Genomic DNA, 576,716 nt, shown 5'->3' with positions numbered 1-576,716 from the left:
TTGGCATCAACTTCTTTAAAAAAGTTTTTGGTAATAACCTTATTATCCTGCTGCATTAAGATAAGATCCAAAAATTCTACCTGGAAAGGGTGAAACTTAGCTGTAAACCTTAGATTAAACTCATTACCATCAAGATCACTTAAAAATTCTTGCAAAGATTCACTACTACCTTCCCAGACCATAATTATGTTGTCTATATACCTCTTGTAAAACTTAATATTGACATTATATTTCTCAGATTGGTAGATCGATCTTTCCTCCCATTTTCCCATAAACAGATTGGCAAAGCTAGGGGCAAAAATAGTCCCCATAGCTGTGCCGCAGGTCTGCAAATAAAACTGATCCAAAAATTTAAAATAATTATGTGTCAAAATAAAATCTATTAAAATACATATAAAATCTTTATGAGCATCTGTGAGATCACTATCACTGTTCAAAAAATATCTAGAGGCTTCAACACCTTTTTTGTGGTCAATAGATGTATACAGGGCCTGGACATCAATCGTGACCCACAGATAATTAGGGCTCCATACAAAATCCTTAAACAGTTGTAGGACATTTGTAGTGTCCTTTAAATAAGACCGTAGTTGTGCAACATGTTTCTGTAAAAACAAATCCACATATTGTGAAGCTCGGGAAGTGATAGAGTCTATCCCAGCCACTATCGGCCGACCTGGAGGATTCACCAAGCTTTTGTGGATTTTTGGCAAAAAATAAAAAATTGGCACAACCGGATAATTCATTATTAAAAACTGATACTCATCTTTCACAATCAAATCATTATGCAGTGCTACGGTAAGTATGTCCCTTAATTCTGAGACAAATGCCTCCGTGGGGTCTTTACTTAATTTACAATAGGACGATGTATCATTCAGTAAACGTAGAGCTTCCCTCACATAATCCTCTCTATTCATGATCACTAGTCCCCCCCCTTTGTCCGCTTGCTTAATGACAAGATTAGGATTCGACTGTAATTCCTTCAATGCTTTGATTTCTTGTGGGTTCAAATTGTTGGGACCATGTTTGTTCCCAGAACCCTGTACATTGGAATCACATAAATCCTCAACTACCAAGGTCTGGAACATTTCAATAAAACTGCTCTTGGATTCTAAGGGATAATATTTGGAAGGCAATTTTAGTCCTGATTTTGATAAACTTTCATAATTGGTAAGAATAGCTTGTTCCTTTTTTACAAAATGCCTTTTTAACGTTAACTTCCTGACAAATTTATTAATGTCAATGAATAATTCAAACTTATTTGGCTTTTTAGCAGGGGCAAAAGATAAACCCTTCCCCAAGATTGATATTTCTGGGTTGGAAAGTACATGTGAGGAAAGATTAAAAATTCCTTTGGTTTTCAAATTATCTCTATCTAGACATACCTTCTTTTCTGAGGTTTTACTGCCCCCTCGTTTGCCTCTTCGTCCAAAAGTCTGCGTTTTAGTGGGGAGGCTCGCCTGGTATTTTCCTGAAGGGGATAATTTGGCCTTTCCCGTGCAGCTGGGTCTGGGGACAAGAAATCTTCTATTTCACTATCTGCCCTATCTAAAATAGAGAATCGGTTCCTATAGGTATTTCCATCCATTTGTTTCCTATTGTGGGCTCGTCTTGGAGTATATGTTCTCCTTTTTTGTGGAACATATGTCCAGGGTTCAGATGTTTTCCCATTAATATTGGACTCAAAATTATTTCTATATGTTTTTGAAGGAGTCTTTTTCCAGCTCTTAATTTTATCCTTGTTGTAATCATTTCTATCTCTGGCATATTTTCTCTCTTTAACCTTAGCTACGTCTAATTCTACCCTATTGAGCTTTTTACTTAAAACCTGCTCGTTAATGGCAAAATCTTTTGAATCTTTAAAGGCACTCATTTTAGTTTCTTTCTCTTGTATCTTATTTTCAACTATATGAGCCATTTTCCTTTTTTCTTGTATGATAATCTGCATCAATTTCTTAGAACACTCATGAAGTGCCATATCCCACTCTTTAAGAAAGTTAGGATCACTAGAAGTGAACGTGGGGGATTTATTAATTCGTAGGCCTCTAGGGACCCTATCCACCTTTATATATTGTTCTAGGCTTTTGATGTCCCACCATAATTTAGTTTCCTTTATAAGGACTTTTTTCCAGATCCCAGAAAAGGTTATCCAGTTCATTATTGGGTTCTACTATGGTGTTATCATCATCAAATATTTTCGTACAGAATTTGTCTCTCTGGTTCCCTCTGTTGCCCACTTTCCACATCGTAAACTGATAGCTGCAGCTGCCTAATACCTTATCACACCCAACCAACACAGAAAATATCACAATAAAAGATATAAATATGGCGCTTAAGGCATATATCAGTACACAAATTTTAGTGCAACATAAAGTCTATGTTCTTCTTAGAAGTACACTCCCCATGTACAGGTGGCTGCCAATCCTCCTTTCGCCAAGCGGTGTTGCATGGAAATACCTGTAGAAAAAAGATGGAGGAGGAGGCGCACAATAGTGTAGTACAATAATGCAAATGGAGTCATACACGAATCCACAGTGGGACTTGAGCACCAGTGATGAGGAAACCAGAGACCAAAATATATATATACCACCCACGTGTAAGTGATAGGGGTGTATATGTATCAAACATGGAGATTCCACAGCATAGGACCAGTGTATATTAAATAACAAGTCCCTCAGCATACATTAAGGGTCACCAAATCCACATGTATATGGGTATATGCGTACCAGAAATAAAAACTTTTCCGCTTATCTGAAATGATGTTCCATAGACAGCACGATCAGGTCACATTCTCTTTAGTGCCCAATCATAAGGCAAAGAAGTCATGTCTAGTAGCAGGTATTAAGCCTCTCTGGACAGGACCACCTTTCAATAAGTTAAGAACAGCAATAGCACAGCAAGTACTCTCAACGCGTTTTGTCTACAACAGCAGACTTCATCAGGAGAAAATAAATTGTAATCAGCCCTCTTATAAATAGTGCGCCGCGCCATTTTGCGCGTGCGCACTCACAACCGGAAGTATATATATATATATATATATATATATATATATATATAGTATCACAAAATCTCCCACCACCCACATCTGGCTATACATTATTTCACTGACTACTAACCGCCCATTTACTGGCATCAATGATCCCGCCCACAAATACAAACATTGTCTTTATCCTCCACCCAAGCACTACAAACAAATCACAGCAAAACAAAACAATTACACCCATATGGAACATCTGTATGTGTATGTGCTGACAGAGGATCCCAGGGAAAATGTAGCCCTGTCTGCAGCCTGCTGTTGCAGACTAGCTGTGTTTTTACCTATTTTCTTATATGGGAACTGTGACAAATATGCCTCTTTGACACATACCCTTCCACTTAGCGTCGCCAACCTCGGTGACGTTGACACTGTGTAGAGCGCATCTCGGCGAGAAAGGGAGTCTGCATTTTTGTGCAGACTCCCAGGCCTATGCTCCACTGTGAAGTTACCCGGGCACTCACTTCCTTGTTTCTATGCACTTCAGTGGTGCATGGTCAGTGGCCAAGGTGAATTCTCTACCCAGGAGGTATTACCAGAGAGCCTCGGTGGCCCATATGATGGCTAGGCACTCCTGTTCCACCGTGGAGTATTTCTTCTCCCTGGGCATAAGTTTGCGGCTCAGATAGAGGATGGGTTTCTCTGTCCCATCAAACCTCTGCGAGAACACGGCACCCAAACCTACTCCAGAGGCATCTGTTTGGATATATAATCTCGTGCTGAAATCCGTTGCTTGGAGTATTGGTGCCGAACACAGAGACACTTGAAGGCCTTGACAAAGCTTAGCAGAGTGAAACGCGTGTCGGCGTTACACGCGCTGTTTCTCCTCTGCTGTATATAACATTATTTAGTGTGAATGCTATAGGGTTGAATCCAGTTTCTACTCCCTGGTTCTACTTACTCATGCTCTCATAGATTAGATATTTGAGATATGTGAGATTCCTTAGCAGTGCGGTTATAGATTTTATAAGCTGCTACTATTTCTGTCATATACTATTCGCTTCACTATATAATGAAGTGAGACAGTCTAAGCATACCCTCAGTCTCCGTGAAGAGATATGAGGAATCTCTTACATCTATAGGTTCTAATACTTAATCAGAGCATAGAACATTTTATTATATGAGAGTTTCAGTTAGATATAGTATGATCTAACTTTGAAAGGGGATATACCTTTTCCATAGGATCGATATTTATTTGGGGAAAACACAGGATCCTCTTTAAGAATAAGGACATAATACCTATTCTTATTACCATTGCAATTTCTAAACCAATAAAAACTTTATACCTGAACACATTCCAATATAATGAATTCTCAATAAGGGATGTTTGTCCTGTTATGATTTATACTTATGAGGCTTTAGACTCAACCCTGTTTGTGATACATCTCAACAAGAGGAGTTTATAACAATTCCCTTACAGTTAGCATTCATTCTGGAACTATAACGTATTATTGGGGAAACAGCGCGTTTCGATAGTTCGTCTATCGATCTTAACAGTTATTATTTTTTGGGTCATTTTGTCATACACTTGTTTTTAATATTTCACTACTAACCAATGTCATAAAAGTCATACTATTTTAATGTATATGAATAAAGTCTTTATATAATTTTAACAATCTAATTATCCTTTGAGTGCCCCTTAGACACATAAGGTGTTCTATAGTTTGTTCCTCGACTTGAAGATCCCGCCAGGCAGCCTCTGATGCTTCTGACCAGACCAACTTGTCTGGACAAACTTTTTTTAGGAGCTCGGTAAGAGGAGCAGCCCTAGTGGAAAAATTAGCCATAAACCGGCGATAGTGCCCAACTAGACCCAGAAGGGTTCTCAGCTGGGTCTTCCACACAGACTTGGGACAATCTCTGACAGCCTTTACTTTGTCAACTTGGGGTTTAACCTGACCTTGTCCTACAACATACTCCAAGTATATGGCCTCATGCATGGCCAATGTGCATTTCTCCTGATTGGCGGTTAGACCCTCCTATCCTCCCTGAGTGAGCCTAATACTGCCTCACTTTGGGTAGATGTGTCTCCCAGTCCTGGGAGTGGATGACTATATCATCTAAGAAAGGAGCTGCATACTCCTGGTGTGGTTTTAAGAGACGATTCATGGCTCTTTGGAAGGTGGCAGGAGCCCCATGTAGCCCAAAAGGCAGTACTTTGTACTGGAATAACCCATCTGTATTTGAAAAGGCTGTCTTAGCCTTAGCAGATGGAATTAGGGGAATCTGCCAGTAGCCTTTGGATTAATCTAACGTTGAGAGGTACCGACTGTTGGCTAAGATTTCCACTAATTCATCAATTTGGGGCATCGGATATGTGTCGAAATGGGAGACTTCGTTTAATTTCTTAAAATCGTTGTAAAAACGAATACTGCCTTTTGGCTAGGCCACTAATACAATGGGGCTATCCCAATTGCTATTGGATTCCTCAATGACATTGAGGTCCAACATTTTTTTAATCTCCTGTTTCACTTCAAGAATCTTCTTCCCTCGGACAATCTTTCGATCATTGCAATGTGTAGTCTAGCTTCAGGAATGCGGTATGGTCTTACTCTTACTACCACCCCTGGAGGTATAACTCTGTTGTGTTCTATGAGCGTGGTATGGCCTGGCACCTCAGAAAACACTTCAAGGTTCCCCTGAAACATTTCCTCAGTCTGTCATCTCTGCACTGGTGAAAGATCATCCCTGATGGGAACTTTGCTTTCCTGTACAAATACGTTTACCAACGCGGCTTGTGGCTCCTTCTATTCATGCCAAGGCTTCAGCAAGTTGACATGATATGTCTGAATAGGTTTTCTCCTGCCTTCCTGCATGACTTTATAATTAACAGGCCCCAGAGCCTCAATTACCTCATATGACCCTTGCCAATGGATGAAGAGCTTACTCTCTTGTGTGGGTACCAGGAACAGAACTTTGTCACCTGCTTGGAATGCCCTAATTACAGCTGACCTATCGTATTCTCTTTTTTTTCATGCATATGTTGTTGTACCAACGGGGTGATCTTCCCCAACCTGTCATACAACTGGGACACAAATTGGATCACATTGGGTTCTTTTGGACTCTGTTGTTCCCAGTCCTCTTTGAGAACATCCAAAATGCCCCTTGGCAGCCTGCCATACAACACTTCGAAGGGGCTGAACCTTGTATATGCTTGAGGAACCTCCCTAACTGCGAACATTAAATAGGGTAATAACACATCGCAGTCCCGTTTTTCCTGCGCCAATGCCTTTATAACCATGTGTTTGAGTGTCCTATTAAAATGTTTTACTAACCCGTCAGTGATATACTGATGTGTGTAACGTTTCTACTCCTAACAACCGGCATAGCTCTTTCATTAGACGGGACATAAAGGGAGTGTCCTGATCAGTCAAGATATCATTGGGGATTCCCAACCTGGTACAATACAGAAGGAGTTCTTTTGCTATTGTACTGGACTTTACATTGCGCAAAGATTTAACCTCGGGATACCTGGTGGCATAGTCCACTATGACCAATACATACTGATGGCCACGGGCCGACTTCTCTAATGGGCCTACCAAGTCCATACCAATACACTCAAATGGGGTCTGCAACACAGGAATGAGAACTAGTGGGGCCAGGTAGTCTGGTTTCGGACATGTTATCTGACATACTGGACACATCCGGCAAAACCTTTTTATTTCCTCGTACACTCCCGACCAATACAGCAATATCCGCTCCACTGTTTTATCTTCCCCCAAGTGTCCCCCACACAGATGTGTATGTGCAGCTTTGAGAACAAGTGGTATATGGATTTGTGGCACTAACAAGTGCTCTTCAGTTCTACCCTGTACATTAGCAACTCTATACAACAGATCATTCTTTACCATATAATAGGCAATACCTTCTGCAGGCTTGTTAGCCTTCTGTACCCCATTAATCTCAACTACATTCTTATAGACATTAGCTAAGGCAACATCTCCAAGTTGGTCTTGGCCAATGTCTCATAGTGGAAACAAGTTAGACGATTCTGCCCAGTCTGAGTCCTCATTAGGAGGCATAGCCGCTTCACCCGAGGTCTAGCCAATGAACGATGCCAGGAACCGGCTTTGCGTTGGCACTTGTGCAGCTCTCTTTTGTCTATGGTTTAACCTCTTAGTAGGTGTATTTTGCTGAACTGTTTGGTTCAGGTTTCATGGTAGATCATGGCACTTTCCATTTTCTCCATCAAGGCTGGACTGTCGACTGGTGCTTCAATTGTCAACGTGTCCAGCTGGATTCGCTCCTGGAGGATCTGCTTGAACAGCGGAAAGTCTCTGCCCAAGATTAGAGGGTATGGCAGTTTTGGGGCAACTGCCGCTACCACTGTTACTGTCTATCCAATCACAGTAACCGGCAAAAGAGTCCTGTCATATTCCTCGGCCGTCCCATGGACACAGAATACCTTCACTTTGAGTTTCTCTGGTAATATGGAGCTGGAAACCAAGGACAGTTCACTGCCTGTATCTACCAGAGCCAGCACCAGATGGTGATTCACAAACACAGTCACGTAGAACAAGCAGGACTTCCCAGTAACTGGACTCATTGTACAGCAGCTCGGATAGGTTGGTTGTGTGTGCGCTAGTGAACAATTCATAGGTTCTACGAACGTTGGCCACTGAGCCTTCAAATATCCAGGCTCTTTGCACTCAAAGCAGATTGGACTTAAAGCAGGTTTGGCTGCCTTTTTTACCTTTTTGCCAACATCAAATCTCTCCTTACCAACATCATGTCTACTTTTCCATATGCCAAATTTTAACCAAGGCACAAGGTTTGGAGCGGGCAATGGAGGTTTGGGCATATGCTACAAGGCGCTGTATCTCTCCTCTATAATAGCCAATTAGACCTATATATATATATATATATATATATATATATATATATATATATATATACATATTTCAATACACTGTGATCCCTGAAGATCTGCTGCTTCCCCTTTCAACACCTGTTCTTCCTTCATGTAACACAAGCTATAAAAAAAGGAAAGAAATAGGTGCTCCATAATGCAACCAAATTTAGTATTTGCCACCTTAGTGGAAACATGTGTACCTGCTACTCTATTTCCCTGGTTAGGTGAGGTTGTTTGAATCAGTGTACAGTGCAATGAGTGAAGAAGACTCAATCAACTACCCCAAACAAATTCCTGAACTCTCTCAACCCTCCAGGAATGCCTCGTCACAGATTGGATTCTTTATTGTGCTGCTGTGGAACCTTAAAGCCATGGAATTTTGAAATGAAATCATACAGCATAGAGGCCACCATACAAACAAGTATTATCACAAGGCATTGTGTCATCGTACCACTCATGCCCAGTGACTTCTCCTTTAAGTTATATTGCCTGCAGCTGCCCATCAAGTTGTGTTTTGCTATCGCCATCAACAAGATTCAGGGCAGTCTTTTCAAAGTGACCAGAAACAACCTGATGAATCCATGCTTCTCACGTAGACATTGCCTGCTTGAGAGCCAACAACAAGAGTAACCTCCACATCCTGACCCATACTGGAAGAAGCCATGATGTTGTTTATCAGAAAGCACCTATGTACAAATTTTAGTTAATTGAACTGTTTCTATGAACCTTCATGTAGGTTATAATAAATCTGGTTTATAGATCATCCATGTTTGTGTGATCTATTAATCCCACAATAGATGGATATAAATACATTGACTCCAAGTTCCTAATAGGGGTCCAAAAAAGTTAGGTGCCTCATAGTGGCAACTGAGTTCCAGGACAATGCTCTCTCCTGGGTATCATGAATCTATGCTAGAACCCAAGTAGGTAAAAATTGTACTGCACCAAGTGTCCTATAGACATAACCCCAATGAATAACCATTTCCTAAACTGCGATAGCAACAGACAAATAATGGCTATAAGCACATATCAATTAACATACTGAAATTTAGGTTTATCTTAACAAAACAATGAATGAAGTTAAACATACATTGCAAAGTTGTATATATTTAATGTAATATAGTTTAAATGGTTTTTCACGTTTCTTCTCTTTTGAGTGTCATTGATTCTGCAAACTCTCTTTTAGTACAGCAGTCCAGTTTGCCTCTTTATTATCATTGTATTGCTTGTTTACAGGCATATACAGACTACGTAGCAAGTTTATAAGTATGAGACAGCCTTTACAGGACCATTTAAGAGGAATTGTTTTCTTTAAACAATGAGGCTAATTAATCCTGCTTGATCTATCAGACAAAAGCCTAATCCCAGTGCTGTACTAAATTGTGTTGCTATGTTATGTCATGCGGGCTGCAGACAGTCTCCCATGAACCATTTATATCCATTGTCTGTTAGCGGCTGATTTATGTAGTTGGCTTCAGAACCTCATCTATCTTCCATTTGCCTGCAACACTGTGAGCTATTCAGTACCTCTTAACAGTGGTCTGCATTCCTGATAGCAATTCTGCTGCATCTTTGGAGTGTCAAGTTTAGATCACTGCACACGTAAAATGGACAAACACATTGGGGCAGTGCTATAACTTACTCTCATTATTAATCACAACTGCTGTGTCCTACATGTAAGCATTTAGTAAACTAGTTTTTCTGTTGACTGTTCATGAACTTTCTTTATGAATATGGTTGTGATACATATATCTGCAAAGAGGATCCTATTTATCAATAAAGCACTGATCATGGTGATAACACTGCTTTTTGCAAATAAAATGAACTGCTGGGGCAACTCAGTATAGCCAAGAGCAGTAATGGTTAATGTACAGTTTCCTTAGGCCAGTCTTTGACGATGTGCACATACGCCATATTTGGGCTTTTAGTTTTAGAAAAAAAGTTTAAAAACAAATTACATTTATAAAAATATTTTTTAAAAAATATTTAAAAATCTTAATGAATTAAAAAATGCTTTATTCAATGGATAAAGTTTTTTTTTATGATTTTAATGTGTTAGCTTCATCCTGAGATGGTGATAGGTAATGCTGCTGTTGTTAAATATGCTTCCCCAAGCCAGGTCATGACTCAAGGGACAAGACCAGAGGACACCTCAGTTGACTTACCACCTTCTGTGTGCTGATTGTCTCCAGGAAGAGTATGTGATAGTCTTGAAGGCTGCTTCCCTCCTCTGGGTCACTCTTCAGCAATAATAATTCCAAGCAGATGACAGCCGCAGACCTTGGCCATGGTGTTTCAGTTCAGGAATTGCTAGGAAATTTCACCCAGTTATCCTGGACTGTTAAGGACGCCATTTCTGCCTTTCACTTTCTCTTTTTGGTGCTCTACAATAGCCACTAGAGCTGGGGCTGTATGTTTGTTTACAAATGGTTAATATTAATGTAAGAGAGGTTAAATATACTTATAGACGTATGGAGTGGACTATCATGAGGTGGTAATATGAAATGTTGAGATTAAATAATCATTTGCTTAGTTTTATCTTAAATTCAAGTAGTTCATTTCAATTTAGGTTATGCTATAATTAGGCAGCTTGTTAGTGATCAATTATTTTTTTTTCCTTATAATGGCCAATACAATGCCTATTGACATATACGCATTACTCCTCTCCTACAGTGACCCAATTTCCAGTGGCCTAAATGGTCCAAGTTCTGAGACCTTTGGAATTTTAGCCCATAGGCTTTGTAGGCAGGTAGTCTGATGTCATTCCAGTGATTCTCTGCATTACTAACAAGAACAATATGGCCTTAGATGATAAGGGCATGGTTTCAGCAGATATGTTCAGAAAAAGAAAAACCATTACAATTAGTAGCAAAAAGATTAGTTGAAGTTTTAATGATAATAGCTTCAGTGGGATATAGTATATTGAATCCAGTGTGCAATGATGAGAAATACATATTGTAGCTTTCTGCTTGGTGAGAAATAAGAACTTCGGGCAGAAAGACAGGCAGAGAATACAAGATTAGAATAATTGTGATCAAGAGCAAAAGGTAGTGAAGTTTTAGTATGAATAGGGTCATCCTATGTTTAAAGTGATGGTAAGGAACATGGACAGTGAGTTGGATGGTGTGTGTCTGCAATGTTGTGCTACAGAAACTACTAAAGAGTAGACTGGACAAAAAGGTGGCAAGAAATATGAAAAAAGGTGCATAATCATATCTGTTTAATGTGCCAAAGCTGTAGATGTCAACTGATAGGGTGCATGGAAAGGGCTTCCCTGGCTTGGGCAGATGTAATTGGATGGTTATAATGTATACTTTTGAAGTTTGCATATTAGAGAGAGGAGATTGTTGTCGGTAAAGTAGTACATAACAACAGACACAGAACATACACATTATATTTAACAGTAACAGTATTATTCTTGTTAGGTTTGTGATGATACTGGTCTTATGTGTCTTGCATCCACTCAGAGCTAGCTGGTCAGCTTGAAGGCAACCTTATGTGCTGGTGGAGGGTACTCAGTACAGCGGCGCACGGGAGGATTGTCGGGGGGGGTTTCCCCCAGCCGACCCCAAAAAACCCCCCCAAAAAAACCAGAGAGAGAGCATGCGCAGCAGCTCCGTTTCTCCAGCGCTGTCCTATACAGCAGCCGCGGCGCTGTCTAAGAAGCTTCTGCGGCGGTGCTGTATACAATACAGCACCACCGCGGACGCTTCTTTGACAGCGCCGCGGCTGCTGTATAGGACAGTGGCCACTTAGTTAGCGCTGGGGGGGGGGGGTTTCTAGAGACTCAGAAACCCCCCCTGCGTGCGCCACTGCAGTACCTTTATCAGTTCAGATCCACTTAGGCAAATAACTCTACTTTATTTTAGATAAAAAAATATAGAAACACACACAGGCACATACTTGTTTTTATTGCATTGTGAGGACTCATGTTTGGAACATGACACATAGGGACACCCCTTTCCTAATGTCCTGTCAACAAGACAATCATATCAGTATGTGTAGGATCAGTTTGTCAGCAGAGTTATGACTTGAGATTTTCAATTTGACTGATCTCAAAGTATTGACACGGACTGCACAGTGGGGAAAATCTCATGTATTACGGCCGTCTGAGGACATCCACACTGCGCATCTTTTCAACTAATTCTATCTCTCTTTACAGCTGTTATGCATGCAACACAATCATGCTTTGCGGGCACCCAGCATATTTGGATAAATTTTGCCTAAGAACACAGCAATGAATAAAGAATGGTATCAAAACCTCCTCCAAGAACAACTTCTCACAACCACCCAAGAACAGTTTGGTGATAAACAATGCCTTTTCCAGCATAATGGAGCACCTTGCCATAAGGCAAAAGTGATAACTAAGTGGCTCAGGGATCAAACCATCAAAATTTTGGGTCCATAGCCAGGAAACTCCCCAGACCTTGTGGTCAATCCCCAAGAGGCAGATGGACAATAAAAAACACAAAACATTCTGACAAACTCCAAGCAATGATTAGGCAAGAATGGGCAGCCATCAGTCAGTATGTGACACAGAAGTTGATTGACAGCATGCCAGGGCGAATTGCAGAGAGCTTCAAAAAGAAGGGTCAACACTGCAAATATCGACTCTTTGCATAAACTTAATGTACATGTCAATAAAAGCCTTTGACACTTATGAAATGCTTGTAATTTTACTTCAGTATATCATATCAACATCTGACAAAATAGTCTAAAAACACTGAAGCAGCAAACTTTGTGAAAACCAATATTTATGTCATTCTCAAAACTTTTGGCCATGACTGTACATCTCTTCATGTGTTGTCACAGGTATTTTTATGGAAACAAGCCTTGGCGGGTGGCCCAGTGCACGAATGCTTTGGCAACCATCTCTTTGTCTGGACATTTTCATGTAACCAGAATGCCACATCCTGTCCTTATCACCTCAGTGTTGCTTGCAATGTTGCCTCTGTTCAGAAAGTGTCTTTCAAGTGCTTGGAAAATGTCATGGCCCAGACTACTTCAGTATCATTACGGTGAACATGCTGGATATGCCAGGCTATTTTTGAGAAGGGTTCCGCACAGTACAGGAAGTACTGCTTTTTGTTCTACGCTCTGCTGCTATCATTTTTTTTGAAACTTGTTTGGACAGACACTGAATCACCTTTTCAGCCTTCTCTGTCCAAAACACCTCTGCCATCAGGTCGAGAATCATTTGCATAGAATATACCTCTCAGGTCCTTCGCTTTGTTCCACTGCCCTGCAATGGTACATCAGTGCTGCTACTGCCAGTGTCCGAAACACTCTCTTCTGAAGGATCAGGGACATACTTGTCCCACTGCTCTCCAGGCTATAGACTGAGTCACCACTGGGCTGTGTTATAACCCACTGTCCCCACTTTCCTTTTGGCAGGAGAAGTTTGTGAACATCTCTTATTTCCGTTATGTATAAAAGGGGGGGAAAGCTGCAATCTCCTTCACCTCTGGCACGCATGTGGTTGAATGCTTCTGTTCCACTGACATCTGGTGGTGTTTTGCACACACTTTCCCCTCCACCTCAGAAAATTCCCCACTTTTGGCCTGACAAAAGTGTCTCACGGGAATATGCCAAATTTTGTTGCTGAGTACACTAGCAAGGTCATCTACTAGCATTGGCAAGATTATTAGGGACCTAATCTTTGGTCCCCACTATGAACAATGTCCCCACAGAGTTGACATGTAAACAGGTCAATTTCTCCACAAATATAGGAATATACATACACACACACACACACACAACTAGCAATAAGTACATGTAACAAAAGCCATTGGTTCCACCACGCAGAGAGTACTACTCAACCCTAACGTAATGGGGCTATATTCACTTTTTCCCTTGGAGTGCTGTCCAGATCACCAGGCCAGAGTATTCTGCCCTCTGCCGGTATGGCAGGGGCCAGGTCCAATTTCTTCCTGCTTTCTACTAGTACACAACGTAACAAGATCCACAGAGACTTCCAAAAGCAAAGTATTATACACAATTCTGTGATCAGCTCAACAGGAGCCATAACCCCTATTCAGAACTGTCAAAGTAAGAGAGAGAGACATGCAGAAGCATGTTCTCTTTATATAGACTCAGAAACCACCCCTTTCATATATTTAAGTAAGCACTTGAAATCCAGCACTTGTCCTTGTGGATGTTAGAGCAATGTAGCCAATCTGACAGAGGTGGTAGGTTTTACTGAGTCAACCAATCCAGTCTAAATTTGACTGAGCTAATGGACAAAATATCTATGTGCATGTCCAGTTCATGTCTCCCTTGAAGTTCTAAGTGGGCAGATTTCTTCACCTGCAAACAAGCAGGCGATATTGCATATTACTGTTTAACATGGAAAGCAGGGCGTTTGGCTAGCATTGACTGTAGGGCACAAGAGGCTATCTAACATAAGGAGTTAGATACAATATACAATCTGTGATTTTCCCAAATTACTTGCTGCTTCTTCATTTACCATTTCTCTATTATGACTAACATGCCTGATACACAGGCACACCGGGAGCCCCTTGTGTGCATTTAAACAAAGGCATTTGGAGGTCAAGCTAACAATGTCTGCTGCCTAGCCTCAGACCAAATTCTTAAAGGACATTGGCTTTTCTGTGTTACAGGTTAATACTTACAATACAGTTAATGCATTGCCATGCATCTCAATGCATTAACAATATCATGCCAGTCATTCTTTATAATAATAGGAATAACTTTATATATGTGAGTCCATCTGGCAGCATTTAAGAATATGTAAAACACCAAACTTCAAAAAATATGCAGAACATTTTATTACTACATGTAATTGCTGGAGGAAAGGGGGTGTCATGCTGGATTAACCTTTATTTACAACATGTTCGGCACATTGATCTCGTAACAAGGATCCATTGACCAACAATTTGGTATTAAAGTTATATTTTCATAAATTGCAAAGTCTCCAAACTGATGAGCAAGTAAAAAGTATTAATAATTCAAACCAAAGTTTCTTTTAATTGTTGGGACGTGTGAGCAAAAAATCTTTTACCTGAAAAAAATGAATTATGTTTTCATATGGTATACATAACTATCAATTCATTGCAAAGCATATTAATATAGCACATCATACTCATTAAATGATGAACAGAAACCCAACAATGACCAGCAAATAAATAAGCCCCAATTTGCTGCTCATTTAAAAAAAAAAATCCCCAAAAAATGTAATTCAAATTTATAGCAGTTGATGAATGGGAAGATTGCACATATTAAATGGTTGATTCCGGTTTTATACACGCACCAGATATATTTACTATGATTATAACAAGAAATTCAACAACACGAAATAATAATATTAATAATAATAATATTGTCAGTTGTTGTTTGTTATAGTTGGAGAAAAAGTCACTTGGTTTCAAGTTGGCGGCTGTTACTTTGTACCAATTTACTCAGAACAGTGCATATTTTTGTAATTGGGCATTATGCTGAGACAGTTTAGTGATCAACCGTGAGGAAATGAATGCCCAACAATTATAAAATGCATGGCAAGTTCATTAAAGATCAAATAATATATGTAACAGTGATTGGACGAGTTACATGACATCTTGTGGAAAGACCACACATGCTAGTAGGTTAGTTGGCTGCTATTAAATTGACCTTAGTCTCTCTCTCTCAGTCTGTGTGTGTGTATGCTAGGTATTTTAGACTGTAAGCTCCAATGGGGCAGGGACTGATGTCAGTAAGTTCTCTGTACAATGCTGCTGATATTGTAGCGCAATATAAATAGCTGATGATGATGACATAAGTGGACTGAAACTGACAATGACCAATAAAGTATGTTTTATGTTCAAAACGAGGCAACACACCCCCTATATTTTCAAATCTCATGCAACCCAACCATTTTTTGAAAACACAGGGGTAGAGGAGAAATCCTTTAAACTCTTTCATCCAGTTCCCAGATTAAAGGCTTGTTCCACTACTTTACAATAGTAATTTACCCTAATAGACACTATCCACCTGCCTTTATCACTTCTCAAGTTACAGGTATCAATATAATCAGTACAGGCTAAACTATCTTCAAGAATCTTGCTGGCTTTCTTGAACAACAAGCAAGTAGCAGTATAGCTTATCACTACCACACCCCATGCTGTGCCATTCTTGATGTTAGGAGATTTAAACTGCCAGTGCTAATTCCCATCTGCATGGCAGTTGTGGCCACTCCACGACCTAACGGCAGAGAATTCAAACGGTCATTGTGAAGCTGTCTGAGTTTCTGGACAGTGGGTATGATATGGTGGTGAGAGTAATAGCAATAACTCTCTGGCACACAAGGGTTGCTGGTTGTTCATGACAATAACCAAGATATGTACGACTTGTCTACACTGCTAAAGGAGGTAGTCGGGATATATTTAAAGAATTGTCAGATTTTCAGAAATACTATGCTAAAGTTTAAAAATGGGGGTGTTAGCCATAAAGTCTAGAATGTGGCTTTGTGAACCCTTGTTCACTTTTTAAAGCTGCACTACCAGATAGCCGTGGGAGTTACTTCTGCTAACCACTTTTAAATTGCTGTGGAAGGGGGTGTTAGTAGGAGAATCAATCAGAAGCCTCCATGTCTGTGATATCATAGTGACTACGGCTTATGATTGGTCCTCTCACTCACAATCCCCTGCACGGCATCACAGAGCTGAGGTTTTAGACCAGTACTATGAGATGAACCTGTTAGATCTAAAATTCTGACCCAAGTCTGCCTGTGGTGTCAAGTATATCTGGAAGCGCTTCAATCAGCTGGAGAGAATTGACACAGACCAAGTTCTGTATACAAGGAATATTCTCTAGTTTATTGATACAAAGATACAGGTTTTTATAGGCTACTGAATAAATGAATCCTACGTCATATGCATACAATAGTTTATACCACTAGTCTATGAGAAGCGCTACTGATTAACTTTCTCACGTATTCTTGAGGTGTTTACTTTTCTCCCCCTTCTAAGGACAGATGAGCCTATTATTTCTTATCTCAAGGGGAGTTGGAGATATGCTATGTGTAACACCATGGATACAGCCCCCTTACTACCAGCTGGATATGAAGCTCATTATTGTTTTCATAACTGGTTACATTCTTCAGGTGTTCTCTATTAGTTCAACTTCAAGGCCATAGGCTCACGTATTGCAAAACTGCAAGTTAACAGAAAAATGAATAATCTCTTCTAGCAAATAATATTTCTATGCAAGTTACAATAAAATGGCTGAACAAAGGCCTTATGAGGCCTTAACAAAAAATCATATTTAACATTTCCCATCTTTTATTCAATTTTCGCCCCTTTCTCCTCCTACCTACCTAATCCTATCTATAGAACCACATTCTTAATAAGCAGGTACGTATACACATGTAGAAGGCCACATGCATAGAGTTGGTCCCCTTAGGAATCTGTCAACTCATCCCCCACTAATAAGCCTGTGATCCTCCCTGTTCTAACTTGATTTATGAGGAGATGCATTTTGGCAAATGTCCATGTCTAGAAAAGATGGTTTCTTAGAAGACGGCTTCTTAGTAGGTAGTTAATGAGTCTATAGTAGTTCTGCAGGCCTTGCATGTCCTTTGTTCAGTTGTCAATAATTTCTTGTTGCAGACTGTGCATTTCTTTGGTTTGTCTGCTGACCATTGTTCATAGAGTTCACTGTTTGTCTCAGGCATTAGTCTTTTAAAAATTTCTGTGATCATTACAGGTTCAGGAAGCTCATTCTTTTTCCTGCAGGAGCAACAATCAAGTGTCAGTAATTTCTTAGTCAGCCATATAGCAATTTTCACTACCACATATATGACTAGCAGAAGAACCATACATTTTGCAATTATTGATAATATACCAGATATCCATCCCCCTAATCCATTAAACCAATTAGCAGGATTAAGCCAGGAGAACCAGGTTTCTGACAACCATGGTTCCTCTTTATGTTGTTCTGCAAAGTCCCTTTTTAGTCTCCTGACTTCATTGAGGTGATCTTCTATAGCTAAATTTACCTCATAAGTTTGGTTTACATAATTGCAACATGCTTCCTTGGCAATCATACACATACCTCCTTCTCTGGCTGTGAGGTAGTCTAATACTAATCTGTGGGCCTGAACCTCCTTTGTGATCATTTTCATTTCTTTTACCATTAATCTGAAGGTCACATCATATTGATCCGTTACCTTATCAATAAGGCTGGCCAGATCTATTATGTATGAAAAAGCTTTCTTTATACAGCATCTGTTTACCCAGGGGAGGTTGATTAGTTTAGGGTCTGATTTTTTTGATGGAGACAGGGAACGTTTTATTACACTATGTTCTCTTAAATCTTGTGCATTGTAATATTCAGGGAGCATTTCATCTACATAATATGTACTTGGTAATATTCTTCCCAATGTACAGTTACCATATCCTCCATATGGTAGCCACTTATATGCTTTTCTTCCACATAGGTAATATATATCATCTGGGAGAACATAGGGTATATCAAACACCAGGTGGCTTATGGCCCTCAATATATCATGTGTTTTAGTCATATTGGGAGTTATTACAGTCATGTTACCCTTGCAGTCTGACTGATTCATCCAGTCTGGATAGGAGCGCTGTATCCAGACTCCCAGTAAAGGTATACTGTTATTCCTACAGGTATGAACGGAGACTGGAGGTATTCTCCCTTTATCAGGGTTTGTATTATCTGTAAATATTAGGCTGGCTGCTTGACAGGGAGCCATCCCTAGGTTATAATTATTATGCTTTATTGTGATGTTTTTGCCTTTCTGAGTAGCTTGCATAGTGGAGGATTCCGATATAGGATGTATAGTTATACAAAAGTCAACTTTCTTGGCAAACAGGGTAGTTAGTATTGGTACTGGGAGAGTGACATATTTACTTTGGGTCACCTTGCTTCCCCCAGTTAGATTTAAATCTGCCGCTTCCCCAAGTGTGAGGGGAACAGCTACCCAATTCATGGTTTTAGCTGACAGTGGGGGATATGTGCAAACCCAACAATTTGTAAGATTTAATGTTTTGGCTGCTGTATAATGCATTTGAACAAAAGCATTATCCCATGGTTCATTAAGAGTCTCGTGTAATTCTCTCCTTGTTCTGAAAGTCAAGTTTGATTTCAGGTCACTATATCTGAAATCTTTTCCATGTTTTATGGATAAACCAACAGCATAGACTATACCCATGACACTTATCAACATCAGTAGTAGTCCAGTTATTATTATGCATTTTGGTTTTACAATACATTTTTCTTTACACATTTTTACTTGTCAGAATCTGACTCCCCTTGTAAGAAGATCTTGCAATGCGATGCGTGGATCCAGGTATCCTTCCCTTCTAGTTTCACAGACGTGGGAGTTGTCAACAAAACCTGGTATGGACCCTCGTATCGGGGTTCAAGACTTTTCCTGACGTATTTCCTTATGACCACCCAGTCTCCAGGCTGCAAAGAATGCGTGTCAGTGTCAAGATTGGGATCTGGAATAGAGGAAAATACCTGTCCGTGTATCTTGGTTAATTGCTTTTGTAACAGAGTTACATAGTTTAATAAATCTCCATGATAATGTTGCAGTTGTTGTGGAAAATAGCATCCCGTTCTATAGGGGCAACCAAACAATATCTCATAGGGTGTTAACCCTGTGCCTTTCCTGGGTGTGTTTCTGACAGAATGTAGAGCTATGGGCAGGCATGATATCCAGGGCAGCCCTGTTTCAGCCATTATTTTCTGGATTTTTAGTTTCAGAGTACCATTAAGCCTCTCTACACATCCTGAGCTCTGGGGGCGATAGGGGGTGTGGAGAGCAGAGGTAATTCCCATGTCCCTCAGTCTTTGTTGAAACTCTTCTCCTGTAAAGTGTGTACCTCTATCACTTTCTATCACTTCTGGAACTCCATATCTGCACACTATTTCTTCTGTTATTTTCTTTGCCACTGTTTTAGCATTTGCTTTTCTGCATAGCCACGCCTCCACCCACCGACTGAAAAGGTCCACACACACAAGTACATTTTCATACCCTGAGCATTTGGGAAGGTGAATAAAATCTATCTGAATCCTTTGAAAAGGATACAATGTCTGAGGGGTGCTTTTCTGTGGAGTTGGGACAGACTTACCCGGGTTGTTTTGTGCGCAGATTAAGCATCCTGACACTATTGCCTGCGCTGCTTGGGCAAACCCCGGGGCTATCCAGTATTTATTTGTTAGTGCTACCATAGCATCCTTCCCCAGGTGCACTTTACCATGTACTATATTGGCCATAATCGTGTAAAGTGCTTTTGGCAGACATAATTGCTGACCTTTACACCATTCTCCTTGCACTTTTAGTGCACCTAGTCTAGCCCAAGCTCTTTTCTCATTCTCTGTTGCTTGCTTTTGCATAGCTTGGAGTATGGTTCGGTCAAATTTGGGATCTGGGATTACCACGTAGGCAATTTCCCCTTCTGGGATTGGCGTTACAGCAGCTTCTCGAGCGGCTTGGTCTACCAGTCTATTTCCCTCTGCTTCGGGCGTTGTTTCCTTGGTGTGTGCTTTAACCTTAATAACTGACAGTTTGGCAGGCATCTGAAAGGCAGTAAACAATTCTCTTATGTGGTTTGCATGTTTTATGGGTCTGCCCGATGACCCCATAAAGTTTCTGCTTTTCCATATTGGACCATAATCATGAGCTATACCATAGGCATAGCGTGAGTCTGTGTAAATGTTGACTTTTTGCCCTTCAGCATATATACAGGCCATTGTCAATGCTTTTAACTCAGCTTCCTGTGCTGACATATAGCTTGGGAGTGATCTCTGAATCAATATGTGTTTCTGTGTAGTGACAGCACAACCTGTATATGGTGTGCCGTCTATGTAGTAGCGTGAGCCATCTACATATAGATCTATGTCAGCATCAGGGAGTGGTGTATCATGTATGTTTGTTAGGCCCAAAGCCTCTAATTGCATGAGTTCAATGCAATCATGATCAGAAAAAAAGTTTTGTTTGCATAATTTTTCAGTTTCTGTTTCTGCTGTGACTTCTTCTAACCCTTCAGACTCATTTTTACTATCTGGTTCCATTTCCCCATCTTTTAAATCTTGCGGAAATAATGTAGCAGGATTTAAAACTGTGCATCTTTTTAAAGTAACATTGCTGGGGGTCAAAAGAGCTACTTCATATCGGGTTAGTCGAGCAGCTGACAAATGTTTTGTCTGTGCTTGGTTCAGAATTTCAGTGACAGCATGCGGGACCATCAGTGTTACTGGATGGCCTAAAACAATATCTGTACTTTTCTCCAATATTATTGCTGCAGCTGCAACCGCTTTTATGCATGTTGGTGCAGCCTTAATAACATGGTCTAGCTGAGCAGAGTAATATGCCAATGGTTTCTGCTTATGTGCATGTTCCTGTGTCAGTACTCCATTTGCGTGTGCATTAGTTTCATGGCAGAACAGTGTAAAGGGCTTGTCATAATTTGGTAGAGCCAGCGCAGGAGCTGTTAGTATGTCTTGTTTTAACGTTTGGAACATATGTACTTGTTCCTGTGTGAGTTGTATGGGTCCTTGTTGCATGGGCCCCTTCAAGACTTCATACAATACTTGTAGTTTGCTGGATGCAGCTGAAATCCAGTCTCTGCAGTAAGTCAATAAGCCCAGGAAAGCCCTGAGCTCCTTGTAGGTATGTGGTACCTGCACTTTTTGTATGGCTTCCTTTCTCTGTTCTGTTAAATGTCTGGCCTGATGTGAAATGCAATGGCCTAAAAATTCAACTTTCCTTTGTACTGCCTGTAATTTTTCTTTTGATGCTTTGCAGTTTTTTTTGCACAGAAACTGCAAGAGTGAGACAGTGTCTTGTTCACATGTTTCTTGTGTGTTTGCACATAACAGCAGATCGTCAACATACTGTATGACCACAGAAGAGGAATTAATTGGCAACCAGTCTTTTAGAATCAGGGCCATGGCTTCAGAGTATTCACTAGGACTGGTTGCCCCTCCCTGTGGTAATCTGGTCCAAGTGTACTGTTTATCCTGGTAAGTAAATGCAAAAAGTTCTTGGCTTTCTTCAGTAATGGGTACTGAAAAAAATGCATTTGCTAAGTCTATTACTGTAAACCATTCTGATGTAGGAGGTATTTGATTTAGTAGCGTGTGAGGGTTAGGAACTATTGGTGTATTGATCATTATTCGCTTGTTAACTTCCCTCAGATCGTGTATCATTCTAAACGACGGCGTACCGTCTGAATTTGGGGACCTCTTCATTATGGGATAGAGTGGAGAATTCCAGCTTGATCTACATTCACGTAAGACTCCTGCCCCAAGGTAGTCTTTGACCTGGTAACCTATTGCAGTTGTCTGATCAGGTCTTAAGGGGTACTGTTTAGTCTTTACTGGCTGTGCCCCTGGTTTCAGTTTAATTTGTACAGCTTGTACAGGCATAAGGCCTACATCCATCTTTCCCTTTGCCCATAGTTCTGGGTTTACCTGGGCAAAGAGATAATCTAGATTTACATAAAAACACCAAGTAGTTTCTGAGTTGCTGACATTGACATTAAGAAGGAACTGGGCAGTGTCAAAAGCTATGAGTCCCATCTTACTGGGACTCACTGTCAACTCCACCTGCCCATCTTTGTATTGTATTGTGGCATTAAGGGCTGACAAAAGATCTGCTCCCAATAGATTCATGGGGCAGCTGTCTGACACTAAAAATTGTGTGTCTATCGTTTGATTGTCATCTAATTCTATAGTTAGAGGTTTGGTTTTGTGTAGTAATTGTATTCTCCCATCTAGTCCTGTTGCAGGCACTGTTTCAGGGGAAATAAATGACTGTGGTAAGAGTTTAGTTTGCAAGACTGAAGTGGCAGCCCCAGAATCTATCAATGCAGTTGTCTCAGTTAGTCCCCTTATTTTAAGAGGTATTGTACATTGGGAACCGGAGGATACAGTTAGGCTGGGTAGTATGTGATTCTGGGGGCCGTTTTCCTATGCTGTCTTTGGTTTGTACTCAACTCGTGGCGCCCCTGTATTTGGACAGTCCCTTTTTAGGTGGCCTTTTTGTAAGCAATGAAAACACAACCCCTTCTTCATACACTCCTGAGATCTCTGTGTCATTTTAATACTGCTTATTTCTGGAGTCTTCTGTTTAGGCATGGGACACTTGAATGACTTTTCAGGGTGCTGCATAACATATACATGTTGTAGTGGTTTCTTTTTGTCCTGCCTGTCTTTGCTATCTTCTTCTATGGCTTTAAGGACAGTCAGAAGCACATCTGGTGCTAGTGTGGAATACTCTGGTCTGCTGACTTTGAGTGTTTTTAAGATGTCAGGACTTAAACCTCCCAAAAAGGCATTTCTGAATACTCGTACGTCTCTGGCATCCACAAACCCATACCCATAGTCCTCATGCCTCTGTCTGCACTCTGTGTAATATTCAGTTACAGATTGCCCTTTCCCTTGAGGGGTATCTTGGGAGGGCATGTCTCTTATTTTTCCCTCACAATATGCTTGACACTTAGCTGTCCATTGTTGCCCACTCAAGGCTTCCTTTTTTCTAGCGTCAGTTGGCATAACTATTGCTGCACCATCTATCATGGCAGCAGTTTGGGCTATTTGATTGGCAGCATAATTCCCTACTGTTACCTTGGTCATTTGATCTAAGTCTAACCAGGTAGCATTATAAAATATCTGCAGGTGGTTCATGTATCGATAGAAACCCATTGGATTCTTATCTATATTTGGCACATCTCTGGCCAATGACATTTGATCTGTTGGGGACCAGGGTTTGTACCAATTTACTACACGGTCTTCTATTGCTGGGGGGATGTTATTTGGTCCAGCTACCCTCCCCGGAGTTGTCTGATTATAGACAGGATAAAGTCCCATTATTGGTTCTGCGGGCTGAATTTCAGCAGATATGCCATCATGAGACAGGGGTGGAGCAGTAGGTTCGATTTTGAGCTCTAATTTGTTCATTCTACATGAGGGACATTCTGTATCCCTCCATAAGTGTATTTGAGGGCATCTGCACTTCCAAGTGTGTTTCTTTTTCATTAGCACTATTTTCCCTGCGTTCTCTGCATACCCCCTTAAATCTTCTCTCGGTCCCTCGGGTGATTGGTTGTCATAACAAGATCTACATGATGTGGTCCAGTGTGCACCACATGCAACACAGACCTGGTCCCCTGCTGAATTACCATACCCACAATTATATCTTGGACAACGCCATTTACGCTGTCTTTTCATGCTACCTGCATATAATTGGCAGGCATCAGTGTCACAGGATAAACCCAAATTTAAAGCGGTCATATTCTCTTCTAATTCTTGTGTCTCTTGTTCTAGCAAAATTTGTTCTGAAACTTTCAGCCAGTTCAGCAGTTTACCTTCTAGTTTATGTTTCTTTACATAATCATTGTAGGATTTATATATGTGTTGTATCTTGATGGGATCCAATGTCCCTTCTCTACCTATTCCAGCTTTTTTGAATAAATCGCCCATGCCTTCTATTCCCCCGTTTCCTAAGATTCTGCGCATTATGTCCACGGGGGAATTGCTGTCATCTGTCTGTTTGCTATCACTATTACCCATAGTGACAGCAGTCTGTTGAGTCCAAATAGGGATTCCTATCTAGTTTCTGTGGGTTGTCCTTGTAATGGACGTCCCGTTCTGTGGACTCCTGAAGCAATATATCTGTGGACTAATCTGTAGATTGTCCTCTCAAAAGAGTTTCTCTGACAGTATCTGGGATGAAGGCACTAGTGATTCTCTCAAAAATTGGACAAATAAGTGGTTTTTTCTTACTTATATTTTTTGGTATGGTCTGTAATATGTCTACCCAAAGTTCTCCTTTTCTTGTTTTGATATAGGTCACATCTGTATGAGTGCCTATTATAGCAATATAATTGGCTGAACTATAACCAGAGTAATATATGTCACCTCTGCTACCAAAACTGTCTATGACCGTCAATAAATTGGGACTTAAAAAACAACTGGTCTTCTGTAATATGAGTAGTCCTGTGCACTGATTACACTGATAGAGACCAACAAATTGTGACATGTATAGATGTTCAAAGCAGTAACTTTCTGATTCCCTTATGTGCTTTCTAACAGATGTATATTACACCCAAAATAACCAAAACAATCAAAATAGAACTTCTATGTTCGTCTGCTTTGTTAGTATTTAGATATTGGGAAACTAACTGTCAACAAATGATTGTTCAGACAAAGACAACCCTCCGGCCTCTGGCGCCCGTTTCACGAGTACCAACGAGAAAACGCGGAGGACCCTGACCAGACACAGTGGGCGACTTTATCAACACTTCTACCGTGTTTTATTAGCCGTCACTTAATTCAACCCTGTATGAGCTAGGAAGTCTTAAGACGTAACCCAGTTATCACAGTTCGCGGTAGGCAAGGGCAAGCCTCAGCAGCGACCACGAAGTGAGGTCTTATGATCAACGTCTTATTTGACTTTTTATCCTTTATACATCATACAATAGGCACAAACACATGCACTCAAAATTCATTCATCTTTCAAGAATCTAATCAACAATTCAATTACAGTAAACAAATTGGGTTAGTACTGTATTATATTAATCAGATGATACTTGAGACTCACAAATTCGCGTGTCAGGTGCCTCAGACAGACATGAGGTGACCCAGACTAGGAAGACCAACGAGTAGAAATCTACTCACCATGGATTTGTTGGGGTTCAAGGTCCTGGGAAACCTCCGTTGTCTGTCTTGTAGCCTGCTGGACAGCGAATCTCGGTGGCGACCTCCAAGTTGTTAGATCTAAAATTCTGACCCAAGTCTGCCTGTGGTGTCAAGTATATCTGGAAGCGCTTCAATCAGCTGGAGAGAATTGACACAGACCAAGTTCTGTATACAAGGAATATTCTCTAGTTTATTGATACAAAGATACAGGTTTTTATAGGCTACTGAATAAATGAATCCTACGTCATATGCATACAATAGTTTATACCACTAGTCTATGAGAAGCGCTACTGATTAACTTTCTCACGTATTCTTGAGGTGTTTACTTTTCTCCCCCTTCTAAGGACAGATGAGCCTATTATTTCTTATCTCAAGGGGAGTTGGAGATATGCTATGTGTAACACCATGGATACAGCCCCCTTACTACCAGCTGGATATGAAGCTCATTATTGTTTTCATAACTGGTTACATTCTTCAGGTGTTCTCTATTAGTTCAACTTCAAGGCCATAGGCTCACGTATTGCAAAACTGCAAGTTAACAGAAAAATGAATAATCTCTTCTAGCAAATAATATTTCTATGCAAGTTACAATAAAATGGCTGAACAAAGGCCTTATGAGGCCTTAACAAAAAATCATATTTAACAAACCCCCCCTATAAAAAAGGTAAAAGGTGCTCTGAAGTTTTCACTCAACCCTTTATTTTAATTTTGTAAAAAAAAAAATTAACTTTTCTTTTGACACTAAAGTGTAATATAATTAACATATTAGTTAGCAGTACAAAATAGATTAGCTAAAAGAGGATAATGACAATCCATCCTAAATAACTTTCGTTTTGTGTCTTGACCTAATTCATGAATCTGTTATTACCCCATGTGTGTGTTTCACAAGTCACGCCAAGCAGTAAGTCACTGTGGGACAGAATTCAAGTGACAGAATGTTTGCAGAGAGATTGATATGGTTTTTCAGACTGCTTCAGTGGCTACGATAGCTTGCAAATGTCAGTTTGATGTATAATATTTGACTATAATTTTCTCCCATCCATTCATGTGAGAAGATATGAATTGTATAGGTTTCTGGCATTGCAGATTTATAAACAAGCTACTGCTGAAAATACTAGGTGCTACCTGCAGTCTTAGGACTTGCTTCTCTATGAGATCATTATTTAAAGTATGAATTTATTTATATGAATGTGTGTGTGTGAGTATATGTGGTTTAGTCATGCATAAACTCCTTTTTCTCATATTCCAAACTTATTTCCCATAATCCATTGTATGCAATTTTAAAAACAAATAGCAAAACTCATATACATGTAAAAGTAGAAAATTCATTTACATTAAAGTCTTTTTTAATTAATTTCTATAGCAAGTTATACCTCCCAACTTTGCCTCTGTCCCGCGGGTGGCAATGTTGGGGGAAGGGAGTTATCTAATGGCCAGCCTAGTACTTTACAGTGCTAAGCATCCATCTGGTTGCATGGCCATGTCCCCACTGTGGCGTCGGCTATGCCCCCTGTACTGCTGCTAGGGACAGACATGTTGGGAGATAAGGTCATATGTTTATTTTACTTAGACAGCAGGGACCAAAACAAAAGAAATGATAACATTTTGGTCTGTGTCTGTCCATGGCCTATTATACACCTGTGATATAAATAATGATATTATACAGCAGGCAATAGAAATGGGAAATGATAGACTGTTCGATTATGTCCCTATCATCTACACACATTGAAGGCAGCTTTTTTGTGGGCTGGACCAATATTCAGTCAATGCACCAGTACATTTGTGTTTCATGTCTCAGTAATGTCTCTAGTTCCTAGAGAATTGATTTGCTGCATCTTCATGACTGGTTCAACACCTTGTCCTCCACAATCCAATACAAATTACTCACCGTTACTTACAAATCCCTCAGCAAACCTCAAATCTCAAATCGAAATACTCTCTTTCTCGCCCTTTCAGATCACCTTGCTTTGTCTCTGGTAACCAACCCTCACTCCAGCATACAATACTTCTCACGTGCCGTTGCCCACTCATGGAATTTCCTACCACACTTGATCAGACTCTCCTACAGTCTTCAAATCTCTGAAAACTGATCTCTTCATTACAGTTTACCCTATTAGAGTTTATCTTACTCCCACCTACACTACCCACACTAATGCACACTCACACCAGTCCCAATCTCCACACTGAACCACTCTGGTTTCTCTTGTTTCAGTTGTACCCTCTTCCAATTAGATTATAAACTTGCTTATGAGCAGGCCAGGTCCTCCTTATTCTTTGCTTTCACGCAAACTTTTATTTGGTCTAGTCTGTTTTATTAATGTCCTGTTTTCCTGACTGCCGGGTGCTGTGCAGCACAGTGGCTCCTTATAAATCACAAATAAAAATAATAATTATTATTATTAATAAAAATAATAATAATAATAAACCACAAAATGATGACCTCTACTGTGTATAGGAGTCAAGTTCATTATAAAACATTGCATAACTCCATTCGAGCATTCCAATTTTTGGAATCGAGAAAGTGGTGTGACTAGCTAATGAAGGAGCATCCTTTCATCATGATGGGGGTGTGGTCATATCCTCTGTGGTTGTGCCTATTGTTTCTGAAGAGCAAGGACATTCCCAATCCGCCGTCCCTTGCTTTGAAAACTCCCTGTATTGTTGTGTACACCAGTGACTCGCTAACCAATATTCCTAAGGTTGTGACTGTACCGCTTAAGCTAAGACAGTTGAGAGGTATGACATAGCCAAGTCTCAATAAAAGTACCAGTACTAATCTCATACACATCAACCACAAGATCTTTTTTTTTTTCATTGAAAAAATGTATTTTATTAGAAAAAAAATTCAACAATAAAGAATGATATATAATGAACTAGCTTTTCATGTTTCATGTGCAGGAAACTGTATATAAATGTATACAAGTGGCACTTAAACATGGTATGCATTTAGTGAAACAAATGGAAAATTACATTTACTTGCATTGTATTCCAGTATGCCTCTGGTAATTCTATGAAAAAAGCTATCAAGTTGAGGGTTTTAGATCTTTTTTTTTTTTCTTTTTTTCTTAGCAATTTTAGTTTTGCACAGCAGGTGGCACTCTTGTCTAATCCATGATTATTTCAGTACTAAAAGCTAATGAGAATTTTAATAATTTCTTTCCTTGCGCATTCAAACATTTAAACATAGAATTTGACAGCACACATGAACTGTTTGGCAGATCTAGTCTGCACATTTTAGTATATGTGTGAAAACATCAGCCATTTTATGTTTAAGATAGCCTTATGTCTAAAGACCAATTCTTCAACTCAAGCTTCAGAAGTATTTTATTAAGTGCAACGTAATGGGTTTAGCTCAGCTGAGCGCATATTTCATTACTATGTCATGCAAAAATAAAAGTTTGATTACTGTTGGAAAATGGTTCTGCTTAAGGGTACTTAATTTAAATTTGTTTGCATTTACTTAAAATTAAGTATTCAGAAAATATGAACATAGAATACACTTATACATAGTTTTCAGACTGTGGGGTAAATGTATCAAGCTGAGATTTTTCCAACGGGTTTGAAAAGTGGAGATGTTGCCTATAGCAACCAATCAGATTCTAGCTATCATTTTGTAGAATGTACTAAATAAATGATAGCTAGAATCTGATTGGTTTTTTAAACCCACCGGAAAACTCTCAGCTTGATACATTTACCCCTGTGTCTGTCTTGGCATCACAACCCAGGATTTAATGTTTAACATTAGTGTTCCCTCTAAGCTGTTCTTGCCAAAAATGTAAGGATTGCATTGAAAAACTGAAGTTCAGTCTAACACTAATGAAATTAATACTAATGAAATTTAATTCTACAGTTTTTAACCTTATAATTATCATATAGACCACCAAAGAGGAAACACCATCACTTGTACCATCCAATACATTCATTCCCCAACACCCACCATTCCATTTAACGTCTAGTTCATCATAATCCTCCTCTTCCTCATCATCATCACCATAGTTTATTCATAAGGCGTCACAGAATCTGCAGCACCGTACAATCAACAAATTATAAACAAAATACATATAAGTAAAGGGAATGAGAATCAATAGCATCAGTAAAAATCAATAAAAAAAGAGACAATAGAAAAAGTTAGAGGACACAACTAAAGCAAAGGAAATCTTACAAAGAGAATGTGGGGACAGGATTTAGGGCTATGCTCTTGAGAGCTAACATAAAAGAGGTACGGGGAACCAAACAGTCAATAGGGGTGGAGAGAAAGAAGTGGAAGTGAAAGGTGAAGAAGGAAGCTGTCTTTGCATGGGGCAGGGTAGTCAAGCATGAAAAGATAAGACTTGAGGAAGCGCCTGAAAGATTGAAGGTTGGGGGCAAGTCTGGTGAAACGGGCCAGGGAGCAATGCTTGTGATGTCCTGAAGGTGGTAGTATGAGGTATTGATAGGAAAGGAGGAGAGCTGAGGGTCATTGACAGAACGGAGTAGGCGAATACTCAAGTATTGTAAGACGAGGTCAGTGATGTAGGAGGGGAGGCATTAAAGAGGCTTTTATTGCTGAGGGTAAGCAGCTTGGATTGTTTTCTGGAGGGAATCAGGAGCCAATGGAGAGCTTTCCAGAAAGTCACAGCAGAAGAGGAACAGTGGGAGAGGAAGATTAATTGCAATGTTGCCAAACAGAATCCAGGCAGGTGGTGGGGGGCTGTAGACCTGTAATAGTCCAGGAAGTAGGAGATTGCAATAATCAAGTTGGGAGATGGTAAGAGCGGAAATAATGGACTGAGTGACATCCAGGGAGAGCAAAGGGTGAATCTTGGCAACGTTGAGGTTGATATCAGCATTATAGCAGACAGGAGGAAGGGACATGACACTGGGGTGGGGATATTTAATAAACTCGGTTTTGGTATTTTGAGCTTGAGGTAGTATTCAGCCATCCACGTGAAGATGGCAGAGAGACAGCTGGACATACGAGTATCGAAATAGAGTGTCATCGGCGTAGGGTGATATTGGAGACCAAAAGATTGGATAAGTTGACCAAAAGAGGATAAAAAGACAGAAAAGCAATGGATCAAGAACAGAACCCTTGAGAACCCCTACACATAAAGGGAAAGTAGGGGAGCAGGCACCAGAGGGAGAGAAGGGCAATCAGAGAGATAGGAAGTAAGCCATGGAAGGACAGTGCTGTGAAGGCCAAGGGAGTGAAAGGAGTTAAGGAGGTGAGGGTGGTCAACTGTGTTGAAAACAGTAGAGAGGTCAAGCAGCAAGAGCAGGTAGAAGTGGCTCTTCAATTTAGCCAAGAGTAGATCACTAATCACCTAGTGCTGTCTCGATGGAGTGGAGTAGAAGTCCAATTTCAAAATGTCAAGGAGAGAGTGAACAGTGAGAATGTGTTATATGGTTGTCGATTAACCGTGGGGTAGTAGATATAGAGCTAAGCAGGGTTGAAAATTCATGACAATGGGAATGATGAGTACATATTTGAAAGTTAAAGGAAAGATGTCAGTATAGAGGGGCAGGTTGAAAAGGTGGGCTAGGTGACGTCAGGCCTCAGGGGAGAGAGAAGTTAGGATGTTGCAGGGCTGACTGGACAGGTTGAGAGGGAATAGGAGTTGATCAGTGGGAGACACTCTAGTGAATTTAAACTAATATTTAATTCTTTGGGTTCTGTGTTAGTTGAGCTAGGTTCACTGAATCAATAAATACATTCACAAGCAAATGATAACATTATTATTACTATTATTATTATTATTATTATATTTGTAGTCGTCTTTATTTACGTAGATCTATCATATTGTGTAACTTTTTCTTAAATGATCCCTCATGTCCCCAAGCTATTTTAAAACTCATCATAGATTAAAGTGTTCCTCTCTGGAAATGTTTATGGGAAATTATGGATACTCTCAAAACGTAGAAATCCCAATGGTTAAGCATTATTTAGCTAACCATTGCTGGAATTCAATATGAGGAACAACCAGAGGCTGATATTATAGCTTTAGGTCTTAATGATGGTAGTGGTCAAATTTCCGCCAATGAATCTGTAAACACTTATCCTGTCGACACCAAAATGGCTTCAGGGTAAATGCCAACAGATTCATTCTATCCACATGTTTAAAATGTAGAAATTGTGAATATCGACTGTGGTAATGTCGACAGTCTCACTGCCGACATTAAACAAGCAATTCTGGCACAAAACAGTTATAAAAAACAGATAAAAGCACTAATAATGTTTAACCCCCCCCCTTCCCCAAACACATGAAAACTGGTGCTGTCAGACGGCGGACCTTGTGGGAATACCACCACTGGCACACCAATGGTTAAACATTAATAAAAAATAGCTTGTCCCCCCTCCTAATCATTAACCTTAGTGCTGCCAGCCTAGTTCTGGCACTAGCAAAATCAGGGGGTCAAAAACCATGGTGTCCCCCTGATTTTACTAGAACCAGAACAAGTATTTTCAATTATATAATTAGTGCAATGATTACAAATTGGTTCAACTGAATTGTTACTTGCCTTCATTTATCAATTTTCCCAATTGCTTGTATAGTAAGTGACAAAAACCTTGATGTAACAGAGGTATGTATCATCGACAGTCTACACATGTACAGTCTGAGCCTTTTTTGTTTTTGTATCTGCAAAGTGCTATGTAATATGTTGGTTCTATATAAGTAGAGGTCAATGATATTATATCATTATTAATGGTGAAACTTATGTTTATTATACCAGGTTCATGTGATAACATGATATCCTTTTTGAGCGGCTACTTTTGTTTTCAGTTACTTCTTTAGATACTAGAGTTTAGATACTATTTGTAAAATCATTATGACTAGAAGCAAAAATATCCACTGTGCCATGTGCTCAATACACAGATTAACCCTTTCTGGTATGAAAGGGATGGCAGCTGATGTGCGTGCCTTGGTTTAATTTCATGCTCCAGCTGCCTGCATGTGGAGTCCATCACAGAATGACGATGATTGGGATGTGGTGCCCACTAGGGACCTGCTCCCTTAATGCTGATGTGTGTCAAAGCTTTAATCTTGCCTTATCAAGCATAAAATACAATTAGCAAGGTGTTATCAGGATATTACCAATGTGAACGTGTGCTAGAGTGTCTGTGTGTGTCAGTCATGAGACTGGACACAGATTAGACTGAACAGAGAAGGTTCTCTCAGCTAATGGAAAGCTTCACCCTTATATTAACCTCTATAGTCATGGGATGCCACAGCATCCTATACCTGATTAAATCACGATGATCATATTTTATTAGTTTTTTTGGAAATTAGCATTTTGCAGAAATACCCTTGTGCATGTTATTAAATAGACTTCTCATATGTACATATATTTACTGCAGTTTCAAACAAATGGAAACTATTTAACATGTAGCATTTTTTTTTGCATTGAGTGATTGTGTCAAATATATCTCAAACCTGTGCTTTTTATTTTAACTGTAGTTTCAAACACCTTTAACAATGAAACAGTGATGAAGTTGAGTATAAATGGATGGACAACGGTATGTCTAATAGTTATAATTGACTCTGTCTTTTACCTGACATGATGGAGGCAGATGGTAGTGGTGAGAACTGACCTTAATATTTCATTGTGAGAACAGTAAGACTCCCTGTGAGATGGATTCAGGATGACAGCCCAAACCCCGCAGGTGAACTGGCCTGATAGGAAAAGCTGCAGGGAATGTATATATAGAGTTTAGGCAGTGCTGCATCTAACAGAAGCCCCATCACCTGCTAATAATGTCTGTATGAGGGTCGCCACTCAAGTACTCAGGAGGGCCTCAAACGAAGTAAAATGTAGACAGAACAAATGCATTTTTTGACGTGGATCTACTACCCTGAATAAACATTTTTATGATTCTGTGGCATATAAAACTATCAATAGTATATATCACTCTTATTTTTTCCCCAAAAAATGTCTACGTTAGAAAACCAATCACCTACAACTGTCACACTCTCCTGCTACCATGGGCAGGAGAATAAATCATTACTAAGGTGTCGCTTGGGGAGAATCTCCCAAATGTCCTTGTTACCTGACCACGCTGTTTTACTAAACATATGAGAGGAGTTATGTAACCAAGCACATACAGTGATTTAAAGCCAGGCCTAAATTTGCAATTTGTTGACAAAAGAAAGCATATGCGCAGAATAACACACATGTATAAACCAGTGCAAGTGTCACAAATGACCTGATGTTGTGCCAATGCAGAAGACATAAGAACCTAGGGCCTGATTCATTAAGGATCTTAACTTAAGAAACTTCTTATTTCAGTCTCCTGGACAAAACCATGTTACAACGCAAGGGGTGCAAATTAGTATTCTGTTTTGCACATACGTTAAATACTGACTGTTTTTTCATGTAGCCCACAAATATCAACTTTATATTTCAGTGTACAAATAAGCTATCAAGTATTTGTGTGCTACATGAAAAAACAGCCAGTATTTATCTTAAGTGCAAAACAGAATTTGCACCCCTTGCCTTGTAACATGGTTTTGTCCAGGAGACTGAAATAAGAAGTTTCTTAAGTTAAGATCCTTAATGAATCAGGCCCCTATTTATTAAACTTACTCTTATCATGGTGATACAAAAGTTATTTGTCTCCATGGTTTAACAATATTTTAATCTCACAACAAAACCTATACAGAGTAATAGAGCAAGAAGACTTACTCATAGCTGTGGTGCCCCATTCTGCTCTATTGAGCACGTGCTTGGAGGCCTGGCGCATCCGTGGAACTGGAAGCCTGATTTGAGCTTCCAGTGCGACTGCAATTACATATAGATAAAAATTAAAATTAAATATATATATATATATGATTCACTTATATTTGCATTATATTTTTAAGAACAGCCACTTCTAAATTTCCACCCAGAAAATATCAAATGTAATAAACCAATATATTCTTACTTCTGTTAACAGTATATTGAGATACTTTATATAGAGCTTGGGGCTGCAAAAGGGGAAGGTAGTTAATTTGGGTCTTCTATTGTGCTGCCACCAGAGATCTGGGGTTTGCGTTTTATTGCCAGCAAACATTAGAGGGGGTCTGTATTATAAATCCAACAGAGGCCTGGAGGCCATATTGTAAAGCCATTAGAGATTGGTGGCGGTCTGCACTCTAAAACTACCAGATATTCATCATCATCAACATTTATTTATATTGTATCCTCAAATGCCCAAGCAAGGATGACTCATTGTCTTCTGCATTTACCATGGCAAAACATCAACATTAAAACCTTACTACATTTTTCTTTCATGTTTTCTTTTTACTTTGAAGAACAATTATTATTTTACAAGTTAACCCGTGCATGATACTCATGCATTCTAGTCAAATCAAGCTACTTAAGGTGTTAAAAAGGTTCTTGTCATGCATTTGGGCCTAGCCCAGGCCTCCTCAGGGGAAGAGCGTTACTTCCCGACGCAAGCACCCTTTTTTAACGTGGTTTTGTTCACATGTCACTACCTCATCATTTTTATCCATCACCTCATCCTTCATCTTCATCGCCACATCCTTCATCAAGCTACTTAAGGTGTTAAAAACTCCCTACTGTCACCCCCGGCAACCACCAACCACTCCCAACTCTCACATTTCCTTTAAGAAATATATAGGTCAGTGTATATCTCTGCCCAGCAGGTGGCGCTGCAGCTTGGTTTGTTTTTTTTCCCACACATGCCACTAGGCATTTATATAGTAGATACTTTAAAATGAATTTCAGTTTATACCTCTCTCTGTCCCAAGTTTGCACCTTCAAAAATTCTGCACACTCCCCTCCCCCAAAGCCTTGTGCCCTAGGATGCAGCCTAGCTAGCTAATGGATAATCAGGCCCTGATCATATCATGAGACTAGCCTGACCAGTTGAAGCTGCCCATTAGTTAGAGTGTGCAGCAGTAATCTATAATATCCTCTCCAGTACCATTACCCAAGATAATGCAATGCTGGGGGTCAGTACAATGCTGGATATTTGTGAGAGCAAATGGGACCCTGGACAGAGGGGGATAGATTTAATATGCAGAGATTTTTTGGTGCGACATGTAAACTGCCACACATGGGATGCAGCTTTCAGTCCCAAACCGCAGCTATCCGGTGGTTTGGATTCTGAAAAATGAAAACGCTCTGATATGTTTCAGTTTGAATAATTCTAAACATCATGTGGTTTAGGCCTAGCCACATGGTAAAACCAGATGAGAAACATCTGGTTTTAACACTTCCATTGTGTAAGAGGCCATCCTACTCAGCATCAGGCCATGTCCTCTAGGAGGGGATCTGAAAAAAAATATTGAACGCCCACACATAGAGACGACAAGACCAATGATAAGCTGTACTGGGCTCCCCCGGTGAGTACCAGGGTATTTAACTACTTGTACCCCCATTGTTAATAAAATAAATATTAGTGCTACAATTGCTAATAATTTATTAACAGGACGTGTACCAGGAGAAACTAGCGCTACTCAGCTTTGGGCAGGCAATATTTTCGGGAGCATTTGGATTTTAGAAAATGTGAAGGGAGGCAAGTTTTGCTTTAATTATTAAACAGGTTTTTTTTCAATTCTGACCAAATGTCTTGGTTTATAAACAGCACATCAACACAATTAACAATATTTAGTTTTGCAAAACCGCTGTTTAGTAAATCTCCCCCAGACACTGTTCACTGAAGTCTGGATGGTTTTGATGTGTGAGTTTTGATTGAAGTGTTCGAAGTGTATAGTGAATGTGGCAGTTGATCTGCAGTCAGTTAAAAGAAGTTCTGCATTCAATAAACAACTCCTTTCCCTTGCAGGATCTATTCAGTCCTCTAGCACTGCCATCCACTCTCCTCTGCACATGGTACTTCAGCATCAGAATCCAGGTATCACAATGGGGTGATCTCCACCAAAATGCTTTATAGGGAAGGGTGCTTAATTATACACATTTATGCAAGTTATATACCACTGACTAGATTTACTAAAAATTGTGTTTGGTGGCAGTTTGAAAGTCTCTCTACATAGGTGCACTCTTGTTTTGGATGCCTGCATTGCCACTATCCTCTGGGGTCCATTATTCAGAGTACTAATACCACAAGGTTTTTGCAGCACCAATTACATTGAAATATTGTTTAAAGAGCAAGAGTTACAAAAGATGGCTTTTAATTTCATTCCAAATATTAGATGTACTAAAGGAATTTTTTTTGGTGGCATTGAGCCAGGCATTGTAGTGCTTAGAACTAACATGTTTACTATGGGGATATTTGAGGCTGGAAGGTAAAACCTTCTGTGATGTGTTGCTGCTTCTAAACATCAAAACCGCTGGTGGCTTAGTCAAAACCACCAGATAAAAACACTAGTTAAAAAAAACAGCTTCTGATAGGCTTGATAGCTCAACCTGCTTGCTGTGCAAATAGTATGGCCCGTGCAATATAATTATATATTCATATTGCACCCATAATATAGTAATACAATGATAGTTTGTATTTTTATCACGTTAGAAATCAGGATGGCGATTTGTAATGTTGTGTTGCACATATGTAAATATAAGGCCATCTAATTCATACTTGCCAACTCTCCCGGAATACCCGGGAGACTCCCGAATTCTGGGTAGGTCTCCCGAACTCCCAGGAGAGCTGACAATTCTCCCGCATCTGCCCACTTCCTAGTGAAGTCTCCATCAGGGCTCTCTTAAGAACCTCTTGGGCCCCCGGGCACAGCAGTGCACCGGGGCCCCTATATATACAAAAATAAAAAAATAATGATTATATATATGGGCCCTGCAGCCCAGGGGGGCCCGTCGGAGGCAGGAAAAAGAAAACCCGGAAAAACAGAAGAAAATACTTACCGTGCTGTCAGCTGGCGATCCGGCTCCCTCCCTGGTCTCCTCCTCCGTCGCGCTCCGCAATGGATGTCGGGTGGGCGTGGGCGTTTTTTTTCCTGCCTCCGGAAGGCCCCCCTGGGCTACAGGGCCCCCGGGCACCTGCCCAACGTGCCCAATGGGAAAGACGGTCCTGGTCTCTATGATGCGATTCTCCAGGAATCACATCATTTTGGGCCGCCCCCAGTGCTAAAGTGACACATTTGCTTTATGATGTCACAGGGGGAGGAGCCAAAAATGACGCGATTCGCAGAGCCCCGCCCCCTGACACCTATCTCTACACCGAGACTCCCGGAGGCCAAGCGTTAAAGGTTGGCGACTATGATCTAACTACACCTGAGGGTAAATGTATGAACCAAGTTTGCCTTAACAAGCCATCGCTGCTTTAAATTTTCACTGCAAAGTCGCTGATTTCCGGCGGCTTGCAGAAATGGAGGATTATACATTTACCCCCTGGAGTGGGCAACAATCAGTCCTCTGCTGTTGCTACATGATTCTTTAAGCCTAAAATGGCCTAATGATAGCAATGTTGAAATAGCTATGTACTGTATATTCTTGTTTATTTTTAAATCTTTTTTTGTGCCTATTGTTTGCATTTTTAGTTAATTCTTTGTTTTATAATCGCTCATATTATTGCACACACTGCCATTTTTTTCTACAATGATAGAATATTACTGCATAAAGAAACAAACAAGTCCCATGGTTGTAAAATACAACAACTCCTGGAATTATTACATCTACTCTTTTAACAGCATTTTATCTTACCTCAGGGTAGCTGTGGTGTCTAGGGCAACTCTGTTCTTTAGTTATTTTTAATTAATTTATTTGTCATATATAATATAACTTGTGCAAATCAACTACCCTTCTAACCATGCAGCTTGCAATCGGTTACCAAGAAAGAAAAACTGTACAAGTTACAATTCCATGATACAATGCATGGTATAGCAGAACATTTCTTTAGTGGCAATGTTAATTTATTGTTCCAAAATGCATTCTGCACCCAATTAAAATGAAGACCCCATTCCCTATCTGAAATCAGATAAATATAAATGTCTCACAATATCCCTTTCCTGAGCATCCGAAACCCCAGACACGATAGGAATAATGCATTAGATTTGCTTGCAGATACAATTGATAAATGTAGAAATTATCGTGGCGTACGCAGGGAGGAGGAGAGGAGGCAGTGGGTGTGAGGGACAGGGAAGAGAGAGGAGGGGGCTAGAGAGGTCGACTCTATTAAATCTGCAGGAATTGCTACATTTGACACAAAAGCTGCTATCACCCCAAGTCAAATCAAGAATAATATGCTTCGCTGCTCAGGATCACAGGCTGAAATATGTGATTGTCATATTACCTTCAGCAGTAGCCGAAATCAATTTCTTCTGCGAGATGGGCAGAAAACCGAAAGGTAGAAAGGGAGAGGTGTAAAGGGGTTATTTTCTCACTTTTGTCTGAAAGCAAAAAGCTGTTTTTTTTTCTACCTATATCCATATCCTTTTTTTCCCCTCTGGCTGAAAATGCAATGGTTTTGCTTTGATTTCCAACTGTTCTGCTCCATTTCCAAACCATCATCATTAAACGCAGCATTTGTGCAAAAATTCAGTCGATCTGCAATAAAAACAGTCCCTCCTGCTGTGTATATTTTTATATACAGAAAAAATGTATATTTATTTTGCAATGCTTCTTTGTGCTATTTTTTAAATGGGATATTGTGTGACGACAGTAACATAAAAGCATTCAGAGCGATAGTTTTCAGTTTAACAATAGCACTGGAAAATGTAAATAATATTTTGACAAATATATAATAATATTCTTTCCTTATGGGAATCTATGTTGTTTTGGAATTCGTGCTTATGTTTAATCTTGCTTTATAGAATCAGTACTGTAATGAGTGTTATCAGAGCTTGTAATAATGCTCAGAACAGGGTCAGTCAAACTGTATTTCTATATTTATGCAGCTGTGCAGTTACCATTACAGAGAAGTAAATCTGCCTTGATTTGGCCAGCAGATTGCTCCTGTTAATAGGCCTTAAATATTATTTTTTGGGAAACCTTAAGCAATATATTTTACTATGGTGTAAATTAAAATTAAATAAACAAACTAATGCAGTTCAGACAAGTTCAAGTCATAAATAATAATACATTTAGTACTGCTGTGTTGTTTGTGCTGGGTCTATATGTGTTGTACAGTACAGCTGATAGTGTGGTGGTGCTGATGATGGCAGAGGGTACTGGATAGAGAGAACAAGCTCATCTGCTGTGTTTTCAGCAGAACCTCAATTGCTGTAACCTTGCAAATGTTAACACCATGGGGTATATTTACTAAACTGCGGGTTTGAAAAAGTGGAGATGTTGTCTATAGCAACCAGATTCTAGTTATCATGTGTTTCGTACAGTCTACAAAATGACAACTAGAATCTGATTGGTTGCTATAGGCAACATCTCCACTTTTTCAAATCCGCAGTTTAATAAATATACCCCCATATCTATTATGAAGGAAAGGAAGAGCTCCTTATTTAGTATACTCCTAATAGCTTCCACCGGTGGCAGTCAATATTACGGCTATGGAAAAGCCGACATACTTTTAAACAAAGTGAGAATAATGATTGGTATAAGCCCGATAATAATAATAAGAATACTTACTGTATTAAGAACTTTTTCCGAAGGTTTAAATGACCGCCCAGTGTAATATTCGAATGGGCTAAACAGCTACACTAGGAAATTACGTCATTTATCATAGACAGAGTGAAAATGCCGGTTTTAAAGCGCCAATAGCTGAACCCCACATCTGTATGCCATTATACATGGCATGGGATCCGGTTATTGCCATACCCCATGCCATGTATAATGGCATGGGGTCCCATTTACTATACACTCTAATTAGATTGTATAGTAAAACTACCAAATTAGGATAAATAAAATATGGGAACTAAGAGTACTACAAAAAAAGTATCTCCTCAAACATCTCAATTATGCAGGTGAGGTGTTCATCCATATACATTGGAGATCACCCTCCCTGCCTGCTATGACAGAATGGTTCAGAGGCATTGACCTTTATTTGTGTATGGATGATATCATCCTCTCAGCATCAGACTGAACTCAAGAATTTATTGCTACGTGGTTGAGATGGCTGAAATTTAAGGAATCAGATGCTTACTAATCCCGGTTTAGGGGTCTTCTTCACCCAATCAACAGCTTCAACAGCTTTGAACACCCCTTTAATATAATGTCCCAACACCCACACCATGTCAATTTAGGATGCAGACCAATTCCTCATGAGGCCTGGTTTACCTCTTGCTCTCTTTTCCGCTTCCTTCCCTTTTCTCATTCTCCTCTTCTCCCTTTGTATTACCCACACTCATGGAGTTTGTCTTTATTTCAGTGATTTAAATGTATGTTATTTCCCTAGTCATTTGTTATGTTCTATATAAAACAAAAAAAAGTACTCTGTGTTGCAGTGGATCCCATACTTTCTCAGTTCGAGGCACCCCTAGGGTCACCATCATTTTTTTCAAGACACCTCTAAGGCAAAATAATTACCAAGTAGTCCCCCGCCTTGCTTACCTCCGACTCTGGCCATGGCACCCCTGTCAGTTTGGGAACCACTGGTTTATTTTAATTGGATTATAATATATATATATATATATATATATATATATATATAACAAAACACAAATTGCAATTGATGAAATATCTTATTTTATAATATGTATTCATTGTATTTGAAGTTACTTTGGTGACCCTATTTGTGGCTGACTTACACGTCAAACATCCAGTCTTACCATACCTATAGACTCCCACAGGCTTAATAGTTAACCAGTTGCCATGTTTCACCAATGTGTCCTTATCTGTATTATAAAACCATAGCTCTGGGTTTTATCAGTTGCATTGAAAAGCTCCAGAGATTTTGGGACCCTGCATGGCACTGTAAAACCGCCAAAGATTGGCCTCCAGAACATGGTTGGCATTGAATAATAGTCACTTTTATGCATGTTGTGACTAAAGGTCATGATAATGCTCTGTATTGAAAAGACTATTGTATAGAGATCACTGCAATGTTCTATGTATGTATTTTTTTATTAAGATACTTCCTGTATATCAGCCATTATACTGTTCAGGCGAGCGGCAGAAGAAGCGTTTCTTCATACTTGGTGTTGACCTTCTGATTAAACTGATACTGGAATAACAGCAGACGTCAACAGGCACCAGGATCCTGATGCTTACATGATTTTAACTGCAGTTTACTCATGTCACTCTCTCTGCAATAGAGATATCATTTCATATGTAATTTGCAACAACTTCATCAGTCACAAGACTCTTTGATGTGGCTTAATAAACTATAAGTTATTTTACAATTTCACCATGGTAATTCTGTCCTGGTCCTTTCCTGACTGTAGCACATAGTTTATAGTACTGAAAGCTCTTAAAATACATAAAAAACAGTCAGACATACATAATGCTGTCAGTAACCTGATGGATTTAGTATTTGTACAGATACAATGCACTTATTAATAACTATATATATTTTTTTCATTTGGAATGGATAAAGGGTTTTGAGAATGTTTGACATTACATGACAGATTTTTAGGCTCTTCATCCCACCCAATTTAGCATCAGGAGAGCCGTCCCACTAAACGATGTTTCTGTTATGCTGTTACTAGCGGCTGTAACATGTAGATATATCTAAAACTTCTTTCTATTACCCCATTTTCATTTTTCCGTGATATACAGTTTGAGTGCTGGGGAGAGGAGCCTGCATTAGTATTTTATATCTCGTCGGAGCGCAGTGTATATGGGTGCCAGGAGGAATGCACAGCTGGCAGGAGGCTGTGATGCTGTAAATTATACAGTCTTTATGTGATAACAGCCAGAGGTGAAAGAGATAGCAATCATTTGCATTTGGTATAAGCATTGTATAAGCTTGTGCTGGAAAGACAAGAGAAGAATATGTTCAGTCACTGCTGTGGAAAGGATTTTGTGGCTTTGTTGCTGAATGTATATATACAGTTTTATTAACAAGTTCACTTCCAAATAATGGTGCTTTCTTATAAGCAAAATCAAAGAAAATGAATTTAATCTAAAGCAATAATATACAATTTCTGGAAAAGCAAAGGGTACATATACAATAGAAGTATGCACTGACTAAAAGCACGGTTGATAATATGTACTCAATGTTTTTAGAATATTACATTTATTTTCACTTCTAAAACTTTATATTATTGAAGAAAATATTTATTTACAGTTGTCCGTACATTTTTTAGCCAAAAATCAATGTGTATTGTTTATGTTGACAAAACTTAAACAAAACTTAAAACATGTGATCCAGTCAAATTGATTGGCTTCTCTGTAATCAGAAAACTTTGCCTACACAAATGTAGAGAATTCTGCTGAAAAATTAATCCAAAACTCTACGTTGCTACAATTCACAAATCTAAGGTTCCCAGTATTTACAAATATGTGTATAGTGGGAAAAATTGAGCCTAAATATGATACCTTTATTATGATAGTCCAGTGTATGATAATTACTGTACACTGGTGCATTTCAGTAATGTAAATTTTCATAAATGATACCTTAATTGTGCAATGATTGTGTATACACATAATTTGTCAACTCCTTGGGGATAAAAACTTTGTAAGGTAAAGCAGAGAAGAGTGAAGTAGTGGTAACATTTGCACAAATTAAATTTCATGATGGAACAGGCCATTTCGTAGCAGTGTGAAGTTCTAGGGATACAATACTCCATATATGCTGACCATTTTCACTTCTAAGTTTTAAATTGTCAATCCACACAGGATATCTCTACAGCAGGTATGTGACAGCTTCATATATATATATATATGTATATTTATATATATATATATATATATATATATATATATATATATAATAAAGGGATTTCCATGCAGCAAAAAAAAATAAAAATATTAGGGGGATTCCATGCAGCATACTTAAGGGGGATTTGGCAAATTCATCCTTCAAAGTATGTAAAATTCATAATGAGGTGAATGTATAGATCATCTTTGAAATATCACTACATTTCTACATTAAGATAAGTGGTCACTGAATATATTTGCAGCCTGTATGCTGCTGTATTGCTGTATATATTCACATTTCTTTTAGACAAGTGGTGCATGATCATGTCACATGGAGTTTTGATCTACACTTACCGCAATGTACTCCCATTAAAAATGGCATGACTAAGCTCATAGTCATCGACTCTTTAGGGCACCATATGTTTATGGTCTCATACCCACAGGTGTCAAATTAGTGCATTGTATTACTATTGTTATTCTAGTACCATGCAGGAAAATTGGTCTTCAAATGAAAACCATTGTATTTTTTGTTGCGACAGCCAGAGGTGGATTGAAAATTTAAAGTGGCCATGGAAAACATTGTGAAACTGGCCTCATACTGTTGGCATGACCAAATTTTCAATAAACATAATGAAATTTGCATGAGGTAAAGACATGTATGTACAGTACTGGTGTTGGCAAGACTCCTGAAGCACAAACAATGTCGCATGCACCACTGTTAGGTGCACACGGCTCCTCATTCATGAGCACAGCAGCATAAAGTGGGGCCCTAAATTTCCCTGTAGTTGGGACAAAGTCCTGACATTGCTGGACAATCCCACCAGAATCGTGATTCTATTGCTGAATCCTAGAATACTGTGAACCTTGTTTGGAAAAGCAATAGGTACTAATCACCTCCTGGAAAGTTAAGCAGTCATTAGACACTCTAAGCCCCCTTCCCCTCCACCAACCTGTCCTGATATTTAATCAGTGCCACCCACATTTAATAAATAATCCACCTTTCCCCTATACAGCCCCAAAATGAAATTAATACTCTAGTATCCACATTAATTAAATAGGCTCCTGATGACCAGGCCCAAACTCAAATGAATCAATTTCACATTAAATAAATTCTGTGGTCCCTGTACCAACTGCAGGTGATGTGCAAAGGGAAAGGTTGGGGAGGGAAAGAAGGGGAGTAGGAGGGGAGGAATTGATGGCTGACCCAAGGAGCAAAAAATATAATAAGGTGGCTGGTTCCAGGGGGAAGGTCAGCCACCTGGAATCATAACACTGGTGAGACGGGCCCCCTTTAGGCAATACCAGCCTCGGCAAGCCCAGGACCTCCAAGATTAGGGTCCCGAAAGCAACCCCCACCCCCCTAATAGATGGACCCCAATCGATACATTTTGTAACTACTGAAGACAACTGATTGCAGCAGGGTTTATTTATGTGTATCTTGAGAAATGGGCTAAATACATATGTAATCAATTGGTGTGTTTTTTTATTTGTAATTTAAGAAATAGTATTAGAGTTGGTTTTTTTTATTTCACATTATAGAGTATTCTATGATGATCTGTGATTTCTAAGAATTCCCAAGCAAATCCATTTTGATTCCATAATGTAAGAAATTAAAATGTAAAAAATGCGACTGAATGCGTCCCTTTCATACACCATGCTTTTCAGTAGCTAGAGGTTACACATAGTTGAGGAATCTGACAGGATGTATAACTTGCTGTCAGCATCTCCTGGGGTAGCTGACATCTGCGGACACAATATGTCAAGAAAATAACAGCTACATTAAACAATAACTCCTAATAAAGCTTGATGTTTAACACAAGGAATGCATGTCATTTCACTTAACCCCTGTGCTGCTGGAGGTGTCAGCAATGCACTGTACATCAATGTTTGTTCAGTAGTGTCTGACTGAACTGTAATAACGGTATATTCTTAAAATCTCATAATTTGTGTGCACAGTGATAAAATAAGACCCTCACCATTTATAAAAATGCAGAGATCTTGACATGGTTTTACGTCAACATTTCCAATTGACTAGTTGAAGTAGCTTTATGAAAGATCAATTTGGAATGTATTATATACTTTTTATATAGGCCTAAATATATTTTTCTATGCTCTAAAATAGAAGATAGTTTGGCAGAGCTGATCAGGGTCTTCTGCTTAGGAATATGATAATGATTTTAAGTCATCAAGACAGTTGTCTAAGTGAGTCAATATAGGGTGGCATGCCTCACTGGCACACGACATATACAACTGTTCGGCTATGAAAGAGTTACCTGATATCTCACTACCGACAGCAAAGTGCTCGTTCTACTGTTGCACTGGAAAGTAGCAAACAGTCGACACTATCATACATCTGTACAGAACACCTTAGGAGAACTAAGACAACTTTTTGCACAAGGGGAGAAGTCATTTATTGGCCTCCTAACTGCAGTCTCATTGCACCTTGCTCAAACTAATTAGAATACTTATTAGTGGGATGGGAATTCCCATATCCTCTATATGCAGCTGGAGGCTATTCACCCCCAGAGGGTATGTGCAGATCTTTATTTACACGTATATCTAAATCATAGGTGAACATACTTTTTTCCCCCTACATTTTCATAGTATCATTGAGCTTTAGGTAAACACCAACAATACATATTAGTGGGCTGGGAACCGCTAAATCTCCAATAGGCAGCAGGAGACTAGTCATCAATGCAAAGCAGGAACCAGTTACCTTTAAAGTGATGCATGCCGTTGGGTGGTGGCGACGTGCCAAAGGGCTGAATATCAACTTTTAGTAAGGGGGGATAGTTCAGCCGAGAAGTTCAGTGTGTACCACTGCCAAATTATAACTGACCAAAGCACTAGACCTCCCTCCAATCCCAACCCTCTCCATTCTTGCATCAGAAAAAATGCTTTGTGTCTATCCATAAAACAGGTAGTGCCCTTTAAAAATGCACCCTCTTCGCCTGTTAAATATAATTTTAGTATCTCACCCAACAAAAAAGGTTCTGTTTTGCATATAGATGCAACATGAAGCACACAAATTTGCACAGCCCTTATTTAGTTTAACGGCCTGATCCACTCAGCTACTCCCATCAGAACTCATATGCAGCACCCCCACAGATGCTGTCATCTTCATATGCAAATTGTCTAAAATCAAGCGCATTTGTTTAAAAAGGGCAATGACAACACAAGACATCATTTGCCCTGCAGGCCTGCAATTTTTCACTTTCAGAAAATAGAGAGATGGGAGGGTTGGAGTGGAAGGATGGAGGGAGTTGACAGGGAGGAATGGATCAGAGGGCTGATATATATATATATATATGCCAATTACTATATTCATATACATTTGTTCATACTTTATTACAATAGCAGATGCAGTCATAGTATCTGTAATGCACAACAGTTACTCGATTACATAACACTGATTGCTCTCTACTATATATTTTTTAAATTGAATTTGTTATTTTTTATATATATGTTGCTATAACAATCTATATCTGATTACTATGCAGACATATTCATTTATATTTATTGGTTTCTTTGTTGATTATACATTTCTGCTATGCATGTAAAATTAAATTAAAGTTGTTATTCTTTTAATTTTATTATCTTATAAAGAGATAGCTTATATGTAAGTCTGATTTAATAACCATATTAAATTATGCTATTAGAAGTATAAAAGATGTTAATTGCTTTTGACACACCTCCTGTCTCCTAGTTACAGTGTCCAATACACAGGTGCATTTTAATTTAGTTATATTGTTGTATAATGAAACATTTCTGATTTGTCTTATATATTTAACTTGTTTTATTCAGTTGCTTAGTTCTCTAAGTATTTTATAATGTTTATATGTTGTTATCCCACTAAAGACTTTTCAATAACTGTGAAAAGCTGATTGGCTGATGGGATAGTTAAATGCACATGGACTTTGCTCTTGTTCATACTCTTCTGATGAAACCAGACGTTTAACTGGAAAAACGCATCGGCAAGAAAAGGAGTATTGCCAGGAGCTACAATTCTATTAAGACTGCTGTAAAGTTATAACTCCAGGAGAAATGCCTTATAATATCATTTAGCCACACATTGCATATGTGGTTCATGGTCAATTAATCACTTTCACTTATATGTGATGGATGTGAAGCATTCTGACAGACATTATCTCCAGTCAGGCTGATGGGATGGTAATTACTAGTAGAGTATCGACCCCTGTTCTTATATGGCAATAGTGGAACACTTGGCTAAAATTGGTCTCAACTTTTGACTGTGAACTCCCGATGTTTGATTTTATTTCATTTGAAAGTTATTGATCCCTAAACACATGAAGCTGACTGGTTAAGGACACCATCAGTGGATTATTTTGAATGCTGTTAATCTATCTGAGTGAGATTATTTCTGAGGGTTCCTAATTTTTTTCTCTATTGTAGTCAACTTTACAATTATTGGCACCCCTCAAGAGAATGGACAAAAACAATCATATAAAATAAACAATACATATAATTATTCAAATTTTCCTTAAAAATGTCAGAAGAAATTGCTTACCATTTATATAACATATGTTATTCCTATGAGAGTGTTGTTTCAAGAATAGTGTGTTGTTTCAAAAACATATGGGACAAATTATTGGCACCCTTAAGCAATATTTTAAATAAAACCAAAGTAATTTGCAAATTAGTGCACAAAACTCTGTCTTTTCATTGCTCCTTGTCTCCAGAAACTCTATTGTTGGCTATGATCATTTCCTGTTTCCCTGGGGTATATATATGAGGATACACACAAGTAAATTCCCTTTGCCATCAACATGGTTAAAACCAAAGAGCTGGCAGCTCAAATGAAACAGAAGGATATGGACCTGCATAGATCAGGAAATGGTTCTAAAAAATTAATAGTCAGTGTAAATTTCCATTAAGCACAATCAAGGTGATGATAAAAAGGCAAGAAAAGCATGGAACAGGTGAAAATTTGCCCGGAAGAGGACACATGAGCATACTGCCCCCACGTACAGTGAGGAGGATGGTAAGATCCCAGTCTCAGAGCTGCTCAGTTTAGCTGAATATTGGGGTTTAAAAATTTCAAAATCCACTCTCGGATGCCACCTTCATAGCTAGAAGCTTTTTGAAAGAAAAGCACAGCAAGACAAAAAGTGCAGCACCTGAACTTTGCAAAATATCACTCTAACTACAAAAGGAATTAAGCAATGTGGTCAGATTAAACAAAAATTTAACTTTTTGGCCATGTGCACCATTGTAATTCCTGCGGGGGAACAGAACAGATACACACAAATTTCTTACTTTGTTCACGATGGACCACCTACCGTCTGTTTCGGATCCGCTCTAGCCTCTCTCCATCTCAGCACTGTCTTCAGTGAGGGTCTGACTCCTGCATCCTACAGGGGAGTACACTAAAGGGGACAGACAGGTGCCATAGAAAACAACAATCACACCATACAATGTACTGTGGCCAGCGACCACCTCACCAATGGTCACAGGCCTAGCTTCTGCCTACCTTCTCTGGGCCGCCTGCCGCCTGTACCGCGACTTTAAAGCCCGCCTCTCTAGGGGCTCAGGACTTTGGGTGCCCTTCCGGAGGAGATGGGGGAGCCTCATACTCTACCCTCAATAGCCTAAGGCTTGTTCACAAAGGACCTAATGTCCCATTAGCTTTTGGGCCTAATGTCCTCCTAACATAACCAGGGTTTAGTGCCCACTTAAACAAACATGGCCTAGCGCCCTTTCTAACTACACAAGGCCTAGCACCCTCTTGACTCAGGGGCTTTGCGCCCCACTAAACTTAAAGGGTTGGGCACCTTAATACGATGCTGAGAACCCCGACACCGCATACCCCGACATAGTCACACTGATAGTGTGTTCCCCAACACACTCTTCACACCGACTGCTTACAATACACACTTGAAAAGATTCCGATGAATGAAGATGCCGGCTAAGTACAATAATGTCACTTTCATGGACGAATGTATTGATGTAGTTGTTAAGGTGTTCATTTAAGGAGGCGCCGGCTCTACACTGTGCTTTACAAAGGCTTGTATCATTGTAGAGTCGCTAAACCGAGACCTGGCTCACTTACCTGACTGCTGGCGTCCTCTCCCTGCTCCACCAAAGCGCCATATTCATTGCAGGTCTGCGCATGCGCAGAACTGATTTCTCTTTAAAGCTTGTCTAAGTTCCAATTGACCCTCAATTAGGTATCCTATTATTTATTCCTTCATTCCAGTGGTATACTCTGCAGATGCAGATCATCGCTCATCATACATTACAGTGGTAATATTCTGCAGACCGCAGACCATCGCTCTCCTCTCCACCATTCCAGTGCTAAAGCTCTGCTGCGTGCAGACTGTTCCAGTGGTTACTCCCCTGCCATTTGCAGGTCCTGTCTTCTTGAACCTGATCCCATTCTACCTTTGCCTGTTCCCTGCTTCCAAGAGGGCCGCAACTTGCGAATGGGAAGCAGCTAAACCCATACCGTCTTGCGTGGGTCCCTGGAGAAGACAATCCACTGCGTTAGACTCCGCACCTCTGGTAAGAGCATCAAACTTGGCAGATCAGGGTCCGAGAATCCTAGACACCGTGACAACTGGCTTAAGGTCCATTTCTAGGTATGTGTAGAGCAAATTCACACAAAATACGGCACGAGACTTATGTCCTTTGAAGAATCAAGCCAATCCAATATAATACCAGATTGCAATGTTGACAGCTCAAACAGCACTCATCATGCACAATCACTGTCATAGCAAATGAGAGAAGAAATACAAAATTGCAATGCTGGAGAGTTAATTGATTTAGTGACAAAGTAATGAAAGAAACAAGGAGAGAGTTTACTAACCAGGGTGCTACATAGTTGGCATTTAGTGGGTGATGGAGTTATGCTGAGACCACAAAAAACAATTGCCTTAAGTGTTACGGCTAATGGCTACTGAAATAAAATTTTAGAACATATGGTTGCAGGTCTTCAGCTATAGCACCCGTCTTTCCCGTAGAGCTAGTTGCACTCACAGGTACTGGGATGCCCCCAGGTCTTAACTTTACTGTAGTAAACGTTTATGTGTGGTTGCCCTAGCGCAGAGGTAGTAGGCAGATGACCGGAACACAGCAGATGGATACCAGGAACAGGCCATGGGTCATGGGTCATTAACAAGCAGGTTAGTCTTGGACAGGCCAAATGGCTAGGGCAAGCAGCAATCAAGGAAAATCCAAAAGACAAAGACAAATGTTACGGCCAATCAAAATGCAAGCAGGGTCCAGAAACAAGCCACGGTTCACAACAGGAGTCAATCAGAATTTGGATAGAGTATCCACGAAACTGGAGCAGGTCAGCTAATTTGTGGCACAAACGCTACAACCGGCAGGGAGTCTAAGCCCACCCTGCCTTAAATACAAGAATAGATCAATCAAATGGGCAGAATAGAACAACTTTTAAGAAGACACAGGAGACATAAATTAAAATAAAATGGAACTTGCTGTGCGCCCAAGCTGATGTTAATGACTGGGATGTAGCGGCAGTGAGGAACATCCAGGTAGCCCTGGCAATGGTCGATACGTATGGGTGGAAGTGACATCCCGGCTGATAGTGTATTACCCTGCAAATCACAGGTGCATAACTGCAGGCACTCATTCAGAAAACTATAGTTTTCCAGAGTGCCTCTGGGAAGTTAAATGCATATTGCTTTAGCCATTTAAAGGGTGGACAAACTACAGCGTACAGTCAAGGCTGCTCTCTAAAGCCCAAGAATGCACTAGAAGGCTTCAGGAGTTTCTTAGGGGAAAAGGGGAGGGGCCAAAGGAGGACTGTTAGAGACTAATTGATGTTTTGGTGTGAAGTGTGCTATGAATACTGCCTGTGAGAATGGAGGATCTTTCCACAAAGAGCCACTGAATGATATTGCTTTGTCCTGAGAAATTTTTGCAGCTAAAGTTCTAGCCTTAAAAGCCAGCCCAAATGGAAACATCTTTAGAGTACAGGAAAAGATCTATATTGCCACTGCCCATGCATTACCAGCAGGACTCGTATGAACACAGATCAGTTTATGGTTATTTTGCTTTGGTATGTTCAATTTATTTAAGTGAGACATCAAACTGTGTTATTAAAGCTGCTGACCGGGACTGTAATATTGCTATTGAGAGGAGTTATAGCACTTTCTGAAGGAAAAGATTATTACAACCAAATCTGCTGCATTTAAACTTATCTGAACCTAGAGAGCAATTATTTATCACAAGAGTTTGTCTATATTGCAGCAGAAGTTTGATTCTATTATGGAACTGCCTAAAATGGTTGCTGAAGCGAGTATTGCAAGTTGTTTAACCATACAGTTGCTGGGAGAGATCTGCTTCGTCCATTAAATTTATTGCTAAGCGGACACAGTTTTTACATTGGAAATAGATTATTGTGCAGAATTGCTATTTACACTCAGCTTGGAAATCACGTCTGCATCAGTTTGATTACTGATTTAATCAAGTAAGTAAATAAGTTTAATGTGTCAGCTGAAACTTCGCTTAAACCTGAGGATTACATTCTACCCCTTTGGGTTCTGTCTATCATAAAGTGACTCTAGTCTACAGTTATTTCTTCTAAAGCATCTAACCTGAACCAACTGTATTAACCCTTGTTGCACCTCTCCTGATTTTTTGTGATAAGTATAATCTGTGTAATTGTATTCATTTGTCTAGATAATCTGCTACAGCAGCATTTAGTGCAATGGTCTAATTAACTCATTAACAACGGTTTGTCTCCCAAAGTATTAATCCAGTGAAATCCATTTCACTGAAGCGCAGTGCCTAATTTTTAAAGTGAGATATATTTATTCAGTGACCTATATTTTGTGGTGATTTATATTTGCATATTGCTGATATTATGGAAACAAGATTCCTAAAATGTTAATTAATTTGTGACATGTTGAATAATTTTGCATATTGATGGCATTGTATTGCTTCCCTACACCACCGCTATTTATCTGCCACTGTGGTAAAACCCTATGCTGCAAACAAGGAGAATAAACCCACACATTTTTGTAGGTTTAGCCCTGTGTTCCTTCTTTTATTCCAGAACTACTGGTTGGACCCTTGCCTCACTACTATACCACCATGTAGAATCCTTCATTACCTCTGGGGTGCCAACCATCCACCACGTTACACAAGGGCCACAGATGTGACGCAGATTAAGATGTTTATAGTTGAGCCACATTGGAGGTGGCTCATAACATTAGGAAGTGTTACCAGAGATAACAGAGTATGTTTGCACATAAAAATTAATGCAATGCAAGAAGATCACATTTTGTTAGACATAGTGAGATTGTGTATTGCTGGAGTGTATACCAATCTCACTGAACTCATGGACATAACTCTGTGGTGTTCAATTGGGGGAGATATACAGCGCGTGAAAGATTATGTGTGTGGCAGCATTAAGGAGGGAGAAATTGACAGATGAAGTGGGCCTGATACATGTTTGGACTGAACCTGTACACAAATTTAAAAATGCATGTATGCATGCATCTGAGTAATACGTTTGCATATAAATACTGTAGAAAGTCACTTTCTTAACGTAAAATCGAATACAGGTGTCATTGCATTTTTATTTGCTCCTCTACTTGATTTTGGGGCAATTGCACCTTTTTGCACAACATCCGTCTTTACTCCTAATTCACACCTGAATGCACATACGTGCATTTCCTGAATTACGCTAATTCATCTTACAATTACATTAAAAACACTAAAATATACAATTAGAAAATCAAGATACTTACATTTTTCTTGAGGGGCCTAGGATGGACTCCCTGCCTCATCTTGATGGGACTCCTGGGGTTCCTCCAGTGGCTTCTCCACTATTACCAGGAGTCCTTCCCAGTATTCCTCCTTGGGCTCCTTTAGGGGTTTTTTCCAGATGCTCCTCCAGGGGTTCCTCCAGGGGCTCCTCCACTATGTTCAGGGACCCCTTGAAGGCTTCATCCAAGGGGCTCCTCCAGGGGTTACTCCCTGGCCTCCTTCCTGGCCTTATCCTCTGGCTCCTCTCTGGCCATACTCCCTGGCCTCCCAGAGGCGGTGGTAATGGCAGCATTTTGTCAGAGGAAATATGGCACTTTAGTACGTTATTAAATATTATTTATCTCATAGATGAAAACTTAGGCTTCCATTTCAATTATTATTACCTGGATCCCACTTGAATATAGACTTGACGTAGGATGTTTATCTACCCTAATGTGAATGTAATCACATTCTGATAAAGAAAACTATTACATAGCAGGTGTTGTTCTAAGTACAGTGAAGTCCCAATAATATCTTCAATACTTTCTCTTCTACATTGGGATATAGCTATATTCGCCAGATCAAACTATAATCATATGTATTTTTAAATGTAAACTTACTCTTAGCATGCTCCCTCCTTATGTTCACAAGGAGCTGCGATTGCCTCCTGCGCAGGTCACTCAAGCGTCGTTGGAGCTAAGCAATAGTTCATCTACTGCTCAATCTCTGCCACAAATAGTACAGCCCTATATTCTGCATTTTAGCCACATTGCTGATAAACTGTGGGACTGGAACCAAAAAGTAGTGTATAACATTTGTCAGGGCCCGCAGCTCCATCCTTGTGAAGCTAGTCACCCTCATGTTTGCAAGTGAATGAGACTTTTCAACATTCTACTCATTGATTGACTCAAGGGACATGTGTGGACATAGTTACATAAGTCGCAGATCTCTTCAATACTATATCGAAAATGGAGGATACACTTTCCTTTCACTTGTTCCTAATGGAGTACCTTTACAATAGTGGTCCGTACTGTTATTCCGCAACTCAGTGCTTGTTGCCTGGCTGCGTCCCAGCCATCACCATGATAACCGGAATGTCACTTCTTCTTCTGTCCTGGCCGTCACATACAGTAGGCTCTCTGCACAGCTCTGCGTGTGCGCAGATATAAATAATTAATTATTATACTTTTGGGGCTAATTCTGTCTCCTGTGCCCCTGCTCTCCTATTGGCCAGAATAAGTATTAAAGTCTGGGAGGGCCTGACCTCCCTGCCGGTTATAGTGTCCTGTGCTGTAGAACTTGCTGACCAGATTTCGTGTTCCGGTGTTTATCCTGATCTGAATGCCTGTTGTGACCTCTGACTTTTCCTTGGACCTCACTAGAACTCTTGTGCCCCTTGATTTTTGCCAGTTTTTTTTATTTCCACATTTACAACATGCTCTGACCTTTTGGCCTGTTTATCAGTATCCCTGCTCGCTTCGGACCCACGATCTTTGGCCTGCTCCTGATATCTGCCTCCAGTATTATGGTTTCCTCAACCTTGTGCTACAGTTTGTTTGTGATAAACTTCTACTACTATAGGGCTAAGTTCTGGGGGCATCCGTGTACCTCTGAACAAAACCAGTTCTACAGGAAAGGCGGTTGCTATAAGTGAAGATCTCTACCAGTTAGGTTCTAGAATCTTATCTAAACAGCCATTAGCCATAATATTATAACCGGCCGAAAACAAGAGATACTGGAAGACTTCATTTACATAGATCCCAGTCAAACAACTCCAAGTCTGGCCCAGGTCTTGGCAGGGCAGTCCCAAATTTTATCCCAAGTTGTTCAGCAGCTGTCCCACCAGTTTTCTCTTCAAGAAGAGGTGGCTAAGTCCTCCCAGGCCATTCTGGTGCCATTTGTGGAGCCCAAGTTAAACATCCCAGAATTTCAAGGAGAGCTGTAAACTGTACTTCCACCTGTGACCTCGCTCCTCCTGTTCCGAACAACAGAGAGTGGCAATTGTCATTTCCTTGCTCCAAGGAGATCCTGAGATTTTGGCTTTCGGATTGCCTCCTGACAGTTCTACTCTACAATCAATGGATGCGTTCTTTACTGCATTGGGCCTTCTGTATAATGATCTGGATTGGGTGGCTTCTGCTGTGTCACATTTGAGATCGCTGAAGAAAGCATTCTGCCAAGGAATATTCTGCCAAATTTCAGCGATGGTCCACTGACAGCGAGTGGACAGACCTACCATTACGTAGTCAGTTCTGTCTAGTGTTATCAGACCAAATTAAGGATGCTCTGGTTCAATAACCTTCACCCACATCTCTGGAAGAGCTTATGCATCTTTCTATCAAAATTAATAGACGGATTAAGGAGAGGAAAGCTGAGAAGGAAGCAACTTCTTCTTGTAACATTTTGTCCACATTTTCCTCTCCTATCAAAATGGTAGAACATATGCAGTTAGGAGCATATCGTCTCTCTCGGAATGAAGACACACATTGTGCCTTTGTCTCTACTGTGGCAACAAGAGTCATCTTGTCCAAGCAATTTGGAAAAAAAGAGCAGGCCTAGAGGATGTGGAAAAAGTCCTTTTAGGTTAGCAGATAATATCTTCCAAAAATGCATTTCTGGTTCCTGCTGTGATTTCTTTGGGTGCATGTTTTACCTCTTCTTAGACAGTGGTGCTACTAGGAATTTCTTGGATGTTGAATTTGCCAGTTCCTTAGGGATTCCTCCTGTGAAGATTGAGCCTTCCATCACAGGCTGTGGTCTTGACGGTGGTCCATTACCTGGTGGAAAGATATGTTTTCAGACACCTTCTTTGCAGCTCACTGTGGGGTCCCTGCATACTGAGTCTTTATCTTTCTATCTTAACAGCTGTCTTACTCTTCCAGTTATCTTGGGACACCCCTGGCTCCAGCTCCACAATCCAGTTTGTGATTGGAACAAGGGTGAGATCATTCGTTGGGGCTCTTATTGCTCCTAATCTTGCTTGTCTCTGACTATCTGGCTGATTCAGTCTCTGCTGGACCAGTTACCGTCGCCATAACATGTTTTCCGGGATGTATATTCCAACAAGGCAGCTGACATGTTACCTCCTCATAGTCATTATGATTGCGCTATAGATTTAGTTCTAGGCTCCAAACTGCCAAAAGGAAGGTTATATTCTCCATCTTTACCAGAAACTCAAGCCATTGAGGAATATATAAAGGAGAATATCCAAAAGGGTTTTAGTAGGCCTTCTAAGTCCCTTGTAGGAATCAGATACTTCTATGTATTGAAGAAGGACAGATTAGTTATTATCTACAGGCTCTGTTCCAAGAATATTAAAGCAGATGCACTCTCCCAAAGTTTTATTTCTTGCCATTCTCCACCTACTGATCCGCTACCCATTATTCCACCATCCTCAATTCATGCTGGGTTGACTCATGATCTAAGTTACTCTCCACCATTTCCAAATAATTGCTCCTCCAGAAACTCCTTTGGGCAAATTGTTTGTTCCAGTTCATCTCAGGAAAACAGTACTTAATTCCATGACAGCAAACTTGCTGGACATCCAGGAATCTCTAAGACCATTGAAATGCTCTCACGCTGGGTCTGGTGACCCACTCTGTCCTTTGATGTCAGCAAGTATGTGCTTTATTATGAAGAATGTTTCAGAGGCGCGTCCTCCAGAAATCGCCCTTCAGGTCAGTTAATGACTTTGTCTACACCAGTTAAACCCTGGACTCATCTCTCGATGGACTTTATTGTAGATTTGCCATGGTTGTATGGCCACAACATCATCTTGTCGTGGATTGCTTCAGTAAGATGACTCTTTCGTACCTTTGACTAAGCTGCCAAATGCCCGAACTCTGGCTTCCTTGTTCGTTCACCATATTTTTCGTCTCCATAGCCTTCATGAAGATATCGTCTCTGACCATGGTTCCCAATTCATTGCTCAGTTTTGAAAGTCTTTCTGCAGATGAAAAGGGTAAACCAATCCTTGGAACAATTCCTCCACTTGTACATCTCCAAATTTCAAGATAATTAGTTATTTCTTCTTCCGTGGATCGAGTTTGCTTATAGCAATTCTTGTCATTCCTCTACCCGCATGTGTCTGTTCTTCTGCACCATTGGGTTCCATCCCAGGGCTAACTCTCTCTTCTCCATTATTCATCCTGAAATTCATTCTCCTGCCTCTCATCTTAGAGTCATCTGGAAGAAGGTTCATTCCGCTTTGCTCCAGTCCTCCTTGCGTTCCAAATTATTTTCAGATCATCACCGCAGAGTCTGCTCTTTTAAAATAGGTGATGAAGTTTGGCTCTCCACCCGGAACATCAGACTGAGGCAGCCATGTAAGAAACTTGGGTCTAAGTACATTGGACATTTTACCATAATTAAAAAGGTCAATCCGGTCGCCTTCAGGCTAAGACTTCCTCATTCATTAAGAATCCCAAATACATTCCATTGCTCTCTTCTGAAGCCAGTTGTCTCCTCAAGCAAGTTTAGATTCTGTCAATCACAGAGATCTCGCCATGTTAACATTGATGGCCGTAAGGAGTTTATCGTGGAGCAGATTCTTGACTCCAAGAGAGTCCAAGGGCAAATTCATTTCCTTGTACAGTGAAACTACTACCACACAGAGGAATGATCCTGTGTTCCAAGGAGGCACCTACATGCTGATAAACTCATTAGGGAGTTCTTCAAACAATTCCCTTGGAAACCAGGTTGTCGGGGTTCCTTGAACCCTCCTCAAGGGAGGATACTGTTATGAGTCGTGGCAGTGCCGAGCTGCTTGGCTGCGTCCTGGTCATCACCATGATGTCCGGGACTTCCTCTTCTGTCGCAACGACCGGGGCACTCTCTGCACAGCGCCGCGTCCTGTCATTAGAGAGCAGCCAGGCATGTGTGCAGATATAACTGAATTATTATACTCCTGGGGCTGATTCTGTCTTCTGTGCCCCTGCTCCCCTATTGGCCAAACTAAATATTTAAGGGAGGGAGGGCGTAGCCTCCTTGCCGGTTATAGCGTCCTGATTTGCACTACTTGCTGACCAGCTTTCCTTTTCAGTGTGTATCCTGTTATTCCTGATCTGCTTCCCTTTCTGACCTCTGGATTTTCCTTGGACCTCGCTAGAACTCTTGTGCCCTTGACCTTTACCTATATCTCGGATTTCCACGTTTGCTACCTGCTGACCATTTGGCCTGTTTATCAGTATTCCTGCTCGCCTCGGACCCACAAATTTTGGCCTGCTCCTGATATCTGCCTCCAGTATTCTGGTTTCAACTACCTTGCACTTCTGCTTGTTTGTGATAAGCTTCTACTACTATAGAGTCCTGGGGGCATCTGAGTACCTTAAAGCAAACCAGTTCTATGGGAAAGGCAGCTGCTATAGGTGAAGAATACTACCAATTAGGTTCTAGAAGGTTATCTAAGCAGCCATTATCCATAACACGTACCAATGCAATTAGGGTCGCTTCAATGCTTGAACATTCCGATATAAACGGAGGGTAAATACGCCTCTGTAGACAATATATAAAGTCTTGCCATTTTATGATTGAGTCTCAATATTGTATTTCAAATTTATATTGATATTGAGTATATTGTACTACAATGTCTCATTCTAGGGAAGAGATGGCTGGCCCCAGTCAAGTGTCCACCAAGCGTAGGCAGCCTATATTTGCATACAAAGATGTGGAAGTTCTGGTGGAGCTTGTGAAGGATAGACTGCACCAAAGAAGCTGATAAGCCCTCCAGTGAAGCACCGCATTTGGTATTATATAACAGTGCAGGTCAGTGCTGTGGCTCCTATTCAGAGAGTTGAGGTCAAAAAACGTTAAGGGAACGCAAATGTTTTTTCAATTATATTGTGCTCAGAAACATTAGCAAAAGGACCACCTTCTTTCAATATTTTAAAACACACAAATGTTGTGCAAGACATTGGAATAACAAGCCCAAACTTACAAAATATAACAATTTGCAGTACAATTTAGGAATATTACATTGCAAACTGTTTTATATTTTAAAAATTGTTTATGGGTGTGTATCAGTCTGTAATTATTGTGTGACCTTTAGGCCCCAAAACATTTATACATACTGTATATCTCTATGTATGTCTACATCAGTATGTTGAGCTTGTTCTTGCCAGTATACATTGCAACTTTCTTAATTTTGGCCATTTCATTCTTTTCTTTGGCAGAACTTTAAGCGCAGACTTAAAGATAAACTGCGAGACCATTGCAGACATACCAGGGGAACAGGTAGTGGTTCCATGGAGTCCTTAGAACTCTGTCCTCTGGATCGTAAAGCATTCACCTGAATTGATGACCAACCTGTGCAGGGTGTGGGCTGGATAGAAACTGGCAAGAGATCTCCCCAACCAGGGGCAGGCTGGGCTGCCCTGGTACATGCACTAACTAACTAACTAATTAAAATGACTGTAATGTTGTAATTAAAAAAACCTTAACACCCCCACCAACAATGTAAATATTTCTGTGTTTTCTAAATCTCCACTTTTTACAAATAAAATTGTTTCAACACCAAACCTACCAAAGCCTAGCACCCTAGACTGCAACCTAGTCAGTTTATGGTATAATCTGGCCATGTGGTCAAGTTACTATGTATTTGCTGTAATGATCCCTTAAAGAATAACCATGTTAAATGGATGCATATATAAAATTGCCATCAAGTCAAAAATATGAAGTTTGCACTTTATGCAAATTGTCAAATCATTTGTATTTTTTTTTTGTGGAAATGACCTCACATATACAAATATGACAAAAAATATACATTTCATATGTGAAATTACTAATGTGTGTAATTAAATATACTTATATAATTCCAAAAGTGAAATGTTATGGACTAAACCATACATAATTTTACTGTTAGTTTTTTTATCCATTATGTGAGCTGTATATGCTGAGAAGCTCAGTGAAGGTAAAGATGACCCCTCAGGCAAGGACATCTGTGATGGGGTCGAGGAAGAAAAGGCAACTGAAGATACCCCAAAACCTGCTACTGGATCTCTGGACAGTGACAATATATCAATATCTCAGAAATCTTACCAACTCTGCCCCAAAATCACCTGCTGCTCCCAAAGCTCCTTTGTGACCTGCTGCTCTTTAAGCCCCTGTGTCACATTCTGCTCAGGGGGAGACTGATCAGGCAGAGCCAAAGAATGTTCCATTCCCTTCACGGGTGACCCAGAAGCAGCTACGGTCAATAGCACAGGGAAAATTGGGCCAGGGGGGAAAGCGAGAGCACAAGTCCAAATTAACTTTTTGTGTTTCTCTTATGTTTTATGTGTCATTAATTTGTCTGTTTCTTTCCACTAACTGTACTGTTTTGATTTCAAATGCTTTCATGTTTAGGTTTATTAAAACATTTTTGGTAATCATTCAATTTTAAGTCAACACAGAAGGTACTTACATGTAAAGTAAGATGAAATCACAAATGCCTAGGATCTGCATCATCTTCCTCCTGGGCAACAATCTTGGCCTCTTCCACCGATGGCTATATTGTGAAATATGGCTGGTTAATTTGTGAAACATGACACAAAGAGGAATGATGTTGCAAACAATATCCAGTGCATACATACGGACTCCACTAGACCGGTCAAGGCAACTAAATCTGGCTTCTAAAAGTCCAAGGGCTAGATTTACTAAGCTGCGAGTTTGAAAAAGTGGGGACGTTGCCTATAGCAACCAATCAGGTTCTAGCTTTCATTTACTTAGTACCTTCTACAAAATGATAGCTAGAATCTGATTGGTTGCTATAGGCAACATCCCCACTTTTTCAAACCCGCAGCTTAGTAAATCTAGCCCCAAATGTCAATTATGTATCGGATCTGGCTGAGGTATGAATTGAAAGCAACCTCTTGCTATGTTTGTAGACGTAAAATGGGAGTGAGGAGTCAAGGACAGAAAGGGCAAGCATCATCTCCTTTGAAAAGAAAACCCCCATTATTTACATATGAGTGTTGTTCAATCAATGTTATAGCCAATAAAGGAAAGTGTTTGACATGATATGGCACTATTCTAATCCAACAGTATTCTACACTTTTTTATTTAAGTACACCATTTTGCAAAGGTGTTAAACCAATCTTTTATTAGTCTAATGTATACAAATCTATTAAGAGAAAAAGGCCTAATAAGAAACAATTAGGTGAATGACAAAAGTAACAAATAGCCATGCATCTCCATATAGCCTTGCGCTTCCTTGCTGCTCTTGCTACTCTGCACAGCATGCCTAATTGTCTGAAGGCAAGAGAGTCATGGGTGCTCCACAACCATTTAGCAACCAGTCATTCAATCTGGAGAGATGTATCACATATAATCTGGACATTTATTGACTGTAAATGCTTTATATTGGGAATGGATGGATCCTGGGCTATATGTGTACCATCTAAAGATCTGTGTTACTTTTGTCAGCAGTCAATTAACCTACCAGTATGGTTTTAGAGTGTGGGAGAGAACTGGGGCACCCAGAGGAAAGCCATGCAAACACAGGGAGATCATACAAACTCCACACAGATAAGGCCAAGGTTAGTAATCAAATACATGACCCCAGCGCTGTGAGGCAGAAGTGCTAATACTAAGCCATGCTGCGATGAGTATTGACAGGTGGGCAGTGGAATTGTCTCTATGATCTGTCATTTACACCTGCCTGAAGTGGGTGCAAACCTTACGTCTGAAAAGAAGCGTATTTCGGACTATGGTAGGATTTGAATTGTCTGCATCTGCACTAGAATGCCCTTACTGTACCTGGGCTACTACAGTCCGCCCCTTCCCAGGCCCGTTCCACCCTTCACATCGTATACAAACAGAAGTGTGATTTGTATTCAGACGCCAATTACATGCAATTGCGTTCATTGGCTTAAGTCCCATTTTGCACGTGCAGATCTATTTTATGCAAGATATACCGCACAAATGAACTTATGTTCAAAGATGAATCAGGTCCGGTATGTGCTATTGGACTGGAATGGTCCTTATTTAACGTCATTTCAATCCACATGAAAAATTAAACTGCTAAAATATATACCACCTCATTATAAGTCACCCTTGTTTACTATATTCAATGCTATGGAATCTAAAGCACAGATACATTGGGCAGCTACATTGTTGAGCCAGTTAGGTGAGTTGGAATATAATGATTTAGATGGTGCATGCCGCAATCATGCTATTAAGAAGAAAATAAAAATGACACAATAAAGTAGATGGGCTACCAAATACAAATCTGCTTGAGATGGGGAAAAAAATCAGAAGGCAGAAGAAACAACACCAAGATGTTGGTAGTAAGTGATGCTGTGGAAATAGCAATGCCTTCTGTTCTTCCTATGTCTCGGGCCAATATATATGGTCCTGCCCAATAAGCATTAAGAAAACCTAATGCCATTCAATGGAGGTACCACAATCTTTTGCATAGGTAATAGGCAGGTCTCCAGTCAAAATCTATGCCACCATGATTTTGTGGGCAGACCTCAGCATGTTACTGCCTTAGTAGGTAAAAAGCATATTTCATGACATTTTGTATATTACTCACCATTTACCAGCTGTTCAAATAGTACACCATACACTGACATAAAGCTGGCGTAACAGGTACAAGTACAAATGTCAATGGGAAAGAAACCCATATTTACTTGAGCTATTCTAGTTAGTGAATTGCCTCATAACATACTGGTGGTGGATATCCTTAGGGGACATAAGATACTAACATATCATGAAACATTTATTTTTATTTTAAGAACTTTCTGCAGTGAAGATTATTGTGCGTAATAATGTGAAATGGAGCTCAGTGTACATCCCATCGCCTTCTCAGCATATCAATCGGAAACTACTGTATCCAGAGAATTGACTGACTTTTCTGAGTGGGCATTTTTAGGCCAGCAGTCAGCACTTTAAAGAACTCTTGTTGTACCTGGAGATTGATGATGAACTAACGAACTCTAAACAAAGTTATTGTCACATTTGGCACATACTGTGCCAAACATAGTTACTTTGGTTAAAGTTTTATTTTGGCACGTTGCTGTGGTTTTAGCAAATGCTTTATTCTCCATTTCATTTGCTCCTGAGTGACTAAACCAATTTGCCTTTACCTGGGACGGACAACAATAAAAAGTGACTGTATTTTCTAAAGTTTACATGCAATGACATATGAGCCATTCTGTCCCAAAGACAAAGGAAAAATATCCTTCATGATCCTTGTACATATTATTATTATTACCGGCTGAACAAAATGATGGATGCAGGGAAAAAGCACATATCATTATGATCACAACTTTTAAAAATTCCTTGGGAGGAGATTAAGTTTCCTTTAATATCAATACAGACCATAAAAATTTCACATTTATTAAGGCTGCTTCTCATCAGGCATGGTGTTCCCTATTCTTTGCTTGCTTTCAGCCTCATGTTAAATACTGACCAGGATCTCGAAATTCAAATGCAGATGTACTGTTGTGCCAGTTTAAAACTTCAGAAGCCTCATGTCAGCTGCCAGAACATATTCTTCCCAATGGATTTAATCTTGCCACTGTTGGCTTTTGCCATTTCGACATACTTATTTAAAAAGCTACCAGGACATTTTGATTATTCAAGGAGATTCATGAAATAAACAGATGGAGGTCTAACATATAAATCCAGCATTAGGCTTTATAAAGTACAAATGGTGGATTTCAAGAAAAAGAGGAAATACATAGTCTTTAGTGAGGAAGATGTCTTCTCCATATAAGACAGTGAAACTCAGTCTGTTGAAGCGTCCAGATGATCGCCAGGGGATACGAACCAGTAGGATAGTCTTCCAGAGCTAAAGGAGTTAAGAGCCAGAATTTTAGTCGCCCAGAGACAAAAAGGGTTAAGAGCCAGAAGGTTAGTAATACAAAAGTCAAAGGTTTAAACACTGGTAATAATCCAATAGAGTCAGGAGCACAGGCTCAGAGAAGCTGGATCCCAGATAAGCCAGTAATGTGTGGTTCTCAGAAAGTTAGTTATATAGGCCTAAAATAAACCTGATGTTCTGGCAACTAATCACTTGCAGCATGTCATTAGGCCATTCCTTGAAGCAGATCTACACAGATGTAAAGGAAAAAGTAAGCCGATGGCATAAGAAACCTTGTGTCTCCGGCAGAAAAGTGATTATACCAAAATATTGGGACTTCAATCTGCGGGCCTTATGTGCATAGAATTTGGATTTGTGCATATGGGATACTTTTAAGGAGTTTGTGGAACGTTTTGACAAAGACTGAACTTGTAAGGGTCCCTGACTGTATCCCCTTTCTTCCAAGGTGACTAAAAGACATTCTAGGTTTGCCTGGATCAGTGTAGAATGATGCAATGAGTTGTAATGCATGGACATGAGCTGCGGGTTTTCAGGATCTTTCTTCCAGACTATAGACTTTCCATGTCTTAAGGTATTAGAGATGGTTTATTATTACCTATTATGTATTCCAAATATCCATGAATTTGAATGGGTGATAATTGATTTTCAATAAAGATTCTATACATGCTGAATGTATCCATCACATGGAATGCTAAAGTTGGAAGTTTCTAATGGAAAACTTCTAAATGATCTTTAAAGGTCCAATACAGTGTTCTACTAAATTTTAAGAGGGCTGTCCCATATGAAGGTTTTTTGTAGATAGCCACAATTGGTAGGAGTTAGGAGCAAATAGATTATTATCTGCCTTTTAGTATGGGTGGGCTTTTTGCAATACATGGAGTAGAAAGTTATGGGATTTATAAATGGTTTTATGGATATATGAAATAGCTGGTAGAGGGCATCAGGTTTAGAAAGTATGTTAAACCTGTGCATTTAAAAACAATTAGAGACCAATGATGTTTGATTGGTGGACTGATTTATAGCAGTGATGTGAACAAATTTGCCAACTGGTAGTATTTGAGACCAGGGGCCAGATTTACTAAGCTGCGGGTTTGAAAAAGTGGGGATATTGCCTATAGCAACCAATCAGATTCTAGCTATCATTTTGTAGAAGGTACTAAATAAATGAAAGCTAGAATCTGATCACTTTTTCAAACCGGCGGCTTAGTAAATCTAGCCCCAGTTGTTTTGTTGGAAGTTTAATATATGACTGTAGATATTGTTCCAAAGTTTGTTTCACTCACTCTGTCTAATGGACTGTTGGTTTTAAGCAATTTAGAGGTGTTTCTTTATTTGGGGCATGTCACAGAAAGCCTTCCAAAAGCATTAGACCCTAGCTGAAATAATGTCCTCTGGTCCCCAATGGTAGTGCTACATTTCTTCGATGAAGGTCTGAACTGTAAGAGGAGCTGAGTGGAAGTCTTTCAAATGTTCAAATGGGCCTGCATGTTCAACCAGTTAACATCCATGAAGATTGCATTGTAACCTGAAGAGGTAACTCTGGCACTAAGTCAGTAGAAATAGATCTCAGTGGTTGTGGTGGACAAGGTAATTGTTATAGCATTATATACACGGAAAGTATGTGGGACCTTGGTCTTAGCACAGGTAGGACAAGCTGTGACATATTGTTGTACTGTTTGTCAGAGAGCAGCCCTCCAATAGTGTGGACTTATCAACTCCAAAGTTTTATGAACGCCTAAGTGCCAAACTCCTAAGTGCCAAGCATTGTGTAGTCTTAAAACTTCTTGGGTTTTCTTTGCAGGGATGAACAGTTTAGTCTTGCAGAGCAGACACCCATAAGCTTGAATTATTGCTCCTGGGTATCTCTTTTGGATTTCAGGAAATAAATGACCTTTTCTGTTTGGAGCTGTGACATTAGTGCAGAAAAGACCATAAACCACATTGGTGATGTAACCCCCTGTCACTGTGTGTATTGTGGGGTGCAGAGGGTACACAGTGCACCTCCTTCTCAAGCCCTGGCTAGCTGATGGGCATGGGTGTAAATGATCAGGGGGTCCCTGCACATGCAGGTGTTTCTTTGTAGTTAGTGGGACACAGGGGATGTCACTTTGGTGCAGTGTAATAGAAGTCACAAAAATTTGGACGCCAGACCATCTCTATGATAAACTGAACTTTTATTTACACTCCTCTTCCTCCAGCACGATAATCATAATGGTTGCAGCAATAAAGAAAAATATATACATCTCCTTACTCTCTCCAGCACAGTTCTTAATGAGCAATACGAATATGGTTGCAAATATCTTATTACTCCTCCTGCACAATTCTTAATGTTATCCAGATGTTAAATAACGTAAATCATAGGTCTCTTACAGTACATACTCACTGCAGATCACCCTCCTCTGCAGGGGCACTCAAATGGATGCTAACAGGCAGGCAGCTTCTTCTCCATGCAGCTCTGACACACGCCGCTGTGTACCTCTCAACTGCAGCTCATCCCTCCTCTGCGAGGATAATGTCTCCTGTGCTCTGACACTTCACTCTGTGTACTCTCAGCCTCAGGATCTGACAATACAGCTACCATGCCTCTTTTAGCTACCCTCCTCCAGAGTCTCTTCCATGCGAAGTGTCCCCCTCTATCTTGGGTTCTCTATAGTGACATGGAGTTCTTCCCCTCATCCAGGGCACACATTCCTTGCCCTGGTGCAGTCACCATGCTCAGACTTCCAGGGAATGCTGGGGAAGCCTGGAATGTCCCAGCTTCTCACATCATCTCTCTCCTGTGTCTCCTCTCTCTCCCCTCCTGTCTCTCTCTTCTCTCTCCCCCCTTAATGACAGCCCCTCCTACCTTTCACTCAGTCTCACAGGCTGGGCTGGGTTATCACCATGGTAACCAGTTTATGTAACTTTTTATAAACTTCTAGCTTACCCTCAAGGTGACCCCTCCTGTATTCACTGAAGTCCAGGGTTTTACTAGAACACCACTAGGGGGATGTTACAGTGATGACAGCTGCTTTAGGGAGGACATGTTCCAGAATATGGGGTAAGGCTTCTCAGATTTTAAATAGGTGAGGTAATGCATCAGACGTCATATTGCATGTGCCACGTAGGTGTGTCACATAGAATTGGAAAATATTCAATTTTTGTGAACTGAAAACAGTAAATGGTAACTAATTCTAATAAATGTTGCAACTCTTTGAAAGCTGCTTTCATAGCAGTATGCAAATCCGTTATGTCTTCATGACAAATTAGCTCATTCAGATTTATCAAAGGCATCTATTTCTATGAAAAGTGGTCATGCAGCATCTGGGTGATCTAGAACTAGGGCATGTTCTGACTCAGAATTGGAAGATTGTTGGTTAAAACTGTTATGGATATAACAATCTTGGAAAAAATCCAGATGAAGCATTGAACCACACTGACATCTTCTGGGGTGGGCCATTCGTCAATGGCCTTGGTGTTGATACAGTCCATTTACAACCCCTGTGGGGAAATAATGTGCACCCAGAACTCCAGTGATGTTTGTTCAAACGCTGTTATGTTGGCAAAGATGTGCTAATACAATTCAGACATGTCTTCGACATTCAATAGGAGATTGCAAACTGATTGAGTAGCTCTCTAAACACATGGTTTATGAACTGCTTCATGACAAAGCATTAAACATGACCATATCATGTGTGAGCGGCTCTCTTCTATTTGTCAGCTGGTATAATTCGAACCAAGATATAAGCCCCCCTACGGTCTAGCAGAGTAAATTGTTTGGTTCTTGTATACATTGTAAAAGCTCTAGAATGAGAGAAAATAGATAAGGGTTTCGTATTGTGATTTTTGCAAACGAAGAGGGTGGGGTCATCTGCATAGGAAGAGGAATGAACCCTTGCTTCAATTTATTGTCCAGATACTATCTTAAAATGATTAATTCTAGTTCAGACAAATTTGAGACTCATGTAAAAGCTTGATGGGAAGGGCTTATGAGGAGGCAAGGGCAGGCTTTCTGGAAGCATACATTTCTACACACAGTGTTGTGTAGGAAAGGTTATTTGCTTGGTTTCCCAGTTAATGCTGGGGTTATGGAGATGCAACCAAGCATGACAGGAAAATGTGGTTAGTGCACCAAGCTAGTATAAGGATCTCCAGTAGTATTTTAGCAGTGATGATGTGTAATGTCTGGCTCTATGTGGTAACTGGTCCTGACGTAATGAAAACCCATCAGTAGTCTACAGTGGAACAGGGGAGGCCTTGTGGATAATAGGAATCTTGTTCCGTTTGTCCATAAAATTTCCCATAGACATTAAATCAATAATAGCAACAGTTATTATTATTCTGTTTTGGTCATTACTAAGAAGAGGCTGAAATTTGTGGTACCTGACAACAGCATCCCAGAGTGTGTTATGTACCACCTCTAGATTTCTGTGGTGTAATCCACTACATACCTTGCCTTAACCAAGTTAATGTGGCTTTGACTGTAGGACAACAGTGAGGGTCATCCAGGGGCAGGCTGGGCTGGGGGGCAGGGGGGCATCTGCCTCCCGGGCCAGTCCCATAGTGCACTACCTTGGGCTGGGTCACTGGGCCACCTGCATTTTTTTCAATTAAAGTAGGCTGCTGAGTCGACTCTTGCCCCCCAGGCTAAAATTTGCCAGCCCTCCCCTGGGGTCATTAAACATTGTAGCAAAAGCTTGGTGAAAATGAGTTTAGAATAGACCCTCGTCTAAAACTAGCAAATACCACCTCTCATACCACCATTAATACCCACTAGCACTTAGCTAACCAATCCATCCATATACAGAGACATGTTACAGATGTGTTTAGGTCCATTTCACAGCGCCATGTATTGATTCCTAATAACATCCTGTTATTACAATGCTTCAATTTTGATTGACACAACTTACACACGAGTTATACAGAAATGTTACACTACTCAAGGGGGGGAATTCAATTCCCCCGAAGTACCGCCGCGTTATAGATATTACCGTTATTACGGTAATATTAACCCAGCTTTCTGCAAAAAGCCTGCATTAGATCTACCATAATAACGGTAATTACGCGCACTATTACCGTAATAATGGCAATAGTTTTAGCGCTGCAGCATTTCGGGGGGAATTGAATTCCCCCCCAGATATACAAAATTTCCAACCTGCAAAAACACAGGTTAACCTGAGCTGTTCTGAGACCAGTGTTAATATAGTCAATGGATTGCCACCAACTTTCAGCTGACACTAACTTAGTTGGATGTAAATTCCTTATCATTATATATGGAGATCACTGGAATTCCCACCAAGTCTCCTACCTATGAGATTCTATATCATGGAGAAGGTGGATCTCCATAAACGATGATAATGGATCCTCCACGTGTCACCACTTCCACACCTCCCACCTCCCGATTCATAGATGCAAGAATTCCCATTGAATTGTAGTGGTGTTAAAGTGGTTAATTAGAATACCGGGGAGTGTTTTATTTAATTACATTTTCTTTTTAAAAATGTTTGTGTTTTTTTTAGAAATTTTATACTGTACTATTTGTATCAAGAGTCTTAGCGACTTGTCAACATTATACTGGGACCTGTGGGGTGGCAAATTTGCCACTCCAGGGGGTATATTTACTAAATTGCAGGTTTGAAAACTCTGAGATGTTGCCTATAGCAACCAGCCAGATTCTAGTTATCATTTGTTTAGTACATTCTACAACAGCTAGAATCTGTTTGGTTGCTATAGGCAACATCTCCACTTTTTCAAACACGCAGTTTAGTAAATATACCCCCAGGAATCTTAATTTGTTTTCTTTTGTCCCAGAAACCACAGCTCATGGGTTTGGGGAGAACCCCAGCACTTTTCAGCACAGAACTAGTAGTCTATGGAGGACTCACTTTTTGACAGACCTCTCATATAGGCTCTAGCCCTGTGCTGACCAGATTGGTGCATGTTCACAATATGACAGCCAGACCCAACAATGTGAACTTTCCTGTATTGTGTGACTCTCCCAACCTGCGTAGCCTTGTGTTGGTTTTCGCTTTAGCACAGGCAATCCTTGCTTGTTGTCCGCTGGTTTTCATGGGAACCAACCCAAACTATTTTGTTCTGGTGCTCTTAATGGATTTAACATGAGATACTCTAATATTAATAAATGTAAAAGGGTTTTAAAAGAAATAGAAAGTGATATTTACATTTCAATCAAGTTTTTGCTTATAGTGAAATATTAAATATTAGATTCCTTTCATTTACAAACCAACATTCAAATTCACTAATAGCTTACCACTTTATTGCATTCTTAAATAAATCCAAATTAATGCACTTCTGAAAGATCACAATAGAATGGAACAAAAAGTTGAGAAAGTAATAAAAATATATTTATTATAGATAATTAAAAGTAAAGAAATATGCTGAAAGATTCAGATACATGTTGCTGCTCTTCAGACAGTACAAATAACTGCCTAAGAACAATTAATACAAAAAACTAGCCTGGACCTTAATTAAAGTGTTATAGTAATTTATAATGCACATGGAGACAATACTAAATATAATTAAAACAATGTACGGATCTGACTCTTTGTAAGATATGTCATCTTGTGTTTCCATAATTCATAGTAAGAAATTGTCCTTCTGTAGTCCTCAATACTTGTAGTTACTGCTTTTGACTCTTCAGGGAGCACACAGAACATTAAATCCTAATAAGTCAATGTTAATGTCAGACATTTATTCAGCTTAGTTTAAATAACTAAGGTGTACATTTTTATTTTGAAGATAGTTTGCATTCCTTCTTCTAAAATGTTATGTCTTTAAAGTCTTCAGTCCAAACATGAGCAATGCTGATAATACAGGAGTAACATAGCTCAGCATATTCACCAATTTAAATTCCTACGATGATCTGTTTTGTTTCCAACACATTGCGGCATTGCCAGCCAGAGCCGTAACTAGGAATTCTAGCGCCTAGGGCGAGAAAGACTAATGCCGCCCCCCCCAGCACTCAATTTTAACCAAATGAACCTAAAATATTTCTAAATTGCGCCCCCCTACAGCTTGGCGCCCTGGGCGATCGCCCCTGTCGCACAGCCCTAGTTACGGCCCTGTTGCAAGCAGTGGAAGGTAGAAAAATGTGGTCTGATAGAATTTTGACATGCAGTCTAGGGTGTGTGATGTCGAAGACCAATAGGAAGTTACAAGTGTCTTCCTATTGGCCTGCGAAATGTTTTAAATTTTGCAGCCACATGTCTAATAAGGTGAATATTTTCAGTATATCATAATATCATTGTCATGACACATGGATTATCAATGCACATTTTGTATAACCTTGTTCATATTCTTCACATTTGTGTGTTTTGAAGTAGGTGTGGACAAAGCAGCTAAACAGATGATCATAATACTCACAGCACAATGGTATATTTCAGGAGATGAGTGTGTTGATCTGTGGGAGGCAGTGATCTGTCCATTTTTGGATTTTGTAAGTAAGGGCAAGGCTACATATGACAGGGCAGTGTCAAGATTTCAGGAGGCTAATGTAATAAAGCAGGGAGACTGGGAGTTAGGTAGTGATGGGTGGAAGCGCAACTTGAGGAATGGGGTTGGTTCTTCCTGCCTCCAACAGCACAGAGTGCCAATGTGAGGGTCCTGACAAGCTGATGCAGGAAGATTCTGCTATCATATACACCGCTACATGATATGAAGTTAATGCATCCAACTTTTGTCGCAAATTGGGATATTGAAGCAATTGAAGGCATTAAGGATTTTTGGGTTGAATATTTTTTAAACAACTAAATAAATGTATATATTTAATAGAGATATGTGCTGGTTTGGGATGTGGGTTTGGTTCTAAAATGTCTTCGTGTTTTGGTTTTGTTAGTGGTTTTGCCCACAAATCCTGAAAGGTTTCGGTTTCTAGTCTGAATTTAAATATAAATTGTGAAAGATAGGTAAATTGATGTGATTTTGAGCTGTTTTTCTCCTATATAACTATTTATAGTATTAACATTAATTTACAGTCATTTACAGTCTATTTTCTAATGATCGCTTCACAACTGTCCAAATTTTCACCAAACTTAGCCAAAGTCTGCAGCGAGCTGGCTGGCTAAAATTAGTGACAGATTGGCAATAAAAATACATTGCAGTTTAATAAAAGATACAATCCCTAGGGGCACAGCAGTGTGCATAAAGTATCTACTTGTCGTCTCTGTATGCTGCAAATGACATTCCTGAGTTTTTCCAGCAGATTGACACTGGATGTAAGAAGAAGTCATAAGATGGACAGTGGAATCAATAGACTTTTAACAGAAAATGATAGACCAAGGCCATAATGTAAAGTAGTGCAAGATGGAATTGTTCTTGGGCCCACGCATCCACCCATATGTAAAAGGACATGCTCACAGTTTAAGAAACCAAGCACTTCAGCGACAGGGACTGACACTTTTGTGGTTGAAGTACTTGATTTGTTTGGGCCTCCACAAAAGAAAACATTTTGGTTGTTTGTTGATGAACTGGAAAGAATAGATAAGGATTTTAATGTATGACTATTAGGGCATTTGGCTAACAGTGATAATCTTCTTCTGTGTTTTTGATAATGTCATCACTCTCAACATCATCCTCATCACTAGTGTCATGATCATCATCACACATTATTAATTCATCCCCACTAAATGTACAGATTCTATTTGTAATTGGTGGCAAAAAACGGTATTCCTCATATAATTTGTAGTTATATTTGATGAACACCAGTTTTTCTACATTATTGGGAAGTAGTACACACTGGAGGGTGGGCAGCTTAAATGAACCATCACTAGTTTGTACAAGGGGCTCAAAATTGTATCTTTTCCCTCCCAGATTTCAAAGATACTGTCTGAGACACCAAGTTCTAGTTTTTCATTAAAGTAATCCTCTACCATTCTACTAAGACTAAGGGCTAGATTTACTAAGCTGCGGGTTTGAAAAAGTAGGGATGTTGCCTATAGCAACCAATCAGATTCCAGCTTTCATTTATTTAGTACCTTCTACAAAATGACAGCTAGAATCTGATTGGTTGCTATAGGCAACATCCCCACTTTTTCACACCCGCAGCTTAGTAAATCTAGCCCTAAGTGTTTCCAATTAAGACATGGTAGAGGTGTCAATATATTTGGACATTTCTTTTAAGCTTTACCAGATGCCATAATAACCTTTCACATTGGTGTGCTGCTGTGTTGACTCATTATTAGTGTGGCTCTTAGAAAAGGGAAGTTTTTACTGGCACTACCATTTTTAGGAGAAGATGAAGCAGAGGACGTGTCATATGCAAATTGAACCGACAGCTTGGTCAAAAGGAGCTGTTTGCATGTGCAAAGATTTGTGTCAGTTGGAAGGAAAGACATTACCTATGATTTCTTAAACCAAGGATCAAGCAGATTTGACAAAATGTAGTGATCCAATCTCAGTATGCTGCAAACTCTTGGAACCTGTCGAAGTAAAAAAAAGAAATTAATCTACAAGGCTAACATACTCTGCAGAATCGCTACCTTTCTTCTACTCATTCAGCTTCTCCATCTGCTTTTCCAGTAGTTTATGTGGGGTATGACTTGACTCATGCTGGCGGTGTTTGAACTCACTTCATTTGTTACTATTTCTAATAGTTTCAGATGCTTGCATAAAACAGTGAGGATTCTCCAATAAATAGGATTAAAATCCGGTAATCATGAAGTTTATTGTTAAAAACTCTACAACATCATTAACCATTGTATGCTGTTCTTCCTCTCCTATCCAGACTACCAGGCTGGACTACTTATCACATTTACTATTGGAGTAAGGTAGCATGTCCCCTCTCTCCCTATTTCATGGTTTGATGTGTAAGTTTTGATGGCTTGTTGCTGTTTCTCCAGTCGCTGAAGCACATAAAGAGTGGAATTCTACCTTGTGCCTCAGTTGGTGACATGACATATGACATTTTTTTTGCAATTGCTTCAGTGTTCTACATTTGATTACTGAATGTCAAAAATGCCCAGAACTTTTATGGACCACGAACAGTTCTCCTATACTAACCTCTAATTTTTTAAGAAATTCTGTTACACCAAATTTATTGTGTATGCAAAGTATGGTGTAATGTTCGTTTCGTCTCAACCAATGAATATTGTCCAATGTAATAATTGTAGTTCAAACGCACAGAGATTTAATAGAAAAAGATAGAAGGATTTACAGCAAGCCATGATGACGCATAAAAGGTACAACAGTAAACAGAAAAGTATACATTACATTACGCAAGCGCGTCCTTGGCCCAGGTCCATCTTCAGCCTTGCAGTCTGCAGTCAGGAAGAGAGATTTAACACTGGCCTAGGGCTTGCTTATATGTAGTTAGAATTAACATAAACAGTGATGATGTCACAAATATACACAGATAACACTAAGAGAGGTCTTCATTGGTCCAGGGTTAATGATGTTCCAGTAGACTGCTGGTCATAGTTCAGTTAATTTGATCTCTTCTCAAAGGAGGGGTCAACTTACTCCAGCTGTTGCCTACGTGTCTTCCCGCCGAATAACCAGTTTAACCTGACCCATAAGCAAAGTACTTTTAAGTATTAATCTCATACCATTCATAACTTGCGATGACAATATGCGATCGCTTCCCTATTGACACCAGATTTCAGCTACTAAAATATAGATTAATATGAGACCAAACTCCACACATATCTGTGGACCTGAGCCATAATTACCTTTACTGTAGTATTATCTATGTATAAATAATCTCTAATACATTTTACTGATAAATAAATGTGGATTGGAACCTTATTAAATGTCTACTATTTACAAGTGTAAGTGCGAATGTAAATGTGTGTGCTATTAATCTGTGCAATTGCGTCATTACACGTGGCTTACTAATCGCAATCACACGCTAAAACAATATTAATCAACTTTGCCTACTTCATCCAATTATTTGACTTCCCCAATGGTATGTGTTAAAATTCACTCAGTCATAATGTACATATAATGTTTGCTCCATTATCAGCAATGAGAAATCCTGATAAGAGTCTTAGTGGGGTGAGATATTTTGCTTTAGTATTCCCGAGTTTTACCAACAGATTGACACAGGTATGTTTCTTTTGTGAAACCAGCGATGCAAAGTGTAGCTTGCCTGTGAATGATCTGGCATTGAGTGCTAACTCTACTATGCTGAAGGAATGAGGAGGATGAAGGTGAAGCTACCGGTTCGGCTGCTGCTGTTGATGGCAATACACCTACCCAGTGGGCTGTCATGGTCATGTAGTCTTTGTTTTGAACAGTACTATTTTTCCACATACCTGTAGTTAAGTGTACAGTCTGGCATTTTCTTTGGACTGAATGACTTTGAGTTTATCCTCCCGATACAGCTAAGGGATAGATGTTCGAGAGAAATGGAATCAAGATGGAATATGATAGCGTGGACAGCTGACCTAAACTAATCAGGCAAAACCTGATGCATTGATGGTGGAAATTGGACGCCCATTCATTGATAACATAGTTGCCATGGCTTTAGTGATCTGCTGTGCAACAGTATGCGGACTGTCATATATGTTTCCTCTTGCAAACATTTGCTTCATAGACAGTGTAAAACTATGCTTACTCTTCTTGCTTCCCTTCTGTATAGATGCACTACCCTGCAAGAGCAGCAGCTGTAGTGTGCAAGGATGTCTCTTGGGAATCATGGATTGCATTAGGGAAGTCAATTGGAAAATTGGTGGCTGGACTACATAATAATAATGAGAAGGTTAATGATGAAGATGTTGATGCTGGGGAGGATTTCAACAGTCAATCCATTTGTGTGATACCTGATGCTAGGCTTGTTATTATACACAATTTGACATGTTTGGAAACACGACCTCAATGAACTCGCTGCAAATCATGTAACAGGGAGGATGTACCTAAATGATCAACCCCCCTACTTCTACTTATTTTGGCCTGACAAATATGGTCGGGGTTGAGATAAAAAAAAATCCAAACAGATGAGGTGCTTTTTTTTATCTTATGCCCTGACACGATAAAATGTGTTAATTATGGTCATGAGGTCGTGATAACATTGGTTGCTGCCTTAGTTCAATACAATCATCCTCCTCCTCTTCACTATCTTATTCAAGTACAACACATTTATTTTCAGATACACAATTATCTTCCTCATCCTCTTGAACATTTGCAACTTCCAAAGAAGACTCCTTAATTTCTATGTGTAAATTGTCATCATTGATATAACTATTATTATTACTCAACCTTATATTTCCAAATGGTTCAGGATTTTTGCAATGAGACTGCTCAATAATGACAGTGTCAGAATCTGAAATGTCAGTCTCACATATTGCACTCATGGATACCCTCTTTAGACTCTCCTCTGGATTCAATGAGTGCCCAAGTTGTTCTTCAGGCTCAGTGTTATTTTCAGGTACTGATTTGGCTGTTTTGAAGATGACAGTGACAGATCTCCACTCTGAGCGAGAAGGTGGTGCATGGGAAGTTCAGGAAGATGTACTAACGTATTGGCACTCTCTTTGCAATGGGCGTTCTAGTACATGTACCAGTACCAGCAGTAATAGGACTCCTACTAGCAAAAGGTGGGCATGAAACTTGGCTCTTAATCCTCCTCCATACATCAAGACCTGATGTTTTCTTTATGATTGAATTTGACAAATAATGTTTGGACTTTGAGGATGCTTTCTTACACTTTCTTCCCACATGACCTTTTTTTACTAATAGTAAACGTACTACTACTGGCAGTTCTGCTACTGGGATCCTCCAGATCTCTAGCGTGTTCCATGGTTGCCAAGAGTAGTAATGCAACTTGATCAATTTGGAGCTACTTGTAGCTGCCTGTCATCACACCAGGAGAACACCCAATGAGGTAGAGAAAGGAGTGAATGTCTGCTGCTGGTGTCTGTGCAGATATTTAATGGCAATGGTACACAGTCCTATTTTGAGTTTAATACTAACAGCAGTTCTGTGTCTCCCAGCCTGGGATACTGGCTCACACAGCACCATGGACGAATCCGCAGAGGTCCCAATCTTTATCAGCCATCCTCCCTTGTACTTTATACTATTGACCGCATACAATGTGTCATAAGATGTGATAAAGGGTATAGATAAGGGGCCTGAGTCATTAAGGAGAGCAAAACATAAAAAAGGAGTAACATTTGCACCTGGGCAAAACCATGTTGCATTGAAGGGGGAGGTAAATTTAAAATGTGGGGACAGATTTATAGTTGGGGTAGGGCATGTCCTAGATCAACTTTAAATTTCAGTGTAATAATAAAGCTATCAAGTATTTGTGTGCTAGATGAAAAAACAGCCAGTATTTAACTTATGTGCACAATAATAAACTGATTTGCACCCCTTGCATTGTAACATGGTTTGTCCCAGAGAACATTTACTCCTTTTTTGCCTTAATGACTCAGGCCCAAGATGTCTAGATCCTTGCACACAATTAGGTGTGTCTGATCAGATTAACAGCAGCTCTGGAGATAGCAGGTTTGCTAAGTAATGCAGCAGACACATTGTATTTGCACATCTGAATACACACACAGGGGATTTAGCAAAAATAAGCTAATTTACAAATTAAACATATTGCTTACTATTAAACATCTTGGACTCAATGGTTCCAGATACAAAATAACCGCTACAGTTAACAACTACATGGCAGTTTCAAGTGACTCAGGGAATACAAAAGCTGAGCCAACATCCTGACTACATTGTGCAATATCATTAGTTACAATATACTTGCACTAGCATTTAATAATATGCACATATGGTTTATTCAAAACACACTGCAAGTAGCTACATTCCATTTCTAATACTGAAATATTTTTTTTCCTTAAACCATACTTTACAGAGATCTGCAAGGCATGCTAGATTTACATAATGCAGGCACATCAAACACATTTGTCCCTTTTGACTGGGGCATTAACTGCAACATATATATTATACTATAATACAGACTGTGATGCAGGGACCAGGGCTAAAAAGTATAGTAATTCATTGCATATTAGTATGAGGAACGAGACAAGAAAGTATGTTTTTTATTGTGTGCATCCTTTCCTATGTACATTAGGGGTCTGATGTTGAGTTGGATGCAACTTGGGCATAAAATATCACTCAAAAATGGGCATGCAAATATAGCACATTTAAGCCTATATGCTGAGTTGTACGTGTCTCAGTATGCACCAGGATTATTGCATGCTTACACCTACAGATACATACACAGAACCAGGTCGTAAAGGCAATAATACTTTGTAAACATATGTTTTCCTAGCGAAACACCCATTCATTGGTATGCCTTTCCCTGCCCCCGTCATGCCTCTTCAGGTGCATGTAGGTGCAAATGTGAATGCATGCAACTGGGCATAGGATTTTTGGCAGGTATGAGTCAATTCTGCATCAGCCCCTAGTTATGCAAATGTGTCTAACTCTAAATTACAGTCCCATATATTGAGCATACACAAAACAAACAAGCACAAAATGCTATCTAAAACAAAAGTATCAGAAAATAAAGTACGCAATTTGCAATGAGTTAATATAAGGAGATTTTCACAAGCAAAATAATGTGTACTAGTAACAGGCAGTATCATCTATAGATGTCAGATTTCTTCACTGGCAACGCCACCCTGGTCCTCATAATTCTTTGCAAGTCCTGCAGCAAAATTGTAATTTTAAATAAACTCCCCTAACACAACCATGTTTTCCCAAGAAGAATCCTTGAGCACTAGTGCTGCCTTTGCTGAAAATGAACCTCTGTTGCATAGGGGAACAATTATGAAGTATAAGCGTATGACAAATTATACATTTTTGACTGTAGAACAATGCTTTGCTAGAGAAACCAGGTATGACAGCCAGCATGCTACTGCACAGCAAATCACCAGACTACTTAGTTACCATTGTATATTTGATCCATTGTGTATCATAGATTCATCAGGTTTCTGCGGAATTAGTGGCGCTATATAAATAAATGATGATGATGATGATGATTATTTGAGATCATGGGCCTGATTTAAGTCTGAACGTAAATTGTCTGTAATTATTTACAAGTTTGAAAAGAGCATTCAACTTTTGCGTAGCTCCTCCTGTATTCAAATAAAAGTATGACATGTTATGATTTGAATATTAGTGGAAATACGCTTTGAAAATAAACAGCAATTTCTATATGCAAATACACATAACAGAATGAAGTATATGTACATGCATTTACAATAATTTCACATCAGAACACAGATAACTTTTATTTGATAATAAATTAAAGTAACAACTGCTAACAATAAATAAATAAAAAACACGTTTTTCAAATATAAACCATATATTTTATTTGTTTTTAGCTGCATAAGTTATTTTTAATGAACAACATAATTAACTCTCCATTGTGTACAATGCATACAATGCATTTTAAAAATACATCTTAATTGCATACAGTTGCTCTGTGATAGCTGCTAAGACAGATACGTGTAATTTTTTTTAATCAAAGAGTATGCTGCATCGATTATCACTTTCATCAAAAATTTGTTAGCAAGAACAGGATTACAGAACAAGTTGTTAGCTCAAGTGGCACATGAAACTACCACTCCTTGAACTTCTCCAGACAATGATGAGAATAGTGATGAATCAGTGGTGGCCAACCTGTGGCTCTAGAGCCACATGTGGCTCTTTAAGCTTTGAAATGAGGCTCCTGGCCAGGAGCATCAGCAAAAATAGTTGTCCAGGCAGAGGTGGAAGTAGTGAGCTGTGGGCCCCGGTTCAGGGAGGCGGGGAGGAGGGAACCGGGCCCAGGGCCACTGAGAGGGGGGGTTCCTAATTGCCTGGGCCCGGACAGGCCAGGGCTCCCGGCCCAGGCACTCACTGCTGACCGTTTTTTGTTGTTGTTGTTTTTGAGTACCTAAATTGTATTTTACTTCGTCATATTTTTTTGGTTGGGGGGGCTCTGGTTTCGCCCCCTTCGTTGGTGGGTGGAGCGGGGTACTTTAAAAAAAAATACAAATACTCACATAATTGCGGTGCCGGCGTCCTTGTTCCCTCCTCTCGGCTCCGTTTGCACTGAATGTAGGGCGTGTAACGCCTGACATTCCATGAGGAGCGGCGCAGAAAGGACCCAGCAAGAAGACAGAAGAGGAGAAAAGAAAAGAGATGAAAGAAGTCAATACAAAGTTAAGTAAAGGAATTGAGGCAAGGGGAGGAAAGCTGAAAGGCACAGCGTGATGAAGAAGGGAGGAGGGTAGCATTATGGCACAGAGTGATGAAGGGGGGAGCAGCATGGCACAATGTGATGAAGGGGGGCCAGGTGAAGGGTCGAAAAGCAGCATGGTGTGATCATAAGGGGTTACAGCATGGGTGTGATGAAGGGGCACAGCATGGTGATAATGAAGGGGCACAGTAATGTGTGTGTGATGGCACAGGGGGCTTGTGGCAATGTATTGTGTATGATGGCATAGGAGGCTTGTGGCAATCTAGTGTGTGTGAGGTAGGCGGTGGCTAATTAATGGGTATTTTGTTTGTGGGGTGATGGTGGGGAAATGTAATTTAATAGTGGGGACTATTAATTTAAGATAGGGTGGTTTGGGGGCTATTGAATGTGGGGGTGAGTTTGGGGAGAATGTTGCTGGGGCTGTTTGGAGGGAGGAAAATAGGTTTATTTATTAAATGGGAATACTATTATTTTAATGTTGGTACTAGAGGAACGCCTAATTATTAATTTTGGGTGCTATTGATTTAACGCTGGGGTTGGTTGGAATTTTCTAAATGTACCCATTTTTTTTCCAAATAGAGTCCCCAACATTCCAGGATCCATACAAGCCGCAACTAAAGAAACCTGCAGTCACAGGTGGTGAAAGTGACAAGAACAGGTAGGAGAGAGCTTGACAGTCTATCAAATGTTGTGATTCTAGTGGGACAATCCCAATTTTGCGATGAGCAAATGGAGGAAGATTTCCACCCTAAGCATGAAACAAATTCCACAGTCTAAAATGTAAAATCACTTATTTTGTGGGAGCCCAAGCAAAACAAGCAATTTAGGCACAAAAGTGACATTTACTGATGCTGAAGTCCTCAGTTTGCTAAACTATATGCAGTTTAATCAATATCATAAGGGTGCATGGAAGGGCCCAAGCAGGGTTGTTGAGAGGGGGGACAAAGAAGATGCAAAGTACCGGCCCCTGGGTTTGTCTGGGGGGCTTTTGACTCGATTGGAGCATGAGGAGTCACCAACCTGGTGCTGCCCTACCCTCATTGGTGGATATAGAAGGGGCCCCAAGGAGTTGCAGTGCATGCTGTACATATTTCTCTTTGCGGCTCTGAGCCCAAGGACAACTCAACTAATGCTTCTTATTGGGTGTAGGTCACATTTTAACCAGCTAGCTAGCAGAAGCCTTTGGCCAGTGTTGCTCAGAGTCACAATACTGGTAATAGTGTTTTCGATTATTCAAAAATATACTGTAAATGAGAGTAAATTAATGCAAATTATATAAAGACTAATTTGGAACAAAAAAACTGCTACAAATTATATGATTTTATGAATAAAAATAAAAAAAAATATTTTTCATCAAATTCACATTTTGGGTGAAATTGAATACCAGACAATAACTTACATTTCTTTACCAACCATTATACCCTTTATTTTTTATATTATACATTAGGAGACATGTAAATACAGATGTAGAGCATATATTGTATGACATTTGTTTTGTACAGATACCTTGTTTTTAGATCAGATCAGATCAAGAGGGACACGTCCCAGGATCTCCATGGCAGGGGCTTTTCCGGACCAAGGGATGCCACCCAAAGAAAATATTTTTTGCTATTAAAAGAGAAAGAGAAAAGCTGGGTGCATCCATAATCCCTCCCCTCCTCCGTATCATTTTGAGAGAACTTTGCAGCTGCTGGATTTTTCCACGCTTTAGATTCTACTTTTAGGGCTGAAAGGAAAGTTAGGATCCTGAGGCCCTTGTGGCTGGTTTCTTTTGAGGTGGTGGGTCCTGACTAGGGCATGTAAGGATGAGGGGGAGCATTTTTCCATGTGAGAAATAGCACTGTGGAGAAGATCAGCTTGTGCAAGGGAGGGTGATCCATCCTGGAACTGAATATAAGCCAGGGATACGGAACTCACAGAAAACTTTTAGGGTGGTCCTTCAATGATGGCTGATTATTTCTGCTGTCTGGAATTAATATAATTGAGGGAAGTTAATGTTGAGGATGAGGGAGGTAGTTATAATGGTTAGTTAGAGGGTGAGCATGTTAAAGTTCCTAATGAAGTTAATTATGATGAACCGGTTGTTATGAAGATGATTATTTGGTAGCATTAATTAATGATGAGGGTGATAGTGAGAAAGTTAATGATTATAGAGGTTTAATTCTAATGTTGAGGTTGTGATGAAATGGTTAAATTTGTTTCTCACTTATTATTAAAAGACATTTCATGCTTTATTCCTGTGGAATACTTTTTTCACATATCCCATGGTCAGAGACATCTTTATTATCTGCTACCATGTTTCATCCACATGCAGATTTAGCTAAAAGACTGCATATGGTTAAGTTGTTGGGGTGGGGGGGTATCTTTTTCACCAAAATGGATTACAGCACTGTCTCTCTGTTCTGAGGAGAATGCATGGTAGACTGCTACCTATCTTTTCCTTCAGGACATGGGAAGGTTTAAAAAAATGGACACCAAATTCTAAAATGGAGCCATGTGGGTTCCACATGTCTACCAGGACTTGGAACCAGATGCCATTCCTGCTTGTTTGCATACCTCTTCCTTCCTACTTTTAGGACAAGTGGGTGCCATCAGCTAAGGCCTCTTCCACATAAAAAACCCTTGGAAGGGAATTAACCGGGAGGATCTGTTAATTATCCAGGTCAAACCTTTTCATCAAAGGTATTGCAATTGTTCTCCGCTGGACTATATCAGATACCTGGGGGTAAATGTATTAACATGCGAGTTCTTCAACACCCGCGAGTTCAGCGTCTTCGGCGATTAAATTTAAAGCGGCGCTGCATTGTAAAGGGAAACTTCCCTTTACAATGCAGTGCCACTTTAAATTTAATCGCCAAAGACGCTGAACTCGCGGGTGTTGAAGAACCCGCATGGTAATACATTTACCCCCTGGGCTCCAAACCAGCAGGAGGGTGAGGAACCAACTTGGTGCTGCTTTGCCTCCACTACTACATCCAACTCCTAAAGGCTTTCTAGCCAATGGCATCCTCTGTGAACTTGGAAAAACCTTGCAGGGTGGAGTTCCACTTGTGGAAATTTTCAACTGTTTAAAAGAAGCCTGCACTCCCAGGGTATTCATACTTTGGAAAGAATTTGGTGTTGGAGTGCTGTATTTTACCAGCTCCATCTCTTCTTTTGTTCACAAATCTATGTCTGAGATGCCCATCATGTTGAAAGCTCTGCTGCAGTGAACCTTAACACCATTGGGAGTTGATTGAGGAGATGTCGGTCAGTGAGCCTACTGTAAGAGAGAGAATGGAATTCATATCCCTGCCACATTGGTTAGGAGCAGATTGGCTGAGCGGCCTGGACTCACAGAAGACAGAACCAAATCAACAACTTGTGTTTGTTATAATGTAAGTGTATAGGATCCACAGCTTGTCCAGACAGTTGCTATAACTTGACTGGGGGTAATTATAGCAACTTAGCCAGACAATCCTAACCTACAACTTCTCCCAGGAACAGTCTAATACAGTGTAATAGCATATAGTGTAATGATCTAGTATTCCAGCATGTGAAATATCACTGAGCATGCTGTGATACTTACCAACAGTTAGGAGGTGCAGCCAAAAGAATACCCCTACATCCATTGGAACCTTTTCAAGGGTGGCTATAGATATAATGAGACACCTTAAAATTCCCAGCAGATCTGAGGAATAATATATCACCAGATATCATGAGTCTGTCACTCTAGAATCCAGGATGCAGAGCACATAGCATAGGCCCTGTTAGATACTTTAACAAGAGGTGGTAACTGATCAAGGCACTCGATTTCAGAGGGAGCTATTAAAGACCCTATAGGAGAACTGGGGGATTTAGGCCCATGACAACCACTCCTTTTCAACTTCAAACCAATGGGTTATGTGAATAGCTTAATGGAAGCCTGAAGAGCTTACTGAGAGCCTATGTGCAGTCCAAATGGAAAGATTGGGAAAAGGCCCTGCAGCAGCTCTTGTATGCCTACATGCAGGTGCCAAATGAGTCCACTGACTATTCACCTTTAAATTGATACATGGGAGGAGAGTGAGAGGGTATCTGGATTTGGCAAAGGTGAACTGGGAATGGGCAACAACTGATGGTCCTCATCCCATAAAAACAAACTCCAGGCCACTTGGACTGGATGAAATACTGTTCTGAGAAAGACAACATATAGTGACATTGGTTAAAGCTGATAATCATCTGAGAATCTTTCATATTAATTGTTTAAAAGTGTATGTGGAGAGAAAGGGGAGGGCAAAGATGCTGTGTTGCCCCCATATGGAGGAGCCAGAATTAGGCCCCCTACCTGACTTACTAAAGTGCGTGGAGACTGTCCAAATTTTGGATCAGCTTATTGTAACCCAGAATAAAGAAATGGGGGAGGTATTGGGTCTACAAATACAGCAGTTCATCTGTATGTCTGGATGTAGCCATTTGGCTACCCGTCATGTGGATACATGGTATTGAAGTAAATAAAAACAGAAATTAACGAAATGCTGTCCTTTTGGGTAATTGTGCCATCTCAGAGTCTTAGTTCCCAAGAAAAACTATGTCATAAGATTTTGTGTGGACTATCGCAAACTAAATGAAGTGATGGTGATTGATGCATATTCTATGCCAAGAAGAGATAAGCTATTGAATTGGCTAGGTGGGGCAAACAATGTGACTACCTTGGATTTATTAAGGGATATTGGCCAACACACTTGACCAAGGAAGCACAGGAGTATTCATTATCACCTCATTTGGTTTGTAATTCACTACCATGCCATTCGGGTGAAAAACACCCCTGCCACCCTTCTAACTATGGATCAACTCCTGGAAGGATGTCAGGAGTATGCCCAAGCCTACCTGGACAATATAGCTATCTTTAGCATTAGCTGAAAAGAGCATCTAATTCACTTTGCTGAGGTGCTTAGAAGAATTCAAAAGGTTGGGTTAACTATATGTTGTCAGGACTCTGTTCCTATTTTGTATTAAGTCTATATTTTCTATTATTATTATTTATTAAAAATGTTATTAATGATGATACCAGCAGTATAAAAAATCCTTCCTAGCACCTTGCTGTTTGCACATAGCAGTCAGATCAGAACATGGCGGACCAAGGAAGTCCGCATCCCCAGCCTGCAAGTCAATTACCAAAATGTGAGCGACCAATACTTCATGGCAAAATGTTTCTAGGCTTTAAGAGCAACCATGTCTGCCCAGGGTTTACAACAATCATGTGAATTACCCACGAAAATTGTGGCTTGCATAATGACCTTGAAAAGTATAGTCAGCTATGCCAATTAAAGTGAACAATAGAGTTTCTGATGACTCTATATAAATCTGTGTCTGAAATTTATTGATGATGTCTGGATCAAATAATCAACTTATGATTTGTCAATCCCTACGATCATCAGTTCCATACTGAGAATGACATCCTTCTCTTCTTTGCAACTGTCTGTGAGATCAAAACACAAATACTTGTTAGCAAAAGATTTATGGCAGGGATGCTGATGATAACATGTGACCTTTGGTTAGTGGTGCAGTATGAATACCAAAGAGCTCAGCGATATGCAGGCTTAACCATGATGTTGATTTATCACACATAGATCAAGATGGAGCTTCACACATGCTCAGAAGATCAGTAGTCAGACAATAATAAATGACCTGCACACACACAGAGATAACAGATCATATTGATTCCTAACAATACTTATAGTAAGACACATCATTCAACGGGGAAAGCACCTCTCCAACTTGGTCCTCTTTTTGGATAATAATATTTCAATTACATTTTAACTCTTGCAAGGTTCCACATTATTTAGTTGTATTACAATGTTGCAAGGATGTCTGAGAAAGAGCAGCCTGTGCTCCTAAATTAGTCATGCAATTTATAGTTATAAGAGATCCATGTGCAGTTGGTGGGTGAAATTAAATGTTTATTCATTTTAATTTATTTGACTTAACAACAGAAAGAATAAGGTACTGTGATCAGGTCTATAGTCAAGCAGTCTACTACTTAGGTATCATAGTCATAACAACAGTATGGAAAACACAGCAATGGTCTAATACACGAAAAAGCAGACAACCTGTAATAAGATTTCAGGTTAAGGTATGATGTATGGGTAAATGGATAAACGTTGGTCAGATTCAAAGCCAAGGTCTAATACACAGGTAGTGGATAAATGGTGGTTAGACTGCTGGGTCACTTGGCCATTTTTTCCCATTAAAATAGGCTGCTGAGTTGAGTCTTGCCCCCCACGCTAACATTTTCCAGCCCTCCCCTGCCTGGCAGTGCTTCCTCAGATTCTTTTTATTAACACATGTTATACATTTAAAGGATTGCACCTTAGTTTCACTGATTTGTTTCTTAGGAGTCAATCCCCTCCATTTATAGGTGCTGCATACTTTAAAAATATAGGTTCAGAACGTTTTAAATGTGACATCTAGAGTTACACAAGTCAAGGACCCACCTACAGGAGATACCTTATCATTGCCAGATGAGCTTGCACCAATATAGCTGTATTGTGCAATAAAATGCTTTAATCTCCCACCACTCAATCTTGCTCCATGGAAAATTAATAAAATAAGGTATGTTTCTTTAGTGCTCTCATACCCTGAGACAGATGTAGAAAAAAGGTTTGTTGTGAAAAACTGTCCACTGCTTCCACCATCAGCTAAATAATATTTGATGCAAGAAAATGTAATGCTTGAAACCAAAGACATTGTATTCAGTTAAAATGTTCTGCTAGTAAATACCAAAGTAATGTTATTTTCTGAATAAGATTGCAGTGTTTAAACCAAAGGGCTCTATGTATGAAAGCACAAAAAGACCTATTTTCAGCGAAATTGGAGTTTTTGCCAGCAGTACGGATTATTTTTGCTTCGTCTTTTATATCATAGGGGTTACCCCGGCAATAACCCCTCTTGTTGTAAGTTTTTGACTGCAAAAGATTACCCATGCATAAAGGAGCTCTTCTATCTGTCTTTATCTGAATAAAAAAAGAAAAAAAAGAGCCTGAAGTCTTTGTTGGTCTACTCTAATGGGGAAGATCAACCACCACACAGACAAATTGCCCATGAGTTGCCCATGAGTCCCACGAGCATATCGACCCTATAGGCTTGCCAACTTTTCAGTATATTAATGCGGGAGATTTATTCAGAGTCTTCAAACCCTCTTTTTTAAATTGTTTAGGTGGATTCCTTATCTCAGTAACTCAATATCAGCTGTTATCTGTACATGTGATCTTGCTGTTGCCAATATATATCTCGACCGTGACAAAAACTATGTAATAGTACTAATTAATAAGCAAGATAAAATCAACACATATAATGTTTTGAGGCCATAAAGCTATAATAAAGTTATTCTAATATTATTAACAGTCAATGTCAGTTGACTCCCCGGGTAAGCTTATTTTTATCCATAATTTACATTTTTATTCCTGTGAGTGATTGTGTAGGTAGGTCCCCAGTGCACTGCTTTGCTCGGGGAACTATAATGCTATTAAGACAGTTCTGGAGAAATCTTGAGATTCTGAAATGGGGTTAGCCATCTTCCCTAAACTTACCTCATTAATTAGGCTGGGTACACACTACAGTGTTTTTCAGCCGAGTATTGGGTCAATCACCCAATAATCGACCATTTGGCCTGAAATTGCTTTAGTATGCATGCTCCAGGGATGAATGATGATCATTCCAAAGCACAGATCATCATTTTATTTGATTGTTCAGCAGAACTATAAATCTATTTCAGCTGCGGAACGATATCCTTCCAATCCTGCAGTGTGTATGCACTCACAATCAGGATCTCCATAGGATTTACAGAGTCATGGTCTTTTCAGCCGGCGGTTATGACAGTTAAAGAGCATAGATCTGAGGGTAAAACTTGTAAAACATGTAAGGTGTGTATGCATGAATCGGCATGCTGATCATGACTCTTTTTTTTTTTTATTCCAATCATTGGTACAATCGTTGTAGATAACACATTGGTTGGAAAATTCTTTAGTGTGTACCCAGCCTTAGCTTGCTCTAAGAGGGTGAGTTACAGCAGGTCATAGATACTGCAAATACAGCAGAAGCGAGGAATACTTAAAGCCATTCGAAACTATTGCAAAAGCCTACATTATAAGGGAGCATTTCTTCTAACCTCACTATGGATAATACCCCATTCATACTGCACCAAAATCCCGGGTTTTTCCCGGGGCGAGCTCAAACGACCCGGGTCTTGGAGCAGTATGAATGGTACAAGTGAAAACTCCCGGGTCTAAAAACCCGGGTCTTCAACCCGGGATTTATCGAGGGGTAATTCCCGGGTCAGACCCGGGTTGCCTGCACTATGAATGGTGCAACCCAGGTTTTTGCATAGTTGCATAGGGGGGAGAGAGAGAATTTTTTTTTTTCATATTCCAGCTTTCAGCCAATGAAAAGTGCTCTGGTGATGACTCCCACAAATTGCCAGGGCACAGACTTGTGCAGTATGAATGGGGTCAACCCGGGAAATTCCCGGGTCTGAGGTGCAGTATGAATGGTGTTTCTGAGCTGGGACGCTCCAAGCCCCTGCAAAAACCCGGCTTCAAAAACCTGGGATATTGCCGGGGCGGCAGTATGAAAGTGGTATAAGTGTTCTAATTTAGGTGTTTCCCTCCATAGTAGAAATCACCTAAGTCTTGGCTGTTTATGAAATTCAAACATTAGATAGCAATGTTATTTGCACAAGCCTATTGATCTCTTTGGATAAGCTTTTCATGAACATACAAACCTAAATTTGGCAATATGTCAATGACAATGTTTCCATGCCACTGTTGAGTTTGCTTATTAGTCTGTGGACATTTTGTCTGTGGTTAATAGAAAGATGTTTGTAGTATTCCCACTTTTTTCTTTAGACTAAATGTTTATTTTTTTCTATAAAAATATAGTCCCTTACATGAAATATGTAAGATAAATGTAATCAGCACAATAACTAGGTAAAAATGTGAAATGTGATAGGTGAAATAAATAAACATGTATACAAATATACAAGAAGAATTATATTCTTAGCATCCGGGAAATGTCCTTATTTGATTTCTGCTGTTACATTCCCAAATAAATGCAGCAGACAATAATGAAAGTTTGCTGTCAATTCTAGTTGAGAGCCAGAGGATTTAAAGCGCAGACACAGCTCCCTGTAATCCCATTTCTATGACGGATTCATTGCACAATTCTCACTGGGAGTTGTAAACTAAGCAACGCTGTGGCCTTAGCTGTGAAATGGGGAGCCTGTAAGTGTCAGCTTTGATCGGATGGATTGATAACAGAGATTTAGAGTTCCTTTTTATGGCTCTGCATTCAGACCTTTGTAATACACAAGAGTTTCGGAGAGAAAACAGGTTTGACCAGAAACATATGATGACAACCAACACGTGTATTTATCTAAAGGAGCATATTGGAATTCAGTGTTACATGCTCAATGGCATGTATGTGTACAGTACTGCAATAAATATATGGTTAGTAACCTCTAACACAGGTTGTATTGGGATACAACCTGTAAAATAAACCTGTAAAATAATATTTAGCATACAGTGATGGAACTAAGGTGGTAGTGAAAGATTTTCAATAAATTTAAAGAGGAAAATGTACCCTACGTATAACCAGACTTTACTCTCTATGTATCTTAGTGTCCCAAAGGCCATACTGCATAGTTTCATACTGTACATTACAAATATCAGCTTTCATTTTACCGTACTGTGAATTATTTTTAAGAATTTCTCAGGCGCTGTCCATGCGCTTTTGCTTCCGCACAGGGATGTCCACCTACCTCCTATGATGCAGACGCATCTGGTTGTCTGGCAAACAGATGCATCAGCTTTGGCTACCCGGGGAAGCAATCTGTGCATGTGCGTCCCTTTGCTAAGCAATGGTATGCTATTCCTGGACCCAGCGGCAGCTGCTCATGTCACCACTGCCGGTAATTATGTGGTCCCCCTTCTTCTATATATAGACAGCTCTGGCACCACTAGGGATGTATTAAATGTAAATGCTATTAATTTATTGCTGGGGCTGTTTGGAGGGAGGGTAATAAGTTTATTTATTAAATGAGAATACTATTAATTTGATGTTGGGGTCGGTTGGATGGAAATAGATCTATTTATTAAATGTGAGCACTATTACTTTAATGTTGAGGCTGGAGAGAGGCCTAATTATTAAATGTGGGTGCTGTTGATTTAATGGCAGGGAAGGATGGCGTTTCTAAATGTGCCCATTATTTTTTTCAAATGGGGCCTCAACATTCCAGTATCCAGACAAGCCGCAACTAAAGAAACCAGCAGCCACAGGTGATAAAAGTGACAACAACAGGTAGGACAGTCTGTCAAATGTTCTGAGTCTAGCGCAGGCTTGGCTAACCTGTGGTACTCCAGGTGTTGTGAAACTACAAGTCCCAGCATACCGTTCCAGCAATAAGCTGCTATATATTGGCAAAGCATGCTGGTGCCTGTAGTTTCACAACACCTGGAGTGCCACAGGTTAGCCAAGCCTGATTTTTGGTGACTATTCTGCCCAATCTAAGGGGCAGGTCAAGACTGTGTATTCTTAATACACACACTGCATTCTTTATATACTACACTAAGGTGCTGGCTGTCCTTTGTGGACTGACCACTCCCCCTCTAGTGTCTGGTCCCGGGTCTATGATGGCTGACCACACCCCCTCTGGTGGGCCCCTAGTGTTGCAGTCCCCCGGTGGGCCCTTCATGCCCCAGTCCGACACTGGAAGGGTCTTCCACTAACATTCTGGTCTAATACAATTTTGTAGTTTGAAAACATTGGTATATTTGATATTTAATATTAGGCGATAATGAATTTACATGTATTTACATTTCTCATGTCTAAAATAATTTTTTCGCCTGTTTCTCCTTATAAATAGAAGCTTCAATCCAATCCATCTTAAACATATAAGCCATCTTATCTTTAAATAATGTTAAAGATGGAGGTTGAGAATGTAGTCAAGATTGTAAAATATTTTTTTTGCCACTGTTGAGATAATAAGAAGCATTTTCTTACTACTATTAGTAAATTTAGAATTTTTATCTAATAACCCCAGCAGTCTGTTTGGTGGCAATTGGGGCATTTGGGAACATTACTAATACATACTCTATAAGATGGAGACGTTTCTAACTGAATACGGTGTGCACTGCCTACATGACACTTGTCATATGCAGACAGACACAACACACTGCAGGATATGCATATATAGAGGCCAAAAAGAAAATTCTGAAATAAATTATCACCTATTAATAATATAACCATTAATGAAAATACCATTAAGAAATGTTTTTTCTCTCCATGAAATACATACTGTATATCAGTATTTATTAATGTCTACAGTGCATAAAATGCATTTTTACAGTTGCTCTTGATTGCAAAACATGTTCTGGAATTCATACACCACCGTCAGCACTATCGATTGGCACTTACACCTGACCTGTAGCTGGTGAAGTAATATGGCTAAAAATTACATACCTGAGAGTCGCCCAGAGCTTGAATTGGATGGATGTGTGTGCTCTCAACCTTGGCACGCCCTTACGGTACATTGACTACATGCATATCTCCTTTCCCACCCCCGTTCCACCCTTAAAATCATAGGCTGTCAAAATTGTCATTTGTGCATAAAGTTAAATTGGAAGTACTTATGTTCACTGGCGTATAGTCCGTTTCAAAGTAATTTTATCAAAATACAACAAAAATCAGCATTCTGTAAAGGAAGTTAAAGTCATTGAGAATCAACATCACAATAATAATACAGTATATTTAATACCACATATTTCTAGCATAATTTTAGTTACAGCAAAAAGATGTTCTTATATGTAAAGACTGTTCACATTTATAGACATTATACAATACTGAGACTTAGTAAAGCATCTCATAATAATGTAACTTAAGTGAATGATGTGGACTGTGATCTCAAGAGTTTACTTACTGTATATATGTTTTTTGTTGTCATATATCTGGTGTCACCCAAATTGCATGTAAGCTGAAGACAGGAATTTCAGTGCTAGTATTTGTAAATTACTGCATTTTTTGCTCCCAATACTTGTTTCTTTTCTTACACTATTAAAGTGTTGCAACACTGTTGAGCGCTGTATTATACAGTACATGCTAAGTGGATTACAAATGGATCTACACATAGATTTTCTTGATTTAGAATGACTATAACAAGAATGAAATATAGTAAAAATAAGTAGTCAGTACGGGACTACTAGCCAGTAATAAATATGACAATAGTGCTATATTGCTCTTGTTGAAAAGCTTGATATATATCTACCTATATCTTTTAACCTGACATATATATATATAGATAGATATATATATATATATATATTTATATATATACCATACAGACACAGGCAAGGGGTTTAGTTGTTGTTCAGACAAAACACCAAAACACCAGAATGACTGTCATCTAAGTGATCATGTAATGATTGTTGGTGCCAGATAGGGTGGTCTGTGTATCTCAGGAGTTGCTGATATCCTGGGATTATCACTCACAACAGACTATATAGTTTACATAGAATGGTGCACAAAGCAAAAAAACATCTAGTGAGCAGCAGTTCTGTGGGCTACAAAGTCCTTGGTAATGAGAAAGGTCTGAGGAGAACATTTAGCCTGAATCAACCTGACAGGAAAGTGACAGTAACTCAAATAACCATGTGTTACAGCAGTTTTATGCAGAAGAGCATCTCTGAATGCACAACACTTCAAACCTTGAAGTGGGTGGGTTACCTCAGTGGAAGACTAAACTGAGTTCTACTCCTGTCAGCTATGAACAAGAAACTGAGGCTACTGTGGGCACAGACTCACCAAATTGTAGGGTCAGAATTTGGCATAAACAACATGAATCCATGGATCCATCCTGCCTTGTGTCAGGCTGGTGGTGGTGATGGTGTAATGGTATGGGGAATGTTTTCTTGGCACATATTAGGCCATTTAATACTAGTTGAGCATCATTTAATTGCCACAGCCTACTTGAGCGATGTAGCAGACAATGTGCATCTCGTGTGTGCCACTGTGTTTCCAATTTCTAATGGCTATTTCCAACAGGATAACACACCATGTCAAAAGGCACATGCTAATCAAGCTGGATCTATGCACTCCAATGGCGTAAATAGTCCCCAAGCCTTAATCCCGTCAACAAATCTGTAGCAACTGCATGATGCTATCATTTTAACATGAACCAGAATCTCTAAGGAATGTCTGCAGAACGTTGCTGAATTGATGCAATAAATAATTTAATCTGTTATGGGGCAAATGTACTCACTAAAAAAAGGGGTACCTAATAAAGTGGTTACTGAAGGTATATATACCTAGTGTAACATTGATAACATTCCACTAACCCTTTCTCTAAAGGAATTTAGAGATAGTCAATGCAAGAATATTTTCATTATTTATTCTTGTAAGTGTCCCTGTGTTCTTTACTGGGTGTAAAAGCAATCTTGAGTAGTAAACACTTCACATACAGATTTTATACATGATACATTGTTTTTTCTCCTACCAGTGGTGTACAAATTTAAAATGTAATTTAGGGTATATGATATTGGCAGATGTCTGAGTGCCATCATGAAAATTAGTGACTCTTCCACAACAGTATAGAAGGCTGGGAAAGAGGGATTTGAAAATTCACAGACTGCAATGGGTTTATTCCAGCTTCTATGGCTAAAAAAAATATAAAGTGTAAAGATACACTCTTTGGGGTGGTTGCAAATAGAAGCCATGGTTATCCATTAAGTGGAAAGTTGGCTTAAATTGCAGCCAACAGGATATGTCATTTATCTGTATGTTCTCTGTAGACTGTATTAATTTGTTAGTTTTGAATTAAATTTATGCTGCCATTGCTTTCTAAATAATACACCTTCCTACATTTTCATCTAATCCTCAGTTGTGTTCATTTATCAGTGATTTTGAATATGTATGATCTCTGTAGTGGATTTGCTTGTTTGCTGGGACACTAACATTTGAACCATACCTCCCAATAGTCCCCACAACTTGCTTTTATCAGTTTTGAGCTGCACGTAGAGGACAAGACTATTCCATGGATCTATCACAGTTTCTATAAAAAAAATAATCTTCCTTATGTTACCTTTAAATCTTCCTCTCTGTAACTTGAAAGTGTGCCCTTTGATCTAAAAGTCCTTCTATTTTTTTTTTAATAACACACTGCCTTTCTATCATATCACTTCTGTTCCTTTTATTATTATTAGCATTTATTTACATGGTGCCTACAATTATGCCTACAAATATTTGTCATTAACATGAGACCCTGCCCCATTGTAGCTTACCTTATCTTAATCCCTTAACACACACTAGGATTAATTTTGTCAGCAGCTAATTAACCTATCATGTATATTTTTGGAGTGTGGGAGGAAACCGGAACACCCTGAGAAAACCCACGCAAACACGGGGAGAACATACAAACTCCATACAGAAAAGGCCCTGATCAAGAATCAAATTCATGACCTGAGCACTGTGGAGTTAGGGACGGCCCCCAGAACTGTACACAGTAGTCCAGGTGAGTTGGCAATATAATCTTCCTTTGCTATGCCAAGTTCCCTAGCAGCCACTTAGGCTGCTATCTCTTTATATGACTGAATAGTACCTATTATTGGCCGAATTATGATAAATGCTTTAAAAGCAGGATAAATGAATGGTATTACCTAACAATGACTATTGAACCTAGCGCCTGTTTTATTTCTCAAAAGGAACAAATAAATATAGCCTATTTTTTTCAGGTTCATATCGATTATGTAAAAGTTTGCTCTGGGTATCCACCTCAATATACACAGCATACACCTGAAGAGCCTGATTTAGAGTTGGAAGTAACTTAATTTTCATCATATAAAAACGTGACTTGCATACAATTTTTTAACACTGTGTATGCGCACAACTTGGTCCTGTATTTTCAGTTGAGTGTATATTATACCTTTTTGGAAGCATATCTTTGCATATCGAACATGCATGGTGCAAGTTTCCTAGTTGATGATGAAGACAGCCACATTTTTGCACCTACATATCTATAGAGCCAGAGAGAGGTATTTTAATTATATATATATATATATATATATATATATATATATATATATATATATATATATATAGATTGCCCTAAGATGTCACAGTTGTCCAACAGATCAATTTTCAGTGAATGGATTCATGAATCTACTAATGATAATTTAAACTAGAAAGTAGCTTCAAATTGTGACTTTCCATACTACTTTTTGATTAAAAATAACCTTTGAAACAATCATTTTGTTTAAAAAAGCAACGCACTTTGCTGCATGATCACCTGACTTGCTGGCCATAAAACACTGATATTAATAGAAATTTGAAGTTCATTTAATCATTTCCCTCAAGTGTAGATGCAGGTTTACCCATACTGATATGACATATGAATGTACAATTTTCTTTTTTTAATAATATGCAATGTTATACAATACAAATAAAGGGGCGAAACTCATAGATTACAGTATTAAAAACATAATAAAAAAACCCTAATATTCCATTCATATGGGACTAAAACTTGTGCATTAAAAAATATATTTTGATTGAGTGAATGTGTTACTAAAAACTGAAATCGAAACAATAGACTATAGAAATTCTTTGAGTTACAAGCTTAATAAAATTGCACCTAGTCACAAGATAACACATAAACCATCACTGTCTCTAAAGGGTTGGTTTTGTACAGTAGGTTATTGCAGGAGGAAACAGAATGGATTTACTTAGTTAAGACTTTGAAGAAATAATCATAAAGTTTTTTGTAATATATTTTATTAATTAGAGATGAGCTGTTTGGATTCTGGCTAATCTGACAGATGCAAGGTTTGGGTTTTGATCAGAGGCGATCCTCCAACTGCCTCAGTTTCACGTCCACATTTCGTATTGCAAAACAAAGCAAATCGGCATTTCCGGGAAAACGTTGGATGTCATGAGTTTTGGATCAATATCTTTTGTGTTATAGCCGTCCCTCCTGTTCTTATCTGCCATTGTAGAAGAGCTAAAGTGTAGGGAGGAAGGTAGCCTCAGTGTTCTGCTCTGAAAATCGTGTGTAGAGAGGGTTAGACAGGTTTAGTGAGGGTGAAATAGGCAATTTAGATAGTATGGAAGTTGTCATATTACTGCGATTTATTTATCTAGAGATCAGTCCGCTAGAATTGTGCTTCTGTTCAATAGGGTGCCATAGAGTTTAGACGGAGTATTGGCTACTGGTTGTTATTAATAATAATTATAGTATACTATTTTATATAAATATTGGTATAGACATCTGAATTAGCATTTAGTGGATAAAAACATGGTGATGTTGCTGTATGACTGTGTGCAGCACAATCCAAAAAACAGATATATATCTTAAATTCTCTCTTTTACAAGTGTTTTTCTACAAATCAAAGCGCTTGTTGTGAGGGGCAGTCAGTGACATCATCTTTATTAAATGTGCAAAAACCAGGGTGTTGTTGGAGTGTGAGCAGCCACACCACCCAAAAAAATATAAAGATGTTGTTTTTTAAGACACAATTGTCTAAATTTCCATTATATAATTGTGGAGCAATGCCAAAACAGTTGTAAGGTAATTCAATCCTTTCCTTATCTCATTGGGCGTTAAGCTATTGTTGTGGTAGCAGCTTCAAATAACTCCAAATTCAAGTAGTATTATTTCTCTTGTCAATGTCAACCATTGATCATTCTGAAGATCAGGAGCATATCAGTATCAGTACTGAAAATAGTAGTACGCTTTCGACCTCTACTAATAAATAAAGTGTAAGAAAGCATCCTCAAAATCCAAACACGGTTTGTCAATCTCAAAGAAAACATCAGCTTGTGATGTACGGAGGAGGATTAAGAGATTTTTTGATGGCAAAAAAATGAAAACATATACCATAAGCAGTGGCAAGACCAAGCTCAGACCATGCCCACTTTTTGCTAGTAGGAGTCCTGTTACTGCTGGTACTGGTACACATATTAGTATGTCCATTGCAAAAGAGAGTTCCCAACACGGTCATACATTGTAATTTACTTCCCATGCACCACCTTCTCGCTCAGAGTATAGGTCTGTCATTGTCACTGCCAAAACAGCCAAATCAGTGAATGAATATAACACTGAGCATGAAGAACAATATGGGCACTCACAGAATCCTGAAGAGAGTCTAAGAAGGCTATCTATGACACTGCTATTATAGAGCAGCCTCCTTCCCCAATTTCTCAGCCAACTGGAAATGAGAGGATGAATAATACTAATAATAATGATGATTTAGACATAAAAAATGAGGGTACTACTTTGGAACTTGCAAATGTGCAAGAAGGTGAGGGAGACTAATTCTATTTCTCCCAAACAGCAGTTCCTCAGCTGTACCGGGAGGTTAAGCAAAAAGTAGTTCAATACCTAGAAAATGCCATACCAACTGTCAACATAACTACAGATACGTGGACAAGCTATACTAGTCAAACAAAAGACTTCATGATCCTGTCAGTCCACTGGATAGGTGTATCATCATCAAAAGCAGCAGTACTGGTGTCTTCACCATCCTCTTCCTCATCCTTTCAGCATAGCAGTGCTAGCAGTCAATGCCAGGTCTTCCCCTGCAAACATCTTTGTTTGTTATTGTTAGGAACCCCGCTAGCCGGCACAACACAACCCGGAGTCTACTCTACCAGTCAGGTATTCACTGGAGCCCCTGATGGTGGGGACAGACTGGGCTGCAGACTGGCAGAGGGTCGTGAAGTGTGCACCGGCTAGGGAGAACCCAGGCCAGCGGAGTGGAGTCCAAGCAGAGGTCAGAGGCCGGCAGCAGACAACGGTATCAAGGAACAAGCTGAGGTCAGAGGTCCCAAGCAGACAGAGAGGTAAGTATTCAAGCCAGAGGTCAGGGTCACGAGATTCACAAGCAGGGTCCAAATTCAAGCCAAGGGTCATACACGGGTAAGCAGTAACAGGGTCCAATAGACAGGAACAAGCAGGGAGCAGGCTAGCAGACTGGATACAGAACTATAACCGGCAATGAGGCAGCAGACCTCATTGCCTTAAATACCCAGCTGAACCAATCACAGGTTGAACACACTCCTGCAGGTTAATGAAGCAGTAACCAGCAGAGCCAATCAGGGCTTGCCCCTGGCCTGCACAGTTGCAGGCTAATGCCTGTAATTGCCTCCCATAATCAGCCCATATTAATTAGCCCACAGGCTGTAGAATTAACGCTGCGCCCGGCCTCCTTTTATTGCTGGGACGCAGCGCTGAAGTGTCTCCTAGTTGCCCCGGCAACGGCCGGGTTATGGCCAGAAGTGACGTCCCATTCGCCGGGATGCGGGTGAGTGAGTCGCGGCGGCTGGGCACCGCCGCGGCTCATAACAGTACCCCCGCTTGAGGAGGGGTCGAGGGACCCCAACATCCATGTTTTCTAGGGAATTTTTTGAAGAACTCCTTCAGTTTCTTTGGGACATGAAGTTGTCTCCGCGGAACCCAAGATCGCTCTTCCAATCCGCGATTCCTCCATTGTACAAGGAAATGTACCTGTCCTTGAACTTTTTTTAAATCAAGGACCTTTTGAATCACAAATTTTTGTGGCCCACTGGAACCTCTCCCAGGCACACTTGAAGACTGGGCTTGACCAGGATATAGTACCGGCTTCAACAGAGAACAATGAAATGTGTTGGGAATTCTCAACGAGCCCGGAATTTTTAACCTAAATGCGACGGGGTTCACCTGTTTGATGATAGGAAACGGCCCGATGAACTTAGGACCCAACTTCTTGCAAGGCTGTCTGAGCCTGATATTTTTTGTAGACAGCCACACTTTCTGGCCAACCTTAAGGGAGCAGGTGGTACGATGTCGGTCCGAATTTTTTTTTGCCACAAGTGAGGCTTGTCTCAATGATGAGTGTACTTTCTTCCAGATAACTCTGAGATCTCTTGCAGTGGAGCGGATCTCCTGGATACCAACGGACTGGATTGAATACAGGGAGTTAGATCTGGGGTGAAAACCATAATTGCAGAAGAACGGAGAGATTTTAGTAGATGAGTGACAGGAATTATTATAGGCAAATTCCGCCCAGGGTAACAAGAAAGACCAATTATCGTGGAACTCCGATGTGTAGCATCGTAGAAACTTTACTAGGGACTGGTTAACCCTTTCAGTTTGCCCATTTGACTGAGGGTGGTATGCGGATGATAAACTGACCTTGATTCCGAGAAGGGTACAGAAGGATCTCCAGAATTGCGCTATAAACTGAGAACCCTGATCCGAGACGATGTCAGTAGGGAGTCCATGGAGCCTGAAAATATGTTGAATGAATAAGAGAGCCAAATCCCGAGCAGAAGGCAGTTTGGTTAACGGAATGAAATGTGACATTTTGCTGAACCGGTCTACCACGACCCAAATCGTGTTGTGCCCTGCAGAAGGTGGTAAATCCACTACAAAGTCCATAGACAAGTGAGTCCATGGTTTCGCAGGAGGGGCCAAAGGAACTAATTGGCCTACTGGACGGATCCTAGGAACTTTGTTTCTAGCACAAATCTCACATGAGAGGACATGACTCTTGACGTCGGCAGACATGGATGGCCGCCAGACCATGCGGGAAAGGATTTCTAGCGTCTTGTAAATTCCAGGGTGCCCAGCAGCCCTACTGCAATGTGCTTCCGCAAGAACCGTCTTTCTTAAGTGGACTGGAACGAAGAGTCGTTGCTCCGGAGTAGCATCTGGGGCTAATCTCTGGAATCTCTGAAGTGTGACACTCAGATCTTGGGTTAACCCGGCATGGATTATGGAAGGAGGAATAATAGGCTCCGGGTTAGTAACTGGAACATGGTGTGCCAGAAAACTCCTGGACAGAGCATCTGCCCGGACATTCTTGGAACCTGGTCTGTAGGTGATCAGGAAATTAAACCGGGTAAAAAATAATGCCCAGCGGGCCTGTATAGGGTTTAAACGCTTGGCTGACTGTATATATTGCAAGTTCTTGTGGTCGGTAATGACAGAGATCTGATGCGAAGCACCCTCCAACCAATGCCGCCACTCCTCGAAGGCCCACTTGATTGCCAATAGTTCTCTATTACCGACGTCGTAGTTGGCTTCCGCTGAAGAGAACTGACGGGAGAAATAGGCACATGGGTGTAGGCGATTAGTATGAGGATCCTTCTGTGATAGGATGGCACCGGCCCCGACGTCCGAGGCATCGACCTCAAGAACAAATGCTATAGCTGGATCTGGATGTTTAAGGACCTCAGCTGAGATAAAGGCCTTTTTCAGGCTTTCGAATGAGGCTACTGTTTGGGACGACCAATTAGTTGGGTCCATTCCTTTACGGGTCAAAGCGACAATGGGAGCCACAATGTCAGCAAATTTGCAAATGAACCTTCGATAATAATTGGAGAAGCCCAGAAACCTCTGTACCGCCTTTAGATTGTTGGGTTGTACCCAATCCACAATAGCCTGGACCTTTGTTGGATCCATAGAAAATCCCTCAGAAGAGATTACGTAAGCTAAAAAGGAAACCTTCTGCACCTCAAACTCACACTTTTCCAGCTTGGCGTAGAGGTGGTTTTCTCGCAATTTTCGTAAGACTTGTTTGACGTGAGTCTGATGTGCGAGTAAAGATTTGGAATAGATGAGGATATCATCTAAATAGACGACCACAAAACCACCCAGGAAGTCTCGGAGAACCTCGTTGATCAAGTCCTGGAACACTGCAGGCGCATTGCTGAGGCCAAACAGCATGACCAGATAGCCGTCTTCCACTCATCTCCTTCTTTGATATGGATGAGATTATACGCTCCACGAAGGTCGATTTTAGTGAAGACAGTAGCCCCTCTTAACTGATTAAACAATACTGAGATGAGCGGAAGGGGATATGTGTTTTTAATTGTGATAAGATTCAATCCCCGGTAGTCTATACAGGGTCTTAACCCTCCGTCCTTTTTTGATACAAAGAAGCATCCTGCTCCTACGGGAGATTTAGATGGCCCGATAAAGCCTTTCTCCAGGTTTTCATCGATATATTCCTGCATGGATTTTGTTTCTGGAGCAGAAAGGGAATACAAACGCCCCTTAGGTAACTTGGAACCAGGAATAAGTTTGATGGCACAGTCAAAGTCAGATGTGGCGGTAAGGTATCAGCAGCCTTCTTGGAGAACACGTCCCAGAACTCATGATAATGTGAGGGAAGCCGCTCCGGAATAGGCTGAATCATACGCAGAGGCAGTGACAAGCAAGACTGTGTACAATAAGTACTCCACTGGACAATCTCTCCTTTTACCCAGTCTATGACAGGGTTATGACAGGAAAGCCATGAGTGGCCCAAGATCAAAGGAACCGACGAACAATCGATCAGGAAGAAGGTGATTGACTCATAATAGAGAGCTCTGATCTTCAACTGTAGTGGCGGGGTCTCCCAGGAAATCTTGCCACCAGGCAGCGGACTTCCGTCTAAGCCACAGACAGTAATAGCAGATTTGAGTTTTACCATCGGAATTCCGGCAGAGCGGGCAAACCCGATATCAAGGAAGTTGCCTGCAGCTCCGCTATCAATGAAGGCCGACAGGTCCACAGAGCGAGCACTGAAGGTGAGCTGTGCAGGGATTAATACAGCATTTTTCGGGGAGATAATTTGCAGACCTAGGTGAACTTTCCCCTCATTCCCTAGGCATGGTCTTTTCCCGACTTATTTGGGCAGGAACGGGAGAAGTGGCCTTTTATGCCACAGTAGAGACATAGACCTTGCGAACGTCTCCTTTCTCTTTCCTCAGAAGAGAGACGATATGCTCCTAATTGCATAGGCTCCTCATCATCCGTGGAAACAGGAATCAGAACAGATGGAGGAGAAGATGCCTCTTTTTCAGTTTTTCGCTCTTTAATTCTCCTGTCAATTTTAATGGAGAGGTGCATCAGATCCTCCAGTGAGGTAGGAGACGGATATTGCACCAAAGAGTCTTTGATTTGTTCTGACAGGCCTAAACGAAACTGACTGCGTAAGGCAGGGTCATTCCATCCACTATCAGGTGACCATCTACGAAATTCTGCACAGTATTCCTCTGCCGACCGCCGGCCTTGTTTCAAGGCCCGTAGATGAGCTTCAGCGGAGGCCATTTGATCCGGGTCGTCATACAGTAGACCCAACGCCTCGAACAAAGCATCTACTGACTGCATGGCAGGACTGGTCTGCGGCAAGGAAAAGGCCCAAGACTGGGGGTCACCCTGTAAGAGAGAAATGATAATCCCGACTCTTTGTTGCTCTGAACCGGAGGAGCGGGGTCTCAACCGGAAATAAAGCTTGCAGCTCTCCCTGAAATTCCGGAACAGGGATCTATTTCCTGTGAAGAGATCCGGTAAATTCATCTTAGGTTCCCAGACGGAACTCGGAGTGGGTTGTGAAGATTTCGCAGCTTCTTCTTGAGTGGACAAACGCTCAGATAATCCCTGGATCATTTGGTACAGGGATTCCACATGACCCGCTAAGGCTTGCGCCGGAGACGGTGAAGTTCCACTTCCTTCCATCTTAACTTCGTCTCCGGAACGTCTGTTTTTTGGGCCGGTTATAATGTTAGGATCCCCGCTAGCCGGCACAACACAACCCGGAGTCTACTCTACCAGTCAGGTATTCACTGGAGCCCCTGATGGTGGGGACAGACTGGGCTGCAGACTGGCAGAGGGTCGTGAAGTGTGCACCGGCTAGGGAGAACCCAGGCCAGCGGAGTGGAGTCCAAGCAGAGGTCAGAGGCCGGCAGCAGACAACGGTATCAAGGAACAAGCTGAGGTCAGAGGTCACAAGCAGACAGGGAGGTAAGTATTCAAGCCAGAGGTCAGGGTCACGAGATTCACAAGCAGGGTCCAAATTCAAGCCAAGGGTCATACACGGGTAAGCAGTAACAGGGTCCAATAGACAGGAACAAGCAGGGAGCAGGCTAGCAGACTGGATACAGAACTATAACCGGCAATGAGGCAGCAGACCTCATTGCCTTAAATACCCAGCTGAACCAATCACAGGTTGAACACACTCCTGCAGGTAATGAAGCAGTAACCAGCAGAGCCAATCAGGGCTTGCCCCTGGCCTGCACAGTTGCAGGCTAATGCCTGTAATTGCCTCTTATAATCAGCCCATATTAATTAGCCCACAGGCTGTAGAATTAACGCTGCGCCCGGCCTCCTCTTATTGCCGGGACGCAGCGCTGGAGCGTCTCCTAGTTGCCCCGGCAATAGCCGGGTTATGGCCGGAAGTGACGTCCCGGTCGCCATAGCGACGGCCGGGACGCGGGTGAGTGAGTCGCGGCGGCTGGGCACCGCTGCGGCTCGTAACAGTTATACTATATTCATGTACTTTTAAACATATGAGTGAATGGGTGGGCCCAAGCACAATTACACCTCTCCCCATTTAACATTATGCCCTGGGTCTTTTATCATCTGTTAAATGTCTACTGATTCCTCTGAACATCTAATTAATGAACTTTTATCCTTTCTGCCTTTTCACTTTCCATGGGGCATGCTGTCTAATATTCAAAATATAGTTGAATAGCTAAAATTACCATCCTATCAGTCTGTGCTCAGCCACTATGTTTCAAAGAGACTGTAGCATGCTTTGTACACAAAACTTGGCTGTTCAGAATTGTGAATAGTAACAAGCAACCTAGCAACAGATAGCAGTTAAATGGATAGCAAGTTGCAATCCTCACCTTAGTCAACACATCATCATTAACCTCTTCATTCTTAGTGCGTAGTCCAGCATCAAATTTTGCAATTCATTATTCACAAAAGGTATCCTTGCATGCTACAGCTTCTGCTGCAGGATGTTTTACTTCCATAGAGAAGGGGACCAAGAACTGTAAGAATAGTTTTAAACAACAATTGTCTGTGAAGCAAGCATTTGCAAGAGGAACCAAGCATGTCAGCCAGCACCTGTTGCACAGTGGATCACTAAAGCTATGACAGCTATGTTAGTATTGGATGCGTGTCCAATTTCTGCCATCAATGCATCAAGTTTTAGCAGATTAGTTGAGGTCATGGGTCAATGCAACCAAAATCAATCTTGATTCCATTTCTGCAGAACAGCAATTCCTCAGCTGTACCGGAAGGTTAAACAAGAAGTCATTTAGTCCCTAGAAAATGCCATTGTATTGACTGTCCACTCAGAACCATAAACAGGCAGGTGCGGGCGGTGCCGTCACCCAGGGCGCAAGCCCAAGGGGGTGCAGCGGCCGCCCGCTACCTGCCTTTTTTACTGACAGCTAACAGACCTCAGAATCAGACTGCCGGCCACCCGGCGCATCCAAAATGGCGTCCGGCACCCGTCTTCTCCCCCTTCTGAACTCTGCCCTCTGTCCCTCAGTGTCTGATGTCATGACGTTGCTAGGCAGCAGAGGAGCAGAGAAGAGCCAGGCAGCGATGGATGGACAGGAAAGAAGAAGAAAAAGGTAGGACTGAAGCTATTATGGAGGGGAGGGGAGGGGGGAATGTGTGCTGCTATTATGGAGAGGAGGGGGGATGTGTGCTGCTATTATGGAGGGAGGGAGGGTAGGGATGTATGCTGCTATATGCTGCCATTATGGAGGGGGGGAATTAATTAACTGTGGGGCTGAGATTGGTGAGGAGGGCTATTTATTAAATATGAATATGAATTATTTAATTCCAGGGATGATTGTGGGAGATGGTTATCTTTATTAAATGTAAATGCTATTTAATTTATTGCTGGGGCTGTTTGGAGGGAGGGAAATAGGTTTTTTTTATTAAATAGGAATACTGTTATTTTAATGGTGGGGCTAATTATTAGTTTTCTAAATTTCTTGCACCAATTTTTTTTCAAAATAGGGCCCCCAACATTCCAGGATCCAGATACTTCCTATACACTGAAGCTATGCTGTGCTGTCCCTGACATCTTATGGTAAGTAATTTTTCAGAAACTACAGATACACACACTGAGCACACACGCAGATACAGATACTGGGCATACATGCACTGGTACATACACTGAAAACACACATACAGGGACAGATACTCTGGGCAAATACACATACAGTCTTTTGATGAGACTGAAGAAGATAATGAGGGGGTTTAATGAATATGAATGAAATTCATTTATCATGTGGGGATTAATGATGAGGGAGTTAATGTTGATAAAGGTTTTATGATGATCCTTGATTTAACAATTTTGAAGAAGGGTTCATTCATAATTAGGGGGGTGGAGTTATGAGGCAGTCACAAAAATGCTGTTTGTATTATATGTAGGAATGCTTTCCGTATGGTATGGCGGACACTAGGATGCTCTTTATATTATCCTTACAAAGCCAGAACGTGAAGAATGGGGAGGTAAGGGGTTTCAGTGCGGTCTAGAACTTGTAAAGCGCTAGCCACGCCCCCACAGTAGGTTGACCACGCCCTCACGACGATTGTCACTCCCACTTAGATGGGGGTGCCAGTGACTTGTCTCGCCCAGGGCACTAATATGTCTAGTTACGGCACTGTCCACTTAACTATGGATATGTGGACAAAAAAAGTCATATGTAATGTCTTTTTTTCCAACTGATACAAATCTTAACAGACAGCTCCTTATGAGCAAGAAGTAGACTCATAGTCACACATGACACATTTCCTGCTTCAGCTTCCCCCAAAAATAGTAGTGCCACAAAAAACCTTCTCTTTACTAAGATACATATAAAGCAGTTTAGGGTTATATAGTCAATGGGTGTTTTTAAATCATGTAAATTAGCTGGTGCATTTCTGAGCCATGATCTGCTCTTTAACAATTTTTATTTAGGTCTTCTTTGACTCCCATGTATGAATGCATTTCTCCAACTAAATTGCCGACACAACTGGGTGTCTACACACATATAATGAGAATTTATAACAGTAATTTCCATATCAGGAAAGATCCTCAAACCACTGGGGTCACTCTCGCTCTCTTGTCTTAATGAAGAATTTTGTATCTCTGGCATTGTTGCATTTGCTTTCTTCAATTCAATTCCAAAAATTCTATATGGTTCACTAACTCCATCACATAGCATCAATCATCAGCCATCATATCTCCATCTATACATGTATTCTTTGCCAGTGCCAAATTCTGACATCTTAATTTTTCAAAATGTGGCGTTTCAATTGCATTGTCAAGACAGATGTTGTCGGCAACCAAATCTGCATCAATTCCATCTTGATGCCATGCTGTTTAAATAATGAACTGTGCTTCTTACTGTAGGGTGACTGTCAACGATGGATGCCCTCTGAAGGGCAAAATTTATTGCGTGCATAGTCTTTCAAGTTTTTTTTTCTGGGTAAAGCCTACCTTTGCCTTTCTACTTGTCTAAATATCTAATGATACTGTTGTCAGTTTAATAACCTCTACTTCAGGTTTTGTCGCCTCACTGTCAATGATGAATGCCCTTTACCATTCAAAATGTATTGTGTGTTCAGTCTTTCAACTCTTTCATTATTGGTAAAGCCCACCTTCGTCTTTCTACTTGTCAAAGTGTCTAATGATGCTGCAGTCAGCTTAATGATCTCTTCTTCAGGTCTTATAGCGTGACTGCCAATGATGGATGCTCTGAAGTTCAGAATTTATTGTGTTTGTAGTCTTTTAATTTATTTATTATGGGGAAAGCCCACCTTTATCTTTTTACTTGTCTGAATATCTAATGATGCTATTGTCAGCTTAATGACCGCTTCTTCAGGTCTTGTAGCATCAGTGACTATGATGGATGCCCTCTACCGTTAAAAAAATGAATTGTGTGTGTAGTCTTTCAACATTTTAATTCTGGGTGCAGCCCAACTTCATCTATGTACTTTTCTAAATATCTACTGATGCCGATGCCCATCTAATGAGCCCTTATTCTTATTACTTTCAGCATTCAGCGACTGCATATAGATAATCTATGCACACTAATGTGCTACTATGTTTCATAGGAATTGTATCTATTTTTAAAATGTCATGTATTTGAGCTGTTGCTCTGTCACTAATTTTAGCCAGCCAGTTTACTGCAGCCTTTGGCCAAAATTGGTGAAAATGTGGACAGTTGTGCAAAGATCATAAGAAAATATATTGTAGATGACTATAAATGAATGTTAATGCTATAAATAGTAATGTAGGAGCAAAAACAGCTCAGCATTACATAATTTTACCAATGTTTCACAATTTTTAATTAAATCCAGATCCAAAACCAAAACCAAAACTAAAACCTTTGAGGATTTTTGGGCAAAACTGGAACCAAATCCAAAATAGAAAGAAGTTTTAGAGCCAAAACCAAAACACGGTCAGCTCACATCTACTAATTATATCCAATTAGCTTTTTAATTATACATTAACTTCATTTTAATTAATCAAACTTGGTGCACTGAAGTGACAAATTCCATTCCAGATGAAGCAAAATAGGTGTTGGTTTCTGTGTGCTATCTTGATGACGTTTACAGCATAAACGCTGGTCCCAGGCTGATCTATTTTTCGCCATACTATGCAGTTTCCAAGTACCACTCTAATCACTTGTTTTCCACAGGTCTGCACTGCACTGTTTATTAATATAACATGGCTGTGCTGAAAACTCTTTCCGAGTACACACTGGAGGGTGGGCAGCTTAGGGACTGTCTGATGTGTCTATTTCTATAATGTCGTTAAAATAATTCTCCATCTTCCTTTGGATGTTACGGCAGAAGTGTCACGGTTTTTGGTCAATTCTTTTACACCAGACCAGATGTCAAAATGTTGTGCAGAGTCATCTGCATCAACCATGTAGTCTTGGGAAAGCTAAGTTTTTTCCTAGTAGCAGTTGAGTGAGAAACTGAAGGAGGAGACGCCATCCTGTCATGTAACACTTGAGCTGTCATCTTGCTCACCAGAAGCTCCTTGCATCTCTTGAGATCTGGGTCAGTTGGAAAGAAAGAGAAGACATAGATCTTAAACCTGGTTTCACAGAGTGTTTCTGGCTGAAGATCACCTGCAGGTATTGGCACTGCTAAACAAGAAGGTGCGGAGCCTAACACGCCTCTGGTCTTCACCAGGGACCCCCACAAGGGAGTTTGGGCTTCACTGCAAGAGGCGTGCAGATCGCAGCCCTCTGAGATAGCTACCAGTGAGGTGGGAGGTGAACAAACGTAATCGCACAGGCAGTGGTCTAATCGTGTGGACAGGTGAGGTATAGAGGATTAGGCAAAGGCGAAGTCAGGAGGCCAGGAGTCAAAACCAGGTAAAAAAGAATACACCAAGGGCTTATCCAAAGCAGAGTCAGGGGAAGCCGGGTTGGTACATAGGTAACCAGGCAGAAGTCTGTAACACATACAGAAATGCTGGAGCACAGGTAGACCTAGATACTCTGGCACCCTATTGGCGCCAGAGCCTCCCTAAAATAGAGGACACTTGAATGTGTTTGGTGGACAGTGGTTTTGGTGGTCAGACTAGCTTACCGCCGACAGGAAACAGAAAGAAGTGTCTGTAGCCTTAGCAACGGACGCACATGCGCCCCCTGTGCCAGGCTTGGCAGGTGGGCGCGGAAGCGCCCTGCTGCCTAGCACAGAAATTTTGGAATGGTGTCCGTCCCCGCAGAAGAGAACAAGAGGGGACGGCGCCTGACAGTACCCCCCCTCCCTATGGGAGTACTATTGTAAACAAATGCTTTCTCCAGAAACTAGATAACAGGCGAGGAGCATGCAAATCTTCTTCAAAGGCCCAAGACCTTTCTTCATGGCCGAAATCCCTTCAGTGAACCAAATATTGGAAGCGCCCCCCGAAGTTTGCGTACGGCCAATATTTGACTAATCTCGTACTCATTACCAGCCGTGGTTAGAATATGGGAGAAGATGGAGCACGAGAACATTTATTAAGCACCAATGATTTAAGCAATGAAATGTGAAAGGTTTTGTGAATTCTTAGAGAAGGGGGGGCGGAGTCTGTAGGTTACAGGATTGATAATCTGAATCACTGGAAAGGCCCGATATAGCATGGTGCCAATTTCATAGAATGTATCCGAAGCCTCAGATTCCGTGTGGAAAGCCACACCTTGTCCCCAATATGGAGACTGGGGACCAGTTTTCGGTGACGATCTGCAGAGAATTTGTACTGATGTGAAGACTTCAACAATTTTTCCTTGGTGGAGGACCAGATTTTAGCCAAATCACGTACTATGGAGTGAGCAGCCGGAACAGTAACTGCAGAAGATGAGAAATCAGGGAGAATGGGATGGGCATCGTACACCGTAAAGAAAGAATAGAAACCAATGGACGTATGAGTATGGTTGTTATGAGCAAATTCAGTCCAAGGCAGTAACTTGCTCCAGTTGAATTGATTATGGGAAGACAAACAACAGATAAATAATTTCAGGTCTTGATTCACTCGTCCCGTCTGACCGTTCGTCTGGGAGTGGTAGCAAGAAGAAAATTTCAGAGCAAATCCCAGGTCCTTACCAAATGCTCTCCAGAACCGGGATATAAATTGTACACCACGATCAGAAATTATCTCATGTGAACAGCTGTGGAGGCGGAATATCTCATTGATGAAGACTTGTGCGAGTTCGGTAGCAGAGGAAAGACCCTTCAAGGGGACAAAGTGGGCCATTTTAGAGAATCTATCTACCGTTACCCAGATGTTGTTGAAGCAGTTACTGGGAGGCAGGTCGGTGATAAAATCCATAGAAAGACTCACCCAGGGGCGATCAGGAATGGGTAGAGTTAAAAGCAACCCGGAGGGAGGTTGTCTGGAAATATTGTCTTGAGCACAGGTCACACAAGAAGCTACAAATTCCTTAACATCTGTACGAAGGGTAGGCCACCAATAGCGTCGGGACAGCAACGAGAAAGTCTTTTCAAAACTGGCATGTCCAGTGAATTTGGTTGCATGAGCCCATCGAAGTGCTTTAGGATGAAGATGAGGTTCCAGATAAGAACAGCCCACGGGAGTTCTAGTAAGAGCAACAATACAAGAGGGCTCAAGTATAGGAGGTTCAGAAGTCTGTACTTGACCTGATATGTCAAAAGAACTGGACAAAGCATCTGCCCTGGAGTTAAGGTCTCTGGAACGGTAGGTAAGTTTTAGGTCAAACCTAGCAAAAAATGAGGAAAACATAGCCTGACGAGAGTTCAGTCAACGAGCATCCCGGAGGTAAATAAGACTTTTGTGGTCGGTAAAGACCCTAAATGGGTAAAAAAGCACCCTCAAGGAGATGGCACCACTCTTCTAGTGTGGATTTAACGGCAAGCAATTCCTTATCTCCAATGCCATAATTGTGTTTGGAGATGATGAACTTCTTGGAAAAGAACCCACAGGGATGGAGTTTTCCGGTGGAAGATTCCTGTGAAAGAACTGTCCCAACACCAATAGCTGAAGTGTGTACCACTTGAATGTGATTGGTAGACAGTGGTTTCAGTGGTCAGACTAGCTTACCGCCGACAGGAAACAGAAAGAAGCGTCTCGTTGCTTTAGCAATGGACGCACATGCGCCCCTAGTGTCCTCTATTTTAGGGAGGCTCTGGCGCCAATAGGGTGCCAGAGTATCTAGGTCTCCCTATGTTCCAGCATTTCTGTATGTGTTACAGACTTCTGCCTGATTACCTATGTACCAACCCGGCTTCCCCTGACTCTGCTTTGGATAATCCCTTGATGTATTCTTTGTTACCTGGTTTTGACTCCTGGCCTCCTGACCTCGCCTTTGCCTAATATTCTGTACCTTGCCTATCCCCACAGTTAGACCACTGCCTGTGCGACTACGTTTGTTCACCTCCGACCTCGCTGTTAGCTATCTCGGAGGGCTGCGACCTGCACAACTCTTGCAGCAAACCCCAAACTCCCTTGTGGGGGTCCCTGGTGAAGACCACAGATGTGTTAGACTCCGCGCCTCCTTGTTTAGCAGTGCCAATACCTGCAGGTGATCTTCAGCCAGAAACATTCCTGACAGTATACACTGGCCATGACTTCTGAAGCACCAGGTGAACCGTCTGCTCGTGATTTATTATTACACCTAGCCCACAGGGCAGAGAAGCAAGAATCTGAACAGGCTCAGTTGCTCCAATGTATCCAGGGAGTCGCCGCCAGACTTGAGTCTTTACAGGCCTCCGTGGTTGCTTCACAGGCAGAATCTGTCACCACCTCTGGGGATATGCTACCCAGATCTTCTTCTGCTGTAATCACCACTTCTTTTTTATGCCTTCCTCCTAAGGACGCCAGGCCACTAATTAGCATAGTATAGTATTATGCCACTGAGACTGTAAAGATTTGTATTATAATAAACATTAAAAAACCTGTCAGTCCCCACACATGGAGGATATACAGCATACTCCCACACTTACTGCTAGATACTTAAGTTTAGCTATTTACATACAACTAATTACATCTTTAGCTGGTTCATAACACATATATCTAGTTCTCTCACTTGTAGACACTCAATTACCAACAATTGCAGATCTACATCGGTCTTTCATGTACGTAAGTTCACCTAGAGCATTGCTGGGAAGCTGCTCTGGATCAATCAGCACCTAGATTTCCGGGTGCACGCAGGGCCGGATTAACCATAGGGGTAACTGGGCTACAGCCCAGGGGCCTATGGCATCCAGGGGGCCCTTGAAAGTGCTCAGCAGCAGTATTGATCGGTCGGGGGCGGGGGCGCCCCCGGCGCGATCAGTGCTGCTGAGCACTTTCACTGCGGTCCTTCTCCGGCGCGCTGTAGTCTCCTTCCTGAGGAGATCTCGTGAGTCTCACTCTCACGAGATCTCCTCAGTAAAAAGCGTACAGCGCGCCAGAGAAGGAGGTAAGTGCCGGGGGGGGGGGGGGCGTGGGCAGCTCGGATCACGGGGTGGGGGTTGTTGGGCGGGCAGCTCGGATCATGGGGGGGCCCTCACGGGGGAATGGAGGCCCCCTTAGACCAGGGGCCTCCATTCCCTTGATCCGGCCCTGGGTGCACGGTCAAATCATATTCCCCTCCCCTCCTTCTACATACTGTACCTGTCTCCTATAGGGCATTGCCATGGTTCCCAGCCACTGATAGGCTGGGAGCGCACCACACAGTGATTACATCACAGTGCCACATACTGCCAGCCTATCAGTGTCTGGGAGCTGCCACAATTCCATACAAGAGACAGGCACCTATACTGGCCATACCCACCTGGCGGCAGCCCTGCTTAAGGCTAGAAAAAATCTCCAGAGACCTTGATATTCCTGTTTCCCCGTGTTAGTAGGAAGTTTAAGGATTATGGCACTGCAGTCAACCTCCCTGGAAAGAGAAAACTTGACAGAAGATTACAGCCCAGGATTGTTTGAATGATGGAAGAAACACCTCAATCAACTATTAAACAGGTTCAAGCTGACCTTCGAATATAAGGTACAACAGTTTCAACTTGCATCATCTGTTACCAACTTAATGAAAAGAGGATATATGGTAAGAGGCCTAACAGGACCCTACTGCTGAGAGGGAAACTTAAGAGACACCGACTGAAGTTTGACACACCTGAACAAACCAAATTTCTTCTGGGATAATTTCCTGTTGAAAGATGAGACCAGCTTTTTGGTAAAACACATCATTCCTATGTGTACAGACAGCAAAATGAAAAGAACACCTACAGTTAAACAAGGAAGAATTTCAATGTTTTGGTGAAGCTCTGCTACATCTGGCACTGGGTGCCTTGAATGTGTGCATGACATCATGAAATCTGGAGATTACCAGGAAATATTGGAGCGCAATGTTGATCCCAGAATCAGAAAACTGGGTCTCTGTTGAAGGTTATGAGTATTCCCGAAAACATTGACCCAATACACACAGAAAGCACCCAGAAATGGTTCAAGACAGTGGACTGTTCTGAAGTGGCTAGCAATGAGTCCAGATATAAATCCCATAGAACACATGTGGAGAGATCAGGAAAAAAAAGCAGTTAGGAGAAGGCACCCTTCAAATCTGGAAGAACCACCACCAGTAGAAAAAATTAGGGAAATTCATCCATGTCTATAGGAAATGGTTTATTGCAGTTATTTTGACCAAAGGCTGTGCTAACAAATATTAAGTCTACGGAGTATATTTACTATGTGGTGGATCCGTAGAACTGCCAATTCCTGGTACTTTGAAGTAATTTTTTAAAACAACACTTTTACTAAAGACAAAGCCTATCGGGTTTTGTCTTTAATAAAATTGCTGTTTGAAAAAAAATACTTCAAATCGCCGGGAATCTGCGCAAATTAAATATACCCCTAGGTTGTCAATAATTTTGTCAATGGCACTTTGTTTCATTTTCTGAATTAAGAGAATATACAGGGACTGATTCAAAGTGAGATATACACCTGTTTGCGTAGCATATCTTTGGGTTTTCTCGCACTGTGTATTCTCAGAAAGTGAACATACGCAAATGTAGCCATTTGGACAGGCAACTTTTTAACACTTTAAACTTCTTACACCTGAAAAAGCGAGAAGGGGTGTTCCTACCTTGGTAGTGTACAATAAATGTACTCAAGCAATTGTGTAAGGATTTAGATTGGGACATATACGCAGATATGGTTGAAAAAATGTTTTACTTGAGGGTGGACAGGTGTAAGTAGTGAATGATGATCACCCGAACTAGTGAACCTCATGTAATTGGAGATTTGCAAATAATTCACTGAGACCTTTTGATACTTTAGTAGTCGCTCGGGCATAGACTAGGATTTGCTGAGCGTGTTGTAGCATAGGTAAAAATGTTTTTGCCGGGAAGTTGTTCCTGCTTAACTAGCTTAGTTATTCAAGTTTAAATTATGTTTCATAGCAATTATATTGGTAACACCTAAAATAACAGGTAAAAGGTTTATGTACATGTTCGCAAGTTGGAAGTAAGTGTCTGAGGGGTGTGTCTGTTGTCAAGTGGACACTTCAGCTACTCATTCAGACCTGGACATATCCTCAACTCTGAATAAGGTGCTCATATGCATACACATGAATGTCACTTTTTCAATCGCAAGTTACGCTTACACTTGTGTTCCACTCTGAATCAGGCCCACAGTATTAAATTCAGAATCAAAATCTGTATATTAACAGAGAAATAATTGTGGAGACCAAATACTGTTGATAATTTCACATTATGTTTAGAGGAAATTGTTAGCTATTTTAAAAAGTACAATGGTGCCAATATTTTTGGCCACAACTGTAAGTGCCTGTTGATAACTCTTCTGAGAACACTTCATGCTGCATTCATCTTTCTGTGAAAACTCAACAGCGCAGAACGGATAGCTGTACCACGATACATTAGTATATATCATTTATCCACTTATATTCTAAGTATCACAGTGCTCTTAAGGGATATTGACCCTTAAACCTACACAACACATCATTATCATGAGCTCACAAGGGATTTCCATGCAAATGGATTTTTAAGATTGTATTTTTGGATAGTATGCATATTCTGATGTAAGTTGAATACAGGTGGAATTTGTATACGTTTCCTTCTTTTCTTTGAAAAGATCAGTAAGGTTTATATTATTGAAAGTGTGGGCAGAATGCTGGAGTGTCACAAAATCAATTTTGAAATATAGTCTTATTTACTGCCTCCTCTGAATAGTGCTTTTATGATTGTTTTAAGATGGAATTATTAAAGGTTCGAGAAGGTCAAGTACGTTTTGTAATGTAGTTGAAGATTGCAGACCCTTATCAAGAGCACTCAAAATAAAATACTTAGAATTTCTGTCCAAGGTGAGTAACTTTTCATACTTAAGTTTTGAGATATTATTTGCTGGTAGCAGATGAGAGAAAAAAACAACAACTTTAGAACCTTGCCTGCCAGAGGAATTTTCACTTCATACATAACTACTGATGAAAAGGGTTACACAAAGGCTACATGGCTTTCATAATAATTTATTTTTGGTTCAGCTCTTATATAGATTTTCTGCAATTACTTTTTACATTTTAAGTGTGAAACTGCAACCCTCTTTATGACAATAATTTGTACTAATTTGTGTCTTTAGATTTTTTTTTTAATATGCTGTATGTACAAAAAATATTATATATACCCATGGAAGATTGACACTTTAGTTGCAAATCGTGTATGGTAGAAGGACAAAAGCTTAGCTAGAGAAGTTGGTTGATTGTCAGGCCGTGCCATATTAGGCATAGCCAATCAGTCACCAAAACTGGATTCCGGGTATTTGACGCATTGTGCACCTGCATAGCTTACCACAAGAGATTGGTAGATGCACTCAGTTTGGCACATCCTGTTGTGCTGTGGCAAAGCTCATGAGTAATGGATATATGTTATACATCTATCTAAAGCCAGGGTACATGCTATACAGTGCCCATCATAAGGTCTATAAGGATTCTTGGGGCACTGCTACTTTTGCTTTTCTAGTGTTTTGATTCTGCCTGACTTCTGAACTTGCCTGTTATTTTCTTGTGTGGATCTTGACTTTGGCCTTTTCTTTTGGATACTGATTTAGTGTTTCTAAACCTGGACTGACATTGACCTTGCCATATGTGTCTATGAATTTGAATCCTGTTATATCACTGTAGTTTCCTAGGTTTGATACCATATATTGATACCAAATACCTCTGACCCATGCATAGGTTCTGAATGAACTAAATTCAAGTAAGCACAACTCAATCTAAGAGAATTGAGTCTGCTACAGCTGAAAAGAACACTAGGCTAGTCACTTGTGTTTCTGGACAAGGAGAGGGTCAAAATGTGACATTGATAGACATACACTCAATCTTTTTAAAAATTAGCTACAGCTTTCAACTCCCTAACCGTCTAACTACTTCTAAGCTTCCATACAAACTAGCCCTAACATTCCCCATAGCTTAATCCTAAAGTCCTCCAACTTTCCACAGCTTTACTCTAAGCTATGGTTTCCATAATTTTCAAATTAAGAAATAGGATACCCTAAAGTTGACTCAGAGCATACATTTCTACCCATACTTAACTTGAGGGCATGAAAATTATAGGAATATAAATTTTATGAATTAAAGCTTTCTACTGAAAGAAAGGCATTGGGAAAACTAAGAGCCCTGCCCTAAAACTCTTCCAAAATGACAGCTTGAACATTACTTAAAATACTGTGTGCTACATAACCCTCTACACCATGTACATAGAGATGAATGAAGTTGTGGCGGAATATCATACAAATCAAATTTTGTAGCTAAACAGGTTGTTTTTCAAAGAAGCATAGTTCTAATGATACTACCTTTTAGATCTATTTTGTCGTGTCCATTCCATGGGATGCATTCTGCATTAAATAATTTCTGCATTCCACAATTTGCAAAATTCATAGTCTATAAATAGAGTAGGAACTACAGCAGTGTCAATTAATTTTTGATTTGTTGTGTTCTTGCAGTATAATAAAGACCAAGTCCAGTTGAGGCAAAAATTATAGGGGTATACCTGGTATAACAACAATAATATGTGTAGTTCCCTGCAAAACACTTAAGGACAAATTTTGGAACGCAAAGAATGTAAAATTCTTTGCTCAACTGCCAAATGAGGAGAATATTACACAGAATAGTTATGAAAATTTTTCTCGGCTAAATGTACTCCATATAGCTAATTATATCTAATACTACCTCTCCCTAGTTCTATTTTCACTAGAAGTATGAGTAAGAAGCCACAGAATCCAGTGTATGTGCCATATTAACTACATCAACATTTCCAGCAATAAACCCCATTATTTCAGAGATTAGAGTTACAAACTACCCTTTAATACAACAGTCTAACAAAACGTTATATTTAACAATCTGACCACTTCCTGAACAATCCAGTCACTTACTATGCATCTACAACAGCAGTATAGAAGACTTTCCAATACCATCTACACGGTTTCTTCGCTTTCCCATTAAATACTTTTCCAACACCACCATTCTATGTAACAAACAAAATATGCAGAACCATTTCCATACACTTTCAATGCATTTACACTAAACTGCATTAAACTGACTATTTCCATACACTTCTATTACACAACCTTTGCAATTTCCATTAGCCTTCCAAGAATAACCTTTACCACAACCACAAATGCTTCCATGACCAAAACTTTAATAACTCCATTTTATTTGACAATTCCATTCAAATAACCTAACAAAACTCCATTACAACATTAAACCAACACAGAACCACACAGAACCATGTATAACACAAATGCTACCATTTAAACCAACAATCCATCCCAAATATAACAGGAACTCCAGGAATTGTACAGCATTGCAGGAGTCAACACATTGTCAGCCATCTTGATAACATGTGCTTCTAATGGCCTAATTTACTGCAACAGGGCCCAGTTCTTATTAGACTACACAATCACATACAAATCAGACTAACACTATACCATTATGTATGGTATATCTACACAGCATTGCAACATTATTACAAGGCATGCAGTTATGTAACACTATCCATACCAAACCAAAGTCTAACCTTTAAAAACAACACAATCTTGAAATAACTCTTGCACTAAACTCAGGCAATTCCATTCACATTTACTATCTGTACACAAACTTCCATATTATCAACGACAAATGATCATTCAGTCTCATATACTTTACCACATATGCTTCCACATTCGACCACCCTCCATTCAAACACACATTACAAACTATATATTTCCAGATTCACTTAACTTTCATTCATTCCATTCAAAAACTCCATCATTTCTACTAGCCATGGTCTGTGAAGGCCATCAGGCAATTACTTTCCTACAACTTACTTCCCTGCTAGGAGCTATGGCAGCATGTCTGGTCAGGCTGGGAGCAGGGCCCGAAGAGGCCTTTGTGCACTTTGCTACATACCCTTATATCTTTCTCCTGGGCAGAGTTTACCCTTCCACTGGAACTGCTCACAGCATTCATAAGCTAATTTGACCAACTGCTCAAAACTTGTTTCTCTGGTAATCAAGTTCTATAGTGACAGGTGGGGGAAGAAGAGCTTTGTGCCTAGTCACATTCTAATTCAATTGTGGCTGAATCTGTTATATGTTATGTTGATATATAAAATAATAGATTATTTATATACTCTTCATCAGGAACACTTCCAGGTTATTTTATATGGATATTACACATGTCATTTGTCAGGAATTCCTTGTAGTTTCTCAAGATCACACAGCACTCCCCTGACTGTAGGGTCCAACCTTACACCTGTACATGGAACTCTCCCTCCTGGTAGGGGTACATAAATTAGTCTCATTTGGCATCTGACCATGAGCCCTCTCCAAGGGGCAGCTACTGCACACTCACCCCTTTCCAGGGTTTCCTTATGTCACCCATGAATGGCTCTCTTCTCCTGGCAAGCTCTTAAATCCAATCTACTGCAAAGACTCCTCCGCTCCTTTGTAGGGACTCTCCCCTTCTTCTTTCGGCCCTAGATCTGGAGCCTCCTCAGGGGTACCCCTCTATCATGGCTCTTTTACTTTGGGGCTCTTTATAGGGGTTCTTTATAAATGTACCATTTGGCATCCACTCCCTTTTCCCCCATCACTTGCTGGGGACCCACAACCACCTACCTCAGAACACGACCACACACCTCACCGGCGCCACCCACAACATGAGGCACCAGCTTCATTCAGTTTGTTTTTCCCCTGGTGAGCTCCTCGAACCTCACCAGGTGCGAGGTCACCTGGCACAACCACTACCCCAGGATAGGGTATAAGCCAATCGCATGATATTTACATTCAATCCTGAGATGCCCTCTTCAGTCTGGCATGCTCTGCTGTTGCCGAGTCCCCTGACCAATTTACATTAAATATTGAGATGTGGCCAAGGGTTTTGATTCCCTTTAAAGGGTACATTTTGAAAAAGGAATAAAGATTTTCTGGGTCCCCTGTCACTACTTACTGCATGTTTTTTTCCCTTTTGCACACACTGTAGAAACAGGTTAGAAATCGTCTCTATCAAATTAATCTCTCTTTGTTTCAGGAGGATGTTATACAGAATATTCTCTCAAGTACAGTTCAGAGAGTTTTATCCCATACTGTAGTAAATAGTCACAGTAACATTGTTTTTTCCAGTTGTAGAAGTTAGAGACAAAAATTCTCAGTTTCTTGCACATTAATCTGACAAGCATACAAGGAAAAGCAGTGAACATGGAGTTCCTAATATACTTTTATCTACAGTTCATAACACTCGCTCTGCCTAATGCAATGGCCTATTGATTTTCTTTTTTGCATTTTTCCATTATGTTATGAGAGCGGCTATGGAAACTCAGCCTCCTGTATCTTGAGTGTCTTACCTGGCACCAACAGAACAATGGTCCAAGAAGACACAACCATTGGGAATTCATTAATTTTATACATACAAATGCACTTTGAGAGAGGAATTGGTAAAGTTTATTAAGCTCATTCATTAAAAAACCCAAAAAGCATCAATAAGTTGGGAAAAAATTACTAGGTCATTCTTAAATGTAAAAATATCAACTTTATAGAAGGCTTGCATATGGTTTATGCAAAAACTAACAATTAACCACTTGTTTTTTTATGGAGTTAGTGAACCCTGCAAATAATTCCTTAAATATATTGTTTGACTTGTAGTTTTCATAGGGAAATCAAATATGTATACTTTATTTGAGAATAGGTCTATTAATAAGTGTCATAATATAAATGATATAAAATGGTATACTATATGTGCATTTGTAGTTTTTACTTTTGTTTGGTAACTTGTAATTGAAATAGCACTTGTTTATGTGCAATGACATACATTTAGCTGTCAGTGACACAAGTTCTAACACTAAGGGGGTAGATTTATTAAGCTGGGAGTTTCCAACGGGTATGAAAAGTGGACATGTTGCCTATAGCAACCAATGAGAACGTAGTTATCATTTATTTAGTACATTCGACAAAAAGATAGCTGGAAACTGGTTGCTATAGGCAACTTCTCCACTTTTCAAACTTACTGGAAAGTCACAGCTTGATAAATTCACCCCTAGGAGCGGTGTGTAGAATGTCATCCCAGTGATGAAATCTAAGAATCGGAAGAGGGAGTGATCTTCTCATACACAGTGCTCTAAATAGAAATATCTTGCTTTAGTTTCTGGCTGGTGCTTGTGATGGCAGCACCGAGAGCAGCACATTGTAAAGATTATGGGTAGATTTATAATACCTTCTAAAAAGAAGAAGTGGAGGTAATGCCCCTAGCAACCAATCAGATTCTAGCTATCACTTTCTACAATGCACTAGAGAAATGATAGCTAGAATTTGATTGGATTCTATGGGCAACACCTCCACTTTTCCTTTTTGGAAGGTTTGATAAATCTACCACTTAAAGTGAACTAAATGTATTTCCTGGTTCACTAAGGCAGAGCTTTTTTAATAAAGGGACAGAAAGGGCATTTTTGCTGGGTCCACCATTAGATGAAACCCAGTATTAGAATTCCTCAAAAAAACACTTCTTGTATTAAATATGATTACCCTTTTTTAAGTGAATACTTCACCAAAGTAAGGCCAACATTTCCGTGGTAAAAATAAAAACATGTCAAATCATTGTTTTACCTTAACCTTCCAAAGTCCAAAGCATAAATAAAAAGCATACATTCAGATAGAGCTATCACACCAAAATATAAATGAAATGTTTTTTTGTCAAATTCTAACAAATGTAAGAAACTCTTGCAAAGTGTGGTAGTAGAAACAAAGATACAATTTTATTTTTGCACTGCTCTCTTGATAAAACATAGTATACTTCTGATATAATTTAGTATGCATGCCCACTAATGTTTGCCTTGGGTTCTCTGCACTAAGCCACTGTACATCAGTGTAGACATTTATTCTCTGGTGCTGGAATGGGTTAATAAAATGTGTTTACATTTGTATCCATATCTTTAAGTGTGTAGACAATATCAATTAAAGAGTGTGAAAATGGCACATTATGGTTTGCCATCTGTTCGGAGCTTCTTTCTAACCTGCAATACTATGCCCAGCTGCTGAAGATGAGCATCATGATATCAAAAATAGACTTAATAAAAAATAGACCCCAATTTGGAGCTGGGAAGTATGTTAGAGTTTGGGACTTGGGATAGAAATACCCTGGAGTTGAAGAATAGAAGTGAATTATAACAAAGTACTTAAAGTTCTACCTGGAAGGTGTGGAGCAGGGGTAAAGCCTACTTAAACCCCCTTTCTCAAGAGTGGATGAACAGTGCTTTCTTTATCTTCAAAATAAATTTGTTTTTTATGTTGTTTGATCCTATGACTAAAGACATGCATGCTTCTTGTCTTGTGTTTCGAATGTGCAGACTTCCCAAATTCTTAATGTGACAGAGTAATTGAGCTTACCATTTGTGCACCAGATTTTCCCAATCACAGTAAGTATAACTAACTCCATAAAGGAGACTTGTTGTAGGAGGTGAAGATCGGTATATACTTCTATCCACCTCCTACAACAAGTATAACCCAAGCCTAGTGCTGGGGGTCAAAACCTGAACCACCTGGTGTGATGAGGACCCAGTATATACCTATAACTGCCCTCCATGTTTAACTGTAACCTAGTATATTGTTGGGGGCCATAAATTTTAGCCCCTATTTCAACAGGGACCTATCTATATAAATATAAGAACAGTGGTCTAAGTGGGAATTTATAAGTGCTTGTATGGAAATTAGATGTGAATGGCCAGGAGCCCGAGGGCCGCCTTGGCCTCCTGAAACTTTAGGGATATTAATAGTGTGAAATTGATTTGAGATATTTTTAACACTATATAGTAAGATATAAAACATATTAAATGATGCAAGGCAAGCTGTGTGTCCCTCACCTCTCCTGTGTCCAATTACCTAATTTCTTTGTCTCTCCACCTCTCCCTCATGTCTCCTGTGTTGTCACATCTCTCCTTTGTGTACTTCCATTTTCCCTCATATTTCTTGTGTCCCTTCAACTATGCAAAATGTCACCCCTGTGCTTCTTCACCTTGCCTTTTTGTCATCCACATATCCCTTCTCCTTTCTCTTATGTTTCCTTTGTCTGTCCAGTCGATCCATGAGCCTTTATCTGCATCCTGGATAACCTCTTCTTTACCTATTCCCCTGATTTCCGCAGTCCCATACTCATCCCATGCTTCTGTCTATCCCTGTCCCTGCTCTTATTTTCATTGGAAATATGTGCTAAGATGCATCCGAAATGCTGATCTAATTATATTTTGTTACCTATTCTAACACTGGCCTTTGCAAACAAATAGTATAATGATAAAAAAAATAACTTACACACACCTTTGGGGTCAATCTCCATTAAGCTCTTATTTGTAAATATACTTTACTGCTTGCAGTCTTTGTGTCACTAGTATTCTGAGTAATGATCTTTAGGAGCGATCTGAACGTTTTGCTCTGCCTCCTCAACTGATAAGCTTTTAAAATATGCTATTGGTTCTCACCTGATTGAGAGAACCAGCACCAATCAAAGTAAATTGGGTGTGTGTGTTTTAATCAGATGTTTCAGAACCTGATCAATGGACAACATACTACCAAGTCTCGAAGAACAGCAAATATCAGATCTGCTGCTTAAATTCACCCATATTGGAGACTCACACTATGCTTCCTGCTGCCCTGCAACCCCACCTTCCACCTCCCATGCTCCCCCTTACAAAGGAGACAATCCTTGTCTACTGCCAAGACAGCAGTGTCATTTATTTAATCTAATGCTCATATGCTCTGCAAGCAAAGCACCTGCCTGCAAAGCATTTAAGCAGTTTAAAAGGAAGTGGGGAGAAGTATATCATACCAGCACATACTGCTTGCTTTGAGCTCTGTATTTGAATATTTCCCTATCCCCCACAACAATGGTGGGTGGAGCAACAAACTGATCCCCATTCATGTGCTTGGGACAAGCTCACTGCCTCTAGGGCAATGTAGTCTGGTGATATAGCCTGTTTCACCTACCTGTAGCAGGGATGGAAAGAGCTATAAACCTACCGCCAGCATAATGCTGGAGCCTGTCTAGAATAGCGATGACTGGACATATACTGCTACTAGGGATGTGCACCGGCGACTTTTGGTGTCTCGTGTTTTGTGTTTTGGATTCGGATTTTCTTGAGGTTTTGGGTTCGGATTTGTTTCGCAAAACACCTGCCGAAAGGTTTTGGTTCTGATTTAAGGTTTTGGATTCAGATTTTTTTTGAAAAAAGCATAAAAAGTTTAAAAATCAAGTTTTTGGGCTTATTTTCACTCCTACGCTATTATTAACCTCAATAACATTCAATAACAATCATTTCCACTAATTTACAGTGTATTCTGAACACCTCACAATATTGTTATTAGTCCAAAACGTTGCAACGAGGAATATTTCTGGACTGCGTAGTGGAGTGGTCCCCACAATATAATAAGAAAACCATCAACTGGTCTTAATTACACCAAAAAATTTACCTGGACTGCGTAGAGAAGTGGTCACCGCAATATAATAAGAAAACCCTCAAATGGTCTGAATCACACCAAAAAATGTACCTGGACTGCGTAGAGGAGTGGTCACCACAATATAATAAGAAAACCATCAACTGGTCTTAATTACACCAAAAATTGTACCTGGACTGCGTAGAGGAGTGGTCACCACAATATAATAAGAAAACTATCAACTGGTCTTAATTACACCAAAAAATGTACCTGGACTGCGTAGAGGAGTGGTCACCACAATATAATTTAAAAACCCTCAAATGGTCTGAATCCCACCAAAAAATGTACCTGGACTGCGTAGAGGAGTGGTCACCACAATATAATTTAAAAACCCTCAAATGGTCTGAATCGCACCAAAAAATGTACCTGGACTGCGTAGAGGAGTGGTCACCGCAATATAATAAGAAAACCCTCAAATGGTCTGAATCACACCAAAAAATGTACCTGGACTGCGTAGAGGAGTGGTCACCACAATATAATTTAAAAACCCTCAAATGGTCTGAATCGCACCAAAAAATGTACCTGGACTGCGTAGAGGAGTGGTCACAATAATATAATAAGAAAACCATCAACTGGTCTTAATTACACCAAAAATTGTATCTGGACTGCGTAGAGGAGTAGTCACCACAATATAATTTAAAAACCCTCAAATGGTCTGAATCGCACCAAAAAATGTACCTGGACTGCGTAGAGGAGTGGTCACCACAATATAATAAGAAAACCCTCAAATGGTCTGAATCCCACCAAAAAATGTACCTGGACTGCGTAGAGGAGTGGTCACCACAATATAATAAGAAAACCCTCAAATGGTCTGAATCCCACCAAAAAATGTACCTGGACTGCGTAGAAGAGTGGTCCCTACAATATAATTAAAAAACCCTCCACGGGTCTGAATTCCCAAAAAAAAGTTTCTTGACTGCGTAGTGGGGTGGCCCTGGTACAAAATTTTTTACCGGGGCCACAATATAATTAAAAAACCCTCCACGGGTCTGAATTCCAAGAAAAAAGTTTCTTGACTGCGTAGTGGGGTGGCCCCGGTACCCAATTTTTTTACCGGGCCACAATATAATTAAAAAACCCTCCACGGGTCTGAATTCTACCAAAAAAGTTTATGGACTGCATAGTGTAGTGTTCCCCACAATATTATTTAAGAATTTTGCAGCAACAGTCAACGTTGTTTAATATCTGATACACCTCTATCTGGACTGCATAGTGGAGTGGCCCCGGTACTAAATTTGGTACCGGGGCCACAATAGCTCCTCCAACTTCCAAGTGTAGTTTTTGGGCTTATTTTCACTCCTACGCTATTATTAACCTCAATAACATTCAATAACAATCATTTCCACTAATTTACAGTGTATTCTGAACACCTCACAATATTGTTATTAGTCCAAAACGTTGCAACGAGGAATATTTCTGGACTGCGTAGTGGAGTGGTCCCCACAATATAATAAGAAAACCATCAACTGGTCTTAATTACACCAAAAAATTTACCTGGACTGCGTAGAGAAGTGGTCACCGCAATATAATAAGAAAACCCTCAAATGGTCTGAATCACACCAAAAAATGTACCTGGACTGCGTAGAGGAGTGGTCACCACAATATAATAAGAAAACCATCAACTGGTCTTAATTACACCAAAAATTGTACCTGGACTGCGTAGAGGAGTGGTCACCACAATATAATAAGAAAACTATCAACTGGTCTTAATTACACCAAAAAATGTACCTGGACTGCGTAGAGGAGTGGTCACCACAATATAATTTAAAAACCCTCAAATGGTCTGAATCCCACCAAAAAATGTACCTGGACTGCGTAGAGGAGTGGTCACCACAATATAATTTAAAAACCCTCAAATGGTCTGAATCGCACCAAAAAATGTACCTGGACTGCGTAGAGGAGTGGTCACCGCAATATAATAAGAAAACCCTCAAATGGTCTGAATCACACCAAAAAATGTACCTGGACTGCGTAGAGGAGTGGTCACCACAATATAATTTAAAAACCCTCAAATGGTCTGAATCGCACCAAAAAATGTACCTGGACTGCGTAGAGGAGTGGTCACCATAATATAATAAGAAAACCATCAACTGGTCTTAATTACACCAAAAATTGTATCTGGACTGCGTAGAGGAGTAGTCACCACAATATAATTTAAAAACCCTCAAATGGTCTGAATCGCACCAAAAAATGTACCTGGACTGCGTAGAGGAGTGGTCACCACAATATAATAAGAAAACCCTCAAATGGTCTGAATCCCACCAAAAAATGTACCTGGACTGCGTAGAGGAGTGGTCACCACAATATAATAAGAAAACCCTCAAATGGTCTGAATCCCACCAAAAAATGTACCTGGACTGCGTAGAAGAGTGGTCCCTACAATATAATTAAAAAACCCTCCACGGGTCTGAATTCCCAAAAAAAAGTTTCTTGACTGCGTAGTGGGGTGGCCCTGGTACAAAATTTTTTACCGGGGCCACAATATAATTAAAAAACCCTCCACGGGTCTGAATTCCAAGAAAAAAGTTTCTTGACTGCGTAGTGGGGTGGCCCCGGTACCCAATTTTTTTACCGGGCCACAATATAATTAAAAAACCCTCCACGGGTCTGAATTCTACCAAAAAAGTTTATGGACTGCATAGTGTAGTGTTCCCCACAATATTATTTAAGAATTTTGCAGCAACAGTCAACGTTGTTTAATATCTGATACACCTCTATCTGGACTGCATAGTGGAGTGGCCCCGGTACTAAATTTGGTACCGGGGCCACAATAGCTCCTCCAACTTCCAAGTGTAGTGTTTATAACATATAAACACTACAGTAGTTCTAGCACGTCAATACCTCTTGTTTTAAATTATGACAGGGCATTTTACTTTTGGTTTAATTTTTTGAATTTGTTGACATTTTGTTTTACTTTTTGAACATGGCAAACGACTGTTGAATGGTCACATAATGCCAAAAAAAGATTTGAAAGATGGAATTGTCCTTGGGAATTATGCTGTTGAAATAGGACATGCACACTTTAACAAACCAATCATTTCAGCGACAGGGCCTACCAAACAACTGTGGCTGAAATGATTGGTTTGTTTGGGCCCCCACACCAAAAAAACAATTCATCTCTCCCTATACAAACTAAACAGGCTCTACTGAGGAAAGATGTCGTCCTCATCCTCAACCTCTGATTCCTCTCCCCCTACAGTGTGTACTTCCTCCTCCTCACACATTATCAATTCGTCCCCGCTGGACTCCACAACCACAGGTCCCTCTGTACTGTCTGGAGGGCAGTGCTGTACTTGATTGAGGAATTGATAATTCATTTTTATGAACATCATTTTTTCAACGTTCTGAGGAAGCAACCTCCTTCGCCACTCACTGACCAGGCTCCCCGCTGCACTAAAAACTCTTTCCGAGTACACACTGGAGGGGGGACAACTCAGGTAAAATAGAGCCAGTTTGTACAGGGGCTTCCAAACTGCCTTTTTTTCCCTGCCAGTAACAATATGGACTGTCTGACATGTCTATTTGGATGGAGTCAGCAAAATAATCCTCCACCATTTTATCAATTGTGACAGCATCCAATGCAGCGACAGTAGACATGTCTGCAATGGTTGGCAGGTCCTTCAGTCCGGACCAGATGTTATCAGCATCCCCGCCACCGGGTCTTTTAGGAAAACTGAGCTTTTTCCTCGCAGCCATAGATGTGGAAGAAAATGAGGGTGGAGCTGTTGGCATGTCACGGTCCTCTTCAGAGGACAATATCCTGACCAGCAGGTCTTTGCACCGCTGTAGACTTGTGTCCGCCGGAAACAGAGACACAACATACGCTTTAAACCGAGGATTGAGCACGGTGGCCAGAATGTATTCCTCTGACTTTAAAAGAGTGACCACCATCGGATCCTGGCAAAGCGTACGAAGGGCTACATTCACAAGAGCTACATGCTTGGTGTAATCGCAATGGTTTACTAGCTCCTCCCTCACTTTCTCCAGCTGCTTCTGCAACAGCCTGATCAGGGGAATGACCTGACTCAAGCTGGCAGTGTCGGAACTGACTTCTCGTGTGGCAAGTTCAAACGGCTGGAGAACCTTGCACAACACGGAAATCAGTCTCCACTGCGCTTGACTCAGGCGCATCCCCACTCCTTTGCCTATGTCATAGGTGGCTGTGTCGGCCTGAATGGCCTTTTGCTGCTCCTCCATCCTCTGCAGCATATAGAGGGTGGAGTTCCAGCGCGTCACAACCTCTTGTTTGAGGTGATGGCAGGGCAGGTTCATGCTTTTTTGATGTGCCTCTAGTCTGCGGTAGGCACTGGCTGAATGCCGAAAGTGTCCAGCAATTTTGCGCGCCACCGCAAGCATCTCCTGCACACCCCTGTCACTCTTGAGGTAATGCTGCACCACCAAATTAATGGTGTGGGCAAAACATGGGACGTGCTGGAAATTGCCCATATTTAATGCCCGCACAATGTTACTGGCATTGTCTGACACCACAAATCCCCATGAGAGTCTAAGTGGGGTAAGCCACTGGAAGATAATTTCCCTCAGTTTCTCTAATATGTTGTCAGCGTTGTGCCTCTTATTAAAGCCTGTAATACACAATGTTGCCTGCCTTTGCACGAGCAGCCGTTTTGTAGATGCTTCTACTGATGCAGCTGTTGCTGTTGCTGCGGAAGGGGATGCATCTACCCAGTGGGCTGTCACAGTCATATAGTCCTTCGTTTGCCCAGAACCACTTGTCCACATGTCCGTGGTTAAGTGGACAGTGGGTACAACCGCATTTTTTAGAGCACTGAGGACACTTGATTGTACTTCTCTGTACATTTTTGGTATCGCCTGCCTAGTGAAGTGGAATCTCGACGGGATTTTGTACCGGGGACACAATTCCCCCATCAACCCTCTAAATCCCACTCCACTGATGGCGGACACCGGGCGCACGTCTAACACCAACCTAGCAGTTACAGCCGCAGTTATACGCTTTGCAATAGGGTGACTACTATCGTATTTTGTGGTCATGGCAAACGACTGTTGGACGGTCAATTGTTTTGTCAAAGACTTAGCGGTCTTACGACTTCCCCTCTGGGAAGATGACCGACTAACAGCAGCAACAGCAGCAGTGGCAGTAGTAGGCGTACCGCTGCAGGATACCTCGGATGAATCTCGTATTGAAGAGGACTCAGTCTGGCTGCTGTCTTGGGCTACAGGACTGAATCTGATGGAGATCGTTGAGGAAGTTGACGAGGAGGGTGTTGCTGGTGTGTATCCAACTGGACCACGGGATTTAGGTGTCCCTGTACCGATGACGGTCCTAGCCCCAGTTCCTGAACTAACCACTGAACTATGAAGGTTATTCAGGTGACGTATAAGGGAGGATGTCCCTAGGTGGGCAAGATCCTTACCCCTGCTTATTTGAGCTTTACATAAGCTACATATGGCCATACATTGGTTGTCCGGATTTGGATAAAAATAACTCCAGACCGAAGAGGTGCATTTTTTGGTCTTCTGACCAGGCATGACGATGGGCTTTTTCATCCCATGGACATCAGCTGTTTCCCCCCTGGTGCCTCATTCACAATAACCACATCACCATCCTCATCATCAAGTTCCTCCACAGCACCAGGGGGGGGGAGGAGGAGGAGGGCTAAGATCCTTGGGTGAAGCTGAACCACTAGTCATGAACACGGGCCAGGGCCTAAGCCGTTCCTTGCCACTCCGTGTCGTAAATGGCATATTGCCAACTTTACGTTTCTCGGCAGATGATTTTAAGTTTCTCTTTTTGCTACTTTTACTTAACTTGAGCTTTTTGGATTTTACATGCCCTGTACTAGGAGATTGGGCATCGGGCTTGGAAGACGACGTTGATGGCATTTCATCGTCTATGTCATGACTAGTGGCAGCAGCTTCAGCATTAGGAGGAAGTGGGTCTTGATCTTTCCCTACTTTATCCTCCAAATTTTTGGTCTCCATTATATGTAGCACAAGATACTGCAGAATGTGTGAACTTGGTAATATTGCAGTACCAATGGACATATACTGCTGGATTGGTTTTGCAAATTTTGTTATAATTACTTTTTTTTTTAAATTTTTTTTTGTATTTTTTTTTATAAGTTTTTTTTTATTTTTTAAAAACTTGGGAATAATGGGGAAATAACTATGCCCTTAGAAGCACAGAGCACAGGACACAGCACCACTGGACTGAACAGAACACAGCACAGGACCCAGCAGCACCACTGAACTCAGAAGGACAGAGCACAGGACACAGCACCACTGGACTAATACTGCAGAATGTGTGAACTTTGTAATATTGCAGTACCACTGGACTTTTACTGCTGAATGTGTGAACTTGGTAATATTGCAGTACCAATGGACTTATACTGCTGAATCAGTGAACTTTGTAATAGCAGTACCACTAGACTTATACTGCTGAATCAGTGAACTTGGTAATATTGCAGTACCAATGGGCTTATACTGCAGGATTGGTTTTGCAAATTTTGTTGTAATTAAAAAAAATTTTTAATTATTTTTTTGTATTTTTTTTTTTATAAGTTTTTTTAAATTTTTTAAACACTTGGGAATAATGGGGAAATAACTATGCCCTTAGAAGCACAGAGCACAGGACACAGCACCACTGGACTGAACAGGACACAGCACAGGACCCAGCAGCACCACTGAACTCAGAAGGACAGAGCACAGGACACAGCACCACTGGACTGATACTGCAGAATGTGTGAACTTTGTAATATTGCAGTACCACTGGACCTTTACTGCTGAATGTGTGAACTTGGTAATATTGCAGTACCAATGGGCTTATACTGCAGGATTGGTTTTGCAAATTTTGTTGTAATTAATTTTTTTTTGCACGAGATCTACCAGGACAGAGGACCACCTAACACACCCTCCCTCTACCCTGATCAATGCCCGAGTGAAGATGGCGGCGACTAGCGGGGAATTTATAGGATCCGAGTATCGCGAGATCCGACAGCGGGATTATGATTCCGAGCCTCGGTTTCAGGTTTTCATTTGGCGCCAATACCCGGATTTGTCTCGGATCCGACTCGGATAGGCAATGTTCGGGTGGGCTCGGATTCACGAAATCCGAGTGCGCTCATCTCTAACTGCTACTGCTTATTGTGGCAGCTTTTATTATTTTCTTGATGATTTACTAATGGCTTTTTGGTATTCACATGCCAATAAATATTTAGCAATACAATGCAGCTAAAAATATAGATGAAATGGATATTCATAGCAGCTGCAAAAATGGTTGTGCATGAGGCCATATTCATGTGATCACTTACTGCACTATAAAATTAATTTTAAAGTAAGATTTCTCAAAATGTTTGACCTTCTGTAACTGCTCAAGGGTCAACCTACTAAATATATTTATTTTATTTCCTATTTTCCCTTAACCTCCTGACAATTTTCATGCAGAGATATCCTAAGTGCTGATCTGTATGGGGCAGAGTCTTGGCTGACATGTCTCTGCTTGCAGCGTATACGTAGCTTCCAGGCTTGTGGATTTTTAAGTAAGAATGCCTTCATCGGATGGGATTCAATTTTCAGATCTTATTAAGATTTTCAGCAGTGTCACAATAGCTGCAGCGAGAAGCAGAACCAGAAGTGACAACTTTAATCGGCAGCTTTTGCACTGTCCATCGGTGCTGCTGAGCTATCATTGTGTGTGTATTAAGGGCACAGACTTGTAATGTGCTTTTAGCCAACTTATTAAGATGATGGCTTTCTGCTTCATCTCACATGAGTTCCTAACATGGTAAATTGGCAAGAATTCATACTAACGTTTAAGGAACAATGAAATTAGTGATACTGCTATATGCATAACATGAATAAGAACTAAACATTTTACTGTCACTGGTTCTCTCAGAGAGACCACTCATATACCAATAAATAAATAATTATAGTATATATCAGTTTTTCACAGCGCTGTGCACAGAATTTAGTAGATTTTTTCAGGCATGCCCAATTGATTTTTGTTACCTGATTGATTTTGTTACAACAAATTGACATTGGGATTCAAACCCCAGGATGCATGTCTCTCAGCATAAAACGTATTTCATTTAACAACTGGGCTCCTCCTCTTCCCATTTTTTTTATTTTTCAGGCCATGCTCAACTTGCAAAATGGTGGACATCTCAATCCTGGACCCCTCGCTCTCTAGAACATACTTGCCAACTTTTCCTCGTTGGCTTCAGGGAGATCCCAGGGGAGGTGGGCGTGCGGGGGCGGGGATTGACAAATTACATAATATTGGCCACACCCCCTAAACGATTGACACTATTTCGGCCAATTACAGCAGGGGGCTGGGCTAAAATGTCACAGTATTTGCATCATTAAGCCCCCCCCCTCAACTTTTCTATTCCAAGGACGAGAACCAGGAGGTTGCTCTGCTCTCCCTGGAAGTCTCCCAGAAATGCGGGAGTCTCCCGGACATTCAAGGAGAGTAGGCAAATATGCATTAAAGAAAAGCAGCTAATGAATCTCTAGAGACTGAGGTGTCTTTTACATTTCTGTCTCCATTACTGAAGTCATGTTGCCTTACCTGTCAGTCTTTGATTAAATCTTGGTCTACATGAAAATGGCCACCTCCATAGGCATCAATACATGGACATAGGACACAATTTCTGAACAGTGTCATCATGCCACAGATGCCGAAGCCAACCACGTCTTGTACTGGCTCAGCATCAGGGAGAATGCCAGACTCTTCAGGGAGTGAGGGAGATCACCCCTATTTCAGGGAGTCTCCCTGACATTCAGGGAGAGTTGGCAAATATGCTCTAGAACCAAGAAGTGATTGGAACATGTACTATATAGAACTACAAATTGTTAACATTTAAATCTTTGTATTATTAGAAAACATTATTTTGAAGGGCTAGTTACTCTATAGCAGTGGTTATTAAGCAGGGGTGCCAGACAACATTTCTGGGGATGTGTGCCGTCTCACAAGATTTTCAACATAAAATCATTTTTATCATCTAGAGTTGGACTCTAAAAAAAAAAGCACAGTTTCAAGGATATTATTATTAATAAGCAACAGCAAAATAGTCATCAAGAATTGATATGTTTGATATGTTATGTTTGAATTTATATTGCTTTTCAATAAACATGTATGCAAAAGTTTTTTTTAATAATTTATGTTTTCCTGATATAGAAATCTGAACATATTGATGAAGGGTGGGTAAGAGCATATTTTGAGAATCAAAGGGCTGCTGGTCGGTGAAAAGGTTAAGAAGTACTGCGCTATGGTTTTGTGCTGCATACAATAAGTTCTAGCTGGAGCAATATCTTTGAACATGCTTTTTTCCTTTATAAAATGTACTTGCTGAGATGCTGAAATATTTACAGCTCCAATAGCAGACCACACAGTTGCTAGGGGCAGTGAGACGTGACCAGCGTCACAATAAGTGGCAGGGAATGATGGGAAAGGAGGGGAAGTCCCAACTGTGTTAAAATCTCCACCTATTGCGGATTCAAGTCTGTCTATTGCCCTGTAAGAATAGCTCTACACATGGTGGCTGCATTCAAGATTTTTACCTTTGCTAATTCTTTGCAGTTTATACTGAGGTTTTAAATTGGTCCTCTTTTACACGTAACACAAACGTTTCAAAAACATAATGTTCTTATTATATGTTTTATAGAGGTTAGATGCGTTTATTTAACATTTACATGCATATTTATTATTACCAATAAATACTGAAGTGAGTGATCAATGTAATAAATTTTATCAAAAGTCATCAACATTAATGAAAGATAATCACAGTATTTGCTGGAGCTGCTATTGTAGGCTCCTGCTTTCGTGCGTACCATCAGTGTCCACTAACAGCGCAATGTGTTGTTCTATAAAACAAAGAAATAAGGGGAAAATATGCCATTTGTGAAACACAGCACTTACAAATAGGCAGCTACAACAGGTATTTCTCACATCATGTCTATTATAGGTGGACAATAAGAACAGTGGACCTCAAATGTACTTCACAGTTGCCCAGTATTTTTTTGGTACATGCAAAAACAAGCAATATTTTCCCTGCTAGTGTTAGGAACCCCTCCAGCCGGCAAAACACAACCCGGAGTCTACTCTGTCAATCAGGTGTTCACTGGAGCCCCTGATGGTGGGGACAGACAGGGCTGCAGACTGACAGAGGGTCGTGAAGTGTGCACCGGCTGGGGAGAACCCAGGCCAGCAGAGTGAGGTCCACGCAGAGGTCAAGGGCAGGCAGCAGGTTGCAGTTCCAGTAAACAAGCCGGGGTCACAGGCAAAACAGGAGAAAGGGTAAACAGGCCAGAGGTCAGGGTCACGGGATACACAAGCGAAGTCCAAATCCAAGCCAAGGGTCATACACGGGAGATCAGTAGAAGTTCAATAGACAGGAACAGGAACAAGCAGGTCAGCAGACTGGGTAGCAGAAGCTATAACCGACAATGAGGCAGCAGACCTCATTGCCTTAAATACCAATACAGACCAATCAGTAGTTGGATACACTGCTGCAGGCTAATTACTCATACAGAGCAGGGCCAATCAGGGCTTGCCCCTGAAATACACAGATGCAGGCTAATGCCTGTAATATCAGCCCACAGGCTGCCTGTCATGCGCATGCGCCCGCCTACTGCCGGGACGCAGCGCTATTGTAGAGGCGTCCGGCTGTTGCCTTGGTGACGGCCGGGCAGGAAGAGGAAATGACGTCCTGGTCGTCAAGGTGATGGCCGGGACGCCAGGGAGAGCCAGAAGCGAGCCGCGGCGGTACTCGTATCAGTACCCCCCCTTGAGGAGGGGTTAAGGAACCCCGACACCCAGGTTTTCTTGGAAATTTCCTGAAGAACTCCTTCAGCTGCTTAGGAGCATGGAGTTGTCTCCGTGGAATCCAAGACCGCTCTTCTAACCCACAATTCCTCCACTGCACTAGGAAGTGCACCTGACCTTGCACTTTTTTGGAATCCAGGATCTTCTGAACAACGTATCTTGGTGGGCTGTTTGAATTTCTTCCAGGCAAACTTGAAGACTGGATTTGACTCGGATATAATACCGGCTTCAAAAGAGAACAGTGAAATGTGTTGGGGATTTTTAATGAGCCCGGAATTTTTAACCAAAATGCGACGGGGTTCACCTGCTTGATGATGGGAAACGGCCCGATGAACTTAGGGCCCAACTTCTTGCAAGGCTGTTTGAGCCTGATATTTTTTGTAGACAGCCACACTTTCTGGCCAACCTTAATGGAGCAGGTGGTACGGTGTCGGTCCGAATTTGTTTTTGCAACAAGTGAGGCTTGTCTCAATGATGAGTGTACTTTCCTCCAAATAACTCTGAGATCCCTGGCAGTGGAGCGGATCTCCTGGATACCAACGGGCTGAAGTGAATACAAGGAGTTAGATCTGGGGTGAAAACCATAATTGCAAAAAAACGGAGAGGTTTTGGTAGATGAGTGACAGGAGTTGTTACAGGCAAATTCCGCCCAGGGCAACAAGGAGGACCAGTTGTCATGGAACTCCGATATGTAACATCGTAAAAACTTCTCCAAAGACTGGTTAATCCTTTCAGTTTGCCCATTTGACTGAGGGTGGTATGCAGAAGACAAACTGATCTTGATTCCAAGGAGGGTACAGAAGGATTTCCAGAACTGTGCTATGAACTGAGAACCCCGATCGGAGACAATGTCAGTAGGGAGTCCATGGAGACGGAAGATGTGTTGAATGAACAAGATGGCCAAATCTCGAGCAGTAGGAAGCCTGGTTAATGGAATGAAATGCGACATTTTGCTGAACCGGTCTACCACGACCAAATGGTATTGTGTCCCGCAGAGGATGGCAGATCAACTATAAAGTCCATGGACAAGTGTGTCCAAGGTTTTGCAGGAGCGGCCAACGGAACTAACTGACCTACTGGGCGAGTCCTGGGAACTTTGTTCCTGGCACTAACTTCACAAGACAGGACGTGACTCTTGACTACAGCAGACAAAGACGGCCACCATACAGTACGGGAAAGGATTTCCAATGTTTTGAAGACTCCAGGATGTCTAGCAGACTGACTATTGTGTGCTTCAGCCAGGACTGCTTTTCTTAGATGAACTGGGACAAACAAGCATCCTACCGGAGTATTATCAGGAGCCAACCTCTGGAACCTTTGTAAGGTATAGCTCAAGTCTTGGGTTAACCCGACATGGATCATAGACACAGGAACAATAGGCTCTGGACTAGTAACCGGGGCATGGTGTGCCAGGAAACTTCTGGACAGAGCGTCTGCCCGGACATTTTTAGAACCTGGACGATAGGTGATTATAAAGTTAAAACGGGTGAAGAACAGTGACCAACGAGCCTGTCAAGGGTTCAGTCGTTTGGCCGACTGTATATACTGTAGATTTTTATGATCCGTTATAACGGAGATCTGATGTGCAGCGCCTTCCAACCAATGTCGCCATTCCTCAAAGGCCCATTTAATTGCTAACAGTTCTCGATTTCCAACATCATAGTTGGTTTCCGCTGAAGAACTGACGGGAAAAATAGGCACATGGATGAAGGCGGAGAGTATGGGGATCTTTTTGTGACAAGATGGTCCCGGCACCGACGTCAAAGGCATCAACTTCAAGAATAAATGGTACTTTAGGATCCGGGTGTCTAAGGACCTGAGCAGACACGAAGGCTTTCTTCAGGGTTTCAAAAGCCATTGTGTGTGGAGACCAATTAGCTGGATCGCTTCCCTTGTAGGTCAAGGTGACGATAGGGCCACGATATCAGCAAAGCTGCCAATAAATCTCCTGTAATAATTGGCAAAACCAAGGAATCTCTGGACCGCCTTGAGGTTATTCGGCTGTACCCAGTCCAGGATTGCTTGGACCTTGGTTGGGTCGATGGAGAAACCTTCTGAGGAGATTATATAACCTAGGAAGGATACCTTCTGGACCTCGAACTCGCATTTCTCGAGTTTAGCGTAGAGATGGTGTTCTCGCAATTTCTGTAGGACTTGTCTGACATGACCCTGGTGTACTGACAACGATTCTGAATATATGAGGATGTCGTCCAAGTAAACAACAACGAAGTGTCCCTGAAACTCACATAACACCTCATTAATCAAATCCTTGAATACTGCAGGGGCATTACTAAGACAAAATGGCATGACCAGATATTCATAGTGGCCCGAGAGCGTGTTGAATGCCGTCTTCCACTCATCACCTGCTCTAATACATATGAGGTTATAGGCACCACGAAGATCAATTTTCGTGAAGATAGTTGCCCCTCTTAGTTGGTCAAAAAGTACGGAGATGAGAGGAAGGGGATAGGTGTTCTTGACCGTAATGAGATTCAGCCCTTGATAGTCGATACAGAGTCTGAGTCCACCGTCCTTCTTGGATACAAAGAAGCACCCTGCTCCTACTGGAGACTTGGATGGCCTGATAAAGCCTTTCTCCAAGTTTTCGTCAATGTAATCCTGTATTCCCAAAGGGAAAAGCTGGGAAAATAGGGGAAAGGAAAAACCGCTCCGCACTAGACAACAACCAACCTCACTACTTAGGTAACTTAACTTTGTGAGGGGGTGCTAAGGTCATATATATAACATATGGATTGGAAGAGAAAAAGAGTCTTGACCTAAGAAGCACTCCAGGTATAAAGTAAATAATCAATTAATACTAATATTTTAATGGTATGCATTAAAAAAAATGTATGTCAGTATACAACTGGTTAAAAAAGCGAAGTATTTAAAAGTAATAGTGTTGAAAAGAATAGAGTTAAAAGTAGTATAACCCTGTGGTGGAGCCAATCTTGAGAGTACTGATAATTGGGGAAGATCTGCCAAGTAGAAGTTCCTTTCACATGTATGTACACGATAGGTAAGGTGAGGAATAACCAAGGAGAGTGATTATAAGGTCCTATAGTATGGTAACTATGTTACATTCACCAAAACACTATTCCTGTTGTATCTATGTAGACTCTAGATGGCAGTAGAACGTAAGCTTCCTCCCTATAGTCTTAAATCACTGGAGAGTGTCCCTCTGTTATAAATAAATCAGAGTCCTAACCATAGTCAGAAGCTGAATCACTGGGTATTCCCAGATAGGCAAAACATGCATAACGTGGCTTTACTTGTTCCCTTGTAACATAACTTCAGGGAGACCACTCATTTGTGCAGCCTATATTGTTGCCTTACCAATAAACTGTACAGTGCAGTGACAAAGCGCCTTATTTTGTGTTATAATTGTGCACTTGTAACCAAAGGGATTCACCCTAATAGGAGACAGTGTAGTACAGTGGAACCACTCATTCATACATCCTATATTATTGCCTTGCCACAAGGCTGCACAGTGCAGCGACAAGGTACCTTATTTAATGTTGTTATTGTGGATTTATAGGCAAAGGGATTCCCCTGGTAATAGGTTATATAGTACAGTAATAGGTCGCTGTACTTAAATTTGGTGTGCACTTATAGAGAGAAAGATATCTACTCTAAAAGTAAGTTATTTCTAACAGCGGTAAAGCGCTGTAATTGTTATTATTATGCGCTTGTGAGCAGAAGGATTTGCTTTATAGGTAAGTAATTCGATTCAGCGGCGAGACACCGCACTGAGAAATGTGTTATTTATTTCATAAACAGAGACGTTCCCCCTAGTAGTGAGTAGTTAGATGCAGCGGCACAATGCCGCGATTGGCTCCGCCCACTTCCGGGTTTGACGTCACCTATTGTGACGCCGGCCCGACGTACGTTTCGCTTAGAAGCTTAGTCATGGAATTCCAAATTTAAGTACAGCGACCTATTACTGTACTATATAACCTATTACCAGGGGAATCCCTTTGCCTATAAATCCACAATAACAACATTAAATAAGGTACCTTGTCGCTGCACTGTGCAGCCTTGTGGCAAGGCAATAATATAGGATGTATGAATGAGTGGTTCCACTGTACTACACTGTCTCCTATTAGGGTGAATCCCTTTGGTTACAAGTGCACAATTATAACACAAAATAAGGCGCTTTGTCACTGCACTGTACAGTTTATTGGTAAGGCAACAATATAGGCTGCACAAATGAGTGGTCTCCCTGAAGTTATGTTACAAGGGAACAAGTAAAGCCACGTTATGCATGTTTTGCCTATCTGGGAATACCCAGTGATTCAGCTTCTGACTATGGTTAGGACTCTGATTTATTTATAACAGAGGGACACTCTCCAGTGATTTAAGACTATAGGGAGGAAGCTTACGTTCTACTGCCATCTAGAGTCTACATAGATACAACAGGAATAGTGTTTTGGTGAATGTAACATAGTTACCATACTATAGGACCTTATAATCACTCTCCTTGGTTATTCCTCACCTTACCTATCGTGTACATACATGTGAAAGGAACTTCTACTTGGCAGATCTTCCCCAATTATCAGTACTCTCAAGATTGGCTCCACCACAGGGTTATACTACTTTTAACTCTATTCTTTTCAACACTATTACTTTTAAATACTTCGCTTTTTTAACCAGTTGTATACCGACATACATTTTTTTCAATGCATACCATTAAAATATTAGTATTAATTGATTATTTACTTTATACCTGGAGTGCTTCTTAGGTCAAGACTCTTTTTCTCTTCCAATCCATATGTCAATGTAATCCTGCATGGATTTGGTCTCTGGACCAGAGAGAGAGTACAAGCGTCCCTTGGGTAATTTAGAACCCGGAATGAGCTCAATGGCACAGTCGAAATCCCGATGCGGTGGTAGAGTGTCAGCAGCCTTTTTGGAGAAAACATCCCAGAAGTCATGATACTGTGAAGGAAGTTGCTCCGGAATAGGCTGAATCACACGCAGGGGTAGGGTCAAGCAAGACTGTGTACAATAAGAGCTCCACTGGACAATTTCTCCTTTTACCCAATCCATGACAGGGTTATGGCGGGATAGCCAGGGGTGGCCCAGAATCAAAGGAACTGACGGACATTCGATAAGGAGGAAGACTATGGATTCTGAGTGGAGAGCTCGAATGTTCAATTGTAGTGGCGGGGTCTCCCAGGTAATCTTGCCGCCTGGTAATGGACTGCCATCTAAGCCATAGACAGTAATAGCAGACTTGAGTTTTACCATCGGAAATTCCAGCAGCGCGGGCGAACCCGATGTCAATGAAGTTGCCTGCAGCTCCACTATCAATGAAGGGCGACAGGTCCACAGTACGAGCACTGAACGTGAGCTGTGCAGGGATCAATACAGTATTTTTCGGGGAGACAATCTGCAGACCTAGGTGAACTTTCCCCTCGTTCCCTAGGCATGCTCTTTTCCCGGCTTATTTGGGCAGGAACGGGAGAAGTGGCCTTTTGTGCCACAGTAGAGACATAGGCCTTGTGATCGTCTCCTGTCTCTTTCCTCAGGGGAGAGACGATACACTCCTAATTGCATAGGTTCCTCACCATCCGTGGAAACAGGAATGAAGGCGGATAGAGGTGAAGATGCCTCCTTTTCGGTTTTCCGCTCTTTAAATCTCCTGTCGATTTTGATGGAGAGGTGCATCAGATCCTCCAGAGAAGTAGGAGATGGATATTGCACCAAAGAGTCGTTAATCTGTTCCGACAGGCCGAGACGGAACTGACTATGTAAGGCGGGGTCATTCCATTCACTATCAGGTGACCATCTACGGAATTCAGTGCAATATTCCTCTGCCGACCGCCGGCCTTGTTTCCTATAGTTTACTATACTTGTTTACTATAGTAGACCTAATGCCTCAAAGAAAGCGTCTACGGACTGCATGGCAGGACTGGTCTGTGGCAAAGAAAAGGCCCAGGACTGGGGGTCACCTTGTAGGAGGGAAATGATAATCCCGACTCTTTGTTGCTCTGAACCAGAGGAGCGGGGTCTCAATCGGAAATAGAGCTTGCAGCTCTCCCTGAAATTCCGAAACAGGGATCTATTTCCAGAGAACCGATCTGGCAAATTCACCTTAGGTTCACAGGTGGAACTCGGAGTGGGTTGTGAGGTTTTCGCGGCTTCTTCTTGGACGGACATACGCTCAGACAATCCCTGGATCATTTGGTACAGGGACTCCACATGGCCTGCTAGGGCTTGCGCCGGAACGTCTGTTTATGGCCGGTTATAATGTTAGGAACCCCTCCAGCCGACACAACACAACCCGGAGTCTACTCTGTCAATCAGGTGTTCACTGGAGCCCCTGATGGTGGGGACAGACTGGGCTGCAGACTGACAGAGGGTCGTGAAGTGTGCACCGGCTGGGGAGAACCCAGGCCAGCGTAGTGAAGTCCACGCAGATGTCAAGGGCCGGCAGCAGGTTGCAGTTCCAGTAAACAAGCCGGGGTCAAGGGTCACAGGCACAACAGGAGAAAGGGTAAACAGGCCAGAGGTCAGGGTCACGGGATACTCAAGCGAAGTCCAAATCCAAGCCAAGGGTCATACACGGGAGATCAGTAGAAGTTCAATAGACAGGAACAGGAAAAAGCAGGTCAGCAGACTGGGTAGCAGAAGCTATAACTGGCAATGAGGCAGCAGACCTCATTGCCTTAAATACCAATACAGACCAATCAGTAGTTGGATACACTGCTGCAGGCTAATTACTCATACAGAGCAGGGCCAATCAGGGCTTGTCCCTGAAATACACAGATGCAGGCTAATGCCTGTAATATCAGCCCACAGGCTGCCTGTCATGCGCCCGCCTACCGCCGGGATGCAGCGCTATTGTAGAGGCGTCCGGCCGTTGCCTTGGTGACGGCCGGGCAGGAAGAGGAAATGACGTCCCGGTCGTCAAGGTGACGGCCGTGACGCCAGGAAGAGCCAGAAGCGAGCCGCGGCGGCTGTAAGTACCGCCGCGGCTCGTAACAGCTAACAACAAATGCTTTACACCCCTGGCATCACTACTTAGTTTGCAATTTTTTAAAATTTCACCCTTTAGCTGGATTTGCCCCTATCTCTAAATGAAGCCCAGTGTTTTCTATAGGAATGGCTTACAGTAGAATACATTTAATCCAGGTGTATGTAAAGGCACAGTTCTAACCTAAATATCACATCAAAAGCACACCTTTAAAAATATTACTACAATTGAAGGCATTGGTGGAAGTGGGGAATCCAAGACCCAGTGAGGCGCTATCCCTTGTGACCAGCATGTCTGCTGTTTGATCAGGTGGAGTAAGCGCACACCCACAGGGGAAATGGAAATTGTATATGGATTTTAGTATTGTGTTTTTCATTTTGCTATCCAGATGTATCTGGTAATAAAGATTATTTGTTATTATGTTAATATTAAGGACTTGTTCCATTACACACTAGTATTAATCATTGGAAACTTTGCAATCAAATGCTATGGATTGACTCTTACATGCATTATGAGGTAGGTTTCTTACTAGAAAGATTATTTTTTTGTATTAGTACATTCAAAGTTAAAAGCCTGAATAGAAGGCTCCTGTGTCTCAGAGGATGACCTTCTGTTTACAGTGTCTAGGGTTAGAAATTCCCATGTTGGGGCAGAATAAGAATTTTTCATAATATATCAGTCTGTTTCTGAATTTGCAATGATATATAACCAGTCTTCTGTTGAAATTTGGACACTTGCATATTAGATTATCTTTAGTAAAGATGAAAATACAATCTGGACTATGATGTGTCTGTGTTTGATCTAGAGATGGTCACTGACCCCCGTGTTTTGGTTTTAGATTCGGTTTTGGATCTGGATTACCATCATGTTTTGGTTTTGGGTTTGGTTTTGCAAAACCGCCATTGCATGTTTTGGTTTTGGTTTTGGTTTTGTTTGGTTTTGTTTTGCTATTTTGTTGGAAAATCAATGTTTTTGGGCCTAAAATAACCCAATTTAGTGCTCCAACTGTTTTAGAGATAAGTAATCTAATTGTAGAGGTAATAAATCTTTCAAAAAACTGTTTATTTCTTCGTTGGTAGGCCTTCATTTATTCTACACACAAAACAGATTGTCTTCCTCTCCATCTATGCATATTGGCAATGCAGCCATCGTCTTTGGATGTATATTACACCCTACACTTATAGCTAAATATGTAAAGGAATGGAAAAAGGCAGTTTGCTTTCTGTCTCTATAGGCCCCCCCCCACTTGTCGCAAATACAAAAAAATTCAGCCGTTATAGACTGTACAATATTAATTGACATGGAGAAAGCCAGTTTGGTTTCTGTCTCTCTAGGCCTCCCTACGCTTGTATAAAATACCAAAAAATTCAGCCGTTATAGACTGTACAATATTAAGAGAAATGGACAAAGGCACTACCAGTAGTTCATCTTAGCTTATTTTACTCCAGTTTAATTTTATGTATTGTTTTGCTTTCTATTTTATCTCATTGTTTGCTTTCTATTTTAATTTTACTCGCATTTCTTTTAATTTTATGTGCTTTTCATTTTACCTCATTTCACCTGCACTGTATTTTAAATTTTCACTGTACTCGTATTTTTGCTACTTCTTATATTGTTTTCTCATATTGTTTTTGCCACTGACATCGTTCTGCTCTATACCATGCCGCCCCGCTCCTTTCCTATACCTATCCTCTCCCCCAGCACCCTTCTCCGGCCCAACTCTCACTGCCCCGCCTCTCACCCTCCCCCTCGCTCCATCAACCCTAACAATCTCATCCACATCTTCCCTGTTCCCTCCCTCCCTTTCTCATGTGCCCTCTGGAACTCCAGATCCATCCATAACAAACTATCCTCCATCCATGACCTCTTCATCTCCAACTCTCTAACTCTTCTTGCCATCACTGAAACCTGGCTTACTTCGTCTGATACTGCCTCTCCTGCCGCCCTCTCCTATGGGGGCCTCTCCTTTACCCACTCCACCAGACCGGATGAGCGTCCAGGAGGTGGAGTGGGCCTCCTCCTGTCTCCTAACTGCACTTTTCGGGTCTTTCCTACTTTACCTTCCCTCTCCTTCTCCTCCTTTGAAGTTCACTCCATCCGACTCTTCTCCCCTATCCACCTTCGTGTCTCTGTCATCTACCGTCCCCCAGGCCCCACCTCCCTTTTCCTCGACAACTTTGCATCCTGGCTCCCCCACTACCTTTCCTCTGACCTCCCCTCCATCATACTTGGCGACTTTAATATCCCCATTGACAACTGTTCCGACCCCGCCACCATCAAACTTCTTGCGCTTTCCTCCTCTCTAGGCCTCACTCAGTGGACCTCCTCACCCACCCACTGTCTCGGTCACTCCCTCGACCTCGTCTTCTCCCATCTCTGTGATCTTTCTGATTTCTCCAACTCTCCCTTCCCACTCTCTGACCACCATCTCCTCTCCTTTACGTTGTCCTCCTCCCCTGCTCCCGCCCCACCTAAAGCCACCCTCACTAGGCGCAACCTTGATGCTATCAACCCTACCTCCTTCTCCTCCTCGCTTGATTCTCTCCTATCACCCCTTCCCTCCCTGGCCTGTTCTGACCAGGCGTCCTCTCTCTACAACCTCTCCCTCACTACTGCCCTTGATGCTGTCGCCCCGGCCTCCTCTATCCGCCAACGCCGCGTGATTCCCCAACCATGGCACTCCAAACTCACCCGCTTCCTCCAAAAGTGCTCTCGCACTGCTGAACGCCTCTGGAGGAAATCTCGTTCCCTGGCTGACATCCTCCACTTTAAATTCATCCTCTCCTCTTTCTACTCTGCCCTCTGCCTCGCTAAACAATCCTTCTTTAAGTCCCTCATTTCTTCTCAGTCCTCCAATCCCCGCCGCCTCTTTGCCACCTTTAACTCGCTACTCTCTCCCCCCCTCTGTCCCACCTTCCCTCTCCGCTTCTGACTTCGCCACCTTTTTCTCTTCCAAAATTGAGGCCATCAAACTGAACATCTCCTCTTCCCCTTCTCCAGCCACCCTTATTGCTTCTCCTCCCTCCAACAACCAACTTTGGTGCTCCTTTTGCCCCACAACAGGCGAAGAAGTCCGCTCTCTTATTGGTTCCTCCCCACCCTCTACCTGTCCTCTCGACCCCATCCCCTCTCACCTCCTTAGCTCTCTCTCCCCCACTGCCTGTTCTTATCTCGCACACCTATTCAACTTATCACTCTCCTCTGGTGTTGTCCCCTCCTATTTTAAACACGCTCTTATCTCTCCTATCCTCAAAAAACCCAATCTGGACCCCTCCTCTCTTGCTAATTATCGCCCTATCTCACTACTACCCTATGCCTCCAAATTACTTGAGCGGATTGTCTGCAGCCGCCTCACCAAACACCTCTCTGACCATTCCCTCCTCGACCCTCTCCAATCCGGCTACCATCCCCAACACTCCACCGAAACTGCCCTGGCCAAGGTTACTAATGACCTCCTATTGGCTAAGTCCAAGGGTCACTTCTCCCTACTCATCCTCCTCGACCTCTCCGCAGCCTTCGACACCGTGGACCACCCCCTCCTGCTGCAAACTCTTCTCTCTCTCGGTCTCTCTGGTTCTGTCCATGCCTGGTTCACCTCATACCTCGCCAACCGCTCCTTCTCTGTATCCACGTCTGGTTCTTCCTCCTCCCCCTACCCTCTCCCTGTAGGAGTCCCGCAAGGCTCTGTTCTTGGCCCGTTACTCTTCTCGCTCTATACCTCCTCCCTTGGTGCTCTCATCTCCTCCTTCGGTCTTCAGTATCACCTTTATGCTGATGACATTCAGCTCTACATCTCTTATCCTGATCTTTCTTCCACCCTCCTCTCTCGTGTATCTGACTGTCTCTCCGCCATCTCCTCCTGAATGTCTGCTCGCTTTCTCAAAATTAATATCTCTAAAACCGAACTTATTGTCTTTCCTCCACCCAGACTTCCATCCCACCATGACCTCTCTATTGTCGTCAATAATACCACCATCTCCTCTGTCACCCAACTCCGCTGCCTGGGTGTCACCCTCGACTCCTCTCTCTCTTTTGCTCCCCACATCCATTCCCTTGCCCAAACCTGTCGCTTCCAACTACGCAACATCGCCCGCATCCGTCCCTTTCTCTCACAGGACGCCGCCAAAACTATCATCCACGCACTCATCATCTCCCGCCTCGATTATTGTAACCTCCTCCTCACGGGCCTCCCCCACTCCCGTCTCTCCCCCCTCCGCTCTATACTCAATGCGGCCGCTAGACTCATCTTCCTCTTACGCCGCTCCTCCTCGGCCTCCCCACTCTGCCTCTCCTGACACTGGCTTCCCTTCCCCTATAGAATCCTCTTCAAGCTCCTCACCACCACTTACAAGGCTCTCTCCCACTCTACCGCCCCTACATCTCTAACCTCTTCTCCATTCACACTCCTGCCCGCTCCCTGCGCTCAGCCAATGATTGCCGCCTCTCCACCACTCTCATCACCTTTTCCCACTCCAGAATCCAGGACTTTTCCCGGGCAGCCCCCCTTCACTGGAATGACTTCCCTCATTCCATCCGTCTCTCTCCTACTCTGTGCTCCTTCAAACGTGCACTGAAAACTCACCTCTTCCGTAAAGCCTACCAACCATCCACTTAACCTCCTCTCCTCCTCCACTCACTCTCCCGTCTCTCTTTTAGCTCCCCTTGTGCCTGTTCTGTCCAACCTCCCTTAGGATGTAAGCTCACATGAGCAGGGCCGTCTTCCCTCCTGTCTCCTCACCTGTTCTTCTACTCCGTGCTTATTGTATTACCCTGTGTGGAGCTTTTGAAGTATTGGTATTTTTGTTTATTGTTCTGTACTGTTTCACCCTGTATAGTCCACTGTTTGTACTGTGTACGGCGCTACGGATACCTTGTGGCGCCTAACAAATAAAAGATAATAATAAAAGGCAGTTTGGGGTCACTCTGTCTATGACACCCTACCCTTAAGGAGAAATTGCCCAAACAGCAGCCTTTCAAGATGGTTCGTGATATGGAAATGCCACAAGTCCCTTTCCTCTTTGGGGGTAGATTGCACCCTACACTTACATAGAAAGTTTTAAAAAGATGTTATCGTCATCATCTTAAGCTTCATCCTCACCCTCATCAGTGTGTACGTCATCATCACAGACTATCAATTCATCGCCGCTTGAATCCGCCATTAGAGAACAGTCAGTGCTTGGATGTCTTGGATGGTGAAGGCCTTCCTCGTGGAAGATGTAGTTCATTTTTATAAACATAATTTTCTTCACATTTTTGTGAAGTAACCTTCTACGGCGATCACTGACTAAGTTCCCTGCTGTGCTGAACACTCGTTCAGAGTACACACTGGAGGGTGGGCAGCTTAGGTATTGCACAGCAAGTTTGTACATGGGTTTCCAAATGGACTGCTATTCTTCCCAGTAAGGAAAGGGACTGTCTGACATTTCCATATCAACTACCTCTTGAAAGTAATCCTCCACCATCCTTTGCATGTTTATACTCGTATTGGCTGGAGTTATGGGCAAAGTGACACATTTTTTTGAAAAATCCTTCAAACCAGCCCAGATGTTAAATTATTCTGGTCTGCACCCTGCGTCTTTTTGGGAAATTTAATTTTTTACGAGCAGCAGCAGCTTGAGAAAGTGAAGGAGGACATGTTGTCAAGCCGAGGCCCAGTTCAGCGGCCAACTTGCTGAGCAATAGCTCCTTGCAAAAGTTCACATCTCGCTCATTTACAAGTAAAGACTCAATGTAGGTTTTAAAACTTGGATCAAGCACAGTGGCCAAAACGTACTGATCCGAGCACAAGATCTTAATAACTCGAGGATCATTGTGAAGCGAATTAAGTACTTGATCGACAAGGCCAAAATACTTTGCTGGATTGCTAGCTTTCAGCTCCTCCTTCATTTTCTCAAGTTGCTTTTCCAATAGTCTAATTAAAGGAATGACTTGGCTCAAACTAGCAGAGTCTGCACTCACCTCACACGTCACAACTTCAAATGGTTTCAGCACCTTGCACAGGACTGAAAGGATTCCCCACTGTGCAAGAGTGAAATACATGCCCCCTCCTTTCCCAATGTCATGGCTTGTGCAAAATGCTTGGATGGCTTTGCGCTGTTCTTCCATCCTCTGAAGCATGTACAGGGTGGAATTCCACCTAGTTACACCTCTTGCTTAAGTTGGTGGCAGGGCAAGTTAAACTGCTCTTGTAGCTGCTGTAATCTCCTACATGCTGTGGCTGAATGCCTGAAATGGCCTGAAATTTTACGGGCCCCCGAAAGCATCTCCTGCGCCTCACGGTTATTTCGTAGGAAGCTCTGCACCACCAAGTTGATGGTGTGAGCAAAACAGGGAATATGTTGGAAATCACCCAGCTGTAATGCTCGCACTATATTGTTGGTGTTATCAGAAATGACATACCCTGGGGAGAGTCCGAGTGGTATAAGCCATGCATCAATCACATCTCTCAGTTTGCGTAACAAATTGTCAGCCGTATGCCTGTTAGTGAAGCCAGTGATACAAAGAGTGGCCTGCCTGTGACAAATGTTACGTAGTGGTGTAAATGCTGCTGCTGTTCCTGCTGGTGAAGGTGAATGACCAACCCAGTGGGCTGTCAGAGTCATATAGTCTTTGGTTTGGCCACTTCCACTAGTCCACATATCTGTGGTTAAGTGGACAGTGGGCAGAATGGCATTTTTCAGCGCAATCACTAAATTTTTACACACTTTTTGGTATAGTTGTGAAATTGCTTTACGGGAGAAATGGTGTCGCGCTGGAATTCTGTAACGCGGACACAAAACCTCAATTAACTGTAAAAAACCAGCTGCGTTTATTGTGGAGATTGGACGCAGATCTAACACTAACATTGCAGCCATGGCGTCTGTGATTCGCTTGGCGACTGGGTGACTGCTGTAATATTTGCTTCCCCTCGCAAATAATTGTTTCACAGTTAATTGCTGAAATGTAAGACTTCTCATTTTCTTGACCTGCCTCTGGGATGACGATTCACCCCCAGCAGCAGCAACAGCAGCAGCAGCACTAACGCTTTCTTCAGAGGAATTAATAATAGTGCAGGAGTCATCCAGCCTTAACTGAGATGCTGGGCTAACTCTGAGCGCTACTAAGGATATTAATGAGGATGGTGTGGTGGGTGTATTTTGTAGCCGTCGGGAAGTCGGTGAGTGGAGGGTCTTAGCTGATGATGGAGTGCTTGTATTTTTTTGGGAAGAACTTTCAGCTTTTCCCAACACTTTGCCATGAACTCTCGTTAAATGGCGTAACATAGAGGAGGTTCCAAGACGGTTAAGGTCCCTCCCTCGACTGACTGTGGCCAGGGCCCTCTTAACAACCTTTTGGGCCCCCGGGCAAAGCAGTGCACCGGGGCCCCTATATATACATATGTATATATATATATATATATAAAAAAAAAAAAAAGTGGCTATATATATATGGGCCCTGCAGCCCAGGGGGGCCCGTCGGAGGCAGCACAAAAAAAAAACCCTGAAAAAAAAGAAGACAATACTTACCTTGCGGTCAGCTGGAGATTCGGCTCCCTCCCTGGTCTCCTCCTCCGTCGCGCTCCGCAATGGATGTCGGGCGGGCATGATAACGTCACACTCGACATGCACTGCCAGCGCTGCACGGAGGAGGAGACCAGGGAGGGAGCCGGATCGCCAGCTGACCGCAAGATAAGTATCGTCTTCTTCTTTTTTTTCAGGGTTTTTTTTTGTGCTGCCTCCGACGGGCCCCCCTGGGCTGCAGGGCCCCCTGGCACCTGCCCATTGTGCCCAATGGGAAAGACGGCCCTGACTGTGGCTTGACATACACTACAAATGGCTATACAATTGTTGTCTGGATTTGTGTAGAAATAATTCCACACATAAGAAGTGGATTTTTTTGTTTTATGCCCAGTCATGACAATGGCCTTTTCTTGTCACGTGCCAGAACTGCTGCCACTGGTGCAGGACTTACACAAACAACCTCATCCTCATAAACATCCTCATTAGCGCCCTTGTCGCCTACACAAATCTCCCCATCATCCTCTTCTAATTCCAAAGTGGCATCCTCAATTTGGGTATCACCGGCTACACTCGGGCTATTAAGGCACACATCAGCAGAATGCTCACGATTAGACATCCCACTGTTGGATGGACTCTCCACAGGAATTGTTGTCATTTGTGAATCAGAGCAAACGTTATCCTCTAATGCCTTACTGTTATCTTGCAGCTCGGCTTTGACGCGTAACAGTGGTTGTGCACCAACTGTAGGCTCGGTAACTTTTTGGGATCTGCCGTTAATAGCCAAAGGTGAAGGCCTCATTCTCTCTTTGCCACTGCGTGTGTAGAATGGCATGTTGGCAATTTTTTTTTTATCGGCACTTAACTTTTGCTCAGTAACACTTTTTTTTCTCTTCAACACAGTAAATTTATTTTTTGATTTTGTTTTTTGGACTGATTTCGAAACACTCTGCAGTTTGACATCGCCTTGCCCAGTTGACGCACTGGGAACACTAACATCAGGACTGGTGACAGAACCTGGTTGCTCATTCTGATCAAATGTGGACTGCTTTGAATCCATTCAAAATTATTTGGTAGATACTGCTGACAGATATGACTTTTGACAGCCAGAAATATTTATGCACAATTATGGGGGACACCCCAAAATAAAATAAACCTCTATCCTCCTCTCTTCTCTAGCAATTTTTGCTAAAGCAATTGGAATAAGAATATTGTATTCTCTGTCCCTGCTCTAATCCTGTGACTACACCATGCTCTCTCCCTCTGTCAAATGGCGATGGATTGCTGTGGAGGCGTGTATTTATAATCTTGAAGTATCGCGAGAACCGAGCTATGAGATCCGACGACGTCACAATGACGTTTGGCCTCGATTTGGATTCGGAGCGGGCGGGAGAGTACCGAGCTACTCATCTCGGTGCTCGGATACCCAAAGTTCGGGTGGGTTCGGTTCTCGGGGAACCGGACCCGCCCATCTCTAGTTTGATCTTTTACATATTTCAGGGAGAAAAAAAGAATAAGATATTCTTAAAGCAAGAAAGATAATTACCACATCCTCAAGAACTGTCTAACTGTATTTGCATACAGATTATAGACTGATTTGTTGAAATTTAATGTAATTTATAAGAATTTGATTCCTTGGGTCATACGCGCCATTAACATCCTCTTTTTGTTTTACTGCATATCACATGTGCCTAAGGACACTGTCAAAGTCATGTTGTAGAACAAATTATATAGTCATTCACCAAGTCGATATACTGTATTTTGATATGCATTGTACACTCTGGATCTCAATTCCAAAGTCACTGAATACACAAATTTATTTGGTTTTGTACAGGTACTGCTAGATTATCCGCCCAGCACACTTCAGAGAGCATGTCTACTTTCCACTCTCAAGAGATGGCTCTGAAATCTAGAAGTGCACCTAGGATTGCACAGAGATGCACTGTGCAAAACTGTAAACATTTGATTAAAGTCAAACCTCCTACCACTTTAGAACCACCTCTTTCATTAAATTTGTTTTTTCCTCAGCTCAGTATAGCAGTGGTCAAAGTGGGCTGGTTGTATATGGTGGAATGTCATACCACCAGTTCTCTTAGGCTTTCACTGTAAAACATCAAAATTCCATTCATCTACATTTTCCATACCGCTACTTCTAAATTTCCACTGATCATGAGTGAATGGATATTCTGACTGATTTTTATTTTCAATTTTGTATTTTGAAGCTTTATTCTACATTGGGCAAAGTGCACCTAAAAATGTTCTTCTCCACCAAAGTGTAACTGGAAGAGACCAAATGTGTCTCATTTAAAATATATTATAAGGTCTGATCTCATCTATCTGAGATCTTTTATAAAAAAAGGTATTTTTGCTGATTGGAAATGGCTGAGTATCCTTCTACACAGCAAGGAATGCACATAAAAATAAAGCACACTCCACACCATTATCTCATTTAAATATCATCATCGTCATCATCATCATTTATACAGCGCCACTAATTCCGCAGCGCTGTACAAAGAACTCACTCACATCTGTCCCTGCCCCATTGGAGCTTACGGTCTAAATTCCCTAACATACACACATAAACAGAAAGAGACTGTTTAATAGCAGCCAATTAACCTACCAGTATGTATTTGTAGTGTGAGAGGAAATCGGAGCATCTGGAGGAGACCCACACAAACACGGGGAGAGCATACAAACTCCTCACAGCTAAAGCCATGGTCAAGAATCGGACTCATGACCCCAGTGCTGTAAGGCAAAGGCTAACCACTAATCCACTGTGCTGTTCCTAGTTCACAAATAAGAATATCTGGATTTCATAGATTTTTATATGTAATCTTTGCTGAGTTTTGCTGAAGTGTGCTGGATTATCCACCCAGCACACTTCAGAGAGCATGTCTACTTTCCACTCTCAAGAGATGGCTCTGAAATCTAGAAGTGCACCTAGGATTGCACAGAGATGCACTGTGCAAAACTGTAAACATTTGATTAAAGTCAAACCTCCTACCACTTTAGAACCACCTCTTTCATTAAATTTGTTTTTTCCTCAGCTCAGTATAGCAGTGGTCAAAGTGGGCTGGTTGTATATGGTGGAATGTCATACCACCAGTTCTCTTAGGCTTTCACTGTAAAACATCAAAATTCCATTCATCTACATTTTCCATACCGCGACTTCTAAATTTCCACTGATCATGAGTGAATGGATATCCTGACTGATTTTTATTTTCAATTTTGTATTTTGAAGCTTTATTCTACATTGGGCAAAGTGCACCTAAAAATGTTCTTCTCCACCAAAGTGTAACTGGAAGAGACCAAATGTGTCTCATTTAAAATATATTATAAGGTCTGATCTCATCTATCTGAGATCTTTTATAAAAAAAGGTATTTTTGCTGATTGGAAATGGCTGAGTATCCTTCTACACAGCAAGGAATGCACATAAAAATAAAGCACACTCCACACCATTATCTCATTTAAATATCATCATCGTCATCATCATCATTTATACAGCGCCACTAATTTCGCAGCGCTGTACAAAGAACTCACTCACATCTGTCCCTGCCCCATTGGAGCTTACGGTCTAAATTCCCTAACATACACACACACACACACACACACACACACACACACACACACACACACACACACACACAGAGAGAGAGTGTAGGCTCAATTTTGATAGCAGCCAATTAACCTACTAGTATGTTTTTGGAGCGAGGGAGGAAACCGGAGCACCCGGAGGAAACCCACGCAAGCACGGGGAGAACATACAAATGCCACACAGATAAGGCCATGGTCCGGAATTGAACTCATGACCCCAGTGCTGTGAGGCAGAAGTGCTAACCACTTAGCCATCGTGCTGCCCGGTCTTGTTCCTCTAACTGAAATCTAATTTTTGCATTGTTGTGCAAAATTTGTTTCACCAGTTCACCTTGTCTATTAATATGGGATGGTGCCTACTTCTGCTCCACTGCAAATGCCACCATCGTGCTAGGCAAATCACTGTGCTTTGGTGGAACTCTAGGCAAAATGCGCAGATTAAGGTGCACAGCACTAACAAAGGGGAGTTTGCATTTTATAAAAGAGGTTTGCTGTATATGCCAAAGACATGGTTGCAGTTGCTGTCATACCCGAAGTCAGGTTGTAGGAAGGTTGTATTATGGAAGGCCAAAAGAATGACTTACCACTTTAAGCATTTCTCCATACAAGCATGCAACTCCAAGATACCAGATCTATTCCAGATAGCTCATCTAGTTGTTTAATTGTCTAAAATAGGAATTAAAGTGTGAAATAACAGGCTTTATCTTAAATTTGTACTCATTGCAGTCTGAAAATGTAATGTTGCTATATCAGTTTTTCCTTTAGGTTAGATGTGCTAAATATAGTTTCAATATCCCTCATTTACACCCCCCCCCCCCACACACACACTGCACACCACAAAACATCTTTGTCTTGTAGTGTGCTCAATGGTCTGCCCAGTACATATCAAGATATATGTGTCCGCTTCACACCTCTCTATAGAGCTTGTGGGCAGTACTATACAATTTGGGACATGATTGATTGAGCAAACTTAAGCAAATTGGATAAATATGTGTGCCCATAAGCAAATACAGAAACCCTTGTTCACACAAGCTAACCCTTAGTATTTGTTATACTTATACCAAGATTACAAATGTGGTACTGCATAAAAGACCCTTTTATATCTCAGAAACTTTTTTACATATTTTTAAAATATTAAATTCATGGATGCCCAGATTAGAGCACATTTTAGATAACTTAATGGATGTGCAGTACAAAAAATGAAAACATGGAAAAGAGTTAAACTGATATGTTCTTTCTAAAATGTAAGTATACTTCTAAATGTCAACATTGTGTGGTTAATATCAGCAATTTTTAATTTGTGATACGTGATATTCCAGTGTAACATCTGTTGCAGTATCTCAGTGATACAAGGATACGTGAGGCTTGGAATGTGGAAGGATTCCAGTGGAAACAGAGGTGTAGGGGCTGGTAAGCAAAATAACTGTTATCTGCAATGGAAGAGTCGCGATGATCTGTACTAGCTACTGGGATTACGAAGTTAGAGGAGTCTGTAGACAAAGTTAGGGTCATAGAGTCCGGAAGGTTAACAGGAAAGTCAAGGTCATACACAGGCAATCAGAAGTCAAAGGTGCACCCGATCAAGGCAGGAAAGCACAATAATATGACAGATTGTGCAACTAACTGCCAGATTTATAAACCCGCAGTATATAGGGGATTATCTTCTTCCAAAAAGTGAATGGTATGCTGATAAGAACATGAGTAAATGCTCAATGAATTCGTTTTCCAGACTGAGCACTGAGGTAAATGGTTCACAGGACTAAGGATGCAGTTAGTCCAAACTTTCCCCTTCTCAGAATACACAGCGGCTGCCATTTTAGCAGACTGTGGCATTACCACACCCCTGGGGGCTAATGTACATGAAAGGATGAGATGAAACATGAACTCCAGAGACAGGTCTCCGGGATTATGCCTTTAATATTATACTGGAGCTGTCCACGATGAAGTTGTGAAACTCTAAGGTCCTCTACAACATACTTGCAGGGCAGAATGAGTATTGGAAGCACTGGCAATTGACCCTGAGAAATCCATTGCGGCCAGATTATTATCGGAATTCTGGGTGGTGTTTCCGGGACATAAGGATATTTTGTGGGATGATACCACCTGTTAAACAAGAATAGAACCCTTAAATGTATAATATCCACATTTTGTAATTTATTTAAAAGTCACACTCCACAAGATGAAATTTCATTTCTGTGTGTGGTTATGAAACAAGGAACATTGTTGTGCATAGCAATAGTCTCCCCAATCTGTCAAGCTCCTCTCATCAGAGGACCTACATTTACATATTAATTTGGTATTCCACCAGTGCACATATATGATCCACCCAGTTCATTACATACCTTCTCTTTCCATCTTTTGGAGATGCTTCCACAAACTAAAAGTACATCTAGCTTTACAGGAAGGTGAAAGCTCTATTTTTGTTTTAAGATTTTTGTTTTAATTGCCAGAAGCATAAAAGAATGCTGCAAAGTGTCTCCCATAAAGAAGCATACAGAAGAGACGTAATCTACAGCCCTGAGCTGGAGCAAAATTAGATGTTTTTGAGAATTACTCTTTTCCCTTCCACAAAGCAAGAAATGCGATCAAAATTCATCCTCTCCACCCCTTCAGTGACGGAATTACCATTGGTGCAGCAGGTGCGGTGCACTGGGGTCCATGGAGGATTTGGGGCCTGCTGCACTGGGAACACCTTCCCGCTTCCTTGCACTGGGGTCCACAGCTCACTAGTTCTACCTCTGCATCCCTTTATCTCATTATAGTAGTCTCAGTCCACAGAAAGAAAGCAGTGTTCCAAAACACTAGGTGGACTCTGGGACTACTCCATGCTTAACAAGGAAGCTGCTGCTCTACTCCTCGATGCATACATACAATTGTTCCTCCGCAATTACCAATATTATGCTCTGCAAACTCATGCACTTTGGTGAAAATCTTGCAGCACCAGCACAAATCGGAGTGTGTGAAGTTACCAAAGATTATTTTGCCCTCTACCTCAGCCATTTTCCAAGTAGTAATCACCACTACATTGGCTCACTAAGCAATTCTCTTATCTGTAAAAAGTGCAGGTACTCATTTTTGCAGATTTATATATGAACTTTATTAAACAAATAAGCATACATACAATAGAGCAAAAATGCATTAACCTAATATTTTATATTTTTGCAAGAGGAATATTTCATGTTTCTCCTACTCTTTCAGCAAGTATGTACCACTACTGTTATCATAAGCAAGCTAGGAAAGGATCTCTGCTGAAAAAAACATCATCCTGTTACAAGGGTTACATGTCTACAAGCCCTAAACTCCATTTATCTAATCTGTGACACGCAGTGTATTGATTTCACATTTACTTGCCCAGGAAGTGGCTGAGCACATTCAGAGGCAATAAAGAGGAAGTTATTAAAGTACACACTGAGAATGTTTATCCTGGATAGAACGAAGGGAAAGTTATTAAATCAATCTCTGCTCTACTGTTAAGTCACTGCATCTAGGACAGCAGAGAAGAAATAAAGGCCTCTGCAATTGTGAGAATGAAGCTAGAAGCACAAATTCCAGTGTTTATTGGAATTGTAACAGAATGAAAAATCTCTGCGCACACAGAAGAAATAGATATATACATGAGGCAGCCCTGAACATATTCTAAAGCAAAGTTTCCCAAACCCAGTCCTCATGGTCCCCTACCAGTGCAGGTTTTACAGGTGACAAGTGAAATAATTAGTACAACCTGTAGATTTTTTACAATGTGTCAGTCAGTAATGAATACACCTGTGCTCCATCAAGGAGATATGGAAAACCTGCACTGTTAGGGGCTGTGAGGACTGAGTTTGAGAGTCCTTGTTCTAAAGCAGTGTTGGCTAACCTGTGACACTCCAGGTGTTGTGAAACTACAAGTCCCAGCATACCCTTCCAGCAATAAGCTGCTATATATTGGCAAAGCATGCTGGGACTTGTAGTTTCACAAACACCTGGAGTGTCACAGGTTAGCCAACACTGTGAATCTAAAGCATTTTGCAAATTGAATGTATGAAAAGAAAATTGTTTAAGCAGTAGTGAATGATTGTTGCATTTCTTAAAATGTGCCATGACTTGCACGTTCCATATTTCTGTAAGCCAATGTGGAAAGCTACCAATGTATAGCAAGGATATCTTTGAATCAGTGCTCCTATTTATTAGGGAGAAGCTTGTGGGGGTTAAGAAATGCTGCTCAGTAAATCAATGGCAAACCCTTTAAATGGAGGTGGTGTGTAATTCTATTTATTAAAGGACAAAAGGCATCTGTTTTCAATGGCGATAGGGCTTCGCCATATAGAGCAATATTCTGTGGAATAGCATCTTGGCAATGTATTTGCAAATTCACATTTCACAGAATTTAGAGAATATGAATAGAGCTGGGATTATTATTATTTCTGTTGTATGGTGTTTTGGGATAAGACTACAAATTGTGCGTGGAACATAAATGATAAGGGGTGATTCCAGTGTTCCCTCTAAGCTGAGCAATCTGGAAAGGAAAGAGTTAAAAGGTCACTCTAATGAGGGCTCCACCAAAGTTTTGCATTCACAATCTGCAGGATGTTTCCTAGTAAGATACAGGTCTAACTCTATAATTTCCAGATTGCTCAGCTTAGAGCAGGCCTGTCCAACCTGCGGCCCTCCAGGTGTTGTGAAACTACAAGTCCCAGCATGCTTTGCCAGTAGACAACCTGTTGATAGCTGGAAGGACATGCTGGGACTTGTAGTTTCATAACATCTGGAGGGCCGCAGGTTGGACAGGCCTGGCTTAGAGGGAACACTGGTGGATTCTACACTAAACATGTCTGCTCCTACCTTGCTCTCCTCTTCAATCGGTCACTCTCCAATGGCATTGTCCCCTCTTCCTTTAAACATGCCCTTATATCTCCCATTCTCAAAAATCCCAATCTTGACCCCACCTCACTTGCTAACTATCACCCCATCTCACTTCTCCCCTTTGCCTATAAACTACTCGAGAGGATAGTCTGCAACCACCTCACTAGGCACCCCTCGGACAACTCCCTCTTTGACCCTCTCCAATCTGGCTTCGGCCCCCTCCACTCCATTGAAACCGCCCTGGCCAAAGTTACTAAAGACCTCATCTTGGCAAATCTAACAGCCACTTCTCCCTGCTCATCCTCCTGGATCTCTCTGCGGCCTTCAGCACTGTCGATCACCCCCTCTTGCTGCAGACCCTTCTTTCTCTCAGGCTCTCTGGCTCTGTCCTCGCTTGTTTCACCTCTTTTCTCTCACACTCTGCTGCCCGGGTATCTCCACCCGAGCCTCAATATACTGACTCTCACTTTAAACCTCTTCTTGGTACAGGCTGTCAGCCACGGTTTGCACCTGTGATTACTTCACCTGTGTTTTTAGTCAGTTCTGCCATTGGTCAACGCTCCTTTATAAGGCTCCTCCTTTCACATATTTATTGCTGGTTCTTCAAGTCTACACCTGGCCTGGTTCAGGTGCCTCTTCCCGTTATTATCTATGCCGCTACCTGCATTGCATGCATCGCTGACTGCTGCTAATTCGTTCCACATCCGTGTGGTAAGCTGTGGCTCATCGTTTTGTGCATATCTGGATTCCGCTGAACTCTGCTCACCTGTTCCACTCATTCGTGGTAATCGCTATGATCAACACCCGCTATCTACTCTGCATGCACCGCTGACTGCTGCTGACTCGTTCCACATCCCTGTGGTAAGCTGTAGCTCATTGTTAGCTGAATATCTGGATTCCACTGAACTCTGCTCACCTGTTCCACTCATTCGTGGTAATCACTATGATCAACGCCTGCTACCTACTCTGCATGCACCACTGACTACTGCTGACTTGTTCCACATCCCTGTGGTAAGCTGTGGCTCATAGTTTGCTGCATATCTGGATTCCGCTGATCTTTGATCACCTGTTTACTCTTCATGGTAATCGTTATGGTCAACACCTGCTATCTATTCTGCATGCATCGCTGACTGCTGCTGATTCGTTCCACATCCCTTTGGTAAGCTGTGGCTCATCGTTTGATGCAAATCTGGATATCGTTGATCTCTGCTCACTTGTCCCACTCATTCGTGGTAATCGTTGTGATTAAGGCCCGCTACTTACCTTGCATGTACTGCTGAACTCCGCTGACTGCTTCTACTCTCCTGTATAACAGTGTGGTCCATCATTTGCAGTATACTCTGTACTCCATTGAACTTTGCATTTATGTTCCACTCTTAGGTGGTAATTGCTATTGTCACCATCTGATATCAGAACTGTATCTCTCTGTGTGCTGCCTAGATCTGTTCTCCCATCTGTCTCACTTGGAGCTTCCCTGGAGGGCCGCGACCTGCAGGGTGGAAGTCGCTGAAGTCCAAATTCCCTTTCGGGAATCCCTGGTGAATACCTTCAATCCTGTTAGACTCTGGTCCTCTAGGAAAGTCTAGCCAATACCAGTTGAGACAGCAGGATCCCACTCATTTCTTTGTGTGCAAACCTGACATTATCTTGACAACTGCTCCTTCTCTGTATCCATTTCTGTTTCACCCCGCACCCTCTGCCCTCCCTGTAGGAGTTCCTCAGGGCTCGGTTCATGGACCTCCACTCTTTTCACTCTACAATACCTCCCTGGGTGATCTCATCACCTCTTTTGGTCTCCAATATCACCTTTACGCTGATGAAATTCAACTCTACATCTCCTCCCGATATTTCCCACCTGCTCCTCTCTCGTGTATCTGATTGCCTTTCCGCCATCTCCTCTTGGATGACTTCATGTTTTCTCAAAATTAACATTTTGAGAAAAAATGAAGAATGAAGCGAATATTCTATTAAACAGTTTAAAAAATTTCACACATCTGTATATACCAGTGGCTAAAGCAAGTTCTCTATGGCTTCTGATTTAAGTACAGTATGCAGAAGTGACATCCCCAACGATGCATAACATGTGATAACATGTGATATTAATAAACTGGGTGAGTGTATGGGTGGGGTACATTTTTACGATGATCGGATCGCCAATACCAGATACCCCGACAGGAATACACCAAAGGAGTATTCCCCGGAACACTGGTAATACTGACAGCTGGAAACAGTGACCGGAAACTCTACTCACGAATGAAGAAGCCGGCAGGTAACAATGATGTCTACAGACTGTGTAGTTCACTATCCTAACTACTTCTGTGGCACACTCATAATCTCACACTGCAATAAATCCACAACAATGCAACAGTGCATGGATACAAAAGCAATCTTAGCAAATACCAGGCAATTCAAAGGAAAACCCCCTAGCCTATCTTTAATGTGTGCTTAACTGAGAGTTCTTATAGAGTTGGGGCACACCCAAAGCCTACCTTTAATAGGGGCCTTACTGAGGGTTCAATATGGATAGGGGACAGGAAGATTAAAGGGGATCACCAAAGTGGGCCTGACCTGCACTATACTCACCTGGCAAAAACTGTCCAGGGCATGGTACTAAGAATAAAGGACCAAACGGACCACTCGCATGTCTCCCTGGTGTCGAGAGGAACTCCTTGGTATCTAATGGAGCTCCCTGTCCTTTGACCTGGAGGTAGAGTATAAGGGATACCTTGGGAGAACTCCTCATGTGTCACAGGCCTAAAGCCTAACAGAAGGTCATCGGCTTAGTGCTTGACTCCCTGACATTACAGACTTAAGAGCTATCCAAAGATGTATCTAAAGCATTACTCTACCAGTTTACCATTTGCCTAGCACCTGAATCTAATGTGTCCCCAGGCTTAGAACCTAACTGTAATGGGCCTACAGCCTGAATCTAATGTACCCACGCGCCTAGCACCTGACTCAATGAGAGGTCTGTCTGAAAGCCTTACCTGGTCTGGCAGTATTTGTTGGCAGCATGGGGAAACCGTGAAAGCTTGTTGCCTTCCCACTGACACTGTTCATCGATGGTTCATTGGTTCTGTTCCAGCTCTGTCTCTTCAATCTTGTAAGCTGCCGCAGTTCTCAATGCACTGAGAGTTTGACCAGACAAATTCAGTAAGCCTTGTGGCATATAGAGGTCAAATTATCAAAACTATGGGCATGACCAGGTTTGAAAAGTGGAGATGTTGCCTGTACATTCTACAAAATGAAAGATAGAATCTGAATGGTTGCTATAGGCAACATTTCCACTTTTCAAGTAAACAACAAAAGCTCTAGTGCACTGCAATAATAATTATTGAAATCCTAAACAATAATAATAATAAAATGTGTCGCAACCAATCTTAGGGGTACCAATCCTTACAACAATGAAAATGCTGAAAAAAGTAGAAAGGTGCGCCAACCTTAGAATTATCAAAAGTATGCGAAAATTTGGCGGAAACTAAGGTGCATAAAAAACATTAATTAAAAATACATAAACACCAGATTATTCAAATGCATATGCAAATGTAATAGTATAGCATATAATGCATTACAAAGACAGTATAAATAAAAATATAAAAGACACTGAGTATGAATTAAACCTTCCAAACTGTTGTTAGTATTTCTAACTACAGTTTTATCTCAAATGAATGAATGCAACTTGGGGTGGGTGGCCAATCCACACTAATCCAAATCCGCAAGTAACTGTATATATAAAAGTCAATATTCGATGTTGTAGATGTCAAACTATTTATACCATATATGGATTTACCTAATTTTCTGAGCGAAGTATAGAAACTTGTCCCATGCAATGTGGTGACTGGTGGGGAGAAACCACCCCCTTCTCATTATTTACTCAGCCAAGAAAGTGTCCACGATCCAGCTGATAAACAAATGGATGAATTCTGAGAACAGAGACTGTGAAATCCCTTCGAAAGGAGTGCACTAGCAGCTCATTCTCTAAATGCAGTATAATATAAACTTTTCCAGTACAGTGTGGTGACTGATGGGGAGAAACCGTCACCCTTCTTGTTGTTTACTCAGCCAAGATAATATCCACGATCCGATTGTTAGACAAATGTGTAAGTTCTTAATACGAAGATTGTAAATCCCTCCCAGGACAGGGGCGTATGCAGGATTTAGAAGGGGGGGTTTCCGCCCCCCCCAAAAAAAAAATAGAGCGAGAGAGAGCTGCTGAATTCTACAGCAGCCGCGGCGCTGTCAAGAAGCATCTGCGGCAGTGCTGTATTATACTACAATACAGCACTGCCGCGGACGCTTCTTTGACAGCGCCGCGGCTGCTGTACAGTACCGTTGGTTCGCGGAGGGGAGGGGTTTCTGGAGAATCAGAAACCGCCCCTGCGTGCGCCACTGCAGGAGAACGTGTTGGCTGTTAGAGAAAGAGAATCCCCTATTGTGAGGTGTATGCAACCTAGGGGAGGTGCAAAATAGAAGTAGATGTATGTAATATCAGAACGGTTAATATCCAGAAGAAGGTAATGGAAATATTGTAGATAATGCAGGAAACCACACAGTGGAAGGAGTCCAGTGATCAAATCATCAGTAAAGTATGATGCAATCGAGGCGTTTTCATCAGAGTGCATCTCGCTTTCTCAAGATAATTCTGAGGTTGGCGCACCTTTCTACTTTTTTCCGCCAGAAACTCACAGCTTGATACATTTGCCCCCACGTGTGCACCAATACAGTTTCACAAAGTTGATCATGACTAGGACTGCCCGATAGCATTAAACATGGCTTGATACAGCTAGGAACCGAAGTCCACATGGTAGAGCCAGAAATTCCAGAACTCAAGGAATTCAAAGATCTGATAGACTGTGATACCATTGACAAACTCCCTTTAATTTACCACATGCAACTGGATGTGTCAATTGTTCCCACAGTCTGTGCACCTTGACATATCTCCATTGCATGAAGGACAAAGTGCTTGCTGAACTAGACCGCATGACAAGGCTCTGTATAATTACCCTAATAGAGGAAGCAACAGAGTGGGTGTCAGCCATGGTAGCTGCAGTGAAAAAAGATGGGTCAGTCAGACTATGCATAGACCCGATACACCTAAACAAAGCACTGCTGCCATTGAAAATGGTCAAACAAGTTATTGCTGACATGACTGAGGCAAAAATCTTTAGCAACCTGGATGCTAATTGCGGATTTTGGCAAATTTCTCTGAACAAATAATCGTCCAGGCTCACTGCGTTCATGACACCTGCTGTATGAAATGCTTTTCTGTGTATGACTTATGACCAGACCACCGGCAGTGACGTTTTCCAGCGATGCATGGAACAACTGTTTGCAGGATACCCGTGTGAAATCATTGTTGATGACATCCACATCTGGGGAAGCAAAATGCAAGAACATAGTGAGCATCTCCGTTAGGTGATGGAAAGAATCCGTGCCATAAACTTAAAACTCAACCCAGACAAATGCAAGTGCACGTGTCGGAAGTTCCATATGTAGATCACCTTCTCACTGACATGGGGGGTCAAGCCGGACCCTGAAAACAACGGTAGTCATTCAGCAAATGCCGTTTCCAGGGGACAAACTTGTCTTCAGCAATTCTTGGAAATGACAAACTACCTTTAAAAATTTCTTCCCGTAATACAGTGAAACAACTGCACCACTAGGACAACTCCTACACCAAGATACAGAATGGTACCGGCAGGAGACACAGCAGGTTGCAGTTACAAAATTAATACACATGCCCTCCAGAACTTCAGTACTTTAATTTGAATTTACCAGTAGTGCCATACAACACAGACTGGGTGCTGTTTGTCTCCAAAATAACAGACCCATAGCCTTTTCCTCCAGTGCACTGACTGAGACTGAATCACAATATGCACATATTGTAAAATAACTTTTGGTGTTAGCATTTGATTTTCACAATTCCATGACTTTAGATATGGGCGTCTTATCACTGTTGAGAGAGACCATCAGCCACTCATCACCATACTGATAAAGCCTCTGCATAATGCTTCTATCTGCATACAAAGAATGATGCTCAAGTTACAGAGATACCATCTGGATGTTATATACAAGCATGGAAAATAATTATTTGTGGCTGATGTCCTCTCCCGGATCTACTTACCTCACACTGAGTGCCCCCAATTTGAGGACAAATATTGCAAATGTTCAAATACTATCCCCCAACCAAATGGATGAGCTACAGCCTGAAACCTTGGTTGAAGACCTGTACCAATGGCTGTCTCAAATCATTTAACAATGGTGGCCCCAGTTGTCCAGCCAAGTCTTATAAGATCTGTTCTTCTTCTTTGCCATGAGAGATGAACTTACTCTATCTGATACACCCTGCAGAAATACTATGCAAAGCAGCTCACCTGGGGCTCCTGAGCCACCAAGAGCAGGGCCAGAGAGTCACTATATTGATCCACCATGTTCAGTAACATTGAAGAAAAGTCTCCATAAGTGTCCCCTACAATGCTCTCAAAGAACATCAACCAAAGGAACCTCTGTAAGTACACAAAATTCCTGTCTTGCCCCTGTCTGTCCCAGCTGCAGACATCTTTGAATGGAAAAGAAAGGAACATCTAGTTTTGGTGGACTCTTATTCAGGGTAATTTGAGATCACCAGCGCTATTGTTATTGCCAAAATTAAGACAATTTTCTACACATAGTATCTCACAGCAACTCATCATGGGCAATGCTTGCGATTCATGATTAGAGAGTTCAAAGAGTAGAGAGCTCAAAGAGTTTGTAAATACCTGGGAATTTCAACACTCTACCATTAGCCCCCACTATCCACAATCAAAGGGGCTAGCGGAAAGAGCTGTCTGTTCCTACCTACCTCTGACCGCCACTCTCCTCTCTCAGTGGGTCCCCGTGGCTTGCTCTGGCTGGTGCCATCTTGCCTGTCTGAATCGTGCATGTGTAAAACCAGCCCTTTTCAAAACTCCTTCCATTCACCTGATTTATTGATTGCCTGTCAGCCCTTTCTATTTAAAGCACCTATCTCCTTACCTGAGTGTCAGACCTTCCAGTCTCCTCTCCTGTCTAGAGGTGTTCCATTCTGATCATTTTCTCCTGCTGCTGCAGAGTATTACCGCCTTTACCTGCTTCCAGCTCTCCAGTTTTATAGCATTATCCTGCTGCAGAGTATTACCACCTTTACCTGCTTCCAGCTCTTCAGCATTACAACATTATCCTGCTGCAGAGTATTACCACCTTTACCTGCTTCCAACTCTTCAGTATTACAGCATTATCCTGCTGCAGAGTATTATCACCTTTACCTGCTTCCAACTCTTCAGTATTACAGCATTATCCTGCTGCAGAGCATTACCACCTTTACCTGCTTCCAGCTTTCCAGTGTTACAGCGTCATCTGGTTGCAGAGTGTTACTACCTACACCTGCTCCCAGCTCTCCGATGTATCAGCACTATCCTGCTGCAGTACGTTACCACCAATACCTGTTCTCAGCACTCCGGTGTTACAGCATCATCCTGCTGGAGGGTGTTTCTACCAGTCTCTATCTACTGGACATCGGTGCTTCTTTTCGCTATCTACCTATAGACCATCGCACTTCCTCATGATCCGGACCCTAGGGGCCTCCTAGCTGCACAAGATCTCTGTGTCTCATCTGCCTGGAGAATATAATTCTCATTATTTCTCCTGTCAGCAGCTATCTTACTTCTGTAACTTGATTCTCTTCTTGGGCTCGCTTGTGGCACTCCTTGTGAACCGCGACCTGCTCCCAAAGTCCAAACTCCCTTGCGCGAGTCCCAGGTGAATACCTCCCTCTCCGTTAGACTCCGTACGTCTTTGGGGGTAGCATCAACTCAAGCAGACCATACGGGTTATTCCAGACCCTAGAGTGTGACACCTTCAGACTCTAGACTATCACTTGACATGCCTGAATGCTCAGGTGAGCTTGTGGGAAATCATCAACCACTGACGCTTCGTATCGTCATGAGGTCTGGTCGGTTGCCCAAGCCTAACCCGAAATTTCAGGACTTTGTAACTTAGTGGAAAGTTCCTGTTCTCTGTTCTACATTCTAATTATGTATGTCATGCTGAGTAAGCACTTTATGTTTCACTCCTGAGAGTTGTCAATGTAGTCTTTCTACACCCACATCTACACTAAGACTAATAGGTAAAGATATACCTGGTGTCAAGAGTAGGTATATTCTGGCTCATTGCTGAAACTAACTTTGATTGTCTATCCCTCAAAGACAAATTTATCAAAATTATTCCCACTGTGGTGATAAGTATCACTTTTTATTGTCCCTTATCACCATGATAAAATATAGTCTTTCAACCCTATTGCATATACAAGTGAGTGTTAATCAGCTGCCCAAACAATACTGGCCCGGAGAGGTAAGAATTACATGTCTCTTTGCTGGCTCAGTCTCCGTCATGTGAATGTGTGAGCAAGCAGTCCTTCTCCTTTGACACAGCCCTCTGAGATGTCGTCATTGCGGGGGGCATGGGCAGCCACAAGGGAGTCCTCTGGTACTTCCTATTGTGGAAACTGCAGATTGCACATGTGTAATTATATCCGTGTAGACTGGCCACCTCTAATTACATAACACTGTTGTGAAACTGTACATAGTACTATTGTTGTAGAGTTATCACATGGAGATATGAAGACTTGTGTTTGTGGGATAGCCTATATAAGGGTTACATCTGTGAAGTAATATAAGTATATATATTTGCATTCATGCATTAATGATTATGGAAATGTGCATTTATACCTTGAGTCAGTGGCATTTGTGAGTGGCAGACAATAAGGATGAGAATTGTAGTATCGTATATATACGTGTATAAGCCGAGTTTTTCAGCACATTTTTTATGCTGATAAAGCTCCCCTCGACTTATACTCGAGTCAATAAGTTTTCCCAGTTTTCTGTGGTCCTCGACTAATATTCGGGTCGGCTTATACGGAGTATATACGGTATTTGTATATAATGAGAATTGTTTTGGGAACTGCATTGGGAATAGCAATTGTAATCATCATCACGTGGGGCAGCACAGTGGCTAAGTGGCTAGCACTTCTGCCTTACAGCACTGAGGTCATGAGTTAATTTCCCAACCATGGCCTTATCTGTGAGGAGTTTGTATGTTCTCCCCGTGTTTGCGTGGGTTTCCTCCGGGTGCTCCGGTTTCCTCCCACACTCCAAAAACATACTGCTAGGTTAATTAGCTGCTAACAAATTGACCCTAGTCTTTGTGTCTGTGTGTGTGTGTGTGTGTGTGTGTGTTAGGGAATTTAGACTGTAAGCCCCAATGGGGCAGGGACTGATGTGAGTGAGTTCTCTGTACAGCACTGCGGAATTAGTGGCGCTATATCAATAAATGGTGATGATGATGATATTGGGAACTGAATTGGGAATAGCAATTGTAATCAATCATATTGTTGTGTATTGATCACACCTTTAAAATATCAGCTATGGTCTGAATGCATCGTATAAAGTGATACATATGTCTAACACAAAGTCAATTTAGAGGATAAAAAGCTGAAAACTACATTTGAGCTTAGTTAATTAATGAGATTAATTATAAACAGTTATTAAATGGTCATTCGCATCGCTATTAGTCCATCGGTGCATATGAGCACGTCTATATGGATATATATATATATATATATATATATATATATATATATATATATATATATATATATATCTATATCTATATAGATATAGTGATTTATATGTTTTATGTTTTTTTATATCTGCCACAATTTTCCCAGAAAATAACATTTATTGTATGAGGGGGGGAGGGAGGATTATTTAATCATTGTTTTGGTGTGAACTTTTGGTGAAAAATATTTTTGCCACTTGATAATGTAGCATATTTTTGCTGTCGCTGTTAGTATATAGAACAAAGCAAACATAAAATCTATCATTGGGGAAAACCCCGCATTTTGTCAGCAAAAGGGCTTATTACCCTTTCATAGGGGTCTATATAGTAAAGTTTTTCCCCCTTGTAAAGCCCCGAAAACAACGTTTTCGGGGCTTTACCGTTAAAATCCTTATGTATTAATCTAGCATAGCAGCAGATATCGGAGATATCTGCTGCTTTGCACCCATTAGCGTTTTTCTGAGCACTCCCCATAACAATGTATGGGGAGTGCTCAGTAACGCTATGTATTAAAGACTGGCAGGTGAAGTATTTCTCTTTTTTTACTTGTTAATGTACGGCATCTGAAGCTGGCGCCATCTGAAGCTGGCGTACATTAACATAAGTGAAACATTACACTGAAAACAGCGCTGCTCTGATGAGCAGAGCTGCACAGCGCATGTGTGGAGGGATCACATGAGGGATTGAAAGAGGGACGATCGGCACCGCAGAGGGAGGAAAAGAGAAGAATCCAGTGCCTGTAAGTGTAAGACTTCACAGGAGCAACCGTTTTTCGGAACCGCTGTTCCTGTATTGATTTTTAATACATATGAGAAACTTTTCAATCCGCATCTATGCGATGAGGATTGAAAAGTTTCTACAGAAAAAAACGAAGGGTCATAAATAGACCCCATAGGCAGGTCCCTAAGTATGTTTTCTGTGATGCACTGAACTCAAGTAGCCATTCATAGTTCATAATGCTGAGCAGCCATCAGTAAGTGACAGAACTGGTGGGACACAGATCAGAGGAGGGGACGAGACAGGAGCAGTTTGGTGTTGCTTTAAATTAATTTAAATTGTCTTCTTTGTCCTGACAACACTGGTCCTGGTTGTTACTAAATTGTAGAATTTGTGAACTATAGCAATCACTTTTTTATCTGTTATTGTGTCATCAATGCTGTTAGCAGATTAGAAATAGATTATTACATTTTGTCATTTTCTCCCCATCATGAGGTCATTATAAAGACCAATCTCCAAATAATCCTGTTATACATAGCTCATAACATTATCAGGTGTTTCATACACATGTAGCATGAACATATCAGTAATATAGCAAATCTATCAGTAGTGGATGTCACCACTGAGATATACTATTGAAGCCTCGTAAATTGATAGATGTTGCGTTTTAACTTTACGGGTTCACATAAAGATGAATATAAATTAAAATGTACTCTAAATTCCAGCAGCTCAGACGTAGCCCTTGTTAATCCAGCTGACGATAGAAATTGGAAGCATCCGCTGCAGATCATATGGATAATTTGAACATCTGTAGTGGCAATCAAACTTTCAATATATTGCTATTACGACCGCCTGTATTGGAAATTATGTAGTCTATGGCAATTATTCCTGCGCTAATTGTTTCCCATTCTGTTTAACAGTGTGGAAAGAAAACTCTTGAGCTTTAAAAAATGTAACAGTCAGACTTTCTAAATAAATACATTTTCTTTTAAAATACGGCAACATAGTAGATTTAAATGCTTTTAATTAGCTTTAATGAGAGAAAAGATTGCGATTATAAATATTACAGCACACATTTCATAGTTTTCGATTAAAAAGTCAGTTTGGAACAACAGCTCTTAAAGTTATAACATGCCACTCAGCCTGACTTACTCAAAATATCCAGTTTACAGACAATGCTACAAGGAACGGGTTAATCAGAAGCTAAGAGCATTGTATGAAATATCTGTACTTAAAATCAATTACTATAAAAAAGAAAACAATAAAAGCAAAATATAAATTGATAAGCGAGAGACACAAGCATTGATTTACAGATAAAAGTGACATCTGTCTGACACAGGCTGTAAATAGCAAGGGAGTAGGTTATATACTAGTGTATCCATCACACAATAATACAGCAATACAGCAGAGCACAAACACATAGATTTCATCAGAAACAAGTCACACCAGCACATAAAGTAACTTAATCTAATTCTTGCTCCTTCCATGGAAGAAAATCAAATCCCCCATAGCATTAATAGCAAATTTTAATCTCCACTCACCCCACTTCGGCTGTCTCATGAAATAAATAAACCTATCTTAAAAAAATAGCATTAGAAAGAACACTACTGTAAAAAAATGACAAAAGAAAACTACACCCCCTTATACAGGATACTACAGACAGAGATTTATACTTTATACATATATAGGTAGCAAATGATTCTGTTAAGTATTGTTTTATGACAAATTGTTACTATTCCATTCCAGTATTAATATTTTCTGCTTGAAAACAAAGTTGTAAATAGTGTCTTAAATTTGTAAAAGCGCTAGTTAAATAGGACAATGACAGCTGCTTCAAGAGCCGCTGTAATGTAAGGATCTCTCTGGCCCACTGCTGCTGGCCCTCGCTGGTCTTCACATCTCTGCAGGCACCATATGCCCCGCCAGATGCCAGTGGTGTCCAAACCTTGTCTTTTACAGACTAATTAAAAAGGACATCTTGATTTCTAAGTGGGGGAGCCGTAGGAAACATCTGGTAGTCTTCACACTGACTGGGTGAGGTCCATGTTACAGACTGGTCAGAAGTTCAGAAAATAAGTGGGCAGACGGTTCTGGGATTAAATTGAGAGAGACCTGTCATATGTCAGCTAGAGATTTGTACCCTGGAGTCTCGGGGAACTGGATTTGTATACCAGCTTTGGAGAATGAAAAAATGATAATTACAACCTAAGATCATTAAATAGCTTAGATTACATTGTGCAGAAGCAAAACTATCCCTCCTGGCAAATTCTATCTACAATAAGAAAAAAAGTAAGTGAGCCTTATTATATCCCATACACCAAGTGGTGGTCATTTTCTTGGCCTTCTGTCTTAGGAAACTGTTAAATCTTTGCATGCTTCATATGGAACCCAAATACAATATTGGCAATTCAATTTGGTCAGTTAGACTTTGATCAATTTGTAGGACAGAATTAAAATCTGATCCTGTTGGATTAGATATTGCAGGAAAATAAGTTTCACTTAAAAGTATACCATTGATTGTGGCTATTGCATACTTTGAGTTGTTGTCCTCCGCGAGGGAGGGGGGCGTGGTGGGAGGGCGGCATAATGAAAGCCACACTTTGTCGCTGGAGGCGGGGAAGAAATTACGGCATTGACTGCGAATTGTATCATTGAGGCCCCCATCCTGCCCACTTTACTAGGACAGGATGCAAGAAAATTGCCTGCTCTCCTGGGAGTCCAGGAAACCTACTCAGAATTCGGGAGTCTCCTGGACATTCCTGGAGAGAGGGAAAGTATGGGCTATTGAGGGAGAGTGTGAGTAGGTGCTGCTACCACGGGTTCCGCCACTTAGTACACCAAGAAATAAAGTTATTCTTTTCCGTCTATATTCATAGAGCGCTGATTGTAGATGCTTGTATTTATAGTGCCATACAGGGCCGGACTGGGACTAAAAATCAGCCCTGGCATTTAAAGCACACAGGCCCACCTCTGTTGATAAGCTGGAAAAAAAAAAGTGTGCCGCAGTGCAGTGGCGATGCCGCCAAAGGCGTAGCTACATTATGTTGGGGGCGTGGTCAAAATGGTGCGTTGATACATACATTATAATAAAACATTACATTTATCAGACCCTCCCCATCCACATTACGCCACCCCCCCAGATACATTATGACACCCCCAGCCCACTATACTTATCTATGCTTCTGATGCTGCTGACATTGCTGTAGAGTGAGCAGGGAAGCTCTTAGTCTCATGAGATTAATAAATCTCGTGAGACTTATAGCTCCACGGCTTGCTCTGCAGGCTGTGCCCTGTCCGGGACGGAGCACAGATCCTCCTGCTGACCAACTGGATTAAGGCTCGGGCGGCCCGGGCACTCAAGTCAGGGGGGCTCCTATGATGCAATTTGGCTATTAGACAAATTTTTGACAAATACAAAGGCAATACAGTGTGCACTACTGTTAGGTGCACGCAGTTCTGCCTTAACAAGCAGTACAGTGTGAAGCAGGACATATCTCCCAACTGTCCTTGTAGTCAGACCAAATCCTGACTAAGTGGGACAGTCACCCATCAAATTCAGAACAGTTGGCAGACTGTCCTAGTCTCTCCTACCTGTCTTGTCATGGTCACCACTTGTGGCTGCTGGTGTCTTTAGATCAGTTGCTGCTTGTCTGGATCCTGGAATGTTGGATGCCCTATTTGGAGAAAAAAATGAGCAGATGAAATTTAGCCCTGGTGTTAAATCAATATAGCATCCATGTTTTAAAATTAGGCCTCACTGCAGCCACAACATTAAAGTACTAGTATTCACATTTGATAAATACATCTATTTCCCTCCAACTAGCCCTGACATTAAATAGTATTCCCATTTAATAAATAAAACTATTTCCCTCTCTCCAAAGCACCCCAGCATTAAATTAAAAATCCAATCACCCCATCTGAAATTGATAGGCCCCACTATTAAATTGCCCCCATCTTCACCCCACAAATAGAATAGCACCCAATAATTAGCCCCCATCTGCAATTCCCTATTAGATTAACAGCCTACCTCCCACATTATATTAAGAGCTACCCATACACATATTATGGTCATACACCGGCCCACACACACATACTATAGTTATACTGTTACACACATACACACTATAATCATAACCTGTCACACACACACACATACTATAGTTATACTGTTACACACATACACACTATAATCATAAAGGTCATTCTTTGGATATTTTTTTTGGGGGTTATTTTTTTGGTAATTTGTATTCATTGTCATTCAGAGCTTGATTTATATATTTTTTAACTTTGTCGATCCCATTTTTATTGGCGCCTGTCAGTAAATTCTCTGTTATTTTTTGTTACACTATAATCATACCCTGTCACACAAATAAATAGATACCCTGTCACACAAATAAATAGATACCCTGTCACACAAATAAATAGATACCCTGTCACACAAATAAATAGATACCCTGTCACACAAATAAATAGATACCATGTCACACAAATAAATAGATACCCTGTCACACAAATAAATAGATACCCTGTCACACAAATAAATAGATCCCCAGTCACACAAATAAATAGATCCCCAGTCACACATATAGATCCCCAGTCACACATATAGCTCCCCAGTCACACATATAGCTCCACTGTCCACATATAGCTCCCCTGTCACACATATAGCTCCCCTGTCACACGTATAGCTCCCCTGTCCACATATAGCTCCCCTGTCACACATATAGCTCCCCTGTCACACATATAGATCCCCTGTCACACATATAGCTTCCCTGTCACACATATAGATCCCCTGTCCACATATAGCTCCCCTGTCCACATATAGCTTCCCTGTCACACATATAGCTCCCGTCACACATATAGCTCCCCTGTCACACATATAGATCCCCTGTCACACATATAGCTTCCCTGTCCACATATAGCTTCCCTGTCCACATATAGCTCCCCTGTCCACATATAGCTTCCCTGTCACACATATAGATCCCCTGTCACACATATAGATCCCCTGTCACACATATAGATCCCCTGTCACACATATAGCTTCCCTGTCCACATATAGCTCCCCTGTCCACATATAGCTCCCCTGTCACACATATAGATCCCCTGTCACACATATAGCTCCCCTGTCCACATATAGCTCCCCTGTCACACAAACTACCCCCTCCCTCTTACCTTGTGCGCTCCGCAGCGCGCTGTACAGTCTCTCCTAACACATGGGACGGCACCTATCACATGGTGCTCGTCCCATGTGACATCTCCAGAGCCATTCATAGAAGAGAGGGGAGGAGCGACCACACCAGGAAGTAAGTGTAGTGCAGACCCCACTGCTCAGCACACAGACTGTCATGCTGAATTCTGGCATGACAGTCTGTGTGCTGAGCGATGGGGCCGGCCAGCTAGCAACCGGCCCATCTGGCCATCGGCCCTTCTGGCATTTGCCAGAAGTGCCAGATGGCCAGTCCGGCCCTGGTGCCATACAGGAGCCAGGGTCTGTAGATGGTTTATTGGTGGATGCAGTCAGCGTCTGTATATTGTGTATGAGCAATCAGGGTGGTGGCAGGCAGAAATGCTAGGGGGAGTAAAAAGTATAATTTGAGTTGTGAAATTAGCCCTGTTATAGTTAAGGCTTCTGAAAGGGGTTATGAGATACGAATTAGAGTTGAAAGCAGGGAATTAAATACTGGTGTCCTGGTAGGAAGATGAGGGGGAAAGTGGTATGGTAATGGTATGTAATAATGAGCAAATGTTGGATCTGTGGATATATGGTGAATATAAAGACTATGAAACTATAATATGTGTTAAATTGTAGTAGAAGTAAGAGAAAAGGGTACATAAAGCAGAGTCATTAGAGACATGCAAAGGTATAGAAATTATTAATAAACAATACCAATTACAGAGTTCATATGTATTGTAAATCATTGATAAGGATATATAGTTGCACAGTGGCTAGCATTGCTGCCTCACTACTGAATTGCATGGGTTTCCTCCTAGTGCTCCAGTTTCTTCAAACAGTCCAAAAGCATACCTGTTTGTTAATTGGCCTCCGATTAAATTAACCGTGTGTGTTTGTGTGGCTGAGAATTTACAGCTCCTTCCTGGTTTATTGTCAGATTTGTTTGTTTTAGCTTGTTACACTTGTTAAAATGCCTGTATGTTATTACAGATATAGGTCTTTTTCCTTGATTAAAAATTTTGCATTAAGTTATTACTGAGATTATGTGTAATCTGAGTCCCTTTTGAAGTATAGTTTTTCAACACTGATTTACACAGTGAGCTCCAATGGGGCAGAGAGAGTGTTAATGATTAAAAAATTCTAGAGATGAGCGCACTCGGATTTCTGAAATCCGAGCCCACCCGAACGTTGCCGATCCGAGACAGATCCGGGTATTCCCGCCAATTGCAAAACTGAAACTGAGGCTCTGAGTCATAATCCCGCTGTCGGATCTCGCGATACTCGGATCCTATAAATTCCCCGCTAGTCGCCGCCATCTTCACTCGGGCATTGATCAGGGTAGAGGGAGGGTGTGTTAGGTGGTCCTCTGTCCTGGTAGATCTCGTGCTGTTCAGTTCTGTGCTGTGCTGTGCTGTGCTGTGCTGTGCTCTGTGTTCTGCTCAGTCCAGTGGTGCTGTGTCCTGTGCTCTGTCCTTCTGAGTTCAGTGGTGCTGCTGGGTCCTGTGCTGTGTCCTGTTCAGTCCAGTGGTGCTGTGTCCTGTGCTCTGTCCTTCTGAGTTCAGTGGTGCTGCTGGGTCCTGTGCTGTGTCCTGTTCAGTCCAGTGGTGCTGTGTCCTGTGCTCTGTCCTTCTGAGTTCAGTGGTGCTGCTGGGTCCTGTGCTGTGTCCTGTTCAGTCCAGTGGTGCTCTGTCCTGTACTCTGTCCTTCTAAGGGCATTGTTATTTCCCCATTATTCCCAAATTATAAAAATTTTCAAAAAAGTTATAAAAAAAATTACAAAAAAAGTAATTATAAAAAAAAAAAAAAAAATATCCCAAAACAAGTTCACTCATACTGCAGTATAAGTCCAGTGGTACTGCAATATTACAAAGTTTACTCATTTTGCCGTATAAGTCCATTGGTACTGCAATATTACAAAGTTCACTCATTCTGCAGTATAAGTCCAGTGGTACTGCAATATTACAAAGTACACTCATTCTGCAGTATAAGTCTATTGGTACTGCAATATTACAAATTTCACTCATTCTGGAGTATAAGTCCAGTGGTACTGCAATATTACAAAGTTCACTCATTCTGCAGTATAAGTCCATTGTTGTTACTGCCATATTACAAATTTCACTGATTCTGCAGTATAAGTCCAGTGGTACTGCTGTATAACTCCAGTCCAGTGGTACTCTCCTGTGCCGCATATAATTTTTAAAGGCTTTGCCGAGTGTGTGTAGTTATGTATCAAAGGTTTTAAGTAGAGGCACAACACTGACAACTTGTTAGAGAAACTGAGGGAAATAATCTCTCTGTGGCTCACTCCACTTAGACTCTCCTGGGGATTCGAATAACTGCCATTTCTATTACTACCTTCTTTCTTTTTCTATTTAAAAAAAATAAAATAACTGCCATTTCTAGTACTACCTTCTTTCTTTCTATATTTAAAAAAAAACAAAACTGTCATTTCTATTACTACGTTAATTGATTGTGCAGTCACAAAAAAGAGGAACTGCGCCCTTAACTGCTATGTTGGTTTTAGACGTCCATCCGGTGTCCGCCATCTGTGCACTGGAATTCAGATCAGTTGAGGGTTTTATTATTATATTGTGGCCCCGGTACCAAATTGGGTACTGGGGCCACTCCACTACGCAGTCCAGATACTTGTTTGGTGGAATTCAGACCAGTTGAGGGATTTTTTATTATATTGTGGGGACCACTCCACTATGCAGTCCAGATACTTTTTTGGTGGAATTCAGACCAGTTGAGGGATTTTTTATTATATTGTGGGGACCACTCCACTACGCAGTCCAGATACTTGTTTGGTGGAATTCAGAACAATTGAGGTTTTTTTTATTATATTGTGGCCCCGGTATCAAATTGGGTACCGAGGCCACTCCACTACGCAGTCCAGATACTTTTTTGGTGGAATTCAGAACAATTGTTTTTTTTTTATTATATTGTGGGGATCACTCCACTACGCAGTCCAGATACTTTTTTGGTGGAATTCAGACCAGTTGAGGGTTTTTTTATTATATTGTGGGGACCACTCCACTACGCAGTCCAGATACTTTTTTGGTGGAATTCAGACCAGTTGAGGGATTTTTTATTATATTGTGGGGACCACTCCACTACGCAGTCCAGATACTTGTTTGGTGGAATTCAGAACAATTGAGTTTTTTTTTATTATATTGTGGGGACCACTCCACTACGAAGTCCAGATACTTTTTTGGTGCAATTCAGACCAGTTGAGGTTTTTTTATTATATTGTGGGGACCACTCCACTACGCAGTCCAGATACTTGTTTGTTGGAATTCAGAACAATTGTTTTTTTTTTATTATATTGTGGGGACCACTCCACTACGAAGTCCAGATACTTTTTTGGTGCAATTCAGACCAGTTGAGGTTTTTTTTATTATATTGTGGGGACCACTACACTACGCAGTCCAGATACTTTTTTGGTGGAATTGAGACCAGTTGAGGGTGATATATTGTGACCCCGGTACCAAATTGGGTCCCGGGACCACTCCACTATGTAGTCCAGAAAGCTACCTTGGTAAAACGTTTTGGACTAAAAACAATATTGTGAGGTGTAAGGGTGTTCAGAATAGACTGAAAATTAGTGGAAATGATTGTTATTGAATGTTATTGAGGTTAATAATAGCGTAGGAGTGAAAATAAGCCCAAAAACTTGATTTTGGAACTTTTTATGCTTTTTTCAAAATAAATCCGAACCAAAATCTTTCGAAAGGTGTTTTGCAAAACAAATCCGAAACCAAAACATCAAGCAAATCCGAACCCAAAACACAAAACACGAGACACCAAAAGTGGCCGGTGCACATCCCTAAAAAATTCTCTAGCTGAGGGACGATGACTGAACTGACTGAGGTCAGGGTTGCCCTCAATACATTGCATAATGATAAAACGAAATTGGATTTTGATTGTTACAAGCATAAATAATTCAAATGGGGGAACGAACTAGAGAACCTGTTAGCTAGTGCTTTATGTGCTCCAAGAGCTGCATCTTTCATTGTATTAGGGATGCCAGTGGGAGAGAGACCCATTTTACCCAGGAGATTGCATCAGCATTTCACAAATATTATTCCAAACTATATAATCATTCAGGATCTGACTCCAAAACAATCTCTGATCATAGACTACCTGCAGAAGTGTAATTTGCAAAAAAATGTTGGGACTGCATTTAAGATGCTGGACCAACTGTTTTCTTTAAAGGAATTGAAGGAGGCTATTTATTCCACACCGACTGGTCCAGATGGGTTTACAATTGGCTACTATAAAATATTCGGACAGGTATTGAACCCCCTACTTCTAGGGGCTCTGTATGAGATCTCCAAGGAGTCAAACTTCTCCCAGCAGTCGCTCGAGACACATATTACTATCATCCCCATGGAGGACAAGCACCCCTACCATTGCTCCAGTTACTGGCCAATCCCCCTGTTGCACGTTGATGTAAAACTTTTTGAAAAAATGATGGCTTACCACCTGAATGTCCATCTATCAGATATGGGTCATAGCAACCAGCTTAGTTTTGTTCCGGGTTGAGACACCCGGGACAACACCACCAAAATCATCAACCTGATGCACTTAGTGGAGGGCAGGTACACTCCTGCCTTACTATTAGCGACCAATGCTGAAAAAGCTTTTGACAGGGTGGACTAGCATTTCCACCTGGGATGCTGAAGCACATGGAGATTGGTCCTGCTGCCTACACAGAATCCTCTCCCTTTGTAAAAATCCTACAGCCCGTATCAAAGTTATAATTTCTAACTCTGACCACAATGGCACATGGTAGGGTTGTTTGCTTTCTCCCCTGATATTTGTCTTCTGCATGGAAGCCCTGGCCAGGTCCATTAGGAATACTGCTGACGTTTCAGGGTGCATGTGATGGGGACGGAATACAAATTGTCCCTCTTCATGGATGATATTTTGGCAACATTCACTAACCCTGTGATCTCATTGTCCAACTTATTGCTTGAACTTGAGAAATTTAACACGTTGTCCAACTTCAAAATTAATGTGTCACTCACAGGACTGTAAGTGCCTCTTCTCCCGTTGTTAGGAACCGTGGCCGCCCGCCATCCTGACGGTCTGCGCATGCGCAGCCTCCATGAACTCTTCAGACCTGTTGCTTTTAGTTAATTGGCTGATCAGGCAACACTCCCTATTTAAAGCACCTGTGGTCAATACCTCGTTGTCTGATCTTGGAGTCTCATTCCCTGTGAGTCTCTGAAGGTGTTCCTGTGTTTCCTCGTGTCTTCAGCTCCAGCTGATTCCTCGCTACGGCATTACCGGTTTCCAGACCGCTTCAACTCTCCTGTGTTTCCTCGTGTCTTCAGCTCCAGCTGATTCCTCGCTACGGCATTACCGGTTTCCAGACCGCTTCAACTCTCCTGTGTTTCATCGTGTCTTCAGTCCTAGCTGATTCCTCGCTACGGCATTGCCGGTTTCCAGACCGCTTCAACTCTCCTGTGTTTCATCGTGTCTACTATTCCTGCTGACCTCGGCAAGAATCATCATTGTTCCTCTCGTGTTATGTTCTCTGTCTGTGTGCTTCACAGACACGGATTACCGCTACCACTCTCCTGTGGTCTCTACTCGTGTGGGCATTCAGCTGCTCAGCTATCCCTGTGTTTCTCTCGTGACAGCCTGCTCAACTGAACCGCGGTATGCTTATCTTTTATTGACTTTACCAGTTTATTGCATATCCGCTTGGACTGTGTTCTGTTCATCTACGGAGTCCTCTATCTCACGAAGTTATAGATGCTATTGACTTTGTCTCATATGTCCTGGATCTCAGTAGTGACTTTGTATCTCCAAGCAGCGCTAGTCATTTGTTATTGTATTATATATACCATTGGAATCAAGTTCCTTGTGCTCTCCGTGTTACCTTTGATGCTCCATTCATCTACCCTAGTGCTTATCCTCACCTATATATGCAGTGGTACAACTTGCTGAATGCAGACTACTGACTCCCTGTTTCCTATTGGCACCAGTTACAAGTTTCCTCACTATAAGCAGTGGTACAACTTGCTATACGCAGACCACTGACTTCCCCGTTACCTACTTGCACCTGGAACCTGTCCCATCACTACAAGCAGTGGTACAACTTGCTGTACGCAGACCACTGACTTCACTACCTCCTATCTATCCCTGGACATTCCTCTCACTATAGCAGTGGTACAACTTGCTGTACACAGACCACTGACTTTCCTCACGTCTTCACGTCCATCAAGATCCTCGTGTTCATATTGTTTAACTCATAACCTGTTGCTGCTAGTCATAGACTTTCCTCTAGCATCCTCTCACCATCTGCTGATTCTCCTGTTCCGCTAGTCACCCTGCTACCAGAAGACCACTGTGTGCATACACTACTCTGGTAAGACTACATCTGGTGATATCCTGGGCAAAGACTCCTAGTGCCCGTGACATAATGGCCCTAAATATTTCTATTTAAATTTTCCTTTTACATGGCATCCCAGTCACATAAATTATCTTGTCGCATTTCTGCCAAGGGAACTCTCCAACCTGTATAAGATCAACTTTGTCCCTCTGATTCCCAAGTTCTACACAGAATTTGGGCGTTGGCAGTCTCGGGGCTTCTTCTGGCTAGGGAGGATAAATATAGTTAAAATGAACACTCAGCCGAAGCTTTTATACATCCTCCAAACTCTCCCAATTCATATCCCCCCAAATACTTTCTCGACCTTCAAAAGCTGATCTGCGATGTTGTCAAGGCTGGTAAGCCTCTCAGGTTTCATCATGACATTTTGTATAGGCGGAAGTCACAGGATGGTCTTTAACTGCCCCTCTTCGCTAAATACTATCAGGCCATGTTCCTTAACAGAGTACTGGAATGAACTAAGGCAGCTGTCTTCAAGCAATGGTTACATATTGATGGTCAGGCGATGGGTGTCCCCTCTAATGTACTCCCATGGTTACCTAAATTTCCACACTCCTCTCCCCCCACTATTGCTGCATGCTTCATTGATGGGCTATATTAAGGACCCTGAAATGTATATGCTCCTCACTCTCCTCTCACCCACTTGACTGCTAACCCGGACTTCCCCCCAGATTAACAACAGGTGCTTTTTGGATGTGGTTCACTTGTAGGGTGGTTAGGTGTGGTCAGCTGGGGATCAATGGTAATGTTTGTGCCTTCTCTCTCTTGCCCGTCTGAGTGTTGGTTATATTTACAGATCAGACGTTACCTACAGGAAAAGGCTGATAAGGAAGGATTAAGTAGGTGCCTTAATTGGCTTTGAGGACCTGTGCTGTGTCTCTCCAGATCCTAAATAAACGATCTCGAGCATTTATGAAATGTTCATCGTCAATCTATACCTTTCCCTTCCCAGCTATGCCATGTCCTGGGATAAGGATTTAGGGAGGCCTACCTCAGAACAGTTTTGAATTAGAGCATTCCAGTATATTTTGGCAAGTTCTACTAATCTCTCAGTGGTGGAGATGCAGTATAAGGTCATCTCTTGTTTTTATAGGTGCCCATTCCAATTATGCAGGATGCACCCAGGTGTCTCGGGATCCTGCTGTAGGTGTGGGTGCGGATCAGGATCTCCCCTCCACATATGGCGTAAAGTAAGGGGCATTGCAGAGGAGATTAGGGGTTGCTCGGTTCCCGAGGGCCCAAATTTCTGGCTATTCAATGTCCCAGACGTCCCTATCTCCCAATATAAAAATCGCTACTCCAGCATTTGAACAACGCCACCACTGCAGTCATTCCAGTAAATTGGCGGTCTATTGCCCCGTCCAGTGTGAGGGAGAGGCTTAGATGGACTGACCTATTCAGGTTCATGAATGATTTTACCATGTCTAACGAAAAGAAACATACAGAATATACGGTGATGTGGCTCCGCCTGCTTTCCGCTCCCTCATGTACTGTGGCTAGATTCTCATTATAATGGTGGCATTTGAGGAGGGACTTTTTTGTGGTGGATGTGTCTCCCATGTCTGCATTTGATGTTTATTTTCTCTCTGAGGAGAGTTCATTCCCTCTGCCTTCTCTTTCTCCTCCTCCTCCTCCCCTCTATTTTTCTGCTACCTCTTATCTGTCTCTTTCTGTTTGTATTTCACTGTTTATGATATTTACAATTGAAAGATGGCTTGCATTGTTTTTCAGTCTTTATCACTGTATATTGTTGTGATTTTGTAATTTTTGTAATTAATATGGAGTATTAAGAATATATACTAAATCAGTGGTAATCAGGGCATGTAGGTTCTGATTCATCAAGGCATATATCTGCCAATTTTGAGCGTATCATACACAAACTTATACTGCGCATGCCCAGAGCCGGAGCATATGCCAGTAAGTGCAGCCTTGACCGCTGCATCTTCATACGCAAAGGGCACTTACTACAGTCTACGATTTCAAGGAGTGAACATGGCCGGGAAGGGGCATGTGGCTATAGTCAATATACAGTCAGGGCATGCCAAACTCGCACGCAGCCGTGTATCAAAGATACTTGTTTGCCTGCAGTATCTCTTGCATCAGCAATACAGCTAGTCTAACGCCTAAGTCCTAGGGATGTCAGTATCTTATGTATACTCTAACATGTGTCTGCAATCAGGAACAACTGTAAAAATGTATATTATGATCATCAAACATTAACATCATCCTAATTAATGTTTTTTTTATGGAAAAATAAGTTGTTGCTTTTTTTTTACTGTTTTATCACTAATTCCTATATGACACAGGAGTACACTTATCTTGAGATGGAAAGGGTGTAGTACAGGGTGTACTACAGGGTGTAGTACAGGGTGTACTACACCTCAGGGTGTAGTTTATGTTGTCACTGGCAGCTCTGAGCAAACACAGCTTGACACCACATCATCTAATGAAAAGAGAAAGACGTGGCTTGGGGATAGGCAGAGGGGGGTTTGGAGAAAGAGGTGGCTTGGGAGTGGGAAGACATTGTTTGGAAAAAAGAGGCTGGTAGTGAGAAATTCTATTGTTGCAAAAATTGGTTTGAGGTAAAAAAGGGTTGGGTAGAGGGTAGTTTGGCAGGATTGAAAAACTGGGGATTATAACCTTTGGTCAAATGGGGCTTGATGATGTGGCAGAGGGTCTTGTGTGGGTAAGTTTCACTGATGTTAGCTTTCCCACACTTTCCCATGCTGTCAGAGAAACAAGCCCTAGGTTCTAAAAAGACCTGGCTGGCTGTTAGATTTTCATAAAGCAGCAGGTTGCTTCTGTATTCAGGATTATTTTGGCGATCAATCTGCCAAACAAGATTTAATTTTTTTGTAAAGGCACAGAATAATATTTTTTGGTACTTTTTGTTTTCTATTAATTACTCAATTTGGATTAAAAACTTACAAAACTGGATCATACAGAAGAAGGAAGAACATAATTGGTAAGTATGAGCTTTCTGTTAAAAAAAAAATAATAAAAATTTGTGGTTTGAACGACGGGTATTTTTTATTTACATTTTTCATTGGTGCACTACAGGGCTCAGTGGCCCTGGGTGTCAGGGTATGCTGGCAGTTGTGGTTCCCCAAGTGCAAGCATACACTGGCAACCATGGGTATGCTGGTGCTTGTAGTACTACCAGCACCATCATGCTCAGATTGTTCATGGCAGTCAAGCTGTGTGTCCCCCAAATTTGCTCTGACCAGCACTAGGGTTATCATTAACCATTTTTTACCCCACAATCACCATCCAGGGGTGTGGGAAAAGCCCTGGTGCTGTCAGAATGGGGCTGGGTTTACCTAGGAAAGGGGTGTGACGGTATGGACTGCCTATTCCACCCTGTCTGTTGTTGCTTACTTTACCACCGTTCCCTTTCGTTATTCCAAATGCACCCTCTTACTGCAGTAGGAGGAGTTTACAAATGTTGCCACCACTGGACTCCTTTATCAGCATCCAGAACCGGTTTTCTTCTGGGTAACTGACATTGCATGTGTACCCCATTACTGGTGTACCTGGGCTGGTACTCCTGACCTCTTCCTATGATCAGGATTGCTGTGGTGGATCCCACTTGGCCTATCACACTGTCCAGAGCTGCTGGGTAGCGGGCAGGGCGATGATACTGGATGGTGTGTCCAAACCCCAGAAACAGCCGGGAACGGATTAGATTTTACGTCTAATCTGTAGGTTACAGGGATAAAGAAGTTCCCAAGCAGGTATTTGAAGCAAGTGATGTTTATTTGCTCACCCTGGTTGATGGTACCGGGGAGCAGGTCAGACGGAACATGAAGAACAGTTTTCATTAAAAGACAGTGCTTTTTATATAGATTTGAACACCTCCTCTAAGAGTAAGCCAGGCCACTGAGGTCTGATCTATTTTTAGAATCAGGATGCAATTTGTTTACCCAAACATGGATTTACATGCACTGCAAAGCTAACAATATTTACACTTATCTTTGATATCCTAAATTTAGCTGTGATTTCCTGCATCTTATTTTGGACACAGGAAATCTAACAGCAGTCTAATTAAACCTTTCTGTGCCTTCAGGTGCTAGACCCTCACATATCAAAAGGTCTAATTAACATGAGATTACCATGGGTCCTTTCTTCAGACAGTTGCAGAATACACATTCACAGAAAAGAACAAAACCCCAAACAAGTCATTTCCCCACATCACGATACACAAAAGACTTCCTCCACAAAGGCTCATTGTAGGAGATATATACCTCGGAAATCATGCATTTCCTCTAGCAAAGACAAAATAAACAAATTTGTTCCCCTGGTCTGAGAAATAAAGATATCTCTTTTATCAACAACCCACAATATAAAAAATTACTACATTTGCAATTATAAATTAAGAGCACTGTGCTTTTTCCTTTAAATAAATTGATACCATAAAGTATTTATAAGTGATCCAGTCCCAAGGGGTAAATATTTTTTCATGGACCTAACTCCCTAGGGAATCTGGCCCCATACTGAGAATCCTGGGGCTGGTTGACATTATGGCAGGGGGTCCCCCAGCTCTGGATTTACCTTCTATAGTACCACCAGTCCTGGCTGGCTAAGTCTAGGTTTGATTGAAGGAGAATCGTCAGGACACCACACTTTTTGTCCCTCCAATATTCCTCTGACCAGAACTAGGCTTGCAGCACTAGGGTTAATATGACTGGGGTAGGGGGGGGGCACTCATTTTATTTTTACCTTTATTTATTTTTAACACTGTTTACTGCCTGCTAGTCCAGCGGACTCCTTAGCATTGACTTTTAACAGTCGGCATTGTGACTGTTTGCATTTTAACTGTCGGCAGTCACAATGTCAGTATTTTATCTGTGTAGGGGAAATTGAAATACTGATATTTAGCCTGTCAGCATTTCCATGCAGCAGGATAAGTGTTAATATTTCTTCCATCAGAATTTTGTACCCAACCCATGCTAATGGGGAAGTTCCTAACTAACTAACCCCTCAACATTAGCTGTCTTATTGGTAAACTATGAGTCTTCTTATACTTAGCAATTGCCAAATGTAATACAGATAATAAATCCTTGCCACTTATTCTGCAACATAGATATCCTTGTATCCTTGTGTATAATCAGACTATGGTGTTCAAGATGAAGGATTATTTCCTGGAAAAAGTCATATTTGAAGTTACAAATGATGCATAGTTAACAGTCCACCCAACACACATCATATATTTTGGTTGATACAGTGATGTTTAGTTTTATACAAAAAAATTGAATGCAATATTTCAAAATAAATAAACACCAAATTGAGTTGCAAACATTTATCAATCATTTTAGTGACATTGATTAAGAGAGTGCAAATAATTGTATGTTAGTAACTAACCTTGATTTTGTTTTTTAACTTTTTAAAGGTGAGGAGGCCGATCCTGAGGAAATTCAGGAGGAACTAGAGGAGGAGGCCAGTGATGTGGAAATGCCTCTGAAGGAAGAAGAAACAGGGGTCATTCGGCAGAATGCACTTTTGAAATCTATGAAAACCTTCACCAAATGCACAACTTGAAAACACTACTCAGGAGATGAGCACTATCCCCACCCGTATTGAGCACAAGTTGGACACTTTCCTCACCACAATAAATAACATAGACATCTGAAATATCCTTTCCCATCTCAATGACCTTGTTCCCCTTTATGTCACTTCCAACCCTCCTGCCCAAATGTCCCTCCTCCCAGGTGTGTTCGAGGCAGAAGTGGAAGAGCCAGAGGCCTGACTTGGGTCTGACTGTTCCTCATCAGGTATGTTTCTAAAGAGTAAAAAAGTCATTAGTAACAGTACTTGCATGACCTGTAAAATGGCTCACATAGGGCCTGGTACTCACCAGTAATTTAGATATTGTTGTACAACGGTGGAGGGTGGGTTATTTTTTTTAAGTTATGTTTTGGTCTAAAGAGGAGTAGAAAAAAAGTAATTATTAACAATACTTAAATGCCCTGTAAAGAGGCTCACATAGGGTCTGTTATTTACCAATAATTTCAAAGAGAAAGCTATAAGCTCCCAATCCAAAAATCTCAGCTCCTGCTAACAATAGCTATTAGAACTCAAAAATGGCAGGGCTGAATGATTGTCTCACCAGTTCTTATATAAGGCATATAGGTTTGATTGACTGTGTATGAGTGGCTAGGCATTATGCTGCCCTTAGACAGGACTATAAATATGTCCAGTTTAAAAAACAGCTAAGAGACCTGAGAAAACAAACGGATGTGTCACCGCCCCCTGCAGACTAAGCTTTGGAAGATGAAGATGAGGAGATCGCCGTCACCCAGAGCACTCCTATATCACAGTTGGAGATGGTGAACCCAGTGATAAACAAAGTATGTGGTCACACGTACGAGAGAGAAGCAATTTAAAGGATGATTGAAAACAAACTTCAGAGGGGTAAATCAGCCTCGTGTCCAAAAGTTGGCTGTGATCATTCTGACATCATAATATTGAATCTTGTTCCAGACAATGCACTAAAAAGAGCCATTGACATTCACAGCAAAAAGCAAAGTCATCACTGAGCTTCGAATCGGCCCCAATCCCAAATTTTTTTGAAATATATCTAGGTAATTTTGACGTAAAATGCAGATTACAAACACTTTGTGCAATACTGATGAAATAGCAGCAAAGTGGATGGTTTGAGTGATACATATACACATCTATTTAGACTAGAGATGGGCGAGCTCGGTTTCTCTCGCACCTATTCGGATTCCAAAACAAGGCAAAACGTCATTGTGACGTCGTCGGATCTCGCGAGTTTTGGAATCAATAAATTCCCGCCTCCAAGGCGATCTAGCGCCATTTGAGAGAGAGACAGAAAAGGGTTAGGTCACAGTAGAGCAGGCAAAGTGATAGAGTAGAAATAGGAGGGTGGGTATTTTTCTGAATTTGCACTACAAAGTGTTTGGGGTCTCATATACCCCCTTATAAAAAAATCTGTATTTGCTGAGTGCTGAAATCCTAGTATAGCACTGTATATTTCTGAATTTGCACTACAAAGTGTTTGGGATCTCATATACCTCCCTATAAAAAAGCTGTATTTGCTGAGTGCTGAAATCCTAATATAACACTGTATATTTCTGAATTCGCACTACAAAGTGTTTGGGGTCTCATATACCCCCTTATAAAAGAATCTGTATTTGCTGAGTGCTGAAATCCTAGTATAGCACTGTATATTTCTGAATTTGCACTACAAAGTGTTTGGGATCTCATATACCTCCCTATAAAAAAGCTGTATTTGCTGAGTGCTGAAATCCTAATATAACACTGTATATTTCAGAATTTACACTACAAAGTGTAGGGTCTTATTAAAATGGATTCACAGCAGTACACAGATGAGCAGGAGCAGTAAGCAGCTGCTGCCACCAGTCCTGATGGTTGTCTTCCCTGTACGTCATCTGGTAAAGCCTATGTAAAAGTACATAGTCTTTTGAAGTGAGGGAAAAAATCACACAACAAAAAACCTTTTACAGTGTTGAAGAGAAAAAGAGCTGTAAAACAGGAAAAGTTAACTGTTGATAAAAAAAAATTGCCAACATGCCATTCTACACACGCAGTGGCAAAGAAAGAATGAGGCCTTCGCCTTTCTTTATGAATGCGAGATCCAAAAATGTTACTGAGGCTTCTTCTTGTAAGGTCACTCATGAACAAGCAAGACCAAGTAATTCGGAGTCCAAAAGTGGTGCACAAATACAGTTATGTGTGAAAGCCGAGCTGGAAGAAAACAGTAAGGCATTAGAGGAAAATGTATGCCCAGAATCAATCAATTCCTGAGTAGAGTCCATCCACGAGTGGTATGTGTAATCGTGACCATTCTGATAGTGTACCCATAAAGAAGGGCCCTTTCAGCATTTCTGCTGATGTGTGCCTGAACAGCCCGAGTATAGCCAGTGATACACCAATTGAGGATGCCACTTTGGAATTGGAAGTGGATTAGGGGGATATTTGTGTAGTCGACGAGGACGGTAATGAGGATGTTGATGAGGATGAGGTTGTTTGTGTAAGTCCTGCACCAGTGGAAGCAGTTCTGGCATGTGACAAGAAGAAGGCCATTTTTATGCCTGGACATAAGACCAAAAAATGCCACTTCTTATGTGTGGAATTATTTCTACCCAAATCCTGACAACAGTTGTCTAGCCATTTGTAGCTTATGTAAAGCCACAGTCAGTCGAGGGAGGAACCTTACCCATCTTGGAACCTCATGCATGTTACACCATTTGACGTGAGTTCATGGCAAGGTGTTGGGAAAAGCTGAAAGCTATGGTAAAAAAATAAAAACAAGCAGTCCATCATCAGCTAGGACCCTTCTCTCACCTACATCCTGATGCCTGCAATCTACACCCACAACACCGTCCTCATCAATATCTTCAGTAATGATCGGAAATAGCCCTGCATCAAACTTGGTAAGGCTCGATGACTCCTGCACTATCCTTGATTCCTCTGAAGAATTCTTGAGCGTTAGTCCCACTGCTGCTGCTGTTGCTGCTGCTGGGGATGAATCTTCCTCCCATAAGCAGTCCAAGAAGAAGAACACTAGTACTTTACAACAATTAACTGTGAAACAATCTTTTGCTAGAGGAAGCAAGTATGACAGCAGTCATCCAATCACAAAGCGGATCACAGACGCCATGGCGACTATGCTAGTGTTAGATCTGCGTCCAATATAAGCGCAGCTGGTTTTTCACAGTTAATTAATGTTTTGTGTCCCCGTTACAAAATTCCATCGCGACACCATTTTTCAAGAAAAGCTATTCCTCAACTGTACCAAAACGTTCATAAAAATGTACTAATTGGGCTCAAAAATGCCATTCTACCCACTGTACACTTAACGACAGATATGTGGACAAGTGGAAGTGGCCAAACCAAAGATTATATGACTGTGACAGCCCACTGGGTTGGTCATTCACCTTCACAAGCAGGAACAGCAGCAGCATGTACACCACTACGTAACATTTCTCACAGGCAGGCTACTGTTTGTATCACCAGCTTCACTAACAGGCATACAGATGATAATTTGTTACGAAAACTAAGGGATGTCATTGATACATGGCTTATACCACTTATACCACGTTTCTGATATCGCCACCAATATTGTGTGAGCATTACAGCTGGGTGAATTTCATCACATTCACTGTTTTGCTCACACAATAAATTTGCTTGTGCAAAGCTTCTAGAAAAATAACCGTGAGGGGCAGCAGATGCTTTCGGTGGCCTGTAAAATTTCGGGACATTTCCGACATTCTGCCACAGCATGTAGGAGATTGCAACAGCTTCAAGAACAATTTAATTTGCCCTGCCACCAACTTAAGCAAGAGGTGTTAACAAGGTGGAATTCCATTCTGTACATGCTTCAGAGGATGGAGGAACAGCGCAAAGCCATACAAGCGTATTGCACAAGCCATGAAATTGGGAAAGGAGGGGGGATGTATTTCAGTCTTGCACAGTGGATAATCCTTTCTGTGCTGTGTAAGGTGCTGAAACCATTTGAAGTTGTGACAGATCCTAGGTTTAAGACCTACACCGATTCTTTGCTTCCAAATAACCGAGATCTGAACAGTTGCAAGGAGCTCTTGGTCAGCAAGTTGAACTGGGCCTTGGCTTGACAACGTCTCCTTCTTCAGTTTTTCAGGCAGCTGCTGCTCGTAAGAAATTGCACTTTCCAAAGAGAAGCAGGGATGACGCAGGTGGCAGACCACAATAGTTTCACATCTGGGGGTAAATGTATGAACCTCCGGATTCTTCAACTCCGACGCGTTCAGCGTCTTCAGCGCTTAAATTTAAAGCGGCGCTGCCTTGTAAAGGGAAGTTTCCCTTTACAAGGCAGCGCCACTTTAAATTTAAGCGCTGAAAACGCTGAACTCGCCGGAGTTGAAGAATCCGGAGGTTCATACATTTACCCCCTGGTCTGGTTTGAAAGATTTTAACAAAAAAAGTGTGACCTCGGCCATAACTCCATCCAATCCTACTATTAACATGCAAAGGATGGTGGAAGATTATTTTCAAGAGTTAATTGATATCGAAATGTCAGACAGTCCCTCCATACTGGAAGGAAAAGCAGGCCATTTGGAAACCCATGTACAAACTTGCTTTGCAATACCTAAGCTGCCCACCCTCCAGTGTGTACTCAGAAAGTGTTTTCAGCACAGCCGGGAACCTTGTTAATGATCGACGTAGGAGGTTACTTCCTAAAAATGTGGTAAAGATAATGTTCATCAAAATTAACTACATCTTCCACGAGAAAGGCCTTTACCAGCAAATACATCCAAGTACTGACACTTATCTAATGGCGGATTCCAGCGGAGATGAATTAATAGTCTGTGATGATGATTTACACACTGATGAGGATGAGGATGATGCTGAAGATGATGATGACATCATCTTGATAGTGTAGAATTCCCTTCACAGCACTGTTGGTGTAACATGCCTTTAGGCCATTGATAGCTGTTTTAGTGGGGGCCGAAACAAACAAAGCGCTTCAGCCACAAAAGTGGCAGCCCTTGTTGCTGAAGTGCTTGGTTTGTTAAAGTGTGCATGTCCTTTGTAAGATCCAACATATATGTGGTTGGGAGGGACCAAGGACAATTCCATCTCGCACCATTAATCTTTCCTGACTCGGATGTGTGTTTCTGCCATTACCCTAACAAGCCCATTTGTTAACTTGTTTAGGAAGGGCCATGTTGGACTTGTACTTCAGCCACAAAAGTGGCACTCCTTGTGGATGAACTTCTTGGCCTGATCAATTGTACATGCTACCTCTCCTAATTGTGGGTGACATTGTTATCTTGTTTATTGAGGGCCGAAATAAAATAAGCACTTCAGCCACCAAAGTAGCACTCCTTGTGGATGAACTGCTTGGCTTGATCAATGTACATGCTACCTCTCCTAAAATTGAATGGAAATCAATGGAAATTAGTGTTAGTGAGGTTAATATTAATGTAGGTACAAAATAGTAAAGAAATTATGTGATTTTATCCCAAAAAATGAAATTTAATAAAAAATAGCAAAACAAAACCAAAAGCAAAACACGCAAGGGCAGTTTTGGAAACACCAAAACCAAAACCCGAAGGAAATCCAGATTCAAAACCGAAAAAAACCCCAAAACATGAGGGTCGGTGAGCATCTCTAATTTAGACATCCATGCTTACACTATTACTGCATTCAATGGGGTTCTTTGTTAATAAAACTATTTTCTTTATACCGTTAATAAATAATTAATAATACACCACTACTCTTTGGATGTTGATTGTAGGATCAGGTGCAGTTACTGCAGATGTGTCACTAATTTTGATCAATTCTTTAACAGTAAATCAAACCAGGGGGTAAATGTATCAATATGCGGGTTCTCCAACACCCGCGTGTCCAGCCTCTTCCGCGATTAAATTTCAAGCGGCGCTGCATTGTAAAGGGTTAACTTCCGTTTACAATGCAGCACCGCTTGAAATTTAATCGCGGAAGAGGCGGAACACGCGGGTGTTGAAGAACCCGCATATTGATACATTTACCCCCAGATGTCAAAATGTTATGCTGAGTCATCTGCATCATCAATGGGTGTCTTGGCGAAAGCGAAGTTTTGCAAAGCACACAAAAATATATAGCACATTTAGGTAATATTTAAACACAGTGGTAGCTGAAAGGAAAAGTGGTGCAAGATGGATTTGTCCTTGGGACATCCCACCCACCCTTATGTTGGATCTTAAAAAGGAAATGCACACTTTAACAAACCAAGTACTTCAGTGACAAGGAGTGCCACTTTTGTGGCTGAAGTGGTTTGGTTAGTTTGTAGGCCCCCCACAAAACAAACTAAAAATGGGCTTAGCGCACCTAAGCTAAAAGTGTTGTTTATGAACTCTACTGTGGCAAGATGTTGTTGTCATCATCCTCAGTCTCATCCTCACCCTAATCAATGTGTACAACATCTTCACATATTATTAAATCATCCCCAATGGAATCCACCATTACAGAAGTCTACGTACCTTGATGAAATTGGCAGTAAAGACCTTCCTCGTGGAAATTGCAGTTCATTTTGATGAACATCAACTTTTCCACATTTTGAGGAAGTAGTCTCCTACGCCAAACGCTGACAAGGTTTCCAGCTGTGCTGAAAACACTTTCCAAGTACACACTGGAGGGTGGGCAGCTCAGGTATTGCAAAGCGAGTTGGTACATGGGTCTCCAAATTGCCTTTTTTTCCTCCCAATATGTAAAGGGACTGTCTGACATGTCTATTTCTATGCTGTCATTAAAGTAATCCTCCACCATCCTTTGGATGTTGATAATAGGATCAGGTGGCATTACGGCAGAGGTGCCACGGTTTTTAGTTAATTCTTTTAGTCCAGACCAGGGGGTAAATGTATCAAGGTGCGATTTTGCAAATGCAACGATTTTCTCAGGAGAGTTGAAACTCGCAGATGTATTAAGCTGAGATTTCATGTAAAATCGCCAGAGTTGTGTTTCTGTCAAAATCGCTATTTCCAAAATCGATGAAGATCAATCTCCTGACTGTTTGCCACTGTAGCTATTCAAGTCTCAAATGTATGAAGCCGCGATTAAGCAAACTCTCCTGAGTTTGCTTTAAAACATGCCAGATACAACACTCTGCATCCTAGCAGCATCTTCTGTAAACACACAACTGTTACACTGTTCTGCTATACTGCCAGAGGTCCGGCTGCTGTCAAAACTGTAAAAAATAGATAAAAGTAAAAAAAAAAATGCACGTGGGGTCCCCCCTCTGTTCACTATTAACCCTAGTGCTGCCAGTCTACTGCTAGTTCAGTGAAAATCAGGGAAACAATTTGCATGGGGTCCCACCGTTTTTCACTAACCCATCACTAGGCAATCCAGCTGGGCTGGATTCCATAGGGAGTGGGGTCTGCCGAAAAAAACGAGCAGGCCCCCCCTCTAGGCACAACCAGCCAAGTGCTGAAAGCACTAGGGCTTTTCCGACACCCCTGGGCAGTGGGTGTAGGGTAATAAACGGCAATAAAAGTGTAGAGAAATAAACGTATAACCACAAGCACCAGCATACCCATGGCAGCCAGGGCATGTTGGCACTTGGAAACCACAACTGCTAACATGTCCTGACACCCAGGGCTGGTTGGGTTGGCTGGGACCTGTAGTTCCACAAAAGAAAATGTTAAATAAACCACCACACCCTCATTAAAACCACAACATTTATTAAAAATAATAAACCAACAGACAAGACAGTAACCCAGCAGTAGTCTGATAGCACTAGGGTTAATAGTGAATAGAGGGGGGACCCCACGCTTTGCTTTTTTTTTTTACTTTTATCTATTGTTTACAGTTTTGACAGCTGCCGGACCTCCAGCAGTATAGCAGAACAGTGCAACAGTGCTTTGTTTAGTAATCACGCTGCTACAATCACTGGAGAGTTAGCTAAACACGGGAGTGTTTGACATCACAGCAAATCGCCAGAGATGACCAGCGATTTTGAAGATCAGGATAAAAATTGCAGCTTAATACATTTGAGAACTTTTTGACATAAATCGCGCATTATCACCCGCAATTTGCGGTGTTTTTAACACTCTGAAAATATCTGACCTTGATACATTTACCCCCTGGGGAAAATGTTGCGCTGAGTCATAACTCTTGAATCCTGGCGAAGCGAATAAATTACTTGAACTACAAGTCCGACATACTTAGCGTAATTTCTTTGTTTCATCACCACCTTCAGTTTCTCAACCTGCTTTTACAAAAGTCTAATTAAGGGAATCAATTGGCTCAAGCTAGCAATATCTGAACTCACTTCACAGGTGACTACTTTGAATGATTTTAGCACCTTGCATAACATGAAAAGTATTCGCCACTGTGCTTCAGTTAAAAACATTCCCCCTCCTTTCCCAATTTCATGGCTTGTGGAGTAAGCATTCATGGCTTTTCGTTGTTCCTCCATCCTCATAACTATATACAGCGTTGAATTACACCTTCATCATCATCATCATTTATTTATATACACCTTGTTACCATCTCTTGCTTCAGTTGGTGGCAGGGCAAATTAAATATTTCTTGTAGCTGCTGCAATATCTTACATGCTGTTGCCAAATGCCGGAAATGTCCAGATATTTTGCGGACCACAGACAGCATCTCCTGCACGTCCCTGTCATTTTTCAAAAAGCTCTGCACCACCAAGTTTATTGTGTGAGCAAAACAGGGAATGTGATGGAATTGACCCAGCTTTAAAGCTATCACAATATTGGTGGTGTTATCAGAAATTACATATCCTGAGGAGAGTCCAAGCGGGATAAACCATGTTGCAATGACATCCCTTAATTTTTCAGATTGTCAGCTGTATGCCTCTTAGTGAAGCTGGTGATACACAGAGTAGCCTGCCTCTGAATAATGTGACATACTTGAGTACATGCTACTGCTGTTCCTGCTGGTGAAGGCGAATCACGAACCCAGTGGGCTGTCACAGCCATATAATCATTATTTTGCCCAATTCCGCTTGTCCACATATCTGTGGTTAAGTGTACAGTGGGTAGAATGGCATTTTGTAGCCCAATAATTACATTTTTACGAACCTTCCTGTACAGGTGAGGAAGAGCTTTTCTAGTAAAATGGTGTTGTGATGGAATTTGTTAACGGAGACACAAGACCTCAATTAACTGTCTAAAACCAGCTCAGTTAATAGTGGATATTGGACGCAGATCTAATACTAGCATAGTCGTCATGGCGTCTGTGATCCACTTTGTGATTGGGTGACAGCTTTCATACTTGCTTCCTCTTGCAAAGGATTGTTTAACAGTTAATTGTTGTAAACTACTAGTAGTCTTCTTCTTGGCCAACTTCTGGGATGAAGATTCAACCTCAGTAGCAGCAGCAGCAGCAGTAGCAGCAGGACTAACGTTCAATAATTCTTCTGAGGCATCCTGGAGAATGGAGGAGTCATCTAGCCTTAGCAACTTGGATGCAGGACTAACTCTAATCGCTACTGAGGATATTTATGATGAAGGTGCTGTGGGTGTAGATTGCAGGTGCCGGGATCTAGCTGAGAGAAGGGGCCAAGCTGATGCTGAACTGCTTGTTGTTATTTTTTTGACATAAGTTTTAGATTTTCCCAACAGCTTGTCATGAACTCGCTTCAAATGGCGTAACATGGATGGTGTTCCTAGATAGTTAAGGTCCCGACGTCTACTGACTGTGGCTTAACAAACGCTACAAATGGCTAGACAACAGTTGTCAGGATTTGTCTGAAAAAAATACCACTCATAAGAGGTGAATTCTTTGGTCTTATGTCCAGGCATGACAATGGCCTTCTTCTTATCATGTGCAAGAATTGCTTCCACTGGTGCATGACTTACACAAACAACATCATCCTCATCATCATCCACATTAGCGCCGTCGTTAGATACATAAATATCCCCCTCTTCCTTTTGCAAATCTAAAGTGGCATCCTCAATTTGCTTATCACCGACTACACTTTGGCTGCTCATCCAAACATCTGCAGAAATGCTGAAAGGAGGCTTCTTTATGAGTACAGTATCAGAAAGGTCAGGCTTACACATAGCACTCGAGGATAGACTCTCTTCAGGGATTTGTGTAATTTCTGAATCAGAACATACAGTTTCCTCTAATGACTAACTGTTTTCTTCCAGCTCGGCTTTTACATGTAAAAGTATTTAGGCACCACTTTTTGAGTCAGATTGACAAGGTCTTGCATCGTCATAACTGACCTTACAAAAAGATGCTTCACTGACAGTTGCACAACTAGAACTCATAGAGAAAGGCAAAGGCCTGGTTCTTTCCTTGCTACTGTGTGTGTAGAATGGCATGTTCGCAATTTTATTTTTATCTGCAGTTAACTTTGCCTTGATTACAGGTGTTTTTTGCTTTACCAAAGTAAAAGGTGTTTTTTTACATTTTTGTTTCCCTGACTTATAAATACTATGTACTTTCACATAGGCTTTTGGCAGATGACATAGAGGGATTATTATCATCATGACTGGTGCCAGCAGTTGCTTGGTGCTCCTGGTCTTCTGTGTACTGCTGTGAATCCATTTTGATAACACCGTACACTTTAACTGCAAATTCAGAAGACCAAGCCTGCCAGCCCTAGTATTTGTATTTCAGCAATGACAATTAGCAATGGAGCTCTACTCTTTGTGTGTAACCTATACAACACCGTACAATTTGACTGCAAATTCAGAAGACCAAGCCTGCCAGTCCTAGCATTTGTATTTCAGCAATGACAATTAGCAATGGAGCAAAGGAGTTCTCGTCTGTAACCTATATAACACCATACAAACTGATGTGAATCCATTTTGATGACACAGTACAATACGACTGAAGACTTTTAAAAACACTGCCAACCCTATTATTTCTATTTCAGCACTGACAATGAGCAATGGCACATAGACTGTAGACTGGCAAGATCACTGGCACTTCTTCTCCTGTTTCTGTGTGAGCTATAACAACACAGTACAATGTGACTGGAGACTTTTAAGAACACTGCCAGCCCTATTATTTCTCTTTTAGAACTGAACACTGCCACATCTCCTGTTTCTGGGCAAGATATGGCACAGTAGAATGTGACTGTAGACTTTTAAAACTCTGCCAACTCTATTGTTTCTGTTTCAGCACTGAAAACTGCCACCTCTCTTGTTTCTGTGTGAGCAATAATAACACAGTACAATATGACTGTAGACTTTTAAGAACATTGCAAGCCCTTTTATTTCTCTTTCAGCACTGAACACTGCCACCTCTCCTGTTTCTGGGCAAGCTATGGCACAGTAGAATGTGACTGTAGACTTTTAAGATTATTGCCAGCCTTATTATTTCTGTTTCAGCACTGCAAACTGCCACCTCTCCTGTTTCTGTGAGAGCTATAACTCTGTAGAATGTCACTGGGACTGAAGAACACTGCCATCCCTTCTCTTTAACTTTCAGGGGGTACCTAGCGCCGTGCTGAGGTAATAATAATAGTATAATGCAAATTATTTTGTCCCTAGTGCACTACAGTCTCAACATGACCAGGCTGCCATTAAGTGTCTGGGCATGCAGGTGCATGTAGTACCATAAGCACAAACATACCCATGGCTGCAAGGCCATGCTGGGACCTGTAGTGCCCCAAATAAATATGTAAATAAAACACAGACACAAGAGTAAAGATAATTTTAATGCCATAAATACACCTCTTCACAAGCCACTTTTATCATCTTTATTGCTCACCTACGTCAAGGATTGTTCATCTATAATGCATTCCAGGATTCTATGAAAAACCAAAACCCTGGTAGACAATGCAAAATCAGCTCCTAAGAGCTCCACTACAAAGTGAGCTCAAGCATCAATATGTTAATATGGACGCTATGCTCCTTCTACCATCTTGATAGGGGTGTCCCCTGTGATCTAGTGAGGACAGGAAGTGGGGTAGTCTCCAACCGCCCACATCACTCTACACAGACAGAAATTTCTGCTCTCAGCAGTTTCTTCCAAGTGACAGTTGAACTGTAAAGACATACAGTATATGACTGTAGCTCAATGAGCTTATCAAACTGTATATATGTATTTATTATCTATTACCACAAGTTCTGAAATAAAACCAACAAATTGGTTAAGTCTAAAAGCTTCTTGGGGTTTAACATCTACCACCAACATTACTGACACCTATTACATATAACTAGAGATGGGCGGGCTCGGTTTCCTAAAAACCGAACCCACCCGAACTTTGGGGTTACGAGTACTCGGTACTCTCGCGCCTATTCAGATTCCAAAACGAGGCAAAACGTCATTGATTCCATCGTTTTGGAATCAATAAATACCCGCCTCCACGGCGATCTAGCGCCATTTGAGAGAGGGACAGAGAAGGCTTTGGTCACAGTATAGAGCAGTTAAAGTGATAGAGTAGAAATAGGAGGGTGGTAATTTTTCTAAATTTGCACTACAAAGTGTTTGGGGTCTCATATACACCCTTATAAAAGAGGTTAATTTCTGAGTGCTGAAATCCTAATATAGCAGTCATTGCACTGTATTTTTCTGAATTTGCACTAATAAGTGTACGGTATAATATACACCCAAAGAGAAGAGGTGCTTTGGTTATTTTTATTAATCTAAAAGTCCTTGCAGGCTTTTTTCTGAATTTGCACTACAAAGTGTAGGGTCTAATAAACGAGTGCTCAATTGCTAAGATTCATTGATGAAGAGGAAGACAAGCAGGCTTGTCTGTAGAATTTGCAGGCAAATTCTACTGCGTTATATAGATAACACCCAAAGAGAAGAGCCCCATTGCTCCATTGCTAATTGTAATTGCTGAAATGGAAATTATAGGCCTGCCTGGCTTGGTCTAAATCTGCAGTTACATTTTATTGTGCCATAGCTCTTACAGAAACAGGAGGGGTTGCATTGTTCTTGTTACTCTCCAGTTTCAGTCATGAATCATCATTGTGTACATCTTTCTCAAACAATAGTAATTCATCCCCGCTGGAATCCACCATCATAGAATACATACATCATACATCATACTGTACTGTGCTGTCTCCCATTGTATTGTGATTTTGTTTGTCTCTGTACGGCGCTGCGGATGCCTTGTAGCGCCTTATAAATAAATATTAATAATAATAATAATAATAGAAGTATGTGTACTTTGATGTAATTGTCGATAATGGCCTTCCTCATGGAACTTGTAGTTTATTTTATGGCAGAGCTGTCACGATTTTTGGCCAATTCTTTTAGAGCAGAGCAAATATCAAAATGTTGTGCTGACTCATCCACATCACCACTGGGTGTCTTGGGAAAGCTAAGTTTTTTCCGAGAAGCAGTTGCCAGAGAAACTGAAGGAGTAGACGTCATTACAAGATGTTAATAGCTCTTAGATCCTGGCGAAGCAAATTAAGTACTTAATCAACATTTACAATATAGTTAACAGATTTACTTTTTATTTTATTTCATCCGTAAAATTTCTCTAGCTGCTTCTCAAAAAGTATAATTAGGGAAATCACTTGACTCAAGCTAACCATGTCTGCACTCTCTTCACAGGTTGCTGGACTAAAGTATATTCCCCTCAAATGCTAGTCTTCTTGCAGCTGCTGCATTCTCCTACATGCTGTTGCAGAATCCCGAAAATGACCCTAACTTTTTCGGGACTCAAACAGCATCTCCTGCATGTCAATGTCATTTTTTAAAAGTTCTGTAACACCAAGTTGATTGTATGAGCAAAACAAGAAATGTCATGGAATCCTCCCCCCCCCCCCCTCCCCCCGCTGCAATGCTCTAACAATATTGGTGTTGTTATTAGAAATCACATATCCTCTGGAGAGTCCAAGCAGGATTAGCTATGTTGCAATGACATCCCTTACTTTTTGTAACAGATTGTCAGCTGTATGCCTCTTAGTGAAGCCACTGATACACAGAGTAGCCTACTTTGTGAAATTGTGACGTACTTGGGTACATGCTGCTGCAATCTCCTACATGCTGTTGGAGAATGGCGGTAAAGTCCAGAAATTTTTCCAGCCACAGACAGCATCTCCTGCATGTTCCTGTCATCATCCTTATCAGCAGCAGCTAATTATATAGCGCCAGTAATTGTGCTGCGCTGTACAGAGCAAATGCGAACTAAGCAGAAATCATTATAAGTTATGTTAGTTAGGTAGATAGTTATAAGATATAGTTATAAGTTATGTTAGCTTACATCAGTCCCTACCCCATTTAACTTTGCCTTGATTACAGGTGTTTTTTAATTTACCAAGGAAAATTGTGTTTTTTTACATTTTGGTTTCCCTCACTTTAAAAACACTATGCACCTCAGTCTTTAACATATGCTTTAGCAGATGACGTACAGGCATTTCTATCATCAGGACTGGTGCCAGCAACTGCTTGGTGCTCCTGGTCTGTTCTCGACTGATGTGAATCCATATAGATGGCACAGTACAATGTCGGTACACTTTAAAGAACACTGCCAGGCCTATTAATAATGCTATGGCACAATACAATGTGAGTGGAGAATTTGAAAAATAAATTCAAGGCCTATTACTTCTGTTGAAACACTGAACACTGTATTTGGAGGTGAGCTATGGCACAGTCTTTTGCGCCAAAGTATATGAAAATCATATTGTGACCAGTGAGGTGCTAAAATTGACTGGAAATGACTGGAAATTAGTGTTATTGAGGTTAATAATAATGTAGGTACAAAATAATAGCTAAATTATGTGATTTTCGCCCAACAAGTGGCATTTTGTAAAAAAAAAAGCAAAACAAAACCAAAAATAAAAAGACGCAGGGGCGGTTTTGGCAAAACCAAAGCCATAACCAAAACCCGAAGGTAATCCAGATCCAAAACCAAAGCCAAACCATGGGGGTCAGTGAGCATCTCTACATATAACAGCACAAGACTTAACAAAATACGGCATACAAGACCAATTAACACCAATTAACAATTGCTTACACGCCAGAAAAAATTGGTGTGAGTGAGCATGCAAATCGCACAATTGTTGAAAAAGTACGGACTTGGCTAAGTGATGCAGGCTTAACTTAAAGTTTTTGGGCAGAAGCAGTGTCCACTGCAGTTTACCTAAAAAACTGTTTATCCACAGTAGCTGTAAAAGGCGGAACGCCATTGGAGGCGTGGTCTGGGAAAAAGTCAAGTATCAGTCATCTCTATGACTTTGTCTGTAAAGTGTATGCGCATATTCCCAAAGAAAACAGGCGAAAGTTAGATCCAAAGTCAGTAGAATGTATCATGCTTGTGTAGAGCCTGCATGAGAACAGAACAGGCCACCTTCCGTCTGCTTCTGAGTCACCCCAGCCGCTCTCCTATCCCAGCAGATCAGCAACTGAACCTCTGTCAGATCACTTCCCTCTAAGGAAGAAACAGAAACTAAGGCTGTGCCTACCAAAAAAATACTGAACCCACTAAACCCCGTCTGCCAACACCTCGGTTTTCTCTTGCCAAGGGCGCGGGTCTATGAGTATTTGGGACCAGGAACAGTCCCGCCCCAAATACTCCACTCACCTCTCGGGCCTAACCGTAAGTGGAACACCGCCCTAATCTGGAACCACCAGGGATTCTGACGGAACTCAGACTGGGACACCCAAATAGAACCACGGGACTCACTGCTGGAATTCAAAAGAGCTGTGCTGCACTGCCAGTGAGGTACCCAATCACTGCCTCAGGAATTCCTTTGTAAACCCCAGGGACCTACGGGACGGGAAGACTACTGTGTGTCCTAACCCTCACTGCGTGTGTGCTCTATCTACCCCTTGTCCCCACAGACACAGAGTATCACAGGATCACAGTCAGGAAACAAGTGCCTACCTTTAATGGGGGCCTGACAACTTGCACCTGTAAATAAACACACACAGCACAACAAATATAATGCACAATACTGTCTTTTACCACACAGGCACAATAACACTTTGCTGCTGTATCTGGGAGACTGGCAATGGGATACACTTACCTCTGCTACCTAACCAGTCAGTCTGTATAGCAGTCACAGGAGCCTTCTGCTCAACTGTTGCCTAGCACTATCACCTAGATTTACTTACACAACTCTGGAACCTGCGCCCTATTCTAGCTCAGGGCTCTCACGCCCATTCTACTTAGGACCTGCTGCCTTTTCACACTATGGACTCTATGCCCAGCTACTACAGGGCCTTGTGCCCTTTGCTACCTAGGGCCTTGTGCCCTGACTATGGGCCCTAAGCCTGTCTAACTAGGGCCTTGTGTCCTTATGCTTCCCTACCTATGGGCTTAATGCCCAATTGACTAGGGCCCTGTGCCCTCTATCAGTGGCCACGAGCCTAGTGCCTGACAGTGTCCCCGGGCTTTGTGCCCGACCTAAGAGTAGAGTATACTTACCTGCTCTGCGCATTAAACTCTACTTGTCTCTTAACTCCTTCTCCGGGTTTTACAGACCCTCCAGCTGGCAGGCGCCTCTTCTCCGGTTCTGCGCGTCTGTTTTCTGGAGGGGGCCCTTTTAGCCCTTACAAGGGCTCTCCGCCGGCGTCTCCGGCACTTTCTTCTGGTGGCAGGGTAGCTCCTTGCCCTGACAAGGGCACCCTGCCACCTCCGCCTGCGTTTTCTTCCTTCAGGACTCCGGACGTCCCATAACGTCCTTCCTCTCTAGTTCCGCCGATGAACTAATCTCAAGATAGTGGTGCCCGGTGGCTTAAATAACAGCCGGCACGTCGTCATCAGTCAGTGCCGCTGCGAGCACTGATTGGCTCTCCGAGGCGCCAATAATTTAAACGGCCAGAGGTGAGCAAGGATTAGCTCACTCATCCGGCCACCGATTGGCCAGCATGTGGAGGTGTGCCCTGATTGGCTCACCTGCCCACTGCTGGCAGAACCTGTGGGGAAAGAAGCATACTTACCAGCGTTGGAACGCAGGGATGGTAAGTAGATGTTCTTCTCTTCATGGGCGCTGCAGCGGGACACTCATTCACACTTGGATAATGTCAAGAAAGCAAAGGATATAGACTGTGGGACATTACAAACAAATGACTCATAAAGTCAAGATATGTAGTGTTTCATGAAAATATACCATCTAGCAAAAATGGTGGAAAATCAACAACTGCAACAAAAATATGTAACACTGGATGTACAGGCAATGTGAGACTATGTGAGACATAACAGAGGTATTCCCCCTAGAATAAATTGCGATAAATTCTCCAATAAGCCTTTTGTGAACCACAGAATATCTAGGAAACAAAATATGGTAAGTTTGACGTGAAACCAGTGAGTATTCCTATAGACAAAAGTTTAAAAATGCCCCAAAAAAATGTCACCAACAAGCGGCGAGAAGTTGAAGGAGATGAAACAGGTCCCCTACAAAACCACTGTTGGAAGCTTGATGTATGCTAGTGTTGGAACTCACTCTGATATAACTCATGCAATAAGCTGTATGTGAAGATACATGGTTCCCAATTCCCTCAGACACGGTATTAGAAAAAAAAATAGAAGGATGATTTATTTTGCAGAACAGGATTAAATACAGCACGGCCCCTTAACGATAGCAGGTCCAACAAGTGAGGAAATCATTTCAAATAAATCCAGTGGGATAGGAACAGCACGGTCCCTTTAACAATAGCAGGTCCAACAAGTGAGGAAATCAGATCAGATAAATCCAGTGAGATAGGTTCCACAGCACATCTCTGGCAGAGCATCACCTCTTGCCCAAAGTCAGTCACATATATGTCCAGCTCCCAGTGTATCCTCTTTTATCACCTCATAATCCCACTGCCTGCTCAGGGGAGTTGCAAAAGGTCTCCATTGGTGGGCTTCTCACACTATTCAGCCCCCTCCCTTACCTCCCCAGGTGTCTTCCCTCAGGTGACCCCTGCTGGGTCTGGCTCCTGGCTGTCTGTAGAGCTCACTAGTGGATAGTAGGGAGCAAACAGAAAGAACAATGGTAGCTTAATTCACTCAACTCAAGTGTTCCCTGTGGAGGTGGAATTTAACCGCTGAAGTACTTTTCCAAAGGCATGTTATAGTTCCATCACTGATACTTCCTAATAACAACATGGCTAAAAAGTGCAGTTCAGGTATGGATTAGATTAAGGGGTTGTAACACTAGTTCCATGCACCATGCCCATTGCTTTACACTGTGTAAGTCAGTTTGCCATCATTCATGGGAGACTATACTGGATTGCAATTAAAGATACCTGAAAGGCACAAGCCATTTTTAAAGTTGAAATTTACAATATCTAAAAAATCAGCTTTAGAGACTTTCTGTAATGCCGATTGGGGATCAGATAAAGATGACCGTTGTTTATACACATGATATCTATTTGTACTAGCAGGTGCAGTCATCAGCTGGGCAAGTAGAAAGCAACCCACTGTTGCCGTATCTACCACCGAGGCGGAATACATGGCATTAACAGAAATTGCAAAGTAAGCTTTATGGCTGAAAGAAACTTCATTCGAGATAGGTTCCTTTGCCAAGATTAGACTATGAACATCAGTGTAAGTTACGTGACAAGCAAAGATAATACTGCTGACATGATAACAAAAGGACTGGCATCACACTTGTTAAACATATTCTTGTTGAGATGTGGACTGGAATGTATAATTAATTAATGTTGATATGTCTCACTTGTTAATATGTTTTTTGTTTGACTAAATCATTTTCTTTTTACAGGAAAGACACTTTATCACAAGATGTGTTTGGTAAAGTATATATGTTTTTTCTTGTAACAGGAGACATCCTGTGATCTAGTGAAGACAGGAAATGGGGAAGCCTCCAGCAATCCTCATGCAAATATGGAAGTTTGGCACTCAGCAGGTTTTTCCAAGTGACAGTTGAACTGTACAGACGATATAACTGAAACTGCATAAGCTTGTCATACTGCCTGTCTGCTACAGTCAGTATCAACTGTGAGCAACTGTATATATGTATATATCATCTTTTACAACAAGTTCTGAAATAAAACCAATAAATTGGTTAAGTCTTAAAACTTCTTGTGGTTTAACATCTACCACCAACTCCACTGTCACCTATTACATATAACAGCACAAGTGCCCTGATAATAGGTTTCTGCCAATACAAAGCACCTATTAATAACAGGCTGGCAATACAACTGCACAGCATACTCAAACGTACATATGTTCATGAAGTACATGACTGACCAAACATTTAGCACTTACAGGTGCAGTAGTATACCATGCCAGCTTTTACGGAATGTAAAAGTCGCTGCAACCAAATTCGTCTAGCAACGTATCTGTCACGAGCCATGGCGGCTCCATGCAAAGGTGTGACTCGCTTCCTCCATTGCCCCCACATCCCGGCCATCGCCATGACGACTGGGACGTCACTTCCCCATTTTCCCGGCCGTTGCCAAGGAAACGGTTGGGACGCTCTCTGCGCCGCATCCCGGCATCTAGGGCAGACGGGCGTGCGAGCAATCTAAAGTAGCTTATAGCCCAGCTGGGCTGATTATTCTCCTGCTTGGCAGGACATTTTCCATTGGCCCATATCAGTATACAAGGCAAGCCCTCCCTGCCGGTTATAGTCCCTGCTCCTGCATACTTTTCCTGCTGTGCTACTGTGTTGCTATATATATATATATATATATATATATATATATATATATATATTCTCCTTTCGGTTGCGACTTTTGCCTGGATTCTGACTTTGATTGCCTGTGACCTCGACCCTCTGCTTGGATAAGACGCTGCTGATTTTCTTGTGACCCTGTACCCTTTTGCCTGGACTTGAACTCTGCCGTACTGCCTGTGACCTTTCAGACCTCTGCTTGGACCTGACTCTGCTGTTCGCCAGCCACCATATACCCCTTGTCGGGATCTTCACTCCACCTCTGTGTGAAGATCTGCGCTACGTTCCCAGGTATCAGCTCCTACTACTAGAGTACAAGACCTGGGGGCATCAGAGTACTTGTGAGCGCATCTAGCTCTATGGAAAAAGCGGTTCTTATAGGCGAAGACCACTGAAGCGGTTCTAGGAGTTGATGCCTGAGGCGTGAGCCGTAACATTATAACTGGCCAAGAAGAAAAATACACTAGGAGTGAGTGAGTTGTCTGATATTTCGGTCCTATGGAACCAAGTCCGGCTCAAGTATTGGCAGGACAAATCCAGACCCTGTCTCAAATGGTCCAGGAGTTGTCCCAGCGGCAGGCTGCCCAAGAACAGGCATCAAGAGCCTCGCAAGCCGCTCAGACTTCAGTAGTGGAACCAAAAATACATTTACCAAACCGCTTTTCAGGAGACCGCAGACTCTTCCGTAACTTCCATGAAAGCTGCAAACTTTATTTCAAATTGAGGCCACTCTCGTCTGGATCACCACAGCAAATATTGGGGATAATTATCTCCCTCCTACAAGGGAATCCTCAATCTTGGGCATTCAGCCTAGATACCAACAGCCCTCAGTTGCATTCCGTGGACGCCTTTTTTGAAGCTCTTGGTTTGATTTATGACGACCCGGACCGAGTGGCTTCTGCTGAAGTACAGCTGCGATCTTTAACGATGTTCCGCTGAAGAGTATTGCTCCAACTTCAGACGATGGTCCTCGGACTGTGAATGGAATGACCCAACTCTTCATAGTCAGTTCCGGTTGGGTCTCTCCGAACAAATTAAGGACTCCCTTGTCCAGCATCCTACTGCGGGATCTCTCGAGGAGCTCATGCAGTTAGCTATTCGGATTGACAGAAGACACAGAGAAAGGAAAGCTGAGAAGGAAAATTCTTCATCCTATTCTTCTGTACTTCCTCAAACTGAAATTGATCAAATTGAACCTATGCAACTGGGAGCATATTGGCTATCGTCTGAGGAACGTATCTGGAGGTGTACCTTGGGTCTCTGCTTATATTGTGGAGAGAAGGGTTATCTGCTTCGTACCTGCCCCGTCAAACCGGGAAAAGACCAGGCCAAGTGAACACGGAGGGAGTACACTTAGGCCTACAAGCCATCTCTCAAAAAAATTCCCTACAAATACCTGCCCAACTCGCATATGGTTGACAAGTGATTTCTGTTTCTGCATTCGTGGACAGTGGAGCTGCCGGATACTTTTTAGATTTAACCTTTGCTCAGTCCTTGGGTTTCTCAGCCATTCCTCTAGACTCTATAATCGCTGTAGGCGGGCTGGATGGAAATCGCCTGAACCACGGTGAAATTCATCATCGCTGTCCTCCTCTGCAGCTGAAGATTGACGCTCTTCATTCCGAAATTATCTCACTATACTTGATTCAGTGTCCCTCAGTACCGCTGATCTTGGGTCATCCCTGGCTAGACCTTCATAATCCTTATATCAACTGGACTAGGGGTGAGATAGCTCAATGGGATCCTAAATGCTTATCTTCTTGTTTGACTTTGCCAATTAGGATCACTCATACTGGTCCCGAGCAACTGCCTTTTCCTTGCTGTGAGTTCCATGATGTTTTCTCAAAAACAAAGAAGCAATTACTCTTCCTCTCCACCGGGAGTATGATTGTGCTATTGACATGATCCCTGGTTTGAGATTGCCCAAGGGAAGATTGTATGCATTATCTATTCCAGTAACCCAAGCCATGGAGTCATATGTAGAAGAAAACCTACGGAAAGGCTTTATTAGGCCCTCCAAGTCACCTGCTGGAGCAGGCTTCTTCTTTGTGGCCAAAAAGGATGGCAGATTGAGGCCTTGTATTGATTACAGGGGGTTAAATAAAATAACCATCAAAAACACTTATCCCTTGCCACTTATCTCAGTCATCTTCGACCAACTTAAAGGAGCAAAAATCTACTCTAAAATAGATCTGCGCAGAGCATATAATCTGATACGAATCAGGAGTGGTGACGAATGGAAAACGGCCTTTAATACTCAAACGGGCCACTATGTATACCTCGTTATGCCCTTTGGCCTCAGTAACACTCCAGCTGTCTTCCAAGGTTTAATTAATGATGTCCTTCGTAAACTCTTGGGCTCCTTCGTAGTGGTCTATGACCATACTGATTTACTCCCGCTCATTAAAACAGCATCGTGAACATATTCGATAAGTACTTCAGAAACTCCGTCATCATCATCTATACGCCAAATTAGAAAAATGTGAATTCGAAATCTCCAAAGTCACTTTTCTGGCATATGTTATTTCCCCTGAAGGCTTCGCTATGGATCCGACGAAAGTACAGGCTATCCTTGACTGGGTGCAACCCTCGAATCTAAAGGCCATCCAAAGGTTCCTGGGATTTGCTAATTATTACAGGAAATGTGTTATTTTTTTTCTATTCTTGTTGCTCCCATCACAGCTCTGACTCGCAAGGGAGCTGATCTCAAAATCTGGCCATCTGCCGCAGTATCTTCTTTCGAAGCCTTGAAATGAGCTTTTGTGTCTGCCCCTGTCCTGAGACATCCTAACCCAGACTTTCCATTTATTGTCGAAGTCGATGCTGCAGAGGTAGGTGTAGGAGCCGTGGTTTTCTCAAAGAAACCTTGAGACCATCGCCTTCATCCTTGTGCGTACTTATCTTGAAGATTTTCTTCGGGTTAAAAAACGAGGGGGGCTCAGAGGGGTTAAAAAATGAGGGGGGCACAGAGGGGTTAAAAAACGGGGGGGGCACAGAGGGGTTAAAAAGAAAGAGGGACAAGCAGCATGGCACAAGGGATTAAAGAAAGGAGGAACAAGCAACATGGCACAGGGGGTTAAAGAAAAGATGGACAAGCAGCATGGCACAGGGGGTTAAAGAAAGGAGGGACAATCAGTATGGCACAGGGGGTTAAAGAAAAGAGGGACAAGCAGCATGGCATAGGGGGTTAAAGAAAAGAGGGACAAGCAGCATGGCATAGGGGGATAAAGAAAAGAGGGACAATCAGTATGACACAGGGGGTTAAAGAAAGGAGGGACAATCAGTATGGCGCAGGGGGTTAAAGAAAAGAGGGACAAGCAGCATGGCACAGGGGGTTAAAGAAAAGAGGGAAAAGCAGCATGGCACAGGGGTTAAAAAAAAGGAGGGACAAGCAGCATGGCACAGGGGGTTAAAGAAAAGAGGGACAAGCAGCATGGCACAGGGGGTTAAAGAAAGGAGGGACAAGCAGCATGGTACAGGGGGTTAAAGAAAAGAGGGACAAGCAGCACGGCACAGGGGGTTAAAGAAAAGAGGGACAAGCAGCATGGCACAGGGGATTAAAGAAAGGAGGAACAAGCAGCATGGCACAGGGTGTTAAAGAAAAGAGGGACAAGCAGCATGGCACAGGGGGTTAAAGAAAGGAGGGACAAGCATCATGGCACAGGGGGTTAAAGAAAAGAGGGACAAGCAGCATGGCACAGGGGGTTAAAGAAAAGAGGGACAAGCAGCATGGCACAGGGGGATAAAGAAAGGAGGGACAAAGGCAGCATGGCACAGGGGGTTAAAAAAAAGAGGGACAAGCAGCATGGCACAGGGGGATGATGAAAGGAGGGGGCAAAGGCAGCTTGGCACAGGGGGATGAAGAAAGGGGCAAAGGCAGCATGGAGGGCGCAGTGTGATCATAAGGGAGCATAGCATGGTGATGATAAAGGGGCACAGTAATGTGTGTGTGATGGCACGGAGCTTTTGGCAATGTAGTGTGTGTGAGGTAGATGGTGGCTAATTAATGGCTGCTATTTTGTTTGCGGGGTAATGGGAATACTATTTTAATGTTGGAGCTGGAGGAAGGCCTAATTATTAATCATGGATGCTATTGATTTAACGGTGGAGCTGGCTGTAATTTTCTAAATGTAGCCATTTTTTTCCAAATAGGTTCTCCAACATTCCAGGATCCAGACAAGCCGCAACTAAAGAAACCAGCAGCCACATGTGGTAAAAGTGAGAAGAACAGGTAGGACAGAGCAGCATAGTGTGTGAAATGTTGTGATTCTAGTAGGGACAATGCCAATGTTTTGTGAGTGTTTGGTGAGCCCAGTGGTCGCAGGCCAAGACTGAACTCTTTCTGTACACCTGGGGGCGTGAGCCGTAATAGTATTTTGAGGTCCGTCCCTTGGGGAATTCAGGAATGTGCAAAGCCAAAATATGTGCTTTTAATACCAAGAGCAGGTTGCACTCAGTATGCATGTCTTGATGAATCAGGCCCGTAATGTATATGAAAGTTATGTAAATCGATGAACTCTGACGTTTTGAGTTGACATGAACTGCTATGTGAGACCGCTGCTTGTGCCACTGAACAGAGGCCTCCACCATTCCCCCTCTGTAGACCAATGATATATGAGATCAAACTCTCTGAAGCTTCAAATCTGTTGTTTGATTGAAATGTAACAGCCATGGATTGCTCAAGGGGTTCAGTCATTTTCCAGAGAGTGGGAGAGGAACTGCATCTAGGCTGTGCTATAGAAAGTGGCTGAACTTGAGGTTAAAGCTTTAAAATTTATAAAGGTCCAGAAATAGAAATGCGATGGAGGGAGTTAAGGCAGAAAGTAGAAATGGTGGAAACAAGGGAAAAAGCATAGGAGATAAGATTAGAGTGTGGACAATGAGTAAAATGGTGATGGGAAGGTTGACCTCTGAAGGAATGGGTCAATTAAAACATAAGGTGAAAATGGTAAATAAGGGTGAATGAGAGACTGAAAGAAGAGGCATAAAGAGAGGTCTTAGGGGAGGCAAAGTAAATGGAGATTTCACCAGGCCCAGGACTACAATTAGGCAGCTTTAGTCAGCTGCTTAGGGTGCTGGGGTTTTGGAGGTGTCACCCACCCCATAAGCAATGTTCGCACAAGTATAAAATAAAATTAAAAACATTTTAAGTGCCAAGTTCCACACTAGTGTCATTTTACCGCTGCATTTCATCTGGAAAGTGTTCTTCTTATGAATCTTGCCTTCGGCTTACTGAGCAGCCACAGCAAGAGCAGATAAGCTGATAAGCTTTCTCTGCGCAAAAAAGCTTTCTGATAATAGAAAATCTATCAGCGAAACGAGTGTTGGCGTTTTTGTTGTGTATGCTAATTACTATTTCATACTGACAAAATAGAGAGTAATTGGAGAAGGAGAAATATTTTAATATCCCTTGCTAAATGTGAAATGGAATGGATTTACAATCTAAGGCCATTGTCCCCAGAAGGACTCAATCAGGATTCTGAATTGAAATGGTTCCTGAGAGATGATTAGCCTTCCTTCTCTAAGGTTACTTCAGGGCTTGTATGTAGCGTAATAATATCTATGCGCACCATTTGTGAAGCTAGGTAGGTTGAGCTTCGGTTTAGGTGTGGATGGGAGACCATTAGGGACCATCTCATGTATATATATATTTTTATTATTATATTATTTAGGAATATTCTTTGAATGCTATTTATTATGTATAAGAGGAATTGTATATTTATATTTCTATATTACTATTTGTTTGTAGATATTTTAATTTGTATTGAATGGGCTTATATAAGCCAATATATTTTTGCATATACTGCACATATGTGGGCTAATTGAGCTCAGAGTATTTAAGACTGTTATGTTGTAAGACTCCACCTGTCCACCTTGAGAAAGGCTCCAAGTGAGCCAAAACGCGTCAGGGAGAGGGAATTGATTTTGGCTGTATCCTTTGTTTATCTGCACATTGGAGCCGAGACCACTTTCCTGCTGTATCCCGGGTATGAGCAGAGATTGTCTTTGAGAAGGCGCTTTTCCATCTGACTTCTGGTACGGGCTCTATATGTTACAGCTATGTGAGATATCAGTCATTACATCGTCTGTTCTATGACTTAATAAAAAGTGTTTATGTTTTATTTTAAAACGGAATTACTTTGTGGATTTCTTTTTTCTATCTATATTTCATATGATCCTGAACATCTATTTGTCCTGCCTCTCGAGATCTTTTGAAGATTTTACTGGAGCTCTACTTATATGGCAGTTTTAAGCCGTGATTACAATAGAGACGGTAAGATACACTGTTATGAAGAGATCCGCGGTTACACTGCCATTCGGAGGATCTGACTAAGGATTCTTATACACAGGATTTCAGAGTTTATATTGAGCCTTGACGGTATGAGGTAAATCCACATGAGGAGGTCTGAGTTTCAATTGTATCTCGGGAACAGAATGATATTTAAAGAAGAACTATGTTTGGAGATCACTTTGTTTGACATTTATGGAAGTAATACTGCCAGGTGTTGCTCTATATTTCATGTACATTTGATTGCTGCAGTCAACTTGTTCGAGGATACTTACCGTTGCATATGACATGATTAAGGATTATCTTCTTGCTTATTTATGCTGATTCTGTTATATGTAGTTTATTTTTTAGAATACCTATTTTTTAGAGAATTTTATTTACTCATCTACCGCAATAGAGGGAACAGATTATCTGCTATTCCAATTTCATTGGTTCACTATAGATATGTTTTACCTATTATTGTTTCCATTTGGATTGGAGCTTGTCAGCATATCTTTTATTTATTATTACTTTTGATTGCAGATTATTCGTGTGACCTTTTCTGATTTTGCTACGAGCTGCCTCCCTGATTTTACTGTTAGCTGCACCTGTATGACATAGTGTTTATTTGTTTATCCTATATTAGTTTTCCACCTGCTTAGCTCTTTTATAGCGGGCTCTGACGCCCCTGCGACCGCAGCAGATGTAGCGGCACCAATACAGAATGGATGTGTGCCAAACTGAGCACAATCCAGATCCACAGCCATCACCGTGCGTTTAAACACCACAGAAAATTGGTACCTGGTGAGAGGGGAACCATCACTATGCACCAACCAAGGGAGAGCCCCACTCGGTCTAAGAGAGGCAAATTGACTGATTATCACAATAGGGCATACAGAGCAACCAACCCTTAGGACCATTGTAATCCAGCGCCCCTGCCCCAACTGGTCAGATTTAGTATTTATCACCTTACAACACACCGAGCCGCTAGATATTGCCACATGTTGCACTAGCATGCCTGACAGGGGGGAAGCCCGCGAGGAAGCCACTAGCTTGCTCACCCGCAGAGCGCCAAAATAAAACATCACAAAGGCCACGCGAAACAAAGCAACCTCATAGCTGTCCGAGCAACACCTGGGATCGCGACCAGCATGCTGCCTAACAAAGAGTTACTAATAGGCCTTCTCTGGTCTGGAGGAACCAGTCGCTCTCTCGCCAAACCCCTGAGGGCCTTAGAAATCAAGAAACTTTTTGTATAGTCTGTATCACCTTTCATTCTGGCAAAAAATGATATACCCGCCAATGCTCCTACAATAGACTTGCCTGATTGATAACCTGCCCAGACAAACGCAAGCATGCACTTGTCCCCACCTTCCTTACCGCCAAGGCCTTAGCTTCGGAAAGTGCACCACTCCGTCAAGGCAGCTCGATTTGGCAAGCCCCTCTATGTTGGCTTGACAATTTGCCATAAGTAAGAGGGACAGGGTAAACCCTTTAGGGATGCCCCAGGAGCCAACACCCTAAACCTCTCCAACTGCCCCCTGGACAACGCATCCACCAACTCATTCTCCACTCCAGGCCCATACCGAGCTTGAAAGCATATGTCGCAGGCCAGACAGTGCCAAACCAACCTACGCAGCAGTGTAATCACTGGAGGAGAAGTGGCCCTTTGCCTATTGATCACCTGCACTACCCCAAGGTTGTCACAACAGAAGACTACTTGTTTCCCCACCAACCTGCCTGACCACAGCTCCACTGCCACAAAAACGGGGAAAATCTCAAGTAGTGTCAGATTAGCCGTCCAGCTGGACACCACCCACTCCTCGGGCAACGGAGCAGCACACCACTCCTCTGCAAAATATGCCCCAAAACCTACCGACTCAGACGTGTCTGTAAAGAGCTCCAGCTCTGGCTGGACACCGGAGGGCCAGGCCACAACCGCACTCCATTAAACTGCTGAAGGAACAGGTCCCACACCTCCAAATCCTCCCGGATTTCCTCCGAGAGTGAGATTAGACCATGCGGGCGCCTGTTCCCAGCCGTTGCCCTCTCAAGCTTCCTACAAAACACCTGCCCTATGGGAATCACCCGGCAGACAAAATTGAACCGTCCCAAGCACCTGAGCCTGCCACTCCTGACCTCCCCTATCGCTCCCCGCAGCTTATCCACTTTGTCAAGCGGTAAACAACAGAGGCCCCGGACAGTATCTATCTCAATCCCCAGGTACGATAGCCGTGTGGTGGGCCATACAGTTTCCTCCTCAGCAACCGGCACACCCAGAGAATGGAAAAGAGCCTTCACCGCAAACAGCATATCTTTGCAAGTTTTGTTTCCCCCGGGCCTTTCACCAAGAAATCATCCAAATAGTGAGTGACTCCTTGGTGGCCCGTGCCTGCGCAGATACACCAGTATAAGAAAGAACTGAAGCATTTAAAGAATGCATAGGACACTGCGCATCCCATAGGTAGGCATCTATCTACATAATATCCCTCCTCCAGCTTGAAACCCATAAAAGGAAAAGAATCCAGATGAAGAGGCAACAAATGAAAAGCCGACTCAATATTGACTTTCCCCAGCAATGCCCCTCCACCGAATCCCCGTACCATGTCCAGGGCAGACTCAAAGGACTGGTAGGTGACCGTACAAAATTTCTCTGGGATCGCATCGTTCACCGAAGAACCATAGGGAAATGAGATGTGCTGAATGAGTCAAAGTTTCCCGGCCACCTTCATAGGAACCACCCCTACCTGGGACACCACCAAGTTCCAATACGGCGGGTTCCGAAAAGGTCCACTCATGCGCCCCAGCATCACCTCTTTCTGGACTATTGTTAACAACACTTATGGGAACAAACTGGCTGATTTCAAATCCCCCCCCCTTACCCGACTGAACCAATCCCTCGATAGGCATTCGAAACCCCTCACTAAAACCTTCCGTCAAAAACTCTGCCTCATACCTGCATGGATAGCGACTCAGCCATCGGCTTAGGCTAACCAAATTAATCGGCGATCCGGCCTTCCCCAGCGCCAGTGCCGGGCTGGCTACTTGCGCCACCTCTTCTATCGGCTTGTCACATGCCTTTGCTGGGTACCCTCCCCCACACTTAATGCATGCGTGAGCAAATCTACACCCTTGTCCGTGAGGGCAACTTGCCCGGTTGAACAGGTAGCAGTGGCCCTTGCTAAGAAAGGGTGTGTTACTCCTCATTCGCCCTGGCTTCTGCCACTATGTTGGGGCCGCAGCCCTTGCCCCCCAACCATCCTGGGACACTTTCAGCCATGTTTCTACATCCTTATACCCTAGCATCAGGCTGGTGTGCCAGTCGTATTTCTCCCTAAACAACTCATCATAGGCCAGCCACACCCCACGGCGGGAGGACATGTACATCTCGTGTACCATAAGCAGATATTTCAACATGTCCATCCATTCTCGTGTCTCTAAATAACAGGCAGCAAACAGATATGCGCCAGAGAGCCAGGTCTTATAAGACTTGTAACTGGCTTCACCCCCACCTCCCCGGGCCATCGCTACTGCCACCACTTTCTTGCCCTGCTTGGACACTTCAAACATATCGACAAACCACCCCCTGACGATCTTACTCCAAACTGACTTCCTGACCCCCTGAAATATGCCTGTGCTGGCGCAGCACACCATTTCATTCCCTGTGAGCCTTGAACCCCCGACATTATCATATCTGCCCACTGTAGCGCGCTCGGACTGGCGAGGAACAAAATGTTTACGCAAGCACTTCACTAACCGCTGAGGACTACCATGTGGTTACGAATATGACATGCTAGAACTGTTGCTACCTGACCACAAACATTGTTCATCATACACATCATATACACTCATCTCACCTTGCCCCATGGAGCCGCCTTCGGAGCCTCCCCATCTACCTGGCATCTTCCATCTCTGCCCCAGCCGCGTCCAGACGCTCCCAAGCCACTGGCCTGGAAATTTGACCATCACCGGAAATCCTGCCATCTGCTGGGAGAGACATACTACTACACGAAGCCTGAGATACAGAAGCCAGAGACTGTCGATCCTGACTGGCTGCCCCCAGCAAGTCGCGCGACACACTACTAACCCTAACAACCTGCATGTCCGGACGTGGACTACCGTGCGCCGACCTACTCCTGGCTCGCACTGTGGGAGCCTGCAAGAGCCCGACCCCCGGAAACCGATCCTCGTTCAGTGCTGCCTAACTCTACCATGCTCGCTGCCCCCTCCCCTAGAAGCCCCCCTGCTGGGCTGAGCCTGCCTCTCCTCGGAAGGTCTGATCCTCCATGAGCGATGAACCCCATGGGAACTAGCGCTGCTGACATGACCAGGAGAGGGGGAGGGAACATCCCTCTGGGACTACCGCTGGAATGAGGAATCCCCATGCGCACTGCCCGCCGTGCTCACCCGCCCCCCCCCGGCTACCCCCCCATCCGCGCTGGACGTGACCCAGGGGTTGAAATGACTAAGCCTGTGGACAGGACCAACGTTCCCCGTGGGCGGCCACCGCTCGGGGAGTTGTCATGTTGACGTCCGTCACTTCCGGTTCGCTGGCGACCATGGCGGCCGCTGAAATACCCCTCTGCCGCAGCTTGCAACGGAGGGAACGACTAGCGCCCGCTAACTCTAGTGGCGTGGGAGTGCTGTAACAGCTATAGGAGCCGGGAGTGCACAGGAACCGCATGGATTCCGACGGGACATCCATGCTAACAGTGAGTAGAAAAACGGGGAAATGGAAAGGGAAAAAGGATGGAAAAGGAAGGGGAACAAGGAGAGGATAGATAGGGGAACACAGGCGGAGGGAAAAAGGGGGAGAGGGGGAGGGGGTAAGCAAAGGGAGAAAGAGAAAACAAAATAGAGGGGAAGCAGGAAAACAATAAATTAATATATACAATCAATAGATGGATCCAGGGATGAAATAGAAAAGAACACACCAGAAATAAAATAAAAGGAAAACACTAGAATATGCAAAAGGAGGACAGCAAGAATGCAAGGAGAGAGATACTTATCCGTTCAACGTCCAGCTGCACAAGGGACTGATTCTTCTCCGCCCATTTCTGATATAACCTCCGTAACCTCTTTCCATGACTCATATGGGCGTCCTTCCACAGACCAAAAATATTAACCCCCAGAGTACCAATACAGTCCAATACAGCCTCACCTTTTACTATCCCTCGTGCTTAGATACAGCCCTCAGTTCCTATAAAATCGGGAACGTTTCTCAAATTGAACTCGAATATGTGCGAACTGGCTCACACAAATGCAGACTGGCTTAAAAACTGTTAAACAGGCTCAGACTGGCTTGAATATCTATGAACCTGTTCTACTTTATAAAAAATTTTTATGGTTGCAAAAATTTTAGAAATTCTGATGAAGTATCAAATTTTAGAACCGATTCACCAAGGTGGTTTGAGATCACTTACATAATCCTTAATATAAGAAAAATAGTTTTTCTATTATTTTTTCTGCATAAGTCTATAGGAAGTAAGGCATAAAATAAAGAAAATAAAGATATATTTTTAAATAGATTATTATCCTGATCAATATCAGTAATCAGTGTGATAATTCTTAATTCCCCCTTTAATCAATTGCCTTCTTTATATCCCCCTAATCAGAATTGTACTTTTAAAGAGTGTGTGACCAGCAGGGCTGGATTAACCCGAGGGCTTTCTGAGCTAAAGACCAGGGGTCTCAGGCAGCTGGGGGACCCAAGAAACAATTTTAATATAGGGATCTAATTTTTTTTATTTTTAATTTATGCACGCAGGCATCATCTTCATTGGGTCGGGGACAGCCCCGACTGTTGCATTAGGGAGGCTTGCAGGCAGCTAACAACAAAGCTGATGCTGTTAGCTGTCTGCTGTCACTGTAATTGCGGACGCTGTGCGCAGTACTTTTCCTAGAGAGGAAGTCTCGTGAGAGTGAGACTATGACTCATAGTCTCACTCTCACAAGACCTCCTCACTAAGGAGATTACTGCACACAGTGCCTGCACTTACAATGACTGATTTGATTTGAGCAGCTTCCACTTTTGTATTTGTCTGAGAGGCATGTTGGTGTCAGTAGCTGAGGGGGAGTGCTGACATTGGATTGCTATTTGGAGGCTTCTGGGGTACCTCTTTGGTAAGTTAGCTCTCAATTTAAAAACACATATGTATGGCCCAAATATAGGGACTCTCATTGTTTAGAGTAGGACCATCCTATATGCAAAAGCGCCTTGGCGTGGCAGGATGGCTTAAACATACATTTGCAAATGTGTGCAACAAAGACTTTTGCATTTTTATCTACAGTAGAAATGGCAGATCTGTTGCTGGCTATAGCAGTGTGCTGGGGGAAAAATGTTGTGTGTATGTTCCTTGCAGGATAACCCCACCCTTTCAGCACCTGTTATGGCCTATAAATTGATTTGAGCAGCTTCCACTTTTGTATTTGTCTGAGAGGCATGTTGGTGTCAGTAGCTGAGGGGGAGTGCTGACATTGGATTGCTATTTGGAGGCTTCTGGGGTACCTCTTTGGTAAGTTAGCTCTCAATTTAAAAACACATATGTATGGCCCAAATATAGGGACTCTCATTGTTTAGAGTAGGACCATCCTATATGCAAAAGCGCCTTGGCGTGGCAGGATGGCTTAAACATACATTTGCAAATGTGTGCAACAAAGACTTTTGCATTTTTATCTACAGTAGAAATGGCAGATCTGTTGCTGGCTATAGCAGTGTGCTGGGGGAAAAAATGTTGTGTGTATGTTCCTTGCAGGTTAACCCCACCCTTTCAGCACCTGTTATGGCCTATAAATTGATTTGAGCAGCTTCCACTTTTGTATTTGTCTGAGAGGCATGTTGGTGTCAGTAGCTGAGGGGGAGTGCTGACATTGGATTGCTATTTGGAGGCTTCTGGGGTACCTCTTTGGTAAGTTAGCTCTCAATTTAAAAACACATATGTATGGCCCAAATATAGGGACTCTCATTGTTTAGAGTAGGACCATCCTATATGCAAAAGCGCCTTGGCGTGGCAGGATGGCTTAAACATACATTTGCAAATGTGTGCAACAAAGACTTTTGCATTTTTATCTACAGTAGAAATGGCAGATCTGTTGCTGGCTATAGCAGTGTGCTGGGGGAAAAAATGTTGTGTGTATGTTCCTTGCAGGATAACCCCACCCTTTCAGCACCTGTTATGGCCTATAAATTGATTTGAGCAGCTTCCACTTTTGTATTTGTCTGAGAGGCATGTTGGTGTCAGTAGCTGAGGGGGAGTGCTGACATTGGATTGCTATTTGGAGGCTTCTGGGGTACCTCTTTGGTAAGTTAGCTCTCAATTTAAAAACACATATGTATGGCCCAAATATAGGGACTCTCATTGTTTAGAGTAGGACCATCCTATATGCAAAAGCGCCTTGGCGTGGCAGGATGGCTTAAACATACATTTGCAAATGTGTGCAACAAAGACTTTTGCATTTTTATCTACAGTAGAAATGGCAGATCTGTTGCTGGCTATAGCAGTGTGCTGGGGGAAAAAATGTTGTGTGTATGTTCCTTGCAGGATAACCCCACCCTTTCAGCACCTGTTATGGCCTATAAATTGATTTGAGCAGCTTCCACTTTTGTATTTGTCTGAAAGGCATGTTGGTGTCAGTAGCTGAGGGGGAGTGCTGACATTGGATTGCTATTTGGAGACTTCTGGGGTACCTCTTTGGTAAGTTAGCTCTCAATTTAAAAACACATATGTATGGCCCAAATATAGGGACTCTCATTGTTTAGAGTAGGACCATCCTATATGCAAAAGCGCCTTGGCGTGGCAGGATGGCTTAAACATACATTTGCAAATGTGTGCAACAAAGACTTTTGCATTTTTATCTACAGTAGAAATGGCAGATCTGTTGCTGGCTATAGCAGTGTGCTGGGGGAAAAAATGTTGTGTGTATGTTCCTTGCAGGATAACCCCACCCTTTCAGCACCTGTTATGGCCTATAAATTGATTTGAGCAGCTTCCACTTTTGTATTTGTCTGAGAGGCATGTTGGTGTCAGTAGCTGAGGGGGAGTGCTGACATTGGATTGCTATTTGGAGGCTTCTGGGGTACCTCTTTGGTAAGTTAGCTCTCAATTTAAAAACACATATGTATGACCCAAATATAGGGACTCTCATTGTTTAGAGTAGGACCATCCTATATGCAAAAGCGCCTTGGCGTGGCAGGATGGCTTAAACATACATTTGCAAATGTGTGCAACAAAGACTTTTGCATTTTTATCTACAGTAGAAATGGCAGATCTGTTGCTGGCTATAGCAGTGTGCTGGGGGGAAAAAATGTTGTGTGTATGTTCCTTGCAGGATAACCCCACCCTTTCAGCACCTGTTATGGCCTATAAATTGATTTGAGCAGCTTCCACTTTTGTAAATGACTGAAGAATGCCTGCTGCAGTGAAGAGAGGACGGTGAGGAGGACCAGTAGACCACAAGTAATTAAGAGGTAAGTGCTCAGGGGGTAGAGGGGGAGCAGAATAGAGCAAATACATTATGACTAGGTGGGGGGAGATCATCATGAGTGATGGGGTCATGAATAGCAAAAAGGAAGAAATATAAGAGAAAAAATACATAGTTTAATATATTCATATTGATTATGACATCACCAGTGGGGGGAATCATGACTTTGCCTGGGGACAGAAAAAATGGGGGCCTCACAGTACCCCCAGCCCAGTGACCTACAGTGTCTTAATCTGGCCCTGGTGACTTTCATTTCACATTTTGGCAGAATGGTGGCCCTCTAGTTTGCATTGTGGCCTCACAGCACTGGGGTCACGGGTTTGATTCCGGTTAGGGACCTATGTTTGTAGAGTTTGTATGTTCTTCATGTGTTTGCATAGGTTTCCTCCCACACTCCAAAAAAGCTCTAGAGTGTGTTTGTTCACTGGGACTGGGGCTGATGTGAATGATTAAAATATTCTATGTAAAGTGTTATGGAATATGTAGGTCCCATATGAATAATAGTAGGAACAGTGATTAAAGTGGGGGTGTAAATGGTGCTGACTACACCACTTTTTTCTCTTCCAAAATTGAAGACATCAGACTTAACATCCCCTCCTCCAACCCCTCTCCCGCTGCCCTCATTGCTCCACCCCCTCTAACAAACAACTCTTGGCGCTCCTTCTGCCCCACATCAGGCAAAGAATTTCACTCCCTTATTCTTTCCTCTCCACCCTCCACTTGTCCTCTTGATCCCATCCCCTCTAACCTCCTTCGCTCTCTCTCTCCCACTGCCTGCTCCTACCTGGCACACCTCTTCAACCTATCACTCTCCTCTGGTGTAGAACCCTCCTCATTTAAACACACTCTTATCTCTCCTATCCTCAAAAAAACCAATCTTGACCCCTCCTCCGTCGCCATCTATCGCCCCATCTTACTTCTCCCCTATGCCTACAAACTACTTGAGCAGTTAGTGTGCTGTCGTCTCACCAGATACCTCTCGGACAATTCCCTCCTTGACCCTCTCCAATCTGGCTACCGCTCCCTCCACTCGACTGAAACTGCCCTGGCCAAGGTCACCAATGACCTCCTATCAGCTAAATCCAGGGGTCACTTCTCCCTACTTATCCTCCTTGACCTCTCTGCGGCCTTTGACACCGTGGATCACACCCTCCTTCTGCAAACTCTTCTCTCTCTCTGCCTCTCAGGTTCCGTCCACGCCTGGTTCTGCTCTTACCTCGCCAACTGCACCTTCTCTGTCTCCACGTCTGGCTCTTCCTCTGCCCCCTCCCCCCTCTAAGTAGGAGTCCCCCAGAGCTCTTTTCTCGACCCCCTTCTTTTTTCGCTCTACACTTCCTCCCTTGGTGCGCTCATATCCTCCTTTGGTCTTCAGTATCACCTTTATGCTGACATTTAACTCTACATCTCTTCTCCTGATCTCTCTTCCACCCTCCTCTCTCGTATATCTGACTGCCTCGCTGCCATCTCCTCCTGGATGTCCTCACGCTTTCTCAAAATTAACATCTCTAAGACTGATTGTCTTTCCTCCTTCCAGACTCCCCTCCCACCACAACCTCTCTATCGTCGTTAATAACACAACCATCTCCTCTGTCACCCAACTCCGTTGCCTGGGTGTCACCCTTGACTCCTCTCTCTCTTTTGCCCCCCAGGTTCAATCCCTTGCACAAGCCTGTCGCTTCCAACTGCGTAACATCGCCCGCAGCTGACCCTTCCTCTCACAAGACGCCACCAAAACCATCATCCACGCACTCATCATCTCCCGTCTGGACTACTGCAACCTTCTCCTCACTGGTCTCTCCCTCTCCCATCTTGCCCCCCTCCGATCTGTACTTAATGTGGTTGCTAGACTCAGCTTTCTCTCACGCCGCTCCTCCTCTGCCTATCCTCTCTACCATACCTTACACTGGCTCCCTTTCCCCTACAGAATCCTCTTTAAACTCCTTACTACCACTTACAAAGCTCTCTCCCAGTCTACTGCCCCCTACATCTCTAACCTCCTCACCATTCACACTCCTGCCCGTTCCCTGCGCTCGGCAAATGACCGTCGCCTCTCCTCCACTCTAATTACCTCTTCCCACTCCAGAATCCAAGACTTCTCCCGAGCTGGCCCCCCTACACTGGAATGACCTCCCTCACTCCCTCCGTCTCGCTGCCAATCTGTGCTCTTTCAAACGGGCACTCAAAACTCACCTGGTTCTGAAAGTCTTCCAACCATCCACTTAACCCCTCATCTACTCTGTTTGTTCTCCCCTCTCTCCCCTGGTCCCTTTTAATCCCTCGCATCACTGCCTCCCTTTCATGCCTGTTTTGTCCACCTCCCCTTAGGATGTAAGCTCACATGAGCAGGGCCCCTCTCCCCTCCTGTCTCCATACCTACTCTTCTGCTTCGCCTTAACTCCATATGTCTGCCGGGAGTTTCTGAAGCATTGGTACTTTGTATTTATTGTTCTGTAATGTTTCACCCTGTATGGTCTACTGTTTGTACTATGTAAGGTGCTGCAGAGACCTTGTGACGCCTAACAAATAAATGATAATAATGAAAATAATGCCATTCCACCACTTCTCCTACTGCTTTGATTGTAAAACTATCAAATTCCACTCACATTTTCCATACCATCACTTCTAAAGTTTTACTTCGACCACTGAGTAGGAACCTATTTTACCATAATTTACTAAACATTTTTTTAGTGTAATCCTATTGTTTATTGTATTTTTTAAGTATTGCTTCACTGATGTTATTGAAGTTCCAATATCCTAGCTTTTTGTGTTCACGCTGCATTATATCTTTATGCTTTTCATGGGGTTTTTATGAGGCTTTTGTACAACTGGATGGAAATGCATGAAAACTTTCTATACCTTTTATTTTATGTCACAATTCACATATTTAAGTATAAGTATCTTTTTTCAATTTACACTGAAATCATAAGTGTAAATTGCATCCAGAAATTTTTACAGGATTCCAAGTCACAAATTGTACAAACACACCTCTTTATCTGTCTTATAGGTTGGTGTGCATGATACACTTAAGTCAGTCACAGCAGCCCTGTAATGCAGATAAACAAAAATATAAATTAATATAAGGAAAAAAGTGCTTCTCCTCCCCAAACAGCACTAGGGTTGGTTAAGCTGTTTTGGATGTGGTGCACACCTTTTTTTTTTTAAATGTAATTTTTTTTACTTCTTTTTTTTTCTTTACAGCAAGGTCTGTTGCACCAGGAAAAAGCACCTACAAAAGATACGTCTTCTAGAGATCTATCTGCGGCTGCTTTCAACTCAGCATAGCATGTAAAGAACGTGAACATGCCTTTACATTGCTAGACTCGCCCACTACCTTCCCTGTTCCAACTCTCTAAGGGCAGAGAGGTGCAATGGGGAGATCCATCTCAGTCGGATTGCAAACTGAGATGAATCCTTGGCTACAAGTGCTTTTTGCGCTGATCAGTTGGACTTGTGTCCAACTCTACATCGGGCCCTTGGTGTTCATGATGAATCCCTATATGGTAATCATACTTTCTCTGTAACAAAATGTCAGTTAAGACAGTTTTCTCCCACCAGATAAAAATCCCAGTTTGCACAAATACTACTAAACGATTGGAGCACAAATTTTCACAGGGCGACTGGTAATGTGAAGATATCTTTAATGGGAGCAACTGGCAACTGAGTACAACTGAGTAACTGGGTCAGAGTTTTGGACCATACCAATCTCTGGCTTTTTGCTTCATTTTATTATATATGTTTCTGTATGCGTTTACAACACTTGCATATATCATTTTTATTTTTTCTTGATAAATGCCTTGACAGTTGACAAGAAACATCAACATAGTAAAGGTTATTATAATAATAATAATAATAATAATAATAATAACAATAATAATAACAACACATTAAAGGCATGGTCATTTTTATCTACATGCATCATGTTTGCTATACATTCTTCTTTTCAGTGAGCTGAATACACTATGGGGTAACTGTATCAATTGGTGGTTGCCATTAGTTTTAAAAATGGCGTTTTTATTACAGGCAAAGCAACAACAAATGTATAATTAAACTGTCTAAACCAAAAAGCAAACAAAACGAAGTTTAAATTGGGTTCTCTTTTCTATGGGTTATGATCAGAGACTAATAAGTGATCAAATAATGCTACACTTCTCATTATAAATAATCCTGATCAAACTCCAGATGTATTTCATAGCAAAACAAAGAAGAGAATAGAATATAAAAAGAACTGAATATAAAATGTCATTAGAGACCTTTGCTGGGTTTTTCCGTAACAACTTCAAACTGGAATAAAATCTCAGATATGGACAACACCAAACACCTTGATTAACGAAGCAGTTTAGTTAAAACATTTGTTCTCTTGTAATATGTGCTATTATAAATACTTTTTCACATCATGTAGCAGCTTAGTTTTGTGCTTCATTTTAAGATCCTTGTGTCTGATTGAAATCTGACAGGTATTAATCAGGAGCTGTGATGAATTAAAGATGAGGCGGTGCTGATGCCCCTCCAGTGAGGAATAAAAAAATCCAAGATTAATCTTTGAAAAGCCTGTCATAATGTTAATGGATGGGCCTCCCTCCTTCTTAAATCTTACAGTCTGCACTGTGCCAGCTATGCCTGGGAGGGGTATGAGATTAACCCTTTACAGGTCTGGTTGTTACAGAGATTACATGTAGGTTATAAGAGTAATGGGATTCACTGTAAGCTAAAATAAATGGGAAAAGCAAACCTTAGGTAACATACAGAAACAGCCAGTGTAAAAAAACTAAAAATATATATATTCTTCCATATTAATTTAATTCCTTTGCAGTGTACAAGGCAGTGGTAGTGAACATGTTAAAATAGCATAAGTTGCTCTCTCAGCTTTGACCAGTGCCAAGCCTAAGACAGTTGTAGGAGATTTCGCATTACTAAGTCTCTTGTGATTACCTTCCTTAGATTGTAATCCTCTAAACCCTTTAAATGACACCAGCTCAATTAGACTATAGTAGTAAATTGTCAACGAAAATGACGATTATGGTGGGAGATAGGTGCAAAATAGCACCATCCAAGAAATGCATTAAGGTTGCAAAAAAAAATCTTTAAATTGAAGATTTTTGTGTGAACAGATGGCTGCAATAGAAATGAGAGGAGTGAATTAAAACTGACGTTTCCATGAGCTTCATTAAAGGGAAGGAAAGTGTTTAACTCCTTGGTAATGTGTATTTTTATTTGCAAAAGACTACTCTGATTCAGCTGCGATATTTAGTGTGGTTTTGGTACAGAAAGAGTCACTTAAATAAAGTCATGTTGCTGTCTAATCTGAGATACAGCCCACAGGTCTATACCAGGGGAAACTCCTCTCTTACAAACACCATCTGTATTGTGATCATTAGCTGCAGCAATGGGAGGTGTTTCTGAGTAACTGACATTTGTCTGGGGCTTCCTGTGAAGAAGTGATCCATTTACAGAAACTACTGTGAGGCATTTCTGAAAGTTATTCTTTTAGTCACAGCATATGTTAGTAAAATCATATTTTTTAAGTTGTAGTAATTGTCTTTAAGCTCTTGGAAGTGTTAAAATACATTGTTTTAGCCAAACACTCTCCCTAGCCATAATCGTTGTTCTCTGTAATAGTGTGAAAACTGTCAGCTTATAAACAGCTGTACAGCACTAATCTCAGGAACATGGCCAATGTGAAACCTAACCTTTGAATTATTCATATTGCTGACTAGTCAAATGCATACTAGCCAACTTTCTATAATTGGCTTCTGGGAGCCTGCCGGGGTAGGTGGGCGTGATGGGGGGCGGGACTCCAAAATTTGCGTCATTTTGGACTCGCCCCTGTGACGTAATGATGCAAACGCGTCATTTTACAGCAGGGGGTGGGGCCAAACGACGAGATTCCTGGTGAATCGTGGCGTTTTGGACCCAATTCTACCCACTTCACTAGGAAGTGGGCAGATCCGGGAGATTGCGACACTCTCCCGGACTGGCCATCTGGCACTTCTGGCAAATGCCAGAAGGGCCGATGGCTGGATGGGCCGGCCTGACTGTTCTTGGCTTCCTGGTGGCTGGTTCCTCCTCAGGAACCAGCCACCTCTGTTGCGCGCTGCTCTGTTCCCTCTCCTCTTATGCAGCTTCCAAATGTATTTTTCCTGAATGGAGGAGGGGATCGCAGAGGGAGAGGTCGCGGGGGTGCCGCGATTTTCACGGGGGTGCCGCGATTCTCGCAGTGGGGGGGGGGGGGGGCCTGTGTGGCTCGCAAGTAGAAGTTTGTGTAATTAGGTGTGAGTGGTGGTCTAGTGTATGTGCCACACTGAAACAATGAAACATAAGTAGTCCAATAGCTATCCAAGAGGATAGGCTTGCTAAGTATGTCAATCTAACTGATTAATACATTGGGCCACTTTAAACAGCTCCGTTCTTTCCTCTTGCCAATTTTAATGTATCTCACATAGGTAAAATCACTTATGTTCAGTCTATGGGATAATTGACACTTGAAGCCTTGCTGTTACGCTAATACCTACTACTGTATAGTGTAACTGATACCGTCCGTTAAAAGAAAACTTCAATGTGGTGAGAATTTTACTAAAGTGCCGTGATTCTCGCGCGGGGGGGCAGGGGGGTGCTGCGAGAGGGGGGGCCAGGGGGGTGCCGCAAGAGGGGGGGTCACGAATGTGAGAGAGCTAGGGGGTGCAGGGAGAGGGGTGAGAGAGCCAGGGGGGAAGGGGGTGCTGGGAGAGGGGTGAGAGAGCCAGGGGGGAAGGAGGAGCAGGGAGCGGGTAAGAGAGCCAGGGGGAAGGGGGTGCAGGAAGCGGGTGAGAGAGCCAGAGGGGAAGGGGGAGCAGGAAGAGGTGTGAGAGAGTCAGGGGAAAAGGGGTTGCAGGGAGAGGGGTGAGAAAGCCAGGGGAGAAAGTGGTGCAGGGGGTTAAGTGAGAGGGACAAAGGAGAAGATGGTGCAGGGGCATAGGTAAAGGAAAGTGAAAAGGGAAAGACATCATAAAACATAGGTAGTAATGAAGAATGGGAATGCACCGAGGGGACAAGTGTTAAAAAAATACAAAATCAAGCCTTCATACTCCATTCATTTATATTTTCCAAACCCCCACTTCTAAATTTCTACTTCGACCACTGCCCTCTGTTCCTACTCCCGACTGCCTGTATGAGCTGACAGCTGCAGATCCCTCATCGCTCAGTGCGCCCAGTAGGAGAACAGAACACAGAATGCCATAATCAGGTAAGTTCATATATTTTCTCGTCTGCAATGTGTTTTTAACCATCCTTTCTTCAACTGGGGGCACTACTGTGTATCCAATGACGTTTAAAACACTATGTATTGCTCATTATTGCGCTGTAATGTTTCTTGCTGTAATCTGTACAGCGATTTTTAATTAAAAAACCCTGCTTGTCATAAATTTTATCTGTGATTATGTCAATATATCTATTTTTATTTGCATTGTAAATGGTGTATTAAGCTGCTCCTGGGACTCACACTCTCAGTATCTGATATGCTGTACCAATTTTTATTTGTGAATGAGTTTTTGTCTGGGCACTACTAATGATTTGGGGGCACTACTATGGCATAATGTTATTTGGGGTCACTATTGTGGCATAATATGATTTGGAGGCACTGTTGTGACATAATATGATTTGTGGCCAGTACTGTATGGTATATGTTTTGGGGGCACTACTATGCCATAATATGATTTGTGGGCACTTCTGCATGACCAAATATGAATTGAGGGTAATACTATGTGGCATAATATGACCTTGGGGCACTACGATGTGGCATAATATGAACTGGGCACACTACGGTGTGGCATCATATGAACTTCTGCCAAAGGCAAGTCTTTCATTGTTGAATATGATGGGAGCCCAAAGAAGTTGCTGTATCGGGGCCCAAAATTCCCCTTGTCAGCCCTGCCTGTGAGTCAAGGGGGTAGACGTCTCCAGGTTAATAATCTAAATGGTTCCTATCTAATCAAACTGATGGTTCACATCCAATTATTTCTCACCCACCTCCTCTATCCCCCTTAATTTATATACTGTGTTATTTAAAATGAATAGAAAAGATGCATATCCAATTACTGTAGTAAAACAAAAATATTTTTCTCTGACATTCTGCTGTAGATGGAAATACTTTTAATGCGGCCGTGTGGGTTCAACTGATCATTCAATAGTTATGTTTTTTTTAGATATATGTTAGTTTTATTTCATGTGGAATGATTCATGAAAATTCTGCCATTACTATTTAATTGAGGGAAAAGGGTACCTGTTACCTATATGTGTGTGTAAGTACTCTGTTCGTTGTTGCTATTTTGTGGGAGATTTGAAAAAAGTAAAATATTGTTTCCTACAGTGGCGTCTGTATAATTGGTGGTATTGCTGTAGTATGGGGTGGCGTGCTGGTGGCAATGTTGTAGTGTGTTTGGTGCTTAGTATTGCTAATTAGTAGGAGAGGGTATTGCTATAATGTGGGGGGTGACGCTGGACGCTGTAATGTGGGGGGTGATGCCAGTTGCTGTAATGTGGGGGGTGATGCCGGTTGCTGTAATGTGGGGGGTGATGCTGGACGCTGTGATGTGGGGGGTGATGTAGGACGCAGTAATGTGGGGGGTGATGCTGGTTGCTGTAATGTGGGGGTGATTGATGTAGTATGAGTGTGTGTGGGGGGTTATTTATTGCTGTAATTTGGGTACTAATAATGTATTGTCATGGTATTTATTGATGTAATTGGGGTGCTAATAATGTAATGCTGAGGGTCATTAGGAGAAATAAATACCCCCCCCCCCACACACACACTCATACTACATCATGTTGTACTGCGCCAGCATCAGTGTGCAACAATATAGTGCATGGAGCCCACAACACGTGGGCCTGTGTGCTTTAAATGCCAGGGCTGATTTTTAGTCCGTGAGAGTTGGCAAGTATGGTCAAATGGTTAGGTGTGTTTTACTGTGAACAGGAAATAACTTTTGTGATAATTTGATCGATTTTTGTGTATGTGCTCAAAAAACTTGCCCTTCAACTTTTACATGTTTCTGGATTTAGAACAATTCATCACCTCATTCCAGCTATATTGGGCCTGGAACTAAAGAAAGCTGTTCATGAACTCCTTAATTTAACAATGGCTGTGCTGCTACCTTAACATTACATTTATAAACATTAATTTGCAATGTGAAAACTGCAGATATGATGTATATGAAATAAATACATAAGTATACAGCATTTAAATCTTACAGTTCAATTACATAATCCCCTCAGGTCATACTTGCCATTTTCAATGCTTTTGCTTTCAAATTGCAATAATGTAACTTTTATATTCATGTGTTCTCAGAATCTCTAACATGAACCATTCAATCTGATATAAAATGTGATAAACTTCCCTCTTAAATTGTTATTGAATTCATTGATGAAAAGGGTGTTTTTAAAACATCAATTAGTTTATTCAGCACTACACAAGCTTAATAAATGTGTTAGTTCTAAGTGGGAAATTAGGACACAATTATAACTGAGGGATGGAAGTAAGCCCAAGGGAAATTAAAAGCTGAGGTTTGTGTTCATAACATTTTGGACATCAATAAAGGGTTAAGACACAATGGAAGGTTTTGGGGTATGCCCAGTGTGGCTGTCTTTGCGTGGAGGCTTAAGGAGCAAGCTATAAAATTTCGGGGAGGAGTGAATTTGGCCTTTAGGATCCAGGATAAGCTGCCCACCCTCCCATCTCTGTTTGCTGGCTCCAGTGTTGGAATTTATTACGTCCTGCCTGTGGTGGGGAGGTGCTCCCCTTTTTTGTTCGGACCCAGTGGAATGTGGAGCTGCATGGTGACATCGTTCTCTGGATGTGGTGATGGCTCTATGACTGGTGCAGCATTTGATTTTGCAGGAGAACACTGTGCAGTCATCAAGCAAGGTTGGAGGGGCGCACATTAATTGTATTAAGGTATTGGGAACCTGTTTCCTTTTGAAGAGTTAGCTTAGGTTTCAGTGCAAGAACCGCCATTGGGAATAGGCTTGTAGGTTGCATTACCTTAGTCCAGAAGGGTTTTCAGGTTTTGGAATAATTGTCCTTATCTAAAGATAAATGATAAAGGTGCGCTCAGGTAAAAGTGGTGTAAAAGTTATTGATGTCCAGAGGATAAATTGGACATCCAGATTGGCTCTTGGTCTTTGTTTATCTGCTTAAAGTGTTCTCCCTCACCATACGTTCTGTTTATTTGGTTAAATAAACTCCTCTTTATTTGCCACAAATTACATGTTGTGTCCATTATTTATATTACAGTATTAAGGATACGGGTAAGGTGGTAATATTTATGACATCAACTTCTAAGCATTTTAAAATCTGTATGAGTACGATGCGTGATACTGTACTCCTTTAAGCCTTTTCCACTCTATTCACGCTCTATATGTGCTCTCATTGGAATCTTCAGAACAGAATCAGGAACACAATGAAGATTTTTTATGAATAAGAAAAAAAATGTACACTGGAAAAGATTCTCAGGAGACTATTCCGCAAAGTGGGAGCACACCTCTGTTTGCAAACTTTTGCTCTTCCACAAAGACACCTTCTTACTCCCTAAAACTATGCTCCTTAGGTGAAGTCAAGGCACACAAAGGACCGAAGCTGCTTTTGTACTGCGTAGAGTACATTTTACACTTTGTAAATTAACTCCTCTTTTGTTACAGTTGCCTTGCAAGTAAGTCTATGTACTCAGTGCCGTAACTAGACATTTTAGTGCCCTGGGTGAGACAGGGCACCGGCGCATCCCATCTAAGTGGCAGTGACAATCGTCGAGTGGGCGTGGACAACCTACTGTGGGGGCGTGGCTAGCGCTTTACAAGTTTTAGACCGCACTGAAACCCCCTCCCTCCCCATTCTTGATGGTCTGGCTTTGTAAGGATCTTTAGGTAATAAACTTCCATAGAATCAAAGTACTTTAAATGCAGCTATCACATGCTAGCTGTTTAAAAAATTAATTGGCTATTGAAATTAAAATCACTGAAACAAATTGAAACATAATTGTAACGGTACCATTTGTATCACACCGTCCCTTCATCACACCGTGCCCTCCATCACAGTTTCTCCTTTATCACACCGTGCCTATGGAGCCATCTTTATCACATTGTGTCCCCTTATCACCATCACACTAAATGAATAAAATATATATATATATATATATATATATGCACACACACATGCAATATAAAGTGACTCCTAGTGTCCACCATACCATATAGAGAGCATTCCTGTGACCTCCATACTATACAGAGAGCATTCCTATGACCACCATACTATACAGAGAGCATTCCTGTGACCGCCATACAATACAGAGAGCATTCCTGTGACCGCCATACAATAGAGAGCATTCCTGTGACCGCCATACAATACAGAGAGCATTCCTATGACCGCCATACTATACAGAGAGCATTCCTATGACCGCCATACCATACAGAGAGCATTCCTATGACCACCATACTATACAGAGAGCATTCCTATGACCGCCATACCATACAGAGAGCATTCCTATGACCGCCATACTATACAGAGAGCATTCCTATGACCACCATACTATACAGAGAGCATTCTTGTGACTGTAATACAGATACCATCCCCCCTCCCCTCCCTCCATAATAGCAGCTTACATCCCCTCCCCTCCCTCCATAATAGCAGCTCACATGCCCCCATCCCCTCCCTCCATAATATCAGCTTACATCCCCCCTCCCCTCCCTCCATAATAGCAGCTCACATGCCCCCCCTCCATAATAGCAGCTCACATGCCCCCCCTCCATAATAGCAGCTCACATGCCCCCCCTCCTCTTCCACCATAATAGCAGCTCACATGCCCCCACTCCCTCTATAATAGCAGCTCACATGCCCCCACTCCCTCTATAATAACAGCTCACATGCCCCCACTCCCTCTATAATTGCAGCTCACATGCGCCCACTCCCTCCATAATAGCAGCTTACATGCCCCACTCCCTCCATAATAGCAGCTTACATCCCCCCTCCCCTATCTCCACAATAGCAGCTCACATGCCCCCCCTCCCTCCATAATAGCAACACACATCCCCCTTCCCCTGTTTTGAAGCTTACCTTTCTTGTCTTTCATTCTCTCTAGCCGTCGCTGCCTGGCTCCTCTCTACTTCTCTGCTCCTCTGCTGCCTAGCAACGTCATGACATCAGACGCTGAGGGGCAGAGAGCAGAGTTAAAAAGGGGGTGGAGCCGGGTGCCGGCCGCCATTTTGGATGCGCCGGGAGGCCGGCAGTCTGTTTATGAGTTCTGTTATTTTTTTTATTTTTTTTCAGTCTCTTCACAGAGGCAGATGTGGGCGGCCACTGCGCCCCCTTGGGACTGTGCCCTGGGCAGCGGCACCGCCCTCACTGAGTTAAAAAGGGGGTGGAGCCGGGTGCCGGCCGCCATTTTGGATGCGCCGGGAGGCCGGCAGTCTGTTTATGAGTTCTGTTATTTTTTTATTTTTTTTCAGTCTCTTCACAGAGGCAGATGGGGGCGGCCACTGCGCCCCCTTGGGACTGTGCCCTGAGCAGCGGCACCGCCCGCACCTGCCTTGTTACAGCTCTGCATGTTCTAAATGTTCCTCCATATGAAAGAATTTCTCCAGGTGACAATGTTGTTTTCTCACTTCTCACTTTCAAACATATGATTCTTATAGAACCTTATTATGATCTTATGTATGCTCGCAAAGTCCCCATTTTGGAAAAGATGTAGTTGTAAATTAAAATAAATAGCTAAAATTGATCTTGATTTGTCATATTTTGTCATGGTTCAAGTTTTTTTTATCATAAGTTTTCCAAACATCTCAGCAAACGTTTTTTCATTTTGTGTCCACTACATTCCTAAACATCTGAAAAGGGATTTCCACATTGGAGTCACCACAAAAACCTAGTCATGTCATTGCAATTTGAGACTTCGTCCAAGCAGAAGTGGCCATTTTGGAGCCCGAGTGAGAGCCTACCCAGCTCTATAGCTCTGCGATAATAGATCACTAATTATAGGGGTGTACCTGATAACTCTTTTACAGTGGTAGAGAGCCCACAAACCTTATAAGGTCATATTTTTAATATGGCTGCAGAAAATGGTTTGCAGTGGAGGGCCAATAAGATGTCTCTGTGATTGCGGCTTTTTCTTGTTCCTCATGGTCAGACTTCCCTCCATCCCCTTGGCTTCTCACAGCGATGGAACCCTGGACAACTGCATGTATCATCCCCCAGAGCTACGCTAAGGGCTGCCCTTGGTAGTGTAATTATTTTCACCCTACCCGTGAGTATTGCTTTATTTTGGGTAGGTACCTCTCAATCTCACAGTCCACCCTCCAAATAGTAAACATAGTTTTGAAAAATAATTGCAGATTTAGATTGTGGTTTAGAAGACAATAAGATGGCCTTGCTGGACCAGGACTTGATCATGTTCCAGTATAAGTTCCACCTTGTGCCAACTGTATTCAATTATTCAAGTTTTGACCGGGTTCATTTGCAAATAAATCCACTTTGACAAAACTTTCCTATGTCATTTAGAAGGATACCATTTGTTCTGTGAATCTTATTCTATAACTGTGAGAATACACTTATGCTGCGCTTAAATAGTAGGAGTCTCAGGGGTAAATGTATAAAGCTGAGAGTTTTCTTTGAGTTTGAAAAACCAATCAGATTGTAGCTATCATTTATTTAGTACATTCTACAAAATGACAGCTAGAATCTGATTGGTTGCTATAGGCAACATCTCCACTTTTCAAACCCGCCGGAAAACTCTCAGCTTGATACATTTACCCCTCAATCTCATTTTCAACAATGTAACATACATAGAATTTGAAAATCCAGGTCACAAAAATAGGGTGAAAATTATTTTTATATTTGGGTGGCAATGTCAGCTGTATTGTACTGAATGGGTTAATAAATGTGAGTAACTAGTAAACATTAATATATAGACCTTGTATTAAAAAAGATAATACTTAATAAAAATGGAATAAAACTATATGAGTTACAGATAAACTGATTCAGAGTGAGACATATGCCTGTTTTGGATTTTTTTACATTGCACATGCTTGGAAAGTGAATGTATGCAATTGTGGCTATTCACACTTGCAGCTTTTTGCCACTTACAACTTCTTATGCCTAAAGAGTTGTGACAGGGGAGGAAAGTGGTGCTTTAATGTAGGCAATTTATAGTAAAGTCATATTTAAGCAATTGCATACAGATTCAGAGTGCGATGTAGTTGCAGATGCGACTAAAATCCTCTGCAACTCATTCAAAACTGGACGCATATTCAACTCTGAATACAGCATACATACAGGTGTACTTATGGGAAACTTTTTCAATTGCAAGTTACGCTTACACTTGCATTTCATTGTCATTTAGGCCTAAAAACATTAAATTCTATGAGAGTCAAACAATTGCTATTTTTGGCGTCAGGGGAGGTAACAGGAACTTGGCAGTGGATTCTGTGTGGATGAGTTAAATCTAGAGTTTGATACATATAGATCCATTTCACTTTTTATTGGTGTGTCTTTGTAGGTTTGTGGCATCTTAATCCTCTACACTCCCATAGTTGCAATCCGCGGTCATGCAAATTAGACAGAGCTGTGTATAAGTCAAACTAGTGATTTGATTATTTAAAAATAAGTAGTAACTTACAGAGATATTTGCAGTATAGTGTACATGGACATGAGGAACTTAAAAGTCTTTATAGCTGAGATTGGTTGGTCTGTGCTTGTGGCAACTATCTTAGAAGCTTTACACAAACCTACCCTGTATGGCAGTGTGGCAAGAAAGAATCCTCTTCTGAAAAAGTGTCACACTTTCATTTCTCTTTATATGATGTAAATGTGTCAGGATGTTGGGGTAAGGGAGAAGGGAGAAGTAAAAGAAGCTAGCACAATGAAGGAAAGGAATGGAAGGAAATGGTAAAAGATGATTTAAATGATTACCTAATATTATAATGTAATTCTGCACATCCTACCACAATATGAATCAAATAAACCCATGGTGGCTAGTGCCAAATTATAGTCTTAGCAGAAGGGTCATATTGGTATCATCAGACCTGTTTAGAACTCCTGACAATCCACCAGTGTGAACAGGATCAGCAGATAATGGAAGGAAAATAGGACAAATAATTTAAATGGTGGCAGAGTTATCCAAGGTGAATCTCAGTCAGATCAAGAATTTTGAAACAGGAAGTTTAGACAAAACAACTGAAGTGCTAGTAAGGGCCTTCAGTTGACCACCTGACAATCCAACTGAGGAAGTGTGGCAGGATACTCCACGCACAAATGTGGGAATAAGAATGAGTGGTGCATTCAGATCCTGCTAACCTTCGCACAACAGTTCACCACTAATGAATCAGCCAGTTAATGCCAGTACATGTCATCATAATATCTGTCCATCCAGGACAAGCAAAATTGCTTCCCTCTAACTTTTACTGTTCGTTACTATACTTTTATGATCCTGTCTTTTTCATGCATGAGTTGAGTGTGACTGCATTGGAGAAACAATACTGTCTCCAGAAGAAGGCCTTTTTCACCAAATAGAAACTGCCTCCTATGCCTTGTGTAACATTAACAGGTAGCAACCTCTACTTTCTCCAAGTTGAGGCAGTAGAGATGTGGACTCTGCTACTGCTACTCTGATGTGGTGCATGATCTAACAAAGCAGAGGTGTCATGACTGCACCCTCTGTTGTGACTCAATAGCAGATCCAGGTGTGTCCCATAATGTATCTATATCTCTAAAGGAATATGCCTCACCCAACTGTAAACCTCCCATAAAGATAAAATATGACTGTTAAACTATTACGTTTTTGAATAAGATTAATTTGGTGGTAGTCAGTTTAACAATGCTGTAAACACTGACAGTGTTTACAGTGACATACATAATCCGAATCATAACACACTGACATGTCACAAATACAGACTTATGTAGACACAGACATACCACAGTTCTGATGTGAGGAGAGCCCGATACTTTAAAATTACGTCACTTTGAACTGCGACATGCTTATTTAAAGCGGCAATGCAACGCACCCGGCGTAGATCATGCGTGACCAAGAGTGACCATGAGTTTTAGAATCAAACTTCTTTCTGATGTTTTGTTTTTATTTGTGTGAACCAAAAATTTACATATATATATATATATATATATATATATATATATATATATATATTTAAAATTCATAGCCTTCCTCAAGAACACTTGATGCTTATTTGCTAAATTGAGATTTGTTTATGGCAGCTTTTTTAAAATTTTCATGTCATCATTTTGTTGTCTGCAGGTGGCAGTATTGGAAAGCAGTAAACCTCCTATCCTTTTATCTGCTGGGTCTACTGTTAATTAATTTACTCCTGATAAGACAGAGGACATAATCCTGCAGAATCTCAGCATTAACACTTTGCTCCTGAGTGCTTAGCCCTGAGTGACTTAGACATGTCTGGGGAAATGGAATATGTGTTAGTGCTCAGCCTGTACTGCTAGGAAGTGTATACCCATCTTGTGTAAACAGCATTCGCTCTGGGTGCTGACATAAGATCAATACGAATCGCTTCCATACACTCTCAGCCCACACATGCAATTCACTTTTGGTATGAAAAAACAACAGTATATGAGGCTAGACTGATACAGGATTATTATTATTTTCGTCAATGTTGAGATGTGCTGCTTGGTTGCACATTTGGAAACAAAAGTGACATGACGGCCTTGCTTGAAGTTTAGAGACACTTGAAGACAGGAATATTCATACATAGAACTGACCAATATTCTCAAAACTATTCAGTATAATATTCGCTTCACTATGCTTTTGCCTGCAGAATTTTCCACATTTCTTTGGTGGAATTTGCTCTGAGTGTTCATCATGGATTTGCCCCTCTAATTGCTGTTCCACTCACAAAGGCAAAATGCAGAACCCACATTTTAAAGCTCATTCACACAAGCTGATTCTGAGAGAAGGCAATGCATTTATTCAGAGAGAGCCAAAAAATGCATTTATCGATGAGTAAAAGGCCCTGTTGCCAGCGAAAATAGGTGTTTTTTCAAATTTAACGTCAAAGAGTTACCGTTGGCAGTAATATCTTTTAATAGTCCTTTTGTTTCAGATGAGCATATTTAACAACCTGAGCTGCAGTACAAGTGTTCAGCTATCAACATCTATGTCTGGGCTTTCAGTCCCACTCTGCAGTGCATGGCCATATCCCCAGAGACTGGCCCAACGAGAGATACTCAGCTGCAATATGTGTGAAAAAGAGATGTGAAGAGGTAAGAATCTGTTACAGTTACATCAGTTGCTTTAACTGACGCTTTGAGCAGCACTGCATTCTCCTAGTTGCGATTCCTAGTGTGGTTGTAAATAATTTTGGGAAACAGGCTGTGGGAGAGTGGGAGAGTGCAATGTGGCATGGTGGTTTTTGTGCCTCGTGGTGCATTGAGTGGTGAAGGAGTCATATATGCTGACTCCTTTACAGTTGACCCTAGCACTATTTCTGGTGTTGATGAGATAGATCAAGCACCAGTTTCCATTGTAGGCGAACTCCTCAGCACATTTGGGATGAGTGTAGCTTTCATGCTGTCCTTACTGATCATCATCATCATCATCACCATTTATTTATATAGCGCCACTAATTCCGCAGCGCTGTACAGAAAACTCATTCACATCAGTCCCTGCCCCATTGGAGCTTACAGTCTAAATTCCCTAACATACACACAGACAGACACAGACTAGGGTCAATTTTGCTAGCAGCCAATTAACCTACCAGTATGTTTTTGGAGTGTGGGAGGAAACCAGAGCACCCGGAGGAAACCCACGCAAACACTGGGAGAACATACAAGCTCCATACAGATAAGGCCATGGTCAGGAATTGAACTCATGACCCCAACACTGTGAGGCAAAGTTGCTAGCCACTCAGCCTCTGTGCTGCCCAGTCCCTGACTCCAAGCACACTGAGCAGTGAACCCTGGGCAAAACTTACTTTGTATGGCAGACTAGCAAACGGAATGGTGTTTAACCCTGAGATTTTATAAAGTCACACCTACATTGTGCACAGTGCAACAGGACATATCATGAAGCCACTTAGTGAATAGTGACACCCTTGAAAATCTGCACAGAGCACAACCAGTTGTAATAAGTCATGACTGCTGATTTGGTCTTGATGTTTGTTTCTTTTTTTGCCTTCTCCAGCTCCGAGATGCACAGTCAGCACCTCTCCTGTTGCAGCTCTTTACCTGCCAAGCTGTTTCTCCCCCGCAGTCACCATCACCACTAATATGGAAAACACAAGAACAGAAGCAACAGTAGGATTCAGAGAGAGGAATCTTGCCCTGATTGGGTCAGTGAATAATGCAATGTACGCATGGATATTCACAATTTCTTCAATCTTTGACAATGTCTTTTACTGGCATTTCTACATGTATGCCATGCTATTCTGGTGGACTGACAAGCTTTAATAATGGGTGGGTTGACACCCATTGACACTAATATGCCGCTTCTGTTTTTTTCTTTTCAATTTGAATTGTTTCATTTAAGAATTTGAAAAAAGGAGGCGTGGCCTAACCAGCTATGGAGTAAGTTGTGCACTTCATAACTCTCCGGCTACATCAGATCAATTATCCTGCTATCCTACCTCTGTGGCCTCCAAATTCCCATATTTTAGTTTAATTTTAGCTCGTGGGCCCGCTGGTCCTGAAAAGACGTTAAATCTAGCGCTGTCATTACATCGCAGTTAACAGAAAAGGGTCATAGTGATTGAGGATTGGCGACTTGCCCCTCCCCCCATCTGAATGAATCTGTCCCTGGTAACATCTTCCTATGGCTCCATGGGGTCCTGAGGTGATCTGCTCTCAATTGGATTGCAGCCACCATCTTGCAGCATAGAGCGGGAAGACACCAGCGCCCTGCGTGCAACATTTACTCATTAACAGCTAAGTGTTCTGGCATCTGTATTTTGTCCCTCTGAGAATTTACAGCGGCAAATCAGTTGAGATTGAGGGAAGGGAGAAATTGAATCTGAATTATAACCGCCACTTGCCACCCTTTTGAGGCCATACCTCCCTATATGCCTCAACATCACAGTGACTTCCTCATTAACCTCTAACATCACTGACCCCCTTACTTATTTGAATGTCTGTAATAGTGCTAAGTACTGTATTTGAGTTATAATGTTTATCTTGTATATCTCCTGTGCATGTTAAAAATATAGGTGACTCCACCTTGTTTTTACTACTGCACATCTATATTCAAGGACACTTGATTGCTCACACTTGTGGCAAAATCATCTGTTCAAAACTGTGAAGTTACATCACTAGGATACCTACTTGTTGCCTATCATATACCTGATCTGCTGGAAGAAACATTTTCAGTTTACCAAATACGCATATGTATTGGTTAATTGTGCAATACTATTGTATCAAGCACACGATACTAAATACAACATTGAGGTCTGTAGCTTGAGACTCATTCTTTTGCCACTCACAGGATATTATACGTACAGCAAGGGACTCTATACACCGGTATTCACTCTGCTACCAAACACAATAATATGTACTTACAGCACCGGGGGCTGTAAATTGGGACATGTTCACTGTATTCACTTCACAAATTTGTACCTACAGCACTGGGGTTTTCTAGTGTGGGACTTATTGTTGTATACTATTAGATGAAGCCTGCAACACTGCGGTTGAGAATTAATAGAAAGCGGTTTGGCACCACATCTCAGCCTTAGGATTTGTAACATGGGTAAGTCAAACCACTCCACTGCAACAACAGCTAAACTGGAGAAAAATGCTCGAAAAACCAATTAATCTCAGAGCTCCAGGATGACTTCTTCACCGCCCATTGTCTCTCAGTCTTCCCAATCTCCTATGGAAGTTGATGCTGTAATGCAGACTGATCCCCCATCCCTCCAACAGGTCCTGTTGGCCATCACATCCTCAGAAAAGAGGGTTATGGACAAGATTGGTGAGGGCCAGACCGACCTCTCGTTAATAAGTCATGACCTTGAAAAGATGTTGGAGAGCTGAAACATAGACTCTCTAATCTTAAGGATTCAAATTCTTCCATTCATGGTAAGATTTCTGATCTGACTGCCCAAATTGGCCAATGCAGAATTAAGATAACAGATATGGAAGGCAGACTTCGTGGCAACAATCTTCGATTTGTTGGGCTGCCAGAAAGAGTGGAAGACGCCAACCCTGAATTATTTCTAGAAAACTGGCTCATAAAAGAATTTGTTAGGCCGGCATTCTCCCTGCACTTTGCTGTGAAAAGGGCTCATCGGCTGCCACCTCAGCCCCCACAGTCAGGTGCACCAGCTCACACCTTCATTACCAAGCTAATACACTTTAAAGACTGAGATGTGATCCTTCGGATGATCAGACAACAAGGCCCCCTATGGTTTGGAAATCAAACGATAATGGTGTTTCCAGACTTTGTGGTGAAGATTCAAAAAGATCGGTAACAGTTCACCTCAATCAAGAAATAGCTGCGGGAACAACACCTCTCTTATGCTATGTTATTTCCCTCCAGGCTCAGGATCACAGAGGATGGCAAGTCCCATTTCTTTACTACTCCATGAGAGGCAGAGGACTGGCTTGAAAGACATTTACCTGCCCGACAAAAAGATCATAAATTTGTTCCTAGTGATGGGTTTCCATGTATATGGAATATTTCTACATTTTGCTACTGAAGTGGGAGAAAATGTACTAGAAGAATTAAGCTTTGTCTGTTATTTAGATAGTAGGGGCCTAGGTTTTCTCTTGCTAGGATTTAAGGCTATATTGATTGGATGTTTTGTTTTTTGAGGGGTTTAGAGGGATCTAGGTATGCCTTAGTTAGAATGGGTATACAGAGTTGGAAGGGGGAAGTTGACATGTTAGTTGTAGGAGCGTAGATCATGTGTTCTCATCTACTTAATCAAGTTGAACTGTCTTTTTCTACATACTCCAGAACAATATGTTGCTGCTGTACTATACTGGTTGCTGCACAGAGCTGCTTGAATGTGAATATACCTAGTCCCTACTTTCCAGGGGTGTGGTCCTGCCATGCATCCCATCCAGAAGATAGACTACTATAGCTACCCTAATTGTGAGTAAACCTGCCCTAGGAGCACTCCCTCTGCTCGCCTAGAATGTTAGGGGGTTAAATGATAAAATGAATCGTTCATTGGTGCTATGTCAGGTTAGGAAATCCAGTCCTGAAGTGATGTGTCTCCTGGAATCCCACCTTACTGGTAACAAGGTTCTTTCCCTTAAGAGACCTTGTGAGGGCTTGGCCTATCATGCCACCCATTTTACCTACTCCATAGGTGTTTCAGTGTTAATTGACTCAGAAGGCAGATATGTTTTTCCAGGAGCCTCATTGAATTACACCCCATTGACTGTTTTGGCTGTCTACATCCCCCCTCCATACAATAATGACATCATGTGTAAGGGTGCGCATTTGTTACCACAGCTCCAGACACACCAGTGCTATGTCTAGGAGACATTAATAAGGTAATAATTGTATCCATAGATAGGTGACGTGAAGACCCTCGGTCACTACCCAGTGGGCCCACTGCTTTGGTAAACTTATTAACAATCTTGGTCTGGTAGATGTTTGGAGATTTAGAAACCCTGAGGTAAGACATTTTTCTTGTCACTCCCACACCCACCATTTCCTGTCAAGAATAGATATGATCTTGGCCTCACACACTCTGGTCCCCTTGGTGTCTGGAGTGGACTAACTTCCTAGAGGCATTTCTGACCACTCCCCTATCTTGTCTGTCTTTGATTTGAAACCAGAATGGGGACTACAATTCTGGAAACATAATCTGCATTGGTTATCGAGACTCAATGGGGGTACTGGCTTGACATGCCTCTGGGATGGGTACTTTAGAGACAATGACATGTTGGTCAACCCAACTGTGCTTTGAGACTCATTCAAGGCCTTTATGAGAGGTACCTTTATAGAGGAGGTAACAAGTATTAAAAAAAGTAACAAGCAAAAAGAGCAAGAGCTGGAGCAGATATACCGAGACCAAGAGGTCCTATACGTTGGGTCTCATGCTGGTGAGAATATACGAAACTGGTTTCAATCACAATCTGATTGGACTGAATTTCTATATGACAAGCAAAGTCAAAGGCTTTTTTTCTCCAGACACAAGCAGCATTTCCAAGCAGACTTGATAGAAAGCTACTTGGCTTGTCTAGCGAGAGATGAAATATCCAATAGGTCAATAATGTTAAACAATATACAAGGGCCAAAATTGCAGGAGTGTTCTATGAATACTATAGTAATCTATATTCCATGCAAGCTCGATACATGCCTACTCAACTTACAACCTACCTTAGCGGTTTAAGACTCCGAGGCTGCCTCAAGAAGTGGTTGACCTCTTGGATTCCCCCTTTACTGAGGATGAAATTGCGTCAGCCATTTCTTAATTTTCCAACCATAAAGTTCCGGGCATTGATAGTATCCCGATAGAAGTATAAAAGCTATACCAATAATTCCTTGTCCCTAGGCTGTTAGAGACCTATAATCAGTTGCTGGAGTATTGTTCACTTCCCCACTCTATGTCTGAATCTATAGTCATCCTTATATTGAAACCTGATAAAGATCCTTTGTATCCGGGTTCATATCGCCCTAACTCCCTGATTACCACAGATGCCAAGATTTTGGCTAAAATTCTATCCATATGGCTTAATGGGTTCATTCACAAGATTGTCCACCCAGATCAGATGTCAAATCTACACTTACTAATGTTAGAAGACTATTTACCCAGATTCAGAGGACCCGGCTGGGGAGAGGGCAGTGGTTGTGTCCCTGGATGCAGCCAAGGTCTTTGACTCATTTAAGTGGAGTTATCTCTGAAATGTGCTGGAGCGGTTTGGCATAGGACCCGGTTTTATTAGTCTTGTAAGGCTGCTTTATTCTGCACCAGCAGCAAGAATGAGTGTTAATGGATTCACGACAGCCCCGTTTGGTCTGAGTCGGGGTACTTGACAGGGCTGCCCCCTATCCCCTACCCTGTTTGCTTTAGCTATTGAGCCATTGGCCTGTTTGATCTGCTCCCATGAGCACATTAAAGGCATAGAGAATGGTGGAGTCACTGACACCATAGCACTTTATGCGGATGACATGTTGGTCTTCCTTAAGGAGCCTGATGGGTCTTTCTCATCTTTTAGAGGTGGTTGTGGACTTTGGTTCATATCCAGGAATCAAGATCAACTGGGACAAATCTGTGGTTTTTCCGATGGGGTGGCAACCTCCGCCAAGTGCTGTGTACTGTCAGACACTTCTGTGGACCAACAGGTTTAAATATTTAGGTATGTGGATTACAGCCCATGCATTGGAATATGTTGCTCTAAATACTGTCCCAATAACAGAAAAGACCAAAAGCCACACATGGCGTATGCTCAATCTCCCAGTCACTGGTAGGATCAACCTAATTAAAATGGTGATCCAACCGAAGTGCTTATACCTCCTCCAACACTCCCTGGTGTATCTACCGTTGAAGGTTTTCCAAAACATTAATAAACATCTAATTTCCCTGATCTGGAGTGGTAAGAGTGCTAGGGTGTACTTTAACACATTATGTAGAACCAAAAATTCAGGAGGACTGGCACTGCCCAATCTTGGAATGTATTATCTTGCTTCCCAGCTTAGACATTTGGTTTCCTCATTAGGCGATACGCAGAAAACCACACTTGAACACTTCTTGGGCGAAAAGACAGACCCCTCCTTTGGAGCTTTGCAGGTTTTGTTATCTAAGCACAGACCTAGTGAAGTGGCCCCTATAATACGACAGGCATCAATGATTTGGGCAATGTCACATGCTTTTATGGGAGGTGACTGGTTAGACCCAGACACTCCTTGTGGTTCAATACTGTTTTCAGGAAGCTGGTGGAGTTGGATGGTTCAATGAAATGAAGGATGAGGGAATTCCCACCATTGGTCAAATATATATAGATAGTCAATTAGCTACATATGAACAATTTAGAGCAATCTTCCCATTACTCAACAACCTATTTTTCCAGTATCTAAGGCAATTTCCTGAAGGTTTGCTTCATATGTCATATTCTCCGATTAAAAATATATTACGATTTGTAGAGCCATTTAAGACTATTTCTGTGTTCTATGCCTTATTGTTACCTCAGGTGTCGTCGAGAGCAATAGATCTGCTCAGAATAAATTGGGAAATCGATCTAGGAGTTCTTTCTGATGAGCAGTGGAATACGGTGGTGGGAAGTTCCAGACATGCCATATATTGTCTTAGGTTGTAGCAGATCCATTTTTACATTGTACACAGAGTATACTTAACATTAACCAAGATGCACGTAATGGGACTGCGCATCTCTTTGGAGTGCCCCAAGTGCGGTATCACTGAGGGCACCTTTTTGGCATCTTTTATGGTCATGTCCAGTTGTTCAGTCCTTCCAGGGCCAAATATAGGACAGCATCTCCTCCAAACTAAGATCTGTCTACTTGGCACTACATTAGAAGAAAATTTAAGTAAACCACACTTCAAATATATATTTACCTTAACCTCCCTGGCTAAAGTTATTATAGCTAGGGGATGTATGGCACCTGAACCACCTAGTGTACCTCACTGGATTAATCTAGTTACTGAAGTATGAGCGATTAATGTATGAAAGTAGAAAACCAATACATAAATACCATAACATATGGCACTACTGGTATGAATCAAGTTATGCTATACACCCTCACCAGGATGATATGGTGGGTTTGGGGACTCACCAGGTGGATGGATAACTCTCAGCCCAGTGCAGCTTCAATTGATCTGACCTGGAGTATAGTGAAAATGCTATGATGATAGCATCACCCTAAAAGTTCACTAGATATCACTGTATAATGTTTATAGCTACATAGGCAGAGATAGATGTTAGTTAGATTAGATGTAAATATGTTATTTGTATATTGTAACTAAAAAAAATCTCAATAAAAATACTTTATTCAAAAAAATTTTTTTTTAAAAAAAGGCCTGTTAACCTGCATAACAAATTTAATTTCCAGCAGTATTTATTTGCAAATATGCAAATACAAGCACAAGTCAAAAATAAATAAGGTTTCTGTGATGGCCATAGCTTTGGTGGCAATTCAGAACCATATCTAAAAGTCGGTAGATTTCTTTCACCTGAACAGATTGCTGGTGTATGCACTCAAGAAATCAGCATCTGAAGGGTGCCAGATGTCCCACAGTGATTTTCCAGAATTATAGTAAACCTCAATTCTGCAGACTGAAATGCTTTATGATAATGATGTTGATTATAATTGTCGTGAACATAGAGAACTTACAGTTATTCATAAGGGCTGACCCATCACATAATTGTGGGGAATAAAACCTAAATTATGACTGCAGTGTAAATATGGTATTTCAAATGAATCCATTGATAAGTTGAGCTACTAAAATGTAAAATGTGAAGCTAAAGTGTCTGTTGTGTGTGTATTCGGTGGCTTTACACTTCCCAGTGTTAGAAGATAGCAGTGTCACCTGAGGCAGCTTCGAAGGCACCTGCGGTGAGCTCTATCCTGGCCTGGGATGGAGTTTTGACACTTGAATAGACTTTAGAAACCGCTCAGCATGGTGTCTGGCTCAAGGAGACCATGTGCTGGCTTGGCTATATTTTATATAGACAAAAAGAATTCAGTTTTAAAATATGCCACTTAAAATCAATAATCAACCACATATTCCTCAACAGCATGATGAAGGGCAGCTCATATGTCAAACTAAGAATTCTGCCACACACTAATACCCTATACTAAGGCCTGTTTGGTAACAATAGATAGGTAAATTCATAGGGAGACTATTAATAATAAAATTGGGTCTGTGTGACGCTCCACAGAAAAGTTAAGTCACATAGTAAAATTGGGTAGTAAATCAGGCAACATGCAAATTGTGATTGAAAAAAGTATCACAGACCACAACCCATGGAGTTGGGTACAGGTGTGAAAGTGTCTTTAAAAAGCTGAGACCAGTTACAAAAAATGGTCAGCTTCATTGGCATCAATCTAATTGAAGGACTGGTCATCTTTTCTGCCTGCCCCCAGGCACACAAATTATTATACGTAAGTGATGGTCTATTTGTATGTCAAATCTTCATCTAATTGTTTTTTTTCTGTAACCATTGTACCTTTAGTATATTAAATCTAAAAATTTAATAGTTCTGTCCTTATTATTATTTCTAAACAAAACCATTGCCTGTTTAGAAGAGAGAGATTGCTTGGCTGAAGTTAACTCTTTAGAAACCAGAATGTAAAGGTTAATTGTTTAGCTACCAGAGCACCGAGTGTGTGCAATTGGATAATTAAGTCACAGGTTTGCTACGGGCCTTATACGTAGCTGGTGGCAGTTGCTGAGAGGTGTGAAGCATTGGTGTTGGGAAAGGGACCAGCGAAGTCTGTAGCCTTAGAGAAAGGGGTGAGTGTGAGATTTGGGCTGGGATCCTGTGAGTTCCCTTATAGTAAGCGTCCAAGTTACAAGTGCGCAGAAGGCGGTTTGTGACAGATTAAAGGGTTCAGGAGTGGTGTCCTGACAAAAAAAAAGATATTAAATCAGGAAGTAGCTAGAGGGGCTTATCCCTGACAATAATGAAAATGCTTTTCAATCTGATGGTAACCTCTAGTTTTAGCTGAATAATGGTAATTTCTTCCTAACCTGAGGCTTAATTATGTGACTCCAGAGCACCCAGAGAAAACCCACACAAACATGGGAACAACATACAAACACGGGAAGAACATACAAACTCCACACAGATAAGGCCATGGTCGAGATTGGAACTCATGAACCCAATGCTGTGAGGCAGACGTGTTAACCACTAAACCACTGTGCTACCCCAATAATAACAATAATAACAATAACTGGGTACACAATTACGGATTAACCTAATTCATTACCATTGTCACCAACACCATATTATAGCTAATTAAAAATAAGCTTTACAGATTTTTTTCAATACTGAGGTTTTTTTGTCTGGCTCAGTGCAAAAAGAATCCAATTTTATTCTATGATGTAACAAATATAATGTAAATTTTCCAAAAAGGTCTATACTTTCCAGTTACTCTACTGTATATAAAAATGAAAACCTACCCTTATTAAATATAGAACAGTCTATTATATATAAAACAGTCTTACTACTGATATTTAGTAGAGCATTATCAAAAAATTCACAAGGCATATATAATCTAAATTTGTACTGATTATAGTGCAAGCAAAATGTAGCTAAACAATTCTCTTGATACTTCTGAATCAACCTGCTCACTACACCCACACAAGGTTACACACTTCTTAGCATGTTCTTTTAAAAAGGTGAGTTGGCTATACATTTTGCTTTCAAAGTATTTGCTTTACTTTATGATATACTATCCTTTTTGAAAGATTGCAAATATACAGGCTGTTTCACGTACATTCCAGCTACCATACCTTTTTCTCTGCAATACAACAACAGTAAAATAATCATCATCATGTCAAGTATAGCTGAAATGGGGAGATGGATGCAGAAGCACTGCATACTGGGGAGCAAGAGAGGATGTCAGTCTTGGGGATAATTATGTAAACTCAACTTGTCCCCCTTTTGCCTGTACTGTCTCCTCTCATCTTTATCATTAAAATTATCTTTAGAATCAAAACATTATTATTATTATTATTATAATTAGTATTATTATTAGCTCTTCAAAATTGGATGACTGTACACTATCAGCTGCCAATGCTTATATATTTTTGTTTTAATCATTGAATGTGGTTTGTCTTCACTAGTAAATTGCTTGATTTTTATGAAGTGCTGCTGTTGTAGTTGCCTTTGAGTTTGTACTAGAGATGTTCACTGACTCCTGTGTTTTGGCTTTGGTTTTGGCAAAACCGCCCTTACATGTTTTGGTTTTGGTTTTGGTTCTGTATTTTTTTTTAAAAATTACTAAAATATGTTAAAATCACATAATTTAGCTCTTTTTTGTTCCTACATTATTATTAACCTTAAGAACACTAATTTCAAGTAATTTCCAGTTAATTTTGACAACCTCACGATATTATTTTCATACACTTTAGGCCAAAGACTGCGGCGAGCTGGCTGGATGCTAAGCAACAGAACAACTACACAAACACATGGCAATTCAAAGCGCATCTAGGAAACATTGCCACACAGCAGTGGCAGAAAAGTAAAGTGGAGCAAGATGGAACTGGGTACTCGCACCCACCCATATGTTTAAAAGGTTTAACAAGCTCACACAGAAACCAGGAGTGCCACTTTTGTGGCTGAAGTGCTTGTTTTGTTTGCAGTGTCGGACTGGGGCATGAAGGGCCCACCGGGGGAGTGTGGCCAGCCATCAAAGAGGCGAGACCAGACACTAAAGGGAGAGTGGTCAGTCCACGAAGGACAACTAGCACCATAGTGTAGTATATAAAGAATGCATTGTGCTCATCCTTCTCTTTTAAAATGACAGGCTGACTGCACATTTAGTTACTAACCTGCTCATGCTCCTCTGGGCGGTTGGATATCCGGAACTCCTACTCTCATCTGCCTTGCTCAAAGTGAAAAACACAGCGCAGGTTCAGAGAGCCCAGACGCGGCTCTCTGCACCTGTGTGGTAGTGTGTTTAACGGGAGTGTTTGGCAAAAACAGGGGGGGGGGGGGGGGGAGGTGTTGCGCTCTACTCCTACTGTTGCAAGAGCAGTATTAACACAGGGTATCCCTCCCGACGAACTAATAATATACTGAGAGTTAAGCGCTCATTGACTTATGTATTATTCCAAGCCAGGTGTAATACTAATAATAAAATTTTGTTTCTTTTATCTTGAATAAAGGCTGTAACCAAGAGGCTCGGTTCAATTAGTAGGATAACATTTACTGTTGTTTTATCACAATTTATTGAATCCTGGTTAAAATACATAAAAATACATTAATATAGACAAATAAAATACTCCCATTAAACCACAGTATCTATATTATGAGGCATTGATTTCTATATACATACATACATATGGTATGGCATCAATTGAGCATACATAAAAAATCAGACAACCCTAGGTATATAGACCTGGACTAGTCTAGCTATTGGGAGGCAAATGGCAGTGGGTATAAATGCTGTATTGATCCAGATATAACACAGTCACTGATATCTCAATAAAATAATGTTCATAGCATACAAGTCCAGTAGATGGTAATTGGTATTTCTTTAAGTCTCTGCTAGTGCAATATAAATATTCAGATCACTGTTCACATATATCACATGGTTATTGCTGCGATGCTTTCAAATTTAGCTTTGTTTACTTGCAGTTTCGAAGTATATAGAGATGGTGGCCAGGTACCCAGTGTGCTGAAATCAGAGGATGCTTCTACTGCTCCATGCTTGTTACTGTTGGTGTGGAAGGCGCCTGCGTTCCACTGTGGAATGAATCTGTCCCTTCCTGTTCTCGCATATGTCCAATAGATGAATTGTATGCAAGTCGGGATTCAGCTGTTTTCTTAGCTCCTCCCTAACAACAGAGGGGGCGTGGCTATAACGCGGCGGGGCCTACCGGTGAATATACCGGCTGCCCGGCAGGCCAGTCCGAGCCTGTTTGTTTGAGCCCCCACCAAACAAGCTAACAATGGGCTTAAGGCAGCTAAGCTAACAGTGCTGTCAATGAACTGTAAGACTGCAGCAAGAGGCTAGTTAGAGCAATGGCACAAACACACAGCAGTTTATATCACATCTAGTGCCACACAGCAGTGTCAGGAAAGAAAAAATTGTCCTTGAGGACTCCCCCCCACCCTTAGGCAGCAGACTAGAGAAGGTTATAAAGTCGACAATCTAATGACATTAACAGCACTATTAGGACAACAATAGAAATGTAGACAGTATTTATAAAGTTGACAATTCAAAAGTAGACTGTATTATTCCTAACACTAACCCAGTCGTTAACTCTGTCCCTGTCTCTAGACCTGTCCCTAACCCTAGACATGTCCCTATCCTTATCCCTGTCCCTATCTCTGGCCCTAGACCTGTCCCTATCCCTAGACATATCTCTATCCCTATTGCTAGACTTGCCCGCAACCATATTCCTGGCCCTGTAATAATACTGCCCACATTTGAATTGCCTACCTAATCATACTGTCCACTATGTGAATTGGCGATCTAATAATACTGTTGACATCAGAATTGTCGACTGTTACAAAAGCTGATAGACCAAGACCTAAATGTCAAACAGTGCAAGATGGAATTGTCCTTGGTAATATGTTAAAATGGACATGTATAGTTAAACAAACCAATCACTTCAGCGACAAGGACTGTCACTTTTGTGGCTGAAGTGCATGGATTGTTTCAGCCCTTACAAAACTAGCTACCAATAGGTTTAAGGCAGATAAGCTAACAGTGCTGGCTCTTGCCACTGTAGAGTTCAGTGGCAGTGGCAATGTTGTTGTCATCATCTTCAGCCTCATCCTCACCCACATCGGTGTGTATATTATCCTCACACAATATTAATTAATCCACCATTACAGAAGTCTCTGTACTTTGATATAATTGCCGGTAAAGGCCTTCCTTTTGGAATTTGTAGTTGATTTTGGTGAACATCATCTTTTCCACATGTTTAGGAAGTAGCCTCCTACGTAGATTGCTGACATGGTTCCCAGCTGTGCTGAAAACTCTTTATGAGTACACTCTGGAAGGTGGGTAGCTTAGGTATTGCAAAGCAATACATGGGTCTTTGAATTGCCTTTTTGTCCTCCCAGTATGTGAAAGGATGGTTTGACTTGTCTATTTGTATGCTGTCGTGAAAATAATCCTCCACCACCTCCACGAATTTTGGGCAATTGTTTTAGACCAGACCAGATGTCAAAATGTTGTGCTGACTCATCTGCATCATAACTGGGTCTCTTGGAAAAGCTTAGATTTTTCCTAGCAGCAGTAGCCTGAGAAACTGAGACGTCATTGTGTTGTGTACCAATTGAGCTGTCACCTTGCTCACTAGGCGCTCATTGTATCCCTTGTGATCTAGGTCAGTTGGAAATAAAGAGAAGACATAGCTCCTAAACCTAGGATGAAGCACAGTCGCCAAAATGTAGTGATCTGATTTCAAGATGTTGATAACTCTTGGATCCTGACAAAGAGAATAAAGTACTTGATCTACAAGTCTGACATACTTAGCGTAATTGCTTTGTTTCATCTCCTCCTTTAATTTCTCTAGCTGCTTTTCCAAAGTCTTATTAAGGAAATCACTTGGCTCAAGCGAGCAGTGTCTGAACTCACTTCACAGGTGACTACTTTGAATGGTTTCAGCACCTTGCTCAAAAGGGAAAGTATTCACCACTGTGCTGGACTAAAGTACATTCCACCTCCATTCCCAACGTCATGGCGTGTGGAGTAAGCGTGGATGACTTTTCGCTGTTCCTCCATCCTCACAAGCATATAAACGGTGGAATTCTACCTTATTAACACCTTTTGTTTCAGTTGTTGCCAGGGCAAATTAAATTGTTCTAGAAGTTGCTGTAATCTCCTACATGCTTTTACAGAATGCTGTAAATGTCCCAAAATTTCTCATTTTTCAAAAAGCTCTATACCACCAAGTTGATTGTGTGAGCAAAACGGAATGTGAAGGAATTCACCCAGCTGTAACAATATTGGTGGCGTTATCAGAAATGACATATCCTGAGGTGAGCCGAAACGGGATAAGCTCTTTTGCAATGACGTTCCTTCGTTTTTCAAACAGGTTGTCATCAGTATGCCTCTTAGTAAAGCTGCTGCTGTTCCTGCTGGTGAAGGCGAATCACCAACCCAGTGGGCTGTCACAGCCATATAATCTTTATTTTACCCAGTTCCGCTTGTCCACATATCTGTGGCTAAGTGTACAGTGGGTAGAATGGAATTTTGCAGCCCAATAGTTAAATTTTTACGAATCTTCCTGTACTTCCTGTACAGGTGAGGAATAGCTTTTCTAGTAAAATAGTGTTGTGATGGAATTGGCAACGGGGACACAAGACCTCAATTATCTGTCTAAAACCAGCTGCATTAATAGTGGATATTGGAAGCAGATCTAATACTAGCATAGTCATCATGTGATTCGCTTTGCAACTAGGTGACAGCTTTCATTCTTGCTTCCTCTTGCAAAGGATTGTTTTACAGTCAATTGTTGTAAATTACTAGTAGTTTGCTTCAGGGACGAAGATACACCCCCAGCAGCAGCAAACACAGCGTTTGGAAAGGTCAAGAATTCTTCAGAGGAATCCTGGATAGGGGAGGAGTCATCTAGCCTTAGCAACTCATGAGATCCTATGACACGCCGATGGCGATTTGCCTCGATTTCAGTTCCGGTGATGCGTGTGTAACCCCTGGGGATGCTGCAGTTGGACTTGAGCACCCAGGGGCTAATAATCACAATTGCATCAGTAAGAAAAGAGATGCATATAGCTATTTACCAGTCAAGGAGAAGGAACTACATCTCCCAGAAAGCTGTTATGAAGAGGGGGCGGAGCCTAAGAAGACTGAGAAACCAGAGGGCGGAGAGAGAGAGGGAGAGAGGAGCATCCTGGGAGAGACTGAGCTGTGTGACCAGTTCAGATAGGTGACCCTAGGCAGAAGGGCACTGGATGAGTGATCTGAGCAGAGAGAGCAGTCTGCAGAGATATCAAAGCTCGGTGCAGTTCTGAACAGAACCTGCTGGAAGCCACAGTTTGAAGCTGTAGGAGGAGGTTTGCATGCATCTCTGAAGAAGGACATTTTACAAGTCAGCCATTTTGGAGATAATCAAGTTCAGACCTGTGACACACTGGTGCAGATAAGTTACGGGTTATTTTTATCTATCTGTTGTTGTTCAAGTGGGGTTTGGACTATATCTGGCCACAAGGGCTGAAGAGTTAGGGATAGATGGGTGGGCAGGTAAATATGCACCAAGTGTGTGTCTAATCAGCACTTGTGGAACTACAAGTCCCAGGATACAAATTAGAAAGGATTTTACAGTTGTTGCTAGAGGAGGGTCTGCATACTGTGACTGCTGTACCTCACTGCAAGTGATTTAAAGATCTCCAAAATCTGCAAACTGGACACATGATGTTTCCATGCCATGCTGCATACATACAGAAGGGCCCCAACTTGCAGTGCACTGCTCTATTTGTGTGGTGTGTTTGAATACTGCTGTGTGTGTTTGGCAGTACATTGTAGGGCTATAAGGGAAAATATATAAATTCACCCTGCAAGATATTCACAGTATCAGGAGCAAGTAAGATATCTGATATATTTTTTCATGTGTATAAAGCTGTGACAGTTAATGGTTATATTGTTATATATTATATTATATTGTATGCTGTTATTGATTTATTGCGAGTTTTTTGTGTTAACTTGGTGTGCACAGCAAGAAGTGGTGCGCCACTTTCATCCACACTTGTTTTATTACTGTATTGTATTGTTTGCACTATTATTTCAAATTATACCAAAGTATAATTTTCTATAAAATTACAAAGCTGCATTTAGGATTTCCATTTAAATAAATGTGCCTGGCTGGCTTTTGCAGCACACATTTTGTCACAGAGTGTTAATACTGGGCAGGGGGTTTCCCGAATCTCCCCCTGGTGTATCTTTTGAACACCCCCCAGAAGAGAAAGCAGAGATTCGGGTGGAGGCACTGAAAACCAAGTATACCAAGGTGAGAAGCATCTGCGTGGTTCAATATATATATATACCCTCACAACGCTTAATACACAAGGGGGTGTTACAGTGGAGGCACTGCTGAGATACTGAAGACACACTCAGTGAAACCCATCAGCACAGACGTCATGGATAGTATAAGAGAAGAAGTGTTTCTGTGGTGTGAACAACAGACTGTGGCCCCAACTCGATGTTTAGGGATCTATGGTGACTCTCAGGGAGTGACAGATGAGGAAGTCCTGCATGTGCTCCACAGGATTTATGGGGTAGAACATCCTAAAATCCTTGGATGGAAAGGTAGAGATCAGCATAAGACCAGTCTGATCCTCTGTGAGACGCAAGCAGAATTGGATAAAGATTTTCTTCCCTCCCTCGTTTCTGGGCCACAAAAACAACAATGGCATATTGTGATACCGTTAAAGCCAAAACAGCTAGTCGCAGCACCTCTTAATGCTGAACTTCCAGATGGAGATATTAACCGACAAGTATTCCCTCAGGCCAGGGAAGAGAATTCTCAGTCACCCTCCAGTACTAGGAAAACTGATGAGGATCAAAGCGAACTGTTCCTCACTGCTGTACAGAAACTGGTAGACCAGTTATGAAAGTCACAGCATGAAGGGGGCTACAGAAGGCTCCGGCTCTTCTCAGGAATAAAACCAGTCCCTACTGGGGAAGAAACTTACGAGGCATGGAAAGAGATGGTTTCCCAATACCTGGAGGAATGGCATTGCTCCGAACCCTATAAGAGACAGCGGATCGTTGAAAGTCTGCGAGGTCCCGCTGGAGAACTAATCCAAGCTGTACGGAGAAGTGACCCCCAAGCCACTGCACGAGACTACTTAGCGACTCTAGATCAGGAATATGGAATGGCAGAGGATGCAACAGATCTGCTCTATCAGCTACGCCACACCTATCAGGAGTCAGGGGAGACATTGTCCAATTATATCTATCGGCTGGACAAGCTGATCCACCTTATTGTGTCAAAGAAAGGAATACCCCTAGCAGAAGTAGACGACAGGCGTATGCAACAGTTGTTACGGGGTGCTCTGTCCCATGACCCAGTAGCGATGAAGATAAGAAATGCTCAACTGGGACAACCATCACCTACTTTTCTTCAGTTGATACAAGATGTTAAACAAGAGGAAGCTATAGTTAAATCCCGAGAGAGGGTGACCAAGAAAGTCAAGGTCGTACAGTCAAAGCCCGAGGCTGACCTTCCCAGCACTGAGTTAATGAAGATTGTGGAGAAACAAGGTGAGCAGATTGCTCAGTTGTTGGAGATGCAGAAGCAGATTCAAGCACAGATGCTGAAATACCACACTACCGAGCAACTGCACCCGAACATCCACCCCCGGCAAGTTCTCGAAGCTAACACTACTCGGAAACAGAACAATTGTTTCACTTGTGGAGAAGTTGGGCATCTCGCTAGACAATGTCCTCAGAGGAAGGGAGGAAGGTGGTCACCCTCACCATCCCACCGGGATAGGAAGCTTTCGGAAAACTGAAAGGGAGGACCAGGAACCCCCACACTGGCCCTCTAAAGAAAGCTGACATTAACACTGTGGGGAACTCTCACCTGGAATGGGGTCTTTTGCCCAAAGGATTGCTGGGACCCTCTCCTCACGTGCCGGCATGTCTAAATGGGAGACCTTGTATGGCCTTGCTAGATAGTGGTTCACAGGTGTCCATTGTGTTCGAGAAGTGGTACCGAGATAATCTATCTGACTTGCCCATAAAGCCATTGTGTGGACTGACCATCTGGGGTCTGAGTGACAAGAATTATCCCTACCTTGGGTACATCACTGTACCTTTGAAGTTCCCACGGGAAGTAGCTGGAATAGAAGAAGAGGTGAACGTGCTTGCACTTGTCTGTCCTGAGGCCGAAGGAGAACCTCGAGATGTCTCAGTGATTATTGGAACTAACTCCCATTTGTTCGAGATACTGGCCAACTGGTGCCAAGAGGTGGGAGGAGCAAGTTATAGTAAAACACTTAAGATTCATCCTATGTGCCTTGCTGCTTATAAGAAGAAAGAGGAAAAAAAATCTCAGAAAGAAACCACATTACAAATAGGAAGTTTTGATCAATGCTTAAATGGTAGTGATGCTAGTCAAGAAGACCGACACTGGCTAGTTATGCAAATGCTACAAAGAGAGGCTGCCTTCTCTTCGGGGGACTGGGATTTAGGTCTAGCGACAGGAGTGGAGCACCACATAAAGCTAACGGACGACAGACCTTTCCGAGAACGGTCAAGACGCCTAGCCCCTGCTGATTTGGATGATATTCGGGAACATTTAAGGGAGATGCTAGAGAATGATGTGATTGAGAGATCTGAGAGTCCCTATGCTTCTCCTATTGTGGTGGCTAGAAAGAAGACGGGAAAAATACGGATGTGCGTGGACTACCGGACATTAAACAAGCGCACGATTCCTGATCAGTACACTGTCCCTAGGATAGACGAAGCCCTTGATTGTCTTCAGGGAAGCAAGTGGTTTTCTGTGCTAGATCTACGCAGCGGGTACTATCAGATATTGATGAGTCAGAAGGATGCTGAGAAAACCGCCTTCATCTGCCCGGTTGGATTCTTTCAGTTCAAAAGATTGCCACAAGGATTATCAGGGGCTCCAGCCACTTTCCAACGATGCATGGATGATGTTGTGGGTGACATGAATTTCAGGGAAGTGCTGGTATACTTGGATGATTTGATAGTATTTGGCCAAACATTGAATGAGCACAACGAAAGACTCCTCAAGGTATTGGATCGCTTAATAAAGAAAGGGTTGAAGTTGTCCCTTGACAAGTGTAGCTTCTGTAAAACCCAGGTCAAGTATGTGGGATATGTTGTGGATCGGGAAGGAATTTCTACAGATTCAGCGAAGATAGAAGCGGTGAAAGAATGGCCTCGACCTACAATACTGAAGGAATTAAGGTCTTTTTTGGGGTTCTGTGGCTATTACAGAAGGTTTGTCCCAAACTACAGTAAACTTGTCAAGCCTCTTACAGATCTAACTCGAGGTTATCCTGCTCCAAGAGGTTCCCATCGGAAAGAGAAACCATTGTTCCGGGTAAATGATGCGTTCGGGGAAAGGTGGAGTGAGGCTTGCGAACAAGCTTTTGAAGGATTGAAAACCTGCCTGATTCAAGCGCCTGTTCTGGCATATGCCGATCCAGAGTTACCATACATTCTGCATGTAGATGCCTCCTTTGAGGGACTTGGGGGAGTGCTATACCAAGTGCAAGAAGGAAGGTTAAGACCAGTCTATTACATCAGTCGAGGTCTCTCACCCAGTGAACGGAACTACCCGGTGCATAAGTTGGAGTTCCTGGCCCTTAAGTGGGCAGTTGTTGACAAACTTCACGACTACTTGTATGGAGTACCATTCGAAGTGCATACAGACAACAATCCCCTCACATATGTGCAGACCACAGCAAAGCTAGATGCAACTGGGCACAGATGGTTGGCGGCGCTGGCCATTTACAATTTCACAATAAAGTACAGGCCTGGGAGAAGAAATGTAGATGCCGATGCTTTGTCAAGATTACCGGGAAGGTTTGTGGAATCTCAGGAAGAAGAATGGATAGAGTTGCCAGCTCCAGAGGTGAAGGGGATGTGTCACGAGGGACGTGTGGTCGTGCCTCCAGTCAAAGAATGCTTAACAGCTCTAGGGGCAACGACAGATGCACTACCAAGACAATATTGCTGGCTGAGTCAAATGGAGCTCAGTGATCTTCAGAAGTTGAGTTCAAGCCAAGTCAAAGAAGATCAGCAGAATGACTCCTCTATAGCAGCAGTTAGGTGGTCTGTTAAACACAGACAAAGAATCCACCCGAGTAGTTTGAAAACGGAGGAAGCTATTTTGCTAAGCAGACAGAGAGAGTCATTGGTGGTGAAGCAGGGGCTACTGTATAGAGAAACCAGCCACAAAGATGGCAGAGAGAGGAAACAGCTAGTATTGCCAAAGAAGCACCGTCCCATGGTTCTCCGTGCGTTGCATGATAAACACGGCCACCTGGGAATAGAGAAGACCATGAGTTTAATTTCAGATAGATTCTACTGGCCGAAAATGGAGATAGACATTGAGAGTTATTGTAAATCTTGTGGGACATGCATACTTCGAAAATCCCTCCCAGAAAAGGCTGCCCCCTTAAAGAATATATCCAGCAATGGGCCTTTAGAGTTAGTCTGTATTGACTTTCTATCAGTGGAACCGGATGAAAGCAACAAGTGTAACATTCTAGTGGTGACAGATCATTACACCCGTTATGCTCAAGCCTACCAGACAAAAGACCAGAGAGCTGTGACCGTGGCAAAAATCCTATGGGAAAAGTTCTTTGTCCACTATGGACTGCCTGCCCGCATTCATTCAGATCAGGGTCGGGATTTTGAGAGCAAGCTAATAAAAGAACTGTGCGAGGTCTGCGGGATAAAGAAGTCCAGGACTACTCCTTTCCATCCCCAAGGAGATCCGCAGCCGGAGAGATTTAATCGGACCCTTCTCAGCATGATGGGCACTTTGGACACTAAAAAAAAGGCACATTGGAGTAGGCACATCAGCCATTTGGTCCACGCCTACAATTGCACGAAAAACGAGTCCACGGGGTACTCCCCATATCTCTTAATGTTTGGAAGGGAGGCTAGATTACCAATCGATATCTGTTTTGGAATGGACACTGCTGATCCCCAAGAAAAGCCCCATTTGAAATATGTGGAGCAGCTGAAACAAGAACTAAAGGGGGCCTACAGACTAGCGGAAGCAGCTGCATCAAAAGCTGGACAACGAAACAAGGGTCGTTATGATCTACAGGTCAAGGAGCATATTCTGGAGCCAGGTGACAGGGTTTTACTTAGACACTTGGGCCTCCCGGGGAAACACAAGTTAGCCAATCATTGGCGAAAGGATCCTCATGTTGTGGTTGCAAAATTGCCAGACATCCCAGCCTATCGAATTAGGCCCGAGGGGCTAACAGGCCCTATAAAGACATACCATCGACAACATTTGCTTCCCATCAGAGATGGTGTCCGGTTTTGGGAGGAGCCTGAAACAGATGAGCCAAAAGTGTCCACACCCAGAAGATCACGGCGAATCAGAGAACCGACCACAGAAGAAGATGATGGAGATGATTGGGGGTATGATGCTCCAGGTAAATTGGGAGAAATAGATTGGAGACAAGATATCAGAAGGCTCACTAGGTCTACCGAGGGGGCCGCTGTAAGACCTCCACAAGTAGAAGAAAGGAGAACTATGCCTGCCATTTCAGATGAAAGTGTCAACCCAAGAGTAGCTGGACGGTTGGATTCTCAGTGTTCAGTAGAGGAAGGCTCTAACCAGGAAGTTGACATGGATGGGGACGTCGTTGATCCAGATGGAGGATGCACTGAACGCCCCAACAGGGTGTTGGGGGGAGAGGAAGGGAACCCACCAGTCCAGGGTCGGCCTAAAAGGACCCCTAGAGCCCCAATGATGTTGACTTATGATAGTCTAGGTCATATGACTGAGATTCCTAAGGTGATTCATCCTAGCTGGGTCTATCAGTGGCCATATCTGACTCCCATATCTGTTATGCCAGGGCCTGTTGTGTATGGATGTGAAAGTGTATTTAGACAGGATGTCTTAACCCCTTTAAATTTGCAGGATGTGGGACAAGCCTCATCATTTGTTCATTGTGGACTTGCCCCACAGGGGGAGTGTGTAACCCCTGGGGATGCTGCAGTTGGACTTGAGCACCCAGGGGCTAATAATCACAATTGCATCAGTAAGAAAAGAGATGCATATAGCTATTTACCAGTCAAGGAGAAGGAACTACATCTCCCAGAAAGCTGTTATGAAGAGGGGGCGGAGCCTAAGAAGACTGAGAAACCAGAGGGCGGAGAGAGAGAGGGAGAGAGGAGCATCCTGGGAGAGACTGAGCTGTGTGACCAGTTCAGATAGGTGACCCTAGGCAGAAGGGCACTGGATGAGTGATCTGAGCAGAGAGAGCAGTCTGCAGAGATATCAAAGCTCGGTGCAGTTCTGAACAGAACCTGCTGGAAGCCACAGTTTGAAGCTGTAGGAGGAGGTTTGCATGCATCTCTGAAGAAGGACATTTTACAAGTCAGCCATTTTGGAGATAATCAAGTTCAGACCTGTGACACACTGGTGCAGATAAGTTACGGGTTATTTTTATCTATCTGTTGTTGTTCAAGTGGGGTTTGGACTATATCTGGCCACAAGGGCTGAAGAGTTAGGGATAGATGGGTGGGCAGGTAAATATGCACCAAGTGTGTGTCTAATCAGCACTTGTGGAACTACAAGTCCCAGGATACAAATTAGAAAGGATTTTACAGTTGTTGCTAGAGGAGGGTCTGCATACTGTGACTGCTGTACCTCACTGCAAGTGATTTAAAGATCTCCAAAATCTGCAAACTGGACACATGATGTTTCCATGCCATGCTGCATACATACAGAAGGGCCCCAACTTGCAGTGCACTGCTCTATTTGTGTGGTGTGTTTGAATACTGCTGTGTGTGTTTGGCAGTACATTGTAGGGCTATAAGGGAAAATATATAAATTCACCCTGCAAGATATTCACAGTATCAGGAGCAAGTAAGATATCTGATATATTTTTTCATGTGTATAAAGCTGTGACAGTTAATGGTTATATTGTTATATATTATATTATATTGTATGCTGTTATTGATTTATTGCGAGTTTTTTGTGTTAACTTGGTGTGCATAGCAAGAAGTGGTGCGCCACTTTCATCCACACTTGTTTTATTACTGTATTGTATTGTTTGCACTATTATTTCAAATTATACCAAAGTATATTTTTCTATAAAATTACAAAGCTGCATTTAGGATTTCCATTTAAATAAATGTGCCTGGCTGGCTTTTGCAGCACACATTTTGTCACAGAGTGTTAATACTGGGCAGGGGGTTTCCCGAATCTCCCCCTGGTGTATCTTTTGAACACCCCCCAGAAGAGAAAGCAGAGATTCGGGTGGAGGCACTGAAAACCAAGTACCAAGGTGAGAAGCATCTGCGTGGTTCAATATATATATATACCCTCACAACGCTTAATACACAAGGGGGTGTTACACGTGAAAGTACCGAGATGGCACGGCTCGGCTCGATAATCGGAATGCCTAAGTTTGGGGGGTTCTCTGTTTTCAAAAAACTAAGCCTGAGCATCTCTAGTTTCTACCAACATAGACTAGAGATATTTGTGCAGTATTGCTTAGGTTAGGCCACTCAGTTATATTTAGTGTTAGGCTTATCAAATTGTGACTGGTTTTGTGCTACTGATATGTAGAACTGTGTTGGTTTGTTTATATAACTATTTTTTCAAACTAATTGTTTGTTACCACTTCTATGTTGCCCCATACTATTCAATTGAAGCATATAGTTATATGTGCATTAATTTGGTCTATGTTGGCACAAGGGCCTTCCCAAGTCAACCCTGGTGATCCCCAACCAAATACCCATAGAACTGCTGAAGAAGACTTGAGTGGAGGCACATGTAAGTTCACATTACACACCATAATATCAGTTTAAGAGGTGTCTTAAATTGGTATGTTTTATTTATTTATTCATTTATTTATTTATTTGTGTGTTTTCATCTTTTTGTTTCATAAAGTACATTTTATTTTTAATGCAAGTGAATACCTTGTGGATCTAATAGAAAGTACTAAAGTAGCTTATATCTGTTAGTGTTGCCTTGCATGAAAGACAATTCCGAGGAGCCTTGCATCTACCAAGGCCTGTCATAGACATGGAAATTTCTAATGACATCGACTGGTGTTGTCATATGATTTTCCAAGTATTTTTATGCAAATTCATAGCTCTTTATTGTATACCACAGTGTTCACAGTATTTAGTGTATCAGTAGAATATTAGTTTTCAGTCTACAAGGTGTTGTTGTTCCACCTTCTGTATTTATCACAATTGAAATGCACATGTGGAACGAGAGAGACAACTTTTGTTTCAGTGCATTGTTGTATCATGTCTTCCTGTACAGATCTTATCATTTCAGTACTTCTCCTTGCACAGACTAATTTTGAGTGAGTTGTCAACCAAGATATGTGGCTGACATAGCTTGAGAACTAGGAGGATGCTCATAACAAATGCAAATCCATGCAAATCACGACATCTTCCCCACCTCTAAAGTGCCACTTCGTGAAATTACATTCCTGCACAGCAGGAAGCCATATAAAACATCTATGCGCACATTTTTATTATTCACATGCCTCTGCTTAAACAGAAAAAAAATATCCAAAGCACACAGATTTTTATCATCTTGAAAAATAACATGCATGAAAAAAGCTATTTTGAGCAGAAAATATTTGAAGCAGCAATATCTTCAAAAATAATAAAAGTTTGTTGGGAAAGCATTAACTATCAAAGTTCTTTTTTGGGCTAATCTGTATTATGTTTCTTTTCCCAAATAAGTTCTCTACTAAATCAGAAAGATAACATTAAATTGCAGATACCAAAGATAGCAGACGTTGCTAGTATTTACAAACTATATTGTGCTTCATAGACGGCAATGTATTGGCCCTGGAGGAATGTAAAGTGTCTTTGTAAAAAGTTCCTTCAACCAACAAGAGTTCATCACTGTTTTATTGTAGAGGAGAAAAAATAAAGTTGATAATGAAAACCTATTAAGAATACACTGAACTTGCAATGTATACATATTGCAACTGCCATGTACCTTTTTCTGTTATATAATATAGAACTTGGAAATTGTATAGACCAAATAGTTTGTGCAATCCAGGGGCTGATCTAGAGAATATTTGTACCCGGGGCGATGTAGGGGGGGCGATTTAGGCCCCGCCCCCTTTTTGACACCTGCTCTGATTGTGTTTAAAACACAATCAGAGCAGCCGGGCAGCACACTGTCCCTGCCTGTCACTGCAAACGGACCTGCACATAGTGTGCAGCCGCCGGCAGCAAGCCCCTGCTAGGGGGGGGCGATCGCCCCGATCGCACCCCCCTGGATCTGCCACTGGTGCAATCCCAGGTGCTGTTAGACACAGTGATGTGCCTTACTAAATTCCTTAAAAAATTTATTCTAAGGACAAAAAAGATTAAAATAACTCAATGAGGTTCAGACTGTACATACAGTATTTTACCCCCTAAAAAGTCAACAGATTTGACTGTATTATAAAAGACACTTATACAGATTGTTTCAGACAGTATTTTTATTGTGAACCAGCAGGCACTTAAAGTACATTTTCAAACTCCTAATTCATTATTTTTCTGCAGATTTAAAAAAAAAAAAAAATATATATATATATATATATATATATATATATATATATATCTATCATAGGTACAACAGAAAGAAGGCGCAATGGTGATGTTAGCAGATAATACTGAACAAAGACGCGTTTCGTCTAGGAAGACTTCATCAGGAGTCTCCTGATGAAGTCTTCCTAGACGAAACGCGTTGAGGCATTACTACTTCTGTATATGCTAATAAGTTCATACTGCCACCCTTGCCATTTGATGTTATATACACTAATACTCCTATGTGGAGATCGTTGGTAATACCTTTAAAACCCTCCAGGGATCCATACTGGTACAAGTTGACCTATTGCCAAGTACAGATAAGCTTTTATTTATCTTACAATATGTGAGTTTGCATTTTATATGTTTGCTGAATAAATTCTTTGTACATAAATTACTACACTATATGGCTCCTTTATCTCTATTATTCTGGCTGATTGGAGTTTGAGAGCGGTGTTTGCATTGGGACGTCTGCCTGTGGTTAAGAAATATCGTATGCTGCGGTCGCTGTTTTGCCCGTTCCTGATTCACTAGGCGGAGCCGAGATTCCCTCTTGGAGACCCTGATACAGATAAGCTGGTTTTATATTATCCTCTGGTACGCTTCCATCTATTGATTTGTATTATTATCTGGTGAACTGCATTACTCTATACACCTCCTGTATATCCCTGTCTCCTGATGACATTTGATTGGAGAGTTTGTAAGCTGTGTCACAGTGGCCCAGCAAACCTTGTATAAGTTGCACTTGAACTTTTCTATCCCACCTTGTTATCAGAGTGAAATTTCTGCACGCTCGTGTCTGATACGTTTGGTCACTCTGTCTTGCATTTGGATTAAGACTGGACTATTTATATTTATTGTTGGATATCAACCCAGAGATTTGAACTGCATCCATATGCTTATTTATTTTGTACCCACTTTGTTCAGTATTATCTGCTAACTTCACCATTGCGCCTTCTTTCTGCTGTACCTATGATATTTTATTTTTGGCCTTACCAGCCAGAGTTTTGAAGGAAGGCTGCCACATGGAAGAGGTGTACATGTGGGATTGAATTCTATTACTTCACTTATACAATACTGTCTTGAGCGCCAGTGTTTATATCTTGTTTTCCACATATATATATAAAACTGAAAAATGCTGCCTTGAAGTAGGACTGTTTAGAAAGCAACATAGCAGAACTGTATGAGGTGAAAGTGAAAGAAGTCAGTATGAGTGATGACTTTCTCTAGAGCCATTTCACGCTACAGGGGCATTTTTGAAGATAAGGTAGATTGTTGAGGAGTGGGCCTACAAAGCCTGATAGTGACAGCCCAGGTGAGTCAAGTGCAGGGCAAGGTTGTGATTATAGAAGGAGACAGCCTGATCAGGGCATGAAAGGTGATGATGAGGGGGAGGAGTGAGACCAGGAGGAGAATATGGTATGATCAATGGTGTCCAGGTTATGCTTGGTGAGAGTAACTTTAGGGGATGGAGAATGTGAGAGAGGTGGGAAATGCTAAAAGAGAGGAGATGGTAGTCAGTGAGAGGTATAGTGAGGCGATAGGTAAGAGCAGATGGAAGCAGACAGAAGAGCGGCGAGGGGACTAAAGAGAGTGGGGGTGAGGTGAGATAGTAGGAGAGAGGGGAATATGGGAGAGGGGAAATTGAGTTTAGCAAGGGCAAAGAAGCAGAGGAGAGGGTTGATCTTATTGCTTCTTGCTGACCTTATTGCTGCATTATTTTAAATAAGTTACTATTTACTTACTTACAACACTCTCTTGATGAGCAGCATAAAATTCTTTGATTTTGCACCAAAGCACTTAGATGATCCTTGCAGTGCACTTCAAACTGTGTCTCTAAACTATGTTGGGATATGCCTCTGCAAACTAGAAGTCAGAAAGGGTAAAATTTTGAAAAGGGTGAAAATGAGTAAATATCACATTACTATCCAATGTCATACTACTTTAGGACCACACATTCAATTACATTTTTCTTCTAAGGTACTGCTAAGTTTATCATTTATGGTATAAATTATTCATGAGAAAGACAGAACATTTAGGTTTTTTTTTTATTATATGTTACACTTTTATGCGTATGCCCCTATCCTATTTGACAACTCCTCCTGCTGTCCTACTCTGCTTTTATCTAAACAGCTGAACCTTATGAAACAACTGTGTGCACACCATACACATGTTAATATAAGGGGATGGAGGTGGTTGGATGGTGGATGTGTTAAGTCACACCCTCTGCTAGCTGGTCACATCCCTTTGTGGACTTGCCACACCTCCTCCAGTGGCCCAATTTCATTAGTCCTTCCATTTGGTGAGGCCATCATGCTCCAGTCCAACACTGATATTGTTTTATATTAATTTGTAATGGACTCTACTTTTGTAATCAGTGTATCTTTTATATTATTATTTGTGGCATATAGATGCAAGTTGGAGATGGCTGCACTTTAGATCTGATATGTGCCCGACCCCCCACATAATCATCTTCTCACAAATATGTAACATCTAAAAAGTTGTGAAGGCAGTGGGAAATTATTGTAGGGGTGCAAAAGTGTGTCATCACTCCAATGACAAAGTTGTTTAGAAGATCTGCTGAATATCAGCTCAGTTCACCTGCTGGACCCAGTTTTAACTGTCATCACTGTCAATTGTCATTGCTGTTGCCATCTCTGTTCCTCCTGTGATGATCTGCACTGTGCCTTTGTTGACCGCAGCTGCCTTTAAATATGGGGAACAATTTTCAGAATTTTTGCAGCAGTGAGCATGACACTAATACACCAGGCTACAAACAGTTACTCCAAATTGACAGATAATCACAAGAGTGCCCATGCAAAACTAAAGCAGATTCTACTTTAGAACCAGCAGAGGAAGGATGCTCAGTTTTGAGAAATAGTAAAGACAGCTATCTATGATAGCCAGCAGATGACTGTTTTAAGATTTCTACTGTGACCGGTTTGAATGTTTTGTGCCTCTGCCTTCTGCTGACTCTCATCATTTTAAATTTACTGCACCACCAGTAGATTCACAGAAATGCCAGTTCACATTGACTGCTTTTTGGTATGTTGTTGGAGGCTGATAATACTGCTGCCTAGGAATAGCCGACTTTAAAGTAATTATCAAGGAGTTATGTTTTTAATGAAAACTGAAAAAAGGGCTACAAATCTGATTAATAGACATAATTTGGGTCTTAAGTCCATTAGCAAAGATATATATATATATATATATATATATATATATATATATATATATATATATATATATATATTGTAGCAAAAGGAGGCATTTATCTGACAAGATGCAGAGAAAACATACAAGCAGAGTAAGACATTGGCGCAGTTATGCACATAGATTCAGGTTAAACCAAGTAAAGACTTATGTATAGTTTAAAGTTTGTTAACGTACATGATTTCCTCTCAGCAAACAGACAGGGTGTGTCTGTTAGTGCAAACAGAGCCAGTGATGGGCGTTTTCTCTTAAAGGGAAGGTGGGTGTGTCACCTGTCCATCAAGCTAGGGCTGGGGGAGAAGTATCATGCATAAAAGCTTGTTTTTATCATTTGTGCACGGAGACCAACGCTGGGGAAGCTGGCTGGTCTTGAGAGAGCTGAGCTATGCCTAGCTAACGTTTAGGGTCTCCAAGAATTGCTGTGAAATTTGTACGGTGTTAAAACATTTACCATCCTGACAATAAAACTACATAAAAAGGAAGAAGTTGTTCGCGTGTGCTTCTGTAGTAGCAAGCTCTTGCCACAATTTATATACATATATGTGGGGTAGTGGTTAGTACTGGGATCATGAGTTCAATTCCCGACCATGACCTTATCTGTTAGGAGTTTCTATGTTCTCCCTGTGTTTGCGTGGGTTTCCTCCGGGTGCTTCGGTTTCCTCCCACACTCCAAAAACATACTGGTAGGTTAATTGGCTGCTAACAAATTGACCCTAGTCTGTCTGTCTTTGTGTGTGTGTGGGTTAGGGAATTTAGACTGTAAGCCCCAATGGGGCAGGGACTAATGTGAGTGAGTTCTCTGATCAGCGGAATTAGTGGCGCTATATAAATAAATGGTGATGGTGATGATGATATACATATAAATATATATATATATATATATATATATATATAAAGCCTTGAAGAGTGAGTGGAATAATGATAATTATGATAACTAATGATATGGTATTACATAGATTTATTGCTGAAGGGAAGAATGCAGAAATTCAAAATATCATCATCATTATCAACAACTTTTATTTATATACCTCCAAATTCCTTAGCCCTTTACATTTGGGACAAATAGTACAAAAACAATACTGGGTAATACATACAGACATAGAGGTTAGAGGGCCCTGATCAGCTTATAATCTATGGGTCAGTTGGAGTTTGATACACAAGGGCATGTGCTACATCATATTGATCATTGGTCCAGCTAGAATGCAAAGTTAAAAAGTTTTAAGTGGGCTGCATGATCAGTCACACAGCAATGTTGGTCAGAGGGTTGTTGTCTTGTGTTAGCTGTGTAGAGAGTGGTAATAGGGTAAACTAGGGAGACTAAGATGGTGTTTGAGGAATATCATAAGCTTTTCAGAGAACGATTGAAGGTTTGAAGACTAGAGGAAAGTCTTATTCTGCAAGGCAGTGAAACCATTTTTGTGGACTGTGGAATCCAGTAGGTTGTTTGCTGTAAAAAAGTGTGTGAAGCAAGTGTAGGCAATTCTCTCGAGAAGCTTGGAGGACGGGGTGGTAATTTGAGAGAGTGTTTGGGTCAGAATTTTGTTTTTTAAGAATAGGAGTAATCACAGATTGCTTGGAAAGTGATGGAAAGATACCAGTAGAGAGAGAGAGAGAGAGAGATTACATATTATAGTTAAAGGTGGAATGAGCACAGGAGATAGGGGCCTACCAATTTGTGAGGGTATGAGATCAAGGGGACAGGAGGTAGAGTAGGAAGATGGCAAGAGATTAGAAACTTCCTCTTCATTTGTAGGATCCAATGAAGAAAGGGCATCAGAGGGTGCTAAAAAGGAGTTGAGCTGATTGCTTGTCGAGGGAGATGATAACATTTTAAGTCGGATCTTATCATTCTTGTCCTTGAAATAGGAAGCAAGATTCTGGGAAATTATGGTTTGGGGAGGGAGGGTTTAGAAGAGATTTAAATGTGTTAAAAAGGCATTTGGGGTTAGATATTGGAAGTATGTTTGTTTTTCAGTGTCCAGAGCATTTCGATAGGAGTGGTAGATAGCATTATATGTGGTGGAATCATTAGAAGTGCAAGATTTGCGCCAGCAGTGTTCTGCTTTGCGAGAGAGTTTTTGTAGATTTCGTGTTAATTTAGTGTGCCATGGTTGACAGCAAAGTCTACGTGGTGTATGAATAGTAGCTGGAGCCACTTGATCTAGGGTTTGGTGAAAATGATGAACTGTCCTATCAGGGGAAGAGAATGTAGAAATTAGGGAGAGAATGTGTTGAAAAGAGGTGGAAAACTGTTGAAAATCAATAGAGTTAATATTCCCGCGGGTATGACGAGGCTTGGAAGAGTTTGACAGTAGGGAGGGTAAAGAGCTGAGGGTGAGCAAGTGGCTAAAAAGGTGATGATCCAAGAGGGGGAAAGGAGTGTTAAGGAAATCAGAAACTGAGCGTAGTCTAGAGAAAACAAAATCAAGACAGTGGCCATCCTGATGAGTAGTGGATTCAATCCACTGGGAGAGATCAAGTGTGGAGAGAATAGGTTTGAAGCAGCATGAATGAGTATGAGATCCCTGTATAATGTCCCTGTATTTCAGTTTGTATGTTATTTGATGAAAGCTTAGAACACCAGCCTCTGGTATACAATCCATTAGATATAAAAAATGACAATAAATTGAATAGTTTTTGCAACCACTAAGATACTATAAAATAGTTATTTAAGAGATATGAAACAAGTCCTGTACAACATATTTACTTTCATTTTTACACACAATTTTATTTTGGCTTAAAGTTAAGTTTTATAGACTAATACAAGTACAGCTATGGGGACTAAATTTGTGTACAGTTTTACCATTTTTATGTGAAATGGGAAGATTGAATGGTTGGTTGAATAATCCCTTCTAAGAGGACCTTGTTAATTAGCATAGATGCATTGACGACATTTTAGTTATATGGAGAGGAACAAGATAGACTTTGGAAAATGTTATGGTATAATAATTTAAAATAAGTTAAATGTGAAAATCACAGCTGAAATCAGTAACATAAAACGTAATACTTTTAGATCTTGAGTTCTTTATTAAAAATAACACATCTGTACATGGACATACCATAAATTATATAACTATATTCCAGCCACGAGCAATCAGTATAAAATGGCTGAGAAATATCCTCAGTGAACAGTATGGCCGCATGCAATTTTTAAGAGGCACCCAACTTTCTAGTCGAGACCATCTACAGGATGTTATCCTACCCTAAACTACAGGTACATATTTGGGGATCAAAGGAGCTCCAGATCAAGGGCTGTATAATTCTTCACAAGTCTTTATTTTCCTCATGAAGTCCCATCCGAGAGCCATCTTGGTGCGAATTCTTCTAGACTTATAAGACACATGATACGTGAGCATCTGTAATTATGCACCACTGTTGCCAGCTATTGGTGTCATATCAACCAACACCCACCACGACCAAACACTTAGGCTTAACAGAGCTTATACTTTCTGGCTGTTCATTGAACCACACTCTTTGAGACGGGGCTGCTTGCACATGTCTTGACACATTGCTTCCTGCCTTCACTCAGTTACTGGTATATCAGACTTGGATGCCTACCACTCTCTGACAATTCTCTCTACCTAAAGAACCAAGCCTCTCATCTGCTCAATGTTGCTTTGCCTGAGCCATTTATCGACCTGCTTGAAGTGGCCCTCGCCGTTAAGTGCTACACACTTCCAAGACTTTCATGTTCCCCTCCCACTTCTTTGCCCTATTGGCTACAGATGATTTGGATCTAAACATGCTTTTTTGTCCCGATGGGTCCTGAGGCATACACAGCGGAACAACCGGGCTCTCCCATCCGCACTACCCCCCGTCTTGTTTTTTGACCCTCTGCCACAATGCCTAAAAATAAAAAGTCTTCTCTTTCCTTACCTCTCCAAAAAAGTAAACACCAAAGTGAACACTCGGATTCTAAACCTGATAATGATGATCATTCGCCTATTACCAGTCTGGACTTCTTGTCTCTCCTCATAGAGGTCAAAGACGTTAAAGTCTCAGCACAGGCTCTCCATACCCGACTGACATTGCTGAAATTGGGGATAGAATGGACCACCTAGAACATAGTGTGGAAGAGGTGGTGACGTACCAACAATCTGTTGAAACAGACCTACATCAAATGCGCCAAGATATCGTCACGGCGAAACACCCTGAGAATTTGGGGGATCATCCAGGACCTTTCCCCACTAAGCCTCATCAAGATGAGGCACCGGAAACCTATCACCACTATCCTCTGACAGTGGGAAATTCAATACAGCTTGGGTCTCTACTTCTGCATGCTGATTTGGCATCAGGGTTCAATGCTCATGGCCAGGATTCTTTCCGAAACCCAATTACTGCTCCCCTAAATAGGCATGACCACTGGACTTCCATACCCCCTCGAGGCACCCCCTCTAACCTAGAGATCATCAAGACTGTTGTCAAATCAATCCCCCAGACCTGAATGGACCATGGCCCCGACATCTTCATCTCCACATGCCATACAGTCCAGGGCTTGATTTGCTACACCAGGTCTTATCTTTCCTTCACTCTAATATTCTTCTTCACTTCTTACTCTTCTCTCCCTCTTTTTCTTTTTCAGTTCACCAGCCTTAGTGCCGATCTCTAGGGAAAGTCTATGCACCTTTCTGGGCCCTCACATTGTGTCCCTTTGAATTACTACCTTGCATTGATATTCTATCTGTTGGGAGTTTTCAGTCTCACGACCCCCATACTGGCTTCCACCTTGGCTGCCCTTTTGGCACCCATGTGACTGCTCCCACACATTTGCAGTGTTTTTAATATTAATATTGCCCGTGCGTGTTACACGAGAGCTCCACCATACCCTGTTATATTTTACTTACTGTTGATGTACTTGTTCTGCACATTTTTGCTGTGTTGTTGCTATCTAATGCTGCCTCTCAGGTCTCAGCTTCTGTCGGCTGTTCCCTATAGCAGAGGGGCCTTTCTCCAGTTTCTTGATGCCCTAAATTATAACCTGTTATTTTCTACTACCTCACCTATCCTCTGGTTGCTTTCGAGTCACACTTCCCAACCGTATTTTATTTCCGGGTAGTCACCTTGACACCTACCTGGTCTCTCAGTACTCTTCCTCCACCTATGGCATACCGACCGGTGACTTTCATACGGGAGTACCCTGTTACATTTAATTGAATAATCTACCATATTGTTACTTCTCACCATTTCTCCCTGTTCAGTTCAGACAATTTGTTGTATTGCTATATTTTGTTACATACACTTTACAGATCCCTACCACTACCCTTCCTTTCCAACAAAAACTCTCCTCCCTCCCTCTATTTCTTGTCTCCCTCCCACACCTAGCTTTAATCCATGTGCCCCTCCGTCGCAGCCCAATTGGTTGCTCTGCTCACTGCCTAAAGCCATTTGTACTTCAGTGGGCAAATTTATCAAGCTGCAATTTTGCATTTCTCTGATTTCTTGGGTAAATTTAAACTCCTCGATGTTTCAAACGGTGATTTGATGTAAAATCGCCAGAGAAGTGTTTCTTCCATCGTCATTCTCAAAATCGCTACAAATCACAATCCCAACGTTTTGCAACTCTTGCTATACAAATCACCAAAATTATGCGATTTTGCAAACTTACCCGAGTTTGAATTAAAAAATGCCAGATACAACACGTTGCTTTCTATAGGCAAGATTAGCAAACACATCACTGTTACACTGCAGAGCAATGTTAATATAACAGGCGGCACAATGAAAGTTTAAAGAAGCCATGTTTTCTGTTGTAGAGGGGCAAAAATTATTAGGAATTTTCTTACGGGGACAATTTATTTTAAGAATAAATTAGTGGACGGACCAAATTTAATTATAAATTATATGTAACATTTAAAATATATATATATATATATATATATATATATATATATATATATATATATATATACATATATCTATCTATCTATCTATCTATCTATCTATAATATAAATGCTTAGTGGTGTGTGTTAGTCTGTCTGTGTGTGGAAAAAATAAAACCAAGCTGCAGCGCCACCTGCTGGGTGGAGTTATACACTGACCTACTAAATTCTTAGTGTGTGTGGGAAAAAAAATTCAGAAAGGGCTGAAATTTGGTATACTAAGATGTTTTTAATTTGTTAATTTAATTTGTTAATTGTTAAAAGTGTTTATAAAGATTTAAAAAAAAATATATATATTTCTTGAAGGAGAAGTGACAGTTGGGAGTGGTTGGTGGTTGCCGGGGGTGACAGTGGGGAGCTATAGGTGGTTGCCGGGGGTGACCGAGTGAGAGGAGTGTGATACTCAGGACTGCTGAGAAAGATCCCTGTGTGATGTGGATAGACATCTGGATAGATGTGGCGATGAAAATGAAGATGAGGTGATGGAGAAGAATGATGAGGTGGTGACATGTGGACAAAACCACGTTAAAAAAGGGCGCTTATGTCGGGAAGTAACGCTCTTCCCCTGAGGAGGCCTGGGCTATGGCCCAAATGCATGACAAGAACCTATTTAACACCTTAAGTAGCTTGATTTGACTAGAATGCATGAGTATCATGCATGGGTTAACTATATATATATATATATATATATATATATATATATATATATATATATATATATATATATATATATTTATTATTATAGTAGCTTACTATTTCATCACCAGTGGGTCAATAATTATATTTGTGTGATGTGGCAATTTCCAAATGGGGCCACTATCTAAAGTACAGACATGTGGCACTAGAACACGCTGCATTTTATAAGCGTGATTTCCAAACACATCAGCTATTGGTCTATTCAGGCTAATAAGGACTATAAAAAGGGACACAAATGTCCATTACTCTGATGGTGGTTGAAAATGGTGTTGGTAGGAAAAGTCTTGTTGAGTGTTTTGGAGCAACATCTGGTTTTGGAGTCAGCACTGACAGGGAGAGAGGAACATCTTCAACACTAGGCTTCTCTTAGGCTGTGCACGCCACGTGTTGTTTTTTTTTTTTTGGTGTTTGGTACTTTTATGTGTGGTTGCAATCATCATGTACAATCATCTACATGTATTTATGTTTAATTGTAAATTATTCTGGATATGTGTTGCAATCCTGGTTTATGACACCTCTGTCATAGAGGGCTGATAAAACTTTGGTCTTTAGAGGTCCACATTCATATGCCTTGATACATGTGGCGGTGTACTTCTCTATGCCCCAGGTAAGGTGTTGTGATGCTGGGTGCTGCATAGTTTGGCCCTAAACAAAATTATACCACTAACACAAGCAACATACAGTAGTGATCCAGGTGAGCTCATTCCAGCAGCTGATGTTCATAATACAGAGAGGTAAGACAGGTCATAGAAAGAATAATCCATACTTATTTTACAGGTGGGAATGTTTTTTTAAAGAAGTGTAATTGTTGAGTAATTACCAGTAACCTTGTTTTTAATTTTTACTTATTCTTGTAGAATCACCATTTTTATCAACATCATACATACAGGGTTTTTTTTTTTGCAAACACCAATAACCTTATTTTATGGGTATATGTAAGTTTATTGAAATAAAAGTTAGTATATGAAGCGCTCCGCTCCAATCCCATTGCTATGGCAGCCCGATTCCCTGGTGGTCTAGGAGAAAGTGATGTCGGAAAATGTTCGCAATGTACTACTGAGCATGCGCGTGTATTGAGAACCGGAAGTTCGGCTTTGCGCCGCTACTTCCATTAGTACCTGGCATAGAGACAGTTGCAGTATTAGGAGCTGCGTGGCCACATATAGTAAAAGCCTCAATAGAGTGACCAGAGACTCTCCACATAATATATGTCTAAATAAGAGAGTAGTCTGACCACAACAATAACCTGCACAGGTGTGCAGTGTATTAAAGAACCATCTGCATAATAATGTATACCACCATATATAAGAGTGTAAACTGCATATTGATTGATTGCCTGCAGCACTAATACAAACAACTGCGAGTACTTGCATATATCTACTGTTATTTAAGTTCAATAAACAGCAACCTGTTTAAGTTCAAAAGTGTTTGTGGCTTCATATCCACCTAACACCGCTGAAACCTTTCACAACATCAAAGGTATAACCAATAGGTAATGGGCCCAGCACTGTGTGTTAAAGTAAATACTTAAACATAAAGAACAGTATCAGAAGTATGAAAGAATAAAAAGAAGCTGATATTTCAGAAAATTCCTTTATTTAAGTACACAAATAAAAATGCACAGCTCAGGTATCAGTAAGAACTTTGCTAAGTTAAAAAGTTCTGAGAGCTATAGAACGTGAAATTTGCAATGCAAATAAAGTTAATGACTCAAATTAAGAGAATGGTATAAGGAGGCTATATGAATATGAGACAATACCATTTGAAAATAAAATCAAATAAAAAGTGAAAATGATAAACAATATGAAGAATAAAGACCAAGGGTTTAATCAGTGATTGGTCATACACATAGAGAACTAAAAAACATGGCTCTGTTACATCATGTGCCAAACAGATTAAAACAATAAGAAAAATGTAAAATTATACCAATAAAAAGTCAATCATAAATCCAGCAGGGTTCCAGCGTGAACCCTTTCACAGGGAATCCCAATGAATTTGGAAATAAACTTCCTATCCAAAACGTCACAATGAGATAAATCCGATAGATGGAAAAAACTTTTGGGGATCAGAGAGCCGGTACTCACACTTCCAGATCACAGATTATATGTGGCAGGGTACCTGACCAAAGGCATCAGGATCCGGGGACCGCGGTCCAGATGATATCCAAGCGGCAATTGTAACAGTGAAGCTCGCAAACCATGTGGGTAATGAAACAGAACAGCGGGGAAAAACGGAGTGCGTTCCAGCGTGGAACGCAAAATCCTGATAATCTGTTGTGTCTAGCGGATGTGGGTGTGTCCAACGCGTTTCATCTGCTCTGCAGATTTCTTCAGGGAATGTAGATAATGGGTTGAGATTGTATAGTCGTTTATATAGTGTGGCCAATAATTGAGTGAATGGATACCTTTGAATTGGTCAGCTGTTAATCGACCATAATGTTAACATTGCCAGCAAATGCTTGTATGATTTCCTAGCAGTAGCTTTGGGGGTAAATGTATCATAGTGCGGGTTGTACAAGTCGCCGGAAATCGGCGAGGTGACAGCTTAAATTTAAAGCGGCGCTGGAAAATCTCAGTGTGCCTAAGAATAAAAGGTTAGACTTTCAATACAGACATCCAACATGTTCTGTATGTACCAGATTTGAGAACCAAACTTACAAGGTCCAATTCGCAGAGGGCATATGTGTGGTTCAAAACCAGAGAGGGACTGTAGTTGCAATAGCAACCCTGTGTTACCAACTTTATGTCCTAGATACCGAAGAATGTCATGTGATGGCTGCTTCAGGCACCAATCAATCAAAGAAGCTGTGGCATAAGAGACTAGGTCATCTGGGATACGACAACATACAGAAACTCATTGATGGGACGGTGACAGGAATCACTGTGATCAGTTCTGAGAGACCGGCACGTGAGAACTGCGTAAAGGTTAAGAAAACTTGTTGACCCTTTCCTAAGTCAGCAACTAGGTCTGAAGCATCATTATCTCTAGTGCATACTGATGTGTGGTCCAATGGAGTTGAAATCGGTCAGTGGCTACAGATATTTCCTGACACTCATTGATGATGTTACTAGGATGACACATGTCTACTTCATAAGAGCTAAGAGTGAAGTTGTTGAGAGAATTGCATTCTACAAGAGCCTTTTAGAGACTCAAACAGGTCTGAAACTAAAAGCCTTGAGATCCGACAATGGCGGATAGTGTGACAATACGGCTTTAGCTAAATTCTTGAGGAAATATGGCTGACAGCACCAACTTACAATTACCTACACGCCAGAGCAGAATGGAGTGAGTGAACAAGCTAACTACACAAGTAGTTAGTCCATGAACAAGTGTGCATGGACTATGTTAAATTATGCAGATTCCATTTCAGTACTGTCTTTTCCTGGTGTGGCTTCCCTGGCCCCTTGTGATGTTGCTTAGAAAATGTAAAAAAACTCATTAATAACCATTATCAGGGGAAAAACAGTTGCAGTTGGTTAATAGCATTAATACTATTTTCACCCAGACTACATATGTGAATTTACTTTCTATGGAGTCATCATCCTCCTGTCTTGCGACTGCAGGTGCTGGTGCTGCTGATCGTGCAGTTGCTATCTTCTTTTCGGTAGAGGCTGTGTGTAGAAAACTTTGAAATGTTTGATATTAATATTTTTTTCTTGTGCAAAAACATTCACCCAAAAAAAACAAAACATCTTTTAAAAATGCTCAGACTTCTATTTGCTATATGCAGAAAAATCAAACATTTACATGCTGCAGGATTACTGTTTGAACATAAAGGATAAACATTTGCACCATTATACATTACTCACTGGCCCAAGGTTGTGTCATAGGTCTGTCGGTGTCTCGAACATTTATCCCTTCAATCAATTTCATGAGAATTAGCTGCTTTAATTCCTTTTCATAGGAGTTATATGTCATAACCAGGGCCCGACCACCACCAGTCCTTTCATCTGCACGCCTCTCCTCTGACATTTTCTCCTTCACTCAGCGTTTAATATCGAAGATGCGCTTCCTACAATTTTCAATGCTCTATTTGATGGCGCCCATAGCATTGACCACATCACACACCTGACTCCACAGCTGCTTTTTCTTAATGAAAGCAGTCTTGGCATCTAGACTGCCCAAAAATGCACTCATATAATGTGACTAAAGTATGTATAAGCGCACAGTTTTAAGCAAAACTAAAGCACACATTGCGCCCAGACGCTGCCTTGCCAACAGTAGGGCCCACCTCTTCCTCCTGCTTCTCCTCACCTCCTAGCTCCTCTGTCTCCTCCTCCCCAATGTCACTAGCCCCTTATCTTTCCTGCCTCTCAACATCCTGACAGACAAACACACAGGGGAAAGACAAATTAAAAAACAAATAGACTGACAAATAAAACACAGGGGAAATACAGAACAACGAATAAATACAATTGCAAACCAAGGACAGGGCAACTACAATGAACAGCAAAAAAAAAGCACTCACCAAAAAATAAATATTAATAAACACACAGACAATGAGAGAAACAAGGGAAACTAAGCCAAAAACATACAAAAATTACTTACCACACTCCTTAACACATTCTAAACTCTTCCTACACTGACATCTTCTCTTTCTATGTTCCTTAAACCCCTATCAACTCAAATATGGAAGTAACTCGCTTTTTATAACATTAGTGTGGTCAAAATCACGCGTGTTTTGCATGTAAATCTTGCAACCAATCAGAAATGAGTAATGGTTTGAAAATGGCAATTGGGTGAACTTAAATCACTGTAAAGCGCAAGAGAATAACAGCGATTTGAAAGATGTAAAAATTACTACTTAATACATATGGTAACTTGAGGACTCAAATCACAGGTTATTTCCACCGAGTTGCACCAATTTTAAATCGCTGAAAAAAATTGCAGCTTGATTCATTTACCCCGAAGCATACTACCTCTAGCTTCTAGATCCATTGCTGACCTATGTGCCCTCCCAGCACATAGTAACCCTTCCCGATGTTGGCATCACAGGTCCTAGCCTACTCTGCCATGTGGCCAAATGATCAATCCTTCCCACGTCTGCTTTCCAATACCCCCTTCCCTTTATTGTCCCCGCCATGCCTGGGACTGTAACCTCCTCACCACCCCCTCTATGAGCTCCGCATGTCCCCTTAATTTCCCCTTGAATCTACTTGGTATACCCTCACTCTCCCTTCATGCTAGGGTTTCTTTCTATCTTTTTCCCCCTCTCTATGCTTGAGTCTTAAGGTCCTTTACTTTAGTATAAAAGAACTGAATAGTCCCCAGAAACACAGTAAACTTTTTTCCACTCTCAAACTCCATACAGGCGATCTATTTTTTTTACAAGAGACACACTTCCAACTACAGATGCTCGGTTTGCAAGAAACTGAGCCCACCCAAACATTGGAGATCCGAGTACTGAGCTGAGCCGGCTCGGTACTTTCTCGTGCCCTCCGAGCTGAAAACAAGGCAAAACGTCATTGTTGCATCTTCGAAACTCACGAGATTTAGCTCCAATGCCATTTCACAGAGAGACACTGAAGGGGTAGCTGGGTTGTTGGCAGTCTTCACAGCAGTTGGCCAGTTTCATATCTAAAACAAAAATAGGAGGGGTGGCAGTTTTCTTACAAGTCTCCAGTGACATTCTACTGAGTTATAGCTCACACAGAAAGAGGAGAGGTGTCAGTTGTCTTGCCAGTCTACAGTCTACCTGCCATTGCTCCTTTGCAAATTGACATTGCAGAAATAGAAATAATAGGGCTGTCAGTGTTCTTCAAAATCTGCCATGACATTGTACTGTGTTATTATAGCTCACACAGAAACAGAAGAGGTGTCAGTGTTGTTGACCATCTACAGTCTACGTGCCATTTCTCCATTGCTCATTGTAAGTGCTGAAATAGAAATAATAGGGCTCTCAGTGTTCTTAAAATTCTCCAGTCACATTCTACTATGCCATAGCTCACCCAGAAATAGGAGAGGTGGCAGTGTTTAGTGCTGAAACAGAAATTTAAATAATAGGACTGGCAGTGTTTTTAAAAGTCTCCAGCCACTCTTGCGGTCTTTGGTTCTGCTAGTGAATTCCTCACTGGCATTCTGCCACTATACAGAACCCCATCAACCAAGGTTCTGATCAAGTCCCTCAAATCCGGTATCCATTCAAAACAGTGCGAGGCATTGTTGCCCCCTGTCTCCCCTCAAATTCACGCTGGTGATCAAACCCCTTAGATTAGAACCAACCCCAACATCCAGGGCATGCAGGTAGGTAGTATCAAATGCAAGGTTTAATTTTTCGCTCCTGACTTCCTGTTTTCACTAATCCAACCTGCGATCTCCCACCCAAACCTCTATGACATTCTCCAGGCCTATGGTGCCATCTCTGCCTACCAAATAAACTAAATGAAATCGGAGGCCATGCTGCTCCATGTCTCCCCTTGGGAATCCAAACTCCTCCAGACCACTTTCAGCATCAAGTGGCAGACCAGGAAAATCAAACACCTAGAAGCCTTCCTCACATCCCATTATGATCTCCTCTATCATAAAAACGTCCCACCTCTCTTTTCTAGGATGCAATCCGATCTGGCCTCCTGGAGCTGCCTCATTATCTCTTGACTGAGCAAGATCATAGCTCTCAAAATGAATACCCATATGGCTGTAAATTTTCCAAACTTTGCTAGTTGCTGTCTCTGTTTCCCTCTTTTCTAATGTTCAGAAATCTCTCACTCATTTCATATGAAACCACAGGCCCCCTAGGATTTCAGCCAATGTCTTAAAAAGACCAACCCTCAGAGGCAGAAGGGGTATCACCGATATTAAGCTACACTATCTGGCTTCCCATTTTTCATAAATTGTCACCTCATGTGCCCCTTTGGCTTCTACCTCCTGGCTCAAAATAAAATCGCCCTATATCACCTTGAACGATCACACTCCTTTATGGGGCCATCTCCTTATATACCATCCTTCCTCCACCAAACTGCTTCCCACCATGAAATTTCGCACTAGATTTTGGGATTCCCACACCTTCAAACTGAAACTCCCCCCAGTGTCACCCCCTCTGACCACCTTTTGATACAACCAGGGCTGGATTAACCATAGGGCTAACTGGGCTACAGCCCAGGGGCCTATGGCATCCAGGGGGCCCTTGAAAGTGCTCAGCAGCAGTATTGATCGGTCGGGGGCGGGGGCGCCCCCGGCCCGATCAGTGCTGCTGAGCACTTTCCCTGCAGTACTTCCCCAGCGTGCTGTATTCTCCTTACTGAGGAGATCTCGTCTCACTCTCACGAGGTCTCCTCAGTAAAGAGTGTACAGCGCGCCGGGGAAGGAGGAGAAGGAGGTAAGTGCCGGGGGGGAGGGTCAGCTCGGATCACCAGGGGGGGAGGGGCGGCTCGGATCATGGGGGGGGCCCTCACGGGGGAATGGAGGCCCCCTTAGCCCAGGGGCCTCCATTCCCTTAATCCGGCCCTGGATACAACCATGTATTCCCTCACGACTCTCCGCTGAAAGACATTGTATCTGAAACTGGGGTTGCCTAAAATTCCTGACAGACTTCTCTAAGCAGAGTCGGTGGCTCCTGCTAGCAGAGCTCCATCGCCGCTCCCCATCCCAGACACTCAGCCCCAATTGTTTTATAATCAGTCAATTCTTACGATCCCTAATGCCTACTTATGTACTACGAGACCTCCCCCCTTTCAGGATCTTTGAAAACACCACCCCATAGACAAGGGCGTGTACTCTCACCTTTGCAGAATATTTCTCGCTACCACCCTACCCTTCCCAAGATCCTATGAAGATGACTGGGGAAGGGACCTTACCCACCCCCCCCTCCCGCCCCGGACAATGAAGCCTGGGAGGGCAAGAGACTGGGGATATCTAAAAGCCCCATATCAGCCATATTTAAAGAAACCTCCTACAAAATGTATTATCGTTGGTATAATACTACCACCCGGCTCTATAAAATGTCCCCCTTCTCTTCGTCCGACTGTTAATGGGGTTGTAGCCATAGGGTTTCCATGCTACATATTTGGTGGACTTACCTGGTTATCACCTCCTTCTGGGACGTGGTTCATGGCTTCCTAAACACTCTAATTAAGGCTTCTATTGCGAGGGACCCTTGGGTATTACTACTATGTTACCCTCCCCAGGATCTTGACAAGTTTTTCAAAGAACTGCCCATGCACATACTGACGTCTGCCAAATTCCTTATAGCACTCAACTGGAAAAGAACCTCCCCCTGTCTCTGTCTGCCCTCAAGAAAAAGATTTGGCACATTGCTGCCATGGATGAGATCATCCACTACATTCACGAATGGGGGCATGTTTTTAACCAAGTAAAGCCCCTGTGGAAGTTTGAGGAACTCACATTTCCTTCCAGCCCTTTGCTCTCCCATGATGATCCATGTACGTTGAGTGTGGTATCCCTTCACCACTCCCGTTTACTTCTCTGAACTACCTACACACTATTCACCTTTGAGTACTCACATCACTCTACTCTGTGGCCCCCCTTCCCCCCTCCTCCTGTCCTTTTGCCCCCCCCCACCTCCATTTTTTTCTTCACTCTAATTTTTTAATACCATTTCTAAAATTTTTAAAAATCTGGACATTCCTTGTTTTATGTTCCATTTGAATGCAACATGATGATTCTTTTATACCATTCTTGTTTTTCCACATTTGTATCACAACTTAGTGCCCTGTCCTTGTGTTTGTTTGAAAGCTCTAAATAAGGACTTATACAAAAAAAAGCATATGAAAACATAAATGTTATTTGGAACAAGGAAAAGTCTAGGTTAAAAAATGTATAGAAAGGCAGTATGAAATGGATGTTGTATAAATAGCCTTTGAATGAATCATAGAATTGGTTGGAAAGTTACTCCTCTCTTACAAAGTGGGGGTGTGCACCGGCCACTTTTCGTGTTTTGGGTTTTGGGTTCTGATTAGCTTGAGGTTTTGGGTTCTGATTGGTTTTGCCAAAACACCCCACTCAAGGTTTTGGTTCTGATTTAGGGTTTTGGGTTCTGATTTTTTTTTAAAAAGCATAAAAAGTGCTAAAATACAGGTTTTTTTTCCACTCCTACGCTATTATTAACCTCGATAACATTCAATAACAATCATTTCCACTAATTTCCAGAACACCTCACACCTCACAATATTGTTTTTAGGCCAAAAAGTTGCACCGAGGTAGCTGGATGTCTAAGCTAAGCGACACAAGTGGGCGACACGTTGATGGAATTTCATCGTCTATGTCATGACTAGTGGCAGCAGCTTCAGCATTAGGAGGAAGTGGTTCTTGATCTTTCCCTACTTTATCCTCCAAATTTTTGTACTCCATTATATGCAGCACAAGAGAGCGTACCCCTAAACCACACACACCCGGCAAAGGCTTTAAAAATTATATGCGGCACAGGACAGTACCACTGGACTGGAGTTATACAGCAGTACAAATTCCTTTATACTGCAGGAACAGTGAACGTAGTTAAATATTGCAGTACTAATATTTCTGGACTGCAGGAACAGTGAACGTAGTTAAATATTACAGTACTAATATTTCTGGACTGCAGGAACAGTGAACATAGTTAAATATTGCAGTACTAATATTTCTGGACTGCATGAACAGCGAACGTAGTTTAGTATTGCAGTACTCATTTTTCTGGACTGCAGGAACAGTGAACGTAGTTATATATTGCAGTAGTATTTTTTTTATACTGCAGGAACAGTGAACGTAATTAGATATTGCAGTAGAAATTCCTTTTTACTGCAGGAACAGTGAACGTAGTTAGATATTGCAGTACTAATTTTTTTATACTGCAGGAACAGTGAACGTAGTTTAATATTGCAGTACTAATTTTTCTGGACTGCAGGAACAGTGAACGTAGTTAAATATTGCAGTACTAATATTTCTGGACTGCAGGAACAGTGAACGTAGTTAAATATTGCAGTACTAATTTGTCTTGACTGCAGGAACAGTGAACATAGTTTAATATTGCAGTACTAATTTTTCTGGACTGCAGGAACAGTGAACTTAGTTATATATTGCAGTAGTATTTTTTTTATACTGCAGAAACAGTGAACGTAGTTAGATATTGCAGTAGAAATTCCTTTTTACTGCAGGAACAGTGAACGTAGTTAAATATTGCAGTACTAATTTTTCTTTACAGCAGGAACAGTGAACGTAGTTTAATATTGCAGTACTAATTTTTCTGGACTGCAGGAACAGTGAACGTAGTTAAATATTGCAGTACTAATTTTTCTTGACTGCAGGAACAGTGAACGTAGTTTAATATTGCAGTACTCATTTTTCTGGACTGCAGGAACAGTGAACGTAGTTATATATTGCAGAAGTATTTTATTTATACTGCAGGAACAGTGAACGTAGTTAGATATTGCAGTAGAAATTCCTTTTTACTGCAGGAACAATGAACGTAGTTAGATATTGCAGTACTAATTTTTTTATACTTTTTCTATAATTTTTTTTTAATTTTTTTTTTATAATTTTTTATCATTTTTTTATACCAATGGACTTAGCAAGACAGAGCACAGGACACAGCCCCACTGGACTCAGCAGGACAGAGCACTGGACAAAGCACCACTGGACTCAGCAGGACAGAGCACAGGACACAGCACCACTGAACTCAGCAGGACAGAGCACAGAACACAGCACCACTGGACTGAGCAGGACACAGCACAGCACAAGAAAGAGCAGGACAGAGGACCACCTAACACACCCTCCCTCTTCCCTGATCAATGCCCGAGTGAAGATGGCTGCGGCAAGCGGGGAATTTATAGAATCCGAGTATCGTGAGATCCAACGGCGGGATTTGGACTCATAGCCTCGTTTTCAGTTTTCCTCAGATCCGCACTGTTCGGGTGGGCTCGGATTGCGATAATCCGAGTCCGCTCATCCCTGTTACAAAGTAGGATAAAATGAAAAAATAAGTGACACAGTGAGTTGTATATCATAATTCTACTCCTAAACTGAAAAAGGTTTGAAACAAAAATTTAAACATCCTACGAGATTTTATTTAATATAAAAAGCCCCACAATTAAAGCAAAAATTGGTGTTAAGTTTAAAAGAAAGAAGGAAAAGAGTTTTTGGTTGAATGAGAGAAATACAGGTTTTTACTGCTAGCATAGCTATTTTGGGTTTAAGATTTTACAAGCTACAAACAGCAAGGTATTCTGTGAGTTTATCTTTAATTCCAAAAAGCAGAAATATTGTGTTAATCAAAATATTAATTGTAAAACACAAAGAATAGTATATTTGCTTGATTATTCCTGTGTCATTATATTCACTTAACAAGAAAGTTAATAACTAGAACCTATGAGCATATGTGAAATAAAAAGGATGATGCCCAGGCACATACATTTTTCACATAGGGGATTTAGACATTTGGATTTCACAAGCAAAATGGATTTAGAACTTTGTTTTTATGGGGTCTAAATATTGATTTTGAGTTATCCTCTTTTTAGACAAATGAATTAAAAATCAGGCTGAAAAATTAAGCAATTTTTTAAGTCAATTGTTTATGGTTTTATTGAGGTATGAGTTTATTTATTTACATTTGTTGTATTCAAATATTTTTTATGATGTACCGGTTTAACTGTTTTCAGAAACCAAATAGAATCTATGCACTTTGCTCACATGTTCATTAGCATACAAATATGTCATATAGATTATTCAGCTATTTTTTTAGCTAATATTGTTAAAACTTCTCAAACCCAGGTGTGCCAGTTGTGTGTAGATAGATAGATAGATAGATCAGAGTGTTCTGTATATGGTGGTGAGCCATACTGCAAATGAATCTACTGCTTCGATTGTAAAGTCCTAAAATTCCATTCACTTACATTTTCCATACCATCACTACTAAATTTCCACTTCAACCGCTTTGTGTATATGTGTGTGTGTGTGTGTGTATGTATGTATATATATATATATATATATATATATATATATATTTCCTTTTCTATCACGCTTATATAATGATAATACTAGTAGTTATGGGACCAACAAATAAACGTTTGTTATGCCACACAATAGTGCCCTCAGTTCAAATTATCCCACAATAATGCCCCCAGTTCATATAATGCCACAGTAATGCTCCCGATTCATTTTATGCCACTCATAAGTGCCCCTAATCCACATTAGGCCACATAGTTGTGCCCCCAATCCTTATTATGCCATACAGATTTCCCTCCAATTCAAAGTATGCCACATAGTTATATCACCATAGTTATATCCGCAAATCATAGTGTGCCCTTATTTTTACCTTTGGAGTCAGCGGCACAGTCGCACACACATCTTCTTCCAGGAATGTCTTCTTCAAAACATCCTGGGAGATGCTTCATTAAAGCAGTAGAAGATGGCTGAAATGGAACAGAGCCGCTGCATGCGTAGCAGCTCTGTTTCAGACATCTTTGGCAGCTTTACTGAGGCTGCTGCAGAGCTCAACCTGCCAGACAAAAGTGGTCTGGCACCCATGCCAGGGGTTGCCAACTCTTGTTGTAGGCAATGGAAGATGAAACGCGCTGTGAGAAATTTTGACCATAAATAGCACTCATATCAAGGAGGAGCCAGGCATGCTATCTATCTGCATTTCACTGTTAATGTGAATCAATTCCTAATACTTCTGAGCCAGAGTTTTACATTGACCTATGAAGGATACTGGTATACATTGAACTGCTTTGGGTAAGGGAATTAAAATGTATTCATCTTGTTAGTATTTTATCATTTGGGACTTTACTAAAAATCTTGGACATACAGATTATGTCAAAGGACAGTTAGGGTTTTAAGGAATAGGCTGTACAGTGTTTTAGCACTGCACTAAAGTACTTCTTGAGAAAGACATCAGATTATTGAGACTAATGATGTGATTATGGACTTTTTAAATTAGTCTGAAGTTTTTTACAAGATGAATGAGTTTATTTAGAAATCATGTGTTTAGATAATTTTGCACACTTTTATTTTATGTATGAATATTCATCAATATCTTTATGTGCATAAATAATGTTATTCTAAACCTTAGGAGCAATAATTAGTGTCATTTATGTGTGCTGGAATTTTTTCTATTATATTATTTGGGTTTTAGATGAAAAAAGGTTGAGTCCTTGGCAAGTATTTAATTCATATCAAACCCTGTGTGACTTCTACAGGACTATGCCTAAGTCTCATATACATTATTTAAGCGTGTGTGTCACTCACCGGACTGTGAGTGCTTCTTCCCGGACATTTAGGAACCGTGGCCGTCCTCTATCCTGAGGGACTGCGCATGCGCAGCCCTTTCTATACCTTCAGTGTATGTTCCTTTAACTTAATTGGCAGATCAGGCAACACTCCCTATATTAAGCACCTGTGGTCAACACCACGTTGCCGGATCTTGGAGTCTCATTCCCCATGAGTCTCTGAAGGTGTTCCTGTGTTTCCTCGTTTATTCAGCCCTGCTGATTCCTGTGGTTTCCAAACCACTTCTACCTCTGTGGTTTCCAAACCACTTCTACTACTGTGGTTCCCATACCACATCTACCCTTCTGTGTATCATCGTGACTGTGAGCTGATTCCTATCCGCTGCCTCCGTGCACTACAGTCTTCTAACCACTTCAACTCTACCATGTATTATTGGGACTGTTAGCTGATTCCTATCCGCTGCCTCCGTGCACTACAGTCTTCCATCCACATCCACTCACCTGTTCATCATCGTGACTGTTAGCTGATTCCTATCCGCTGCCTCCGTGCACTACAGTCTTCAACCTGCAACTCGTCTGTGTTTCATCGGGACTGTTTGGCTGATTCCTATCCGCTGCCTCTGTGCGCTTCAGTCTTCAGTTCATGTCATCTCTCCCGTGTTTCCTCGAGACTGCTGCCACTATTGCTATCCGCTACTCTCCGTGATCAACAGTTCCAGTTCAACTCTGCTCTTCCGTGTCCCATCGTTACTGCACCTGCTGGTTGCTATTGGCTACCTCCGTGTGTCCGCAGAGACCTGCTGCTGCTACTTCTCAGCGCTACTCATCCATCTACTGCTGATCCGCTCTCCACGCTTTCCTGTGTTCCCGCTGGTCTCTACCCGCCTGTCAGCATTGGATTCGTGTCTCTCTACTTACCTCTCTGCTAGACCATCGCCATTCTCCAGGGCCCTGCAGGAGTCCAGTTCCACGCTCTACTGATTCCTGTATATTTGTTTCCCTGCTGGTCTACCTACCTGTGCGCTGCACCTACTAGACCACCGCTTCACCCATCCAGGGACTTTGCATCCTGCCGGCCTCCTGCCGTTCAGGTATCTCTGCACTCCTGTCTGACTGCCTGCTTCTGATCCACGGTATGCATACTTCTCATTGACTGTGCTGGTGTATTGCATACCTTGCTGGACTGTGTTGGTTCTCCTCTGGAGTTTGCTATCCGCTGAGTCTATTCCCATCATTGACTGTGTTATCTCGTGCTGGATTACTTCAAGAGACTTTCTATTATTGCAGTGCTGTTCAGTCATATATATATATATTGTGCATATTGCTGTGGATCAAGTTTAAGGTGCCCGTGTATATCTTGTGTTGCAGTCTCTCCCCGTGCACCTCCTCACATATATATTCAGTGGTACAACTTGCTAGAGGCAGACCACTGATCCCTGTTTCCAGTATCACCTGTTCCAGTATCCTCTCACATAGCAGTGGTACAACTTGCTAACGCAGACCACTGACTTCCCGGATACCTCCACTTGGATTTCGTTCCTTCACTCAGACAGCGGTACAACTTGCTATCCGCAGACCGCTGACTCTCATCACCTCCTCGTTTCTGTTGGACATTCCTCCTCACTATAGCAGTGGTACAACTTGCTACCGCAGACCACTGACTACCTTCACGTGTCCCTTGTCCATACAGTTCCTCGTGTATTATTACCTCCATATTGCCAGTGCTGCTAGTCATAGACTTTCCGAGCATCTCATCATCTGCTATTTCCTGTTCCATGATCACCCTGCTACCAGAGTACCATATTACCACCTATACTGCTCTGGTAAGCCTATCACCTGGTGATCTCTGGGTAAAGACTCCTAGTGCCCGTGACAGTAAGATCCGGCCATGACAGACCCAGATACGGAACCTACCGCTAAAGAGATGCTGCAGCATCTGGTCAGCCGTGTGGAGCAACAGGATGCTCGCCAACAGCTGTTACTTCAATGTTACCAATCGTTAACCTCCCAAGGAACATCTGGACAGACTGTTACAGCTAATATTGAAGCTCCTGTGCTTTCCTCCGTTTCCCCAGTGCCATCCCAGGTGTCTACAGCTCCCACGCTTCACCTGCCTACTCCGTCAAAATATGACGGGGACCCCAAAACTTGTAGGGGTTTCCTTAACCAATGTTCAGTCCATTTTGAGCTCCAACCTCAAAATTTTTCTACCCATCGTTCCAGAGTGGCCTATCTTATCTCATTGTTTTCTGGACAAGCCCTGGCTTGGGCCTCCCCTCTGTGGGAAAGAAACGATCCTATTCTACAAGATAGTGCCAAATTCATTTCCACGTTCCGAAGTGTGTTCGATGAACCAGGTCGTGTGACCTCCGCTGCTTCCAGCATTCTTCGTTTGCAACAAGGCTCCCATACAGTAGGCCAGTATGTCATTCAATTTAGGATCTTAGCCTCTGAACTTCAGTGGAACACTGAAGCATTAGTTGCCGCCTTCTGGCAGGGGCTCTCCGATAAAATTAAAGATGCACTGACTACCCAAGAGCTTCCTTCGTCACTAGAAGATTTGATCTCTCTTTGCCATCGTGTAGATATGAGATTTCGTGAAAGAGAGTCTGAGAAAACAACGGCTGTTAAAGCACCTCTTCGTTCAACCCCTCAATTTCGTCCAGCTTCACCCTCTGTGATTCCCATGGAGATAGGACGTTCCAAATTATCTTCAGAGGAGAGGAAACGAAGAGTAAAGAATAGACTCTGTATCTATTGTGCTGATTCCACGCATATGCTCAGCTCTTGCCCTAAGAGATCGGGAAATGCCAGGCCCTAACTAGTTCTGGAGAGGTGAAGTTAGGGTCCCTGGAGTCCTCTCCATCGTCTATGAAATCTAAAGTCTGTGCTTTTGATGTTACGATTTCCTTTGCTACCAAATCCTTTGAGTCACAGGCATTGATTGATTCCGGAGCAGCAGGAAATTTCATTTCTAAATCACTAGTGAATCAATGGTCCCTACCAGTGATTACTTTAAAAACACCCATTACTGTGACGGCTATAGATGGATCACGTCTCATCAATGGTCTCATCACCCAGAGTACGTTTCCAGTAACTCTTCAGATTGGTGTACTTCACCATGAAGAGATTTCGTTTTTAATTCTTCCAGTTACGACAAGTCCGATTGTCTTAGGCCTTCCATGGCTTCAGTGTCACTCTCCCCAGATTGACTGGCGCACCCCTCAAGTTACGTCTTTAGGTTCTGAATGTCACCATCGTTGCCTTTCCCAAGTTATTCCTCTTAAAGTACAGCAATCTTCCATCTCATCTTCCTCCCCGGGACTCCCTCCTCAGTATGCTTCATTTGCCGATGTGTTTGATAAAGCTCAGTCTGAACGTCTTCCTCCTCATCGTTCTTGGGATTGTCCGATCGACCTTCTACCTGGCAAGACTCCTCCCAGGGGTCGGGTCTATCCTCTCTCGTTACCTGAGACTCAAGCCACATCTGAGTACATACAGGAGAATCTCCAGCGTGGGTTTATTCGACCTTCCACCTCTCCCGCTGGAGCTGGGTTCTTCTTTGTCAAAAAGAAGGATGGATCATTACGCCCTTGCATAGATTTTCGTGGACTCAACGCCATTACTATCAAGAATCGGTATCCCATTCCGCTGATCACTGAGCTATTTGATCGCATCAAGGGAGCTCGGATATTTACTAAGTTGGATCTTCGTGGCGCCTACAATTTAATTAGAATCCGTTCCGGTGACGAATGGAAGACCGCGTTTAACACCAGAGATGGGCATTACGAATATTTAGTAATGCCCTTCGGGCTGTGTAATGCCCCCGCTGTTTTCCAAGGCTTCATCAATGAGATCTTTTGGGACTTATTATATGTATGTGTCGTTGTCTACCTGGACGACATATTGATCTTTTCACAGGACCTGCCTTCTCATCACCAACATGTGGCAGAGGTCCTCTCCAGACTACGGAAAAATTCATTGTTCTGTAAATTGGAAAAATGTTCATTCGAGTTACCCCAGATTCCATTCTTGGGGTATATAGTTTCCGGAGTTGGCCTGAAGATGGATCCAGACAAAGTAAATGCTGTATTACATTGGCCCCAGCCAACTACTCTTCGTGCTATCCAGCGTTTTTTAGGTTTTGCCAATTACTATACACGCTTCATTCAAGACTTTTCATCCATTGCATCTCCTATTGTGGCCCTGACTCGGAAAGGGGCTAATACTAAGCAATGGTCATCTGAGGCTCTCCAAGCCTTTCAAATTCTCAAAGAGTCCTTCTCGTCTGCTCCCATTCTTCAACAGCCTGATGTGACACTCCCCTTCTTCCTAGAAGTAGATGCCTCTAATGTGGGCTTAGGAGCCATTCTCTCCCAACGCTCGGAGCAACAAAAATTACATCCTTGTGCCTTCTACTCTCGGGGTCTTCTGCCCGCAGAGAAAAATTATACTATCGGGGACAAGGAGTTGCTGGCCATCAAAGCTGCATTAGAGGAATGGAGATACTTGTTGGAAGGAGCTCGCCATCCGGTGACGATCTTCACGGATCATAAGAACTTGTCATATCTGCAATCTGCCCAATGCTTGAACCCTCGTCAAGCAAGTTGGTCTCTTTTCTTTTCCCGTTTTGAATTAATTATAACCTTCAAACCAGCCGCTAAGAACAAGAAAGCTGACGCTCTATCTCGAGCTTTTGTGACGTCCTCTGATGTAGAAGAGGTTCCCAACCATGCTATTCTAGACCCCAAATGTATTTCTCTGGCTGCTTCATCCACCAAAATGCTACCATTTGGGAAGACCCTCGTGCCTCCTACTCTGAGGAGGAAAATCCTTTCGTGGTTCCATGCCTCTCGTTTTTCTGGACACGCCGGTGAACACAAGACCTTTGAGATTCTCTCTCGAAGTTACTGGTGGCCTTCAATGAGGAGAGACGTCAAAGAGTTTATTGCTTCCTGTGATTTATGTTCTCAGTTCAAATCCTCCCGCAGAACTCCAGCAGGGTTGCTGTGACCACTACCCATTCCGTCCAAGCCTTGGACCCATATTAGTATGGATTTCGTTACTGATTTGCCACCAAGTAAGAATCACAATACTATTTGGGTAGTGGTAGACAGATTTTCGAAGATGGCTCATTTCGTCCCTCTGTCCGGTTTACCTTCCTCGTCTACTCTGGCTGAACATTTCATTAAAGAAATCTTCCGCATCCATGGATGTCCGTCTGAGATTGTGTCAGATAGAGGAGTACAATTCGTTTCCAGATTCTGGCGGGCCCTTTGTAAAACCTTGGGCATACGATTAGCACTCTCATCTTCTTACCATCCGCAATCTAACGGACAAACGGAACGAGTCAATCAAGATCTTGAGACTTTTATAAGGATGTTCTCTTCAGCCAACCCAAGACAACTGGGTAGTTGTCTTGGGTTGGCTGAAGTCCAAAACTCCATTCTTTGTGGTCTACGGTCACCATCCGTCTTTTCCGGAATTTCCTGCCCTCCCGCCCACCCAAGTTTCTGCTGTGGAGACTGCTTGTCAGACCTTCAAAAATATCTGGTCTCAGGTCAAAACCTGTTTAAAGAAGGCATCTAACAAATATAAGTCTTTTGCAGATAAGAAGAGGCGGGCTATTCCACCACAAAAAATTGGAGATCGTGTCTGGTTATCTACCAAAAATATTCGTTTGAAGGTTCCATCTATGAAATTCGCCCCTCGTTTTATTGGTCCATATAGGATCATTCAAGTTATCAATCCAGTATGTGTTAAACTTCTTCTTCCTAAGAATCTTCGGATTTCCAATGCCTTCCATGTGTCCTTGCTCAAACCTCTCATCATCAACCGTTTCTCGACTCCTCCCTCAGCACCGCAGCCAGTTCAAGTTCATCAGGAGGAGGATTTCGAGATTACTGAGGTATTGGATGCAAAAATTTCGCGAGGAGTTCTCCGTTTCCTCGTTCATTGGAAGGGCTTTGGTCCTGAAGAGCGCTCATGGATCAAAGCTGAAGATCTTAGTGCTCCTGCCCTTCTGAAGAAGTTTTATTCCAAAAATCCGGACAAGCCCGGTTCCAGGCGTTCTGTGCCCACCTTTAAAAGGGGGGGTACTGTCACTCACCGGACTGTGAGTGCTTCTTCCCGGACATTTAGGAACCGTGGCCGTCCTCCATCCTGAGGGACTGCGCATGCGCAGCCCTTTCTATACCTTCAGTGTATGTTCCTTTAACTTAATTGGCAGATCAGGCAACACTCCCTATATTAAGCACCTGTGGTCAACACCACGTTGCCGGATCTTGGAGTCTCATTCCCCATGAGTCTCTGAAGGTGTTCCTGTGTTTCCTCGTTTATTCAGCCCTGCTGATTCCTGTGGTTTCCAAACCACTTCTACCTCTGTGGTTTCCAAACCACTTCTACTACTGTGGTTCCCATACCACATCTACCCTTCTGTGTATCATCGTGACTGTGAGCTGATTCCTATCCGCTGCCTCCGTGCACTACAGTCTTCTAACCACTTCAACTCTACCATGTATTATTGGGACTGTTAGCTGATTCCTATCCGCTGCCTCCGTGCACTACAGTCTTCCATCCACATCCACTCACCTGTTCATCATCGTGACTGTTAGCTGATTCCTATCCGCTGCCTCCGTGCACTACAGTCTTCAACCTGCAACTCGTCTGTGTTTCATCGGGACTGTTTGGCTGATTCCTATCCGCTGCCTCTGTGCGCTTCAGTCTTCAGTTCATGTCATCTCTCCCGTGTTTCCTCGAGACTGCTGCCACTATTGCTATCCGCTACTCTCCGTGATCAACAGTTCCAGTTCAACTCTGCTCTTCCGTGTCCCATCGTTACTGCACCTGCTGGTTGCTATTGGCTACCTCCGTGTGTCCGCAGAGACCTGCTGCTGCTACTCCTCAGCGCTACTCATCCATCTACTGCTGATCCGCTCTCCACGCTTTCCTGTGTTCCCGCTGGTCTCTACCCGCCTGTCAGCATTGGATTCGTGTCTCTCTACTTACCTCTCTGCTAGACCATCGCCATTCTCCAGGGCCCTGCAGGAGTCCAGTTCCACGCTCTACTGATTCCTGTATATTTGTTTCCCTGCTGGTCTACCTACCTGTGCGCTGCACCTACTAGACCACCGCTTCACCCATCCAGGGACTTTGCATCCTGCCGGCCTCCTGCCGTTCAGGTATCTCTGCACTCCTGTCTGACTGCCTGCTTCTGATCCACGGTATGCATACTTCTCATTGACTGTGCTGGTGTATTGCATACCTTGCTGGACTGTGTTGGTTCTCCTCTGGAGTTTGCTATCCGCTGAGTCTATTCCCATCATTGACTGTGTTATCTCGTGCTGGATTACTTCAAGAGACTTTCTATTATTGCAGTGCTGTTCAGTCATATATATATATATTGTGCATATTGCTGTGGATCAAGTTTAAGGTGCCCGTGTATATCTTGTGTTGCAGTCTCTCCCCGTGCACCTCCTCACATATATATTCAGTGGTACAACTTGCTAGAGGCAGACCACTGATCCCTGTTTCCAGTATCACCTGTTCCAGTATCCTCTCACATAGCAGTGGTACAACTTGCTAACGCAGACCACTGACTTCCCGGATACCTCCACTTGGATTTCGTTCCTTCACTCAGACAGCGGTACAACTTGCTATCCGCAGACCGCTGACTCTCATCACCTCCTCGTTTCTGTTGGACATTCCTCCTCACTATAGCAGTGGTACAACTTGCTACCGCAGACCACTGACTACCTTCACGTGTCCCTTGTCCATACAGTTCCTCGTGTATTATTACCTCCATATTGCCAGTGCTGCTAGTCATAGACTTTCCGAGCATCTCATCATCTGCTATTTCCTGTTCCATGATCACCCTGCTACCAGAGTACCATATTACCACCTATACTGCTCTGGTAAGCCTATCACCTGGTGATCTCTGGGTAAAGACTCCTAGTGCCCGTGACAGTGTGCTTTCATGCTAAGGGACATATTTATGGATGAGCAAAAAACCCTTTTGCAGGTGAAAACAGATTGCTCAATTCATGAAAAAGGTTCATCGTCAGCGTTATCACTATTGCTGGTGGTAAGCTATTGTTGGTGAAGGCTTCCATAAGCATTTTCTTGGAAAAGTCTATTTATCTATGGCTATCTTGAATCCTGATGTCACGCTCTCGTCCCGCAAACGGGCACCTGTCTCATTACCTGCATCTCACTGATCTTGAAACTGGCATGTTCTGCCGTAAGGTTCACACGATTCATTTATCTACTGTCAGATCTGCAATGTGCAATGTCTGTTTCACTTCAGGACCTCCTCCCTCCTTCTCATAGGCTGTTATTGGAGCACTATTTAAACCTCCTGGTTTCACCCCTCTGATGTCTGTTCTCAGGGCCGGCGCCACCATTAGGCAGCCTTAGGCAGCTGCCTAGGGCGCCGGCCTCTGGGGGGCGGCACTGCGGCCGAGGAGACTATTAATTAAACAATTAATAGAAGGTTAAGTTTAAGCGGGCGGCGCGATCGCCCAGGGCGGATCGTCCGCCCGCAATATAGTGCTCCTGCTGCAGACCTAAGCGGTACTGCTATTGTGCAGCACAGCATTTTCAAATGTGCCCGGTGCGTGGCAGCGTCGTGACGCCACAACGCTGCCAGTGTAGAGGAGCCGACAGGAGTCTGGCAGAAGTAAATACAGATGAAAGAAGCAAGAAACAAGAGGCGGAGAAGAGAATGAAAGAAAAGTAAAGGTGAGTACAGAAAGCGGGGAGGGGTAGTGAAAGTATGCAACAGAGAAACGGAGGGGAGGGTGAGAGAAGTATGCTGGAGAGAACCGAGGGGGGGGGGTGGATGCTACATAAAATGTATGTGGTGGGGGAGAATGCATGCTACAGAAAGTGTGTGTGGGGGAGAATGCATGCTACAGAAAGTGTGTGTGGGGGGGATAATGGATGCTACAGAAAATGTATGGGGGAGAGAATAGATGCTACAGATAATGGGGGGAGAATGGATGCTACAGAAAGTGTGTGTTGGGGGGATGGATGCTATAGAAAATGTGTGTGTGGGGGAGAATGGATGCTACAGAAAATGTATGGGGGAGAGAATAGATGCTACAGATAATGGGGGGAGAATGGATGCTACAGAAAATGTGTGTTGGGGGATGGATGCTATAGAAAATGTGTGTGTGGGGGAGAATGGATGCTACAACGTCACTCCCCATCCCGCATACTTAGTCCGTTTGAGTTTTTCCAAATTAGTCATTTTTTGCGGTCCCTGCCACCTACCTATGTTTTGCGAGATTTAACCCCCTTTGAAGATCTTTGTAAAAATCACCCTAGGGACAGAGGCTTGATATCCCAACTTTATGGTATATTTATTGCTGCTGTCCTTCCTACTCCGAGGGCACATGAGGCTGATTGGGAAAAGGATCTAGGCCCCCCTCCGGACGATGAGGCATGGGACGACATGAGACTGGAGATAGCCAAAAGCTCCATATCCACCAAACTTAAAGAAACCTCTTATAAAATCTATTACCGTTGGTATTATACCCCTACTCGACTCCACAGCATGTTTCCCTCTTCTTCACCTTATTGTTGGAGGGGTTGTGGCCACAGGGGAACTATGCTCCATATATGGTGGACCTGCCCAACTATCTCCTCCTTCTGGGATGTGGTTTGTGGCATTCTAAACTCTCTATTTAAGGCTCCCGTCGCAAAGGACCCCTGGGTCTTTCTACTATGCTATCCTCCTCCAGAACTTGACAAATTTTCCAAAAAACTAGCCTCACATATACTGACAGCGGCTAAATCCCTTATCGCGCTAAACTGGAAAAAAACGTCCCCCCCCTCTCTAACAGCCCTTAAAAAACAAATCTGGCATGTCGCAGCCATGGAACAGATTACCTATTACCTCCATGATAGAGGCCATGTTTTTAACCAGGTTTGGGCTCCTTGGCAGTTTGTGGAAAGCTCGCGTCCCCCTAACAATTAGCCCCGTGATAAGGACCCATGTGGGGTAAGTCCAGCTCCCTTATACGCTTTGCCCCCTTATCTTCTTGAGTCGTCTACACACTCTCCACCCCCTGAGCTCTTTCATATACCTGCTTTGTGGTCTCCCCCCCCCCTTCCTTTCTGATTCCCTTCCCCTCACTCCCACATTTCACACTTTCACTACAGTTATATACAATTTGATACCGCATATAAAATTGTAAAAATGGTTGTCTCATTATAAGCTTCTACGTACATGTTGATTCAATTGTTCTGACTGTTTTTTTACGTCTGTTCAATAATAACACTCTTATTCCCTGTATTGGCTTATATGACCAACCAAAATAAAGAATTTAAAAAAAAAAAAAAAAGGTCATGCGGGAAGAAAGTGTAATAAAACACTGTTTGTCAGTCTCAAAGAAAACATCAGCTCTTGAGGTAAGGATGAAAGTGGTATATTGATAAAAAATAATGAAAATAGCTAACATTCCATACACCATATGCAGTGGAAAGAAAAGGCTCAGACCATGTCAACTGTTTGCTAGTAGTGATCCTGCTACTGCTAATACACGTTTTAGATTGCCTATTGCAAAATAAAGTGCCCAAACAGGCCTTATCTTCTCATGCACCACCTTCTTACTCGGAGTGTAGGCCTTTCACCTTCAAAATAGCCACATCAGTACATGCAAAGAACACTTGGCTGAAGAACAACTTGAGCATTCACAGAATCTTGAGGAGAGTCTAAAGATATCCAGTGCTATATGTGACTGACGTTTCGAAACCTGGCACTGTAATTATAGAGGAGACTCCTTCCAAAAATTTTCAACCATTTGGAAATGTGAAGATAAGTAGTAATGTTGATGATTTAGATATTGAAATTTAGAATGCTACTTTGCTAATATGCAAGTGGATGAGTGGGATAATTTTGTATCTCAAAATGATGAACGTGTTATGCTTAAACAAGATAATGTGGAGGCTGATGATGATTGTGTCGTAGTAAGCAAAGCAGCCAACAGTGGTACCTCCTCATGCCTATGATAAGCACGCTGTCATGCCAGGGCATAATGCTAAAAAAGCACCTCTTCTGTCTGGAAATATTTTTAGCCCAACCCAGATACCATTTGTTAATGCATCTGTAGCCTTTGTGGTGCCACAATACGTACAGATAGGTATGTCAATCATTTATAGACCTCCTCCTTACATAATTTGCTGTTAGTTCATTCAAGTAGTTTATCAAAAGGTGAAAAATTGGGTAAAGTAACAAGCAGCCCAGCATCAGCTAGCAGCTAAATGAATAGACACCTCATGGAATCTTCAGCATCGACACCTTCATCATCAACCTCCTCATTAATAGTATGTAGTCCAGCATCCAGCATCCAATTTTCAAATTCCAAATTACTCCCCTAATGCAATCCATGCCATCCTTGCCTCTTGGGAATCATGCTTCTGCTGCTTGTGATGATACTTCTATACAGAAGGGGAACAAGAAGGGTAAGTATAATTTTAATCAACACTTGTCTTTAAGCAAGCGTTTGCAAGAGGAACAACGCATGACATCCTGTTGCACAAGGGGTCACTAAAGACATGGCAGCTATTTTAGCATTGGATGTGTGTACACATTACGCCAGCAATTTATCAGGAATTAGCAGATTAGTTGAGATCATGTGTCCATGCTACCAAATTCTCAATTCCATTTCAACCAGACAGCAGTTCCTCAGCTGTATTGGAAGGTTAAGGAAAAAGTAATTCAGTCTCTAGACTAATACAGATTTCCACTTAACTACAGATATATGGAGAAGCGATACTGGTCAAATGAAAGACTACATGATTGTGGCAGCCCACTGAGTAGGTGTGTTGTGTCACCATCAGCAGCAGCAGCACTGATAGCTTCATCTTCATTCCCCTCATCCTTTCTGCATGGCAGTGCTAGCACATAATGCCAGGTCTTTTACAGGCAAGCTACTCTCTGTATCGCTGCTTTCAGTAAGAATGTCATAGCAAAATAGCTCACCCTGCTAGGACTCTCCTCAGGATTGCTCATTGCTGATAACAGAGCAACCATTGTGGGCCTGATTCATTAAGGCACGCCAATCTAACATAATGTGCGTTTTTCAAAAATGCTTGTGAAACGGGTATACGCACCTCTGTATTCAACAAAAAGCGGATGTGAAGATACGTGTGGTGTTGAATATGGGCATAGGTCTGCTCTGCTCCACTCTATAGGACACTACAGGATACGTCCAATGCATATGAGGAATATTAACTCACAAGATAATGCACAGAAAAGTAAACAACCTATTCAAATAATCACCTTTTAATAATATAGGGCCTGATTCATTAAGGATCTTAAATGAAGAGGTATCTTATTTCAGTCTCCTGGACAAAACCATGTTACAATGCAAGGGGTGCAAACTAGATTTCTGTTTTGCACATAAGTTAAATACTGACTGTTTTTTCATGTAGCACACAAACATCAGGTATTTGAGGGTCACCGGCAAACAGTAGCATCTAGGTCCAGGCCATAGGTCAAAAGGTCACAGGCAATATGGCAATGTCGAAGTCCAAGCAAAGGGGTCAAGGTCGCAGAAACAATCAGCAGCGTCTTAATTCAAGCAGGGGGTCAAGGTCACAGGCAATCAATCAGAGTCAAAATACAGGCAAAGGTCGGCAACAGAACAGGGGAAATATCAGAAACAGCAACACAGCAGGAAAGTATGCAAGTAGCAGGGACTATAACCGGCAGGGAGGCTTTGCCCCTTCCTGCCTTCAATACCAGCATGGCTCAATGAAAATATTTTAGGCATTTCAGGTAGCTGGCTTCTTTTTAATTTACGCACGCGCCCAGCTGTCCTGGATGCCGGGGCGCGGCTCTACACACTGAGAGCGTCCCGACCATTGCAAACCGGAAGTGACGTCCAGGTCGTCATGACAACGGCTGGGACGCTGGGGCAGAGAGAGTCGTGGTGGTGCCCGGAGCCACCGCGGCTCGTGACATTATAAGGCCCAAACTTATGACATAATTACCCAATTGTGCACCCTCTGTTATCTGGTAGCTAAAATAGTGAATATTTCACACACTGGTATCTAAAGAATTAACTCAGCCAAGCAATCTATCTCTTCTAATCAGGCAGTGAATTAATTTAGAGCAATAAGGACAGCACTTAGTAATTTTTAGATTCAAATAAACAAAAAGTACAATGCTTACAGGTTATGAAAACAATTAATAAACAATTGACACACCATTAAAAAAATGCATAGCAATTATAAAAAAAATGGGATGAAAGTACAGAGCATAATTTATGTATAATAATCTATATGCCTGAGGCAGGCAGAAGAGATGGACAGTCCTTCAATTAGATTGATTCCGAAAAGCTGCCAATTTCTTGTAACTGGTCTCAGCTTTATAAAAACACTTTTACACCTTTCCTCACTTCCAGGGGTATGTGGTTTGTGACACTAATTACAACCAAAATTTGCATGTTCCATGACTTAGTACCTAATTCTACTATGTGACCTAACTTTCCTGTGGAGTGTCACGCAGACCTAATTTTATTATTAATAGATCCACTGCAAATGTACCAATTTATTGAAACCAAACCTAGGTCCAGTGTTTTAGTCGAGCTTATACTCATTTCCTCAACTTCTCTGTATGACTGAATGCTTTATTTGATGCATGGGCTGCCCTTCATCATGCTATGTATGAATATGTGGTTGCTCACTACTTTTATTGATTTTAAGTGGTATTTTGGAAATTGAAATGCATTTGCCCATACAAAATATAACAATTCGTCACATAGTCTCCATGTGTAAGAACAAGCTTTAATATCCTATCCAAAAATAATGGATAATAATGGGTGCTCCTAAAAAATTAAAGATTATCAAAATCTAATGTAAAATCCCTAAATAATAATGAACCACTATAACCATAAATCAATCAACTCAGTAGCATAAATTGCTGCTCCTCTAAAGGATTGTTGTGTATCAATCCTAAATTATTTTACAGAGACAACACACAGTATTGAGAAGCCCAAATGCCTGTTACCAAGTATTTTTTACTACCACAAATTCATTCAATATCATAAAAAACTCATTTATTAAAAATAATTAACCAACTTATTTTATCACAGTAAAAAACATTAAAAAAATAAAATACAATGTAATATATAGTACAATTCAAATGGCCATTAATAAGAACTCAACTTCAGATTACAAATAGTGTCTCTATCTAAAGTTCACTTGTAGGAAAAATAATCCAAATTAATTTTTAACAAAGTATTATGAAAGCTCCAATAGATATTAAAAGACATGTTTTCAAGCATTATGGAAGAGTCATATACAAATATAATAGTCATTCTGATCCGTTTTTGATCTCACTTTCCATATGGAACTTTTCAGTGCTATAACCTCCATACACACAATGCATTTTATCAGGAAATAATTGCAAGTGGAACCTGGTAACTCTGTCAGCAGTTAAACCCCCCGTCGGCTGCAGCTGCCTGCAATCCCTTGTGGTTTATTGCATTTCAAATAGATTAAATGATAATTCCTTCTACTCACAGATAACTTGTTCCAATTAGGAGTATTTAGAAGTGATCCACGATTGAGATGTCAGAAAGTTTCTTCCATACTTTTTAGGAGTTTTCAATCAAGGGTTGGCCCATGTCTTCACCGATCTTATGTGTTTCTCCATGTATATAGTGGTTTTCTCAGATATAATTTTACAGGGACCTGGACTTCCTTTTAAACAACCTCCATCAAATCAACAAAATGGGTGGAAATTAGCATTTCACACAGAATGAGTTCAATTAAGCCTAGTAACTAATTACTATCTATAGTGGTAAACAATAGTAAAAAAGTTGCTAATTTCTTTATCTTTAATAATAATCCTTATATTACATAACTTAATTTTAAATAATTAGACATCCATAGACAAGAAAAAACTTTATAACTAATAAAAATAAAATACATTTACAATCTTTTTTTAAAAAATATGTATTATGTATATGTATTATGAGTGGTTCTCGCTAAGGGTTTGAACATTCAATTTATGGCTTGCTAAACAAATTATTTAACACCTAGGCCATAGCTTTAGTATAAATATATATAGTATAAATGATATAGGGCTTGATTCAGTAGGGACAGTTAAGCAAAAAATTAGGTAAGTTTTCTTACTCAAGTTTTCTAAACAAAACCATGTTGCAATGCAAGGGGTGAAAATACTGGTTGTTTTTTCATCTAGCACACAAATACTTGATAGCTAATTTGTACACTGAAATTTACACTTGATCTAGGACATGCCCTATCCCAAATATAACTCCCCCTTCACTGCAACATGGTTTTGCCTTACTTACTTTTGCTTAACATTCTTTAATGAATCAGGCAACTTATCTATTAGCAGATATAGTAAAGTATTATATATTCTAATCAAATAAATAGAGATCAATATCTTGCATCTTAATATTATGAATCTCACAATGCAATATTGTTATTTATCACAATACAAACTTTTTATTTATCTATTCTTACAATCTAATGTCTCTATTACATAGTGCCAAAAGGGGCTAATATAAGTATTTGTTACAAGTAATAAATATAAATATATATATATATATATATATATATATATATATATATATATGTATATATAATGCTCTGTTCACGTGAAAATATATATAAAGTTTCATCTCTAGAACATTGTCAGCTGAACACAGTCATTTAACCCTTTTGGGTGCATAGAATCTAATGACAAATGCTTCTCTTTTACACAGGGAAGCATATCTTTCTCCAACTCTAAAGGGTGTTTTTATATATTCAATGGCCGTTACTTGTAAACCATCTAGACACTGTCATGTTTTTGTATAAAATGTCTTGTCAAGCTATGTGTACTATTGCCTTTCAAAACATTTCTTCTCTGTTCAAGAAATCGTAAATTCAACATATTCGTAGTTCGACCCACATACTGGGACCCACATTTGCACTCTAATAAATAAATTACAAACTTTCATTGGCAATTCATAAAAATCATTGATCTTGTGACTCTTTTCAGTTATATAGAAACAAAAACGTTTTTTTTTTTTTGTACAAAGGAACAGTTTATGCAAGATATCCTACCACATTTGAAAAAACTTTTGGCTTTTCAGGAAGCCAATCTAATTTCATTGATTGACCCAAAATATTCTTTTTCATTTCATTCTCAATTTGTTCTTCAGTGTAGTGCCCCTTCTGAAGATAATTTTAAGATCCTTTTCCCAATTATTTGTTTTAAATAAGAATTAAATTGGCTCACAAACATCATCATCATCATTTGTATATAAATATACTTGAATATTTTCTTCTTCCAAAACTAATATTTTTCAGTTTTTTTTTCTCTAATAGGGTCTTCCTATCAATATTTCTAACTTGTAAAAGTCTATCCTGGATAGGCCATATTAATGCTATTAAAATGAATATTCTTCCTACACTATTATACCTTTTCCTCTATTTGCCTATATGGGACTGATCTGCCAGATTGTATGGTCTCTCCCCACATCCCTCCCTATTAGTCCACCTTTTCAACTCTCCCGATTTTCCTCCAGGTCTGCACCACTCCTCGTTCTCTCCAAGGCATACATGAGGGATAAGTTTTTTTAAATAATATCACATGCAGTGGATTATTCCCCCAATTTGCAGACATTCAAGCAAAATTTGGCCTGCCTACACAAAACTTTTATCAATACTTACAAATTCGCAACCTCCACTTTACCATTAAATCTCGTCTTACCTCTCGTCCACTCACTAACGTTGAGGCATTGTGTCTGCGCCGAGCATCATTGTCAGGTCTCATCTCCATTATCTATTCCAAATCAACCTCCCCTTCTATTTCTTCTCGTGACCCTCACGAGGTGGCATGGGAGCAAGACCTGGGCTACCCACTTGTAGACGAGGAATGGTGGAAAATATGGGACAATGCCGCCTCTAGTTCAATTTGTGTTTGAATAAAACAAAACGTATATAAACTCCTCTTTCATTGGAATTATGTACCTACACGTCTCCATAAGATATTACCTGATTCCTCCGACAGATGTTGGCCTTTATGCTCTGGTGTAGGCTCATTTCTACATATATGGTGGGACTGGTCAAAATTGATCCCTTTTTAGGCGTGAGGTTAAATCCCTGATAGCAACTGTGATTAAAATTTCCCTACCCCTCGATCCTAAATTTTTTCTTCTGGTTCTTGAGTTTCTCTCAGCCACTAGGCACCAAAATAAACTAGCTTGCCACATTATTTCTGCTGCCACATGTAAAATCGCGAGTGAATGGAGGCAGGTCGCTCGCCCCTCCCTCATCGCTGTGACTAACAAGATCTAGCAAACTCACTGCATGGAGTACATGACCAACATTATATGCAACACCTCCAAATCCTTTGACAAAGTCTGGGATCCCTGGATGTCCTACGTCCAATACCACTCCCCCTTTACTTAGGTCACACCCTCCTGCCATTGACCCTCTATACCCATTTCTACTCTCTACCCCTCTAACCCAGGAGTGGTTCCTGCCACACCACTTTTCTACCTATCTTCTTTTATTTCCTAACTCTCTATTTCTCTCTTTCTCTCTTCTTTTATTTTTCTTGCTTTGTTTCTTTCTTAATCGTTATTTTTGCATATCTCTAATAGAATCTGACTTCTGTTCTCTCCGTCGTATGGAGAGCTCTTCAACTTATGTACTCTCCATGATGTAAAATGTATTTGATTTCCACTGTGTAACTTATCTGACCATCAATAAACATTTGTTTAAAAAGAACAAAAGAAAAACACCTTCTCTAACAATCGTTGTGGGTAACCATGATCTGAAAAATATTTTAGTAAGGATTCAGCTTCTAAAATATAAAGTCTAATCTGAAGGACAGTTTTTCGTCAACCTAAGGAGTTGTCCCTTCGGAATATTATTTTTCCAACTGTCCAAATGACAGTTGTCTTTCTAATGAGCTCTGATTACTGCCTCCATGATGCATGCAGTCTAACATTTAAAATGTTGTGCCCGTGGTCTTTCGCTCACCATTTTTCTTATGGTTGCAGCCCACCTTCGTCTTTCTACTTGTCTCAATGTCTATTGATGCTGCTGTCCTTCTAATGAGCTTTGATTACTGCCTCTTTACTTCCCATGACTCATGCTATCTAAGTTTAAAAATAGTGTGTCCGTGATTTTTCTCCCACCATTTAATTTCTGGGTCAGATGCACCTTTGTCTATTTTCTTTTTTAAAATGACCATCCTACTCTTGCACTATGTTTCAAAGGGTTTGTACCATGTATCGCACACAAACTTGGTTATTCAGAATTTCTTTAAAAAATGAGAGGTCTTCTCAGGAGATGCTGTCTGTGGCACGTAAAATTTCTGGGCATTTTCGGTATTCAGCAACCACATGTAGATCATATCAGCAAATTAACTGCCATGCCACCAACTGAAGTAAAAGGAAGTAAATAGTTAGAATTCCACACCAACATCTTGTAAATACAGTAAGGGGCATATGTTAATAAAGTGCTCTAATCCCAGTTTTGATGGATTCAGTGTGAGAGATCAGGGAAATGGTATCAAAGAGGTGCAGATGTTTTGTGTAGTAGATGATAGATACTCATAGGCCACAATTAGTATTCTTGGTGTAAAATCAGTAATACAATAGAGTAAACTTAGATAACAATACTTAGAAGACTATGTGGGAACATTTTACATTATAGACCCCTGAAGAAGTCACCTGATGAGTAACGCAACATGTTGGGCCATACCCACTCAACGTTCACAAAATGATCTTGCTGTTGGGAACCTTATCCTCATCTCAGAGAACCCCCCTGGATGAATTAACAGCCTAAGACGTGACTTTATTTACAGTGAGGACAAACACAGCAAACAGCATTCTATTTGAAGCCGATCACTTTTATCTATGTGAGTTTATGACAAACTAAACCGCTATTAAATATTTCTATGTACTTCGTTGTTTCTTGTTGTTCACATACTATGCACTACACTACGAATAAGCACTTGTGAAAAAGACACACAGGAAAAAGAGTTTGCAGCAAAGGCAGGACAGAGATGGCTGCCAATGTATCTGAATTCTTACAAACATACTACAAAATGTGAGTCCAACTGTTTATTGATGCAAACTATAACACGTATAGAAGATATATCATTATCTGTGTTTTTCTCATCTCCACATTCTCTGCAAGTGATACAGGCAAAAAAGGACACATATAATTGGTTGTAAAGAGATTGTGATACTGCACTTTCTTCAGGATATTCTTCTCCTTCCACATCCTCACCTTCACTCTGACCTGGGATCATACCATGTACAGCTCAAAAATAGAAAAATTAGAAACATATTAAAAAAAATTTAGTCCATTATATATTTGTTTACATTGGTAATTAATGTTTGACTCCACTTTGTCCAACATTTGCTATCATGTATGTAGATTTGTTTAATAGTGTGCTTTATTACACACATTTTAAATTTTACATGTCAATTGCATACACTTTTTCACATATGTGTACATGTAGGGTTATTTTAAAAACACCAACAAATACATGGATTTACAATATCCATAAAGTGCAAACTACAATTTTTTTGTGTTTTTCTCAACCTTGCAGCCATTTTAATGTTGTATTCTTCAAGAGGTGTTATGTCCACCACCTCCTCTTCTGGTTTTCCCTAATATTATATTTTAGGTGTTGTTTGTAATTCTGCCACCTGTGTGAAATTTTAGACTGTTGCTGGACAGTTAATAATATACGAAAATTACTAGTGCGGGCATTTAAATAGATATATCTAATTATTTTTTGGTTAAAATTAAGTCAAAACAGCTACACAGGCATAAACTTTTTTCATAAAAATATATATATATACATTTACACAAGTTGTTACCTTTACCCTCTTTGTGATTGATTGTTATAACGTAGGAAGAGATATTATTAAAATGTAAACATCACATGGAACCGGAATGCTGGAACCGGAATGCTAAAAGAGGATTGCCGTGACCGGAATGTTGTACCCGGAATACTGGAAGAGGATTGCGGTAACCCTTGAATGGAACCGGAATGCTGTGACCAGAATGCTGGAAGAGGCTTTCTGTAACCTGATTGCTGTAACCGGAATGGAACTGTTATGAGCCGCGGCTCCCTGAAGGGCTGCCGCGACTCGCATCCGTTGGTGTCAGGCGTCCCAGCCGTCTCCATGACATTTTTTGTGTGGTAGACTCTGTGTTGAGTCTTTTTGCTGAAATTCTACTTGGCGCTGTTTTGAATATTATTCTGTTTTTTACTGTCTAGTTCTCTGAATAATATGCAGTAGGGAGGGGTCTTATAATTTGGTCCGGATCAATAAGGGGGAGGAGTGGAAGACAGCCTTCAACACTCATTCCGGCCATTATGAATATCAGGTCATGCCCTTCGGCCTATGTAATGCCCCCGCTGTGTTCCAAGATTTTATTAACAATGTTTTACGAGAATTTCTGGGGAAGTTCGTTGTGGTATATCTCGACGACATTTTGATTTATTCCAAGTCACTGGAGCAGCACCGTATTCATGTCAAAAAGGTCCTCCTCAAACTCCGCCAGCACTGCCTCTTTGCTAAACTTGAGAAATGCGAGTTTGAAGTCACTCAGGTCACGTTCCTCGGATATGTCATCTCTCCTTGTGGCTTCTCCATGGATCCCAGTAAGGTCCAGGCAGTTCTCGATTGGATCTGGCCAAGCAATCTAAAAGCCATTCAGAGGTTTTTAGGATTCGCTAATTACTACAGGCGATTCATCCAGTCATTCTCAGCGTTAGTAGCTCCTATTACTGCCCTTACCCGAAAAGGGGCCGATGCCGTTAATTGGTCCTCCGCTGCTTTGACGTCTTTTAAAGCTCTAAAAGAGGCCTTCATCTCTGCACCTGTCCTCCGACATCCCAATCCGGATTTACCTTTTATTATCGAAGTAGATGCCTCTGACGTCGGGGCTGGTGCCATCCTTTCTCAGAAGGATCTCAATGATCACTGTCTGCACCCCTGTGCATTCTTCTCCAGGAAATTTTCCTCCGCAGAGACACATTACGATGTTGGTAATCGGAAATTGCTGGCAATCAAGTGGGCATTTCAAGGGTGGCGCCATTGGCTAGAAGGAGATAACCATGTAATTACAGTATATACCGAGCACAAAAATTTACAATATATTCAATCTGCCAAAATTGTGAACTCCAGACAAGCTCGGTGGGTCCTTTTCTTCTCCCGTTTCAACTTCACTATTACCTTCTGGTCCGGATCCAAGAACACTAAGGCGGACGCCTTGTCTTGCAGTTTTATCGCCTCTCATCCTCCCCTCACAGAACCTACTTTTATTATTCCGGCATCCAAAGTAGTCCTTGGCCTGACTCAGTTTCTTGGCACAACCCTCCGTGGTCTCCAACATTTGGCACCATCGGCTACTCCCAGGGGTAAACTATTCGTACCTGATTATCTGAGGAGGACGGTCCTCGCCGAATGCCATGATAATAAAACCTTGGGTTACCCTGGAGTATCCAAGACGTTGGAACTTCTGTCTCGTTCCGTCTGGTGGCCCTCCTTGTCTGCAGATACCAAAGAGTTTGTTTTATCCTGTGAATCCTGTGCCAGGAATAAGTCTTCTCGCAAACTTCCTGCAGGTCCTCTTATGCTGCTGTCCGTTCCAGTGAGACCCTGGACACACATATCTATGGACTTCATCGTGGAACTGCCGCGCTCATCTAGCTTTAACACTATCTGGGTGATAGTAGACAGATTTAGCAAGATGGCCCACTTCATTCCTCTTGTAGGATTGCCATGTGCTAAAACATTGGCATCTCTATTCATTCAGCACGTTTTCAAGCTCCATGGACTTCCTGTTAACATTGTCTCTGACCGCGGCTCCTAATTTGTAGCCACCTTCTGGAGAGCGTTCTGTGCCCAATTGGGAATCAAACTTTGTCTGTCATCAGGGTATCACCCACAGTCCAACGGACAAACTGAAAGGGTCAACCAATCCCTTGAGCAATTTCTCAGTTTATATGTAACCAAATGCCATAGTGACTGGGCTGCTCTGCTTCCATGGGCAGAGTTTGCCTACAACATCTCGTGCCATTCTTCTACTCTGGTATCGCCATTTTTCTGTAACCTTGGATTCCATCCTCGGTCCAATTTGCTGGACGTTCCGAATCAATCTAAGCCTAGTTCTTCTTCTCCGCGGCTCATAACAGTACCCCTTCTTGAGGAGAGGTCAAGGCACCCAAGACCATTCCTCCGGGACTCGCATCTGTTGGTGCCAGGCGTCCCGGCTGTCTCCATGATGACCGGGACGTCACTTCCGCCTCCTACGTCCCGGTTGCCTGGGCAACAACTGGGGCGCTTGAGCTCCACTGCCGCAGCGCTCGGCCAACGGTCTGACACCCGGGCGCATGCGAGCAGTAAGAGGTAATGTCTAGCTTCATTTTTTGTGTTGTAGACTCTGTGTTGAGTCTTTTTGCTGAATTTCTACTTGGCGCTGTTTCGAATATTATTCTGTTTTTTACTGTCTAGTTCTCTGAATATTATGCAATAGGGAGGGGTCTTATTAGCACTCTCCCCTATTGGCTCTCTTTAAGGCAGTGAGGACAGAGCCTCATTGCCAGTTATAGCTCCCAGTGTAACTAGGCTCCTGTTCCTTGTTTCCCTGCTCCTGTGCGGTATTCTAGTTTGGATTTCCCGTGTAGGACCCCTGGCTTGTTTCTGGACCTTGTTGTATTGCCTGTGACCCCTGACCTCGGCTCGTTACCTGGTATCGCTGTCTGCTGCCGGCCCTTGACCCTTGCTTGGATTTCCCTCTGCTGTGTACTACTTCACGATACCCCTGGGTTCTCCCCAGTCAGTGCACATTTCACGACCCTCCGTACGTCTGCAGCCAAGCAGACTCCGGGTTTTGTCGTGCTGACTGGAGGGGTTCCTAACAGCAACAAGAGTGGATGGAACCAGATTTCTGGATTCGGACTGTAGCCAGAATGCAGGCTGCACTGCATATATTTGAAACAGCTGCTTACCTGTGTTTTAGCTCAACACAAATTTCAACATGCAATATAAGCATATTCCACAAAATGGGTCAGGAATCAAGCTCATGACCCCACTGATGAAATGTGGATTATCTAACCACTAAGACAACGTGCTGATTGAGCATTACATATATTATATACACTTGAATGATAAGCACCATGTTTGAAAGTCCTATTGGGCAAAATAAATGTGAGTACATAAACCATAAACCAAGTTTAGAGTGCTCCTAAAAACCAGACAAAACAACACATCCACTACTGCCAACATGAAGGTTTAAGGAAAAACAACAAAGAATTACACACACAGATTCTCTTGTTGTCCGACATGAAAAATGTGTTATGTGTAGTTTTATATTGTAAATAACTGTGGATGCGAATTTAATGGCTATTAATTATCATACATACATATCCATGCATGATACAATGCTATAAACAGAGCAAACATCAAAACATATACTAGCGTACTCTTCTATAAGTGACACATTGGATTAAACCCACAGAAACATGGGGATATACAAAGTCCACACAAATATTGGCATGATTGTGGATTCTAACTCATGACCCTACTGTTGCCAGCTCATTTGTTTAACCAGTAAGGCATACTTCAGATTCAAATACACATACAACACAGGCAACCTAAAGTGTTAATGAGCATAATTAAATGAAGAATTGCACACACCTTCTTAGTAACAGACATAAAGGATCAAGTTTTTTTTATAAAAAATTAAAATATGAAAGTATATGCTAATTGTCACGAGCTGCGGCGGCTCCAGGCACCGCCGCGACTCACTCATATCTCGGCCCGAGCGTCCCGGTTGTCATGACGATGGCCGGGACGTCACTTACGATTTGTCCCGGCCATTGCCAAGGCATCGGTCGTGACGCTCTTTGTAACGCGGCGTCCCAGCATCCACGGCAGCCAGGCGCATGCGCAAATTACCAATTATCATCAGCCCCCTGTGGCTGATAATATTTGTTGTGCCCCAATGATTTAATTGGCTGTTCCATGTATATTAGGCAGGAAGGGCCAAGCCTCCCTGCCGGTTATAGTCCCTGCTCCCAAGCATACTTCTGCTGTTTGTGTTCCTGCTGTCTTCCGTATTTCTGTTTCCGATCCCTGGCCTGGATTTTGACACTGCTGATTTGCCTGTAACCCTGATCTCTTGCTTGAATACTGACTCCACTGATTTGCTTGTGACCCTGAAACCTATGCCTGGATACTTGATTCCTCCTCTTTGTATCACCTGCGCTACGATCTCAGGTTATCAGCTCCTACTACTAGAGAACAAGACTTGGGGGCATCTGAGTACCTGTGAGCGTGTCTAGCTCTACGGGAAAGGCGGCTGCTAAAGGCAAAGACTTCTGAAGTGGTTCTAGGAGTTGATACCTGGGGCGTGATCCGTAACACTAATGCATCTCAGAATAATTTGTAATCAGAAATAAGCGAAAAAATTTTTTTAATCAAAAGTAAACAACAGATTTCCTTAACCAGCGTTGCATAGAGCCAGCATCAGATCTCGTCATCTAATATCACAGTGGGTCATACACCTGCATATACTTGTCTCATTACAATCCACTTTAAAAGCCTGCTTCATGCACACTTGAAGTTGGTTAGGTCTCTATAGTGGCGTTTACTGGTGTGGATTTGTATAGTGGACTTTTATTTGTATTGAAAGTTATATTTTAGCTTAGTCTTTTATAGACACTTTAAAAGTTTGTGTTTGTAAGATATTTTATTTTCCACAATAACAGTTCATCTCAATTTTCATATGTAATGTGCATTTTAATGTGTGTGTTGTTTGTATTATAAATGTTGTATTATTTTTTTGGGGGGGAGGGGTGTTGTGAAGCTTTTCAATCTATTAAGATGATTCTTATGTGTTTTGCACTTCTCCATGTTGCATATTTATCCAACAGATCCCTAGCCCTCCTCAACTGTGGAGGCTGGCCACTTTAAGTTCCAGACTGATTTGCAAGGTAAATTTTTTTGTCTAATATGGTTTATATCACACTGTTAAAATTCTCGAACATCCTAAAAATACAATTGTTGTTTGGCAATAAAAGTAAAGGCCTGTTTCATTTTTCTAAACATATACATATGCATGCACCAGATAGTTTACACATAAACAAATGTTTACCTTTGAAATCTGCAATTTTGAAATCTTGCTGTAAGGGCTTCCTCTGCTCCTGCTGAGATTATTAGATTTGACTTTTATAGCCATAGCTTGATATGAAGCTTGATTGTTATAAGTTAGGTTAAAATAGACCAATCTAAAGGCTTTCATTAATGCACTGCCAGACCTTAGCTGGGACATGTCTGCCTCACCTGAAAAATATTCAGTAATTAAGCATAGTCTGTGTTAATTATATATCTGACTCACTATGTGATTTTTCTTTTCTGTCCAGGTAAAGTACATAAACTAAGTGTTGTGTGTTATTTGATTTTAACATACTGATTTCTCAATGTTTTCTAATGGAGATACCTTGCATTCGCTTTCATTTTGAAGATAAGTGAGAGACAGACATAATTTTAGTAAATACCTAAATGTTTGAAATTTATTCCAACAGACTTTATGACTCAGCTCTCAAGATATAGGGAATGGGAAGTAATCAATAGGTCGCACTAATCATAAGGAGTAATGAACCCCCTCATTATATAATTTTTCAAATTAATACTTCATCCGATTAAGGGGTGCGTACAAAAACCATAATATAGTACATAAATAGGAAGAAGGAACAAGTAGGTTGTAGAAATATAACTCAGTGATCACTCTCCTCTAAATGGTTATTTTTTATTTTATAGTGGTCATTAGTTAAAACGTATAACCTTTATTATATTAGTTAAAAATAACAAAATAATTTAAAATTCAGATTTCAGCGAAATATAACAAATACGATTTTTCATGAGTGAAAAATGTGTTTAAAATTACTGAATGTTCCCGAACGAATATTTGAAGGAGGAAGATCAAGACATGAAGGAGTTGCCTTTGCAAGCAAGTATCTATAGTTAACAATGTTGTTCCTTTTAGGTTATTGGGGGACCTGCGTTACAATTAAGACAACAAATTGTAGATTTTACAGCTTGAAAGTACAGGTGTGTACAAAGTACACACAATCCACTAATAATTTGATTCAAAATGGCCTAAGTTTGATCTCTTTTTCTATAATATTTTAAACAGATAAAGAAGACAGCCATTATGGGTTCCAGCATGACCTGCCTTGCAACACCTCTAAACAATGGGATAAAACCAACATGCATATGAGTTTTTTTTGTTTCTTTTTTTTTGGTTTACAAAGGAGTTTGTATTTTCAGTTTGATTTTATTTTGTGTTTCATTTCATTAGTGAATTTTTTTTTATAAATAAATATCTTTTTTTTTTGTTGCAATTCTCATTCTCCTGTAACTCTCTAATGTTTTGGACACTATTGAACACCCTCTTCTCCTACACATCCTTGACTCCATTGTCCATCTAGACACAGTTCACTCCTGGATCACTTGCTACCTCTCTAACCACTCCTGTAGTATACCTACCTCTGGCACATTCTCCCTTTCACTCTCACTCTCTTTTGAGGTCTCACAAAGCTCTTTTTTTTTTCAAAATGTTGTACATCATCTTGTCTTGGACTACTAATTTGGTAATTTGGCCTCCAATACCACCTCTACACCGACCACACCCAAATGTACATTGCTTTCCCTGACCTATTTCTTTCAACACTCTCTGCTCATGCCAGAGTAACCAACTGGCCTCCAATCTCACTCACTGTCAACAACACCTCTGTGTTGTCCAAAATTGAACTCTTAATTAAGTTTGTGAAGAGTATAGGAGGACCAGATTCATTATGCAAATTAGGGCCCAAAAATGTGTTACTTTGAACCTTATCAAAACCATATTCCAAAGTTTCAAATTGTAGACACATATTTTAAACCCTAAGTAAATTGCTGTCTGCTAATTTTGGGATAGTTACCCTTTTTTTTCTACATTTACATTTACAACTCAGCTTGCACAAAAGTAACACACTTATAAATCTAGTGCCTATTATCAGGTGCCTATAATTGCAAATAGCGGAGTACAATTCCCATCGGTCCACCGCCCGTTTGGTAGGATATGAGGAATGATTAACAAGCCGACATTTTGTACACAGATATGGAAGAGATCCGCGAGTGATGTAAGCTTGCCCACACATGCTCTGAGAACCAATCAGGGAGTTGAATAGTGGAAAGTATAGAAAGCATTGCAACTATTGAAAAATGAGGGCTACCACCTTTACCCGAAGAGAGCTGCGCATACTAGCAGAGGCCATGGATATCATGCCCACTGGCCGCTACCGCATGGTTCAGGCCTACTGCATGGTTTGCAAATTCATATGGCTGCGTTTGCACCGCCACAGGACTGTAGTCCAGCTCCGGCGGCAGTGGAGTGATTTACGCCGGTGCCAATTCCAGCTCTTGGATGAGCTCAGGGAAGAGATTAGGAGATGTGAGTTCTATATTAAATCTCTAGTAATCGGGAAAAAATGTATAATACAAATATTTGTTTCATTTTTGGAATTACTTTCCAAGTTGATCGAGGACATGCCCTACCCCAAATATAAATCTGTCTCCAGATTACAAATGTAACTCCCCCTCCAATGCGTCACAATTTTGGGCCTTTTTTTTAAAAAAAATATATTTTGGGTTAACATTTCATTTACTTTCATTACTGATGAAGGCCAAATCTCCAGACCAATAAGGCATGTTTGGGATTCAAACTCATGACGTCAGTACTGTGAGGCAGGAGTGCTAACCACTAAGGCAACATGGTGATGTTCACTTCCAGACATTTCTAATCTAACTGTGGCAGATAAGGTATATTGCAAATATTTTTGCAGACTATTTTGGGAACAACACTCACAGTTGCCCTAAGCTGATTAAAACATATTACAAGTCCTTGCCCAAATACCTCCTGTAAAATGTCTCCATAATCTGTTACTATTTAGATTCTATAATTATTTCACAAGAAAAATACAATATTAATGTAGTACTTGTTTTTTTTATTTTAAAATGTCACCTAAGCCAAATTCAAGATTTGTTACAGGCCATCTGAAAGTGTGGTGTGTCTTTAATTTTTGAGGATTTTGTTCAAAGACACTAAATTATCTCTGTTGCTAAATGCATGTTTCACAATGTCAGCTCACATTATGGTCCAATTGCTCGGTCCATGGACTGCATACACACTAGCCTTGTTTAGGACGATAAACAGAAGAGCGGACGTCCCGTTAGCGACTTTTTACAGCCATCTTGTCGTGAGCAATGATTTTAATTTCGTACACACTGAAGCAACATTTGCGGGAAATTTAACGAGATACCAAAGACATTAGCATAAAGGGGCAGAGGATTCGCTATAGTTAACTCCCAAAGCTGCATAAAAGAGAAGGCAACAATGTCTCTTCATTCATTCATATAAAATAGAAGTTTAGTAACATACATAAAATTTAGAAAAACATTTAACTGCTAAAGTGCAATGCAGTGATTATTCCCTAATAAAAAAAATCCCTTCGTATGTAATGGAATGCTCCATTCAGTGGCGCACGCAGGGGGGGTTTCTGGTTCTCCAGAAACCCCTCCCCTCCGCGAACCAACGGTACCGTAGTATAATACAGCACTGCCGCGGATGCTTCTTGACAGCTCCGCGGCTGCTGTAGAATTCAGACTCGCCAAAATGGAGCTGCAGCTCTCTCTCTCGCTCTATTTTTTTTTTTGAGGGGGGGGGGCAGAAACCCCCCCTTCTAAATCCTGCGTTCGGCCCTGCCATTCTCGGCGTGCATCATAGCTGATTGGTCCACAACAGAAACGAATGCCCATGTCTGAGTGTATAAAATGACAGAGGAACCTGTTTGGCGCCAAGGAGCATGAGAAGATGGTGAGTGTCAGTGGGGGTTGCGGGTGAGGAGAAGATGTCAGTGGGGGTTGCAGCTGTGGAGACGGAGACAGAGTCAGAGATGGTGCTGAAAGGGCCAAATTTTTTTGAAAAAGTTAAGGTGGGGGATGGAGATGCTCAAGAAGAGCAAACAGCAAATCCAATGAGCCCAAGAGAGGTGGAGATGATGGTAAAAGTACTGGACCAGGACGACAACGACATTAAAAAAGGTCAGTAGCACATGTAGTGTACCTGCTAGAAGGACTTTATTTCATTCTAGTGTCACATAATGCAATGTAAACGCCTAATTTGAAACCTAATTTTTGTCAGAACGAAGAAATAATGGTGAGAAGGTCTGTTTAGATACCACTGATACCACTGATACCACTAATGTTAGACCTGTTAGCAAACAAGAAAAAATTGAAAAAGAAAAATATATTAAAGAAGTTCTACACGAAGGTATTTCAGTGAACATGTGTAGACAGCTAAATGCTTTGGGCACATACCTGTACCGTTTTAATAACCAAAATGGTGCCTGTTTTCCAGAATGTATGGTGGTTAAGCCTGCTATTATTGCGATTTCGCCACAGGGACCAAAATATAAACTGATCTCAAACAGTGTGCAAGGTGAGAAAATGAGAGTATTTATGTCGTTGAATATAAATTACAGATATAGAAGTTAAATGGTAAACATTAAATGGTAAACAAAATAAAGGTTAATATAACTTTAATAGTTTATAAAGGTTAAAGTTTAGAAAGAGTAAATATGAATACATTGCCAACATAGACTGGGACAGACATCATCCGCATCACGTGGGACTGGGACAGACATCAAAAAATTTACATACACACGCTCCCTAGGTCGAGGAAGTATCGGAGGATTGTCGTGGATCGGACATAAGTTTATACACACTGCACAACGGAAAAGAGATTGGAACGAAAATATTAAACGGTACGACCAACCAAATTAGATGACAATCGTCCATTTGGGCAGACTTTCGACCATCGTGCCACTAAACACACTGACCCGACTTTTGAACGAGCGGTCGTATGTCGGCTGTTTGAGCCGATTATTGGACGAAAACAGGTTTTTTTAAGTGAGCTTTGGTTTTTTTTTGTTTGTTTTCTGTATTTCCACTGTTTTCTTTGTGAATATATTTGTTTGTTGTTTTCTGTATTTCCCCTGTGTTTTGTGTGTGTGATTCAGGATGGTGAGAGGAAGGAGAGTTGCGTAGTCTAAGGCAAGTGGGGAAGAGGGGTGAAAGGACTAAGGAGCAGCAGGAGTTTAGGGAAGAGGCAGGGACTTCCTTTGGCAAGACTAAGGGGTATGTTTACTATTCTGTGGGTTTCAAAAAGTAGAGATGTTGCCTATAGCAACCAATTAGATTCTAGCTTTCGTTCATTTAGTGCAGTCTAGAAAATGATTGGTTGCTATAGACAACATTTCCACTTTTTCAAACCCGCAGTTTAGTAAAAAATACCCTGTGTGGCTGCAATGTGCACTTTTTTTGATGAAAACTGTGCGCTGATACACAGTTTAGTATGGATGCATGAGCATTTTGGGCAGTCTAGATGCCAAGCCAGCTTTTTAACGCAAAAAACAACTGTGGATTTAGGTGCGTGATGCAGCGAAAAAGGTGGACCACATTAAAAGCTGAAGGGCCTGTTTGTGTGCTAGCTTTGGTTGTAACACACACCTCCTATTTGGAGGAGTTTAAGCAACTCATCCCATTAGAGGTCCTAGAAGGGATACATGTGAGGGACACAGACAGAGCTCTGTCCCAACCTAAGCTTGGTGAGTAATGTATAATGTTTAAACTGTTATTCACAGGTTCCTCTCAAATGCAGCCAACATCAGCAATCGGTAGCAAGGAGGATGATGACTCCTTAGAAGGTAAATCCACTTATGTTGTAATGGGAAAATAAAAGCACTATCATTACACATTTACCTGTAAGCAAAATCACATGTAACTGCTTTTCTCCTGGAAATGTTCATTAATATTTTTTTTTTATTTTCTAAGGAACATCACAAGGTGATGGAGCAAGGGAGTCCAATGTGCACACAGCACAAACTAATGCACCAGATGTCAAAAGTGAGCAATACATCACATTAGAAACTATGTCTCACTTCTCAGAAGTTGAGGAGTGTGTATGGCCTGCACCACCAACCAGTCCACCAAGCTACACACCCAGCATTTGGACCTAATATGGCTGAATCCATCTGAAAATGTAGTGAGGTACAGGCAAATTTGGTGGCATTCCATTAGGACTCCATGAGGGGTAACATCAGCTTAGTAAAGGGTTCAGATATTTTGTGCACTATACAGGGCACACAACACAGGATGTTTACGTTCTTGGAAAGTATTGATTAAACCTTCATCCAAATGAACACAGGACTAAACAATCTGACTGGAGCTGTTAGATAACTTTCAGCCACATCATTGCCAGCTACACCAGTGTGTAGCAGTGGGCAGATCAGGGCTGGAAAACGGGTAGCAAGGCACCTGAGCCCTCATCTAAAAAAAAAAAAAAAAACACTTTAAAGTTATTTGTGATCATTTATGTTAAATTGCATTTTTCAAACCAAATCATACAAGTGTCAATTTTTCACATTGTGCTGTTTATGCTGTCAGAAATTTGGATCAAAATAAATATGTACTTTAAGCACACTGGTATTAGCAATGGTGAATGACCTTAAGATGTTTAGGTGACCAATCTGGGTAAACTTGTGATATTCTTTTTATCTTACAATTATGCTTAAACATTTATTTAAAAAAAAAATGTTAAATCTACATGAATATACGCTGTGCAAAATAGTTAATGGTATTTACTAATACTCAACTGAAAAATAAGTCTGAATGATCCTTTTTCTGACCTGTCTTCCCCCCTCTGTACTATCCACATCATCTGATGGAGTGAGCTCACCTGCTTTCTCACTGACTACTACTGGTGTTAGGGGTATACATTGCTTAAGGCCCAAATTATGCAGCAGACAGCACAACACAATATCAGCCACCTAAGCTGGGGCAAAGAGAAGCCCACCACCAGATTTATCAAGGCACCTGAATCTGTACCTTAAAAGGCCAAACATACATTCTATCACCCCTCTAGTGGCTGTGTACGCCTCATTATATCTGTGTTGGACAGGTGTCTGTGGATTCAACAGAGGTGTTATTAACCAGGATTGACACCCATATCCTGAGTCATCTAGAATGAAGCATAAATACAATTAGTTGATTAAATTTCCACATAAAAACACCCCAAAAAATACAAACAAAAAAACATGCCCAGCTGCCATCCCTCCAGCATTTCACCATTCTGAAATTTATGAAAGACAACTGACTGCCGCAAGATATAGGCATCATGGCAAAAACCGGGATAGCCTGCAAAAACACTCATGATTTTCATGTTTGCATCACAGACTACCTGCACATTCATATAGTATGAATGATGTCTGTTGGTATACACTTCAGGAGGTTTGCTTTGTTGTGCCTAAATATTTGAATAGCCGTGTTCTAAAATCACGTGGTCTGCGCAGAATAAGAGGAGCCTGGTGCTGGGGATGTTCCTCTCTACCTCTCTGTGCTGACTCCAAAATCTGATGTTGCTCCAAAACACAGCAAATTGCAAATCAACTACATTTTCAACAACCCTTTCATTAATGACCTTTTGGGGCCCGTTTTATAGACATCTATAGCCTGCATAGTCCAATGGCTGATGTGTTTGCTAATCACGCCTATACAAGGCAGCATATTGTTTCTGAGTATTTCTGGACCAGAATCGCAGCTTCATGCTTATGGCGACTTGTATTGCTAGAGTGGCAAAACGTTGATTTTTAACGATTTGTAGAATGGTGATTTTGGAAAACTCACTTTACTGGCGATTTACTATCAACTCGCACTTTTATACATCGGCGAATTTAAACTTGCCCGAGAAAATTGCTGAAAATGCCAAATCGCACCTTGATACATTTACACTCAGGTGTGCACTCACTTTTTGCAGTTTGTAAATCATCATTATCATCTTCAGTTATTTATATAGCGCCACTAATTCGGCAGCGCTGTACAGAGAACTCATTCACTTCGGTCCCTGCCCCATTGGAGCTTACAGTCTAATTTCTCTAACATCCCCACAACAGACAGAGAGAGAGAGAGAGAGAGAGACTATGGTCAATTTGATAGCAGCCAATTAACCTACTAGTATATGTTTGCAGTGTGGGAGGAAACCGGTGCACCCGGAGGATACCCACGCAAACACAGGGAGAACATACAAACTCTACACAGATAAGACCATGGTCTGGGATCGAACTCATTACCCCAGCACTGTGAGACAGAAGTGCTATCCACCATAAATAATCCCTGTAATGTTCAATAGTGGAAGGAACAAGATCCACCAATAGTACAGTGAGCAGAGATGTGAGGATCAGGTCTAATTAATTGTGGGAAGATTGTGGGATCAAATGCACCTCTATATGAAACAATGTTGATACATAAAACCTGTTTTTTTGTTTTTTTATACAGAAGCAGGGTCGGACTGGCCCGCCGGTGGACCGGACTATCCACCGGTAGGCCCCGACCCTGAATCGCTCCCCTCTTCATTGGTGGGGGGAGCTAGAAACTTTGATAGAAAAAAAACAAACAAAAAAAAAACTCACGTGACCGCAGCGCTGGCTCCGTTCGCACTGAATGCCGGGCGTGACGTCATCACGCCCGATGTTCAGTGAGGAGCGCCCGCAAGACAGAGGAGAAGAAAAGGAAGAAGCAGATAGAAAAGGTAAGTGATAGGGGAGCATGGAACAGAAATAGGAGTATGGAACAGAGAAGGGGGAACATGGAACAGAGAAGGGGGAGCATGGAACAGAGAAGGGGGAGCATGGAACAGAAATAGGAGCATGCAACAGAGAAGGGGGAGCATGGAACAGAAATAGGAGTATGGAACAGAGAAGGGGGAGCATGGAACAGAGAAGGGGGAGCATGGAACAGAAATAGGAGCATGGAACAGAGAAGGGGGAGCATGGAACAGAAATAGGAGCATAGAACAGAGAAGGGGGAGCATGGAACAGAGAAGGGGGAGCATGGAACAGAGAAGGGGGAGCATGGAACAGAGAAGGGGAGCATGGCAGAGTGAAGGGGGAGCATGGAACAGAGAAGGGGGAGCATGGCAGAGTGAAGGGGGAGCATGGCAGTGTGAAGGGGGAGCACAGACAGTATGGCAGTGTGTGAAGGGGAGCCAGGAGAAGGGGGGAGCAAAAGCAGTATGGAGGGTGCAGTGTGATTATTAGGAGGCACATCATGGTGATGAAGGGGCGCAGTAATGTGTGTGTGATGGCACAACGGGCTTGTGGCAATGTAATGTGTATGTGGTAGGTGGTGGCTAAATAATGGGTGCTATTTTCTTTGTAGGGTGAAGATGGGGCAATTTAATTTTATAGTGGGGACTATTAATTTAAGATGGGGTGGTTTGGGCGCTAGTAATTGAATGTAATTGAGTTTGAGGAGCATGAGGTATATTTATTAAATGTGAATATGAATTATTTAATGGCCGTGACGGTTGCAGGAAATAGGTATATTTATTATATGTAAATGTGATTAATTTATTGCAGGGGCTGTCTGTTGGGAGGGAAATAGGTTTATTAAATGGGAATACTATTACTTTTATGTTGGGGCTGGAGGAAGTCCTAAGTATTAAATGTGGGTCCTATTGATTTAACCGGGGCTGGTTGGAATTTTCTAAATGTACCCATTATTTTTTCCAAATAGGACCCCTCAACATTCCAGGATCCAGACAAGCCGCAGCTAAAGAAACCAGCAGCCACAGGTGGTGACAAGAACAGGTAGGACAGTCTGTCAAATGTTCTGAGTCTAGTGCAGGCTTGGCTAACCTGTGGCACTCCAGGTTTTGTGAAACTACAAGTCCCAGCATACCCTTCCAGCAATAGGCTGCTATATATTGGTAAAGCATGCTGAGGCTTGTAGTTTCACAACACCTGGAGTGCCACAGGTTAGTCAAGCCTGGTCTAGTGGGATAATCCTGATTTTTGGTGACTGTTCTGCCCAATCTAAGATGCAGATCAAGACTGTACTCTTTATACACACTGCATTCTTTATATACTACACTATTGTGCTAGCTGTCCTTTGTGGGCTGACCACTCCCCCTCTAGTGTCTGGTCTCGCCTCTTTGATGGTTGGCCACACACCCTCTGGTGGGCCCCTAGCGTTGCTGTCCCCTGGTGGGCCCTTCATGCCCCAGTCCGACACTGTACAGAAGTAATATCTTCTAGTCTAGAATATTTACTATTCAACTAGAGTTAATGTATAAAAAGTTAAACACTTCTTAGGACTGTAACTTTGATTCATATGTAGGTTTTTCCTTATTAAAAATCATTACATAGTATCCGCTAGTAAAGTAACATGGACATGAAATCGATGAGAGTTTGATGATTTATGTCAGCAATTATGATTTTCTCCTACCCACATACTCCTTTACAGGAAGTATAAGGGATTTCAATTGTGTTGAGTCGATTCAGGACTCTATGTATGTGATAAGAATATGCTTCTACTTAAGGTAAATGTATTATGAAAATATAATTTTTGATCTGTTGTTTCAAACAAAAATTGCTGTGGAGATTCTTGTCAGTGTCTGAGCAGTCTATTTATCATTAAGATCCTGACTGCGGCGATGAGCCCAATTTTTATAACACCTCTTAAAGCAGTGATAAAATAAACAGTTATCACTACAATTTAACATTGCCAAGGCAGTTGAGCTTTCATTGGCTGTAGGGCGCTTTCCCCATAATTCTGCCCCAAGAACTTCTCATTACTGGGTACAATACAAACATTTGTATTTTAATATGCATGAATACAACTGTAAATATTAAATAGTCTTGTTTTACAAAACATGTAGTAATCACACATTGGTGATATCTAATTTTTTTCCACTCACTCTACTTTTAATAACTATAATTTGCCATGCTCATTGTATATTTGCAGAAAATGTCATCACATTTACTTCAGTTCTGTGCATGCACCAGGGTGCTTCAGATTCTGTCTTACTTTTTATAAACAGAGTCATGAATGCTATTAGGAAATATTAAAAGTAGATTTCAGCTATGGTTCAAAGAGAACTGGGCTAGGATACCCATGGTTCCAGTTCCAGTGCTGAACTCGCTGAGACCCTACGCTGCGTGACTCCCTGTTATCGTGGAACCAGACCAGCTTGTCGTAGCCTGGTGCTGATTTTAGTTTTTAATCATAATCAGCAGCACAGATTTTTGCTCCAGGGGTCAAGCAACTGCAAGTGATACTGCTGGGGATAAATGTATTAAGTTACGATTTCTGCAAGTCCCTGTAAATCGACAACTTTGCAGGGAAAATTTAAAGCGGCTTATAAAGGCAAACTTGCCTTTACAAGCCAATACCGCTAAATTACTAAGCAGCTAAAGTACTAAGTAGTATGTTTAGCTGCCCAGTACGTAGGTCATTGTCAGGATGCATTATATAGCAGCATTATAATTGTATTCTGAAAACAGTCCAGAGTCTGCATTCCTTCCAGCATGAGACAGTACATTCTGCTTAAAATGCTTTTCAGAGTATTGCAACACCAGAAGCCATGGCACAGGATGGATCATCCATTACAAGCCGAAACTTAAACAAAGACAGCTGACTCAATTTACAAAGTGCACTGTAAACCACGGAGACACGTTTGCAAACTAGAAGTTCACCTAGTGTAAGGAGGCAGAAAAAATCTGAAGAGGTGGAAAGTGCAAACGTTTCATCAAAGTCCAACTGCACATAACTGAAGTCTAGATGATGACATTTTCTACCACCCCTTTCATTAAATTAAGCAATTTACTGTTTCTTTTAAAATACTGCTTCATTTACCCTCATTTATGGTTTCGATTAATCATAAGCGTAAGGGACATTGGGACAGTCTTTATAATAATATGACATTTTTGGGCATATTCAATTGGCCGTTTTACTGTCAAAAGTAAAGCGGCCGGCGCACCATTAATGTTAGTACGGTAATGTTTAACGCTGATTTCTGCTTGTGGCTCAGGGAGCCATGAGCAGAAGTCCAGATTAAAATTACCAACAGTAATAGTGTGCCAGCCGCATTACTTTTAACAGTAACGTGGCCAATTAAATATGTCCCTTTGTGTTTATGATTTATTAGATTGGGCAAAGTACTGTATACCTTGAAATGTGCTTCTTGAAATTAAACTAGAAAATACAAAATGTGCTCTATCAAATCCTTTGCTATCGACCTGCATTTTTGCACTGTACCATAAAATAGGTGCACTGTTCTGTATTTGGAAAATAATGTCCTTGTTTCACCCAACACATATTTTTGGCTGATTCTAACTTCTGCTCCTCCACAGAAAAGCTATTACCATCCAAAAACCCATATACTTTGAAAGAAATGCAGGTGCATGTCCCCACCATTTCTGCTTCATAAATTACCTGTATGGTTTGGAGGACTCAGACTGAAGATTATGTTTCTCTCTGTTAGAAAGGTACCCAAATGTATTTTAAACTTACATGTAGGAAGTATACTTCCGATCCTTTCTAGGGTGTCAGGGACTCATGTAGAAGACAGGTTGCATAGTTTCATCATCCTACTGAACTGATCAGTAAGCAGTTGGTGGTGGGAAGAATACTGCTACAGTGTAATCACAATTATAATGGTCAAGCAGAGCTCTGTAAAGAAGAGTTCTCCTTCTCCAATAGATCAGGTGATGTCACATTTTTTTTATAAAAGAATATAAGATGCAATTACAAAGTCAAGGTAAACCAAGGTATATAGTGGGCTAACTTTTTCAGTACCCTGATCTATCGGAGATCTCTTCTTTACAGCCCAATGCCTAACCATTGTACTCATGATTTTTGTCAGAGTGACCACAAGACAAACAAGGTTGGTGATCCTAATGAAATTCTGGACACCATGCCCACCTTACACGTGTTTCAGTGGAGCTCCTCTCAATATTACCAACATTTAGGGCTAGATTTACTAAGCTGCGGGTTTGATAAAAATGGGTATGTTGCCTATAGCAACCAATCAGATTCTAGCTTTCATTTATTTAGTACCTTCTACAAAATGATAGCTAGAATCTGATTGGTTGCTATAGGCAACATCCCCAGTTTTTCAAACCCGCAGCTTAGTAAATATAGCCCCTAGTGTTTATTGGCATACTTTTGCTGCCACAGCACCTGTGGAGTTCCTTAGGTGTACATAAAGCCCACTACTGTAGTATTAGTCACCTTTGACTTTTCAAAGCTCAGCGAGAATCAAACTGTGGGGACTGGAGCCGGGTGCATCTCCCCGACGGTTGCCGCTGACCCCTATATCTTGCCCGGAGGCTGACAATTGCGGGACCCTAACCTGACAGGGTGAGCTGCCCCCGGAGCGCTACATCTGGTTCTGGATGCGGCGGGGCTGCCAGTGGGGAAGAGGTGCGACCGGAACCTAGTGGAGACACGGGAGCGGACAGCGCTGAGCACAGAACACATACCTTGGTGATTGCTCCGGTGAGTAACCGCCTGCTGGGGAGGCCCTCCGCTTCTGCAGATTCGAGTGGGTTGGTGGACCGGAAGTCGCGGGCGCCATTCTCTCCTTCACTTCCGGCAGCCTAGGTGGAGCAGTGCCTGTTTGGTACTATACGGGAGTTCAATAGGCAGTGAGAAGTGCCAATCTCCATCTCCAAGGTAACCCAGCGCTGCCTGTGTTTTTGTCCACTCAGCGGGGGATGTGGGGATAAGAATCACCAGTCCAAGTCCCCTAGGTCTACTAAAGGTGTCCCTGCATATGAACCTATTTGGAAAACACAAGGCTTATATATTTGCAGGGCTGGTGTGCCTGATTGGCCCTAGGACCAGGTACTAAACAAGTGTCGTGCTAGAGAGGATTTGCAGAAAATATGGCTGACACCCAGTGGTCATAATATAATACTACAGTCTTCACAATCCAAGTGTGTGTAGCTTGTCTGCATTGATGTATCTTATGAAGTAATTATACAGGGTCCCTCTACCCTCGCCACCCTCAGTTTCTATAAAATCTGTGAAAATGTTAATTAACAGCCTTAGACTACTCTAACAATATAGTGTATTGCAATTCTGCTCTCTGGAAAGTTCTTCTGTTTCCTTCCTTTCTCTGTCTCCCGGCTCAAATCAATGACCGGTACAGTCGCCTATGCAATGGCTCCTAAAAAGGTGAAGGCTGCTACCTCCGCATCACCAGTCCAATTCTTAAAGCCCCAGAACACCTCCCCCAGCATGGGAAATTCCAAGAAACCTGATTCGTCTAAAGATAGACCTTCCACCAGTGCTGTTGCTGCACAAGTGGCGGGGAAACGAAAAGAGTATACCTCTAGTGCTCATGCAGAGGAGGAAGATTCTTAAGCGCCTCTTACGATCAAGTTGATGCAGAGTATGCTGGCCTTATTCAAAACGGAGATCTTGTCTGAAATGAGGGCTTCCATGAAGGAAATACACTAGGAAGTCATTCAATTGGGTGGACGCACTAGTCATATTGAGGATAAAATGGAAGAGCTGGCGACCTCTCACAATAATCTCATTACTGAACATGAAAAATTGCGGGATGAGGTCTACTCTGTCGAAGTCAGCAAATTGGATAAAGTCATTTCAATGAAAATCGAGCAAACTTGGTTGTCTTTGTCTGAAAAGATGCGTACGGTACACTACGGCATACAAGGGCATGCTACGGCGTGAAAGGGCGTACGCAGCTACTACACGTGGCAGCAACAGTATTTGGTCTTTTACCATACATTCGCACAAACACGCCTACTTGTAAAATAGTACACATTAATGGTAGTTGCAACACATAGTCAGTTATGTCGAAATATAGTAGTATTTATGTTTTATATTAAAGTTATATGCATATTAGCGAAATATATGGAACAGGTTGAAGGAATCATATCATATGTGGTATCATAATAAACCTCTTAACATTTGACACTGTTTGGTTCACTCTGCGAAGGAATCGCAAAGTGCATACGCAAGTTATGAATGATAGGGAATTATGGACTACTTAAGACTAAGGAATCTTGGCGGGAAGAGCCGAGCATACCCCCTGGAGAGATGACCCCCTCCTTTGGATTCCTTAGGATGAACTAGCCAATAATTGACAACCCCTTGGACCTTCCTGAAACCTGGACCAATAGAAGCAAGCTATACCATCTTCAGTGTATTACTGTATTTCTGTGTGCATATAAGCAGCAGCTTCACATCTAGTGTTCAGACATCTTGTCCCCAGACTTCAGGATTGAATGACTGCACACTGGATCCAGAGCGCCTGCGATAAGTAACGGCTGTATTTATTATCACTTCGCTTGAACATATTATACTACTTTTTGCGAATAAATCTTTGTGCTTTGGAAACACAAATCGAGGTTCGACAATCGTTATTGGTTAGCGACAATACGCATTTAACAATTTGGGGGCTCGTGAGCTTTGGAGGTTTCGTTGCCGATGATACGCAAGACCAACGGATTTCGGTTCCGCAACAAAGGGTGGAGACGCGTCATATATACGGGTAAGAACGCAATGTGTTCAAAACCTGAATTTTTCTCTGTGTTGTGAAACCGAATGTCCGTTTTGCATTGTCTAGGGCACGCTAACTAGAACCTAGGGACAAAAGAGAAAACTGTTTCTTTTTACTGTCATTGTGCGTTTTAACTGTATTGCATTGCTTAGCGTATGTGTATTTCCTGCTGTGCGTACGCAAACTTCCGGTAGATTTGCCACGTGGTTAAACAATCGTTTTGATAGTTATTATATGTGTATAGTATAATTACTTGTGAAAGCCTCTGAGACATTATTACTGTTGTTGGGAACTTTTGATTTTCTGCGCAGAAAAGGTGTATAGTGTGTGATTTTGTAACGTAGATACACTGTTTATTATTCATTGTGCTCAGTTGCTGTCTGACGAGGTGGGTTGCCCAACTGAAGGACGGTATACAGGGCAGGTATACCGAAGGCGAAAACCGGGTTTTCGCAAAGCGCTACCAATAGATCGCAAAGTTTGCTAATAATTAGTATTGGTAGGCAGTGCGATCTAACCGCACGACAACCGTTAGTGCGAATTGATGAAGCAACTAGGAGGAATTATATTGGAAAGGCTGGTTGATTGTATCGACTTTGTTCTCCCAGTTATAATAAACTCAACAGATTTTTGTGGTTTAGCCAGGGTATCGAGGAGCTGATAGCCCTTGAGTCCCACAGTGATATTGTCTGTGTTAGGGGTCCTTGTTTAGTACAAGAGGAAGTGAGTGGACGCGGCTTGAGCAAATACATCCACGGCCAGTAAGAGATCTCTAGCGGTAGAGTGTTTGTAGCAAATTGTTGAAAGTGTTCTGCATAGATTGGTGTTGTTCAACATGGGTGCTAAGCATACGCTAGAGATGGCCAGTGTACTGCCTAAGGAAGGTCCTATTGGTTCAGCGAGATTTCTCATGTGTAAGAAATATGGTGCATACGCAACTGCGTATTGCAACACGTGGGTCAAGATGACCAAAGATTGTGATAGGCCTTTCCCAACAATAGGAAGTTTTAATGCAGAGGTACTAAATACTGTAAAAGATAAAGTATGGTTGATTAAGTCAACGAAAAAGAGAAATAGACATAATGATTGTTTAAAATTGTGGCAAATGGAAGGTAACACGTGGCAGAGCAGCGAATGCGCAGCGGAAGTAGGCGTGGCGAAAAGCGCGCGCAGGGCGGAAGTACCCGTTGAGAAGCGTGGTGTACTCAGCGCAAGCGCACCCCCGCCACCTTATGGGGCGGGAGGGGTAAGTACAGCCATTATTAAAAACGAAAAAAGAGAACGTGCTAAATTGTATCCTGTTTTAAGCCATTTTAAAACAAGTGTATCAGAAGATGAAGACGAACCCACTGTGATTTCGGCCATTGCTCATGCTGTTAATATGCTAGAGGTTCAGCGTAAGTATGGGAAAGGAGCAATGGCTGAGATAGGTGAGAGTAGTGTGACCACTAGGAGTGATAGCGTTCTAAATCTTGAACCAGCAGATCCGGTAGTGACTTCTGAAAACAGTGAACCAGTGGGTGCGTACCCAGTCCGCACAATATCAGTTCCCAATGGGAAACCGGATAAGGATGGTGTAGTTCCTTTAAGAAATGTTACAATGCATTGTCCCTGGACTAGATCAGAATTATGTTCCATTATGACTGAATTCCCAGATCCCAGAAAAGAGTTGGCAAAGTGTCAGAAATTTGTTAAAGACTTAGGAAAGGCACACGAACCAACCGATAAGGATTGGCGTGTAGTGTTGAGGGCGTATCTTCCTCCCCATACTGACATACAAAAATGTATTAAAGATTGTGTGTTGGATGAAGATGACACCTTGACTGATGAGATTAACCAAGAAAATATAGAACAAATTGTTAAACATTTAGCCATCTATTTTCCGGTAGTAACGAATTGAAGTAAAATTTTCACTATCAAGCAGAAAGATAGTGAGACAGCAGCAGATTACTTCATTAGAGCTATAGCAGCGATAACATGGTTCACTGGGATATCAAATATAGGGGAGGACCCACATCATAGGGAAGTAGCTGTAGGAGTATTAATGGATGGCCTTAGAGAAAATTTAAAAACCAGAGTACAAACCACATTACCTAATTGGAGAGGCATCACAGTAGATTCTCTTAGGGAGTCTGCTGTGGAGCATGACAAAAACCTTTTCAGAAAGAAGGAGGAGAAAAGTGATAGGTTAATGACTGTGAGTATACAGGCTCTAGAAGGGATGCATACACAACCACCAGCATACAACCCACATAATAAGAAACATAGAGTGACCAGATGTTTCAATTGTAATGAAGAAGGACACGTTAGGAGGGATTGTAAAAAAGACCGATACAACCCAAGAGGTGGGACACATAGATATCCTCCAAGGAAGGACTCACATAGAATAGAAGACTCACATCTACCCGCACATATTATAACAGCAAATATTGCGCGGGAAAATGATAGTCAGTGCTAGGGGTCAGGTCATACCTGTAATCTACAGCCAGTGAGGTTAACTGAGAGTCAGAGTGAAGAACCAACAATGATAGTTGACATAGCTGGTAGGAAACAAACCTTTCTTGTAGATACAGGGGCGGCCCGATCTGTGATAAAATCTCCTCTCAATCTACAGGTGACCAGTAAAACTATTCCAGCTATGGGAGTAACGGGAGGAGTGTTACATTATCCACTAACTAAACCTGCTGAAGTTACTATCGGGCCCCTGCATACCAAGCATTTGTTTCTCTTGGCTGCGGTGGCTCCTACTAACTTGCTAGGGAGAGACTTGTTATGTAAAATGGATGTGTCATATACTGTACTTCAGATGGTGTGTTCCTAGATATACCCGAGAAAGTCGCTCATGAGGTACAGGACATATTGGACACCCCTCAAAGGTTAATGTTCCACTCTACTGTTATAGAACACAGTCCATCTCAAGTAAAGGGGATGTTGCTGGAAATACCAGGTTCACTATGGACCAGAGATGGACAGGACACTGGACTGATGGCAAACGTAGCCCCTGTCATGGTCAATCTAAAAAGTGGTAGGATAGCTCCAAAAATCTCACAGTATCCATTAAAACCGGAGGTGGAACTAGGGGTATATCCTGTTATTGAGAGGCTGTTACAACAAGGGATTTTAATTCGTACAGCCAGTACAGCAAATAGTCCCATTTTCCCTGTGAAGAAGAGTGGGGGGAGGGGCTATAGATTAGTCCAGGACTTAAGGGGAATTAACAAAGTTGTTGAGAGCCAATTCCCCGTAGTGCTGAATCCAGCTGTCATCCTCATGCAGATTCCACCGTCTGCTAGTCATTTTACTGTCATTGATCTATGTTCTGCTTTCTTCTCAGTCCCTCTTCACCCTGACTGCCAATACCTTTTTGCATTCTCCTACCGGGGAGTGCAATACACATGGACCAGACTACCCCAGGGGTTCATTGACATTCCCAGTATTTTCTCCCAAGCCTTACATGACTGTTTGCAATCCTTTCAACCCCACAATGGGTCTGTTCTAATTCAATATGTGGATGATTTGTTGTTGTGCTCTGATTCTTTTATGTCATGTTTACATGATACTAAATTGTTGTTGCTTCATCTTTCACAAACAGGGCACAAGGTGGCAAAGGATAAATTACAGCCATGTCAGACTAAGGTCAAATACTTAGGACACTGCCTCACTAAGGGGCTAAGACACCTGACAACCGACAGAGTTGAGGCCATACAACACATGACTCTGCCGCAGAGCCAGAAGCAGATTCGTACTTTCTTGGGGATGTGTGGATACTGTAGATCCTGGATCCCAGGTTTTTCTATTCTGGCATTACCATTGCAGGAGCTAGTCTCTTCGTCAAAACCAGAACGTGTTGTACACACAGAAGAGTCAGAGCAAGCGTTCTTTAATCTTAAAGATAGTCTGACTAGAGCACCTGCATTGGGAATACCTGATTATGAAAAGCCTTTTGGGCTATTCTGTACGGAAGCTGATGGTTGTGCAGCAGGTGTCCTCGCACAGAAACATGGTGACGCTAGCAAACCAGTAGCATACTACAGTGCACAATTAGACAATGTGGCAAGATCACTCCCAACATGTCTCAGAAGTGTAGCAGCAACTGCTCTTCTGATAAGTAAGAGCGAAAACGTAGTATTAGGACATAATTCCACTGTCTATACACCGCATGCTGTATCAGCTCTGTTAAACTCAGCCCAAACCAGACATGTTTCTTCAGCTAGATTCACAAAGTGGGAACTAGCCCTGATGGCACCCTCAAACATCACCATCAATTGATGTAGCACCTTAAATCCAGCTACATACCTTCCATATGTGTCTCGAGAGACACAAAGGGTGGGAGGTGAGGAGACCCTGGTTGATGATGAGTTAGGCAAGAATACTGACACGCATGAATGTATGGAACACCTGAATCAGACCTTTACTGCAAGGCCCGACATACGTGACACCCCCTTAGAAAATGTAGATTTTACGTTTTATACAGACGGAAGTTGTCATAGACAGACAGAGACGGGAGAGCTATGTACTGGTTACGCTGTGGTAGACGATCAGGATGTGGTAGAAGCTGAACCCCTTGACCCACCTCACTCAGCCCAGGTGGCAGAACTAGTAGCACTAAGGAGAGCGTGTGAATTGGCAGAGGGTAAATCAGCCAATATATATACTGACTCTAGGTACGCCTTCGGGGTAGTGCACGATTTTGGGGCCCTTTGGCGTCTTAGAAACTTTACGACAGCAGCAGGTACGCCAGTGGCACACTCAACCCACATAAAAGGACTTCTGACAGCGATACAGTTACCCAGAACAGTAGCCGTCATAAAGTGCAAAGCCCATACCTTTGAAGAAGACCCAGTGTCATTGGGCAACAACAGGGCAGACAAAGCTGCTAAATGGGCAGCAGGGCAACCTATGACTGTATCGACCGAGACTATGATGGTTTTGCAGACATTAGACATGCAGAAATTAATTGAAATGCAAGATTTGTGTTCCCTGCAGGAAAAGGTGGTCTGGAAGGCAAAGGGATGTGGTCAACAGTTCTCAGGACTCTGGAGGGATGGACAAGGTAAGCCTGTAGCTCCCCGAACGTACTATCCAAGCTTGGCTGAAGCAGCACACGGCCTGACTCACCTGGGTAAAGAAGGTATGTGCAAACTGGTGAGAGCATACTGGTGTGCTCCCGGATTTTCCTCTCAAGCTGGTAAGAAGGCAATGTCATGTCTTACTTGCTTGAGGAAAAATGTCAGGAAACTATTCCAACTGAGCCATCCCACATCCCTCCTACAGACGGACCTTTTCAGGTAATACAAATTGACTATATCCAATTACCACCGTGCAGGAATTTAAAGTATGTGTTAGTTGGTATTGATGTGTTTTCCGGTTGGGTAGAAGCATATCCGGCAGCCACTAATACTGCTGTGTTCACTGCAAAGAAAATTGTACAAGACTTTGTATGTAGGTTCGGTATCCCTAGAATCATTGAAAGTGATAGGGGTACCCACTTTACTGGTGATATCTTCTAAAATATGTGTAAACTCATGGGAACCGGTAGCAGATTTCACACCCCGTACCGACCACAAGCCAGTGGTAAGGTGGAGAGAGTAAATGGTACTATAAAGAACAAGCTTGGTAAGGTAATGGCTGAAACTGGGTTGGCATGGCCAGAGGCTTTGCCATTGGTCCTCCATAGCATTCGGACCACTTCTAGACCTCCTCTTAATCTGTCCCCCTTTGAGATACTGTTCGGACGACAACCTCATTTGATCGTGAGTCCACAAGACGACTTGAAGTGTAATAATGAAGTGACTGTACAATATCTTATAAAAATGATTAGACAGCTAAAGCAACAACAACAAAAACTAAAAATGCTGTCACCTGGTATGCTAGAAACGAACTGTCATGATGTTGAACCTGGAGACTATGTTATGATCCGCAATTTCTTATGTTCAGGTTGTTTAACAGACCGTTGGGAAGGCCCGTACCAAGTGCTGCTGACCAGTACTACATCACTGAAGGTTGCAGAGAGGGACACTTGGGTCCATTCCACCCACTGCAGGAGAGTCCATAATCCGGAGAAAGTGAAAACTGAGACCGACGACATAGATCTGTCACTTGTGAGTCTGTTCCGGGAGACCTAAAGCCTGCAGTCGAGACACCTGAACCAGAGACGTTGCCCCAGAACTATCTTTCCAGCGATGGAGTGGCGGTTTTTGTTTTTCTTTTGTTCCAGGATTTTCCTTGTTTTTACTCTTTCTAGGACATTTTTTTTTTGTGAAGGAAGATGGAGGACGAAGGAGAGTTCTGGTAGTGATACGGATGAGATGGAGGCAGAGGAAAAGTTATTAGAATACTCAGAGCAGCCCATTATCAAGCTTGGTCCAGGGGTTATGAAAAGGTCTGCTAGCTCAGGAACTCGGAGGCAGTGTGAGGGGCTATCGTCTGATGAGTATTGTATCTGCAAGTTCTGCGACTCCCTAGTTGAAGAGAGATGCATCCAACGATGCCAGTCCCCCAGTACTCTGAATATAGGCGGGCATCCTTTGGAGGATTATCACTCCCTGGTGGGTAAGGTGCTAAACCAAACCGAGTGTTGGGTGTGCTCTCACGTGCCGCAAGGGCAGCATAATATAGGACTAGTGCCATTCCCTCTAAACATATTCGAAGTACTCGAATTGAGGGGTGGGAGGCCCATAGACGGGAGGTATAATAACACTAGGTCCCTTAGTCTGACGCTTCGACAATACTCCATAGGCAGATCTTTGCTGTGCCTAAATATATCTCATGCAAAGCGCCTGGAGAATTTCGAGGCTGACCTATCAGATCAGACAATGGCTCGCCACACTCATTTTAGAGGGAGACTCACAAGGTCACCAATAGGCAGGAATGTTGATGGAAGTCACAAATTAGGGCGTATAACCAAACATAAGAAAGTATCCATTGGAAAAGTCTCTATAGATAATTGTAAAAATGTCATCCATGCCGACACGTGTCTAGAGCAAATGGAGACACTAAGCATGGGTAGTTTTATCAAAACTCTGTGTGATATAATTAATGGGCATACTGTTCCTTATGTTCTCCCTGATTATGTGTATTTTGTTTGTGGAAAGAAAGCTTATTCCTGGGTGACTCCGAGTTCCAAGGGCTTGTGTTTCTTAGCTAAACTGGTTCCTGAAATCATGACTATTACTCATGAAGAAATGGTTGATATTCACAAGACTACATCACCACCATACATACACACACAGTATGAACACCGTGGCAAGAGAAATATGATTCCTGGTGAGGAACCCATAGCTACAAAATTGATTAGTGAAACTGCTGGTTTTCAAGTTATGGTTGCTCTAGATCTTACCAGGACCGCTCGGGGAACATTAAACTTTAAATATATCCAAGACCTAGCTAAATTAATAGATAATATCACTGAGATGTATGATGACACTTTCAGGTATGCTGAAAGGGAGCTAAAAGCGTACAAGAAGGAGTTGGTGCAACATAGACTGGTACTAAATTATCTCACCTCTATTACTGGTGGGTACTGTGTGACACTGGCCAGCCAGTTCGGTGTCAAATGTTGCACGTACATCACTAATAATACGGATGACCCTAAAGAGGTTATAGACCGGAAGATGCAGCTGAAATGGGAATTTCGAAAGAGCCATAATTCTTCGTTATATGAGGTCGGGGAAAAGGTGGCAGGTTGGTACTCATGGTTGAACCCTGTGAAATGGTTCTCTGGTCTGGGGGAATGGGTACAGGAAATGGTTGCTAGTGTAGGTAAGCTCCTTCTCCTTATACTGGGTGTCATCTTAGCAATTGGTTTAGTTGTCAAATGTGTTCCTACTGTGTTGAAGTGTGGAAAAAGGTCTCATAGGAGTAACACTGAGGAAGAGACTGAAAGGGTGGTACCAGATACCGAGATCATGGTCTGTGAAGAAGTATTGTATAATCCTGAACTTGAAACGGTGATTGGGTGATAGTTTGTTACACTATCAAAGGGTGGAGCTGTCGAAGTCAGCAAATTGGATAAAGTCATTTCAATTAAAATCGAGCAAACTTGGTTGTCTTTGTCTGAAAAGATGCGTATGGTACACTACGGCGTACAAGGGCACGCTACGGCATGAAAGGGCGTACGCAGCTACTACACGTGGCAGCAACAGTATTTGGTCTTTTACCATACATTCGCACAAACACGCCTACTTGTAAAATAGTACACATTAATGGTAGTTGCAACATATAGTCAGTTATGTCGAAATATAGTAGTATTTATGTTTTATATTAAAGTTATATGCATATTAGCGAAATATATGGAACAGGTTGAAGGAATCATATCATATGTGGTATCATAATAAACCTCTTAACATTTGACACTGTTTGGTTCATTTTGCGAAGGAATCGCAGAGTGCATACGCAAGTTATGAATGATAGGGAATTATGGACTACTTTAGACTAAGGAATCTTGGCAGGAAGAGCCGAGCATACCCCCTGGAGAGATGACCCCCTCCTTTGGATTCCTTAGGATGAACTAGCCAATGATTGACAACCCCTTGGACCTTGCTGAAACCTGGACCAATAGAAGCAAGCTATACCATCTTCATTGTATTACTGTATTTCTGTGTGCATATAAGCAGCAGCTTCACATCTAGTGTTCAGACATCTTGTCCCCAGACTTCAGGATTGAATGACTGCACACTGGATCCAGAGCGCCTGCGATAAGTAACGACTGTATTTATTATCACTTCGCTTGAACATATTATACTACTTTTTGCAAATAAATCTTTGTGCTTTGGAAACACAAATCGAGGTTCGACAATCGTTATTGGTTAGCGACAATACGCATTTAACAACTCGCACCGGGATAAATTTACGGACATGGAAGACAGATCAAGGAGGAGCAATATCAGGATCAGAGGTATCCCAGAAACAGTCGCTCTTTCCGAGTTGAGCGGCTAGACCGGAGGGCAATGCTGAATACTTAAAAAATCTCCAGTTCTTTCAGGACTTTTCGTATGCTACAATATCCAAGAGAAGATCTTTTCAGGCCATAACCAGGGCTTTGAGAGACCGGGACATTACATATAAATGGGATTTCCCCGTCAAACTAATTATACGAAGGGTTAATGTTACTCATATAGTTTCCTCAGAAGCCGAAGGACTGTCCTTACTGAGGTCCTGGAATATACCAGTGCTTAAGCCGACTTCTACGTCTAGCTCGCGCCTGGGACAGGAATGATCAAAATGATTGGAAGATGGATAAAGATTCCGCTGAGCTCAGTTTTCGGCACCTGAACTGTTGGCTTTAGTCACAAGAGCTGCTATCCTGTACTGGGTCTTTACATATTTCCGTGGATTCATCGGGTTGAAAAGAGGAAGAGGCATGGGTGGCAGTCTCGTCCCAGCTTGCAGTAGGGACCACCTTTCATTGGGCGGTCTCCTATTCGTTCTTGTTTGTATGTGTTGTTTCTCCCCTTTTTTACAGGCTCCTGGTGAAACATGGAAAAGACAATAGGTTGCCAAACTGGAGACAGCGCAAGGACTGGAGATTCTTAGCTTGTATGTACCAAGTGGAGTGTTTATTATAGCATTTATTATGTGTTATTTTATCGTCTTTTATTCAGACTAGTTAGAGTGAGTTAACTTGTTTAAGATTAGTTTATGTTGGTTCTTATTGGGTTCGATGGGTGTGTGGGGATGAGGGAACCCTCTTGCGACCCAAGTCGCCCCCCTTTTACACATGTTGCTGGTGTTTTTCCTTTCCCTTACCAGCAAATACTCTAACCCTCTATTTAGGGTTATTTTAGTTTTACTCTTTTCCATGTTTTTCGTACCCTTAAGCTTTCTTTTCCCCTCCATCCCTTCCTGTACAGGGAACATATTTATACAAATAGTTGGTTTTTTGTGTTATCACAGTACTATGTTTGACTATGGTCGGATACTCTTTAGTAGGAGCAGTCGGTCAATTATAAGTGAACAGAAGAGAGTATTTATAATACTTACAAGCTCTGTAAATGGTTAACTTTCTGACACAAAACGCTAGAGGATTAAATTCTTCCAATAAACGGAGCTTGGCACTTGCATCATTTTACAAGTTCAAAGCTGATGTAGTGGCCTTACAAGAAACGCACTTCAAGGCAGCGAATCCCCCTGTACTGAGAGATAGACATTTCCTGCTATGTTTCACTGCTAATGGCCCTCTTAAACAAAATGGGGTGGCTATCCTATTTAGCAATAGAGTTGAGTTCATTCATAAATCCACCATAGCGGACAAGGCGGGTAGATACCTGATCTTATTTGGTACATTAGATAACAAACTAGTTACCATAGTCTCTATGTACGCCCCAAATTCCAGACAGGTCCCTTTTCTGAGGGGGGTCTTTCAAGAGATAGAGAAGGACAGAAAAGGAGGGCTGATAATTTTGGGGGATTTTAATATAGTTGCAGACTCAAAATTGGAAGAAGTAGAGAGTAGTAAGAATATATATAATCTTAGTTCACATATTCTCACAGAAGGGGAGGAGTCTCTGCTTAAAAAAGGTCTTAAATTTTCCCCTTCAAATATTATGAATCCCTTTGAGACATATATTGATTTACAGAAATTTCTGAGGAAGTTAACCTTGAAGAAGTTCTTCAAAATGAAAGAAAATAATGGGGAAGTTATCAATAAAGAGGAAGGGGATGATAAGAAGATTTTTAAGAACAAATCCACCTTTTTCCCTCAACATGTAAAGGGATGTTTTATAGAATCTTTCAATAAACTAGTGGCTGATGACATTAAAAAGATGTCAAACAAATCAAAATTTAAAAAGGTAGGGAACCTGAATCGTAAAGAAAGAGAAGCCATCAAAACTCTAGTTGAAGATCACCAGATTGTGATTAAGCCTACGGATAAGGGTGGGGGTGTGGTAATCATGGATCTAGACAAATACAAGCAGGAAATCTATTTACAATTAGGAACAGGAGACACGTATAAAAAACTTAATAAAGATCCTACAGAAAAGATCAATAGTGATCTCCGAAATATGATTGATAAATATGAGAAAAAGGGTACCATTGATTCGAAAATGGCAGAATATATAAAAATAGAACATCCAAGAATCCCTGTAGTGTATATACTGCCAAAGATTCATAAGGATAGCATAAACCCTCCGGGCAGACCAATAGTCTCTGGGACGGGGTCGGTTACCATAAACCTTTCAGAAGTACTGGATGTGTACCTCCAACCACTAGCCCAGAGCTCTAAGTCATATCTAAGAGACACAATGCAATTTTTGCACAATTTATCTTTAATTGTTTGGGAAACAGACATGATCCTTGTAACGGCTGATGTAAAATCACTTTATACTGTGATTGCACATGAATATGGGGTTGAAGCCGCCAGATTAATTCTTGCCACGACCAGCCATAGCGAGGACTTACAGGCTTTCATTATGGAGGGGATCATGTTTGTGTTAACACATAACTATTTTAGATTTCAGGGTTCCTACTATCTCCAGTGTGTGGGGACTGCCATGGGCACCAGGTTCGCCCCAAGTTACGCTAACATCTTTATGGCCAGATGGGAGGAGGAGAGTGTTTGGTCTGGCCATGACTTTGGGGTGAGCCTGGTGTCCTGGTTTCGCTACATAGATGACATTTTCTTTATTTGGAGGGGTTCAGATGTGGATCTTGAATCCTTTTGTCAGCACCTGAATTCTAATATCGATGGGATTGAACTCACTTTTACAAAAAGCAGACAAAATGTGAACTTTCTAGACATTACGGTATATGTAGAAGAAAGTGGTCTTCAAACCAGAACGTTTCACAAACCTACTGACCCAATTAGTTACATAGAGGCCAATAGTAATCATCACAGTAATTGGCTGAACAGTGTACCTCTTGGTCAAATGAAAAGAGTGAAGCGCAACTGTACGGAAGAAAAAGTGCTTAGTGAACAAGTGAAAGATTTGAAAAAGGTCTTTATTAGCAAGGGATATCCCAGAGAAATGTTAGACAATGCAGAACAACAACTCAGTGAATGCAATAGGGAAGATCTATTAGTAAAGAAATGTAGAGATTCGACCAGGTCCAAAAAGAACATAGAATGGGCGTTCCTTTCAAAATTTAATAGTGATTTTTCTAAAGTAGAAAAGATTTTTGTCAGACATTGGGGTATTCTTAAGAAAGATGCCATTATTGGTGCAATAATTCCTGATAGACCCCAGTTTATATACAGAAAAGCTCCTAATCTAAAAGATAAACTTGTACGGAGTGATCTTCCGGAACCAAATAGAAATTCTGTTAGGACACAAGGATTTCATAGATGTGGTCTGTGTGCAGCGTGCAAGATGTGCAAAAGTAAATGTGGCAAGTTTACTAATGTTAAATTGAATGATAAAGATTACTGTATTAAACAATTTATAACATGCCACACAAAGAATGTGATTTATGCAATTGAATGCACCTGCAGTAAGATATATGTGGGAAGAACCACCAGACCCCTTAAAGTACGTCTAAGGGAACATCTGTATAACATTAAAAAAGGTCTAGAGACTCATTCCCTTTCTCATCATTTTAAGCAGACACATTCCTGCTTGGGTGAACATATTAAGGGTTTTTGGGGTTTAAAAAAGATTGAAGATAATTGGAAGAACAGAGATATTGTCACTTTATTAGCCAAACTAGAGATGAAGCACATATATGATATAGAGACTCTCATTCCTAGAGGTCTCAATGCAGAATTTGAGCTTAAATGGTTTCTGGGATAAATGCTTCTGAAATTTTTTTTTTTTTTCTGACGGTTGATTGGGAGATATAGAACGATCTATTTGAATCGCAATGGCTTGTTTTAGCAGATATCTCTAGATTAGGTTGCCATTCTGTGTGGAGTCGATTTTGGGACCCACAGGGTCCATGTTTAACGATGCTGTTTTTTTCTTTTCACATATATGGAGCTATTCCCATTCATTGAGGGATCAACTGATAAAGATTATGATGATTTGTGTTGTTTAGACAGTTGTATGCTTGTATTATACATGTTTTTACTATGTATGTATTTAACAACATGCGATGATGGTTGTAAACCAAAAAAAAAATTTATTTTTATTTTTTTAAGCGTACTATATGTTATAACATACATATGTAAGATGTATTTATATGCCATATGCTCAATAAGAAGATCTATTTATGTCATCAAGTTCCAAGGTTTTTTAACATTGTAGTAGAAGCTATCTACATTTGATCGTGTTTTTTTAAATTGTTTCAAACCTCGATATGAACTGAGGACTTCCGGACAAATTCTCTGACCAAGCCTCGTTTGGAGAAAGAGGACGGAGATTTAACATCAGACAGGGTAATATAAAAGGAACCCAATAGAACCGGATATCATACCTTGATAAAGACTTCAGTGAAGTTGAAACGCGTTGGTTTTAGCAGAGGACGTATCGGGGAGATGAATAGCAGCGTGACTTGCTAAGTCCGTGAGAGGGGCTCTCGTTGATGATTGTATGCTGTTCTGACACGCTGCTTTGACATCTGTCTTCCGGTACAGTTCCTCTATTTTATTGTTGGTACTGTTTTAAATAAAGGGTAAAACACTAGATTGTTTCTCTCCTCTATATACATATCCACATTGGGTGATGAGAGAAGCGGAAGTGGTATCGATGGAGTAATATCGAATTCGGTGGGAGAAGGAAGCCATCCTATGAGTACACTGTTTTTGCGTATATTGGAGTTACATCTTGTAAGTTCAAACCCTTGGGGGGAGATACTACGGGGTCAACACGGTGTCTGGATGGTGGATCCTTAGATTATTACACATCTATCCCATATTAATTCCCATATGTTATACACTGTAATACACTATGTGAGGTTCATTTCTTTCATATAGAGATTTCTACAGCTGAATGCCATTCGTGTTGTGTGGAATTATATCAAGTGCAAAATAAGGAAGCGCTTCATGTATGTAATACATTACATTTGTCTGTTATATCTATGTGGAATTTGTGGTAGTATTCCATTTACATACTAGAGGCTGCAAGCCATAGTGAAGCGCTAGACGCTCAGAATCTTTTACATTAGACCCAAAATTAGATAGGTCCTCTCAATCTTCGACTCCCACTATGGACACAGGTATCTCAGGGCCCTCATTAGCCTTTTCCAGGTTGTTGGTGGAATTTGATCTATACGACGTGTGGAGAACTGCAGATCCTAATGGCAGAGATTTTACATATTTCTCCTCCGTTCACAACTCATACTCACGTATAGATTTAATTCTTACAGATAAATGGTCACTACAGGCTACCAAGGCGATTAAGATTTTACTGATTACTTGGTCGGATCATGCTCCAGTACTGTGGTCGTGGAAGAGTGCTAATGCATATTCTCCCTCTATGCCAACATATCTCTTGTCCCTACTAGAAGCCAGACTGGATGTTAAAAAAGCTAATGAACAATATTGCCAAACTAATGTCCCATCAGCAGAGCCGGATTTAGACCTCATAGGGCCCTAGGCAGGATACTGTTTTTGGGCCCCCTCCCTGAAACAATCCATAGCACTATATTTTTGCAGCCTACCATATACCCCTATAGTTACGTAGAAGTGAAAGCATGTGCCGCCGCATGCCTACCATATACCCCTATAGTTAAGTAGATATTAAAGCATGTGCCGCCAAAGGAGGTGAGGGCGTGGCTTGCATCTTTGGGGGCGTACCTAACATGTGAAAAGAGCAAGGCCACGCTGCTGCAGAAAAAGGCACCCCTAAATAATTACCAAGCAGTCCCGTTTTTTTAAGTAGTTGGGTCAAAACAACTTAATAAATATTGAAGTCAGGGCAGAAATACTTAAGTTGTTTGCAAAAATAATACGCATAAATCCAAGTATGTGCTCTTGTCACTTTTGTCCCTCTATCATCACACTGTGCCCCTTCATTGTCACTTTTGCCCCTTCACAATATCACATGTGCCCATCACCATCACCCCCTCTGTGCCAATCACCATCTCCACCTCTATGCCAATCACCATCACCACCTCTGTGCCCATCACCACCTCTGTGCCCTCCACCATCACCACTTCTGTGCCAATCACCATCACCATCTCTGTGCCTCTTCACCATCACCACCTCTGTGCCCTTCACCATCACCACTTCTGTGCCAATCACCATCACCACCTCTGTGCCTCTTCACCATCACCACCTCTGTGCCCATTACCACCTCTGTGCCCATCACCACCTCTGTGCCCATCACCATCACCACAGCTGTGCCCTTCACCATCACCACCTCTGTGCCATTCACCATCACCACCTCTGTGCCCATCACCAGCTATGTGCCCATCACCACTTCTGTGCCCCTTCACCATCACCACCTCTGTGCCCTTCACCATCACCACTTCTGTGCCAATCACCATCACCACTTCTGTGCCAATCACCATCACCACCTCTGTGCCCTTCACCACCTCTGTGCCCATTACCACCTCTGTGCCAATCACCATCACCACTTCTGTGCCAATCACCATCACCACCTCTGTGCCCTTCACCATCACCACCTCTGTGCCCTTCACCATCACCACCTCTGTGCCCATCACCAGCTATGTGCCCATCACCACTTCTGTGCCCCTTCACCATCACCACCTCTGTGCCCTTCACCATCACCACTTCTGTGCCAATCACCATCACCACTTCTGTGCCAATCACCATCACCACCTCTGTGCCCTTCACCACCTCTGTGCCCATTATCACCTCTGTGCCAATCACCATCACCACTTCTGTGCCAATCACCATCACCACCTCTGTGCCCTTCACCATCACCACCTCTGTGCCCTTCACCATCACCACCTCTGTGCCCATCACCACCTCTGTGCCCATCACCACTTCTGTGCCCCTTCACCATCACCACCTCTGGTGGGGGGGGCGTGCCGCGAGTCGGGGGAGGGGCCAAATTGATTTAATTTTTTTTTTTAATTGCTCCTGTCCCCCCCAGCTGTGCCCCCGAGAGCCGCTGGGCCCTAGGCAGGTGCCTATGTTGCCTAGCGGTAAATCCGGCCCTGCCCATCAGACACGAACATCTTTAACTTCTGGTGTGCGTTGAAAGCAGTGGTGAGAGGGGTAGCAATCCAGACAGGATCTCGGTTGAAAAGGGCTAATGCATACCTACAAAAAGAACTTGAGGGTAAACTATGTAAGTTAGATTCACAAAATAAAATGTGCCCCTCTAAGGAGTTGAAAAAAGAAATCACTTTAATTAGAGCTCAACTTCAGAAAATGTTAGTGTCTAAAACCCAACTGGCATTAACAAGACTTTGACAAAAATTTTATGTGGCTGGGAACCGAGCGGGGAAGCTTTTAGCTAGGAAACTTAGAGGTCAACGGGCCCAGAATAGAATTAAATATTTGATAGATTCTTCAGGAAAAAAAGTCTCTAATCCCAGGGTTATTGCCAACATGTTTGCCCATTACTACGCCAAGCTATATAACTTGAAGGACGATAGCTCTACCAACCAGCCAAGCCCAGAAAACATAGAGGGGTTTTTGCACAGCCTAAATATCCCGACAGTTGACTCGGAGACAGCTGCTGCCCTGTCCCCACCATGGTCTCGAGCTGAAATTCAAGAAGTTATTAAGAAACTGCCCTCGGATAAGATTCCTGGGCCGGATGGCTATATAAATGGCTTTTATGTGACATTTCAGGAGGATCTCCTCCCGTTGCTTGAGCATTTGTTCAATGAAGGCACATCTCGAGGGTCATTCCCACCTGAAATGTTAGAGTTTCAGTTGGTTACCATTCCTAAGCCGGGGAAGGACCCTACCTCATGTCTCATTTACAGACCAATAGCCCTTCTAAACTCAGATATTAAAATCTTCACTAAATTGATAGCGAATAGGCTTAATGGACTCCTCCCAAATCTGGTTCATCCGGACCAGGTGGGATTTGTCTTGGGGCGCCAGGCCTCTGACAATACTAGAAGGGTACTTAACATTTTAGAATGGGTGTCGAATTCCCAGTCGGAGATAATAGCCCTCTCCCTTGATGCTGAGAAGGCTTTCGATAGATTACATTGGGGATATATGGAGAGGGTCCTTCTCCGGTTCGGATTTCATGGTAAATTTCTGTCAGCTATCTCTGCATTATACTCCGACCCTTCAGCTAGGGTGTTTTGCAATGGTTTTGTGTCAGACGGTTCCAGGATCTCAAATGGTACTAGACAGGGTTGCCCTTAATCGCCACCGATTTTTGTTCTGGCAATGGAACCCCTGGCGATAGCTATTAGAGCCTCACCTCTGTTCCCAGGTATCAACATTAAGAACACAATTCACAAATTATGTTTGTTTGCCGATGATGTCTTACTATTTGTGTCCAGCCCAGAGACCTCGCTGCCGGCCCTTTATAGCATACTGGATGCATATATTACAAACTAAACTCAACCAAATCTGAGGCCCTCCCAGTAAATATCCCCCCTGTGAGGATAGAACATTTTAAGAAAATTTTTCAATACTTCTGGAAGACAGTAGCCCTCCCGTATTTAGGAATAAAGATCACCCCAACCTTGGATAGCACAATCAATCTAAATTATACGGCTTTGATAAAAGAGCTACTCACATTAACCAAATCTTGGGCCTGCTCCGAGATCTCTTGGCTGGGAAGGTTGGCATCCTTTAAGATGTCTGTGTTACCGAAAATGATGTATCTCTTTCGGACCATACCTGCTAGCATATCGAAACCATTGTTTGATAAACTGCAGTCAATCATGATTACCTATATATGGAAAGGTAAACCTCCTCGTATAGCTGGCTCTCGGATGTGCCTGCCTAAGCAACAAGGTGGTCTAGCGTTGCCAGATTTGCGTAAATATCACCACGCTTGTCTACTATCCCAAATGAGAGATTGGTCTCTACCCCCAAACCAGAAACCGTGGGTTGACTTAGAGAGAGCATTGTGTTTGTGGTTCCCAATAAGTGACTTGATCTGGGTCCCTAACTCGTGGCACCGGTAACTGTCCTTCTTCCCAAGATAATTAAAGACTCCCTGGCAGTGTGGGATAGGTTTATTACCAATAGCCAGAACCTCACGGTCCCTACTACGAATATTTCGCTAGTATCTGTAGCGAAACTTATTCCAGATCTAAACCTAAATCTTTGGATAGAGAATGGGGTTAAATCCTGGTCGGATTTACTTGAGGATCAGAAGCTTTTGCCATTTACACAAATACGGGATAAATTTCCCCTCCCCACCCAGGAATTTTATAAATACTTGCAGATTAGACACTGGTTCTTCACCCTTCCTGGACAGGGATGTGAAATGTCCCATGCCCCAGCCCAAATATATATCAGATTGACAAAAGGATCTAATATGGCAGGTATTACCTTTTGGTATAAATCTCTCTTACCTCCCCCTTTGGATACTAAGTACAGATCCCAACTACAATGGGAAGCAGATCTCGATATCACGGTCACCACTGAACAATGGAGGAAGTTATTCGTTAACTCTTTCCAAATGTCCAAATGTGTGAATCATTCGGAAATGATGGTGAAACTAAATAATAGACTATACATTACTCCGACTTGTTTACACAAAATGTGGCCTGCCCAATCCAAATTCTGTTGGAGACAATGTGGTTCACCAGGGGATATAATGCACATATTCTGGGATTGTACTCTCATCCATTCATTTTGGGAGCAGGTATTTGAGCTACCCAATAAGGTCACTTCTCAAAGATTAGACCCTACTCCGGAAGTAGCTTTGCTACAACACTTTCCTCCACAATTTCCTCTTCACGCTAAATATGTGTTTTGTCATATTTTGATAGCTGCTGAGCTGGCTCAGAAGTGGAAATCCTCAAACCTGCCTGTGCTAAATAAAGTGATTGCTAAAGTACAGTTTAGCTTCGAGATGGAGACGTGGGGAATGCCTTATTCCTCTTCCCCTTCATCACCCCTAATAAAGTGGTTTTCCTGGCATGTGTATACTACAGACGGTTAGGGGGCAACCAGAGCTCAAGCTGATTTGTTGCTTCCTCTTTCACAGTTCTCCTTGAATGAACCCTTGCCAGGATCCACATAGTTTTCAGAATGGGATAATCTAATAGGAGATTGACCTCCTTGCTTGTGCTTTTGTTTGCTTTCTTGCTAAATAACTGACCTACAGACCTGATAGCCTCTATTGTACTAAGTACTGTAAATTTTAATGCAGTGTAATGTGTTTACCCTAATATGTACCCCCCCTTCCCCTCTCTTTTTTCTGGTCTTCCCTTCCCCTTCCCTTTTACATTTTTTTTTCTGTATCCTTGTAATCTGGAAAAAAATAAAATACTATTGAAGTTAAAAAAAATGGACACCCTTGTGAAAGACACACATTTCTCATTTTCTACTTTCCCTGTAATACAGCTTGTACCCTTATTGGAATAGACTCATATAAGTTTTAAATAGTATCTAGAGGGATATTGTACCACTCTTCATGAATTACATCTTCAAATTGTTTGAGAGAGGATGGAGGAAGAAATCTGTGGTTCACAGATATTTAAGCCTGGTGATTGTGCTGGCGGGGGCAGATGCTAAAGTTCAGTTTCACGATCTTCAAACCAAGACTGAATACTTCTGGCTGTGTGTATGGGGGCATTTTCATCTTGAAAAATTGCATCATTGTTAGGACCATAGGATGTACCTGTTGGCTAAGATATCCATGTAGTCACTGGCAGCAATTCACACCTAGAGCTTAACTAGCAGACCAGCTTAGTACCAATATATTGCAGCCCAAACCATTATAGATAAACCCTCCTGTGGCCATTTTTGTCAAAAGATGCTCCATTATAATGTGTACCAACAATCTGCATTCATTGAAAATTTGACAAGCCTCCGATTTTACAGTACTTACACAGAAACTGCTACTCCACACTACCATAATGTGTAATGCAATGACACTGGTTCTACACAGCATACACAAACAAAAGAATTGCAATAGGAATGTTCTTGCAGAGTAATGACAAATACCGCTGTAATGTGCGTATTGTCGCTAACCAATAACGATTGTCGAACCTCGATTTGTGTTTCCAACGCACAAAGATTTATTCGCAATAAGTGGAAAAAAATATGCTCAAGCGATGTAATAGTAAATACAGCCGTTACTTATCGCAGGCGCTCTGGATCCAGTGCAGTCATTCAATCCTGAAGTCTGGGGACAAGAAGTCTGCACTCTGGATCACAAGCTGCTGCTTATATACACAATCAAGTACAGTAATACAATGAAGATGGTATGGCTTGCATCTATTGGTCCGGGTCTCAGGAATGTCCAAGGGGTCGTCAATCATTGGCTGGTTCATCCTAAGGAATTCAAAGGAGGGGGTCATCTCTGCAGGGGGTATGCTCTGCTCTTCCCGCCAGAATTCCTTAGTCTTAAGTAGTTCATAATTCCCTATCATTCATAACTTGCGTATGCACTCTGCGATTCCCTCGCAGAGCGCACCAAACAGTAGGATATGTAACAAGGTTCATTATGATACCACTCATGATGTTATTCCTTTAACCCGTTCTGTGTATTTTCCTAATATGCATGTAACTCTGATATAACATATAAATACTACTATATTTCGACATAACTGACTATGTGTTGCAACTACCAATAATGTGTACTATTTTATAAGTATGCGTGTTAGTGCGAATGTATGGTAAAAGACCAATTACTGTTGCTGCCACGTGTAGTGGATGCGTACGCCCTTTCACGCCGTAGCGTGCCCTTGTACGTCAAAGCGTACCGTACGCATCTTTTCAGACAAAGACAACCAAGTTTGCTAGACTTTAATTGAAATGACTTTATCCAATTTGCTGACTTCGACAGTTCCACCCTTTGATAGTGTAATAAACTATCACCCAATCACCGTTTCAAGTTCAGAATTATACAATACTTCTTCACAGACCATGATCTCGGTATCTGGTACCACCCTTTCAGTCTCTTTCTCAGTGTTACTCCCATGAGACCATTTTCCACACTTCAACACAGTAGGAACACATTTGACAACTAAACCAATTGCTAAGATGACACCCAGTATAAGGAGAAGGAGCTTACCTACACTAGCAACCATTTCCTGTACCCACTCCCCCAGACCGGAGAACCATTTTGCTGGGTTCAACCATGAGAACCAACCCGCCACCTTTTCCCCGACCTCATATAACGAAGAATTATGGCTCTTTCGAAATTCCCATTTCAGCTGCAAAATTTCATCCATCTTCCGGTCTATAACCTCTTTAGGGTCTTCCGTATTATTAGTAATGTACGTGCAACATTTGACACCGAACTGGGTGGCCAATGTCACACAGTACCCACCAGTAATAGAGGTGAGATAATTTAGTACCAGTCTATGTTGCACCAACTCCTTCTTGTACGCTTGTAGCTCCCTTCCAGTATACCTGAAAGTGTCATCATACATCTCGGTGATATTATCTATTAATTTAGCTAGGTCTTGGATATATTTAAAGTTTAATGTTCCCCGAGCGGTCCTGGTGAGATCTAGAGCAACCATAACTTGGAAACCAGCAGTTTCACTAATCAATTTTGTAGCTATGGGTTCCTCACCAGGAATCATATTTCTCTTGCCACGGTGTTCATACTGTGTGTGTATGTATGGTGGTGATGTAGTCTTGTGAATATCTACCATTTCTTCATGAGTAATAGTCATGATTTCAGGAACCAGTTTAGCTAAGAAACACAAGCCCTTGGAACTCGGAGTCACCCAGGAATAAGCTTTCCTTCCACAAACAAAATACACATCATCAGGGAGAACATAAGGAACAGTATGCCCATGAATTATATCACACAGAGTTTTGATAAAACTACCCATGCCTAGTGTCTCCATCTGCTCTAGACACGTGTCGGCATTAATGATATTTTCACATTTATCTGTAGAGACTTTTCCAATAAATACCTTCTTATGTTTGGTTATACGCCCTAACTTGTGACTTACATCAGCATTCCTGCCTAGTAGTGACCTTGTGAGTCTCTCTCTAAAATGAGTGTGACGAGCCATTGTCTAATCTGATAGGTCAGCCTCCCAATTCTCCAGGCGCTTTGCATGAGATATGTTCATGCACAGCAAAGATCTGCCTATGGAGTATTGTCGAAGCGTCAGACTAGGGGACCTAGTGTTATTGTACCTCCCTTCTATGGGCCTCCCACCCCTTAATTCGAGTACTTCGGATATGTTTAGAGGGAATGGCACTAGTCCTATGTTATGCTGCCCTTGAGGCACGTGAGAGCACACCCAACACTCAGTTTGGTTTAGCACCTTACCCACCAGGGAGTGATAATCCTCCAAAGGATGCCCGCCTATATTCAGAGTACTGGGGGACTGGCATCGTTGGATGCATCTCTCGTCAACTAGGGAGTTGCAGAACTTGCAGATACAATACTCATCAGACAATAGCCCCTCACACTGCCTCCGAGTTCCTGAGCTAGCAGACCTTTTCATAACCCCTGGACCAAGTTTGATAATGGGCTGCTCAGGATATCCTATTAACTTTTCTTCGGCCTCTATTTCATCCGTATCACTCCCAGAACTCTCCTCCGTCCTCCATCCTCCTTCACAAAAATAGAATGTCCTAGAAAAAGTAAAAACAAGGAAAATCCTGGAACAAAAGAAAAACAAAAACCGCCACTCCATCGCTGGAAAGATAGTTCTGAGGTAACGTCTCTGGTTCAGGTGTCTCAACTGCAGGCTTTAGGTCTCCCGGAACAGGCTCACAAGTGACAGCTCTTTGTCGTCAGTCTGAGTCTTGTCTTGCACTTTCTCCGGATTATGGACTCTCCTGCAGTGGGTGGAATGGACCCAAGTGTCTCTCTCTGCAACCTTCAGTGATGTAGTACTGGTCAGCAGCACTTGGTACGGGCCTTCCCAACGGTCTGTTAAACAACCTGAACGTAAGAAATTGCGGATCATAACATAGTCTCCAGGTTCAACATCATGACAGTTCGTCTCTGGCATACCAGGTGACAGCATTTTTAGTTTTTGTTGTTGTTGTTTCAGCTGTCTACTCATTCTTATAAGATATTGTACAGTTACTTCATTATTACACTTTAAGTCGTCTTGTGGACTCATGATCAAATGAGGTTGTCGTCCGAACAGTATCTCAAAGGGGGACAGATTAAGAGGAGGTCTAGGAGTGGTTCGAATGCTGTGGAGGACCAACGGCAAAGCCTCAGGCCATGCCAACCCAGTTTCAGCCATTATCTTACCTAGTTTGTTCTTTATAGTACCATTTGCTCTCTCCACCTTACCACTGGCTTGTGGTCGGTAAGGGGTGTGAAGTCTGCTACTGATTCCCATGAGTTTACACATATTTTGGAAGACATCACCAGTAAAATGGGTACCCCTATCACTTTCAATGATTCTAGGGATACCGAACCTACACACAAAGTCTTGTACGATTTTCTTTGCAGTGAACACAGCAGTATTAGTGGCTGCCGGATATGCTTCTACCCAACCGGAAAACACATCAATACACACTAACACATACTTCAGATTCCTGCACGGTGGTAGTTGGATATAGTCAATTTGTATTACCTGAAAAGGTCCGTCTGTAGGAGGGATGTGGGATGGCTCAGTTGGAATAGTTTTCCCAACATTTTTCCTCAAACAAGTAAGACATGACATTGCTTTCTTACCAGCTTGAGAGGAAAATCCGGGAGCACACCAGTATGCTCTCACCAGTTTGCACATACCTTCTTTACCCAGGTGAGTCAGGCCGTGTGCTGCTTCAGCCAGGCTTGGATAGTATGTTCGGGGAGCTACAGGCTTACCTTGTCCATCCCTCCAGAGTCCTGAGGACTCTTGACCACATCCCTTCGCCTTCCAGACCGCCTTCTCCTGCAGGGAACACAAATCTTGCATTTCAATTAATTTCTGCGTGTCTAATGTCTGAAAAACCATCATAGTCTCGGTCGATACAGTCATAGGTTGCCCTGCTGCCCATTTAGCAGCTTCGTCTGCCCTGTTGTTGCCCAATGACACTGGGTCTTCTTCAAAGGTATGGGCTTTGCACTTTATGACGGCTACTGTTCTGGGTAACTGTATCGCTGTCAGAAGTCCTTTTATGTGTTGTGAGTGTGCCACTGGTGTACCTGCTGCTGTCGTAAAGTTTCTAAGACGCCAAAGGGCCCCAAAATCATGCACTACCCCGAAGGCGTACCTAGAGTCAGTATATATGTTGGCTGATTTACCCTCTGCCAATTCACACGCTCTCCTTAGTGCTACTAGTTCCGCCACCTGGGCTGAGTGAGGTGGACCAAGGGGTTCAGCTTCTACCACATCCTGATCGTCTACAACAGCGTAACCAGTACATAGCTCTCCTGTCTCTGTCTGTCTATGGCAACTTCCGTCTGTATAAAACGTAAAATCTACATTTTCTAAGGGGGTGTCACATATGTCGGGCCTTGCAGTAAAGGTCTGATTCAGGTGTTCCATACAGTCATGCGTGTCAGTATTCTTGCCTAACTCATCATCAACCAGGGTCTCCTCACCTCCCACCCTTTGTGTCTCTTGAGACACATACGGAAGGTATGTAGCTGGATTTAGGGTGCTACATCGTTTGATGGTGATGTTTGAGGGTGCCATCAGGGCTAGTTCCCACTTTGTGAATCTAGCTGAAGAAACATGTCTGGTTTGGGCTGAATTTAACAGAGCTGATACAGCATGGGGTGTATAGATGGTTGAATTATGTCCTAATACTACATCCTCGCTCTTACTTACTAGAAGGGCCGTTGCTGCTACACTTCTGAGACATGTTGGGAGTGACCTTGCCACATTGTCTAATTGTGCACTGTAGTATGCTACCGGTCTGCTAGCGTCACCATGTTTCTGTGTGAGGACACCTGCTGCACAGCCATCAGCTTCTGTACAAAATAGCTCAAAAGGCTTTTCATAATCAGGTATTCCCAATGCAGGTGCTTTTGTCAGACTATCTTTAAGATTAAAGAACGCTTGCTCCGACTCTTCTGTGTGTACGACACGTTCTGGTTTTGAGGAAGAGACTAGCTCCTGCAATGGTAATGCCAGAATAGAAAAACCTGGGATCCAGGACCTACAGTATCCACACATCCCCAAGAAAGTACGAATCTGCTTCTGGCTCTGCGGCAGGGTCATGTGTTGTATGGCCTCAATTCTGTCGGTTGTCAGGTGTCTTAGCCCCTTAGTGAGGCAGTGTCCTAAGTATTTGACCTTAGTCTGACATGGCTGTAATTTATCCTTTGCCACCTTGTGCCCTGTTTGTGAAAGATGAAGCAACAACAATTTAGTATCATGTAAACATGACATAAAAGAATCAGAACACAACAACAAATCGTCCACATATTGAATTAGAACAGACCCATTGTGGGGTTGAAAGGATTGCAAACAGTCATGTAAGGCTTGGGAGAAAATACTGGGGCTGTCAATGAACCCCTGGGGTAGTCTGGTCCATGTGTATTGCACTCCCCTGTAGGAGAATGCAAAAAGGTATTGGCAGTCAGGGTGAAGAGGGACTGAAAAGAAAGCAGAACATAGATCAATGACAGTAAAATGACTGGCAGACGGTGGAATCTGCATGAGGATGACAGCTGGATTCGGCACTACGGGGAATTGGCTCTCAACAACTTTGTTAATTCCCCTTAAGTCCTGGACTAATCTATAGCCCCTCCCCCCACTCTTCTTCACAGGGAAAATGGGACTATTTGCTGTACTGGCTGTACGAATTAAAATCCCTTGTTGTAACAGCCTCTCAATAACAGGATATACCCCTAGTTCCACCTCCGGTTTTAATGGATACTGTGGGATTTTTGGAGCTATCCTACCACTTTTTAGATTGACCATGACAGGGGCTACGTTTGCCATCAGTCCAGTGTCCTGTCCATCTCTGGTCCATAGGGAACCTGGTATTTCCAGCAACATCCCCTTTACTTGAGATGGACTTTGTTCTATAACAGGAGAGTGTAACATTAACCTTGGAGGGGTGTCCAATATGTCCTGTACCTCATGTGCAACCCTCTCGGGTATATCTAGGAACACACCATCTGAAGTACAGTATATGACACATCCCATTTTACATAACAAGTCTCTCCCTAGCAAGTTAGTAGGAGCCGCTGCAGCCAAGAGAAACAAATGCTTAGTATGCAGAGGCCCGATAGTAACTTCGGCGGGTTTAGTTAGAGGATAATGTAACACTTTTCCCGTCACCCCCATAGCTGGAATAGTTTTGCTGGTCACCTGTAGATTGAAAGGAGAGGTTATCACAGATCGGGCCGCCCCTGTATCTACAAGAAAAGTTTGTTTCCTGCCAGCTATGTCAACTATCATTGTTGGTTCTTCACTCTGACTCTCAGTTAACCTCACTGGCTGTAGACTACAGGTATGACCTGACCCCTAGCGCTGACTAGTGATTTCCCGCGCAGCATTTGCTGCCGTAATATGCGCGGGTAGATGTGAGTCTTCTAGTCTATGTGAATCCTTTCTTGGAGGATATCTATGTGACCCACCCTTATGTGTATTGAGTCTTTCTTTATTACAATCTCTAACGTAATGTCCTTCCTCGTTACAGTTGAAACACCTGATCACTTTAGGTTTCCTGTTATATGGGTTGTATGCTGGTGGTCGTGTATGCACCCCTTCTAGAGCCTGTATACTTACCGTCATTAACCTATCACTTTTCTCTTCCCTTTTTTAAAAAGGTTCTTGTCATGCTCCACAGCAGACTCCCTAAGGGAGTCTACCGTGACGCCTCTCCAATTAGGTAATGTGGTTTGTACTCTCGTCTTTAAATTTTCCCTAAGGCCATCCATCAGTACCCCTACAGCTACCTCTCTGTGATGTGGGTCCTCACTTATGTTGGATATCCCAGTAAATCGTGCAATCGCTGTTATAGCTCTAGCAAAGTAATCTGAGGCAGTTTCACTATCTTTTTGTTTGATGGTGAAAATCTTACTCCAATTTACTACTACTGGAAAACAGATGGCTAAGTGTTTGACAATTTGTTCTATATTCCGTTGGTTAATCTCATCAGTCAGGGTGTCATCTTCCTCCAACAAACAATCTCCAATAAATTTTTGTATGTTAGTATTGGGAGGAAGACACGCCCTCAACACTACCCGCCAATCCTTACTGGTTGGTTCATGAGCATTCCCTAAGTCTTTAACAAATTTTTGACATTTAGCTAACTCTTTTCTAGGATCTGGGAATTCAGTCATAATGGAACGTAATTCTGATCTAGTCCAGGGACAATGCATTGTAACATTTCTTAAAGGAACTACACCATCCTTATCCGGTTTCCCATTGGGAACTGATATTGTGCGGACCGGGAACACACCCTCTGGTACACTAACTTCAGGGGACGCTACAGGATTTACAGGCCCTAGATTTAGAACACTTTCACTCCTAGTGATCACGCTACTCTCACCTATCTCAGCCATTTTCTCATACTTGCGCTGAGCCTCTAGTACATTAACAGCATGGGCAATGGCCGAAATCACAGTGGGTTCATCTTCGTTTTCAGATACACTTGATTGAAACTGATTTAAAACAGGGTACAACTTAGTAATTTTTCTATTTTCAGTTTTAACAACGGCTGTACATAAGGTGGCGGGGGCGCGCTTGCGCTGAGTTCGCCACGCTTCTCAATGGTTACATCCGCCTTGCGCGCGCTTTTCGCCACGCCTATTTCCGGTTTGTATTCGCTGCTCTGCCACGTGTTACCTTCCATTTGCTACAATTTTAAACAATCATTATGTCTATTTCTCTTTTTCGTTGACTTGATCAACCATATTTTATCTTTTACAGTATTCAGTACCTCTGCATTAAAACTCCCTATTGTTGGGAAAGGCCTATCACAAGCTTTGGTCATCCCGACCCACGTGTCACAATACACAGTTGCATATGCACCATACTTCTTACACATGAGAAACCTCGCTGAACCAATAGGGCCTTCCTTAGGCAGTACACTGACCATCTCTAGCGTATGCTTAGCACCCATGTTGAACAATATACCTTCTACCCGGAACACAGACACACCGCAATGCTCTGTTCCTTCCGGCCAAATGTGAAATACAGACACACCGCAATGCTCTGTTCTTTCCACCTAATAATTTCAACTCTGTTGCTATACTCACCGCTAGAGATCTATAATCCTCGGTGAACGTATTTCCTTTAGCCGCGTTCACTCGCTTTTCTCGCCCCTGGCGAGGATCCCTAATACAGAAATATCACTGTGGGCCCCAAGGGCTATCAGCTCCTCGATACCCTGGCTAAACCACAAAATCTGCTGAGTTTATTATCGCTGGGAGCGCAAAGTCGATACAATCAACTTGCCTTTCCAGTATAATTCCTCCTAGCTGCTTCACCAATTCGCACTAACGGTGCGACCGGATCGCACTGCCTACCAATACTAATTATTAGCAAACCTTGCGATCTATTGGTAGCGCTTTGCGAAAACCCAGTTTTCGCATTCGGTATACCTGCCCTGTATACCGTCCTTCAGTTGGGCAATCCGCCTCGTCAGACAGCAACTGAGCACCTCAACAATAAAACAGTGTATCTACGTTACAACATCACACACTATACACCTTTTCTGCGCAGAAAATCAAAAGTTCCCAACAATAGTAATAATGTCTCAGAGGCTTTCACAAGTAATTATACTATGCATGTATAATAACTATCAACACGATTGTTTAACCACGTGGCAAGTTTACCGGAAGTTCGCGTACGCACAGCAGGAAGTACACATACGCTAAACAATGCAATACAGTTAAAACGCACAATGACAGAAAAAAGAAACAGTTTTCTCTTTTGTCCCTAGGTTCTAGTTAGCGTGCCCTAGATAATGCAAAACGGACATTCGGTTTCGCAACACAGAGTAAAATTCAGGTTTTGAACACCATGCGTTCTTACCCGTTTATGACGCGTCTCCACCCTTTGTTGAGGAACCGAAATCCGTTGGTCTTGCAACTACCAATAATGTGTACTATTTTATAAGTATGCGTGTTAGTGCGAATGTATGGTAAAAGACCAATTACTGTTGCTGCCACGTGTAGTGGATGCGTACGCCCTTTCACGCCGTAGCGTGCCCTTGTACGTCAAAGCGTACCGTACGCATCTTTTCAGACAAAGACAACCAAGTTTGCTAGACTTTAATTGAAATGACTTTATCCAATTTGCTGACTTCGACACCGCAATCTATCGCCATCCCCATAGATCGCTATGGGGATGGCGAAATAAGTAAATTTACCAAACAGCGAAAAGCTTAACTTTTCACCGCTTGTCTTGAAATGCAAGTCTGAGAATGATGTTAACCAGCTTGTACCTTCATTTGCAGTCTTGCTGGAGAAGAGAGTCAACTGTGAAGATGAATATCTTCCTGATCGCTCCCCGACAGGCTGCACTTTCCTCCCACCCTTCCTTTCAGAAACCTTATTCTTCTATGTGTAATATTTTGCAAGATGATAAAGCAGTGCAATTTTCCTGAATACTGTGGAAAGGTTGCAGTCGTCTTTATTTAGTTGTCTTCCCTTTGTATACTGTAGTTAGTGGCTGGCTGGCAGACTTTAGCTTGGGGGACAACCACATAGCACTGGCCCATAAGTAGCGCATCCTTAAAGGGTGGTCTTCGGTACAATATATATTTATCAATATAAAAAGAGGCTATTTTAGTGTTGCTTAACCCAGCGATTATTTATTATTATAAAAGATAAATCTTAAATAACACAAACAAAAAAATGCAACAGAAAACAAACTTCACTTAATATTGCATTTTATTTTATATCATCCTTCTCCCTACAACACATTTGTTTTTGGTTTTTTTTACATACCTCGCTGATTATAATGTGGTATAAATCATATTATAGCAATAGATTATATAATGTTCTATTACAATACTGAACACAGGGACTGATTTATCAAAATGCAAAAAGCCCTTTTGCTTTAAAAACCTGATGTTTTTGCCAGCAAAAGGGCTTGTTTTTGCATTGGACTATACACTAATAGGGTTATTATTTGTTTTAGGGTTAACCGAAAACAAATTATATGAGCGGTGCTGCTGGGAGGAGGAGCAGAGCACTAGGTGTCAATCTGACACCCTTGCCCAAAGGTGGATTAAGGCTCTGGGGGGCCCGGGGAACTTTAGACAGGGTTGACTCCTATGATGTAACATTGTTATAATTTTAGACAAATACACAGGCAATACTGTGCGTACTACTTTTAGGTGCACGCAGCTCTACCTTCACAAGCAGTACTAGCTGTGGCAGGAGTGTAATGGAAACTGGGGGGCTGTATGAATGTCTTGCTCATAGAGCTTGCTTGCAGGTACAAAGAAGGTGAATCCACACGAACAATAACAAGCCAAGGTAGTTACTTCAGCGGGAGAAAGAAGCTGCATTTTCACAATTGGTTAATAGTTGATATTCAGATAACAACAGATGAAGTTGAATTCACACAAATGGTTAATGTTTGCAGTTCATATAATGGCAGCAGAAGTAGAACTCACTGAGAGATGTCCATAACATAACAGCAGGTTGAGGCTGAATACACTCAGAGGTAACAATGAAGATCTGTACACATCGGGAGGAGAAGCAGTAATCAGGATTAGGCTGAATACACACGAAGTATAGAGCTCTATATACAGCAGATAGTCTGGAGCAGCTAAAACAGCAACTTGTGTTTTCTTGAAAAAGACTTGTTCAAGTTGAAACGCATTGGTGAAAGCAGGTCCACCTGTGGAGTGTAACTCTGTGAATGTTTCATCGGGACGGCAGCAATCCAGGTGTGCTGGCGCCTTGTTTTTTTTAATGCCTATTACCTACTTACATCTGGTACGAGTTCACTCACACAGTGTGTATGTATATTTTTATTTATTTTGTGGTTTTAAATTGTTGAATAAATGTGAGTTTTTTCTTTTTACTCACGAGTGATTTCATCTACATATACGGAATTACACTATGTATACCTTTTCTCTTTTCCCCATATGATTTTGGTTTCTACTACGTATGAAAGTCCTTCATATGCTTGATCCAAAGGAAAACATCAATTGGAAAAGTTCTCTATACAGATACTATCAATATAGGCGGTTGTTTGGAGAGTCCCATTGTTTTGTGGGGGCCCAATCAAATCAAACATGCACTGCAGCAACAAAAGTGGCACTCATTGTCGCTGAAGTGCTTGGTATGTTAAAGGGTGCATATTCTTTTTAAGATTCAATATAAGGGTGAGTGGGTGGGACCAAGGACAATTCCATCTTGCACCACTTTTCTTTTCTGCCACTCTGTGTGACAATGTTTCCTACGTGCTATGAACTGTCGTGTGTTTGCGCCATTGCTCTAGTGGTTAGTAACCAGCCAGCTTGCTGTAGTCTTACAGATCATTGACAGCACTGTTAGCTTAGCTGCCTTAAGCCCATTGTTAGCTTGTTACATGGGGGCTCAAACAAACCAAGCACTTCAGCCACAAAAGTGGCATTCCTTGTCGCTGTAGTGCTTGCTTTGCTAAACTGTACCTGCTACCCCTCCTGTTAAATGAAGTGACATATATTTCACCCATTTGTTAAACCTCTTTAACAAATGGGTGGTTGGGAGGACCCAAGGACAATTCCATCTTGTACCACGTTTCTTTGCTGTCACTGCTGTGTGGAAATGTTTCCTAGATGTGCTGTGAACTTCCATGTGTTTTTGCCATTGCTCTGTTGCTTATTATCCAGCCAGTTCGCTCCGGTCTTTTGGCCAATAATGGATGAAAATAATATTGTGACCTAGGAGGTGTTCAAAACTGACTGGAAATGACTGAAAATCAGTGTTATTTGACGTTAATAATATTGTAGGTACAAAAAAAGAGCAAAATTATGTGATTTTAGCAATTTTTAATAAAAATACAGATCCAAAACCAAAACACGCTAGGGCGGTTTTGCCAAAACCAAAACTAAAACCAAACACGAAGTTAATACAGATCCAAAACCAAAACCAAAACACAGGTGTCACTGAACATCTCTAACAGTCTTCAGAAGTTTCTCTCTTTCTTTGTCTCTGTGCAATCACCCCAGGGGAATTTAATCCAAGGACAGCACAGATGCAAAATTAAATATCAATTTAGAGAATCGGGATCACAATCAAACATAGTCATATCATAGTCCAATCAGTATACAAAAAATACTAAGGGTGTGCATCGGGCACTTTTAGTGTTTTGGGTTTTGGGTTTTGGGTTCTGATTAGCTTGAGGTTTTGGGTTCTGATTTGTTTTGCCAAAACACCTGACAAAAGGTTTTGGTTCTGAATTAGGGTTTTGGGTTCTGATTTATTTTTAAAAAAGCATAAAAAGTGCTAAAATCTAGTATTTTTGTTTGTTTTTCACTCCTACGCTATTATTAACCTCAATAACATTCAATAACAATCATTTCCACTCATTTCCAGTCTATTCTGAACACCTCATACCTCACAATATTGTTTTTAGTCCAAAACGTTGCACCGAGGTAGCTTTCTGGACTGCATAGTGGAGTGGGCCCGGTACCCAATTTGGTACCGGGGCCACAATACCTCCTCCAACCATGGTACAGACCATTCATCATTGAGATCCCATCAAGTATGTTAAAGACAGACAGGGTCGAAGTGTTATTTGTTGACTTTCGAAACAAAAAAACTGTCCCTGTTGCAAATCTTCGTGCAATGAAGAGTGACTTTTTCATTTAAAGGCTCAAGCTTTCAAGTGTAGTGTTTATAAGTTATAAACACTTCAGTAGTTCTAGCATGTCAATACCTCTTGTTTTCAACGACCATGGTACAGAGCATTCATCATTGAGATCCCATCAAGTATGTTAAAGACAAACAGGGTCGAAGTGTTATTTGTTGACTTTGGGAACAAAAAAACTGTCCCTTTTGCAAATCTTCGTGCAATGAAGAGTGACTTTTTCATTTAAAGGCTCAAGCTTTCAAGTGTAGTCTTTATAAGTTATATTATACTTTTGGTGTAATTTGTTTAATTTGTTTTAATTTTGTTTTACTTGGTGCTCATGCCAAATGACTGTTGGACGGTCAATTGTTTGGTGAAAGACGTAGCGGTCTTACGACTTCCCCTCTGGGAAGATGACCGACTACCAGCAGCAACAGCAGCAGTGGCAGTAGTAGGCGTACCGCTGCAGGATTCCTCGGCTGAATCCCTTATTGAAGAGGACTCAGTCTGGCTGGTGACATGACCTGCAGGACTAAATCTGATGGAGATCGTGGAGGAAGTTGACGAGGAGGGTGTTGGTGGTGTGTATCCAACAGGACCAAGGGATTTAGGTGTCCCTGGACTGATGACGGTCCTAGCCCCAGTTCCTGAACTAACCATTGAACTATGAAGGTTATTCAGGTGACGTATAAGGGAGGATGTCCCTAGGTGGCCAAGATCCTTATCCCTGCTTATTTGAGCTTTACATAAGCTACAAATGGCCAGACATTTGTTATCCGGATTGGGGTAAAAATAACTCCAGACAGAAGAAGTGCATTTCTTGGTCTTGTGACCAGGCATGACGATGGGCTCTTTCATCCCATGGACATCCACTTTTTTCCCCCCTGGTGCCTCATTTAAAATAACCACATCAGCATCCTCCTCATCAAGTTCCTCCACAACGGCAGCTACATCAATAGCCTCCTTGACACCTTGATTATCCAAATCTGGAGCGACACTGTGGGTCATCCTTCCAGCATATGCAGAGGGTGGGCTGCAAATGGTGGATGGAGTCACCTCTTCCCGTACAGTGATGGGAAGGTCAGGCTTCGCAATCACCAACACCCTTGGACTCGCCTTGGGGATTTGTGATGTCATCTGTTTAGAAGGCAGAGTTGTTTGCTGTGTTGTTGCTGACAGCATAAATCTTTTAAATTTTTTGGAGGGGGGGGAGGAGGAGGGCTTAGATCCTTGGGTGAAGCTGAACCACTAGTGCTGAACACGGGCCAGGGCCTAAGCCGTTCCTTGCCACTCCGTGTCGTAAAGGGCATATTGGCAAGTTTACGTTTCTCCTCAGATGTTTTCAATTTTCTTTTTTTACTAATTGTAGTGAACTTTTGCTTTTTGGATTTTACATGGCCTCTACTAGGAGATTGGGCATCGGCCTTGGCAGACGACGTTGATGGCATTTCATCATCTATGTCATGACTAGTGGCAGCAGCTTCAGCATTAGGAGGAAGTGGGTCTTGGGGGTAAATGTATCAAACTGTGAGTTTGCAGCTCCAGCGATTTTCTCGGGAGAGTTGAAACTCGCCGATGTATGAAGCTGAGATTTCATGCAAAATCGCCAAAGTTCTGCTTCTGTCAAAATAGCTACTTGCAAAATCGCCAAAGATCAAACTCACCACTGTTTGCCACTGCAGCTATACAGCTCTCAAATGTATAAAGCTGTGAGTTAGCAAACTCAGGAGAGTTTGCTTCAAAACACGCCAGATACAACGCGCTGCTTGATAGCAGCGTGTTGTACAAACACATCACTGTTACACTGCCCTGGCAGTGTTAAAACTGTAAAGAATAGATAAAAGTTGAAAAAAAAAAAAAGCGTGAGGTCCCCCCACTATTAATGCTTAACCCTAGTGCTGCCTGACTAGTGCTGGTCCCGTGAAAATCGGGGAAAAATTTTGCGTGGGGTTCCCCCGATTTTCACTTTACCAGCACTAGGCAAACCAGCCAGGGTTGGCGGCACTATAGCAGGGAGACGCGCAGCAGGGGTCCCCCTGCCATAATGACTAACCAACCCTAGACTGTTCAGCCCTGGGCTGGATTCCCTAGGGAGTGGGGTCCGCTGAAAAAAAATGAGCGGGCCCCCCCCCCTAGAAAGAACCAGCCCGAAACCTTCATGAAATTGTTCTGTGCATGCCCAGAAATGGACTGCACAGCAGCGAACGCAAATGCATCTAATTCATGTTCAAATGCAAATGACACTTACAACTGCCTATGACTTGAAAGGCGGAATGGGGGTGGGAGGGGTCGGATGCATGTAACAATGTATAGTTTTGGTGTGCCAAGGTTGAGCGCACTAACATTTGTCCGTTTCAAGCTCTGGGTTTCTCTTTGGTACAGGAACCCTAGCATGAAAACAATGAAGAGCAATGTAAAATTAAATTAAGTAGTTTATTAGGCACGGAACATACAGGTTGGACTGAGAAGAAGCAAATAAAAAGCAGTTAAACACAAGTACTCAGGACCTGATCAACCACTAGGCTGACCAGGCTGCAGCCGTGGGCGCTGGGTCCTGGGGGTCGTGGCGCTGCGGGTATTTCTCTTTTTTTATTTTTCTTTTCATTCATTTTTTTTTCTCCATTTATTTATTTTTCGGGGTGGTGGTCGCCGCGGGGGGGTCACCACGGGGGGAGGTCGCATCGGGGGGGTCGCAGGGGGGGGGATGGTGGAGATGGCGACGATCAAAAGCATTGGTGGTCAGTGGTCAGAAACAGGCAGCCAATCGCTAGGCTGCCTGTTGCTGTGCAGCAGACAGGAAGCAGGAAGTCTTCACTTCCTGTCTGCTGATCTGATGAGCGAGGAGCAACACTGGCCAGCACACGTCAACTACAGGTAAGTGAATGGGGGGACTGCCATGTATATCTATAGGGAGGGAAAGGGGGGGGACTGCCATGCATATATATAGGGAAGGAAAGGGGGGGACTGCCATGCATATCTATAGGGAGGGAGAGGGTTGGACTGCCATGCTTATCTATAGGGAGGGAGAGGGGGGGGACTGCCATGTATATCTATAGGGATGGAGGGGGGGACTGCCATGCATATGTATAGGGAGGGAAAGGGGGGGACTGCCATGCATATCTATAGGGAGGGAGAGAGTTGGACTGCCATGAATTAGTATAGGGAGAGAGATGGGGGGACTGCCATGCATATCTATAGGGTGGGAGAGGGGGGACTGACATACAAATCTATAGGGTGGGAGGGGGGGGGTGCCATGAAAATCTATAGGGAGGGAGAGAGGTTTATATATGTGAAGGAGGGCAGAGGAGGGGGTTTGATATATGTGACTGAGGGAGTTTTGATGTGATGGGGGGGATAGCTACAGAGTGGAGGTAAGGAAAATAGCTGCAGGGGGGATGGATGCAGGGTGGGAGGTAAGGAAAATGGCTTCAGGGGGGGTTACAGAAAGTGGCTGCAGCAGGGGTTAAGGAAAATATCTGTGGGGGGGGGGTTAAGGAAAATGGCTGCAGGGGGGTATTTAAAAAATAGAGCAGCTTTGGGGGGTATAATCTCATGATTGTGTGGCGGTTACATGGATGCTCTCTGTGGTCTCAGCAATAGCTAGAATAGTAAATATTAGTGAGATGGGGGCTGGTAGAGGTTTGTATTTGATTGACCACAAATATTCAGATATTGCTTATATATGCCTGTACAATGGGGTACTTTTAGATGGCCATAATGGAGTGTTTTGTTTTACCTAAAGGACCTAATCATTCAGGGTTTGTTAACATTTTGCATTATAATAAATTTTTACATTTTCAAAACAGGACGCCAACTTTCCAAAAGCCAGCGAGAGGATAACAAAGTTGCAAGAGAAAAGAGCAAGAACAGGTAAGAGACAATGGCACAATCTGTCTAAATTTAAATGCTGGAGAATACACCTGAACATTCATATTCAGGAGTGTTCATATACATTTATATATCCGGGGGGGGGGGAGGGGGGCTGCGGCCGTTTTAGCCTAGGGCGACCAGAACCCTTAATCAGGACCTGCAAGTTCTGGATGTTGGGTGACAGGATTCCCAGATAGAGCTGAGGACTTCGGTAACCAGGCTGGTGAGATAATCAGCAGGCAGAGAAAGACTGAATGTTCAGTTTAAGCAGGGAGCTCTGGAGATGGGACACATGTGGTGTAACAGTCTGCAGGCACAAATATACAGGGGTACAGGGAGTGCCAGGTAAGCAGGCATCTGGAAGGCTGGAACAGAGAAGGGGTAACAGTCTGCAGGCTGGAGTACACTGAGGTCCAGGGATTCTAAGAAGCAGGTAAGCTAGGTCTGGGTCATAAGCTGAGATGCAAACAGAAGGACAAACATGAGTCTATACCAGGAAGTCAGGATCAATACCCAGGAGTACACAAGAGAACCAGCAGCAGTTAAGAAAATAGATTAACTGGTGAGAAAGGCAGTCTTTTAAAGACCAGAGACAGGTGACAACCATCCCAGAGTAAAGAGCTTAACTACTGAAGGTATAATGATCAGAGTGCAACAGCATCCCCTTTGGTGGTACAGAGGTACTGAAGCCCAGATTCATATAATGGCAGAATCCTAATATAGTCCTTTGCAGGCAGGAGCTGCAGAAGACAAAGCAGCATTCCCATGGAGGCTGATTCAATGCCAACGAAGGCAGATTAATACAATACCTCCCCTCTTAATGATGTATTCCAAACGCCCAAAACACAAGGGGATTTAGGAATGGTCAAAAATCAGAGTCATAGTCCACAATTGGGAATGCAGCTAAAAAGTTTTTGACTAATATCCCTGGATATCCAAAGGGTATGAAATGTATAGAATCTGCACTCGATGGAAGTTGAGACCCAAAAGACCCTCATTTCTTCTTCTCTCTTTTCTTTTTAAAAAAACATTTTGAGAACAAAAGAACTTTGCAAATTGGATAGAACACAAAGATAATTCCCAGGTTGGGTTATCTGGAAATAAAGGAGATGGCATATGAGAATCACTGGAGGTTGGATTGGCAAGTGATGCAACAAATTCTTCAACCACAGCATCAGTAATAACTTGTAAGATTGAGAGAATGGGTTCTCTGATCTCAATAAAGGGACTTGCCCATTCCATAGCCCTCCCTCTAACGTTGGACACAAAGAAGAGAATTTGCTTACATTGGTTATTGACAAGATCTGGTACAGAGGGAAAATAGGATAAACAAAATTTTACAAGGCCACCTAATTGCACTATGTTCCCATTGAAGGTAGGTGGTAGGTAATCTGAAATAGGTAAGGAATCAGTAGTCCTGGCAACATTAGATGATGACTGCAGGACAGAGCAAATTAAACTTGGACGAAGCAAATAATTCAGGCTCAGACTGATGATAAGTCTCTGGGGACTTGAACTGAGCATTATTGACCGCAGGCCTGGATTGGCCACACTTAACTGAAGGCCTAGATTGGCCACCCTTGACGGAAATCCTGGACTGGGTACATAACTCTGAAGATGGCCCGGACTGGGCTGACCCTTTGAAAGGAGACCCGGACTGAGCAGACAACTTTGAAGACTCAGGTTGAACACATATGTCAGAAGGCCCAGACTTAGCGCACTTGGAAGATGGCCCGGACTGGGCACACAACTCGGCAGAAGGCTCGGAATGAGCACACAACTTGGAAGGATCGAGCAGAACAGTACTATAAGGCATCCTAGGGGCTGGCTTAAGAAGCAGCACTGTCATTGGAGCAGGCTGGATAGGAAGAACACTCTCTGGAGCAGGCTGGAGGGACTTAACCTTCTCTGAAGCTGGCTGGATTGACAGGGCTCTCTCTGGAGCTGTCTGGATGGACAGGGCCCTGTCTGGAGCTGGCTGGAAGGACAGGATAATCTCTGGAGCTGGCTAGAGGCCCTCTCTGGATGAGGCAGAAATTATGCTTGGTAGCAAGGAGACTGAATCAGCAGAGGTGTAATGCTGGCAGGACTTGACAAGAGGAGGGTTAAACAAGCCAGGGGTTAGAAGCCAGAGCATCCACAGTGATGCCAGGGAGAAAGCAGGAGGGAAGTCAAGGCAAAGCCAGGGTTTGGGTAGATCAAGCAAGAGTCTATACCAGGAAGTCAGTCAGGATCAATACAAAGAAGTACACTGAAGAACTAGCACCAGCTAAGACAATGGATGAACTGGCCAAGAGAGGTAGTCGTTTAAAGGCCAGAAACAGGTGAAAAATATTCATGACTAATGGGCATAACTCCTGCAGGTAGGAGAATAGTCCGAGTACATCAGCAGCTCCTTTGGTGGCACAGAGGTTCTGCAGGCCAGATTCATATAATGGTAGAGTGCTAACGTAGTCCCTTGCAGACAGTAACTGTAGAAGGCAAAGCAGCATTCCCATAGAGCAATGCAGCCAGAGGCAGTCATTACACATGCTGACCCATGAAAAAATGTGGCCTTTTCTGATGAATCAAGTTTTCTGGGCAATGTTCTGCTGGGAAACCTTGGGTACTGGCATTTATATGGATGTTACTTTGATAGTACCACCTACCTAACCATTGTTGAAGACCAAGTATACCTCTTCATGGCAACGGTATTCCCTGATGGCAGTGGTGTCTTTTAGCAGGAAAATGCACTGCAAAAATTGTTCAGGAATGGTTTAAGGAACATGACAAAGAATTCAAGGTGTTGACTTGGTCTCCAAATTCCCCAGATCCTAATCCGATCGAGCATCTGTCGTATGTGCTGGAACACAAGCCAGAACCATGGAGGCCCCACCTTGCAACTTAGAGAGCTTAAAGGATCTGCTGCTAACATTTTGGTGCCAGACACCTTTAGAGGTCTTGTGGAGTCTATCCTTAGAGGGGTCAGAGCTGTTTTGGCAGCACCATGGGTTCCTACACAATATTAGGCCGGTAGTTTTAATGTTGTGGCTGATCAGTGTATATTTGTAATACTGATTTTAGTATTAATAGTTGTATATTAATTGTATAAACTCTTTTTGCTGCATGCGTTCTGATGGGCATGTGCATTTCCTGAAGCATGCTCTGTCTGTCAGCAAGTAACGTATAGCCAAAGCATAGTTACGCTGATATTCAAATGGAAACATTTCTTCAGATCTTCTTGTACTTGAATAGAGGCGTACACGCATGCAAGTTATGTCTGATTTTTTTAAACGCAACTTGCATTCACATTACATTGAAGCATGGATTAGGCCCCAGAAGTAGAAATATCAAATGTCGTTTGAGATGAATGTATCTTGAGATACATGCAACTCAACAAACATGTAAATCTGCAGGTTTTGTGACAGAATTCTTACATCTTACTTTTTCAGGGCACAAACTGCATTTAACTATAAACGAGGCCCACACTTCACCTATCTCTATCTAACAATCTCAACTCTACCATTAAAGTTGATACAGTCAATGAATAGCACATAGTCTTAGCTGAAAGCACTAACTTGTGTTGATATATAATGAAAAGCATACTTAAATTTACTGGTAATAAAATGATTTTCCGGTCTTCTTAACATAGATAAAAAGAAATAAATGCAAATAACACAATCTTTTGAATTTGGTATGTGAAGGCGCTTAACAAAAGAGATCGCTCTTTTTTTTTTTAACCTTGTTTTTTTTTTTTTTTTTTAAGAAAAATCACAGAGCGAATCCATTTATGTAAACTGAAAAAAAAAGCATAATAAATTGAATCCTGTAACTTCTCATTAAGTTGTCAGGGGAAAACAAGGACTGTCATCCTGGTGAATTTATGAAAATTTGATGTGATGAGAACAGAGCGGAATCTGAACAGGACAGATCTGAGCCAGAATCATGTTGTCATAAGGTGACAATGTCTCTAGTCTAATTCCTCTCGCTGTCACTTGCACATTGCTTTCCAATCTAATAGCTCAAAAAATTAGGGACCTGTAGCTAATAGTACATTTCCACTCACCGCACTTTACAACATTGTGGCCATTTTTATTTATCAGTGGGTTGAATTCTAACGTACAAATAACTAATATTTTGCTCTAACTTTTTTAATGAAAAATTATATAATTGAAGACATTTTTTCTGAAAATTGGTACACAGGCAACTGCGCAAAAAGTGTGCTATAAAAACCTATTAGGTAATTAGTTTGATTATTTATACTGTTCTAAAAACTGACAGGCACAACCTGATCAGTTGCTAAGGGTCTATAGCACCTTTTTTTGCACAGTTATGCCTACCTAACAATTAGACAAAGTGACCCCCTGGCAAATGTCGAAAATGTGCTCTCTCTTTCCCTCCAGCAAATAGAGTACAAAAATTGCTTTGCACTCTGCGCAGCTTGCAGGGTTTTTAAAAAAAATAAAAAAAAAATAGGGTGTTTAGCTATGTACAATAATGGGTGAGGCTTTGCAAAATGTAGTAAGAACAATTAAGGAGGACTCGACAGACAAACAGATAGCAGGTTGACTTGCTCTATTAGAAATGCTCTTCTTGGCTGGTATAATTTTTTTTTCAAATAAAAAATTAACAGCATATAATAATTTGTAAAGAATAAGGCCTCAATTGTCCAGAATATAATATAGCCCTATTAACAACATAAAATAAAGCCCACCAATCATACAAAATATAATTTTGATGCCCAAACATTTAAACCTAGGATAAATCTCTGGAATAATCTAGTGAACGCTTTTTCTGAACAAGCTCACTAGTACTCAATTGACTTATGCCTTACACACATAGTTTTAGACATTTATTTGTAGTGCTAACTCAAGAGGCTGGACACAACAGATGGCAGGAATTAGCTCTGGAATGAGTACAGGTAGGCTACGTAGAACAAGTGCTAAAGGCTGTGCATGGTTAATAGCATAGCAGGAGGGTAAGAGAATTACTCAAGTGGTCCAGACACAGGTAAAAGTCATACCTGAATGTAGAATCAGAGTCAATTTCCAGGCAGAGGTCAGGGCAGATGACAACAACAGAAGTCATGGTCCAGATAGAAGACAGGGCAGGTAGCTATCAGCATTTGTCAAGGTTCTGACAGTGATCAGGACAGGCAAATATCAGTAGCGAACACATGAGGTTAAGTCTACATATTGCATTTTGTTCCATCCAGATTACAAAGGTAAAAAGTGATTAGTATGCATATGATCCAATCACACAGCAATGTTGGTCAGGGGGTCAAAGTGCCGTTGTTTATGTGAATTGTGTAAAGCGTGGTAATAGGGTAACCTAGAGAGGTTAAATGGGTGGTTACTGAGTATTGAAAGCTTGCCTGAAAAGGTGAGTTTTCAGAGAAAGCCTGAATGTTTGTAGACCAGAAGAAAGATTTATTGTGCAAGGGAAGGAATTTCATAGAGTGGGTGCAGCTTGAAAAAAATCCTGTAAACGAGAATGGGAGGATTATAATGAGAGTGAATGAGAGACACAGATTTTGTGCAGAATGATGTTGTTGAGTTGAGAGATATTTTGAGACAATTGAGGAGATGTACACTACGGGCCTAATTCATTAAGGTAAGTAAGGCAAAAAATTTGTAAGATTTCTCCTGGACAAAACCATATTAAAATGCAAGGGGTGCAAATTAGTTTTTTTTTATTTTACACATAACTCAAATACTGGCTGACTTCTCATGAAACACATTTTAAATTTACCTCCCCAACCAATGCAACATGGTTTTGCCAAAGTTCAAAATTACTCTTTTTTTTTTGCTTTAATTTACTCAATGAATCAGGCCTTATATGGACAAAAGTATTTGGCCACACCTGTTAATTATTGAATTGAGGTGTTTCAATCACACCCGTTGCCAGAGGTGTATAAAATCAAGCACCTAGTCATGCAGTCTCCATTTGCAAACATTTGTGATACAAAATGGGTCGTTCTGAAGAGCTCAGTGATTTCAAGCCTGGTATTGTGGTAGGATGCCACCATTGGAAAAGGACGGTTCGTGAAATTTCCATTGAATAACCCTGCTGGATATTTCACAGTCAGCTGCAAATGATATTATTAGAAAGTGGAAGCATTTAGGAACAACAGCAACTCAGCCACGAAGCAGATGACCATGCAAAATCACAGAGCGGGGTCAATGACTGGTAGGGCGCATGGTGCGTAAAAGTCGGCAAGTCTTCCATAGCAGGAGACTTTTGCACTTCCACTGACATTGTAAGCACAAAAACTGTGCAGTGGGAGCTTAATGAAATGGGTTTCTATGGCTGAGCAGCTGCATGCAAGCCTCACATCACCTAGACCAATGCCAAGCGTCGGATGGAGTGGTGTAAAGGATAAACGATTTGCAAGGAAATCAATCTAGCTGCCCCTACTATCTATCAAAATAGATAGTAGGGGCTCGAGTCTGTTTTGGGGAAGACCAGTAAGGAGGGAATTGCAATAGTCAAAGCGGGAGCTGATGAATGCATGAACTTCAGTTTTTGCAGTGTCTTGTGTGAGATACGTGCATATTCTGGAAATGTTTTTTAGTTGTATGTAACATGATTTAGATATAGAGTCAATGTGAGGAACAAAGGATAATTCTGAGTCAAGGATCACACCTAGGCAGCGAGCTTGCGGAGTGGGATTTATGGTCATCTTGTCAACAGAAATAGAAATGTCAGGAAGCTAACTTATGTTGGTGGGTGGGAAAATTATTAGCTCTGTTTTTGAAAGATTGAGTTTAAGTTGGCGAGAGGACATCCAAGATGAAATGGCAGAAAGACAATCAGTAATACCGGACAACACACATGGCAAAAGATCAGGATAGGATAGATAAATGATGATGATGAATGGAGTATTTAGTATGCTGGCAAATGAAAAAATACTTAAAGTACATTTTATGCTCTTTAAATATATCTTCAGGCAAATTAATTTATGGGGTTATTTTGAACTATATGTGCAACTCAAAATAAGTAAGTAAATGAGCTTTTCTCAGTGTTTTACGCTTGCACTTGTGGTATAAATTCAGCCATGTTTAAATGATATCCCATGTCTTCAGCTGTGTCCATCATATTTTGCACACTTTGAGCCTAATCCTTTCATTGCACTCATTCTTTCCCTATGTGACTGCCATTTGTTACCCAGAGGATTGAGTTGGGTAGTAGCAGGTACTATCAACCTTAGCTTCCATTGGATAACAATGCCCACTCTGTGCCCATTTCCCATGGAGCAAGGATAACCAAAAGAGAAGTATTTATGTTACAACACAGACTGTTATCTGCTCCATGCGTGTCCAAACCCTGGTAGTAGTGAGCACAAATACGCCTATGACATTGTACTGCTTTCGTATGGCACTGTTTACTAAGATATATCACACAATTTCAGGGGCATACAGTAGCTAACGATCTCTAGCTTCTCTGTTTACTCCAATACCAGCTCAAACTTAGTTGTTTTTTCTTCTTACATGCCCCTTCTTACTCTTTTTTCTTCATCCTGTCTCTTCAGTAACTGTCCTCTTGCCTCATTTCTGCTTTCTAGATTAATCCCATGTTTCTCCACTATAACCTTTGCCATATGTCTGGTCCCACAATATACATGTCTCATCCTATTATATGAGCTTTATCCGATTATGTTTCCATCACATTGCACCTTCTTATGTCCATCATATTATTTCTATATAAGCTTTTTCCAAATACATTTCACCAGCCTCTGCCTATTACATTATATTAGTCCATGCCCAATACATTATTCTGTCCTATGCCAGTAAATTACACCAGCCCATGCTCATTACTACACATCAATGCACATGTCTGTGCAAATAATGTTATACCAGCGTATGCTTATTTCACAAGAAGTCCATCACATTATTCCAGATTGTTCCCATCAGTAACATCTATAATAATTTATAACAACCTGTGTCTATCACATCACATCAAAATGTGCCCCATACAAATATATCTGTGCTTTAAAGGCAAGTTTTGCCTTTAAATCTATTGCCGCTTTAAATTTACCTTTCAAAGTTGCTGGATATTGGAGATTTGCAAAAATCGCTATATAATAAATTTACCCCATAGTATGTGTACTGGCACATTGGCAGGCAGCTGTTTATCTACTCTTTAGAAACCAGAGCAGTTTTAGGATTTTCCTGACAGAAGTTCCGCAAAGTACATATTTATCTTCAACATTTATATTTTTATGTGTTTTTTTCTCTTGCAAATTATTGCCGCAACAAACAAATAAAATTCCTATATTAGGCCTATTACATTATAGATAAATTGAAAAACTAATGTATCTGATTAGTAAAGTCGGTATTATTGTGATTAATAATTTATTATTGGTATAATAAAGCCCTGTGTGCTTGCTTATTTCATTGGAGAGTTCTCGTGGATGAAATACTGCATTAATATTTTCTTAGAAGTTGTCTGTTTGATCAGTGTTTGCTGTAGGGTTTCTCTATGGAATGTGTGAAGAAAATAAAATTTCCTGTAAGTTATACAGATTTATCATTAGGCCAATCACACAGCAGTATGTGTACTTTCACAATCTCTTTGACATAATTATAAAAATTACATTGCATGCACATATTGCATATTTTATTGTATATGATTCTTTTCTTGTAAAAGTGTCAACATGCTTGAATTATACTGCAAACTAATATGTTCTATCAGTTAAAGTCAGCATATAGTTACCTTATCAACTAGAAAAGCCCAAAGTAGTTTATACTGGTTAATATGCTGTTAGCATAATGTTATATTGTCTACTTTCCTAACTTTGGGCCTGATTCATCAAGGTACGCAAACTCATACGCATCTGCCAAATGGGACTTGAGCTACGTAAAACACCACATACGCAGTGCAAACAGAGCAGATACGGCACTCAAAGTCAACTCAAACTCCAACGCAAATATAAGGGTTTGCGTCACTCAAAGTATGAAACATGAGTTTGCGTACCTTGATGAATCAGGCCCTTTATTGTTAGGAATTTGCTGTATGGAACTTGCACTCCCTATCCTTCTGATGACATCGCCGAGTGGCGAGGAAACGTGCTAGACTGTTCTTTAATAATTTACGTTATCCTCACTAAGTTCTATGCTTTTTAATATATATGACCTGCCTCATCCAACTACTAACAGACTGATTAAAACATCACAAACAGAGTGGAACTTCGATTTAGGACCTCCACCACTTACCTAGCATTTTAAGATTGTGGTATCAATCACAATAGCCAGGGAATCTGCAGTCCATCTATTTCCAGTCCGGAGGGGTAAGCTGTTGGTGCTCGCTGTTTGATTCAGTGAGAGTGGATGTGCTCCTTCTATGTGACTGAACACATGCCAGAAAATCAGGCTGTCTGGGTGATACTGGCTACCAGTGTGGGTAGTAGAAGGACTAGATCCTTTGCCAGCGCATAGTGGGTACGTACTTTGACATCTTATACACCAGACTATGGGGAGTACAAACAGCCTTTTTGAAATCGATCAGATTAAGTTAAGACCTGGATTTTAATATCAAGCACATTAATGGTCACAGAACAAATATTTACATAATCTGTTTAGTTACAGTTTTTAAACTCAAATATATCATATCATATAGGAGGATATTAGTGTATATTTTTAATTGGTCAATGTGGATCGATGTGTCATACAAAATAATATTTATTAGATCTAATGTCAATATATATATCTGTATTTTTAAGGATATTAAATAGATATATTTTGCTTTATTTATCTGCATTTGTCACTCACCGGACTGTGAGTGCTTCTTCCCGGACATTTAGGAACCGTGGCCGTCCTCCATCCTGAGGGACTGCGCATGCGCAGCCCTTTCTAAACCTTCAGTGTATGTTCCTTTAACTTAATTGGCAGATCAGGCAACACTCCCTATATTAAGCACCTGTGGTCAACACCACGTTGCCTGATCTTGGAGTCTCATTCCCTATGAGTCTCTGAAGGTGTTCCTGTGTTTCCTCGTTTATTCAGCCCAGCTGATTCCTGTGGTTTCCAAACCACTTCTACCTCTGTGGTTTCCAAACCACTTCTACTACTGTGGTTCCCATACCACAGCTACCCCTCTGTGTATCATTGTGACTGTGAGCTGATTCCTATCCGCTGCCTCCGTGCACTACAGTCTTCCATCCACATTCACTCACCTGTTCATCATCGTGACTGTTAGCTGATTCCTATCCGCTGCCACCGTGCACTACAGTCTTCAACCTGCAACTCGTCTGTGTTTCATCATCGTGACTGTTAGCTGATTCCTATCCGCTGCCACCGTGCACTACAGTCTTCAACCTGCAACTCGTCTGTGTTTCATCATCGTGACTCTTAGCTGATTCCTATCCGCTGCCACCGTGCACTACAGTCTTCAATCTGCAACTCGTCTGTGTTTCATCATCGTGACTGTTAGCTGATTCCTATCCGCTGCCTCCGTGCACTACAGTCTTCAACCTGCAACCCGTCTGTGTTTCATCGTGACTGTTTGGCTGATTCCTATCCGCTGCCTCTGTGCGCTTCAGTCTTCAGTTCTTGTCAACTCTCCCGTGTTTCCTTGAGGCTGCTGCCACTATTGCTACCCGCTACTCTCCGTGATCAACAGTTCCAGTTCAACTCTGCTCTCTCGTGTCCCATCGTTACTGCACCTGCTGGTTGCTATTGGCTACCTCCGTGTTTCCGCAGAGACCCGCTGCGGCTACTCCTCAGCGCTACTCCTCCATCTACTGCTGATCCGCTCTCCACGCTTTCCTGTGTTCCCTGCTGGTCTACCTACCTGTGCGCTGCACCTACTAGACCACCGCTTCACCCATCCAGGGACTTTGCATCCTGCCGGCCTCCTGCCGTTCAGGTATCTCTGCACTCCTGTCTGACTGCCTGCTTCTGAACCACGGTATGCATACTTCTCATTGACTGTGCTGTGTATTGCATACCTTGCTGGACTGTGTTGGTTCTCCTCTGGAGTTTGCTATCCGCTGAGTCTATTGCCATCATTGACTGTGTTATCTCGTGCTGGATTACTTCAAGAGACTTTCTATATTGGCAGTGCTGTTCAGTCATATATACATATATATTGTGCATATTATTGTGGATCAAAGTTAAGGTGCCCGTGTATATCTTGTGTTGCAGCCTCTCCCCGTGCACCTCCTCACATATATATTCAGTGGTACAACTTGCTAGTGGCAGACCACTGACCCCTGTTTCCAGTTTCACCTGTTCCAGTATCATCTCACATAGCAGTGGTACAACTTGCTAACGCAGACCACTGACTCCCTGGATACCTCCACTTGGATTCCATTCCTTCACTCAGACAGCGGTACAACTTGCTATCCGCAGACCGCTGACTCTCATCACCTCCTCGTTTCTGTTGGACATTCCTCCTCACTATAGCAGTGGTACAACTTGCTACCGCAGACCACTGACTACCTTCACGTGTCCTTTGTCCATACAGTTCCTCGTGTATTGTTACCTCCATATTGCCAGTGCTGCTAGTCATAGACTTTCCTGAGCATCTCATCATCTGCTATTTCCTGTTCCGTGATCACCCTGCTACCAGAGTACCATATTACCACCTATACTGCTCTGGTAAGCCTATCACCTGGTGATCCCTGGGTAAAGACTCCTAGTGCCCGTGACAGTAAGATCAGGCCATGACAGACCCAGATACGGAACCTACCGCTAAAGAGATGCTGCAGCATCTGGTCAGCCGTGTGGAGCAACAGGATGCTCGCCAACAGCTGTTACTTCAATGTTACCAATCGTTAACCTCCCAAGGAACATCTGGACAGACTGTTACAGCTAATATTGAAGCTCCTGTGCTTTCCTCCATTTCCCCAGTGCCATCCCAGGTGTCTACAGCTCCTACGCTTCACCTGCCTACTCCGTCAAAATATGACGGGGACCCCAAAACTTGTAGAGGTTTCCTTAATCAATGTTCAGTCCATTTTGAGCTCCAACCTCAAAATTTTTCTACCCATCGTTCCAGAGTGGCCTATCTTATCTCATTGTTTTCTGGACAAGCCCTGGCTTGGGCCTCCCCTCTGTGGGAAAGAAACGATCCAATTCTACAAGATAGTGCCAAATTCATTTCCACGTTCCGAAGTGTGTTCGATGAACCAGGTCGGGTGACCTCCGCTGCTTCCAGCATTCTTCGTTTGCGACAAGGCTCCCATACAGTAGGCCAGTATGTCATTCAATTTAGGATCCTAGCCTCTGAACTTCAGTGGAACACTGAAGCATTAGTTGCCGCCTTCTGGCAGGGGCTCTCCGATAAAATTAAAGATGCACTGACTACCCAAGAGCTTCCTTCGTCACTAGAAGATTTGATCTCTCTTTGCCATCGTGTAGATATGAGATTTCGTGAGAGAGAGTCTGAGAAAACAACGGCTGTCAAAGCACCTCTTCGTTCAACCCCTCAATTTCGTCCAGCTCCACCCTCTGTGATTCCCATGGAGATAGGACGTTCCAAATTATCTTCAGAGGAGAGGAAACGAAGAGTAAAGAATAGACTCTGTATCTATTGTGCTGATTCCACGCATATGCTCAGCTCTTGCCCTAAGAGATCGGGAAATGCCAGGCCCTAACTAGTTCTGGAGAGGTGAAGTTAGGGTCCCTGGAGTCCTCTCCATCGTCTATGAAATCTAAAGTCTGCGCTTTTGATGTTACGATTTCCTTTGCTACCAAATCCTTTGTGTCACAGGCATTGATTGATTCCGGAGCAGCAGGAAATTTCATTTCTAAATCACTAGTGAATCAATGGTCCCTACCAGTGATTACTTTAAAAACACCCATTACTGTGACGGCTATAGATGGATCACGTCTCATCAATGGTCTCATCACCCAGAGTACGTCTCCAGTAACTCTTCAGATTGGTGTACTACACCATGAAGAAATTTCGTTTTTAATTCTTCCAGTTACGACAAGTCCGATTGTCTTAGGCCTTCCATGGCTTCAGTGTCACTCTCCCCAGATTGACTGGCGCACCCCTCAAGTTACGTCTTGGGGGTCTGAATGTCACCATCGTTGCCTTTCCCAAGTTATTCCTCTTAAAGTACAGCAATCTTCCATCTCATCTACCTCCCCGGGACTCCCTCCTCAGTATGCTTCATTTGCTGATGTGTTTGATAAAGCTCAGTCTGAACGTCTTCCTCCTCATCGTTCTTGGGATTGTCCGATCGACCTTCTACCTGGCAAGACTCCTCCCAGGGGTCGGGTCTATCCTCTCTCGTTACCTGAAACTCAAGCTACATCTGAGTACATACAGGAGAATCTCCAGCGTGGGTTTATTCGACCTTCCACCTCTCCCGCTGGAGCTGGGTTCTTCTTCGTCAAAAAGAAGGATGGATCATTACGCCCTTGTATAGATTTTCGTGGACTCAACGCCATTACTATCAACAATCGGTATCCCATTCCGCTGATCACTGAGCTATTCGATCGCATCAAGGGAGCTCGGATATTTACTAAATTGGATCTTCGTGGTGCCTACAACTTAATTAGAATCCGTTCCGGTGACGAATGGAAGACCGCGTTCAACACCAGAGATGGGCATTACGAATATTTAGTAATGCCCTTCGGGCTGTGTAATGCCCCCTCTGTTTTCCAAGGCTTCATCAATGAGATCTTTCGGGACTTATTATATGTATGTGTCGTTGTCTACCTGGACGACATATTGATCTTCTCACAGGACCTGCCTTCTCATCACCAACATGTGGCAGAGGTCCTCTCCAGACTACGGAAAAATTCATTGTTCTGTAAATTGGAAAAATGTTCATTCGAGTTACCCCAGATTCCATTCTTGGGGTATAGAGTTTCCGGAGTTGGCCTGAAGATGGATCCAGACAAAGTAAATGCTGTATTACATTGGCCTCAGCCAACTACTCTTCGTGCCATCCAGCGTTTTTTAGGTTTTGCCAATTACTATAGACGCTTCATTCAAGACTTTTCATCCATTGCATCTCCTATTGTGGCCCTGACTCGGAAAGGGGCTAATACTAAGCAATGGTCATCTGAGGCTCTCCAAGCCTTTCAAATTCTCAAAGAGTCCTTCTCGTCTGCTCCCATTCTTCGACAGCCTGATGTGACACTCCCCTTCTTCCTAGAAGTAGATGCCTCTAATGTGGGCTTAGGAGCCATTCTCTCCCAACGCTCGGAGCAACAAAAATTACATCCTTGTGCCTTCTACTCTCGGGGTCTTCTGCCCGCAGAGAAAAATTATACTATCGGGGACAAGGAGTTGCTGGCCATCAAAGCTGCATTAGAGGAATGGAGATACTTGTTGGAAGGAGCTCGCCATCCGGTGACGATCTTCACGGATCATAAGAACTTGTCATATTTGCAATCTGCCCAATGCTTGAACCCTCGTCAAGCAAGATGGTCTCTTTTCTTTTCCCGTTTTGAATTAATTATAACCTTCAAACCAGCTGCTAAGAACAAGAAAGCTGACGCTCTATCTCGAGCTTTTGTGACGTCCTCTGATGTAGAAGAGGTTCCCAACCATGCTATTCTAGACCCCAAATGTATTTCTCTGGCTGCTTCATCCACCAAAATGCTACCATTTGGGAAGACCCTCGTGCCTCCTACTCTGAGGAGGAAAATCCTTTCGTGGTTCCATGCCTCTCGTTTTTCTGGGCACGCCGGTGAACACAAGACCTTTGAGATTCTCTCTCGAAGCTACTGGTGGCCTTCAATGAGGAGAGACGTCAAAGAGTTTATTGCTTCCTGTGATTTATGTTCTCAGTTCAAATCCTCCCGCAGAACTCCAGCAGGGTTGCTGCGACCACTACCCATTCCGTCCAAGCCTTGGACCCATATTAGTATGGATTTCGTTACTGATTTGCCACCAAGTAAGAATCACAATACTATTTGGGTAGTGGTAGACAGATTTTCGAAGATGGCTCATTTCGTCCCTCTGTCCGGTTTACCTTCCTTGTCTACTCTGGCTGAACATTTCATTAAAGAAATCTTCCGCATCCATGGATGTCCGTCTGAGATTGTGTCAGATAGAGGAGTACAATTCGTTTACAGATTCTGGCGGGCCCTTTGTAAAACCTTGGGCATACGATTAGCACTCTCATCTTCGTACCATCCGCAATCTAACGGACAAACGGAACGAGTCAATCAAGATCTTGAGACTTTTATAAGGATGTTCTCTTCAGCCAACCAAGACAACTGGGTAGAATTGCTTCCTTGGGCTGAATTCGCCCATAACAACATGTACCATGAGTCATCATCCAAAACTCCATTCTTTGTGGTCTACGGTCACCATCCGTCTTTTCCGGAATTTCCTGCCCTCCCGCCCACCCAAGTTCCTGCTGTGGAGACTGCTTGTCAGACCTTCAAAAATATCTGGTCTCAGGTCAAAACCTGTTTAAAGAAGACATCTAACAAATATAAGTCTTTCGCAGATAAGAAGAGGCGGGCTATTCCACCACTAAAAATTGGAGATCGTGTCTGGTTATCTACCAAAAATATTCGTTTGAAGGTTCCATCTATGAAATTCGCCCCTTGTTTTATTGGTCCATATAGGATCATTCAAGTTATCAATCCAGTATGTGTTAAACTTCTTCTTCCTAAGAATCTTCGGATTTCCAATGCCTTCCATGTATCCTTGCTCAAACCTCTCATCATCAACCGTTTCTCGACTCCTCCCTCAGCACCGCAGCCAGTTCAAGTTCATCAGGAGGAGGATTTCGAGATTACTGAGGTATTGGATGCAAAAATTTCGCGAGGAGTCCTCCGTTTCCTCGTTCATTGGAAGGGCTTTGGTCCTGAAGAGCGTTCATGGATCAAAGCTGAAGATCTTAATGATCCTGCCCTTCTGAAGAAGTTTTATTCCAAAAATCAGGACAAGCCCGGTTCCAGGCGTTCTGTGCCCACCTTTAAAAGGGGGGGTACTGTCACTCACCGGACTGTGAGTGCTTCTTCCCGGACATTTAGGAACCGTGGCCGTCCTCCATCCTGAGGGACTGCGCATGCGCAGCCCTTTCTAAACCTTCAGTGTATGTTCCTTTAACTTAATTGGCAGATCAGGCAACACTCCCTATATTAAGCACCTGTGGTCAACACCACGTTGCCTGATCTTGGAGTCTCATTCCCTTTGAGTCTCTGAAGGTGTTCCTGTGTTTCCTCGTTTATTCAGCCCAGCTGATTCCTGTGGTTTCCAAACCACTTCTACCTCTGTGGTTTCCAAACCACTTCTACTACTGTGGTTCCCATACCACAGCTACCCCTCTGTGTATCATCGTGACTGTGAGCTGATTCCTATCCGCTGCCTCCGTGCACTACAGTCTTCCATCCACATCCACTCACCTGTTCATCATCGTGACTGTTAGCTGATTCCTATCCGCTGCCACCGTGCACTACAGTCTTCAACCTGCAACTCGTCTGTGTTTCATCATCGTGACTGTTAGCTGATTCCTATCCGCTGCCACCGTGCACTACAGTCTTCAATCTGCAACTCGTCTGTGTTTCATCATCGTGACTGTTAGCTGATTCCTATCCGCTGCCTCCGTGCACTACAGTCTTCAACCTGCAACCCGTCTGTGTTTCATCGTGACTGTTTGGCTGATTCCTATCCGCTGCCTCTGTGCGCTTCAGTCTTCAGTTCTTGTCAACTCTCCCGTGTTTCCTTGAGGCTGCTGCCACTATTGCTACCCGCTACTCTCCGTGATCAACAGTTCCAGTTCAACTCTGCTCTCTCGTGTCCCATCGTTACTGCACCTGCTGGTTGCTATTGGCTACCTCCGTGTTTCCGCAGAGACCCGCTGCGGCTACTCCTCAGCGCTACTCCTCCATCTACTGCTGATCCGCTCTCCACGCTTTCCTGTGTTCCCTGCTGGTCTACCTACCTGTGCGCTGCACCTACTAGACCACCGCTTCACCCATCCAGGGACTTTGCATCCTGCCGGCCTCCTGCCGTTCAGGTATCTCTGCACTCCTGTCTGACTGCCTGCTTCTGAACCACGGTATGCATACTTCTCATTGACTGTGCTGTGTATTGCATACCTTGCTGGACTGTGTTGGTTCTCCTCTGGAGTTTGCTATCCGCTGAGTCTATTGCCATCATTGACTGTGTTATCTCGTGCTGGATTACTTCAAGAGACTTTCTATATTGGCAGTGCTGTTCAGTCATATATACATATATATTGTGCATATTATTGTGGATCAAAGTTAAGGTGCCCGTGTATATCTTGTGTTGCAGCCTCTCCCCGTGCACCTCCTCACATATATATTCAGTGGTACAACTTGCTAGTGGCAGACCACTGACCCCTGTTTCCAGTTTCACCTGTTCCAGTATCATCTCACATAGCAGTGGTACAACTTGCTAACGCAGACCACTGACTTCCTGGATACCTCCACTTGGATTCCATTCCTTCACTCAGACAGCGGTACAACTTGCTATCCGCAGACCGCTGACTCTCATCACCTCCTCGTTTCTGTTGGACATTCCTCCTCACTATAGCAGTGGTACAACTTGCTACCGCAGACCACTGACTACCTTCACGTGTCCTTTGTCCATACAGTTCCTCGTGTATTGTTACCTCCATATTGCCAGTGCTGCTAGTCATAGACTTTCCTGAGCATCTCATCATCTGCTATTTCCTGTTCCGTGATCACCCTGCTACCAGAGTACCATATTACCACCTATACTGCTCTGGTAAGCCTATCACCTGGTGATCCCTGGGTAAAGACTCCTAGTGCCCGTGACAGCATTGGTGGTTAATAAATATATAGACTGCGCTCAGCGCTGTACAGTTTTTTTTGTCTACAGTTAGTGCAGAGAACAGTTAGCATGTCACTGAATGTTTTCTTTTTCATTTTGCAATTAACTTTAATATCCTAAGCTATTCAAATCAATCAGAGATCTCTAACAATATACATATTCTCCACTTAACCCTTGGTGAACCCTGAAACACACTCTGGACTTAACAGGATCTATTGTAAACTGTAAATTTAAGAATTTTGATAGCTAACTAGGATTCCAGTCCATCAAAATGAAATCTGCAGTCAAGCAATCCGTCTGTAAAACAAAATCTGATTGCGACTGCTACAAATAAAGAACCCGAATGTATTAATCAATAGTCAGGAGATAAACAAGATTATTAAATTAAAAAATGAAATTAGAAATTCTGCTTTACTTTCACATTTAGCTTTAAACAGAATTCAGGTGATTATCTTCTGCCAGAAATAAATAAACAACAAAACCAACAATCATGATATGTGTCAAAATGCACTGTCTTTTTGCTAATGATGATCTGTTCTTCACACTTTCACTGGCAGGCCTACTTTTTATTTGGACTATGTAAAGTTATAGGTAGTGTTCCGACGCATACGTAGGCCATTGCCAGGTCTGTCTGGCTGGCTGGGATGGTGAACACAGGGGCATATGCCCCCCAGGTTGGTCACATAGTTGGCTACCTTGGGGAAGTGGAAGAGGGCACAGCTGAGGATGTATTAGTGTGAATAGTGTTTTATAAGGGATAAGGTCACATCTAAAAAAGAGATGGGTCTTCAAAGAGCTTCTAATGGTTTGAAGGCTTTGGGAAAGTTTGATTTAGCGTGGTGCTGAATTCCATAAGTGGGTAGGAGAATGGGAGAAGTCTTAGAGGCGGGAGTGAGAGGTGGTTACCAGAGACAAGACAAGGCGAAGGTCATAGGTAGATCTAAGAGGGCGAGAGGGAAAGTATTTTGATATGAGATTTGAGATGTATGCAGGGGTAGTGTTGTGGAGGGCTTTGTAGGTAAGGGTGAGTAAGTCGAACTTGATTCTGGAGGACACAGGGAGCCAATGTAGGAATTTGCAAAGTAGTGCAGCAGATGTGGAGCGGTGAGAGAGGAAGATCAGCCTTGCAGCAGCATTTAGGATGGATTGAAGTATGGATATATGTGTGTCTGGAATGCCAGATAGAAATAGGTTACAATAGTCAAGACAGGAGATGATGAGAAAATGGATAAGAGTTTTTGTAGCATATTGAGAAAGAAAAGAGCATATTTTGGCAATGTTTTAAGGTGGAATTGACAGGACTAGGAGAGAGTTTGGATGTGAGGATAGGAGAATAGGTGTATGATGAAATAGGTGTATGATAAAAAAGAAAAGGGCCAAGAACAGTGCCTTGTTTGACCCCAACAGATAGTGTGAGTGGAGGGGAGGATGTACTAGAGGTAGAAACTCTAAAGGAGCGGTTCGATAGAGAGGAAGTGAACCAGGTAAGAACTGTAACACAGAGGCCAGTGGAGTGAAGGACGTTAGTGGAAGAGGGTGAACAGTGTCAACACTTCTTTGAGAGCAGTTTCAGTGGAATGTTGGGGGCTTGAAGCCTGACTGCAGAGAGTCAAGAATGGAATGAGAGGAGAGAAAGTGAGACAGGCATTTGTACACTAATCGCTCAAGTAGTTTGGAGACAAAGGGAAGGAGAGAAATAGAGTGGTAGTTGGAGAGAGAGGCTGGATCTAGAGATTGTTTCTTTAGAGTTGTTGGGATGAGCGCATGTTTAAAGGAGGATGGAAATGTGTGAGTGGAGAGAGACAATTTGAAGAAGTGAGATAGAGGTGGGAATGCAGTAGAGGAGAGGGAGCAGAGAAGTTGGGAGGCAATAGGGTCGAGGGGACAAGTCTTCAGTTACTGTACAGAATGAATTAAGGGTGGATTGGGGAAAGGCGGGTAGAGTGAGTCGAGTGAGTGGAATTTGGCATGAGGAAAAATTGTATGCTCATGGATAGGTACATTTACAGAATAATCTGCGAAGTGAATACAAATGTGCACTGAAAGCCCAAGGTGAGCATCATACCATTTGGAGGAATTGGCTAATATCAAAAGAAAACCATTTTAGCACTGAACAGACCACGAAAACAACAGCAGCGGCACCTCTTCTATATAATAACTGAAAAAACAAAACAGACACACAGTGTTTTAGATTTTCCATAAACTGGAACTATTAGTGCTACTTTTCGGTTTTGTTTTTTTTATTTGTAAAAATTGGTATATCTTCAAGTTCTGCCATTGTTTAATGTGTATGCAACAAATATGTCTGCTTTCACTCTTTATGTTACAAAGCCATAATGGTTATTATAATTGTTTGAGTTACATACACAATAATTAAATTACCTATTACATTTATTGCTATTACCAATTACAGAGAGGCTTGTTGTGGGTGATTGGCTTATGTATATATTCAAACATATGCACTAAGATCTCAGCTATTAAATTAGAGATAGGGCTTCTATTTTAGCAATAGTTGATACCCCTCTTTTAATACTACTAATAGAATTAAAAGTACATTCTGAATATTCTGAATATAATGTGTTTGGATTTACAACAGCCAACAGAAATCCTGTATACACTGTGGGCCTGACTCATTAAGGAGAGCAAAGCAAAAAGAAGTAAATTTGCTCCCAGACAAACCATGCTACATTGTAAGGGTTGCAAATTAGTTTATTATTTTTCAAATAAGGAAAATACTGGCTGCTTTTCATGTGGCACTCAAATACTTGTTAGTTTTATTTTTACACTGAAATTTAAAGTTGATCTAGGACATGCCCTACCCCAACTATAAATCTGTCCCACATTTTAAATATAACGCACCATCCAATGCAACATGGTTTTGCATAGTTACTCCTTATTTTGCTTTCCTTTCCTTATTGAATCAGGCTCTGTGTCTCTGATATCTTTCCTTTCTCTGAATAAAGCAAGAATTAAGAGTGAGTGAGGCATATAAAACCAAATGACCTTAAACTCATTTGCATGTTCAGGAGTCAAGCACTTGCCTTCTAAGGTTAAGTTGTGAATCTCTTCAGCCAATACAGTACCTGGGGGAGTGACCAGTTTCTTGTCCATATATTCCTCCCACAAAGGCTGCAGGATCTCTTATACCGCACAAATACTGGGGAAACAGACATGCATCAAGCCAAGTGTTGTGATAGCTGTTGTTGATATAATCTATATCTTGTTGTGTTCTTAATCTGTTTAGCGGTTGATGTGTTTCTATATTTAATATTCTTACTCCTTACAAAAGTTATCTTACCACTATAATAACCATACAAGACACTTTGGCAAAATGAAAGGTCAGAAATTTATTGAAGGATTAAATGTACTTAAATGGTGGTAAATATAAGCAGACCAATCAACCTTAGATCACACCCATAAGCTGTAAACTTTAAACTAAATATTGGGACACTATTAGGTGTTAGAGGCCAAATCTACCCCATTTGGCTCATTAGCTGAGGCCCGCCCGCCCAAGTGGAGCCCCATTACCCTAATGGCGTATTCTCACTAATTGCCCAATCTCTTTTAAGGGAGAGTGCATAACACACCACTCAAATGTGTCGTAATGGCCGCTGATTGGACTGCTTTCCATCACAGCTAGGTTCCCACACTCCAGAAACCTAAGCTCGTCACCAACTGACCTCTCACAGCCAAGATTAAAAAATCTGCTCAACAAAATATGATACTCCCATATCCGATAAGTGCACACCATCTGCCATATAGAAATGCGTGAAACGGGCCTTGATTTCAGGATAACTGATATCTTCACCACCTAAATCCATGAATATTTTCCTCAATGCTCTATTAACTTTTGAGCGATTCTTTTCCACACAAGCCGGTTTATCAGCTACTCTCCAATTCTAGGGATGATACCCAAGCAAATTAAGTGTACTGCTGGCCAATTCAATTTACTGACCTCCACATCTGCTTTAACATGGGCAATGAGGTCTAAACCTTTCAATTTACCCAAGTTATTCCCCCCAAATGAATTATCAGAATGTCTGGATGGCCAAACTTGGCCTTGCTATCAAACATAATTTTTTTAAATGATGCCCAGCGTAACCCTCTAAAGCCTAACCATCTAACTAAATTAGCACAGGAAAAAAATGCTCAAGTCATGAACTTGGCACAAAATACAAATGAATGACCAACCATCCAAAACAATCTTGACATTCTGCCAAGGACCTGTAACATGAAGTGAGAGGAGACACAAATTAACAAGTAATACAAAAAACATATAAACAGATAGCAAACACAAAGCCAGATGTGCGCAACTCTGGAGGACGCATACAGAGGTAAAACCAAAAACCTCAGGGTGCCACTAGCCAATCAGGCGCCGATTAGATGAAAAATTATTTAAAATCCCTCTGTGCCTCCTTTTAACAAGACAAGCGACACATGCCATGTGTCATCCTCGCAATTATCATTAACAGTAAGCTTAAAGCGTTATAGACAGCCTAATATCCCTTTTGAAACACTTCGACTTCCATCTACCCATAATATTCTGATAGGAAACTCACTCCTCGGCAGCTACAGTTTCCGCGCCTATTCTAAAAGAATGAATGCCATAATCTACACTACTCAGATCAAGTTTACACACACGATTTTTAAAAACAGCAGAAAACTGAAACTTTATCAAAGGATAACCATCACAATGCCTAAGCCAATTACTACCAGGGGCTGAACCCAAATCCTGATACAACATAGTTAATCTTACAGGGCAAACTTCAAGATCCTGACTGCATTGTAAAGTGATCCACCGCCCTTTACAGAGCAATTTCTTTATCCAAACAGGAATTTACATGCAATTCATAGCTAAACATATTTACGCTTATCTGTCATATCCTAAACCCTTGCTTTGATTTCCTGCATCTTAATTTTGGACACAGTGGACATCTGACAGCTAGTTTAATTACCCCTTCCCTTCCCTTAAGGGCTATTGGACACTCACATCAAAAGGTCTAATCAACATGAGATTAGCATGGGTGCTTTCTTCCAAAATGCAGAATACACATTTCCTCCAAAGAAAAGAATTCCCCAAGAAAGGTTGCAAATTCCAAACAAGGCATTTCCTTACACCAAGATATACAAAAGACTTTCTAAACAAAGGCTTATTGTATCATATATCTATATATATATATATATATATATATATATATATATATATATATATATACATCAGCAATAATAAATTTCCTCTAGAAAGATTAAACACAAAAAACTAATTTTCTCCCCTGGTCTCGGAAATAAAGATTTCCTATATCAAAATATACACAATGTCAAAAATAAGTGCATTGGCAATTATATAAATAAGCGCTCTGTGCTATTTCCTTTAAAAAAATATATACCGTAAGTTACTTGTAAGTGATCCAGTCACACCCATATATCTAAATGGAGATGGATGTAATGGCAAAAGTCTAAATGCTGACTAAATATCAAGTTTTGCCAGCAATATTAGGGGAAGGAAAATTGCCACACATTCTACCCAATGACACCATCTTATCCACTCCTGCACAATTAATGGCATATCCATAGCTGATTTCAAATTTGTAGGTAAACCAAGGTGCACTTTCCCACTAACTGGAAACCTAAACCCATTAACAATTACCAACCCAGCCACTTACCCAATTCGTATAAAACTGTAGTTGAAAAGGCCTTATTATTGCACTCTCTCCTAGGATGTCCCCCCACACGCGGAACAGGCATGCTTATATTTACAGACTGCCCCTCTGTCACATTGACCTCCGTTATAGGCAAAACATCTGCCCCGAAAGGACGGCTCATATCTATTTGGATTTTGCCTCTTACTCGTCACATCCACATAATGCACTCCTGTTCTAGGTTGCTTTACTTCAAACCACACTTCCGCATCCTTACATCCAAGATCCAAAATAAGCAACCCATCCTGCTTTCTGCGGAATGCCATGTCAAAACACCTCAACATGTTACCTCTAGAGCGAGTGTGTATCCCTTGAATCAAGTAAATGTATATTATTACATTCATATGTTCCTCCAGCCTGCTCTCTAGATAACACGCAGCAAAGACAAGTATACCCTCCAACTAATTTGAAAATCACCAATAGGCTTCCTCACCGATACCAGAGCGTGACTTTGCCGTGGCCAAAGTATCCTTTGCCTTATTTGTGCTGGCAAACATATCCACAAAACGCCCCGTACGATTCTTACTACGCCCCTTACTTATAATGTCCCTAAGGACAGCTGCATTAGAACAGTGCACCACATCATAGCTCACTATTCTGCCTAGGGAGCTTTCACTTGCATCCCTAGCACAGAAACAGAGCTCCCAGGACCAGGAGCAGCACTCCAAGAAACAAAACAACTGGCCGTGTTGAGGTAGCCAATAACGGATTGAATTCTGACAAGGTCGACCCAGCAACTGCAGGCTGAGCTGGTTTCTGAACCATGCTAGTTAAATTTAACGCAACTATCTGGTCCGATGCATGGGGGGGAGAAGAAAAACTTGAGCACTGAGAAGATGAAAGGGGGGGGTTCCCACACTGGGGAGAAAGGAGATTTTGCGCTGCAGGCATATGAGGGGGGATTCCTTGCGGCCAGAGAGTTAATAAAGACTTTATGTAAAGGTCGTGCAGCAGTAGCCATGGATACTGAGGAAATATGCGCTGAATTTAATAGAACCGTGTCAGCTGTATGCACAGCAGGCAGAGGAGAGGAAACACTCTTATCAGATTTTAATGGAACTAAATTGGGGGGATTCAATGGTGGGACACCAACAGCATTGCCACCACTGTTGCCAGGAATGCCGGGGTCATGAAGGGCTCCATGAGGTGTAAACAGGGAATCAATGGAATCTCCCTTCTGACGCCGCTCTGAGGGTAGAGAAGAAATAGCCTGATGGCATTGAGAGCAGCCGCAGGCACTCCGGAAGCTCCAGCCACTCTCATGGGCGCAGTGTGGATCGGGACCGTCTGCACATGCGCGACGGCCCGATGTTGCGCTTGGGTGCGTGCATGTTCAGGCGCATGCACAGTCACCTTCTTTGCAGCGGCGTGAAGCAGACCCTCCTCGCTTAACCAGCTTCTGACAATCAAGGGGGGTTGGGGGAAGTTGCGGCTAGTTCTGCGACTGGACTCGCTGCCCGACCAGAGAGTAGAGATCCCGGGAAGCATCTAGGAGGCGATGTTGGCACCCCAGGGCCTCTTAGACCTCAGCATCTGCCTAACAGAAGTGGGGGATCGAGTAGCAAGCGGGAATGCTTAGAAAAATATGGGGAGAAAGAGGGGAATAAGAGAACACCTACAAAGTAAGTGCTAAAGTCGAAAGAAAAAGAAAAAAGGGAAAGTGGGGAGGAATAAAAAATAGCAGAAAATAAAATCTAATTACAGGCAAAGAACCTGAAAACTAAAGGGGAAGACAAGGAAACAAAAATGCGGGGAAAGATAGAGAGAGATTCTGCAATCAGCAGCACAGAGAAAAGCACAATAAAATAATTACCAACCAGGGCAGTCACGGCTATACTCAACAGAAACTTTTCAGACAGCAAGAGAAAGCTAACTGTAACCATTATCCTTATAATCCTTCCCTAGGTATAACCCCTCCCTAAGCTATAACTGATTGGCTGACCCTCACCTGAACTTCCCATGCTAAGTTAAGTCTTGCTGAGCTCAATATTTTTCTCTGTTTAGATAACCTCAGTGTTTATGCTACTTTAGGCTAATTCCTGCCCTCTGTTATCCATCTGGCTAGTTAGATATTTCCATGCTATTCTTTCTTCTCACTGTTTCTTTCATCTGCTTCCTGCTCTTTTTCTGCTCTCCCCCTTATCTTCCACTTCATTCTCTTTCATTCCCCTCATTATTCCTCCATTTTAACTTTTCTTTTCCTTTCTGTTTCTTTCCATCTTCACATTCCCAGCATGTCCCGCCTGAGACACCATGCCTCCCCCTCCATCCAGGTATATCCAGCCATCTGAGTTCCCTGCCCGCCCCAATGTTCCTCCCCCTCCGCTGCTTTGGGCGGAGGTCAGTTGGTGCAGCCGGACGTGTAACGGATGGTGGAGAACTTCTCAAGCAGCCCCCTCTGTGACCTCCCAAGCTGGACAGGGAATGGACCTCTAGCTGCTGTGGTCAGACACTGGTCATGGTGGGTACAACGCACCAGCAGGCCAGTGCATAAAGGAAATGCATTCACATGCCGGAGCGGGCACCACCACTGCCAGAATGAGGTGCCCAGGCACAACAACATGTTTGCAGTGCACTGACCTGTATTAGGTAAGGGGACAGGGAAGCTCCCCCACTGAGCAGGCATACTGCGGGTCCCGGCTCTCTAAGGACCTGGCCAGAGTCCCTTCCCCCTCTGAATGGGGGTTGGTGGAGGCTGGGGCAGTACCCCTGCTCAGGCTCAACAGTGCCCCCCCAACCAGCCCCACACCTCACAAGGGAAATTTCAGTTTTTCAGACTGGCGGCTTCATGCAGCCCTCCACTTTCACACTGCGGGCACAAAACTGAACTAAACTATTTGGGGTAACCATCCCCTGACCTCTATTCCAGGCATTCCCGGGGGCTCCAATCCTGGACAAGAGATTATCAGTTTAACTGAAGGGCCACCATAGGGCACCTCGTAGTGATTTCATCCCTCCTGTTTGCTGTCAGCTTCCTCCATGTTGTGGCGTTCCACCCCATCCCACTCTGAGGGGGTCCCACCTTCCTCATCCTTGTCCTCCCTGCCTCCCTCCCCCTGGAAAGATCAATCCTCCCAGTTTCATGATTGGCTTTCCGTCCAATTGCCCGGGTCACCATTTCATCAGCCAGGAAATATCAGCGGGATGTCACAATCGGATGGAAGGATGGCCAAGCACAAAAGCATTTCAGATGTCATGCAAATCTTCACCATCGGGCATACCGGTTTCACCGCCTAGCAGTGAGTATGAAAGATGTGATGTACATGCATCTTCCACACGTAGTGTGCCACTTTCCTCATCTAGTAATAACTTCTCTGACACAGAGGCAGGGCCACGCAAGGATACAAAAGTTTAGCTCTGGCTGAGTCAATATCAGTAGCGAGGGGCATCGACATATTGTGCTGCTCTAATACAGTATAAGTCATTGCATCAACATAGGATAAGCAAAGGGTTCTTTGTGGACATGTTTGTTATCACAGAAAGAGGTAAAAGGATGTCCAGAAAGCAGCAAGCAAAGTGTAGGCGAAGACACATATAGGTCTTTTGCCAACTTGCTCATGGGATTTTGTGCGTTCGCAACTATTTATCTGGAAAGCAGGCCTGACTCTAATATTGATGTGTGGCTTCATCTGCATCTGAAAATGAGCAAGTACAACTCTGACAGTCCAGCTTTGCCTTTTTCCAGATCAAGCGCAGGCAGAATTTGTATTTAACAGCTTTAATTACGGTTTCTGGCTACTGGTACATGGCGGTGTATTAGCCTATGCGGACTAGAATCTGAAATCTGCTGATACTTTCCCAGTTATACTGGTGGCTAAGGTGCACAAAGAGGTTATTAAGGTCCTTATAGCTGGCCCATTTTCCACTCCACTTGTGGAAGGTTTAGTCGTATCCCCAGTTGGGGTGGTTCCCAAAAAAGCAGGTGGAAAATTTGGCTTTATACAGCATCTGTTGCATCCTCCAGGGGGCTCTGTCAATGATGCTATAGCCCCAGGATACAGCTCAATGACTTGTCAGTCATTTGAAGATGTTCTACAATTGGTTAGGTCATTTGGTGCTGGGCCATTGTTAGCGAAGCTAGATATAGACTGCTTTTTTCCTCCTCCCCTTGCATCCAGATTCCTTTTGATTCATGGGCTTCAGGCTGCCTAGCCAGATATACTTAGACCAGTGTCTACCTATTGGGTGTTCAATTTCTGCGCCTATTTCCTGCATTCGTGTTTACAATTAGAAATTGGCCATGCATATGTTAGCAATACCTAGTTGACTATTTGTTTATTGGATCAGCAGGCTTCTCTGATTGCACGGGTGCACTTATGCGATGCACTGTTTTATGTTTTAAGGGTCCCTGACGTGCACGATAAAACAGAGGGTCCCGTGACTTGTCTGTCTCTTCTGGGTATAGAAATAGGCAGGGAAGTGGGATGCTGTAGACTGCCCTCTTATACAGTTGAAATACTTGTTCACTTGATTCAACTAGCTTTGAAGTAGCAATCCCTTCAGTTGCTCCAAATACAGTTGCTTTTGGGATCGTTTAATTTTGCTTGCAGAATTATACCAATGGGGAAAGTATTTTGCAGGAAGCTGCAAATAGCGATTGCAGGGATCACCCTTTGTTTCCTATGGATTCAGGTTCAGAAGTTCAAAAAAGTTAATGATACATCAAACACATCAGAAAATCAAGTTTCTATCTAAAAAGAGCTTTATTGTGAGGGAGTAGCAGAAGCAGCTTTAAAAAGATAATAATGCGAAGCAGTAGGCGATAGGAATAATGCAACAAATTACTTAGCTTGTGATAGCAGTTCTACATATGTTCAATTAACTGTACTTTCCAGGGGCCCCTCCTTTCTGCTATATTAAAGCGGGGATGTTGATCAAACTCTGACACCAACACAATATCTCATGGTTCAGACACTACGCACACCGTGTTGCTCAGTAATCTAGCTTTTATAGTCAGAAAGCAGAGAGTCCTGGTGACCACTTACAATTATGGTTATGCACTTGATTTCAGGCTTTTAATTGATACAATAAAGATAAGAACAATACATTATCTGCACCTGCAGAGTAAGCCCCAAGACAACGGCCTGGCAAGATATGTTGGCATTCCCCTGACTCTGCTTTGTTTACGAAAGCATTTAAAGTAATACACACATAAAAGTAAAATAAAATTAAATGGAGTTCAGCGGGCATTTTGATAGGCCTGTTACACCTGTCATAAGCCTGTGTGTCGCTGCCATGCAAGATTAAAGTGAGCTTAGGTATTTGGTTGATATTCCTGGCGAATTTCAACAGAATACTTATATGGCCTAAGCCCCAGATTTCCAATGGATGATTGAACTTGCACACTGATGCATAAGGCTCCAAGTGGTTTGGAGCCTATTTCAATGGGGAATGGTGTGCTGCTTCCTGGCCGGAGTCCTGTTGATGGAATTGCCTAGTCCAAACTTTGCTGGTTCTGGAGCTATTTCCGATAATCGACTTGTGGTCGGTACACTTCCGCTGCCGTCAAGTGGTTTTCTGGTGTGACAACCTAGGTGTGGTGCAATGCATCAACAGGCAGAGTGCTTTGTCGCGCATGACAATAGCATTGTTACGGCACCTAGTCTTGTGCTGCTTAAAACAGGATATAATGTTCAAGGTTAAGCATGTCCAGGTGTGAACAATGATATTGCAGATGCCCTATCACAAATTCTATGGTCTCAAATTAGGAAATTGGTGTCGCAGGCCAAGCTTGTCACTATTTCTTGTCCAGTTTGTAGATCAGGCATAGAAGGAGTCGTGGAAACATCCTTGGCCCCGTCTACCAGAAGAGTCTATCGCGCGGCCTGACAACACTGTCTTGGATTCTATAAGTCACTGGGCCGATTTAACGCAGGTCAGAGGCACGATATATTGACTTTTACATGGACCCGATACCAGGAGGGCGTTACTAAAACATCTATAATCTCTTTGTTAATGGGCATATCAATTATGGCTCCCTTGCATGGTTCTTGTGATTGGACCAAGAGTTTATTTATATCTAAGGGGACCAAAGCCCAGCCGATCAAGGAGGATCTTAGGAGGCCCATCAACCTCAATCTGTTAAGACAGTTGCTGGGCGCACTTGCAGCAGTAACAGAGTCCAAGTATGAAGCCCATTTGTTCAGCTAGCTTTTTTCAGAGCGCTTAGAGTTAGTGAACTTGTGGCTCCTTTAAAATTGGAAATTGGTAACATGTTAGTGTTTAGGAACATGATGCTTGCACATAACTTGTTGTAAAATTCTTAGGTCTAAGACCAATCAACTGGACAGAGGACAATGGCTGTCTATAACGGCCCATTACAACCCAAGCATATGTGCTGTTGCATTATGTTCAAGATTTGAGGGGGTTCAACCCAATGGGAATTAGTTCTGGTTGCTTCATGTTGATAGGTCACCCTGACCAAATTCCAGTTTCATTCCATAATCAAGCACATCGATTTAGACCCAGCCCTCTATGTACCCACTCCTTCTGGATTGGTGCTACTACAGCCAATGCTTCCACCTCTACCGTTAAGTCCATCAGCAGATGGAAATCTGACGCTTGTAAAGCTTATATTAGACCCAAGTCGTGTTAGACATAGTGCCTGCCCATCCCATATCGGTTATCCAGGACTTTGCTGCTAGCGGGGGCATGAAGGGATTTTGTCCTATTTTTACCTGAATACAGTCTTGTTTAGTAGTGAGCCTTTGGGGTTTTAAGGGTTTTTACCTTCATATGGGTTACCTCCCTCTCCCACTTTATGCCTACAATGGTTGTAGTGCAGCAGCTCTCCCAGGTACGAGGAAGAGATTGATGTGTATGATCATGGTTGTCTCATTGAGTGCATTTTGTTTGGTTTTAGGTTCATCTGCTTGGAGATTATCTGCCAGATCTGGATGTAAGGTCACTCATACGTGTTCTGGGCGTACAGACACTGACTTGCAGTAAGCGATCCTGAGTTTACTTACCCTGTAGACATATGATTGTTAGGTCAGAAAGGACACAGGTGGGAATCACTCATCCCTATGCTAAAGGGGGAAGAGGTACATCACGGTATATCAGGCATATTGGTAGTGCACCTAAGGGGAAATACTTTAGGGAAGGGGAAATCATTGAATTTGTTGATAGCATTCAGAAAAGATTTATGTACCTTAAAGGCTTACTGACCATCGGTGTGCATATGCTGGTCCAATGTTACCCAGACTTGTAATGAGGGTACTTATACCTCCCTCTATTATGAGACCCTCCTGTCTACAGTCAACAGGATGGTGATTAAAACCATCCAGTCCTTGGGTGGAATTGTCATTGCTCACCCTTTATTCACAGTAGATAAGCTGCAGTTTTATAGACCTGATGATGTGCACTGATGAGGGGATATGGTTATTTTTAGAGCAGATCTTTTGGAGGTTTGGCACAGTGGTGGTGGGCTGTTCATCTATTAAAGGACTTAAGCATGGAGGGATAGATCTTGCAGTAAGCGAATAATTCATACTGTACTATCGCTGATTGGCTGCATGTCGCTGCCCCCTTTGAAGTACCCGGGCTCTTTGTCCCTTTGTGTGGAGGACCCCTTGACCTGCTTTGTGTCGGCACATCATTGTGAGCCCAGAGGGGGGAGTAGTCACACTGACGCCAGATTTTCACACACAGTCAATCGAAAGGGATTAAGTCCTGATACCAGTGGTAGCGCCTGTAGCCGTAAAATGTTTGGTTTTGCTATTAGTTGACTTTCAATTTGCTCTCATTGCCATCAATTTTATATAATCAAACTAATAAACCTGTGACCTATTTAGCCAACCTTAGAAGTTGTTCATGTTTTTTCATTAGAGGCTCAAGAGTTAAGATAATATACTATGAGAGGTTTTGTGCATTGAAGAAGTGAATCTGCAGGATGAACTTTATGTTGTCATTAGGGATGTGCACCGGCGACTTTTGGTGTCTCGTGTTTTGTGTTTTGGATTTTCGTGATGTTTTGGGTTTGGATTTGTTTCGCAAAACACCTGCCGAAAGGTTTTGGTTCGGATTTAAGGTTTTGGATTCGGATTTTTTTTGAAAAAAGCATAAAAAGTTCAAAAATCAAGTTTTTGGGCTTATTTTCACTCCTACGCTATTATTAACCTAAATAACATTCAATAACAAGCATTTCCACTAATTTACAGTGTATTCTGAACACCTCACAATATAGTTATTAGTCCAAAACGTTGCAACGAGGTATCTTTCTGGACTGCGTAGTGGAGTGGTCCCCACAATATAATAAGAAAACCATCAACTGGTCTTAATCGCACCAAAAAATGTACCTGGACTGCGTAGAGGAGTGGTCACCACAATATATTTTAAAAACCCTGAACTTGTATGATTCGCACCAATAAATGTATCTGGACTGCGTAGAGGAGTGGTCACCACAATATAATAAGAAACCCATCAACTGGTCTGAATAGCACCAAAAAATGTACCTGGACTGCGTAGAGGAGTGGGTCACCACAATATAATTTAAAAACCCTGAACTTGTATGATTCGCACCAATAAATGTATCTGGACTGCGTAGAGGAGTGGTCACAACAATATCATTTAAAAATCCTGAACTTGTATGATTCACACCAATAAATGTATCTGGACTGCGTAGAGGAGTGGTCACCACAATATATATAATAAGAAAACCATCAACTGGTATGAATCGCACCGAATAATGTACCTGGACTGCGTAGAGGGGTGGGTCACCACAATATAAATTAAAAACCCTGAACTTGTATGAATCGCACCAATAAATGTATCTGAACTAGAGATGGGCGGGTCCGGTTCTCCGAGAACCGAACCCACCCGAACTTTGGGTATCCGAGTACCGAGCTGAGCAGCTCGGTACTCTCCCGCCCATTCCGAATCCAAATCGAGGCCGAACGTCATTGTGACGTCGTCGGATCTCGGGGCTCGGTTCTCGCGATACTTCAACTTTATAAATACACGCCTCCACAGCAATCCATCGCCATTTGACAGAGGGAGAGAGCAGGGTGTAGTCATAGGCTAATTAGAGCAGGGACAGAGAATACAATATTGTTCTTGCAATTGCTCTAACCAAAATCGCTAGTGCAGAGAGGAGGATAGAGGTTTATTATTTTTTCTTCATATTTGGCACTCCCCAGCTCTTTTGGGGTGTCCCCCATAATTGTGCATAAATATTTCTGGCTGTCAAAAGTCATATCTGTCAGCAGTATCTACTAAATAATTTTTAGCACTCCTCAGTGCTTTTGGGGTGTCCTCCCTAATTGTGCATTAATATTTCTGGCTGTCAAAAGTCATATCTGTCAGCAGTATCTACTAAATAATATTTAGCACTCCTCAGTGCTTTTGGGGTGTCCCCATTAATTGTGCATTAATATTTCTGTCTGTCAAAAGTCATTTCTGTCAGCAGTATCTACTAAATAATTTTTAGCACACCTCAGTGCTTTTGGGGTGTCCTCCCTAATTGTGCATTAATATTTCTGGCTGTCAAAAGTCATATCTGTCAGCAGTATCTACTAAATAATTTTTAGCACTCCTCAGTGCTTTTGGGGTGTCCTCCCTAATTGTGCATTAATATTTCTGGCTGTCAAAAGTCATATCTGTCAGCAGTATCTACCAAATAATTTTTAGCACTCCTCAGTGCTTTTGGGGTGTCCTCCCTAATTGTGCATTAATATTTCTGGCTGTCAAAAGTCATTTCTGTCAGCAGTATCTACTAAATAAATTTTAGCACACCTCAGTGCTTTTGGGGTGTCCTCCCTAATTGTGCATTAATATTTCTGGCTGTCAAAAGTCATATCTGTCAGCAGTATCTACTAAATAATTTTTAGCACTCCTCAGTGCTTTTGGGGTGTCCTCCCTAATTGTGCATTAATATTTCTGGCTGTCAAAAGTCATATCTGTCAGCAGTATCTACTAAATAATTTTTAGCACTCCTCAGTGCTTTTGGGGTGTCCTCCCTAATTGTGCATTAATATTTCTGGCTGTCAAAAGTCATATCTGTCAGCAGTATCTACTAAATAATTTTTAGCACTCCTCAGTGCTTTTGGGGTGTCCTCCCTAATTGTGCATTAATATTTCTGGCTGTCAAAAGTCATATCTGTCAGCAGTATCTACTAAATAATTTTTAGCACTCCCCAGTGGTTTACGCTCAGAATGGATTCAAAGCAGTCCACATATGATCTGAATGAGCAACCAGGTTCTGTCACCAGTCCTGATGTTAGTGTTCCCAGTACGTCATCTGGCCAAGGCGATGTCAAACAAAAGAGTGTTTTCAAATTAGTGCAAAAAACAAAAAACAAAAAAAAATTTACTGTATTGAAGCGAAAAAGAAGTGTAACTGAGCAAAAGTTAAGTGACGATAAAAAAAAAATTGCAAGCATGCCATTCTACACACGCAGTGGCAAAGAGAGAATGAGGCCTTCACCTTTGGCTATTAGTGGCAGATCCCAAAAAGTTACCCAGCCTACAATTGGTGCACAACTACTGTTACGCGTCAAAGCCGAGCTGCAAGATAACAGTGAGGCATTACAGGAGAATATTTGCTCTGATTCACAAATGACAACAATCCCTGTGGAGAGTCCATCCAACAGTGGGATGTCTAATCGTGAGCATTCTGCTGATGTGTGCCTTAATAGCCCGAGTGTAGCCGGTGATACCCAAATTGAGGATGCCACTTTGGAATTAGAAGAGAATGAGGGGGAGATTGGTGTAGGCGACGAGGGCGCTAATGAGGATGTTGATGAGGATGAGGTTGTTTGTGTAAGTCCTGCACCAGTGGCAGCAGTTCTGGCACGTGACAAGAAAAAGGCCATTGTCATGCCTGGGCATAAAACAAAAAAATCCACTTCTTATGTGTGGAATTATTTCTACCCAAATCCAGACAACAATTGTATAGCCATTTGTAGTGTATGTGAAGCCACAGTCAGTCGAGGGAGGGACCTTAACCATCTTGGAACCTCGTCTATGTTATGCCATTTAATGAGAGTTCATGGCAAAGTGTTGGGAAAAGCTGAAAGTTCTTCCCAAAAGAATACAAGCACTCCCTCATCAGCTAAGACCCTCCGCTCACCGACATACCGACGGCTACAAAATACACCCACCACACCATCCTCATCAATATCCTCAGTAGCGCTCGGAGTTAGCCCGGCATCCCACTTAAGGCTGGATGACTCCGGCACTATTATTGATTCCTCTGAAGAAAGCGTTAGTCCTGCTGCTGCTGTTGCTGCTGCTGGGGGTGAATCGTCATCCCAGAGGCAGGTTAATAAAATGAGCAGTCCTACATTTGAGCAATTAACTGTGAAACAATCATTTGCGAGGGGAAGCAAATATGACAGCAGTCACCCAGTCGCCAAGCGAATCACAGACGCCATGGCTGCAATGTTAGTGTTAGATCTGCGTCCAATCTCCACAATAAACGCAGCTGGTTTTTCACAGTTAATTGAGGTTTTGTGTCCGCGTTACAGAATTCCATTGCGACACCATTTCTCCCGTAAAGCTATTCCACAACTATACCAAAAAGTGTGTAAAAATGTAGAGATTGCGCTGAAAAATGCCATTCTGCCCACTGTTCACTTAACCACAGATATGTGGACAAGTGGAAGTGGCCAAACCAAAGACTATATGACTGTGACAGCCCACTGGGTTGGTCATTCACCTTCACCAGCAGGAACAGCAGCAGCATGTACACCACTACGTAACATTTGTCACAGGCAGGCCACTCTTTGTATCACCGGCTTCACTAACAGGCATACGGCTGACAATTTGTTACGCAAACTGAGAGATGTGATTGATGCATGGCTTATACCACTCGGACTCTCCCCAGGGTATGTCATTTCAGATAACGCCAACAATATAGTGCGAGCATTACAGCTGGGTGATTTCCAACATATTCCCTGTTTTGCTCACACCATCAACTTGGTGGTGCAGAGCTTCCTACGAAATAACCGTGAGGTGCAGGAGATGCTTTCGGTGGCCCGTAAAATTTCAGGCCATTTCAGGCATTCAGCCACAGCATGTAGGAGATTACAGCAGCTCCAAGAGCAGTTTAACTTGCCCTGCCACCAACTTAAGCAAGAGGTGGTAACTCGGTGGAATTCCACCCTGTACATGCTTCAGAGGATGGAGGAACAGCGCAAAGCCATCCAAGCATATTGCACAAGTCATGACATTGGGAAAGGAGGGGGGATGTATTTCACTCTTGCACAGTGGGAAATCCTTTCAGTGCTGTGCAAGGTGCTGAAACCATTTGAAGTTGTGACATGTGAGGTCAGTGCAGACTCTGCTAGTTTGAGCCAAGTCATTCCTTTAATTAGACTATTGGAAAAGCAGCTTGAGAAAATGAAGGAGGAGCTGAAAGCAAGCAATTCAGCAAAGTATGTTGGCCTTGTCGATCAAGTACTTAATTCGCTTCACAATGATCCTCGAGTTATTAAGATCTTGAACTCGGATCAGTACGTTTTGGCCACTGTGCTTGATCCAAGGTTTAAAACCTACATTGAGTCTTTACTTGTAAATGAGCGAGATGTGAACTTTTGCAAGGAGCTATTGCTCAGCAAGTTGGCCGCTGAACTGGGCCTCGGCTTGACGACGTGTCCTCCTTCACTTTCTCAAGCTGTTGCTCGTAAAAAATTTAATTTCCAAAAAAGAAGCAGGGAAGACACAGGGGGCAGACCAGAACAATTTAACATCTGGGCTGGTTTGAAGGATTTTTCAAAAAAATGTGTCACTTTGCCCATAACTCCATCCAATATGAGTATAAACATGCAAAGGATGGTGGAGGATTACTTTCAAGAGGTAATTGATATGGAAATGTCAGACAGTCCCTTTCCTTACTGGGAAGAAAAGCAGGCCATTTGGAAACCCATGTACAAACTTGCTTTGCAATACCTAAGCTGCCCACCCTCCAGTGTGTACTCTGAATGAGTGTTCAGCACAGCAGGGAACTTAGTCAGTGATCGCAGTAGAAGGTTACTTCCCAAAAATGTGGAGAAAATGATGTTTATAAAAATGAACTACATCTTCCACGAGGAAGGCCTTCACCATCCAAGACATCCAAGCACTGACTGTTCTCTAATGGCGGATTCAAGCGGCGATGAATTGATAGTCTGTGATGATGACGTACACACTGATGAGGGTGAGGATTAAGCTGAAGATGATGCCGATAACATCTTTTTAAAACTTTCTATGTAAGTGTAGGATGCAATCTACCCCCAAAGATGAAAGGGACTTGTGGCATTTCCATATCACATACCATCTTGAAAGGCTGCTGTTAGGGCAATTTATCCTTAAGGGTAGGGTGTCATAGACAGAGTGACCCTAAACTGGCTTTGTCCATTTTCCATAATATTGTACAGTCTATAATGGCTGAATTTTTGGGTATTTTATACAAGTGGAGGGGGGCCTAGAGAGACAGAAACCAAACTGGCTTTTTCCATGTCAATTAATATTGTACAGTCTATAATGGCTGAATTTTTTGGTATTTTATACAAGTGGAGGGGGGCCTAGAGAGACAGAGTGACCCCAAACTGTCTTTCTCCATGTCAATTAATATTGTACAGTCTATAATGGCTGAATTTTTTTGTATTTTATACAAGTGGAGGGGGGCCTTGAGAGACAGAAACCAAACTGGCTTTCTCCATTTCTTTACATATTTAACTATAAGTGTAGGGTGTAATATACATTCAAAGACGATGGCTGCATTGCCAATATGCATAGATGGAGAGGAAGACAATCTGTTTTGTGTGTAGAATAGGCCTACCAACGAAGAATTAAACTGTTTTTTTGGATGATTTATTACCTCAACAATTAGATTACTTGTCTCTAAAACAGTTGGAGCACTAAATTGGGTTAATTTAGGCCCAAAAACATGGATTTTCCAAAAAAATAGCAAAACAAAACCAAACAAAACCAAAACCAAAACCAAAACACGCAATGGCGGTTTTGCAAAACCAAAACCAAAACCAAAACACGACTGTAATCCAGATCCAAAACCGAATCCAAAACCAAAACACGGGGGTCAGTGACCATCTCTAATCTGAACTGCGTAGAGGAGTGGTCACCACAATATATATAATAAGAAAACCATCAACTGGTCTGAATCGCACCAAAAAATGTACCTGGACTGCGTAGAGGAGTGGGTCACCACAATATAATTTAAAAACCCTGAACTTGTATGATTCGCACCAATAAATGTATCTGGACTGCGTAGAGGAGTGGTCACCACAATATATATAATAAGAAAACCATCAACTGGTATGAATCGCACCGAATAATGTACCTGGACTGCGTAGAGGAGTGGGTCACCACAATATAAATTAAAAACCCTGAACTTGTATGAATCGCACCAATAAATGTATCTGGACTGCGTAGAGGAGTGGTCACCACAATATATATAATAAGAAAACCATCAACTGGTCTGAATCGCACCAAAAAATGTTCCTGGACTGCGTAAAGGAGTGGGTCACCACAATATAAATTAAAAACCCAATTTGGTACCGGGGCCACAATACCTCCTCCAACCATGGTACAGAGCATTCATCATTGAGATCCCATCAAGTATGTTAAAGACAGACCGGGTCGAAGTGTTATTGGTTGACTTTGTAAACCAAAAAACTGTCCCTGTTGCACATAGTCGTGCAATGAAGAGTGACTTTTTCATTTAAAGGCTCCATCTTTCAAGTGTAGTGTTTGTAAGTCATATTATACTTTTGGTAAAATTTGTTTAATTTGTTCCTCTTTATGGTAACTACTAATAGAATTAAAGTATTAAATAGAAGCGGCAGTTCCTCTTTATGGGAATTAGTAATAGAATTAAAGTATTAAATAGAATTAAAGTATTAAATAGAGTGGTATAGAGTGGTAGTGTGGTATAGAGTGGTCCCCACAATATAATAATAAAACCCTCAACTGGTCAGAATTCCACCAAACAAGTATCTGAACTGCGTAGTGGGGTGGCCCCCGGTACCCAATTTGATACCGGGACCACAATAAAATAAATACACCCTTAACTGGTGTCACTCACCGGACCGTGAGTGCCTCTTCCCGGACATTTAGGAACCGTGGCCGTCCACCATCCTGAGGGTCTGCGCATGCGCAGCCCTTTTCTATACTTCAGTGTATACCCCTTTAACTTAATTGGCAGATCAGGCAACCTCCCTATATTAAGCACCTGTGGTCACTACCACGTTGCCTGATCTTGGAGTCTCATTCCTCATGAGTCTCTGAAGGTGTTCCTGTATTACTTGTGTATTCAGTGCTGCTGATTCCTGTGGTTTCCTAACCACTACTACTACTGTGGTTCCATACCACTTCTACCATCAACTGTATCATCATGACTGTTTGCTGATTCCTATCCGCTGCCTCCGTGCACTACAGTCTTCTACACCACTTCATCGTTATTTTATATCTAAGTGACTGTTTACTCGTTGCTATCCGCTGCCTCCGTGCACTCCAGCTTATACCTCACTCACCTGCTTCTCATCAAGTCTGTTTGCTGATTTCTATCCGCTGCCTCCGTGCACTACAGTCTCCTGCTTGCAACTCGCCTGTGTTCAACATCGTGACTGCCAGCTGACTACTATCAGCTGCCTCTGTGCACTACAGTCTCCTGCTTGCAACTCGCCTGTGTTCAGCATCGTGACTGCCAGCTGATTACTATCCGCTGCCTCCGTGCACTACACTCTCATCTCATCTTTGCTGTGACTTCCTCGAGACTGCCGCTTTTCATTACCATCTGCTACACTTCGTGATCTACAGCTCCTGCCCTGCGCTGCACTCCTGTTTCTCATCGCTGTTGGTTCCTGTGGTTGCTACTGGTTACCTCCGTGTGCCGCTGAGTCCTGCCGCTGTGGTCAGCGCTATCGTCCATCTCCTGCTGATCCACTCTCCACGCCTTCACGTGTTCCACTGGCCTCTACCCTCCTGTCAGCATTGGATTTGTATCTCTTCTACTACCCTCTGCTGGATCATCTCCATTCTCCTGGGTTTCCTATGAGTCCAGTTCCACGTGTTGCTGACTCCTGTGGATTCGTGTCCCTGTCGGTCTACTCACCTGTGCGCTGCACCTGCTAGACCGCTGCTTCTCCTATCCAGGGACTTCCTATCCAGTCGGTCTCCAGCCGCTCAGGTACCGCTGCAATCCCATCTGACTGCTACTACTGAACCACGGTATGCATACTTCTCATTGACTGTGCTGTGTATTGCATATCTTGCTGGACTGTGTTTGGTTCTCTCTGGAGTCTGCTATCCGCTGAGTCTATTGTCATCATTGACTGTGTTATCATTGTGCTGGACTACTTCAAGAGACTTTCTAGATTGCAGACCTGATCAGTCATTTACATATATATATACCTATATTGTGCATATTACTGTGGATCGTGTATAAGGTGCCTGTGTATATCCTGTGTTGCAGTCTTCCCCCGTGCACCTCCTCACATATATATGCAGTGGTACAACTTGCTGATGTCAGACCACTGATCCCTGTTTCCGGTATCACCTGTTCCATTATCCTCTCACATAGCAGTGGTACAACTTGCTACCGCAGACCACTGACTACCTGGATACCTCCACTTGGATTCCATTCCTTCACTCAGACAGCGGTACAACTTGCTACCCGCAGACCGCTGACTCTCATCACCTCCTTGTCTCTGTTGGACATTCCTCCTCACTATAGCAGTGGTACAACTTGCTATCGCAGACCACTGACTACCTACACGTGTCCTTGTCCATACAGTTCCTTGTGTATCATTACCTCATTATTACCAGTGTTGCTAGTCATAGACTTTCCTGAGCATCTCATCGGTCATCATTTCATGTTCCGTGATCACCCAGCTACCAGAGTACCCTATTACCATCTACATTGCTCTGGTAAGCCTACCATCTGGTGATCCCTGGGTAAAGACTCCTAGTGCCCGTGACAGTAAGATCAGGCCATGACAGACCCAGATGTGGAACCTACCGCCAAAGAGATGCTGCAACATCTGGTTAGCCGTGTGGAGCAACAGGATGCCCGCCAACAGCTGTTACTTCAGTGTTATCAGTCATTAACCTCCCAAGGAACATCTGGACAGACTGTGACAGCTACTACTGAAGCTCCTGTGCTTTCCTCCGTTTCCCCATTGCCATCCCAGGTGTCTATAGCTTCCACGCTTCACCTGCCTACTCCGTCAAAGTACGATGGAGACCCCAAAACTTGTAGGGGTTTCCTTAACCAATGTTCAGTCCATTTTGAGCTCCAACCTCAAAATTTTTCTACCCATCGTTCCAGAGTGGCCTATCTTATCTCTTTGTTTTCAGGACAAGCCCTGGCTTGGGCCTCCCCTCTGTGGGAGAGGAACGATCCAATATTACAAGATAGTGCCAAATTCATTTCTACATTCCGAAGTGTGTTCGATGAACCAGGTCGTGTGACCTCCGCTGCTTCCAGCATCCTCCGTCTGCGACAAGGATCTCATACTGTAGGCCAGTACGTCATTCAATTTAGGATCTTAGCCTCTGAACTTCAGTGGAACACTGAAGCCCTAGTTGCCGCCTTCTGGCAGGGGCTTTCCGATAAAATTAAAGATGCACTGACTACCCAAGAGCTTCCTTCGTCACTTGAAGATTTGATCTCTCTATGCCATCGTGTTGATATGAGATTTCGTGAAAGAGAGGCTGAGAAAACGACTTCTGCTAAAGCACCTTTTCGCTCTAACCCTCAATTTCGTCCAGTGTCACCCGCTGTGATTCCCATGGAGATTGGACGTTCCAAGTTATCTTCTGAGGAGAGGAGACGAAGAGTCAAGAATAGACTCTGTATCTATTGTGCTGATTCCACTCATGTCCTCAGCTCCTGCCCTAAGAGATCGGGAAATGCCAGGCCCTAACTAGTTCTGGAGAGGTGAAGTTAGGGTCCCTGGAGTCCTCTCCATCGTCTATGAAATCTAAAGTCTGCGCTTTTGATGTGACTATTTCCTTTGCTACCAAGACCTTTGAGTCACAGGCATTGATTGATTCCGGAGCAGCAGGAAATTTTATTTCCAAATCGTTAGTTAATCAATGGTCTCTACCAATGATTACCTTAAAAACTCCCATTACTGTGACGGCTATCGATGGATCACGTCTCATCAACGGTCTCATCACCCAGAGTACGTCTCCAGTAACCCTTCAGATTGGTGCTCTGCATCATGAAGAGATATCGTTTTTAATTCTTCCTGTTACGACAAGTCCGATTGTCCTAGGCCTTCCATGGCTTCAGTGTCACTCTCCCCAGATTGACTGGCGCACCCCTCAAGTCACGTCTTGGGGGCCTGAATGTCACCATCATTGCCTTTCCCAAGTCATTCCTCTCAAGGTACAGCAAGCTTCCATTTCAGCTATTTCACCGGGACTCCCTCCTCAATATGCTTCATTTACCGATGTTTTTGATAAAGCTCAGTCTGAACGTCTTCCTCCTCATCGTTCTTGGGATTGTCCGATTGATCTTCTTCCTGGCAAGACTCCTCCCAGAGGCCGGGTCTATCCACTCTCGTTACCTGAAACTCAAGCTACATCTGAATATATACGGGAGAACCTCCAGCGTGGGTTCATTCGACCTTCCACCTCGCCCGCTGGAGCTGGGTTCTTCTTTGTCAAAAAGAAGGATGGATCATTACGCCCTTGTATAGATTTTCGTGGACTCAATGCCATTACTATCAAGAACCGGTATCCCATTCCGTTGATCACTGAGCTATTTGACCGCATCAAGGGAGCCCGTATTTTTACTAAGTTGGATCTTCGTGGTGCTTACAATTTAATCAGAATCCGTTCCGGTGACGAATGGAAGACGGCGTTTAACACCAGAGACGGGCATTACGAATATCTGGTAATGCCTTTCGGGCTATGTAATGCCCCCGCTGTTTTTCAGGGCTTCATTAATGAGATTTTTCGGGACTTATTATATGTATGTGTCGTCGTCTACCTGGACGACATATTGATTTTTTCACAGGACCTGCCTTCTCACCACCAACATGTGGCAGAAGTCCTTTCCAGGCTACGGAAAAATTCATTGTTCTGTAAATTAGAAAAATGTTCATTCGAATTACCCCAGATTCCATTCTTGGGGTATATTGTTTCCGGAGTTGGTCTGAAGATGGATCCTGACAAAGTAAATGCTGTACTACATTGGCCCCAGCCAACTACTCTTCGTGCCATCCAGCGTTTTTTAGGTTTTGCCAATTACTATAGACGCTTCATTCAAGATTTTTCTTCCATTGCATCTCCTATTGTGGCCCTGACTCGTAAAGGGGCTAATCCTAAGCAATGGTCTACTGAGGCTATTCAAGCCTTTCAAACATTAAAAGAGTCCTTCTCTTCGGCTCCAATCCTTCGTCAGCCTGATGTGACACTCCCTTTTTTCCTAGAAGTAGATGCCTCTAATGTGGGCTTAGGAGCTATTCTCTCCCAACGCTCGGAACAGCAAAAATTCCACCCTTGTGCCTTCTATTCTCGGGGTCTCCTACCCGCAGAGAAGAATTATACCATCGGAGACAAGGAATTACTGGCTATCAAAGCCGCATTAGAGGAATGGAGATACTTGTTGGAGGGAGCTCGCCATCCGGTGACGATCTTCACGGATCATAAGAACTTGTCATATCTCCAGTCTGCCCAATGCTTGAACCCTCGTCAAGCAAGATGGTCTCTTTTCTTTTCCCGTTTTGAATTAATAATTACCTTCAAACCAGCTGCCAAGAACAAAAAAGCTGATGCCTTATCTAGAGCCTTTGCTACGTCCTCTGATATAGAAGAGGTTTCCAACCATACCATTCTAGACCCCAAATGTATCTCACTGGCTGCTTCATCCACCAAAACGCTACCATTTGGGAAGACCCTCGTGCCTTCTACTCTAAGGAGGAAAATCCTTTCGTGGTTCCATGCCTCTCGGTTTTCTGGACACGCCGGTGAACACAAGACTTTTGAGATCCTCTCTCGAAGTTACTGGTGGCCTTCAATGAGGAGAGACGTCAAAGAGTTCATTGCTTCCTGTGAATTATGTTCGCAATTCAAATCCTCCCGCAGAACCCCAGCAGGGTTGCTGCGACCACTACCCATTCCGTCCAAACCATGGACCCATATTAGTATGGATTTCGTTACTGACTTACCACCTAGTAAGAACCATAACACTATTTGGGTGGTAGTGGACAGATTTTCGAAGATGGCTCATTTCATTCCTCTGTCTGGTTTGCCTTCCTCGTCTATCCTGGCTGAACATTTCATTAAAGAGATCTTCCGTATCCATGGATGTCCATCTGAGATTGTGTCTGATAGAGGAGTACAATTCGTGTCCAGATTCTGGCGAGCCCTTTGTAAAACCTTGGGCATACGATTAGCACTCTCATCTTCTTACCATCCACAATCCAATGGACAAACCGAACGTGTCAATCAAGATCTTGAGACTTTTATAAGGATATTTTCATCAGCCAATCAAGACAACTGGGTAGAGTTACTCCCTTGGGCTGAGTTCGCCCATAACAACATGTACCATGAGTCATCATCCAAAACTCCATTCTTTGTGGTTTACGGTCACCATCCGTCTTTTCCGGAATTTCCTGCCCTCCCGCCCACCCAAGTTCCTGCGGTGGAGACTGTTTGTCAGACCTTTAAAAATATCTGGTCTCAGGTTAGAACCTGTTTAAAGAAGACATCTGTCAAATATAAATCTTTCGCTGATAAGAAGAGGCGGGCTATTCCACCACTAAAAATTGGAGATCGTGTCTGGTTATCCACAAAAAATATTCGTTTGAAGGTTCCATCCATGAAATTCGCCCCTCGTTTTATTGGTCCATATAGGATCATTCAAGTTATCAATCCAGTATGTGTGAAACTCCTTCTTCCTAAGAGTCTTCGGATTTCTAATGCCTTCCATGTATCTTTGCTCAAACCTCTTATTATCAACCGTTTTTCAACTCCTCCCTCAGTTCCGCAGCCAGTTCAAGTCCATCAGGAGGAGGATTTTGAGATTACCGAGGTACTAGATGCAAAAATTTCGCGAGGAGTCCTCCACTTCCTCGTTCACTGGAAGGGCTTTGGTCCTGAGGAGCGCTCTTGGACCAAAGCTGAAGATCTTAATGCTCCTGCCCTTTTGAAGAAGTTTTACTCCAAAAATCCGGACAAGCCCGGTTCCAGGCGTTCTGTGCCCACCTTTAAAAGGGGGGGTACTGTCACTCACCGGACCGTGAGTGCCTCTTCCCGGACATTTAGGAACCGTGGCCGTCCACCATCCTGAGGGTCTGCGCATGCGCAGCCCTTTTCTATACTTCAGTGTATACCCCTTTAACTTAATTGGCAGATCAGGCAACCTCCCTATATTAAGCACCTGTGGTCACTACCACGTTGCCTGATCTTGGAGTCTCATTCCTCATGAGTCTCTGAAGGTGTTCCTGTATTACTTGTGTATTCAGTGCTGCTGATTCCTGTGGTTTCCTAACCACTACTACTACTGTGGTTCCATACCACTTCTACCATCAACTGTATCATCATGACTGTTTGCTGATTCCTATCCGCTGCCTCCGTGCACTACAGTCTTCTACACCACTTCATCGTTATTTTATATCTAAGTGACTGTTTACTCGTTGCTATCCGCTGCCTCCGTGCACTCCAGCTTATACCTCACTCACCTGCTTCTCATCAAGTCTGTTTGCTGATTTCTATCCGCTGCCTCCGTGCACTACAGTCTCCTGCTTGCAACTCGCCTGTGTTCAACATCGTGACTGCCAGCTGACTACTATCAGCTGCCTCTGTGCACTACAGTCTCCTGCTTGCAACTCGCCTGTGTTCAGCATCGTGACTGCCAGCTGATTACTATCCGCTGCCTCCGTGCACTACACTCTCATCTCATCTTTGCTGTGACTTCCTCGAGACTGCCGCTTTTCATTACCATCTGCTACACTTCGTGATCTACAGCTCCTGCCCTGCGCTGCACTCCTGTTTCTCATCGCTGTTGGTTCCTGTGGTTGCTACTGGTTACCTCCGTGTGCCGCTGAGTCCTGCCGCTGTGGTCAGCGCTATCGTCCATCTCCTGCTGATCCACTCTCCACGCCTTCACGTGTTCCACTGGCCTCTACCCTCCTGTCAGCATTGGATTTGTATCTCTTCTACTACCCTCTGCTGGATCATCTCCATTCTCCTGGGTTTCCTATGAGTCCAGTTCCACGTGTTGCTGACTCCTGTGGATTCGTGTCCCTGTCGGTCTACTCACCTGTGCGCTGCACCTGCTAGACCGCTGCTTCTCCTATCCAGGGACTTCCTATCCAGTCGGTCTCCAGCCGCTCAGGTACCGCTGCAATCCCATCTGACTGCTACTACTGAACCACGGTATGCATACTTCTCATTGACTGTGCTGTGTATTGCATATCTTGCTGGACTGTGTTTGGTTCTCTCTGGAGTCTGCTATCCGCTGAGTCTATTGTCATCATTGACTGTGTTATCATTGTGCTGGACTACTTCAAGAGACTTTCTAGATTGCAGACCTGATCAGTCATTTACATATATATATACCTATATTGTGCATATTACTGTGGATCGTGTATAAGGTGCCTGTGTATATCCTGTGTTGCAGTCTTCCCCCGTGCACCTCCTCACATATATATGCAGTGGTACAACTTGCTGATGTCAGACCACTGATCCCTGTTTCCGGTATCACCTGTTCCATTATCCTCTCACATAGCAGTGGTACAACTTGCTACCGCAGACCACTGACTACCTGGATACCTCCACTTGGATTCCATTCCTTCACTCAGACAGCGGTACAACTTGCTACCCGCAGACCGCTGACTCTCATCACCTCCTTGTCTCTGTTGGACATTCCTCCTCACTATAGCAGTGGTACAACTTGCTATCGCAGACCACTGACTACCTACACGTGTCCTTGTCCATACAGTTCCTTGTGTATCATTACCTCATTATTACCAGTGTTGCTAGTCATAGACTTTCCTGAGCATCTCATCGGTCATCATTTCATGTTCCGTGATCACCCAGCTACCAGAGTACCCTATTACCATCTACATTGCTCTGGTAAGCCTACCATCTGGTGATCCCTGGGTAAAGACTCCTAGTGCCCGTGACAACTGGTCAGAATTCCACCAAACAAGTATCTGGACTGCGTAGTGGGGCGGCCCCGGTACCCAATTTGATACCGGGGCCACAATAAAATAAATACACCCTCAACTAGTCAGAATTCAACCAAACAAGTATCTGGACTACGTAGTGGGGTGGCCCCAGTACCCAATTTGGTACCGGGGCCACAATAAAATAAATACACCCTCAACTGGTCAGAAATCCACCAAACAAGTATCTGGACTGCGTAGTGGGGTGGCCCCGGTACCCAATTTGATACTGGTGCCACAATATCTCCTCCAAGTTCCAAGTGTAGTGTTTATAACATCTTAACACTACACTAATTCTAGCACGTCAAAACCTCTTGTTTTAAATAATGACAGGGTATTTAACTTTTGATTTAATTTATTGAATTTGTTGGCATTTTCTTTTACTTTTTGAACATGGCAAACGACTGTTGAATGGTCACATAATGCCAAAAAAATAGTTGCAAGATGGAATTGTCCTTGGGCCCTCCCACCCACCCTTATGTTGTTGAAATAGGACATGCACACTTTGATAAACCAATCATTTCAGCGACAGGGCCTACCAAACAACTGTGGCTGAAATGATTGGTTTGTTTGGGCCCCCACACCAAAAAAACAATTCATCTCTCCCTGTACAAACTAAACAGGCTCTACTGAGGAAAGATGTCGTCCTCATCCTCAACCACTGATTCCTCTCCCCCTACAGTGTGTACTTCCTCCTCCTCACACATTATCAATTCGTCTCCGCTGGACTCCACAACCACAGGTCCCTCTGTACTATCTGGAGGGCAGTGCTGTACTTCATTGAGGAATTGATTATTCATTTTTATAAATATCATTTTTTCAACGTTGTGAGGAAGCAACCTCCTTCTCCGCTCACTGACCAGGTTCCCCGCTGCACTAAAAACTCTTTCCGAGTACACACTGGAGGGGGGACAACTCAGGTAAAATAGAGCCAGTTTGTACAGGGGCTTCCAAACTGCCTTTTGGAGTTCTACCACGTCACTACCTCTAGTTAATTTAGATTGCAAGGCTTGTAAATACTTTGAAGATAAAAAAAAGCAGGCTGCACAGACTGTGGAGCTAGAAAGTGAAATTAAATGGACCACGTTACTTTGGTGGCTATCTATGCTCCCCCCCCCCCCCCCCCCCCGCCCTACACTTGTAGTTGAATATAAAAAAAGCAGCCTGCATAGACTGTAGAACTAGAAATTCAAATATACAAAGAAATGGACAAAGGCAGTTTGGTATCTGTCTGCATCAGATCCCCTCTCCACTAGGAGTAAAATAGAAAACTATTCAGCCGTTATATAATCTAGAATATAAATATAAATTGAGAAAGGCAATTTGGTATCTGTCTGCATCATAATCATCAACATCCTCCTCAGCGCCAGCTACATCAATATCCTCCTCCCGGTGTACAACATTCACACCTTCATTAGCCAAATCTGTAACTGGACTGTGGGTGATCCTTCCAGCATATGCAGAGGGCGTGCTGCAAATGCTGGATGGAGTCACCTCTTCCCGTACAGTGATGGGAAGTTCAGGGTTCACAACAAACAACACCCTGGGACTCGCCTTGGGGATTTGTGATGTCATCTGTTTAGAAGGCAGAGTTCTTTGCTGTTTTGTTGTTGTTGCTGACAGCATAACTCTCTTAAATTTTTTGTAGGGGGGGAGGAGGAGGGCTTAGATCCTTGGGTGAAGCTGGACCACTAGTCATGAACACGGGCCAGGGCCTAAGCCGTTCCTTGCCACTCCGTGTCGTAAATGGCATATTGGCAACTTTACGTTTCTCCGCTGATGATTTTAAGTTTCTCTTTTTGCTACTTTTACTTAACTTGGGCTTTTTGGATTTTACATGCCCTGTACTAGGAGATTGGGCATCGGGCTTGGAAGACGACGTTGATGGCATTTCATCGTCTATGTCATGACTAGTGGCAGCAGCTTCAGCATTAGGAGGAAGTGGGTCTGGATCTTTCCCTACTTTATCCTCCAAATTTTTGGTCTCCATTATATGTAGCTCAAGATACTGCAGAATGTGTGAACTTGGTAATATTGCAGACTGTACCAATGGACTTATACTGCTGGATTGGTTTTGCAAATTTAGTTATAATTATTTATTTTTTTAATTAATTTTTTTAGTGTGTTTTTATAACTTTTTTTTTTTTTTTAAAAAAACTTGGGAATAATGGGTAAATAACTAGGCCCTTAGAAGCACAGAGCACAGGACACAGCACCACTGGACTGAACAGGACACAGCACAGGACCCAGCAGCACCACTGAACTCAGCAGGACAGAGCACAGGACACAGCACCACTGGACTGGACTGATATACTGCAGAATATGTGAACTTGGCAATATTGCAGTACCAATGGTCTTATACTGCAGAATTGGTTGTGCAAATTTTGTTGTAATTAAAAAAAATTTTAATTATTTTTTTTATAACTTTTTTAAATTTTTTAAACACTTGGGGATAATGGGGAAATAACTATGCCCTTAGAAGCACAGAGCACAGGACACAGGACCACTGGACCACTGGACTGAACAGGACACAGCACAGGACCCAGCAGCACCACTGAACTCAAAATTGACAGAGCACAGCACACAGCACCACTGGACTGATACTGCAGAACACAGCACAGCACAGCACAGCACAGCACAGAACTAAACAGCACAGCACAGAACTAAACAGCACAGCACGAGATATAGCAGGACAGAGGACCACCTAACACACCCTCCCTCTACCCTGATCAATGCCCGAGTGAAGATGGCGGCGACTAGCGGGGAATTTATAGGATCCGAGTATCGCGAGATCCGACAGCGGGATTATGACTCAGAGCCTCGGTTTCAAGTTTTCATTTGGCGCCAATACCCAGATCTGTCTCGGATCCGACTCGGATCGGAAAGGTTCGGGTGGGCTCGGATTCACAAAATCCGAGTGCACTCATTTCTAGTTGTCATACCTGAAAAACATTATTTGCTTTATTGAAAAGATTTTGTTTAGTAAACAAGTTATCTTTTCATACTTAATGAGGTATTGCTAAGAGAAAGTCATCAGTTGTAACTATACAGCAGTTACAAGCAAATACAATAGCTTCTGTTTACATTAAGTATAGATTTAGGCACTGATGTAGAGATGGCTGCAATTGCGCCCAAAACTGAATTCACTAAAAAAAGCCTCAATTGCCGGCATATGCAAAGCTGCAAGATACATGCAGGTCTGCACCAGTAGCATATGTACCTGGTTTACACAAGACATACTGTATGTCATATACACTTACACCCATGCTTATAACCATTTGCAAGTGAAAAAATTGCTTATACACACAAAAGCATAAAATATGCATGTGCAAGAAAGCACCAATCAACGTCAGTAAAGCATTCGCAGACAGCCAATCACAAGAGATACGCTATTGCTGCTGACCATCATCATCATCATCTTCTATCTGCATCTGTGCTTGACCACCTGAAAAAAATACAACTCTGACAGGTATATATATATATATATATATATGCATCTGTGTCCTGGTCTGCATCTGTTCACAATTGTTTGAAAATGCCCTTATTTTACCTGGCCTTCTTTAGAATACTCCTTTCCACCTCCATCCTGCCTCTCCAGGTGCAAGCAGCTGTAAGTACCAGAATTACAGAAATCTGCATAGGTGCATATTTGTTCGGACACTTTCTGGGCATGAGTGAAGCGATTTCAAGCAAGATCGCTATGCAAAATGGCATATCACTCTCTCTACATCAGCGCCTTAATGTTTACAGTTCATAAAATGTCAACTTATTCTTAAAGTTCTGATAACTTGTTGAACTGCTATATATTGTGTGTATTGTCCAAAATTATATGTATCGTATTTTAATCCTGTTATGTATAGGTTTAAACTCAATACAAATATTTGAACAGGATGATAGGGAAGGGATATTAGTAGTTTGTTCATACATGAGCAACATCTATAATTTAATAATAATATCATAGTAGTGTTGAAATCAGTTATAAGTGTGCATGTGTAGATTAAATTATGCGGTATAACTAGTTATCCTGATATTGTCATGGGAATCTTCTATCACTTGTTACTTCTTATGCTTTAAACAAGTAGACAGACAATACCAAAATATACTTTTTCATTTGTCTGCATAGTGTACACATACAACAGATCCATATACTATAACCATACACATAGACCGATGGATAATAAGAGGTGAATGAATAGAATAGGTCCTAAAAATGTAATTGTCTGACACTAAAACTAGGGGTGTGCACCGGGCACTTTTAGTTTTTTGTGTTTTGTGTTTTGGGTTCTGATTAGCTTGAGGTTTTGGATTCTGATTTGTTTTGCCAAAACACGTGACAAAGGGTTTTGGTTCTGATTTAGGGTTTTGGGTTCTGATTTATTTTTAAAAAAGCATAAAAAGCGCTAAAATCCATTTTTTGGGTTTTTAACACTCCTACGCTATTATTAACCTCAATAACATTCAATAACAATCATTTCCACTAATTTCCAGTCTATTCTGAACACCTCACACCTCACAATATTCTTTTTAGTCCAAAACGTTGCACCGAGCTATCTTTCTGGACTGCGTAGTGGAGTGGGCCCGGTACCCAATTTGGTACCGGGGCCACAATATATCACCCTCAACTGGTCTGAATTTCACTGCACAGATAAAAACAAAGAACATAGTATTAAAAATGGCAGTTCCCCTTTTTTGGAACTACAGAAACAAAGAACGCAGTAATAGAAATGGCAGTTCCTCTTTCTTGGAACTATAAAAACAAAGAACATTGTAATAGAAATGGCAGTTCCCCTTTTTTGGAACTACAGAAACAAAGAACGTAGTAATAGAAATGGCAGTTCCCCTTTTTTGGAACTACAGAAACAAAGAACGTAGTAATAGAAATGGCAGTTCCTCTTTTTTGGAACTATAAAAACAAAGAACATAGTAATAGAAATGGCAGTTCCCCTTTTTTGGAACTACAGAAACAAAGAACATAGTAATATAAATGGCAGTTCCCCTTTTTTGAAACTACAGAAACAAAGAACGTAGTAATAGAAATGGTAGTTCCTCTTTTTTGGAACTATAAAAACAAAGAACATAGTAATAGAAATGGCAGTTCCCCTTTTTTGGAACTACAGAAACAAAGAACGTAGTAATAGAAATGGCAGTTCCTCTTTTTTGGAACTATAAAAACAAAGAACATAGTATTAAAAATGGCAGTTCCCCTTTTTTGGAACTACAGAAACAAAGAACGTAGTAATAGAAATGGCAGTTCCTCTTTTTTGGAACTATAAAAACAAAGAACATAGTAATAGAAATGGCAGTTCCCCTTTTTTGGAACTACAGAAACAAAGAATGTAGTAATAGAAATGGCAGTTCCTCTTTTTTGGAACTATAAAAACAAAGAACATAGTAATATAAATGGCAGTTCCCCTTTTTTGGAACTACAGAAACAAAGAACGTAGTAACAGAAATGGCAGTTCCTCTTTTTTGGAACTATAAAAACAAAGAACATAGTAATAGAATTGGCAGTAATAGAAATGGCAGTTCCCCTTTTTTGGAACTACAGAAACAAAGAACGTAGTAATAGAAATGGCAGTTCCTCTTTTTTGGAACTATAAAAACAAAGAACATAGTAATAGAAATGGCAGTAATAGAAATGGCAGTTCCCCTTTTTTGGAACTACAGAAACAAAGAACGTAGTAATAGAAATGGCAGTTCCTCTTTTTTGGAACTATAAAAACAAAGAACATAGTAATAGAAATGGCAGTAATAGAAATGGCAGTTCCCCTTTTTTGGAACTACAGAAACAAAGAACGTAGTAATAGAACTGGCAGTTCCTATTTTTTGGAACTACACAAACAATGACCGTAGTAATAGAACTGGCAGTTCCTATTTTTTGGGAACTACAGAAACAATGAACATAGTAATAGAAATGGCAGGTCCTCTTTTTTTGGACTGCAAGAATATATTGCTCTATAATATTTTTTATACTTTTTCAATTATTTTTTTATATTTTTTTAATATTTTTTTTTAAATATTTTTTAGAGATTTTTTTTTTTAAAAGATTTTTGGCTGCTTAACAAATTGCTATGGACTTATCAGAAACAAATACAGGAAAAAAGCACCACTGGACTCAGCAGCACAGACACTGGCCAAAGCACCACTGGAATCAGCAGGACAGAGCACTGGAAAAAGTACTACTGCACTTAGCAGGACAAAGCACCACTTGACTAAATAAATCAGCAGGACAGAGCACTGGACAAAGTACTAATGCACTCAGCAGGACAAAGCACCACTTTAGTAAAGTTATTAGCAGGACAGAGCACATCAACCTCCCTCTTCACTAACCACAGGGAGAATGGAGATGGCGGCCGCGAGCGGGGCATTTATGAGATCCGAGTCTCGCGAGATCCGACGCGAGACTTGGATGTCATAGCCTCGGTTTGGCTTCATTTGGCGCCCGGAAGTTCCGACGGGATCCGAGCACTGTTCGGGTGGGCTCGGATTGCGAAATCCGAGCCCGCTCATCTCTAACTAAAACACAAATAATTCCTTAGATTGTAATATTTATATCAGCTTTCTTTGCATTTCATCATGAAGCCACAAAGAACCACAAAGAAATGCTTTGAGTGCATATGAGGATAGCTAACACACAGTGCTCCATCAATTTCCCCAACCAGTTGGTTTATAACTGAGAAATAAGAAATGGTCACATAGTGATTTAAAAAGGATTAATCTATAAAAGGTGACTGTGACCTTGAAAATAGTGACAATCTTAAAATTGCGTTAAAGAAAATATATTTCTTTTGCTGATCTCAGGCCGTATATCAATTTTTCGGAAAGAGAGGATTACGTCTCCTAAGTTAAATAATAAACATTACCGCTGATAAATTGTCTCTTTAAGAAGTTAAGCCTTTGTTAAAACCTGTCAGCTATAAACCGATGAGTCCTCCCTTTTGCAGGTTTTGTGTTTGGGATTTCATCTAGGTTTCAATGTTCCCAGATCCCACAGTACAATAAAAGTGCTGTGTGGAGATTTTCAGCTTAAGGCACACAAGTGAGCGGGTTAGAAAGCATGAATATTGTATGGTTTTGATGGTATCGTTGTCATACTTACTTCTAGGTTTGCTGCTGAAAACAAGTATCCCTGCTACACAAAATAAACAGATTTTTTTGCACTATTTTCATACTATAATACCCAATAATTTTGCCCAACAATTTTGCATGCAGGAAGCACTGCATATTATAACCATGCAAGCCCATGTTAGACTTTTAAACAATTAAAATGCATTATACACACAGTATATGCACAATATACAAGATGTTTTACTGAAATCATATTACAAGGAGAGTCTATCTTAAAATAAGCAAAAAGCATTGATGAAAAAAAGATTTGTAAAAAGTTTTAGATGGCGAAGAACATATGATTCACTATTTTGATCAGTAGCATACTTTTCAGAGCAAACATTGCAGCCTCTGACATATCGTGTCATTCTATGATTTGCCAGTGAATAAAACCATGTAAGGTACAATACTGAATGATCCTTCTGTAAGCGTTTAACTTTCACTTAAGTGGTAATACTGACTAATAGTGCTATAAAGTGCTAATAGCTAACATTTTTATGACAGGACTACGCACCTTCAGGTTTCTCCCTAAATTATTTTAGTATACCCAGCTGACTAGCAGAAAGACTTTTTAGAACAATTATAAGGGGGAAAAAAGCATGCTGTGGATTTCCTCACCCTGGTCCTTAGTATTTATATCTAGTCATGGATGGGAGAGTACAATTTTGGGCCATTTCTTGCAGCTGATAGGCAGGCAGGGAAGGCTCCTTGGCCATTTGGATATTTATTTCTTTTTTATTATAGACACATTTGGAACAGCTGTGGAGTATCCCCTACCTGCCACTCAGCCACTATACATGGCAATGAACCGTGTGACTGCACACTTACAGGGTATGCTGTCATATCCAGTAGATGGCTTCCAGCAATTGGTGCTGGCCATTTAACAATCACATTGTTGGGATATTTCCATGCACTGGTGAACAATGGAACAATCCACCAATCAGCATGCTAGTAGCCATCTACTGCATAAAATGGTATCCCAACACAGCCAAACATATTTTCCAGCTCCCCGGGAGACAGTGTGGGTGGTGTAAGTAATGCATTAGAGTCACCACCACAGATCTGGGTTCTGTTATTGTCTCCATTAGTGGAAAGGGGGGGTCTGCATTATAAATGCAACACCCCTGGATACCTGCACTCTAGGGGGTAGTGATAAACAATGAATGCAAATACTTTCTCCTAACTCCTGGCACAGCGCCTCCACCCAAGTCGTCACTGAAACTTGCGGTATGTGGAAGATGGATATTACCATCAGGGGATATCTCTGTAGACTCCTTGTACACAACACCAAGCTATGCTTGAAGGAAACCATACACTGACACTGTGTTATGTTGAAAAACACCTAGGTGTTTATTAGCAGGGTCAAATTAGTATTAGAGGTGGGTGGGTGACAATGACTTATAGGTGGTTGACAACATGAAATCATAGGTTTGTATATAGTCACAATCAGTCAATCAAGTTAACAAACAAATTGATGTCTTACTGATAGAGTAAACTCACCCACATTAGCGACACACATTCGCTTGCCAATTGCTCAAAGCTTAGTAACTGAGCTCTATCTGCTTAATTAAAATATTAGATAAACACAATATTATACTATTTAACATGTTGTTGTATCTTTGGTGCACATACTATGTTAGTATCCCAAATTATGTGTTGGTAAAGGGAATTGTAAGTAGTTCAAAAGTATGCCCATGTCACTCACCGGACTGTTAGTGCCTCTAGTTTTAGACATGGGTCTCTCTCTCTCTTGCCGGCGCCTTACCGCTCCATGCTACATTGTATCTTACCTGCGCCTGGACAAGTCTTTTCTCCACATTAGTGGTAATACATGCTAGCCGCAGACTGCTCCATGCTACATTGTATCGTACCTGCACCTGGACAAGTCTTCTCTCCACATCAGTGGTAATACCTTCCAGCCACAGACTGCTCCATGCTACATTGTATCGTACCTGCACCTGGACGAGTCTTCTATCCACATCAGTGGTAATACCTGCCAGTTGCAGACCACTCCATGCTACCTTGTGTCGTATCTGCACCTGGACAAGTCACCTCTCCACTTCAGTGGTAATACCTGCCAGCCGCAGATCGCTCCATGCTACATTGTATCTTGCCTGCACCTGGACAAGTCTTCTCTCCACATCAGTGGTAATACCTGCCAGCCGCAGACCGCTCCATGTTACATTGTATCTTATCTGCACCTGGACAAGTCTTCTCTCCACATCAGTGGTAATGCCTGCCAGCCGCAGACCGCTTCAGGCTACCTTGTACTCTACCTATCTCTGGACAAGTCTTTACTTCATGCCAGCGGTAACACCTGTCAGGAGCAGCTTACTCTACTACTTTGCATGTTACCTCTTTTTGGGACTAAAGTTTATAGTGTCTCTGGGGAATAGCTGCGAGTCGCTGACTCTCCTATTACATTGTTGATTGACTGTTTGCATAGACTTTCTCCAGTTGTCAAGTATTTGCCTGCTGTATGCTACTTGCGTGCTAAGCACTTTGGAGCTCTCACCTCCTTTTATTACTACTCATCATTCTGCCGTGCTATCATTGTTTCCACTGCTCCGAGACTATGCATATATATCATTGACATTCCTTCTTCCATCCAGTTTGTATAGTTCTGTATATTCACCACACTCCCCAGAGGGCCGCGACCTGCACAGTGGCAGCCGCTAAAACCATACTTCCTTGCGGGAGTTCCTGGAGAAGACCAGCCACTGTGTTAGACTCCGCGCTTCTGGTGAGTAAAGATACAGCTGGTGAATTCTGGGTAAAACTCCTAGTGCCCGTGCCAGCCCAGTTGCTACAAAAATCTTACAGGTAATGTCCTCCTATAATTACAGCTGGGGATGGGTTCTCTGAAATAGAGCAGGTTTTTTTTAAACTCAGTCTCTTAAGTACCAGGCAAAATAATGTAGCATATGGACACTCTTATGTCAGCAATGAAGGCTCAGAAGGCTGTGGTGCTGAGATTATGGCTCTCATCAGTTCTTCTTTTACTTGAAGTCTTTTCTGCTCTCACAACATTCACCAGTCTCTGACCATAGACTAGCTTGGGTTGCCTCCTGTAGCTGCCATGCACAGATCTCTCCTAAAGTCCGACCACAATCTCTCTGCTTGCCACTCTCTGATTTCTAGGATGGCAATTGGCAACACTGTGCTCCTGTCCTGTTCTTCTTGATACTGTAAAGTTCTATGCTGGGGCCCAGTCTGTGGGTCTCTATGTCACCCCACATTGCTGCCTGGCTTTCCCTTTACTCTCCTCGTGTCCTAGGTATGTTCATTTTCACATTTCCCTACCATTACCTCTCTGTCCTCTGTCCTCTTTTTAGGGTTTACAAGGTAACATCATCAGAGTTTTGGGTGGCCTGCATTGCAAAAACCTACAAAGATTTGGGTGTCTGCATTTTACAGTGTCTCCAAGAACTGGGTTGGCATTGAATAGCAGACACTAGTGTGTACTGTGTTTTGACTAGTGGTCACTAGAATGGACAATTTTTGTAGCCCACTTGATTGTATTTGCCCCCCTAGCTACAAGTTGCCAAACTTCTCCTGATCCCAGTCTTCAAATATCAAACCCTGACTGTATTTTAGTGTGTCGTCTAGTGTAATTTATGTACTTTGACCTATAAAAACTGTAAAATTTAATCTGAAATAGTGATGTTACATAAAAAATATGTATACTTGAAAATTTAAAATGCATCCCAATTTCCTCGAGCTTATAACTGAGCTTTACATATCATATAGTTATTTGGTATCCTAAGTAATTTAAAGGCGCAACAATACAAAAAGTGGTCAAAGTTTTGTTGCATATAGTCCTTTAGGAGCAAATGAAGGGATATATCAACAAACACTTCCCTATACCTAATTTTAGAATGTTCCATCATGAGTTAAACAGTCTACCCTGATACAGATAGGGTAAGAGAGGATTTGCAGGTCTCACTCATTCCGCTTGTTTGCAAATGCTTTTGCATGACAATGATGTTATTACTGATTCTTAGCCTTTCATGGTACAAACAATACTGATAATGAATAGGCTCCAAAACAATGCAGAAGGGTCATTTTAACACACAACAAGAGTAAAAGGTCCTTCAAAGTGACAGCATGTGATTACCATTGACAGGCTGATCTGGTTAAGTTAATGGGTGGATATCACATTCTCTTCAGTTGGATTGACACTCATCTTACAGATGTTATCAGTGGTAAACTCTCAGTCACATAAGGAAAATGTCTTACTATCTGTACCTAACTATATGACCATTAACAATTACCAGAAACTGATCTTCCTCATTGACCAACTAGATCTACCCACTGTCTCTAACTGTACATATACATGCCACAAAGCATTCAGGATGTTCTGGGGGCAAAAGGGTACCCAGTACTAGAAAGGTGTACCTAATAATGTAACAATGTATAGTTTAATGATGTTTTTCATTTTTAATTAATTTGAAATTATCATGGTGTTGTGACTACTAAGAGCTACCCTGCCCAATCAGGCTGAATTAGAGATGATAGAGAAAGGACCCTGGGTACTGTATTCTGGATAGGAATTTACACCTAGACAAGTTGCAATTTAAAATATGACGACTGTTTTATTTTAAAGCAAATGGTCTACACCATAATAAACTTTATGGTTATCAAACATAGTAACTGTATTGGCTTTAGTAACATACCAAAAAAGAAAATTCATGCAAAGAGACTTCCTGGCTTTACTGGCTTTCCTATGTAGCATTGGTAAACGCGGACATCTGCACATGCGCATTAGGGAACTGTAGTCAACCAGGAATGACAATCCCCAGTTTGCACGGAGCTGCTGGTGGATTCAGTAAGAGCTTGTCAAAGGGGAAGGGCCTACTGAAGGAAGTGAAAAACCAACGAAAAAAATAGCAGTTAGAGAGACAGCGTGAGGAGGGACTGGAGATTTTGGGCAGTAGAGAAGCAGCTCCCCCATTCTGACTGCTGTGGTGAGATTGGAGAAATAGAGAAACTGGCAGGTGAGCCCTGTTAGCCTCTTATGAGAAAAAGCCCTGAGGAAAGCTGCCTGGGAGAGGCATCTGAGAAGCTGGGCAGCTGCTGCCAACTGAGTGGGACTGACAGGAAAGAGGACCCAGTCAGCCCTGTAGGGACTAATGGAAGGGAGAGTCGGTTAGATTTATCTGGCTTTTTAATAACAAGGCAACTGCAGCATCCTGTGGGAAAATCAGCTGAATATTCCTGTGAAAAGGTGGGATAGGTAAACATTTTATGGTTTCATAATGTATGTACTGGGACTAAGTATTGTATTTTTCTGCTATAAGTTAGATAGGGAACAGGTGGGGAGACCCAAAGTCTAAGTGAAGACCCTATTGATGGACTGTGAAATTTCTCTTTGAAGGGTTAGTGTTAGGGAAAGACAGTTAGGGAGTAAAGACTGAGATAAATTGTGAGAATTTGCCATAGACTATAGAATTTACCTCATGAGTGTGAAGTTTATCACATCGGAGTATTGTAGAGCTATAGTCGGGACGGTGCTTTTGAGATAATTGATGAAAAACGTTTCCATATGTTATGTTATGTTATCAATAAAATTGGAGCCAAGACACTTCAAAATCTGAGTTTCCTGAATAGTTAAAGTTTAACAAAGTGTCACAGTGTGGAATAATGTATGTCTTGCTAAAGTTGAAGAAAAACGGACAGCCGTGACATCATCATTGGCCATTTGTACTTGTGTTGCTGTTAGCAGAGTAAAGGAGCGGAGGAGATCTAATTCATTATTGCCCATAAAAGACCACTCAATTGCATTCTTTAGGCAAATGAGTATATGTTGATTTATGATATTTTATGCTAATTGAATTATATGTTACTAAAGTGTAAATTGTAGTATGGGTTAATGTTATTGCTATTTGTAGAGTAACGGCAGGATAGCACTTAAAAACAAAGGTACCGCTTAGTAAACGTAGATATTAGTTGATGTATTGTACTGCATTATAGTATATCTATTGTAAACTTTTCATAGTAACTGATATTTGAAAGTTACTTCTTTAAACGCTAACTTTCAAATGAGAATCTTATTTTTGATATATAAAAAGTCTGCATACGCATAAAAAAATATCTTGGAAGATTGCGTCTCACCAATAAAAGTGCTGGCGTGGCTTTCAAATACCAAACTGCATTTTACTGTTTTTTTCTCCTATGTGCATGCCTGTGGGTTTATTAGTAGGGGGCAGTTCCTGGGTCTCCCTCTGGTGTTGCTTGTCCAGAACAGTACCCATCAAAGAACCTACTGCTCTCAGACCAAGTTGGAGGCAATGTGCTACGTGAGATAAGGTAAAGAAGATTGCTGCAGACAGGACACACACCGTCTACACAAGCCAAACGCTCACTTGAGTCAAGTGACAGGAGGGGTGTTACACCTATGTACTGATGGTTGGGATCTTTGACATGAGTATTTTGCCATCTATTTATATTACTGCCAAGCACAACAGTCATTCAACCAAGTGTCACTCTGCTTTGATGGTCACACATTGTTAAATATGCCTAAAAATTGGTACTACTTGCACCTGCATTTGATTTGGCTCAACCTTCAATATCCAACCAGTCTTGACTCCTGCAACCCCTGCCACCCTGGATTTATGCTGGCTAGACTTTTCTGAGGGGTACTGGTTGTAAGGGATGGTGTACTCCTACTTCCCGTGTAGCACCCCTCTGAGACTTGACTTGCTCCATTGTGTTGGTGATGGATTCAAAATCACAATACCTCGTAAACAGTTAAGAACAATGGCTGTGTATCCTTCTCATATTAACGATTGGAACTAAAATGTTTGCTTTGCCCTTTAGATCACTGGAAGTCCCAAATCTTCTCTACTGTTCTCTACTCACCTACTCACCAAGATATTACAACTTGGTCCTCAAGAGTTCCCAACAGTTCATGTCTTCAGCACTTCTTAATTAATCACAGGTGTGTTATCTATTAGGCTGGGTCAGTAATTACCTCACGTGTTTCTATAGACCGAAATTATAAAAACAGGACCTGTTTGTAACTCTTGCAGACTGGGTTTGAGAAACTCTGTATTACAGGATAACATAAATAACAAACAAAAAAACAAATACATTTGTCTTTTATATACATGTACATAACATTGGTGATGTTCTCCATACATATGAGGGGGTGCTAGACTTTCATTACAGTGAACTTTTCATAATTTAAAGAGACAATAGTATGCAATAATGATATAAAATGGTATTATATAGATGAAGCAAGAATCTTTGGTGCAAATGAGCACCTGATACTTGGTGCGCTTATTTTACGAGTTTTTCTCACATCAAGGGAAACACAAAGGATGCTTACTACAGCCTATGATTTCATAGGGGGAACGGGGTGGAGAAGGGAAGTAGGCAGTAGTCAATGTACAGTAAGGGTATGCAAAACTCAAGCGCACACAGCAGTGTCCTATTCAAGCTCTGGGCATCTCTCAGGTACTTGTATTTTAGCCGTATCTCTTGCTCTGGCAACAGGGCCGCTTACTAATGATGACAACTGTGTATGTATGCTATAACAGGTGTATGCAATCAATAGCAACTGTAAAAATGTATTTTATGTACAGTAAACGCTCATTGATGCCTAATATATTTATTCCTGATAAATGTATTTCATTGCGCTCAGTATGCATCCCTTGATTAATTATTTGCAACCCATATACTCAGATATTTAAATATAGATGTCCACTGAAGGGGTAACTGTCTAGAGGTTTCTCTTGTTCCAGTGTTCTTAAAAGATAGAATACTAGACTTATCCCAATTGATTTTGTTTATGTATTTATTTGCATCTCATAATAAAAATAATCACTTTGCAGTACAATGTAATATGCCTTCATACTACTTAGCAAATATATTTTGCTAAGTTGTTTTCATATTTGTCTTTAATTATGGAAGAAACAAAAGAGATGTCCATGGAATTAGTTTTAAAAATATATTCCTGCCAAAAATTAAAATTCATTTTCAGATTGAATATCCAAAAGATGATTTACCTGGAGTCAGACGATCAAGCTATCCAGTGGGTCTCTTGCCATCTGCCTGGTTGAACTCTTGAATTAAGATTAATTGACACGATATCAAGTGTGGAAGTGCGGAAAAGTCAACATTTAGAGTTGCAAATTTAAACAAAAGTTAGAATTTAAATATATATTCTCAACAGTATAATGAAAATACTACTACTACTACTACTACTACTAATAATAATAATAACAATGTTTGACACTAATCATATGATGCTATTTGAAAGGCTATTCCTATTTATCCTATATTATATACAAAAACAAGCATAGTGGAACATCACCAGATTTTGTCTCTAAAAAACCACACTCACACACATATATAATTATATATATATATATATACACACACACACACACATATATATATATATATATATATATATATATATATATCAATATAAAAGATGTATAAAATGAACGGCATAGATGTACAATTCAAAGGATTGGCTGCACGTTAATTAATAAAATGGTATCTTGAGTTTTACTAATTAAAAACATGGACATTCATATATATCACAAAATGTGATACACGTACACATGTATAAAACAGATGCATAGGTGAATATAATAAGTGACTTAAAAATTGCGTAAGTGGATCTGCTGTAATGTTTATATAGTAAGGAACATTGCTGAAACATTTCAGCTATATAATTAGGATGCATGATTCTCTAAAGAACTGGAGAAGATTCTTAGTACCATTGATAAAATCACTAATGTCTGCAAAATGTAACTTTCAATTTGAAACTTAGTAGCAATAGTAGTTATCCAAATGTATTCACTGTGTCCAATTAAGTGCTATTAGTCAGGGATATATAATACCCCATTCTTACTGCACCAAAATCCCGTTTTTTTGCCGGGGCGAGCTCAAACAACCCGGGTCTTGGTGCAGTATGAATGGTACAAGTCAAAAATCCTGGGTCTAAAAACCCGGGTCTTCAACCCGGGATTTATCGAGGGGTAATTCCCGGGTCGGACCCGGGTTGCCTGCACTATGAATGGTGCAACCCGGGTTTTTCAACCCGGGTTGCACAGAAAACAAGCTGATTGGCTGTCTGCCTGTCTCTGGAGGATGATGTCATCGGTGGGAGCCCGTGGAAGATTCGAGAAGGAGTTTAGGAGAAATGGTGGATGGTGGAGTGCAGATCAAGCTGAAGCAGAATCGGAGTTTGCTGGAGAAAATTGCTTTTATTTCACTGAAAAAGTGTGTATTAACAGCAATTATGACACACTGGATGGAGGAAGAGGTGCGTGAGCTGCTGAATGTCAGAGGGGAGGAAGAAATTCGAAGGCAAGTGACTGGGACTGTGAAGGATGCCACAGTGTACTACAACATCGCCAAAATACTCACACAATGTGGCATAAAGAGGACACAGCAACAAGTCCTGAACAAATTGAAGTCCCTGAGGAAGCAGTACACTAAAGTCCATGACCACAACAGGTGCAAAAGTGGCGCTGCAAGAATGGACTGGCCCTTTTATGACCAGTGCAATATGGTTTTTGGACATTCTCCTCTGACAAATCCAATTGCACTGTCATCTTCTAGCAATGTGGATGCGGCTATACCAACACCACCAGAGAGCACACAGACAAGCGAGGCCGCAACGGTAATAAGAGAAGATTCTATAGAAGACACAACAGATGACACCAACATTGCCTGCTGCGCAAGTCGTTAAAGATACTTCGCAAGAAACGCAGCTAGAACCAGTGCCGGTGTCAGAGTCTACGCCAGGTCCCAGTTTACGCTTCAACAGTAAGTATCTTTAATAGTCTCACATAATAACCAACTATATATACATACCAATATATCTACATAATTGGCAAAAAAAAAATTAACTGTATAAACATAACTGCCAAAAACAGAGAACTATATCAACAGAAATGCAAGCCAAATACCAATAAATATATCTACATAACTTTAAAAAAAAAAAAATGTTTGAATATAACTGGCAAAAAAAGAGAAGTATATCAACATAAATGCAAACCAAATACCAATATATCTACATAACTTAAAAAAGAGAACTATATCAACAAAAAGCCCAAAAGACAAATATAATACACTACTGGGCAAGAGGGAGGAGGCCTCAAGCACATATCAGCTTACAACACAGCTTTTTTGTTCTGCCACATTATATATTCTAATGTATGTTTTACTGTGTTTTTTTCTACGTACAGTTTACAACGTTCCTAAAAAACGCAAAAGGCCCAACAAAATGGAGCAAGCAACTAAAACAATGACAACTGTCATGATGGATCAACTGCGGGAGATGGACAGCACCATGAGGGAACACGAGAAAATACAACTGCAGCGTTTCATGGACAATGAGCGGGATCTCCAGGACTCTTTCCTCATGCAAATCATGAACATGCAGGAATGCGTGTTACGCGAAAATCGTTACTGTATGATGGGATTCATGGACAGACTCCTCTCACTGGTGCAGGCACCTCCTCCAAGTCCTTACTATTATGACGGACATTATCCTATGTACCAGCGGGGGCAACCCATGTTAGGCAACAATAACCCTCCAAACCCGGTACAGAATACACAACATGCTCAACCTACGGGTAACCCCAACATAGAATACCCACCTGGTAACCAAACCACTCCACAACCAGAAATGCCACAATATCGGTAATTGTAATAATCATGTTTTATGGACAAATGTTTAACAGTTAATTGTTATCATGTATGTTACGTGTGATCTGGAAACACGCCATTAGCTTCACATATTACGTGAAAAGCAAATTTGCACTTACTGTTTGGGCACATTTGTGTCTTCTGTTTACTACTTGTGTATATATTTTTTTTTTTTCTACATGCAAGTAAGCACTTTTGTATTGTGTCATTTTATATTTTTGTGAAGAGACATATGAGGAAATATGTACAAAACAAAATACAATATGTGAAATAAACATTTTTTTTTTACTTTTACATTTGTGTGGTACATTCAAACAAGTGAGGTCAAATTGGCAGTGAGGGTGGTCCTAATAAGTTCAGTAGAGGTATTGGTGCGCTCTCCTTCAAAAGTACTGGAGTCCACTGACAGCACTGGCATTTCAGATTCCTGCACATTCCACTCAGGTAGAAATTGCTCTTTTTGTATTTCACAAATGTTATGTAAAATACAGCAAGCAGCAACCACGTGGGGCACAAGCTTGGTGTCAATGTCATTGCTCTTCAATGGACAGCACCAACATCCTTTCAAGCGCCCAAAAGCATTTTCCACCACCATCTGAGCCGAGCTGAGGGTATGTGTAAAACGGATCTGTTACTGAGACAGGTGATGTTGCTGAGTGAACCCCTTCATCAGCCAGCGCCTCAAAGGGTAAGCAGCATCCCCAATGATGTGTACCGGTATCTCCACACCATCAACAAACGTAGATTTCTGTAAATAAAAACATGCAGTTTCACGTCACCATGTTAAAAATATTGGTCACATAACGCAGTACACTTGGTACTATATGGTGAAATGCATTTTGCAAGTGGTACATCTATATATTAAAAGGGGCAGTAAATACATACAATATTGATAGCAAAGAATAGTAAATAAGCTTCAATTACAAAAACATCATACAACATTACACCTATATTTACCTCTCTAAGGAACAGCCAGCCATCTTGTCTTTCCTCAGCAATTTGGTAAAGGTCTGAATTTGCTAGAACTCTGGCGTCATGGGAACGTCCAGGCCAGCCAATGAAAACATCTGTGAAACTGACATAAAAAAATACATATAGCAATGTTTTACAATACACATTACACATGGCACAGTCACATAAAAAAACCCATAACAAATGCTTACCAATAGTTGTGGTCAACCACAGCCTGCAGAATGATGGAATGCCAGCCTTTGCGGTTGTAGTAATCCGCATGGTTGTCTGTGGGGGCAATGATGGGGATGTGTGTCCCGTCTATGGCTCCAGCACACTGTGGAAACCCACGCTTCAGGAATCCTGCAATTGTATCATCCAGGCGCTGACCTTGCGGTAAGGAGATGAAGCGATGATACAGGGCTTCCAGCAATGCCGTGGTGACTTCATGCACTAGAGTGCACACCGTGGATATCCCCACTCCAGTGTCAGCAGCTGCAGCAAACTCCCATTTTCTGCATAAAACCGCAAAAACACACTAGTAAACATGAACTCTGGGCTACACAAAAGTGAGTCTTCGGCCATGATGAAAAGTAATGTGGTAAACAATCACCACCCACTTTTGCATCATCTTTATGCGTCAAAAAAACAGTCACCTTTCAATGACATCACCATTTTTCAGCCAATGAAAACTGCTCTGGTGATGACTCCCACAAATTTTCAGGGCACAGTATGTGCAGTATGAATGGGGTCAACCCGGGAAATTCCCGGGTCCGAGGTGCAGTATGAATGGTGTTTCTGAGCTGGGACGCTCCAAGCCCCGGCAAAAACCCGGCTTGAAAAACCCGGGATATTGCCGGGGCGGCAGTATGAAAGTGGTATAACTAATTCTGGGTACAGACTACAGGAAATTTATAACTATGCAATATCGATATTATCAACGACTGAAGTCCTGATCAGCATATGGATTCATGTGTACACACAGTAGATATTTTAAACAATTTTTAAACAATTTAGCATCTGAACTTTGATTATTGTCTGTCATAACCATTGTCTCAAAAGAGCGTGACTGCTTACATACTGTACAAATATATAGCCTCGATATATAGTAAATAAACGTAAATAAAAGGCTGAACCTCAGCGAACACAACACCCTCAAAGATTCAGGAAATGGAAATACATCATAATCATTCATTCTATTGTACAGATCTTTGTACTGTATAGTGTACGCTTGTCAATTCTGTTCACAAATGCACAATTGCTATTATTTATTTAAATATATTGGCCACAATAAATCAACAAAAAGATTGTAGTTTGTTCCTTTTATTATGGCAAGTACACTGCAAGCACAGACCCAGAGGGAAAGTAGAAGAAAGAATCAGACTTGTTGGAGAAAGGAGTGGTTCCAGAGGAGAGACTCTTATTCACATATTGTAAAAACTTACCTGCTTCGCAGCACCCACTTGTTTACCTCCTGCACAGTGCTGTGATCATGTGACTCTGGACAGGGCATTTGCACCATATAAAATCCACTCTGACACACTATCTGTATTAGAGCAGCAGGTTGTAAACCCCTGCTTCTGGTTTCGTTGTGCTTTACTGGTTCCTGGATCCTAGTGAATTTCTTCTGGCTTGCTTGACTTTGTTTTCTGGATTAACCCTTGTGCTGCTGACTTCTGTGGGTATCTGAGACGGCCTATTTACTGTCTACAATTTTTGGCTTTCTCCTATACTACCTTTCCTCCGTGTACCTGACCCAGCATGTTTCCTGACCACGCTTTCTGGATCATCCTTGGCACCGCACATCCCAGAGTGTAACCGACCCGGCTTGTTTAATCGTATCAGAGGGACTTCAATGTACATTAAGCAAGACCTTAGAAGGGCCTATAACATGATATGAATTAAGCATGGAGACAAATGGAAAACGGCCTTTAATAAGCATGATTTTCACTTTGAGTACCAGGTTAGGCCTTTTGGGCCTTTCGGTCCTTCAAAATTTTATTAATGAAATCTTCCGAGATTTTCTATTTCAATTCCTGGCTATATATCTAGATGACATTCTCATTTTCTCTCCCAAATTGGTCTCTCATGTATAAGATTTTCTCTTTTTTTCCTCTTTAAATAATGAATGAGATGAGCAGGTTTCCAAAATATAATATTTCTATTTATTATTAAAATGATAATATGCATAGATACAGCCATACTGGATGAAGCAGACATACGCCCAGAGTCTCAAAGGCCAATCGACAATCTATATTTGATTAGGTCATTCTTTTATAGACAATGTTACTCATTATCACTTTAAAAGACAACTTCTCAGCTTACATCACTGCTGGCAATCTAAGTATCTAGCATTAAAGTGACATGTTCTTGGAGGGCCTTTTGGAAGGGTCATCTTGACCTTATGTGGAGCCAATATCGGCGATTGTGAAATAATAGACATTTACTAAAAACATGTCTCTTGTTATGTAATATGTGTTTTTCCGTTCTCTTAAAAACACAGAAACAAAGTTCAAGTTCTTTGGTTCATTATATTGAACTAATTGATAGTATAGAGTTTTTGTTAGTTATTGCTTTGACAGTTCCCACCCTTTTATATGCATATAAAAAGGTACTTTTTCATGTGACTATAATTAATTGAATGGGAGTATATATTTCTGTCAGCACTGATGTTCTCGGATTGGTTTAGCTTTTGCAAATATTTGCATACAACACAAACCATACTTTAAACAGGTATAAAAAAACTATATTGACACAATTATTATCACAATAAATTTCACGTAAATATACATTAGGTTAGATAGCCACTTTCCGAGTCTAAAAAACCACATACTTTAATTTAACCATGTCCATGATGAATCATTTTAAAAGTCTTTATAATAATTTTGTCATCAAAATCCTTCTTCATATTATGGGCGTTGTTAATATAACATGTAATTACAGCTTCTGGATCGGAAGTGTCGTTGATTAGGTAATAAACAATGGACTCCAAGTTGTCTCAAAGATTAAACCTTATCCTCCTGTTTCAGACGTTAAATAGTCCAATAATACTCAATGTTGTAAAAGTTCAATTTTAAAGACCTTTAATTCAAATCCAACATAACGAAAGGTCTCATGATAAATTCCAGTCACTTTATCAATTAAATCCTGCCAAATGTTCAATTTCATATTGAATAGTCATAAATCCATAATTTCCATAAGTAAACATATTATCAATATTTACACCCACTCTATGTCTTACTGACTTATTAATGAGTCAAACATATTTTTATTAATAATATCCTTTTCCACTCATCGTACAACACTGTATATAACTGAGGAACCACTCTTCCTAAATGGCATTATCCTTCATATTTAATTGATAACCATTTAAATGTATGTATATATATATATATATATATATATATATATATATACATACATATATATAAATGTTTCCTGGTAAAAGAACTGGCACATGATATTATTATTTTTTTTAACAAATAAAGTTTTTTTCAAGGTTTTTCAAGGTTTTTCAAAAGGGGCACAGAAGAAAAAAAAAGGGGGAAAAGGGTACATAAAGGGGATGGAACACATACATAACATACTTGAAAAAAATTCAGCATCAAAGTCAAATGTATCTGCTATATGTTATATACATTTGGCTTGACTAATACTTTACACACCATCAAACAAAAGATCATTCACCAGCATCATTGTCATTAGAGGGCAAGGAAAGCGAACGTGATGGATTTCCCTCCCCATCTGTCACATAATTATGCCAGGGTCTCCACTTAATCAGCGGGGACGATGTTGACGTGGAATATGGGACACCCAGGGTTTCCATTTCGAAATTGAAATTAATTTTGGAGATTACCTTGGCCAGAGTAGGGGGGAGAGGCTGCTTCCAAGCCTGAGCTATAGCTGCTTAGGTTGCTATCAGTATCTGGCCTGTCACGTATCTATCTATTTGGGAAGAGAGGGGGGATAATATTGCAACAAAGCTAACTCTGGTGTGGGGAGGACCGAGTGACGAAGGACTGAGCTTATCAATTGAAAGGCCTTATTCCATATAGGGCACATGATATTTTAACACTATGATTGAGATTATCATATCCACGTTACTTTTTTTTATCTGGTATCGTGTTCTCTTCGTATGAGTCTGGTTCTGGTATTGTATGATTAAAAAGTCGATTATAATAATACAAAGTGCATTGTGTACATATTTTACTCTTAAGGGACTTGATGGCATACATGTTCACACTTAGTTGCATCTGTTTGAAGTTCTATCTTTAGTTTAGCTCCAATTTTAGTCTAATTTTTTGTAATTTCTAAATCTCTGTCTACATCAAATGTACAAGGTTCTTTACATTCTGGCACATATGGTTTAAGGCACTGTAATCACTGTGTCACATTTATTCATGATAACTCATGCAACTTGAAGTACTTGTTGTTCTACGACAGCAATGTATATACCTGATGCTGTCTTTTATCTGAGGTGTTATCGTTTTAACCTCATTTACTGTATTATTAAAACAAAAAAAAGGAATTTATTCAGTTATGTGTGGTGCTAAATCTATAATCGGAGGTTTAGTCAAGTTATATATACTTTCAGCAATTCGACCACAACCACTAAGATCTCAATTTTGTTCTTGACATTTTATATCAGGACTAATGTGTGTCATTCTTCATAAATGATAACATTGGCATATTTTTACTCAATAAAGTACACACCCAACAATTTGTAACTCCTAACATTTCAATTTCACTTAACATAACATGTAATCAGTCAACTGGATATTCTCTTTAGCAATATTCATTATTATCAGATCACCATATTAAACACCTTTCTTTTGGTGGAATACCACAATACTCACAAATACATTTTGGAATTGATGGTAATCCTTTACAATTAATGAATTCTCTGGTTTTCCTGTTTAGAAAAGAAGCAGAGATAGTCTTATTAAAATCATCCTCATTAATATCTCAGATGGGCTATCACCTTACCACCTTCTCCTTAATTCCTTTCCAAAATATATAGATAACATGTTGAGCCTACAAATATCATTGTTCCTATAAGACAGGCAACAAGGTTGAAGGTTCTTTGCGTCATAAATCGATAACCTTGAAGCTGATTATACATCATCACTTCCATCTTGACTGAAGAGTTCTTTTAAAAGTATCTAAGTCTCTTTATTTGTGTTCAGTTCTGAGTCCTTTGGCTCCTTTAAGCTTGGGTCTTTGACCTGTTTGCAATGGAAACTGTGGATCCAAGTGTCTTTCTCTGCAACCTTTACAGCAGTATCAGTTGATAATAGGACTTGCCTTTAGTAGGACCATCCCATCGATCTGTAAGAGATTCAGAGTGTAAGAAATTTCTTACTATATCATAGTCTCTAGGTTATATCTTCTGTGTGCAGGCCCAAGAGCTGCTTCTGTTTGAATGTCCTTCTTTAAGTGTTCTTATGGGCTTTCAGAAGCTTCTGCAACTGTGCATACAACTGTATGACATATTAAGCAGTTAGATCATGATGCAGCTTCAAGTCAGTCTGTGGATTCATAACGCATCTTGGCTTAAGTCCAATAGCAGTTCATATGGAGAGAGATTGAAAATAGGTTTAGAAGTAATTCTAATACTATGATAAACTAAAGAAGTGCCCCCCCTGTTTCTTTAGTAAGCTTAGCTAATCTTTAATTACTCGATTTATTATTTCAACTTTCTCTGAAGCTTGAGAATGATATCGTGTATAAAGTTCTGAATCTATTCCCATCATATTACACATTCTTTGAAACACTTTTTTCCATGAAAAGAGTTCACTCTCTGGGTAAACTATATCTACATACAAATTCTGGCAAAATCTTCTTACCAGTAAGTTGCACTATGTCTGAGGCAGTTAACTAGGCCTCAACCCACCAACACATATCAATACCAACTAACACATACTGTAACCCTCTTAACTTTCTTTCTCTTATTTGAATACAATCAAATAACTAATTTGCAACCTCTGAAAAGGTTATATTAGGCAACTGTCTGATCTTAGTAGGTATTATCTTTCCTTCATTGTTCTTAAGACAAATTATACATATTTCACATTTAAACTTAGCAACTGTAGTAATTTCTGGGCATTCCAGCAAGATATAACAATTCTAATCCTGTTATCTGCTCCCATGTATACTAACCCATGAGCACTTTCTGCAAAAGCTAGCAACAACTTTTTTAATGCTACTGGTTTATTTTCTATATCTACCCAAATTTTATCCTTTGTTTTATAACATTGTTTCCATTTCCATGTATTAATTTAATCCAATGAAGCCTTTTCCTGACAGTGTCGTAAGTTCTCAAATGTGATATCATGAAAAATCAACAATTGGATATGTGGCTGCATTTCTAAAGCCGCTTCTCGAGCTGCTCAGTCTACTTGTTTCCTAGTGAGCCTTCATCTGACTGTTTGGTATGTGCCTGGCACTCAAATGACTGCAACCTCTTTTCGCAAATGTATAGCCTTTATCAGTTGTTTGACTGTTTGTGTATGTGATATAGGTGTTCCTGTTAATGTTAGGTAACCCCTCTGTATCCAAATAGCTCCAAAATCATGAACTACGGTGTGTAGTTACTATGCGTGATGTGAATCTATGTAAATGTTTACATGTTTTCCTTCAACCTAGCTGATATGCTCTGATGAGTGCTGTAAGTTCGGCTACCTGAACTGAGTGTAAGCCTAATGACTTAACTTCAATTATCTCATTATGTATAGTGCCTGCACATCCTGTCACTGTCACTAGTGAGCTATCATGCTTATATCTATAAAACATTTTCATCAGTAATGAAACTTTAATCTAAATTCTTCAATGGTGTCTCAGAATTTTCTGGTAATACAGAAAAACTTACACATTTATACATTTACTTAATTCAATCATGCTCATTGTCTTCCTTGTCATGTGAGGTTTCCGAGGGCAATGATGTAGCAGGATTGAGGTTCTAACATTTGCATATTGTAATGTTAGAAGAATTAATGCAATTTAACTTAATTTCCCATTGTATAAACCTTGCTACAGACACATGTCTAGTCTGTGCATTATTCAGGAGTTATGAGACAGCACGAGGGACAAACAAATGTAACCCACACTGCAACACAATATACTGTGTCTTTTCCACAAGAATAGCTGCTATGGCTATAAACCTTAAACATCCAAGGCAAGTTTTGCAATATAAGAGGATTTTGGAGGTATCAAGCTCCCAGACTGACTATCCGATTGAGGAGGAACCTGGGTACATTGTATTCCACCCACTTATTGGAGGATTCCACGGAAAACAGTAAGAGTGTATCAAACACATCCTAATCACTCCGTAGCCTCTAGTTTGCAGACATTCATCATCCAATTCATCATTGGGATTTTTGTTGACGGTCCACCTTGTGCATTCTTATCTATGGTATTTTAAGTCCCCATTTATAGGATTACACACGACTATGCACAGTTGCATTCATTTTTATTACAGCGCTATTTAGGCAGATTATTGGTATTATATTTATTGATGAGAGTAGCAGATATCCCTAAACTTTAACATCCTCCCCTTCTTATGAGAGCAATGAATGAGGTGGTCTTTCCACACATTCCCTAGGAAGATGTGAGCCTTTTCAGCCCCCTTCCTACCCTGTGATGAAAGCAGTCTAGCGCTTCCCTGATCGGTGTGTGTGTTTACAATTAATTTTACAATAGCACTTTAAATACATTTCTCCAAGGTAATATAATTACATGAATGCTAATGTGAATAATTAGGTAACAACAATTTTAAACAATAAACTCATACTTCCTACTTTTCCCGCTCCGTAATACAGATTTATCATTGAGTGAGAAACTGTTCGTAATCTGCGTAAAGAATTTCTTATGCTCCGTAGTTGTTCTTATCTTCATGTTCTGCATTTTTATCAGTTTCGGAAGTCACTTAAGTAGGGATTCATCTTCGTTCATATCTTGACTTCTGTTCCTTGTTGAATCAATACTTAGTTATCTCTCCGTTTTTTCTTTAAATAGTCTTCACAACTTCAGCACATGATACGATCACTAATGAATCAGGCCCACAAGATGGACACAGGTGTACTGAATATATTTTTAGCACTAATAATGTTATTGTCCTCCCTGTTATATAACAAACCAAACATTCTTAACCAATAATTACAACCTAATATTCTTATATCAAACATGTATAATGAATGATAAACATAAAAAATACTTATATTTGTGACAAGAAGAAAGAAAGGGAAAAAATATCTTGTGTGATATTGGAAACATAAAATTTTATCAAATATATAAAAAAATAAAATCATAAAAACACATCAATGATGCTATCCTAGGGCAAGTCAGGAATACTGATGGGCTCTTACCAGATATAGGTGAAATTGCACATAATATCAAGCATGAGGGTGTAAACACCTTGAGAACCCTCATGCTTGATATTATGTGCAATATCACCTCCCTTAGGTGGAAGGGAATCCAGAATTATTTGGATTATCACCATAAAGAATGCAAGCCCTTTTGATGTGGAATAGTTTATGCTGTTTATACAGTATCACGCTGTTTGTTTTTTTCCTTTTTTCACATATGTATTAGAGATGAGCGCACTCGGATTTCGTGAATCCGAGCCCACACGAACGTTTCCGATCAGAGTCGGATCCGAGACAGATCCGGGTATTGGCGCCAAATGAAAACTTGAAACCGAGGCTCAGAGTCACAATCCCGCTGTCTGATCTCGCGATACTCGGAACCTATAAATTCCCCGCTAGTCGCCACCATCTTCACTCGAGCATTGATCAGCGTAGAGGGAGGGTGTGTTAGGTGGTCCTCTGTCCTGGTATATCTCGTGCTGTGCTGTTTAGTTCTGTGCTGTGCTGTGCTGTGCTGTGCTGTGCTATGTTCTGCAGTATCAGTCCAGTGGTGCTGTGTGCTGTGCTCTGTCAATTTTGAGTTCAGTGGTGCTGCTGGGTCCTGTGCTGTGTCCTGTTCAGTCCAGTGGTCCTGTGTCCTGAGCTCTGTGCTTCTAAGGGCATAGTTATTTCCCCAATATTCCCAAGTGTTTAAAAAATTTAAAAAAAAGTTATAAAAAAAAATACAAAAAACGAATTAATTTTTTTTTTAATTACAACAAAATTTGCAAAACCAATCCTGCAGTATAAGCCCATTGGTACTGCAATATTACCAAGTTCACACATTCAGCAGTAAAAGTCGAGTGGTACTGCAATATTACAAAGTTCACACATTCAGCAGTATCAGTCCAGTAGTGCTGTGTGCTGTGCTCTGTCAATTTTGAGTTCAGTGGTGCTGCTGGGTCCTGTGCTGTGTCCTGTTCAGTCCAGTGGTGCTGTGTCCTGTGCTCTGTGCTTCTAAGGGCATAGTTATTTCCGCATTATTCCCAAGTGTTTAAAAAATTAAAAAAAGTTATAAAAAAAAATACAAAAAAATAATTTAAAAACAAATTAATTACAACAAAATTTGCAAAACCAATCATGCAGTATAAGCCCATTGGTACTGCAATATTACCAAGTTCACACATTCAGCAGTATAAGTCCAGTGGTACTGATATATTACAAAGTTCACTGATTCAGCAGTATAAGTCCAGTGGTACTGATATTACAAAGTTCACTGATTCAGCAGTATAAGTCCAGTGGTACTGCTATTACAAAGTTCACTGATTCAGCAGTATAAATCCAGTCGTACTGCTATTACAAAGTTCACTGATTCAGCAGTATAAGTCCAGTGGTACTGCTATTACAAAGTTCACTGATTCAGCAGCATAAGTCCAGTGGTACTGCTATTACAAAGTTCACTGATTCAGCAGTATAAGTCCAGTGGTACTGATATATTACAAAGTTCACTGATTCAGCAGTATAAGTCCAGTGGTACTGATATATTACAAAGTTCACTGATTCAGCAGTATAAGTCCAGTGGTACTGCTATTACAAAGTTCACTGTTTCAGCAGTATAAGTCCAGTGGTACTGATATATTACAAAGTTCACTGATTCAGCAGTATAAGTCCAGTGGTACTGATATATTACAAAGTTCACTGATTCAGCAGTATAAGTCCAGTGGTACTGATATATTACCAAGTTCACTGATTCATTTACGTTCATTTACGACATGTAGTGGCAAGGAACGACTTAGGCCCTGGCCCGTGTTCATGACTAGTGTTCCAGCTTCACCCAAGGATCTAAGCCCTCCTCCTCCCCCCCTACAAAAAATTTAAGAGAGTTATGCTGTCAGCAACAACAACAAAACAGCAAAGAACTCTGCCTTCTAAACAGATGACATCACAAATCCCCAAGGCGAGTCACAGGGTGTTGGTGGTTGTGAACCCTGACCTTCCCATCACTGTACAGGAAGAGGTGACTCCATCCAGCATTTGCAGCACGCCCTCTGCATATGCTGGAAGGATCCCCCACAGTCCAGTTACAGATTTGGCTAATGAAGGTGTGAATGTTGTACACCGGGAGGAGGATATTGATGTAGCTGGCGCTGAGGAGGATGTTGATGATTATGATGCAGACAGATACCAAATTGCCTTTCTCAATTTATATTTATATTCTAGATTATATAACGGCTGAATAGTTTTCTATTTTACTCCTAGTGGAGAGGGGATCTGATGCAGACAGATACCAAACAGCCTTTGTCCATTTCTTTGTATATTTGAATTTCTAGTTCTATAGCCTATGCAGGCTGCTTTTTTTATATCCAACTACAAGTGTAGGGCGGGGGGGGGCATAGATAGCCACCAAAGTAACGTGGTCCATTTAATTTCACTTTCTAGCTCCACAGTCTGTGCAGCCTGCTTTTTTTATCTTCAAAGTATATACAAGCCTTGCAATCTAAATTAACTAGAGGTAGTGATGTGCTACAACTCCACCCTCTATATGCTGCAGAGGATGGAGGAGCATCAAAAGGCCATTCAAGCCTACACAGCCACCTACGACATAGGAAAAGGAGTGGAAATGCGCCTGAGTCAAGCGCACTGGAGAATGATTTCCGTGTTGTGCAAGGTTCTGCAGCCATTTGAACTTGCCACACGAGAAGTCAGTTCTGACACTGCCAGCTTGAGTCAGGTGATTCCCCTTATCAGGCTTTTGCAGAAGCAGCTGGAGAAAGTGAGGGAGGAGCTGGTAAACCATTGCGATTCCACCAAGCATGTAGCTCTTGTGGATGAAGCCCTTCGTACGTTTTGCCAGGATCCGAGGGTGGTCAGTCTTTTAAAGTCAGAGGAATACATTCTGCCCACCGTTCTCGATCCTTGGTTTAAAGCGTATGTTGTGTCTCTGTTTCCGGCGGACACAAGTCTACAGCGGTGCAAAGACCTGCTGGTCAGGAGATTTTCCTCCGAAGAGAACCGTGACATGCCACCAGCTCCACCTTCATTTTCATCACTGTTTGTGCAGTTCCAAAAAAGAGGAACTGCCATTTCTATTGCTACCTTCTTTCTTTCTATATTTAAAAAAAAAAAAATAACTGACATTTATAGTACTACCTTCTTTCTTTCTCTATTTAAAAGAAACTAAATAACTGCCATTTCTAGTACTACCTTCTTTCTTTCTCTATTTAAAAGAAACTAAATAACTGCCATTTCTAGTACTACCTTCTTTCTTTCTCTATTTAAAAGAAACTAAATAACTGCCATTTCTAGTACTACCTTCTTTCTTTCTCTATTTAAAAGAAACTAAATAACTGCCATTTCTAGTACTACCTTCTTTCTTTCTATATTTAAAAGAAACTAAATAACTACCATTTCTAGTACTACCTTCTTTCTTTCTCTATTTAAAAGAAACTAAATAACTGCCATTTCTAGTACTACCTTCTTTCTTTCTCTATTTAAAAGAAACTAAATAACTGCCATTTCTAGTACTACCTTCTTTCTTTCTATATTTTAAAAGAAACTAAATAACTACCATTTCTAGTACTACCTTCTTTCTTTCTCTATTTAAAAGAAACTAAATAACTGCCATTTCTAGTACTACCTTCTTTCTTTCTCTATTTAAAAGAAACTAAATAACTGCCATTTCTAGTACTACCTTCTGTCTTTCTATATTTAAAAGAAACTAAATAACTGCCATTTCTAGTACTACCTTCTATCTTTCTATATTTAAAACAAAAAAAAACCTGCCATTTCTAGTACTACCTTCTTTCTTTCTCTATTTAAAAGAAACTAAATAACTGCCATTTCTAGTACTACCTTCTTTCTTTCTCTATTTAAAACAAAAAAAACTGCCATTTCTAGTACTACCTTCTTTCTTTCTCTATTTAAAAGAAACTGAATAAGTGCCATTTCTAGTACTACCTTCTTTCTTTCTATATTTAAAACAAAAAAAATGCCATTTCTAGTACTACCTTCTTTCTTTCTCTATTTAAAAGAAACTAAATAACTGCCATTTCTAGTACTACCTTCTTTCTTTCTATATTTAAAACCAAAAAAAACCTGCCATTTCTAGTACTACCTTCTTTCTTTCTATATTTAAAACCCAAAAAAAACTGTCATTTTTATTACTACGTTAATTGTTTGTGCAGTCATAAAAAAGAGGAACTGCACCCTTAACTGCTATGTTGGTTTTAGACGTCCATCCGGTGTCCGCCATCTGTTCCCTGGAATTCTGACCAGTTGAGGGTGTATTTATTATATTGTGGCCCCGGTATCAAATTGGGTACCGGGGCCACCCCACTATGCAGTCCAGAATTTTTTTGGGGGAATTCAGACCCGTGGAGGGGTTTTTATAAATTATATTGTGGTGACCACTCCTCTACGCAGTCCAGGTACATTTTTTGGTGCGATTCATACCAGTTGATGGTTTTCTTATTATATTGTGGTGACCACTCCTCTACGCAGTCCAGATACATTTATTGGTGCGAATCATACAAGTTCAGGGTTTTTAAATTATATTGTGGTGACCACTCCTCTACGCAGTACAGGTACATTTTTTGGTGCGATTAAGACCAGTTGATGGTTTTCTTATTATATTGTGGGGACCACTCCACTACGCAGTCCAGAAAGATACCTCGTTGCAACGTTTTGGACTAATAACAATATTGTGAGGTGTTCAGAATACACTGTAAATTAGTGGAAATGATTGTTATTGAATGCTATTGAGGTTAATAATAGCGTAGGAGTGAAAATAAGCCCAAAAACTTGATTTTTGAAATTTTTATGCTTTTTTAAAAAAAAATCAGAATCCAAAACCTTAAATCCGAACCAAAATCTTTTGGCAGGTGTTTTGCGAAACAAATCCGAACCCAAAACATCGAGAAAATCCGAATCCAAAACACAAAACACAAGACACCAAAAGTCGCCGGTGCACATCCCTAATATGTATATTATTGTGTGATTGCACGAATGATATATGAAGAGAAGAGGTCACATCTTCTATCACATATATAAGTATTTTTTATGTTTTTCATCTATAATACATGTTTGATAAAAGAATATTAAGTTGGATTTATTGGTTAAGATTGTTTGGTTTGTTATATAACAGAGAGGACTAAGTTCCTCTAATCATACACTTTTTTTGAGTACATCAACACTATTAACGCTTGAATTTCTAGTCATGTATTTTACATCACTGTTCTTGGGGAAAGTGTATATCCCTATTTTAAATTGGTAAAGCCGCTTTTAGAAAGGAGCGCAAGATACACTTGATGTTTTTTTTTTTTTTATTCGATATATTTCTAGTTGCCCATTTTCATAGAAAATGAATAGAGGTGTTAATGGGCATAATGGGTGCAATTGTAAAAAGTAAAACTATATATATATCCTTTTTTGGGGGGTTCAGCTGCATGTTGAGCCTCACTAACAGCCTTCTTTCAATATAGATTTCACTGAGTGACCCTTCCAAAATATAAATGTATTGAAAAATACAAAAGATTAGAATTTACAGCCTTTTCTTGAGGGTCCAGCTGCGTGCATGAATGACCCTTCCAAATATAAAAGTATTGAAAATAGAAAAGATTAGAATATATAGCTTTAGGGAGGGGGGGCTCCATCTGCTGCTGAATCTCATATGCAAACACACATTTTTCTAAATTATTTCACTTGTCACTGCCCCACACAAGATTACATTCACTAGAAAAACTTTCACTCTTAAAAGAAATAAAGCTATTTTTTGGATTCTGCTGCTAATTGTCTGACATCAAAAGCACTGTTTTCTCAAAGAATATACTAATTAGTTCAGAATGATATCTATCTAACTCAGTCTGTATATACCATCTATTACCAGTGTCGGACTGGGGCATGAAGGGCCCACAGAGGGAATACAATGGTAGAGGCCCACCAGAGGGGGTGTGGCCAGCCACTAGAGAGGCGTTGCCAAACCACTAGAGGGGGTGTGGTAAGCCCACGAAGGACTGCTAGCACCATAGTGTAGTATTGAAAAAGTGCAGTGTGTATATAAAGAGTACACTTTCTTGACCTGCTCCTTAAATTGGGCAGAACAGTCACCAAAAATCGGGATTGTCCCACTAGAATCAGAACATTTGACAGACTATCCTGCACTCTCCTACCTGTTCTTGTCACTTTCATCATCTATGGCTGCTGGTTAATTTAGCTGCGGCTTGTCTGGATCCTGGAATGTTGGGGGGCCTATTTGGAAAGAAAAATGGGTACATTTAGAAAATTCCAACCAGCCTGGCGTTAAATCAATAGGACCCACGATTAATACCTAGGCCTTCCTCTAGCCCCAATATTAAAATAATAGTATTCCCATTTAATAAATAGATCTATGTCCCCTCCAACCAACACCAACATTAAAGCAATAGTATTCCCATTTAATAAATAAACCTATTACAATAATATGAAGACCTACAGGCGCTTATAAATATTCTTTCTAAATAAATAATAAAGATAATACTTAAATTTGGTGATGACCACCCTCCGATTCTTATTTCTCACAAGTATTCATGTGATCATGGAACAGAGAAAAAAAGGACAATATAGTGTAATACAGTCCAATTAATATATATAACAAAAAATAAAAAATAAAAAATAAATAATAAAAAATAAAAAATAAATAAATAGTTCAATAGACACAGAAGATCTTCTCTTATATGTAGACACCCCCTATGGTGGGGTACTCACAAGAGTCAGATGAAATATGGGCTCATCAAAAGATAACTTGTCTTTTCTTTTCATATAATCTCCATCCATGGGATATTTCCATTGACACGAATTTTTGATGTTTCACCAGCATAAAAAAAGGGAATAAAATATCTCTAGTGTGATATTGCTTGGATAAAAATTTATTCATATAATCACAGAGATATATAGTATAAAAACAAAGTATATCTACTCATACCAGATAGATGAAATATTCAGGCAGTTGGTAAAGATTCCACAAAGTTTCCAAACTGGTTCCCATGCAGAGTACACCAAAACATAAACATCCATTCAGTGTAAGAGATATAAAAATCAGCAATAAACAAGCTCCAACATGTTTCGACCTGAACTGGTCTTTTTCAAGGTGCATAGTTAACTGATCTTTCCTATAGGCTATTTATATTCAAACCCTCCAATAAGAGCATTCTTTCAATTAGTTTGGTGAAACATCATAATTTCCATATATCAGCAATTCCAAATCCAGTTACTTATATCACATAAAAGCAATAAATGAATATAATTGTTCTTACTTTCCCTTTCATTAAAACAAGAAAAGAAAAAAAGAGAAAAAAAGAGAAAAAACAAAAAAAAACAAAAAAACATTTCTAACTATAACAGCGCTATGTCACTTCCGGTTTTGGACATAGTGACATCATATCCGGTTTAGCGATATTCTAAAAGATAGAAATAGGGTACACAGAAAATCCTTGCAATTAGATATTCTAAGTGAGAGATGCATACAAATACCAACCATATGTGAGAGTAAAACGAAAATGTGCTTGGGCAGGATATTGAAAATAGCGCTACATCACTTCCGGTTTGGGGACTTCCGGTTTCGTGACATAGATATATTTCCATGTAAAACACTATTCTATGATTCCTGCTTAGTATTTCTCAACCACAGTGATATATACAGGGGTAAGTATACACATAACTCACAGAAATGAATAAATATCAATCATGTGACATCACTTCCGTTTTTTCGATTTGTCAATATCATACAGGATTCCAGTTACATATATATCAAATGGGCCCCCATCACTTAGGCATAATACAGACATAATGACATATTATATAACATCTTACAAACATCAATGAAGTGACATATATAACAATATTGAGATCCTTTCTTATTGTTTAGGATGCTGGCGTCACTTCCGGTTTTGTAGTATGATGCAGGGTCTTTCAAAGATGTATTGTTTACATAGGTTGCCATGGAAACAAAAAGAAAAATAAAATAAAAAATAAGGAAAAAATAATTACACATAATCAGAAGCACAGAAAATGACTTGACAATATCAAGTAACATTGAGACATCTCAGATGAATAATAGTTTAAGTCAGAAAACACTTTAACTCAAAGTCCCTGTTTAACCCTTTAGGGATTAGACTATCAAGTTTATAAATCCAAGACATTTCTGTTCTTGCTAATAAATTGTCTATGTTTCTGATTTTCCAATTACTCTGTATGGAGTCAATGGCCATAAAAAAGTCAGTTCAGAAGGTGAGCAATTGTGTTTGTTTTTAAAATGTTGGGAAACAGAATGTGTAATTACACCTTTTTTAATGTTTCTCACATGTTCACTTATGCGAGTTTTTAGGGGTCTTGATGTTCTACCTACATATATGAGACCACATTTGCACCCCAAAATATATATCACATTTCTAGAGTTGCAGGTGAGAAAATGATTAATCATTTTCTCACCTGCAACTCTAGAAATGTGATATATATTTTGGGGTGCAAATGTGGTCTCATATATGTAGGTAGAACATCAAGACCCCTAAAAACTCGCATAAGTGAACATGTGAGAAACATTAAAAAAGGTGTAATTACACATTCTGTTTCCCAACATTTTAAAAACAAACACAATTGCTCACCTTCTGAACTGACTTTTTTTATGGCCATTGACTCCATACAGAGTAATTGGAAAATCAGAAACATAGACAATTTATTAGCAAGAACAGAAATGTCTTGGATTTATAAACTTGATAGTCTAATCCCTAAAGGGTTAAACAGGGACTTTGAGTTAAAGTGTTTTCTGACTTAAACTATTATTCATCTGAGATGTCTCAATGTTACTTGATATTGTCAAGTCATTTTCTGTGCTTCTGATTATGTGTAATTATTTTTTCCTTATTTTTTATTTTATTTTTCTTTTTGTTTCCATGGCAACCTATGTAAACAATACATCTTTGAAAGACCCTGCATCATACTACAAAACCGGAAGTGACGCCAGCATCCTAAACAATAAGAAAGGATCTCAATATTGTTATATATGTCACTTCATTGATGTTTGTAAGATGTTATATAATATGTCATTATGTCTGTATTATGCCTAAGTGATGGGGGCCCATTTGATATATATGTAACTGGAATCCTGTATGATATTGACAAATCGAAAAAACGGAAGTGATGTCACATGATTGATATTTATTCATTTCTGTGAGTTATGTGTATACTTACCCCTGTATATATCACTGTGGTTGAGAAATACTAAGCAGGAATCATAGAATAGTGTTTTACATGGAAATATATCTATGTCACGAAACCGGAAGTCCCCAAACCGGAAGTGATGTAGCGCTATTTTCAATATCCTGCCCAAGCACATTTTCGTTTTACTCTCACATATGGTTGGTATTTGTATGCATCTCTCACTTAGAATATCTAATTGCAAGGATTTTCTGTGTACCCTATTTCTATCTTTTAGAATATCGCTAAACCGGATATGATGTCACTATGTCCAAAACCGGAAGTGACATAGCGCTGTTATAGTTAGAAATGTTTTTTTTTTTTTTTTGTTTTTTCTCTTTTTTTCTCTTTTTTTCTTTTCTTGTTTTAATGAAAGGGAAAGTAAGAACAATTATATTCATTTATTGCTTTTATGTGATATAAGTAACTGGATTTGGAATTGCTGATATATGGAAATTATGATGTTTCACCAAACTAATTGAAAGAATGCTCTTATTGGAGGGTTTGAATATAAATAGCCTATAGGAAAGATCAGTTAACTATGCACCTTGAAAAAGACCAGTTCAGGTCGAAACATGTTGGAGCTTGTTTATTGCTGATTTCTATATCTCTTACACTGAATGGATGTTTATGTTTTGGTGTACTCTGCATGGGAACCAGTTTGGAAACTTTGTGGAATCTTTACCAACTGCCTGAATATTTCATCTATCTGGTATGAGTAGATATACTTTGTTTTTATACTATATATCTCTGTGATTATATGAATAAATTTTTATCCAAGCAATATCACACTAGAGATATTTTATTCCCTTTTTTTATGCTGGTGAAACATCAAAAATTCGTGTCAATGGAAATATCCCATGGATGGAGATTATATGAAAAGAAAAGACAAGTTATCTTTTGATGAGCCCATATTTCATCTGACTCTTGTGAGTACCCCACCATAGGGGGTGTCTACATATAAGAGAAGATCTTCTGTGTCTATTGAACTATTTATTTATTTTTTATTTTTTATTATTTATTTTTTATTTTTTATTTTTTGTTATATATATTAATTGGACTGTATTACACTATATTGTCCTTTTTTTCTCTGTTCCATGATCACATGAATACTTGTGAGAAATAAGAATCGGAGGGTGGTCATCACCAAATTTAAGTATTATCTTTATTATTTATTTAGAAAGAATATTTATAAGCGCCTGTAGGTCTTCATATTATTGTAATTTGTCTATGAATTGTTGGGAAGTTGTGTATATTCCCTTTGAATTCCAGCGGGCGGCTGTTAAAAGTGAAGCGCTATTTGGATTTCACATTCCGTTTTTATATTGTAATAAATAAACCTATTTCCCTCCCTCCGAAGAGCCCCAGCAATAAATTAATAGCATTTACGTATTATAAAATAAACCTATTTCTCGCAACCATCACTGCCATTAAATAATTCATATTCACATTTAATAAATAGAACTCCTCAAACTCAGACCCACATTCAATTAATAGCCCCCAAACCACTCCATCTTAAATTAATAGTCCCCACTATAAAATTAAATTGCCCCACCATCACCCCACAAACAAAATAGAACCCATTAATTAGCCACCACCTACCTCACACACACACTACATTGCCACAAGCCCCCTGTGCCATCACACACATACTACATTGCCACAAGCCTTTGTGCCATCACACACATTACATTGCCACAAGCCCGTTGTGCCATCACACACACACACATTACTGTGCCCCTTCATCGCCTGCTGTCCCCCTTTATGATCACACTATGCTCTTCATGCTGCTTTTGCTGCCCGCTTCATCTACCCTCCTTCATCACACTGTACCATGCTGATTTTGCCCCCTCCCTTCTCCTGGCCTCCCTTCATCAGCCTGTGCCATGCTGCTTTTGTTCCCCCCCCTTCATCACACTGTGCCATCCTGCTTTTGTTCCCCCCTTCATCACACTGTGCCATTTTGCTCCCCCCTTCCCTCTGTGCCATCCTACTTCCCCCGCTTTCATCACTCTGTTCCATGCTGCTTCCCCCTTTCATCACTCTGTGCCATGCTGCTCACCCTCCCCTTCATCACTCTGTGCCATGCTGCTTCCCTCCCCTTCATCACTCTGTGCCATGCTGCTTCACCCCCTTTCATCACTCTGTGCCATGCTGCTTCCCCACTTTCATCACTCTGTGCCATCTTGCTTCCCCTTCCTTTCATCACTCTGTACCATGCTGCTTCCCCCTCCTTTCATCACTCTGTGCCATGCTGCTTCCCCCCCTTCATCACTCTGTGCCATCCTGCTTCCCCTCTTTCATCACTCTGTGCCATCATGCTTCCCCCTCCCTTCATCGCTGTGTGCCATCCTGCTCTCCCCCTTCATCAATCTGTGTCATCCTGCTTTCCTTCCCCCTCCCTTCATCACTATCTGCCATCCTGCTTTCCTAACTCACTCCCTTTATCACTATGCACCATACTGCTTTCCTCCCCATGCCGCCGATCCTTTTCTGACCTTCCTAATGGCTTCTTTATTATCTTCTCTTATCTTCTCTTCTTGTCTTCTGTCCTCTTTCTTGCTTTCTCCTCTCTGTGCCGCTCCTCACTGAATATCAGGCGTGACGTGAGATGTTGCGCCCGAAATTCAGTGCGAACAGGAGGGAGGAGGGAGGGAGAAGGACCATTAACAGCAACCAGTAGCCACTAGTCTGTGTGAATTGTATTAACATTGAAAAAGCAATTGATCAGCAAAGTATTGTAGATGACTATTCTCCACAGAACTGCTTTACAATAATAACAGGATTCTATTGCTTTCATATGTCCCTGGTTCACCCTGAATGCTATTTTATCAGCAGAGCACTGCAGCTAACCTCCTCCCTTCACGCTGTGTCTTCTAAAAATGGCATTTGAGAGAACAAGGGCACACTATATATACAAGAGATGGTGATCCAAAACTAGCGAGAGTTTTTTTTTTGTTTTTTTTAAAAATATCACGGAAATGACGTTTTGCCTCATTTTGAGATCCGAGTTTGGCAGGAGAGACCGAGTCACGGCTCGGATCCCCAACATCGGATTTCACATAACCGCTCATCACTAATATATCTCTTATAAATATAATTTTTCAGAGAAACAATCCACCACTGTTCAACTGTACTTGTTTTGTGTCAACATTTAAAGTTGGTTAATAAAGGTAGTATAAAATGTAATAAATAGTTGTTATATTTTGCTCTGTGTCTCTCTCTGCCTTATTTTAGCTTTGAAAGTGTTAACAGTTTTTCATATTTAAAACTGGCCACCTACACACAGCAGCCTGAGTGACAAGCTCTAGTTTGATTCAACCACTTTCCTTGTCTATGGGATGGAACAATTTGTCACAACCATTCTACAAAGCAAAACAATAGAGTCTGTCACATAACAGACAATAGATGCCAGCTTTTGTAAAAACGCTCTGCCTCCTCATAGAAAAAAGGAAGATACTATATCGCTAGAAGTGCTAGACTTAAGCTGCATGCATACATTATTCAAAAATCACATATTCTTGAATAATATAATACTATGTGAAACAGGAGTGTAACATTATTTCTCAATAAACCTCTGCAAATATATGTCAAACAACTGTGCTACATATTGTCCAAAAAAATTATTTGTTTACTGCATATAAGCTTAAGTAGATGTACACAAAAAAATGCTGTTCAAGTGACTATTTCTTATGGTAAATGTTTTATACCTTTCAGTTGTTAAACATAAATAAATCACAATTACTCAAGTATTAATTAAATGTAACTTATCGGACATGAAACGGTACTATAACAAAAAAAAATACAATAACATAGGTAAATTAAAGGCAAAAATTAATAAAAAATATTTAAATAATTTCATTTTACTAATTGAAAAATTATCTTGATTGAGGCAGTCACTTCTGTACACAGAGAGACTGATGCTAAGTTGCACATGTTAGTCGTAATTTACACTGCAAAAAGAAGACTGTAAAAATAATGTATTAACTTTCAGCTCTGCACCTGTGGCATATGTGCCAGGTTTATGTCAGGCAAATATATATATATATGTATATATATATATATATATATATATATATAATAAACACAAAGATATATATGGCGCTAGTCACCACAGCGTGCGTATTAGAGTAAACGTCTCAACAAGATATATACATATCATCAGTCCCAATTCAAAAAAGTCCACATTAAAACGTCACTCGACTCGTGTAAGAGTGGCAGCCTTGAACACCTGAAGCCAGATGGTTGGTCCGGAGATCGGAAAATTTTTACTGAAACAAAAGACAGGTAGGGCGCCTCATAGTGTAGTATCAATTAGAAAGATGGGAATAAGTAATAACATGCGTACCGTAAGGTAAGCAGCCGTAGTTTTCACAGAGAAAGTGGAGTAGCTTCTGCTGTGTTCATAACCCTCCAAGTCTCCATCAATCAGCAAATAGAAAAAGCAAACATAGTGTGACACTGTACAAAATTTGTATGAGGATAATACACCATAAACCACCAGGGCTCTATAAGGTGTATGGAACCAAGATCCCAGTATCAAATATTGGATCACCATATACGTGTGAATAATAATAAATCTGCGTACCAAATCTAATAAAAAATGTCACATCTCAGAGAAATTTTGATTGTAGGTTCTCACACATGCCCAGTAATTGGCTTCTCAATCCCAATCTCACTCAGTCGGCAAAATTCAATCAGATAGAAAAAAGAGGTATATTGGTATATATACAAGGTTTAATACAAAATGTAATAAAAAGCACTCACATGAGGTAATAAGAATAGCGCAGAACGCCCGGAATACAGCTCAACGCGTTTCGTCCTGCATTACCAGGACTTCATCAGGAACAGAGATATCTAGATTACAATCGTTAAAGCTATTTATACATAAACCGTGCCATATTGGCACATGAGCAGTGGTCTCCACTCATTGCGCATATACGCAGAAAATAATCACAACTTTATTATTCATGAACACTTTGGACAAATTGATTAATATAGTGAAACAAATCGTTAGATAATCTCTACGATGAGTGCAAAATCACTCCATTTAACAAAATGGAGTCAATGCATATTGAGTGAACAATTAAAATTATATATATATTTTTTGTATTATATGTGATGTTCTTAAATGCGCAGGTCCAGTGACTTAGTGGCTACAAACAGCTAAACTGTGTCACATACCAAGACCAAAAACAATTTCTACAGAAGGTTTAAAAGTTATGTGTATGTAAGCATAAATATATATATATATATATATATATAATCAATGCAGAGGTGGGACTTGCAAGCTATATGCCTCAGTGCAGGGAAGCGGGGAAGACGGGAGGAGAGAACCGGGCCCCAAAACTCTTTAGTTCTGACTCTCTGCATCTCTACAAACTTTCATAATTTACATTATGCAAACTTGTAGAAGTTCAACTCAGCATCAGGCTCATATCCCTATGAGTACACAGACATGAATTAGCAAAATCTTTTCTTCTTTTCATTTGCAGATGAGTTGTAAGGATGCATATAATGATATGTATGGTTTAAAATAAGATGTTCAAAGCCTTCTTTGATGTGTTACACTTTGCTGACCTTACTGAGCGTAGACCTTACCTGGAATTTTTACTGTATCAGAGGCCACCTGAAGCATTTTTACAAGCCCCTCCCCCTCTTTCTTTCCCCCCTATTTTCATTAAACTTATTTTTTACCCGAGGGGGGCTCATTGGGGTTGGCCTAGACCTAAAGAGGGACAGCCCTGGCAGTGAGAAAGCAAGGCAGTCTGGAAGCAAATCAGCTGCTTTCTGATTTGATGCCTCATTGTCTCTAAGTGCATAACATTTACCGTGCAGCAATTAATCTCGTAAGATTAGAAAATTCTCTGAAACAAAGACAACAAACACATCAGATCCTTAGAAATCCACCCTGGTAGCCCATGAACTTGCACAGGTAAGAATTAATTTAGGGGCATGAGCTACATGTGTAATATGAGAGGGGTTAGAATTATCTGGGAGAGAATCAAACGTTGGCATCTATACAGGGCCGTCATGCAGGGAAACACATTCAGGTGGAATCATGGTATGCAAGAGACTATTACAGGGTATGTGGCATGATATGGGGAGTATCAATACAGAGGGGGGAATGATATGGAGAAAATAATAAAGGGGAGGGCTATGATATGAGAGATAATCACTATGGGGGTCATGATATGATGAGGATAAATATGGGGGACAAATTACATGATGGTAAATTTATGTAGGAGGGACCATGCCATGAGGAGAATCATATACGGAGGGCCATGATGTGGGACAGAATCAACATCATGAGGGTTATGATATAGGGAAGAAATAATTCAGGTTTGGCATGATACAGGGAGATTCAGTACAGGGGACCCATGAAATAGGAGAGAATCCAAACAGGGAGGCTATGGTGCATGGGTTAATTAATAGGGGGCCATGATATGAGAGAGAGTCAGTGTTGGGGAGCATGATATAATGAATTAATTCAGGTCTGGTATGATGTTGAGAGAATCAATACAAGGGGTCATGACATGGGAGAGCATCAGCATGGGGTCCATTATATAGAGAGAATTGTGTTCAGGAGATCCAACATCACCAGAGAGGCAGATCTTGAATCCTGACCTTGTCTCATTAATAGCACATACTGTCATATTGTGCTATTGTGACAAGCTCCACCCACCAACACTGTTACTTACTATTGCTTGTTACATGGACTCAGTATACCACCAATGTGCATACAAATAATGGTGTGCTAACCACACCTACCTGTGTGACCCCAAGTATCTTTGATTTAGACTTGAGATGTGATACCATTTGCAGATATTTTTCAGATCCACTCTGCCCATGTATTCTCATATAATTTAAATTATTTGAAACCCTTGAGCAATTCTGTAAATTGTAATTGGTAACATATTTTTTGTACTACTAATACACACTGATTTAATAAAGCAGTCTTTGGTTCCTGTGGATATTCTGTAAACAAAATCAAATAAAGTCACTGCTAGGTTAATAACGAGTTAGTTTTGGTTTTCCAGTGTAAAAACGGCTGTTTTCCTTTGCAACATTCATACTCAGTACTGCTCTAATTGAAGAGATGCCTAGCTTACACTTGCATAATAATACAGAAGATAAAGTATGAAGGTCATCTATGTACACAGCAAAATGGCCAGCACCACTGCAGCATGACAATCCACCCAACACACATCAGTTGGTAATTGTATGTGTTTGAAGCATTTTATTACATTGCTTGTAGTCAGACAGGCAGAGACCAGTTTCTTAAAACCAGATTCCCTATCTGATACATATGCATGGTAATTTTCATTTAACTTTTCAGGGTCTCCTTCAGTTAAAATAATAAAGTAAAACAATAATAATAAAAATCCGAGTAACAAACTTGCTTCAGACCATGACAACTGTGCATAGCTTTACATGAAGTCTTCATATTTGGTATCTTCATACTTTGAATATTTAATTAATTTTTAATCCATTTATGGGGTTGTGTTACTTATATGAAGGTAATTGAGGAAAGGATCATAAGAAGATATTTGTTTACAGTTTTCCTTCTTCCCATACATGATTCACATACAAATGATTGAGAAAAGAAGGCCCAACTTCTCAGCATATCTCCAAAACATAAAGCATGCCAGTGTTCCATGACCGTCCAACTGGTGGACCTTATGAGGTCTATGAAACTCAGCAGTTCTAGAACTTCTTACTCTTTACTGAAAAAATTATGCACATATACATGACATTTACCATATAAGCATAAACTTATATCGTTAACATGTGGCACAATGCTGCATTATAAGGGTAATACTCAAGCTACTGATAGAGCCACTTGGGGTCATGCTCATGGTGATGACAGAGACACTTGTGGTTTGCAATCAAACTTTTACAACTAGCGTTGGGACTAAGGTCAGGAATCGCAAGAATGGAGTAATGTAAGTTTTTATATTATATGTCATTCACAAATTATTATTTTAAAATGTACTTTAAACAAATTTAAAAATCAAGACTAGAGCAAAATCTCTATCAGCTGTGAATAATAGAACCATAGCCCACAAGGTAATTTTCCAGTAAGTAGAAATGATGTCCATTGAGACATTTCTACAAGTCTATTTGGAAAGGTATGTACGAGACACAATAACCTGCCATGAGTGATGGGTGTAGAATAAAGGAAAGTGAGGGAGCTGGCACAAGAGCAAGATCGATGTTATTCTGCACTATATTTGATTTTGAATTATTCTTCCATGGGTCTGGATTTCCTTGATGGCTTGTCAAATATCTGTATGTGTTACACACATAAGAAAAGATTTGATGATGCTGTTGAATACACCACCTCCAATTCTACAACATAGCATCTGCTTATGAATTTGTGTTGTGATGTACTATCAAGATGAACAATTGCAAAAATATATAGTCTCATGTGCTCTAGAGCGGAGTTAACTATTCTTTAACCAGAACTGCTTGAATATTTGCTAAACATATCTATACAAGCCCTGCTGAAGGTAAATAAATGTAAAGATCAAATGCAAATGCTCCCTGTTAACCCCCTTCCAGGGGCAAGCACAGGATTTCTATACGCTAGTCCTCTTCCATCCTGTTCCAGTCTACCTTTATATGGTACATGCAGTTTGCTCTTTGCTTTATCCTGCATTGCAGAACATCACAATGTGGAAAGCACCTCTCAATTGTCCCTGCTTTTGGGGCAAAGTCCTGCCTGCGGACTTAATAAAAAAAAATCTTCCCTTCCCCTGTAATTCAATATCTCACTGCCCGATATTTTATTTTCCACTCTTCCTCTCCCTGGTAATTCATTTTCTGCATGCACCCACTCCTACCCACCTATTGGACATCCATCCATATAAAGGAGATATATATCAGGCCATTTTGGCAACTGTAAACTAACTCTTTAGTATGTGTCTGTCCATGATGGCTGTTTAAAGAAACCACAGCTAATTTACTATGTGTGTTTTGCTGTAATACACAGAACTTTAAGATTACATATGGGAATGTGGAAACCTTTTTGGCTGCTGCAATGCAGCATTCCTAACAAATTTGCAGCTTTGACATTCTGCAATTCAAATAGAAATTTCAAATGTGATCTGGGTGTTTTATTTGCTTCTAACTATTTGGTATTGTGCATTGGAACAGTATTAAAATATCTCTAATAATTAGAGATGCTCGATGCGGTTTTCGTAAAAAACCTAGCCCACCCAAACATAGTCGATCCGGATCTCTCGAGTTTTGGATTCTATAAATGCCGCCCTTCATGGAGATCCTGCGCCATTTCACAGAGAGACACAGATGAGGTTAGTAGGGTTGTTGACAGTCTCCAATGCAGTTTGAGAAGTGTCAACGACAGGAGGGGTGGCAGTGTTCTTCAAAGTTTCAGTGACATTCTACAGAGTTATAGCTCACACAGAAGCAGGAGATGTGGCAGTTTTCAGTGTTGAAAGACAAACTATAGGGCTGGCAGTGTCCTTCAAAGTCTCCAGTGACACTCTACAGAGTTATAGCTCACACAGAAACAGGAGATGTGGCAGTGTTCAGTGCTGAAAGTCAAATAATATAGCTGTCAAGTTCTTAAAAGTCTCCAATGACATGCTACTGTGCCATAGCTCACCCAGAAACAGGAGAGGTGGCAGTGTTCAGTGCTGAAACAGAAATTCTAATAGTAGGGCTGTCAGTGTTCTTAAAAGTCTCCAGTGACATTCTACTGTGCCATTGCACATACAGAAACAGCAAGAGTGGCAGTATCCTTGGCACTGTCCAGTCTTCAGTAACATTATTCTTGTCACTCTCGAGTCACAGTGCCGTTGGTCACACAGAAACAGGGGTAGCAGTGTTCTTGTCAATCTCCAGTCTTCTGTCCCACTGTTCTTGTCACTCTCCAGTCTCAGTTATGATTATACTAACCCCTCTACATCATGTGCTAAAGCCTATGCTCAAGTGCATAGAGGTTTTAAGTCAGAGAAACAAAAATGTAAAAAAAAAGCTAATACCTTTTTAAAGAAAAAAACACCCCTCTAATAAAGGTGAAAGTTTACTATAGAAAAATATAATATTGCCAACATGCCATTCTGCCCAAAATATTAACAAGCATAGCAGCATCAGCTAGCCCTTCTCTCAGCTAGAACCTAGCACCTGCAATTTACACTGTCATCATCCTCACCCTTAACAGTGTGTACATCATCCTCACACAATACTAATTCATCCCTGCTGGAATCCACCATTACAGAAGTGTCGAAGTCAGCAAATTGGATAAAGTCAGTTCAATTAATATCGAGCAAACTTGGTTGTCTTTGTCTGAAAAGATGCGTAGAGCACGCTACGGCGTGGAAGGGCGTACGCAGCCACAACACATGGCAATAACAGTTTTTACACATTTACACACATTCGCACAAATACGCACCTATGTAAATAGTACACATTAATTGTAGTTGCAACACATAGTTATTTATGTCAAAATATAGTAGTATTTATTTTAATATTAAAAGTTATACGCATGTTAGTAAAACATATGGTTCAGGTTAAAGGAAATATGTCATGTCTGGTGTCATTTTAATCCCCTATTCATCAGCAGCTGTCCGGTTCATTCGGCGAAGAGATCGCACATTGTATAATCTATTTATTGATGTTAGGGAATAAACCTTTAAAGTGATACTGACTATAAAATGCTAATAGACTAGTTGAGACTGGAATCTTGGCGGGAAAGTCGGAGCACATCCCCTGGAGAGATGACCCACACCTTTGGATATTTTGGTTTGAACTAGCCTATGATCTACAACACCCTGGACCCTCCTGAAACCTGGACCAATAGAAGCAAGCCACGTCATCTGCATTGTTTCACTGTATTTCTAACTGCATATAAGCAGGAGCTCTTCATCTAGTGAGCATTCATCTTTGACCACAGACTTTAGACCTGAATGACTGTCCACTGGATCCAGAGCGCCTGCGATAAGTAACGGCTGTTATTATTATTTCGCTTGAATTATTCTGCTTCTTTTTGAGAATAAATATTTGTGCGTTGGAAACACAAATCGAGATTCGACAATCATTATTGGATAGCGACAAAACATGCATAACAGAAGTCTCTGTATCTTACCGGTAATGGGCTTCCTCGTGGAATTTGTAGTTAATTTAACGACAGACCTGTCACAAATTTTGGCCAATTCTTTTAGACCAGACCAAACGTCAAAATGTTCTGTTGACTCATCTGCATCACCACTGGGTGTCTTGGGAAAGCTAAGTTTTTTCCTAGCAGCAGTTGGCAAATAAACTGAGGGAGGAGACGTTGTCATGTCATGTACCAATGGAGCTGTCAGCTTGGAGCTCATTGCATCTCTTGAGATCTGGGTGAGTTGAAAAGAAAGAGAAGACATAGCTCTTAAACCTCGAATCATGCACTGTTGCCAAAATGTAGTGATCCGATTTCAACATAGTCCTACTAGTTAGCGGAATTGCTTATTTTTATCTCCTCCATCAATTTCTCTAGCTGCTTTCCAAAAGTCTAATTAGGGAAATCACTTGATTCAAACTAACAGTGTCTGAACTTACTTCACAGCTGACTATTTAGAGTGGTTTCAGCACCTTGCACAACACAGAAAGTATTCTCCACCTCGCTGGACTAAAGTACATTCGCCCTCAAATTCTATTCTTCTTGCAGCAGCTGCAATCTCCTACATGCTGTTGCAAAATGCCAAAAATGACCCAAATTATTTCGGGACACAGACAACATCTCCTGCATGTCACTGCCATTTGTTAAAAAGCTTGGTACCACCAAGTTGATTGTTTGAGCAAAACAGGGAATGTGATGTAATTCTGCAAGCTGTAATGCTCTCACAATATTGGTGGTGTTATCGCAAATGACATATCCAAAGGAGAGTCCAAACGGGATAAGCCATGTTGCAATGACATCCCTTAGTTTTTCAAACAGATTGTCAGCAGTATGCCTCTTAGTGTAGCTGGTGATACACAAATGTAGGATACCACTTTGTATTTGCAAAAGAATGAGTGGGATAGCTGACAACGGCACTAATGACGATGTTGATGAAGATGATGATGAGGATGATATTGTTTGTGTAAGTGCTGCACCAGTGGAAGCAGTTCATGCCAGTGATAAGAAGAAGGCCATTGTCAATCCTAGGCATAAGACCAAAAAACCCACCTCTTATGGGTGGAATTATTTTTGCACAATCCTGACAACAGTTGTCTAGCCATTTGTAGCGTTTGTAAAGCCACACCGACAACACCTTCCTCATGAATATCCTCACTAGTGATCGGAGTTTGTCCTGCTTCTAAGTTGCTAATACTAGATAACTTCTCTCATATCTAGGTTACTCTGAAGAATTCTTGAGGATTAGTCCTGCTGCTGTTGCTGTTGGGGGAAGTAGACCAAGAAGAACACTATTAGGAGTTTACAACAATTAATTGACTGGTAAACAATTTTTTTCAAGAGGAATCAAGTATGAGCCCATTGGGTTGGTGAATTGCCTTCAGCAACAGGAAGAAATGCAGCATGCACCCAACAACTTCAGATTATTCAGAGGCAGACTACTCTGTGTATCAGCGGCTTCACTAAGAGGCATACCAATGACAACCTGTTAGAAAAACTAAGGGATGTCATTGCAATATGGCTTATCCCATTTGGACTCTCCTGAGGATATGTCATTTATGATAATGACACCAGTATTGTGAGAGCATTATAGCTGGGTGAAATCCATCACGTTCCCTTCTGTGTTCACACAATCTACTTGGTGGTACAGAGCTTTTTGAAAAATGACAGGGACGTGAAGGAGATGCTCTCTGTGGCCTAAAAAATTTCAGGACATTTTCGGCATTCTGCAACAGCATGTAGGAAATTGCAGCAGCTGAAAGAACAATTTATTTTGCCCTGCCACAAACTGAAACAAGAGGTGGCCACAAGATGGAATTCCACACTTTAGATGCTTGCAAGGATGGAATAGCGAAAAGCCATCCATGCTTAATCCACAAGTCATGACATTGGGAAAGGAGGAGGAATATATTTTAGTCCAGCGAAGTAGAGAATACTTTCCATGTTGTGCAAGGTGCTGAAACGATTGGACGTAGTCACCTGTGAAGTTAGTTCAGACACTGCTAGCTTGAGCAAAGTGATTCCCTTAATAAGACTTTTGGAAAAACGCCATGAAAAAATTTGAAGGAGGAGATGAAACAAACAAATTATGCTAAGTATGTCGGACTTGTAGATGAAGTACTATAATCATTTTGCCAGGATAGAAGAGTTATCAACTTCTGGAAATTGGATCAAGACATTTTGGCGACTATGCTTGAATCTAGGTTTAAGAGCTATGTCTTCTCTTTATTTTCAACTGTCCCAGATCACAAGAGATGCAATGAGCTTCTGGTGAGCAAGTTGACAGCTGAAGTAGTACCTGATACGATGTCGTCCCCTCCTTCAGTTTCTAAGGCTACTGCTGCTAGGAAAAATCTAAGCTTTTCTACGAGACCCAAGGATGATGCGGATGATTTAGCAGAACATTTTGACATATGGCCTGGTCGAAAAGAATCGCCCAAAAATCTTGGCAGCTAAGCTATTGGTAGCTTGTTTTGTGGTGGCTCAAATAAACCATGCTTTGCTAAACTGTATATCTCATTTTTAATATCTTACATAAGGGTGGGTGGGAGGCCCGGGTGGGAGGCCCAAAGAAAATTTCATCTTGCACCATTTTTCTTTCCTGCCACTGCTGTGTGGCAATGTTTCCTAGATGTGCTATGAACTGCCGTGTGTTTGTGTTGTTGCTTTATCATTTAGCATCCAGCCAGGTCGCTGCAGTCTTTGGCTGAAAGTGGATGAAAAAAATATTGAGACCTTTGAGGTGGTCAAAAATTACTGGAAATGACTGGAATGAGTGTTATTGAGCTAAGAAATAATGTAATAATATTATGTTAATATTAAATATTATATTATATTAATATAATATAATATTTTAGCTATTTTTCTAAATAAAATACAGATCCAAAACCAAAACACGCAAGGGCGGTTTTGCCAAAACCAAAACACCTACTTACCCCAAATCCAAAACCAAAACCAAAACACAGGTGTCAGTGAACATCTGCTAATAATACATGCACTGGGTAATTGTTAACAATACTATTAACTTACCTCTGTACTGCAGACTGATCTGAGCTGAGTTAGATACAGGTAGAGGTAGGATGAGCAGCTGACATCACATCTGGGCTCCGTTTCAGTCATTTTAAACTTGTTGTGGAAGCAGCACTATACATGTTTATTAAGAATAAAAGTATTTGTTCAGCAATTCGGGAGCAGGCCAATGTGCAGACTGAGGCTGGGGGGAGAGGGGTTCCAGACAAACCCGCTGAGTACTCGCTTTCCTTCATATTAATCCATAAGAGAAAAAAAATAAGATACCAACTCTAATTTAATCATCTTTGGATAAAAAAAAGACAATCGCTTTCCTTCCTGAACTGACATGTTAATAAAGGTGGTGTTCTCTGCCTTACTTAAATAATGAAATCATACCCATTCCTGTATTTACCAATTATGGTACTGATTTAGATTTGGACCTAGGTGCATGTGTGCAACGTAAAGATCCATCTGGGTGCAAAACTGACATGTGCACGACTTGTATGTTTATTTTGGACTTGCCACCCCTTTTTGCTTGGAGAGCAAGCTATACACATCCCTGTGATACGAATTATGTGGATATTGATTAGCTATGAGACCTTTATTTTATGCCTACATAAAATGGCGCAAGTTTTAGAGTTGATGTTACTCCGAATATATCTATATATTGGATTTCAGGTTGCAAATAACTCAAGATTTGGTCAATGCAAAATAAAGCTGTGGTAATGCAAGTGAGACAATACATCTGGTTATACTCAAACAAGAGATTTTACATGTAGTGAATTGTTCCTAGAGAATAAGGATAGGCGTGAGGAAAACTGGGCCACTGATTGGAAGGCAGTGGCTTCTGTTCACTGTGCTGTTACAGGCTCAAACAATTTGAATTGCCTGCTAAGCCCTCTCCACTGTCAACTAATCTCCTTCTCCAACTGTTAAACATAGCAGAATGTCTGTACCAAAGAAAGAAAGTACTATACCATCTTATTATCTCAAGAGATGCCCTCTGTGAAGGCATGTTCATGCAGCAATTTAGTTGTATTGTATTAAATGTATCTTGAAATAACAACAGAAGAACGGTAAAAGTATATAAACAAAAAGGCACTCCAGTTGTTTGATGAACAACAAATGATTAAATAACTGTTCATATGTACATAAAATAACTGAAAAATAACTATAGAAATTCCAATCATTGGGCAATAAGTCTTTATTATTGAGATCACATATAGACAATATATTTAAAAACAAAAAGTGGGAAGGATAAGTTAAAAGTATTCAGACCTATGGAAGCATCCGCTTGTATTAAATGTAGTAAAGTTATACTTAATTGCATTACATTATATAATGTTTTTGTCTAAATGGCTCAATTGGGACTGTGATCCATATTCTTAAAATGTTGCAATCCATTTCATTTTCTTGACATCATCCTCTTTATTGTTCATTTTCTTCCAACCTATACTATTTAGGACTTTAATTATTATTTACTAAATCTAGAAAAAGCATAAATGAAACATTGAGAACAAAATGTGATAAATAAACACCCCCAAGTTTTGGTTTTAGAAGTGGTTTTGGTTCTAAAACATGTTAATGTTTTGGCTTTACTACTAGTTTTCCCAAAAAATTCCGAACAGTTTTGGTTTTGGATCTGGATTTAATTAAAAAATTTGAAAAATAGGTAAGATAATGTCATTTTGAGCTATTTTTTCACCTATATTATTATTTATTGCAATAATATTATTTTCCATTAATTTCCAGTCTATTTTCTAATGATTCCTTTAGAATTGTCCCAATTGTCACCAAATTTGAACAAAGTCTGCAGCGAACTGTCTTAATGATTTTGTAATTTTGTAATTTTGCCATCACTCATTTGCTTTCTCCTGTTCAATTCCAAAATAATTATTCAGTCTATACGGTTCTCTAACTCCATCACTTAGCGTAAATCATCAACCATCGTATCTCCATCTCTACGTGTATTTTTTGCCAGGGCCAAAAACTGATCTCTTACATGTGTGGAAAGGGCAGCTATTGGCATATCTAAACTGCCTGTTTTACATATCTCTTACACTTCACTAATAGAACATATATATATATTATTTATATACATTCCATATTTATATACATGGGTCTTAGGGACCACTTCCGCAGCAAGTCTCAGGTTTACCCTGGGGTTGGACGAATCTTCCCCCGAAGGACTGCTTTCGCCAACAACTTTCGCCATAAATATATACAAGTTTACTCTTTGGTTTAGAAGGGCAGCATTATGACACAGATCTATCTTACTTGTAGCTTTGCTCTTGGCTGAGGCAGCATGGTGGCTAAGTGGTTAGCACTTTTGCCTCTCAGCACTGGGGTCATGAGTTCAATTCCCAACCATGGCCTTATCTGTATGGAGTTTGTATGTTCTCCCTGGGATTCCTCTGGGTGCTCGGATTTCCTCCCACACTCCAAAAACTGGAGTGGTGGGGTGGCAAAAAGCATACCCACACTGGAATGTGGAGCAGCGGAAATGTCTTCTGTGGAGTGACGAATCATGCTTTTCTGTTTGGCAGTCAGATGGACGATTCTGGGTTTGGTCCATACCGGGAGAACATTACCTGCCTGACTGCATTATGCCAACTGTGACTACAAGGACATGGTTGGATGAGTTCAGTGTGGAAGAACTTGACTGGCTCACGCAGACCCCTGACCTCATCCCCATCGAACACCTTTGGGATGAATTGGAACAGAGATTACAAGTCAGGCCTTCTCGTCCAACATCCGTGCTTGACCTCATAAACGCTCTAAAGAATGAATGGGCACAAATTCCCACAGAAAGACTCCATAATTTTGTGGAAAGCCTTCCAAGAAGAGTTGAAGCTGTTATCGCTGCAAAAGGGGGACGAACTTTGTATTAAAGTATATGTATTTGAATAAAATGTCATTACAGTCCATGATGGTGTAATGGTCTAGTGTCTGAATACTTTTGTCCATATAGTGTATTATAAGTGACATTTGTGGTAAATGATTAGTTAAAAGTGTATCATTCTACCTTCCTAAATCCCTTCCTCTCTGATAAGACATTGATCTAACTTGTTAAGGCAATGAATTCTTGTTAATTAGTTCATTAGATTTTAATTTGTTCTGTGCTGCCTGGATGCTCGATTAAGCTCCAGTTAATTACAGAGTTTATTATTTGTAAAGTTTACAAGAGGAGCAGTAAAGGAAAGACAGATGCTTTGTAACTATCCAGTCAAGTATTAAGGTCAGTAGGGCTCTACTTATCTTTTTGCACCTTTTTTTTACAATATTACATATTATAGATCAAACACTTTAATTAATTAATCATATTGGGTAATTTTAGATCAAAGGGTGAATTATTGACAAGAACACAATGTCATACATTAATACTGTGGATTTGGGCTTCAAAAATGAAATTCATTGCTTTACCAAGATTCACAAAGTGTTCCCCAACTAAGTTGGTAATGATCGGACATTTAATCATTATAGGGCAAAAACTAAGTAAAACTACAATATTAGTCAAAATTTGCTATAAGTGAAATTTAAAATATATATACATATATACATAGTATATATATTAGAGATGAGCAGATTCAGATTCAGATTCGGAGAAGTCCGTCAGATCCCAGATTTGGGGTTTTGAGTGAACCAAGTCATGACTCAGTTTCACGTGACAATTTCAATCTCGAAACAAGGCAAAATATAAGTTGCTGGAAAATATAGATGCAAAACTAGTGAGAGTTTTGGATTGATATCTTCTATGTATACAGCCCTGCCTCGTTTTCTCCTGTACCATTTTAGAACAGGCAGCGTGTAGGAAGGAGCTGTAGTGCTTTGCTCTTAAAATACCGTTCAGGGTGAAAGAGGGACATAGAAAGCAATAGAATTGTATTATTATTTTAAAGCAGTTCTGTAGAGATCAGTAAGCTAGAATAATTTGGTGATCAACTGGGGCCTAATTCATTAAGGATCTTAACTTAAGAAACTTCTTATTTAAGTCTCCTGGACAAAACCATGTTTTAATGCAAGGGGTGCAAATTAGTATTCTGTTTTGCACATAAGTTAAATACTGACTGTTTTTTCAGGTAGCACACAAATATCAGCTTCAAATTTTAGTGTACAAATAAGCTATCAAGTATTTGTGTGCTACATGAAAAAACAGTCATTATTTAACTTATGTGCAAAACAGAATACTAATTTGCACCCCTTGCATTGTAACATGGTTTTGTCCAGGAGACTTAAATAAGAAGTTTCTTAAGTTAAGATTCTTAATGATTCAGGCCCCTGGTTTTTAATTTCAATCTTTCAGAGAGTGAAGCTACAGTAAAAGTAAATACACGAAGGTGGCCTGCACTCATTCCAAAAAATTTAAAGATTAGTATTATGCAATTCTGTATGTGCAGAGTATTCATCCTCATCATCATCAAAATGTATTTATATAGCGCCACTAATTCCGCAGCGCTGTACAGAGAACTCATTCACAACAGTTCCTGCCCCATTGAGGCTTACAGTCTAAATTCCCTAACATACACAGACAGACAGAGAGAGAGACTAGGGTAAATTTTTGACAGCAGCCAATTAACCTACCAGTATATTTTTGGAGTGTGGGAGGAAACTGGAGCACCTGGAGGAAACACACGCAAACACTGGGAGAACATACAAACTCCTCACAGATAAGGCCATGGCCGGGAATTGAACTCATGACCCCAGTGTTGTAAGGCAGAAGTGCTAATCACTTAGCCACCGTGCTGCCCATGACATGAACCTATACAATAAAAACAATACTATACAAACATCAGTCATAAACCTATATGCCGCCCAGCATATCTGAGATCGAACAGCTTTCACCCAGGACACATAAAGGAGTCCATTATTTACAGTCAAGCTCTGAGATACATTCAGATTGGTTCAGACAGCGGAGACAGAAAACAACACTTGGTATCACTGAGAAATACATTCCTACAACAAGAAATACCATCCAATAGTTATACATGAATGGATCCACAGAACCACAAGGATCCCAAGGTGTAGCCTCCTGGATTACAAACAGAAGGAGGTTAACAGCAGGGTGCCCCTAGTAGTCACTTACAATCCCCACATGACCATCTTGGGGAAAATTGCTAATGACCTTCAACCCATATTTCAGAAAGACAACAGACTGAAGGAAGTATTTCCAGATTTACCTCTCCTTTCATACAAACAGCCTCCCAACTTAAGAAATCTCTTTGTTAGAAGTGCCCTCCCATCACCATCAGAGACTGGCACCTTCTCTTGCAAAATCAAAAATGCAAAACCTACACCCATGTCCTACCAACAAACACAGTCCACATACCCAACACACAACTAACTATAAAATAACTAACACATTCTCATGTACATCCTCCAATGGGGTGTACATGATACAGTGTACAAGGTGCCCTGAGGGAATTTACATTGGAGAGAACAAAGAGTAACTGCAATCCAGGATGAATTTACACAGACACACAATAAAGAAGACTCTGGGCACCCCGTGGGTAAACACTTCTTTGAGCCAGGACACAGAATGACAGATTTAAAAGTCCTAATACTGAAAGGTCTTTTTAAAAATGACAGGGAGAGAAAAATATTGTAATTCAAGCTGGAAGAACATTCCAGTCATTGAAGAGAGGACTCAATCTAACACCTGGTTTTATGACCCACTACATGGACACACTGTACACCCCACAGCAGAGGGACTTTTACTCTTCCATCCATAACAAAAATCTCCTTTTTATTACTTTAGCTTATCTTAATTATGTACCTCCCCCCTGTATAAATGTCTTGATGTAACAGCTCTTAAATATTGTGCCTTTTTTTCAGTCATTCATTTGTAGACTTGCCTGATGAAGGGGCCTCTGTGCTCTGAAAGCTAGCAAATATAAAAAAAAAAATTTGGTTAGCCAATAAAGGTATCACTCCTATAATACTTTTGTCTTTTTTGACACGAAAGCATTTAACACGTCATAATTTTGTAAAAGTTCAAAGCAAACATTTTAATAGTACAATTTTTAACTATATATTTAAGACAAAAATGGCTTAAATACAATAAACAAATATTTTAATAAAATTATTATACTTACTACCTAATAGTCATGCATATGCATGTGGCCTTGTACCTCCTTGTCTCTTTTCTAATTTTCACTATATGCTTGGCTGACTGAAAGCAGAAGAATCATGGCTGCTACCAGGTTATTTAACAACAAAGCATCATTTCTGGAGCAATGATGTATCACGTATAGCCTGAACATTTATTGAGTGGAAATGCTTTCTATTACCAAAAATTGGTTCATTTTCACCCAGCGGGATCAGGGGTATATGTGTAATATATACTGCCCCTTTAATTTGCGGAAAGTCAGCTATGATGGTAGATTGTAGGTTTATGGGCACAAGGGACTCCTCATTGAGTGTCAGTTAGATAAACTAATGGATGTGTGACAGAAAAGCATGCAGCACCACCGTTAGCATATAACTAAAGATAGGCTGGTACATTACTGTTTAAACACAGACTGCGATCTGGAACGAGCTAGATGCATAGAAATTTTACACCGTCAGCAGTTTCGTCAGTGGTGGCATTGTTGTGAGAATGCTGTGCAGAGGCTCTAGGTCACTCTGCACAATGTGCAGAGTGTCTATGATGACATTAAGTGGAAGCCGATAGCGACGGATCACCTCACTGACATCCCAAAGAGGCCGGCATGTGGCCTTGCCCAATAGCGGTGTTCAGGGCCGGACTGGAACTAAAAATCAGCCCTGCCATTTTAAGCACACAGGCCCATCTCTGTTGATGAGCAGGACAAAACTGTGTGCCGCTACGCAGCAGCGGCACCACCAGGGGCGTGCCCACATTATGTTGGGGCGTGGTCAACATGGGGCATTGATACATACATTATAATAAAACATAACATTTATCAGGCCCTCCCTATCATACCACACTCCACCCCAGAAACACATTACAACACCCCCAGCCCACTGCACTTATCTATGCTTCTGATGCTGCTGACATCCATCAGGGTGGGAACTTCCTGTAGAGTGAGCAGGGAAGCTCTTAGTCTCACAAGATTAATAAATCTCATGAGACTTAGAGCTCCTCGGCTTGCTCTGCAGGCTGTGTCCTATCCAGGAACTGGGAGTAGCTATCCACTCGCTCCTGCTAACCAGAGCTGGATTAAGGCTCGGGGAGCCCTAGGCACTTAAGACAGGGGACTCCTATGATGTAATATGGTTATTAGACACATTTTCAACAAATACACAGGCAATACTGTGAGCACTACTATTAGGTGCACACAGTTCTGCCTTCACAAGCAATACAATGTGAAGCAGTACATACCTCCCAACTGTCCTTGTAGTCAGACCAAATCTTGACTAAGCACCCACCAAATTCAGGACAGTTGGTAGAATGTCCTGGTCTCTCTTACCTGTCTTGTCATTGTCTCCACTTGTGGCTGCTGGTATCTTTAGATCAGTTGCTGCTTGTCTGGATCCTGGAATGTTGGGGGCACTATTTGGAAAAAAAAATGGTTACATGAAATTTAGAAAACTGCAACCAGCAGCGGTGTTAAATCAATATAACACCCATGTTTTAAAATTAGGCCTTACTCCAGCCCCAACATTAAAATGATAGTATTCACATTTGATAAATACATCTATTTCCCTCCAACTAGCCCTGACATTAAATAGTATATACATTTAATAAATAGACCTATTTCCCTACAACCAGCCCCAACATTAAATTAATAGTATTCCCAATTAATAAATAAACCGCTTTCCCTCTCTCCAAACAACCCCAGCAAGAAATTAAATAGCATTTATATTTATGTAACCCCCTGTCACTGTGTGTATTGTGGGGGGCAAAGGGTACACAGTGCACCTCCTTCTCAAGCCCTGGCTAGCTGATGGGCATGGGTGTAAATGATCAGGGGGTCCCTGCACATGCAGGTGTTTCTTTGTAGTTAGTGGGACACAGGTAATGTCACTTTGTAATGCAGTGTAAAAGTCACAATAATTTGGGCGCCAGACCATCTCTATGATAAACTGAACTTTTATTTACACTCCTCTTCCTCCAGCACGATAATCATAATGGTTGCAGCAATAAGGAAAAATATATACAGCTCCTCACTCTCTCCACATGTTATCCAGATGTTAAATAACATAATTGGTGTAATGATGTTATAAACACTACACTTGAAAGCTTGAGCCTTTAAATGAAAAAGTCACTCTTCATTGCACGAAGATTTGCAACAGGGACAGTTTTTTTGTTCACAAAGTCAACAAATAACACTTCGACGCTGTCTGTCTTTGACATACTTGATGGGATCTCAATGATGAATGCTCTGTACAATATCCGGCAAAAACAAGAGGTAGTGACGCGCTCGAACTACACTCTATATATGCTGCAGAGGATGTAGGAGCAGCCATATGTGCAGTGGAATTCAGACCAGTTGAGGGTGATATATTGTGGTCCCAGTACCAAATTGGGTACCGTGGCCACTCCCCTGCTCAGTCCACATAGATGCGTATCAAATATTAAACTACATTCACTGTTGCTGCTGTACCCAAAAATAGGTACTGCAATTCCAAACTACGTTCACTGTTGCTGCTGTACCAAAAAATAGGTACTGCAATTCCAAACTACGTTCACTGTTGCTGCTGTACCAAAAAATAGGTACTGCTATTTCAAAATACGTTCACTGTTGCTGCTGTACCAAAAAATCAAATATTGTACCTAAAATCAATATTGTGAGGTGTGAGGTGTTCCGAATAGACCGGAAATTAGTGGAAATGATTGTTATTGAATGTTATTGAGGTTAATAATAGCGTAGGAGTGAAAAATAAACAAAAAACTTGATTTTAACCCTTTTTATGTTTTTTTAAAAATAAATCAGAACCCAAAACCCTAAATCAGAACCAAAACCTTTCGTCAGGTGTTTTAGCAAAACAAATCAGAACCCAAAACCTCAAGCTAATCAGAACCCAAAGCCTAAAACCCAAAATACTAAAAGTGCCCGGTGCACACCCCTAGTTATAATAGATACTAGAAGCAAGGATTTGATTGAATTGTAATATTTTATTTACATATTTTTTAAGTTTAAAATTGGAGAGATTAATTTATAGTACATTATTATTTATATTTGTACCTTCCAGGATATACAGTGTTTCAATGTACAGTATACATACATACAATATATTTATAGGCTATACTAATATGCTTTTATTAACAAATATGCAGTGTATAGTTCACTCCCAGTATAGTTATTATTTTAATAATCTCCAACCAATATTTAGGGAGAAATAAAAGGTAGGTGCAAATAAAGTAAAATAAATGCCACTAATAACAAAGATAACAATAACATTAAATAGGTCCAAATTGTCCATGTTAATTTGTTACATAGATAAAATAAGGTTTTAAAGACAAAATAAATCCACAGAACAATAATCCATCCTTACATATCAGGATTTAATGTGTCCCTTAATAAATTTATCCTCATAAATTAGAACACTGAAAAGAGTGCATTAAAATACCTGTTAGTATCTCATTAATAAACTTGTCAATAATTTTCCTTATAATGAATGACAAGTGCAGTTTACGTTTAATCTTATGTGCATACACTATGGGCTGGAGAGCCCCAATAAAAGGATTGCAGTAAATATAAATGTTTATTTAATCTATTGTGCTTGAATATATCCCCATAGAAGTGAAGAAAACAGACTTATTCATATCATATCAATCTCAGCATGTACTCAATCCCAAGAAGAACAGCAATTTATTCACTACAAGTCTACTCATAGATCACCTCCCAATGTTTTAATCAACATGTTACCATCCTGGGGGTATATATTCTACTTTCAAACTGCAGGTTTGAAAAAGTGGACATTTTGTCTATAGCAACCAATCTGATTCTAGCTGTCATTTTGTGGAATGTACTAAATAATAACTAGAATCTGATTGGTTGCTATAGGCAACACTTTTTCAAACCCACAGTTTAGTAAATATACTCCCAGGATGGTAATATTATGCTGATTAAAAACATTGGGAGTGATCTATGGGTAGATTTGTAGTGAATAGATTGCTCAATATACTCCTATACTCTTGATCCCATATGTTCCTATGCACATGATATTACAATAATTGTCTCAATAATATCCATACATCATATCAATCTCAGCATTATCTATCAGTATCAAAAATCACATTACTAATTATCACAAATTGTGAGGGTGTGTATATAGACAAAGTAATTTAGTGTCTAATGCTGGATTCCTCAATGAAAGGCAATCGGAGTAGAACACAAATATTTAGTAAGGGTAGTTTGACTTCTGCTGGAAGTAGTATAGGGTATTGCAGCTATATTATTTAGTAACATTACAAAACCTTATTTACCCTCTAAGAAACTAGCAAAACTAATAATGTTAGACTGAAATTAGATGTCAGGTCACTGAAAATCTTATGCAATATTATCCACAGCTCACATTGATATTATATTAAAGATCTCTAAGAGAGTGAAGATACTGTAGGATAATGAATATTGTAAGGAAATTTAAGAATGTGTAAGTAAGTGTCTCACAATGCTTCAGTGTCCTAAAGTTAAAGATGCCAGCAGTACAAAGCGAGAAATGGTCATTCTACAGTGCACAAACCCAACTGGATAAATTGGGAGAATGTGTTATGCAGAGGGAGGGAGCATGTTTTATGAAGAGCGTGGAATGTATTTTGCAGAGGGAGGGGGGGCATGTGTTGTGAAGAGGATGGCATGTATTATGCAGGGGGGGGGGCATATATTGTGAAGAGGGGGATATTTATTGTGAAGAGAGGGACATGTATTGTGAAAAGTTTGGGGGCATGTATTGTGAAAAGTTTGGGGGTCATGTATTGTGAAGTAGAAGGGGGCATGCATTGTGAAGAGGGAGGTGGTGATGTACTGTGGAGAGGGAGGGAGCATGCATTGTGAAGAGGAAGGGAGGCATGTGCAGTGAAGAGGGAGATGGTCAGGTACTGTGCCAAGGAAGAGAGCATGTATTGTGAAGAAGGCTGGCATTATGTATATTGTAACAAGGCAGGGGGCTCTGCACGATCAATTTGCACTGGGAACCAAAGTTTTTAATGACAGCTTTACTGTCATGTGCCTCATTTTGTGGAGAGGTGCAGAAAAAATATTTAAGATTACTGAGCAAAGAATATTGAAATGAGCTACCACGGTGGAGGAGGGTACATTTTCATAGACAATCCTTGCTGTATGGAGGGGAGCAAGGGCATTACTCTCTATAAAGAAGTAATTTTTTTCACCTCAAACCAGGTCTTGTTCTTTACTTTAAAGCAGCCGGTTTTGTACCTCCAAGTTGCTTTTAAGGATAAAAACTAGTTTCCAGATGCATTCCAAGAAATGTAATAAAATGTTTCACAAAATTGCTACCTGCAAAAAAGAAGTCCCTATGTCCCTGCACTCTCATGATTAAATAAACCATATATAAAGCTAAATTTAACATTATTTTAGGTGAAAAGTGAAACTCTATTTAAGTGAAAGAGATGGTACTAATGGTATAGAAGGTTATGCTTTGATAAACATTTTACACTTTTTCACAGGACGCCTCTATAGGTTTAGCATGACGAGGTACACTTTTACTTTGCAAGACAGCTGCTAATCCTGTTGAGTAAGTGTGCACTTTGAAGGTTACTGTGGGACACAATGGTGCAAAGCCAAGGCAATTGTAGTGTGCATTATATGTTCAATAGCATCCAGTGTGTTGAATAATTATTTCAGGAAAGTGTGATATTTTACAAATTATCAGTTTTTGTTTTAATAGTGAACTCAATTTTTATTACTAGTAAATTTAATGTTAGAAAACTAACAATATGTTTCTAGTTTGTGAAAACACAATCAAAAAGTGAGTGTGAGATTTTGTACAGGTTTATTGTATAAAGCACAGCTTTTTACATACACTTTATGGACAAAAGTATTTGGCTAGACCTGTTAATTATTGAATTGAGGTGTTTCAATCAGACCCAATGCCAAAAGTGTATAAATTTAAGCACCTAGTCAAGCAGTCTCCAGTTGCAAACATTTGTGATACAAAATGGGTCGTTCTGCAGAGCTTGGAGACTTCAAGCATGGTACTGTGATAGGATGCCACCTTTGCAATAAGATGGTTTCATCCCTGAAATTTCATCCCTGCTGGATATTCCTCGGTCAACTCTAAAAGATGGTTTGAAAGTGGAAGCGTTTAGGAACAACAGTGTCACGGTTTGGTTTTCTGGACTCTGGATCCGTTCAATAGGTGTTATAGGAACGGATCCTCGGGGAGTGAGAGTATGGTAACACACTGGCAAGTGGTAGTAGTAGCCCGAGGGTCAACAGATGACAGATGCAGGATAAAAGTACAATCAGCGGTTTAATGATGACCGGATGAATTAACAGAAAAGTCTTGATATATATATATATATGTAGACAACAAGATATAAACACTGGCGCTCAATGCAGTATTGTATAAATGAAGTGATAAAATTAAACCCACATATACACCTCTTCCATGTGAGGAGGCAGCCTTCCTTCAAAACTCTGGCTGGTAAGGCCGAAAATAGATGTGGTAGGTGCAACAGAAGGAGGGCGCAATAGTGATGTTAACAGATTATACTGAACAAGGTGGGTACAGAATAGGTTGGCATAAGGATGTGATACAAATCTCTGGGTTGGTATCCAACAATAATGTAGTTGAACCAGTTCACAAATCCAAATGCTAGACAGATTGTTCAAGCATGACAGTCACTGATGTAAAGATAGTCAATTTCTAATGCCACAGTATGAGGTGTGCTAGCTAACCATATGGAGCTCGTTGAACAGAAGTAATACTGTTTGCGATTCAACAGATAGACAGGAATAAGTGGAATTGCGTGTAATGATACAGTTCACCAGATAACAAATCAAATAGGTGGGAGCGTACCAGAAAGTAAAATAAAACCAGCTTATCTGTATCAGGGTCTCCGACAGGAAATCTCAGCTCCGTCTGGTGTGTCAGGAACAGGCAAGACAGCAACTGCAGTATACAGTAGTTCTTAGCCTCGGGCAGCCGTCCCCATACAGTCACCGCTCACAGTCTCTTAGCAGTCTTCCATATAAATAGACAAGTAGTGCAGAAATAGGCTGTGGCAGATGCTGCTTATTGCTGGGAGTTAAATCAAGTCAAATGTAGTCCAATGTTTGTCCAACTGTGTTGTCTAACTGTGCATTTTCGTCCACTTTGTGAGAAAATCCCACTTAGTGTAGAAATCACACACGTCTAACCCCACATACGTCTCCCCATATATAATATATATATATATATTAGAGATGAGCGCACTCGGATTTCCTGAATCCGAGCCCACCTGAACGTTGCCGATCCGAGTCGGGTCCGAGACAGATCCGGGTATTGGCGCCAAATGAAAACCTGAAACCGAGGCTCTGAGTCATAATCCCACTGTCGGATCTCGCGATACTTGGATCCTATAAATTCCCCGCTAGTCGCCGCCATCTTCGGGCATTGATCAGGGAAGGGGGAGGGTGTGTTAGGTGGTCCTCTGTCCTGGTAGATCTCGTGCTGTGCTGTTTAGTTCTGTGCTGTGCTGTTTAGTTCTGTGCTGTGCTGTGCTGTGTTCTGCAGTATCAGTCCAGTGGTGCTGTGTGCTGTGCTTCGTCAATTTTGAGTTCAGTGGTGCTGCTGGGTCCTGTGCTGTGTCCTGTTCAGTCCAGTGGTCCTGTGTCCTGTGCTCTGTGCTTCTAAGGGCATAGTTATTTCCCCAATATTCACAAGTGTTTAAAAAATTAAAAGAAAGTTATAAAAAAAAATACAAAAAACTAATTTAATTTTTTTTTAATTACAACAAAATTTGAAAAACCAATCCTGCAGTATAAGCCCATTTGTACTGCAATATTACCAAGTTCACACATTCAGCAGTAAAAGTCCAGTGGTACTGCTGCAATATTACAAAGTTCCCACATTCAGCAGTATCAGTCCAGTGGTGCTGTGTGCTGTGCTCTGTCAATTTTGAGTTCAGTGTTGCTGCTGGGTCCTGTGTGCTGTGTCCTGTTCAGTCCAGTGGTCCTGTATCCCGTGCTCTGTGCTTCTAAGGGCATAGTTATTTCCCCAATATTCCCAAGTGTTTAAAAAATTAAAAAAAAGTTAATTAAAAAAATATACAAAAAGCAAATTATTTTTTTTTTTAATTACAACAAAATTTGCCAAACCAATCCTGCAGTATAAGCCCATTGGTACTGCAATATTACCAAGTTCACACATTCAGCAGTAAAAGTCCAGTGGTACTGCTGCAATATTACAAAGTTCACACATTCTGCAGTATCAGTCCAGTGGTGCTGTGTGCTGTGCTCTGTCAATTTTGAGTTCAGTGGTGCTGCTGGGTCCTGTGTGCTGTGTCCTGTTCAGTCCAGTGGTCCTGTGTCCTGTGCTCTGTGCTTCTAAGGGCATAGTTATTTCCCCAATATTCCCAAGTGTTTAAAAAATTAAAAAAAAAGTTATAAAAAAAAATACAAAAAAATAATTATAAATTTTTTAATTACAACAAAATTTGCAAAACCAATCCTGCAGTATAAGACCATTGGTACTGCAATATTACCAAGTTCACACATTCTGCACTATCTTGTGCTACATATAATGGAGGATAAAGTAGGGAAAGATCAAGACCCACTTCCTCCTAATGCTGAAGCTACTGCCACTAGTCATGACATAGACGATGAAATGCCATCAACGTCGTCTTCCAAGCCCGATGCCCAATCTCCTAGTACAGGGCATGTAAAATCCAAAAAGCCCAAGTTCTCAAAAAATAACCAATGTATGGCCATATGTAGCTTATGTAAAGCTCAAATAAGCAGGGGTAAGGATCTTGCCCACCTAGGGACATCCTCCCTTATACGTCACCTGAATAACCTTCATAGTTCAGTGGTTAGTTCAGGAACTAGGGCTAGGACCGTCATCGGTACAGGGACACCTAAATCCCGTGGTCCAGTTGGATACACACCAGCAACACCCTCCTCGTCAACTTCCTCCACAATCTCCATCAGATTCAGTCCTGCAGCCCAAGTCAGCAGCCAGACTGAGTCCTCTCCAATACGGGATTCATCCGAGGAATCCTGCAGCGGTACGCCTACTACTGCCACTGCTGCTGTTGCTGCTGTTAGTCGGTCATCTTCCCAGAGGGGAAGTCGTAAGACCACTAAGTCTTTCACAAGACAATTGACCGTCCAACAGTCGTTTGCCATGACCACAAAATACGATAGTAGTCACCCTATTGCAAAGCGTATAACTGCGGCTGTAACTGCAATGTTGGTGTTAGACGTGCGCCCGGTGTCCGCCATCAGTGGAGTGGGATTTAGAGGGTTGATGGAGGTATTGTGTCCCCGGTACCAAATCCCCTCGAGATTCCACTTCACTAGGCAGGCGATACCAAAAATGTACAGAGAAATACGATCAAGTGTCCTCAGTGCTCTAAAAAATGCGGTTGTACCCACTGTCCACTTAACCACGGACATGTGGACAAGTGGTTCTGGGCAAACGAAGGACTATATGACTGTGACAGCCCACTGGGTAGATGCATCCCCTTCCGCAGCAACAGCAACAGCTGCATCAGTAGCAGCATCTACAAAATGGCTGCTCGTGCAAAGGCAGGCAACATTGTGTATTACAGGCTTTAATAAGAGGCACAACGCTGACAACATATTAGAGAAACTGAGGGAAATGAGGATTTGTGGTGTCAGACAATGCCAGTAACATTGTGCGGGCATTAAATATGGGCAATTTCCAGCACGTGCCATGTTTTGCCCACACCATTAATTTGGTGGTGCAGCATTACCTCAAGAGTGACAGGGGTGTGCAGGAGATGCTTGCGGTGGCGCGCAAAATTGCTGGACACTTTCGGCATTCAGCCAGTGCCTACCGCAGACTAGAGGCGCATCAAAAAAGCATGAACCTGCCCTGCCATCACCTCAAACAAGGGGTTGTGACGCACTGGAACTCCACCCTCTATATGCTGCAGAGGATGGAGGAGCAGCAAAAGGCCATTCAGGCCTACACAGCCACCTACGACATAGGCTGTGGGGATGAGTGGGGATGCGCCTGAGTCAAGCGCAGTGGAGACCGATTTCCGTGTTGTGCAAGGTTCTCCAGCCGTTTGAACTTGCCACACGAGAAGTCAGTTCCGACACTGCCAGCTTGAGTCAGGTCATTCCCCTGATCAGGCTGTTGCAGAAGCAGCTGGAGAAAGTGAGGGAGGAGCTGGTAAACCATTGCGATTACACCAAGCATGTAGCTCTTGTGGATGTAGCCCTTCGTACGCTTTGCCAGGATCCGAGGGTGGTCACTCTTTTAAAGTCAGAGGAATACATTCTGGCCACCGTGCTCGATCCTCGGTTTAAAGTGTATGTTGTGTCTCTGTTTCCGGCGGACACAAGTCTACAGCCATGCAAAGACCTTCTGGTCAGGAGATTGTCCTCTGAAGAGGACCGTGACATGCCAACAGCTCCACCCTCATTTTCTTCCACATCTATGGCTGCGAGGAAAAAGCTCAGTTTTCCTAAAAGAGCCGCTGGCGGGGATGCTGATAACATCTGGTCCGGACTGAAGGACCTGCCAACTATTGCAGACATGTCTACTGTCGCTGCATTGGATGCTGTCACAATTGAAAAAATGGTGGAGGATTATTTTGCTGACACCATCCAAATAGACATGTCAGACAGTCCATATTCTTACTGGCAGGAAAAAAAAGCAGTTTGGAAGCCCCTGTACAAACTGGCTCTATTTTACCTGAGTTGTCCCCCCTCCAGTGTGTACTCGGAAAGAGTTTTTAGTGTAGCGGGGGAACCTGGTCAGTGAGCGGCGAAGGAGGTTGCTTCCTCACAACGTCGAAAAAATTATGTTTATAAAAATGAATAATCAATTCCTCAATGAAGTACAGCACTGCCCTCCAGATAGTACAGAGGGACCTGTGGTTGTGGAGTCCAGCGGGGACGAATTGATAATGTGTGAGGAGGAGGAAGTACACACTGTAGGGGGAGAGGAATCAGAGGTTGATGATGAGGACGACATCTTTCCTCAGTAGAGCCTGTTTAGTTTGTACAGGGAGAGATGAATTGTTTTTTTGGTGTGGGGGCCCAAACAAACCAATCATTTCAGCCACAGTTGTTTGGTAGGCTCTGTCGCTGAAATGATTGGTTTGTTAAAGTGTGCATGTCCTATTTCAACAACATAAGGGTGGGTGGGAGGGCCCAAGGACAATTTCATCTTGTAACTATTTTTTGGCATTATGTGACCATTCAACAGTCGTTTGCCATGTTCAAAAAGTAAAAGAAAATGTCAACAAATTAAAAAAATTAAATCAAAAGTTAAATGCCCTGTCATTATTTAAAACAAGAGGTATTGACGTGCTAGAATTAGTGTAGTGTTAATATGTTATAAACATCTACACTTAGAACTTGGAGGAGATATTGTGGCCCCGGTACCAAATTTAGTACCGGGGCCATCCCACTACGCAGTCCAGATACTTGTTTGGTGGAATCCTGACCAGTTGAGGGTGTATTTATTATATTGTGGCCCCGGTATCAAATTTAGTACCGGGGCCACCCCAACACGCAGTCCAGAAATTTTTTTGGGGGAATTCAGAGCCGTGGAGGGTTTTTTATTAATTATATTGTGGTGACCACTCCTCTACGCAGTCCAGATACATTTATTGGTGCGATTCATACCAGTTGATGGTTTTCTTATTATATTGTGGTGACCACTCCTCTATGCAGTCCAGATACATTTATTGGTGCGAATCATACAAGTTCAGGGTTTTTAAATTATATTGTGGTGACCCACTCCTCTACGCAGTCCAGGTACATTTTTTGGTGCGATTCATACCAGTTGATGGTTTTCTTATTATATTGTGGTGACCACTCCTCTACGCAGTCCAGATACATTTATTGGTGCGAATCATACAAGTTCAGGGTTTTTAAATTATATTGTGGTGACCACTCCTCTACGCAGTCCAGGTACATTTTTTGGTGCGATTCATACCAGTTGATGGTTTTCTTATTATATTGTGGTGACCACTCCTCTACGCAATCCAGATACATTTATTGGTGCGAATCATACAAGTTCAGGGTTTTTAAATTATATTGTGGTGACCCACTCCTCTACGCAGTCTAGGTACATTTTTTGGTGCGATTCATACCAGTTGATGGTTTTCTTATTATATTGTGGTGACCACTCCTCTACGCAGTCCAGATACATTTATTGGTGCGAATCATACAAATTCAGGGTTTTTAAATTATATTGTGGTGACCCACTCCTCTACGCAGTCCAGGTACATTTTTTGGTGCGATTCATACCAGTTGATGGTTTTCTTATTATATTGTGGTGACCACTCCTCTACACTGTCCAGAAACATTTTTTGTTGCGAATCATACAAGTTCAGGGTTTTTAAATTATATTGTGGTGACCCACTCCTCTACGCAGTACAGGTACATTTTTTGGTGCGATTCATACCAGTTGATGGTTTTCTTATTATATTGTGGTGACCACTCCTCTATGCAGTCCAGATACATTTATTGGTGCGATTCATACCAGTTGATGGTTTTCTTATTATATTGTCGTGACCACTCCTCTACGCAGTCCAGATACATTTATTGGTGCGAATCATACAAGTTCAGGGTTTTTAAATTATATTGTGGTGACCCACTCCTCTACGCAGTCCAGGTACATTTTTTGGTGCGATTCATACAAGTTTAGGGCTTTTAAATTATATTGTGGTGACCCACTCCTCTACGCAGTCCAGGTACATTTTTTGGTGCGATTCATACCAGTTGATGGTTTTCTTATTATATTGTGGTGACCACTCCTCTACGCAGTCCAGGTAATTTTTTTGGTGCGATTCATACCAGTTGATGGTTTTCTTATTATATTGTGGTGACCACTCCTCTACGCAGTCCAGATACATTTATTGGTGCGAATCATACAAGTTCAGGGTTTTTAATTTATATTGTGGTGACCACTCCTCTACACAGTCCAGGTACATTTTTTGGTGCGATTAAGACCAGTTGATGGTTTTCTTATTATATTGTGGGGACCACTCCACTACGCAGTCCAGAAAGATACCTCGTTTTAACGTTTTGGAGTAATAACAATATTGTGAGGTGTTCAGAATACACTGTAAATTAGTGGAAATGATTGTTATTGAATGTTATTGAGGTTACTAATAGCGTAGGAGTGAAAATAAGCCCAAAAACTTGATTTTGGAACTTTTAATGCTTTTTTTAAAAAAAAATCAGAATCCAAAACCTTAAATCCGAACCAAAACCTTTCGGCAGGTGTTTTGCGAAACAAATCCGAACCCAAAACATCACGAATATCCGAATCCAAAACACAAAACACGAGACACCAAAAGTCGCCGGTGCACATCCCTAATATATATATATATATATATATATAGACACTAGGGGGTAAATGTATGAACCACCGGATTCTTCAACTCCGGCGAGTTCAGCGTCTTCAGCGCTTAAATTTAAAGCGGCGCTGCCTTGTAAAGGGAAGTCTCCCTTTACAAGGCAGCGCCGCTTTAAATTTAAGCACTGAAGACGCTGAACTCGCCGGAGTTGAAGAATCTGGAGGTTCATACATTTACCCCTAGGAGCGTAGTACAAGGTGGGCGGAGCCACCGGCAATATCATATGCAATGTAAACAATCAGCATGTAATATAGATATGGCATAAATTAACAGTCCAGCAATAAGGTGGAAAGAATAAGGCAGCAGGTAAATGGTATCACAATCGGTATATGGCACACATCAGATTAAAGAGTAACAGTCCAGTTAGCAATATAATCACACTAGATGCGTCAGGGATCCAGTACCATACAATGCCTTAATACTTTCATTAATACATGAACAGTTCAGCCAGAGAAGAGAACAACAAGCAGCTTGATGATACGACCTGTAGTGCCACTGAGCCACAGAGGCCAATGCGGAGTAGATGAAGCTTGAACAGGACGACTCAGAGCGATGACTTGAAACAGTAGAATAGTAGCCTGACAAAGTCAGGTGTGCTTTAAACAGTCCAGTCCTAGGATCAGCGATACAGCGGAGGCATGTGTAGCTTGAGCAGTATAGCCCGTGGAGTAGCACACAGCGGAGACAGGTGCAGCTTGAGCGGTATAACCTGTGGATTAACACACAGTGGAGATGGTTGCAGCTAGAGCGATATAGCCCGTGGAGGAGCACACAGCAGAGACAGTTACAGCTTGAGCGGTACAGCTCGTGGAGTAGCAACACAGCAGAGGCAGGTGCAGCTTGAGTGGTAAAGCCCATGGAGTAGCAACACAGCAGAGGCAGGTGCAGCTTGAGCGGTACAGCCCGTGGAGTAGCAACACAGCAGAGGCAGGTGCAGATTGAGCTGTATATCCCGTGGAGTATCACACAGCAGAGACAGGTGCAGGTTGAGCTGTATAGCCCGTGGAGTATCACACAGCAGAGACAGGTGCAGCTTGAGCTGTATAGCCATTGGAACAGCAAACACAGCAGAGACAGTTGAGGCTTACGCAGTATAGCCCCTGAAACAGCAACACAGTGGAGACAGGTGCAGCTTGAGCAGCACAGCCAGTGGAACAGCAAACACAGCAGAGACAGGTGCAGCTTGAGCAGTATAGCCTTTGAAACAGCAACACAGCAAAGACAGGTGCAGTTTGAGCAGTATAGCCTTTAAAACAGCAACACAGCAGAGGCACTGACGATCCAGGTGAGAGCACACAGAATAGGTAGGATCCTAATCAGACAGGTAACTTGATCAACAGGCCCAGAGGAAAGGGAGGAAGTGCCTTTTCAAGTCTAGAGCCAAAACAGGAACCAATAGGAATCTTAATTATAAGTAGTCAGGTAATCAGTCTGCACATGCGCAGATCAGAACTTAGAGGTTTGAAGTCTGTTAATGAGACACATGTGAGTGTCTCAGTCTTTGTCTATGGAAGCTAATGAGCAGCGTGTGACAAATAGCAACTCAGCTATGAAGCGGAAGACTATGTAAAATCACAGAGTGAGGTCAACGACTGCTAAGGCGCATGGTGCGTAAGGGTCACCAACACTCTGCTGATTCCTTAGCTGCAGAGTTCTGGACTTCCACTGTCATTAATTTAAGCACAAAATCTGTGCGCCGGGAACCTTATTAAATGGGTTTCTATGGCAGAACAGCTGCATGCAAACCTCACATCACCAAGACCAATGCCAAGTGTCAGATGGAGTGGTTTAAAGCACACGGACACTGGACTGCGGAGCAGTGGAAACGACCAATCATGCTTCTCGTTGGTGGCTGCCAGGAGAAAGTTACCTGCCTGACTGCATTACGCCAACTGTGAAGTTTGGTGGAGGAGGGATAATGGTGCGGGGTTGTTTTTCAGGGTTTGGGCCCTTATCAGTGAAGGTCAATCTTAATGCTTAAGCATACCAAGTCATTTTGGACAATGCTAAACTTTGTGGTAACGGATTGGGGAAGGCCCTTTTCTATTCCACAAAGCAAGGACTACAAAGATATGGTTTGATGAGTTCGGTATGGAAGAACTTGACTGGCCTTCACAGAGCCCTGACCTCAACCCCATCGAACACCTTTAGGAAGAAATGGAATGGAGATTGTGAGCAAGGCCTTCTCGTTCAACATCAGTACCTGACCTCATTACTTCTCTAAAGAATGAATGGGCACAAATTCCAACAGAATCACTCCAACATCTTGTGGAAAGCCTTCCAAGGGGTAACTTCCCTTTACAAAGCAGCACCGCTTTAAATTTAAGCGCTGAAGAGGCTGAACACGCCGGAGATGAAGAATCCGGAGATTCATACATTTACCCCCAAGGAGAGTTGAAGCTGTTTTTGCTGCAAAACGAGGGGACCAACTCCATATTAAATTAAATGTATTTGATTACATTATCATTACAGTCCCTGTTGATGTAATGGTCAAGTGTTCAAATACTTTTCTCCATATAGTGCATGTGTTCCTTATAAGGATCATAAAAAATATATAAAAAATGTTTGCAAAAATTCATACTGGTCATTTCAGTAACCAGGTTGCCCCAAGTTAAAGTGGGTAATCTCAGATGGTTCTCATAAAGACAAAAAAAAAAACAACTTTATTTTTTCCTAAGGACTAAAATCATTCTTAAATATTTCAATTCTGTATGTGTTAAGTCATGTATTTGCAGAATAAAATGGGTGTTCTACATATAACATTTAAATTTATGTTAATAAGTGGGCCTTCATTTCTAGACTTCCTTTTTACCCTAGTCTAACATTATGCACACATTGGACCTCATTTACAGTTACATATTTTGCTCTTTGAATTTATGTAGAGAAAAAAAAGATTACTCATGTGTGAATATAGAGACATTTCTTTTATATGTATTGCTGTTTTAATTTTATTATATCTGTTTATTTATGTCGGCATAATGAACCTGTAAACATTATAACTGTCAACCTTATAACTGTTTCGACATTATGACTGTTGACATTTTAACTGTGTTCATTTAAACTTTAATCCCTTTGAATGACATAGTAAGGAAAACTTTCTGCTGGTTGACGCTTACTCCAGCTGGTTTCAGATTGATTACTTGTCTAATCACACAAGTGCACTAGTCATTAACAAACTCAAGAGACACTTTGCTGTAAATGGCATACCATAGCAACTATTCACAGATAATGCCAGGCAGTTTGTTAGCAGGGACTTTTGGCACATCACAAGCAGTCCTTTGTACCCACAATCAACTGTCCTGGCTGCAAGGATAGTATGCTCACCAAAACACCTGCTTGAAAAATTGTGCTGCTGATGGCATTGACATCTTTGTAGCACTACTCATGTAAGAAATACACTACAAAATGATCTGCTTTTAGCAGCTCAGCGGTTGTTGTCCAGATGTATTAAAACAGTCCTATAGCAAAGCAGAAGTTACTGCAGAAGGTCAAAACTCAGGTACCAAATTCACTAACTAGGATGCGAGTGTGGAAAATCAGATTTTGACAAAACAGCACATAGACTTATTCCACTTCATCCTGTACAGACTGTCCATATGCAAACTAAATCCGGGTATGACAAGTTAGCCACTGTTGAAAAATCAGCCACAACCTAACAGTTATGTAGTCCAAGCTAGAGGTACCTCATATAATGGATCAGAGGCCACCTGTTAAGTGTGCCTGAGCTTGTCTCCTATATGTCATCCTATTATGACTTCCTTTTCGAGCAATCCTGTTCCACCTCCATCCACAGCCAAGCAAGTTATAGCTTTAGATTCAGCTCAGACCCTAATAGAAGCTCCGAGTATGCACCAGAGCACCTTCCTTCAACAACCACCACCATTATCATAAGATCTGGCAGGATATTAGGACTAGAGATGGGCGGGCTCGGTTTCCTTGAACCAGAACCCGCCCGAACTCCGGGAATCCGAGTACCGAGCCAAGTCTATTCAGATTCCAAAATGAGGCAAAAGGTCATTGTGACGTCATCGGATCTCGGATCTCGCGACTTTTAGAATGAATAAATAGCCGCATCCACGGCGATACAGCGCCATTTGAGAGAGGGACAAAGAAGGCTTAGGTCACAGGAAGGAATAGAGCAGGAATAGAGCAGGAAGAGAGAAGTATAGAGGAGGCATTTTTCCTAATTTACACTACAAAGTGTTATGGGTGTGACATATTCCTCTCTTCTAAAAAAAAACTATTTTCTGCCTGCTGAAATTATAATATACCAGCCCTATATATTTCTGAATTTGCACTACAAGTGTTTGGGGTGTCATATTCCTCTGTCAAAAAAACTGTATTTTCTGAGTGCTGATATTGTAATAATGCACTGTATTTTCTGAATTGGCACTACAAAGTTTTCGGGGTCTTAGTAAAATGAATTCACAGCAGTACACTGATGAGCAGGAGCAGCAAGTAGCTGCTGCCACGAGTCCTGATGGTAGTTATCCTTGTACGTCATCTGGTAAAGCCTATGATCCAAGAGTTATTAAAATCTTGAAGTCGGATCACTATGTTTTGGCAACTGTGCTTGATCCGAGGTTTAAGACCTACATCGATTCTATGCTTCCAAATGAACAAGATCTGAAGAGCTGCAAGGAGCTATTGGTCAGCACGTTGTCTACTGAACTTGGCTTGAAGACGTCTCCTCCTTCAGTTTCTCAGGCAGTTGCTGCTCGGAAAATATTGCACTTTCCAAAGAGAAGCAGGGATGACGCAGGTGGCAGACCACAACAGTTTGACATCTGGACTGGTTTGAAAGATTTTACCAAAAAATGTGTGACCTCGGCCATAACTCCATCCAATCCTACTATTAACATGCAAAAGATGGTGGAGGATTATTTTCAAGAGTTAATTGATATGGAAATGTCAGACAGTCCCTTTCCATACTGGGAGGAAAAACAAGTCATTTGGAAACCCATGTACAAACTTGCTTTGCAATACCTAAGTTGCCAACCCTCCAGTGTGTACTCAGAAAGAGTATTCAGCACAGCCGGGAACCTTGGCAGTGATCGACGTAGGAAGCTACTTCCTAAAAATGTGGAAAAATGAAAATGAAAATCAAATGAACTACATCTTCCACGAGGAAGGCCTTTACCGGCAAATACAGTCAAGTACTGACACTTCTCTAATGGCGGATTCCAGCAGAGATGAATTAATAGTCTGTGATGATGATGTACACACTGATGAGGGTGAGGATGATGCTTAAGATGATGACGACAACATCTTTTTGAAACTTTCACTATAAGTGTAGGCTGTAATCTACCCCCAAAGAGAAAAGGGGCTTTGGGCATTTCTATTTATCATACAGTTTTGCAGGCTGCTTTATTTTCAATTTCACTATAAGTGTATGGTGTAATATACAGTTAGACACCCAACTGGCTTTTTAGTTTGAATTTCAATAGCTCTTTTTAGTGCGTTGTCTGGCACCCTGGATTGGTGTGTGTCTGTTAAAAGCACCCATCCCAGGGGGGAGGGGAGGGGGGGTCAGTGCTCATTGACATTTATTAGCTGTAGAATTACCTCATATATCCAAGAAACAGATGGAGCACTCGTTGCCATATACTACCTGTAATGTTACCTCACTTATCCAAGAAACACGTGAAGCACACGTTGCAATGTTTCCTAGATGTGGTAGGAACTACCATGTGTTTGAGTCATTGCTCCATCAATTACCATCCAGACAGATCGTTGCACTATTTGGCTGAAAGTGTATGAAAAGCATATTGTGACCTGTGAGATGTTCAAAATTGAATGGAAATGACTGGAAATTAGTGTTAGTGAGGTTAATAATAATGTAGGTACAAAATAATACCTAAATTATGTTATTTTAGCCCAAAAAATGGAAGTTTGTAAACAATAGCAAAATAAAACCAAAACCAAAACACGCAAGGGCGGTTTTGGCAAAACCAAAACCAAAATCAAACCCAAAGGTAATCCAGATCCAAAACCAAAACCAAAACACGAGGGTCAGTGAACATCTCTAATTAGGACCTCACCCAAAGTTCAGGATAATTGTGACTTAAATACCACTCATACTTTACCACTTCTCTCCTTGTTCATACCTTTTCTCACACAATATACAGCGAAAGTGTAATTAAAATAGCTAAATACAGACACCTCCATATCCGTTGTATACCCCTTCTAAAATAAAAAAGAAGGGGTGTGGCCTAACAGCTATTCAGGTTGGTCTCATTTTTGAGGAGATCTGCACAGTCAGTGAAAAATCAACATCCATCTGTTGTTTCCTGATGCCTCAACTGAACACAGTTGTCATAAAACCCGAGTGGACCACTTTCTACCTGACATGCCATCCGAAATAGTCGACATGGTGCGATAAGGGGGAATTGAACCTGTCCACCGGCGGACCCTTCGATCACACTCCCTCAAATATCCAGGAGTGGCTATCAATGGAGGGGAACACCTGACTACTTACCTACTGCCCGCTTGTCTCCTTTCCTTCATTTCCTGAGCTTCACCACGCTATGCTGCTGCAGGCAGTGGTGAGGTGCGGGGACTGGATCCCTGAGATTCCCTTTGGATGGGTGGTAATTAGATGATTTACCCAACTGACATTACCAGAGGTGGGCTTCCTCTCAAGACGGTCCTTCTGCTTTGCTGGTAATTGATTGGCTGTGACTAACTGCATCACCCAAGGATACTTTGCTAAGGGTAAATTTCTGCCCGATTAAAGAACAGATCTTAACTCCCTACCCACATGCCCAACCTGTGGAGTTGAGGATGATCTTCAACTGTACCCAGACATCTCTGCTGCTACCCTGGCTACTCACAGGTCGTTTCACCAGATGACAACAGCCTTAAGAACCGGCCAACATTCAATACCGGTAGGTCGGTTTCCTGACTAAGCTACTTGTCCTCAGAAAAGGTACCTTTTTGGTCATACTGTCCCCTGACAAGGGCTTATCAGCGTTGAAAGACTGGGATATCCAGCCACCAGACCCACCTATTTCCACCAAGACTAGCCACATTGCTAAAGAATGGTCTACAATCAACAGATGAGACTCTCTCTGTTCATTACACTCTCACAAGCTGATATGTCTCATACTGCTCCGCGTTTGTATAAATATGAACATTGTATCCTTTCAAATCGTTTGTATCCCTAAGTGTCTCATTGGGAAACTTCCACAACCTGGCACCTGGACACTTTTTTCCTCCTGCCCCCGCAGACATACTACCCTACATTCTACGTTCACTAACTTACCTTATAGCATTTACTGTCCTCGTAAAGAGATACATCTATGTTACAGAGTTGATACACATTGTAATGGTATACTTATATGAAACTTAGCATATCATATATGCTATGTTTAGAAGCGCCCGTATATATACTTCTCTTCTGCCACTTCCTTTTCTGCACTTAGTGGCGTAAGTATTTGTTCCCTCATGGGTACTACTTCAGTTTTTTATGTTTTTATGCTTTCCCTTTCCCTACGGTGTCCTCCCTTCTGTTTTATGTCCTGTCTGAGACTGGAAACAGAGACTGTCGCGGTCAGAGCCCTGGGTACGCCATCTTACTCAATCTAATAACCTAAGCTAATGTTTAACTTCCTCTCTTTAAATGCAAAGGGTTTGACCTCTCTTAATAAACGGTGGATTTGGGGCCCAAAATGCTAATATCATAGACATACACGAGACCCACTTCTCATTACACCACAATTTCGCATCTTTAAATAACCAACTTGTTACTCTGCATCTGGCCAATTTAAGAAAAATGGGGTAGCCATTTTGGCACTAAATGTCCTTTTAAATTGGAGAAACAGATCACTGACAAAAACAATAGATACCTAATTTTAGTGGGGAAAATTGGATGCCAGTACTTTGCTTTGGTATCCCTGTATGCTCCAAATTCCTGTCAGTTCCATTTCTTTAGGAAGCTTTGTCAAGCCATCCACAAATTTAAACGTGGAATGCCATTATGTATGGGAGACTACAATGTTGCCTCACATCCCTCCAAACAGTCTATGACTTCTTTTGCTACTGTCTCCTTCGCATTCTCTCAATTATTAGAGAAATATGACTTGTATGATGTGTGGCATGCATATCACCCAGGTGAGAGGACAACACATATTTCTCCCATGTACATAGTTTGTATTCAAGCATTGATCTTGTGTTATCTGGCAAATGGTCTCTCCAGCATATTAAAAGTGTTGAGATGTACGGGGGATTCGGGTAATGCGGAAGGCCTTGGATTCCTATTTGGAGACAAATAAACCCAAGGAAACCAAGGCCTCACTGGTGTACCCTTAAGGCAGTTATGAGAGGAGCAGCAATAATAGCTGCGGTCACAATTATGAAAATGCAAACAGAGGTTTAGACTTCTATTAAAGTAATTATATCATTTTCAAAAAAGCATTGTCTAAGTGAATGTGTTGTGTTTCCGAAGCACAAAGTAATTTATTTTAGGAGATGCAAAATTTAGCAGTTCAATACATATTTCAATACATATTTTTAATACAGTACAGCCAATACCAAAAAGATACATACATACCGTGCCCGCATGCGCTCGCTAAGCTGCGATCCACTGGTACCAGCTGTCACGGACTTACCTTCTCCGCCGCTGGTCGGGATGCCGCACTTCCGGATTTGGCGGTCACATGACCGCAACCCGGGACGGGAAATTCAAACCTGCCAGCATAAAATCTTCACTCTGACACTCGGTGAGTGTCAGAGCAACATCTATTATTCCTGGCTCCTGTTCCCTGTTGAATCCTGACTCCTAGACTTCTGCTGACTCCTGTGTATTGACTCCTGCCTGTTTGACTATTCTTCTTCTCCAGTCCTTGGGTACCATCCGGCTTGCTGACTACGCTTCTGTTCTGGTGACCCGTGTACCGACCCAGCCAGATTGACTCCGAGTTTGCTCTGACCATGGATCCTGCAGCGAGGGACCTCCTGGAGCATTTAGCTAGGAGGGTAGAGAAACAAGAGGCAAATCAGGAGCAACTTTTAAAATTCCTTCAGAGCCTATCCACACGGATGGACACTATTCAGAATACCTTACTAGCCGCCAGACCTCCGGCACCCGTAGTTTCTGCACTGGACCCTCTGGCTCCCGCAGCCTCTTCATCCTCCCAGATGCGTATCCCTAGTCCTCCCAAATATGATGGGGATCCTAAATTATGTAGAGGATTTTTGAACCAATGCTCCATTCAGTTTGAGCTTCTGCCGGGAAATTTCCCTTCTGAGAAATCCAAAGCAGCTTACGTAATCTCCCTACTTTCTGGCCAAGCCCTGGCCTGGGCCTCACCCTTATGGGAGAGGATGCACGATTTTTCCATCTCTTTATGCACCTTTAAGAAGATCTTTGATGAGCCTGGAAGAATTTCCAATGCCGCCACCGCCCTGTTATGTCTGCGCCAGGGGACACAGACTGTGGGTCAGTATGCGGTTTAATTCCGAACCTTGGCCTCGGAACTCCGCTGGAACAACGAGGCTCTGGTGACCACCTTCTGGCAGGGTCTCTCTGACCGTATTAAAGATGAGTTTGTCTCCCAGGAACTCCCCCCATCTTTGGACGATCTAATTTATCTCTGTGTCAAGATAGACCTTTGTTTTAAGGAATGCAGTGCTTAGAAAGAACAAACCCGTTGCACCATGGTCCGCCTAGCTCCGACTTTCCAAACACCAGTCCTTCCTCCTGAGGGGCCGATGCAACTAGGAAGGACCCGCTTCTCAGCTGAAAAGAAAGAGAGAAGATTTCGCAACAAACTATGTTTGTACTATGGGGAGAGCGGTCACGTCCTGAGTTCTTGTCATAGACATCCGGGAAACAACAAGGCCTAACGTATTCAAGAGGGATCTCGTTGGGCCTCTCTAGTCAATCCCCCTCTACCTGCCAAGCTAACGATTGTCTCACCATTCCCGTTTCTTTACATCAGGGTTCTTCCACCCTCTCTCTAGCCGCCCTCCTTGACTCCGGAGCCGCGGTTAATTTAATTTCTGCCGCCCTGGTGAGACAACTCTCCATTCCCACAGAGACCTTGGATCAACCTATTTCCCTCTTGGCCATCGACGGAGGAAGGATCCTTGAGAATTCTAACCAGGTTCGCACAATTCCTCTTCTGCTTCAAGTAGGGGCACTCCATCAGGAGAACATCTCCTTCCTGGTCATCCAGAGATCTATCAATCCTGTCATCCTTGGACTTCCCTGGCTCCGCCTCTATTCTCCCACTTTTGACTGGCAGTCCGGTCATATCCTGTCGTGGGGACAGTTCAGCTTCTCCCACTGTCTCCGTAAGGTGGTTCCCCAAGATGTTCCTAAACACTCCAAAATATTCCCCTTGACTCTTCTACCTGAGTGCTACCAAGCCTTCTCTGACATCTTCTGCGAGCAAGAGGCCACAAGACTCCCTCCACATAGGATCTGGGACTGTGGTATTGATCTTGTGCCTGGCAAACCCATTACTAGAGGCCGTGTATACCCACTTTCCGTTCCTGAATCTAAGGCGGTGGAGGGGTATGTCCAAGAGAACTTAAAAAGGGGCTTCATCCGTAAATCTGCCTCCCCGGCTGGGGCTGGCTTCTTCTTCATGAAAAAGAAGTTACTAGTGGCCTTCCTTACTGAGGGATGTAAGGAGATTTGTTTCTGCCTGTTCTGAATGTGCCCGACACAAGACCCCCAGGAAAAGACCTTATGGATGTTTGCTTCCACTAACCATTCCTGAATATCCCTGGTCGCAGATCTCCATGGATTTCATCACAGACCTTCCTCCTTCCATATCCTGTACGGTGGTGCTAGTGGTCACGGACCGCTTCTCTAAGAGTGCCCACTTTATTGCTCTTAAAGGTCTTCCTTCTTCTTCCTCATTAGCCAATATTTTTGTTAAAGAGATATTTCGCCTCCATGGTTGTCCTCAACATATTGTTTCCGATCGAGGATCCCAATTCATTTCCAAATTTTGGAGGTCTTTTTGCAGCAAGTCTGGAATTAAGCTTGATTTTTCCTCTGCATATCATCCCCAGTCCAGTGGGTCAACGGAGAGAACTAACCAGGAGTTAGAAAAATTTGTAAGAATATTTATCTCAAGCAATCAAGATAACTGGGTGGATCTCCTCCTATGGGCTGAGTTTGCCCATAACAACCATTTCCATGAGGCTATCTCTAATTCCCCCTTTTTTGTATTTTATGGCTGTCATCTGAAATTGCCCACCTTCTCTCAAATTGCACCAGCTGAGGTTCCGGCAGTGGACTCTTTGCTTCGTGACTTCTCCTCCATTTGGGAACAGACCAAGAGAGATCTGAAGAGAGCAACTATTTGCTCCAAGGAATCCTATGATAAAAGAAGAAGAGCTGCTCCCAAATTGTCAGTTGGTGACAGAGTATGGCTGTCCATGCTAAACATTCGTTTAAAGGTTCTTCTTCTCCAGTCCTTGTGTACCGATCCGGCTTGCTGACTATGCTTCTGTTCTGGTGACCTGTGTACCAACCCGGCTTGGTTGACTCCGAGCTTGCCTTCTGATACGTCTGCATTGGCTTCCTGTGTACCGACCCGGCCCGTTGACCACGCTACTCCTGCTCCACTACGCTGCACTACATCTAAGGGTGAACCTGAGGACCGTAACCTGCAACTCCTGGAAGCAATGCCCACCCGGCTTTGCGGCGGTTCTTGGTGAACACCGGGGAGATCGTTAGACTCAGCACCTCAGGTAAGGCAGCTATATTAGATTGTAGTAACTCCAGAAATCTGTTACACCAGCTTACAGTACTTCAGTCCAGAATACTGTGGTCAGAGAAGACTGGGCTAATACCAGCTAGAGCTGTATTATATACACCCAGTGTTACAGTGAAAACAATGCAGATGGTGTGGCTTGCTTCTATTGGTCCAGGTATCAGGAAGGTCCAGTGTGCTGCAGGTCATAGGCCAGTTCAAACCAAAATATCGAAAGGTGGGGGTCATCTCTCCAGGGGTTGTGCTCTGACTTTCCTGCCAAGACTCCAGTTTCAACTAGGCATTTTACAGTTGGTATCACTCTGATCATTTATTTCCTAACATCAATAACTAGAGTATGGAATGTGCGATCTCTTCGGCGAATGAACCGGACTTTCATTCATCCAATTATACGACTTTGATACTTCATATGAATCACAGCTAGCAGCACTAGAAGCCCACCATAAACGTACCCCTCAGGATTCCAAGATCAAGGCCGAATTAACTGCTTTGCACAGGAAAATTAATGAAGTTTCTCTTCTACAGCTCAACAATGCCATAGCTAGATTAAAATTTTATACTTTGACCATAGATCTAGCAAATTGTTGGCCCGCAAACTCCGTGACAAGAAGGCTATCAACAGGGTTAAGGCTATATGAAATGTACAGGATACCCTTATTTCTAATCCCCTTAGTATAGTGAATAATATTGCTTCTTACTATGAAGTCCTCTATAATCTAAAGACAGAAGCATCTCTGACCCAATCCTATCCTGAGTTTATTAAGAAATTTCTGGCATCCGTCTTGTTCCCACGCGGCAAGGCCCTGGGCCCGAACTGCTTCACACAAGACTTCGATACCTCCTTCCGGCTTAAACTGACCTCTGTCCTTTCTAAACTATTTAAATCAGCCAGTAAAGATATGTTCTCACTCACAGAAATTCTTGAGTAGCAATTAATTACCATCCCAAAGCTAGGACAAGACCCCTCCCACTGCCACAATTACCATCCCATAGTGCTCCCCAATTCTGATCTAAAAATAATCTTTAGATTAATTGCTAACCGATTAAGGTGGGCTGGTAGTTAGGTGCCAGACAACACAAGGAGAGTCTTTATTGAAACACAAAGAGAGTCTTTATTGAAACTAATTCAGCTAGCGCTGTACCCCTGTTACTACTATCGCTTGACGCCAAAAAAGCTTTCGATAGGAACCATTGGCAATACATATCTGTGGCCTTAACTAAATTTGGGTTTGGTGGATCTTTCCTCTAAGGTGCAATTGCCTTAGAGGAAAGATCCCATTGCTGAAGACTCCTTTGGCCAGTGTCTTCAGCAATGGGTTCCTTTCCTCTGCCTTCCTGATTACCATTGGCACCAGACAGGGTTGCATCCTCTTCTGACTGATGTTTGCATTGGCTATGGAACCCCTAGCCACCAAGTTTAAAATGTCAAATGTCAATGATGTCAAACAGACTATCATTGGTACCTTTCACCACAAGATTTGCCTCTTTGCAGATGACATACTCCTATTTGTCACGAAACCTGAGTGATTTTTACCTGCATTATCTCAATTTCTGAAGGAGTACTCAGAGGTATAAACTCAACACTTCCAAATCAGAGGCATTAGGGGTGGCTATCACACAGGACTCCCTAAAGTCCCTAAAATCACTATGCAAATTTCAATGGTGTTCCCTCTCTATTACGCATCTAGGATATGTATTCCTCCGAAACCTACATTAGTTATTGAGAGCAACTACTAGTCACTACTGAGACAGTTTGATATGCTCATCAAATCCTGGGTGAATTTTGAGATCTCTTGGATGGGCAGGGTTGCTGCCCTGAAATGTATGTTGCTTCCAAAGATCCTGTATTTACTCCACTCTATCCCCTACCTGGTTCCCATGACTCTTCTCAATAAGTTTTATGCCATCACATTTAGCTTCATCTGGAGTAACAAGCGCAATAGGCATTCTAGAGAGCAAATGTTCAGATCTAAAATAAGAGGCGGCCTGGCCACTCCTAAACTGGATGCTTACCAACATGCCCCTCTACTTGAGCAACTTAGAGATTGGCAAGCCCCTTCCCCATTGAAACCTTGGGTGAACATTGAACAAAACAGTTCCGCTACAATACCATTAGCAGACCTTTTGTGCCTAGATAGACATAGCAGGAAAAACCCAGCATCTACCCTTAGATGCGTTAAAGATTCCTTAATTGTTTGGGATAAGATGATGACTGTACCCAAATTACCACCTCCCCTCCTCTAGTCTTTCTACTATTGTATTGTAACAATTGATCCCAGATCGCTGCCTTGACTTTTTGTATAGGAAGGGAGCTAGTCGAATACAGGATCTTCTGGATAGCGGTTCACTCCCTCCCTTCTCACATCCATAAGCCAAGTATGACATTCCAGCCCGAGATTTCTATAAGTATCTTAAGGTTAGGCACTGGATACAATCCAATCCCTCACATCCACCGAAGTAGATGCCGACTCCTCCTTGTATTCAATTGTCGCTCTCCCCCACTTCCCATGCAGGTAGCATCTCAACATGGTATCAGCTCCTCCTGTTCCCTATTGACAACCGTGACTTACCGGTCCAAACTGCCTGGGAAACTGATTTGGAGATCACAGTCTCAGCGGAGGATTGGGAGAAAATCTTTCAAAATATCTATACGATGTCAAAGTGTATTAACCACTCAGAGTTGGTAATAAAAGTTGTACACGGGCTGTATCTCACAGCAGATAAGGTCCACAAAATCTGGCCCTCAGAATCCAAATATGATGAACATAATGGTACCCACTTGACACTGATTGTCTCTAGATATGTCTCCTCCAGACCTCCTACTGTTTCTTCCCCCTCTCCCTTCTAGCTATCTCTGACATAAGTATTATGTAGTGTATGTTTTGTTATGTGTTGGTAATGTTGATTGTTCAGTTTTTTCTTTACATCTCAGATTGTACCGAGTAACCATTGCTATGTTTGTTACTAGTCTCTTTATAAATTCAATAAAAAAAATATTTCAAGTTAAAAAAAAAAATCAAAAAGGAAATGTCATTCCTGCAGTAGTCCAAAAAGAAATGGGTAATTAGTAGTGCAAGATGATAAACTACAGCTGCAACACTAATTAATTGAATACTATCAGCTAAAGGTCAACACAGTCCATCAGAAGTGTCTGCATAATGCTGATGATTGTCATTATGATCATTGTGCATGTTTACATAGACCCTGCAGTACCTGCAAGAGATATGCCTACTGAAAGGCATATCTTGAATTGTGTTTAAGTCTATTCATTCGCACTTACATGAACACTCCCTTCTGTTCTCTGTCTACACTTGCCTGCCCCACTCCAAGCGTAAAGGGCTGCAAGTATTAGATATGCAAAAACATAATTGTGGAAGCAAAAGTATGCTTTTTGTGCACATGTGCAGTACAAATCCATATGTCTTATGGGAGAAAACAATACACCAAACTCTAAATGATCCCTATTATTTTCAATTGCATAAAACAAAGGTGAGAAGGCTATATTAAATTGAGTTCTAAAAATAACCAAAACAATTAAAACATTTTTTGCAAAGACACACAAGCAATGTATTTGAAATATTATTTTTCTTTTTGTCCAATATAAAATGTGATTTAATAAAATGTTTAATGTAGATGATCCTTTGAAAGCATTTCCAGGTATAAAGATAAATTCATTTTTGATTTTACTCATTAATCAGACATGTTGCATGGGAATTGGTACTACATTTATCATGTACAAACCTTGAAAGCAACGATGCAAAATAAATGTGATACTTGTCTGCAACCTGTTTTTTATGTAACTCCTCCTCTTGACATTTCCCAAGCTGTATACTTACAGATGTACAGTTCATGTAATGATAAAGGAATCATGACATTTATTAACCTACAAAAACAGCTATTATGTTACCTGCACTAAAAACTGTTTCCAATAGAGAAAAATATGTTAATAAAAATGGGTGACATTTTCAAAAACTATATATGCCTTAATACATTTTTTAACACTGTGCTTTCTGTTCATAAAAATGATTATAACTACTTTTTACTAATTTAAAATTTATACAAAATTACAAAACAAGACCAAAAAGTAGAATACCTAGGACTTTACTAAAATATATGTCAGAGTGCCATCATATTTAGCAAATGTTTCTTAGACACAGCACAAAAGAGTTGCACACACTACATGCTATAATAAATATTATTATCATGCATGCACATTCTAACTATTCTATCGGGCACACCACCTTCACTTTTATAAAGTAACAGAGAAAAGGCAAACATGCAAGAATATTTAACTTGGTAAATATAACCCACAGACTTTTGACAAATTGAAACCAAGGACAATTAGTAATGATTATTACTCAATAAAAGTAAATAAATAAATATTGAATACTTAGTCAGAGACAAACAGGAGAGGTAGCAATTATCTTATACCTTCCTACCATAAGCTCTTCATTTCCCATATATTTTCCCTTTTTGCTTGGACCCCTTATTTTCTAACTTAGCGGAGCCAGGCTGGAAACTCCCAGGGAACACAGAGAAGAAGTGGACATAAACTTGGACCCCTGACCAGCCCCTGGGATAAGCTACCATTCCCAGCTTGCATGAGGTTAGGATGCTCCAGCATGGAAATTAGTGGAGAAGAGATGGGCAAATTGAGATGGTTCTTGCTGGGGTTTATGCTTCCTGTCTGGACTTTAGTTGCTGAGGAGAGAAAGGATCAAGAAAGCTGTCTCCATTAATATAGAAGGAAAGCTTGCAAGTCTGCACCAATATGTGCCCAAAAATACAGTTAAACACCACAAATAAACAAACAATGAGCAACATCTGAAGAAATCCAGAAATAATCTGCATCTGCTACAGCCTAAGTCTGCACTACTTCGCTGATTGCACAGGACATTACAACTAGGTAATTCTTTTAATTCCATCAATATTTTTTACTCTTAAAACTGAATGACAAAATGCTTTTCTTACTCTCCTTTCATGGCATTATCTTTAGAACTATATCATCCTTCATCCTTCCTGCAACAAAAACCTCTGTCCACATTGTCCCTTCATTACTCCACTCATCTCTATTCAACACTCCTGAACTTTTTTCATATTTATATTCAATAGTTGTAACAGCCTCACCCTGTTGCCAGAAACTAATAGGTCTCACATCTTACAATCATCTATCTCTATCACTGCTTCTATTAGCTGGTGATATATCACCTATTCCAGGTCCCCCTCACTTCTTCATTGCACATATAGTTGAACACTACTGTAATACAGCAAACCTCAAACATATCATCTGTCTACCTTCTCTCAAAGTCATTAAAATGTGCTGTATGGAATGCACCCTCTATTTGTAACAAACTTAACTTTATATTAAACCTCTTCCTCTCAAACAACCTCAATCTTCTGGCAATAACTGAAACATTTCTTATGCAATTAGACACTTCCTTACCTGCAGCCCTTTCACAAAGTGGCCTCCATTTCACCCACACCCCCAGACCTGTAGGCAGACAAGAAGGTGGGGTTGGACTACTTCATTCTCCACATTGCACATTCACAGTGCTATCAACTATACCATCACTCAAATTCACATCTTTTGAAGTATATACAATTTTGAATTTTAACTCATTATCTATGCGTATTGCTGTGATCTATCTCTCCCCTGGTCCACACCCACAATTTCTTGGACATTTGTCTGCATGTCTCGCTCACTTCTAATCTTCTGACATCCTTTCCATCCTCATGGGTAATTTCAACACCCTATTGCTAATCCATATTCCAATGCTGCTTCAAAGCTGCTCTCTCTAACCTCCTCACTTCGTTTATCCCAGTGGATTGAATCCTTTACTCATCGGGGTGGCCTCTGTCTTGATCTTGTTTTCTCTAGACTATGCTCAGTTTCTGAATTCCTTAACACTCCTTCCCCCCTCTCAGATAATCACCTTATTAGCTACATGTTCACCCCCAGTTCTTTAACTTCTATGTTGGCAAACTCTACAAAGCCTCCTCCACAGGAATCTCAACTCTATTGATTTTCAACAGTTTTACACCTCTCTTCAATACTTTTGCATCCCAATATCTACATTCTCCACCCCTGGAGTATGAATTGGAACTTTTAGAAAATGTGTACTATTTACAAGTGAAAATGTGAATGTAAGTGTGTGTGTTATTAATTCGATTGGGTCATTGCATGTGATGTACTGATTGCAATCGCACGGGAAACAAAAATTAATTTAGCCGACTTCATCTCATTATTTGACAGGCCACTCTTTGATAGTGCACAAATGTATCACCTAATTATACTTTCTATCTCAGGATTGTAATGCAATTCTTCATTAACTGTGGTACCTGTATATCTCATTATCAACACATTCTCAGTTTCAGTATTTACCTTGGTAGAATGTTTTTCAGACTTCAACATAGTAGGAACACACCTGACACATGCCAGTTACTATAATGATACCAAATATAAGGGATAAGGAGCTTACCTATACTGGCAATCATTTCTTGTACCCATTCTCCTAGACCTGGGAACCATTTTGCAGGGTTTAACCACGAAAACCACCCTCCTACTTTTTCTCCTATTTCATACAATGAAGAATTATTGTTCTTCCGGAATTCCCATTTTAACTGTAGGATTTCATCCATCTTCCGGTCAATGGCTTTTTAGGGACATCTGTATTATTTGGGGTGTACCTGCAACACTTAACACCAAATTGGGTAGCAAATGTTACACAATAACTCCAGATCTCTGAACTCATAGGACTTTACCCTTCCATCCGTAACAAAAACCTCAGTTTTATTACTTTATCTTATGTTCCCTCCTCCCCTGTACAAATTTCTTGATGTAACAGCTCTTAAATGTTGTGCCTGTTTCTTAGTCATTTATTTGTAAAGATGCCTGATGAAGGGTCTCTGTGCTCTGAAACCTAGCACATATAATAATATTTTTTTTTGGTTAGCCAATAAAGTATCACTCCTATAATACTTTTTACTTTTTTGTCACAAAAATATTTAACATCACATAGTATCCACCAGTAGTAGACATAAGGCAATTTAACACTAACCTGAAGCTCCTTACCTGTATTTCTGAAGGTGTCGTCATGCATCTCGGTGATATTGTCAATTAATTTAGCCAGGTTTTGTATCTACTTAAAACTTAGAGCTCCCCAAGCGATTGTTGTGGGGTCTAATGCGACCCTGATTTGGAATCCTGTAGTTTCATGAATTAACTTTGTAGCTACAGATTTTTCATCTGGAATTATATTTATTTTGCCAGAGTGTTCATACTGTGTGTGTGTGTGTGTATGTATGGGTGTGATGTCGACCTATGGATATCCATCATTTCATTATGTGTTAGGGTCATAACCTTAGGAACCAACCTACCAGAAAACATATACCTTTGTAACTCAGACTTAACCATGTGTAAGCCCTTCTCCCACACACACATAATAAACATCATCTCGGAGGATATAATGTACAGTAGAATTATTAATAACATTGCATAAAGTCTTGACAACACGCCCCATGCCTAGTGTCTCCACTTGTTCAAGGCAAATTTCGACATGTATGACATTCTGACAATAGCCCAAAGGAACTTTCCCAATTAGTACCCTCTTATGTTTGTTGACATGCCCTTGTCTATGATGACCTTCAGTATTTATGGTTATTGGTATTCTAGCGAGTCTCCCATCAATATTGGTGTGCCAAGCTATTGTCTGATCATTTAGTTCAGCTTCCCAATTCTCCAGCTCTTTATATGTGAAAAATTCAAACATAACAATGACCGATCTATAGAGTATTGGTGAAGCTTCAGACTAGGGGACCTAGTGGTATTATACCTCCCTTCTAAGGGTCTCCCTCCTAGTAATTCAAGGACCTCAGAGATGTTTAGACAAGTGACAAAACTTCTGTCCACGCCAATCCAGTTTGAGCCATTACCTTACTCAATTTGTTTTTATTGGTACCGTTTACCCTTTCGACCTTCTCACTGGCTTGTGGTCGGTAAGGAGTATGAAATTTGCTATTAATTCCCATGAGTTTACAAATCATTTGAAAGATCTCACTAGTAAAATGTGTACCCCTATCACTCTATAATTCTAGGGATACCATATTTGCATACAAATTCCTGAACAATTTTTTTAGCAGTAAAAACAGCAGTTTTAGTGGCCACTGGAAATGCCTCTATCCAGTTAGAAAATACATTGGTGCATATTAACACACACTTGAGATTCCTGCAAGGTGGTAATTGGATGAAGTCAATTTGTATTACCTGGAAAGGTATATCTGTAGGAGGGATATTGGATGGCTCCATTGGTATTATCTTTCCAACATTTTTCCTCAAACAAGAAAGACAAAACATTGCTTTCTTACTAGCTTGAGAAGACAAACTTGGTGCACACCAGTATGCTCTAACCAGCTTACACATACCTTCTTTACCCAGATGAGTCAGACCATGTTCTGCCTCAGCTAGGCCTGGGAAATATGTACTGGGAGCCACAGGCTTACCTTGTCCATCTCTCCAGAGTCCAGAGGACTCTTGACCACATCCCTTCACCTGTTCCTATAGGGAACACAAATCTTGCATTTCAAGAAATTTTTGTATGTTTGTCATTTGGAAAATCATCATCTTGTCAGTTAACATGTCTACAGATAAACCTACTGCCCACTTGGCAGCTTCGTCTGCCCTGCTATTATCCACTGATACAGGGTCTTCTTTGTGTGTGTGGGCCTTGCACTTGATGATGGCTACTGCCTTTGGTAATTATATTTGTCACTAAATTGCAGAGATGGCCACTAGTCAGTATAAGTGCAACCGAACAGGGAGGCGCTGAGTCTAACGTACCTGCGGTATTCACCAGGGACCCCTGCAAGGGAGTTTGGGCTGCAGAGGGTACTCAAGTCGCAGTTCTCCAAGACAGTCACCAGTGTAGCAACAGTAGTAAACAGGTGTAGTCAGACGGTTCAGGTCAAAGCCAAATGAGCAAAGTGGCACACAGGGAGGATCCAGAGAGAGTAGTCAGGTCAAGCCAAATAATCAAACCAGCCAAGCAACAAAGTACCAATTAGTAACACAGGAGAATAGTAGGAGGCAAGCCGAGGAACCGAAGAACAATGGATCAGAAGTTCAGGTTATGCGAGTAGAGAGTGAACCAATACTCTGGCACCCTAATGGTGTCAGAGAATTCTAAAACAGTAAGGTGAACTCTGATTGGGTGATGGAGATTCAGCGGTCAGACATGCTGACCACCGACAGGTGAGCGGGGATGGCATGCAAGGGAACCAAGGTGTGTCCCGTTGCTAGGCAATGGGACACAGCTTTCAGGAAGGTGCAGATGCCCGTTTCCTCCGTGTCAGTGCGGAGATAGCGCTTGAAAGTACCCCCTATCCTGAAGAAGAAGAGTTGGAAATCTGTTTCTTTAAAATCTTTCATAGCAGGTGGGGTGCATATACGATTTCTTATCCACCCAGGACCTCTCCTCAGGGCCATAACCCTTCCAGTGGATGAGGAACTGAGTTTTGTCGCAAATAGATTGTGATCTCAAGATGCGTTCAACCTCATATTCGTCGCCTAAAGCCGTCTTTATGGGAGGAGTTCGGAGACTGAAAGTTAGAGAATTCATTTAAAACCAATGGTTTTAATAAGGAGATATGAAATGAATTATGCACACGGAGTGAAGGAGGGAGATGGAGCTTATAGGTAACTACATTAAAAATATGGGAGATGCGGAAAGGACCAATATATCAAGGAGCGAATTTCACTGATGATAGATTGTTGTGCGTGGATAGCCAGACCTCGTACAAAATGTGAAGAACTGGAATCTTCCTACGATGGCGATCAGCAAAGAGCTTATACCGTTCCGAGGATTGTAAATTGAGATTGTACTTGGGACCAAATTTTTAGAAAAGTTACGAACCATATCTTAAGCTGCGGGTACTGATGCACTGGAAGCCTCTGAAAAGGTGGAAAGTACCGAGTGTCTGCCAAAGATGGTAAAGAAAGGAGACACTCCAGAGGATTCATGCTAATGGATATTATGTGAGAACTTTGCATAAGGTAGATATTTACTACAGGAGGATAGGTGATCGGAGCAGTAACAACGGAGGAATGTCTCCAAATGCTGTTTGACCTGCTCAGCTTGACCATTCATCTGGGGATGGTATCACGAGGAGAATTTTAGACTGATTCCTAGATTGTTGCAAAAGGATATCCAGAATATTGAAATGAATTGCACACGCATATCGGAGATGATCTCAAGGGGACAACCATGGATACAAAAAATATTTTTAATGAAAAGAGTGGCTAGTTCGCCAGCAGTTGGCAATTTCTTAAGAGGGACAAAGTGTCCCATTTGGAAAAACGATCGACCACCACCCAAATACTATTGAAGCCATGGCTATTGGGGAGGTCAGTAATAAAGTCCATGCTGATGCTTGCCCAAGGAGAGTGTGGAACAGGAATCGGAAGAAGAAGCCCGGCTGGGAGACGCTTAGAGTCTTGTGACGGGCACATACTCCACAAGCTGCAACATACTTGTGAACATAAGCACTCAAGTAAGGACACCACTAGCTGTGGGACAAAAGGGCAATGGTTTTCTTGACCCCAGCATGGCCAGCATATTTGGAATCATGAGCCAAGCTAACAGTCTGGGACGAAGATGGGTCTCCACAAAAGAGCGTCCAACAGGGGGTGTCTTAACAAAGGATTTAATCAAAGCCAGAATCTTCAGTAGACTAATGATAGGTCTAACATCCCAGTGGCAAGAATCCAAAGACCTGGACAGTGCATCAGTTCTGGAATTTTTAGACCCAGCACGATAAGTCTGAATCATCTGAAATTGAGAAAAAAACCCAGTGACCAGCGAGCCTGACAAGGGTTAAGGCACTGGGCAGATTCCAGATAAGTGAGGTTCTTATGATCTGTGAATACAGTAATAGGTTGGAGGGCGCCCTCAAGAAACTACATCCATTCTTTTAAAGCTATCTTGATGGCCAGAAGTTCCTTGTCTTCGATGTTATAGTTGGCCTCACCGGGTAAGAACTTCCACGTGGGAAAAAGGTGTCAATGGAATTCTTCTGAGAGAACTGCACTCACGCCCACAGAGGAAGCATGTACCTCTAGAAAAAACGGTTGTAGCTGGTCAGGTTGTCTCAAGACAGGAGCAGTGGCAAAAGCTTCCTTTAGAACCTTGAAGGCCAAAACTGCCTCCTGAGGCCAGTTTTTTTGGCTTGGCCACCTTTACGGTAAGTGACGTGATGGGTTCAATCAAAGAAGAGAAGTTTTTAATGGATTGCCGGTAACAATTGCAGAATCCAATAAAGCGCTGAGTAGCCTTTAGGCCAGAGGGTTGAGGCCAATTAAGAATAGATTCTACCTTTTTAGATCCATTTAAATACCCATGCCAGAGATTATGTACCCGAGGAAGGGAACCTGATGTTGTTCAAAAAGGTACTTTTCCAATTTGCAGTACAGGCGATTGGTGCGGAGACGAGACAAAGCTTCTTTGACATGATCTCGATGAGAGGTAAGGTTCCGGGAAAAGACTAGAATATCACCAAGGTAGACGACTACTGATTCATACAAAAGATCTTTGAAGATTTAGATGATGAATTCTTGAAAAACCACAGGGGCATTACAAAGCCCAAAGGGCATCACGAGGTACTCATAGTGCCCGTCGCTAGTATTAAAGGCGATTTTCTACTCGTCACCCTGGCAAATGCGAATAAGGTTATAGGCCCCTCTAAGATCCAGTTTGGTGAAAATCTGCTCCACGGATCTGATCAAAAAGTTCTGAGGGGAAGTGGATAACGTTTTTTTTACCATAATAGCACTCAGCTTCTGGTAATTGATGCAGGGTCTAAAGTTACCGTCCTTTTTGACAAAAAAGAAACCTGCACCTGCTGGTGAAGACTTGCGGATAAAACCACGTTCAAGATTTTCAGAGACATATTCTGACATGGCTTGAGTCTGAGGGAGGAATAGGGGGAATTCCCTTGCCCCTAGGGATGCTTTTGTTGGGTACGAGGTCAATGGGGCAATCAAGGAATTGTGAAATTTTAAGTGTGTTATAGTATTAATTAAGTTATTATTATTATTATTATTATTAATATTTATTTATAAGGCGCCACAAGGCATCCGCAGCGCCGTACAGAGACAAACAAAATCACAATACAATGGGAGACAGCACAGTACAGTAAACACAGCAACTCAGTACGCTCAATGCACAGCTAGAGAGGGCGGGGAAGGGGGAGGGAGGATCCGCAAACGATGGGGCCCAAGAAGGAGGGCGCGGAAGACAGGGAGACCCCCAGGGGGGAGGAGGGAGCGAGAGTGGACGTGGGGTGGAGGACCCTCGAGGAGGAGGGCTAAGTAGCTGGAGAGCAGAGTTAGAAGTGGTGGAAACAGGAGGAGAGATGGCCCTGCTCAGAGGAGCGTACAATCTAAGGGGAGGGGTGGACAGACAGAGAGACGCAGGGGAGAGAGGGAGAGTAGGGGGACAGAGGCAGAAGATAAGGTAGGAAGTTAAGTGGGAGACAGAAAGGCTTTAAGAAAAAGGTGGGTTTTTAGGGCCCGTTTGAAGCTGGACAGATTAGGGGAAGTTCTGATGGAGGGAGGGAGCTTGTTCCATATTAATATTATTATTAATTATTAAGTTAATATTTAATATTAACAGTTAATATTTATTCTAAGTAATGAATGTAAGTTAATATCACTTTCAGGCTATTACAAAGTAATTTAGTGTGATATGATCTATATATAGGAGTTAAACATAGTGATATTTTATAGTAAGTTAGGATTAGTTTATAAAGGGAATTTGTAGTCTACTGGAATTAGTTAATATGTAATTTTGCTATTATGCTATAACAGCCAAAAGTATTAATATTTCATGAAAGTGTTTGTGAATTGAATTATTATGTATTCCATAATTGTACATCTACAATTTTTTCCTGGTGGTCATTACATCCACGTCCATACATACCCAGACTAAGAAGACTAGGTGGGGGCACTACGCATGAAGTAGTGATACACACACACAACGATTACATATACACTCCTTAGCAGGAGTAAGGGGGTGTAACATGTATTTTATATAGCCAGTCTAGTGGGTGTATCACCTCTCTATGCATCTGAGGAACTAGGTTTGTGCAGACTAAGAATACACGAAGAGACTTCAGCTTTAGCATTTATGACCAAATCCAAATTACTTTATCCTATTGGTTCATAGACAGCAGGCTTAACATTGTAGGTTTCTATTGTAGGTTTCCATTGTAGCACCTGTTATGGCCTATAAATTGATTTGAGCAGCTTCCACTTTTGTACATTGTAGGTTTCTGTCAGCAACATCCCATAACCAAGTTTCAAACAATAGAATACATTGCTGTCTTGATCAACCCTTTTATTTTTACGAGGACACAATATATACCATGATATACTAGGCCTGATTCATTTTTCACGCAAAAAATGAATGTATTGTGTATTTTTCCAAAAACACACATAAATCAGACATATGCATATTTTGTATTAAACTACAAGCGGATCTGAAGAAATGTCTCTTGTTGAATATGGGTATGCTCTACCAAAATACACTTTGGGATACGTACATATGTGGAATATAAAGTCCCATCAGAATGCACAGGAGAAAAAACATTCAATTGTTTTCACTTTTTATTAATACAGTTATTTTATTCTTTATCCATGACATACATTTGCCAGGATGTTATTAATGTATACTGTACATAAAATTGCATTTTGAAAGTTGTTCCTGATTGTACACACGTGTTCTAGCATGCATACGTGACCGTTATCACTGTTACTCGGAACTTATACCTGCTTTGTAGCTAGTGCAAGTGATAAGACTGAATAACACGTATCTTAGAGGTGCCCAAAGCTGGACTCAAACGCTGCTGTGTGCACTCGCCCTTGGCACGCCCTTTTGTACACTATGTAGATACACCTCTTCCCCTCATCATTCTGCCCATGAAATTAATCGGAAGTGTCTTTTGTGTTCAAAGATAATTGGATGCTCTTGCATTCACTGGCATATAGTTTGTTCCTGGGCATGCGCAGTGCAATTTACTGCAAAGAACGGCATGTATCAGCACTTACGTTCCTTAATGAATCAGGGCCACTGTGAACAATGCAGCAATATTATGATATCAAGCTATTAAATTCTATGACTGACAGCTGAGCCATTGCAGCATATATGTGAAACTGAGTAGTTGTTTCAGTAGAAAGGTATCCCCAATAGAAAATATATAAAGTATCTGGTACCTCAGATATCGATGGCACCTCAGGCCTCAGTTACATAAGCCCTCTCAGATTGATGACTTTTAGGGTCTATTATTTAGAGGACATGGCCCATTTACACTATTCCTTTAGGAGTGTGCAAACTGATGTTATGCTGGGCACCAGCTATTTTAGTGCTGCTGAAAGATCTACTTGAAATACTGTATTGTATGGGATTCAGATCACAAAGAATCAATGCACGATTTGTTGGATTAGCCAGATCAGCATTTAGAATAATGCCATCCTCAGAGCAAGACAGAAAACACAGACAAGGTCCTATGCATGTTCTATAAAGAGGAGAGGGGCAAGATAAAGATTGTCAACCACCAGTTCTGCTACACAAAAGGTGGACAATATACCATGTTTTCTATTAAAATCTGCCTCTATGCTCTTGTAATGTGCTCAGCTGTCAGTTCACATAATATGAAACATGTCCCAGCTGGCCTCTTAAGCGCTTTTACATTTGTCTGTAAACATGGCTATATATATGACCCTATATAAATCACTGTCTTTGACAACAACAACAACTTTTTAAAGCAAAAAAGTTAATCCATGACATTATGCTGTTGTTTCTGTAATAAAATAATAAACTATGCAATTACCAGAAGCTTAATAAAACATCAATCACCTCCATGGTTAAAAAAAATGGAGTAATGAACTAATTAAGCGCTACTCATTGTTCCAGCAACGCAGATCAATCCCTTATCTTAATTTGAGAAGCCATGTGTGAAAAGAGCAAGGGGAGACTGCAAAAGAAAACCTTAATTAAGTAAAGAAAGATTGTTGCCTCCTCTGTACAGCAAAACTCTGGCTCACTGCGATGCCCTTTGGGAAATAGAAAATGCTTTTGGCTATATTAAAAGTTATTTGAAAAGGATTATCACCCTATAGATAGTGTGCTCATAATTACAGCTATTTCAAGTATGTTATGTCTTTACTAGATTCTGTAAAACATGTGTTTTTAAGCATTTTGTCTTCTATAAACACTTTAAATATGAGCAGCAAAAACAATGTATTAATAAGTTTCATTATCAGAGTGTAAAAGAAAAAGTTTTACAGTAAATAGCATTAATTCATAAATTATTGATAAAGAACAGAAAAGACACATACTTAAGCAAATCTTTATGACAGTGTTCATTTCCACCATTTCCTAATAATGCTAACCAATGTAATTTATTTTTAAATGTTTTGCAGCAAGCAAAACATTTCATGCACATGGTTCTGCTAACATTTTCAATATGCAGACCAAATTATGTTTTAACATAACGGTTTTCTAATCTTCTATTTTCAAGAGGAAATTCTATCATAAGATAACAAACTGAATCCCCCGATGCTAAGAACTAGCTATGTGACTGTAATCACCAACTACAAGAGCTAGAAATGAATGCTGGGTCTGTAATGATCAATGACTAAAGCTTGTGTAGTTGTGAAGACTGCCCCTGGTGCCCTAAACTGCAATTACATGTGGTCCTTTTTTGATTAGCTGGTGGTTATAGGCAACCAATACCAGAGGACCCCTTCAATATACAGGTATTTAACACTAGTTCACATATGGACAGATTCTAGTGCACCGATGTGGTGCAGTGCAACTTAAATTGGGTGTCATGCCATCTCAGTTTAAACACAAAGAGCTAGATTTACTATCTGGCGAGATGCGTGGCGGCTTGAAGCCGCCATGCATCGCCACGGTTTTCTGGCGGGTTTGCATTGCAAACAGCCGGATTTACGAATGGGCGCATTTCATCTTCAATTTGAAGCGGCCGGCGATGTCACAGCGGGATGTAATGCTCAAAGCCGCCGGCGGCTTTTAATAGAACATGGCGCTTTTGCTTTAAATTACGGCGCTTTCGTGTGATGGCGGGTTTTTTGAAAATTACACCTGTCTCATGGCCTGTTACTATTGGCTACTTTCAAAGTCAGGAGATTTGACATCACAAGCCCTATGTAAATCACTGGCCTGCCACTTTTTATTTGATAGGGTTGTGAGGAGTTTTGAGAGAGGAGTTTGGTGGTTAGTGCTTTGGTGAGAGTTGGAGTACAGTGGTTTGGTGGTGCGATTTCTGCTTGAACTGTGAGTAGTCCTGTGCTAGTTTTCAGTTTTGTGCATTTATTTTCAAAAAAAAATTCTGTCTTGTATTTTTTGTATTTGACTTGTCCTTTGTCTGTGTTACTTGTGTGTGATTGTGTTGAAAGTGTTTCTGTAGTTAGTGTAGTTTGTTCTTTGTGTTTGTAAGTCTTTCTGTGTTTTGTGTTTTTCACATTTATTTGTGAATATGTCCAGAGAGAGGAGGGGAGCAGAGGCTGAGGAGAGGGAGATGGAGGTTGAGGGGGCAGAGGAGGGTGAGGAAGGCTTTGAGGAGTCAGGACAGGGCAGGAAGACCAAGACAGGGAGGAATGTCCGTTTCTCCCATGATGAGAATTGTGTGCTGGTGCACAACATAGTTCCCTGCTACGAAGTTATATTAGGGAACCTGGCAGCCCGTACTCCTCTAAGGCGGCGCCACCAATTGTGGGGGAGAGTGTGTGATGCAGTGAACGTGGTGGGGCCACTAAAGCGGACAGTGGCTCACTGCCGCAAGCGTTTTTCTGACATCAAGAGGAGACTAAAAGAAAAAATGGCCGAGGAAAGGAGGTCCACAAGAAGAACAGGTGGTGGGCCCCCTCTTCGTATCGAATATACAACTTATGAGGAGGAGCTGCGGCAGATAATGCCCCGGGAAATTGTTGAGGGGATTAATGTACAAGATACAGATTCACTCTCGTTTGCCCAAGTAGTTGGTGAGTTATTTGCCTTTTTTTACTCTAACAGTTTTAAAAGGACAGTTTTCTTTTTTATAACTGTTTTTTTATTTGCAAACACATTTTTCCACAAAACTGTATATTTGTAAATTGCTTTTTGTTGCAAATACATTGTATGCTTTTTCTAATACATCCAGATTCGCCAGGACCGCAGTTAACTCCCAGTCCGAGGTCTACACCTCCACTTTCAGTGAGAGATTCTGCCCCAGAAGAGCAATCAGGTGCGTGATTTCTGTTTTGGAGAGAAATAATGGAGTTAGTAGATTTTCTGTGCAAATGTTGCTGTCAATGTGATATTTTGTTACTTTTATATGGTTTGCAATGAGAACATAGGGCTACATTTACTAAACTGAGATGTTGCCTATAGCAACCAATCAGATTGTAACTTTAATTTATTTATTGCATTCTACAAAATGACAGCTAAAACCTGATTGGTTGCTATAGTCAACATCTCCACTTTTTCAAGCACGCAGTTTAGTCAAAATACCCTAGCATGTACTACACAGAGGGAGAACTAAAATAGTATTAGCTTACCCCAAAGCACGGTCTAGCAGCATTTGGCTGTCTGCATCATCATATTTGTAGGTCAAAAAAACTTTGCATTTTTAGTCCCCTCAGCCATACATAGTCCAAATGAGAATGTGTATTCAAGAGAAAAAAAGTGCATCCTTAAGCAGGTAGCATAGGACAAGAAACCAGGAATGCAAACATTGTTAAACAATCTGTAGTTGCACAAGATTATTCTTTTCTATCCAGTGTTCAGAATGCAATATACAAACATATTATATCCTATACACTTACAGTGATTTTTCATACACAGGGTCGTCTTCATATCAGGCACCTCAGCGGGAGTCCATGCAAATGTGCCCTGAGCCAGAGGATCAAACGTTAATCACCCTGCAAACAGTGGATGCCCCTGTGTCTGGTCTCCATGAGCTTTCACCTGGGTCTGCAGAACCACCATCACACCAGCAAACCTGCACCTCCAACTATGGACCCAGTAAGAGAAATGGCGCAGGCAATTGGGCTTTTTCAGCAGCAGCAATCCAGCTTTATGGACAGTCAAACGAGGCACATGTCACACATTGTGGCCCATCTGAGGCGGGCACACCGCACCAATAGCCAGATCCCTGCTGCATTGAACCGGATTGCATCTGCTATGGAGCAATCTAATGTCTCTATGACCCAAATGACTGGGGCTGTGAAGGCCTTACATTCCTCAGTTAGGGAGGGTAATGCCAATGTGATCCTCCTGGCAGGGCAAATCCAACAGGAAATTGTGGCCCGTTTCCCTGCACCGATGTCATCAGCCACCACCAGTACCGCTAGCATGCCAAGTAGATCTGTGCTGAGAACTCCTCCAAAGAAAGGTGCTCGGACCAGGGGTGGCCGAGGGAGAGGAGAGAGTGGCTCCAGACCTACTGATATGCCAGCAAGAAGGCGTCGCTAGTGTAATTTTTTTTTTTTTTGGGTTATGTTTTGTACATTTATTTCTATTGTGTTGTAATGCAATAAATGCAGTTACATTTCAATGCACACAGTCTTTCTTTTCTGCAAATGAAACAAGAGTATACTGCTTGTAAAAAACAATGCACTATTTCCACTTACACATTGACTTCTGCCTGTAACTTTTCAGGGATGTTCACATTTACCACATGAGGAGTACACACTATCCTCTTTTTAAAGGTTCCAATTTCCAAAACAATTTAAATAAAAAAAAAAACATTGCACTAACATCAAACACATTTTAGAGCAATAAATGTTTATCCTACTATGCACTTACATGTAAAGTAGTTTGTAATGAGACGGTCTCTAATCTGCCTTCTGCCCTTTGTGCTCTGCACATCACCAGATGTGACACGGACCCCTTCTTCTTCACTGTCCGCTGCAATAATCGGTGGGGTAAGTTGATGTAAAGCCAGGTTATGTAGCAGACAGCAAGCCAGGACAATCTCAGATACCTTTTCAGGTGCATACATAAGCACCCCACCAGATTTATCAAGGCACCTGAACCTGGTTTTCAAGAGTCCAAAGGTACGTTCTATGACACCTCTAGTGGCTATGTGTGCCTCATTGTATTTGTGCTGTGCAGGAGTCTGAGGATGCAGCAGAGGAGTCATGAGCCAGGAGCGACACCCATATCCTGAATCTCCTGCAATAAAACAAAAATGTTAGCTACCATTTAATTTGAGCATGTTGTACAGCAGTTAGCACATGTGAGACAATTTGACCAATGATAAGGGATATATAAAACATGGTAAGTACATACCCAAAAGCCATCCCTCTGGCATTTCACCACTTTCATATTTAGCATAAAGGGTAGACTGTCTGAGGATAAAGGCGTCATGACATGACCCAGGATAGCCTGCCACAACACTCATTATATGCAGGTTAGCATCACACACAACCTGCACATTCAGGGAGTGGTAATGATGGCGATTAACAAAAACCTCTGCCCTGTGGTGAGGTGGTCTCAGGGCAATATGAGTGCAATCTATTGCTCCCATTACATTTGGGATACCTGTGACCCTATAGAAAGCTCCCTTGAGCTCATGCCCCTGTGACTCCGGGCTGGGGAAGCTGATATATCTGGGGCACACTCTTTTAAGGGCACCTAAGACCTGTCCAAAATGCCTGGAAAATGTAGGCTGCGTTATGCCAATCACTCTGGAGGACACAGATTGAAAGGAACCTCTTGCCAAAAAGTGAACTGCACAAAGTATTTTGTGTAGTCCTGACACTGCATTAGAGCGGCTGGTTGTAGGCTCCAAATCATCCTTCACTTGCTCATAAAGTGTCATGAGGTTAGTACGATTGAGCCAAAACATTTGTACTACCTCCACATCAGCCAAAGACTCCAGATTCAAACGCACTGTAAATGCACGTGGAGTGTGGGGTCTTCGCAGGCTCTGTGGAACAGATGCCAACTGCTGTTCATCCTCCTCCTCCTGGCGCCTTTGTGCCTCCATCAAATAAAAAGCTGTAAACATACACTGGCAAGAATGCACCACATTCCCTGCAAAAGCAATTCTCCAACAAACCCACACCTGAAAAATAATGAGGGGCCCTTTTTGTAAGCATCATGATTAACTGCTGGCCAATAGACTGTGATTGTCTGTGATTTCTTCATCCAGAAAAAACATTTTTCACATTTGGATTGCATTAGCATTAAATTAAGGGTTAACTATGTAATGAAACATTGTGCATCCTAATTTCTTTGAGGCACCAGTATTATAGTTGATTTGTTCAAAGAAAAAACAACTAGAAAAGGAATGTTGAAATGAGAATTTACTATGCAATCATACAGGGTGAAAAAAACAAACAAAAAAAACAAAAAACAGTACCCTGGAATTACATCACCTTTTGGCCATTTCATAGACACAGTCCTAATAGAGCAATCATTGCACATGAAATAGGCCTTTCTCTTATGTTCTGATTGGCAAAATACCTCAAACAGCATACTGTTTAAGCAATCTCGCCGCTCACAAGCAGCTCTTTCATTTTGGTCTTTTGAATGGCGGTTTTCCAGCGGCTTTATAAACCCCCTAATAGTAAATCCGGCTGTTTGTATGTTGAACATTGTTGAAACCGTCATGGCGCTTTCTAAAGAGGCGGCTTTGAAAAAAATAATTTCTGGCCATTTGGACGGCGGGTTTAGCGTTAGTAAATCCGCCGATGGCTAAATCCCCGGCAAACCCGCCGACTTACAAACACGCCTGATAGTAAATCTAGCCCAAAGACTTTATTACAGCTTCACTTTCTCCAGCACAATAATCATAGCAGTTTCAAATGGTATACACATCTTCTCCTCCTGCACATTCGTAAGCAGATAGTAAAGGTTTCTTCTTATTCCATCTCTCTGCACAGTAACTGACTGCATGTTACATACTAGACACTGCTATTGAGAGCAGTAGTTCATCAGGCACAGATCACAGGTGCATCACACAGCCTCCTTTAAACTAATTCAGCTTAGAAAGTTGCAGACAAACTATGATTTACAATGTGGATTGGGCCTCTGGATAGAGTTGAATATTGGGGCAATCCAGTCCACTGACATTTATAAAAACAAAACTATATTGATAATATATTAAAAAAATGTCAAAATGACTTGACCAGGTCCGTAAAAAGACGAAAATATTAAAATCAGATTGGTGAAAAAGACATGAAAAAGTGTATGAAATAAAAATTATTTTCAGACCCTTCCATAGGGCTGGTCTAGGATGTGTATAAAATATGACTAGGTAAGTTGTGTCACAATCATAAAATATAAGTACATATTCATCCAAGAATTTATATAATTATTTATTACAAATCTAATTATACAGCTCCTTGCATTCTTGTGATTTGGATATGAGTATATTCCTACAACTACTCAGAGTATTAATTCTACATATCAGTAACCAAGCCAAATGAATGAGTGCATTGGGATTACATAATATAACACATCATCTCAGTTGTAATGGATATAATTATACTGCAGCTGTATTAATATATTGGAACTATAAAGAGATGATTCATCAGAAGGGTCTCTCATATTGTTTAATTATCACTGAGAGATATCACTGAGGAAAAATCGTCAGAGTTAAATATCACATGATCAGGGTGTTCATATACGTTGTTTGTCACTGTAAGAGGTTATGTTGATTGCATAATCACTCAAAATGTATTTCAATTAGAACCCTGTATGTTGTTTCCCTGTGTGGTACTTCCCCTATCATATGACTATAGGAGGATTATATTTAGAGATGCTCACTGACCCCCGTGTTTTGGTTTTGGTTTTGGTTTTGGATCAGGATTACCGTCGTGTTTTGGTTTTGCCAAACCATCATTGCGTGTTTTGGTTTTGGTTTTGTTTGGTTTTGTTTTGCTATTTTGTTTAAAAATCAATGTTTTTTGGCCTACAATAACCAAATTTAGTGCTCCACCTGTTTTTTGGATAAGTAATAAAATTGTAAAGCTAATAAATTATCCAAAAAACAGTTTAATTCCTGGTAGGCCTTCATTAATTCGACACACAAACAAGATTGTCTTCCTCTCCATCTATAATTATTGGCAATGCAGCCATCGTCTTTGGATGTATATTACACCCTACAGTTATACTTAAATATGTAAAGAAATGGACAAAGGCAGTTTGGTTTCTGTCTCTCTAGGCCCCCTCTAGTTGTATAAAATACCAAAACATTCAGCCGTTATAGACTGTACAATATTAATTGAAATGGAGAAAGGCAGTTTGGTTTCTGTCTCTCTTGGCCCCCTTCCACTTGTAGAAAATACCAAAAAATTCAGCCGTTATAGACTGTACAATATTAACTGAAATGGAGAAAGCCAGTTTGGTTTCTGTCTCTCTAGGCCGCCCTCCACTTGTATAAAATACCAAAAAATTACGCAGTTATAGACTGTACAATATTAAGAGAAATGGACAAAGACAGTATGGGGTCACTCTGTCTATGACACCCTACCCTTAAGGAGAAATTGCCCAAACAGCAGCCTTTCAAGACGGTACGTGATAAAGAAATGCCCTAAGTCCATTTCCTCTTTGGGGGGAGATTGCACCCTACACTTACATAGAAAGTTTTAAAAAGATGTTATTGTCATCACCTGGAGCTTCATCCTCACCCTCATGAGTGTGTACGTCATCATCACAGACTATCAATTCATCGCCGCTTGAATCCGCCATTAGAGAACAGTCAGTGCTAGGATGTCTTGGATGGTGAAGGCCTTCCTCGTGGAAGATGTAGTTCATTTTTATAACCATCATTTTCTCCACATTTTTGGGAAGTAACCTTCTACGGCGATCACTGACTAAGTTCCCTGCTGTGCTGAACACTCGTTCAGAGTACACACTGGAGGGTGGGCAGCTTAAGTATTGCAAAGCAAGTTTGTACATGGGTTTCCAAATTGCCTGCTTTTCCTCCCAGTAAGGAAAGGGACTGTCTGACATTTCCATATCAATTACCTCTTGAAAATAATCCTCCATCATCCTTTGCATGTTAATACTCATATTGGATGGAGTTATGGGCAAGGTCACACCTTTTTTTGAAAAATCCTTCAAACCAGCCCAGATGCTAAACTGTTCTGGTCTGCCCTCTGCGTCTTCCCTACTTCATTTTGAAAATTCAATTTTTTTTACAAGCAGCAGCTGCTTGAGAAACTGAAGGAGGACACGTCGGCAAGCCAAGGCCCAGTTCGGCGGACAACTTGATGAGCAATAGCTCCTTGCAAAAGTTCACATCTTGTACATTGTAAAGCAAAGACTCAATGTAGGTCTTAAACCTTGGATCAAGCACAGTGGCCAAAACGTACTGATCCGAGTTCAAGATCTTAATAACTCGAGGATCATTGTGAAGCGAATTAAGTACTTGATCGACAAGGTCAACATACTTTGCGGAATTGCTTGCTTTCATCTCCTCCTTCAGTTTCTCAAGCTGCTTTTCCAATAGTCTAATTAAAGAAATGACTTGGCTCAAACTAGCACAATCTGCACTCACTTCACACATTACAACTTCAAATGGTTTCAGCCCCTTGCACAGCACTGAAAGGATTCCCCACTGTGCAAGAGTAAAATACATGCCCCCTCCTTTCCCAATGTCATGGCTTGTGCAATATGCTTGGATGGCTTTGCGCTGTTTCTCCATCCTCTGCAGCATGTACAGGGTGGAATTCCACCTAGTTACCACCTCTTGCTTAAGTTGGTGGCAGGGAAAGAAGTTAAACTGCTCTTGGAGCTGTTGCAATCTCCTACATGCTGTGGCAGAATGCCTGAAATGGCCTGCAAACTTACGGGCCACCGAAAGCATCTCCTGCACCTCACGGTTATTTTGTAGGAAGCTCTGCACCACCAAGTTGATGGTATGAGCAAAGCAGGGTACATGCTGGAAATCACCCAGCTGTAATGCTCGCACTATATTGTTGGCGTTATCAGAAATGACATATCCTGGTGAGAGTCCAAGTGCTATAAGCCATGTATCAATCTCCCCCTCATCCTCTTCTATTTCCAAAGTGGCATCCTGAATTTGTGTATCACCGGCTACACTCGGGCTGTTCAGGCACACATCAGCAGAACTGCTGAAAGGGTCCCTCTTTATGGGTACACTAACAGAATGCTCACGATTAGACATCCCACTGTTGGATGGACTCTCCACAGGGATTGGTGTCATTTGTGATTCAGAGCAAACATTATCCTCTACTGCCTTGCTGTTATCTTGCAGCTCGGCTTTGACGCGTAACAGTAGTTGTGCACCAATTGTAGACTCGGTAACATTTTTTGATATGCCACTAATAGAAAAAGGTGAAGGCCTCCTTCTCTCTTTGCCACTGCGTGTGTAGAATGGCATGTTGGCAAAAAAAAATTTATCAGCACTTAACTTTTCCTCAGTTACACTTCTTTTTCGCTTCAACACGGTAAAAAAATTTTGGGTGTGTGTTTTTTTGACTGATTTCAAAAGACTGTGTAGTTTGACATCGCCTTTCCCAGATGACGTACTGGGAACACTAACATCAGGACTGGTGACAGAACCTGGTTGCTGATTCTGATCATATGTGGACTGCTTTGAATCCATTATGAGCCCAAAGCACTTGTACTGCTACAAATTGTTTTAGATACTGCTGACAAATATGACTTTTGACAGCCAGAAAAATTAATGCAAAAGAATGGGGGACTTCCCAAAAGCACTTTGGAGTGCTAAATATTATTTTTGTAGACTGCTGACAAACAGGACTTTTGACAGCCAGAAATATTAATGCAAAAGAATGGGGGACACCCCAAAAGCAATTGGTAGTGCTATATATAATTTTTTAAGACAGCTGACAATCAGGACTTTTGACAACCAGAAATATTAATGCAAAAGAATGGGTGACAGCCCAAAAGCACTTGGAGTGCTAAATATTATTTTTGTAGACTGCTGACAAACAGGGCTTTTGACAGACAGAAATATTAATGCAAAATAATTTGGGAACACCCCAAAAGCACTTTGGAGTGCTATATATAATTTTTTAAGACTGCTGACAAACAGGACTTTGACAGCCAGAAATATTAATGCAAAAGAATGGGGCACAACCCAAAAGCACTTGGAGTACTAAATATAATTTTTTTGGCACTGCTGCAAAATAGGACTTTTTTGACAGCCAGATAAATTTCTGCAAAACAATTGGGGAGACCCCAAAAACAAATGGGAGTGCTAAATATATTTTTTTGGCATTGATGCAAAATAGGACTTTTTTGACAGCCAGATAAATTTCTGAAAAAGAATGGGTGACACCCCAACAGCACTTGGAGTGCCAGAAACTGAACGAAAACCCTCCTCTCTTCTCCTCTTACTGCTGTAACAACTGATTACAATGGTATTGAATACAATCAATCACTGTCCCTGCGCTGATCTAGCCAGTGTGACCTAACCCTGCTCTCTCCCTCTGTCAAATGGCGATGGATTGCTGTGGAGGCTGGTATTTATGCTTTTCAAATCTCGCAAGAACCGAGCTCAGAAAAACGAATATGTCACAATGACGTTTTGCCTCGATTTAGAATCCGAATGGGCAGGAGAGTACCGAGCATGCTCGGTTCGGTACTCGGATACCCTAAACTTGGTAGGATTCGGATCTCGGGGAACCGAGCCCCCATCTCTATTTATATTGTTAATGGGCTTAATGGTTCCCTATAAAATGCATACCCTATTGAATAAATTGAGGGAGGTTATTTTTTGTGTGGGGTTCCTTGTTCCCTATCAATAGATGTGGTTCTTTCACATTTCAGATACCTGACTACAGGAATATCTTAATCTCTAATTTCTATCAATACCTGTATGTCTGCACCCATTATGATTAATGTGGACACAGCCTGCAAAATAGTGCTGGTCTGTCCACAATGCCTATAAATGGTCTCCTTCACCATGAAATAATATACATATATGTCCGATTTGTTGGCCCTGTATGTATGCCACCATGCACTGACTGATCAAATTCCTCACATCTATATGGCACTAAAAAATGTTGTAAGCTCCATGTCAATACTGCTGCAGTTACAAAAATTGAAGTGACCTAATCCATGAGATGCAGCTTTAAGCCGCCAGCCGGCTCTACTTCCGGATCCGTTTAGTCATAAATGACATATAACCGTCGCTCAATTGGCTTACTCCTTGGAATTCATGTCTTTTCACCAATCTAATTTTAATATTTTTGCCTTTTTATAGAATCTAGTCAAGTTTGATTTTTTTAATATATTATCAATAAAGTATAGTTTTTATAAATGTCAGTGAACTGGAGTGCTCCAATATTCAAATCTATCCAGTGGCCTAGTCCACATTGTAAATTGTAGTTTACTAGTATGTTTGTGGTAGCACCCTCTCACACAATATATTACAATTATTATGTATCTATTGTAATGAGGAAAGTCCAATCCCTGGAGCGGACCTACATTCTTCACTTTTGTGAATAAAGTTGCAGGCATGCAGATGGACATTTCACAGATCTTAAGGATCTCTATCCAACTCTCCAGGGACTCCTCTGCCATGCAGTCTCCTCTTCCCTGATTAGCCATGTTGCACCGTGTAGCAATCCTTCCCCCCCGTCACTGTATGGTGTTTTTTTCAAGGGGGATAGTACATGGGCATACATCCCAACTGTCCCAATTTCAGCAGAACAGTCTGTTTGTACCGCAAATGGGAATGTTGGGGGAAGGAGTATTGTTATTGTATACAGTGCTAAGCAGCCCTCTGGGGCATGGTCACACACCCTTTTCTGCTGCCAGGGACTTGCATGTTGGGAAGTATGCATGGGGTACCTGCATGAAGGGACTCTCCAGACCTCTCTCACACATTGCTCTGTGGTGCCAAAACTGTAACTGCTGGGTAGATTTTACTTCTGGGGTTCTGCTGAAGGAGGGGATTCCCTGCTAGTATCTTGCAGTTGTTCTTCAACCATTGGAACTCTTAGTTACTGGTGTTCTCTTTGCCTCCTTATAGACTATGATCCCCCATGCTTCACAGTGTTTTTAACCATGTGGTAGCCCCACCCCTTTGTGATGAAGTGGCAGCCCGCGTCATCTCAAACAAGTCTCACAAGGTCCGCGCTTTGTTGGCTATAGTGCTCCCCTTTGACCTCACCTGCTTTCAGCAGGGGCGGCGTACCTCTAGATAGCACTATTTGCATTACATAATAATTGCAAACTGCCCAAGGCTAGCGGGAACTGCTGCTGTACCTGTAATCACCAACTGCCCTGGGCCAGGAACTAGCACTACGCCAACAACTAACCAAATGAGATCATAAAAAAGAGTAGAATTTCTAGCGCCACTTGTTTTATAAACATAGACATTCACAAAGTTGCATCCTCCAGATGATACATCAACCTTGGTGGTAGTATAGCTTTATGCCTTCTGATGTCCATAGGTCTTGTTATCCAATGCAGGATACAGCTGTATCCTTGAAAAAGACCTAGACTAAAAGGTTAAAACGCATTTGATAAGGCATGTAGCAAAACTACCACCAAGGTTGATGTATCATCTGGAGGATGCAACTTTGTGAAAATCCTGGGAACCACAAAGTCATATGTCACATTTAACATCTTTCCAATCTGATATCGTTTTATTATTTATTTATTTTTTAAATACATTTTTATTAAATTTTTATCGGAAAAAAAACGGTACAACAAATGCTATGACAATACAACTCATAACAGTATTAACATCGAGAGTTTATAATACGGGTAGGGTATAGAACTCGGAACCACTATAGGGGGAGGGGTCTTTAAGAGTAGTAACCTTCAGATAGACGTGAATCAAAAGTATTATAGTTATGAGGTAAACGGAGTACCATAAAGGGAAGATGGAGAGAGGGAGAGGAAAAAGAAATATTAGAATTTGAAAGCAGAGAGGAGGAGGATAGTGGGGGGAGGGGCATGTTAGTAGAGGAAAGAACAGAGAAGAAGGAAGGGAAAACAGGTCCCAGCAAGGCTAGGCTCAAAAATTTTTTTTACTGAAATATTTATATTTTCATTTTTTAAGAAGGGGAATGTGTAGCGATGAAGTAATCCTGCCATCTATGCCAAGTGGAGAGAAATTTGTAAGGGCGATCAATAATTACACTAGTTATGTGCTTTAGGTTTTATATATATATATATATATATATATATATATATATATATATATATATACAAGTTAACCCATGCATGATACTCATGCATTCTAGTCAAATCAAGCTACTTAAGGTGTTAAAAAGGTTCTTGTCATGCATTTGGGCCTAGCCCAGGCCTCCTCAGGGGAAGAGCGTTATTTCCCGACGCAAGCGCCCTTTTTTAACGTGGTTTTGTCCACATGTCACCACCTCATCATTTTTCTCCATCATCTCATCCTTCATCTTCATCGCCACATCCTTCATCAAGCTACTTAAGGTGTTAAAAACTCCCCACTGTCATCCTCGGCAACCACCAACCACTCCCAACTGTCACTTCTCCTTCAAGAAATATATAGGTCAGTGTATAACTCTGCCCACACACGCCACTAGGCATTTATATAGTAGATATATATATATATATATATATATACCAAACACTCTGAATTAGTTCCGAAATAGAGGGGCTCTCTGATTGCTTCCATTTCCTGGCTATTAAGCATCTGGCAGCGGTCAGAATATGGCCTGGGAGTAACCACATTATTTTATGGGTGTCAGGAGGTAGTCGAGGGAGGAGAAAGTAAGATAGATGGAATGGGGATCTTAGATTAGTAATTTTATAAATAAGGTCAGCTACCTCCTTCCAAAAGGTTCCATGAATTTTGGGCAGCTCCACCAGATATGAGACAGGGAGTCAAGCTGGCCACAGTTGCGCCAGCAGAGGTCAGAGGTTGTCGGATAGATTGCTTTGTTTAAAAGGGACTAAATACCAGCGCAATAAGAGTTTATAGGAATTCTCTTTTATCTGTGTAAAGATAGAGGATTTGGCAACTGCCTCGCGGATCTCTGTCCTTTCCTCAGGGTCCAAAGTCTCAGCCATCTCCTCCTCCCAGCGGAGCTCATGAGCCTCCTTGTCAGGCAAATTGTGACTCATTAAGAGAGAATAAAAAAGTGGATATTAAGCCTTTAGATGACGTTTTGTTTTTACAGAGGGTTTCTAGGGGAGAGGGATTATGAGGAACGCGAGGGTCTATTAAGGTGGAGAAAATGTGCCGAATTTGTAGCTATTGGTAAAACACGGAGGTCGAAAGGTGAAAGCTCTCACAGAGATCAGCAAAGGTCGGGAAAAAATCCCATTGCGACTATATCGGAAAGAAACAAAATATTCTGTTTTGTCCATTGGGAAAAAGATTTTGGATTGACACCAGGAGGGAAAGAGGGGTTGTGCCACAGTGAGAACATCTGCTTGGGATTAGCTAAAAGTTAGAAAGTGCAGGTGCAATATTTCCATATTTCTAAAGAGAAGTGAACTGTTGGGGGAAGATCTTTAGGGTCAGCCGGAATAAGATACTGGGGGATAGCATCTGAAGAAGGTCAGTCTTCATGTTGACCTAGAGCCTGGTCTGAGGAAGAGAATGAGAGAGGACCGCTTGGGTGAGATGAGACGCCAAGTAGTGTTTGTGGAGACAGGGGAGACCCAGGCCCCCATTTTGAGCATAACGAAAGAGAACTTTGAGCCGAAATCTCGGACGCCGGCTGGACCATATAAATTGTGAGATGCTTGCCTGTAGATCTTTGAGAAATAGTGATGGGACACGTACAGGTAGGTCTGGAAGAGATAAAGAATCCTTGGTAGAATATTCATCTTAATTGAGACCACTCTACCAATCCAAGTAATATACTTCGGGGACCAGGATATGAGATCTCGCTTCAGAGCGGCTACTAGCGGGGGAAAATTGGCAGTATAAAGGCGATCATAGGTTTTGGTGAGATTGACACCTAAGTATTTAATGAGATGTGGCTGTCAATAAAATTTGAAAGTGTCTTGTAAGTGAATCTGAGTGTTCGAAGGGAGATTGAGGGCAAGGGCTTCAGTCTTGTCGGAGTTGATTTTAAAGTTTGGAAGGAGACCATACTCATTAATTTCTGCTAAAAATGATGGGACAGAAACATGGGTGTTTGTAAGGGTGAGAAGGACGTTGTCAGCGTACAGGGCTAGTTTAGATTATCTTAAACCTGTGGATATACCAGAGATATTAGGGTTGAGACAAATTCTGGAGGCTAGGGGTTCTATCATTAGGGCAACGAGGAGGGGCGAGAGGGGGCATCCCTGCCTGGTGCCATTCCGAATTGGGAACGCCGCTAAGGCTCATCCATTGGCCAGAACCGTTGCTGAGGGGTTGACATAGAGGGAGGCAATCCCATTAAGAAAGGGGCCTTGTATGTTCGCTGTTTTGAGGACCTCACGCTTGAAAGGCCATGAAACCCGGTCAAAGGCTTTTTCAGCATCAAGCGCGAGCACCAGAGCCGGAGTTTTAAGCCTATTAGAAGCATGGATCAAGTTGATGATTTTCCTAGTATTATCGGCTGCTTGACGGTTGGAAATAAACCCCACCTGGTCAGGGTGGACCAAGGAGGGGATCACATCGGCCAAACGATTTGCTAAAATCTTAGCCAATAGTTTTAGGTCCATATTTAGTAATGATATTGGACGATAACTTGTACAGAGACTGGGATCCTTTCCCTCCTTCGGGATGACCATTATGTTAGCTCTGGTGGTGGCGTTGTCAAACTTTTGACCCTTAAGAATCGAATTAAATAGATTTAGAAGCAGGGGTGAGAGGACAGGGAGCAACTTTTTGTAATATATGGCCGTGAGACCGTCTGGGCCCAGGGCAGACGCATTCCTCAGGGATTTAACTGTACATTTCAACTCGTCAGCGGATATATCCTGACTAAGTGAGGAAGATTGCGACTCACTAAGCGCAGTAAGACGACATGTATTTAAAAATGTTTTGATTCGCCTGAGGTTTTTAGGGGGGGTGGGGGATGTCAGACTGTAGATCATACAATTTTGAGTACAATTCTTGGAAATGGTTAGCTATCTTCTGTGGGTCAAATAGCTTACTGTCGGAGGCATCCTGAATGTGAATAATTCTGTTGCGGGTCCGCTTGGTGCGTAAACTACGCGCCAAAAGAGCATCCGTTTTGTTTCCTTTTTCGTAGAATCTTTTGCGGAGCCACTTCAGCGTGTTGGCTGCTTTATTACACAAAAGTTGTTGTACCTGAGCTTTTACAGCCAGGATTCTGAGATAAGTTTTGCGTTTTGGGTAACGTTGATGCTTCTTAGTGAGGGAGACCAGCTCAGATTCGAGATCCTGCATGTGTGCTGTATAGATTTTTTTCTGGGCTGATGACATGCTAATTAAGAGGCCTCGGATAGTGGCTTTATGAGCCTCCCATAGGACAGAGTGCGACATATCTGGGAAGGAGTTGAAGTTCTTGAACTCCTCATTTGCCTGCGACACTTTCTGTAAGTTTTCCGGTTTGGAGACTTGGGTGTGGACTGAGGGAAGGATATCAATATTAAGAGAAATCACTGCATGATCCGACCAGGTAACCGGAATTATATCCGAAGAGCGCAAAGAAGGAGTGGAGGACATTATCTGTGAAAATCATGTCTATGCGCGTATGGATGTTGTGAGGGACAGAAAGTGTGTCTATGCATGAGCAGAGGAGTTCAGGACTCGCCAGGAGTCGTAGAGGTCATACAGCTTGATTAGGGAAGGTGTAGGGGGACAATTAAGAAAAGTATTTCACTGAAATATTTGTTTTGTGTACACAATATGTAGAAAATCAATGAGTACTGAGAACGTATTTATACAGAATCACACTATGTTGCTTTATTTGTTTTTTGCACATATTGTATATATTGGACAAACCATTGTAATAATAATAATTGTTTTATTATTTTTATGTTTTCACATCACAACCCATATGAAAGAATCAGCACACCAATATGGAAGGAATTGCTAAAGAATTTATATGCAACACTTTCATTCTTGTCTAAACGTTTGTAAGTACAATTTGAATGGGTGAGATGTGGGGAAGGCAGAAGATCACAGCAGCACTGAATCCATCCTCATATTTATATACGACACCTATCACATTTGTGTTTAGCAAGTGCTCTCACTGTAGGGGGACAATTAAGAAAAGTATTTCACTGAAATATTTGTATAGTGTACACAATATGTAGAAAATCAATGAGCACTGAGAAAGTATTTATACAGAATCACACTATGTTGCTATATTTGTTTTTTTTCACATATTGTATATATTGGACAAACAAGCACTAATTGGAACACTATCATTGTTGACTGAAGAAGAACAGGAGGACTTTGCTTATATATAAATATTTGGTTATTCACAATTTTATTCGGTTGTTTATGTTTATAACACAAGTAGCGCTAGAAATTCTACTCTTTTATGATCACATTTGTTTTGGAAAAGTGTGCATTACTTTTAGAAAAGTAGGGCAGTCATTTGATAGAAGCACAGTCCAAGCTTAGTTTTCACCATTGTTTTCATTGAACAACTAGCCAAAGCCAGGGAGTAAGATGTAACGAGAGGCACATCTTATGAACAAAATAACAGATAGATGTCCAACTCTAAATGAACCCCACCAAGTAGAAGGAGCATAACATAGGGCAGAGGCCCCATTACAAGGTGCCAGCTGGCTTATGATACGGTGTCTCAGGTGTGTTATGTGAGTGAGAGCCTACGTAAACCATTTATTCTATTGCGACTCTTATAAATAGACAAAGCTGTATCTAGGCTTGCATGACGAATTTTGTGAGTGACATGTTATTTAGGGCCGCATTCATCAAGGAACTTAAAAAAAATGCACATTATATTTAATTTAATAAAAAATGGACAAACTACGGACATATGCATGTAAAGATAAGTCTGTTGATGAATATAGGTCTAAGCCCGCTCTGCTTTGACAGACATGATAATGCATGATATGTCCAATACATTTGTGCATAGCTGGATTAAGGGGTAGTCATGTACCCCAGACCCCATCTGTCAGGGCTCCACCCAGACCAGGAGCCAGCGATGGAAAAATGGGATAGTTGGTGGCTTGCCTCTCCTCCAGGACCAGCCACCTTCATTTATATGTGTGGTCGCCTCCTCTCCCCGTAGGAGACAGGTGTCACATGGGCCGCACATCACATGACAGATGCCATCCCATATGTGCAGAGCTGCAAGAGAGGCAGACTGCCTCTCCTACACAGTGAGGATGGAAAACGGTAAGTGTGAGGGAAGGGAGAGAGGGTATTAATATAATGTGATGGAAGTGAGTGGGGAGTCTTTCTATAATGTAGGTGGAAGGTTTAATACTCATTTAATGGTGGAGTGTAGGTGGGAGCTAATTATTTAATGGGTGCTATTTTATTTGTGGGATGATGGTGGGGCAATTTAATTTAATGGTGGGCCTCATTAATTTAAGATGGGGTGATAGATCGTTAGCATAATCCTGGGGTGGGGGCAGGGGGGCATCTGCCCCCCGGGCCAGTCCCATAGTGGGCTACTTTGGGCTGGGTCACTGGGCCATCTCCATTTTTTCCCATTAAAACAGTCTGCTGAGTCAAGTTTTCCCCCATGGCTAAAATTTTCCAGCCCTCCCCTGGTGGGTCTCTACTGTAATTTGGGTGGGAGGTAGGTGTGAATGTAGATGTGAAGACCCGGGGTATTAGAGAACTAAAAAGGGGTACCCTAGAACTTCTGGGTCAAGTCACACAGACAGGAGACAGGGAAAGATACAACAATGCTATGTGCTCTGTGCCTGTGATCTAGCTCCTGCTCCTGCTGCTGTTCCTGATAACCAGCATCTACTACTCGTGTACCGACCTCGGCTTGCTCTCCACTTCGCCTCTGCCTCTACCTTTGGACCTCTCCGCCTCTCTGTGCACCGAACCCGGCTTGTTTGACCTTCCTTACCATCTCACCTCCTGTTAGCCAGCCTTCCTCCCTGCCACTGGGCTCCTATCCTGTCTCCAGACCGTGACAATAGCCTTGTCCAAATGACTTGGTATGCTGAAGCATTAAGATTGTCCTTCACTGGAGATAAGGGGCCTAGCCAAAACACTCAAAAACAGCCCCATACCATTATCCCTCCTCCACCAAACATCACAGTTGGCCGGTAACGATTTCCCAGCATCCGTCAAACAAAGACTCACCCATCTGACTGCCAAACAGATGGATTCAATGCTGCCCACATGTTCCGTGTCACAGACTGTCTGAAGCAGATCTAATGCTCCTCCAGTTGTAAAATCCATTCTTGTGTCTAAATAAGTTTGGCAGTTCTTCAGGGATGAACGGGAGATATCCACAAAGGAGAAGGAGATAAAAGATGCAGCATGAGCAAACATGGTTTAATAATGTAGAGTTCATTGACAGCACATTAGGGCTTAAGGCAGCTAAGCTATTGGTAGCTTGTTTTGTGGTGGCTCAAGCAAACCAAGTTCTTCAGCTACAAAAGTGGAACTCCTTGTCGCTGGAGTGCTTGCTTTGTTAAACTGTACATGTCCTTTTCAATATCTTAAATAAAGGTGGGTAGGAGGGCCCAAGTACAATTCCATCTTGCACACACTTTTCTTTTCTGCCACTGCTATGTGGCAATGTTTCCTAGATGTGCTATGAACTGCCATGTGTTTGCGTAGTTGCTCTGTCGCTCAGCATCCAGGTGGCTCACTGCAGTCCTTGTCCTAAAGTGTGCGAAAATAATATTGTGACCAGTGAGGTGGTCAAAATTGACTGGAAATGACTGGAAATTAGTGTTATTGAGGTTAATAATAATGTAGGAACAAAAAAAGAGCAAAATTATGTGATTTTAGCATATTTTAGCAATTTTTTAAAAAAATACAGATCGGAAACTAAAAACAAAACACACAAGGGTGGTTTTGCCAAAACCAAAACACGGGGGTCCGTGAACATCTCTAGTAATTAGTAACTGAGACCATAGAGTGTATTTGTGTAAAAGAGTCCATGCTAATTTTATATAATGAATGCTAAAATCAATAAACACAGTTCATTAAAAATAAACTTTATTTGGACAAAGGAAACATACTGCCCATCTAAATTCAAAAAGTCTAAAAATATATGAATTAGTCCACAAGAAACACATAATAAATGGTGTGCATCTATAATATGGCAGTTTGTATTTAACTTGCAAAATATCTTCTTATTTTCTGTGTCTTAGAAGTAGAATGTATTGAAATTCAGATGTAATGTACAGTGGGTAAATGGGCTGTAATATTTAACTTGACAATATTAAAAGTGGTTAAATAAATCTCAGCAGAACCTAATAAATGAAAAGCAACCTTCTCTTGCTAGTTATCCTTAATACGTAATTGTAAATGATCGAAGAGTTAAAGACTCTTTATTTACCCATGTGTTGTGACAAGTAATTTATAACATAACAAGCAACCCCTGCAGGGAAACCTTAGACAATAAGGTTTACCTACCTCTAATTTGTAAGGTCAATAAATAGAATTCCCACAAGATGTCCAAGTATAATGAACATTAAGTGGATGACAGGGCCTAAGACCTTGGAAATGAACACTGAGTTACAGAGAGCTGTTTAGCGTAATTCATCAGAAGCATTAAAGTGCCAGCACCCCGCAAGTAGCTGCTAAACAAAGATTAAGATTAAATATGTTGTTTTCAGCACAGCCAGCAAGGTATCAATTTATAAAATATCTTTATACACTAAACTGCTTCTAAAGTGCTTTACTGTATACGCTGTATAATAATAAGCAAAACTGTGTTGTTGTTTATTTATTTAACTTAAGTTTTTAAACAGCGTAATGAACAGTGGGTGTCTGGTAAGTCAACAGTCAATAACAGATCTATCTGCCTTGTTAACGGGTACTTCTTAGGTCAGTGCTTCTCAAACCTACCCAGGGGCTTCATCAACTCTGCATTTTTGTGGATATCTTTTAATATTCACTGGATCTATCAACTTGACACATTTGCCTTTGCTCATTGGAGGAGATCCATAAAATATGATCTGTTAGTGAGTTCTGAGGACAAGTTTTTGCGGTGAGAGTGCTCTGTTCCATGCACAGTCACCATTAAAATTGTGGTTAACTGCTGCTGAGTTCAAACTTGCTTTACTGACATCCCATTTAGAATTCATACCTACTGGTGTTTTACTAGCAGTTTTAATGCTAGTGAAAACATTAATAAAAGCCCATAGCAACCGCAAATGCAGCTGCGCATTTTTACTAGAACTTTTTTTTTTGAACTCCTTGTAGGCTTCCCAACATAAATATGTAAAACTGGTGGATTCTCAGGCGCTATAACTTATCGCATGGAATCAGTCAGTAACCATTTGAACAATATTAAGTCCACTTTTTAGAGTTAAAATATCCAACTATAAGATTTTTGAATGTTCTTCTAAAAATCGTTCTGTATTTTAAGACATACAGATCAGGCAACAACCCCACATAAAAAAAAAGAAAATAGTGATTTGGTTTGCTTTAAGTTTTCTCAAATGTGTCCAAAAGATGTTTAAATTTAAGAACCTTGGCTGCAGGAAATCTGAAACACCAGTATCCAGATTCATTTTCTATCCCTAAGTAGGATAATTTATCCACCTGACCTTCAGTTTTGTCCATCACTATGTGCACTCTCAACACTCTAAGCAAGGCATGAACAAGCTAACCACAAATCTCCGACTCCACTGGGCTGACTAGCAAATAAATAATTCAAGTAGTGTGCCAAACCATGATGCCTTGTACCTGCCTCAATACACTAGTGCAGGAAGGGGTGAAATTGTTCAAACCATGTGCATGACATGGAAGAATCCATGCGCAAACATTTGTCTATAAAGAACCCATCCTGTAGCCTAAAGTCCATAAATTTATTTGATTCAGGATGCAACCGGAGTAGGTGAAAGGCCTATTCCAAGTCAATTTTTGCCATCAGCTCACCCTTTTAACATTCTCCAAAGCCTTCTGAAATGATTTGTACATCACCCTGCATTCAAGGGCACTAATAGCATTATTAAATAACCGACCATCCGGATGAGACAGTGCTGAATTAAATTAAACTTTTGGACAACACCCTCATGTGATAAACCTTGGACAGGGGGGGCCTGAGTCATTAAGGAATGCATATTGACCGCAGCGCATGTACGTGCACTAATGCACATATCTGGTGGTTGCGAAAGCCCAAAGTCAACAAGACACGTATTGTCACATACGCAGCTTAATGACTTCTGGTGCAAATGTTCCTATTGTACCTGTTGACGGCAGTGCACGCCAGCAAATAATAGTACGTTCTGCATTACTTACAGAAGCGAACGCTATGCTTTTTATTGTCATAGTTACATCATTGGTGTATCTCTCAAGTGTTGATTCATGTTTAAACAACTTCCCTTGTTTGTTATAAAGTGCTAGTTGTAATTAACAGTAAAATATCTTTTTCCCTTGTTATGCTACTTTGTTTACCTATACCACCAATGGTCTCTGTGAATCCCAAAGTGTCAGCATGCCTTTTGCCCTGGTTGCTATTTCTACAATTGGCAAATTTTGCCACTAAGCCTGCCATTAATGCCCCATTGTACATGATGGACCATTGAGGGGGCATGATCATCATCCCCTAATGGTGATAAATTCACATGCATACAGGGGAGGCAGGCTCCCACCAGCTGTGGACCCTGTAACAGCTACACCTCCTACTTCTAAGGTAGCGCAGGCTATGGGGGAATATCACAACCACTACACTGCAGAAGTCCTCTGATGGCATGGTAAAAAAACCAGAACCTATAATGGTGCACATTTGGTGAAAATTATATAACTGATATGTGTTTTTGGCTTATTACATTATAAACCGGATGTGAGGTGTGACCCTATTGTACCGTGCTTGGCCTCTTCTCCATTGCCTTTAACCAACATCGTTACTTAAATTTATAATGATAAGAATAAAAATTGGTAAAGCAAATCACACACACAAACCAGTTTTTCTTTTAACGAAACAATTTATATATACAAATTAATTCAATATAAAACATGTAACATTTTAAAACTCAAAATAAATGTATCTAACTTTTTTTTAGATATTTAATTTATTTTTTACTTTTTTTGCTTTTTCTTTATATTTTTTTTCTTCTTTCTTCAGCTCCATCAGTAACCTCTGGCTCTGTGGTCTGGTGGAACCCATCAACTCCTCATCTGCTGCAAAAAACGAAAGACAACAATTTAGTCAATGCACTCTTAATACATTCATGTGGTGAAATGCTAGGTCTAGGTTCCTGTACATATGTGTATGCATTTTGCAAGCTCGGTATAGTGAAGAAATGGGATGTTACCCAAAAACTGGGACCATTTTTTAAATTCTGTTTAATGTAGGAGTAATACGAAGTATATCGTATAATTGTGTGTTGTTTTTTTTATACATTTTCTCCCTTGAAAATGTTGGCAAGCAGACTCTCACCCTCTAGGGTGCATTTTTTATGACAGCCAGCTGCAAACAAGACAATAAGTTGGGAGGAGGGCAGTTTCCCTATTGGGGGAACTTAGGATGGCCTCTACTGTGAATGGGCAGGGAAAACAGTTTCTCATGTCCTACGTCTATCTCGTAAAAAACAAAAAAAATCCAAACTCAACTATATAAAAAGGACCATACTTACTCTCTTCCACCAGCACCTGTGGCTGCTGAGAGGGGGGTTCAGGCTGGCTCTGGAAGAGCAGTGGTGAAGTGCTGAGGTCTTCACCAACTGCCAACTCCTCCTCCACCGCTGACTCCTCCGCCACCGATGACTCCTCCTGTGGCTCCTCTCTTTCACCTGCCGCCTCCGATTACGGCGGTGGTGTCGGGAGCTGCATTGCCATCCTGTTGGAGAGCATGATGTGTTATCTTACTTGTAATTTTTTATTTTCTTCAACATACACAAACATGCAGCTAATGGTAGCTTTCAATGGTAAATGCCAGTCATGTCAAATAATTAAAATGGTTAACGTTTGAAACAAAATAACCATAATAAGCAGTAGAAACTGTATATCATAATAAATATTATTATTAATAATAATAATAACAATAATAATAATAATGATGATATTATTAATTATTGTGGTAATGGACACAAAATAGGCCTTTGCAAATATGTCTCGATATTTTCTGTGTGCTGAAAATTTTATATTGGCATATTATATAGTGTTTTGCCCAGACATACAAGCATGTATTTCTGCACTCAATTCTGCGAGGAGGTCAGGCTGCCGTCTACGAAAATCGCTCCATCTGCGTTGCAATTGGACGATGGAGCGACGGCTTCCCAATTGAATGTGCAGACGCCTGCGTACGGCTTAATACAAATTCAGTTTCTCCTCATTACTCACATACGGGATCAAAACAACGGTCCAGAGTTGCTGTAAGAACTCGCAGTCTCCCAAATGACACTTTAATATCCTGCTTACCTATTGGTTCTCATTGCATGTCTGTCACGGGCACTAGGAGTCTTTACCCAGGGATCACCAGATGATGGACTTACCAGAGCAGTATAGGTGGTAATATGGTACTCTGGTAGCGGGGTGATCACGGAACAGGAGACAGCAGATGGTAGAGAATGCTCATGGAAAGTCTATGACTAGCAGCACTGGTAATATGTAATAATAGTACACGAGGAACTGAATGGACAAGGGAAACGTGAGGGTAGTCAGTGGTCTGCGGATAGCAAGTTGTACCACTGCTATAGTGAGGAGGAATGTCCAGAAGTAACGAGGAGGTGATGAGAGTCAGCGGTCTGCGTTAGCAAGTTGTACCGCTGTCTTGGTGAAGGAATGGAATCCGGGTGGAGGTATCCGGGAAGTCAGTGGTCTGCGTTAGCAAGTTGTACCACTGCAATGTGAAAGGATACGGAAACAGGTGACTCAGGAAACAGGGAACAGTGGTCTGCCTCTAGCAAGTTGTACCACTGAATATATATGTGAGGAGGAGCACGGGGAGAGAAATGCAATGCAGAGTATACACGGGCACACTGAACTTGATCCCACGATGATATGCACAATATAGTAATGACTGAACAGCACTGCACAATAATACAAAGTCACAAGAACTATCCAGGCAAAAGGTAACACAGTCAAATGATGGCAATAGTCTCAGTGGATAGTAAGCTCCAGAGGAGAACAACTCAGTCCAGCAAGACATGCAATACACCAGCACAGTCAATGAGAAGTATGCATACCGTGGTTCAGGAGAGCAGGCTGTCAGACAGAAGTGCAGAGATACCTGGACGGCGGGAGGCCGGCAGGATACGAAGTCCCAGGAGGGTAGAAGCGGTAATCTAGTAGGTGCAGCGCACAGGTAGGTGAACCAGCAGGGATAGAAACAAATACTCAGGAAGCAGTAGTATAAAGAACTGGACACCTGGAGAACACTGAAAAGTAGAGATGATCTAGACGAGATGAAAGCAGCGGGGCGTTGATCCAATGCAGACAGGCGAGTTGACACAAGCGGAGACACTGTAGAAGCACGGAGAGCGGATCAGCTGGCTGCAGACGCGAGGAGTACTGGAGGGTAGCGATGAGCAGGGAACTGGAGATACACGGAGGCAGCGGATAGGACTCAGCTGGAGCAGTCATGATGAAACACGGGAGAGTTGAGGTGAGCAGGATACTGTAGATACACGGAGGCAGCGGATAGGACTCAGATGGAGCAGTCACGATGAAACACGGGAGAGTTGAGGTGAGCAGGATACTGTAGATACACGGAGGCAGCGGATAGGAATCAGCTGGTGCAGTCACGATGAAACACAGGAGAGTTGAAGTGAGCAGGATACTGTAGATACATGGAGGCAGCGGATAGGAATCAGCTGGTGCAGTCACGATGAAACATGGGAGAGTTGAAGTGAGCAGGATACTGTAGATACACGGAGGCAGCGGATAGGAATCAGCTGGTGCAGTCACATTGAAACACGGAAGAGCTGAAGTGAGCAGGATACTGTAGATACACGGAGGCAGCGGATAGGAATCAGCTGGTGTAGTCACGATGAAACACAGGAGAGTTGAAGTGGACTGCAAACTGAAGTAGCACAGAGGCAGCGGATAGGAATCAGCTGGTGCAGTCACGATGAAACACAGGTAAGATGAAGTGGTCTGGAAACCACAAACGAACAACAGGAATCAGCAGGAGCTGAACACACGAGGACACACAGGAACACCTTCAGAGGCTCATGGGGAATGAGACTCTAAGATCAGGCAACAAGGTATTGACCTCAGGTGCTTTAAATAGGGAGTGTTGCCTGATCAGCCAATTAACTAAAAGGAACATGAACTGAAGGTTGAAAAGGGCTGCACATGCGCAGACCCTCAGGATGGTGGACGGCCACGGTTCCTAAACACACGAGAAGTAGCACTCACAGTCCGGTGAGTGACAGTACCCCCCCTTTTAAAGGTGGGCACAGAACACCTGGAACCGGGTTTGTCCGGAAACTTGGCATAAAACTTCTTAAGAAGAGCTGGAGCGTTGAGATCTTCAGCTTTGATCCAAGAACGCTCCTCAGGACCAAAGCCCTTCCAATGAACGAGGAAACGAAGAACTCCTCGCGAAATTTTTGCATCCAATATATGAGTAATCTCAAAGTCCTCCTCCTGATGAATTTGAACTGGCCGAGGTGCTGAAGGAGGGACCGAGAAACGGTTGATGATGAGAGGTTTGAGCAAGGACACATGGAAGGTGTTGCAAATACAAAGATTCTTAGGAAGTAGAAGTTTGAAACAAACTGGATTGATCACTTGAATGATCCTATATGGACCAATAAAACGAGGAGCGAATTTCATAGAAGGAACCTTCAAACGGATATTTTTGGTAGATAACCAGACACGATCTCCAATTTTCAGTGGTGGAATAGCCCGCCTCCTCTTATCTGCAAAAGACTTATATTTGGCAGATGTCTTCTTTAAACAGGTTTTGACCTGAGACCAAATATTTTTGAAGGTTTGACAAACAGTCACCACAGCAGGAACTTGGGTGGGAGGGAGGGCAGGAAATTCCGGAAAAGACGGATGGTGACCGTAAACCACAAAGAATGGAGTTTTAGAAGATGACTCATGGTACATGTTGTTATGAGCGAATTCAGCCCAAGGAAGCAATTCTACCCAGTTGTCTTGATTGGCTGATGAGAACATCCTTATAAATGTCTCAAGATCTTGATTGACCCTCTCAGTTTGTCCGTTTGATTGAGGATGGTAGGAAGACGAGAGTGCTAATCGTATGCCCAAGGTCTTGCAAAGGGCCCGCCAGAATCTGGAAACGAATTGTACGCCTCTATCTGACACAATCTCAGATGGACATCCATGAATACGAAAGATTTCTTTGATGAAATATTCAGCCAGGGTAGAAGAGGAAGGTAAACCAGACAAGGGGACGAAATGCGCCATCTTCGAAAATCTATCCACCACTACCCAAATAGTATTGCAGTTTTTACTAGGAGGAAGATCAGTAACAAAGTCCATACTAATATGGGTCCATGGCTTGGACGGAATGGGTAGTGGTTGAAGCAACCCCGCTGGAGTTCTGCGGGGGGTCTTGAACTGGGAACACAATTCACAAGCCGCCACAAACTCTTTAACATCTCTCCTCATAGAATCTCAAAGGTCTTGCGTTCACCAGAATGTCCAGAAAAACGAGAAGAGTGGAACCACGAAAGGATTTTTCTCCTAAGATTAGGAGGCACGAGGGTCATCCCAAATGGTAGCACCTTAGTGGAAGAAGCAGCCAGCGAAACACATTTGGGGTCTAGAATAGAGTGGTTGGAAACCTCTTCAACGTCAGAGGACGTCACAAAGGCTCAAGATAGAGTGTCGGCTTTTTTGTTCTTTGCAGCTGGTTTGAAGGTTATGATTAACTCAAAACGCGAAAAGAAAAGAGACCATCTTGCTTGACGAGGATTCAAACATTGAGCAGACTGTAGATATGACAAGTTCTTATGATCCGTGAAAATTGTCACAGGATGACGAGCTCCCTCCAACAAGTATCTCCACTCCTCCAATGCTACTTGAATAGCCAGCAACTCCTTGTCCCCGATGGTGTAATTCTTCTCCGCAGGCAGAAGACCCCGAGAGTAAAAGGCACAAGGATGGAATTTTTGTTGCTCCGATCTTTGGGAGAGAATGGCTCCTAAACCAACATTAGAGGCATCTACTTCTAGGAAGAAGGGGAGCATCACATCAGGCTGTCGAAGAATGGGAGCAGAGGAAAAGGACTCTTTGAGAAATTGAAAGTCTTGAAGAGCCTCAGATGACCATTGCTTAGTATTGGCCCCTTTACGAGTCAGGGCCACAATAGGAGATGCAATTGAAGAGAAGTCTTGAATGAAGCGTCTATAGTAATTGGCAAAACCTAAAAAACGCTGAATGGCACGAAGAGTAGTTGGCTGAGGCCAATGTAACACAGCATTCACCTTTTCTGGATCCATTTGCAGGCCAACTCCGGAGACAATATAACCCAGGAATGGAATCTGGGGCAACTCGAATGAACATTTTTCTAATTTGCAGAATAATGAATTTCTCCGGAGTCTGGAAAGAACTTCTGCCACATGTTGGTGATGGGACGGCAGGTCCTGTGAAAAGATCAATATGTCGTCCAGATAAACGACGACACATACATATAACAAGTCCCGGAAGATCCCATTAATGAAGCCTTGGAAAACAGCGGGGGCATTGCATAACCCGAAGGGCATCACTAAATATTCATAATGCCCATCTCTGGTGTTGAAAGCTGTCTTCCATTCGTCACCGGACCTGATTCTAATTAAATTGTAGGCATCACGAAGATCCAACTTGGTAAAGATCCGAGCTCCCTTAATCCGATCAAACAACTCAGTAATCAGAGGAATGGGATACCGATTTTTAATAGTAATGGCGTTAAGTCCACGAAAATCTATGCAGGGGCGTAGTGATCCATCCTTCTTTTTTACAAAGAAGAACCTGGCTCCAGCGGGAGAAGTAGAAGGTCGGATAAATCCTCGCTGGAGATTCTCTTGGATGTATTCAGATGTAGCTTGAGTTTCGGGTAACGAAAGTGGATACACACGACCCCTAGGAGGAGTCTTGCCAGGTAGAAGATCAATCGGACAATCCCATGAACGATGAGGAGGAAGACGTTCAGACTGAGTTTTATCAAAAACATCGGCAAATGAAGCATACTGAGGAGGGAGTCCCGGTGAAGAATGTGAAATGGAAGATTGCTGTATTTTAAGAGGAACGACTTGGGAGAGACAACGATGGTGACATTCAGCTCCCCAAGACGTAACTTGAGGAGTGCGCCAGTCAATCTGGGGAGAATGACACTGAAGCCACGGAAGGCCTAAAACAATCAGACTTGTAGTAACAGGAAGGATTAAAAAGGAAATTTCTTCTTGATGTAGCACACCAATCTGAAGCGTTACTGGAGACGTACTCTGGGTGATGAGACCATTGATAAGACGTGATCCATCAATAGCAGTCACAGTAATTGGTGTCTTCAGGGTAATCAATGGTAGGGACCATTGATTCACTAGGGATTTAGAAATGAAATTTCCCGCAGCTCCAGAATCAATAAGTGCTTGGGACTCAAAGGATTTGGTAGCGAAGGAAATTTTAACATCAAAAGCGCAGACTTTTAATTTCGTAGAACATGGAAAGGACTCCAGGGACCCTAACTTCACCTCTCCAGAACTAGTTAGGGCCTGGCATTTCCCGATTTTTTAGGGCATGAATTGAGCATATGTGTGAAATCAGCACAATAGATACAAAGTCTATTCTTTACTCTTCGGTTCCTCTCCTCAGTAGTTAATTTGGAGCGTCCTATCTCCATGGGTATCACAGGAGATGAAGCTGGACGAAGTTGAGAAGTTGAACGAAGAGGTGCTTTAACTGAAGTTGTTTTTTCAGACTCCCTTTCACGGAATCTCATGTCTACTCGATGACAAAGAGAAATCAAATCTTCTAAGGAAGTAGGTAGTTCTTGAGTAGTCAGTGCATCTTTAATTTTATCGGAGAGCCCCTGCCAGAAGGCGGCAATTAACGCTTCAGTGTTCCACTGAAGCTCAGAGGCTAATATCCTAAATTGAATGACGTACTGTCCTACTGTACGAGAACCTTGACGTAAACAGAGAATGCTGGATGCAGCGGAAATGACACGACCTGGTTCATCGAATACACTTCGGAACGTGGAAATAAATTTGGCACTATCCTGTAATAACGGATCGTTTCTTTCCCACAGAGGGGAAGCCCATGCGAGAGCTTGTCCAGAAAACAATGAAATAAGATAGGCCACTCTGGAACGATGGGTAGAAAAATTTTGAGGTTGGAGCTCAAAATGAACAAAGCATTGGTTGAGAAAACCCCTACAAGTTTTGGGGTCTCCATCATACTTTGACGGAGTAGGCAGGTGAAGCGTGGAAGCCGTAGACACCTGGGATGGCACTGGGGAAATGGAGGAAAGTACAGGAGCATCAGCATTAGCTGTGATATTCTGTTCAGATGTTCCTTGGGAGGCTAACGCCTGGTAACATTGTAATAACAGAGGTTGGCGAGCATCCTGTTGCTCCATACGGGTGACCAGATGCTGCAGCATCTCTTTAGCTGTAGGTTCCGGATCTGGGTCTGTCATGGCCTGATCTCACTGTCACGGGCACTAGGAGTCTTTACCCAGGGATCACAAGATGATGGACTTACCAGAGCAGTATAGGTGGTAATATGGTACTCTGGTAGCGGGGTGATCACGGAACAGGAGACAGCAGATGGTAGAGAATGCTCATGGGAAGTCTATGACTAGCAGCACTGGTAATATGTAATAATAGTACACTAAGAACTGAATGGACAAGGGAAACATGAGGGTAGGCAGTGGTCTGCGGATAGCAAGTTGTACCACTGCTATAGTGAGGAGGAATGTCCAGAAGTAACGAGGAGGTGATGAGAGTCAGCGGTCTGCGTTAGCAAGTTGTACCGCTGTCTTGGTGAAGGAATGGAATCCGGGTGGAGGTATCCGGGAAGTCAGTGGTCTGCGTTAGCAAGTTGTACCACTGCAATGTGAAAGGATACGGAAACAGGTGACTCAGGAAACAGGGAACAGTGGTCTGCCTCTAGCAAGTTGTACCACTGAATATATATGTGAGGAGGAGCACGGGGAGAGAAATGCAATGCAGAGTATACACGGGCACACTGAACTTGATCCCACGATGATATGCACAATATAGTAATGACTGAACAGCACTGCACAATAATACAAAGTCACAAGAACTATCCAGGCAAAAGGTAACACAGTCAAATGATGGCAATAGTCTCAGCGGATAGTAAGCTCCAGAGGAGAACAACTCAGTCCGGCAAGACATGCAATACACCAGCACAGTCAATGAGAAGTATGCATACCGTGGTTCAGGAGAGCAGGCTGTCAGACAGAAGTGCAGAGATACCTGGACGGCGGGAGGCCGGCAGGATACGAAGTCCCAGGAGGGTAGAAGCGGTAATCTAGTAGGTGCAGCGCACAGGTAGGTGAACCATCAGGGATAGAAACAAATACTCAGGAAGCAGAAGTATATAGAACTGGACACCTGGAGAACACTGAAGAGTAGAGATGATCTAGATGAGATGAAAGCAGCGAGGCGTTGATCCAATGCAGACAGGCGAGTTGACACAAGCGGAGACACTGTAGAAGCACGGAGAGCGGATCAGCTGGCTGCAGATGCGAGGAGTACTGGAGGGTAGCGATGAGCAGGGAACTGCAGATACACGGAGGCAGCGGATAGGACTCAGCTGGAGCAGTCACGATGAAACACGGGAGAGTTGAGGTGAGCAGGATACTGTAGATACACGGAGGCAGCCGATAGGAATCAGCTGGTGCAGTCACGATGAAACACAGGAGAGTTGAAGTGAGCAGGATACTGTAGATACACGGAGGCAGCGGATAGGAATCAGCTGGTGCAGTCACGATGAAACATGGGAGAGTTGAAGTGAGCAGGATACTGTAGATACACGGAGGCAGCGGATAGGAATCAGCTGGTGCAGTCAAGATGAAACACGGGAGAGTAGAGGTGAGGAGGATATTGTAGATACACGGAGGCAGCGGATAGGAATCAGCTGGTGCAGTCACAATGAAACACGGGAGATCTGAAGTGAGCAGGATACTGTAGATACACGGAGGCAGCGGATAGGAATCAGCTGGTGTAGTCACGATGAAACACAGGAGAGTTGAAGTGGACTGTAAACTGAAGTAGCACAGAGGCAGCGGATAGGAATCAGCTGGTACAGTCATGATGAAACACAGGGAAGATGAAGTGGTCTGGAAACCACAAACGAACAACAGGAATCAGCAGGAGCTGAACACACGAGGACACACAGGAACACCTTCAGAGGCTCATGGGGAATGAGACTCCAAGATCAGGCAACGAGGTATTGACCTCAGGTGCTTTAAATAGGGAGTGTTGCCTGATCAGCCAATTAACTAAAAGGAACATGAACTGAAGGTTGAAAAGGGCTGCACATGCGCAGACCCTCAGGATGGTGGACATCCACGGTTCCTAAACACACAAGAAGTAGCACTCACAGTCCGGTGAGTGACAATGTCGGTGTGTCTGCACGTCCAGCACGGAACCATTACTAAGATGGCGACTCACCTGTCAATTACTTTTTAGCCAATAGGAGGGACTACCGTTCTGGCGACTACGCAAGAGAACGCACCGGTAGCACTATAAAACTTACACTGCATGCGATAGTCGGCCCTGACAATTTATGCATGGACAAAATTTTTTGCTGTTGAGAATCGGATTTGATTGGTTGATTTTGATGTAAGTAACATGGGCCTAGGTCTGCAACCTGACATAGCATATAATGAGAATTAATAATTGCACTTTCTTTTTTCTTCTTTAGTTTCCCATTGACATTTGTGGGTCACAGCACATTAACAGCACAGGATAACCCTCCATTTTGTGGTAAGTAACATGGGCCTAGGTCTGCAACCTGATATAGCATATAAGGAGAATGAATAATTGCGTTTCTTTATTCTTCTTTAGTTTTCCATGGACATTTGTGGGTCACAGCACATTGACGGCACAGGATAACCCTCCATTTTGTGATAAGTAACATGGGCCTAGTTCTGCGCCTTTTTGGTATAGTGATGGACTAAACTTATTTTATTTCAATTTGTAGACATGTCTGAACAAGAAGCAAATCAGCCTTCTGGTTCATAATCTGTTGGGGCGAAAAAACACGCCAGCCCAATTTTAGTAAATCGGAAATTGACATTTTGGTGGAATTGGCTGTTGATATGCTCCACTCCACTCTGCGTCAGTTCTCGGCAGGATCCAAAGCAAGAATATGGGAAGAAATCACAAATGAGGCGCAATGCCATGGCTCCAATAACACGCAAGGTGAATGAGGTCCAGAAAAGGTAAATATGGAATCGTGAAACATTTAGCTCTTTGTTCTTATATAAAATGTGTCAAGATTTTGGGGATAATTTCATCCTTCTAATGTGTCTATTTTGTACACAGGTGGCAAGACTTTAAGCGTCGCCTTAAAGACAAAATTACAGAGCACTGGAGGCATGCACAGGTGGTGGACCTCTGGCACAACTTAAACTAACTGCATTGGAGACCAGGGCATTGGCCTGTTTGGATGCGGAGATGGTGCAACGTGTGGGCCGCATTGACACTGGACATAGCCCATCCGACAGCTCCAGGTATATACACACATATATTATATATATATATATATATACAATATATATATATATATATATATATATATATATATATATATATATATATTACTGTTAAAAATAATTGGCCTTTATGTAGCAAATCCTAAACTCAAACATATTTGCAGTTACATATAGTGAGAAGTAAAGAAGTTATATTTTAATCACCACACACAGCTAAGTAAACAATTGTATTGAAAATGTATCGTTTCACATCATGCGCACAATAATAATTCACAATAATTTCCTTAACAAGGTATTAACTTTTTTTTTCAATTTGTCATTGTAGGGGCCAATACAACTGGAGAAAATTCTGAGGATGAGCTGGTGGAAGAGGCACATGATGTGGAAGAGCATCAGATGACTGAGGAAGCAGAAGTCAGTGAACGGGAATCACTGCACACCTGCTATCACAGTATTCGGGAGACAAATACCAATTATCAGTCCAACAGCACAGATATTGCCACAACCCTCACACGTATGGAGCATACGTTACACAGTAGCCTCACCCGTATAGAGAACATTTTGGACTTAAACCTTACCTCTATCAACAATACCCTTACACGTCTCACTGACCTTATTGCAATGTATATCACCAATCCTGCAGCACACATATCACAGGGGTCTTCTACTTCTTTCTCTCCATCTCTCAGTCCCATCTATCAATCATACTACACTTCACCTGATTATGGTTCCACAAGTAGACCCTATCGCGTGCACCCGTCTTCACATATTGAACAACTCCCTTCTCAAGGTCCTATTGTTTCTAGCGTAAGACCCCAAATGCATCACCATCGTTACCAAAGCAACCAATATTTTGACAATGACCCATATGCACATTACAATCTGTCAAACAACTATCATTTACCTCCACCTGCCCCTTCTGCCATCTCTGCCCCCTCTGCCCCTGCTGCCATCTATGCCACTTCTGCCATCTCTGCCCCTTTTTTGCCATCTCTGCCTCTTCTGCCATCTCTGACACCCATGTACCCCGTGCCATCCGTGCACCCCGTGCCACCCATGCACCCCGTGCCACACAATCATTGGCTGCTGCACACTCACTCACTGCTGCTCCACTGGCCTCTGCTTCTTCCCGACTGTTGCCTTCTACACCACGGGTTACCAGAGGCCAGTCTCATCCAAGAACAGCTGCAACCATTGTTCCAACAAAGAGGCCCCAAAAATCCAAGTAATTGTTTGTTTTTATTTTTCCTTACAGTGTAAATAAAATCTATAATGACATACTTCTTAGTTATGTATGTTTTCTTTTGTAAAAAAAAAAACTTACAAGAAAAGTAGGTGTCCAGGACATATTGTTTAAAGGAGACAGCATCAACTTATTCAGGAGGGCTGGGGTCAGCATCTAACACCTCCTGGCCAGCAACCTCGGCCTCTTCCACCCAAGGAACCCCACTTCTAATGGCGATATTATGGAACACCACACACAGAGCAATAATATCACACACAGTGGTTGGAGCGTACATTAGAGCACCACCGGACCGATCTAGGCAACGGAATCTGGCCTTTAAAAGACCAAATGCCTGCTCCACAACCGATCTAGTGGCTGTATGTGCAGAGTTGTAGGCCATCTCCTGCTCTGTACGTGGGTTCAATAGAGGAGTGAGGAGCCAAGGGCGAAAAGGGTATGCACTATCTCCTAGAAGGGGTGACAAGAAGGAGAAAGTGGAAAAATATGAGTGACACAAATGTAGGTCCATCAAGAACACAGACAACATGTTGGATGACAAATAGTGGCAAAGGAAGCAATTAGACAGATATTACTTCAGAGAAACTTACATAATATACTCAATGTAATTTGACCCAAGGTTTAATCTTTTGAAAAGCTTTTGAAATGGGGAGCTGTCCAGGCAGGATTTTAAGGTAAACATCACACTTGAATGTACCTGGGAATGATATTGCAATGCGCCTTTGTAATATGTCTACTTAGCTATCAAACTTAAGACATTAATATTTCCACTTTAAAGTACTACATATATGACATCTATTGAAAAGAAAAAAAAGTACCTAATAGCCACGCATCACCATTCGGCCTTGCACCACCTTGCCTCTGTTGCAATCTTTGCCACATCCCTGATTTCCGGAAGGCAAAGGAGTCATGTGTACTCCCTGGTCACATAGCTACCAGGTCACAAATCTGGAGAGACGCATCACATATAGCTTGGACATTTATTGCGTGGAAATGCTTGCGATTCAAAAAATTGGCAGCATTCCCACCGGAGGGGACCAAGGCTACATGAGTCCCATCTACTGTACCTATGACGTGCGGGAAACCAGCTATGTTGGAAAAGTGCCGTTTGATCTGCACAAGGGACTCCTCATCGAGTTGCAGATGTATGAATTGCCTGAGCCGCAACAGGAATGCCCCCAGAAGAACCTTTAGCACACGACTGAGGGACTTCTGGGACATCCCTGAAGCGACTCCCACAGTGGTCTGAAAAGACCCTATGGCGCAAAAGTGCAATACCACCAACAGTTTGGTCATTGGCGGTATTGCTTTTGGGATGTTGCGCTTTGGCTCCAGGTCATTCTGCACAATGTGCAGGGTGTCAGGATGAAACGAGGCGGGAGTCGATAACAACGCACCACCTCAGCATCAGACATTCCAAAGAGGCTGACACGTTGCCTGAAGACACGCTCCCTGGGCCGGGGATGATGGACTACTTGCTGATTTTTGAGGCGTCAACGCTGGTTGCCCTCCTGTGCTGCCACATGTGCCTCGGCCATTTCTAACAAACGTTACATTTGAAAGAGAAGGATAACAAAAAAATGAATTACCTCATAGTTTTGGAAATGTCACTCCTGTTTGCACTGGAAACATTTACAATATACTTACACCAACAAGTGGGTTGACCAAACTCATAATGGGACTGAAAAAAAAAATATTTTGCACAAAGCAGTGAACACAATTTGCCATTGTGACACATGAGTAGGCATTAAACAAAGCAAGAAATCCCCCCAAAAAAGCACACATACATATGTCTCAGTGAGGGGGAGAGGATAAGAAATTAATCCTTCTCCTTATATGCTATGTCAGGTTGCAGACCTAGGCCCATGTTACATACCTCAAAATGGAGGGTTATCCTGTGCTGTGACCCACAAATGTCAATGGAAAACTAAAGAAAAAAAAAGAAAGTGCACTTATTCCTTCTCCTTATATGCTATGTCAGGTTGCAGACCTAGGCCCATGTTACTCACCACAAAATGGAGGGTTATCCTGTGCTGTTAATGTGCTGTGACCCACAAATGTCAATGGAAAACTAAAGAAAAGATAGGAAAAATTAAAAAACTAGTAAACAGCCCCACCAAGGAAACTATTACATGAAACAAAGTATTACACCCAAAAAAATACATATCTCAGGGAGAAATACTCCCCAAAAATAATAAGAGAGAGAGAGAGAGAGAGAGATGGATGGAGAAAGTGAGGAGAAAGAGAGAGGGAGAGAGGAGGGATAAAGAGAGAGATGGAGGTAGTAAGAGATAGAGAGGGAGGGAGGGAGAAGGGGGAGGAAGAAAGAGAGGGAGGGATAAAGAGAGGGAGGGAGAAAAAGAGAGACAGAGAGAGAACAAGAAAGAGGGAGGGAGATGTGGAGAGAGAGAGAGAGAGAGAGAGAGAGAGAGAGAGAGAGAGATGATGGAGAAAGAGAGAGAGAGAGGGAGAGAGGGAGAGAGAAGGAGGGAGGGAGAAAGAGAGTGAGAAAGAGAGACAGAGAGAGAAAAAGAAAGATTGAGGGAGAGAGAGAGGGAGAGAAATGGAGGGAGAAAGAGGGATTAGTGAAAGAAATACAGATATGACAGAGGGATAAAGGGGTGAGGGATGTGACAACAGAGAGACAGCCAGACATATAGATACAGAATTGAGTGAGAGAGATAGAGATGAGAGGTGTATAAACATGGAGACAGGCAGCCAGATATAGAGACACAGATATGAGTGTAAGAGATACATAGGTGAGAGAGACATGGGAGAAGCAGAAATAGTCAGACAGACACAGAAACACAGAAATGAGTGTGAGAGAGATATACATAGATGAGATGCAGAAGGACATCAGACTGGAATACAGAGACAGAAGCAGGTATGTGTGCTGCAATTAATTTGTATAATAGGAAGGTTAGCAGGAACAATGTACACTGAATAGACATCTGTATAAGAGGTGGAGTGGAGGGAACTAGTACCATGACAACAATAACCCAGCATCTGGACAGCAGTGACAGCGATAGTGAAGCCAGTGTATCCCTGTAACTGGCCGAACCCTCCCCCCCAGGGCGTGCCCAGTCTGTGCCCCTCCGAGAGGCTCTGAGCCCCTGAACTAGAGACAGCCAGGGCTGCCTCCCACCCACCCCCCGTGTGACTGGAGTCCCCTCCCGGCCGTGACGTTCCTGAACCCGCCCCCATCCACCAAGTAGACAGCCTCAGAGAAGCAGGGAGCCAGAAGGGAGCATGGTCCGGATCCTGCAGCAGCAGCACCTCACACACAGACAGCGCTGCTCCTGCACCAATCCCCGGGGCTCACACAGAGAATCTTTCATTCACTTACCCGCAGTGGAACGCATGTACGTTCCACCAACAGGAAGTTCGGCATTTGCATTCCAAATGCCAAACTTCCTTTCAGTGGAAGATGCGTTCCACTGCGGGTAAGTAAAAGCCTGTAGATAGAGCCAGGTAGCGGGCGGCTGCTGTGCCCACTTGGGCTTGCGCCCTGGGCGACGGCACCGCCCGCACCACCCTAGTTACAGCTCTGTAAACTAGACCCCGAGTAGGTGCATAGAATACACCGTCAAACAAGCGATTGCATGCGTTCGCACGAGTCTGACTTTGACGTCGGTACATGGGAACGCCCTCATTGTGAATTGACTACGGCACCACACCACGTTACCACCCTGTTCATGCCCCAAAGTCATAGGTAGTCGCAAATGGCAATTGCGTTCGCACCCGTAGAGCTTTCGTGTTTGGAAAAGTGTGTTCGCTCGACTGCTGAGCATGCGTACAACACATTTGCGTACGATAAACGCTGAAAATGGACATACGTCCCTTAATGACTCAGGCCTGGGGTGTCTGAAATGTGCCACACATTAAATTAATTTCCCACAAGACTTTATCATGAATTGGGGTCATAGCACCGTTTACGCCACGAGGTGGTATCATATCACTGTGTATCTCCCTCCTGTCAGAATGCAGCACTCTAAATCCTGGGACAGAGCCTGACTTCTTTCTGCTGTACTGGAGGCTGCTTGGGTCAGACATTTTGCCACATCCGGCTTATTCTGAGCACCTGACTTGATCCACCAATTAGCTCCCTCTGCAAATTATAAAAGTCAGCTTCTACACTCAGCTAACTGCCAGTACAACACTTTTCTAGTTCCTGGTTCCAGCTTACCACTGTTGCTGTTTGTTTGCTGCTTCATTCTGACTGTTGTAATACAGTCTTCGGCCATTAACCCTTTGTATGAATTCAGCTTTATTCTGCCTTCTGTAATACAGACTTTGGCTATTAACCCTTTGTGTGGATTCAGCTTCATTCTATCTGCTGCTGTACAAATTCCAGCTGTCACCCCTCCTGTGGATCCATCTCTCTTCAGCCTATTCCTGTCTCACATACTGGCTATTTGAGGTAGTAGGTTGCTGCTCTGAGTCTTCCAACTTCTGGAGCCATCTCTGCGTCTCTGGGTTCCAGCTTCCAGTTCCAGGCCTGTCTCAGGTTCTGAGTTCTGAGTTCTTCTGGGCCAGTTCCAGGCTTATACAGCTCAGGAGGTAGTCACCCCCGGTAATGCGTTGCCTGAATTCTGAGCCTTCCTAGTCCCAGTTTTGGTACTATATTCATCTGAGTTTCTGGATCCTTGATGGTACTGAGTCTCTGGCCGAGGGTTCAGTCTCTCTGTTCCTTTGTCCAGGTTCCAGTCTACTAGGTCCAGATTCCAGTCGTTTATTTCAGTACGGAGTCCAGTCCAACATTCCTCCTCCTAAGATCTGGTGTACAGGAATAAAGCACTTCCTCCATGAGCAAGACTTTCATCCGGCCTCCAAGTTTCCACTTTTCCCTGCCACAACTAGTCCTAAGGGTTCCGAGAAGGATCCCAGAAACCCTATTACCGTGATATTATCCTTCACTATGTCAGGCACTTCACAGGCTTAAAATTCTTCAAAAATGGTATAAAAACTGTGCCTCATATCTGTTAGTGTAACACCCCAAACACTTGGCAACCTCCTTAAGCACAATGAGTGAGCAAGCGTTACGTAGGGGGACCAATGGACACACCCCACTCAGCTGAAGCTTGTCCTGTCTTTCTGCCGCATTTCTTCAAGAGTGCCATCATCCACAATCTGAACAAGTGTGCCCAAATCTGTAGGCTGACCCTTTGTCACACAGACTACTGTTAAATGCAAAGCATTTTCCTCTGGATAAATAGGGCATGCTAGGCCTTCTTTGCACTGCCCTGTGAAGTCTAACCATACAAAATTATAGACTGGGTGGTGTAACCTACAGCCATAACTCCATGTCCATGCTCCCAAAAGCAATTACACTCTCGCCATCTTGCTTTTTACGAAAGGTCTCATCATATCTCATCCACATCGTCCCACTCGACTTCATGTACATGCCCTGAATTATATACATATATTTGATAGCGTTTCTTGTGCTTTTCAGGCCTGGGGGTAAATGTATCAAGCTGCGAGTTTGCAACTCCAGCGATTTTCTCAGGAGAGTTGAAACTAGCCGATGAATGAAGCTGAGATTTCATGCAAAATCGCCAGTGAGTTGTGCTTCTGTCAAAATCGCTGTTTGCAAAATCGCCAGTGATCAAACTCCCGACTGTTTGCCACTGCAGCTATACAGCTCTCAAATGTATGAAGCTGCGGGTTAGCAAACTCAGGAGAGTTTGCTTCAAAACACGCCAGATACAACACGCTGCTTGATAGCAGCGTGTTGTACAAACACATCACTGTTATACTGCCCTGGCAGTGTTAAAATGGTAAAGAACAGATAAAAGTTGAAAAAAAAACAAAGCGTGAGGTCCCCCCGCTATTTATGCTTAACCCTAGTGCTGCCTGACTAGTGCTGGTCCCGTGAAAATCAGGGAAAAATTTTGCGTGGGGTTCCCCCAATTTTCACTTTACCAGCACTAGGCAAACCAGCCAGGGTTGGCGGCACTATAGCAGGGAGACGCGCAGCAGGGGTCCCCCTGCCATAATGACTAACCAACCCTAGACTGTTCAGCGCTGGGCTGGATTCCCTAGGGAGTGGGGTCCGCTGAAAAAAACGAGCGCCCCCCCCCCCTAGAAAGAACCAGCCCAGTGCTGATAGCACTAGGGCTCTTCCTACCACCCCTGGGCTGTGGGTAGTAGGGTAATACGGCGTAAAGTAGTAAAAAAAACAAACTGACACCAATTTTGTTTGTGGAACTACAAGTCCCAGCCAGCCAGGTTGCCAAAAACAGTGTGGCCATGCTGGTGCTTGTATAACTACAAGCACCAGCATAACCACGGCAGCCAGGGCATGTTGGCACTTGGAGAACCACAAGTGCCAACATGACCTGACATCCCTGGCTTGCTGGGCCCTGTAGTTCCACAAAGAAAAAAGTTTAAAAGCCACAACACCCTCTTATAAACCACATACATTTATTAAAAATAATAAAACCCACAATAAAGACACTAACCACCCTCTTTTAAACCACAAGTATTTATTAAAAATTAAAAAAAACAAATACTTACCAATGATGCCTTCTTTCTTGCTCCAATGTCACTTATTATTTGTAAATCCATCTTGCCGGCTTGCCCCAGTCCCAGCCATTTGTACCTCCATAAGGGAATCTTTGCCAACAGGAACTCTTCGCCCAGAAGGGGCACATATTTGTACATCCCGACTCTTTAGTGTTGCTTGAAGATAAAAAAAAAAAAAAAACAGGAGCCGCTGCAAACACCTCCTACCTAGTAGGAGGTCCGTTTCGCAATGCTCTTACGCTGTTTGCGTAAGAGCTAACTACTGTATTATGGTATTTTCCCACACTAGTGGGGAAATCACATAATACTGTATCTAGCGCTTACGCAATTAACGTAGCGCATTGCGCATGCGCTACGCTACTTGCGTAACCTGTAATACAGTAAATACATTTTATTTAATAATTGTTCCAGCAGCACCTCTTTCAAGATTTGTTCAGGGAAATATACATACCGTCCATCCCAGTGCTGGAAATTCTTTGTAGTTGTCTGGCAAACTCATACCCCAACTATTCAACGTGGTTTTTTTTCTCTCTCTTTTAGAAATGGGTTGCTTTAGTTAGAAAACAAAAGAGTATTACTGCTGCACCAGATACTTTACAATAAAGAGAATTCCCCTTAACTCCCTGAAAATTCCACGTATAAGCTTCTCTATATGTTTGAGAGGGAGGTGCTACCAATTAACTAGAACCAATATAATTTACTTAGAAGAAAAAATTATTCCTGTAGTGTACTTCAACAGTTGTTGTATTAATCTAATATAGTGATAATATTACAGTTTCATCGGCTTATGATACATTTCCCTGCATCTGAGTTAAAATATAACCTTAATTAGATGATACCTACATATGAAAATAATGATCATCATCACCTGTTTGGTATAATTAATTAATCATACACCTGACTCTAATCCTAAGGCAAAGGGTGGTCACATCAAATATTGATATGAATAAGATTTCTCTTCTGTTCATTCACCTTGCATTTTGTTAATTGATAAAATAAATTATTAACAACTCTATATCTGTCCCCCGGGCACCTGCCCATCGTGCCCTATGGAAGAGACGGCCCTGATATTTGGACTACCTAAGTCTACAGCTTTTTGGGAATATGTGTGTTGATATCTTGTCATTTGTTTTGCAAGTCGGTAATAATCATCTGCTGCCTGCTTTTTAAATGCTATAAAACAAACAAAGTTCCATATTGACTAATTCTATTAAAATAAACATTCAGACTTAACCATTTCCAATATGGAACTATATGCACCCACTTTTGCAAATGTATGCTAGGATTGCAAACTTTATTTCAGTAATTCAATGCAAACTAACAAACAAAATGTTTTAATTAAAATTAAACATGAATTTGTCTTTGGATAATAATTAAGACACCTTTGTTAAGTAGAAGCCTTTATATGTTATGCAGCATTAATTTTTTAGCGGTTTGGATTATGTGAAATCTGACGAAATCCGATGTTGGGGATTCGAGTGCAACCGAGTCGCAACTTGGTTTCTCCCGTCAAACTCGGATCTCAAAAAGAGGCAGAACATAATTTCTGGGAATTTTTTTTTGCAAAACTCTCGCAAGTTTTGGATTGCCATCTTTTGTATATATAGGCCTCCCTCATTTTCTCAAATACCATTTCAGAACAGACAGCGTGTAGGGAGTAGGCTAGCTGCAGTGCTCTGCCCAGAAAATGGCGTTTAGGGTGAACGAGGGACATAGGAAAGAAATAGAATCCTGTCATTATTGCAAAGCAGTTCAGTAGTGTTTATTCAGCTAGAATAATTTGCTGATCAATTGCTCGAATTTCAATCTTAAATAGACATTACACGGACTAGTGGCTAATGGTTGTTAGAGATGTTCACTGACCCCGTGTTTTGGTTTTGATTTTGGATCTGTATTAACTTTGTGTTTTAGTTTTGGTTTTGGCAAAACCGCCCTCCTGTGTTTTGGTTTTGGATCTGTATTTTTTAGAAAACTTGCTAATTGTGCTAAATCACATAAATTTTCAATTTTTTTGTTCCTACAAACTGCAATAACACTACTTTCCAGTCATTTCCAGTCAATTTTGACCACCTCAGAGCTCACAATATTATTTTCATATACATTCGGCCAAAGATTGCAGCGAGCTGACTGGATGCTAAGCGACAGAGCAACGGCACAAACACTTGGCAGTTCAAACCACAACTAGGAAACATTGTCATGCAGCAATGGCAGAACATAAAAGTGGTGCAAGCTGGAATTATCCTTGGGAACAGTCACCCACCCATATGTTAAAAAGCTTTAACAAACCCACACAGAAACAGGAGGGGTAGCAGCTACAAACCAAGCATTGCTTGGTTTGTTTGAGCCTCTACAAAACAATCTAACGGTTGGCATAAAGTAGGTAAGCTAACAGTGCTGTCAATGAACTGTAAGACTGCAGCAAGAAGCAGGTTGAAGCAATGGCACAAACAGTCAGTAATTTATATCACATCTAACAAACATTGCCAGTGATGCAAGATGGAATTGTCTTTGGAGTTATCCAAGTGCATGCACCATGTCAGTATGCCGATAAACTAGCGTTTTCGGTGGGCCAAACTGATACCCATAAACTATCATTTTCAGTAGGCCAAAGTGTCCACAGAGAACCACATCTGTCACTTTCCAATCGCCTTTACTACCTTTAGGCTCGAAGAAGGCACCATGGATGTTAACTGTTCAGCCAATGTTATGATGTGCTCTCAAGTTTGTTACTATCATTTTCCAGAAATAATTCAAAAAACCGTAGCACTGCGTATAATTTGTAACAAGAAATAAAGTGGATTTTTAAATTGTTGGGTATTGTCAACGCATCACTGATTGGCCGCAGGTCACTGCCCTCTTTGAGGTAAAAGTGGCTCTTGGTCCTTAAGTGAGTAGGATTGCTTGATCTGCTTTGTGAGGGCAGGCAATTCTGAATCTAGAGGGTGTGGAGTCACTCTGACACCAGATTTAGCACCGGCCATACAGTAAGGGATTACATCCTTGTTCAAGTGGATTCAGGGTCAGTTGTCCATCCACGGTATGGTCCAGTCATCTGTGATTTGCTGTCCCGCAGTGTTCTTTCTCCTCCACCAATTTACCAATTGATTTAAATAAACTGTGACTTATTAATTTGCCACCTCAAGAAAGTGTCCATGTCTTTATTTAATTATATGCATAAAGTTACTGTATAAGTGATGTGTAGAAGTAAGAGACATCCACTATATGCAGTTTCGGATACTTATACAAGTTTCTTATACAGGTTTGTCTACACAGACACATGAACGACTACAATTTTTTATATGTTGTATACTACATTTAGCTTTACAACACATGTTCAGTTACATATGTCAATGAACAGTGGGGTCAATGTTCGCAATAAATTTGATTGTTAAAATGGGCACTATTTCATACAGACCTTACTGTATTTTAATTATAACAGCACAATTCAGGAGAGCAAAACTGTTGTTTCTTGTTAAGTCCTGTTCTACAGCTACTGAAATACATGATTTTGCAATTATTTTAAGATGCAGTTTTTCCTGTAAAAGGTGGACTATTTGTGATGACATCCATGTACTTTTTATGTCGAGTTTGCTGACCATTACATTTGCAGACTGCAAAAAAGCTCAAGATGTACAGATTGAAAAAAACCTCTGCATCTCGCTCCATATAAAAGAGTACATAGTGGTATTAAGTCAGGGAAACATAAAATGTAAAAAAAAGCTTTGACCTTTGTAAATAAAAAAACACCTGTAATCCAGGAAAAGTTAACTGTAGAAAAACATAAAATTGCCAACATGCCATTCTACACATGCAGTGGCAAGGAAATAATCCGGCTTTCGCCTTTCTGTATTAGTGCTAGTTTATCTTCTGCAACTGTCAGTGAGGCATCTTCTTCAAAGGTCTGTCATGACGATGCAAGACCTTGTCATTCTGAGTCCAAAAGAGGTGCCCAAAAACTTTTATGTGTAAAAGCAGAGCTGGAAAAATCAGTAAGGCAGTAAGAGAAATTGCATGTTCAGAAATTACACAAATTCCTGAGCAGAGTCTATCCACAAGTGCTATGTATAAACCTGATCTTTCTGATACTGTACTCATAAAGAAGACTCCTTTCACCATTTCTGCAAATGTGTGGCTGAGCAGCCTAATTGTAGCCGGTGATACACAAATTGAGGATGCCACTTTGGATTTGCAACAGGATGAGGGGTATATTTGTGTAGCTGACGATGGCGCTAATGAGCATGTTGATGACAATGATGTTTGTGTAAATCCTGTACAGTGGAAGCAGCTCTTGCCAGTGATAAGAACAAGGCCATTGTCATGCCTACGCATAAGACCAAAAAATTTGTGTGGAATTACTTTTACCCAAATAATGACAACAGTTGTCGAGCCATTTTTAGCCTTTGTAAAGCCACATTCATTAGAGGTAGGAACCTTAACCATCTAGGAACCTCATCCATGTGACGCCATTTGAAGCTAGTTCATGGCAAGCTCTTGGGAAATCAGAAACTTGTTCTAAAAAAACACCAACAAGGAGTCCAGCATCAGCTACCTCTCTTCTCTCAGCTACATCCCAGCATCTGCAATCTACACCGCCAACCCCTTCATCATCAATATCGTCACTAATGATCGGAGTTAGTTTTGCATCCAAGTTGCTAAGGCTAAATATCTCATCCGCTATCCAGGATTCCTCAGAAGAATCCTTGAGCTTTAGGCCCACTGCTGCTCCTCATGCTTTTGGGGGTGGATCTTCAACCCAGAAGCAGACCAAGAAGAAGACTACTAGTACAACAATTGATTATTAAACAATCCTTTGCAAGAGGAAGAAAGTATGAAAGCTGTGACCTAGTTGCAAAGCGGATCACAGACGCCATAGCGACTATGCTAGTATTAGATCTACATACAATATCCACAATTAATGCAGCTGTTTTTAGACAGTTAATTGAGGTCCTGTGTCTCTATTACCAAATTCCATCATGACACCATTTTAGTAGAAAAGCAATTCCTCACCTATACCAAATGTAATTATTGGTCTACAAAATGCCATTCTACCCATTGTACACTTAACCACAGATATGTGAACAAGCAGAACTAGTCAAACTAAAGATTATATGACTGAGAGTCACCAGGGATTGGTGAATCGCCTTCAGCAGCAGGACCAGCAGCAGCATGTACCCAGCATCACCAGATTTTTCAGAGGCAGGCTACTCTGTGTATCACCGGCTTCACAAAGAGGCACACAGTTGACAACCTTTTCGAAAAACTAATGGATGTCATTGCCACATGGCTTATCCCACTTGGACTTTCCTCAGGATACATGATTTGATTTCTGATAGCACCATCAATATTGTGAGAGCATTACAGCTGGGTAAATTCCATCACATTCCCTGTTTTGCTCCCATAATCAAGTTGGTGGTACAGAACTTTTTAAAAAATGACAGTGACATGCAGGAGATGCTGTCTGTGTCACAAAATATTTCGGGAAATTTTATGTATTCTGCAACAGCATGTAGGAGATTGCAGCAGCTACAGGAAGAATACAATTTACCCTGCAACCAACTGAAGCAAGAGTTGGTAACAAAGTAGAATTCCACCCCTTATATGTGTCACGGCACTAGGGTTTCTGGGATCCATCTCGGGACCCTTAGAGCTAGCTGTGGCAGGGATGCAGTGGAAAATCGGAGGCTGGATGAGTGTCTTGCTCATAGGGGTACCTCTATTCCTGTATACCAGACGTTAGGAGGAGGAATGCTGGACTGTACTCTGTACTGGAATAAATGACTGGAATCTGGACCTGATGTACTGGAACCTGGATATGGGAACATGGAGGACCTGACCCCACGACCAGAGACTCAATATCGCCAAGAACTCAGAAACTCAGAGAAATATAGTACAACAACTGGGACTGGTAAGACTCAGAACTCAGGCAGAGACTATATAAGGGGTGGCAACCTCCTGAACAAAATAAGCATGGAGCTGGCCCTGGACAACTCAGATTTCAAAACCTGAGGTAGGCCTGGAACTGGAAGTCGGTACCCCGACACACAGAGATGACGCCAGAAAGTGGATGACTCAGAACAACAACCTACTATCCCAGATAACCAGTAGGAGAGACAGGAATAGATTGATGAGAGGAGGATCCACACAGAAGGTAACAGCTGGAAACTGTAGATAGAATGAAGGTGAATCCACACGAGGAATAAACAAAGTCTTTATTTCAGCAAACAGAGTGAAGCTGAATACACACAAAAGGTTAATGGTTTAAAGTTTGTATCACAGCAAGCGGAATGCAGCTGAATTTTCACAAAGGGTTAATGGTTTTAAGTCCGTATAACAGCAACAGGATAAATCTGAACTTACTCAGAGAGTAAATGGTTGAAATCTGTAAACAGCAGGCTGAATGAAGCACTGGTAATTTGTTGAGTGGAGGAGATACTTGCAGTCTGCAGAGGAAGCTAATTGGTGGATGAGATCAGGTGTTCAGACTCAGCAAGATGTTTAGCAAATGTTTTACCCAAGATGGCAGCCTCCAGTACTGCAGACAGAAGTCACTCTTGTCCCAGGTTAGAATGCTGCATTCGAACCAAAAGGGAGATGTATGGTGATATGGTACCGCAGAGTGGTGTAAAAAGGACTAAGACCCCGATTCGTGCCAATATGCTTCTGAGGATGTAGGAAAAGCAAAAAGCCATCCACACTTACTCAACAAAATATGATATTTTGAAAGGAGAGGAAATGTACTTTAGTCCAGCGCAGTGGCGAATACTTTTTGTGTTGTGCAAAGTGCTGAAACCATTCGAAGTCGCCACCTCTGAAGTGAGTTCAGACACTGCTAGCTTGAGTCATGTCATTTCCCTAAATAGACTTTTAGAAAAGCACCCTGAGAAATTGAAGGAGGAGATGAAACAAAGAAATTAAGCCAAGTATTTTGGACTTGTAGACCAAGTACTTTTTTCGCTTTAACAGGATCCAAGAACTATCAACATCTTGAAATCGGTTCACTACATTTTGGCGACTGTACTTATTCCTAGGTTTAAGAGCTATGAATTCTCTTTCTTTCCAACTGATCCAGATCTCAAGAGATGCAAGGGGCAGTTGACAGATCAATCGATACATGACGTGACAACGTCTCCTCCTTCAGTTTCTCAGGCAACTTCTGCTAGAAAAAAAACTTAGCTTTCCTAAGAGACCCAGCTGTGATGCAGATGAGTCACCACAACATTTTGACCTCTGGTCTGGTTATATAGAATTGCCCAAAAATCGTGACAGCTCTGCCATAAAATGAACTACAAATTCCACAAGAAAGACCTTTACCAGCAAGTAGTGGAGACTGGAGAGTAACAAAAACACTGCCAACCATGTTTCTGTGTGAGCAATGGCACTGAGACTGGAGAGTGACAAGAACAATGTGACCGCATATCCTGAATCCTCTTGATAAAGTCGAGTGACGAAACGCGTTGATGGGGATAAGGCATTTCTGCTTCTTTCCTGTGGATTACCATACCTACCTTGGCCAGGTGGATTTGAGGGATCCGTGTTTACCATCTGGAAAAACTGCAGATAAGCCTATATATGTTATATATTATGTATGGGCGCATTTTTTACTCTTTTTATTCTTGTTAAAAAAATTTTTTAATATGGATTGTTTTTGCCTATGAGTTTATGATAGTACCCACGAACGAGAACTTAAAATCAGCCTTGGTTAGGCATACTGCACCATAATGGTTTTTTTCTGAGCCTTTTAGCTATCCCAATATCAGAAGCTATAAAGATTGTGCATCAGATGATTTCCACCACACAGATGTCGGGAATCTAATCACAGATAAGCTGTTTATTATTTGTTTTTTGGTCCGAGGCTAATTTACTTGCCGTTTCACTAAGAATTTAATCTTTTTGTTATTTAATACACTATGCGTGGCGCTTCTACTTTTGTTTTTTAGAAATATTTGGGCACTTGCAAATGAGTGCTTACCTGAAGGAGCTGCCTGCTACATAAACTTGTATGTTTTATACCTATATTGTGTATGGTGTACATGCATTTACATGAGGTTTGAATTGTCACAATATTGGTGGTATATATTAGAAGCACTAAGCGCCTTTATATCTTCTTTTTATATATATATATATATATATATATATATATATACACACATAAATTCTTTGCCAGCAGAGTGCACCTAGCACTCTATCCACTGTTATAGGAAAAAAATGGTAAAAAGAGCTTTAGAACCAAATAAAGTCACTGCACACAATGTATCATAATTCATATAGGAATGAAATTAACGCACAGCCATGTAGCAAAAGTCAGCTGGTGGTGACGCTCGACTAGAAAACAGCAGTAGATGGAAAAAAACAGTAGCAAGAAACTCACAGTTATGGATGAAATGTAGATTGTGACCTTTCCAACCTGTGATTATATGTTGATGCCCCAATTGTTGGTGTCAACAGAATCTTCAGACACTCAGCTTGACCTGTACGCTCCAAGTGATGGAAGATAAAATAACAGCTCTGTGTTATATTCTTGTGATTAAGTTGCAGAGATAGAGGTAAATAATCCAAGCCTATCCAGTGATGTTGTAGGCTAAATCAACAGGATATTGCCTACAACAGGAAGACAGCCACAGTACTGTCGGTGAATGAACTCTGTCACACATGTATGGATACCCACAATAGACTGGTGCTGATTTCACAGAGATGAATGGTTAAATAAGTGCAGCCAAGTTGTAAAGTCTCAAAATTGCTGACACGTTTCTTTGCCACAGAGGAAATAGTAAATATAAAATAGAATACCATCAAGCACGTAATGATAAACTGCCACAATTGTAAGATACTTTTATATTTATTAGCATAATGACAAGCAGGAGCAACTGTGTGCAAACTGTATGTGAAATCACATCACAACAAATACTAAATGATACAATTTACCAAAAGAACTTTCTAGCATCGTGTTTGAAAAATAATTCATTTGAAAAACATGATACCATATAATAAAACATAAAACAAATTCAATTAAATACCCATTCTAAATAACCGGTAATACTCAATATTGCAAATAAAGAAAATATAAATTATACAACTTTAAATATAGTAATTGAGCTCATAAAAATCTCCATATACTTAATACTAATAATGAATATCAACACCATAATATATAAATATAAAAATAAATATCAATATGTATGTTAAATAAAATCTTGGTACACACAAGTAAAAAGAAGACTGGACCTGATTAGAACTCTCAACCTTGCTTGTTCTGTACTGTGACCTATCTTACCTTTACCTCAGTGGTTCCAAAACTGTGCGCCTAGGCTCCTTGGGGTGCCTCGGCGATCTCACAGGGGTGCCTCGGCCAGGGTCGGTATTAAGCAAGGCGGGGGACTACTTGGTAATTATTTTGGCTTAGGGGTGACTTGAAAAAATTCTGGAAACCCTAAGTGTGCCTTGAACTGAAAAACTTTGGGATCCACTGCTTTAGCTACTTGAGTCATGGAATAATTAACAAAAAATCCCAAGGAATATGTATTCTATGACATCATCTGGGACAGATATGTCATATGATGTAATAATCATGTGAATGCAAATAAACTGAACGAATGTATGAGAAAATGAAAACCATGGAGCTGGTTTTGGTGATATTAATACCTCATTTCATCACACCACCAACTGAAGCAAACCTATTAGATAAATGAAATGGCAAAAAGAATTAGTGTAAGGTGCAAGAGATAAAAATGGTGAACGCAGGCACTAAATTTGGAACATTACACCTTATGCACCATGGAGAGTGAAGAGAAAGTAAAAATAAAATATCATTGGATGGACAGAGGCATCAGTAGATATTTAGACAAGTAGATACCCAATTGTAAAGAGCTACCTAATTTGCTGTGGCTATATAAATAAATGAAGATGCTGAGAGACGAAGGTGTCCTGCAGCCATACTAAATGCCTTCAAATATTACGCACACAATACAATACATTGCCAGATTATTCATCGGTAGTCAAAAGCAGGGCTTTTGACTACCTTGTTTTACTTATAATGCTGCCCTTTTGAATCAAACTCGGGGACTCGTATATATTTATGGGGAGGGAGGGTTGAAAAATCGTCTCCCCAGAGTAAACTTCATCCAACCCTAAGATAAAAGGGACTGCCGGAGTCTTGTAGCAAAGGTGGTGCCCAAGACCCATGTATATAAATATGGAATGTAGATAAATAATATTTATATATTATATTAGTTAAGTGAAAGACATATGTAAAAGACATAGCTCAATATTTGCACTTCCCACGCATTTAAGTATGTATAATACGCATACTGATGCAGATTTGGTTGCTCAAAACATGTCTTGATAATGCAATTGAAAATCCACACTCTGAGAAATAAAGAGGACATATTTTGGCCCTGGCAAAGAATGCCTATATAGATGGAGATATGATGATTTAAGCTATGTGATGGAGTTAGAGAACGTAAAGTATGGTTAATCATTTTTTTAAATTAAACTGGAGAAAGCAAATGCACTGATGGCAGATTTATAAAATCCTTCATTAAGGCGACAGTGGACAACAATGGACAGCGACATTAGTAGACAATTAAAAACTTTGTTAAATGGTGGAGATCAAGATGCCATTGTCCTTGGAGGTAGATCTGTGCCTTAAGACTGCCATTCTGAATCAAACCAGGGGACTTGCATATTTATGGAGAGGGATGGCTGAAAAATCATTGCCCTGGGGAAGCTTCATCCAACCCCAGGGTAAAGGGGACTGCCCGAGACCTGAAGCAAGGCAGGCCCCAGGAAGGGTTGTACTCACTCTGACCCCAGGGCAACCAGGACACCTCACACTGCCACTGCGTCCTGGCTAGTAACAGGCAGGCGGGTCGCACGGCTGTTATTAAATTAACAGGTAGAGGTCAATGGATGGACAGAGGTTTGAATGAATAGTCTTAGACATTTTTGGAAAGTTAATAGATGAAGGTGGCCTCCATGTCATGTGAGGAAAGTAAATGGATTTATACATTAAAGACTCTAACACCACGAGGCTTAAATATTGATTTTGAGCTCAACAGTTTTCTTTAATAAATATAAGGTTTCAACTTGGACCATATTTATCATTTTCATAATAATCCCTTTTTACACCTTTTAACATTCCTGGTTTCATATATGTTTTTTCACATATTGACACTTTTTGCTCTATATTGATTCCAAGTAAGGCTTGCTGCTTTTTTAGAATCTACTCATCAATACATCTGGTCTATAAAGACCTTCATTGGTTAAACTCCGCTTTAAAACTATAAAAGGAGGCTAAGTTGCCCTTCTATCCCATACATCCCTGAGGAAGCCCTTCATTGGGTGAAACGCGTAGGATACCTATTCTAAACGGATTTACCAATAACCAACAGCATTTACATCTCTCACTGACAAGCCGGCATCACGCTAATACAGACTGGATAATCATATCCGCATGCGCATGCGCGAACAACCAACTTTCACTCGGCAGCTGGATGTCTAACAGCGTGGACGGAGACTCGTACAGCGGCTTCCCCATACGGACACCTGTGGACTAGATCCTGCAGAAGCAGGGTGAGTTAACCCCCTTCTCTGTTCCCTATCCCTTATGAGGTTTACCGGAGCTGTTAGCACCCTTGAAGCAATTGCCAACTTACATTGTTTTCAACTAACTGTTTATTGTGCACCTTGGACGGATACTAGTTATTTACAGTCAACGAGATCACAATACCTATTGTTGTTTGGGCCTAATACACATGGCGAATTTTTAATTGCTTTCAGACTTGGCAACCACTTTTCTATTAGAAGAGTATCAAACAGACGGCTGTCTGTTCTTTGGAACTTTTATGCATACCAGCAGGACTGCTGAATGTTTACTGTGCTTGTTTTATATTATTGCAGCACTAGAAGGTGTAAGTTTATGCCTCCACTTCACCACTGTGTTTATGTTTCAATAAATACTCATTAACTCATCCACTACCATTGTTTATATGTACAGGCGCCTGGGGACCACCCCAAGTTTTTCTTGTGGTCTTTTCACAGTTCAACCAGGGAGGAGGGGTCCCCCCCGTTTACATTGTCCCCATTTTGGCAGCCATCACCGATATCAACTGGTGTTTGCGCAGATATATAATATTTTTCTATACGGGTAAAGGGGACTGCCCGAGACCTGAAGCAAGGCAGGCCCCAGGAAGGGTTGTACTCACTCTGACCCCAGGGCAACCAGGACACCTCACACTGCCACTGCGTCCTGGCTAGTAACAGGCAGGCGGGTCGCACGGCTGTTATTAAATTAACAGGTAGAGGTCAATGGATGGACAGAGGTTTGAATGAATAGTCTTAGACATTTTTGGAAAGTTAATAGATGAAGGTGGCCTCATTAGAAAATAGACTGGAAATAACTAGAAGTTAATATTAATTCTATAAATAGTTATATAAGAGCAAAAACAGTTCAAAATGACATTATTTTACCTATTTTTCACAATTTTTAATTAAAGCCAGATCCAAATGCAAAACCAAAACCTTTCATGCTTTTTTGGCAAAGCCGAAACTCAAACGAGGTTTAGAACCGGTTCCGAAACCAAAACACGAGGGGCAGCACACATCTCTATTAATTTCCAACTATGAACTTACAGTATATACTTGCTTTATATTAGTCACATTACCAAATCTATTCTCTACAAATCCAAGTTGCTATTCTTGTTTGCTGTTTGATTGTGGCTTCTGTTTCTACTTGTTGCTTTTACAAGGTACAGCTCACAAGTTTCATTGTCCTGTAGCCAAACATCAGCCCCTTCTGTGCTGACAATATAAATGCAAAACACTTAGGTGCTTAACAGTCCCTTGTCAGTTTCCACAGCATCATTTTATTCTAAGCTATTTCTTCCTAATGTGCTTCCTTTGTCCTGAACTTCCATGAAACAGCTGTCTATATGCTTGCAATTTCCTTTGTTGGGAGACTGCATTTGCAGGTGGTTTCTATTCATATACGGTGATAGAAAAATGTTTCTAGTATAATTCTCGTATTATGAGTATGGCTATCATATAAGTTTTCATTGACTTTAAAAAATGTAACTGTTCTATAACTTCTATTTCTTACAGAACTATGTCACGAACACGCTCCCAGCTGCCGTGACTTTGGGTTGTTTGCTGTATGAGGTCACACATGATTTCTGCCCGCAGTCTTTCTCACCGATCACACAGGTTCTAGACCTACGGAATCGCCCCCAAACACAGCGCTCTCACACCCCCCCAGACACTTCAAGGTTCAGCCACCACCTATTGGGTACGGGCAATAGGACCCCAATATACTGTCCCACACTGGCACACAGGCTTCTAGTTCCGCAAACTAGCAAGACTCACACCAGCACACACAGGGTTAACTCTTCACACCTCCAGACTGTTACAGAAATGTCATCATTTTAAAGGGAAAAGAAAAAATTGTAGAGCTGTATATCAAGGGCACTCTTAGGTCTAAGTTAATAATTATAAATCTTTATTGATATGCATTAAAAATGTCCCTATATATGGAACACTCCTTATTTCTTAATACAAATGAAATAGCGAAATATTAAAAAAGGGGGAAGTGTAAGCAATTTGATGTAGATTTGAAAAAAACTGCTAAAAAAGGTAGCTTAAAACTACCCTAACACACCGCTATAAACATAGTAGAGCAATATTGGATTTTATAATCTTTTAACACCTGCTATTTATAAATTCAAAGATCCAGATCAAAAATATTGTGTAATGCTGGTGATCTGTTAATAATCAGATCACATATATAAGAGGGATGGTAGCTATCTATTTTCTGTGGGCCCTTCTTAATCCCTCCTATACACAGTGTATACTCTGTCCCTGATAATTAGATCAGACAGGCTTACTATGATAAAACATTCACACCAGAGCTGTATTGTTATCTGTCTTAATAAACAGACTAATCTCCACACATTGTATTATAATCTGTATATCTAGATGTTTAGTAAAGACAGCGCTACCTATACACAGAATATCTGGATCCAATAAAGCCATTAATTCAAACATTACTATCAAATGGTAAAGTTCATACCTTTAGGGAAACACTTAAGTTTTATTTTTATTATTTATATTTTATTTTTAATTGGTTATTTACCTATAACCAATTTTTGGAAAGAGGAAATAAATGTTTTCTATCACATTCACTATTTAATCAACATACGTTTTAGTTTCATTTCATTGAATACTCACTTTTTTTGGGACAATAACTCATATAACTAATTTCAACAAACTTTACCTACATAGAACACACTAAAAATATCTTGTTTGATGTACTTTAAATTTAGAGATAGAAACAGGACCAATACAATAAACATAACATCTCAGACATATAATCTATAATAACAATTTGGGATAGAAATTCCCAATTTAAAATAACTTAGTCATTTAGCGCTTTGGAATTTACTAAATGAATTAAAATATCTCCAAAATTTGTTCTTTTACACATTATATATCTTAAAGGGATTAGAATCAGAAGATATATATTGATTCCCAGCATGAGTTGAAATGCTTAATAACCACTATCATATATATATATAAAAATAATTGTTTTTTACTTACCTGCAACAGGTTAAAAGTGACATAGATAATCCCTGATACTGTTACAATATATAGTCAGGCATTTTATTTCATTGTTGTAAAAGCGGAGACTAAGTGCAATGAAAACAACAATAAAAGTATCCCCATTGGTCTATTGACCTGTCTATCAACCAGGAACTTCCTGGTTGCTATAAACGTCTCTGAGTGACGTTTTTTAGAGGTGGAGTCTCAAACTATAAAAGACTGTTGATTGGCTCTATCTGTTTGCCTTACAAAAGACAGATAGCGAAACGCGCGTTGGCAGCACAGCACGCCGCTATCCTGCTCTTATATATACTAAATTTTAGATCATTAGATCCAGATACTTTGCGCTGTTATAGCGCTGCCTTTATTAAACTTTCAGAGACATAAATCATGAAACATTGTGTGAAAGTTAGCCTGTTCATCGTGACAGCTAATTTCACAACTCTGGTGTGAACCTTTTATCTCAGTGAGCCTATCCTACACACTAAACTGATATTATTACATCCAGATATTCTGTGTATAGGTAGCCAGGGCTGGTGCTAGGTTTTGCGGCACCCCCGCTATCATCAGCTCAGACCTTGTTGTAGTAAGAAATAAGAAAATTAATATTTGAATGTTAAAAACAATGACTTGCCACCCCAACCTCCACCCCTAAACAGATTAATCAACCCTAGTGGTGGTACTAGCAAAATCAGGGGCGACGAAAAGCATGTGGGTCCGCCCGAATTTACCGATACCAGCACTGTGCCATAATGCCAAACCAGCCCTAGGCCGGTCATCCTTAGGCCAGTTTGCATGGGGCTAATTTATCTGCCTTACGTTACTCTGCACTTTATAGACTTAAGTATTCTCAGATGCCATTAGCAAGCTCTAAAAAGCAACACTTTTGTAGCTTGATAAATAAATTTGTTAGGCTGGCCACATAGATCCATGGAATGGGGAAAAAATATTTAATGTAATGGTCTAAAACGATGGGAGGTTGGTCGTGATTTACAATTTATGCTTCTAGGTGTGCAGAACCATCTCCAGACATCAGAGAGAAGTCATGTACCTAAAAGGTGCTCCTAGAAAAGCCATGGTGTTTTGAGGTGCTCATTGAGTGTGTTTTGTAAATGAAGTCTGAAGTTCTATATGGTTACTATGTTACTAGTTACTATGGCCATTATTTAATTTTGTGTATTTTAGGCATAAAAATCCAAATTATAGCTAAACTCAAGTCCCAGACATTCCAGATAATATTTCCCCTTCATTTTTCATTTTTATGCTGTCAGATTTGTGCCCCAACACACCTGCTGCCACTGCATAACATACATATAAAAAGAGACAAATAAAGATGTTTAAGACAAGAACTTAAGAAAACATAAAAATAGTCAGACAATGATGAAAAAGGGAAACCTGGCCTGCAGAATTACTGATTACAATACAATAGCAAAATGATGATGACAGAAGCAGTCATTTAGAATTATTGGTAGTTTAGGCAACAATTTCAAAGCTAGTTCTTTTGATTATGGAGTACAACAATTTCTTCTCAGAAAATGGTAGCTTAATAAAAACTTTTGTGAGCTGGTTTCTGCTTCCAATTACTGTATAAGCAATTACTGTATATTGTTCCAGTTACTATATTTTCTATGGCTTCACTTTGCATGCACTTTCCAGTGGACTCAGACTGAAATGGTTTGGCTCATCTTCTCCAATAATGAAGACACTTTGTTAGTACATATAAAAAAAATGCAGTTACACAAGAAGCATATCACCAAATAAAACACAGAACTGCCACTGCATAATTTTTATTGTCATAACTGATTTTTAAAAATAGTTTTTAGTTGACTCAAACGTTTAATTGGACCATCTCTGAAAAAAAGCAATTTAATTATTTTTATATATCTGATCTCTTCTCTTTTTTTCATTACTAAAAAAAGAACCCTACATACCATTTAATCAACTTTAGCATTATGTGATTTCATAAAATGTGCCCCAATTGAATGGATATTTGGGCATTTGATCAAATTTGGATGTGCATCAATCAAACCTCTCATCTCTGCTATAAAAGTACACATTTTAGGGCTCTAGAGTTTAGTTAACATTAGTCTGTTTTAATTAAGTTACGATTTATTAGAGCTGAGTACATAAAATTCTGTGCAATTATTTATAATGTCCAATTGACTTACCATGTTGAAGCGATGCTGTCTGTAATGAACATAAATAAATGCATGCTGTTAAGTAACAAGCTAAACCTCAATACTATGGGCCTGAATCATCACGGTAAGCAAAGTGAATGAAATGTACATTGTTTTTTAACAATCGGACAGAAATTGCAAACACGTACGCCCATATTTAAGTACAAACACATCTCAAGAAACTGATCTATTTGAATATGGGTATACGAAGTAGAGATGCTCAGGCTCGGTTTTCTGAAAACCTAGCCCTCCCGAACTTAGGGTATCCGAGTAGGCTGGCGAGTTGGGTCACTATTTTTGCGCGTCCACAGATCTGAATCGAGGCAAAACGTCATAGTTGCATTGTCGGATATTGCAGATTTTGGATTCCATAAGTACCTCTCTCCCCATGAGATCCAGCGCCATTGCTCACACAGAAACGGGGTAGCAGTGTTCTTGTCACTCTCCATTCTCCAGTGATTTTGCAGATTTTGGATTCCATAAGTACCTCTCTCCCCATGAGATCCAGCGCCATTGCTCACACAGAAACAGGGGTAGCAGTGTTCTTGTCACTCTCCAGTGCCATTGCTCAGTGCCATTGCTCATACATAAACAGGAGGGGTAGGAGTGTTCTTGTTACTTGACAAAAATTGACTGAAAATGACTGGAAATTAATGTTATTGAGGATAATAATAATGTAGGAACAAAAAAATAGCCAAATTATGTGATTTTAGAAAAAAATAGGGATTTTATAAAAAAAAAAATAGGAATCCAAAACTAAATCCAAAACACATGAGGGCGGTTTGCCAAAACCAAAACACAAAGTTAATCCAGATCCAAAACCAAAACCAAAACACGGGGGTCAGTGAACATCTCTAATAAGAAGGCTCTGGCTGTATGGTATTTTTTATATACAGACAGAACAGACTGCAGGATACCTCATGCATATGTGCAATATAAAGTCCTATCAGAATGCATTAAAAAAATTTAAATACATTAACACCTCTTAATACTATAATCATTAATATAAATACATTTAAACATTTTTTAATTATTATTTTTATATGAAATACATACTGTCAGTCGGGATGTTCTTAATACCTACTGTACATAATATACATTTTTACAGTTTGTCCTAATTGCATACACATTCGTAATCATTATCAGTCGTAACTTACACCGATCCTGTAGCTGGTGCAAGTGACACTGCTAAAAATCACATACCACAGAGATGCCCAGAGCTTAAACACTCGATCTCAGCATGCCCTTACTGTACATTGCCCCTTCCCTCCCTGGTTCTGCCCTTCAAATCATAGGCTGTCATTTGTGTTTCAACTTGAATTGAACACACTTGCGTGCACTGGAGCAAAGCCAGTTTATGAGCATGTGCAGAGCAGTTTCATGTAAAATACGGCACGCAACGGGATTTCAATCTGAAGATGAATTAAGCCCTATATACAGTGGTGGCATTCAAATAAATTAATAACCGGTTCTCTTCCAAAATGACCGGTTTAAGTATACAAAAATGTGTTTTGCCCCTCAAAACACCCTCCCATGCTACTTTTGCCCCTCAAAACACTCTACCACGCTGCCTTTGCCCCTCAAAACACTCTGCCATACTGCCTGCCTTTGTCCCTCAAAACACTCTGCCATGCTGCCATCCTTTGCCCCTCAAAACACTCTGCCATGCTGCCTTCCTTTGCCCCTCAAAACACTCTGCCATGTAGCCTTCCTTTGCCCCTCAAAATATTCTGCCATGATGCCTAACTTTGCCCCTCAAAACACTCTGCCATGCTGCCTTCCTTTGCCACTCAAAGCATTCTGCCTTCCTTTGCCCCTCAAATCATTCTGCCATGCTGCCTTCCTTTGCTCCTCAAAACATTGCCATGCTGAATCATCTATTCTTTCTACTCTTTCCGTCCTGCAACTCTCTGTAATATGTTGGGCATGTTGGGTATATTGGAGTATGTGTTTTGTTTTTTAAAAAAGCTTTTTATTTTATCTTTCCTTTAAATAGTGAAACTGGAACTTAAACTGAACTTCCAGTACCACCGATGTTCTGGGGGGTGTGATACGATATGACAATAGTGAGCACACCGACAGTGAGTTCACCTACATTTAAAATCCGAAGACTGAGATCCCGATATGACATTAAGAGTGACTTACCATTACACAAAGACTGTAAATTGGTGACCCCATCTGTTTCCGACAGTTGTACATGACGTAATTTGCAAACGCGACTGGGACATTTTAAGTGGCAATTTGATGGTAAGGTTAACCCTACCCCTAAATCTAACCCTAACCCCTAATCCTAACCTTCTACCTACCTGAGATTATAGGAAGCCGGGTCTGTGCATTGCCACTTTAACAGCAGTCACATTTTGAAGTGAACAGATCGGGTCATGAATTTCCTGTCTCTGTGTAATGGTAAGTCGCTGTTTGTGTTATGTTGGGGGTGTCAGTGTTCTGATTTTAAATGTAAGTGTAGTTACTGTCGGTGTAGACACTATCAGGAAAGTGAATACCACCTGTTCTGGACCCCTACGGATGCTCAGGTGCAAGCAGAACAGGGATCTCCTGAGAAATGAGTAACCCTGATCTTCTGAATATTTTTCACTGTGGCAGCTGAGTATCAGTCAGCTACCATGTTAACAAGATTATGGTAAATCTTGACAATAAAATATTACACTTTTTTTCCGTAAAAACCCTGATGATGATAATAAATACAGCCCTATATCTATGATCAAAAATGATGGACGCGCTGAATGATGTTGAGAGATTTCTGTTCAGCTGATTTTTTCCCTATTTTTTAAAGCAACATGAGATACCTTAAAATGTTTGCTAAATCAGATAGATCTCAACAGGACAAGTTGTGAGCAATGAAAGAAACTGAAGCCTATACAGATTGGAAGATATGTGGCTAACACTGTATGTGACAAGTCTGTGACAATACCCATGTAGCTGTTGCAGACAAAGGGGCACTTCCCTGCAGCTGGCAACAACAGTGACACTTACACAGAAAATATTCTTTAAGTGGCAGTAGGCGTGATTGCAGAAGCAATTACCGAGAAGCTTTAGAAATTGAAGTGTGTTGTATAAAGGTTACAGCAGAGCGGTCTACATGCGAAGAGCAACTTTCAGATGTGTCAAAACTAAGTGTGACAGGGTCAAGTTGTGTAAGGTGTGAGGATTGCTAGCTTTGAAGTGAGCTGCAGAGTAAAATGATCGTAAGATAGTCTAGCAGGACAAATAGAGATGGACAGCCCTGTTCAGAAAAATATTTTCCGACATGCAGCAATATCACGGTCAGTCTGTACCTTTTTTTATTTAAAATCACTACACGAGTACTAAGCTGTTATTTCAATTCTGATACAGAATCTTCAAAAGCAAGTGAAGCCCCATTTAACATTAATATATTTCAAATGCTGAAAAATAGCATTTGAGATAGTATAGAGCAGAGCTGAATAACATACATGAAACAGCTTACACGTTTCCCTCTCTTTCACTCCTTTGCAACATGCATGTTAGGAGAGCAAAGCTAATCTACAGAGTCAGCCCAATGTCAGTGGACTGTGCAATTTTATTACAACATATAAGCTTGTGCTGGAGGTGTGTAATAAAGAGTGGTTTAGGCAAATAATTGTATCAACCTTACAGGGGTTACCACTGTTGCTAACTGGTAAGGGTTTCCGCATTCAGCCTATTTATCAAATATTATGGCGATACAAGTACTCTCAGGATTGATTTAACAGATAGAGAAGGTGAAAATAGATTTTTTTTTAATTTATGGGACTATTATTTTCTGAGGAAGGGGAGACATACATAACTTTATATCTGGTTTATACACTGGTGCATGGTGCTAGACATTCACCAATCAAAGTACTGGAAGGTCTCAACACATGATTGGTGTATGGTTGGAAATATCCACCAATAAGGTTACAGGAAAAGATGTGGATTCTAAATTTTATCACCAACAGAGGTTAAGGGTGATGAACTGTACAGAGAGGGATCTGTGTAATAAAGCCTCGATAGGTCTGGGGTCTAAATAGTAATTCCACGATGGGACTAGGGTCTGTGTAGTAAAGCCACCTTTGGGCTGGGGTCTGCATTATAAAGACACCAAAGATCTCGGTGGTCTGCATTTTAACACCACCAGAAATTAAGTGGACCTCCATTGTAAAGACATCATAGATTTGTGGGAACAGCATTGTAAAACCATAATAGATTATGGAGTCTGAATTTCTATAGTGGCATTCAGAATAGGGTTGGTAATGAATAGTAGTCAATAATTGTGAGGACTGCACGTCCTAGTGGATTTTTGGAAATCACCTGAGCAGTTTGTTGTAATCAAAACATAGCTTATTCCATATATGGCAATACAGACATGCAGATGTACAATCACTAGACAGAAGTAATTATTCACAGGTATAGCATACACACATGACGGAAGCACATTTCCTATTCACCAATCCATGAACACCCTCAGTACACAGGTTAAATCCCCTTCAATATTCCCAAAGTGCTGGAGCTAATGGTGGGTGGACAAGGTGCAATAGCCAGGTTATGGGGTTAGGTATGGCTGAGCGATTAGAAGTATTCCGACAACTGGGCTTCCTACATTAAAAACCCGATGGCAGAAGAAGACGAATGAAATAGAAGCAGACTTACCTGAAAGACGACGAGGGAGATGTCCGATGGCAGAGCAGGTGTCACGAAGTAGGAATGTGGCACCTGCAGATATTGGCACTGCTACACTAGGAGGCACGGAGTCTAACGCACTGCTGCTCTTCACCAGGGACCCCCGCAAGGAAGTTTGGATTTCTCTGCAAAAGACATGCAGGTCGCGGCCCTCCCAGGAAGCTATCCGCAAGATGGCGGTGAGAATTGTGGTCGTACAGGCTGAGGTCAAGAACCGTGCGGGCTATTTAAGTACCAAATCAGGAAACAGAGAGTAGTCAGCAAGCCAAGGGTCAATCCAGAGAATACTACACAAAACCAGAGGGGAATCCAAATCAGGGTCAGGGAGAGCCGGGTCGGTACACAGGTTTGCAGTCAGAATTCTCAGGAACATAGGAAGTGCTGAAGACTAGTACACTAGTTGCACCCTAATGGTGTCAGAGCAGGAGTTATATAGTGGAAGGTCAGTTTGCATTGGTGGACAGTGGTGCGGCGGTCAGATGCGCTGACCGCCGACAGGAAGCCGGGGTGCAAGTCCCGTTGCCATGGCAACGGGCGCGAATGCGCCCTGGCGCTGCCGGAAGGAGCGTCCCCGTTGCTAGCAATGGAGCGCTCAGTGGAGAGAAGACGTCCGTCCCTGGCCAGCGAGGAGGTGCGGGGATGGCGTCTGACAGCAGGGTGACAGGCGACGATTCCGACTGGAGACCTGTGCGGCACTGCAGTGTGACAACGGCGCGACTTACTTCAATGGTAATTTAAAGCGACAATGTCCGGACCCCGCAGGCTAAGTGTTTAAGCAGTTAGCCTGCGGGGTCCGGACATTGCCACTGTGGGAACATGGGGACTGTTTGTTCCAAGTATTCATGTGTGTGAGAACATTTTTAATATGTTGCTCAGGGGTTGTCTGGTTTTCTGCTAACAAGTGCAAAATGGAGGCTGTTATGGGTTCCCATTACTGATACAGGTTGAAGCCTAATCTTTACAGAGGAGCAGGTGCAAAAGTCCTTTTGTAAGTGGAAAAGGTGATCCCAGAAAATCCCACCTTATCCAACTAGTACAGCATTACAATAATTTAGCTCCATAGAATGAAATATGCAATTGAGGCATCTGTGTATTCTATATTTTGGAATGACTGCTCTTACTTTGCACAACTCTTTCCCCTGACTGTGCAAACCACTGCTCTGTCACAAATGCAGTAATCTTGGTGCATATGTGCAAGTCAAGGAGTGCCGTTTTGCACTTTGTAAATGACCTCCTTAAAGTTCTCTTGACTTCCTAACTGTTCAGTCTCCATAATACAAATTAGCTTGAGAGAGGCAAGATATTGCTAGAGTGTCTCGATTGTTTCTGTTCCTCATTTATTCATATTGGTAAGTGGGCTAGCTGACAGGAGGTCAGGCAAGTTATGGCTCAGAGAATAAATATTATTATCAGGGTTATTTCTAGGTCTTGGCACCCGGATTCACGGCACAGAATCGTCTTAGTGCTCTGGATATTTTTATTTATGTTTTTAATGATTTATAGCAACATGGCAATGTAGCTATAATAAACAGACATTTTCTGCTTTATTCATGTCACTTTATACTGTGTGCATGTGTATGATAACTGCAACTACAAATGTGGTGAGTTAAAGAGGAGGGCATTATACTGTAACAAAGCAATAATTACAATAAAAATGTTGAATGTGTTCTTTTATTTCTAGTTCTCCTTTAGATCCTCCACCAAAAATCACAATGATGTTCATAGGAAATGTAATTGTTCTTCCATGCTACCAAGATTTCAGTAATGTTTAATTGCAGCATTACCCAGTATAATGGCAAAAGACAGCATACATATTGACCAGAGCAGTGCAATTCCCTCATTCTGACAATGCAGGGAGGTGGTAGAAAAGATTAAGAAGACAAAGAACAGCATTTAATGAAACAGCCTGCACTGTGTCTTGCAACTAACAATGTAAAATTGGATTTACAGCCAAATGCCTCTTGATTTGAAGACACTCATGCTTATAAACTGAGCGTCCTGCATCCAATTACCAGATGAGTACCAGCTGATCAATGTAGAAATGCATTAAGGGATTCTTTATTGTATATAGAAGGCTTAACAATGCAGTGGTAAACAATTATTCTTTGTGGTCAAATTATTTAAAAAAAAAATGTTTTGGTGTTATTGCTGAAGGAAGGGTTTGGGTAACTTCACATCAAAATGGAAAATATCTGTATTAGGAGATATTTTATTATCACAGGTGAATTTTATAAGACCGTTTTCAGGAATGGTGGTAAATTAAATCAGATGATGACCCCTATCGACCTATGTGTATGTGGTAATCTTCTGACCTTGTTAATAGGCCCTAGTGACACCAGAATGTATCGGCTGTTCAGATGTCATCCAGTCTGACCACCCATGTGAGTGCCAAAACTAGACTGTTGATCGATTGCTCAGTGCTTGAGCCAAGTGGCAGAATTGTCCCATGTGTTGCCAGCTTGCCAAATAAGCGCACTACTAAGAACTTTTACATCTATAAGGCAATACATATTAATAAAATACTTGAGAAAACCAATCAAGATAGTCACATTAGACAAGAAATAAAAACAAAAACAAAGGGAGCGCCAAGGGACTGAAGCTAATAAGAGTAAATATCTGTCACAAATATAGCGCAATCCGTATGTTAAAACTAGGGATGTGCACCGGCGACTTTTGAGGTCTCGTGTTTTGTGTTTTGGATCCGGATTTTCGTTATTTTTGGGGTTCGGATTTGTCTCGCAAAACACTTGACGAAAAGTCTCGGTTCGGATTTAAGGTTTTGGATTCGGATTTTTTTTGAAAAAAACATAAAAAGTTTAAAAATCAAGTTTTTGGGCTTATTTTCACTCCTACGCTATTATTAACCTCGAAAACATTCAATAACAAGCATTTCCACTAATTTACAGTGTATTCTGAACACCTCACAATATAGTTATTAGTCCAAAACGTTGCAACAAGGTATCTTTCTGGACTGCGTAGAGGAGTGGGTCACCACAATATATATTAAAAACCCTGAACTTTTATGATTCGCACCAATAAATGTACCTGGACTGCGTAGAGGAGTGGGTCACCACAATATATATTAAAAACCCTGAACTTTTATGAATCGCACCAATAAATGTACCTGGACTGCGTAGAGGAGTGGGTCACCACAATATATTAAAAACCATGAACTTTTATGAATCGCACCAATAAATGTACCTGGACTGCGTAGAGGAGTGGGTCACCACAATATATTAAAAACCCTGAACTTTTATGAATCGCACCAATAAATGTACCTGGACTGCGTAGAGGAGTGGGTCACCACAATATATTAAAAACCCTGAACTTTTATGAATCGCACCAATAAATGTACCTGGACTGCGTAGAGGAGTGGGTCACCACAATATATATTAAAAACCCTGAACTTTTATGATTCGCACCAATAAATGTACCTGGACTGCCTAGAGGAGTGGGTCACCACAATATATATAATAAGAAAACCATCAACTTGTATGATTCGCACCAATAAATGTACCTGGACTGCGTAGAGGAGTGGGTCACCACAATATATATTAAAAACCCTGAACTTTTATGAATCGCACCAATAAATGTACCTGGACTGCGTAGAGGAGTGGGTCACCACAATATATTAAAAACCCTGAACTTTTATGAATCGCACCAATAAATGTACCTGGACTGCGTAGAGGAGTGGGTCACCACAATATATATTAAAAACCCTGAACTTTTATGATTCGCACCAATAAATGTACCTGGACTGCGTAGAGGAGTGGGTCACCACAATATATATTAAAAACCCTGAACTTTAATGATTCGCACCAATAAATGTATCTGGACTGCGTAGAGGAGTGGGTCACCACAATATATATTAAAAACCCTGAACTTTTATGATTCGCACCAATAAATGTATCTGAACTCCGTAGAGGAGTGGGTCACCACAATATATATTAAAAACCCTGAACTTTTATGATTCGCACCAATAAATGTACCTGGACTGCGTAGAGGAGTGGGTCACCACAATATATATTAAAAACCCTGAACTTTTATGATTCGCACCAATAAATGTATCTGCGTAGAGGAGTGGGCACTGGGCACCACAATAAAATATATAAAAAACCTTCAACAGGTCTGCATTACACTACACATACGGCTGCTCCTCCATCCTCTCCATCATATACATGTTGGAGTTTTAGCGTGTGACAACCTCTTGTTTTTGATAATGTCAGTGCATTTTGAATATTTTTGAATATTTTTCAATTTGCCCCACACCACTGAATGTACTTTATCTATGATATGCATCTATCTATCTTGACTGCGTAGTGTGGTGGCCCCGGTACACAATTTGGTACCGAGGCCACAATATAATTAAAAAACCCTCCACGTGTCAGAATTCCACCAAAAAAGGGTATGGACTGCGTAGTGTGGTGGCCCCGGTACACAATTTGGTACCGAGGCCACAATATAATTAAAAAATTGGGCATCAACTGTCACCGTTGTTTAATATCTGATACACCCAAATATGGACTGCACAGTGGAGTGGCCCCGGTAGTAAATTTGGTGCCGGGGCCACAATACCTCCTCCAACTTCCAAGTGTAGTGTTTATAAAGACAGACAGCGTCGAAGTATTATTAGTTGACTTTCTTAACCCTAAAATTGTCCCTGTTGCAAATATTCGTGCAATGGACAGTTACTTTTTTATTGAAAGACTCAAGCTTTCAAGTGTAGTGTTTATAAAATATAAACAACAATACAGTAGTTTTAGAGCACGTCAATACCTCTTGTTTTAAATTATGACAGGGCATTTTACTTTTGGTTTAATTTCTTGAATTTTTTTAAATTTGGTTTTACTTTTTGAACATGGCAAACGACTGTTGATTGGTCATATAATGCAAAAAAAAAAGATCCAAGATGGAATTGTCCTTGGGCCCTCACACCCACCCTTATGTTGTTGAAATAGGACATGCACACTTTAACAAACCAATCATTTCAGCGACAGGGCCTACCAAACAACTTTGGCTGAAATGATTGGTTTGTTTGGGCCCCCACACCAAAAAAGCTATTCATCTCTCCCTGTACAGACTAAACAGGCTCTACTGAGGCAAGATGTCGTCCTCATCCTCAACCTCTGATTCCTCTCCCCCTACAGTGTGTACTTCCTCCTCATCACACATTATCAATTCGTCCCCGCTGGACTCCACAACCACAGGTCCCTCTGTAGTATCTGGAGGGCAGTGCTGTACTTCATTGAGGAATTGATTATTCATTTTTATAAACATCATTTTTTCAACGTTGTGAGGAAGCAACCTCCTTCGCCGCTCACTGACCAGGTTCCCCGCTGCACTAAAAACTCTTTCTGAGTACACACTGGAGGGGGGACAACTCAGGTAAAATAGAGCCAGTTTGTACAGGGGCTTCCAAACTGCCTTTTTTTCCTGCCAGTAACAATATGGACTGTCTGACATGTCTACTTGGATGGTGTCAGCAAAGTAATTATCCACAATTTTTTCTATTGTGACAGCATCCAATGCAGCGAGAGTAGACATGTCTGCAATGGTTGGCAGGTCCTTCAGTCCGGACCAGATGTTATCAGCATCCCCGCCAGTGCCTCTTTTGGGAAAACTGAGCTTTTTCCTCGCAGCCATAGATGTGGAAGAAAATGAGGGTGGAGCTGTTGGCATGTCACGGTCCTCTTCAGAGGACAATCTCCTGACCAGCAGGTCTTTGCACCGCTGTAGACTTGTGTCCGCCGGAAACAGAGACACAACATACGCTTTAAACCGAGGATCGAGCACGGTGGCCAGAATGTATTCCTCTGACTTTAAAAGAGTGACCACCCTCGGATCCTGGCAAAGCGTACGAAGGGCTACATCCACAAGAGCTACATGCTTGGTGTAATCGCAATGGCTTACCAGCTCCTCCCTCAATTTCTCCAGCTGCTTCTGCAACAGCCTGATCAGGGGAATGACCTGACTCAAGCTGGCAGTGTCGGAACTGACTTCTCGTGTGGCAAGTTCAAATGGCTGCAGAACCTTGCACAACACGGAAATCAGTCTCCACTGCGCTTGACTGAGGCGCATCCCCACTCCTTTGCCTATGTCGTAGGTGGCTGTGTAGGCCTGAATGGCCTTTTGCTGCTCCTCCATCCTCTGCAGCATATAGAGGGTGGAGTTCCAGCGCGTCACAACCTCTTGTTTGAGGTGATGGCAGGGCAGGTTCATGCTTTTTTGATGTGCCTCTAGTCTGCGGTAGGCACTGGCTGAATGCCGAAAGTGTCCAGCAATTTTGCGCGCCACCGCAAGCATCTCCTGCACACCCCTGTCACTCTTGAGGTAATGCTGCACCACCAAATTAATGGTGTGGGCAAAACATGGGACGTGCTGGAAATTGCCCATATTTAATGCCCGCACAATGTTACTGGCATTGTCTGACACCACAAATCCCCATGAGAGTCTAAGTGGGGTAAGCCACTGGGAGATAATTTCCCTCATTTTCTCTAATATGTTGTCAGCGTTGTGCCTCTTATTAAAGCCTGTAATACACAATGTTGCCTGCCTTTGCACGAGCCGCCATTTTGTAGTTGCTGCTACTGATGCAGCTGTTGCTGTTGCTGCGGAAGGGGATGCATCTACCCAGTGGGCTGTCACAGTCATATAGTCCTTCGTTTGCCCAGAACCACTTGTCCACATGTCCGTGGTTAAGTGGACAGTGGGTACAACCGCATTTTTTAGAGCACTGAGGACACTTGATCGTACTTCTCTGTACATTTTTGGTATCGCCTGCCTAGTGAAGTGGAATCTCGACGGGATTTTGTACCGGGGACACAATACCTCCATCAACCCTCTAAATCCCACTCCACTGATGGCGGACACCGGGCGCACGTCTAACACCAACATTGCAGTTACAGCCACAGTTATACGCTTTGCAATAGGGTGACTACTATCGTATTTTGTGGTCATGGCAAACGACTGTTGGACGGTCAATTGTTTTGTGAAAGACTTAGCGGTCTTACGACTTCCCCTCTGGGAAGATGACCGACTAACAGCAGCAACAGCAGCAGTGGCAGTAGTAGGCGTACCGCTGCAGGATTCCTCGGATGAATCCCGTATTGAGGAGGACTCAGTCTGGCTGCTGACTTGGGCTGCAGGACTGAATCTGATGGAGATTGTGGAGGAAGTTGACGAGGAGGGTGTTGCTGGTGTGTATCCAACTGGACCACGGGATTTAGGTGTCCCTGTACCGATGAGGGTCCTAGCCCCAGTTCCTGAACTAACCACTGAACTATGAAGGTTATTCAGGTGACGTATACAGGGAGGATGTTCCTAGGTGGGCAAGATCCTTACCCCTGCTTATTTGAGCTTTACATAAGCTACATATGGCCATACATTGGTTGTCTGGATTTGGATAAAAATAACTCCAGACCGAAGAGGTGCATTTTTTGGTCTTCTGACCAGGCATGACGATGGGCTTTTTCATCCCATGGACATCAGCTGTTTCCCCCCCTGGTGCCTCATTTACAATAACCACATCACCATCCTCATCATCAAGTTCCTCCACAGCGCCAGCTACATCATCAATAGCCTCCTCCCGAGCCACCTCTTCCCGTACAGTGATGGGAAGGTCAGGCTTGACAACCACCAACATCCTTGGACTCGCCTTGTGGATTTGTGATAATTTCTCTTTAGAAGGCAGAGTTGTTTGCTGTTTTGTTGCTGACAGCATAACTCTCTTCAATTTTTTGTAGGGGGGGGAGGAGGAGGAGGGCTAAGATCCGTGGGTGAAGCTGAACCACTAGTCATGAACACGGGCCAGGGCCTAAGCCGTTCCTTGCCACTCCGTGTCGTAAATGGCATATTGGCAACTTTACGTTTCTCCTCAGATGATTTTAAGTTTCTCTTTTTGCTACTTTTTCTTAACTTGGGCTTTTTGGATTTTACATGCCCGGTACTACGAGATTGGGCATCGGGCTTGGAAGACGACGTTGATGGCATTTCATCGTCTATGTCATGACTAGTGGCAGCAGCTTCAGCATTAGGAGGAAGTGGGTCTTGATCTTTCCCTACTTTATCCTCCAAATTTTTGGTCTCCATTATATGTAGCACAAGATACTGCAGAATGTGTGAACTTGGTAATATTGCAGTACCAATGGACTTATACTGCTGGATTGGTTTTGCAAATTTGGTTATAATTATTATATATATTTTTTTTTTTTTTAATTTTTTTTTTTTTTTTATTTTTTAAAAACTTGGGAATAATGGGGAAATAACTATGCCCTTAGAAGCACAGAGCACAGGACACAGCACCACTGGACTGAACAGGACACGGCACAGGACCCAGCAGCACTACGGAACTCAGCAGGACAGAGCACAGGACACAGCACCACTGGACTGATACTGCAGAATGTGTGAACTTTGTAATATTGCAGTACCACTGGACTTTTACTGCTGAATGTGTGAACTTGGTAATATTGCAGTACCAATGGGCTTATACTGCAGGATTGGTTGTGCAAATTTTGTGGTAATTAAAAAAAATTAAATTAGTTTTTGGTATTTTTTTAAAAAATTTTTTTTTATTTTTTTAAACACAGGGGAATATTGGGGAAATAACTATGCCCTTAGAAGCACAGAGCACAGGACACAGCACCACTGGACTGAACAGAACACAGCACAGGACCCAGCAGCACCACTGACCTCAGAAGGAAAAAGCACAGCACACAGCACCACTGGACTGATACTGCAGAGCACAGCACAGCACAGAACTAAACAGCACAGCACAGAACTAAACAGCACAGCACGAGATCTACCAGGACAGAGGACCACCTAACACACCCTCCCTCTACCCTGATCAATGCCCGAGTGAAGATGGCGGCGACTAGCGGGGAATTTATAGGATCCGAGTATCGCGAGATCCGACAACGGGATTATGAGTCAGAGCCTCAGTTTCAGATTTGAATTTGGCGCCAATACCCGGATCTGTCTCGGATCCGACTCGGATCGGCAACGTTCGGGTGGGCTCGGATTTCATAAATCCGAGTGCGCTCATCCCTAGTTAAAACCATACATTTATTACAGATATAAAAACAATTAACACTATAGAATTCTAAAACAAATAGGAGGATTCGTCTCCACATAAATAACCAAATGTTATCTAGCAGTGCATATATTACGTTAATCCCAAATGTCCAGGTAACTCAAGGTAAGCAGATGTCAATCATATACAAGGTGCAAATTTGCATTCCCACACAGCCAACAGCACATACGTTTTCTTGCTGTGTCAAATGTTTTAATACTGCTAGATAAAGATCCAAATCTCAAAACAGCGTGAGTGGCCAGTTCACTTATAATATAAAAACAAATTTGTGCGCATATTTGAATCACTGTTCTCAATCCAACAGCATCTGGA

This window comes from Mixophyes fleayi, chromosome 2 (genome assembly GCF_038048845.1).
Source record: "Mixophyes fleayi isolate aMixFle1 chromosome 2, aMixFle1.hap1, whole genome shotgun sequence".
NCBI classification, from domain to species: Eukaryota; Metazoa; Chordata; class Amphibia; order Anura; family Limnodynastidae; genus Mixophyes; species Mixophyes fleayi.
This window is presented reverse-complemented; position numbering follows the sequence as displayed.